Genomic DNA, 535,355 nt, shown 5'->3' on the forward strand with positions numbered 1-535,355 from the left:
AAGGTAGCCCACAGCATGCCAGGCTGTATTAGCAAGAGTGTGGCCAGCAGGCTAAAGCTACCTAACAGAAAAGTGTAGATGAGATGGCACCAGACTCTTAAAGGTGCACAAGCTAAGTGCAAGAGGAAACATGAAAAATTATGATACATGTAAGGAAAAAATTCCTCATGGTGAAACTGATGAACTCTAAAACAGGTTGCTCAGAGAGGTGGTGGACTTTTCATCCTTGGAGATGTTCAAGACTCAGATGGACAAGCCCTGAATAACCTGCTCTAACTGGACCTGCTTTGAGGTCCCCTGGCTGGGCTAGGTAGCTTCCAGAAGTTCCTTGCATTCTCATTCTAAATTTGGCTACGATGAGTACATTCAACTCTATATACTAGATAATAACATAAGATCCATGTTCTTAAAGCAAAATTCTCAACTGAATTAATCTGTGCAAGGTAAACAGCTGTCCATTCAAAATGAGGATGAAACTAGTCATTTTCATTTGACAAAATCCAAGTCTGTTTCCCAAAGTTCTCATTGAAATGAAGCATAATAAGAGTTTCAAGCACTTAAAATGACCTATTGTTTATACTTGTTTGTTAGCAGCCAAATAATGTCATAAAAATACTTTATTATTTTTTAAATGTTTGATAAGTTTGCCATTAGCTTCTGCTACTCAGTATGATGGAAGACTTTGTCCAGTTTTGGACACCCTCCCCACCTGCACTCAGTACAAGATCCTAATAAACTTGAGCAAGTGGGACATCAGGGGGATGGAGCACTTGCTCTGAGGGAATGGGGCTTGTTCAGCCTGGAGAAGAGATTAGTCTGAGAGTCCCAACAGCAGCCTTCCAGCACCTACAAGGAGGCTATCAAAATGACAGAGCCAGGCTCCATCGAAGCACAGCAGAACGACACACAATGGTCATAAATTGCAATAAGGCAGGTTCTAACTGCAAATAAAATGGGGGAAAAAGTATTATAATTAAGCATTATAACAGTTTGAACAGAGAGGTTATGAAATCAGTCTTTGGAAGTTTTCCAGACTAGCTAAAAGGCCTGAGCAACCTGGTCTGAATGCAGAGTTGACTGTGCTTTAAATAGGACACTGCACTAGAGACCTCCCTTGGTCCCTTCCACTTGGATTCTATGGTGCCTTCACCAAACTGGACATCCAGCATAAAAAACTAGTACTTTATTTAGATTAAAAGATGCAGTATTGGTGGGGGAGATGAGATAAAACTTTCAGCTAGCCATCACAGACACTACTACAGTAATCACTGCCAGTCAACAATAAAAAAAACCTCTCACAAAAGGCAGAAAAGATTCAGATATCGCAAAAAAAAAAATCCAAGCTATATCAGACTTGACTATACCACAGAAAGCAGCATCACAGTAGATTTTGCATACCCATAAAAGACACGGTCTCCTCTTCTTCCATAAACATTTTGCTGGAATGCCTTGCCAAGAGCCCCTGTGCACTGCACCTCCTCTTTTTTGTTAACGGCACAATGTTACTAGTGTCATACTCCTCTTTATGGCTCTTTTAGACAATGCAGATTTTGTCACCTTGAATTGCAATGAAACGCAGAGTATTTGCTTCATAAGACTATTTTCACATACGTTGAAATAGTAAGAGGTGCATTCTGTGTATTTAAGAGATTAACAGATTTTATTGTTTTCTAAAATATTTTACAATACAGAGACCCAAACCAGTAATTCCTGACAATTTTAGTAACCATCTTGTGGATGAACAATTACGTTGATAAGTTTTCCTTGACGGACACATACATACATCCACTTTTTAAGCTTGCACATTTTGATTCATTGAAAATCATGACTAAATATATCTATAAGCTCAAAAAGCAAAACGATAAAGTCCAAGACTACCAACAGTGTTTTATAGTTACCTCAAAATAGATTTGTTAGCTTCATTACAGTGTAGCTTCCTAACATAGCATATCTACTTACCTGATACTTAGGGTTTTTTTTTTTTAAACACAAATCTGCTGTAATTTTACAACCCAGTTTTAAATGTCACAAATGCATACTATTTGACACGATTACAGATGACCGAGTTGTAACTGCAAACAAATGTAGATTTTACAGTGTTCTGCTACAATAATCCATGTAAGGACTAAAGCTAGTTTATATTTTGACCCACAAGTTTATCCACAAATACTGATTTTGAGTATGTTAGTGTATTTACTGTACTTCTGAAAATCTAATCACAGAATACTTTGTCTATGGTACAGTGATGAATATGGCAGGAAAGCAGATTTAAATATACCTATAATTTAAACTCTTAAAACAGTCTAAATCTTATTGACATCAAAAGGCTTGATAACTAATAGCCATGCTCTTTATATTTTGGAATATCAAATTATATGTACATATACACAACATAGATAGGCTCTTAATAAAAAGCATTTAGTCTATTTTACAGTCTTCTCTGTTCAAAAAATTAGTCTTCACAGATTTAACATCTCAAATCACCCAAAAATCATTAGCAGTTTAAAGGAGATTTTTTTTTCCCCCTGCAAATGTGTGCTGGAAATAGCTACAACTCTGGGGCTTATGCATAATTAATCTTTCTTTTGAGCGCCATTTAAGATCTAGATGGAAAACTCTTAGTTTAAGTGTCAAACCGTGTAAACAACATTCATAATAGAATCCCAACCCATGACACCTGCAGATATCTCTGCTACAAATAACCTTCTGTAACAGATATTTATTAAATACAGTATTTGTTTTACAACTTCAAGCCATGCTGACAACATAGAAAGATTACTACAACATGGAAAGAGTTTTCATTCAGTCAACTGGTGACTAAATCTGTGTCATAATTTAAGTATTAATTGATAAATCCAAGCATACAAAAAGGTGCTTAACTACATAGCATTTAAATAAAAAAATACTGCATCTTTCAGACATCGCTAAGAACAAATAGAAAATTAACTATAATAATCTTTAAAATTCAAGTTGCAAGTTACTGAAGGTCACTTAAAATAACTGATTAAACAAAAGTGAGCGTAAGCCACATACCTAGGGTAGGATGAGGCACAAGCATAGAAAATGCAAAAATGTTTAGGAGTCACAATAACAGACCGTGTGGGAAGAAAAAGCTTAAAAAGTATTTTTCCTATCATACTATTTTTTCAACCTAACCCCTTTCCTTTGCATTGTGCACAAGTTGTGAAAACAATGTCAAATTATTAGTTCAAACTTTGTCTTTAAATCACCATGATTTCAGTATCAAGCTCTCACCTTTTCATTAAAATATATACACTCTATACATCATTCAGCTTCCTCTCGCTTTAAATATATACTGTACAGGCCTACAGAGCTTTTGTAACACTTCTGTATTAACTTTGTCCTTTGTCACTGGATTGGTTCTACATAGTTTGCTGGGTATAAACCAACTTGTCCATTGTCCAGACGTCCTTTGCACCAACCCTGCTCATCTTCATTCTCCATTTTAGTTAACTCATCCCCTGCAAAAAGGAACATCGTTAACAAGCTATAACCTTTTACGTAACAACAGGAAGATAATATGACAGTTATCTACATGTCCGCTTTTCTTCCCCTGCCCACCCCAGGCCCCAACAGAAAGCCTCCCTTCTTTGGTCTTCATGCTTTTGATACGAAGAATACCACTTAGATTTACATATGGGATGAAAGGCCTCCAATTTCAAGAAAATAGGAAACTAAAACATTACATTGATGGCATTTCAAAAAGGTCATAGCATTTTTTTAAAGCACAACAAAGAGTGCAAACTTTTGAAGTTATATAGAGTGTTATTTCACTATAAGATCAAAGACTCCTTTATATCTAAAGGTTGTGAACAAAGATAGTTGTGGATAGTGCAACTACCTCTAAACAAGCAGAATAATCCTACGTTTTTGGCCCTCAACAAAATGTCAGTACAAGTGAAATAAATGTTTCATTAGGCTCACTGTCAATATATACTCTTCTAAGAGCTTGTGGAACGTAAGGAGGAAAATGCTACAAACATTAAGACGTGGCAGTAAAATTCTCTTGAATTATACTTGCAACTTTTCAGTATACCACTACTAAGTTGTGATGCAGAAAGATTCAAAAGAATCTTATATCTTACACTGTTACACCTCTCTCTCTCTCTCCCCTTTCCTCATTGTTTTAAGAAATATAAGGATTGGGATTTAACTTTCCCTTTTATTGCTCTAGCTTTATACTGCTGGAAGCTGATGTTGTAGCTCCAGAAAAAATAACTAAGAATTTGCTTGCTAACTTACGCAGCAAAAAGCTAACACTGATTATCCATTCAGACATTTATGAACTATAACATAACCTTTACTTATGACCTATAACATAACCTCGTTTTGACTGTCATTCACATCTGATTTTCTACATCCTCAGGAAATATTTCAGCATTAGAGAGTCTGCAGACTCCAAGATGCTGTATATGAGCAAATGAACGTCCACCTCAGCCAGGCAAAAAAGGCCAGACTAAGTAACAATTATCTCCTCGTGTACAACTTCTTTGCGTCAAATTATTTCCCTAGATAAAACTGATTTGTGTTTCATCTTAGCTAGCAATAGGAAATACGTGCTGAAGATATTAACCACTTAATAGAGTCCCAAATGGCTATAAATACACAGTCTTGGTATCATTTAGGAGAACAAAGACTAGTCTAGGGACTATCAATTCTTTGGTAGAAATGGACAAGCTTCATATATCTGGGAAGATTTAACATATCTTCTATAGCTCCTCTGTTAGCTAAAAAAGGTTAAAGCCTCTTCTCCTCTAGTTTGTAAGTTTACCAGATAACTAATAAAAGAACATTATGAACAAATGTTTGGCACTATGGACTATACTTTGCTTATGGAGACATTTTACAATTTTTCCAGCATTTCTAGCACTGCAGAATGAGAGTGTACCATTTCAAGCTTTCCTGCCACTTCTATGAAGTGTATTTTAATAAAGAGTGAAAACAATGACTATCAAAAGCCACACTGCATTAACAGTAAGCCCCAATGCAGTTGCACTTGCATTAACAGCTAGGACTTGGAAACTCAGTGATCTTGGAGGTCTATGAAAATATTACCACTTAAGTGTCATCTGCACAACAGTTACAACAAAAACAGTTTTTAACAACTGTGATAAAGATAGCATATACAATAACACATTTTGACAACATTGCATGGTCTACATTTACTGTAGATACTTATTCTCAGCCATGGCAGAGACACAGTTGGGTGAGCTAGACATATAGCAAATGGTTGTGTCCCATCTTCTTACACAACTATAAAACCTCTCATAAGATATGAATAAACAAAGTTATTTGTCCTCTTTGGAAGCCTCCCACAGTTGTTTGCCAAGAAAAAGAGACAGATGTATAAAGTATTCCACTAATAAAAAGGAGTTTCATGTATTAAAGTACATTTAATGGACCCTATGCAGAGCATATATACTGCAGCATGTACATAAAAGTGATCACAAAAGCTTTATAGGCAAATTCTTTGAATATCCAAGGAAATCCCATCTGAGAATATCCGCATACATTTAAACAGATCCCTAAAATGCACTAATCCTCTGCTGACAGCTGCTTAGGAGTCTAGGCATAGTTTACATAGGAGCACAGGAGCGAGTACATTTTACATTGGCTCCTGCATGACCTGGTGAATTTTTTTGCTTAGTCTTTCGTACGTTCAGTGTAAACCTAAGTCACACCAATACTTCTGCCTAAAACCTAAGTAAGTTTGACTGTAGCCATTCTATAATTCAGCTTCTGTAAGGGGATTCATAGTCTAGCATGTGACCCCCTTTCCTATGATTGATACAATCATATAATTTGGTGTTAAAACGTACTTTAATGCTCTTCCTTCAAAGGTATTAAGCTATTTTTAAGTTAAGCCTACATACATCTCTTACAGTTCATACTTCCTGTACTTTATTTCTACAGACCTCACAGAGAACCACTTGGTTCAAATAGTTTAATGCAAGTCACACAGCTGGTACTAAAGCACAGAATGCCTAACTTTGTATTTAACCATTACATCTGTGTGTATAAACATTGCATAGTTTTGCCACTGAAAGGCTTGTTACTGTAAACTATTGGAATGCCATCCTGTTGCTTGACAGGCACAATACATATATTTCAAGAGGATTAGCACACTTCCATCCCCTGCTGAGAAAAAAGGAGCAGTTAAAGTCTACAGAACGAAGAATAATTTTAGCTGCTGTGCATTCCAGAGAAAGCCCCAGATGTTTTGTTACTACTGTCCTTCTGTCAGGGCACAATTCAGCAAAAGTTAACAGACAAGCTAACCCATTCCTCCTCTCTGGAAGCCTACAATACTTGTCTACAAAGAAGAAGAGTCAGATGTATAGAGTTTCACTACTAAAAAAGGAGGGAGGCAAGTGAAAGGTAGGAGCACCATAACCTGAGTTATGGTGGGTTTTGGTTTAAAAAACAAACTGCATTTAGAATATGACCTGCAAATACACTGTTCTGAGCACCACCTTTCTCCACAAGCAGAATGGAAGTCCAGCGGTTCACTACTTAGCTACATCATTGACTTGTTTACTACATTAACTTTAAGCCATAACATCCATCTAAGACCCACTGTAGATGGTGTAGAAGCAGCATACTTCTTAACGAACCCCAGGTGAAAGGGACGTAGAACACCAAAAGTCTTCTCAAACTTTCTTTCAACACTTGAATCCTGTTTTTCCTCTACAACTAAGTCAGTCATTACAGGAGAAGGGAGTAAATGACAAGCAAATGGGAAAAGAGACAAGATCAATGAGAATGCCTATCTCATTTTCACAAACTGAAGTTCTGTTTGCTTTTGCTAAACTACTCATGCAATCTTGTTCTGGAATTCCTGGTTGGTAAACTTCTCATGTGCAATTCTGGGGAAGACAGTAGAACAATTGGCTGACATTGGAGCTCGAAAGGCATGGACAGCATGTAGATTTCACCTTTCATCACTAGAGGGTGCTGCCTCCGGGCTGGCCAGATTATGAAAAACTTGAAGTCTCCGACTTCGGGGGTTGAGTAAGCTTGCCCAGGCACTCGCACAGCGCACAACGGCTGGTAGAACCAGCCCAGACAAACTGGAGGCAGCAGCATCCATGGCGTGCAGCCATCATACCTTTGTGCCAACTTCATATATGTGTAAACATACTGTGTCACAGGTCTCTCCTGACAGTTGCCTCTATTCTGTTCTCTCAACTTCTATAGCAGTGAGGTAAAAAAGGAACAGGGTTTATGGCTCAAGGGAAATAAAACATCCTGAGAAGGGAGATGTATAGTAAGTGTACCCTAATATAATGCAAGACAAAAACACCCAGGTAAAGACAGTTACTGTGCTTAACATACACTGAAGGGGGATGGAAAGAGAGAAGAAAAAAATTGTCTGTCCATGGCTAAGTTTTCAACCTTAAAAAGTTAGCACTGTAGGAAGTTGGAGGCCAAAAAAGGGATGCTTCCAGTTTGAACAGAAAAAATACCAGTTGATTAGATATTGTTTTAAGATTAGCTGCTGTAGGCTTTTCCTTTAAGAAAACCAACTTTGTAGGGTTGGCATTTCTGGACAGCTAAAAGCAGCAGCTGTTACTGTCACCAACTAAGAAAAGGAGGAGATAGGATTATCAGTTCTGCAGCTTATTTCGTTTAACACGAGATGGTAAGAAAGGAATATCCCCAACAGATGCATCCCAACACATTCCAAACAGATTTAGAAGTCAGTGCTTCCAAACAGGGGATACTAAGAAGCACTATCAGGAGGGGTGAGGGTTAGATAGGATCCTGTAAGTAGAGTTGTATATTCAGAGAAACATGTGACTTCAGAAAATAAAAGCTGAAGAGAAAACCTCCTCCCCCCCTTTCTACTTTTGATAAATATTTTAAGTGAATGCTGTAAACTTACCAGCTTTAAAGCTGAGTTCATCTTGCTCTTGGCCCTCATAGTCATAGAGTGCACGTACTCTCACCTCCATTGCAGGAGAGGTATCTTCATCAAATGGATTGGTGTCTCCATTTGCATCAGTGGAAGAGAAGGGATTGTTGGACTCTTCATCAGACCAATCTGTAGGGTAGCTTTGGTTTTTTTCATAGCTGCTAACACTGAAAACAATTTTGAAATTATTCTTTTCTGCTCTTAAAATAGGAGACTAGAAGTACCACTAAGATATCAGTTCCCCTAATTAAGCTTAAACTCCACTCAAACCCAGTTTTGAAACTTTATTTCTGGTATCTTCTCACCTATCTTTAGCTGACAATGCCTCATTCAAAAAAAAAAGCATTCTTGCATTACATTTACAAAGTTAGAAAAAGGCAAAAGAAAAAAAGATATCAAAGACAACCTCCCCACAAACTCCAAAAACTTCTCTATCAAGAAACCTATATAATCCATGGGATTATTTACTCTAGAAAGGTAAAAGGTATGCAGGTAGTAGATGAGAGGAATTATCTGGTTTAGGATAAGACATTTAAATTGCTTTGCAGAACCTTCCTCCCAAATCTCTATGCACCTCTACAATAGCTTTCAACACTTTTTGTACGTCGCAATCCACCAATAAAGAAACTTCATTATACTGCAACAACTTGATCATTTAAAGAAAAGTTCACTGTTGAGCATGCACATGCCATTTAAGATAGCGGTATGACATTCCTAGTGTGTATACTGAAGTAACAGGCAGCTGTTTGAGAAGGTCCTAAATAAAAAGAAAGCAATCGTAAAAGCAGATTTATTCAGCGAGAACACACAGAGCAGTAAAGCTCCAGAAGCAGTTTCACTAGAAAAACCCGTCAGTTTTAACATTTTATAGGACTGGTAAAGGAAGGAAAAAAGAAACAGCAGTTCTGTTAGCAACTGCCAATAACCCCAGTAGTTTCAAACCAAAGATCAAGGCAACAGATATGGCATCTGTTAGGAAAGACAAGTTAGGTTACAGTGTTGCTTACATAACCGCTTAAAGAGACTTCATGCACTGACCGGCATAGTGTTATAGAAACCAAAAATAGAAAACCCTGGATAGAGAAAGTGCAAGTGTGAAAACAATTAAAAAAAACAACATTTCACCAACTTTTTGATCTTATTGTCCTCCTTTTCACTGACAGTACTCCCAGTATCTTCTTCATCTTCAAAGGGATTGTAACTTGATTGTACTGACTGCACTGTGTTACTCTGGACACTAAGACTGCTAATTTGGAAAAGAAAGAGCATTATGGCGACCCTATCTGTTTAAGAGTAGAACACTGTCACTGGTGTCCCACTAAGCAGTTTCTTAGCAGACCCCTTCTCCAGCCAAAAAAAGCCCAAATAAACAAAAACCCAAACATCTATCAAGTGTAGCATAAGACCCAAAAGATTTCAGAAAGTCTCACATACAATACATTCCTCCAGAACTAGAATATACTTCGTGGACCATAATTTCTTTCTCTTACTGCCTGCAATAAAAGGCAGTGTGATTTTTCTAGCCAGTTTCATTCCTTTCTAAAGTAGCTGATGTTAACAGTTTTGTATTAATCACATCCGGAATTCTGAAGTGAATAAACATTTTGCAAGATAAGATTTCAAAGTATAATTGTCATTTCTAGACATGGGAAGATAGCAACAGACTAACTACCAGATTAGCTCCAGAAAGTTCAGTTTCTCATGAAGTTACATTTCTTTTAATTCTCAATGGAAAGAGAACTGTAAAATGGAGAATAATTCCCAAAATATTTTGTGAGCTGCGGAAACACATCACTAAAAATGCTCACAGATAATTAACATTTGGTTGGACAGTGGCTTTTTGATCCTGTAGAGCTTAGTGTACTTGAAGATAACAGTCCTTTCCAATTAGTTTTTTTAGGCATGAAAAAAAATACCTGCTATGTTTGTTAGGCTGTGAAACTTGATCTCCTGTCTGATTAATACCAGTCAGAGTCACTCCATCAGAAGCCTTCTTCTTTTCTCTTCTACTGAGAGTGCGATTCAGATCTGCAGACCATTCCTATCAATAAATCCAAAATGTGATTAAGAAATTTAATTGAACAAGTAATTATCACATTTAATTTTCAGAGTTATAGAACATACATCTATACATACAACAGTACAAATAATTATTAAAAAGATAAGTTACTCTAAATGTTTGTTATAGTTCTCATCTAGTTCCTACCCTAGCAATGCAAACATATCTGTGCTACTCGCACAATCCCAAGGTTATCTGTACTTCCCTGCTTAGCATTCTGAACACCTTGAAAAGACTTAAAATACCAGACATCTGGCAGACAACTGGAGAAATCAAAGGAGTTGGCCAGTGCAGCTCTTTGAAAGTTGTACTGTGAGGGCTCACTGTTTCAAATAATGCCAAGACATCTGGCTTTAAAAGGTAAACCTTACATTTAATTTAAAAAGGTACTATAATCTAATTTAAGACAGGGCTTACTTCTCAAGAAGTGCTCCGAGAATGACCTACGAAGAAGCTCATTTTTAAACTCATTGTATATCACTTCTCCTGTTCCTAAGATTTGAGCCCTTAAGGTACTTCACTCTAGATTTAGTGAATTTTATTGTCCTTAAAAGCCATCCATAAGAGTTAAGGCTCAAATTAACACAACTGTGGACAAGACTCATGATGCCATTTGTAAAGCATCCCCTCCTTGATGTTTTGAACCATTGAGATGTTTCAGAAGGCAGACAGACAGGCATGGTGAGACCTAAACACAACTTCTACCTATCAAGTCAAACTAAGTCAAACTAAGCTGCATACTGATATAAAGCTGGAACCAACAGAGAACAAACTGGATGCAAGCAAATATCCTATGCTGAGACTTGTTTCATCTCAGAAGCCTTAAAGGTAAAAAAAAGTCAGGAGATAGTTTGCTATACAAAAGATAGCATTTGAGATAAGTATTTTTAACGGGAAATGAAGATTTTGCGAGTTGCTATTACTACTGGTTTACACATGCTGCACAGTCAGTCTTCAGTGATTTCTGGCCAGCTTTTCAGAGGTACCTCATTATTTTAACTTTGTACAAATACATATTGGATTTCTGAGTTACCATAGTTTAAAGACCACTGACCTAAGCATATTTGCAGTTTATAATGCAATTTCATATTCATTTGATCATGACTTTTTTTTTTTTACTTACGTCATCCTTGTAGCATGTAAATGAGAAAAAACTTGATTAGAAAAATAGTAACAACAGTATTTAATCTGTTAATTATAATGCTTATGAAAAAGGATGGTAATTTCCCCACGCAGAAGTAACTGTAGTTCAGTGTTTCAGGCAAAGAAATTCTGCAGTACTATTATGAGTTTGCTTCCTCAAACCTTCTAATCTAAAGTTACTCGGTATCTCAAAAAACAAGTGATATTTTCCATTAGGGTTAATAAGGGAACAGTGAACACTCCAGAGCTGATGGTTCCACTTCATTAATTTAATGCCTAGAAATTATTTCAACCAAACCCATGATTCTGGTCAGACAAACTCATCCCAATTCCAGCTATTTGATACTCTGGTAGTATGATCTGCACCGATACATTTTGGTACTTGTTTCTTGTAGGCTGTGTTAGCAGAGCACTACTTAAAATCCTTAAGTTTAATCCAGTTTAAGGATCCTTAAAATCCTTTTATTGCATTCAGCAATAAAATTACCAACTGGTTAAAGGGGGAATTTTTTTAATATAATAGTATTGAAAAACCTAGTTAAGACTTATAAATACCAATTTTCAGGACTGATTGAAGTATTTAGTTCAAACTTTTTCGAAGTCTTTGCTGTCTACACTATAATTACCTGCTAACAGCAAGGAGATTCAAACTGAAATCTGACACCAAAGGGGAGAAGTAAAACATATAAGATAACATACACAGGTGTCAGAGGTGTATTGACTAAGCCATGGCTTACTAATGACTTCAGTAATGACTTTAGCTTAAAAAAAAAATTATAGTTTTCTGTTTTACCCCTTTTCTCTTTAAATAGGTGCCTGATATAATCATCTCCAAAAGTTGGGGGATAAGAGCCCAATGGAAATCAAGAAAAGAAAACTACTATGACTTGTAAAAACGAAAAAATTCACTGCTGGGAGCCTGAATTTAAGAGTTACACCAGAAAGGAATATGACAAAAAGCAAAGAGAAAAAATAGACAAAACAAGTCTGGGTTTTAAGTACTCTGACCTTACCTCAAACTGAGGCCAATTCATTGACATCCCTGGACCTTGATTAGCTCTAAACCACCGCAAGTCTTCAACAGCATCTGCTGTTTTGATATTCTGTTCCAGTTCACGGTAGATATTTTTGTAACTGCAAAACAAATTTGTCTTCAAATTTAGTATAACATTTAGAAACATGGCAAATCCCCTAGATTTAAAAAAAAAAAAATTTTCAAAGTTCACAATTGTATTGAAAAAGCTTAGAGCAAGACAGACTTTTTAAAACTGACAGACCTATTAACTGCCTGTAAAAAAGGAAGAGTAGTCCAACCAGTAAGCTTGCTGAAAGTTCACAAAAACCATAAAATCCTTATTTGCCAGATTTTAGAATTATGACTCGTGTAAAGCAACTTAATTGGCTGTCATTAAATGTAGGATTTAGATAGGAATGTATTTAAATTACTGAATGCCAATCTTGAAGTTTCTTGAATTTAAAAGCTTGTCTACAAGACAGTAGAAACTGTTTTTCTGGTAAGTCCATAGCATTCTGTGAAAACCCCTTTCTTAATCCAATGAGAATTGTAAGTCATTATAAAAATAAAACCCTCAAACCTGAAGCGGAGTTAAATGGGTTAAACATTTTCCTATGCAGGTATAATATCTGCTAACTGTTTTTATTGCTTTAGGTACTCTCTGATTTTACTAACTAGACTATTTATACAAAGTTTCAAATACTATAAAAAAAGAACCTTACTACTTTTACTTATCTCTTAGTCTATTTGTTTTTCGTTAAAGTTGAGTTCTCATAAGTATAAAGTATTTTACAGAATAGAAGTCACGTTGCAGATACAACTTTGATCCCCTGATCCCAGACCATGCACATGATGTAACTGTATTTGTAGTCACAGTCTGTAAAGCAAATGTTTTATACCAAAAAAAACAATATGGTGCAATATAGAACTCAGAGTATAAAGAGGTCTTAACACAACAGCCACAAGGCTTAAAATAAGAGACAGAGAACTGCTAGTCTGTATTCAAGCTAGAGAGAATTTGGGAAAAATCCTTCCAGACCAAGTCACACAAGACTTAGAATTAGAATTCATTAGTGCTACATTGTCAAGGAGTCAAACTTTCTCAAAATATTTCTTCCAAATTTCTCAGTTTCTATACATTACTTGACTGCTTTAACATGTATGCAGTATGGTTTTTTCCCTACCATCAGTGGTTCTTTGAATGTATTTAAGCAATAGAAAGGCATGTATTTTGAGAAAGGGAATAAATAATTTTGAATGACTCACTAGTCGTCAGTTAAATCCAACAATAAACTGGAGGTCTACATCTGTAGAAAACAGGGCAGGGCCATTTTCTGGACTGTGCTCTTCAGCATTATTAGTCTTAAGAAAGTTAAAAATTAGACTTCCTTTTGGGGGTTTATTCTACACTTTTTATCTTTGTGTATTCAAAGAGGCAGAGATAAGGAAATAGATAAACAGTTACAGTTGCTTTATCCCTAGTTTTATGCTAATAGTTCTTTTCTTTGTTTGCACCTTATTAACATACCGTAAGACACCACTCCCGAACCTCCTAAGTATCTTAAAAGGAAATCGTTGCCTCTCCACTTGGTCATCTTCTACAGTCTTCCCCCAACCTTGCCATTTAAGTCAACTATTTCTCATTTATTTCTGTTCTGTAGTGTCTTTCAACCTGATTAAACTGAATTCAAACGGGCAGCAATCCTAACTATCTATCTACTCTGAGAATAAAAAGAACCTGTCTTCCACAGCAGTTCCATTAGAACTTTGAAGCAACCCAAAACGATAGTGATGCTAAAATAAGTGATCTTGCCCTTACCTATACCTATTGCTTACTCTGTATTTGTTCTTGCCCCTATGTCACACCCTTCACTTACGCCAGCACTAACATTTGTGTGACTGCATAGCAAGTCAATTTGGAACACTGGTCCAGGTTAAAACCAAACTACATTCTTCCTGCCCTAGGTTACCCTTGATCAGCTCCTTAATTCCACTGGTTGGACTACCATAAGAGTTTTGTCACTAGCAGAAGAGGGAACAGAAATGAGCAGCCAGCCAGGAGCACACTTTTCTCCTTTTAATTGAAGTGCCAACCAGAGTGCACATGAAATTCTGCCGTTACAAGTGGGATGTAAAATTCCACTAGTGTTACAGCATTTGCTGCAAGTATTCCAGTGTCTGTCTTCTCAAATGCAAGACAAAACAAAAAATATTATAACCACTGTCTTGCTGACATACCAAAGTAGCTTCATATCAAAATGGCCTGTAGTAGTTGATGACATGCCAGACAGTCTGACAAAATAAGCTGCATGAGCTCTGGTTTGAGTTCCCTAGCAGAAGTTTAGATTTCTTGGAATGTAGTGAGGAGGGTCCAGGCAGAAAGAACAAAGTACGAGACATGCTTTATACATACTACAGTATAAAGAGCAGACTTTAAAATTAAGATGGGCAAGAGTTCAACAACAGTCAAACAATGGATCTTTAACATTCATCCCCTAGTTAAGGTAATTCCTTTTGACTGAGCTCTAATATTTTAACAATAAATGTGTTTACGCTACAAAGTTCATGCTGTCTTACACTAATAATTCTAGTTTGTTCTCCAGTAAACATGCAAGACACATAATACACCAAAACCCTCCTTTCCCAATCTTTGATCCAGCACTTTTTGATTCTAAGCTCTGAATCCTTTCTAATTACAAAAATAAGTTTCTGATTACAAAAATACAACAAGAATGAGGGTTTCTTGGTTCATTTAACACTGCGTTAAATAAAACTAGCAAATGTTAGGGATAGATGCTAATCTAATTTTAGACAAAACAAAAAATTAAGCTCTTTCACTTACACTTCAAACAAATTGAAGCAACACATTAGAAACAAATTAGAGTCCAAACTGACTACTTGAAATATGGATTACTTTTCACTGAAAATATATTAAGCATTAATTTTGAAGTCTTACACAGTTTTACCTTGCAACATTAGACAAGTCAAGGTGTTTTTGAACTTCCAGTAACACTTCTCGAAAGAAACGTAAGCGTTTTTCCTCGAACTGTTGACACTGTTCAAATACCTGCTCCATGTTTTCCATATATTGAGGAGTGGCATTATCTAATTCTTTCAGTGATTTTTCATACTTTTCTTTTGTCTGGGGGTGGAAAAACAAACCATTAGCAATATATTTTATTACTACCCTACATAACAGACTTATCAATGTAGTAATGGCCAAGATTTAGACCAGAAGTTCCCAAACGGCATTCTCTTTTCATGACCGCTGTACCTATGTTAGGTCATGATGAGAGTTATCTAACAAAACTGCAAAACGGTTACAATAAAGCTCTAAGCCTCTTCTCCGGCTTTTTAACAGAAACCATGACAAATGTTAATGTAATACTAAAGATAAAAACCAAAGGAGCCACAGAGTAAATCAGAACAGGCAGTCTTTCAAGTTACAGGTCTCTTACTTAAAGATCTCCAAATAATTTCAAAGTGTTGTCTTTTCTCTGTCAGTTATTTACATAGTCCACTGTGAGTTACGACCGAAAACCCAAACACTGTATACATCCCCAGTTGCACACACTGTGAGCTCAGTTAACAGATAGAACCTCAGACTCTAATTTACAGAAGTAGTCCACAGGCAGGAATTAAAAGATCCCACCAGATGTAACATCCGCCTTCCAGATCACAGAACAGCATTCTCAAGGGGAAAAGATGTCTTTGAAGAAAGTCACACAAGAAAAACCTCTTGGTAGCAGCCCGCTAAAGAGATAAACCAAACTGGGCAATAGAATGGCATTTCCAAAAGTGTATTTACTTTTATTTAAATGGATTGTATCAGATTACTTTCTTTAAAAAAAAAAGCATTCTAAACTTGTAGTCATTCTTGACTGCAGATGTTGTCAAGAAGTTTTAAGTGCCTATCTCACAGCCTCGCACGTGAAATAAGTCAACCCTCACTACTAAATGACTAGAACCCTGTCCTAGAAGTTCACTGCCTGATTCCACTTCGTTCCCTGCTGAAAGTACTTACGTGAAATAGAGGCAATACATTATTCACTCTTCACAGAAGAACTTGGCAATAACACGTGCTTTGGAGAAAACTAAATCTTGGTATAGGACCGTAACTGAAAGTGAGCTGCACTGCAGTCCACGGCACATTCAGGAAGAAAAAAAAACTTAAATATGCACAAGCTATAGGTTAAAAAGACTGCATACGAACAGTATGTTAGCATACAGTATACCTTTAGCACATCTTGTTTGCTTCTCTCCACTTTGTCTTGTAATTTCTTAAGTTGTTCAGGATTTAGTGCTGGATCAGCTTTGCTGTTTGTTTCTCTGGATACAGCCAGTTTCTCCTCTTTGCAGGCCGCATGATATGCTTTCTTTGCAGCTTCCACCTACAAAGTAGATTTGAATATTTGCATCTGGGACAGTTTATGCAACAACCATCAACTGAAGTTTTTAGCCTTATAATCATGTTGCAATGAAGAAAATGTCAGGTTTTGTTTCAGGATTTTTTTTTTTTTTTTTAAGTTTTTTTCATTTAGGCCAGGAATGAACAATACACAAGAATCAGCATAAGGAAATTATTGTAGTACTTATGAACCAGCATTCTCTCACCATACAAGAAATGTCATTCATACAGCTTAGAGAAGTGTGGAACAGACTCAAGAAAAGGTTTACAGAAAGTCCCCAACAGAACATTTTTTCCTTGTGCCCATGTTCTCCTGCTCCCCTTCTTCTACAAACCTGTTTTTTAAGAATAATGTTACATGACAGGGAAAAACCCACAAACACTTTTCCCCTGCTCATTTCTTTGAGCAATTCGTAACTTTCAAATGCATGAAATCAGACACTTAAAATGATAGCTTAAATTCCACCTTTTCCAGATTTTCACTGAAGTCACCAAGATTAGGAGAGACCAAGAGAAAAATACTTATTTTCAGAAGAGGACAGAAAGCAAGAGATCTTTTTGAGAAAGGAGGGTCCAGCAGAGAGAATAGGGAGTTTACTCCCTTATAGAGCTTTGAGACATTAATATATTGTAACACAGGATATCTAATACATAATCTACTGCTGTACCTCTTTCAGCTTTTTTGCCCAGGGTTTCTGAGCTTTCCTAAATCCATCTTCTGCTTCTTTGGTTTCCTTAAATCCTCCCATCATTTGCTTATGAAAGGCTTCCTTCTGCCAGTTCTTGATTTTTTCAAAGTCTTCATTCATCAGTGAACCTTTTACTTCTAGATGTAGTTCACTCACTTTTTCAGCTTCTGACATAAAAGCACACCAAGCCCTTTCTACTGTTCCATACTGTGGGCCTAAACACAACAGAAAGTGTCATTCTCAGTAACCATCACCCACATGGAACTTACATTCCCAAGAAACTACCTGAAGCTACTGACTTATATTCACTTGTAAACAGCAATATTGATGCAAACCTAGAAAAGGGAATGGTTTCTTTTCAGATAAATTTAGACTATGACAAATTTTTACACCAGAAGAAATAATACGCATTTAGTCTGGCCTCCTTCTCCCTGTACCATGATTCTCAGTATTCCATCTATTAGCTCCTCTTTGAACTGCCTTCAATTTCTCAATACACTTTTTGAAGCATGAATAACCAGGAAAGGACACACTATTTCAGAATATATTAAAATGGTATCAGATTAGCCTTCCATTAGAGCAATGCCTAGCTCTTTTATTACTAGTCTTTCCCCCACAGCCACTGCCCCCTTATTATTCAGATATACTTTTCAAACTGTGTTTTATACCATTAGTTACCTAGAAACAGCCAGTTCTCTAGAACTGAATCTGTTTGGATACCTCAACACTGGAGGCAAGATTCATCTGCTTCAGTAAGAAACAAGCAAACTAGCAAAGGAACAGGGCTTTGTTTGTTTCTAATCAAGAAAAGCTTGATCATTTGTTATATTACCAAGCCTTTTGCAAAGACTCCATTATAGGCTAAAAAGTACAAAATTTCTACTTTGTACTTACCAAAACAAAGATACACAGAAACATTTTTTTCCATTTGCGAAAGTTTTCAGAGCTCAAAATCAGAATATTACCTTTTTCCACAAGCTGTTTCCACCTTTTTGCCCATTCTGTAAGCTGCTGAGCATAGACCTTCTCTATTCGTGCCCGCTCATGAATACAATTCATAAGATCATTGCAAAGTCTGTGACCATCATCAATTCGCTTTACTGTCCGCTTGTAATTTCCAACCTATAAAGAGAAAAATACTTAACAATTCCTGCTTGAAAGCTCTGAAAAAAAAGATAAATCTCTAATTAGCACAAATACTGTTACCTAGGAGCAAGATAATCTACTAGCAGGAATTAATCAATTCTAGCATAAAATATTTTTCAATTAATCTTAAAACCTAACTGCAACACCACCACAAAGGCCACAAGTTCTCCTGTAAAAAAGTTATTAATTTTAAAAGCGAAAGCTTTATTACATTTTATTAGTCCTGCAATGTAATTATGGCCAGCCATCACAATTGTTCTGCATTATTACTGCTTGGTAACATTTTAGATAATCAAGATATTTAACACAAATACAGTATTTCCCTCTTCCATGCTTATTAGTAAGTACCTAATGCCTTAATTTTATGCTGTGTTTAATCTTTCAGTATTAATAAAACTGCAAAGACATGCAAAGGAGTATTGCAACATCTCTATCAAGCATAATAATAGGGTTTTTTTTAAGAATGCAGCATGGAAAAAGCACAACCACTACATATACAGCAGAGACTGGATGTGCCACTTGTTACAGCTGTGCTTCACTGCTGACAAACTAGCAACTATTTCAAAAGTATACTGTAGAATTTAATGTGGGAAGATACTGACAGCAGTGACATGGAGTTCCCATACCTAGAATTAACTTGCAAATTCTAAAGAAAAACACATAGTTGCTCAATGTACAAGCTACAAAAGGATAAGGATATGGAGAAAAATATATTTTTTCTATAGATATTCTATTTCTATAAATATTATATCATCACTATATAATGAAAATCCATTATATAATTAACACCCCCCTTTCATTTTTGTGTACACACCAACATGGAATCACCAATCTAGATGACAAAGGAAAAGAAAGCCTGATACTGCTCCCAGAGTAATATTTCCACTGATTTCAAGGTCACTTAGGTTGGCTTTTGTAAACATTAAACAAGACATAAGAACTCGGTTAACAGAATTTGCACAGTCTATTAAATATCACAGTCAGTTTCTTATCTGCCCTAACCACCTGACTGAAAAATAAAGATTAGCGGTAAGGCAGTAGATTAAATATTCAAATACTTAAAGCATATGATTCAAATGTAAAAATTACAAACATTCGATACACATCAAATACAGGAAACCATCCAACTTTTAGGTTCGCATTTATTCAGAATTTTGTCAGCAGATATATCTGCAAGCCCTCTGCTTGAGGAAAAACTCCTCAACATACATAGGGAAATACTCTTAAAAGGGGAAAAAACTGTATTAAGTGCTGGAAAAATAACTGACTATGCTGCTACAGACATATGTTAGGACTCCTCAAAGCTGGGGGAAGAAAAAAAAAAATCAAAACCATCAATGACAGGAAAAAAAACAATTCCTTTAGACAGCGGCCTCAAAGCATTCATTTGGGCGTGTTTTTGGTTTTGGACTAGATCCATTTCAACAGATCAAAGACATTTGGGTAGCATCTAAGAAAAGCATGAGTTAGCAGTCACTGATTTGTCCAAATCATGTAAAAAAAAGTACTCACCCCCCCCACCTTTAAACATAAGTCACAATATAATTGAAGACAAGAAGCTACCAGCACCACGAAGAAGCTGACACCAAAAAAATCAAGATAGTCAATGCATCCATGTGAAAACAGATTTAATCTATTAACAAGAAAGTATGAAAAATAACCTCTCATTTTCAGGAGAAATAGAAATTGAGAAGTAGGCAGTTTCAAACTAACACTGTACATTAACAAATATAATATTTATATATATAAACAAAGCATTACGAAAATTAAGTATCTTAAAGAATACTTTCTAAAGCCTTTGTAATGGAAGGGCAAATCATTCATCTGCTCAAAATTACTCCAGCTGTAGGTTCACAGCCAAGCAAACTTAAAACAGGTTATGCTAGCTTGGCACAACTACTGAAGCCTTATATTAGCATCTCCAGTTATGTGCCCAGGGATTTATGTCTCTAGCACGAATGTTTCCTTTCATAAATTTTCACTGTTAAATTAGCATTTTAAATGCTAATATTGAATGGGAGCTGGCTGCCTCATGGTATTTTTAATGCTTTCATTTTGTGTTGTCTGAGCGAATTCTAACCTCATGGTAATATCTAGCAGTTGCCAAATCTCAGGCAGGTATTCAGAGAACTGAATTTAGCTTACCTATTACTGTCCACTCACTATTATCACATAAGGCCACCTTTAAAGAGCTGCATGCAGACCACAGATAATTCACCCTCACTACATCCTTCTCCACAGGAGGACTGAAGGAACTAGCATCATAGCTTAGAACCAGTATAAAGCAGAGCCAGGCCTACAATGCTAGAAAATAACAACCTTGTATTCCAAAGAAAGCCTTTTATACTAATATTTTCAAGCAAAAAAAAAGTTCACTTGATTTATGAAACAGTAGTTTAAAGTACGTTAGACATCACATTCAAATTTCATGCCCTATGAGGAATGCCAGAATTTTGGAAATACAGCATTTTTCTGTTTCATGACACACAGAACGTAAGTTACATACTTGGCATTTAACATTTTAAAAACCTAGTGCTTTATTAAAAGGATTGCATTTTAAGTTATGGACACTGCAAGGACAATTTTTTTTGAGAAGTGGAATGTGCAGCCTGCCACTGTAGGAGGCAGACTTGGAGGTATGAGAGCACAAGGTATTCGGACCACAGAGCCAAGTAAAGGGAAAAGTCTTTATGCAGCCAAGGAACTACTAGGTTAACTGTAGATAAGTTAAAACAATTAAATTAAAAACCTATAAACACACTAAAAAACACCCTGAATTCTGGAGAAAAACATGACTTAATGCATTGTTTAATTCAAGGCTATTTTCTCCAATTCCTGACATAGACTGCAAACCTTCTGCAAGACTTCCCCCTTCCCCTTCACAAGTATTTGAGCTAAAACAAAAACAACGAATTCCTTTATTTGTAGCAACTGACCAGGAAAAAAAAAAATCCTGTGTTTCTTTGTTTCAGTCAGAGGCACATTTACATAATGCCTTGCCATTTTCAGATTTCTCAATTAGCACTGTTCAGTACATGAACATATTATTTTGCTAGTTAGAATAACTTTCTGATCATTCTGAGCATCGGGCGATTTCCTGTTAGACAGCAGACAACTAAGACATGAAGTTATTAGTTTCCTTGTCCTACAAATGAAACATTTGTTCCAGGAAGGCAAATTGTAAGATTATAAGCTTTCTTACAGTTTCAAGGAGAGAGATATTTTAAAACTATATCCTGCTTTCATTTTAGCATCAACACTACATCCATCTGAAAGAGACATTTTATTACATGATAGCAAATTCAGTTGCTGTTTATACCCTTAGTTGCCAGAAACACTTCAAAAGGAAACAACCCCAAGAGTTTATTTCTTCAAAATACCACTATAATAGTAACTTTCTTGATGCAATCAGTGAATTCAGTGAAAATTGTGATTCACAGTTTTGTGTCACACACACACACCCGCTTTTCTAAATGGACTTAACCACCAGTTTCCCCTTTTCCACTGAAAAAATACTGAGCTTTGCTACTAATAAGCCTCAGTTGATCCTATTTTGCCCCATTTATCTCTTACAGGCATTATGGATGCCTTCAGATCTCCATTTTGCTTAGTCAGGAAAACACTCCTTCTCATTTTGATATTTCCTCTCATGCATGGACACAGCAATGTCACCTCAAATCCTTTGTGAAATCTAAGATTTAGAGAATCTGTAATAACCAGAGAAAAACAACACACAAGCACACTGTGATGAGGCATTTAGCATTGTATAGTTAGCAGTCCAGTCATCTCTCCTTTGTGACCACCAGTGTACTAACGTAGCCAAGCACTGTCACTGATATGATCTTTAATGGGAATATTTAAGAGCTCACAACCTCATTATTTTACAATTTCACAGCACTAAACACAAAAGGAGAGTCTTAAATTATCTAGGCTCCTTTACCTCAACTAATAGACTTTTTTTTTTTTAGCATATTCATAGAGCAGGATAAAAGCCTATAAAGAGTTAAACACACTTAGCAGGTTTTTCTGGTCCACTGAATGAAAAATGAGAGTATTTTAATTTGTTAGCAGCCCAGAAGGTGGCAAATGTTCAGCTATTGCTAAACTCCAGTTAGTTAATTCTAGTATATCATGATAATTGTTATAACCACAAATATTTCAGGAGTTTCAAATGCCTGAAGTAAGATTTGATGTCAACTCTTTTTCCAAACTTGCCTAGCTTATTCATAACTAGTCAGCCTTTATGAACTGGAACCATTTGAAAGAAAGTCAGTCACCATAGCATACAAGAAGTTGGTTTTTTTTAATGGGCAAATATTCATAGGCAGGAAACACAAGAATGAGCTTTGAAGGCTTGTAGTCAAACCCACACATACTGATGGCCAATATGGGGACACACTATTTCCAGCATTCCATTCAACCACGAGTACAATTTCTTTCCAGCTACGTCAAACAGGAAGTTTCCAAACATTTCAACCAGCATTAACATCTATAATACTGTGGGGTTTTTCCAAATAAAAAGAATTATCTTGGTGCGTAATTAGTACATACACAGCCTAAGTACCTATGAGCACTAGCTCTGTGTATTTAAATTTTGTAATTTTACCCATATAAATTCACCACTGGTTGCAAGAAAAATCCTGAGGAAGCTTTTAAACCCACAAAATCTAAAGGCAAACATACCAGTAAGCAAACACCTGGCAATATAAATGGAGAACATTATGTTGCTCAATGTTAGAAGGAGAAAAAAAATGCATATAGGAGATATGACAGGAATCTACTATTGTAGAGTCCAAATATTTTTAAAATGAAAAAGCAAAACAGAACAGTCTGCTTCATCAGCAAAAAGCATTAACTGACAAGTAACTGAAATCCCTCAACATAGGAACACCTTTTTAATATTCAAGAGTAAGTTTTGGGAGCTTCTCCCTCTTAAATTCCCTGCATCCAACACACACTCCCTCAACAGATACTTATGTAGATGTTCGCTGACAGTAGTAGGCACGAAGCACAGGTATCAGGAGTACCAAATGGGCAGGACCAAGACCATCTGAGCAGACAGCTTATAATGCAGTTCGTGGGAGGCATGTCCCAGATCAGCTGCCTCTGCTATCCAGAGTGTCAGGTCTGGAGCTTGTCTTGGGGTTTTTCTGGGAGAATGGGAATGCATATGGTGGCCAAATTTCATCCACCCGTACTACATAGGGGACCAACTTCCTCTTTCTGAATAAGCTGAAAATCTTATCTTGCTAGTGGAGATCTCAACAAATACTTCAGAATGCAATGAAAGCCATGTGCAGAGCACCTCAAAATGCACACCAGGTCCTGTCCTCCAAGGGAATCAGTCACAGGCCTAAGTTCATAGAGCTAATGCCAGTTGCTGGTTTAGCAGCTGTTCAGAATGACTTTTTTTTTTTTTGATAAGTAGGTGTTTTCACAGGGCAGTTAAACACCTTTGCAATAAATGGAGAGGGCTCCATATTGCTGATGCTAGCAGAAAATAAGGGAGAGTAAGGACTCACATCTAGGGTACATGGCACAGCCTGTGAGGGATCCATGGCTCATTAAAAAAAAAGTGCTTCCACAGGCAGGGTAGCTGTTCCTTTTGATGTCTTACCTTGCAAGATATGCATACACTTCTACTTTGATCTCTAGGAACACTTACTCATCACCTTTCTTACCTTCACAGGTATCTAAGTGAACAACAGCATTGGTCTCAGCTTGCTCAAGGCATTTTTCTTTTAATATGACCATAATAATAGTGATTAGCAAGCATAAGGCCGGAGCTTAATTAACAAAACATATCATAAAATTGGCCTTCCATTTATTAATAATATACCAAATTCTTTCATGTGTATTTCAAAACTACTTCAGTAGAACAAGGCCAATAGGGTTGTCCATTTCTTGTGTTTTACTAAAGCAGTGCAATGTTGGAACCAACCCGTTTTGCCACAGTTTATTTTTGGATGCAAGAAAGTGGCATGAATGATTATGACAAACTGAGACATATTTACAGCAGTCATGCAAATGCTGAGAGTCCGTATGACAGATGAGAAAGAAATACAAAGGGTTTCAAATTGCACATCGGGTTCCAAATTTTCCACTTTCCCTTGGAAAAGTTACTGCCATCCTGCTCCAGGCTATCAGCAATAACCTTTGATTACCCAAAGCATGCCACTCTCATCAGCTAAGTAACACAGATGAAGGAATTCCTTCTTGGAGCATATCAACAAGATTCCTCAGTCTTAAAAAATTGCTGCACGCAGAGAGCGCCATGAGCTTAGCCAGGTACACTGAGGCTTGTTAGAAAGGTGAAGAATGAAAAAGAAGCTTCCATTTCTTAAGTAAATTAAGGCATTACTACAACTGAAAGTTTGATTAAATCCTCCACTGTTACTGTGGCAATTATCTTTCAGAATGTCTCTTATTATTGCAATTCCTTGCTCTCTAAGCAAGCTTACATGAAAACATGTATGAAATTCTCTGTCTCCTAAAGTACTTCTATTTGGTAAACACCTGGACAAATTAGAGGAAAATAAAAGATTTGTTCTCCTGAAAAGGATTTATCATCCTGCTAGAAGACAAAAAAACTTTTTGTAGTAGCTTGGGTTAACTAAATACTGAAAAAATTCCTCAGTTTAATTGTGAAAGCTGCTGCTATTTCTATTTCATGCTAAAGAAAGATGTGTATTTCTGAAAGCCTAATTTTTTTCAGTTATATCAGCTGTTCTGATACAAGATACTACCTATGTCTAAGCCTTGTCCTACCCACATTTTTGACTGATATATCTACAGTAGGTCAACACCAAGAACACAAGTCCAAACAGCAACTTCTCCAGTTCCCCTTCAACAAGACAACTATTTCCCAACCTCAAATCTGAACCTGATAACAGTATCTGTGTAGTAATTAAAAATACTAGTCTTTAAAGGAAACAAATTACTATTCGTATTGGATTTCAAGCATTGAGCTTGACTCTCAATGCCAGAACTGGAAGTTTCCATGAACAGTATTGAAATAGCAACCTAATAAAAAAAGCTTCATAGATTAAGTAACTTCCATTGAATTGCACCATGGACAGTCTGAGCATATGCAAACAGACAAGGTTAGAGCAGTAAGTTTAGTACCATGCAACCATACACTATAGATTGACATTTTTAAATGTGATCACATTGCTAGTAATTATCTTTGTAATAAGGAACCCTAGCAAAGGCAGTGACAAGTCCAAAGGAAAGCAAACACTTTTAGAGCAAGAAAACCGATTAAGAACCAAGTGTTCTATTTCCTAAAGACAACATTGTATGAAATTTCTGTCAACAGCAATGGCAAGAACTTTGAAGTTGGTTTATCAACATTTTATTAAGTACAGTTCTTATTATCAGCTCAACAGAACATCAACATTCAAGAAATAAAGTGGTTTAGTTTCAAAGATATGCAGCGAGCAAAAAACAGTTTTCACAGTAAGTTCTTCAGATAGGTCCCACACCCAGCCACCTCACTCTTTCCTAAATGTCTTTCAAGAAAAAGATGGGCTTTGCAGCACACTCCAAAGGTAAACAAACTTGAGCTATTTTGGAGTGTGAGGGAACAAACTCAAAAGCTCACCCTGCCAGGCTGTCTCTTCTGTGCCACAGACAGGTTTAGATACATTCACTGCTTTCAGCTGTGGCAGTAAAACATAGCAAGGTGGCTTTTAACAAACTGCAGGCTGTCTTTAAAAACAAAGAAAAAACCTATCCTGTAAAATATCTTAAAAACCTCTAATGAAAGGGTGCAAATGACAAAATCTGCGGTAACGATACAACTTCCAAATTGATTAAGAGTTCTTTACTTCTTGTTACCTGAGGTATGAAGTACTGAGGCTGGCATTCCCAGAGACACCGCCTCTTTTCTAATCAAGTCAGACAAAACACATTAATCACAGCAGTTTAGTTATCCATTTTGAGAAAGATTAAGACTAGAATTCAAAGTGGCAATCTTCAGAAACAAAATAACCGATTCAGAACATATGGAAAAAGGACAAGTTTTAGACTAAAATTCAGTCAAATTTAGTTTGGAAAGATGGCTCCAAACCAGAAGTACTTAAAGAAGAGTTTGTTCATTAAGTCTGACAGGCTTGCTGTTAGTTTCTGCATGTCACTTAACACTGAAGAGTTAATTCTTAAGTTAAATTTATTAAGACTTGCACAGGACTTCCTTCACTTTAGGTTTGTGTTTTACCAACAGCAGAAGCCTGGTAAACCTCCTCTCGCCTCTTAACTCTTGATCTGAAGGACAATTCCTGTCTTATTGTTTTGTCAGGTTTCTCTGTAGAAAGGCAAGGTTTAAAGTCAAATGGTACATTCTGCCAATGCATTATTTGGCCTAAGCAAACTGCTAGATACCTTAATTATTCCCTCAAACAAATAATCAGAAGTATATACAAACCAAAATACATTCCAGGCTAGCATCAGGCATGCATGTCAAAATGCAGCTACCCTCACAGAAATGCACAGGAGTGCAGAGGTCACAAGAAAACTATTCCTGGACGAAAGCAATCACTCAAAATATCCTATATCAAGGCTATACACTTCAGTGGACAGCACAGCTTTAGGTACTTTACCACTTTCCTTTATGTTGTGCTTTAGTCCAAGCATTTTGTTCAGACTCCACCTTCCCTGCCACAGGATGCTACCTGCAACTATAAAGGCTGTCAACCAAAACACAAGTTCCACATTATTCACATTTCTCACTATAACAGGGTATTGCCAAGACTACTTGTCTTCTGAATACTTTAATACCCAGTAGTAAGGAGTCATCCTATGATAAGTGCAAAGAAACAGCAATTTCTTTGCTTAATATATTCTCAGCTATTTCCATTGAGAGAAAAGTTTATATACGTGTTTTTCTTAAGACAGCTTTGTAAACATGTTTATTCTCTCAGACTACACAACTCTGTAAATTTACCAAGTACAGCATGCATGAAGGTCAAAATTCATTACCATGTCAATCCTTCCTGTTAATAGCTCAGCAATACTATAAAATCATTTATTATTTACATCAGAGTACTCTTTCTCATGTTTAGTTCAAAGTATCTTAGTGTATCCATAAAGTTCCATCTCCGCAGAATGCCAGGGATGTCGTATCACACATTTTTCAACTCTCCAGGCAGTTACATAAACATTTAGGCATACCTACTACAGTCTTTCAGCTATACATACAGCACTTATAACGTGCTATATCTTTTGAACTCTCTAACCTATTCTTTGCTGGTTTTTGCTTTTATTTTTTTAACTACAGCACAAATGTCAGTGGTGCTATTTTAAGTGCAAATCAACTATAAAACTTCTACAGCCTCTCCTGTGTTTCACTCAAATACCACTTAGTTTCAACATATTGAAATTTCAAGCCTTTAGTCACTTTGCTAATAATGACAAAGTCTTTACATCCATACTAAGAACACAACCATCTCTATTAATGTTTTTAAAAGAATCAACATTTGTAACCACAAAACCCCCAAACTCGTCTGTTTGTCCTAAGAATCAAACAGCACAAAGCAGAGGAGCAGCAAAACAAATAGTGCTTCCTACATAATTCAGTACTCAAAACTCAAAAAATTTAGTGAAATATTCCCTTTTATATTGCTAAACCGTCAAAAGCTTAGTACAAGAAAATGCAGGATATTTTCTTTTTTTTTTTAATATGGTCATCAGTTGCATGGAAAGTCCAATTTTGCTTTCAGAAAAACTGTTAGTACTTTGAACATCCTTAAAGTCACTTCAGTAACAAAGCCATTGACTTATCATTGGGATTCATTTTTTACTGCAGCCAAACTTTGTTTCACTTCCTGAAGAGTGAGTGTGAAGATGGCCTCTATAATTTTTAATAAACTGATTATAATAAACTTTTAATAAACTCTTATTCCATGAGAATATAACTGCACCTTCCATTTTGGAGATTACTTTTAACCAATTTTAGCATATTATTAGTTAATATGATCTAAACAATGCTAGTTTTCCCCTTTGAACAACTTGCATACCTGTTCTAGTCAGCATTTTTTCAACTCTCAGAACATATTACTTTTCCAGCCTGATGTACTCAAAGTTTCAGAAAAAAATAAATTAATTATTCAATCTGAAATTTTTCCTCTTGACCATTTTAACATAACAACCGTTGTGGTTATACATCAAAAAAGAGAAAGAGCAGAGAAAAGAATTAATCCTATAAAGAAAGAAACTGATTGCAATACTGAAGTTTAACTTTTTTTTATCTAAGCATAAATAAAGATATACTCATGCATTACACATTAGCCTACTGACATTGCTTATGAAACAGACTGCAGTTCTGACCTTTTGGAAGGAATACATAGAAAAGTCCAAAGGAATGGATTAAGAAGTAGTGTTTACAAAATGATATAAAATAAGTCACCAATAGCACAAACACAAAGAACACCCTTAACCCACCTATAATAAGTGTCAAATACATTTAAGCTATGCTTCATAAAGGTCCTCGCTTAGGCTAATTGCTATTTCTGATCATCTATCATCCTTTAATATTAAATACTTGAGTTCACATTTGTCCAAACAATCATACTAGTTTACAGAGTTCCCATTCTCATTCATTCATCTTTTATGCTTCCAGACACGATTACTTGATAGAAGACAACAGCTTGGTACAGAAGAGCCAGCCAAAAGTCATGTTCTCCTGCCAAGTATAGGATACCCAACACACATCAGAAAATCCCCCCCCCTTTGGTCCAGGATTCTTTTTTCCTCACTGCCTCCTTATTTTATTTTGAAACACTTCTACGAAGGAAGCCTGCTTAGAAAGTTGCCTCAGCACAAAACAAAACCCACAGAATAATTGAGGTTGGAAGGAACCTCTGGAGACCATCTAGTCCAACCCCCTGCTCAAAGCAGGTCTGATAGATCAGGTTGCTCAGGACCACATCCAGTTGAGTCTTAGACACCTCCGAGAGTAGAGGTCCCACATCCTCTCTGCAGTCATACTACAGAGTACCCCTACAACAAAAGGGCTGAAGACTTAGAATCCCGTAATTTTAAAACCACCTTTTTATAAATAGGATAGACATATTTAACATAGTAGTAAATATGTCTCCTCAAAAAACGATAGCTGTCTACTAAACAAGACCCTCACTGGCATTAGGTCTTTTAGATAATGTATCAAAAAATAATGGGAGATCTGCATCAAAATGCAATATGCCCTCATACTGCCACCACCACCAACGCAGGTTAGTGGTCTAGAAAAGCTTTCATTTAAAAGGAAGCACAAGGTTAGATCAACCAAAACCAAGCTGTCTTACACAGTCTCTGGTAACAGAAATATGACATTTTCCCCCTAGCCATTTTAATGTTTGCTATAGTTCAAACTCAAAGAGCTCCTAGTCACATGGTAGAAATTTGCCCCACTGAATACAGATCATCTGGACAGTGTACTTGCCTCCAATTATGTTGGTATTGACACTGTCAAACCTCTCTTTCTTGCAAGAAACTTTTTTTGTAAAATGCTTTCTGCTTTATGAAATTTGCTCTCTTTAAAGCTTAATCAAATTATCATAACATCTGAAAGCCTCCTTCAGATTTGGGCAGCACAAATTACTGATATTACAATGTGCTTTGTATTATCTTTCTGCATGTATGCTCTTACATTGAGATAAGCATAAGATAACTTCTCTCAAAAAAGTTTATACTTATATCTCGACACAAACAGGAGACGTGCAGTACATTCACACACTATCTTACATTTGTAGTTTATGTACACTTACAGTAGCCTTTAACCAGTTACTTTAGATTTAACATTGATCACTCAACCCCCTTGGTAATTTTAAAAAGCTACCCACCCACACTCCTCTTCAGCAATAAAAATTGACAAAGGTTCAATTCTGAATTGCATATCCTACCCAAATGGATGATCCTCAAGTTTGTGCCAGTTAAAAACCCTTGACAGAACTAGGCCAAAATCTAAAACGTCATTTCTACCCTGAAGGCTATTTCTGCAGATCACAACAACCAAAGGCATCTTGTATTGCAGCTCTCTCCACAGTTTACAGTGTACAACAATGAGATTTTCTATAGTAAGAGTAAAAAATAAAGTCAAACTATTGTGATAGAACTTTCAGGTTACCTCCCAGAAGCTATCACTAGAAACTTCTACTCCAACGGAATCATCGTATGAGCCAGACATTTCTATGTATGACGAACTTGTAAGTATTCAGAGCTTAAACACCGTCAGAATCTGTAAAAAGATACAAAAAATTATTTATGAGCATTAGTAATGAAAAACAGTTATCAAAAGAGAAATGAAGTTAAGTAACATCCTTCAATTCTTTGATATCTAGGGAGGCCAAATAAAAACAAGAGGTAACCACACAGGGCATGTAAATAAGTGCGTTTCGCAACAGAACACTATTCTACCACACAAAGTTCTTGGCTCTTATCATGACATTTGCTGTCCAGAAAATGTTCAATCCATCTGCCTATATCAAATTTCACTGAACTCTTGAATTTATTATATCATAAAATTTCCTATTATAACCAAAAGAAAAGATTGAGCAGCGTGATGCTTACTCAGTAAGTATTCCACTTCAAAGCATTCCATAAGAGACAATGAACTGACCTTTGCTACTGATACAATAACCTGCATTGCTTCTTATTGCTTTTTCACTGGAAATCTACATTATATAATGAAACCCACTGGAAATATTTAAGGCCAAACCCACTTGCTGATTTAAAGAAAAATAAATAAGTCTTCTCAGCAGGAAAAAGTTTTATTTCTGTAAGAATTTTAGATTCAAATCATCTACTTAAAAGCTAAAGGCATCCACAAATGCAAAACAGAGCTTCCTCAGCAACAATGTAAAGCAAAAACAACGTGAAGAGCATTGCAGCTACCCAAGTCAAACGCAGGAGACAAGACCAGCCTCCTTCCCGAAAGTCTTAGTACAGTTTATGATATTCAGACAGCCGCAGTTACCTCGCCCAGTCACCTGTGACTAGACCTCTTACTGGGCTAGTAACTACCTGAGCTACTTGTTATTTTCTTGCCACCGCTCTTGTGCATTTTAAACCAGATAATAGATTCTAAATGATGGTATGATGCATGTATCTACTGCTCCACTTGTACCGAGTAAAACGTTATAGACTCCATGACAGGAGGTCTCCTTGAAGCTGACAATTACTTTCCCTAGAAGTTGAAACTCCCACACCTAGTTTTATGGCATTTTATTTGTGACATGTTACCATATGATTTCATTTTCTTCTTTTAGCAAAACAAACAGAAAAAAAAATCAGCTCCAAATTCTGATCTTTATTAGAAGTCATTACTTCAACAATTCAGGCACTCTTTCTTAAACAGACACAACTGCATGGAAGAAAAACATGACCTATCCTCATCGAAGGAGATGACTGTTTATAAAGCACTGTGTATTAAAAAAGTTTAGGGCTACCCTAAGCTAACATTTAAGATAAGTATCAAAAGCAGTACTGAGGCAAAAATTCAGGCACTTACATCCACAAATGCAGTTTGCGGGGTGAAGACCAAGAGGTAGGAGAGGAAGGAAACAGCTCCCTCCCACAACACACACATGCAAATCCCTGCCTAATGTCTACAGATACTTCATCAAGTTCTCCTGTTTAGATTTCTCCTATCAAGTTTGCCTACAACTATTGCCAGGGCTACATATGGGTAAACAGATTTTACCCCCACCTTCTGGGGTGAATACCATTATCAGTAGACTATAAGGTGAAGCTCCCTCTCTCTTTTGCCCTATGAATCTTGCTTCCCTTAATGCAACAGGGCCACTTCAAAAGGAAGAGTAGAAAATGCCTACAAACCTGGCCTACCTCGCAACCTAGTGGTTATGACATGCTGCGGAGAGAAACAGAATTGAAAGTCTCCACGGCCAAGGAGAATTCAACACTAAATTTGCATTTCTTGGATGCTCTGAAAATAACTGTGCCATAAGGGTAGGCATACACCACTTGTTTGTAGCAAAAACTAGCTACTGAAACAAAACAGTTGTTTGGACAGTTACAGCACAAACAGAACAAAGAACTGCTCTGGCTGGGAAGACAAGCTGTCTCTCCTGAACGGGTTTTCATCCAATTCATTTCCATAATCCATTTCACAGAAAGCTTAAATAACCTTAACACTGAATACAGAACTGAAAAGTACAACAGAAACATCAATTGTTATATTTTTATTTTGATGAAGATAGCCAAAATACAGGAAAGGTTCTGCAAAATGGCAACAATTAGAAAGGAAGATATATTGAGACAAAGTATTTTTACATGTTAGTGTAATAATCTTCAACTTGTTATGTTATTAGTAATTACCAAAAAACCTGCTTTTCCACCTGTACTTTTATTGAGCCAAGAGGGAAAAGTGCGTTAAAACACTATTCAATTGTCAGTTTCTTAGCAGCACACCTTTACATGGAATATGTTCTTTCCAGATAAATTTTGGCCCTTGCAATTCTTACAATACATCAAGGTAAGCAAAGATGCCATTTGTAAGCATTTCTGTTTTCTGATAGCCTTTCTTAGATAGCCATAAGCAGCACAAAGAGGGAACAAAAGTGCAATAAACTTGCAACTAGTTGGACAAACTCCAAAGAATAGTTTGACATTAAACAGCTTTTTCTAAGAGTTTGTTTTAAAGTTTTCACAAAAATATACGGTTATGCAGTGGTATCTTTAACCATAATTTCTGGTATTTTTTTATCTGATCAAAGGGAGACCTAGAGTTTAAAGACAACTTGTTAGATCAATAAACATTGCTAGCTAGATTGTGTTAACTGTTTGTGTCCTCTTGCCTTTTTCCCATTAAGGCAGCACTAACACTCACATTACTCTGGAACCAAGTAAGCGATTGAAGCAAGCGTGTGACACAGGCATGCCATGCAGAACAAGGGAAGGAACAAGATTCCAAAGGTTCTCAGGAAGGGTTATAGTTGTTTTTCTATAGTACACCAAGATCTTTCAACCAAAGTGTTTACTGCCATTTGGAAGAGATCAGGCAGACAACTGTAGAGTTCAGCGTCTTGGAAAAGAAACCCTTACACAAAAGTATAAACCTAAAGGGAAGTTTTAACAAGTCACCCATCCCACCCCCCCAAACCGCACAAGAAGTATTGTTTTCCCTTCCAATTACAAAAAGAAAAGACAGTGAAAGTGTTCTGAAGTAATAATACAGCGTCCGCTTACCTTTAACAAAATAGCCTAAACTATACCAGTGCTGGAAATTTAATCTGAAAAGCTACATGGAAAAATTGGAAAAGCTGAAACAGAGGAACATTTTCTTAAATGAGGGAATGGGTTGTGGGGAATTTTTTTTTTTTTTTTAACCTTTATTCCTCCTCAACTAGAACTACATAATACACAGAGCTATCCTTTTTTTCCATAAAAGCATGAAAGTGATCAGCACTCAGGAAATTCTGATGGATTTAAGGTTTTTATATGCCAAATACTATGTTGTGAGAAAGTATGAGCAAGCGTATTTAGGGAAATATTATGAAGTCATAGCAACAACTGGCACAGAAAAACACTATTTGTACAGCACTACTAAAAAATAAACTGAATACTGAGATAGGAACGTTAAGCAGTATGAGTCATGCTACCCTCATGAAATAGAACTATTACAGCAGCCAGTCCTTTAGCACATTTTTTGTTAGGGTTTGGTTCTCCCATCCTTCAAGTGAATTTGCAGAGGTTTCACGATGAAAGTTCATTGCACTTTGATTTGCAGGGTCTTCCATTTCACTACAAAAAGTAAATCTATGAACAACTAAGGCTGTCAGCATAAAGTCTGGGAAATTTAGATCAAGATGACAAAAGAGATGAGTTCTGCACAGATTCTCCACAAATGATCACCTGCATCTCACCAAGTTGGGGGTTCTTTGGTCAGCTAGATTGCAGCAGAACCAATAACTCCATAGGAAAGCACGGTGCACACGCCCAGTTCCTATATTCCCACAACAGTTTGGCTTCATCCACTCTGCCTTTTATCTTCTCATTCCACGACTCCAGGCCCAACTATTTAGGAGTACCTACACTGCCTTTTTCTTTTCCCTCAACTACTTGCTGAGCAAGCAGCAGCACAGTGCTCTAGCAGTTTCCACCCACCTTCACACTGACTGGTAAACCATCTCACCAAACAGGACAGATTATTACCGAGCTCACATTAAGATTTTCCTGAGCAGGTACATCAGTTTAGGTTTCTCCCATCCAGTTGCCAATTTTCACAAAACTGGTAAGAAATGTGTATGTTTATCTCCGCTCCTCTTTAACATTTGTCTGAAACTGACCAATTGATTCAAAAATTATGGGAGCAGGAAGTTAGAGAAGGCAAAGGTGTAAGCCTCATTTTCCTCAGCAGGCAGATTAAAGATCTTCACTGAGTAGAAACCACCTCCGGATCATGCTCTGTGCCTTTTCCTCTGCATGCTTTTGGCCAACACAAATGAAATCTCATAACTTTCGTACTTCTCAGGATATTTTCTTCTTCTGTGTCAAAGAACTTTGGAATTTCCATTAAAACCGAAAATCTCAATATTTTATTAATCATCAAGTCCAAAGGTCTTAAAACAAGTTTTTACCTGTGTCACCACAGGCATGTAAACCACCAAACATGAAGCAGCACAGAGAAAGCCTTACCAGTTCGGAGCCCTTGTTGCCTTTTGTCATAAAAAGTCCCAGCACACATTAGCTAAGAGAACTTATATAGGCTAAAAATAAACCACAAAGCCCAACTGAAAAAAGTAAATATATACTAAATAGTACATACTGTAATAGCTATAGAAATGGTGCAAACAAGCAAGGCTCAAGTTTCTCGACTTAGTGATTTTTAAGCAATTCTTGTAAATTAGGATACACTGATCTTGGACACAAGGAAACCGACCAGTAAGTAAATGAGACTTTTTTTAAAGCTTCCTCTTAGGGAACATTCTAGCAAATGCTATATGCTAAAGACCTTGAATTTCTTCTCTACTGCTAGTGCCCTACAATATGAAAAGAATTGCTATAAATATCCTGAAGGCTTAACACATGAGGATTTTAGAAAATATTAACTAATAATGAGCAAGCAGACCTTCGGATACCACACACAAAAACATCTGAATAGAATACGCTGCCTCTGCTCTCAAGAAGTTGGTTTTGATGCTGTTACCTTGAAAGCAATTTACAAAAATCCTTGCTTCCTTCATGTTGAAATACTAGATACTGTTTTTATTCCCTTTTTATTCATGTGTCAGGTGGTAGAGATTAGCACAACACACAACTTGCAAGAATCTGTGCAACAAATGCAGACTTTTAAGATGCTAAAATAATCCAGTGAATTCCAAAGCTTCTCTTAAGGTGTTTTCCAATAGTAAGAGGGGGAAAAAAGTTTAAAGAAACCCTTCAGTTTATCCCCCCCAGCCACCAATAATGGATTAATTTGTTTGATGAATTCTTACTGTGAAACAGGTAGGGCTGTTTGTTGAAAGGTAAGATTTTAACATTCTGAACCCTCTTGGAAGATGATGTTTATTTTGGTTAGCTACTTCACTATAATTCAAAAAGACAGTATTAAAAGAAAAAAAAAATCTAATTAAGGTCTCAGTGCTGTTTACTGAATCCTACGATGAAAAAGAATAGATTCCAAGTCCGATATTCCAACACAAAGAATGCCTGCAGTCAAAACGCTATTTCAAATACTTGAAACCTGAAGGCAATACCACACAGACTTGTCCTGCAGACCTGATCAACATTTCCCAAAATGTACAATCCAGATGACAAACAGGAAACGTGACTCCTCGTGCCTTACTTCCAGAACTTTACGGTTTCTAGAACAGAAAGAACTGACAGAAGTTCTCAGTGCCAAGCAAGGCAATCGCTAGTACTGTGGCTCTAGGTGACAAACTGGTCCACAACAGAGAAAAATCTCAGAACCATAGAGTGACAGAATCATTCAGCAGGGTCAGCCCAGGTTGCTCAGGGCTTTATACAGGTCAGGTCTTGAAAACCTCCAGGGATGGAGACTGCATAACCTCTCTGTGCAACCTATTTCAGTGTTTAACTGTCTTCAAGATGAGAGACAGAAGAAAATAAATTAATTCATATTTAGAAAACCAAATGGTCTCTTCAGCCATTAATATTATCCTTGTGTTTTCTATAAGGACTCTACAGAAGCAAGCTCAGACGAAGACAGTCTACCAGCCTCTAGAAGAGAAAAGCACCTGGTCACATTTCACATTACCTTTTAAGCTTATTTTTTGAACAACAGGACTTGTCACTACTGACCTGACTCAGCAGGATTCCAAGTTCATGACTAAGGAGTAGAATACTTACGTATAGGGACACCACTCAACTTGGATTAGCTGCTCATAAAAACTTTCAGCTGTAGTATTTTTCCTTATTACTCACTGAAGTTTGACGTTTTGTTCCACACAGAATAGCAAGAAAATAGGACTTCATTGTACAGAAACAAACATGTCCCATGCTTTAAAGTGCAAACCATTGTGGTTTGCTACCAAGTGTAGCTACCATGAATATGCTGTATCTTGTATTCCCTGGTTAAATAAAGCAATTTAGATGTTCCTTCCTTTTTTATTCTGTCCAAAGAACTTGCTCTATAAGAGTTCCCAGTTTCTTGAGGGTTGCAATTTGTTTACATAGAGAGAAAAAAGTGACATAACTACTTTAGCAATACTGCGAAACCATATACCAAAACCTCTTAAGAATCACAGCTATCGACACTGAAAAGTCCATAAATTAATAGTACAAGTAACTATAAGAAAAAAGGTTGCTTTGGTTTACGCATTCAAGTGACACCAAGGAATTCTAGCCCCTGGGTGCAGGGAACAAATGCATCAGGCCACGATTATTCACTACTACTCAGTCCTGTAAACTCTTCTAATTGCAATCAGTAGATATGAGTGCATGTTATTAATAGAAGTCAGGCCTTAGACTTTTGAAGGTAGTCTCAAATCAATTACTTTGGCCTAATTCTTATTCTTCAATCTATAAAATAGGGAGAATAGCACCCTCTTTCACAGAGATTTAAGAAAATCCCTTAGTCTCTGCCAAGAAAACAATTACAGCAACAAATACCAGAGAAAAGTCCGTAAAAGGAAATTGAATCACTGCTTCCTGGGGAATTCAGCCTGTATGTTAACATTAGCAGAGCCACACACCAAATTTTTTTTGTTTTGAAAGAAGTTGGCAGCAACCCATTTGGTGAACCCTATATCCTAAGCACTGAAGGAAGGAATCTAGGAAACGTACGCTGTTACAAACTCTGTAAGCCTATTTCCTATTAGGCACACTCCTCTGAGACTGGGAGCCACATTTATTCTTATATTTTCCAGTTTGAATACCTGAATATTTTGCCACCTAGACATTTTTCAGTTATCAAATAACATAAAATGACATTAAATAGTACAGAAGCTACTAGTTCATACTAGTCATTCACAACCATAAGTAAGAGCAACAAGAGATTCCTTGCACTTCTGTGGCTCGCAGGTGGCGGGAAAAGGAGTGAGAAGCAGTCAGAAGCTCATAGGAACTGGGAGGGAGGGCGAGCCTCCAGGGGAAGAGGGATGGCAGTGGGAGCCAGGGAGAAGAGCTGCCTGGCTTCAGCCCAGCCAGAGGATGGCAGAGCGAAGGGGCTTCCGCAGGTGTGCGATTGCTTCTGGGTCTTCACCCCTCCCCATACTCCAGTCAGCAATCAGAATCACAGAATATCTCAAGTTGGAAGGGACCCATAAAGATCATCAAGTCCAACTCCCTGCTCATCACAGGACTACCTAAAACTAAACCATATGACTAAGAGTATCATCCAGACGCTCCTTGAACTCTGACAAGCTTAGTGCCGTGACCACTTCCCTGAGGAGCCTGTTCCAGGGACCGACCACCCTAACTGTGAAGAACCTTTTCCTAATGGCCAATTCTGAACTTCCCCGACACAGCTTCATTCCATTTCCTCGTGTCCCATCGCTGGTCACCAGAGAGAGGAGATCAGCACACCCCCTCTGCTGCCCACCTTGAGGAAGCTGTAGACTGCAATGAGGTCCCCCGCTCAGCCTTCTCTTCTCCAAGCTGAACAAGCCAAGTGACATCAGTCGCTCCTCGTAACTCTTGCCCTTGAGGCCTTTCACCATCTTGGTCGCCCTCTTCTGGACACACTCTAATAGTTTGATGTCCTTCTTATATTGAGGCGCCCAAAACTGCACACAGTACTCGAGGTGGGGCCGCACCAGGGCAGTGTAGAGTGGGACAATCACCTCTCTCGACGAGCTAGCGATGCTGTGCTTGATGCACCCCAGGACACGGTTGGCCCCTTTGGCTGCCAGGGCACCGTTGACTCCTATTCAACTTGCCATCAACCCAAACCCCCAGATGTCTTTCCACAGGGCTGCTCTCCAGCCTCTCATCCCTCAATTTCTACGTATAACCAGAATTATCCCATTCCAGGTGGAGAATCCTGCACTTGCTCTTGTTAAATTTCATACGGTTGGTGATTGCCCATCTCTCTAGTCTGTCCAGATCTCTCTGTAAGGCCTCTCTACCCTCGAGGGAGTCCACAGCTCCTCTTAATGTAGTATCATCGGCAAACTTAATGTACATTCGACTCCTGCACCCAGATAGTTTATAAAAACATTAAAGAGCACTGGCCCTAAAATTGAGCTCTGGGGAACCCCACTGGTGACTGGCCACCAGCCTGATGTAACCTCATTTACTGTAACACTTTGAGCCCAATCCATCAGCTAATTGCTCACACAACATATTATGGACTTGTCTAGCTGTATGCTGGACATTTTATCCAGAGCAATACTGTGAGAGACAGCCTCAAAAGCTTTGCTAAAATACATGTACTTTGCCTTAGCTGACGAAATAGTATGCCTTAAGACAGCTATGGTGCTATTTCAAGCTTAAACATCTACAGAAAGGTTTGATACTAGTCTCCAGATTTGTACGTATTTCAAAAGACCCTTAAGAATTAAGAAAGAGGAGTCAATACATTCTTATACTGCATGCAATAATACATATCAACCAAGAACAAACTGTCTGATGATTTGTAGAAGAAATTATGGAAATGCCCGAGACATTCTGATAAAACATATATTAGAACTGGTGTTCTGCAGCAGCTGTAGTCAACCAGCTACCTATAAAGCCTTCCTCAGTTTCTACTGGTGCTAAATGCCAATTAAGTAAACCCCCTGAGTCGAGGCTGCTTGGTTCCCAACAACTTCCTCACTACTGGATTATATTCACCCATACTCATGTTTGTTAAATGCATAACGTGCAGAAAAACACCAAAAATAGCATTAATTCACTGCCTAAATATGCAAGCAGTGAACACACATTCAAAGCCATAGTTCTAGCACACATCTGACGATCACTAAAGCAGTTAAAATTTCCTTGATATCTACCACATGTAAAAAGCCCCCACAACTATAGTGAACAGACAGTATCTCAAACTAAACTCTCCAGGCACATCAACACTGTGTGACTGAAATTTTACAATATATAAATTTCACAATGCATAATATAAGGAATAAGAACAGCTATTTTAGTCATTACATTTTATTACGCACGCTTTGAATATTTTATTAAATAAATGAAACTTTAAATTACTGATTAAGCTTGATAATCTTTGAATAACACACAGCACAGAAATGCATCTCTGAAGGGCGAGGCAACAATCCAAACACTGTCAAACAGACTCTTAAGCCTCCGCATTATGTTTCATATATGTACAAGTATTATCTCACTCACACTCTAGAGAAGATAGGCCCAATTATGAGCCACTGTTTCTGTCTGGTTTTATGTTCAGAGCCAATATAACTGAACCCTTCAAGCCTCTTGGGGAATTCTCTCTTGGAAATGCATGCCTTTACTGCAGGCATGAGCAGCAATGGCACAGTGATGTAGTTGTCAGAGAACTAGCTCTCATCTCCTATCCTTCTTCCCCTTAATTTGCTATTAGACATGCTGGTTTTTTGCAGATTCAAGACCCAGTTGTCCTTACAAGCTCCTTCATGCTGCCAGCATAACCTCCCTCTGCATTTTTCCAACTAACCAGGAGATGCCTTAAATAGCAAAATACTGACTTTGGAGAAAAATAATTTTTTATTCTCTGCCTGACAAGCCACTATGTGTAGGTGTATTATTGTAATTGTACATTTTTTTGTTTTAACCAGTGAAGTTGATTAATCACCTTCAGAGGCTTTGCAGAGGTTTCTGATTTTAAGTTAAATGGACACTGACCGCAGGAAGTTATTAACACTGCAAACTACAAGCTTTAAATGGCATAGCTATACCAGCTAAGGAAACAAAGTTGATACACAGCTGTGCAAGCTTTAAAATATTTGGATATACTTAAAACAAACCTTAACATACTCAGATTATACTTTTTGCTTAGCTGGAGATATGAGGGATGATGCAGTAACCAGAATAAACCACGTGAGGAAAAAAAAAAATACCTAGTTCTGCAGATACAAACTGCACCTGCATTTACAACACTCTGCTCAAAGCTGGATAGCATTGTTAAAATGCTCCTGCTGTATGCCAGTCAAATATATGACCTAGGGTATGCCAACACTTAAAGTTTTTACTTTGAACCCCTAGTACCAATCTGCATGGAAATTACCTCATCACTAGGTTTTAGTTTTAAAATATCCAAAGCTCATAAAAGATTTCATTGTTTAACATGCTTCTGTTGTATTTAATCAAGAAAGTTTGATTTTTTTTTTTAAATGACCACCACTACACAACATTAGTGGTTAAATTTGAAGTTGATTCCCATAAAAGTGTTCTGATACAATTTTTTCTGTGCCTTGAAAGTCAAAGGAAAAAAATCAATTACAAAGAAGTTTGAGCAATTATGATTCATACCAAGAAAAATGCAAATGGCTATCTTAATCTTCACAAGTCTGCCTGAATAAAGCTGAAGTTCAGAGATCTTAAAATGATTATTTCAGTGACAAAAGTGTGCACTATTTTCTATTTTTCATTAAAAATGGTTTTCAACTCCAGCAGCCTGCCACTGAGCAAAACCTCCAACTTTGCAAGTTCAGTTCCACAAGTGGCTAGATACTGCAGGAGAGATTTCAAGCTACAGACTCAACAGTATGAGCATTTCATAATAATAAAGACTTAAGTTTCCCTAAGCCAAAATTTTACCATGCCAGAATTTCTGAAGTACTGTTTTGGGGTTTTTTTCCCTGCATCTCCTCTTCTCTGTAACGACCAATAAACTTTAGGTTATGGAGTATTAAGCATCATACAAGTTACAGAAAAATGCCTGTAGAAATTACATGGAGTGCTAAGCAGAGGCAAAGAGTCATCTTTTGCCTTTCCAACCTGGTATTGAAGTCATGCTTGTTGCTAAAGAATAGCTCCATGAATTTAAGTGTCATTAAAAGGAAAGTACGTTACTATTGAAAGTGTCTCAACAAGGACACACTTTCAATGTATTCTTAACTAAAAATTGTGCACTTTCTTTTACTTTTTGGAAGACAGAGCTCTTCATTTCAAATACAAGATACTGTCTGAATGCAAAGTGATACTTACTGTGTCCTTAAGTAGGGAATACATCTCTTAAGTTACTTAATACACTGGAAGGTACTTCCTCCTACATCACTTTGTTAGGCCTATGCTGAAGGCCAAAACAGGGCCTTCAACACAGATGAAGACAGAAAAGAGGTGTATTAAGTGGTTCTCCAACACAGGAACATCGTTAAATTTCATTACAAGTTTTAAATGATGGAAAGGTTAAATGTAAATGAGTTTCATCCATGCTATTTCACACTCCTCAGAAATGGAGCCTGTAACATTTTTGGACACCATCCTGTATTAAGAAAGGAAATGTAAACAAGGAGCTAATCCCTACTACTTCATGAAGAGAAAGGGCATGATATTCTGAGGATTATCACTCAAGGATATTCAATTTCCTCAAATATGCTTCTGAATACAGAGATCTTGAGACTGAGGGCTGTCAGAGCAAGGAATATAATTAGAAGAGAAGTTAGACTGCCTGCAAGATCTGGAAGTCTCTCTCAAACACCTTCTCAGATCATTTCCTGTCCTTCACAATCTACTGTAAAATCTAATTCTCACATTTTTAGAGCTCCTTTAAAACAAGTAGCATCAGAGAGCATTCTAGCTTTTACAAACTTGAAAATCAGTGTAAACTCAAACGTGTACACAGTGTTAGAAAAGTGTGACAAATACAACAAAATAATTATGATTGTGAGCATACAGCTGCCACAAATTCTGGCAAAAGTATGAGAAGAATATGTAATACAAAATGAAGGTTCTGTGAAATGTATCATATTCCCAGTACTTTCAAAAACTTCAGATATTCATTTAAGATAAACTTTGATGATCTTGCCTAATATTTGAATTTTGAAACTAAAATGCTTAAGTGTTTCTTCTGACACAAAGCAACTCCAGTTTCAACAATTGTTTAAAACTCGACAGTATTACTATTTACATCCGGAAAGAGAGACCAAAAAGACCACCATAGTTAAGAATTCAAAAACATGTCTGCTAAAAAGCTATTGAGATAAACCTTTTTAAAAACACACCCTCGAGTTATCAAAGGACAGAGATACCATTTTTAAAGTATTTTTCTGTTGTAGAGGTCAGCTTTAATTTTGTGTTAGAAAAACCAAACACCAATGCCAAGCTATGACATGCATTTAAATTAACCTGCAAGATAGCCATTAGGTGTTCTGAGCAAATTTATCTAGAGCATCTAGCAGCCAAAAAAAGCTTAATTTTCTTCTATAAGTTCCCTTGATAGTGTATGTGATGCATATATGGCATAAAAGGAACTGTGCAGTTAATATGTATTAGACATTATAATTTGTTTGACACAGGACCTGATTTAACCCTTATTTAGCACTTATTTTTTAGGCTAAAGTATTCAACATAGGCTTCTAAACTCTTGCATTACCATTAAAATTTTTTAAAATTCTTAAGATTAGGAGAAATCTGAACTCACTACAGGAATTAGCTGGAGCGAAAGGCTCAGCTATTTAATTTCATCTCAGTGGAGGATAAAAACACCTTATCTGTTTCTACACTATGCTCTAAAAATTTGTATCAAAACTACTCTAAGTTGAAGATACAACTCTTCACAGAGTAGTATCTTGTTTCCTGGATCAACAGCACTTCTTCGCAAATTAATTCTCCCTATTGAATCATTAGCAGCAACATTTCCTTCAGGATTCTTCTGTAGAAGAAAAAAGATTAGTAACACATCTGAAGCTGAAATCAAGGTGACCTTGATACAAGAAAAAAAAATAGTTGCTAAAACACATGAAAAGCCCCAAACCATAAGCATTATGTCTTTACTTCTATAAGTTGTAGAATATGTATCTTATCACAAACTCATTGTATATTAATCAGTAACCGCTGAAGGAGACACCTGTTCCCCACATTCTCTCTCCAAATTTTCAGACTGATTTCTCTATTGACTGTTTTTAAAAATATAAAAGGAGACATTGTAAAATAATGGAATTTTAAATTACTGTAGTTAGGCTAAGAAACAGTTTAAAAAGCATCTCAAGATTGTTTTATAATGAATAAGATGAAGATTTTATTAAATTGTTTTGCAAACTGATCCTGGCTTTAATCAATATTTAATTTTTGAAACAAACTTTGGAGGTGTGCTGTCCTGTTGAGTACTGAGTACTACCTGCAGGTTCTTCAGGTAACAAGGGAAAATACATGAAAGTACACTTGAATAGTATCCTTCACTGACATTAGGTACAGGATCTAACCATAAAACATTAAAACACCCTCCCGTTTCTGTTGAGATGCACAAAAGAGAAGCAACATAAGAGAACAATTTCACAGTAGACATTTTGGTCACAAAACACTTGTGTTTTAGATTTTAAACCCTGCAACACTGTTTTTTATTACAGAAGAAATTTCCCATTCTAAAGACATACTTCTTGAATTTTACATCCAGGAAAAGACTGTAGGGTACCTAGAGCCGTAAGACCTAGGTATTATGCTATCTAGTATAATATTAAGTGGTCATCCTCTAAGTAAAGAATCTTTAAAACTTGTTTCTTTAAGAGCCTCAGGTCTTTCTGATCAAGGAAAAATCCACATTAAGATTTTCTTCACTGCAGAAAAAAAAGCACATCAAAATTGGCTTTGAGTAAATTTTTCCAGAAAACCACCTGAAGAACTCAGGACCATTTGGCAATTAAAATAACTTGAAAGATCAAACAGTATTTTTTTAAATCGGAGGTTTCCATTATTTAGGTTTGAGTGATTAAAATGTTAAAGTGCAGGAAAAACTTCAATTTCATTAGAAGTGTTCACCCTTTTCTAATGCTCACCATTGTAGTTCCTGTGACACCACCCACTAATTCACATGTCCTGTCAGTGTCTCCTAAAATGAAATAAACCTTAATATTTTGCAATCCTCCCCAAATAAATAAAATTGAGATAAACATGCCTTTAGGTTGTTTCAAAGAAGCAAGAAGGGGACACAAGACCACATGCCTTCAACTTGCACTTGGTAAGCATTTAGTCAGCAAGAAATCTTTAAAAGTGCCCAGATACTTAAAAAACCAACCCAAAAAACAAACCCAACCCTTTAGTTAGTGAAATTAGATGGCCAGTTATACATGCTCATAATGAAAACTTATTTTAGCAAATTCTTAAGGGAAATACCTAAAGCATACACACTTAATACTTAGTTTAAGTAGAATTTTACAACAGTACAAAAACAAGGATAGCGCAGAGGAATAGTACTGATGCATTCTCCAGCAGAGAAAACATGAAACAGCATTTACAGCTGCACTGACAAAGTAGCTGCAGAGAAAAGTGACATGTACGCAACTGTTCTAAAATGGTACATAATTAAGAAGCAAAATAGAACATCACAAGAAGCACTGCCTCAGACATCAAAACTTTCTGAAGATAAAAGGTGCCGTGGTACTTATCTGACCACACAAGCACCACAAAACATGAACACTGCTGTACTTGAAAATAGAAAACCCCACAGAAGTACATAAATACAACATAATACAATAACCATTCTAGAAAGAGATGTGTGTTTTAGACAGCAGACTGTTTGAGCCCAGAACCATAATTTCAAACACGATCAAACACACCCTCTTACATTCAAACAAACATTGCAAAATATCATTCACTTGGCCAAAAATACTCATATCAGCTATGACACAGTATAGTAAGTTTTTGGTAGGAAAAAAGCAACTATTAGAGTTGTTTGGCAAGTCATTCGATATACTGTTTGCAAAATAGGTACCCTAAAAGACATGCCTTAATTCACTTCCATTTTTTCCAAATATGGAGTTCAGCAACATAACTGCACGGATAGCTGCAGTACCTGCACAGCTTTGCCTGACCTCCATTTCCACAAACAGAATTCTCTCATCAGAGCGTACTTCATCATTTCCTGTGGGCTAATGAAAACCTTGTAGCTCAAGCTAAGGTCATTTTTTTTCCCCCACATTGCAGCACTCAAACCAACACAGGGTTTTCAGTCACACGCATTTCTAATGGTTCTGTAACAGCCATAAAGTTGAATATTCAAGGTTTACTATAATCTTTAGGAAAGACCACAGGTAGCCCATATTAAAGGAAGGTATTTTTAATCATACAGCTGGCTTCAGTGGAGAACAGTGTTTTTAAATACCTCAGTGAAACATGTAGGCACATTTTGCAGATGTGTCGCTTAGGAAGCAGCTGTGTTGTTTCGGTGTTTCACAGTCAAAAGCTGTATTTTTCCATTTCAGGAAAGACGGGGCTGTAATAGTAATTAATTAAACACTGACGTGCATTGAATAGAAGCATGTCTAAACCCTTAAATTAAGGTGAAACAAGCTAGTCTTCCTGAATCTGAAGGTTACATTAAGGAGCTACTGTTCTTTACTTCAGGAAAGAACCAGTTCAGAGACCTCATTTGAACCAAATCTAGCCCTGAGACTGTCTCTAACAGATATGTGTTTCCAAAGACTAAAGCACTGTTAGAAACTGTAAATATGTACATTAACAACATGTCAGCATACTCTACCTTCTATTATTCTTAGAGAGTTGCAGATGATTATGCTTGGCAGGAACTAGTAAGACTGACTGGGGCAGAGGAAGCTAGTTGCACAGGTGGACCCAAATGAACCTGTGCACTCTTCAAGTATTAGTTAATTCCTCCATCACTTTTTTGACACATAAATAAAAATCAAGAAAAAAGGAAAATGGGAAGTGATGGTTTTCTTACCATGGAGAAAGTAAGAGAAAGCACAAAGATAGGCCTTCCTATATCATGTCTCAGAAGGACGTTACTGAAGGTGATAGAGGAAAAGACTCCAAGACCTAGTAAAATAACTCAGTTTCTCAGACCACAATGCACTCCTATTATACTTAATTTAAAACAGTGCAGAGGCATTACGTTCCACGCAGAACTCCTTAGGGCTGAACGGATTATTCTCTACTAGACAAAACCACCAGCTTTCTAGGATAGCTACTCAACACACGTACAGTAACAGAAATATCCTATAACATCAGAAATGTTTTGCTAGTATGGCTTTTGTTCAAGGCACCAGCGTAAACTAGTACAGAACTGTACCCCAGGACCCTTGCTAAAGCAGAAATGAAATAACCACCCCATAACTGTTGGCTTAGTTCAGAGCTGTGAAACAGCTCTAAACAGTAGTTTCAATTATTACCAATTCTTTCTGCAGCCATTATCCCCTCATTGTCATAGCCCTGCTGACAAAAAGCGGATCAAATCATCATGCCACATTCCTCAATTCTCAAAATACATTCAAGGGTAGTTTAGTATTTGGGGAAAACACTATCAATGTAAAAATTGCTAATGAAGATAGCCTTACAACTTAAAAGCAACATTTTCAGCTGTGATCACCGTCAGATAAACTTTATGCATCACTGCAGCAGTGTCATTTCTGGAACGGATACAGAATTTATCGACCTCTGCAGAATGCAATTCATAAATGTAGAAAGAAAACAGCAACAAGCACACATAGCTTCGACTATCCTTCTTTCCAGTAAATTAAATAGCCAATTATTCTTTTAGGAACAATAAAAGATCTGTTCAAGTGTTTCAAAATCAATGCTATACTGTAACAGTACAAATGAACATGTGACAGTGTTTCATATTTCAGATTAAATAAGATTAATTCAGATTTTAAAGCAAACTGAATCCAGCTTCTAAGTAACAGGAGCATTTAAACTGTTTGCTTGTGTTAAGGTGGGGGAGAAGGTTGCTTAATACTTAGTTTCATTAACATGGCCACTAAAAAAAGAAACTTTTAAATTCTGTTTAAACAGATTTTCAGCCCAATGAATCTGAGGTAAACTTTAGCCAGGACTCTTCCTGTTTCTAGGCAATTTAATTTTCTGGTCCTGAAATGGTAATTACTGCAACAGGGACAGAAGACCTTTACTTGCCACTTAGTAATCTACACAACATGGGCTGCTGACCTAGTAGAATTAAATATCCCCTACAAATACTTTTTTTTTTTTTAATAAATAAAACAAATTGGCTCCTTACCATGTACTAAACTCATTGGTCTAAGCTACCTGGAAGTCTCACTCAAGTATTAAGGTCACAGATCTCATTTTATGGCCTTCCTTGTACACATAATTTGACAAGCTAAACTAGAAGTAAGTTCAGGTTTTTTGTGTGTGGTGGGGTGTTTTTTTGTTTGTTTGTTTTGTTTTTTTTAAATAACATACAGTACACTTAAATCTATTTTAACGGTAAGGCAATTGAAAAATCCAAAGTTTTCAGCATACAGAACAAGGTGCTGCTTTAAAACAGGCATATGAGATCAAGGTTAGGCAAACAAGGTGGTGGAAGTTTTTCTTTGGTTCTCAAGGTTTCACTAATCTTATTAAGGGCTTAGAAAAAGAAAAAACAGAGTAGCCAGTCTTCCTTATGATTTTCAGAGATCTGGATACACGTTGCTTGTTCTTATATAGCTCTCAAACACACAAATCACTCAAATGTAGAATCCCCAAATACAATAATGTGAAATGAATGCTTAATTTGGTCAACTAATCTCAGAAAGACTAGTCTTTTCTAACCTCCCACTTCTCAGGAAAAGGAAAACTTTTTATGCCGTTTTCAATAAATGCTTGACTGAAGTACAAGTAGGTCAGCCATCTACCCTACAATCTAAATTGGACTGAAGTTCAAGGAAACTGGGACAAGGGGCCCCATTAGCTACCAGTTCTTGCACTTGCAATTACCATTGTGTTTTTTCATTTAATAAGGCTGTGCCATCACTGACTATGGAGCATTTAAACAGCAGCCTTTAACCCGCATCTCAGCAACAGTTAAACGACAGAAAGAAGAGAGGTAAATAATACAAAGTTCAATCTAGTGCTCTCTCAAGATTAGTCTGAGAAACCTTAGTGTTGAAAATTCAAGTATGCAAGATTACTTTTAAAATATATATGGTCCGTATCCAAAGCGGATCAAAGCGTTGAAGCAAAGTATTAGTAAAAGCACATAATACACAACTTCCTTTGTTTGTCATGCATGCTGCTGAGTAACTTCAGCATCTTAAATGGTTCCACAATGATTCTCAAAAACAGAATCAATTACTACTAAAGGTAGAATTATACACATTTTTTGCTTTATGAACTAACTTAATCTAAATTCATATGTCAGTAACATCTACACTCACAAACTAGTGGTATGTGCTTTTCTCATAACAGATGAGAAAAAGCAGGCACAAATAGTTTCAATTTATGAAATGTGATCACTTTATTCTATTTGGTCTACTGCAAATCATTCTACACATCGTAATCAAACTGAAAAACTGCATAACATTAGACTCCAGAAAGTCTGGAGTCATTACATTCAAATGCAACATCCTGTTTCAAATTAAAATAGAATTCAATCAGCATTTTTTGCATGATGCATAGTAACATGAAGTAATCAGAATAGAAAAAGGTTAGTAGCATGGAATAAAATCATTCTGGAATTAAAACATCAAACTTGCACACACTCAAAAGGAATGGCTTAAGCCAGATTTTTAAAGTGTACTTTGTGCATAAACCATATCTATATGGCTTATATGCACACACACATATAAAAACAGCCAATCGAAAATAATTCTCCTCAGTACTATGGAGTTTTTGTGCCATTAGCCATTGGGAATTTTCAGCAATCTTATAAAAGGTGCTACCAGGGTCCACTTCCAATTCAAGATTTTACTAACTAGTTAGTGATCTTATGCTTATGAATTCAGCTGGAATGTCTGAACGGATTACACACCGTATTTCCCTGTGAAGTGCTGAATTTGTCCTCCAAGATTTGAATGCACCGTATTCGAGCTGACAGCTAAGATGGTATCACCATGCTTATTTCCAAGCAGGGGGACAGGGCGGGGGGACAATGACATATAGGCAGAACTGCACCATGACACTATAAAGGCAGGGCTCTGTGTCACTGGTCACACAAATATCTCAGCCAATGTTCTAGAATAGTTCATGGTTACTGAAATGAGTCACCTGTCTACATATGACTACAGTTACAAAGCCATATCTCCATATGGCTCATCAGTTAAAAGGTTGAGCAGCAAAGGAATCAAAAAAAGATTAAATAGTTCAACAGCTGAAACAGCAGCAAGTTGAAAGCTTCAATTATGCAGAAATGTCTCAAAGGTGTCACTGAAAACAAGATTTCTATTTGACCAAATATTCCCCAAGAATAAGAAAACCAAGCCATGTGCTTACTCAATTAATAATAAACTTCACATTTAACTATCTTTACCATATGGTAGTAGGAAGAATAAGAGAGGTATATAAGATTTTAAAATACCACAGAAAAAAGCTTAGACAAATAAAGACAACGAAGAAAGTGTGATGAAAATTGATACACAAAATATACTATTTATAATATTTACAAGGAACATACAATGATCTTTTTCATAATCATACTCTTTAATGTCATGGTCAAGTCGAACATTTCCGCTGAGAACACCTGTGAAACTTAAGTACAGACATTTTCCACTTCTGGTTCTAAAGGCTTAAAGCCTTAATGTAATCATCTGATATAAACAGTATTAGAAAAAGTAAGCCTGCATCTAGAAAATCTCCTAAACTCTCTTCATTTCTTGTTTCTGCACAGCATTTTTTTATTTTCATGCCTTCAAAATACAATGGCTTTACTGGAGGGGCAGGCATTCTACCTTTAGTTCCTAGCATAAGTGAGAAGCAAACCGTGATCTGCCCAAATAGCAAAGCATACCGAATCCAGGAAGCTTTAGATCGACAAAAGCCCAACGAAGCCACAAAGCTAACATCAGCTCTAGTAATAAAGAGTACACATGGTAACTCCTCAGTCATTCATTGTAAGCTTTCTTGGGAAAGCCAGAATTTTCTCCAACCCACTAAGAGAATCCCTCCAGTAACTACAGCTATAATCTCTGTAACATTTGTCTGTTTTTAATAGAGGCAGCTCAATAGCTGAAGAGTCATCATCACAAGTAACCTTCACACAATCAAGCTAGGTCTCAGACCTCTGTTGTTTTAAAGAGCGATCAACTGTCCTTACTCCTAAAGCTTAAGGGTACAAAGCACTCAAAAGAACAAAGTAATTTCAAATCTATTTTAAAAATATACGTTGGGGGATGTCGTGGTTTCAGGGGCAGGCAGCTAAACACCCCACAGCCGTTCACTCACTCCCCCGCAGTGGAATGGGGGAGAGAACTGGAAAAAAGGTAGAACTCGTGGACTGAGATAAAGACAATTTAACAGGACAGAAAAGGAAGGGAAAATAATAATATGCTAAAAGAATATACAAAAGAAGTGATGCACAATGCAATTGCTCACCACCTGCTGACTGATGCCCAGCCAGTTCCCGAGCAGCAGCCACGCCCCCCCCGGCCAACTCCCCCCAGTTGTGTGTTCAGCATGACGTCATATGGTATGGAATATGCCTTTGGCCAGTTGGGGTCAGCTGTCCTGGTTGCTACAGTTATCGGACCCCATGAGAAATACTTCAGCTGAGTATTTGTCAATTTTTAATGATCACAATCACAGAACAGCCCAGGTTGGAAGGGACCTCGAAAGATCATCTAGTCCAACATTTCGTGGGAAAGGGAGCCTAGATGAGATTATCTAGCACCCTGTCTAGTCGCATCTTGAAAACCTCCAGTGATGGGGACTCTACAATCAGTATTTATCAATTCACATGACATCTTGTCTTTTGGAAGTTGAATGACTGAAGAACTAGATCACAATCACAAGAGCACCATTCTCACAGCCAGTTGCGTTTCATGTGCTTGTTTACCTCCTGCGCACACACACACAATTGTAGTCCATTTTTCTTTTTTTTGTATGCTAAAGTAGAAGGCTACATAGTTGAATCTTGCAGCCAAGGCCATTAACTAATACTTTAACTGCAAATTCTAATAGCTGAAGAAAAACTTCATGGTTACATAACATTTTTCTGGTACAACACAGAAAATTAAAGCTATACCTAATTCATGTAATGATACAGGTTTTCCATTATAGTCCATTTCGCATAACGTAAATTGCAAATACACAAGTAACTAATAGCTTGAAAGAACACTCATTTGGTACACACATACTCAACAAAAAAGTCTTTGTCCTGGGCTTGTTACGTCCTGGTATAACTATCTGTTTCTTATCACATGAATATACTTTTATTGTAACATCCATTGGCATGAGGTTTGTTCTCTTTATTAAACCCCCCCATATTTGCATTGTTATCTCATATTACCCTCACACAATTATTAAATATTTGATTATCTGATCTTATGCTTAATGCTGCTCTGAGATTATAGGCAATCCAATATTACAATTCTCAACACAAATCGCAAGAATGTGAGGAGAGTCAGTAACGATTAATGCCCAACTACATTCCCCAAAAAAGATAAAGCTCTAAACCCAAAATATATTGCATTTCTACCACTGGCACCTAAAACTCCTTTCAAAAGGTGGCAACTATTCTTTAAGAAATGTTTATGAGTTTATTCTTATTTTTTCCACACAAATGGAAGAATTCTAATGACAGCAAACCAGTCTAAATCTAGCCAACATTTTGTTAGAATATAGTATCCACCTGTAGTTCAGCTTTGAGAGCTTTTTGTAAAAGAAGCTACAGTAGTTGACACACAAATCTTCTGTTGGTCTTCATTCTGAGGCTCCGAATAATGATGCCTGGTACTAACTGAAACAATTTAGAATTGTAACATAAGAAGTGTTATATGATACCAGAAAGGGTCCTAAGGGTTTTTCTAAGTTCCCTCTGATTGCTTGCATGAGAATGTACGAACTATATCCCAGTATTCATCAAATAAAGAAGTTTCTAAAGATAGCCTTTTCAACCTAAAAATAGGGCAGCAAAGGCGGACATTTGAACGGGCTTAGTGCTGACTCACAGCTTTGACCAAGTCCTAGCAAAATTAACATTGCAATTAGTTTTACTAACTCCACATGGTTCCAATTGACAGACATAAATCAAAATGCAACACCACTGTCCATTTTCTAGTGTCTGAGAAAGGTAAAAGTCAGTAGAAGCTAGCACCAAGTAATATAAGTAGGATAGGTAACAAAGGAGGAAAAAAAAGTCATACTAGTATCACTGACACAAAATAGTCAGAATATAATGCTATAGAAAGGGTTCTTTTAGCTACGTGAAAAACTTCTGGCTCAAAGTTCAAGAAATGCAGCACTTCAAATCCAGCACTTTTGCCTATAAGATAAGGGCACCGAAAGCTTATCCAAACTCTGAAAATCTCTAAACTCATCTTTTACAGTCCTCTAGTTAGGGTATTTCAATAGTAATATTCCAAGAATTTGTTCAACAGTTTCAGGATCTGGATGTAAGTTACCGTCTGAATTCATTCACCTTAACACAGATAACCAGTAATTCTATATCAAGTTTTAAATTCTAGGCAAAATCAGAAGAAATCCAATAACAAATTGTTAAGTGGATGTTCAAAGTAGGTAAGTTCTCGCTTGCTTCAATATTTAAGTTTCAGTATGCTACCTTTAGACAAAACTTTAAAGTTGTTCCATTTTCATTATATGAATTTTACATATGTATGGCAAATCCCTACTCGTACTCGTCTTTCACGCGAGACAGAAGAATTTTTTTTTTTTTTCCTTAAAACAGAAACAAACATTCACAAAGGAAGTTAGCTAACAGGGAAGCAAGATTTAAAAATTTCTTTTTAAGCTTATGTAGTTAGATTTCCAGCATCACTTTTAGTATTCATAGCTAGGTAAAGCAGTTCAGCACTTGAAATTGGGCGACACTGAAATACACAGAAGACATGACTTGCATTCCTCCCTCTTTTAGGGCAGATACTATAGCCAGATTGAGATTTTTTCATGGTACTCCAAATTTAAACATGCACGCTGACTCTGATGTAAATGCCTAGGTGCAATATGCTATTCTTTGCACATTCCAATAATTCTCATGGGCCAGCATAGCTGCATAACTAGAGAAAGTAGCTCAAATTTAATTCAAAGATTCATGTGATACATTTTTCCTTGACAAATTCAAAACACATTTTTAGAGAAGCATGTTTATAAAATCTTCAGCTTTAAAGAACCAATTTGTACAACAGCTTTTCATTGTATTTTTTCCTACCTAATAAATCGCATTTCAGTGAGTATTCTAACCAAATTAGATACTTTACACATCCCTAAATATGAATAATCTCATAGAAACTTTATAAACTTAACAGTTGAACTACTAACATTCACAACTCAGACAAATAATCTTGAAAGATATACTAGTACAGCATTATTCATTCAAAAAATTTAGTATTTTATCCGTATGTATGAAATGTGAAATAAATACTGCAAATGCAAAAAATACATAAAACATGCACAATGAAAATACCTTTAGGTGTACTTGAAAACATCAAAACCTGTTCAACTCTTTCTGTATTTCCTTGCTATGCAGTAAGATCTCTTGGAAATGGCACAAAAACTGCTAAAATGGCTGTAAACCTAGTAATTTTGTTCAGCAATAAATTGGTAAGCATTACATGCTAAATTTAGCACAGTTTGTCCTTAATTACACAAAGGAAAGTGTTTCTGTAATACTTAATAACATGTGGAAGCAAAGATGCTTCCTATCTAGCCTGTTTTGCAAGAAAGGGGAGGAAAGCAAAAGGGGCAGAAATATCAAAGATGTCCAACTGCAGTTTCAGTTTCTCTACAAGGCTAGTAAAAAAAACCAGCTAATTGAATCCTTAGAGAAAGTTAGGCTACTTCATATTTTATTAGACTGATCAAAGTCTACAGCAAAGAAGCTATAGGTTGTTTTGCATAACCCTAAAATAAATCCAGAATTAATGTATATTTGTTTTATCTATTTGCATGTATCAATTATTGAACGGCTACTGACTTAATGATTGAAATTGCACAGCACAGATTTTACTCATGATAACCACATTACTCACAGGATTTACATTCTACCAGAAACTATGTAATAGCCTGATCTAAACCAAGTGCTAAAAATACAGTAATTAGATACAGACTAGACCCACATATTGTTCTCTGATACGGGGATACTACAAGCCAAAGCAGAAGCAGCTGCTTATATGCTACTTTGGACAAAGGATTTCTTAGACAAATTCAAACCAATTTTAAGGTTCACCTACAGATCCTTTAAAACTATATGGATTGTCCTTTAATCTCCTCAAATTTGTGTTTAGGAATATAAACAACGGATTTGGTCCTACCTCAATGAACAGACAAGACATTCATGATATCCAGTGAATGAACTTTCACCTTTCCCAGCGCAGTGAACAATTAAACAAAGAAAAGCACAAAGTGTTCTGAGCAGTATTGCAATACTGCTCAGTCTGCTTTCTTGGAAAGATGTTCTCTGCTAGCCAATCTGTGCACCTGCTTCAAAAAAATATCAGGTAGAACAGTGCTTTGCTGAGAATAGCTAAGAAAGCAGACTGGGCAGTATCACAGAAAAAAGTAACAGGAGGATCCAACTAATTCTATTTAATTATCTTTGAGGGAGGAAAAAAAACCCAACCAAACAGCACAGGTTACAATAAGATAGGGAAGCAGTTTTTCCAGTCTAGGAAATAAGAGAGCTGGTATGGTTTTTGTGTATACCTAGATTTTTCCCTGTTAAAAAAAAAAAAAGATACACTAACATTCTAAAAAACCCACTTGATTCCTTCCACAAGATTGACTCAATTTTGGAAATTAAATATTGAGTTGGAATTTAAAGCTAGTTCTTCAAAACCTGGTCTAACAATAAAGTGTTAATTTAAATCTTCTGCTAGGAGTTTCAAAAATTATTTAGCGTTCACTTTTTTATAAATACAGCATTTCATTACATAAGAATATATATCAGCATTACACATTAGAAACATTTAATTTACTTAAAACTGAGTATTTTAGAAGTCAAAAGGCAAAGACTTTTAGCTCCTTTCTACTTAGAACCTGTTCAACTTTGAAAAGTATTTCAGTTCTGTCTTCTAGTCCTTCCACACTAAAATATTTTAAGCAAAGATTCAAGAAAAAAACCCAGCAGGTTTACCTTCAAGTTCATGAATTCAAGATCATTTGAAACTCGTTACCTATTCAGCCATGCATTTAAAATTGGTAAAAATCAAGAAACATAAGTTTAAGTGAATCTTCAATTCCCTTAACTATAAATAGTTTATGGGTACAGTCTCTAGGCAATAAGTGTTAAATCTTACTCAGTTTATTTCAGCAGCTCATGTAGCACAGCTTCAGCTGCTAGGATGAGCAACACTGTTGCATCTATGTATGCTACATTTTTCTTATTTACCATCTTTGGCATACATGCGATTATAAAATCACTTATACAAAAACTTGTTTACATCCAACATTCACTTTACAGCTTAACTTTATAGAAACAATTCACTGTACTGCTCATCTCAATACCTAGCCTGAGCACTTTATTACAGTATAAATTTGTTCCACTAACAAAGATTGATCTGGTCTTCTCCCACGTCCCCAGTCACTCCCCCTGACCCATCCCTATGCCATTGATTCTATTCAGGAAGCCAGGTGCTAAGCTTTATCCAGCTGAAAATTACTCTGCCAAAAATAAAAAGTTTCTTGCTGGACCAGGGAACCAACTCCGGTCACAGCACAGCCACATAAATAGTGCCAACACAGAGCACGCAGCAAGAACAAACAGCTGGGCACCCGGGAAAGAACCCGATTCCCTGTTTTAGTAGCAACACAGACTGCCACTGGTTTTGAAGCTACTTGCCTTATCACTGTGAGTAGAAGTGGCAACAAGCTTCTGAGCTAGTTTAACAAGTTACAAGATGTTATGCTAACAAAAGAAATAAACAAGTACACATTCAACACAAAAGATACTCTTCAGAAAGTCTGAGACCCTGAAAGACAGGCAAAAAGGTATTTTCATTGTTTATGTGTAAGTGGTAGGCACACAAGAGATTAGATTTTTTGCATTTGGGAACATAAATCAAGCCCCTTTAATATCACTGAAATCTCACTGTACAAGCCACATGACTGAACAGTTTGTAAGTGGTTATAATGTAAGTAGAGAGGATTAAGTGGTCAAGAAAGAAGTGGTGACACTTCTGTAATAATATTCATTACTCGTTTGAATTATTAACAACTTTAAAGAACATTAACACTCCACATACGTTCTGGAACGTCTTCCAACAGCTCATGCACCACATAGGCACTAACTGGTATCTACCAGAGACCACTAAAGCACACTAAACACCACAAAGCAGTCAGCTCCTTCTGCAGTGAGCTGCTGTGTGAAGGAGAATGCCCATTACCGTGGGGCCCTTTGGTCACACTGACATATGTTCCATGTTTCACTTCCCCAATTCTAAAATTGGCATGGAATTTAACATACATTACAGGTGACAATGTCCTAACTCAAAGAGTTGAATGCAATGTTGCATTCAACACGAAGGAACTCCGTGTATACCGTACCTTGAAAGAGAATGGATGACAGAACTAAAAGAAGTGACTATGTGCATACCAGTCCTGAGTTGACTCAGACCATTTCCAGCTTCAACTGAGAAGGCTCAGATTTGGCAATCTGATAAAATAATATTACTTTATCATGCAAGAATCACACAAGATTTTTTTAACAGCTGTCCCCAAAGCCACATTAGAAGAAAAAAACACAGTAGCTACAGAAATAGCTATACATGAAGTGGAGAAGAGGGGAAGCTCATGGTAACAAATGTAACAAAAGCTAGGAATGATGAAAGACAGCAGGAAGAACAGAAATAGTTGTAGTGGCAGACCTCAAATATATTTAAAGCTCCTTTATTGTCCTTATTATAACAACCTTAGCAACAATGCTATCGTTCATAAGGTATCAACATTTTAATGTAGTAACAGAGGCAGAAGATCTATGAATGCCGACAAATAATCATCTGAGTGATATGATTATTAGCCCTCAAATTAGAAATCAAAAGGGCTTAGGAGTCCAGACAAGTATGTCCAAATTTGCTTTTGTTCAAGAATTTTAAAACATCATTTGAAAGGCTCTAAGTCATGAACTTGTTAAAAGTTCTGAATAATGGGGAAGTTCCAGAAGTCTAGAGAAAAACTGATGTCACATAAGCATTTTAAAAGGGACATGGTTAGTTTACTAAAGACAAGTCAATTAAAATGGAACAAATAAGATTCCACTTGAGCATAACAAGTTGATAATTATTATTACATAGGTAAAAAGAAAAATCAATACAACAAACTTCTTAACAGCATCCTCTTTTTATGAGGTCACCATCCTGAGTGATAATGACTATACTGAGGAGATAAGTTTCAACACAGCATTCAACTTGCTATCACAAGGTATTCGGATTAAGATACAGAATGATACAAGCTCAGTCTGATATTACATTTATTTTAAGCTCTCAAAATACAGAGTCGAGAAGTATTACAAAGCAGGATGTGTCCACCAAGCTACCGCTAAGCTATTTACTATTATTATCGGTGACGCCAAAGAAAATCAGAAATCAGGACTGATCTACTGCACAGCCGATTTAAGAAAAAGCCTGAGGAAATAGTAAATAACAGAAAATCCAGTGCTGATAAACCTATTTGGATTGTTTGTCAAAATGAGCACAAGCTAAAGAGACTAATTTGGAATTCACATTGGGCTGTACCAAGACAAAGTTTAATTTTCCTATCTCATAAAGAGGGCCTAATATTTTAAGCATCAAGTTTGAAGAATTCTGAAACGGAGAGGAATACTCAGTTGAATGTGCTCAATAAATTGTAGGATATAAACAAAGTGCTGTGAGGTAGGCAGCTAGAAGGATATATTATTATCTGCTATACATCAGAGAGAGTACCTTATTTCAGACAGTAGGACTAATTAGCCAACAGGGTAACTAACAGGGTTGTGGTGGACTCTACATCCATTCTTTCTAAATGGGAAGTTTTCTTTGTGGTTATATCAAATTCCAACAGGGATTCATTCACAGAAGTCCTATGGCTTGTCTTTTTCAGGTAAGACCAGATGATTAGGAATGGTTCCTTCCTGGATTAAAATCTATTAATCATTCTTTTGCATTTGTACTGTGTACTATTAGCAACTGGATAATGAAACTACTTTAACATTTTAAGAGCAGCAGCAATTAAAATATGTTTATACGAAAGATCATTTCTTTAGACATCTACAGAACATCAATGCATGATCCACAGATTAAAAAGTTCCTATTCATTAAAGCCATCTCCAAAACATGCTCCTGAGGTTATATCCAAAATTGCAAGAAAAGAAGATAAGGAACAAACAGAAGAATAGGAAGTTAATTCTAAATTTGCAAATAAGTTTACCTATCCTGCAGACATGAGTGGGGTACATCTCCTTACAACATCTTAAAAAAAAAATCTGCATCAAATCATCGCATGTATTAAACCAAAAGGCACAACTTCTGGTATAATACAACTGCCATCAAATTCATTGTTAGGCCATGTATTGGGCTTGCATGGCAAGGTTTTAGTAGTCAGAGAGGCTACAGGGGTGGCTTCTGTGAGAAGCTGCGAGAAGCTTCGAGAAGCTTCCCCTATGTCCAACAGAGCCAATGCCAGCTGGCTCCAAGATGGACCCGCCGCCGGCCAAGGCCGAGCCAGTCAGCGACGGTGGTAGTGCCCCTGTGATAACATATTTAAGAAGGGGGGGGGGGGGAGGGGGGGGGGAACCTGCACAATTGCAGCCGGAGAGAGGAGTGAGAATATGTGAGAGAAACAACTCTGCAGACACCAAGGTCAGTGAAGGAGGGGGAGGAGGTGCTCAAGCACAGGAGCAGAGATTCCCCTGCAGACCGTCATGAAGACCATGGTGAGGCAGGCTGTCCCCTTGCAGCCCATGGAGGTTAACGGTGGAGCAGGTATCCACGTGCAGCCTATGGGGGACCCCATGCCAGAGCACATGGATGCCCAAAGGAGGCTGTGACCCCATGGGAAGCCCGTGCTGGAGCAGGCTCCTGGCAGGACCTGTGGCCCCATGGAGAGAGGAGCCCACGCTAGAGCAGGTTTGCTGGCAGGACTTGCGACCCCATGGGGGACCCACGCTGGAGCAGTCTGTTCCTGAAGAACTGCAGCCTGTGGAAGGACCCTACGCTGGAACAGGGGAAGGGCATGATGAGTCCTCCCCATGAGGAGGAAGGAGCAGCAGAGACAATGTGTGATAAACTGACCACAACCCCCACTCCCTATCCCCCTGCACCACTGGGGGGGAGGAGGTAGAGAAAAATTGGGAATAAAGCTGAAGTTCTGGGAAGAAGGGAGGGGTTGGGGGAAGGTGTTTTAAGATTTGGTTTTATTTCTCATTACCCTACTCTGACTGGCAATAAATCAAATTAATTGCCCTGAGTCTAGTCTGTTTAGCCCGTGATACTAATTGGTGAGTGATCCCTCCCTGTCCTTATCTTGACCCACAAGTCTTTCGTTATAGTCTCTCCTCTGTCCAGTTGAGGAGGGGAGTGATAGAGCAGCTTGGTGGGCACCTGGCATCCAGCCAAGGTCAACCCACCACAGGCCATCAATGATACCATAACAGTATACAATTTGTTTCACTTATCTTTCCATTTATGACTCTATTCGCTTAAGACAGCATAAAAGTTTGCTTTGGGAAGTGGCACTATGAATCACAGGTTATTGGTTGATCATACTTTATCCATATGTGCTGGTTGCTCCTACTTTCAGTCGAACCAGCTTTCCAAAAAGACAAAAACCTCAACTCAAAGCAAGAATGACTCACAGCCTTAAAAGTTCCCTGAGCCAAAAAATCTGCTAGTAGAAAGCAGAACGGCAGTAAAATACACTAAACTTGGTGTAAACCAATGGAAACACTAGTGGCCTACCATAATAGTGGACCAATACAAATAATCAATGAGATGGCAATACTCCCAGCTGTGGGCATAAGAGTTTCTAAGAAATTTAATTGCCAAAAAGAGCAACAGCTAACCACTCAATTTATTTCTCACTGTATTTGAATGACACAAGACTGACAGCGTTCTTTATATGAAGTTCTCTCCTAACACAGAAAGATTAAAGAAAAGTTGTTTAAAGGAAATGGTTATCCAGTTTCAGTTCTCACACGTAAAACAGAGTGCTCACATTTTGGAATGGAACTATGACCTCAGCCCAGCAAGAACTTGGGAATAATTCTACTCAGTTAAGTTCACCCTAGAGCTTAACCAAGCTGCTCAATGGCTCCTATAAGTTAAGCACAATTGTATGTTGACCAGATATTAGATTACTTAGATTGGTTAGATTATTTCAGGTAAACAACAAAACAAAAAAGTTTTGAAGCTTTTATCTGTAACTATTAAGGGACAGAGAGAACCTGAAGACTTTGGAAAAAAAATGCTTTTAAAAATGTTATTCAAGGACTGTGGAAGCAAGCATGCCTACAAGTTGATGTTGTATACATGTGGTTCCATTAAATACAGAGTTGCTTTAACATACCTAGACCTGTTTGTTAAAGATATGTCACTTCTCCTGACAAGAAAGCAGCATTCAGCAGTGATCCAGATATCTGTCAATTTGCCAAGAAAGCCTCTATTAAGGGAGAGGATCAGAGGCATAAGTCAAACTAAAAAGATTTTGGGAAGAGAGGGGTTTGTCCTACAACTCATGGCAGATCATTTATTGAAATCTATACTTCACATTACCCCTTTTAAGAAGGACACATTAAGCATATTCACCTCGCACCCTTTATTTGACCTATTAAGTCAGAAATAAAAAAAAAAAATCAAACACACACATAAGCTTAAAAGAAGAGTGAAGTATGGCTGTGCATCTGCTATTGAGAACAAATAAAATTCTTATTTCAATATTCACCTACCATTACAATGCTAAGTAAGAAGTTCTGTGCAAGTTGTTTTTGGAACCCAGAACCCTTGGCTATGCTCAGAAAGCAGAGTTTGAGATGCCAGGTATAGAACTCTGCTAGTTCTTTCAGAGCTCAGTCAATACACACCTTTTGTTGTTACAATCACCAGCTGGCAATGCATCAGCCTCATATGTGAGGGAGATTAACTTACTATCCTACATAAAAATCAGATCAGTCCTATTTGTGCTACTCGTGTACAAAGACACAATAAGACAGAAAGAATGTCACACTTCTGAAAAAAAGACACTTCACAATGAAGATTACAGGAACACCATAGTCATCCAGTTTTAATATCAGTAAACAACCCACTACTTTATAATCAAAAGCTAAGAGTTTGCAAGTACATCACGATTCTGTGATACATAAATCACAACGGGCATGAGCAGATATTTAACACACATACTTCTGAACTCCCCTGAGTTCACAGTGTCACTTAAAACCTGCGTGGCACCCATCTACTATGTTGCATCTATAAGTTCATGTCATAAGATTATATAAAACCCAGCCTTTTTGGTTTCAGTAAAACTATTTGAAACAAATATTTAATAATATGATTTGACAGACTGTTCTTATCCTCGCCATTTTTGCTGTTATATTGTAGTCTGGTTTGGTATTCACTGGTCTAGAGTATACGATAAAAGGCAAAGAAGCTTGTTTAAAAATTTTGGTCTGTAGATGCTTTGGAATTAATTCTTAACTTTATGCAGAGTCCTACACAAGCAAAAAGGGTTAATAACATGCATCGGCCCAAAAACAAACACTGCAAGATACAGGTTTCCAACACTGTTAAATTATTTACAACATGTTGTGTAAGCCAGAACAGTTTTTAAATATTTGCATATTCTAAAAAGTTGAACCAAACCACATCACTTAAAGCCTTAGAGACATTTGCTTTTTGCTTCAGAGCTCATTACTGTGTAGCGTTACAATATCCATGCTAGCTCTATCCCTATTTACTAATTAGGGCTGGGTACCTTCTCAAATATTGACACATCCTGTCCACCAAGACTCACAGGACTCTACCAATGCACACCAGTTCACAGTGGCTCAAGCAGAATCACTCGCGCTCCAAGGAGCGCACATCAAGGCAGATTCTAGACCAACACCATTAGAGAAATTTTGACCGTTACCTTCCCCCAAGCAAGGTACCTTGCAGGATAGCACATAAAGGAATGACATTCAAATCTCGTGACAAATTCAACTATGACTGTAGACTGGGCTCACTCAATCCAGTGAGCCAACTAGCCAGTAACATTCGTATTAAGTACACCATTCTATTCAACCACAGACTCAGAATACTTAGCTCGGTTTATCTCAGTACAGTTACATCACTGTTATTTCCTGTTTTCTTCCTTTTCATGTCCTGAGAACAATTCATCATTACATTAAGTCAAGTCAAAAATCAGTAACTAGGTTTAGTTGAAAGGAACACCACCACTTCTTGAAGTTTTATGGATTAAAGATAAGACAGAATTCAAATTAAATCCTATGTTACAAAAGACACTGTTCATCTCACAGACTAGTCTTCAATTCAAGCATTAGAAACTCCATTCCAGGTATCGGGCAACGAGTAAGTCATTAAATCTTAGAATTTCTTTTAAAAAGCAGAGATCCCAAGAACCAACAAAACACTACTCCAATGTATTAGTTTACATGCATATTTAAACAAACCTATTAAAAAAGAAAAATTTCAATCTGCATCTACCGTTCTCCTGGCTTATTGTATGAGAAGACACACCTTTTTCTAGGACCTGCTACTCCGGCACTGAAAAAACCACGCACCATCTCAGAAGCAGAAAGCTACCTTTTAGCTAATTTGTATTACTCCCACAGATTCATACAAGCGCAGGCAATTCCTGACTAGCAGCACTGCTATGCATTTTATCCTTTGCCATTCCTGTGACAAGCACAGAAGTCTCTTGTCCTGCAGTTACAGGCTACCAATTCAAATCACAGTAACCTTTAGGCTCATTTTAACCACAATCAGTGAAGCGCGGAATTGACACAAGGACATCTTTAAGCAAGTAGCTCACTCAGGTCTAGAGAAGGAAAATGTACCCATATGCTGTATAAACAGACCATGAGAACAAAACTTCTCATGCCTGCCACTAAATCATCCAAACATGTCACCTGGTAAAAATAAGAGGTTCACAATACTGATCTTCAGACCAACATTCAAGTGCCCCAATACAACAAAAGAAAGCAGACATCTACCCATTAGAAAAATATATCATCTAGGTATTTTCTGAAAGTATTACTTACAAACATTCATAGATCAAAATGTTGCCCAGAATATCACTGCACAGTCACAAAGCCATGTTACTATAATGGTATTTCAAATACTAAAGGAATGAAAAAGAAAAATTAGAAAAATACAATTAAATATACACTACAAAGTATAACAAAGTTTTTGTTACAGAGATGACTTGCGGAATATAGAAACTCTCTCATAAACCTGTGACAGTTTAAAAAAAAAAGTTAAAGAACACTTAAGACCGTCCACAAAGACGCATACAACTAACATCAAGCCCAGCAATCATAAATGCCATCTAATTTGCCAGCTCGATATTAACTACTAACCACTTGCAGCACACCCTCTTCAAAATGAGAGAAAAAACATCGAGTAAAAAAAAATTCAAAAAATAATTCAAAAAAAAATTCCAAATAATAGCAACTATTTCATTGCTAACTACAATTGTGCTACGTATCTTCCTTTTAACGCTGATATTGTTGCTTGATGTGTGGCATGCAGTTTAACCCCCAGGGCAGTTTTTAATGTTTATTCTAGTATGGCACCGCACAACACACAGACCCCGAGCCAAAGAAACTGACTCCAGAACTGTAAACTATGCACCACGGGGAGTTTGGAGCACTTGAACACTGAACAGCCATGCCAAGGTTAACACTACAGAGGACGAGGTAGCACCTGCACTCCTCTCCTGCTTACCATACCTAAGCTGTGGTATAGTATGACCAGAGATCTCTAAAATGATGCTGCATTGTGCTAATTAGACATGCCCCGTGCGCTAACACTGTTTAAGCTGATTCAGTCATAATTGGCAGAATGTAACTCTACTATCTTTGAAGGCAAATTGCAAGTTTGACAAAATATCATTTCAGGCAGGTACAGGTATGAAACAGCAAGCGCATTAGCCCTTGGTGCTAATAACCTTAATAGTTAAAAACACAATTAAGAAGTTTTGCCCATCTGAAATACAGTCGGCAAACTGTTTCAGTTACCTCTCACCTTTAAGCAGAAACACAAGAAAGCAATGAAGCAATGTTTTTATATTAGTCTCATCACAGACATGAGAATCTTTTTGTTGCACTAAAACCAGAATGAAAACTCAGATCCTTACATAATGCGGTCTTCACTACGACTATTATAATAATGCACTGTTAATGTTTTTACCTTTTCAAAGTAGTGAAAAGGTTCTGTCTTTAGAGAAGGGCTGAACAAACTCTGCAATTAAATCCAAATTAGCAGAAGGGAAAAAATCCCCCCTGTAGCAAGAGAAAACAGTCTTATAGCAACCTTTCAAGCAGTCTGTTGTGAGGTCGTGGAGTGCAACAGAAGAAAACAAAAGCGTCTAGCACATCGTAAGGCTCATTTTTTACCCCAGTCTGGGTCACGTACAAATGATCAAACTTACTGAAACAGGTACAGGAAACGTGAGCAGTGGTGTACTTGTTTTAAATTATCCTAACTAAGCTACAGTTTTAATCAAGAATGGCTACCAAGAAAACTGAACATTTAAAACTGGGAGATTACATTTAGTTTTCAAACATTCGGTTTACGAAGGACAGCACATCTCACTCGCACCTTTCTGGCTTCCCTTACCGCTAGGGCAAAAGGATGAAGCCTCAGAGGACTGAGTCTACCAGCTTCTGAGTCACTCCAACCACAGGCAGCCAAGCAGCTAGGAAAGATGGATACAGCAAGCCAGGGAGACACTGTAGATACCCAGGCTTTCTCTAGCCAGGTAGCCTCGATGCACATAAAGAGACTTCTGTCTCTCACACAGACGTTTCACTTTGGGAGATGAGGAGATTCTTTCCGCACGCCAAAAAAGGGAAAGTCAAGAGAGAAGGCGGCAATGGCAAGACCAGGAAGCCTGACTTAGCTAGGTCATTATCGGTACTCAGGAGGCTGTGAGCCGCTTAAAACCTCACTCTCCCGCGTAGAAACACCTCCTCCCACCAAATCAGCATCGTTACCTGCCGTCATCCAGGACGCCGGGATTTCAAAGCCGGGAGGAAAAACCCAATCCCTCAATTCTAGGTCTCCCTCCTCGCCCTCTTTTCCTCCCCTCCCAAAACCAAAGCCGTCACCACCACCGAGTGGGTCACTAAACTTCCCCGAGCAGCGAGCTCTTCCCTCCTACAGGAACCGAGCCTCCCCGCAGCCAGTGTCGTCATCCCTCGCAAGCCCCAGCCCTGCCCTTCCCCGCCAGGCGCCGTGCAAGGAGAGCTTCACCTTCCCCGCGCCCGCCGGAGAGGAAGCCCCGACACCACCGCGGGGCTCGCGGGCCTGCACCCCCCTCCCCGCCCCCCGGCTCCCTCCCCAAGGCGCGCGCTCCCCGCGCGCCCGCTGCCCCTCCGCGCCGCCGCCGCGCCTCGGCGCTGTCACTCCCGTCCGCTCGCCGCAGGGACGCCGAGCCCCCGCCGGCACCCAAACGGGCCTTCGCGGCACGCCACCCGCCCCGCCCCGCCCCGCGCGGCCCGACCCCGCCACGGGGCACGGGCAGCGCCGCCGCCGCCGCCGGCCCAGCCGCGACGGCTGAACCAACCGCTCTCCCCGCGCTCGCCGGTGGGACCCCGCCGCTCGCCATTCCGCGCCCCCCCGCCCCAAAAAAGGCTCCGACGGGGATCTAAACCCCGGCCTCCGCCTCAAGCCTCTACCTGAGGGTAGGGCCCAAGACGACGGCGCCGCCCTCACCTGAAGTGCCGGGAAGTGCCCGTCTCCTGTGCCCGCCGGCAGCGAAGAAGGAGGGGCTGACGAGACGGCGAGAGAGCGCGGAGGAACGCGACAGAAACCCCAGCGCTCCGCTCCCCGCCGCGCCGCCGCACCGACTGCCGCCCCCCGCGCCCGCCTGCGTCCGCCCGCCTCTCCCATTGGCGGACGCCCAGCCGCCTCCCGACTGGGCGAGGGCGAAGCGCAGGCTCCCGCCCCGCCACCGCCCATTGGCTCTCCGCGACTGCCAGTTAACGCTGCTTCCTAGTCGAGGGCTGGAAGGGGCGGTGGGAGCAAAGGTAGCTGGCGGGCGGCGGGGGTATGTGCGCGCGGCCGGCGCGCGGTGCCCAACGGCTGTCGGAGGCTACCAGCGCCGAGCGCGCCTCGGGGTGGCCCGCGGCCCGCCCCCGCGCCCGTCCTGCGGGCCGAGCCCCCGGCTCGGGGGGCACCTCATGAGGGGGCTCTGGCCGCTGCGGCGCGGCGGGGTACGCGTCTGCGCCCGGCGGTGCCAGCGGCTGCCACCCCGCGCCTGCCGGGCAGCCTGCCCGCCCCGACCGGCTCGCCGAGCGGGCAGCCGCTGTGTACGTACGGATAGGTACATACGTGGTCGGAAACCGCTGACAGTAACGCTGCAGAACGTGGCAGGGCGCGACGCGAATAGAAAAACCGCGCTTATGTCCCGTTTCCGCTGCGGGGGACCTTGAACGAGCAGATTTTGTTTCCCGACGCGGAATTTGAGAGGGACTTTTTAACGCCCGAAAGTGGCGAAGGCTTTAATTCCCCTTCTGATCCCGCGGCAGTCCCTCCGTGTAACGCAGTGCCCTCTAACACCACAATGCGGCAACGATGGTGCTGCATTTGTTACACTTCTCTTCTGGCCCCGTCTGTCAGCTGGAGCCGCGTCTTGCCGGGCGAGACAGCGCAGGACTTCGGGGGCTTGTCTGTCAGCTGCATTTGAGACAGAGGCGGCTCAAGGACAGAGCCACCTTTAAAATAACATCGCAGGTTTTGGTTAAACCTCTGTGCGCGGCGGTACGCGGTACTTGAATAGTATCGCAGGCAGAACTGTTATTCCAGCCCTTGCCTATCTTTCAGACTTATTTGCTTTAGACAGAGGAGTATTTCAAGTTCCAAGCAGCAGCCATCACGGTAACCTTATTCCGTCCCTTCAGCCTTTGCCTTCTCCTCCACCAATTTCAGCATTTCCCTTCCATCTGCCCTTCTCATTGCTGATCTGCCTCCAGCATTCTCCCGGAGGACGGCCTGGTTTGAGGACAGCGAGAGCTCTGGATCATTGGGTAGGGCTGCAAAACAGTCCTAAGAGGACTTTCCTCTTGGCCATGTTTCTTATGCAAGTCTGCGTATAACCAGCATAGATGCCAAGTCTTCCTGTACTCCTTCACTAAGTGCGTGACTCATTAACTTAAGGAGTTTTAAGTTCACTGGGAATTTAGATTAGCTCAGTAGGACTGCGAGACCGTAGCACTGGGGTAAATTTTACCTTCTGAAGAAATGTCCTTAAAAAATTGATTTGAATTAACTGCGGTTAACATTACTGTGAAATTCGGTCAGGTTGGTAAGCTTTCTAAGTTTTAACATTATTTCCCCACTCCCTAATCTCTTTTTCATCTCTCTCCTGTGTTGAAAGTTAAAAGTTCACATTTGAGAGGAGGAATCTTGAAATTTATTGCTGTTTCTTCTCTCACTTCTGATCACGGATGCGCTTTAGTTTTCCACACAGTCTCTCTCATTAAATATGAGATCAAGCTTTGCATAAACCAGCTCTTTTTACAGGAGATTACAAGTGATACATATAATCGTAAATACAGCTCTTTCTGTATGGACACGAATCAAGCTTCCGTTTTGCCTAGAGCGTTGTCAAAGCTGGAAATCCTCCCTGCCAGAACACTTAGACTTTCTTCAACCTCAACATCAAAACAGTCATTCATCTCTTTGTATGATCAAATAATGCTCAAACATGTTCAAAGATTGAAGAAACAGAATAGGAATTCAGTGTAAATCATACTGCTCCCTGGTAGAACTAAGTTCATACCGTGATGAAAGGGTTTCGGCAGAGGACAGAAGTTCAACCTGCAGCCGGTGGTGGACTGACACAAAAAAAACCCCAACTATTCCACACAGAGTTGATTCAATACCACCTTGTGCCCCAAAAATCACTTGACTGTGCAGAAAACCTGTGCAAATCACATATACGCTACCACCTGTGAAAATCAGGGCTCACATATTAGGCACGTATGGGGGCAATGACTGTAAATGGAGCAAGAGATGTATATTCAGGCCCAGAGTCTGGTTGCAAAAACTATCAGACAGTCTTTTAACAACAAAGAAAATAGTGCCTTTTTCTTCAAATCAGCTATTCCCATACATGGACTTTGCTAGGCCTCTGTACTGCTTATACGTTTTATGTATATATTATATATATTACTTATTGTTAGATATGGTACATTATAATGTGTATATATATAGTATATATTTTATTACTATAAAACATATATGTTTATATTACTACATATGTTTACTATATTTACATATATATTTACTATACTACATATTTTTTGAAAAATATATATACACATATAGGCACAGTAAATTTAGGCCTCGTGTCACAGTGCAAAGGCAGTGGTGTTGTTTTGGGAGTCCTCTTCATATGGAACTTGAACCAGTTCTGCCCTCCAAGGGAATGGAGGGTGATCAGAAATGAGTAATTTACACAACATTTTTGTACTGACAACTGGATTCAGATTTTAACACAACTTGAGATATAACAGGTGTGTTTTTCAACTTTCCACTTAAACATCTTTATAAATGTATTAACATCTTTATAAATGCTATGAAATTATAATTTTAAAGATAAAAAGGTAAAGGCAGGACTATTAATTGGAAAAAAGAAAGTTCACCAAAAGACAATTTATATGAACATTTTATTTTAATATTTGGAGGTTTCTCGAGGCACCACTTTAGGGAATAGTATTTTCAAGCTGCTGAATATTTTCTGCTGGTTGCAAGATGTTTCCTATGCTCTTTACATTTAGATGAAAAATGCTTAGATACCTTTGGAAGCCAGTAAGACAATAACAGCAATCAGAATTTTAAAAATACATTTTTAATTGTGAAGTTTTTGCCCCTTTTCCTAGTGTACCATTTGAGACAAGTTGGAAGCAACATTATTAGAGTTGTCTTAGTCTACTTTTTGGATCAACAGTATTGATCTTCCTGTGAATTACCTCTATATGCAAAAGCAGAATTTGTCTGCGTTGGGGTTAATACACATGCTGGTGTAGTAATTTGGCTTCATTACTTATAGTACCACAGTTTAATGTATGTATAAATATATACAGGCTTGAGGCCACATGCACTGAATAAATACATATATACACTTGAAAAAATACTTGGGGAAATATACCTCAGTGGTTAATAAAGTACTACTTTTTTCAATTTATAAAATGTAAATTATCTTCATGCATATTCAGACAATAAGCTTTTCTTGTAGTGAATTAAAAGAGATTAGTGGTCTAATTATATCTATCATCAGTCATGCAACCTCCCAGCATGATGACACTATTATGATGCCATAAATAATTTACTGATATAGTGAATCACACTTTAACATATTAATCATTTTGGTTTTAGTATTTTGATATTTTTTTCCTAAATATTAAAATTCAGTTATTCTCTGAACATTTTCAGTTATATTCAGAATGTGACATCCTGGGAAAGATTATCTCAATCTTTTTTCTTAGAAGAAAGGCTAACAGTCTGTGCAGCCCCGCTGGTAAGCATTTCATTTAGACTGTTAGGAACAGGACAGGAAGTTTCTGAAAAAGAAAGAAAAAAATAATAATTCGTCTCTCATTTTAGATAAGTATCCCACGGTTATTTTTACTTTTAACACAATCTATTTTTAAATATGCTTCTTGTGTCTTCTGTGGTCCTCAGAAATTCCATGTGTCCTTTTAAGCACTAATACTTTCTCTGCAAAGAAATTCTGTCTCTTGGCTTCACTCAGTGCAAATTTTATTGGTGTTTCTTGACTCTTGCAATAACATTTCAGCATTCACTTCAGAACACTTCTCTCTAGCTAAGAAAGCTCAGGTGTTATATATATTTATTTATTTACACTTTAAATCTGAATTTAAATCCCGAACCATATTTTGATTGCAAATATGATGCCATTCATGATTATATATGCCAACCAATGACACAGAATTTCAGAATATTAAATTTAATTCCACTCAATCAGTTCCACTGTTTCACTGCCCAACTTTCACTGGGGAAGAAGTTTTCATGTATAAGACATGTTCTTGTCTGAAATATTCTTTATTAGCTCCTTGTTTTTCACATTACTGTTTTTAATTAGTGTTTCATACTGTCCAAACTTTTCTATTTCACAACAATTGTCTGTGATTATCTAAGATGTGAATGATATGCTTTTAATAGGTACAAAATTTGAGAGTAATTAAGGCATAGAAGACTCTCTGTCAATGGTAAAGATAACATGTTGTATGTTATCACTGTCATAACAATTGGAAAAGTTCTGGCTGTGGACTGCTTTGAGTATGGAGAGTTTCCTTAAGCTTGCCTAAGCTTTGATGGCAACTTAAAAAAAAAGTGGAAAAAGAATACAGTCTAGCACAAACAACTTCCTACTATTCAGTAAAAACAACCAGTTTTTCCAAGATACTAATTTATGTTCCTATTTCCTCTTAATAATCGAATTTTTAACAAAATTGTGGCTAAAGTCAGCTTTTCCCAGCTATACACATTTAATTTATTTTCTGCAGAGAATAAAGTTTTTGTTTGTTAAGAAACCCTACAGGTTAGCATAACTAGCTATGGACACCAGTGTTATGTTTTGGTACCTACGCACCAGTCATTCCCACTGAACTGAAGGCTTGAGCGAGCTGTTTTAATAAAGCAGGCACAAAATGTAAGTTGCTTTCTGTTTTTTCCACCTAAGTAAACTGAACAGTAACTACTTCAGAAACAGCACTAGTTTATAATGACAGAGTAAAGCCCTTCCTTTACTACAGATAAATGAGCTCTGCCTGACATGTTCTGCTGCTGAAATGCAGGACTATATATCTTCTGTGAAATGTCTATTGTTTTGCTAAGTTTATAGCAGGAAGTGAATCAGGAGATGGGGACATTTTAGGCAGAAGTTCTATTGTAAAGCCAACAGCAACAAAGTAGCTTTAGGGATAATACTGTTTCTTTTATTCTAATTAAGTTCCTAAAGCCATATAAAGAAGCTATTCTGTGGGAATCTTATTAATTCCTTCCATGTCAAAGAATTAATAGGGAGAAAGGTTAGTGCCCAGGAAGCAAGCCCCACTATTCAACTCTAGCAATAAGCTCCTTCTACACTGATGTCATTATAACAATTCCCGTAGCTGTTTAGAGCTTGTCTATTTAACTCTTCATACAATACTGTCGTTATGCCAGTGATCACTTGAGCATATGAAGAACGGTATTTTAGGGCTGAGACGCACATTTAATTTAGCTCTGCCTGGCAAGTTATTACACTAGCCGCAGTCAGAACTTCTGAGAATTGTTATTTGTGACTTTTTTTGCTCCACTGAAAGCCGAAACAGTTTCTTCACCCTACAGTTAGATACATTTGGAGGATGATTGGCCTAGGGCCAGGGTTAGTTACTCAGAACTAGAAGCTTGTCTGCTTGCAGTCGCTTAGATTTAAGACCACTTAAGCCCTCTCAGTCAGATGTAAAACAGTCTTTAATCTTTTGGAGAACTAGGCTCCGGCAAAAAGAGCTACCTTGCCTTTGAATGAGAGCATCCACACGAGGTTTAACATTTTTTATTATACGTCAGCATCACACCTTTAGTCAATTCCCCTTGACTCCTACAGTAGACTCATGCCCCAAGTGGCGTACACATCTCTCTAATCACCTCAGTTCCAGCCGATAGCAGAGCATGCCCCGGGCTGTTATCAGTTTGTACACCACTTTGTACCATTAGTTCTGTCCTTCTACAGCCATAGATTTAGTTAAGGATGCAGGACTGAAAAGTTTAAGATTTTATCCCCGAGTAGGCAATTAAAGTTTTCATTTCCAGTTTCTCTTCCTCCTTACCAGATTTTCTCCTTTACCTTTCAAGGCCGTGTACAAACAAGCATCTCACAGGGTGATATCCACATACTACCCTCCTCCTCCTCCCCCAAAATTATTAGCTATGACTGCTTTTGTTCCCTTGTCATCCTCCTGTTTCTGAGTCTGCAGACAAGCTGCTTCATGCACAGGGCAAACTCTCATTCCAGCTAACACAGAACATGACCCTTTCCTTATTCAAATTCCTTCAGAGAACCATTGTATTTTTCAACAGGTATTACGTGGAAAAAATAGACATTACATAGCAATGGAGGTTCCCAATTTTGAGTTTCTCAAGAACATTTCACTTATGTACATGAGGCCTCAAGTTCTTCATAGAAAAGGAAGACTTCCCGCTTGCTTACAGATTTTTTTTGGGGTTTGTTTGTTACTGATAATCAGAAAGCCAATCTTAGTCATCTAGAATTTCATGTTATTTCAGTTTTGTTCCTTAAAACTCCCTTTGCATATGTAGGTTTTTCATGTATTAGAAGTGAAAATATAGTTAGGCCTTCAAACTGCAAAAAGCCTGTTGGAAAAGGAAATGAGGAGAAAGCGGTCTCATGTATCTAATAACTAGTCTATTGTTTTTAAAAAGAAAGTGGAATGAGATCAGGAAGAGAGGGTCACTGTATCTGCAGTCTCTTTGACTTCTTGCTCTTTAAAGAAGAACATTGCATTACTGAATTCATGTTTGGGGCAGCAGGATAAATTACTAGCAATACATTGGTTGGAGATGTAACTGTGTAAAATGCAACATCAACATTTGAAATCTAAATTTGAGTTCTGAGATTAAGTACTATAGTCAAAATTCCTATCAGAGCTTTTTTTTCCTCCCCCCCCCAATTAGTAATACTTTAATGTTTTGATTTTGAGCTAGTAATGATAATTTACTAGATATTTTACAGATATTTTCATCCTCAAGTGTTTGAAATATGCTTTCCCAATACTACAGTGGCCAGAGAGAAGGATTTGCTTGTTCCAAATTGATAGCTCTGCTACAAAAATATTTTCCATATAAAATACTGCTCTGCAGATAGTACATGTGAATGAAATATCTGCTACACACTGGGACAGAAATCCTTATTCTTTGAAAGCAATAGTAAGACTTCCACTGATTTAACATGACAATTTTTCAGAAGTCATATAAGAGTAATAAGAGCGCAAGCTCAAATGAGTTGACCCTTTCCAAGCCATTAGAGAACCCCCAAACAATTAAATAAGAATATTCAATATCAGCAATATTACAGGTAGTGCCATTCCTATTCTGTCTTGTCAATGTCTGTGTTCTGGAGGCCCTGATTCAACTCGCCGCCTAGCTGTAAAGACACCATTGCCAGCACAGAGTACCACCTACAAACAAGTTTGGAAGAACAAGATTATTTAGATGCTACCATCAGTTTTGGTTCATCGTGAAATTACAGTCAAAAAGTATCCCCTGGATTAAGTCTCCAAAGCCTTCTACAGCAATAAATCCTAATAACCCAGACCTGTTTTTGCTTTCACATTAAGCCTTCCCAAAAGGGAGACTGAAAGTCAGTGTAGCTCAGTTAGTATGTTATGACTTCTACATACTCAAAAAGTAACAGTGTGAAGCTGACTTTTTTACCAGAATCTGCATTTCTCAACATACCTCTTCCCTATGAAGTCCCACCAGTGTAGGCTGCACGAACAGGAAAGAAGATAAAGGGATGGAGTAATCATTCTATTGTAGCCATCCTTGCTAGTGCTATTGTTATGCTAGAACAAGACTACAACATCCTTTGTCCAAGCTACTAAAGAAATTAATTACAACCAGTGGAAATGAAAGTGAGAGAAAGCTCCATTTTCCTTTTGTCAGAGTATCCTTGTGTTGCCTGTCTGTAAGAAATATAATCATACTACAAAATACTATTTACTACAGTCTAATAGTTCCTCAGGCTGCCACTACTTCCTACTTTACCCCCAACAGGCAGTAAAAGGGGGTAAAGCCGGAAACATTTGCCCACTAAATATCACATCATTAAAACAACACTTAACATCTGACCACACATCTACTTAAGAGTAGCTTACTTGTCAAGGTTCAAGTATACAAGCAAGACTCACACTTGGGAACTAAAAAACCCCAAACCAAACACAAAACCCCAACCCCCAAAACTATGAGACTTTTTAGATGAGCTTTACTATCTTGCAGTAACCATCTTTGCTTAGCCTTATTTCAAGAGCCAACTTGAATATGCTTTTGTAGAGGCCAGTGAGAAGACTGGGCCCAGAGAGAAGAAGAAGAAGGCCGGGCCCAGAGAGTTGTGGTGAATGGAGTTACATCCAGTTGGCAGCCGGTCACAAGCGGTGTTCCCCAGGGCTCAGTACTGGGGCCGGTCTTGTTTAATATCTTTATCGATGATCTGGATGAGGGGATTGAGTGCACCCTCAGTCAGTTTGCAGACGACACCAAGTTGGGCGGGAGTGTTGATCTGCTCGAGGGTAGGAAGGCTCTGCAGAGGGACCTGGACAGGCTGGATCGATGGGCCAAGGCCAACTGTATGAGGTTCAACAAGGCCAAGTGCCGGGTCCTGCACTTCGGCCACAACAACCCCATGCAGCGGTACAGGCTTGGGGAAGAGTGGCTGGAAAGCTGCCCAGCAGAGAAGGACCTGGGGGTGTTGGTCGACAGCCGGCTGAACATGAGCCAGCAGTGTGCCCAGGCGGCCAAGAAGGCCAATGGCATCCTGGCCTGTATCAGAAATAGTGTGGCCAGCAGGAGTAGGGAAGTGATCGTGTCCCTGTACTCGGCCCTGGTGAGGCCGCACCTCGAATACTGTGTTCAGTTTTGGGCCCCTCACTACAAGAAGGATGTTGAGGTGCTGGAGTGTGTCCAGAGAAGGGCAACGAGGCTGGTGAGGGGTCTGGAGAACAAGTCTTATGAGGAGCGGCTGAGGGAACTGGGACTGTTTAGCCTGGAGAAAAGGAGGCTGAGGGGAGACCTCATCGCTCTCTACAACTCCCTGAAAGGAGGTTGTAGTGAGGTGGGTGTTGGTCTTTTCTCCCAAGTAACAAGCGATAGGACAAGAGGAAATGGCCTCAAGTTGCGGCAGGGGAGGTTTAGATTGGATGTAAGGAAAAATGTCTTTACTGAAAGAGTGGTTAAACATTGGAACAGGCTGCCCAGGGAAGTGGTTGAGTCCCCATCCCTGGAGGTATTTAAAAGACGAGTAGATGAGGCACTTAGGGACATGGTTTAGTGGACATGGTGGTGTTGGGTTGATGGTTGGACTCGATGATCTTAGAGGTCTTTTCCAACCTCAATGATTCTATGATTCTATGACTCAAGTCTGATGACCAGACAATCAGTTGGATTTTGGTCTTTATTTTAATGGAATATACAAGATTAATCAAGATGAGGATTACACTTGGAGTGACTCATTCAGTCTACATATTTCATTCTTTATTGCAAGGATGAATCCCAGATCATGCGTAAGGCTATTGGTCAGCCCAGCCCACATCTGCTCTCCCTCCCCAGCCCAAACTGCTCTTGCCGAGTTGTGTTCAGATTGAGAGTCATCAGCACCAACTGTCCCAAAGACTGTAGTTTGCAAGCAGCTGCCCCCTTCTAGGAGGGCCTTCAAAAGCAGGAAAAGGACTGACATTTTCTGTGGTGCAGGTGGTCTGTTTTATGTGTTCAAGAAACTCAAACCTTTTGGTAGAGGTTAAGTTTACTTTGCGTGCACTTTAGTGCCCTGCCACATAGGAGGGCAAAGCCACGTAGCCTGCTGTGGCAGGCAGATTGGGTATCACTGCACTAGTGGCATCCAGATTAGAGTATATTACGGTTACATGGACATTTGCAACTCCCAGACTCCTTCGTCTTTCTCTCCACAATACTCCACCATCAAAATAAAAAAGGGACGAGGGGGAATGAGAATAAAGACAACCAGAACTGCACATTGACATTTATAAATAACCGCCCAATAGCTGGTGGAAATGCAAGTGGAAGCAACAGCCAATCACAGACCCAACTAGTTTATTTATATGCTATGTTGTTAGAAGACTGAAATACCTATTTTTAACTTTTGCTCTATACATTTTGGTAGCTAATCATCACAGCTTCTGTTATCAGAGTTACCAGAAATAGGTTATAACGTGCAACAATGTTTGTCATAGTGCACATAAAATATACAAAAAAATACATACATTGTACTTATATACATGCATAAATACACAAAGAGATTCTGGTGCAAATAAGGATTTATCATTGGCTTCAAGCAATGAGATTTATTACAGTATGTAGTTGTTCTGTCTGTTTTTCCACAGACATGCATTATCGTGAAATAAAAATTAATGGCTAGTGAAATAATGCATCAATATACCATTTGAAACACTCCCTCAGCCCATGAAACTTTCTACCTTTAAAGAGTTAGCAGCTCAGAACACTTAAAGGAAATAAAAAAACCAAACAACCCAAACAAACCCTCGGCATATAAAGAGCTGCTTTTCAATTTCTTAACACTGGTTATAAATCATTAGCTGCATTAACTGACAATAGTCTCAAGCCTATGTATTGCTATTTTTTCTAGTTGCTCTTCTTTTACTAGCAAGAATCTGAACCATCATTGTGATAATATTAGCACTCACCACTACCACCCTTTTACAGAATCCACACCTCATTTATTACAGGGAGCTAGGGATAGCCTACTATAGGAAATAAATTATATCCAGAACAGCAAGGGGTTTCTTTCAGAATGCATATTTTGAGTTGTCATCTTTATAAAGTTAGTTCTTAATCATTACTGAGAGAATATTAGTTTATACAAAGTATATATATAAAAAATAATTATATATACATACTATATATATATAAAAAATTGTAATAATCATCAAGTCAGTGTATGTCTAGTACAGTTCCTGTTTTTAGAGTGTTTGTTTCACTTCTTTTCAAAGGTTGTACTGTCCTCTTTTAGTATTTCCCACATGCAATGTAGCAAAATAGAGGAATCTGTTCAAAAACTGCATTTTTGTTCATGATGTCTTCCTACCAAGAGTGCAGCTGTTTTTTCTGTTATCACTTCCAGGTGGTTAGTACAGGCTTTCCTGAATCTCTTGCACGATTTCCTTTTACTCCAGTGGATTGCCCAGAACGACTTCGCAAGTCACGATCAGGCCCATCACTTTGTGCCATCTCTTCATCGTATCTGAAAGTAAGATAACCTGTTCAATGCCTTGTCCTGCTATTCACTACACGAACAAGAGTGGGTCCTCTATGTTCTATTTTGCTTAATATCTAGCACTGAAATTTAACGCAAGCTGTTCTACACACAGGTTTACACATGCATAGTTTGATATGCAGCTATTATTCAAGGAAATATACTACCACATGATGTTACAATACAGATCAACTGAAATATCTTCAGCTACTTTTTGAAAGAAACAAATAATCTGGCAGCTTTGGTTAAACTCCTGAGTTTGTGAAACTTTATGCTTGTGAAATTTCCCATGTACTTCTGTATTCCTCCTCACTACATAAGTCTGTGGTTAAGCAGGAACATCAGACTGCTAGCGGTTTAATAAAGACTTAAGCTATTGCTTCAAACAGAGGATTGTTAGCTGCAGTATTAAAAAACTCCACTGTTGCATCAGAGAGCGTGTAGGGAAAGAATGAGGTGAACAAACAACAGCGTGCTTAAATTAAATGCATTTGATGACATGTATTTTGTAACACTTAACCACAGTGACAAGTAGTTCTTTAAATATCTAAGCCCATTATGGCCTCAGATAACCTCAGTATATAGTTACCTCTCAGCTGCTACGCAAATTCCAAACAGAAATTGGCTATAGACGTATAATTATAATTATCAAAAGACAATACTACAATATTTTGTAGAACAGTCACAATAAATACTTAGTTACGCTATTGTATAGGTATTCACAGCTACCATGTATATAACATTTATTAAAACTTAAATCATAATTCAGCCAACACTTATATTTAACTGTCTTTACTAGTGTATAGAAAGAGTATTTAAGATCAGTATGAGGTAGTGGATCAACTACATACATAACCGCATTCCTGACATACTGAACAATTGTACCACTAGCGCTAGAGAACCTATCTGAACATTTTCTCAAAAAAATATTAGAAACTGTATCATCAATATGGTATTTAAATCAGTGTTCCTCTGCATAAGACCAATCAATCCTAGATAAATCCTTCAGACACTCCAATATAAAGATCTCTGTCTCCTTCATTCGTCTCTTTGTAATACAGATTGGGGAATTTAAAAAATATCTGACAACTCATTATTATTACATCCATGAATTACAGGAGTCAAGAGGCATCGTTTCTATGAACTGAGAGAAAATTTGTATCAAATAGCTATTATGTCTATTTAACTACCATCTATATATCACACTCAACACAATTGAAGTTCTACACACGTAGAAGACAACACTCTCTTTGCCTCTATCCCTCAAATCTAGCTGCTGGAAGCTCAGAAGGTGCAGGCAGGGGCTTATCAGACAAGTAACATTCCCTCTGGAGATGAAGCGAGGCAACTCTGCTTTAATGCACTCCCACCTCCAATGTTGTTATTGCAGCTCCAAAAAAATGAACTGGTACTTTGTGCCCATTTTTCACATCAGAATGAAGTTCTGTGGTCTACATTAAAAAAGTGAGGTGACTGAAAAACATTTGCATTTATATAGAACACTGATAAAACTTACAAGACTTCATAATTGCCAAGAACCTCTTTTGGTGGAGATTTATTCCATTTACAGTCTGGAATTTCCCCATTAGGCACAGCAATGTTAAGTGTGTCATTAATAAGATTATACTTCAAGATGCGATCATTAGCAGTACTGGAAGTAAGAGAAGGGGAAGCGTTAACCTACAAAAGAAAAAAAGAAATGTCAGCATCAATTTTTTGAGTGGTATATAGTTCTCCAAACAGCATGTGTGATGACTATACGTACTATTTGGGAAATTAAGACTCAGTGTCTCAAAGCACATCTTTCAGTTCCTCAGACACTGGAAGGAATCCCCCACTGGGTATTTTTCTTTTTACTTAAAAACAAAAGCACCACACCACTAAGTCTGTCTGCTGTGTCAGCCTGAAGATTTTTGTTGAGATTAACCCTAGATTCAGGGTTAATCAGGCAAGACATAGATTTTTATTTAATTTTCTAAGCTTACATGGATACAAAACCCATAAATTTCAGTGCTTACAATTTGCCTGGTTCACTCCAACAGCTGTTATATACAGGAATCTGTGGGTTTCTTCTAGGTAAACAGTTTTCATTTATGTTCTTAATCTGAGTTCTCCCCTGTTAAATTGTGAGCTGGTGAAACACATACGTGCTCTCTATTCAAAGCACTACACTGCATCTTGTTTTCATTAAAACTGGGGTTCACTTAACATATCTCTTGTGTTCCACATTTATTATGGAGAAGTGGTATCAGAACAATAAACAGATTTTTTAAATTTTTTTATAAAGTCCATTTACCTTTGATGTTTCACTTTCAATTAGATTGAGAAGGAAGAGGGCTGGATAAAATTTATGTTGAACATACAGATCCAAAGTTAATACACTAAAGAGAAATTTATGTGGAAAAAAAAAAGCGCCTTCCAAATATCCCAATTATCCTTTGTGTCCCCCTTTTCTTTCCTTTCAACCTGCAACATTAAGGCCATGACAGCATTTAAAACTTAAGTTTGATGTTACGCTCCATCGAGCCAGTGCCAATTTTCCAGCTACTGATACAGTATCTAATAGCACTGCTAACATTCAGACTGCCTCTGAAGTCCAATTGTATGGATGCACTGGATCTAAAAGACAAAACAGAAAGCCACAAACAAATAGAAACACCAAACAAATAGGAAACAAAAGCACATGCTAGCTTGGTCATCACATGGCCTATTTTGCTTTCCAACATTTTTCTTAATCCACTTACCTGAGGAACAAAAGATACTGTTTCAAAGATACATTGAAATCTACTTAGTTTTATTCTGTGAAATGAGAAGGAAGTTTCTTCCGGTATTTTATGTAACTTTACCTCAATCAGCCATGGTTTAAGCTTGTCATCAATGATAATGTCATATCCATAACACTCAAAGCAGTGCTTATCATTATTCATTACAGGCTAAAAAAAAAAAAAAAAGACAACAATATGTATTAAAATCAACAATTCAGTAAATAACCTGATTACACACTTTGTTTGCTAGAATTCACATGTGATTACATCATGAATCTTCTACAACAGTTTTCAGTGTTGTAACTCTAATATAAGCTTGCTAACTAGTAAGTTCAGGATTGCCTCTTTTTTCCAAGCTGTAAGTAAATATTTCAATATTAATGATTGCATTGATGCCAAGTACTAAGTTACATTAATTTTCCATTATGTTTCCAGTGTGAAAACAAAAGTGTTTTCATATTTTGCAGAAGTAATAACAATATTTAAATCCTGCATGCATCAGGAGAAATCAGGAAGTTTTAAAATTTACATAACGCAGCTTCACATAGTCGTGGATTCTTTAAACTTCAGGAAAAAGGAGACTTATTCAAAGACATTTCTTTTATTATGCTGCTGTAACCATGCAGAAATTTGAGGTCAAACAACTACCAGATACATTTTAAAATTATAATTAGCTCAAGTCAACTGTGATCCCGAAAGCCAAGAGAGACCAAGGACCAAGTTGTGCTTAGAAGCACATCCTCTACAGAATCAGTAGTTTTCCAGCATCTGCTAAACATTTGCAGTATGCATGGTAAGACTTTTCTGCTATGCAAATCTCATCAGATCTTTTAAAGAAACCTTTGTAATAGGTTAATGAGATGTTTTCCCCTAGACTAATAATGAAAGCTTTTCAGTTCTTCAGGGAGTGAAAGGGGGAAGGAGGAACAAGCATCTCTCTTTACATCTGCCATTGTCAGAAAGAGAGAGGACCAAAACATGTCATGCTCAGTAATTCTCAACACTTTTTCCTCTTCTCTTTTAAGATTCTGCTAACATTTGGATTAAATCCCTTTTCTTCTCACATCTGGTTTCAAATATGACTGCACAGCAGAGGCTGAGTTGAGCCATGCTTCCCCACCTCCCACTGATCCTAGCTTCACAACCTTGTTCTTCTTTCTCGTGCTGATTCTGGTGTTCATCTGGTCCTTCACTGAGGTGATTCAGCTTATTACACCGGCAGAATACGAACCCATCAATAAAGCAAGATAGTAATTGTCAGTTGGGCAAGTGAGCTGATTCAGCTCACGATGGTGCCAGGACCAACCCAAAAAAGATGACAGGACCATGCACTTGGGAACAGGACAGTCATTGGCACCAGTGAGCTCTTCAGGTACCCCAGCTGACCCACAGAGTGATACCTGCTCTCTAATGTAATCATGGGGTATTACCCAAACGCTAGAAAATCACTCAAGTAGAGGATTGTTTGCTACTTTTCTACTTTTTTTCCTAAATAAGAGTTCATGATAACTATGTGACTCGTGTATAAAAGAGGTGAAAGTAAGTTATGTAACTCTGCTGAACTAATAGCCTTACATTTTCTTTGATAAATTGTCCTCCAGAGCTATTTTTTCTTTGACACCTTTGTTATTGCTGAAATGACGTCACGCGCCTTGGCAGAGCTTAATACTATTCACAAGGGCAGTATCAAGTCATATTAAAAAGTACACAGAGCCCTCAAGGAAAGAGATTCATTCGCTTCTTCAATATGCACGGGCAGCTTACCCACCTAAGATTCAAGTTTACTCAGCTCAGAGAAATCAAGAGATAACAGAATTGCAGAAATCAGCATCAACACCATCACTCAAATAGCAGGAAATAGATTTTAGGGGCTTTGATGGCAAAGTCACTTTCATGGTTATAAGAAGCCTGCAGCCGTAATGCTATCGCTGGCAGCATTCCAGGAACAATACTCACCGCAACAGCCTTCAGTGACTGCACAATTATCCAGTGAATTTCATCAAATAATTTGTTTGTGACTTCCTTTCCACGGGTGCTCTCCAGATACAGGCGTAAGTTACTCACTGTCCACTTGCCTCCATGGATATGATTGTAGTCATCCTGAAGGGTTAAGGAGTTAATTCAGTCTAAGATTTTGAAGTTGTTCAGCAGTTTGGTTTCCTCCACACAAAAAGCCCACTTATACTTACATACAAGTATTGCTCTAAAAACAAACTCAGCAAATTGTTTTTACTCTACTTTATAGCTTTATGAAGACTTCAGCTTTACTTTGAACTGCCCTCTATATAAACAACTGTTTTTATTATAGCTTTATATGTTTATATCACACATTACAAATCACGTAATAAATTTTTCTTAGAAGAAAAAAACAACTGGTACTTTGACAGTTTTATAGTAAAACATAATTTATGATTTGGAAATAAAAGTTTTAAAATGTGAAAGGAAAGAATTGAACTTTTTCCTCCTCTGGGGATAAGGGAGAAATAATTAAGTGAGCAATAGGTAAATTTCACTGAAGTCAGCTGTTTTAAAATGCAGCACTTGAAAGCGCTTGTCTGTGTTTACTCACTTAAAATGCGACTTGTCTGTTTCCCAAAAGGCAAACCCAGTATCTTCTTAATGGTGTTACTGACAACAGTTACACTCAAGAGGACAGTGAAATGACACCTGAATTATTTTAAAAGGTTAATTTTTCAAGTAATTCCGTATTTTGATATAGAAAAAACACTAAGTGCTACTGAAACAGAACAGGGGAAAAAGGGAGGTTACCTTATATTTGTCTTTGCAGAGGCTATCAAGGCTCTGCACTATATTCTCTTTACACAGAAAGACAAGAGCAAACTGAGGGTATTCTTACTGATGAAAGACACACGTTCAGCCCTCAAATAACTCTCAGGACAAATGCTTTGTCTCTTTATAAAGGTTCTCCTCAGAGCATTTCTAAGAATGATTGTATGCCTGCTAAATTATAAAACACAGAATGCGTAGAGCAGAAAAAAGTTCTCAGAGGAACGAAATCTGTTGTCCTCTAAGACAAGGTCAGAGAAGCCTCTATCTATTTTTAGGCTTTTTCTACAGCTCCCCCCTTAGTACATATGGAAAACTGGACTGTACAAATAAAGAACTGAAACATGGTTCTCAGGACTTGCCGCACAGAAAAAATGTCCTGAGACCAGATTCCAGCAAGGGAACAGAGATCAAAGTTTCAACTTTCTTTGCATTTCAGAACAAGTACTCAAATCAAAATAGATTGCAACTGGGTAGAGCTTTACACAATCACAAATATTTAATTAAAAATATTGAAACAAAGTAGAATATTGCAGACTACACAGATCACTAACTGAAAATAATTAAGTAGAAGAATTACTGTTGTTTTGTTTGTATTACACATGCAGTGAATAATGACTTAGAACTGTATTTTCCAGCACAAACATTACGATGGGTATACTGACTTACTCTCCTTCCTTCATTTTACCCTTTCCCCCTCCCCGATATTGAATTGTACACTTTTCAAACTAGGGATGTTTTCCCATGAGCTTGTAGGGTACAAACACACTGGAACTCTATGGTTCATGTAGGGATTAAAGTAGAGATTAACAGCTAGAACTTGAAGAGTTTTTCCAGACCTCCTCATAATTTTGATAAATTACTTGACAGTTCGTATTAGGTTCTTCTTCTAAAACTGTACAGCCTAAGTGCCTCCAAAGTTACAGACACGTTTAAAACAGAAGGACAGATAGGATGGATAGAGTGGCTTTACATTAAACTTTTCTCACTTCTTTCTGCAAAACTCAACAGATGATAGTGGTTCAGAATTTCTAAAAAGTTTTTCAAATGCTCTAGTAATTACTCCATGTTTCTAAGCTGCTACTTCTATACCCATTTCTGTTGCCCTTTCTTCTCTCAAAAGAGACCTCACCGCTACTTTCACTTCTGCTTTTATTTGGGAGAAATCTTGAAGGCCATTCTTTAACTGGTAGAGAAGATGAAAGGGTGCATAATAACGGGACAGGCAACATATCCCATGCCTCACCTCTTCACTGCTACTGGCAACAGCACCATGATTTACGCTCTAAGCTGTATGGGATCTGCTTTCACCACAACTAATTCTCAGTGTGCTCTGTCAAACCATAATGAGTTTGAAGCACTTCACGAATCAGCACCTGAGCAAGAAAATGTTTGTAGTACTGAAAAACGCCATATTTTGACACTTACCCTGGTTTATAACTACCACCATAAGTGACATTTATAATTCACATTGTTGTTACAGGAATATCCAGATAAAAACAGTTCTGCTATGCTGCACGTCTTACAGAACAATAATAGACAAGGCACATTTAGCAAGGTTGCAATTTAAGATACATTATATGTATCTTGTGTGTGAGTATATGTGAATATATGAATATATATGCATGAGTGTATGCGCACATGTATGTACATACACGTTTATTTTCCATACCCTTAAAATAGAACCTATGAAATTAGGAAGTGTGACAATAGAGTTTTAATTACTGTAACAGAGGCATGGTTTATAAGTCACGGACATCCGCTAAAAACGCAAAAGGGACAGTCATCATCATCAAGTAGATTCCCTGAAGAAACAAGGCTTGGGCAGTGGTACTGTATGCCCATCTGTTCACGTCACCCCTGCCCCACTAGCCTTTCCTCCCACTGGTGAATTTCAGCCTGTTTTGACATAGGGAAGTGCTGTCAAGGCTATCAGGTTTCCACAGGTTTTATGAATATCAATGGCAAATTACAGGACAGAACTCTTTTGCAGGCAGAACTCCATCTTTGTCCATTCAAGAGGGAGCCACCAGCTGGCCAGGCAGCAAACGTTTATCTCCAAGCTCGCAACTGCGCATTCCCTTTCTTACCCAGAGAAGGAAGGTGGGGGTGGGATACATAGGAAGAAGCTGGAAAGTACTATGATGAATAAGTGCCGGAAATAGGAAAGCTGAATTAACTGCATGGGAGAGAGAGAGGGAAGGGGAGATCGGGAAGGCAATATTAAAGTGCTATTATAAAATACAAATCCACAGGAACCAGGCTTCATTAATTCCACTGCTCACAGAATCAATTGCTAAGTGAGCATATTAGCATTTAAATGACAGGAGACTTGAAGAAAAAAACCCCGCTTTCAAGTACTGCAAGTCAATACTGAAGATATCACAGTCTATTACAGAGCTGCAACACATTATCTTGCATACTTTTGATCTGCAGTCTTCTGAAATTTATTTATTTGTAAGTTCAAGTTGAAGTATTTTAGTTGCATGATGATGAAGAATATGACAAATAAAACCTTTCTATTCCAAGTTTTTGGGACAATTTAAGAAAATCAGTTTTGCTACAGAAAAACACCTAAGAACTCAGTACACTTACCCCATGTTTCTGAATGGCAACATTTGTAAGATGTACAAACATGTTATCCAGTTCACTTGTACTTGGTGTATATTTTACTGTGCAAAACCGGCAAAATCCAAGTTTATACCTTAAATGCAAAAAGTCATTAAAATGTGTTAAACCCCAATAAGAAATAAGGAAAAGATCATCCTAGGATACCACGTACATGTTAAACTTCTTTGCGCAAGAAGCGCAACATTATTTTGACTACATCAAACATTCTCTCAAAACAAAATACAAATATATACAATCTTACATGTAACATCTCAGTGGACGATAGGTAGATACTAAAACATACAGACGGAGATCAAATTTCTTTCCACCAATTAGTAATGGATTGTTGATATAGAGAGAAATCACATAGGCTTCTTTGGAAGACTGAGATACAAACCTGAAAAACACAAATCATGTTTCAGCATGTGACAACTGCAAAGATATAATCTGATAAACCTTTTTCTTCTTTAGAAGTAGCCTGTAAGTTTTGGATTGACTGAAATCTTGCATCTTTTGCCAAGACAATGTATAAAGTTGTAGTGGCTAATAATACACACTTGGCATCAGGCATTATATACCAAAAAAAGTTAAAAATACTGAACAGATGACCAAGATCAATTAACCATTTAAACCCAGTTTTGAAGTTAACAGGGTAGCTGACTGAGCCATTCAGAATGCAGCTCTACAAGCCAGTCTTTTCCTTGGAGACCACTTAGAGCTTGGCATGGTTCAGACAAGCAAGGAGTATGTATTACATTACCTTCATTAGTCAAGGTCTTATACTCCTAGAATATTTGTATTTATGCTTGGTGTGCAATTGCAAACCACTGCGAAAAGCTAAGATAACTTTCAGATTGTGACATTCTTCAGATTCCAAGTCAAATAGGGGAAAAAAAAAAAAAAGACAAAAAAAAGACTCAAGTGATATTCAGCCAGTCACTTTAAAACAGGAAAAAAAATAACATCAGTTGTGTCATCAAAACTTTTGCTAGTCAGAGAAAAACATAGATTGCTAACCTGTTTCATCCATTTGGAAGTCGATCACCAACATAAGGTGTATTATTTTGTGCTCCAAATGAAAATGTATTTATTTAATATAAATGCATTCTTCCTTTGTAGTAATTTAAGAAGTTAATGAATATATATTAAATAAAATAATTATTGAAATTGCTTAGGGAACGATTTTTCTCTTGCTTCCTGTTATTTAATACTATGAAGCAGAACAATTTATTTTTATGCATTTTTTCCCCAACAACACTGAAAGCATTTTTATAAAGAATAGTTAATTGAACAGTTCTTTGTACCTCCTCATACCAAAACAAATCGTATTAAAACCTTTTTGAAGGAGGAAGTCAGATAATGACTGAGATTAAATGCAAAACTAACTATATAATGACAAAGCAATAATAACGGAATACTTCTCCCATGCATCAGACAATTAGCATGTTGATGTGGTTCACCTGATTACAGAAAGTACAATAAGGGGTTTGGGGTTTAAGAACTTACGAAGATGTTTTGCTATCTCGAGACCATTTTTTAATTTGGGAGAGTTTATTGATTAGAAATATTCCTTTTCCTTGAGCTTTGCCACAAGGTTTCATAATCCAAGTGCTGGAGGGATTTTTTCTGAATTCTTCAACAAAGAGATTATAATCGGCAGGAAGCATAAAAGTAACAGGAACAAAATCTGAGTTAAGGAAGAAAAAAAAAAAAAGGTGCACAATTAAGGACACTATAGCTGATAAGGCTATTGACACATATAGACTAAAAAATATTTCTGTCTTTTCAGTTTTCCAGCCTGGCATGATCCATCTACATTAAGATTCATGTTGCTTTTTATCTCATTTAAATTCTAGTTTGTAGTTTTTCTTAAACAAACAATTGCAAAATATTGCACGCTGCTAACTTCAGATTAATAAATTTTAATTCACATGAATCAATTTTCTTCTGTTTATATGCTGTGAAATTAAAAGTATTATATACCATTCCAGCTTAACTTTATCAAACTTTCTCAATTTCCTATGTCAGCTTTTGCCATTCTGCTAACCACCTTATCATCCTCTGTGCATGTAAAAATGTGAATGTTGATGTTGCTTCCCCTTTGGATGTGGTAATTTTAATTTACGTGCAATTCTCATCAGTCATTCTTATTTGCTCCCACAATCAGTATTACCATGCTTACTGAAATCTAAAGAAAAGCATTTCTTACTTTTTGCTATCAGATTATCTTCACTTCCATCCATACAAAACTGCTTCTTTCTTACACAGATGAACAGTGCTTTCATTTCACTTTCACAAGATGTAAATCAACTCAACATATCCCCATCTCTGTTTCACTCCAATGCTTTCTGACCTCTGAAACAACTTTACTCTCCTCATTCCTGATCTATTGCTGGTTTGGTTTTGGGGTTTTTTTTGTTTTTCTGTGGTTTTTTTAAAATTTTATTTTCTAGCAGTCATTAGTTGTTCTCCAACTTCCCCCAAATTTCTCCTCTGAAGAGTTTGTTCATTCAGTTCTGTCTAGAGCCTTTCTGCAAAAGTTTATTTTATTTTTTGCTCCAATATAAGATTTTCAGACAATGTTTTTTCACTTTTGAATTAAAGAAACTCCAACCCTGTCTCATATGAAGTTCCAGACCCTTTAGTTTCACCACTAATCTTATTGCAAAGTACCTTAATCCCAAAGTAATTTTTAAATAAGTAATTTTTAAAAAACAAAACAAAACAACAAAAAAACCCAATAAAACCCCAACCAACCCACCCCTCCCCTCCCCCAGACTCCCCGCCCCAAACACAAAAAGCCTAGTTACAAATTTATTTCTGTACCCTTACATTTAAAAATAATAATTTCATTATCGCTTCATCCAGTGTTGCTTCAGCTAATGCTACACTGTTAAATTCATTCTTTAAGGACCTTACTACTTACAAAACTAAGTCTAAATACAACTTCCATACATACAAACTGGATTTGTTCTCCTCCTTGAATACTGCTGAATACTAGCAAGTACCCAGTGGAGGAATTGGGCCTTAGTGCTGTGGTAATATGACAGGGAAACAGAAATGTTCAATCTTTTATTCCTGCTTTGTCTCTAATTTCCACAAAGATCCTGAATGAGTGGCATCCCCTCTATTCCTCTCAATTTGTAAAATAGTAGCCATTATCCTTCAAAGCAAGGTTTGTGGAAAGCTTTGAAAATGTAGTATTTCATATGAAGTGTTCACTACTACTGTTTTTATCACTCTCCCAATTCTTGTGTTTCCTTATGCTCTGATGGCAGATTTGAGGGGAGGGAAAAGGAGGAGAAGACAGAGAAAGGCTGTTAGGTTTGCAGAATGCAGAAAACAATTTTAGGACAAGGTACACTTTATTTGATTGACAGGGACAGAGCATTTCAAGACAGTCACTTTAATGTTCTAACACTTCAGAGGTTCAGTGCTTTATGCACAGAAAAGCTAGCTCAATTCCAGGCTATTGACCACAGAGGAAAAAAGATTAATGTTGATAATGAGAACCACATACCCAAATAAATATATTTCCCATTTTCATCCTTTTCGGCAAGGGGACTTCCTTCTTTCTCAAGTTCTTTCCTATATCGCTTGATATTCTTTACCATCAAATCTTTTCTGGTCAGTTCATAATGGTTTGGGAAATGATTGACAATTTGGTCATCAGAGAGGCGGTAACCAGTTTCCACACTGAAAACATTTCTGATTGTTTGCACGCTCATCCTGAAAGCAAAGACAGATACCAAATTATTTCTCCCAAGAAACACAACTCAGGAGGACAAAGTTGAAATTTTTTTGTTTGTTATGTTCACTTCATCTTTGCCCTCTTATTTCTCTTTATAGTATAATATTTTACCGCAGTGACAATCCAACATATCCTGAACCTCTATTAGCAAAACCAATTAAATCCTGCCAGAGGTTTTATTGATCTCTCTACTACTACTGAAATTGGGGCAGACAGCGAGGAAAGGAAGATGACAACTTGGCCCTACTGGACTCTGTTGATAGTCAGGTCAAGCCCCAACAGGGCCTAAAAATGACTGATATGCACCCAAATGCTACGGAAGCATCTTGTTAAATCTATTACTTTGCTCTCTAGAAACTCATCTTTCCTCCTAAAAAAGGCCACAAAACCAAATTCCTACTGACTACCTTGCTATTCAGACTGTAAAGGACTTCAAGCATATCAATTGAAAACAACGATTCAGAGATCTTGCTAAAAACACCTGTAAACACCAGATCAGAGGGCTGCAGTGATAAAGTCATCAAATCAGTTATCTACTTCATTTTTCACAGAAGATAAGAGCAGGGCCATAGATACGAAGAATTTTCTGTATTAAATGTCTCACATTGGAAATTTAAGAATATTTCCTGAATGCCATCAATCTGCTACGTTGTCATTTCAGGAAGAAAAAAACAAACCCAAAAACAAAACAAGCAGTCACACAACAGTTTCCATGAGTGCCCTGTTCCCCCACTCCCCCCAGCCGCATTCCAAAAGCATGAGCAGATTACTAGATTCCTACCCATTTAAATAAGTGGTTCACAAAGGGTACATTTGGCAGCATAAACAGCCATTCTGTCGTGTTTGAAAGGGGCAATATAAATTGTTTGGTTTACTTGAAGAGTATTGTTTCTGCCAATTCACAAATTACTGCATTCTAGAACAGCATTTCACGGTCTTATATTAGACAAATGCCAAATAAGAAGCTAGATAATTTACTCTCGTCCTTTCACCATTACCTTGGTTTAATTTCACATTCACTCTCAGTTTTGAAATGTTGAATAATTAGTCTGCATATAAATCATTATCATGAAGAAGGAAAGTACAGTTCTCAAGGCTTTTATTACAGGAGCCTGCACTCTGGTAACAGGGCAAGCCTCCGTCACATTGATAAAAGAATATTTTATCATATATTGGAGCTGTTACTCTTGGATTATTTTGCTTAGGTTGTGTTGTCAGAAAATTTTTGGAAAAGATACATTCAAAGATTCCCCTCAGGCCACAAATCCCCTCCAACAGTAGAGGAAAAATTCTCCTTACTGCATACAAGAAATTTGAATAAAATCAGGTATCACATTTCAAAACAAAAACCACTGAGCACAGCCTTTTCCCCCGGGGCTTTTTACAATTGGTATTCCCAGAAGTGATCAATATCTTGCTAGGACAGTGACTTTCCACTCCCTGACAAAACCTTTGGCAAACTGCAAAGATACGTAAGATCAGTAGCATGGGAATGGATCCATGCAGATGGGACCTTCTGCCCTGAGGAACACCAATGACTTTAGCAGGCCTGCACAGATACAGGAATCTAACAACACAAATCTGAACAGAAGACCAGCAATGGCATAAGACATTACAGGAGTGATGAAACAACATTATACTCTTGGGAGCACTGCAGTAAATTAGTGCTAATTTCTGCATCTTTTGTTTTTAATATGTGTTTTGTCATACTGCTAATGGTATTAACATAAGATATTAAAATACTTCACAAATTTAGAAATTGGTATTTTTAATGTACTTACCAATAAAAATTCCAGTCTTCATTTTCTGCCACCTGAATCCAGCCTCTTTTTTCGAAGTTGTTTATTAGAACAGATTTTTCTATGTCAGTTACCCACTTTACTTTTCCTGCCATTATCCTAGAGCAGAATCAACCTGTTAGTAATGAAAAGTTTAAAGATGTGAAGTTGAAAACAGGGGGGAATACAAAACAGGAGGGTCAAAGGGGAAGAAAAGTGGCATCCAGAAAGCACTTTAACTTAAGTAAGCTAGAAGTAGTAAATTAATTTAAAAATCAAGGAAAATAACATCTTAGGTTCAGTCTGAAACCCTACATTTGTTAACTGGACAACTACAAACAAGGACACCAGTTACAAGGTCCTTTCAGACTTCCCAGCCAATCCACCTTTTATGAATGGGTGCACAGCTCATGTCTCCTCTTAAATACACTAATGACAGAAATCACTATCGTACACTTACTGGGTAATGTTTACAGAACCAAATGTAGAGCACAGATATTTTATTATTTCTAACCCAGAATATCTTTTTGAAGTCGGAGAGTTCATACGGATCACTTAGTGACTGCAGGCAAAAAGAAAACGATTCCAAGAGAAATCCCTTACATGCCGTATCAAGAATCACGATTTGCTATACTGAAAAGAACCAAAGTAACATTACCAACTTTGTGTTGTCTTCTCTGTATTTCATGCAGCCATGATTTGCCTTCTGCTCTAGCTGGGGGGTGGGATAAACTGATATCATTAAACCCTTGACAGCAGGATTTCCCCAAACCTAAGGCTGTTGAAAGTCCTTATAAACTGCATTTCAATTCATGACACCTAGGTGTCACTTTCTACATTAGATCTCTCACTTGTCCAGATCAGCCTTTTATGTTAGGATCACACAATCATTCCAGTTGGAAGGGACCTCAGGAGGTCTCTTGTCCAGCCTCCTGCTCAATGCAGGATTAGCTGTGAGGTCAGACTAGGTTGCTCAGAGCTTTATCCAGCCACATTTGGAAACCTCCAAAGATGCACAGCTTCTCTGGCCATCCTGTCTCACTGCTTGACTGGTCTCATGAGGAAAAATTGTTGGGTTTCTTTTCATATATTTTTTCCATATATTCTGAACCTCTCATCTTTCAGCTTATGCCTGTTGTCTCTCATCTCCCCTCACTTCACCACACTAAAGAGCCTGGGTCCATCTTCTTGATAACCTCTCGTAGCTACAGGCAGGCTGCTATTAGGTGACCCCAGAGCCACCTCTTCTCCAGGCTGAAGAAACAGTTGCCCCAGCTTCTCCTCACCAGACAAGTGCTTCAGCCTCCTGACCATCTTGGCAACCCTCTGCTCAACTCACTCCAGTTTATTGATGTCTTCCTTGTTCTGGGGGGCTCAAGTTGCTTTTGCCCATCCTCTGATATATTGTGTTACATCCTCGCCCTTTTTGTTTGAGAAAGACAGTCAAGTCTAGCAAGGTGGGAATCCACAACAAATGCACTGAAGAAGGAGTGAGGACAAGCCCAGCACCCACAATTGCTACCTCTCTGAAGGGCAGACTGAAGCTTTCTGACAGCAGCAGGCACTCACCTGCTTGCATTCCCCTTTACAAGGGCTGTTTGGCAAGATCCCCTTCACACGGTGTCTCATATCGTGCATTAATGTAATACCAATGAAGATGGGGGCAAAGAAACATGAGTTGAAGCATGTCATCCTTTGTGCATACGTAGTCTAGAGCCAAAAGCCTACAATCCAGTTGATATGGACAGAACACTATGCAACGAACAACGTACTTTCCCCATCTCTAAGTGGTGAAGCCCAGCCTCCCACGATCTAGGCCTGGTTGATATACAACTATTAGGCAAGCTAACATATATTCATGAGCACATGATAATAACTGATAAAGTCAAGGGTAGGCAGCTCTCATAAGCAGTTTCAGTGTTGCTGTTTAGTCTTTCTGCAGTTCATTCCACAAATCAGTTTTACAATTGCAGCCTAGTGAATTTTCATAGTTATGTTTCACAGAAATCAACTGCAGAGAAGTGCTGATTCAGAAGAAAATCTCTTTGAGCCAAAAGCAGATTCTTTGGCACACGCCTCTCCCAAGAACAAAAACCACCATGCAAGGGAGTGGGAGAGAGCGGAGTTACACACACACGTTACACCATCTACCGCTCCCTCTACATACACTTTTCCATTGAAAAGTCAATTAAAACTTCAAATCACCTTTACTAATGTAGTACTGTAATTAATGCAAGTAAGTAATGAATGTAGTTAATACAATTTCTGCAACTAAGATATTGGACTGGAATTCAAGGGGTCTTCAGTTTCCAGGACTAGATATATGGAGATGTACATCCGCTAGCAAGCTAACACCCCTATGGTTTCTCTCTTCCTGGGAGGCATAGCCCATTATATAGTGCTCCACTTTTTCCTTCTTAGACTATTTAAACTGCCAAACTCCACATGGAAGAAATGTTTACTATTAGACTTCAATTTTAAAGAGCTTTAAACACACTTATTTTTATCCACATCGGTAAAACAAGTTGAAATCAAGCTTAAATAGACAGATAGAAAAGAGTATATGCAGGCTCAGGGTCTTTTTGTGTGTGCTTATACAACACCTAGTTCTACAAGGTCATGATCTTTCTCTAGGCCTTCCAGATACTACCAAAACAAAAATAAATTAAAAAAAGGGATTCATTTATTTGTACTGAAGTATGTGTGATTCACAATCAGTGACTCACTAGTACCACAGACCATCTTGTTGTGGTTTTAAAAGTTCAGGGATTAGTCAGCTTGGAATAGAATTGTCCCTTCAAAAGGAAATGTGTTAAAAGCTACGATAGCATTAACCAAACACAACGCAAAATTTTCACAAGACCTTAAAACGTGTCCTCCACATCTCCAAGCTACCCCGTTAGGTTTACCAACATCCAACGCTATACCTATTTCTCCATCACCTGACTCCCCGATCTTGCTCCCTGCTTCCCAGGTGTGCCTCACTCCAGCATCCTTAGTACATAAGCAGCAACTACCCTCAGGGCTTGTTCTCCAGAAACGCTGCATCAGACAAATGCAGCTGCCTGCGCCTCTGTCTTTACAGAAGCACGTAGCTGCTGCCTGGCAAAGATTAAGAGATCAGGTGCACTGCCACAAGCAGGGCTACCCTGCCAACATTTCTAATGCTGCAACCTCATTTCTACCCTGGGATGCAACAGCTGTCGCAGCATCCTTTCTATAGGATTCTTTATGAAGAGATTTCAACGCATGCTACACATCCTATGGCAAGTAACCCTGGAAGACTGCATGTATTGATCCAGCAAGTGGATTTTGTGGTAACAAGTGGGACTGCTCCATGACTCGTTGTGCTGTCTTACTCCCAGGGATTGCACTGTTTGACTTCAGAAGCCAGAGATAATTCAACAGAAGACTCACCCACAGGAAGGTGAGTTAAAAACTAAACCAAAGCTAAAAATTGAAGATAACTTCTACCACAAATACAAAGAAAAATTACGAGAGTGTAATTCTTTTCCTGTTTTTGGAACTTTATGCCTTTTAGATCCATCCCGCTACAGGAGGATTGAAAGGATAGCAATACAACAGCAGACTGAAAATTAGTCCTTGGTTTATGTGGACAGTTTGATCATCTCAGATGATGTTTAACTGGCCTGTAAATAAAATCTTCTGATTTTGTGTAATTTGATTACTGAAACCCACAAACAAGGAGTCATAAAAAATAATTTATATTAAGTTGTACCAAAAACTTTCTTATTTTCAATACAATATAATTTTCTACAGGAATCCTCTAATCTGCAATTAGGTATTCTAGATAACCTGATGCGATTGCATGAGATAACCACACATTCAAACTTCTGGTCAGCTGAGATCCTTAGCTTCGGTAAACACTGAAGAAGAGCTGTAGCCTGCATATAGTAGGGTAACGGTACAGTAAGTCAAATCCTTCTCAGAGCACCAGACCTCCTGCTCAGGCGACAAGTATATAATACAGGCACAGCAGGCCTGACACTTCCCAAAACACTGCCTTTACTGGTCACAGCAATAGCAAGTAAACGTAAGGAAGCCTGGCAGCAGCCTAATCCAAGGCAAGGGCCTCTTGCCCCGGCACAAATTCACGAGGTGATGGTTTGACCCAAAAGCACCCCGGTCGTCATTCTTCCTGGGATTTACTGCCACTAGGGAAGCTACTCACGCCGATCGCAGGCCATCCTTTCACACTGCAAAATAAGCATAAGCAAGTGGTGCTGGTGTCTGCGGCACCTGATCTAGCAAGCTCTGTTTGCTTCTAACAGTTGAAAACATAATTGTGGTTCATTATTAAGTTTATTACTAGGAAATCCAGGTCGGCCGATGTGGTTGTGCCATCAGAGGAGACCGGGAGGGCTTGCCAGAGCGAGTCCCAACATGTCAGAGATAAAAAGGAGCCGAAGACCGAAACAGCCGCGTTGCTGAGCTGTCGGAAACGACGAGCCCGGGGGAGCAGATCACCGAACGCCCCAGAAGCAGACACGTGCACGACACGCGCTCCCGCAGGGGAGGCAGCCGGGCTCGGGCCTCCGCCAACGCCCCACCCGCGGCGCGATGCGCCATGTCGCGACAGCCGCACGAAGAGGCTGACGCCGACTGAGAGAGTGGGCCCGCAAGGAGAACCTGGGCAAGACGATTACCTCCCCCCCCATCTTCCAGGAAGGGTCGCGATCCCACAGGGATCTTCAGCTGTCGCGATAGTCCCGGGGGGGGAGGGAGGCCGAGCGCCTCCCCCGACGGCGGGCGGTTGCAGCCCGCAGCGTGTGTGAGTGTGGAAGGACACAACCCGCGCTCACCTGCCGGCGGGAGGGGCGGCCGCGGCTCCCCCTCACGCCCCGCCGTCCCCGCCGGCCGCTCCCACCTCCCCCGCCGGCAGCTCCGCTGCACCGCCTCGGCCAGCCCCCTCTCCCCCGCCCCTTCCGGCGCCGCTCCCTAGCAACCGCGACGCGCCGGGGGCGGGACTTCCGGAACGGCGGCGGCGGCGGGGGGGCTCAGTTGCCAGGGAGACGCACAGCGGCCCCGCCCCGCGAAGCCCGGCGCCGCCGGCGGCCATCTTGTCTCCGTACCTAGGGGAGCTTCGGTGTCTCTGCTCAGGACTGACAACCACGTCAGCCCAAACTCTCGGTAGCCGCGCTACGAGGGAGGAGAGGTGCGGAGTGTGCCTGGCGAGGCCGGGGCCCGGCGCAGGCCCTGAAGGGAAGGGGCACGTTCCTTTTGCGGTCTGTACCAGGCCCCGGCCTCGCCTGCCTTTTTCCGTAACCTTCTGAATGCTGCGAGCCTGACAGGAGGGCCCTGAAACCTGCCCAACCCACTCGCCATCATCCACGGTGCCTGGGGCCGTTTTGGTCTTAAGCCGCTGTGGCGTGGGCCTGCCCCATCGTCGGAAAAAAAGTCCCTGACAAACATATGATCATGAGTAAACGGAGGTTTGTGGAAGGTCATAGCACAACAAAACATGCCTAGATGTTCCCAGAATACCTAAAAAACCCAGGTCACTTATGCCAAAGCTCAAGTGCCTGTTTGAGCACATCAGGTGCTAAGAGGTTCATCACCATATGGCTGTAGGAATATCTTTTTTTGTATTGAGACTGTTCTGAGGAAGTGTGAGAATTTTCCCCAAAATGATCAACAACTATAATTCGCAGTGAAAACTGGGTGAGAGAAATAGTACCTAAGAAGTTACGGCATTAGTGCCTGTGTAGAGAAGCCTGATTTACACATACCAAATTCCTTCCAAAATGAGAGGTCATGTTAAGACACCTGACATATATTAAGGTTACTGACATTTTGTGATAGGCTCAATGCAAAACAGTAAGGTATTACATAATGAACTTCAGAGATTTCAAGAGTCTCTGAGGAGAAAATAAAGGTAAAATATTCATTCTGTAAGACAAATTACTTATTAAAAATAGATCCATCAAGACAGTAGCTGAAATAAGCAGTTTGCAGTGTGTTGGTGTACAGCAAATAACTCTGATACAAATCTATATTCCCTAAGAGCCTTAATTCCCCAAATAATCTGAATATAATAAATATGCTCTATGATTTACCATATCATTCTATGGTAACAGGCTCAGTTTCAAGGATGCAACTACAAAGAAACAGTTAAATTTAATAATTAATATAACTGGAGCTATTAAATATTCCCTAATTTAACTATGAAAGCAGCCGCAAAATGCAGTGTATCTTCCTTTGGTCACGTGCAGTGGAAATTTCCTGGCACCACAATACCTCTGGCAGCAGACGAGAGCGTGGAGCAGCCTTCACAGCCTTCTTTCAACCAAGAAGGTACGTCTGCTGTGACAGCTGGCAGCAAGAAAAGTGAACCTGAATCTTCTCCTTGCTATCAATCTTTTTTTTGTCCCTGCATCCATCATACCTCAGGGGAAAGCTGAAAAAGTACCACTTTTTAAATGTATTAAATAATCCATTAAGGGCAGAAACAGTTGTTTGGGTTTTTTTATGTAAGAGTCTTTTAGCTTAATTCAGCAGTCCTTAATCGAAGTTACAGTTCCATGGTATAAAAAGCGCTGTTGTTTTGCTGTCTCTCTGAAAATTGTATCGACAATATTACATCACAGCTAATAATAGATGCTCTGGTTTTTAATATTAATGCATCTCCACTTTGTAACATTGTTGTTCTAACAAGGGAAGTCAGGGAGAATTTGAGAGCTGCTCAATAATGCTTACTATTACTGTATCAGGAAATGCTGTAGCTGCACTGGCGTGCTATCTTTGCGACAGAAATCACTCCTAATGATGACATTTGCATATTTTATTTTAAGCTTAAGTCAACTCACTGAATTCAGCAAGATTACCTGTATGTGCAAAATTAAGCCTGGTTTCGGGAGGGGAACTATTATTGATTTGAAGCAAAGTAAATACGAAAATTGAAATATCAGAGCTGGTAAATAGGACAAAGTCTTGGCAAGAAGTGATACTGCTGAGGTTAATTTCCCTTTTATTATATTGTACTTTCAAGGCAATTTTCATCTAGCGTATTGCATGTGTAAATGTAAACACCATCCTCACAACATGGTCCTTGGCATGAGTTGGAAGATAAGCATTGTCATGTTCATTTTACAGATGAGTAAACCTCACATACGGAGCTTGGAAGAGGAGAGAAAAACATCCATGTTACAAGGAAGATTATTACGCATACCGCAAAAAGAAGTGGTTTGCATAAGTGTATATACACACAGACACACAAGCACTTTTATACATCTAAAAACTTAGCCACGAAAGCCTACGGACATCCCAGCTTCAGGTGGAGTGCTGTATCTATGCCGCTGTTCTGCTTCTCCCGGTGTTTACCCTCACTCACAGAGAGATGAAATCATACTATAAATAGAGGGCAAAGTCCACCCTCAAGCATTACCCGGTGAAGTCTCCTGTTTGACATGACAATAAAGTCTGGAGCAATAGGGGGTTTTGGCTCTTTAAAGCTCTTCTGCAGTAAACTCGGCTCTCTAGTGATGGGTGATACTGACCGAATCAGTCACCGCACTGTTATCAACAGCACAAAAGAAAAACACTGGAAGTCCCATGACCTCACTAAACCTTTTGGGCAAGAGGTCAGTGGGGTTTCAGTAGATGCCTCTCCCTTTAACCCCTCAGTAACTCTGCACTGGCTGTGCTGCCAGGGCTTCTCCTGCTTTCTGCCCCGCACCCTTCTTCCTCAGGTACCCTCGGGACAGTGGGGGATGCAGGCGTATCTCAGCTGCTTCTGCTGAGCTGAACAAACTAAGAGGAAAACCTGCTCCTCCCTGTTCAAAAGCGAACAATGCCACAACGTTTCCAACGTTTTAAAGAATATCTTTAAATTACAAAACACGTATCGAAGCCCAAAGGGATTCTCGAGCGGCACTGATCTCTGCCACCAAAACCAAAACCACGCCGAAGCCCACAGCCAGCGTGGGCTCCAGCACGCTCAGGGTGCTGAAAAAAACACACGGACCCACTTAACAGACAAGCGAAGCCATTTGGAAAAGGGGTCCTTTGGCAAAAGGGGACCGCAGGGCCTGGTTGTGCCATTTGGCATCTCCACCGGTGCGAGCGCATAGCTCATGCCGTGGTGGCCAGAGTCCCGTCCCGTCCCATCACCCTGGTGGGGGCCATCCCATCATGGTGGCTGGTGTCCCACCGTGGGGTCGTCCATCCACGGGGCCATCCCGGCCTCGCCGGCTCCACCTCGGCGCGGACGGCGCCCCCAACCCCGCCGCCGCAGCCGCGCCCGGCGGCGCCAGCCCGGCCCCGGGGGGGCGGCAGGGCCCCGCTCCCCCCGAGGCGCTTCTCCTCCCGCCGGCAGCAGCCGCCCGGGCCACCGAGCCCGACCCAGCGGGGGCGGCGGGTCTCCCCGGCGGGGCGGTGCGGGGCGCGGTGCGGTGCGGGGCGGGGCGGCGGGCGGACAATAGGGGCAGTCTGCGAGTGACGCCGCGGTGAGTGGCCGGCGCGGTGGCGCGGTGGGGCCGGGGCGGGGCGAGGGGCGCGGGGATCCCCCTCTCCTGACGCCTGCCTGTGTGCCCGCAGGGCGGCGGTGGCTTCCAGCGCGGGGCGCCGAGCGGAGCCGAGCCGAGCCGAGGTGAGGTGAGCGGCGGGGTCCCCGCGGGAGAGGGGCGGTGCGGCGGCGCCTTTCCTTGAGGCGGGCGGGGAGGAGCGGGGGGAACCGGCCGGGGTCTCCCGGGCAGAGCCAGACCGCGGCCCCGGGGCGGTGCGGGGGGCCGCGGGAGGCCGGCGGTGCCGGGACCCGCCGCCTCACCTGCGCGCCCGGTCCCGGAGGGGGGCGATATCCCGGCCCCGGGGGGGTTTCCCGGCATGTTTCCACAGGCAGCCCGCCCCCACGCACCTCCGCCGGGTCTGGCGCCGCAGCATCTTTGGTCCCGGGAAGGGGGATCGATGTCGTTTAAAAAACACGCCGGGCGGGGGTGAACACCGGCAGCGGAGCGAGCGGCGGAGCCGCCGGTTACAGGCAGCGCCGTGCCCGCGGGCGGTGGGCACGGCCGGGGCCCGGGGCGGGAGTCGCCGCGGCGCCGAGCCGCGCGTCGGCAAGGAGCGACCTGTCCCGGCTGCTCAGCCTCCGGGAGGGACGTGTGTGCCCTTCCAGATGATGCTGCGGGGAGCCGCGTGCTTTGTGCTCAACTGCTATCTTCTAAGCAAATGAGGAGCGGAGTACGTGTACTTTCACTCTCAGCAAAGCAGGAAATAAGCCCTCAAAATAAGTCTAAGATGTATAGCAAAGTGTGCCACCGATAAACATTTTTAAATGTTCCTGAAAAACTCGTTTTCTGTATCTGTATACGTTTACACCAATGCTACTGATAACAGGAATGATGTGCGACAGCAGAGATGGGTAAAGAAATCCGTACGGCGGTATATACTCAGTAACGTTTAAGTCATTTCACAAGGAGCGATTACAGGAGCGTGGCGAGTTGTGTGATTAAGCAGATTTCTAGGTGTTTAAATTGCAAAGTGAGTATTAGCCCACGTCTGCTCAAGGCTGTAGCAGAAAGACATATGTATAACAAGAAGACAGAATGGTCTCCATTACCATTTTCTCTCACAGGTACATGGACAAAGTTATTTTGAGTTAACGTATTGTGGGTGTGTGATTTTTTTTTCTTTTTTTTTTTTTTCCCATTTAATGCATGTCAGTTGAATGGGAGTTAGAACTGAGTATAATGAGGAGGAAAATCAGTGTTTGTTCAAGGTGTTTGATCTCTTCTGATCTCAAAAAGTCACTGCTGTAGAGACCCTGTCTCTCTGAAAGGAGAAATTTAAGAAAATTGCCTGCTTCACCTGGTCGGCAGGTGTCTGTGGTAGCTCTTTTTAAGGATTTTTGTATCAATAGGCCATTGACCGTAAGACCATTTAGAGAGGACTAAGAAAAATTGAATGCGCTCAGCTCCTGCAGGGTAAGAGCCTGCTAGCCAAAGCAAGAGCTGGTGGGAGTAGGATACTAACTGTGAGCTTGATCCTGCGGTTACCAAAGGGAGTAGTAAACCCCCTCCTAATGCAGTACGGATCTGAAATGAAACTGGAAAGCCAAATACTGAAATCAAAATTTATATGAGTAAGGGCTACAAATCTACAAAAAGAAAGTGAGTGAAGGACACATTGTGTTTGAAGAAATACAGTGCTGTATCGGGGCAAGATGACTCCTGTGCATAAAACCTTCTTCATTTGCTCTTCACAGTTGGTTTTATACATTTGATCTATTTAATAAGACACCCTATTTTTATTGTTAGTTACACTGTCTGCAAGATGTGTGGAATATACCTTACTAATGGTAACTTGGTAAGTTTATTGTGTAAAAATACCGCTAAAATATTGCAGGTGAACTGGGATTTTAAGCCATAGTCATTTTACTGCAGTGTTTGTAACACTCTTACTATCAGCATTTTACCAACACAGGAAGCCTAAGTAAAACGGAGAATAGCGTGGCATTTTAATTCTTTCTACTGACGTGCGGAACAAGAAAGACAGCATAAATAGTGAGTTAAATTTCAGTTCTTAGACTTACAGTTACACTGTACCTGCAAATCAACAGTTTCTCACATCTTCCCAATTTGGCAGCAGTAAGTGGAATCTCAGAGGCACCTGCAGGAGAAGACCGCCAAAGGTCATAGAAGATGCTGCGTTTTCTGACCACAAGTCCAATAAAGTGCCCCTGTTAAACGGGACAGGAGGCAGGTGCGAGGTGGCAATACATGACAGCGCGTGTGCCTGTGCAGGGCTAAGGGGGACTAGGTGAGGGAAAACGGCAGCCCATAGCTATCCCAAATGTGCCAGCTTTTTAAGAATGTGAATGATCATGTTTAAATTAACATTATTTGGTCCGTTGAAGCTAAGCATCTGCCTAAGTATTTTTATAGATTATGACCTTAGTGATCAGCATCCTTTAACCCTGAATTTAATATCAAGGCATGAATTCCGTAATCTGCTTGCTGAGGGTGCCAGCAGGCTCGTTGCAGGTACTCCACCCTTCAAGTGGATGGGATGGTAGAACAAAGTCTCTTAAGTACATCAGATTTTTTTTTTTTTTTTTTTCAATTTGATTGAACAGATGTTAATGGTAGATTGAAGTATTCCAATTTTATTATGTAATTGTATTAATAATTATGAGCATTGTGTGAACTTTTCTGACTACCAATAACAACTGTTCTATCTGCATCACTCATTTCAGGAGCTTTCAAAAGTAAAAGAACTAAGCTACACAATTTTACAATGAATGTGAATAAAGAAATATTTTCCATAGCTTTATGGTTCATTCATGGATTATTGAACTATATACATTGTCATACTTACCTCCTACAACTTGGCCATGCAATTCAAGTAACAATTTTAAATAAATTCTTATTTATTACAAAAGAATCTTGACCTTTTGGTGAGACTGAGAAGTGCAAAGGGCAGAAGATGTTTTGAAAAGGAAATGTAAATGTTAGCGCAGAAGCGTTCTGACTTAATCTAAACCTTAACTCTTTGTGAACAAAGATGACATCCCTGAGATACGTGGCACTGTCACAAACAAAAAATCTGAGTGTGGCAGAAAAAATGTTGAGACTTTTTAAAATAGAAACGGTTAATTTCAGTTTGGTATCAATGTATCTTTCTTTTCAATGTTCTTAGTTCTTCCCATAAAACTTCTTGGGAATTTAATAAAAGCAGAACCCCCTCGTTTCTCCTAGAAGCCGTTGAAATGGGCTTGTGAGCACTGAAGGAATCAGTAGACTCTTCAAGGAAAATGACACTTTGTAGGCTTATCAAATCATGGCTTTTTAATGTGGACATAACTGTACTATCTACTTTTTAACATGGAAACCTCTTGTTCTCTACAGTCATATGTTAAATGTCACAGTAAGGACTGGTGGTCTCTGAGTGCTCTAACAGACAAGATGCAAATGCTGATGATGCATAAAAATCTTGAGACGTTCTCGAAGTCTTGACTCAGAATTTCAATCAGGTCCCCTTAAACATTTTCAGCAGAGACTGAAATAGAAAATAGCTGTGCGAGCTCTTTAGTTCAAAAGGTTTTCTCCATTTAAAGTCTGCTGTATGCATTTCTTTCACTACCGAGGTCACAGGACTTGCTAAAGGAATACATTTTTTATTTTTAAATATAATCAAATGCTTCATTCCTATCCTGTTTTGAGGTAAGAGAGCCTATGTTAAATTCCCAGTGAAGGCATGTTCTAATACTGACTTACTGAGCATAAAAACATAAATGAAATAAAATGTAAGAAGTAGAGCGTGTATTTTTTAGATTTACAGAAGTGTGCCTTTAATAGCTGTTTGAGGCAATATTAAGAAGTGTTTATGTGTAAACAGTCTCCAAGGTCATTGACGTTAAGCTGACTGGGAACACAGTATGAGACAAAGAATTAATCTATCTTTGCTCCTTGACCTGATACTGATTTAAGAGTTAATCCAGCAACCTGGGTTAACTAACCTGCACTATTCAAACACAAACACCGATGACTTATCCTCTCATCTTTTTAAGAGAAACTGAGGTTGCTGATGGCTACCTTGTGATGTTTTGCCACGAGCTGTGGTGGTTCAGGAGGCAAGCCTGTGGAAGCCCAGGTGTCCCTACGAGGGAAGGGGCAGAGATAGCCTGTAGCGGCGGCTGTGGTTCCCACTGCCTGTGTGCTGCTGGTGTCTTAACGGCTTCTGGCTTGCAAAGGAGGAGGGTCAACAGCTGAGGGCAACCACTGCTAATCTGACACGGGTCATAGGAGAGCCTAGGACTTAAAAAAAACCCCCAACAACAAACCCCAAACAAAAAAACTCCCAAAAGTCCACCTCGGGTTTTAAACAGTATATTCTTCCTCGCTACAGCAGGAAGTGTCCTGAGTGTCCAATATCCCTGTTTCTCTGTAACCTTAACTAGCTCTTAATCTCCGGTCATTTTATCAAAGACTTGTCCTTGTAAAATGACATAGAGATTTGTATTTGCAACAGCGAGGATGATGTCATCTTTTGAAAGAGTTGGCTATGGATTGGAGGTATATATGCAAACAACCAAGCCTCTACTTGTTTTTCATTTAAATTTAGTTTGCATGGGCAGCTGGTAGAATCTGAAACAGTTTGAGATATGCTTTGATACCTTAGGCGTAAAGGACAAGGGTCCTATCTGGCAATCCGTATTTATGTAGGTAGGTGCTGGGAATTCTGAGCCCGAACATTGGAATTAGATTATCGGTAGTAGTTTCCTACTTTCATAACCAGCTTTAAAACATACTAAATCGCATGTTGGAATTATTAATAGCTTTACCGTGTCATGTCTGCACAAAATACGTAAGATTGTATGCCTAAGACATGAAGTGCACATAAATTATACTATAGATAAGTCATAAAATACATAAAGATAATGCATAAACTATAATTAATACATTCAGTGCATTTTACTGAAGTATCACCGTGCCTGTCTTCTTAAAAAATATTGCCACAGCAAATCTAATCAAACTGACTACAGGTAAATTTCAGGACCTTTCGTTTTCCCCAACTCACCTGCTGGCATACTTGGTTTAGCAACATGTTCCTTTTTCAAGAAGATTTTCTGTTCCCTTTTGCTAGATAAAAAAAGACACAAACAGAAAAAACTGACGATGCAAAGTAAAGACAGCGTCAACATACTTTTTCTACCGAAGATGCTTCATTATTCAATCATAATTGTGTTCATAAAAAGCCATAATTTCCGTCATATAATTAGGCATTTAGAGGGCTGGTTTTTTAATTTGGATCTAGGCCTCTATTCAGCAAAACATTAAGTACGTATTTAACTTGAAATACATTATTTATTCTGCTGAAGGCATTTCACCATTGAAACGAAGCTTTTAGTTTGCTCGGTCAAAGCCTTACAGAGAAGCATGAGCTTTTTGATCTGGTCGCTAGTTTGGAAGCGATCTCTGTCGCTGGCATGGGATCCTGCTGCCGCTTCCTCAGAGGCGTTGTGAGGACTCGGTTGTGGTCACTGCTCTCTAAATGACAAGCCATTACTCATATGCACACATACGACCTCTTGGTTTCTGTAAACCAAAATCAGTTTGCCTTTGCTTTCTGTAAAAATGAGAGAAGGAAGGAAAGCGTGAGATGGGTGGTAGGAGATTAACACATCCTGCTTTGGAGAACCGGGAGGGCCTGGGGCGTGTGATACACGCTCCTCTTGCCCAGCTCTGTACGGATCCAAACTTGAGGAACGAAACAGGTCCATATTAATGCAGCTTTCACGTGCATGTCTATATGTACCTTGCATAGCTAGATTTAAAAAAAAAAGATGACCAAAATCAGTAAATAGCCTCAATTTGTTCCTTCCTTGCCAAGAAGGCAATTGCTAAGCTTTGCTTTGAAACTAAATTAGATGCATCTTGTACATCTTCAAGACAGTAGCCCTGCCAGACTGGTCTTTGCCTCAACACCGTCCGTCCCGTAAAATACATTATAAATTCCCTCTTTGTTGGATTGCCCTTACTCGAACATTGAGACGAATTGGTGGGCAAAGCCAGCATACCAGGCTGCAGCTGAGTTGTGGAGAGCATGACCCAACAGCTACGGCAGTTTCTTTTTTAGCCTGTGGGAGGAAGGTATTATCATAACAGGTGTGAGGTAGCATATGTTGTGCTTTGGGCTTTTGTCGTGGTATTGTATGGTTTGTTTACATGTCTGAGTTCTGTAGTGCGTTGACTTATTATAGGTCTTTTTCAGAACACAGTTTTCATCTCTCACAGATATAGACATTTCCATTGTGTGGCCCCATGAATACGAAACTAGCATCTAGTCTAGAAATGAAATAAAAAAAAAAAAAGAGAAAAAGACAATACCTTTTTTTAGATTTTTTTTTTTTTTTTCACGATGCACGGTTGTAAAGGCTAAGAATAGTTAGTATACATGTGTAATAGGCAGCTGAGTTTTTATGCTGGGTTTTAATACATTTTATCCACTATAGTACTTGTTTTACTAGAAACCTTTAACGACTTTATAAGCTGTGAAGAAACACGATTAACACATTTCCATTTGTTTGAATCTCGCTGTGGTACCCACAGGCTACAGGAGTACATCACTAGATATCTAGTTGTTTACTTTGTACATGTGAGCATACAGTTGGGTTGTTTAACCTCAAAAAGTCCAACACCGCGTGCTTTGACTGTTTCTCTATGCAGTCCACTGAGACTAACTGCATCCAGAGAACTGACACTTTGGATGTCCAAGTGAGTACTTCGGCATCCCTGGGATCTTCCAAACCTTGCTCAGCCATTCCCAATTTCCCATTCATGGACCTTCAGGACCCCTTGGAGCTCCTACCTGAGCTCTGGTGAAGCTCTCAAACCAGGAGCTGCCCTGGGTCATCCAGCCCATACTGCAATAGCGTATGTGTCGCATCGGACCTTGCACAAAAAATGGACAGGGATGCACTTGTGGGAACGTGATCAGCTGTTGACCACCACGACGCCCAGTAACCCACTGGTCTAGATGTTGCCCTAGGAAATGGAAGAGTCGGTTCAAGTACCTGCTCCAGTGAATATGGATTTACTTAAAGTGGAACAGCTTCACTGTGGGGTACGTATGGAGCCTTGGCACCTGATTCAGAGCTACAGAGTCCTCGGAGTGACTGTGTGTCTGGAAATCAGGTATGGTGCTGGAATACCCAACGTCTCTCTACGGACATTACCCTTTTTTCCCATGATTTGTGTTTGGACTGGGGAGAGAGACATACAGCAACGCATAAAGGAAGCGTTTAAAACAGGACAGGGCATCTCTTGAAGCAAATACAGCACCTACTATCTGTCTCTCTTTTTCAAAAGATGATCTTATTTAATTAAGCTTTTTAACTCACCTGTAAAATATGTTCAGATTCTGTCACTCTTACATACAAATCCATAGGTGCCCCCTTGGAAGAAAGGGCTGTGGTATTTCCCCTCAGGAACAGAGTCGGGTCACAGAACTCGCTCATAGCGGTCGCAATAAAATTCAGAAGGCCTGACCCCAGCTCCTCTTTGTCACTGCTCATCTACACAGCTCTTCAGAAGTCTGGATAGATTTAAAATCCTAGATTATAAACATCTATATGAGTAAAGCAGAAATGGTACAAATAGAAGGAAAAAAACAGAATATTAAACTACAAACTGTATGACACATGATAATATCTACCCGGCAGAAACTAGTCCGTAGCACGCTTTTCCCCAGCCACATTAAACATCGGTAAGAGGAGCCTTCACTTCTGTAGAACCGAGTATATTTTCATTTATTTAGTATCACATTTCTGTGTGTTTGCTTACGCAATAATGTATACACATTAATTATTAATAATTTTGTGTTGTGGAAATTTTGTGGAAAGTTTCATCTAAATATTGAAAGAAGATCAAGGCTCCCTTGGGGCACAAAGGCCCCAACCTCATCCCAAGTGTAAAACTTAAAGAAAAAGAGTTTACAGGACTGCAGAAACGTGGCAAAATAATTCCCCGCCAAGCAGCATTACGACGGATACCTTTTGCTTGGTTTAGCTCCATCTCTGAGAATATTTTACGTGAGCTTTATTCATTTGACCCACAGAGAATGCGCTTAAAAGGAGAAAGGAATCCAGCCGGGGGGAAATCCCCTTCGCTGCTGTCCGAGATCACTCCATCGACAAAGCGGGTCAGTTCTGTAATGATGGAGCTGGGAAGCAAAGAGATCATAAAAGAGCTGGCCAAAACCATGCCGGATAAAAACAGAGCATCTCCAGAAGACTGTCATTAAGTTCATCATCAGGCACCCTCGAGACAAGAAGCAGAGCCTTCTGCCACAGCAAACGTCCAAGGGGCAGAAGGGGTGTTACCTGCCCAAGGGCGTGTGTGTAGTTTGAAATAATCCCCGTCCACAGCTCTGATGTCATTTCTCTTGATAAGCCAAATAAAACAAGCGTAACGACTACAAAAACATCAGCTCCACTCCAAGCTCTGCTGCTGGTAAACTGAACCTCTTTAGTGCTTTCAGGAAAGCGTTATCAGAATACTGGAAATATTAGAGATGCCCCACTTACGCTGAAACCCGTTAAGTTTTCGCTATTTATTTCGCTGAGAAGAGGACCGCCTCCTGTGAGGTGCTTACGTTCTAGAGCCTGGCTACTGGTTGTGAATAACTCCCATTGTATGAGCAGGCGGCTCCATTGATTTTAGCTGTTCCCACTGTCCACTCTTCCATTTGGAAAGCTATTAATCCATTTAAATCTTTGCTATATTCTATTTCTGTGGTGAGCTTCTTGTAATTTCCTTGGTGGCGGCCTCCAGCTGAAGAAGATGCATAAACTCAGACCTAAATTAAAGACCTAAGAAAACCTGTTCAAGTTGTATGTTTTAGGTACTTTGCTGCCTGGGGATCTCCATCAGTTGGTGTGATTTAATGCCAGGCAGGTCATTGCAAACAGCGCAGGAAAACATCTTGTACTAAGTGAAACTACTGAGAAACTATACTTATCTACTCTAGCTATATTTATCTAGATTTTCCAATTTCTAGGCTGTTTTGAGCCAATATGAAGCAGCAGCCATCTAAATGCTGCCTGTTTGAATTGCTGTACATCTGTTGGGTCACTGAAACTTTCCTTTGACTGCTCTCAAAATAGTTATCTTAGCAACGCTCGCGTTCTGACTGGAGAAATAAAAAGGGTAACTTTAAGAGCGCTTTAAAAAATTTCCATCTAAACTGAAAAGACCTTGTGTTACAAGAAGCCATGGGGTTGTCTTTCATGACTCGTTGCAGAATAAGATGTCTCAGACGAGGAGAATCCCCAGGCACTTTGTCCTCTCCAGCTACCCCAATGGAGCACCAGAAGAGGAAACCTACAGTAACTTCCGAACAATCGCAGACACCACAGAGCAAATGGAGTTTAATATCAGGTATCACGCCACATTAATATTCCTTCCGTCCTCTGCATCCTCCCCCCCCAGGACAAACCCCCAGACTTTCCAGAAGACTTTGCTAAGCCAAATAATCATAGTGGATACTATTGAAAATGGAATAGATGCAAGTGTAGATAACCTGTAGTGCTTAAGACTGACCGTGCAAGATTATGCTGCATTAAATGTCTGTAAGTTTTTATCCTGCACAGGGACACAGATGTGGCTCTTCATTAGAAACACACCTGTTATAGCAAGCAGCTGAGGAAGCCATTTTTACATAATTCTCTAGGCGCCTCTCACAATAAACTGATAGTGCTGCTTTGGGTTTTTCTTAATCCCATACATACATTTTTTCCAGTTCAAGAGTCAGGGGCTGCCTTTCCCCTCGTCTGCGAAAATTCCTTTCTGTGTTTTTTTTTTTTTTGTTGTTGTTGGACTGACCAAACCAAGCCCAAGTTTTTTTAAGCAGATCTCTAGAATTAAGCTCTTAAGCCCACTTACTATTCAGCAGATCTCATAAACAGATCTCAGCAGAAATACAAGTTAAAATAAAAATGTATAGTCATATTATTTTTCTACCAAAAAAAAAAAAGAAGGATGAGTGTCTAAGAGAAGCTAAATCTAATTGGAAATTTTCATCAGGAAAGCGTAACCAGTTTTCAGCATCAACATGTGCCACAGACATTGTAGTTTAAGGTTCTGCACGCCCCAGGACCTCCCTAAGAGCCTTTAGGTTTTGGTCAGTTCATACCCTGGCATCACCCACTAGCTAGAGGCCCGCACTGCATTGTGGAAATCATTGGAGTAAACCTGTTGGATGACAAAGACAGCATTTATATAAGATGAAATGTTTTGAAAGGTCCGACGTGAAGGCTGTTTCAATATTTTGACTTTGGGGGGAGGGGGGGAACCAAGCCAGAATTTCATTGCCTTGTATAAAGAAACTAGACACCTAAAAAACCAACATGGTTTTTCAAAAGTGCCAAACATGCAGCTTTTTATGAAAACATCAAAGCACTTCTGTATACGTATAAATACAGGTGTAAGATGCCTAATCAATAAAACCGTAAATAACAGGGGGAAAAAAAAAAAACCCTTAACATTTTGCTTTTACATGCCCAGCTTAGTCCAACTGTTAGGGAAATAACTGCGCCTGACATTTGCAGAGTGCTTTTTAGAGAATTGCTGTTGCAGTATTGTCCTCTAACGTGCACATCCCGAACGCCTTACAGCTCAGCTGCCCAGGTTGGCCATCAGCTGGCCCTGATCGGGGATGAATTTAACAGGATGTACCACAGGAAGTTTGAAGATACGCTGCTTCACCTGGCACGTGGGTAAGTTACCTTACTGGGGCTGTCAGTCTTCAGATCCTTTTAAAAACCACGTTAGGTAGATAAACGGTAATGTTTTGTTAGACAAACAATAACATTTCTGTACACAAAGTAAAAAATTTATTGCTACTACTGCTGCTTCATACAGAACCTAAAAAACCAAAACCGATACTGCAGCTTGTTTTACAAGGATGAGCTTTATAATGGAGATTGTTTCCGCAGACTACAGCCATTTACAGTCAAAAGACTTAAATAGTTTCTTGGTATTTAAAGTTTCACAGTAGCACAGTAGCTTTCTAGGTTGGACAGTGTCTTCAAGCACAAGTGAGCGATGAGAGGTCTGCAGCCTAGTAAGCGTGTGCTTCAGGGATTAACATGTTACTGCATGTCAAATAACCCCCCCATGCACATACAAGAAAACGTGGCTAGACTAGTTTGAATTGCCTTTTATCTGCTGTGAGCTGACAGGGTTGTCATGGATAGTTATTAACTGACATGCAGTAATGTCCTAACCCGAGATACATAATCTGTGTCTGAACACCCAAGTACTCACGTGCGGTTCCACCTCTTCTCTCCCTGCTTCAGGGAGGGGACGGTCACTTATTGCAGACTACAGAGAATGCAATTTTTTCAAAAACAGGAAAGCTGTGTTCCTGGACATGGCATATAGTCATGTAACTTCTGCCTCAGTAAAGCTGGATTCACGCTGCAGAGAGAGACCCTGTGGGATTGCTGTGTCAGTCCTGTGTTGCTGCCCTGAACTCTGATTCATGAGAGATCAACAGCTCTCGTTGGGTTGCGCTGTTCTAAGTTTGAAACAAGAGCAGAGGCACAAGACTGACGTTCAGGAGCTCTGCTGCATGTTTCCTTGTGTGACGTTAGTGATCAATTAATTCTGAAACCAAACTGTCTTTAGCTTTGAAAGCCCTACTAAGTTGCCAGGTCTTCTTCCTAAATATTTAGAGAAATACACATGTACACATAGACTTTCAGGAAGGAACATGCTGGAGTTTTGGGTTTCTTTTCGTAGTTTTCTAAACCTTGGTATTTTATTTGACAATTTTTAGAATAAATTTTCTATCCCCATGCTTTTTTTTGTTTTGTTTGTTTTTGTTTTTGTTTTTTTTTTTGTTTAAATCATCAGGGTTGCTATCAGTGTTTTCCAGACATGGAATATTATTAAAAGTGTTATAAGAAGCTTTGGAAATATTTTGAACAATAACTGGACAAAGAGGATCATTGGTTATGGAAGCTGGGTATGCTCTCTCCCTTTTCTCTCACCTTTTTGTTGACAAGTAGGTAACAGCAGCACCTAACTCCCATGTAAGTGTCAATGAGTGAAGCATATAATGCGGCTCTAGGTTTGGGTTTGTTCCTTAGTTTGTTGGTGTCCCCCCATTGCCCCGTTTTTTCTTTTTAGGCTGAAATTTCTCATTTATAGACAGAGTATGCCAAATGTCTGCAAACAGCTGCCCAAGTCCCACACAACTCATGGGGGCTTCGTGCAGAGGGAAGGTGTCTCCCACTGTAAGAAGCTGTAAGGGTCTCCTCTAGGGGAGGTAAGCGGGACTGCTACTGGCGGTCTTTTACCCTGTGTTTACCCCAGAGAAGAGAGGAGATTGTTTAGAGGCTGGATATGACCCTGCCACTGCAGCAGTCGCAGTAGCCACCAGCAAAACTAGACCCTGACGTGCGTTTCCGCAGAACTGGACTGTATTCTCCATTTCACACTGACCTCGCACGCAGGCATTCCTGTTAGCTTTTCTGCACCGTCTTTTTGCTGCTGGTTATCTAATTACCTTCCCTTTTCTTCCCGCAGATTTGCAGGCTTCCTTTCAGGTGCGTCTGCCAGAAGCTGGTGCCTGCAGCCTTGCTTGTTGCTGCCTTTTGGTGGGCCGTGAATTATGGACTGCAGATTTAACACACGGAATTACAATGGGAGGTCATTGCTGGACTCTGACCAGTATCATTAGCACCCGGGTGGTGGCAGTTGGTTTGTTTTTCAAATTTACACTGATAAAAATCTCTTTTATATTTAAAACCTAGGCTAGTGCTGGGTCACTGCTGTTTCGTACCTTTTTTAAAAAAGAAAAATGTTTAAAATAAGGAGGTTGTTGCTGGATAACTGCCTGACTTGCTAGTTTTGAAATGTGACTCCAGGTGATTAGAAAGTCTGTCTTTTTTGTGTTTGTTTTAATGCAATATAAAGTGTCTATCACATATAAACAAGTTTCTTAAAGAGATTCTGGATGTGGGGAAGACTGAAGGCATGCTGGACATCCTTTAAATTTTAACACTGTAAAAGCAATAGTAAAGATTAAAACCATGATACTTTTCTAAAATTAAACTGTTGCTTCAAATGTTTTGCAGTGTTATCTACTTTATTTTCCAAGATTGTGCTATCACACATTAATAAGAAAATGTACAAGACAAGGTACTGTTATCTAAGACTAGAGGACAGGCTTTATTTGATTTTTATGTAGTAAAATTAGCATATGAAATGATAGTTTGTTGGAGAAAGAGGGGCTAGGATGAGCTAGCAAGCAAGTTGGTTGGGTTGGTACTTGAGAGCCACTCAAGCCAAGCTATTACTTTTCCAGAATTTTTCAGAAATCTACTAATAGATTATATTCCTCTGCCTCTTTTCAAAGTAAAACTTCGAGTTGCCCAGAAAAAAACAAGAATTTGATTGAATTTGGAGAAGGGTTTTTTTGATGACATGTCTTTTTGGAAGGCATGTGCTTAGGGGGAAATAAATGCCTAAGGGAAACTTGAGGACAGCTTACAAGATGGAGATGGTGTCGGTGTCACCCTTGCATACTCCACGGGCAGCTCTTCGGACACAGTTGGGTTTCTTCTCTCTTGACAACATGCCCCAACCGTACCAAGTTATTCTCTGTATCTGGGTGCATCTTCCCTACCCTTTGCTGTTGAAGCTGCTTTTCACTGTATATAGTTACAGACTCTCTCTCAGCGAGAGAAAATGAAAGCGCATCTCTGTGGTTTGGGTATTCCCCTCAGCAGAGGGGATACCTGCTTCCTGCCTAGTCAAGCGACTATGAGGGCTAGCGCACTTTTGAAACAGGAAAATACAATATTTAATGGCCTAGTGGTTTAAGCACTCATCTGAGAGGTTGGAGTTTCAAGTTCAAGTCCCTGCTTTAAATCAGACAAGGAATTTGAACCACTCTTTTCTTCAGTGGAGACAAATGCCAAACCCAGTCAAGTTTAAGCAGGTTGAGGAATGTGTTTCCTCTCTTTCGTGAATGGTGCCCAGATCCCATTACGATCCTAACTGCCCATCTCAAAAAATTCTTCTGGGGGGGAAAAAAAAAAAAAAAGAGAAAGAAATAATTCAACTAGAATTATTTAATTCAAGCATTTGACTTTGACATATCTTTGACTTGAAATGCAGAGCAAGAAGAAGGTACACAAAGAAGGTACCTAGAGGGTGACGGCTCCAGCATACCCTGAAAGTTCAAGCAGCAGCACGTATTCTAGTGTCACCTTTTTTCAAAATGCCCTCGAGCCAATTTGCCCTTCAGCAGCAGGTATGCAAGTTTTTCCCAGAAAAGCACAATTAGCACATCTGGAACCTTAGTCTCACTCAGGCCAGAAGCTGGCCAGCTGAATTGGCCATATAACCGAAAAACAGACCGAAGTTTCATCAGTGAATTGACTGCTCTGTTTAACTCCGTAACAGCAGTGTGATAGAAAATATGTTCAAGTTATTACTTAGTGAAGGGTAAAAATTCCCCTTAAGAGTCTAATAAATAATCTATGCATGCAATGTAACAAAAGTACCAACTGCCAAAAATTTGGCAGAATCACTTTAACACCACAAAATAATTTCAGTTATTTCTAGATAAATAATCTTTATGCACATGGGAGCAACGATAAACGGAGACTGCCGCACTGCCTAGTCCATCTGAGAGCTGCGTGGGATGACTCTGCTTTTTCACGCTCTTGCAATCAATGTCATATTTTGAATCACGAGAGGGGGAAATTCAGCATCCAGCACGTATGGAGCAAAACACAGTCTCAAGGAATATAAAACGCAGTCACACCAACGAAGCAAGTGAAACACAAAACGAACAGCATCTGCAACAAGAATTAGCACAAACTGGAGTACTACAGCGAGCAGTAATTACCAGGTTCCCCTCTCACCTGCAGAGCTGAGCAAAGAGCCTCTTAGTTAAGGCTCTGCACTGTGACTCGGGAGACCCAAATTTAATTATCTTTTTTTTTTTGCTGCACACTTCCTCATGTGACAGAGTTTATGGCACTTGATTTTTTTTTTTTTCCCACATCCTGTTTCTGCTTGTTCCTAGGTGAAGGAACCGTGCCGACTGCATGTCTTAAATGTTCAGTTTCCAGAAGCAGAAGGGATAGATGAGTAAGCGCATAAAAGAAATGTGGATAACAGTGCTAAGTTCCAGGATTCTTAATTATGCCGCATGCCGCTCTCCACCTAGCCACAGACGAGTTTTACAACACGAGACACCCTTCTGCTCACGACAGCCGTACACCAACGTGACATCGTGCTGCCAGGCACTACCCAAAAGCAAGCCCTGGACGCTTTCGGTACAGAGGTATGAAGTCCTCCATCACATTTTTTTAGCTGATACAAACTGCAACATCAACGCAAGAGTACAATACCGCTTGGCTTCTGGTTTTGAAGACACGAGGCTCACTGAGGAGCAGCCTCAGCAGCTCACGGCTTGCTACCTCGGCTTAGGCTCAAACGCTGCACAGAAGAAAAGCAAACACCCACGCAGTGGCTACGGTTCCTTCTTGCCACTAATTAAACAGGGCCCACACGAGCGCGATGCTCTTAGGATACAGACATCCCTTCAGCACTCTGCATCTGATGAAGGTGCAAAGGTTATCTGATATTCGGCATTTGCAGACAGAGATGTTTAGCATGTTTCTCCCAAACAGCTTTTACTCCAGGCAAAGTGTGCAACAAAGTGAAGTGAGGGGGGGGAAAAAAAAAATAATGGTAAGAACAATACAAATAGAAAACAAGTCTCCAAAATTTCCACAAAAAAACTTGAATAATTAAAAAAAGAAGTCCAGAAACTATAAAGCACTATACTAAAACCAAAATTAGTGCCACCAACATGCCATGTTCGGTTCCAACTATCATAAAAGCTGGTTTCAAAGTCACTAACGTTGCGTTTGGTCTTACAAGATGTCAGAAACTTCTAACACAGCACATCATTCTAACCATCTAGTGACGACTTTGGTACACTTTATTGAATAAGTGACACCTTACTTGTAACATAGGAGCCTTCACTGAAATAATTTTCTTTACAGTGATCCCAACCCTTAACTGGCAGCCTCTGATAGTCCAATGATTAAGTTGACAAATTCTTCTGTGTTTTACTAATCGTTAATGTTTACACATGCCAGAAGTGGAATTTGTACTGTAAAGGTAGGCTCAGCTGCCAATTTCAGTTCGCAAAAGAACCGTTTAATGATACGCTCCACTAGGCAATCATAATTGAGGCCAGTATTTTTAATTCACTTTCCCTTTCAGAAATGTGACATTACGAAATGGTTAATACTGTAATTGGAAGTTACTCTGCATTTTATAATACATTATTGAAGATGTGCATGGTCATTTGATTTAAGTAATGTATGCTAAATTTTTCCTATATATCTGTTAAATATACCATTAAAATACCAAAAATAGAAAAGGAAAAAAAGGCAGAGTGCAGTTGAAGCTTCTGGTCACACTATAATATGGGACCACGTAACCTTTCCCCGCTTGTTTGTACATGGTCCCCTAGCGAATGCTGTTCTCTCGTATTTCCTAAAGCTTTCGGTACCCCTTACAGACAAAGAGCACAGCAAGCAAGCATACGTTTTCTGCGCACCCTGCAGGGACCTTGCACAGGCAGCACGATGTTGTAACACGACCGGACCTATTTTAATAAGCCAAAGGTTGGTTACAGAATCCAAAACCATGGATTTGGTGCTAAAGCTGTTCTGAGCGTCACCTCGAGCATTGCAGGCACTGAGGAAGGTGCTGGAGGCAGTGGGTGCTCCCCCGGCAGCCAGCCAGCCCAGGGACCTGCCACCAGCCCTCACCCATCCAACAGTCGGTGCCGACAAAGGAACAGGGAAGCTCTTTCCAGGAGGGCTCGGGGCAACCCGCTCTTCTCCAGCTCATCTCCTGCTGCCAGAAAACGTACAAGCTGGCAAAACACAGTCAAGAATACAGAGAGAACTGAAATACCAGCATTCAAATCCTCCTCCCCGGCACTCTGTAGCCACAGGGTTCACCCTGTCCAAAGGTGCCCCTGAAAAGATCTTTCCGCTAAGTTTCCAGCGCTGCTGCTTTCTGCTCCGTCAAGAAAAGTCATCCAAAGGGCCAATTCAGCCTACGCAGCCTCAGAGGCTCGGTCAGGGACGACAAAAGCCCTGCACCTCTGGGGAGGTGGGGAATTTTGTTAAGCGTTTTCTTTCAGTGAAACATTTCTTGTGTAACTTAGCATGACCAATGCGGCATGGGACAACTGGAGGGAAATTTACTTCCATCCACGTGTGGACTACAGGCCAGTAATGATGCACCCCACAGCATTAAAAATACCAAGAAAAGCTTTATAGTTTATTTATAGTTTAACCTTAAGAAAATCATGTTCCTAATAACATCTTCTGCCTTACCCGGCTGCCACCCAGCAACACGGACACAAAATAAAGGAAGTTTACACAGACGAACATCCCACAACTCAGTTGAGTTAGAGGACAGGAACATGAACGTACCGAAAGCCGTACCAACCGGATGGCTCCTCTAAACGCACCCTCGAGCCCAGCGCAGAGCCCTCCACAACCCAGAGCCAACAGCCCGGTTCTACCCCCGTATCCATGCAGAAGACCTCTGCACCAGACAGGCAGAGCTACCGACTTTAACTTGGATCCACGCCCCCCCCAAAGTTTTAAAAAAGAAAGAAAAAAAAAAAAAAGAGAGGGGAAGTTGCTCGCAGGATTGAGGCCAAACAGAAGGCTATTTGGCGTTTATTGGCAGTTTTGCAGTCCTGACACAGGCAGAAGAGCCAGACTTTGCTCTCCCCTTCCACACCTGAGGCACACGGGGAAGGAAAACGTTCATTGCGATTACGCGCACGGTGCTCTTTTCATCATGAGAAGCCATGAATGTTTAAGACTTCCTCTTTTGGGAGCACAAAGTTATTTTTAAATTAGGCAGAAAAAACAAGTTGCATGGATTTGTCTCAAAAGGCTACTTAGGTGTCTGCTGCTTCCTCATCTTCCAGAGCATCTACATGGTTATATTGTTTCCAGGCCTTTAAATTACATTTTTTGAGAACGGCTCCTAGTTGCTTCCCAGGCCCCACTTCGTACGTGTAAGGAAATTCTGTTCCTTGCTTTCTTTCGTATACAGAATGCATGGTCTGTTCCCACATAACAGGTGAAACCACCTGCTTCACTAACAGCTTCTGAATGTGCTTTGAGTGCATGTACTTTTTGCCATCAACATTGGAATAGACACAGACCAGTGGTTTCTGAATCTCAATCGATTTTAGGACTTCAGCCAGTGGCTCTACTGCTGGTTCCATAAGTCTGGTATGAAAAGCCCCACTGACTGGAAGCATTTTTGTACGTGTAAAATAATATTTTCGGGCATTCTCCTGCAAAAACTCCAAAGCCTATAAAAGAGAGAGAGAAGTGAGAGTCTTGCACGACACAGGTTTACTCAGTCACCCCACAAGAACCACCTCATCGGACTTATCGTGATAAAGGGATTCCTTTCCCTACCCAACTGAGCACACGCTGGGAAAAAACCCCCACAGATCAAATACTTTTGTTTGGACAAACTAAGGCCGTACATAACTTCCGCACAGAAGCGCAAAGTAAAAGTTTTAAAAAAATGAAATGTTAAATTCAGCTAGAGGGATAGTTATTCTGAAGCAATACCTGTAAGTGTCCTGCAATGACTCTGCTGTCTGGAAACAAATAGTTTGAAATTTCACATATGGGGTTTTCTATACCCAGCGATTCACAGTGTTTACGGGCTTCCAAGCAGGCAAATTTGTAATTTGCCTCTCGCCGACCGATAACTGATAACATTCCACTGGGGACAGCTTCCGACGCCTTTTGCATGGCTTCGGCACGCACTTTCACCGCGTACAGCGCTAAGGAGAAAAACAGAGATGCTCGGTAAATATAAGCCCTGAGAAAACACCGCTAAAGGTGCCTTGCATCCGCGCGCAAGAAAGGGTGGCTGTTTACTCTCATGGAACGTCAATGCTTTTAATGCTGTATTACACATATTAAAGTGAACAGTGGAAGTAGAAAGTAAAATTTATCCTCTAATAAAAAAAAGCGGGAGGGAAACAGTGGCAACAGACGATGCTTTGGAAAAAGCATGGGGCTGGGAGATCCTACTAGGGGGTTCAGCACATTTCCCGGGCACCTTCGGCAAAGCCCAGGGCTCCAGCGAAGACCAGCGCCGCGAACTCCCCCACGCTGTACCCCGCCGCCGCCACGCAGCTCTCCACCACCTGCACGGAGAGAGACCCGAGGCCAAACATCAGCCGGCTCCCGCGGCGGACGCCCAACACGCCGCGGGGTCCCGTCCCTCCCCGCGTCCCCCAGGCCCCCGGGGGCCGCCGGGCGCCGAGGCCATGCGGGAGCCGCCTCGCAGCCGCCCGGCGGGGCCGAGGCCCGAGGCGGGGCCCAGCCTCACCCCGAGCGGGCCGCGCCGGCCCGGCCCGGCCTCCCCCCACCCCCGCTCCCCGCCGCGGCGCGTCCCTCACTTCAGGCTGCCGGTGGTTGAGCTTCTCCACGGCGGCCAGGGAGGCGACGAACACGGCGGGCTGGCAGTGCCGGGTGCGGTCCAGCTCGTCCTGCGGCCCCTCCAGGCAGAGGGAGAGCAGGTCGTAGCCCAGCACCTTCTCGGCCAGGCGGTACATGTCCCGCACGCCGGGGTACTGCAGCAGCCCGCGGCCCATCCCCACGAACTGGCTGCCCTGCCCGGGAAAGAGCAGCACCGTGCCCTCCTGGGGGGACCGCCGCTCCCGCCTCGCCGCCGCCGCCGCGCCCGGCTCCTCGGCCCCCACCGAGCTCTGCAGCAGGTCTCTCAGGATCGCCGCCCGGTCCCCACCGCCCGGGCGGGAGCTGCCCCGCCGCTGCGGTGCGCCGCGGAGGCCGCCGCGCCCGCTGCAGCCACCAAGCCGCCATGTCGCCGCGGCCCATCTGCCCATGGCCGCCGCCCGGCCGCCTGCGCCGCCGCCGCGCCCCGCGTTGCCACGGGAACCGGGCGGCCCCCGCCGGCAACCACCCCCCCGCCGGGCGCCGGGAGCGGGGGAAAGAAAGGGAGGGACGTCGGCCGGCCGGCCCCGGCTCTCGCCGCCCTCAGCCGCGCCCGCCGCCCTAGCCCCAGCCCCGGCCCGCGCCGCGCCGCTCCTCCCGCCCGGCGCCGGAGGTCCCTCCCCGGGGCGGGGCGGGCGCGGCCGGCGGGAGGGGCCCGGGCGGCCCTGGGGGCGGGTGCCGCCGCCTCACGGCAGAGGAGGCGCGACGGGCGGCGGCAGCGCAGGAGCGGAGGTAACCCCGGGGCTGCCCTGCGCCCCCCGCGCGGCCCTGCCTGGGGGACGGGACGGGGCGGGAGCGCCCGCGGGGGCGGCGCAGCCCCACGGCGGGGCCCGGCAGAGGTGCCGGAGGGGCCGCTGCGGCCAGGTCCGGGGCCTGCCGGGGCCACCGGTCCCCGCCTCATCCCGGGCAGCCCCTGCGTGGGTCCCGGTGGCTCTCGGAGCGGTGCCGCCGCCGCCGCACCCCCGGGTGGCCCTCGCCTCCCCCAGGACCGGGCGGGCGGAGGAGTTTGAGGAGGGCGCCCTGTGGCGAGCGCGAAGCAGCTGGCGACAGGCCTGCGTGCCCTGGCCAGCAGGTCCCTCACGGGCAGGACGGGAACAGGCCGCGGGCACTGGGTGGAGGCACCGCCCGGGGGGCGGCACTGCCCGGGGGGCATCGGCACCCGCTGCTGCCGTTCGCGTTTCTGCTGGCGGGGCCGGGACGGTACCGCAGCTCACGGGCAGAGAGGATTTAGTCAGGCAAACACCGACTGCTTTTCCATGCCAGCATTTGGCATGGAAAGTGCTTTTTTTTTTTTTTTTTAAAAAAAAAATAGGGACCTAAACAAGGAAGCTTATTATTAATTTTGGTTTTGCATAGGAGTTTTCCAATGGTTCACAGCTGTCCAGCTGTGCAAGCACACGGCTGCGCAGCTCTCAGTGAGGCACGGTGACTGAACAGCAGACAGCACGCTGCTTACCCCTCTGGTCTCACCGGGACCTGCCCTTCTGTCTTCTCACACAATGCACATGCACTCCGCGCGCTCGAGTGAAGATTATTTCAGGCTGATGTTTAAGTAAAGGTGTTCTCTTTCAGCGTCGCTGTAATTTGCTTTTAATCGGACATTTCTTTAAGGGTGAAAGGGCTTGTTTAATGTGTATTAGTAAGTAATGCTTATAAATCAGCACAAAATGCACTTTACTAATTTGAGCATTCAATAGCAGATTAAAAAAGAAAAAGTGAAAGTTGCCATGCCAAAGTTGCCGTTGTGCAACGACTTTGCACGTTATGAAACAGTATCAAGCAGTGAGTCAGACTGCTTCACAGGGCACAGACACAATACAACAGATTGGATTAGTTCAACTCGGCAGAAGGCATACGGATCAGAATAGCAAGAAATTCTGTTGACTCTTTATTCGGGCCGATTCAAAAGGCTCACAGTGGGCAGATTTTGCTCGCTTTTCTAGTCTCTATCCTATGCTGCTCAGTGAGAAGGTTTCCTCCATTTTTGTCAGCCTCCAGGTCCAATACCTGGAAAAGCCAGTGAGCTTCTCAACTTAGCTGAAATATGTGGGCAGCAATACAGGATATATATGACTACATCCCACTCCATGGCTGCCTCTACCTGTAACATAAGCGGCAATACCTCTTGTGCTAAGCTGAGACGCTGGGTGGCAAGTTATCAGCTGGGCCAGCTGAGGTTGTACCTCAGTGAAAACTCCCAGAGTAATGGCTGCTCTCGTTGCGTTTAGCTTGTGCGCCAGAGCTTTTAGGCACCCTTACTACCAGCTGCCCCGCGAGCCCCGGCAGCGAGGGGCGCCCCTCTTGCGTTAGGCCACTGGATTACAGTTCACTCTACTGGACGCCCGTCAAGCCCTGGGAAGATTCACGGTTGTGACCTTCACCTTTGATGCCTTCAGAGGCAAAGCCCAGGGCAGAGTCCAGCTCCTGCAAACCACCACAGCAGCCCAGGTCGTAACGCTGCGGCTGTGAGTGCACCTCAGCCGCGACCGTTTTATCTTTGGTTTGCTGTAAAGGGCGCAGACCATTTGTAAAGCACTTGAGACTTACCAGTGCTGACACCTCACGAACGTCCCACTGCTATTGAAGCACCCCTTGGATGTGGCGCCTGTTATGTTTTACCCTGTTAAAAGAATACCTGGCAAGCTGAAAAGAGTCAGGCCTAGGCAGCACTTAAGCTAGAAATATCCAAGAGAAACTTAACTTTTTTAAGAATAGATGTGGATGACACTTTCCAAGCGGGTGGACAAAGAAGACGACAGACCTACAGCAGGAGGCTGGCTAGCTGTTTGGAAGGAAGGTAGCCAAAGGGATGTTTTGCCTTTAAAGTACACTGCGTGCAGAGGATTTTATACAAACATACATAGGGAAAATTAGAAGAGACTGAGCAGTAAATGGCAAATTATCACCTGGGAGGATGATGCTCTAGTGTACATTTCAGTTCCCGGTATGTAAATCTTCAATAAATCATAGATTTATTTGCACAACTTGTGCTCTGGTATTTTAAAAGAAGTGTAACCCAGGCAGTGAGATTTGTTGTCTCTGAACCTGATGAGTACGCCTTGCATTGTATCCTTAAATAAATACCGTAATTTTTATTTTTAGTTATAAATACCTATCATAAACATATACTATACACTTGTTAGATATTTATATTGTATTTATATAATATATACTGTTTTAAGTTTCTCTTTTACTTGAGATTAGATAACAAAGGTAAGACTGCTTTTTTGTGGTATTCTGTATCACAGACTGTGATATAACTTTGGTTTTAGTGTTGCGGTTTCCCAGGAGGCTTTAAAGCCACAACAGACATAAATAGTTTATCAATATAAGTTAAGTATGCACCCCTTAATTCATCAGACAGCTGTCTCAGGAAGAAGCCTTTTCCCCAGGGAAAATTTGCATGCTGCCCCTCAGAGCCAGGCAGAACCTTATCTGCCCTCAAAAAAATATACTGTAGAGGACGAGAGGGAGAGTATGTATCTTGGGGACCCCCCCTTCAATAGTATGTTCACAGTTTTGTCAGTTTACCTCAAAACAGCGGGGACTAGAAACCCCAGAACCGCGTGGGTGATTTAGCCATGCTGAGAGATTTTCCTTCGTGTTTTTAATGCGAGCGCTGTAATTTAAGCCCCATGTGATTGGGTAGCCAGCACCAAGTTGCACAAGAAAGGGATTAGTCAGGGGTTTATCAGAACAGGGATGTAAGAAAATGCAATGAAAGTAGTCGTCCTTTCCTTCCTTCTCCTTCCCACTGACTGAGCTCTCTCCTTCTCTCTGAGTGCCCAGAGAAGGGGAAGGGATTCACCTGCCTTTCAGAGACCTGCTCAAAGCAAAGGAGCATTTTAGTTCATTTTTCATCAGGCTGAAGCAAGCCAGCTCCTCTAGTCCCCCCCATAGCGCACCCCATCCCTTTTTTTGGGTGCGCACTGTTTTTTTCCAGAAAGAGGAGGACACGGAAAGCTTCTGTTTGATTTTCTGCGTGTTATACCACCACAGAGAAACAACCTGCAAAAAGACAGAAGCCCAGCAGGCAGCAAGTTGCAGTATTGGTCCCCCTCCCCCCTTTATTTCTCCTGTTACTTTATGTAGCTAGAACCATCTTTGGGCAAGTCGGATGTTTTGAATACCTAGAAAAATTATTTTAACATGTTTGTAAAACAAACTGGCCTGCTGCAGCCCTCACTGCACTGCTGAAACTGCCTGAAGTCAGACTAAGGCTAAACAGAAAGTGGGCAGGATGATGAAGAAAATATTGCAGGGCAGAGATAAGAGGTGGAAGCAGAAATAAACAAGTTAAGTGTGTGTGTGGAGAAAAGATCTCCAACTGTGGTGGTTTTAGAGGCAGGTATCTGCTGGGCACGCTGCAGATATCATCCACAGACATCCCGGTTTCTTCAGCATGAAAAATCAGGGTGCAAAAATACTGTGCAACCAGATCTCACCCTGAAGTGGAGCTGGGATATGATTGGGAAAGTAGTAATTATTCCTAGGTTGTGTAATACAGATGCAGCCAGAGGGGCTGTGTTAGCAAGCCTGTGCCGTGTAAGTTATCACCAAGTAATTTCAGGATTATCAGCTATACACTAGAAGGAATTCAGGGCTGATAAGCCTTTACATACTCCGTGATTACATTACTTTCGAAAACTGTACTGGGCATTATATAAACCTTGCACGGATCTCGTGCTGCACAGCTAACCAGACAAACGCTACAGCACTGACCGAACGCACCACCTCCCCAGTGCACCCCCGCCTTCCACTTACTGACTAAAGACCTACAGCAAGTAGCCAGAGGAAGATGGACATGGCTTCTTCCAAAATCAGCTAGTGCTGCTCCTTGAGTTAGCTGCTGCTTTTTATGGGAAATTGATACTAGTATTTCATTTCTTGGGAACTAAAATACAGGAACTCCCACTGCTGATGGACAGCTGTGGTCGACTAGGCCGAGCCTACCAGCATAGTCTGATCTTGCTGCATGGCTTCATTCCTCTTTCTCCTTGGTACTATGCAAGAGACATGCTTGGGAAGTCCCGAGAAATACTATTGGAAAACATAGTATATAATTAGGAGTAATAGCAGTCAAAAGACTGGGACACCAACATTCAATTCAAGCCAGTGTGTTCAATCTCTTCACTTCTATTTCTTCCCCTTTCCTGTTCATACACGGCTTCACTTTCCCTGTTTCTTTGCTTTGTGCCTTCCCCATTTCTGTTTGCCTGCCTGATTTTCTTTCTCTTGTCACTTAAGAATTATTTCAGCGTTCTTCCTCCAACTTGAAGAGGGACAGATGTGTAGCTACATATTCACTACTGACTGCAGCAGAGCAGTATTTTTCCAGTTTGATAGCATTTAGCACTTTCAGCTTGCAGAACACTTTCAGACTTTCTTCCCTGGGGAGAAGCTGACAAAACCCCTGACAAAGTCCAGTTGCTTAATACCTGCAGGAAACCACCCTGATATTGTTACGTCCAAATAAAGCATAAAACCCTCTGGGTCCTTGCTTATCACTTTAAAAAAAAAATTAGCACTTGACAGCCACACTGGAGCTGCACAGATGACCAGCACTTTACAGCATGTGTAGAGAACTAAACCTAGCGTTCTCTCTGTAGGCAAAGCAAGAGCAACGGGTTAAGAATCAGTGAGATCTTAGTAACTTTAAATTTCTAACTTAACCTTTGGGAATTACTTATCTGAAGGCAACCGAAGAGAATCATTGTGCTTGGAGCTCTTGTTCCCAGTACACCTTGTTGCTCCTGCATATCAATTCCTTCACATCCCAGTAAAAGCAGAGCCTTTCATGCTGTCAGTACGGGTGACAAGTAGTGTATACTGCAGCTGACAGCCTGCTCCCTCAGGGAAGTAACAATACCGATCTACGTGTAGGAGAACATATTAACTCCTCTGCTCCATTTAAGACACTCCCTGGTAAACAGCAAGTAGAATCCATTAGGCAGGAAGCATGGCAGCAATGACTACAGCAATGAGCTACGCAGATTTTTTTTCCTCCCTTCCTTGTTGTCCATCCTCCACCCAAGACCTAATTGATACTATTCCAGCAGACTAGCACATCGTTCTCCCACTTCTTCTCCCTAACCTTAGTTCTGAATTCTTCCCTGCCTAGTTTTTCTTTCACTCGTTCATTCTTTTGCTCTTTTTTTGACTTTGACTGTTGTACCGCTTGTCTGCTGCCTTTTTTGTGTGCAATCCTACTCATTGCCCTCCCACGACTCTCCCCTGAGGCATGCCCACAGCCCATCAGCCTACATACCCTTTCTTGTTTACTCCTTACAAACCTTCTAATCCTGCATGCTTTACCAGTCCCTCCACACTCTCTGTTTTTGCCTTCAAAATTCTGCTCTGCTTCTGTCACCAGGATTTTTCTTGATCGCATGCAATCTGGCTTGCGGTCCCAGCCACTGAAATCTCTTCATTAAATCTGCATAACTGTATGGGCAGATCCCTGAGAACAGGGACAAAAACCATAATGCAAGAGAGCTCCCTTGCTGGCCAAGCTTATACCTGCTCTCCAAACAGAAATCCACTGTACCAACAGAACTGCGACAATGCAACGTCATCTGTGTGCCATTTCCTATCAGTTTAAGCACATCTGTTACAAGTGGGATTTCCTCTTCCCCACTCCCTGCCTCCTCATCCCAGCAGTCATAACTATAGCAGTAAAAACTTTTAAACATAGGCCAAGGCAACAGCCAAGTCAATAAGGCACTTTTCTTTGACGAGCCTCTGAAATGCTGGTTGCTTTAAAGCTTTATTCTCTCTCCTGTGGCTTCCACAGTTGCTCTTTCCTCACTGCTGCAATCTCTCTTACGATTCCTTCCTGCTGTCTCCCCCTCCTGCGTAACAGATGAACAGGAATTGGGTGTATTTGCCTACTGTATATTTGAGAAAATAACGCATTTCAGTTCTGCCCTTTTTTATCATACCTCTAATCTGTTTACATTTCAGCAAGCTAAACACAGCTCTTCTGTAGCATTTGGCTTTTGGCCAGAAAATCTGCAATGAAGCTTTTTCCTGCTTACTTTTTTTACTGCTGCCTGTACTCTAACTAAAGCAGTGTGGCCTACCAGAACGAGGCGTTACTCAGTCTTACTTCTGTAGGCAAATTTAATCTGGTACACTTTACGGGCTTGGCAGCTAAGATTGCTGCAAGTGATTGAATGCTTCATGAAGAAGCCACAGGTGTACTCCCCATCTATCCACTGAGATCTCCTTCCTTGTTTAGCAAAACATCATTTAAGTACTTATCTTCTCATTGTCCTCCCGGGTGTTTATTTTCCGAGGCAGCTTCTCAAGTGTCTGCTACTAATTCACACCACTCTTACTAACTATTGAGCATCCTCAGCACCCTTTTGAGGCTAAAAATACAACACAACATATACAATTATTTTGCTTAAGCACAGGAAAGCACACACTCTTTTCACACTCTTGACTACACCATTTCATTGAGTGAATGGGCTTTTTGGTGAATACGGAAATACACACTTCTTAGTACATTCCCCCCCCCTCCCAAGTGCAGTTCATATAATATCAAACTGCTTTATTCCTCTGGCATACTTATGGGTGAGGATATTTATGTAGGTAAAACTCAGTAATCTTAGTGCACAAAGCTGAGAGGGAAGTAAAGGCCTCACTTCCCCCCCCGCCACCCCCCCAGCGTAAATGATAGGTTCCTTTATGGGGGTGAGTATTGTCCAGTGAAGCTGGTACAAGATCCATTCATTCCAGCTGCAGTCCTTCTCAGTGACAAGACTAGGCTGTGGATCAGATCCTACACATGTATATTTTTAAAATATGCTAAAAATGGAAAGTTTTTGTAGTTGCATTTTAAAATTGCTCTGCCAATCAACATGTTTGGGTTTGTTTCAGATTCACTGCCTCAATGGAAGCGGCACCAGCCTGGGCCCCAGCAGTGGGTTTCACACTCCTGCCTCATGCAGGAGGATTTTTAGGAAGCAAGATAACCAAAAAGGAAATCCCAGTGTGGTATGAATCTCTGCAGAAGCCATCCTGGTGTCCACCTAACTGGGTGTTTGCTCCTGTTTGGGGAACTCTCTATACATCTATGGGGTATGTTTTTCACATTGTATTAAAGCACTTATCTCAGAGTCGCTTGTTGTACAATGCTGGACCAGAGCACTATTACTGTATTCCTGTGGCTGTATGTTTGTAAGAAACTGTGTCAAGCTGCCTGTTTAACAGGTAAAAACATGTTTTGGGAGTTGTGTGTGGGTTTGATAGGACATTTTTGTATGCACAAGTATCCACATCAAAAGCAGGAGTTTGAAAAGCTGCCATTAATTTGCTTTCCTCATTCATTCTGAGGGGAAGACCTGCCAAGCTGGCAGCAACGGAGCAAGGCAGTGCTGGGATTTCTTCTATGTATGTCCTTCAGTAGTTTTAGGAAAAATTTTTTAAAAAAAAAAGGGGGGGGGGAGGGTGGAGAATTAGGATAGAACTGTTCTAACAGAGCTCAATTAAAAAAAAACAAAATCAAAACATACATGTCCTTTCAAATAAAACTGCCAGGCTGTTAAACTGTAAATGTTTGAAACCATCTACTGCCTCCTTATTTAACTAGTTTAAAATACTTGACAGCACAGCAAATACTGCCAAATGAACAAGGAATCACAAGGCCAAATACCATTCCCACAGGAACCTCAAAAGTTTAATACTACTGTATTTTGGCAGCTGTTACTTTTAATAAGATGTAGCAAAAACATTTATAGAGGTAGGTTGTCTCAGGAGATTGGGCAGTTTTGATATTCCTCACGGACTGCTCCAGAAGCTGTCCACCCAACATTACGTGCTTTTATGTTAATTCTGGTGAGCTCTGCCACAGAGGAGAGGTAGCACCCTGCTCCTAGAGCCTCAGAGGTCAGTACAGCCCCCAAGCACAAAGTGATGCTTTGTGTCTCTTCCCCACTTGGTCATTAAGAACTAGCTACATACCAAGATTCAGCATGTTTTTTCCTAGTTATCAAAGACACATTGTTGCTAATCCAAAGTAATAGGTTTTAGGCTGCAATATGCCTTTATATGGCTTACCCGGCCCATTTCTTCCACCATGACAGTACGTTTTAAGTGATTTGTAGTTTGTATATAGCACTGGCTTAACTATGTAAAGTTTCAAAGAGACCAAATCTTTTGCAATTTAACATTACATAGCCATCCTGCAGGTTATCTTAAGTACCACACCACCTGTTGCAAAATACAGCAACGATGCAATGTCTGAAACTGTATCTGAATGCTACATTGGCTCTCACATTCCCATTTTGGTTTCATTTTCTTTCCAGAAAAGCTTTGTAATTTTTACAGCCTCATGTACCATCCCTCCTTTCCTGTCAGGATTCTCTTTTCTTTTTCCTTTTACAGAGTGTACTTTTAAAAATTGGTCTCTACTCCTATATATCCCAAGAGTTAGCATTTGAATTGGATCATTACTGTCCTGCGAATAAAAAAATGCCTTCTATCAAAGAGACAAGAGCTGAGTGGCTTTCCCATGAAGAGCTTCCTTCAAGTTGACTGCACAATTTGTAACCCTGTTTCTGGATTCCTCATCATAAACCTGGATATCAAGTTAAATATTTTAAAAATCCAAATTGTGACAGCTTATCACTTACTTTGATGATATCAGAATCAGTATATTCTGAGGTGGATGGTCCCGGTTATGTACTATACGTCTAGCTCAGTGAAAAGATCGTATTTATTACCAGGCCTTTTCTTCTGTAATCCATCATGTGCACACATTCCTTGAATGATCGAGACATCTCACTTCATTAGAATCTCTTGAATATATTCAAAGCAAGAAATAACTAAAAGCAAGATTTAATAAGCTTACATGCCTTTCTTGAGATTTAGCTTCCTAGCAGATTTGTACATCGTGATCTTGGTCTGAAGTCAAAGTTAGATGTACAAAGAACTGTAAGTCCGCACTGTGGCTCTGTAAATCACTTAGGAACAGATTTGGGTCCTGATGCCTTTTATGAAGATAAACTGTTAAGTTTCTAATGCTTACCCTGCCCCCTTTCTTTTTGTTTTTGTTTTTTTTTTTAATACTCTCTGCAATCAAACTGCCAAAATATCAAAGCTGCATTGTTTAGTCCTTATGAAAGTAATGGCCAAGAAGCAAGCTTGGGTCACTAACTGGGTTAAACAAAAAAACCCAAACATCCTTCTCATATGACCTACAAATGAAGACAAACTCCTTGCAATTACTTCTATGGATATTTGTCTGCTCCTAAAAAAAATAATGCTTACAAGTTGGTCTCCATCTTTGCTCCACTGCCAGCAGAAATTTGTATGAGCCCCCTGCTGTCCAGTATAGCGCAGTCCAGTTGACATTCCCACCAGGATGAAATCGGTATTCAGTTACTAATGCTGAAACGAGGGTATAATATCTGGCATTATCCAGGGGATTCTACTGTAGTCACGTGGAATGGCTGTGCAGTCATCTGGATTGAAATCTAGCTAATGTCTAAAGGGAAAGTCAAACGAGCAAAAGAAATAGTCTGAGGTGATGAACGCTCTCTGTTCTAACCAGCCTCCTTCAGTGCAAAAATAAACCTTACATTAGTAAGTCTCCCAAATCCTGAGAATTCCTGTCTTTAGCAGCTTACATTCTGGGATCCCTCCAGTGAACTGTTCTTCTGTGGCATTAAGAAGAGCTGTTCAAAATCTTTAAAATATTTTTGGAAGATGTTTCAGTAGCCAGGATCCTGCAGGCAGGAAGGGTGCTGGATGCTCCTTGTGGTTAATTCCTTCCACAGAACTCCTAAAATCTTTGTTCTCCCCATCTTTGTCCCCTTCCTTCTGAAAAACGACTATAGGGTTCCTTCTGCTCTAACACCATCCATCCCCACATTCACCTGTGCTTTGGGATGCCACTCAATTCCTACTTCTCCTATATTCATTTCATCCACTGAAAAAGTTAGTGGGTTGTGTTTTTTTTTTTTTGTTAATTTATTTTTAAAGCACTGTCTCCCAGTACTAAAATTAACAGTTTCTTCACTATTTAGAGACTTACCTTTTACTCTTGTATCTTAGACTTGCTTCCATTTCAACACGGCTTTCTCTTTTAAGACTGAAATGCAGTAGGTCATCTGCTCCTCTGCACCTAGAAGCAAGAACTCTGGCAGGATAGGGAATTTTTCTCTCCCCATATGGCTATCTGCAGTAGGTGATCAACCCCGTGCAGTCAGTTACTCTGCCAAGTAGTACCTGGATATCTAGTTTTCCAAATAAATTTAGACCCTAGCACTGAAGTAATTTCATTCGATCAAGAACGTGTGGTTGCTTTCTAACCACAGTACTGAATTACACCTTACATTTGCTTTCTCCAGATACGGCTCCTACCTGGTGTGGAAGGAATTGGGGGGCTTCAACGAAAAGTCAGTGGTTCCTCTGGGTCTGTATGCAGGGCAGCTGGCATTAAACTGGGCATGGACTCCAATATTTTTTGGAGCTCACAAAATGGGATGGGTAAGTGGAAAAGTAAATTTCTTAACCATAGGCTTCTGCTGTCATTTGCAAGGTGCTAAGACAAAAGTTTTGTGTCAATCTTTTCTCCCTGAAAATGAGCCTGAGTACAGAATATGGCTTGCAGAAGTTCTCTAGAATTCTCTTTAATGCATCCCAGCAGCCACCTGAGAGAATTTACATATCTACAACATCCTTAAATGTTTAGATTTCAAGAAACTCTTTCTGCCACCCTTTGATAAGAGCTTTGTGTGACTAGAAAATGTAAACATTTATGCCCCACTAAAATTCCTAGGTATCTCTGGCAAACAGCAGCGATAAGAAGCTTATCATAACATTACTCAGGTAATCAGCACCCATTTTTAGACAAGACTAATTTTCTGCAGTCTGAGAAGAAACACCTTGCCTCAAAAATAAAAATCAATAATAAAAATAAAAAATATTTGCCTGGTTCTCTAAATATATATGCAATGCTCTAATAGCGGAAGACTTTGCAATCCATCAGATTCATTCACACTGCATCTCTTCAGGCAGCATCTATGACATGAAAAGACTGGATAAGTTTACTTAGCTAAGTGACTTGCTCAAAGTCACACTGAGTTTGTCGTCAGTGTAGCACTTCCCGCTGCCAAAAAAAGAGAGTATGGGTGAGGGGGATTTTATTCTCCCTCTCCTGCTCCCAGCTGCAATGCCCTTTCCTGTGACTGTTGTATCGTTTTGAGTCAATTCAACTCGTAACTCAGCAGAAATCTATCTTTTTTTGCTGGCTGGTTTTCTGAGAAGGAATTAACTCACAGAGGGATCCAACAAGTGCCAGAGCTAAGTGGAAAGAGCCACACAAAGACTGTCTAGTCAAGAAAAATGCAACAAGTAAAACCAACGCTAACTACCTTCCTGTGTTTCAGGGGTTGGTGACTCTCCTGCTCACGACTGGTACGGCAACAGCTACAACTGCTTCCTGGTATAACATCAAAAAAACAGCAGCTTATTTGATGGTTCCTTATTTAGCTTGGCTAGTCATGGCTTCTGCGCTCAATTACCGTCTCTGGAATGACAATCGCAACAAGAAGCAATCTGAATAAACATTTTTCAGCCAAAAAAAATTTTTTTTCCCCACAAGAATTTTCTAAATAAAGTTATGGCCTTATTTTATTTTTAGCTGAACTACTTATACCATTAGTTTGCTAATTAAAAGTTGACTAAGCAGTACTTGTTTAAAACAAATATGTCTTTACTAGGCAAGTCCAAGGGGTGTACGCCTGACTGAGTTTTATAGCAAACTAAAAGATAGTGCTGATTGAAAAGTACTAGTTTTCTATGTTATAGCATTACATTTTATACGACAACAGCATTTTAACTATTACCAGAAATAAGCATGAACTGCAACTTCATGTTCAGAAGAAGAAATCCAGCCATATATTAACACAGCTTCCAGAAAGCTGCTCCTAACAGTGACAGGCATGATTGTGGCCTGAATCTTTCATGTTTACCACTAGACATGGTGCTTTAGTGCTATGATGTGTCCCAGTACGGCTGCCAGATATTTATCTTCTGGTCATTGTACTCTGTAAATGTTTAAGATGAGATTTTTTTCACAATTTGTGCCTTCCCACTTTGAAGCACTGTGCAATCTAGTGTCAGCTAAATGCATTAAACTACATGTAAATTTACTAACCTTGTTCCTCTGTTTTTTTATTGTTTTTAAATGGTTTTGAGCAGAAAAATACTGAAGGCAACAAGATGCTATAGCCTCAAAGATAGCCCCTTCATCTCTTCTCCTCACCATTGCAATGGGCAAGACAAAACAGGAAATTCAGAGCAGCTGGACAGAAACTGAGAGGACCCAAATATTCAGCAGCCCCCTGCACACACCTCTGAGGCATCACAAGCAGCACTGGCCAAAAAAGCACTAACATACTCCGCCTGGACCCTCAGTGAGATGCCAGTTCACCACTGGACCTTGACAGTGGAGCCGGCAGCCAGGCCATGGGTGGGTCTGCTGCCCAGCAGGGCAGTACAGACAGCATAGCTACTAGTGTCTCCTACTCACACCTTCTCACTTTAGCCACTTAGAAATAGAAACAAGGGTTTCTCCTCTTCAGGGTTATGGTAGCTGACATAGTAAGATCTGGGACGCTTAGTTCAACCAGTTGCTTCCTATAAGATAAAACCATCTCTTTTGCCTAAGAGCACAACAACAGACTATTTTTGCCCACAGCTGGTGGTCCCACTGCACAAATCTTACTACTTTTTTTAAAGTCATTCTTCTGGTTTGCTAAGTGTGACATCACTTTTCCCTTTGTGATGAGGGAAACCTTCCCCTTTGTTCTAGATCCACAGGCACTTTGTTACATGTTTTCAGGTACTTTAAAAGCAGAAAGTGCCTTTTGCTCTCCTACAAGTGACAAATACGTCTGCTGAGCTGCACTGCATGTCCCCTTATGTCCGGCCTCAAGCACCCGTTACTATATTCTCTATCACAGACAAACTTTTTCCCTGCATCGGAAATAGTCACACCATCTATGTTAAGCGCTTCACCATGTTTCTTTAATCACATTTAAGTAAGGAGTCCAAAAAAGTTCTGACTTATGAACAGGAGACTGATATGGCTGTCAGCACCACTTCTGCCTGTGCAATCCAGCTCTCCCCTCTGCCCCACTTGTACAGTGACTGAATTTTCCTAAGACACAGATGGTTTATTTCTCCAGCCTATGTTCCAGTCAGTGGAAAGAAGTAGGTTTCTGCAGACCAGCCTGAAATAGCCTAAAATATCTCTCTCCCTTCCTGATCAGGAGAGATAACATGCTGCATATTTGCAAGGCCTGAAGCAAGGTTTAGAACATTTATGCAATTTTATAACTGTGCTTTGCTCTCAAGCAGCTCCTGATTGCTGCAACTAGCTTAAAAAAAAAAACCAACTACCCACATAATATATACTTCATGATGGACAGCAGAATTTTTGTAACTTGTACATACATACAAAGCAACATAAATACAGCCTAAAAGTGCTAAATTTCAGCCAGCTACCCTGATTTGAGGAGAGAGGAGAGATTAGGAATGATTAATTTCAAACTGACACCCCATTCCCAAATACCTCTACCTTAGGCCCTAAACTTTGAAGTCCAAAGGCTGCTTGGGCTTCTAGCAGAGCTTCCCAGATCCCTTTCATTCCTTCGGGCTTCTTCTGCATTCCTGTGCTGCTCTAGACGTTGCATCCACTGATGCACTGACCACTTCTCACAAATCTAGTTTCTTTAAGGGGCAGGCTAAGGATGACAGCCAGCAGTACAGGGTTCCTAGATGTTGTGGGTTTTGTTTGCTTTTTTAAAATAAGAAAAATGGGAAGAGCCATCAAATCTTTCATCTCACTACCCTAGTAGTTCATTGCACTGAAATACCGTATTATTTTCCCGTCAAAACATTTTACATCTTTCTATAACAGAGGGATAGATAAGAAAGATATACAAACTCCAACATGATTCAGTAAATTATAGTTTTAATGTTGACATGAGGAACTTGTGCAATGTTTCCCAGCAAGCAAGCAATCAGGCTACCTGAGAAACAAGTCAATTGTTTCCAGTTACTGTCCTATTTTGAGGTCTCCCATATTCAATAAATGAGATATTTGGTCAACACAAACCAATGATTTATAGAACTAAGCAAGATAACGAAAATGCAGACAAAATGATTATCAATACAGTATATGGTATACACATATTCTTCTGATATGACTTTTTTTCCAGGGTTACCAGTATAGGAAAATAGTTGCATCAGCAGCTCATAGAACTGAAATATAAATCTTGCTGTCAAGCATATCTGGGAAGGAAATTAATAGAGTCAAGCCTCCTGTGGCTAGACAATGCATGTCACATGGCAGCTGTCTGTTTCATCCAGAAATAGGGTGCTGAAGACATCATTAAAAAAGGTAGGGTGGTATTTGCAGGCTCTATCACAGTCAGGATTAAAGTTCACCTCCAGGATCTGAGGCTGCATAATTCTTTTCCCTGTAAAGGGGAACACAAACATTGCCTCTTACTACAAGCTCTAGAGAGATCCTGAACCACTACCTGTGTTTAAGCCAGAGATTATAGAAAATGACTGGAAAAAGCCATTTTTTATGACACAAGCTGGCAAGCCGGTAAAGTGTTTTTATTTCAGTGGGTTTGGTTTTTTTTGGAGGGATGGAGGTTTGTTCTACCATCATTATCCAGAGGACAATTATCCAACAGATTCTGCAATCACTGTGGTAATCCAATGTCTCATTTAGAATGAGAATTCGCAGCGATTTAATAGGATCTCCCCGATACAGCTGTCTTGCTTGACAGTCTGAAACGTCTTCCAGAAAACTCTGCTTCTCCTTTCACATTTCAGTACAAACCTTCCTTTCTTAAAGCTCTTAGATATCTACCTTTCTAGTTCTAGCAGTCCTGTTCCGTTACACTCCAGCCTCTCCCACCTGCCACTTCATCCCACTCCTAGAAGCAAGTCAGGAAGTTTAATTTTCTCTTAAAACTTCATCAGTATGGTTCAGAGTTCAGAATCAAATGCATTCTGTGCAAAGAGAAACAAAGGATTTTCTTTCCTGTCTGGTGTTGAGATCGTAAGTGAGGGTACAAGCTTCTGATGCATAGGTAAACCATACTGTGCTCTGCACAGAAGCAACTAACCTATTTGTCCATAGGCTGCCTACAGCATCACAGCCATGACTTTGGCACCCATGCCTCCATCTTCAAAAGGCTAGGGACCTACGCAGTTCAGCCAGGGCTATAATGTGAGGTTGGTCCTTTTACTACAATAGTTGTCCTCGAGCTAGTAATAATATTGAGTTGCTTTGCTTCTCCCATTCAAGACAACTCTGGGATAGCTGAAAGAGCATTCAACATGGACGTAGCAGACCCAAATTCAACCCCTTGCTCCACTTGATCTGAGCAGGAAAGGGTCAATTGTACACCTCCTGTTTCTCAATCATCTCACTCCATGAAAGTGATTCAACATTTACAGAATCAGCCACTGCAGGACTGGGCTAGGGGCACCCACCCAACATACATCATCTCATCACTCCTCCAGCAAACCTGGACACAAGTGATGAATTTTTCCTGTGTCCCGGGGACCACATTGTTACAAGAAAAGAGTATGCTCAGTTCTGTTTAATACTCCCCCAGCAGTCCTTTTTGTGTTGGTGCCTCTGCTGCTTTTCTACCTACAAGAGACACATGTCTGGGTTGGGCATGCTTACAGAACAGTTTTGAGCCTTCTGGTGCGATAATAAAGAATTCACCCTGTTTGGCAAATTTTGCTACCAGTCCTCCACAACTGGCTGGAAGAAAGGCTCCAGGTAGTTGGCCATGCTGTGGCACTAACATGAAGCACCTTCACGTACATGTTCTTGCAGAGACGTGGCAACAACTGAGTGACAGTCCTGAGGACATCAATAGCACTGAAATGGTGAATGTGGTCCTTTCCCTGCTTTAATAACTAACTGTGCATTGAAGACACTGGGCCAAGCCTGGAAGCCGCAGATAGTAAGATGTCTCTAAGGTTTTCATAAAGACATGGCTATTTCAGACATTCTCTCACCATAAATGGGAAAGAAAACTTGCTGCTGTCAGAGTGACTAGATTGCTGTACAGTTGGGGTTTTTGTGTGTGTGGTTTTGGTTTTTGTTGTTGGTTTTTTTGCGTGTTTTTTTTTTTTTTTTTTCTCAGAGAATGGCAGTAGCAGGGGCACAAGGGAAGCAAGGACTCAGCCAAGCACAGTTAACAGCTCCCCCATCATCACTGTTAACCAGCATGGTAGATGCTAACCCCACAGATCCGCAGCTCCAGATGTGCTTTGATGTCAGTGGGAGGCACAGAGCATGCAGCTCACACTGCTTGAAAAACAGTAAGAGTTCAGACAGAAGAAATAAATTTCTGAAAAGGTCCGCAAATATAAACAAGTCAACATTCAAAGAAATGAGCTCCTCACCATCTCTGCTGGTGTCCCATTTAAGCATCAAGTCAACGGCGTATATTGCTCTCGATGACGGATAATCACAGATACCAAGAGGCGCAGGTTTAGCTGAAGCAACTTGGAACAATTCAGCAAATGCCTTAAAAATATTTGCCTAATAACAGGAAGAGTTGTCTGAATAAGAAGTGAGGTTCCATAAAAGCAATAAACATGTTTTTAATCACTTCATTCATACAGCTTTTTAAAGAGTTCGTATAAATTACACTAGCCAACAGATGAGAATCTGCACAGTATTAGCTTCAAAATGTGCATTTAGACCTAAATACAACACAGTGAAAGCACCAAGCACCCGGCAATATTCGTGGACTCTTTGGGGAGCAAATCAGTACTACAGAAATCCTGCAAATAGGGCATTTAATATTAGAATTAACCCCCTTCTCAGACATTATGTACAGTATTGCACTTACGTGTAGAGGAGGGGAAAAAGAAAACCCAGGAGAGTTCTGTGAACACCAGCAGTACAACTGTGAAATTCTGACTTTTTCCTGCTTATTAAGTTGTATTCTAGCTTCATTTTGTTTTGTTCTGTAAGGAAAAATCTTCTACCCACTTGCACCCGTCTAAAAAGGGTGGTGGGGACATGGAGATTTTAAGAACATACTACACTGGTATTTTGAGAAACAATCAGATATCCAATGTGAAAGTGAAATAAAACAGAAAGAACATACAGGTGTGAATTTTAGCATTGAGTTTACACTGCAGTGAACCACTCCTTCTGCAAATGAAAAGATGGTGTAATACTTCCTATTCTGCACACAGTACTACTTTGGGTAACCTACAGTATGTATTTTGACATCTCTTTTTACCTCTTGTAGTCTCTTCCAGACTATTTTAAACCTAATGCTGCAAAACCTGTCATACTCTGAGTATCAGTGATTGGATATGAGGTTCTAGTTAAAACGGATGTAAATTAATTTATGGAAACCAACCCACAGTTGGGCAATTTATTCACTTTTGAAAGCATACGCACATATAAATGCTCAGCTACCGTTCATTCTGCATCTTCTAGCTCCTGATAAATATGGAAAAACACAAGAATTCAGTTTTGTGCATGTTTCTGAACCATCTCTTCACATTCAGCTTTTTCTTTCAAGCATGAATTACAGGCAAAAATCAATGAGAAGGCCCTCATCTGCCTTCCTGAATGGCTTATGGAACATTTGGAGCTTCCTCTTCGCAAATAAAAGATGCCCTAGTATTAGGGAACCATCTGTTTTCTTGTGAAAAGTCATTAATGCAATGACCAGGGACAGGGCTCTCGCCAGCTCGCTAACACAGAGAAGCTGAGGCAGCAGCTGGAAGTTCTGCATTGCAGTCTCAAAGGCAAGATTTAGTTTAACAAACAGGGGTTCTAACTTACTACCCTCAGAGATACTACGTTGGTGGAGGAGGGGTCTTAAAGAAAAGAGAGAAGACCAACCTAACTTTTCTTTTAAATGTGCCACAGTATACAAATGTAGCCTCTGCACTATCCAATCTGGCAGTGCAACCCTTCAAGCACAGTACCCCTGGAGCAGGGGCAGTGCTTATTTCTATCAGCCACGTGGGCACAGCTGGGCATATCTTTATTTTGTGAGTGAGCTCCAGTGCGCTGCACAGCAAGCTAACCTGAAAGTGTACAGGAAGATCTTTAGACCGACAGTTCTGCTTAAAATAGATAAATCAAAACCTGTGATGCCATTTCACTGAGATTACTATACACTGTAATTTCCTATTTACTTCAGTCTCCTACCTGTTCTGACAGCTCCTTATCTTGTGAAGCTCTTTGGAACAAAGGAAGCGAGAGCCTGAATACTTCAGTGGTTCAGCTTTTCAGAATCAGAGTTAATATTCTACTGAAGAGTAGTGAAGGCTTTGAAAACAACTTCTCCACAGTCATGTGAGCAACATCTGTAGCGATTAGCACACTATATTCTGGACTTCCCTGCCTTTTTGCATGAAATACTAAGTCTTCACAACCATGGGCTTAGATTATTGGCAACCTTCTGCAAAAAAGATGGAACTTGCAAGAAAAAGAGATCCTGCTCCCAGGATCCTGAGGGTAGTCAGGACTGGCTTTATTACTAAGGCCAATATAAAGAATTCTCATAGTGTAACCATGAAATAAAATTCTCAAATGTTAACAACAAAATGTTTGAGGGGGAATTATGCTAAGTTAAATACTTCTAAAGTAAAGGTTAACATTTGTTGTCCTTTGTGGAACTGATACACATGAAGTGTATCTTATGAATAAAAAAAACCAACACTACTTTTGGAAAAGCTAGTTTGCCGAATAAAAAAAGATCCACAAACATTTACACAAGAAAGTTGAATTGCTGACTTACTTGTACCGTTGTCCAAGGATGTTCAGGATATTGTTTTTCAAACAGAGGAATAAATTCTTCACAGTGTACCTAAAACAGTTTAGCAACATCAAAGACTGTTTTGGTTGGGAATGACTGAGCAATCAGATAAGAGAATGGAATATCAAGTATATTTTTCCATTCGTACAAACCCAGGTAGAGAACTAGGGAATTAGACAGTTCCTGGACACCTTCCTTGTTCCAGTATTTCTTCTTATAAAAGATCACACCGAAGTCTTTGACAATGATTAGCTGCCATTTTAATAATTTTTCTACTGATCTCTATCAATGTGGGTTATATTCAGGATGTAGGTTTGTATTACCTTATATAATCACAGATGATTAGGGGTCCAGAGGGGGAAGAACCTAGGAAAATATTTGCTTAGGGTACTTTCAACACACTGACTGCTTGTTTAAGTGGATGTGAAATAGGTTATTTGGCAACAGTCACAAAGGAGGCACTGGAAGATTTTCTAACAACGGAAAGGCGAGGGAGCGTTTTGGACTGTTTGCTTACCTGTTTTAATGTTACACCGGGAGCATAATTCATGACTGTGAAATGCTTCTCATAGTCATCCAAGTCATCAAGTGAAAATGCCCTAAGGAATAAAACAATTCCTTAGTTTCCAAGGTATCAGTTTTAATTCTAAGCCCCTCCACACTAATAAGGAGTACATAATTACCGATTTGAAAAGCGCAGCCAGAATACATCATAGATATACAGCTTGAGTGGTTTTATGGACCGCAGCAATACAACATAACGGATGTCAAATTTAACCATCCCCACATCTTCTCGGTGAAACAAGACTGGATTCTCAATATATTTGCACACTACCTACAACAAAGCAAAAACACTCACAGTAAATATAATTCAACTGAAATGAAAACAAAGTGTCATTGGATCTCGATGATTTAAGGTATCCTTGTACACATTTCAGTTTTTCTTTAGAAGTGTGCACGAATACACAGTGTTGTTAGTGAACAGGTACCTTTTATCAAACTTTGACATCAGGGTGGGGAAAGTGGGAGGCCAGAATATAATAATTTTAAAAAAAATTACAAAATTAATTTTATTTATAATTTTGGTGACTGTTGTTTTGAACTAGAAATGTGAAGCAATTCTTTGTGCATTTCTGCATTCCAGAAAATACATGCAGTCCACACACCAACAGAAATAAAGCTGAAGTGACACTCTGACGTATGACTGCATATTGCAGACTCCCTATGAAGAGGTCCACGATTCATCTATTGTTGGCAAAGACGGTACTTTGTGCCACTGAGCAGAGCAATAATGATCAACCAGAGGTCAGAAGCAATAACGTTCCAAAATTTATGACCAACGCTAACTATAGCTAATGTGTGTTCATCTGCCAGTCTGAAGATTAGTGTTAAAGCAGCACCACACTGGAGTATTCATTACTGTCAGGGCAAGTTTTATTTTTTAAATAAGAAAACACCAGACTGAGTTCATCACTGCAACAAATGGAGCTGACCAATTTGAACCTGAGTCAGTTCTGAATTGATTGAAACTGTATGCTTATGGCCAGCATATGAATTTTGAAGAAAATAAATTTCCTTCTTTGTATTTTTAGACCTCCTTCTATGAAGCAGTTTTTTCAGCTCTCTCCTTTAAATCACATTTGAAACCATGCTCTCTAACCTTTGGGCTGCTTTCCCTATGCCTGATGATATTGTTCAGGCTGTTGGTGATGTGGGTATCCAGGCTTCTGGCCAAGTTCCACGGTTTGCATATCCAGTGGTTGTCTTCTCCTCTGAGAGAGAGAGAAAGAGAGAGAGAAGCCAACACCTTTAAGTATCCACCTCATTCATCTGTCTGAACATCTACTTGAACTGATCTATGTACTCCCCTGAATAAATACATTATAAAGCTGTGAGCTACAGTGCAAGAACTAAGGACTTTTGACTGACAGCTGGGAGCAGTAAGCCTTAGGCATGAAGGGGAGAAAAGGCAGCGGTAGCTTTCGCTGATCTCTTCAGTTAGGGCCTAGCATGCTCTTACTGTTTATTTCCTCCTTCTGCATCCGACTCCTTCAAAAGGGGCAAACAATCCATCAACTGGGCAGCATCATCATGAACACGCACAGGTCACAGTGTGGAAATCATTCTGCCAGGAGTCTGTGAACATTCTGGCAGTGTATCGTGCAATTTTCTAAGTTGATTCCCTAGTAATACCTCCAAATCACTCACGTTAACTGACACCATAACTTGTCTCTTTGGGAAGAAATCACACAATATCTCAACAGTTCATATTGCAAGAAAATGAAAGCACATCACCATCTTCTCACTTTCTAGTAACTAGTCACCTCAAGGGGCAATATTCTTTGAAATATCTTTGAGGAAAATAGGCAACATGCTGGTCTTTCAATGCATCCTTCTGAGTAAGGGCAGGGTGACACTTGATGTCTTCCTTTCCCCCATCTATTAAAGCATCCTGAGAAACTTCTTGAGCTTCATGATAAACAGTGTAAACTGAGCTGAAGTTAGTGGTGTTAACTTAAGCGGGTCTGTTTTGTTTATTTGAAACTTCCTATCCTCTCCTTCCCATTCCCTACATGCACATTGCATTTATGGTCAATCCTTGGTATTAAAAAGGAATTAAAACACCAAACACTAGGGATACATGGAAGGAGCGCTCTCTCCCGGTCATGCCAGTCAATAACAGACTATGTAGAGCAAAGAACAGCCAAATGAAATGCCTGGCAGGTGGCACCATAAGCAAATGTCACCAGGGAAACAACGTTTCAACCAGAATACTCCACACCAGGCATAAGAGGTTATTTCACTAGCAGTACCTAATGCTCTCTTTCTCTCTTACCAAAAGAAAATTGTAGTTTCCATCCACTCCAAGGCAGCTGCACCAGCAGAAAGAGTGTGGATTTTAAACCCTAAAGCTCCACAACTGCTTTAGGCTAACACTAAACCTCGATTTTACTTTCACAACCTTACAGAACCTAAGTATTTTAACTCTAAACATTTTTCACTCTGGCTTAAGTACAAGAACAACTGCTACTGGTCCCCTGAAAAAAACCCCATTTGTTGCAAACACATTTTGATCCTTTGTATATCTGTTAAACACAAGAGGTAAGATCTTGACTAGACAAAAAGCAACAGCTTCAAATTTGTATTCAAATCATGGCAAAGTTTCTGTGTTTCAAAATGCATTGCTTAACTACTCTTACATTAAAGAAAATATCTAAAGAGCTCACACTTTCCAGGTAAAATTCACTTGAACATAAACACACCAAAAGCAAACTCATGGTGGTGTAACAGCTGCCAATCCCAAAATGCAGGCTACTGGCCTTTGAGGAAAGTGGGATTAAGAAAGCACAAAATGTAAAGAAGCGGAAACATAAGCCACCTTCTGTCGCGTTGCTGAAAGTAGCTGATGAACTGAGGCAATTCTGTTTGGAGGTTAAAAGTACGAGGCAACCATCTTGGCCCGTCTGGTCCTCCAGCTCGCCTAGAGATGGATGCCAGGCAGTCTTTGACAGTCAGGAGGTTCTCACATGGGAACTGATTCAGCATTACCTCAGGCCTTTCCTCACTTAGCTTCCTACAAAACAGAGTAGTTGTTAGGTGAAGGAAGAATGTTGGGGAGGCCTTTGGAAACACAGTTTTTATAGCAACAAAAGAATTTGTATTATCAGGGGAACAATTGCAACCTATAATCTTTGAAGTGTGAGAAGTTGTAGAGGATGTCTGCTTCTCCCTCGTGGTCTGTGAATACAAAACGGGGATGTGTCAGGTTGTTGAGGACTTGCTGAATGTCTGTGAAAACCCTAGAAGAAGAAAAAGGCATATGAAGAAAAATGTGAGAGTTTGGTTTCTGAAACTGGTCAACTCTTGCTTGAACAGAAAAAAAAGTTTTAAGCTTGGCTTCCTACAAGAATTATGCTTTACCAATACACACTATCTGTGACAATCTCTTCTTAACACACAGAAACGTTTTAAATTGAAGTGGGGCAGATTAAAAAAAAAAGTATTTTGAGACAGAAATCTCAAAGATAGTTTAGCTCCTACAACTTTCACAAAAATAGCAATTCAGAAGACAGTGACTAAGTCCCTGACAAAGAAGCACTAACATGAATTCACTATTCTACATGAAAAGTCCTTGAGAGAGACCTCGTAAATGCCTTTGTTGTTGGAAGAGCCCTAAAAAATCAACCTGCTGTCATTCACAAGAAAAATTTGTAGGAAATCTTGTCAGTTTAACTCAGCAGCTTTAGAAGACTATTTTCAGAACTTCACATGAACAGAGACATTTCAAACAATCAAAACATATGAAAGTATGTACATTATGTATGTGCAGGAAGTACACAACTTTGAGGTTTAATACAAACCCCCTTCCAGCTCCATTAAATAAACCACACCAAAACCCAACCCAAACCTGATACACATTACAGAACATAACCAAGAATGAGGCAAGATGTTGCATATCTTAGAAAATTCCCCTCTCAAATAAAACCAGTGACTTGGCTATCTGACATGCTAAAATAAGCAGATAGCAACAGAGGTTATTCTGATGATTTTACAGCTTAAGGTGAGGTCACTTAATTCAGAATTCAGCACGATGACTCAAAAAGCAAGACTGACATAGAAAACAGTCCTCATGATAAGGGAACATTTAAACAGACTATGCAACCACTAATTTTTTCCATGAGAAACCACTATATTCTTCCTCCTCTTCAGACCTATTCTTATCAGTTGTGTAACTTTCCTCTCCTCCTCTGCTACTAACCAACTGAAAGATACATTCCCCTGTGAGAGACTTCTCTGAAATAACAAACTGTAAAAATAGCCCAGTCACAGGGGGAAATACATTATTTAAAAAAAAAAGTATGTAAGATGTTTTGCATAGCTCCATGTGTGACATACTACAATGGTTATACTATTTACACTGGAGCCTAAGACAGCTGACTTCACAGTAGATGAAGACAGTCAGCCTGGCATCCCTGTTGAAAGAAGTCACCAGTCTTTCCTCACTGTTGCAACAGAGCAAAGTTAGTATCTTCATACAGCCCCACTAACATTTCTTTCTGCAATATGTGGCTTGGCTTCTCCTTGTAAGTCTGCACACTAGGGGAAAGTACAATACCAAATTTGATATGGGACCCAGTACAAGTTCCACCAAACCTATTTCGTATACAAGCTATCCAAATATCCACTGGTTTGGAGCAACTTTTAGTCGCTGCTGAAGCAATAGGGAATCAAAGTGGTGACCTGAAGATAAAAGGCCTTACAACGCTGTAACAAAGTCTTGAAGCATCCAACATCCCCCCACAAATATACATGCAAGAACACATGCAACACAAGAAATACTAGAATTTAAGTTGCTCTTACAGTCCCAGATCAGTCCCCTACAAATGCACCCTACAACACAAGTTATCATCCCACAGGCACTAGTCCTGGGTAGCTGGATCCAAACCTAGCTAACAGATCTTAGTAGCAAGAGGATCATCAGATCTACACAATGGACCTATTCTACTTGTTAAATCCACTCAAACAGGAGCAGCAATAGGTTGTTTCCCTGTGCCGCCGCCTTTCCCCTCCCCCTTCATGTGATTAAGCCCCTTTAGTATGGTATGGAAATATTTTGCTAACATATTGCACAATTTTTTCTGGCAGAGTGCTGGAATGCTGGCCTTCAGGATTCCCAGCTTCTGCTCCAGCCTATGCGAGTGGTGTCTGGTTTCCAGCTCAGGAAAAAGGGTAAAAGTAACATACCCAAGGATAGAGTTTGGTACACTCATTCTGAAAAGCAATGTGGTTGGATAAAACTTGTATAATGCAATGTATTTGGAGTACAGCCACGGTTAGAGTTGGGCTAAGGCTGTACAATCATTTGGTTAGTTATCTGCAAAAACAGCCCAGTTACAGTTGCTTTCTCCAGGACAGAAGTGAAACCTCCGTTCAAAATCAGTGTTACGCTGGAGCTATGAAGAGTCACAGATAGGACTCCTTTGCATATGAACTACCAGAGACCTTGAATGCACTTACAGGTAAAGTTCAAAAAAAGGTTTTTACTGAAATTAGTGGAAGTAACTCAGTAGGGGATCTTTGGGAGTCAAGAGTAAGGCTTCCTTCCCCTCCAGTTGCAGCTATGGCAAATACCTTTGAGACCTCTGGTTCATCAACCGATGGTTCTCACAACAATTCTTCCAACTAGGGTAACAATGAGGCTGAACTATAACCTAAGGTGTTAAAACAGATTAATCAGTGCTTAAGGCCAAACAAAAACATAACCCCTGTGGCAAACTCCCTTACTCCAGTCAGAAAGAGGCAATGGTATGAAAAATGCTGCTGTAACAAAGGCCTGAGGCCAAGGCATTTGGCCTTACACAGCATGGAAGGACACCTGGAGAGCCTGCCAGCATCTGATAACTCCAATAAATGTTATTCCACATCATTCCCTAGACATCATTTAATCAGAAGTTCCCTCCCTGCCCCCCCCCCCCCTTAATTCCATGTTTCCCAATACGTCATTTAGTAATAAACTCCCACTGTTGGCTAGACACCAGATACTTTTCTCAGCTGAAGAGCAGGGTGTTCTTTGCACAAATCGGGGATTCAGCTGAGACATGGGTCACCTCCTCTTGCACATCCAAAAATCAATTTCCCCCCGGTGTTAATTCACTTAAACGCTCTACATAAGCTCTACACCACACAGAAATACAAGTAGTGACCTGCATTCAGTCCCTCTGAACAGCAGGCTTAAAGAAAGATTCTGGTACTCTTTTTCCCCTGATTAAGTATTAAAAACAAAGAACCCCCTTCCTAAAAAACTAATACTTCTCTTTCAAAAATTTCCCACTACAACACTGAGCTCCCTTTAGAGATACACAGAAGATAGTGGTATCTTCTATAATATATAGTTATCAAAGACTATTAGAAAGACTTCCCCCCCCCAGTAGCTTACAGCTATACACAAGATTTCACAGAGGTGCTACTCACATTAACAATAAAAAGCCTGCTTTCTTAATCTTGAAGTCTTGCTAGGAAATTCATGTGCCAGAGCACTCTGGATTATGTATCTTAAGACTTACTTATAGAACACAAAAGTGCAGCACAGAAGAAACAGGGGAGCTCAATCTATCTTTGCCAAGTGCAGGAAGACCACTGAAATAAGCTGATGGAGGTTAAGATTAGAGGGGAAAATAAGGCCATTCCACTTGTTCCAAGTTTTTAAGTTACTCCATCCATTCTATACGCAATCCTCTTACCATAAAAGTCTTGGGACAGTCAAAGGCTCTGGAAGGCATATGATTTAGTTCTGAGAAGGAAGATTTCATAGAAACACTATATAAAATTAATGTATTTCACTGCCAACACCTATCACTGAGCTTAGTGGTCAGATTCCCTTAGGTACTTTAGTATATCCAGTATTAATGCATACATTTGGAAAAAAACAGACCTTTGCACTGAAGAACACAGACTATAAGGGCAGGCACCTGACAACTACTGGGCAATTCCTTTGTTGTTATCTAAGGAGCACGTAGGATCTTCTATGGTATTCCCTTGTTTTAAGTTAAGTAAATTGGTACACATTCCAGTGTCTACTCTGATAATACACATCCACATATATACATAAAAATACAGACAGATAAGAAATGCACCAAGTCCCATTCTGGGTTTAATAGATGACAGAACCTCTACACTACAATACTGTGATATTAGCCAACCTATTCTGGACCTTTCATTCCGATATCAATGACACACTGAACTAATGAAGCCAGCTAACCATACTTCCTGAATGATTCCCCCCCCCCTCCTTGTCATACAGAAGTCCTAGTAGGGATGCTATAAATTCTGGGATTAAAGAAGATATTAGCCAGTGGAATTGTGCAAATAATATAAAACATGTTAGATGTTACTTAATTTATTCAAAGCATTTAAAGCTAAGAAGCAGTTATGAGAATCAACTCCCAAAGCACAGAGCTGACAAGACCGATCAAAACAGAGTTGTCTTGTAACAGCTCTTCGGGCATCTTTAAGAAATGACTGAGGTAGCTGAAGAGACACATGAACGAGAAGATCAAGAGAAAAAGAGATGATCAAGCCCAACACAAACTGGAAGGACTTTTCATATTAATTTTGTCCTTGAAACGTTTAGGTCTTTTATCCACCTTTTTTTCAAGCCAGCAATCAACACAGCTGGATAGAACAATCTCCCTAGGGCAGCAGTCACTATTAATGCTACAAGACCTACTTGAACCTATAATTTTGCTATATCAAACTACATGTACTTGCTCCCTCCCCTGCCTTTCAGGATTCAGGTTTAACATTTATTTCATCTTCCCATTCTCTGTCTTAGCTCTACTTGGAAACAAGATGACTAAGAATTTGTCCCAGGTTCTAAACTTTGTAACCTCATGCATTTAATGATGTGTATGTATGCAAAGCATACACATTAACAGGCTACACACATCTACCCAGCTTCACACATTCCCATCTGCCTGTCCATGGTGGCAGCCTTAAAACCTTTAAAGCTTTGAAGGAGGCCAAGAGCACTGGAAGACTGCAGCTCCCACTAGGTCATCTGGACTCTGAGATGCTACCCTGCTCCTGGAGGAACTTTAGTAGATGAAATTCAGAACACAAGAAGGACCTTCTGGCCTCCTGTGGAGGCCAAGCTGCTCTCCTTTCTCCTCTCCAGACAGGAGCTGGACAAAGAAGAAGAGAGGAAAACCCTTAGGAATACATGGACAGGGTGTTGATGACATTCCTTAGAAGCAGAGCAGGAAGGATTTGGCATGTGTTTTCCCCCTCCTTCCCTCTCTGCCTCCCTGATGTGAATGACATTCACCTGAAATATGAGATGCAAAATAAAGAGGTAGTGGTGAAAAATAAGTTAACATTTCCCAACATCCTCACTGTTTCTTTCCATCTCTGTTAGAATGCATCTACCTTTGACTTCCTTATCTGAAATAGAAGCAAGTACACTGCATGAAAAAATAGCTTTTGCTTATCCTCAAAGTCTAGACAAACCAGAGATTTCAACTGCATAATAAAATCTAAACTATCACTGAGCAAGTTAACAAATGCCTCTCAACTCAAAGCGACTTTGATTTTCAGTAGTTCTTCCCAAGTAAAGTTGATCTAATGAATAATAATTCCTCTCAACACAAGAAGCTGGGGTGTGAGTGTACCTAGCAAATACGTTTTAGCCTAACCTCATCCCTTAAGCAAAATGTTGCAAGCAAGAGCTCGGATCCCAGTGTCAGACTACAAACACCCTGGAGTGCAACTCACAGCAATGCTACGTAATAGTACGTTTTTCTGGAATAAAACTAGTAATAAGGCAGTCTAGCCACGCAGTGCCACTGCTTTTGCTCACAGAAATCCCTTATCTTTGCAGTGTTCTTCCAGCTTTCTTCTGAAATAGTTTCACGCCATACACTCCATTTTTGTAGTAAGGCACATATCGAATTTAAAACATCCCAGGTTTTGACAAGATTCCTGCTTGGCAATCTCATCTGAAGAAGGGGAATAGTCTGTAACATTCACACAGCACAGAGAAGCACATATACCCCTATGGATGTACATGCCATAATGCAGAAGAGAAGTCTTTAGTCTTTCTTACACACTTTAGTTATACTCCTTAGTGAAAACAGTTACAACATTGTGCAACTTTTCTTTCACCCAGAAGGTGGCGCTTATTTAAAAAAAATCTTAAAATTTATTTTTAGAAATTCTGTAAGTGACAATCCATTTAGTCTGAAGAATCCAACAAGAACAACTAGTAAGTCAGAATCTTAAGCAAGTGGCTACGTAAAAACACACCTTCAACTCGTCTCTGTTGTTCAAAGCTGGAAAAGACTGTTCAGCCTCAGCACATTGCAATTATTATACTTAATCTTGATAAGAAAGCATTTTGTTTGCAGATACATACTTGAAAACTTTGTCTTTGTCATAAACTGGTGGGTTTATCATTACAGGCAGTTTTTCCTTGTTTTCTGCTAAAATTGCCTAAAAACCAAAAAACCACAAAAAGTTAATATTCAGCAGAATAAATGAGCAGTCTGAGGTCAAACTCCACAATATTCAGTGGATATGAACAGCAGCTTAGACCAAACTGAATTTTAAAGTGTGCATAATCGTGTTTATAAAAGAAGGGATTGAAAAACAACATAATCTTTAAGGAGAAGCTACAGGTAAAATATTCTGTATGACTCAATGTTCATCCAAGTGTTTTATTAGCAACAGTCTGTTGAAGTTTAGCCTGTTGAAATTTTCTCAAATTGTAAACCTTTACAAATCATTTTCTGCAATTCCTTATCTCCATATAAGAATTTAAATACACGTATACAGATGCATTTGTAGTCACAGTAAAAATGACAGTCCATCTGCATGTCTTGTCGGTCCATTGTGTTTGGCGCAAGTGAATTCCACCAAAGCTGCATTTTGAGAAATGTATTATGTTGTATAATATGCTGCTTAGGGGGGAAAAAAAAAAAAATCAGTACAAGAGCAGCGGCAGAAGGGAATCAGAGGTAAGGCTATTAGTAAAAGAGGAACAAGAAATATGGCTTCAAGACCAGGGCTTATCAACACTGTCAAAGCACCCTGAGAAATTCCTGTTTCTCCTAAGCATTAAACAGGATATCAAATCACAGATGATCATATGCAGTAAAAGACAAAGTTACTGTATTTCCAATGAAATGGAAGATTGACCATTTAGCCATGATGTTTTATTACAGATAACTAAAAAAAAAAAAAAAAAGATATAGGAGGCTGGAACCTAATTCTGCTCCTGTGAAAATGAGCAAAAGGCTTTTTGCAGTCTTCAGCAGTAAACACGCTTGAAAAAAAATCTCATTCCATCTTTTACAACACCTCTGACTGGTCAAAGGAAATACACATTTGGATCATTGCTGATACCCTGCCAAAGGAAGTAGCTCACAAAACTCTGGGATGGGAGAAGTGCATCTTGAGAAACCAAAGTAGCTGCTGTTCTGCAACAGCTCCCTGAGTTCCAGCTGCTGCACACTGTCCTCATAAGTTGCAGTGGTGAAGTGTCTGTCCAGCCATAGAAATACCTCTTTAGCTTTAAGGCTGTTATGGGGAATACAATCATACATAACTGGAAAGCATAAACAAAACCACAATTGTAATCTAAGATCTTAGACATCACCTTCTAAAATAAACCGGACAGTACAAATACAAAGTAATTCCTGCAGTCACCTAAGAATAGGAAGGGAGCCTGTACTTTTAAGAGAAGACTACAATTCTCAGAACAGTACTGGAGGATTCATTACTGCCTTTTCTGCAACTCAAACGCAGGGAGCTGCTGCAGAACAGCAACTACTCTAGTCACCCCAAGAAATACGTCTTTCATCCCAGACACTTCATTAGAAGCCGCCTCCCCTGACACTGGTTTCTGCAATCATTGCCCAATCATTACCCATAGTACCATTTAAATTACAGCCTCTGTGATCTGTGTTGGAGACCTGAATTAGGTAACAGAACAAAAATCAGGTAAAAGTTAAGCCACAATGTTGCTGTGACAACTCTGTGATTCTTTTAAATAGAACACTGAAGCCTTCAGGTTTATTTAATGGAAAATTAGAATAAGAAATATAACAACCTTAGCTATAGTAAAAAACAACACAGTCCATTTAACAACAAGTGATTATTTGCACATAGTAGTAAAGCAGTTGCAGAAATTATACAGTGATAGCAGCAAGCGATTTTGAAACCGTATGACTTGCAGAAACGTTTAGAAACATTTTCACACAATTGTATTTCCCTGCAGAACTGCTGGCTCACATATTAGTGCTATAAACTGATCTCTGAAGTTGTCTGTACTTTTTTGCGCATGCAGCTCTGCTTATGTGAAAATAGGGGAATCGGAAGTGTCAGCAACATGGTATCTCTTTCTAGCCACCTCACTTTCGGTGCTTAAGGATGTGCTATGCCCTAAGCTATTCTTCACTGGTCTGTCACCATTTAAGACTTTAATCTACAGCTAAACAATCTAGAGTAAAAGAAAGCTCTGTTGGTTGGTTCTAGCATCAATATTTTGCTGTCATCTCTTCTCAATAGCTGAGTGGCAGAGACACAGTAAAGAAAAAAAGGATGCTTTGAGAAGATGTTTTTCAGGTGGGGTGGTAAAGGAGGATATTGTTTGCCCATTTGCCACACACAGTTCTTTAACTTGACCTATCATCGTAAAACAGAATTAAAACATGTGGAAAAAATTGCCTTATCTGAGATCCAGGCACTTTTGCCAAGAGAACACCTGTAAGACATGAAACTATGGGTGCATTGTTGTTCCTCGTCTGTAAACACAAAGTACATCTACCCCTCTTCCAAAAATGTAAAATCCCAACCAACCAATCTGACTTAGGTTACAAGACAGCCTAATTATTTTGAATGTATATCCTTCTTTGGCAGAAACTTCATTTCTGACTAGATATTGTTAATAACAAGCTGGATCCAGCATTTTCTGCCTATCCTCTATCACAAGAAACATACAGTTGGAGTAGAGTATAGATTAATCTTCAGAAGCTGCACTTTGAACGCCAGTTCGTGGCCAGTACAGTGTCCTCATAGGCATCAGGTTCCTTAATTTTTCTTAAAAAAGAACCTCATGCAGATCTGGTTCATGAAAAGGAGATTCCAAACAACAATAATTTCACATCCTTAAAATATCACAAACATTTAGCAGAAAGGAGAGCACAAAACAAAACAAAACAGTGCCATCAAACTAAAGACATCTCTGCTCCAATATTTAATGGTTCTAAACCACGACATTGAGTGAGTAGCCAGGTTGAAAAATATAACCACTCCTAAAAAACTAAAATAAATCTTTCTGTAATTCAAGACTGACCAAAAGTGCTACAATAATAAATCCAATCGGTAAGCCTATTAGGCAACGTCTCAAATATCTAACTGGAAGGTGGGTACCTTATATGATGTACCTTACAGCATGCTTATAGAGAAAGTTATACAATATTACAGTAACATATTAGAAATAATTTGTGTTGCTTCAGTTTTTAAACAGTTAAATATTATGCATAAGACATTTCTTGTCTCAACATGCTTTCTTTGAAATGATTTGTTTGGGGTTTTTTTTTTAGTTAATAGCTATACTCCGAATTAATCTTTAAGCCTAAAAAGAAGCAAAATCAGAATTTTTGCAATGTTTTTACCCACCACCTCTTCTTAAAAGAGATAAAATATGAGATTTATTAAAGTTATACCTGGTAATGCTCATCTGATGGCTCTGGTGTAAAACAGTTGACATCCAACACTTCATTAGGCACCCACGGTAACAAAACACACTTCCTGATCAAGCGATCCGTTTCCCCGTAAGCATAATCACGAGTCACTTCATCTGCACCAAAACAAGGAGAACCTTCTAGGAACTGCCTTTCATATCTCCACTGAAAGTCTTCCTCATGCCATATCACACCAATGACAGCTGAACAGTTAATAATACCACAACTTCTTTATTTAAATGCAAAGTTAGAGATAATTAAAGAACGACATTAAAAAGGGTATTATTTAGGATGCAAAAATTAGTCCAAAACCATCTGACTTAATGACAGTTTAGTCAGACAGCTGGGCACTTATCTCCTCTACATGATGGGGGCATAAGGTGGCCCCCAACCAAGATTACAGGAGCAAACGGTTGGCCTGGCATTTTCTGACTTCAAGTACTTGACTTTGTGACTCAGAGCTACAAACATAGACTTTTAAGGAATTTTTTTTTAAACTCTCAGATGACTGAATCAGTAGTTTCACTAGGACAGTGTTGCAAGATTGAAGTTCTCTGTCAATAAAACATTAACAACATTTTTTGATGAATGAAGGCCTCTATCTCACATAAATTATGGTGCTGGGAATATCAGGCAGAGAACTTTTAAATTTGATAGCACTGCAAATATGCAGTCATTTTGGTCTTGAAATATTTGCTCTGCTGTGAAGTGCTCAGTGATTTGTAAGAATATGGCACATCTTCTGTTGCGGGCATAAAAAAAACCCCAAACTTTACAGACACACACTTACCACCAGTTTCAAGGTCTCTCAAAGGCCAGAGAACAGTGTAAGCAATTTGTTGAGGCATATAAAACAGAGGTGCTGTTGCAAAGCTAGGCTGATCTGAATGCTGAATGCGTGATCCAAATTCATCCATAATGTACCAGACAGGAACCTTCTCCTCAGCAGTCTGTACGATTAAAGAGAGCGAGACATCCTGCACATATCAATTGCTAGAAAAGCACTGCAAGACAGAAGGCACTGGCAGCACCCCCTACACCATTTCTCTGTTTCCTACTCTAGCCAAGATTGTGAGCAGGTGCGAAGTACAGAGTAACACTCCCATCCCTGCAACTCGGAGGCTAAGCCAGACTAGCATCCAGCCACTGCTGGGAACAGCCTGTTCCCATCTCAAATGCACAGTTCCGTCCTCTTTCTTATGCTAGTGCTGTTGCTTACTAGACCTGTTTCCCCTCTACCAAACTAGCCAGTTCAGGGAGCTAAAGCAGCAGAAGGCTGTTTGGTTTTTTTGGTAGGGTTAGTTTTCCTGCAGTTTCTATCAGAACTAGTTCACTACAAGGACGAGTTGGAAGTTTACAGCTTAAGAGTGAAAGAGAGCAGAACTGCCCCCTGCAACAACAGCTGGCTGTAAGAGTGTTGAGGCTGCAACACTTGTCACGATAAAATCCTGAATGAATGAATAAACTTTAAATTGCTTGGTAGCACTCCTGTCGCCCTTTTACAGATGCGGAAATGGAGGCACAGAGATTAGCCTTAAGATATTCAGGCAGCCTAGTGCCAGAAAGGGGAACAGAAGACAAATGCAGCTACAAGTTGAGTTAATTGTCTTCCAGGAAAGCACTTTTCAAGTGGTAACACAGATAATTCCACCTGATTCACAAGCCACTCATGACAACAAGATGGGCAACAAAGACATAGGGTAGAAAGATTGAGAGATACTGTTCAGATCTCCTTTTTATTTAAACAAAAAAAAAAAACAAGGAAAAAAGAAAGCAGTTACAACTAATCACTTTCTCAGGGATTTTTCAGGCCTGATACTACTGTGAGCTAAGCTGATACCATAATTGAAAAAGGTGTCCACTCCAAGCAACAACCTCAAGCCCCTGAGTTAAGAGGTGCAGGTTAGTCATGCTCACTTGCTCAGGGTTAGCCCTGCCCATTCTGCACAGGGCTTGGCCCGAAGAATTTGCCTTTCTCCTCTTTAATCCAAAATACTCACAATAGCCTAGGAGGTATATTGCAGCCCCTACAAAAGAGTTTTTAACTGAACCCTGAGGGTTGTATTCCCTCAGAAATGGCATGTATGCACTTGAGGGTGTTTGACGGCTCAAGACCTGCTGGTACAGTGCTGAAGGAATATGTAGGGCAGAGGGACCAAACCTGGTGTGGTCTTATCTACACTACCTAAAAGTAGCAGCCCTTAGAGTAAGCTATGCCCAGAGACACTTAGGTTCCATCTTGAAACTAGCTGGTTCTCACCTGAGGGTGAGCTAACATTTACACAGTATAGACAATCAGTTGCCAAATACAAACCAGGAAGTTAAGTTATCTAACAGTGTAGATATATCCCTGGTGCGTAAAGCACTCTATACAGGTGAGGAAAACTGTGAGCATAGCTGAGACACTCACTTTTATGTGAGACAGTTGATTCATGACATTCTTTCCCTCACTATGAGAAAGTTTGAGTAGAAAAAACCCACATAATATACAAGCAGATCTTCCCCTTCTAGCCCACTTCTTTTGTAGCAGACTCTTCCCATCTCTATAAAAACCCCCTCAAAGTTCTCATCAGAAAGCTGATAGCAAGCCACTGTGCATTTTAGCCCTACATGGCATTTGCTCTCCTTCCAAGTAGGAGTTTATTCTGAAATGCCTGTAAACGACCTTTTTTGTATTGAAAATGTATCTTTGTTAATAGCCATGTATTGGAATGTCTTCATTCAGGACTGCTCAGAACTTTTTAGTGTCCTAATTAGGCCTTAGAGACTTACCCCTTGAGAAAGCTGGTAGGTCTGATTGTATTTCCACATTTCCTGCAACACTTGCTCAATACTGCCCTCATCTGGGATCTCTCCGTGAAAGTCGATTCCCATGAGATTTGTCATCCTGTGCAGTAAACCAGGTACGTGAAGCAGCTGCTGGCGGGCATGTTCAACACGGTACGTCCAGGCGTGGTCGATGAGGAAAATGCTTAAAGAGAATTTTGGTAACATTACAACAGTATATTTTCACACATATATTGCCAGATGTTCTGTGAATAAGAGCTACGTTTCCTTGTAGATTGTTTGATAACTAAGTCTTCTCTTACTCCCGAAGTCCCTCCCAGAGTACACATTGTGACATTACAGGTTAGGAACGACTTCCCAGCAGTAACTTACACTCTGTTTTTGTTCTAGAAAGCTTATTGTGCATTAGTTAGTATTTCCATGAAAACGAGGAGCAAACACAGAACAGGGCACTCAGTTTGTAAGCCCAGTTCCCTTTAAAGGCCAGGAACACAAGAGTTTCTTCCCTTTTGATCATTAACTCCACTGTATCAACCAGATATTCTTCCCTGAAGAAGGAAAACAACACATTATTTTGCAAAAGTATTCAAGGATCTTGTTAGCCATGAGCTCTGTGACATCTACCATCATCTGTACAACTCAGTGGAGAGATCTGATCATGAAAAGCCTGTATCTTTTACTATTAAAAAAAAAGGATTAAGTTTTTTTTATTGTTTGTCTTTGGGGTTTTTTTTGAGTGTTTCCCTCTCCCCCCCCGCCCTGGTCTTTTTAGAAAAAAAAGCATTGTTTTAAAGAATTACCAATCTGATCCAAAACAAAATCATACACAACTGGCACAGCTTCCCTTGACAAGTTTAACTCTTGTTTAGGCTGCATGATTTTTAAAAAAACCAGTTATTCAAACAGAAGGGTTCTCCCACATTTTGGTTATATCCTCTTACTGAACCAAGTCAGATAGGAATCTGAATTCTACTTGCTAAAAACCCCCAACAAACCAAACAAACAACAACCCCCTCCAAACAAAACCACCCCACCACCCACATTTCAGAAAGTTAAAAACATGTCCGCTGTCACGTACACCAAGTATCCTTGAACAATTATTGTATCTCAGATTCCACATACAGAAGAAACCTCATTTAATTTTAAAATTAAAGACTCTAGAGAATGCTAAGATCAAGCTCTTTGGAAATCTGTTAGCAAACAGGCGTGCTGGTGTTCTGCTCCTACATTCCCACACATCTGAATGCTGCAAAGAAGCCCAAGATTATCACAAGACCTGTTTTGAACTTTGTAATTTAAGTGTGTTCTCAGATTTAGAAAAGTAATGACTTAGGTTAAAGCAGGCACGTAAAGGCAGATACCTATGCTCTATGTTGTTTTTACTCATCAAGGCTAAATTTAGGTTTTTAGACTTTGTATGTTTGCCTAAGACCTAAAAAGTATGAAAGTTCTGGCAAAAGAAGTTCTATAGAACTGAGCAGAATTGTGTTTAGATCTCCAGCAGAGTTGACTTCATCTCACTGCCATTTATTAATATATGACAAGTAGCCTGTTCTATGTTTGAAATCAGTAAGAACACAAAAAACTGTGTTGTAACATGAAGTTGTTTCTTATGCAACTTTTTTCTAGTTTTATAGCTGTACACTAGTCTCATATTCATGACAAATAAGCTGATTCTGAAGAAAGCCAACAGTAACGTGATGTATTCAACTATATATGCATGCATAGCATGCAATCACACTATCGCACTCTTGAATTATATTTTAGCCAACTGGAGGAAATTTAATAGTCCATGGATCATTACTTTGAAGCTGCTCAATACCTCCTTAGCCTGAGATTTGTGAAGGTCACAATTACTTCTTCAGGTTTTTTTTCCGCAAGGACACACAGTCTTGCAGATACAAAGTTTTTGTTTTCTTTCTGCAGAATTCATTTCAAGGTTGTCTTTTCCCTATTTTCTCCCTCAGTTTACTAAAACCAATTTCTAAGCATCTTCCTGCATGATTTAAAAAAGAACAAGGTTAAGATACTTGCGCTCCTAGTACCCTTTGCAAGATGTGCCTCATAGCATGCACCTTTCCTCAAACAGGCAGCTATGTCTTATAGTAAGAAAAGATTTTTGAATAGGACGAAACAAGTTTTAAAGCAAACTGTCTGTATCATTTTAGGGTTTAAGACTACTCAAAGACTGAACACTAGTTCTGAAATCACTACTCACCTATCGGGATTGGAGGCTTGAAGCCCATTCTCATTTGTTACGATAACTTTGAAACAAGGTTCATTTCCAGGATTTGGTTTCTTTTTTAACTCTTCTTCCATTTCTTCATCACCTTCCTCCTCATCATCCACCTCTTCTACTTGCATTATACCGAAGTAGTCACCAGCATCAAATACCTGAGATTGAAAGTGCACAAAATATCAAGCAGTTGGTTGAGGCAGTACCCCGATATGCATAATGCAACACTGAAAGGCACTTTTAGATAATTTTGGCCTGCAATCTGATAAAAATTGGCATTTTTAACTTAAGAGACAAATGAACAACAGTATTTATTCTTTCACATTTTAATAGAGCTGTTTGGGAAGTTTCTTTAGTTAATATTGGCAGGAAGCTTTGCTGGTTTCTTTGGTACCAGTACGTCTACTGACGATCATCTATTAGTTTAACTTCTCAAAGAATTCCAAAAGCTGAAGACAGAATATCTTTGCTCAACTTTGCTAAAATCAACAATTTAAGACCTACAAAACCAGGTATTACCCAGGCTCCACAACCATACTAAAGTACATTAGGGCCCCTGAAGAAAAAGAGCTTTTACCACTTGTGTTCTGAAACAGTTAAGAAATCTCAGCATGTTTCCCCCGTGCTTCTTTCCCTACACAAGGAACTGCCCATGCTCACTCACCTCCAGATGAGTTGGGAGATTCCTTATACTGCTGCAAGTTAAGGTCTATACACTTACCTCTACTGATGTGCTGAAAGGGATTTGTTTGCATTCTTGCCTACTCCAGATATAACATCTTGATCTAGAACCTACATAAATTCAGTAGGTCAGTACACAAGTTTCCCTTCTGCCAAAATCTTGCGAAATGGTGGGCTTGCATATCTTTTGCAGAACCACAACTCTGCTGACAACTTTCATGATTTCAACGTGAACATGTGCTTTTAAAAAGAAAAGCATGTGTAAAGTCTCAGAAGACTTTTCAAATCCTTTCAGAGGGAGTTATTTTTGTTAAGTCACTCACAATGAACCAGGCAGGAGCAGACAAATCATTTGTCTCAATCTAGCCTCACTAGAAAGTAGCAGGGAGGGAGAAAGACCTAGAAATGTGACCTCTAAAGTTACTGGTTTAACATGTCAAGCCCCAGTATACCTAGCTTCTGACACCACATTATTAGAAGTCATTTCTTCTAGACATTGACAACTTATTAGCTGTAAAATTCCAGAGGCAGTGACAAGCCTTTATTTGTTCAAGTGAGCATTCCTTCAGGATAATTATTTCTGCTAAGCCCCAACAAGGAGGGGAAGAAATCAACTCCACACCTGTAAAGCAAGGCCACCTAGACAAAGCAGATAGCTGCCCAAAGACAGCTAGCAAGGGAGGAAGGCAGTGAAGAAACAACACCTGCTTCAGATCTTAAGCCACAGCATGATATCATTGACCAGATCCAAGTGGAGAAGTACCTGAAATTCTTTTCTGAGGATCAGGGGATGGCATTTTCCTTTGGGCTGGGGGGAAGAAAAAGAAGATGCCAACAATGTGTTGGCTAACTCCACACATACATTTTTCTTAAGGTAAAGAAAATTACTTTCTCAACAGCCTCACCGGAGATTAAAAATACACCTGTGTTTTAAAAAATTAGAAGCTGACTTAGTATCATTTACTTCAGCAGACATCAAAATAGCTAGCAATTCTAATTTATTCCTAGTTTTCCAGTTTTGCTAGAAGAGGACAACATTACTCAATAGTAAGCAATATCATGACCTCTTGCTGTTATAAGAGTAGCCACCAATGTTCCTTTAAGTCTCTGTTCGGTTGCCTGTACAATTTGTAGTCATTCTAAGCTGAGGTAACCACACGCAGGTCCCAGCAAAAGGAAGAGTCCTTCCTTGTGCAGCCGTCAATAGTGCTCACAATTTATTTTCGTCAGGTTAGCTCCCAGCTGGATAAGCTCCCTGATCTGGCTCACCGCACAAGTGCTAATCCTGGCCCACGACAGGCAGCAAAAAAGTACACCAGGGCACACACGTTCCACTCTTCCTTGAAGTGACGCTTTGCTGCTCCTGCTGCTGGATCAAGAACTGTCCTCATCAAGCTAGCAGGAGAAACAGCAGCTAAGTGACTGGCAGTCATTAGAAAATTAAAACCGCAAGTGTGATTCACTGGAGTCCACTTGACACCTGCTACTGTATGGCACTATGTATGCTTTCTACACTTGACAATTTGTCTTAAGGAGTTTGTAAGAGCAGGGATATGAGGTGAGCCAGCTGCTGACTTGGGAGATTAGCCTTCACTCACCACAGGCTCCACCCATTCACCAAAACCCCATGATGAAGTCCTTCTACAACTAAGGGAAGCTGTTGGCTTTACGTTTTATTAAATATAAACTCAAGACTTAAAAATGAAGGGACTCGGAATTCTCTAAGCCAAAGTTTTGACCTCTCCCTCCAACAGAGCATCAGTTGCATGAGATTGTAGCAGTTAGCAAAAACTCTCCACTTTTAATACCTTTCAGCAGAATTATGCTAAAAAAAATTTCTCCTTGAGAATTTAACACCTTGAAAAGTGAATTAGGTATATATATTCCTCACCTGAAGAAATTCACACTTCTTGGAGCAGCAGCTCAAGACCACCTTAATCAGTGGCTTTTTGTGAGGTTTTTGTTGGGTTTTTAAATTCATAATTGATAATGCAAACAGTTCAGTAGTGAACTGACAGGTTTGGCAGAAGTGCCTGGTTGGCAGTGTGGACACACAGCCTGTTAAGTGTGTTGACGACACTGCTGTCCTCCTCTCTTCCTCCCTCCCTTTGAGGGTCTGTCACACTGTGAACATACTAACGCAGCAGTTCCATTAAAGGAATCTTAAGCTACTTAAGCAAAAAACAGCTGGATAAGATCACACAACCAATTTGAAAAGTATAACCTTTCGCTTGAAGCAGAATAGGGAGAACTTGCATGAAGTACTCCGACAGAGTTAGTAATAGTCTCTAGAAGACAGCAAAGGGGTAGCAACACATTTCAGTGGCACAACTATTTGCAAGCAAAACATGCTTGGGCAAAATCACTCTCTCTTCATATTCAGGTGCAGTTCCAACTTAACAAACCTAATGAACCAGAGAAAGCGGTAACAAAGCAGGCGCATGTCATGACAATGACATGCACTGGCATCTTCAGCAAATTCCTTTTAGGGACAATGCAAACTGCTTTGAAGGCCACAGGCAGCCTCTGAACAATAGCCTGCCCTCCCCTGCTCTGGAAAATAAAGTCTAGTAGTATTGATCATGCTGCATTCCTCCTAGTAATTAATTAAAAGCCTCCATTTCTAACTGGGATGAAACTCTAAGCAGTCCTTTGCCAGCGACATCTCAGGGCCACAAAAATCTTACTGTGATACACAGAAGCCCGCCACATAACTTAGTATATGGCTGGAATAGAAAAAAAAAAGGTTATGAATAACATCAGATGCAGGCACTGTATTTCCCAGGCTTGTAACCAGACTATACACGGTTTCTCCAGTAACATAAGAAACAACCACTATATTGGAAATAGAATTTTAGGGTTTATAGCAAATTATTACACATGCATATGTTTTGTTTTTCAAGTTTCTGCCAGAAACATGGAAAGTTTGCTTCCCAACAGACATTGAATGCTAAATGCAAAACAAAAAAACAAAAGCAGGTTTCTTGACCTAGGAGATATACCATGTTTTGAACGAGCAATCCAATTCAGTTCATGGTTACATAATGCTCTCAGAAGGAAACCTGCTCCAGCAGATCTCAAGGTAAATGAAAAAAATAAACAAAGTCCCCTCCACTTCTCTCACAGGCTTTAACATACACAGAGGAGGGAGGGTGCATTCACTCTGTATGTTGAAGCACGCGTGTGTGTTGGAAAACAGCTGCCTGGGCTGGGTTCTAGAGGTATTGATGTAAGAGAGATTTTCATCTGTATTATGGATGCAAATTTTCCAAGTTCAATGCTAGAAAGTTTTAATCTTTGCAACAGGTTAGGACAAATGAAAAATTCCTCCAACCTTCACACATGAAACAAGGAAACTCACCCTATGCTCCATGTTGCACTGATTTCCACCCCACCCCCAGTTACTATTACCTAGACTCCCAAAACATTGTCACCCTTTCCCTTCACCTCCTTTGCTTTCTTTACTGCTGCTCCTCCAGCCACTCCACATGATCCAGTTCTAAGTAAGGTACTGTAGCTCTGTCTCTACCTCCTCAAGAGCTCATCCCAGTCCACGGCTCTCCTCACAGTAATTTTCCCTGGACATCCCAGTCTTCTCCATATCCTTTTGCCCTTCTTCTGGGTAAAACTCAGAAGCTGCAACAGTAAAGACAAGCACCATCAGCAGCCTAATTTATCTTCCTAAGCACACTGAAATCATTAAATCTCTCCTTCCACATGCACTGGAACACTTAGTACAAAAGAACATGCTCAGCCACTACTGCAAGCAAAATGAAACAGAAAGAGCAGCCTGCCACCTTAGAGCATATGCTTTCTTCATCCTGCCTTTCTCCATCCCCGCCTCTGTAAAAGGATCAGGACTATGGATCTCCTCACTCTATTCTCTTACCTTCCAAATTTCACACACACCCCCCAACAAAGTTGGTAACATGCAAGGATTTCAGCCACAGGACACAAATCTTAAGCCTGTGTTATGTCACAGCACAATTCCAAAGTTTGCCAGCTACCTCCAGCTTCATAATACTGGCATATGGCAATATAACAGCTTGCAACTTCAGGTTTCCTTACCAGTTTTATACTGCCTTCTATTTCATCCTGTTCCAGTACATCCCTTCTCATACCTTCCTGTTTAAGAAGAGCAGTAGATATTCCCTGCTCCAAGTCACTTACACGTATGGTTGTCGAGAGAGGTATAATACAACAGGAAGTTTGTGACTGGGCATATGCTTGAGCTAATGTAGATTTATTTTCTCTGTAATACACACATATTCCTGTTATTAGCAGTACCAGACACACAACAATTAGAAAGCAGCAGTAACATATTCAGACCCTTCCTGACTGTATGTGCTATAAACACTCAGATTATATCATGACTTGCTATGTTTCCCTCCTGTCTGAACTTCAATATTGGGATGGGGAAAAGAAGCATTCAAGTAATTAGAAATTAGTTTACTTGTACATGTGTGTTAAAGTACAGTCCCCTTTCCTTCCCCACTGTCCTATACTTCCTGTTCAAACTTCTCATCCCATCCCGCTTTTTTCTCCACTGCTCATCACGCTCAACAGCACCCTACCGCTAGTTCCCTTTTCTCCCCATACCTTGAGGTTCCCATCAGATCTCTTTCTCTCCCCAGGACTGAAAGTTCACCTTATTCTTATTTCCTTCTCCAGGCAGACTCCTCCAGACTCCCTGGAGCGCTCTCAAGTCTCTACACAACTAGTTTTGGGTTGTGTCTCTTTCCTGCCTCAGTTCCTTGTTCCTTTACTACAACAGGAGAACTCAAAAAGGCTCACAAAGGGCAATGTCCCCAAATTTATGTCATTGCATCTATGAGTAGCAATTTTACAAAGGCTTACAACTTGCCCAAAATTTCGCCTGATAAAAAGTCACACAGCACCGCCGCTCTGAGATGCTCTACAAAGCAGTCCTTGCATTGTTATTGTTTTAACCATTGCTGGAACGTTCTTCTACCACCATCCCCATTCTCTGCAAGAGCTGAACGGCTTTTACTCAGATCAGGAATAAATGAACAAACCAACCGGCCAAAACCACCCCTGAGACAGGCAACTCACGCATACACAAGACAAGCTGGCTGAGTTAGCTCTGCACAGTTATAAACGATTAAGGACTGGGTAGACCAGCATGGAAGTGAAGAGAGCCGGGGCAAAAAAAAAGAATCAGCTAAAAGGCAACCCAAACCATAATACATTAACATATGATGACATCCTGGCTTTACTACTACCACTGTTGCTTTTCTAGTTTCCTCTTCGGCAAAAAGGTCCGAAGGCGTTAGGACATACTCATCACCTCTCTCCAACACTGGATCTCCGGTTACCAGGATCCCCAAACGCTTTCAAGCTTTACGCTGACAACAATAAGACGAAATCAGATATGCACAATACACCTAATCTCTTTTACAGTCCCAAGCTGCAGCTTCTAACAACCGGCACGAAGCTTTTCTCAGCCTCCCCTGCAGAGCAACCTCTTGGCTCTCTTCTTCACCCCGCTGGGAAAGCGGGCCCCCCCGGCCCCGCGCGGTGTTTCCCGCCGAAGGAGCTTCCCTCAGCGCCGTTCCCCCCCGGCAACGGTCCGCGGCCACCCACCTCGCCACGCAGCTTGCGGCACAGGCTCTCCCAGTAGCGCGCCGGGACCCTCGACGCGCGGAGCGCGGCCCCGTGCAGGGCCACGAAGGCCGGCAGATCCTCCTCACCGTCTTCCGACATGACCGGGCACCGCCGCTACCCGCTGCCGCTGCCCGCCCCGGCGCAGACCAGAGCATGCCGGGTGGGGGCGGCCCCTGAGAGGGAAGGAGGGAGCTGCGCGCGCGTGGCGGGGCGTTGCCAGGGGCGGGGCTTCGCCGCGCCGAGGGGCGGTTGCGGCCGTTGGGCGGTGGCTTGCTTCAGGAGGGGCACGGCAGGTTTCCAGTTACACCTGAGGAAAAGGGGTCTGAGGGGGCTTTAGTCTGCTGAGGAGGTTCTGCTTGTGCTTTGTTCTTCTCTTGGCCTTAAGCTTTAATAAAACCACAGCGTTCGTGGCGTGGTGCCGGCCACAAGATTTTTGAGTTTCACAGTGTTTCATGATGAAGGGGCTTTTCAGGAAGGCCCCAGCTGTAGCCTCTGAAGTGGGTTACAGGTGGGGTGCGAGGCATGAGAGGGGCTAACTGCCAGTCACAGCCACGGGAGATGCTCTCTTTGAGTCGTGTGCGTAGAGGAAAAACTGGCACCATGTATGGTGCCAAACATTTTTTAAATCAAAACTTTTTTTTTTTTTAAACTGTGACAAGTGAATTTTAACACTAGGCCTCTCTTCAGTATCTGTTAGTGTAAGAGGGAGGTGTGTTCTTTGCAAGTGCCTGTAGGAGGGAGGTGGCTTCCCAATATTTTTCTTGTGCTGTTTAGAAGACGTTTCTAAGAAAATCCATTCCTTCTCAGGTTTTGTAGGGAATAGCCTAAATCAGTTTAAGGTGTGGCTCCCTAAACATTACTGGTAGCTTTGGTCCCAACTCAGGTACGGTTATAAAGCTACACAAGAGCAAAGCAAGGCATCTGACGCTGGTGGCTGCTTGGAGCGCAGGCTGGGGCTTTGCCGTGCCTGCTCTTTTAGCTAGTCAAGAGCTGCTGCTGCTGCTAGGTGCGCCTGCATTGCTCCCTCTATGGATTGTCTGCTCCAGGGACTGTGGAAACTGCTTTTCCTGCCAGCCTATCCTCAAATCAAGCCAGGATCTGACTTCAGCGCTGCTCCTGCTGGCAGCATGGCACCATGCTGGGAGGGGTGTCCTACAGTCCTGGAAATAAAAGGCAGGTTCTAGAAATAGGAATTTAAGGTCAGTAGCTGGTCAAGAAAGCCTCAAATTCACAGAGCACAGTCAGTGGAGAATGTACGTGAATGCCATGTTGAAGAAATACCTCTGCTCAATGCCCTCTCTTGTGTTGCTGGACTGGTGTCCTATATAACTACCCAGAGCAGCAACCCCTCTCTCCACATAAGAGTTAGCAGGTGGAGGGTCTGTAAATTAAAGTGCTGCAATAGCTTGGCCAGGCACGGAGAGAGTAGAAAGAGATTAAAAATGATGCCTACATGCTGTAACTATACATTGCCATTCTGCAGTTGAGGATCTAGCACAATCCTCGGGTTGGATATCTGAATAGTAAATGCAGGCAAATCTTCCTCTTTGCCCGAGACTTTGTCTGCCTCACCACGTGCTGTGTTCCCACAATTCCCCGGCATAAAGGCTTTACTAGGATGTTGCTAAGGAGGCCTACCTGATTAAACAGCAGCAGATCAAAAACTAGTTGTATTTCTGGTGTTCCTTGACTGGGTTCCCGCCATGCTACTCTGAGTTTGAGGATGTTTTTGCTAATATTGTGCTTTGGAAAAAAAGGATGGCTGTGGTGGTGATCTTGCACTAGTATTATAAAATGTGGAGACTAGATCACTTACCAGTCCTCATGGGGGATCCTGCTTACTGAAGAGGATCCCAGTGCCACCCGTCCCTCATTTCTGTCTTTGCCATAGACTTAATACCTGATGGCATATTATATATGCACACAACGTAATACAGTTCTACACAGTCTATGTCAAGTATATCAAATTACACGACTTGGTTTTTTGCACAGATTTTACTCACTACACCAAATGTCTCAAGTTGGGAGTGTTTACTACTGCTAATTTGAACTGGTGGTTCATTTACTTCTTTTCTGCCAGATGACTTTATAAAAATAAGTTCCCAGAAAATATATAATAATTATTTTATAGTTAAGTCAAACTTTTTAATTGCCTAAAAAAAAAAAAAGTCTTTTTTCCCTAGGCAGACCGAGTAAGAAAAGCGGGATGTATTTTCATTCCTTTGTTCAGCAGAGCCACACTGATCATGCCCTGTCCAGAGGCAAGGGGAAGAGTGATCCTGCTCCAACATGAGATTTACATAATTCGTGTTCTCGCCAAGTGCAGGCAGGTGCGTTGTCAGTGCTTATTTACACTTCCACCTCACTTTGGGTAGGAGTTCTGGCTGCTGGCCAGCTGTCTGTGGTTCCAGACTGTTTGGGTGAGTTTGCAGGTCTGGGGGCAGGCTACACTGCTGCTGATAAACTCCGAGTAGTAATAAACACAGTCAGAATCAGTGTGGTTAAGAGTAGATAAGACCCTGAGACACAGAAGCAACTGTAAGCAAGTGGGCTATTCCCTGACTTTGTCCAACAGTTACCTAATGTGGTCTTACTCAACTGCTGTCCTTGGCAGCCTACCCCACTTTTCTGCTGTTTTTCCACAACAGGAGTAATTCCTGGAGCAGGGAGCGGCATCCAGCGCTCACCGCTCTCCCATCACCACTTCAGCCACCAGGCTGCACAGTGAGGCTTTCGGGAGCAGTTGTTCCTACTCTGTGGCATAGATCACCTGCGATGCCAGAGCCGTAGCCCAGAGATACCACTGTCAGCCTCTCATTATGAAAGCAGGTATTTGTGGATAATCTTTGTAAAGAAAAAGTTACCACAGTATATTATTCTGATTGTTTTCTTAGGAAGAGTGACTAATTTACAGTGCCTGAACAATGCAGTCCTCACTCAGGCAAAGCGCTTGTTAAATTTAATGGGTTACTTTACATAGGTATTTGCAGAGAATGCAAAAAATTCTCAGCAAGGCTGAGCTTACAAGCACTGCCCCAGTCTAAAATAAGAGGATTTAGCCTTCTGGCAGTATCTGTAGGGGACCAACCCATGCAGCTGTTGTGCCTCTGTCACAGCAGTCCCGATGACTTATCCACCACTACCTCATTTAGTTCCTGCCCTGTAGCAGGAATTTATCATGAGTTAGCATATGTGAAGCAGCATTTGGCCCCAACAAATACAACTAGAGTTTTACAAAGTTTTGTGAGTCTGGCAGTTTCTGGCTTTATTCCAAATGTTTATGGCTATCTGATCCTGATAGATCTGGGGTGCATTTCCCCACTTCCTGTTGTTTCACGTTAGAACCTTCCTCTTTGGCAGCATGTCATGGAAGCCTTCTCCCGAAGAGAGGTAGGGATGTAAGGGGCAGAAGAGACCCTCAACATAATAATAAAAAGGAGATGAGGGGATGTATTTCTGATGCATTTTACAATAAATGCTGTAATATGTTATCAAAGAAACCATTTGCTTTCAAATAAACAACTTTCCCAACAGTAAAACTAGAACTTCTAAGCATGGAAAGCTGAGATGGGGGCTTAGAAGGGAGGAACATCATTTGCTGTAAATACTTTATCATAGCTGTATCTGTGAGCCTAGAACCTCATAGATGCTGTTACAAGAATGCAAAATGTATTATTCTGCCTTAAAATAGCAGTGATTGTGTGTAGCTTTTGCTTACCTGCTTTTGTGGACAGGTATATTTTTGGGAAGCTATTGCATCCCTCTAACTGCAAGAATCCCCAAAACAGCATTGACTGTGCTTTGCACTCACCTGGCAAGGAACCTGTGCAGAGGCAGTGACAGCAACCAGCTGTGAGGCTGTGAGCACGATTCTGTGATGCGCCACATAAGGCTCAGACAGCCGTGGGGTCATCAATTCAGAGCTTCAGACTGCAGTGATGTCCGGGCATGTGGCTGCAGTAGAAGGAGGAGAGAAAAATAAAGCACCACATTTAGTTAAATTTGCAACACTCACCTGTCAGCTGGTGTCCATCAAGGGCCTTATACGAAGTCTCTTTCCTGTACCCCAACTACTGTGTGACAGCAGGGCTGCACTGTCCTGTTGTGTGGCTGGATGGGCACCTGAGTCAGGAGGGAAACCCATGTTTTGGTCTTGGGGCGGGTGTCCGTGTGAGCGTGGAGTTTGGAAAAAGCCCTGGAGAAAAAGAGCCTTGGACAGCAGCTTGCAGACAGATGAATGATCTTAGCAGGTTGGGCCCAGTCTCTAGCCTAAAGGTCTGACGAGATCAGTGTCTTAAGCATAATAAGCCAAACAAATTGTCTGGTACAAACAATACTCATTGTATCCCCCAGGAAACATATTTACTGCATTTATATTATGCACTGACATAACACACACTGACAAGTGCAGGTGTCTTAATTTCAAAGACGCTTTCACTGCTCAAGCAGTACTGGGCTGGAGGGAGGCTGCCCTTATACCAGGGGTACAAGATGAAAAAGCGGCTTGCCAGGAAGCTTCAAGGATCTTCACCTCGTGTCACATCCATGCAGGCAATCCAACGTGCTGCCCTTAGTCCCAAGGCATCCTGCTGCACCTCCACAGCCAGTGCTGCAGTTTGTCACAAGCTGCTTGGGTGCCTTCAGAAAGGCAGATCCCTGTTCCTCCTTTGCCTGTGTCTTTAGGCATACATACCATGTCGCCTAATATATTACTTTTATAAAAGTTATGACTGTTACTTAGGAGTACTGTTGCACACACAAGTGAGCTGGACATGATGTTATTCTGCATGTTAGGAAGTGCTGTTGGAGTGTAGCACATCTCACACCGTGCATCAGGAGGCACACTGCAGAGGCGACAACTGGTATGTATGTCACCTTCGTGCTGGAATGGCTCAGGATGCTGACGGGCCAGGTACCTGGCATCCATCTCCTTGGGCAGTGATGGGGCTCTCTAGAGCTAGTCAGTGAGGGATCTCCTTAAATGATCATAAAAAAGCCGTGGCTGGTAATAGTGCTGACTCCTAAATAAATACCATATTGGATAAAATGCACAGATGGGCTTATGGTACTTCGCTTGATTTAGGTTTTAAACATAGAAACATTTTGTAGCAAAAATAGTCTGTGGCTACCTAGAGCATGCACATCTATGTTTATGTTGCCTGCCTAGCAACATGATAGGAGGAAATTTGTTGGGGAACAGCAGCAGCAAGATGCGCACAGGGGCAGGAGAAAGCAGACCGCAGCTGTGTTAGCTTCATGTGCTACAGGAGTTCAAGCACAGCTACATAAAACAGAGGGAGAAAGAAAATGCACCCGTGGCAAGGCAATGTCTCCTAAAAATGCTCTGGGAATGAAGACTGGTTTGCAACTTAAAGATTTGGAGGAATGTTGCCAGCAGTTCACAGCTGACTGCCCATTTAGATGTTATTTTTAAGAGGCAAAAATAGCCATTTATTGTGATTGTACAGGACAGACCCTTCTGTGACACCAGGAGTCAGTCAATGTTGATGGCTAAACAAAGGGAAGAGTATGCCCAGTCTGCCTTCACTTACCTGCTGGGTCGCACTGGAGTGCTGTTCATCAGGCCATTATATTTTGTGAGCTTGTTGGGAAGTCATGGAAAGATCTGAAATGAGAATGGACCCCTCTGCGATTCTCACCAGGCAATGCCTATTTCAGTAAACTAGAATCTCATACTCAAACGTGCATCGTCGTGACCGCTGAACTTTCAGCAGCTTTTGCCCTTGTACGCAGATACTACATTACCAGTAATTAATTTGACTTCCAATGACCTTTAGGAACTTTTGAGTTCAGCTTTTCTCTGTCTTTGATAGGAGCTGACTTTTCCTATTACTCCTTTAAACCTCTGAAGCTATAAAGACAGCTGAGCACCATCTTACATGGCACTATTTGTAGTCTGATAAAAGTGATGCTGTATCTTCTTGGAGTGTAATGAGGGTAACTGCCCATATTACCTAAGTGGATTGCTGCTAGCTGAAAAAGGCAGTAATTGATCTTTTGCAGCCAGTCAGAATGTAGCTGTCTCTATGCCTTTCAAACCTGTCAGTGACGCCAATAGTCATCAGTCATACTGATAGTATTTGTATCATTTATAACATACATAAAATCAGTGGAGCATACTGTCATATGATAAATGCTTTCTCTTAACAAGAGAAGCTGCTTCCATGAGTATCAGCAGAATAGCACACACCGTGCTGGTATGTATATGAAGTCTCCTGCCCGTTCTACAGCAGGTGGCTGCTGTAGCGTTAACAATGCTCCGCAGGCTGTGCTCATCTCCTAACAAGCACTGCTGAGTGGCAAACCTGTTACAGGTGTTATCAATTGAATTAATAACATCCGTGCTTTTTGTCTGGTCTAGCGGGCTGCATACCCTTAACGGCAACTTGCACTTCTTCTTAAACTGCAAAATATGATTTAAATCAGATCTAACTGACCTATTTGTGTCACTACACAGTCTATTTCTGTCAGTCTGTCATCATCCATTTTCATCATTACCAGCATCAGGAGTTTCACTTGGGCCACTGATTGTACAAATGCTACTTGCTTTGTAATCTTGGACTGCAAAAGTGTAACTACCATCGTAAAATTCAGCAGCAAGGAGGGCCTGGGCAAACACACTTTTTCCACAGCAGGACGAGAGGAGGAAAGGACACTTTTGACCTCTCTTTAAATCATCGTTTTTGGGTGCAAGCGTAGTTTCCTCTCAACCTAGTCCTCAATGGGACAAGCAGGATGTGAGTTTGGAAGTCACCAGTCTTCTCGGCAGCTTGTGGTGGGAATAGCCCATCAGGCCACCAGTGGAAGAGAGCTTCCTTCCTCTTTCTTTCTTTGAGGCAGGTTCTCAATAGAGGGAAAGGGCACCTGCATGAGATACACATAGTAACGTCAGAGTTATTTTAAGAAATGGTTAAAGGTCCTGGAGGAATGTTGGTGATGTGGTGCTTTGCTGTAGCCAGGATTTCTTCTTGCTCTGAAAAATTCTCCTTGAAGTCTGTTTGGAAGGAACGTAACTCAGTGTCCCAGCACTCACAAACTCCAGTTGTTTGATGAGAAAGGAAAAGCTCTCTGTTGCCTGAAGATGAAAATTAGACCAAAATATGTAAAGGCTATCAAAAAAGTGAAGTTCTCTTCTGATTCCTGTCTACATTACACTGGTGCGTGGAGCCTTCTCCATGTACACAAATAAATGGCAGGCAGGGGTACCCATTCCATTTTACGTTTATTATGAAAGTGATTTTAACAAAAGTTTTATTACATGCTTCATTTTGAGCTTTGACATAGAAATCAAAGCTATTAATATACAGAGGCAAAAGGAAATGTATTTTCTTATAAGGTACATTTACAACAACGTTTTCTACTACAAATCTGACAGTATTGTTAAAATATTGGTAAAGCTTAGACCACTGTATTTTACTTCCTAAGTATCAAATTTTGTACAGTTATTCACTATCTTTGCTCTAAACTATCATGGTACATTTCATATGGAAATACCTGTTTGTACATAATTTACATTGGTAATAAAGCTTAGAAGTCCCAGCAGCATCTACAAGGATTTAGTTCAAAATGTCACTCTTGCCCAGTGATTTACACAGAGCAAATTGGTACAGAAACCAATATTACACTCCAGGTATTTCCCTCCCCCCCCCCCCAATCTAGTCTACCAGAAATTCCTGCTTAACAGATGACGGACATGATCATAGTGAACTTTATGCAGGTGAAACTACCACTGACTTCAGTGGCAGTTTTGCCTAAAAAAGGCTCTATGATCTGATCCAACACGAGGTTTTATCACTTCCACTGCTACCGAGGAGCACAGGGGTACCATACCTTTCCTTGTCTTTATACTATATTTGGGCATAATCTTTTGAATTCCCTTTTATTTCTGAGTTTTGTGTTGTTTCTTATCCTAACAATGGAAGAAGAGCTAGCACTAACTTTAAAATACATATTCTTTATATGTTATGAAAATGGTAAGCACTTCAGAATGACACTTGATAGTCAATTCTACAAAAATTAGCAGGTTCAATTGCCCCAGAAAACTCTTCCGATGATGCCAGTGAGACTGCAGAAATAACAGGAGCAGTCATCTGGAAGGATGAATCCGACTACTGACCACATCCACCCCAGTTTCCTAAAGTACCTTTTTAATCATTGTGTGGAGTTATCTGCTGCTGTCAATGCAAATTAACGGCCTTTCTAAGGTATAAAACATAGAAAACAATATTTACAAAATAATTTTAATTAAAGTAACAAAACCAAACTCTAAAAGATATTTTCACAATCATTAAAATAAAGTTTAATTAAGCAAAGCCACTTCTTTTTCTAGATATTGAGAAATTCAGCTAAAATTGAATTGCAATTGTTTGTGTATCTTTAAACTTGTTATCTCCGCTTTCTGAATACAGATGGTTTAAATTATTACATCTAAAGGTACTTCTGTACATTTTACTCTTGTATATTACATATTAATCTTATAGATTAAAAGCTTAGTGATGAAACAGAATAAATAAATGAAATAACAAACTGGAATTGTATATATTCAGATACTTAGATAACAGTTTTTTGACATTAAGAGTTTATTTCCCAGTCTGTTTCTATTCAGATGAAAAACGTTACGATAAAACATGAGACTTCTCTCTGAATCCAAGTCTCACACTGAGGAATAAGTTCGTATTACCTTACAGAAATTTCCCTTCTTCCATAAATTCTTATGGGAGACAAAAGTCTTTTTTTTTTTCCCCCCAAGTGCTTACAACAGTCTCTCATCCTAGAAAACTATTTCATTAAACTCTCGAAGTACTGAGAGTCTATAGAACTTCTCCAGTTACTACCATTCCTGTCAATCAGTGGTTTTAAACTATGAAAAAAATGCAACTACTTGAACTCATGACACAGGTACAAGTAACTGCGTGTGTTGCTCATTCCCATCATTAGAAAAGGGAAAATCCAGACCCCTGAGGTGGCCGAGAAATTCGCCACTGGATTCAGTTGTTGAAGATTTCACTCCAGCTTCTTTTTTAAGAGCACGCAAAGGTATTTAGAGTCCAGATACGGGAACTGTCACAAAGCAGTTGGGTTGTGCTGGCCAAGACCTGTCAGCAGTTCCTGTATAAGAATCGTACCACTACTTTTGCTCCTGATGTTCGCAACTCAATATCCACAAGATTAAAACTGGGTTGTTTACAGATAAGACTGACCTGAGAAATTTGAATCTGTTGGGCACGCTTACAAAGGGGCATGGGGTGGGGTTTGACTTTCCCCTTTGAATGTTTAATGCATGCAAGCATGTTTCTTGTTCATGTGGCATCATCCTTGCGTTCTGCTTACAGACAGAGGACTACAGGCGAGCTGTGCTCTTTCAAAACCAGCTGACAACTCAGAATGCAGACTCTCTGAAAACTCTGCAACCAAGCCTGTATTTATTTAAGCTAGTCTAAAACAAAACTAAACTTAAACTAAACCTAGCTTACTAGGTAAGCTAGTTTTAAGTAAGCTTACTTACTTTTAAGTAAGCTTACCCTAGTATGAAGCTGATGAGTCTAAATCTTCAGTAGTTATAACACACTGTGATTTAACTTTATTCTACAGGGGAGGCACAATGAGGAAATAAATTTCTTTTGAAAAGTTGGTCTTTAGGTAAAAATCTAATGTATGATGGAGGAAGGAAGGCAGGGCAAGAAAATGGGCTGAAAAAAGACTTCAGCAGCTTTAAATCCAGTTTTGGCGAGCTAAATCTTCAGGCAGAATAAATCTTGCTATTGCAGGCAAGATGCAGGTGGCAATCTGTTGGACACCCAATCCTGATGCTTCCTGTACTCAAATGACACACAGAGGCACCTTGCCCACAGCAATCGCTAACGAGCGCTTTCACGGCACGACTTAGGGCTTGATTAGCAACTTCTGCTTGTTGCAGTCTCCTGGACTGCAGCAGGTATGCAGGTGGTGATTTGGTGGCACACAAGAATGCTTAGGGATGATTCACCACCACCTCACCAAAAATAAGTGCAGTATTTAAAGCAGGAAGAGAGGCTTAGAATGGTAAGTGCTACAGGTGCAGCTTTTAGGCACACAGGCATTTGCAAATTGAAAATAAAAAGCTCGGGTTGTGACGTGGAATTGGGCAATCACAAATGGACACTTCTTCGGCCTTGCTGTAATAACATGTAAACATGTTGTTGCACCTATCCTGCGTACAATGTGTAATTCTGTAAGAACAGATACAGGGCTGTATTTATTGAATATGTTTAAAGGCAATATTTCACGTTTAGGGTAAAAGCCAAAATTTTATATTCTGTGATGTATTGATTCATTTAATGAAGCTGGTTTTCTTAAAGGCGGCCATATTTCTCCTCATATATTTTTTGATTCCCAAATGCGTCTAGGTCTTCTCCATAGAAGACAACATTCCTTGTTGTACTGTTATTGTATAGTAGCAATATGTTCTCTGACTTCTGACGATGAAGACATCCTACACCTACATTAACAAATGAAGAGCTGAGCTCACCTTCTATTTGGTGACCGCCAGTTTCTGTAACTATAAATCCAGCATGAAAGTCAAAGTATTTTTAACTTTTAGAGCTGATGTAAAAATTCTGTGCTGTTATACAAATCAGCTGAAATTGGTTCAGACAGTCCTATATACTTGTCATTACTTATATTTCATTAGAAATTTGCACATCCAAGGGCATTTCTATGCAGAGCTGCAAACATTCAAACCTGACTCATTTTCTAAGTATGTCACATACGAAACCCCTATATATTCAGAAGCATTTCACTGCATACTTTTGAAGGCCAAATTATTCTCTTTCTTTCACTGCTTTCAACAACGCAAAGTCTGCATTTGCTACAGAAGTCCCCGAGCGCCCTGTCCTGACTGTGGAGTCCATGCCCTGACATGGCTCCGGGGAATATGAGCTAACACGCGCTCTCAGGTTGTCTGTCAGGATGAACTAGACAAAACCCTGGTTTTGTCTAATGTGGTTGTAAGTCAGGGCAAGCTGTACCAGCACTAAATGCAGCTAGTTCCTCCTGTATTCACCTTTCACAGCTCTACCAAGGTCCCACTAACAGTGGCCACAACTGGGCCACGTCCCTCTCGTAGTCGCTATCTGGCACTGGATTCCCCATGTAGTTAAGAACCTGGAAAATGTTACGGTGCTGCCAGTGGTTTCTGGACTCGTAAGGCAATTACTTTCAGCCCTGTTCCAGAGAGGAAGTTTGTCCTGCTTGGCACCAGTGTCGTACAGTGGTATCATGTCCAAACGTGTGGGTTGTTAAGCAAAAATTTTAGCAAGGATTTTACTAACCTCACTGCACAGCATCAGGTTCCAAAGTTCGCTTACTGAAGTTTGAAATACTAAAGATCACTGTAAATTGTTCAGCAAATGAGGAAGTTATTTTTCTCCATATCTTTCATATCTTTTCCATCGTATCTGTCAGTAGGATGGCTGCAATCCTGACCCATTTCTAATCATTCTGAATAACCTATCAGACTTTAAAATACTGTTCGGCTGAAGTAGTTTTTTAGCTATACACTTATTGAGTACCTAAAATGATTTTTGCTTTTTTAAGATTTAATTTTTTCCTACAAATAACTCCTGTTAAGGAAAAAGATACACGTAACTTTTTTTTCGTTCCAGGCATGCACTGAATCTAGGACTGATGAGATGTTCTCCTTCAAATATCCACCTTTAGTAACCCATAATGAATATTTAATAAAAGTGGTTTCAACATCCTCACAAAAAGTTAGGTTTAACAGCCTTTAGAAAAGGACTTTTATGGAGATGTTACGTTTTGAAATGAGGGTTAATATATAAATATATATATATGTATATATAAAAAAAAGAGAAAGCTCGTCAAAGACCTAAGATCTGTGAGTTAAAAAACTGAGTCGTTAGACCCTAAGTTAAAACTGTTCAGGCACAGAAAGAAAAAAATTATGCTCTTCAACAGAAAAGGAAAGAAGGCAAGCAAAATTACAACATGGCCAAGTAGAAAAACTCATAAGAATACTTAAGGTGTCTCTTAGAAATGGAGTATTCAACCGCTTGTAGCCAACAGGAAACAACTTTGTAAATTTAAACATTACTTGCTCAAAGACAAAAAAAGTGTAAGAAGTTAACCGTAACCACCCTTAATGTATGTCTTTGAGAGCATCCAAGGGTATGCTAAACTACAGGGTAGATATGCAAAAAAAAATGCAGTGAAACAAAACTGTATGTTCGTCTTTTTCTGAAAGGATGTTGGTGTGGTAGTTGATTTCTCCATGTAATAAACTTGTAGGATCAAAAGGGAAAATGATATACAAGAGGAAGGGACTTAAAAGTAAAGCGGCTGAAATACTAACAAAAATAGCTACTCTCTCATTGAAATGGGCTCCTGTGCCAGGAAACTGCAGGAGACACAGGATTTATCATCATCTTAACCCACCAGTACCTGTCGCTCTGTGAGGAAGGCCTGACCACGAGGCTAATGCTCTCTTGCAGACCGTACAATCCCCATGGTTGATGGGCACTGCGGTTGCAAACTCGCGATAAAAGGGAGCGCCGGGTCCCTGGAGACTGCAGGGCCTGCCCTCCAACTCACCCGCAAAGCTGTGTCCTGTTCACCCCCTCACCCCCCTTAGAGCCTGGGCCTGTGACACAGGTATGTTCCCAGCGTTTTAAAGGTGGCAGATCCAACAAAAATTCCTCCCTAGTGAGCCTCTCTCACGTGTCTCGTCCTCAGGGGTAACTCTGTTGGTCTGCATGTGAGGGGTGCCCAAGGAAGAGGCAATAGCTGACCCTTTACTGGACAGCAGTTGCATCTTAACTGATGTCATTTCTCCTGGAATAATGTATGGTGAAAGAGATTGTCCCAGAGTAAACAATTATCCAATATTATAAAAGTCCAAAAGGCTTCAGTTTGGTGTTAACGGAAGTGACAAGCACTTGGAGAAGTCATTTAATCATCTAAGCAAAGTTACAAATAGATACGAGTAAATAGGGTGTGTGGGAGTAAAGATTTAAGCATGAATAATATTTACAGTAACTAAAGATAACATTACTAATGTACCCACAAATAGAAGTATATATTTATATATTTATATATTGTACTTAATTAGATGCTCTATTAACGGAAAGAAAAACAAGACTACTACTGTTGTTGTTGTTCATTTCTCACCTATCCTATTGTAAATGCCTTCAAAGGGATCAACTGGTGTACGGAAATCCAGAGCGAAATCTGTTTCAATGAAGTAATTGACAGCGGCAAACCTCTGAAGAAGTTTAGGAGACGACAGATAAAAACATTCGGACATTAGGGCATGGGACTCGTTCTTACGTAATTCATAAAATAAGATTACAGGTGTTTGGGTTTTTTTTTCTTTCTTCTTTTTTTCCCTTTTGATTTCTACTTGGACAGAGGTTCCACTAAGCCACAAATGAGAAATAACAAAATTTACATTGTTTTGTTTTCTTCCAAAGATTCAAATATAAACTTCAAGTGCAATTCAAAATCCAAATATTATTTATACTACATACTTCTTTCTACAACAGAACTTATCTGCAGGTAGTTTAATCGGATATGAATAGATTCCTTCTTTGCTTTGACGGAAGTTATTGTTGATGAAAAATAAAAAGCTAGAAAGAATATTTTCTACGTAATGTAATTTCAAAATGGAAAGTGAAAATACACTAGTGCAGACACAAATTTGGATCTTCAACTAGATGCACTCAGGGACGCACAATTTTTTTTGTAGTAAAAATCCCATTCAGAACATTGGCTTTTAACGATTATAAAACATTATAGGTATTCTTCAATATACAATTGAAAACAAAAGACTGCAAAAAAGAGCCTTCAAATTAGCAAATGTTTCTACTATGGAGGAAAGACAATATTTGACAGGAATGCGAAGTAACCAAAAATTGAATACCGCTAGACTATTTGTATGGTCGTAGAAATCTGGAAACTTTTGATCGCAGTAGCTTTATAAATGATCTTGGAAACATCTCTTTTGACTCTTGTGCTGTGTACTTGAAATAGTTTTGTGGGTGTGCCAGTACATCAAAGAGAGCTTTAATCAGTTTCTTGTCCTATGGGAGACAACACATACATTAGAAAAAAATAGCGTTTGAATTTAGTGTCTGCACAGCTTTCAAAATTAACAAACAACAATCAGGGTTTTTTCTGCAAAACTTGATTCTGGGGAAAGCCCAGACATACTGGGCTTACATACAAACTGCTCCGTGTTGCTGTGGAGTTTTAGACTGATGAATCTTTCTACTGTGCCGGACGTTTTGTTGCCATTAGCGTTCCTGGAAGGTCCTGAACTGAGAGGGTAGCAGCTGGGGTAACCACAAACTGGCTGCAGAAGTTAGGCATTAGAATTGCAAACTGCCGCTGACTGCCCTTCCAGCCTGTTTCACGCCGTCATCCAGGGCCTTCCCTCGGTGAACAAGAGAGAAGGCTGTTCCCGCAGTGATGCTGAGCTCTTTAAGGACCTTCTCCTGTACCTTGGTAAAGTCTTGATTCAGAGCCTCAGCTGAGCCTGTGCCTGACTGTATGCAGTGCAGCTGGGACCTGAGCGATCTCGAAGCTCTAGTGAGAGAATACTGGCAGGGCTGGGGCAGGGATGGCCAGGGGAGCTGGCTGTTAATCAGTTCCTGTCCTTCCAAGCTGTACATTTACACGGCTGAATTTTGCCTTCTGAACAGCCTTTTTTCAGTTTTAATTAGTTAGTTGTTATAGGTGGCAGCCCAGCAGCCTTCCTCCACAACTCTCTCCAGTGTGTTGCTTGTGTCTTTGGAAAACCATTTCATGGACAGCTTACAATGCTACATTATGGTTATGTCTTGGTGAGGCAGGACAGTGATTTAGGTAAATACATTTTTTTAATGCACAGGAAATTCTAACTTAATGACTCATTTAAACACATACCAGACTGAGGCTGAAGAAGGCTCTTCAAACAATAGGTTCTTCATTCTTGGTTGACTAATTTTTCTAACATACAATCATGTTAGCATACATTTCATTTAGTTCCTGATTCAGCAAAGGATGTACGCACATGCTCTGCCCAGCTGAGCTACTGATTTTGTGCTGCTCCAAATGCCAGCAACAAACCTCAGAAGACAGAGAATTTAATTTGGGGTCACACTTGAGGTTTAAATATTATGACCCTATCAGGGTAATGAGAACTATCTTGGGAAAATATTTAGTAAAAGGAATTCTTGGTTAGCCTCAGATAAAGCAGAATTTTCTTACCTTTAGGATTTCTTGATGATTTTCTGATGCATATAATCGTCCATCTCGAACAATGTCTTCTATTAGTTGTTGGTAATCCTCTGCAAAGTAAAGATCAGTTGAGTGACTGTTCGTGACGTCCTTTGGGAGGATAATAGCCAGACATTAGCTAGACCTCCTCTTCAGGACAGAGCTGAGAAATTTAATATCCAGTTAATTATTCAGTGTCTCTCAAGCTGCTGTAGTCTAATCTAATCACATTAAAATTCTGTAGTGCTTTAGAACAGTAATTTTGAATTATCCATATAAATAGTAACAGCCCCCGAAAACTACTCCCTCCAGATAATAATGCTTTATTATCTGCATTCTAGAGATGAAGAAACAGGACCAGGGATATGAAATAACTGTCAAAGGTTATACATCAAGTCAGCAGCACAGACAGGAACAGATCCTCGTTTTCTGCCCTGAGAACAGCTCTTTTGATTCCTGAATGACCAGCTTAATACAGATTTTCTCATCATTCGCAAAATTGCACAAAAACAGCTGCCAAAGGTATCACAGAAAAGTCTTTGTTTCCTTACAACAGAAATAATCTCAAAGTCCAAAATATACAGTTCAATGCATAATTTATATCACAAGCCAGACTGTTTTAAAATGTGGATTTATGAAGGTGGTTACTGAAAGGATATTTCTTTTTGCATCATTGTTTTTCTCTGTTGGACTTGTGATTTTATTAATTTATAATTTTCAAAATTGTGTGGGTTACCAGTAGGACTTGATGAAGGGGCTTCCTAAAATGTACAGCAATTAATGGTATTCTCATTATGCATATGATAAATGCCAATTAAAAGGAGTCTTGTTGAATTCAGTGGGATAAGGATTAAGTTTAAAGAATTCTGTGTAACTCGCTGTCCATCCTTAAAGTATTAGAAAAAGTAATAAAAATAAAATTAGGTATTATTTCAAAATCTTTGCAACTGGTTTTAAAGTAATTCACTGGAATAAAAATGAGTTACATCAAGTTTTTCCTCATTCTTCTCTCCCTGTCATCAGCATAAGAGAGATTCTAAAGGACAATTTTCTGTAATTCAGATATAACACAAAGGTGGAAAACAATCCCATTCTCACCGTCGTAAGTTACATAGGGGACCTGAAATCCCTTGCCACTGTTTCCTTCATTTGACTTGAACTGAATCCACAGCTTCCTCGATCTTGAGGTAAATGCAATAGGTCTCTCGTAAGTCTGACATGTTTCATACGTAGTAATTGAAGTAGGAGAAGCTAGAAAGAAGGTTAAATAAAGAAATGTTCTTTATAAAATAACTTTTTGCACCATTCCTCATCTAGAGGTCAGAAATGTCAAATTGCCAAGACACTTCTCAGCTGACGTATTCCTGAGAACGGAAGTTTTTTTGTGATAGAAGGGATGTAGTCTTTATCTGTCTATAAGGAGAAGTAAGTTTTTCCACAAAGGTAATGGGAACCCCTCTGTCCCACAGCAAGAAGCTTAAGTAGACAGTGAGGTGCCAGAGATAATTTTTGACATTTATAACATTACTATCAATATTACTTATTTTGTGTACTGCTCTAGCATTGAATTCCAGGGTTCCCATGTGCTGGGCCCAGATAGGTCAGAACAAGTCAGCTGCACCCCAGGCAGATGTGGTAACCGGCTCCTTACACACCCAGTTTGGGGAGTTCATCTGATAGCAATAAACCACTTATCTGACCAAAAGACCATCGCACACGAGGAGTTAGTGATCCACAGAACAGTTAACCTGGGTATGGCCAGGCCTGTGCTGTGCTGCGCGTCCAGCGTGGCCTTCAGGCCTGTGTTGTGCTGCACAAGTCCCGTGGCTGCAAGATAACCTCGGCCAGCTCGTTGTAACGAGAGGAACTTGCAGGCAACTTCCACTTGGTGCGGCGGTTACGCTACTGTGTGGCCTTGCCTTTATCTAAAAGTGCAGCAAGAAGTGCTCATGAGAACATTGTTTCTGTTTGACAGTAGAAATGATAAATTGAGTTGTTTCCTTGTAAGAAAATCCTGTAATAGCTTGAATGACTGAAAGGGCAAAATCTCTTCTATGGGCAGGGTCTGCCCAGCATGCTGCGCGTGGATCAGAGGCCCATTCGATGCTACGCTGCCTATCGTTCCCACCATCTAAAGGGATGTAAGATTATCTATACTATTCTCTCCTTACAATGATAGCTCTAATAAATAGCATTTTAAATGATACCTTACAGAGCCTCAGTGCCTTTCTTACTGGGATCATAATGGACCAGCACCTCCCAGTGCAAAACACGTGGTTGTAGGTTTGAAAAGAAAATGTCATTTATCTATACTGAAACAAAGCTAATAGCTGGGAACCAGAAAGACCCCCATTTGCCCCTAACATAAGTAACAGATGGAGGGTGCAGGATGTCTTCAAATCATTATGAATGTATCATGAGGCTCCTCTAAGTTGAAACGAATTTCAAACGAAAGGAAAAAATAGCTTCTTACCTAGTTCAAAAACCCCACTCCATAGCCACAGGATAATTAGGGAAAATAACAAGTGTAACCTAAAATCTGAACGTGCTAGGGCTGATTCAACTTTCACCAATGTTAGCAAAAAGAGACCTTTGGAATTGAATGGGATTTGGATTTGAAGTGCAAAAAAGTGGATCTAACTGTAACTCTGGAACTGCCATCAGTTTTTCCACAGTAACGTTAGCAGCTGACCGTACACGAACTATGATAAATATTCATAAGATCTACTCTTACGATGCCAAACATACAGTGATCACAAAGCACGACTCTGAAAAACTGCCCTCATTTTCCAGTGTCATCGTTGTTTTGGTACCTTTATTGGTACTGAAGTGGAAGTCAAACTTTTCCCTGATGTGCCTGGCTTTACTCACTGTTGGAACCACAGTTTGGGATTAGAAGGACAACTGATTTGTTTTGCTACAGTAAGTGCTTTGCTTTTAAAAAACTGATCTGGACAGATATAATTTCCTTCCATCTATAGTGAGCAGGTTTCTTCTTCTGATATATAGAGATGTCAACACAAGCCCTCAAGGATAAAAAGTTGTGAAAATTGTTTCAGCAAATAAAATACACTGTTTTAGCAAGTAAAATACACTGTTTTAAACAAAGCTCCATATAAACAATTGCTTTTCAGGTTTAGTGCTTCTTGGAGATTTAGCAACAGATCACCAGAAGCTGGATGCCTACATAGGACTGAAGGAGGAGTGCATCTCATTAGTGTCTTAACTTCAGAAGTTATTGAATTAACTTCACAATCAAAGACACAACACACCCCCCACTCCACATAAAATCGGGAGAACTTTGGATTTCTTAAGGGTGTCAGGTGTACCAACCTGCATCACTGCACGGATTTAGCAATAACTGCAGCATATATATACTTGCAAAGGACAAGTGAGAGCACAAATTTGTACAGATGACAGGAGATAGCTCTCCCAGTATAACCTAACATAGCTTTGTTGACTTCTAGAGTAGCAGTGATTTATCCCACGTGATAATTGGGCCAGACAGAAGCCCATTAACTGCTTTGTGATTCAGCCAAGACACTTGAATAATTAATATCACTCTGTTGATTGTTATTGGTACAGTGTTCTGTTTTAACTTGCTGTGCCAGTTCATTCAACAATCCTTTTAGAAACACCGGATAGATGAAGACAGTCGTCCCTTCAATACGAACTTTCCACTCAGTCAGTTTGCAATAAATATTTATATAACCCATGTCTGGCAACTTACCACTTTTTCTCATTACTAAAACATCACCGCATTCATCTTCAATTGGGAGAAATATCTCAGGTACTACGATGAGTATTCTCCTCTTTGGGGGTGGATTTATATTCCAAATGCATTCAACATTAGCTGGGTAGTCTCCAGGATAGTTGGGCGATTCAATGTAGCCAGTATAATCCCCAAGTTCTCCTCCACAGTGCTGGTCTGTGGAGAAACATAAATTAGCATTTGTGTTAGCTGATTAGCTAATTTGAGGTGTTCTTCTAGATCTGTCAAGAGCAAGTCTAAACTCCTCCTTGTGGCTTTAGAAATGCATACATTCTCCAGCTGCCTCTTTGTTTAGCATGGAAAGCCTTTAAAGGAATACTTGATCTGCAGGGCTGCTCCAACTGATTTAATCTCCGGTGTATAAACTGATTCAATGCTTCATTCAGGCTGCTTTAACATTTGATTAAGAAACGAACACAGCTAAGTAAATATGACCCCACTGTGGAGGTACTCACACAGCGGTTACCACTGAGACCATGCTGACATGCAGAAGGTATTCTGGTTTAACTTCACTTGTTTTTTAACCTGATTTAGCTGAATGAGTGTGATGATCCTAATAGCCAGCCTTACCTTGATTACAGATCTGCCTTGCTTTATCTTAGATTAAACCAGTTAATAAAGAATCTCCATTGATGGATCAGTTTTACTTTCAGAGTTTTCAAAACTCCTATTGAATTTGCCACGGAAGCCTGATTCAGTAAGTGACTTAAGCTTCATCTCTGCAGGCCTACTCACCCACATAAGACTAGATATATGTCTAAATAGTTTGCTTAATCCGAGCCTCAAAGATTGTGCAAGGTCAGAAACTGGCTTGAAAACGGGGAGTATCTAAGACAGCAAAGTGACAAGGATGGTTTTATTTTATAGGAAAATCATCAAACTTCTTCAAATTCCCTACAAATATCTAATTTACCCAAATTACATTAGAAATGATGAAGGGCTTCAAAGACACATGGCACATAATCAAAATCAAAACTTACGATAGATTTGCACATGAATAGTTAGTTTAGATGACATTACCTAATTATTGTAGAGACGTTCTCTCAAATTAGCATAGTAGAGATGAAAAAAATTGCTTGCCTAAAAGAATCAGTCGTTCACAAAAGATCAAATAAAATTGGACTGGAATCCTTGGGGATATTTAAAATGGTAATTGAAGAAAGGAGGCTGAGTACTGCAAAAAAGCCTATGAGAAGATTTCACTGTCATGAGCGATTACCTGGCAATTGCAGTGTGCATGACCATATCTCCAAGTATTTTATAATTATTATAAAATGGCAGTTTCTCTGATAGAAGATACTGTGCTCTACAGAGACACAGAGGAATATGTGTCACTGAAGGCAACTTGCAGGATCTGGGAAACCAAAAGCTGTGTAGTTTTAACTTGTAGCTGGCACTCTGCCAAATTACATTAAAGCTAAAACCATCATATGCATCAAGTGGTACTTTTCCAGGCTTTTTTCTCGTTGTTTTCCCAATTTTTGCTGTTCCCTCTGGCAGTAGATATATGCTAACTAGGCAATACAGAATTGAATTCCAGCCCGACAGATGGAACCTTCAAGCTGCAGTTCAGAACTGAAGATACGTTTCATCTCACAACTCATATAAATGCAACTTACTTTTGCAGTGCGTAACGTTAGTGGAGCCATCAAAATCTGTACTTGTGTTCCCAGGGCAGGTGATGCAGTAGTTTTGACCAAACTCAGGCTGGTATGTTCCCACAGGGCATCGGATACATCTGTGTGTTGTGGAGTTGTAGTAGTGTCCAGGAGAACAATGAACTGTAAGGTATGAGGTGTATTATTTTCAGAAAGTAGCAATCTTCAGTGCAGAGAGAGCTTTTCTCTACCCTGGACATACCTCACGATCCCCATTCTGCAATATACTTATTAGGCCATAAAAGGCAAAAAAGACATTAGCTCCCTGTATTTCCCGTTACAAAGGACCTTCTAACTAGAATTGTTCTAACGACTAGAGCTAAACCCTTACGAACTAGTAACACGTGCTACATATGCCTCTCACTGTATTTAATACAGTGGTTTCCAATGAGTTTGTAATAAGTGGAAGCTGATATATATCTACCTCAACAATAAAAATGCCTTTCACAATAGCAGGAGAGAGGTTTCCATTAGTGTCTGTTTGCCAGGGCCAGCATGTCATTCCAGCAACTAAACCAAAATGCATTTGGGCAGATTCCTTCTTCAGCATTTGTACTGGAAGTTGATGTTATGGAACACACGTGTTTCACGCTTACAGTTTCTGCCTAGGCCATTAATAATCAATCCTTAACTTCACATAATTTCTGTAGCGTTTAGTTTTTCTAATTTGGTAAATAAAAACATACAGGACATGAAGGCTAAAGCATTGCCTAATGCAAGTTTTTCTTATTTCTTGCCACGCAGTGGGGCTGATTGACTTATCAGTGGCGGCGCTGACTCTGTACCTGCCTGTGGTAAATTCCAAAGAAAACCATAAAGCCTATTCAGTCTCCGCAACCTTGGGACATCGTTCCTAGTTTACAGATTTCCTGACCATTTAATTTAGTGTGTTGTGTAACACACTGTGTTGCCACGTGCAGTGACTATGTTTGTTTTGGAGCCTTTCAAAGCCCCTTGGCATTGAAGATTACAAACAAAAGGGCAAGCAGCAGGAATATGAATCATGGAAAGATTTTAAATTCACCTTTTGTTTCACAGTCTTGAAAGGAAACAGCACCTTCATACTTGGTCACAAGCCCACCGCCACACAGAAAGCAGAGGGTCCTTCCTGGTTCAGGCTGGTATGTACCCAGAGGACAGACTCTACAAGGTTTAAAACCATCTGAAGAATAGTGCCCAGGAGAACACTGCCCTAGAAATTGAAAATGATCTTCTGTATTAGTGAGCCAACTTTTCTGGACAAAGTATAAACCCCACTAGTAGTAAGCAATGCTTCCTTTAACTTAAACATGGGACATCAAGACAGCTGCAGATCAAATTCTAATCTTATCTGCTGATTTTGTATTGTTCCTGTAACTGCTTCCTAAAAACCACATCAGTAAATACAACTAGTTTCTTAATAAGCTCTTTGCTACCTATGTTTCTGTTTGTTGTTTTTCTTTTTTTTAGCAAGGGCTCTATTAAGATGTTGTTTGAGTACTTTGTACTTTCACCAAGTCTTTCATCTGAGAATTTCAAAGCACATTGTAGGAAGAAATGAAACTTTCCACCGTATCTATGAAGCAAGTAATTGTTTTTTTTATATCTCCATTTTCTAGATATGGAAAGAGTCGATCATGGGATTTTCCAGACTGGATGGGACTAGTCCATCACCCTGTCTATGAGAATAGCTGACACCAGCAACTTTCCAGGTAGCTGTGAAAACTAGTGCTTGTCAGAAGCTCTTCTGCCAGAAAATGGTGATTCGTGTAAAGCAAAGCACTTTGTGAATGAGTCTACTGACAGATACAAAGTAGTTTCAAAACTTGCTCTCCAGGCAATTTCTGATAGGCGTTTGTTTGTCTTGGTTCTTGCTAGCTTGAGTACTTTACTCCTTGACAACCTACCTGAGAATCAGGATGTCAAGTTTTTCAAGATTATGGCATTAATACGTATCTTCACACCACCCCAGCCTGGGAGATCAGCGCTTTGAGATGTTAGGTGCTCCCTGAGGCTGCCTAATCCCAATACTTTGTAAGTTAGCTTCCCTGAGAACTGAACAGCAGGCAGAAACAACTGGCTTGAAAACCTGAAAGTTTTGAGGGCTCTAGGTGGGATTGGGGTCTCTTAAGAACCCTGATACTTGCTGGGAAATGTTGGGGGCATCTAGCATTTCGGGTACTTGGCACTTAGGATGAACCAGAGCTCCTGAGCGAAAGCAAAGTTCAAGTTCTGTCCCCACAAAAGTCAAACTCCTATGGACACCTGTGGGACCAGGATCTCCGGGATTTAGTTGTGCTTCCATCCCAGCTGGCTGGAATATGACTGTACAAGCTGGCTGTTGTGACACAAACCTCTGAGAAATATTATGATATTACTAACTTGAAGACAATTCTGCTATTGTTTTTGTAGCAAAACAGATCCATCTGGTCTGGTCCAACTGGTCACGGGACTTTAACGTGAAGGCAGTTAATGAAGAGTGGATTTGGATCTGGATTTTAGTGTGAAAATTAAGTACTTGTGAAGCGTGGCTTACAGACATCCTTTTAAAGACGCGGACAGCTGGGTTTTAATACTGCTAAATACCCGATGCTTTCAGCACTAATATGTCTCAGTCCTTACCTGTATATAAGAATGAGCTAACTTGCTCCCTTCTTCCCTTCTGTATTGAAATTGCCAACAAAATCAATCTGAGGTGATTTCCCTGAGAAATGCCCCAAATGACTAGGTTTCCTAATTGTGTTTGGGCTTTGTACCTACATGGATCACATGTAACTTAAATATCACAGCATCTTATTCACTTGCAGCTACAACATAGAGTTCTACACAATAGGCACTTAAAATCTCTTACATACTCGTTGTATGTGCCTCACCTGCAGGGGGTGAGGATTTCACTCACAGCTTATTTGCTACTACACAGGCATTACTGCTCCAGAAGATATGATGCAAAAATACTGTTGATTACAGGTGGTGAGTACATTTCTAACAAAATCTGTGTTCATCAAAATACACTGTTTCATCACACATGCTGACACATTTTATGGAGACATACTGATTTTGGTAAAATCTTTGACAGGGAGGTTTATGAAGTCCAATGCATATTCTCTCTTGACACTTTCAGAGAAAGAGAAAAGGGGAGAGTTGAGCAGAAAAACAGACTGTTGTGATCTGACAACAAACATTTTGAGACAGATCCACTCTGCAAAAATAATCAGAAGGGTTTCTTTTTGTTGTTGTGCAGACCAATAATTCAGATGCAAGCCTTGAAACATAACAGTCTTTTTCCTCTAGTTGTTGTGCTGCTTTGGCCAGTATACTATATTTAACCTTTATACACTCAGATTTTATTTTGATTATCTATTCTTGTTGGATTTTGGCTAAATGCAAGTCAACATAGCAAAGATGCACAAGCATTTCCAGAATTTTTCTGTGATAGTTCCTTCATAGAGTAAATCAGCAAAATCTACCATATGTTTGGACTGGAGACACTAGTTATTTTTTTTATTCAGTGGATGGGGAAAAAGTGGCAGTTTCTCAAGTGTCATTCATTGTGTGCTCACTCTGGATATCCTTGAAGAAAGCATTAATGTAAATTACATGGATGAGTTTTAAAGTTAGAACTTGTGTAGCAGATAGGACAGATTCCTTTCGAAGTCAAATAATGTATCTGCTATAAACTAGATTTTGCTCATCTGTAATAAAATAAAGAAAATAATTAACAGTTGTCTTAAAACCTTATCTTGATCAAGCTACAGTTGAAGCATTAACAAACTGAACTTCACAGCTCTCTGAAAACCAGGTATTTTCATCATTATCATCTAATTTATATATCATGAAGTTGAGTCAGAGACGCTACATCACTTGCCAAAAGCTACAGTGAATTCAAGCAGTGTTGAAACTTGCAATCATTAGCTCCGAGTCCAGGTTACAGATTACTGCAGCATAACTATCTCAAAATTATGATTGCTGCCGATTAGACCAGGTAAACTGCATCTGATGCAAAACATTAAATCAGCAGGTTCATTAGACTCACCAATACCAGTCCAAAGTAATCCATCCCTTTGGCACACAGTATACCTGACGAGTCCTTGCAAGTCGAGGTATGTCCAGATTCCATACCTGACTTGAAGCAAAGTGCTTTGCTCGGCTTGCTCATTTCCATACCATAACTCACATCATTGCTGCAGCAGGTCCCATCTTCTTGTCAGCAATGTCAGCGGATGGAACAAGCCAAAACATTTTGTGTATTGCTTGTAAGTGCACAGAGATTTCTTCTGTTACCTTTACAAGACAGAAGTGTGGAAGGCTCTCCCCTCTTTTAGCCTCCATGCCTCACAGGCTGTGTGGCAACACCTAATCCTTTTATAAGCAAATTAAACTTGCCTCCACATTCTGACACGTTCCGGGCGCCTGCTACTCCCTGTCCATCATTACTTGGGCAAGGCTCACAGGTAAGTTGACCTTCTGTGTCTTGGTATGTTCCTGGTGAGCAAGGAACGCACTGATTGTGTTCTCCGCTATAAAAGGTGCCCGTGCTGCAGGTAACTGAGAAAAGAAAAGGGGAATCTACATAAGGACTTTCATTTTGATCACATCACTTGCCTTTATATCAAACATTTAGAGAAGATGGATCTCTTTGGCCCCAGTATTATAGTGGCATATGTTTTGCATATGTTAGTCCAGGATCCTCACCTGATGTAAACAGGCCCATCTCCACTGCAGTCTAGGTCAATTTACATCAGGGTGAGGTCCTTCTTCTATTGTTTAAGCCATTAAATGGCGTTGTACTGCACTGAAGCGCTTATCAGACATATGTTGTTAATAAAGCTGATGCAGTCTTAAAACAGTATATTGCAGTTTAATTAAGACAGTGGTGCATAACATATGGGAAGTGATGTGAACTTTTAGTTTACACTAGGTGCATTTATGTGTTGGTTTTATGGAAGACGACTACAAAAAGTCTGTCGCCTGAGATCAGTTCTAGAGATTTCTCTAAGGGCAACATATCCCACATAATATTTTGTCTCGACACTCAAATACCCCAACTGGAAAGTGTTTTAAATACAGATATGAATCCACATGCTTTTCTTGCTGCAACAAAGCACATAACTACATTAAATGTTTTTCTCTGCTGGATATAGGTAGTTAAAATGTATGGGTTTCTAGACGCTAATAGCAAGAGTCTTTCAACACAGTTTCTAAATCACTGTTCCTATATGATGGAAACAGCTTCTGAACCAACTCATTAGAGGCAGCTATCAGATCTGCACTTAACTATTTCTTTTTGCTTGTAAATTACTTGGTGTCTAAAAGAAGCTGGAAAAATAGATATGCTGATTTTGAAAAGATGACTCTAAGTGATTAGGGAGCTTGCAGTGCTGAGAACTGCCATTAATAGGTTTGTGCTAGCACCTTGCCCCCAGTAAAGCATTAGAGCCTGATAACCTCGGAAAAGGCTTAAAGAAATTAGGTATTTTACATAAAGTTAAAATAGATTTCTATAGGGTTTTTTTATTGGACCTCTTGAGTGTTAAATATAAATATATCCATGGGTCATGGATTATTTGGTGGTGAGGAGAGTGAGAGAGGCAATATAAAACTAAATACGCACCATCTAGGTGAACATCATTTTATTGTTTTACAGAATTGTAATTATGTTTTCATAAGATGCTGGGAGCAACTGGGAACTAATTGCCAACATTGCCTCGTGGCAGGCCTTGATACATACCAGCTGACAGCATGGGAATGGATGCATATATACGCTGCTTTTGTTTTCCTGCAATCATTTAACAAACTCCCTTCAAAGTCTTATGAACCGTCAGTGGTCCATGCACATCTGCTGAGTAATATCGATCTAAATCGTCTGTTATCTCATAGATTTCCTGCCTGGCTCACTAGGGACAAGTTAATTTTGGATTGCTTGTTTTGGGGGCTATGGCTGACTAGAGTTGTTGGGACTTACCGCATTTTCCATCCTGCAGCACTTGCCCTGTACTGCAAGCTTCATGCCCTTCAGTAGCTTTAGCTGGCTTCTGAGCCACTTCGTATTCTGTCCCAGAAAACTGAATGTAAAATTGCTGTTTATTAATAGATTTCCTCAATGTTTTGATTGCAGTTTGCAGCTTCTGCTCCATCCTTTTCCGAACACAGTCAATGTTACAGGTGTCTAGATGGGAAATGATAAGAAAACTAGAAGCAATTGAGATTAATGTTTAAAAAGAGGTGCTTAACAAAAAGCTTAGCCTGCATCGCACTATGACACCTCTGTTTGCTTCACTGTCTGTCTTCCCCATATAAATTGTAGAAGCAGCCCACTGTATTCAGAATCAGGCCTTTTAAAGGGAGAAGACAGTACACTGAGGTCCATCAAATTGAGTTTCACAGCCTATAAGCGCACACTGAGTACTGATATGTCTACCATTAAGAAATCTGGTTATACCGAGTGCACAGGGAAAGGGCTGCAGAAAGCATCAACCTAGCCAGCAAAATCAAGTTGGCACTGTGCAGGAATGCTGTACTCTGTTGTACAGAGTAGCAGTGACTGGTGCTTTGTGCACTGCTAGAGGAATGGTGAATTTCCCACTGTGTTGTATTTCCAGATACGTGTTCAGTCTGCCACCACTAATGTTTCTGAATTCTCTCTGCCCCTGCTTTACTCAGTCGATTAGGAATTCTCCTCTCTTTCCTGACCAAAATACGAGTGACACAAAGAAAGGTGCTTTCTGGCACAATTACTGTTTGAATCACTTGGCTAGTGAGGTACCCCTCATAGGTTAAGAAACCTGCCTTTGAGGACTGACATGTTTATAGAATCCAGCCCATGTTTTCTTTGGCTGGATTTTATAGCATAATATTCCATCTCATGAATAACTTGAAGCAATTCTTCTTCTTCCTGAAGTTTGTTATGAAAACATGAATTTACCAAATGTGTGATAAAAATGTTTGATTCTCAGACTGAAGTTTCAGCAACTTACATTTTGGAGGATATTTTTATCGTTGTTGTTGCAGAACTTCTATCTAATCCTTACGTTCTCTGTGCATCAATTAGCACTTCTGCTGTTTAAAGAAATCAGACTAAATTAAAGTACATGACTTAACTTGAGGCTTTGAAGGAATTTTGCTGCAGGTTCAATCTTTGTTCCTTTGGCTTAATTTCATACCTGATTCCTTTCAATTAAAACTCTGAAACTTTGTGTTTGGGAAGGCTGTTGAATGAGGCTTGTGCTAAAAGGTTTGCACGGCAGCTTGATGAAATAGCAAAGAGATTCTAACAACACACCAAGGAACTGAATTCTGATTTCTCTCCGCAGACAGATCTTTCACAAACCTGAGACTTCTTCTGACTTCATCTCCACTTCAAACTCTGTGGTGATATGGGACACTTCTTTTGATGGTGACTTGCGACCTCGGCGTTTTTTCTTGGAGGAATCGCACTTGAGATTCACAAAGGTCACGTGGCAGTTGTCTGTACAAGGGAATTGACCTCCTTTGCGTAAGAGAAGCAACATAGAAAAGAAATCAAGTAGCAAAGTAGCAAGTGACAGGCTGATAAGTGATATCTCAACTGGGTTATCATGAATGCAGTGACAGGCTTCATAACATTTCACATGCGTTGTTAGACACCTCCTTCGCTGTGTGATTTTGGGTTTGCTCATTTTGCTAGTGAACGCAGGAGGCAAAAATATAGTGTGGTGATGCTAAGCTGCACAGTGGTACCTCTAATGCCTATAATTTCCTGCCTCTTTTCTGCATAAGGATTAGAAAGCTCTTTACAGAAATTAGTTAAGATCAGCAATACTATATACAGTCATTTGATGGTTAAACAAAGCAAGAGAGTAAATTTTCATAAATTCATGAGAGCAGCAGGCCTGGGACTAAAGCATAGCAGTATGGGCCTTTAGAAACTACCAGCTGGTATTCCATCTCTTTCAGCAATGACAATCACCAGATATCAAAGGTTTTAAAAGCCTTTGACTGGGAGGTTATGAAAATATATTGGAAGGCTTTATCTGAGGGGAAGTCATAGAATCATTAGGTTGGAAAAGACCCTTAAGATCATCAAGTCCAACCGTTAACCTAGCACTGCCAAGTCCACCACTAAACCATGTCCCTAAGTGCCATGTCTACACGTCTTTTAAATACCTCCAGGGGTGGTGACTCAACCACTTCCCTGGGCAGCCTGTTCCAGTGCTTGACAACCCTTTCGGTGAAGAAATTTTTCCTGATATCCAATTTAAACCCCCCTGGCGCAACTTGAAGCCATTTCCTCTCGTCCTATCACAAGCCAGAGGAACTGAATGCCCTCGTCAATTATGTGTAACCACTGAGGAGAAAAGCCACAACCTGTTGGGACACAATCACATAAGCATCTTCTCCCTATATAGAGAAATTTATGTGAAAAATATCGTTGTTGTGATAGGCGATGGATCTTGCAGGTCAGGGAGAAATTTCAAGCACTCAAACCACCAGAAGAATTTCATTCCAAGTGTGCGGATATAATCTTACTGTTAGACCCAGAAGTTCAGATGACATAACAAACACAAAGCAAAGCAAGCAAAGGACAAGGAAATGCATCCAAGAAATATATTCCCATGGTGATTGTATGGACCAAAACCCCAACTTCTATGAGTTTAAAAATGAGTCTGATAATCACATCTTATTAAAAGAAGACAATACATAAGGATAAGGTAAGCATCTTGACAACTGAGACTTGTTTTAAGCCAATGCTTGGAAAATTAGAGAGATAAATGTCTAGATTGCAGGGTAAAGATAAAATATGAATCCAAGTTTTAAAATAAAATCTTTAAACCATTAGCATTTTTTTAGGATAGCTATTTTTACTCTTTCAGGGCTCCTATATGACTCCTCACTCGTTAGTAAAAGTAGCGGTAAGACAGATTCGCAAAAGAGAATATATCACCAGTAGATGTTTGTTGTAAGCTGCTAAGTTGCTTTAAGCAACAAGATGAACTGTTGCAATTACACCAATACTGTGTATTAAAATCTGGAAAATTTTGAGTTAATGTTAAATTTAAATGAACTCCAAGTATTTAAATACGTATCACTTCTAAAATCTCTTTTTTGTTCAACTTTAAAAGTGATGTTCAAAACTAAGAATAATAAAACCCCATACCTCGTCATACCGAGTTCTAAAAACATTTGATTACTTTGATTCAGCCTGACACAAACTTTTTTTTTCATTTCAGATTTTTGGTAATTATGTCTAAATCTTCTAAGTATTTTTTCTAACATCATAACTGCTCACTCCAACATAAGAAAAGATCTAAGGCTGTGCAACATCAGATTTTGATTATAACTTTCCCGCTTAGGGGTTCTCTTTGCTGCTGCAACGGGATACTAATCCAGCATCCAGCAAATAAATAATAGCTTTTGTTTTCTTTTATAAATCTCATTTGGGAAAACTAAACCAAACCAAACTGACATTGTTTCATGTGACTTTGCATCGGTCATAGCTTTTTGTCTCAGGATATTTCTGCCATTACCAATGCCAGAAAAAGGATCAGCTTAATTTCAAACTCATGTACTTTTGAACAAAGATTTTTCAAAGCAACTGGTGACATTTCAGCACTGTCAGATCCAAACCCAAGGCACTGTTCAGCTAGAGTGTGAACCCTGGCCTGAACTTAAATTCAGATCCAAACATAAAACACATTACTTTTTTTTCCCTCCGCAGTGTGAAAACAAAATATGCAAACAAGCAAGGAAACAAACAAAAAATTAGAATGCTGTTTACATGTTAGAAGAAACCACCTACCTAAAACAGCTTGCTTCCCAGAATCTTTTGTTTTTTCTTTGCTGCGAGGCCGTAAATGGCACTTTGCATCTTTAATTTTAAAACGAGCTTTCTGCTTGATTGGAGGGGCTAATGAATCTGTCGATGTAAAGTAAAAAAGCTATCATTTGGGATGCAGATGAAATGAAGTCTGAAACTTATTCTTAAAAACAGACTCAGAAGTCTTCTTGGGACATAGAAAAGAGACAGCCCAAGAGTTATACACCTTGTACAAGAGGATCTGTTTCCATAAGTTCATTTTTTCACATAAGCACTACTCCGGAGTCCATAAAGATCAATCAATTTGCTAGTATCGCACGTGCTCTGCACGTATGCTTCCCCTCCAGCATGCCTGCACATCTTCGTGGAATTTGCGTGAATTTGTCTCTTACTATGAAAAAGGTTAATTGCTACCTTTTTTTTCTGACTCTCTGTCTGTGATTTCCACATTACTTGGCTGTAGATCTGCTCTTGCTAATGCCAACCAGGAATAAGATTAATTTAGTGGAGCTACGCTGTTGGCAGTTGAAAAGCATCCAAAGGAAACGTCTTTATTTGACTGTGGTCTATGGCTTGCAAGCTCTATTCTTCAGCTTTAAATCCAAGCCAGTTAGGTCTTATGACTTTAAAGGCTGTTATACAGCCATGCACTGCTTAGAAAATGTAGCTGCTGGCTGACTTCCTCACAAAGTCCATGGTGGAAAAGGCTGGGCCTGGGCCGTCACCTGCCAGCCGCTGCGGGCTGCCCACGGGACCTGGAGCAGGTGGAGGATGGTCACAGGTAAATGCCACAACGTGGGTCCCTCTTTCCTTGGGAGGGCCTTGCCGAACCAGGACTATAGAGGTAGCAGCCACATCTGCTGCCATGTTACCTCACTCCACAGCATCGTACCTCCTAACGCATTCCAAATATATAAGAAATACGTGGTTAGAGAACCGGTAACAGCAGGTAATGATATGTGAAGTGGGCTGACACTTCCCACTGCTGGATGCTGTTTCAGCTGCTTCTAATTTTGCCAGACTTCAACCATTTTGAGCTGAACTTTTTTTTATGCTGAGTATCAGCTTTAGGACGCATTTTGAAATGTCTCTGCAAAAATAATCCAGCCATTTCTGAGAACAAGATGAATGAAACACAGTATGTGCTCATAAAAGTCTCATAACCTTTTTATTGTGAACCCCCAATAGGAGGATCTCTGCTCCTAAGGAAGGACTTCGCAGGTGAGGGCTGGGACCCACCGTAGCCTTTGGGTCTTGTGCTACTGATGGGCCCCTCTGGCTCACTTTCATGTCTGGGAAGCAATGCCGTTTTGATATGCTTGCTATTGCCTTGCTGGACTATGAAAAGTAAAGTACTCTAAATATTTGTCCTCACTGAACATATCTCAAACCTCCACCACTCCTCTTCTGACCTACCAACACAATGCCTCACTGAAGGGCAACTAAGCACACTCCAGCCCTCAAGGAAAGGCTGCAGAAAAGTGTGTGCATGATGAAACACAGGCTACTTTAATTCTGTTCTTGTGTAACTTGAGAGCTGTATGTCTTGCAATTCCCAAGTGGTCTGGGGGACCTCATCACCTACCTCCTAGATGCTAAGGCCTGGGTGAACAGGAGAGCACCTACCTGCGCAGCTGGGCAGGGTCGCGTTGCGTTTCTGCTGAGCCTTGCCTTGCTGGACAGGAATACCACAGCTCAGCGTGTAGCTGTTCTCCGAATCTGCGGGGCAGAATGCAGAGTCAGCACATGTGGCAACAGCCTCACAAAGCCTCTGCTCCCCTCATCACCCCCAGCATTAATGTTCGGTGCTTGAACAAACTTATTAATACTGCTAAATAAGGAGACATTTTAAGTGCTGAACGTGGATTTAAACGGCTGAAATAGTTTGCCAAAGGCTACTGCTTCACAGTGTTGACTATAAGTTTTGTTTCTTCCAGCACTGAAATGTTACATTTTATAAACAATTTGGCATGAAGTTAGCTGTAAATAATTCCATGGTGCACAAGTATAAAATATTTTGTGCTTGTCTGCGGCAGAGTCCTTATGCTTTGATCGTCTCTATAATTTAAAAAATAAACCACGTACTTTACTAATAATTTTAGCTTCAGACTCTGGCAGAATTTATTGGCAGAAACAAAAAAACCCCCACATACTTAGAACCATAACAGGGTTTACATACTGCACAGATAAAACTGTGTATTGGTGCATACAAATTAGATAAATGCATGGTTCCAGTAATCTCTGCTAAACTGAAAATAAAGTGTGAACAGCTCGACCGCACATCATGCCAGGACTAACATGAAAAGTAGAAACCCTTGTGGAAAATAATCCTGTGTCAGAACCAGAATGTGTATGAAAAAGTAATAGCAACCCCCTGCCCCACCTGCCCTGCAAAACTGTGTAGATGAAAATTACCTGTAGAAAGTGATTAAAAAAAAGGGGGGGGAGGGGAAGATGAGATGCCTGAGTTTCTGTAAACAACAATGCCTGAGTTTCTATAGATAACAGTCAGCTGAACTATTACCAACAAAATTTATTAAAAACCAGCAACTGCCAGCAACTAATACAGAGAGATGTTTTTTCCATACTGCCTCCTGAGACAGATTTAGTTGTATCCATTTTGTATGAGACAGTAAGACAGGTTTAAAGCTGTTGCTATGTCATCCTTTGCTCCACTGGCTGAGCCGATGGAAGTTTTATGCTACCCTGGCTGGTGTGGGAGCTTGATCATGTGCTGTGGCAGCCGCAGCGTTAAATTGCCCAGCATGTCCCACTCCTCCTCTCCTGCCCCTGCCTCACATCGTGCTCACTAAGCTGAGTTCCTCTCAGGGGAACCCTCCGCTTTGGGAGTCGCTTCTGCTCCTGCTCAATCACACAATTACAGGGTATTTCAGGCCATGACGCAGAGTCCATCATTTTAAGCAGATACCTGGATGGACACAGGGGACTTACTCATATTGAAGAACATGTTACTAAAACTTAGCAGGAATTCACTGAAATCAACTGTTCAGTTTTCCCCCCCCACTTTAGACATAGCAATTTAATATATTAAAATTTTTCTTTTGCACCATCTGGTTAAGGTAGTTGTGTGTCTCAGATTTTTGTTAAATTTTTTTCCGCCAAATGACATCTCAAATTAAAGAACTAAGGGCCAAACCTCTAATGTAACTGACAGTCAGCTCTTCTTGTATTTAATGATGTGCATGTTGCCCCAATTTAATTTATACTGATGTTTTGCTCATTTACAGTTGTCCATAACAAAAACTGAATGCAAGAGTCATGAATACATTAGCAGAGAAGAAATCATCAAGTCACATTCTAGACTTCGGAGGACAAATATTTTGTACAAACCTGGAACAAAAAGAGTATTGGATGGGCACGACAGGAAGCAGCTCTCTATGCCTCCTGTCTTACTACACACTAGCTGAGCCTTGGGAGCTGGTTTGGCATTCGGGAGACATTTCACCATCTCTGAAGAGAAAAGAAAAAAGAAAAATGAAAAAAATCAGGCACTGCCCAACCCAGAACTTTGTGCATCCACTTGCTTACAGCGGTGAGGAAAGGTAGAAGCGGCAGCAAAGCAAAATCACAGGCCCAGGCATTTCTGAAATAAGCACCTAATAGGGAGAGAGTATCTGGATCTTGAGCTTGGAAAGAAAACTCCTTCACATTTTTAGACCTAAACTCTAGATCAGTCTTTCCCCTCCAATCCTCCACTTTGGGACTGTTCAGGTCCAGATCTGCACCCTGAAAGGCAGGTGTCTCTCTAATTATGAGCACAATTCTGTGTACACAACTTGATCACAGAAGCAACAGGAAATACTAATGACCTGAGATGTCCTCTCCCCCCTCTTGGAGGCACAGCTCTCTGGTTTAACAGGCCCAGTACCACACCACGCACAGGAGTCGCCCTCACAAAGATCTGTTTATTTAGATGACCGCTAAAATGGTGTTTTCCACTTCTCACTCCAACTCTCGCAGACTTTTTAATTTCAGCTTCACGCTCAAGCTTCTGGAAGTAGAAAACTTCCCAGCCGGGCGGATGTGAAGCAGGACATGCTGGGATGGAGATGGATAGTCCCACTCGTCCTTTCAGCCACTGCCGAAATGCCCCAAGCAATGCTAGAAGGGACACTGTGACGCACGTAGACATCAGCCATTTCTCATCAGCACCCACGGCACGAGGCACGTTGCAGCTCGTGCAATGGAAATATCCAGCTTCTCCTCTTGGCTTCATGGCAGGATGAAGACAGAGTATCCCGCAGGTCTCACAAGCTGCTCTTCGTATTTGGGTAAGGGATGGTTTGTGCTCAAACTACATAGAGTTGTTACGAATTGTTGGACCAGTCTCTGCTTTACCCTGAGATGATGGTATGCCACTGATAATTATAATCCTGCATTTATTTTAATTGGACATCTTTTGGGACTGAAGTGTTACTTAAGTACATCTTTCTCCACACAAATGACGAGGTTCATTCTCAGCTGCAGCTGGCAGGTGACATCACTACCTGCACTGAGACAGCCTCACTGCCTCCCTCCTTTTCCCCAGAGATTTAACCTCTGCACTGACTGCTGGCCAAGTGCAGCTGGGCACCTCTTCAAGCAGTTATTTCACACTGCATCAGCTGGTTAAATCTCAGCCAGGTGCCTGTAGAGCAGTTCTTGCTTCAGTCCCGTAAAAACACTTGTTCAGGTCCATACGCTTTTTCTCCGACTGTTCCTTGCTCTTTCTTCCAAACATGCTCACCTTACAAGATGGACTTGGCTGACTCTTGTTTTGCTCACGGTTGACTGTGCTACTGCAAATGCCATTTTTCCTACCCCTCTGCTCACCACTGAACCACACCAAGGTAGGGGGGAGATCAGAGCTGCAGCATCCGAGTCCAGTAGGAAGCAACCAGACTGGTTTGGGTCCGCCGGGGTTTGGGAAAAGCCCAGTAAAGCTGGGATGAAACAGACCAATTCAAATGTGGTAGCTGGAATGAGCCTTGCTTGGCTTGGCTTGAGTGCAGAGGAAGGGTGCCAGCAGCTGCCAGCTGGGTTGTATTCCTGGCCTCACTAGTGGTCAAAGATAAAATATCCAAGTCCCTTGAACACGCCTGATGTTTGCATCTCAAGTATGGGAATAATCATCCTCCACTTACCTCCCTCTTAAGGCCTTTTACGTTACTTTGGTGACGCTTAGAAGGAAATTATTTCTTTGGACTGAGGAGACAACACAAGCGCAAAGTGTCATTGCTGAGCAAAAGAGGATTTTGTTGCTGCAAGTGTCTCCAAATCATGTGGCATTCAGGATCATTAGATATCATTCTCCTCCTTTTTATTGTGCTTTTATAACAATGTAGAACACAGTTTCCTCTAAACAATGTTGGTAATAAAGGCAGGCAATCAGCAGGGAGATGACACTCATTTTAAGCCTCATTAAATTGATCAAATAAAACAGTGTATATCAATAGAGAAGGGTGTTCTATTTTCCATCTTCCAACTGAGTATTACAAATAATGAAGAGAAATTTACAACTAGGAAAATATTCTCAATACAGTCTCGTACCATGGGAACAGCATTCTTAGCAGGTTGAGAGGGAATATAACACAAAACTTCTGTAGTCTAACTACATACCAGACCCCCAAAAATTTTAGTCCCCATTGTTAATTTACAAATTCCTTTCCAGAGGACTAACTGGTACATTGCAAGGGAGACCTAGTGGATAACTGAAAAAACAGTGTTAACCATTTCTTACTCCTATAGTACTTGTTCTTTAGATAGCAGTGAAGGTAATTTATGTAAAGCTAAGTGGGAAAAATAAGGTACTTAGTTGTGGTTAAGACGACAGTCAGTGGCAAAGGCTGAAACCCAACTTGACACCCCCCTTTCCCTACTCAACTATAAAGTGCTTTCCATACTGCTGTATCCACGTAAGTGGAAAAATGCCGTAATTGCATGATCATGCCAGAGGCCGGTGCAGTGCTGTCTACCCCAGACTATAGTGCTTTCCCTTAAGTAATGTCCCCCTTTATTGTTCTGTTTTGCTCCCAGTTAGGTATTAGGCATGAGCCCCAAATGTATCTATGAGAATCAAACAAACAAAACCAACCAAACAAAACCCCACAACCTAAATTTGACTATGCAAGACCTAAGGTATGCTATTCCCATTAAAAACCATGACAACAGAATTAAAATATCACAGAAAATACTTTGAATGGCTGTAGCCATGGCCAAGATTTGCTGTGCTTCAAATTAGACCCTAGGGAAAAAAAAAGTCATCTACTTAAAGGATACACAAGAACGATGACTGGAACAGATATTCAGATTTGCCACAAAGTAAGTGGCACTAGCAGCAAGTGCCATCATTGTAGTGGTCTCAGGATTTGTGCTCATTGCAATTAATACTTTTGACACAGCTACTGTCAGTGCTTTATATTAAACAGGATACCTTTGGCGATAACTTGAAAAATTGGGGTATGGTGCTGTGAATGTAGATAATAACCTGAATACCACGTGCTATTTGTAAACAGTTAAATATTTTGAATATTCTAAATGACTCTTAAAGGGAAACAGAGTTATATCTGAGGTCATAGAGATGGATGTCAAAGGACAAAAAAAAGGAGAAAACTATAAAATACATAACATAATAACGTAAGAAGACTTAGATTTGTGTGAACAGACTCATAAAATTAAAAAAAAAGAATTCAACACAAATAAAATCCAACACATTGCCCATTCTCTAATTCACCTGTAGTTATATCCTAGTCCATGGATGACCAGGTATTAAAGGCTAAAATGAATTTGGGGATCTGTATTGTGAAAATGCAGCATCCCTCAGACAAAACCATGGGCTTTTCCATGCTCCCGGAGAACAGGAGCATCACCAGAGTCACCTCTGAGTCAGTCTCCCGTACTTACCAACGCAGTCCTTTTTATTCCAGTGCAGTTTCTTTCCAGGTGGACAGACACACTCATAGCTCCCCATTGTATTAAGACACCCATAGTCACAGCTACCATTGCTGATGCTGCATTCATCAATATCTGAAATGTAATTAAAGTTGAGAAGAGTATTAACCATTTGTGCACGTCTACTGTACATTAAGATATTATGTGCATAAGGATATCTGTTTTCTACTATATCTTTTATATTTCAGTCTATATAAACATGTATAAAAGCAGACAATACTCATGTCAAACAATTTTATGCACATTGAATGTATTTGTCCTTAGACACATACTTAGCTCCCACTCTTGCAGAGATTTATGCATACGATACAATTTACTTGCCAGGACTAGTTACACTGAAATTCTTGGAAGTACTCACATGATACAAAACATGCTCAAAAGTCTCTGCAGCATCTGGACAATAAAGTATATTGCATTATATGAAAAAATGTCAAAGGCATAAACATCTGTGAAAGTCGATCACTTTTGCATAACAGGGAGATAAATTCTCCATAGTGATTCACAGAGTCTGTTATTAGAAATGATTCAGATGGAGGAAACTACATATTTGATAGGAACCTTACAGCTGAAATGTAGTTTATTTAGTCTTCTACTCCTCAAATAAAAATGAAAGGTAAGAGCTTGCAAGAAGGCAAAGCAATTACCAGGTATTTATCAGTGATATTCCACACAAAATATTTCAACTTTAGATACATTGGAAAAGTATTTAGTCAATATGAGGTCTAACCTTTTTAGTCTATGCAATCAGCATTTATATACTTGTGCTGACACGGCTGATCTTTCATCCTCTCTCCTCCCACCACCAGAAAGGATGTTTATCCATCATGCTCAGCAGGAGTTGTGCTGCCATGTACTCACCTCTGGATCACGCTCAGGCACATTTGGGACACTAGATGGCACAGGCCAAAATTTTGATATGGCACCAGTGAACCATCAGTTGTGCGTTGCTGCTCCAGACTCTTTGATTTACTAGTATAGCTGTAACCTAAAAGCCCTTGTTATGGACCACAGCCCCGTTATTTTAGGTACTGCACTAACCTCAACAACAAGTGGTTTCTGCCCTTTGAACGCAGCTACCCATCTGCTTGCTAAAACGGTAGTGTTACTGTAACGTAACATGGCATGTAGGTTGCGCCATTTGACATATGCTCAAATGAGCTAGAATGACACCAAATCAACAGGAGATATACTGAATTGCTAATACTCTGGCTTAATGATAGGCCTCAAAATGTAACTGTAGAAGTAAAATTGTCACTTAATGTGTTTCTAAGGGAGGTCTGTCCGTAAAGGCTCACAGGCTGAGTGTCTAACTGCCTTTCCAAACCACGCCTGAACCCAGGCTTGAACTCCGATTGCCATGTGCTTGGCACTGTGTGAATCCATATGGTTTGCAGGAACACAGTCTGAGTTCAAGCCAGTTCTCCCCAGGCACCAATTTTGGAGCCCAGCGACCCCATCTGAAGCCAGAGGGTGAGGAGGTGGGGCTGATGAAGGGATTGGACTCAAGCACACACTCAGGCCCTGCACTGATTAAGAAATGCAGGCCTATACATATTAGCCAAGTCCTCCTCTGACATCTTGGGGCACTTGATGGGAACATGAGAGTATTTACTGGGGCAGCTGCTGGAATCCAGAAACAGCTTTATTTTTCTGACGCAAATTTGGTTAAGCAAAAATCTAGAAAACATGGAGTACATGCATAAAAGAAACTGAGAAAGACACCCTAATACATCAGGCATGTTTCTAGAAAATGTTACGATTTTTGAGTCAGAGTCAGGACATTTGGAGGTCCTGGGTCAGCAGTTCCAAAAACTGACGAGGGAGATAGTCCCAGAAAAAAAAACTTTTTCTGGGAAATTTTGTACATAGTAGCCAGGCTTCTTCTGAGTGCAACAGGGGGATCTGCTTGCTAACCCATACTTCAAAACACGCATTTAGTCCACAGTGCTCCTGCCACTGAGCTCTGGCCGAACTGTTCAAACATGAGCTCTTGCTGTCAAGTACCTCAGCCCAGAACCAAGCTCCTGGAGAAGCAGCCAAATTCCCAAAGGCGTTGAACAGTCCTGCAGATTCTACTGACTCTCCTAAGGTCACTTAACGAGCCAATACTGCAAGTAGGGCTTTACATAAACAGGTGGCGTAAGCGCTAGCACTGTCCTTGTAGAAGATTCCCTTATGATACATGACTTCTGTTACAAGAGATGTCACGAAAAGGATCCCAGAGAGAGCAACAAGGGTTGCCCCTCAGCATGGAAGGCCCAGAACAAGGACATTGCCACATAGTTTATTAATTACTAGTAGAGGGGAAGCAAGATGGACAGAAAGCTTATTAAGAGGCAAGTTTGCACCAAATATTTTTGCAGGTTCTCATTATTTCTCCCTAGTTTTGACTTCTGCTCAGTGCCACATGGATGGCAGCCAGGGTGAGTTATTTGTTCCACTGTAAACATCACTCTCCAGGGGCTGGCTAAAACTAATGATAGGCCTGAGCGGCAAAGCTCAGGGCCTGGACAAGTCTGGATTCAGAGCTGGGATTTTGGATCTGCCCATTATGAAAAAAAGTAGGAGGTTTGGATCTGGTTATGTTTTTGCCTGAAGTTCAGCACTGAGTATTTCCAGTTAGAGTTTTGGTCCTACTTCAGTCTTATTTAAAAGACTGAAGCTGAACTGAGGCTGAAGATTATTTGAAGACTGAGGCTGAACCCCAAACTTTGAGGCTTTCCCTAAATTAATACATAAATAAAGTCATTAAAGAATTAACAGTGAAACTGAAGATCAGTCTCTCCACACCCCACATAGGTCCCCCAAACTTTCAGACTCTGATTTTGTTTTCAGAACTGCCCTCAAGTGGAGTCGTCTTCCAAACTCTTTCCGTAGATGGACTCCTATTTCTCTTCCTGCCTGCCTCTACTATACAGTGAATTTGTTACTTACCCTGCTCTATGGAAGAGATACTAACACACACCACCTATACCCTTCTCCCAAAAAGAAGCCAGGCAGAGATACCATTAGTAGTGTCTCATGTTATCCCTACAAAATCAGGTGAACTCAGCACTCGGACAAGTGAGGGGCTAGCATCTGTTTCTGCTACATCAGTTTGCGTGGCACAAACCGAATCACATGGGAACGGAAACAACAAGAGCCTTTAACTGTATCTTTTTGACTCAGTCTGTAGCACAATTTACTTAGGAATGCATAGAGAACAAGTCCTGCATATACTATGTACCACAATGCCTGCTCCACAAATTAAGAGCCGTTAGGGCCCAACACTGTTCTCAGCAATTCCTCTAACATGCTTTCCCTGGCCTAAGTCTGACTCAGATCAGAACCTGGCCTGAATACATGGATTTTGTGGGTTTAAAGTCGAGGCTTTGTTTACAGTTCGATGCAAGCTTTACTTAGTTTGTATCTCCAATAAGTTGAATAATTAAATAATTAACTATTAACCGTCTTTTAACTAAACAAAACCATTTAGTTTTACATTTAAAAACAGCACGGAGATTTTCTTTTGTGTCAGTATTTTCTAACAAGTAATTTAGATTCAGGGCTTTCAGGTTTTATTGCAATTTTCTCTTGTTACTTTTGTTTGTGTAATGCTGACCTGACTGGTTAAAACCGTAATTCGGACTTAATACACTTAAGAAATCCCTCAAAAAAATCCCTTTGCTCTCCTTTGACCAGTGTTCTGAACACAGTCAAAACCTACCCCAGTTCTTAAACGTTCAGGCAGGAGGCCACAGCAATACCTGGGGGTGTTAGCCAGGCCGGCGGCAGGCAGTCTCGTACTGTGACACCCCGGCAAACACTGGATTTAATCTGAGTACTCTGAAATTCTGCTGCCTTGATCAAGTAGAAGTTGACCCTCTAATTTGCTCATTGTGGTAATACTGCCCTGTGATGCACTTAAACAATATCCCACTCCTGGATAACCAAACATTACAGCACCAGTTCTTCCCAGTTATGCCAAAAAGGTTGAAGAGCTGAAGTAGCTCCACAGAAGATGGGAACAAGGTACCCCACAGCCTTCCATTATGAGTTTCACAGGCGGTTTATGTCACAGTCTGGGAAGGACAAATACCAACACAGCCAAAATTTGTAAACTTTGTAAAACTGACATCCTTCTCCTATTCTCTTTGTTGCCCATCATTTGAAGCCTTCCTTCTGTAAATACAGTTGCGACTAACCTCACTCCTGTGGAAGTACCAATTGGTACTCCGCACTTGTAAACTCTGTAAGGAAGCTTACCCTGTACAGTGCGATGAACCCCAGCCATGAGGCTGCTTTGCAACGGTTGTGGAAGAACGGCTGCATCCACGCAGTGGTGGATGCAAGTGTCACAGCTGCAGGCTTCCAGTCTATACTGAGGCTGCTCTGTACCACCATCACAAAAATGCGTGGCCATTGTTTTTTATTTATGGTCTTCTCCTGGGAATGCTTCAACAAATTTGAGATGCTGAAATTTTAGTCACACCCAGCTCATGCTATTTTAGCTTTATTTTAACTTTATTGGTTTGTCTTCTTCAGTTCTAAAGTCCTCAGCTAAAAATGTGTGGCTCAGTAAACAGTTCACAAAGCAAACAAGCAAACAGATAAGCAAAACTCAGTTTCCAAACCTCCACAGTGCGTCAGTCCATACAAGGTGTAGCCTTTATGGCAGAGACATTCGAAGCTTCCAGGGTAGTTGATGCAGGTGTGATCACAGGTCCTTTCGAAGGAACATTCATCTATATCTGAATTCACAGAAAAAGCATTAAGAAATTAGAATTCAGTTAAACTGAATGGCTGGAACGTCACATTCAGTTGCAACATCTTGTTACTGATAAACTAGCAGATATCACCCCAGGTAAAATCTGAATAAAACATCAGTCTCATTCCTCTAGTGTCTTATAAAGAAAGGACTTGCAGGTACATGGAGAAAGGTAAGAAAAGATAATTTAAGAAAAAACATGAAGACCGTATTATATATGTTCACCATTAGATGGCAACCTTTAACTTCTGATCATATTTTCCCAGCAGGGCTGTGGGGGTATTAAGGTTTTGGGGGGTTAGTGGCACAATGGAAAAAAGTTTTCTGTTGAATGAAATCATTCCTTCGTTCAGTGACCACTCCCTCTGACATCTTGCCCACCAGGACAGGGAGTCACTCGCAGACTTCTGCTCTGCCTACGCAAGACTGTACAGACAGCTGCACAGGTACGAGGGGCATAAGCAAAACGGTGCCTGAGAATAAGCCAGTGTCAGGAATGGACGGGCTGCACCTAAGACAGGAAATCTTAGTCCAAAGTCCACATTCTACCTAATTCAAGAAAATTTGACCTCTTCCCCTTAAAAAAGTCAGGCATCTCTAATTACCACTGCTCACTAATGTGAAACCCATATTTACCTAGTCTCTTCCACCCAGCAGCCTATGAAGAAAGCAATTAACAGCACATCGCTTCAAAGATAGTACAAAGGTTTTGCTGAGCAGGGTGACGTAAAGGTTTATTTGACAGCAGTCATCACAGAGTGGATGTGCTGAAGACCATTACATTAAAGGTACCTTAAATAGCAAAGTTTGCAAAGTAACAGCACTTTTGAGTGAATTTTATCCTCAGACGATTGGTTTTCCTAGAACACTCTTCAGGGATTATTTTTTTCTGTTAAAAGGTCAGAGAAATTAATATAATGGCATTATTTAAGAGTGGTAATTTCAACAAAAATCTCATTCCTCTAATATTTCTGAGGTATAAATGAATAGAATAGTATTCCTTTAATAGCTTGCACACTTTCTAGAGTTGCTTATTAAGAACATAGCCTGAGCAGCACCATTGCTATATATAACTTGGACTTTCACGTTGTACATGCTTAGAAAGATGTGGGTGCTTGAAAAAATATGGAAATTCACAAATACTTAAGGGTGTGCTACCCAATTCCTATATTCAAGTATTATTTATATAGTTTTGAAGTTTAATGAAACATTCTAGGTCTCATCGTGCTGTCATAAATGCAAATACTTAACTTCAAGAAATGTAAAATTAAGATTCTGTGTATCTGTACGCAAACCCAAAATCTGTGTGAGAGTTTATGCACAAATTTAGAATGTTGTAAACAGCTATATTTTATATGATGTCCAATTTTAAGCGTTTCAAAACATTCACACACAAGAGAATTCACAATGGGGAAAGCAACTGTTCAGGCAAATGTATAACATAAAATGAAATACACATGATGACCAAAAATCTATGCTATCCGGTTTTATGTGTGCATCACAATCACTTGTTATGATCAAGCAGCAAAAAAAGGACAACTGAGATTTTATCTTTTTTTACATCTATTTCATTTTTAATGCATTTTCCTGTGCATTTTAAAGTATCATTATTTGAGTTCTGAAAGTAATTTCTTTTTAAGGTTTCCTTTATAGTCTTGGAAATATGCAGCTTTTGAATACATATAAACCGCAAACTGTTTCAGTTTTCTCTAAATAAATACATAAAGTAAAATCATTTGGGAATGAATGCTGCAGTTATAGTTTTAAAGGATTTTTAATGCATAAGCAGCCAAATCATACATCATGGTTTCATTCCTTGTAACCTTGTTCGCTATATGGTATTGGAGGAAGTTTACAAAAGCAGTTCATTTTCTGGCCTCTGACTTACCTTGGAAGGCTTTTTCAAAAATAATTTCATATTTCTCAATAGTAATCTTATCCTGTACTAGTTTAGTCAATGGGGTTTATGCATTGCTTTCACAGATACCGCTTTGTGGTGTTACATATTACGGCTTAGGCCTTTACAGGTTTTTCTTCGCAGTAAGAAAGATGCATATCCCTCTTTGCCCGTGGAAACAAGTCTGCCTAATAATACGACCAGTCATCTGCTTGCCACGTAACAGGCACTCACAACGGACAAATGCATTTCTATTACACAAAATATCAGCTACTCATAAACTTATATTGCTTACACTGGCTGGCAGAGACGCTGAAACAAACACTTTTATTATAATACAAAGACTGCTATTAAAAGCTTTTTCGCCATTTAAACCCCTCATCCCACCTCCTGCTGCTGTTCTCATAAATTCAACCTCTGCTGAATTCAGCATCTTGCTTTGGCTGATGGAACGCGGAAAGCCTCCGTGCGGATTTTTCCTTGCTTAACACCAAGCGCCTCGGCCCCCCCTCCTCCTTGCCTGTGGAGGGTAGGGTTAGGCACTGCCCGAGGGACCGAGCTTTCCGCAGCGCCCTATCTGCAGAATCACCAGTCCCCTGAGGAATTCAGCACTGGTCATAGAAAAGGGAAAAATATGCACCACATACTCTTCGCTAAAAGAAACCGGTGGTGTGATACAGGATGCTGAAATCCTCTCGTGCCTTTTTTTTTTTTTTAAAACTCTGAAATCTGTGTTCTGGGCGCTGTTATCCCCTGGCTCCCAGCAACTTTGAAGTTGGCCCTCACACCTTTATGGTGCTTCACAATACTTCTCCGTATTTACCCTGAAAGGATATGCTTATTTCCCACCACCCTCATGATACAGCTATATCTCATAAGAGACTGAGAAGCAGGGAGTTACGCCTGGTTTTCACCTTCACAGCCCTAGGTTTCAAATCCTGCTTACCACACAACTGGGAATGAACGTAGGTATCTACATCTTGTCTCCTCTGTACAAATAACACCGCCCAATCTGGTATATTGACTGAAGAGAAGCCCAAAAATACAAAAGCAGAGATGTGGCAGGTTACAGCTAGAGAACTGAAAGCAAATTATTTCTCTTTCAGTTTTGTGGTCAACTCCCCCCCCCCCCCCCCCCCCCCAACACATGTACACACTCAAACACACATATATTTTTGTATTGCATTGCTCTGAATTTCCCCGCTCCCACACACCAAAACAAATACTGAGAAATGAACTTTCTGGGTCTGAGGTGCTCTTAAAACAATTTAAAGTTATTTAAATTAAGTTTTTGAACTGTTTTAACATGAAAAGTCAAAATGTTTTGTTTTTGAGGAACTGCAGTGGAAAACTTCAACTTGAAGTTTCTATTTTATTTTTAGTTGAATTAGGTATGAATTCACAAATAGTCCAAGCTGTCTCAGAACATTTCAGATTTGCTAATGCACTTATTTGACATCAAACACATTCTTTTTACTTTCACTTAGTCAAAAATTCATATCACATTCACCACTGTAATCAGCATATGCGATTGTGTCATTTCGGCATATTAAGAGACATCTTCACAGCCTAACTGTTTGAAGCTTACAGGAACTATGGGGCTAAATTCATCTCTGGTAGTACACGAACAGTTTCCTGCCAGAGGCAGGTTTTTTTAGGATTATTAATGGTAGCATATAAATTCTAAGATGAGGACCTCCCTACTTCAGAGCAGACGAGCCAGTGGAAGTGCCAAGTTCAGAGGTTGGAGCAGATGACCTCCAGAGGTCCCTTCCAACCTCCACCACTGATTCACGTGCACGCTGGCAGTCCCAGCCCTCTCTAAAGGCACTCTCTTTATGGTGTCCTGTGCTACTGAGAGCTCTCCCTCCAGTCGCTGTTTCCATGACATCAAGGCATCATCTCAGGCTGAATAAAGTCCAACATCTCTTCTATCAAGCCACGTTCTCATCTCCAAAGAGAATGTTTGAACAGTGGAAGCACTCCTTTATTTTTGCCTAGAAGGGATTCAACTCGAAGAGATTGTTCAATGGTTTAATGAAAGAGCAGGATTTCCCTGTGTTTTTGAAGGAAGCAATTGTTGCCATCAGTGGTCATGCTTGATAATATTTGTTTGGCTCTGTTCCTATTATTTCAAGTCGGATTTTATTGTTGATTTTTCAATCGTACTTAGGATTTTTTTTTTTAGTTTATACTTTCACATATTAAACGATCCTGTAATGATCTTTTTTTTTCTTGAACATGTTTGTTAGCGGGTGTCAGATCATCAGTACTGGAACAGTAAAGTCTTCCATCTATCTCCAGAAGGGAGCTACCACAGATTGAATTTCTTCTAAGCTTCCTCACACAGATGTGTCTCAAAGGTGACCTGAGGGAGCAGGGAGAAAGCCGCTCATTTTCCATGCTCATTCAAGTCCCTGCCCTTTCCACTGATGCTGCCAGTAGACTCCCAATTACAGTAACACCAATTGTTCTGGCGGTTTGTGTGATGTGGACACTGACTCATTTGTGGACGTAGAGCGCAGGGCACCAAGAAGCCATCACACAGTAATGATTTTTGCTAAGTCTGAAACTGAGCTGGATTCCTACCAGCAGCTCTGAAGTGAAAGGCTCCTTTCTCTACTCTGCTTCCAGTCCTCAAATGCAGTCCCCTGTATTCTTGATTGTCATCGCTTTCTTCTCTAAAATAAATTTCAGGGTCATTAAAAGAAACCAACGATCAGGAAATTAAAGTGTAATGCAGGACATTTCCGAAAAGCATTAGCATTGCAAGAAACCAGCTCAACGCTAAACATATACAGGTGAGGCTGGTAAATAGCACTGGATTTAGAGATGTTTTGAGGACTGCAAACTGATGTAGGAACTGTTATGACTCCCTGACAGAACGTACATGTGCAAAATTCACTTGCACAGAGGTACATGCGTGATTTGGGGGCTGTGGTTATAGAACTGAACAATTCAATGCCCAGTTTGCCCAATCTCACATTAAAAATTTACTGCAAAAATAAGGATTTCTCCCTCTCTTTCTTCCTTAATATCATTTGGTTTGTTAATGTTAATAACAAGTGAAGAAATTGGTCAGAGAAAACTAATGGTCATCACGACAGCTTTTCTCCGAGACATACTTTAAGCAACTAGGTTAATTTATGAAACTGGGAGCCTCCTTCCAAAACACAGGCTACATACGATGCTCAAATAAGAGTTTGGTCTTGCTGCTTGGAGTATTTTTCATGTGGTCTGAAAATAAACATGGCAAGAGGAGATCCCTGTTATTTGAGGGTGCTATTTGTGCTACAGAGAACAAGACAGGAGGGGCTCAAAGACAATCAATAAAAGCTATAACAGGGATTTGGGACAGAGTGCAGACTGTAATGATTCTGGATACTGTAAGCAAAGAACCCATCTTATATTTGATTTGTCTGGGTTCAGCGAGGCAAGACATGAAGTATACACTAGATCACTGCATATATGCAAAATATATACAGTGAATTTAAATATACTATTTCAAATAGAAATAAAATAGAAGAGAAATACTTTTTGCTTAGAAATAGAAAGTAAAATAAAAAGAAAAGGAAACATCCATCATCACTATCAATTCTTCCATCAGTAGAAGCGACTCATGACACCCTGAATGCTGGTAGATCACGTCAGTAAAAAATGGTCACAATATTACAGTAATACTTTGAGGTGCTATCACAGTCATGACTCCGTACACTCCCAATCCTCCCAGTTAGCTTAAGTATACCTTCATTACGGCAGCAAAGACTTATATATATCTCATAACTGCTGCCCAGGATGCTGTGAAGAACATACACAGCCAGGAATCTGCGGTTTTCAGATGCATGCGTTAGTAGTGTTTGACCCCCAGGCTGGAAGCAATGGCCCAGGCGTCCCACCGCGTTGCGCACAGCAAAGCCACTGCTCGGTACAGTGGGGCTATCTCCTGACGTGGCCACATTCTCCTAATGCAAAAGTCTACAATACATAGTTTTATTTTGTCCGTCTCACACACCCTTGGTTTATTTTTAACCCCCAAGCCAAATGTGGACTCAGTGTGGAGTACCCCACTCAACTGATCATGCACACAAGCCAAACTCAAGGTCAGTCAGAATGTTTTGCGTTCGCATTTCTCAGCTTCCAAGTCATCGGCTCCTCTGCGAAACAGAGCCTTTCCTTTTTCTCATTCATTAAGCACACATACATAGAAACTCTAAAGAAGTGTTACATGATGTTTTTAAAATAAACACTAATGCTTTTTTATATGTATTTTGGCTGAAAGTTATTTTCTGTCTTCCCCCCGTCCCCCGTCCCCGATTTCTGCAGGGAACTGATACCACCCATGTAATGTTGTTCACCTTACAGCCTGGCCAGTGTGGTTTCCGACAATATTTGACAGACATTAGGGAAACCACCTATCTTAATTTGAGTGGTTGCTGGAGCATAGGGAGTCATGATTCAAGCTATGTTCTCCAACAAATGCTGGTTTAAATTCAGTATTGGGAAAGGTATTATTTTGCTACAGCAGCCACATGATGGGGTTTCCACCACATCTCACATTTTCTAATCCACAGTGACTTACCCCTGTTCACAGTTGGTAAAAATGCATCCTCCATCTGAGAACGTAACTCTCTAATACACATCCAACACTGACCAGAAGGAATGGCTTATAGCTAACTTCTTATGTTTCAAAGTCTACAATAATAAAACCAATGAAGAGGAAGCACGGAAAGAGGTAGTAATGTACAAACCTTCTACTTCATTACCTTCCCACTGAGTGCTTCTGGAGCAGGCTAACACAAAGGGGGGGAAAAAAAAGAAAAGCCATAACCCCAAACCTTTAAAAGTAATTGAAAAACCACACCCATTTAGACTTCCCACTGCATTACTGACTTGCAATCAAGTCAACTTGTTGCTGAGACTTAATTCTTAATAACATACTAATGACCTGCAGAAAAAACAGATCTGGCATTAATTGCTATACTTTTAATGTGAATGTAAGTGCCTAAGTAGCACAGTCACATCTTGTATTTCAGAAATTCAAGTGGGAAACCGTCCCTTATGACTTGGACCAGAGCATTTATTTATTTAAGAACTTTATTGCTCACAGTTAACTATGTGATTAGTGAAGACCAAATGTAACATGCTAATCAGGGAATGAAAGACTTCTGAAGGAAATTGATTCTGCTCACAAGGAAATGTGCTTTTTATTAGAGATGATTTGTTCTTAGAATGCAAAGTGGTAGTAAAACAAATAAATGTATATAAATTGCAAAAGAGACCTGCAAAATGTACTCAAGACAGAGGCAATAAATAATTAGAAACCTGTGACTTGCTATGTAAGCATCCCACAGAGGAGGTATTTCAAGGATTTAGCAGTACAAAATGAAATGACTGTTACTCAGCTTCAGGGATAGGCACACAGTAGCAGTCAGTGACAAATTCTGCAGAATCTTTGGTTTGTACTCTAATACAGGTAAGACCACGGTTCCATGCATTATTTAAACATGCTGCTACGGTTCAGTTCAGGAACAGAAATTTGCTTGTAGCAAATTAGAGCTAATCTAGTTTCCCCAGACCAAGCAAAGCATTTAATTGTACCCTTGATTCACTCATACCAAACAGTATGTCTCTGATCTCTAGCAACAGATTTAGGCAGTAATGCTACAAGCAGGTCCATGTCTCGGTCCACACGGGAACCATGGAAATCAGTGAGGACCTGCAGTGGCACCAGGGTCACGCAGATGTGCCTCTAGTCACATTCCCACTGGAGGAATTCGGGCTCAATTTTGCTTCTGCTCTGCAACTCACAGAAGGTACTTGCTGCCCCAGAGGGCAACACTTTCTAGCATGGCAGTGGCTTAACACGGACTTCAGTGATCACGACATGTTCCTTCCTCTAGGTTCAACACACTGAAGTGGCTGCTTTCTTGCAAGCCTTTTACCAGCCTGAGCTTCTGCCACAGCGGTAGGGTCTCCACGGACCTTGAGCCTGCCAGCTTTTCTAGGCTGGCTAGGCAAGAAGCGCTCTGCCAAACAGCCAGATGCCCGGAAGATGCAACTAGGCCAGTTTCTACTTGTTTAACCCAGCATGGTATGCAACACCTGGAGTGGGAATTCTATCCCTTCCAATCCATAGCCATTCTGAAGACCACTAGTGTTATCATCTACCTAGTTCTGCCTCACGGCCTCAATATCCTTTTATGTTTGTATGTTTTTATTCAGTATATTGAGATCCTGGAAACAGCTTGTCTTCATCTTCCTCCCAGCCTATCTGTACCCGTAGTAAGTTCAATAACCTGATATCTCTGTTCTTGAGGCTGTCAAACTGCTGATCACTCTTAAGAGAGTCCATGTCCCTGTCTTCATAGAGTACTAAATGCAGTATTAACACTCTATAGCTCTGGTGCAAGTGCAGTTTAGGGAGCCACAGTTGTCTCTGTTGTTTATCATTATGGTCTCATGATTTTAGATACTGTTATTTTGCTCTAAGGAATATCTGGGCATCACTGATTTCTCCTTTCTCTGTGTGTTCTCACACTTCTGCTACATGTCCGAAGTTGAATGATGTCTTCCAAGTCCTAGCAGTGTGGATAGAAACTAGATGTTTATTTTGACAGAATGAGTATATTTAATGCCAGCAAGATGACCATACTCATTTAGTCTGACCTCCTGCACTTAAGCAGCCTCTAGCATTTTGCTTGGTGACCTTCAAAAGCATTTCTGTTCCAGAAAGGATTGTCTAGGTGTTTTCCTGGACTGATCTCTTAGTCTTCTCCATCAGTTTAATTTTTCGAGTTCAAATTGGTGTCATCCTTCTTAATTGCTAAATTTGGTAAAGGGTGAATAATTTATCTTAAAAAAGTGTAATGTATATCCGATCCTTCCAGGAATCAGCAGGTACCTCTTGATATATTTCTCATATTATTTTGTTGGGTCTGAGGTTACACACAAGAAAGCAGGATTCCAACTAAGTAGTTCCCTTGGGCTGGCTGGCTGCCTCTATTAATTCATATCACCGGAGCAGTTCAGTTCAGAAGACAGTAATCTTTCATTGGCCCCTTCAGTGGTTAGAGGAACTGCAGTAGTCAGATCTTCCTTTGATGCTATGCACCAAGGGGACAACTCTTAACCCAGCAAACTCATCATCCTCATTAACATCAGAGCAACTGGTTTCCCACTGTTTACCTAGAAGTTACAGCAAAGGGAACTGCGGTTGGGAAGAACAAGACAGTACATTTGGGAGGGTCTTTAAAGGCAAATGGCAGCTCGTTTTCTTTATCTCTGCTATCAGACCTTATCAAAAGAGACCAGCTGCACTTTCTGGGAACCACTGTGCTATCTCTGGGGTTTGAAAACAGAAGGAAAGCAGGTTAAAAAATGAGACTTGGCAATAAAATTGTAGGCCTAAACTGTTTGCTCCCTCTCCAGAGTAAATACAATCCTTTCTTTAGGAACTCTTCCAAGGGAGTTTTATGTGATCTCACGTACCAACAAATTAACTTTCCCTTCTCTTTTCAGTTTCTTTCAAAAAGTCCCTATTTAATTTTCTTCCACACAGAGTCCACAAGCTCATTCTCTTCCACAAGCTTCCCTCAGGGCTTCCTCAGAGTCTGCAGAAATGGAGCTGCAGAGTGACATCTTAATGCAGTAAATACCTATTCCCTATGTGTTCCCCTTAATGCATGTGCCAAGTCAACTGACCACCATACATTCCTCTTCCTGTCAGCACTGCAGAGCCAATTCTGCTCCCAGTCAGTGAGTACAGTTTTGTTCTGCCTCATTCATCAGCCATGCAACTATTTGCTTGCTTTTGGATCACCAAAAGCTTTGCCTGAGGGGCTGGGAAGATTTATGGTTTTGGATGGAAACTGCAGAATTTGGCAATTTCAGCCAGGCAAAAATTGGCAGCTAACTTTGGGGTCTTTGGGGGTATCTTTGACTATAGTTGGTGGGATTTGGCCCACGGTTTTTTACATTTCTGTAATGAAATACATCATCATCATCATCACCGTTATCATTACATTATTATTTCTCTGCTGTTGGGCAAAGAAAAAGGTTTCCAACTTTTTTCCCTGCAGCATTATGAAGGACCCCACCACCTTCTTTTTTTGTAAGCAGCACCAAACTAAGAAACATAATAATGGTAGAGGATTACCTGATAAATTCCCTTTCTGGCAGATAATAATTTCTTCTAATATTTTAAACATGGTTGTGCAAAACTACTTGCTAAATCTCGGTACTGCAAGGAGAGCTGGAGAACAGCCGTGGCAGCTTTTGCCCATGGGACTGCTGAGGAGGAAAAGGTGCCCAGCCTTGGAAGTGCCAAGTCAAGCTTCTCTCTTCCTCTGTTTCTTCAGCTGAGGCGAACTGCTCAGCAATTCTGAATTTGGTCAGCTGTCCTAGCAGAGAGAGGAATGAGAAAACCTATGCCGGGTCCTGAGGCTTTCGGAGTGGCAGGCAGCAGTACATTTCATATCTACTGAGGTAAGCTGCTTTCTTCTGTGCAGACACTTCACCCTGTCACTCACATCAGGAAACACATCCAGAACTCTCCCTAGCCTAATGCTCCCTGATGCCTCTGACCATATTTCAACCAACCCTGCCATGGCTCCTACCCATTTGTGAAATCACTTTACAGATTGTCCTGGTTTCAGCTGGGATAGAGTTAATTTTCTTCCTAGTAGCTGGTACAGTGCTGTGCTTTGGATTTAGGATGAGAATAATGTTGTTAACACACTGATGCTTTAGTTGTTGCTGAGCAGTGCTTACACTAAGTCAAGGACTTTTCAGCTTCTCATACTGCCCTGCCAGTGAGGATGCTGGAGGTGCACATGAAACTGGGAGGGGGCACAGCCAGGACAGCTGACCCAAACTGGCCAAAGGCATATTCCATACCATATGACGTCATGCTGAACAAAAAACTGGGGGCAGTTGGCCAGGGGGGTGCAGTTGCTGCTCGGGAACTGGCTGGGCATTGGTCAGTGGGTGGTGAGCAATTGCACTGTGCATCACTTCTTTTGTATATTCTTTTATCATATTATTATTTTCCCTTCCTTTTCTGTCCCGTTAAATTGTCTTTATCTCAACCCACGAGTTCTACCTTTTTTCCAATTCTCTCCCCCATCCCACTGCGGCGGAGTGAGCGAACGGCTGTGTGGTGTTTAGCTGCCTGTTGGGTTAAACCACAACACAGATAACCTTAGTCAACGTGGTGTTCAATTTAATGACCAGCTGCACCAGATGTGTGAGCTTCTGGAGGTGAGGAGAGGCCACAGATCTGTGCTGCGGCTGAGGATGGATCACCTCCTGCAAGCCTGCACTCCAAGGTGCCTATACATCTGGCCATTTGGCACCCTCTGTACATCCTCTCTGTACAGACATCCCCTAGACACCCTCAGATTGAGTATTCACGTACTCCAAGAGAAGAAACTTGAGGGATTCACATCTGCCCTCAGATAGGGGAAGGGGGCAGAGAGGGCAGAGCCCTTAGCTAGGGGAATCTCCCCATAGGGTTTGCAGAGAGATGTGCCAATCACCAGAGACAGCTCTGTAGATACTTTCAAATAGAGAAGTTAAAAAAATAAAGGAATTATTTTTGCAGGTGAGAAAGTTTGCTGGGTCTCTTATGGAACTTGAAAAAAACCTACTAATAACTAGACACAATGGTATAAAATTAGTAAGTCCGCCCAAGGTCACAGACGTGAAAGGAGCCAAGGGAGGTGTTCTATAAAGGCATTGGAAAGGAAGATTTCAAATCACTACTGGTTTTTGCTATCAAGCTCGTCACACTTAGCCTCACCATAAGCTCGTGGCAATTGCTCTCATATTACTTTTTCTCCTTACTGTTATCCTTGTGAATAACAATTTTTAAAAGGACTTCTAAAAGATTTTTAGAAGATTTAAAAATGCACCATAGGGATCTGAACCTGAGTAAAGCACCGCTATCTTCTAAACACAACCAAAGCTAATAGTATAAAAAATGCATAAGTGTATTTAACAGTATTGTTCATTTTTAGAACCGATTACTTTTAAAATCAATAGAAAATAAGTTGAGCTAAGCACTTTGTCAGATCACAGTTTTTTCCTAAGAGCTACAAAATCTACCCACTGTTGGATCAGGAAGGGCTGGAACTGCTTAGTGAAAGGCCATGTGCCAAAGAAAGTCTAAGTACATTTGCAACCTTTCAGTGATGGCAAATCAGAGAAAGGTCAACATAGCTGTGATAAATGAGCCTGACTTTAAACTGTACCTCTGAATGCTTAGCCTGCAGAAAGAAAGTGCAACTACGGTTGATGGTATTTGTGGTAAGTCAAATCTGTTATATATGGTAGCACCAACAAAGTTGTAGCACTGTGGGCATCAGGATGTATAGCTCTCCGATGACAGCTCTTCTCAGTGCCCTGTACGAGCACTTCGGTGATCAGTCTGTGCAACCACATCTTCATTGTGACGTGAAAGGAGCATGCATTTGCTAACAAATGCATTGCTCTGCAGATGTGGGGGACCACCATCCCCGACGCATCTCTGACATTCCCACGTTATGTACACATTGTGTTTGACACAAGATTTTAAAACAGAATTATTTATGGTACGAAAATAAAGATCCTCTTGAGCCAACTTGCTTGTGTGGGTATTTCACGTGTGACAATTGGACACAATCACTTAGTGGCAACACAAGAGCCTCCAAGCTTTGATGGCTGAATCTGCTGGGATATGAGGTGAAAGAGAGAGAGATATAGAGACAAAAAAGGCAAAAGGCTAAGTTTCTGTGTGATGAAGATCTTGAAATTGGGGACTGAAGTTGTGTCAATGCTTAGACTGTCTATAGACTTCCCAGACATTACCCTTGCTCTTGGGTCTATGCTTACCTGTCCCAGCTTTCTCACCCCTCCCACCCCTCTCCATTACATGAGGGCTTTGTTGTGCCCAGGCTCCTCTATTAATCTGAGGAACCCAGTAGGAGGCAATTGGCTTTGGCTCCTATTACGTTTATCCTCTTACCATTGTTTTGCTAGGACAATCTAAAACGCAATTAAAGTCAATACTTTCCCAACATTTTTTAAGAAAACAAAGTACTTTCATCAAAACATTGCCAAGATTTTATAAGCAAACATGTATCCTTTTCCAAAATCAATCATTTTCCAAGGCAAAGGCAAGTTGAGTTATCTCCTGCTATTATGGCAATAAACTGTGCTACTACTTCAAGTGCTTGGGGTAGGAGAAGCCATATATCAAGAGTAGAAGTGCATTAAAAGAAACTTCAGGCAGGTTTATTTGTTTCCTACAAACATAAACATGTTTAGTAGTCTGCACTCTGCTCAAGCCGCTATTTACACAGCAACTCTCTAAGAGCAGCTTAACCGCCTGATGAGACAACATAAAAAAGGCTTTACCCTCTCTGTATCAAGCAAGGAATATTCCCTCTATCCTGCAATACATTTGAATTTTAGATGTATTTCTGAAAAGAGGAAACTGTTCTCTTTGCTAAGGGTGTTTGTCTCCATCACCCTTTACTAGGAGCTGCTAGTGACACTTCTTGAAGGAACAAGGGACCAGTCTGGATGAAAATGTGCCTAGTGTTATTTGATGGTGCTGAAAGAGCAAGTACAACAACACAGTTTCAGTTTTCATCTGAAAACTCAAATGCAGCACTTCCCTTCACCTCCCGTGGACCTGACTGTGCATTCCCAGCTTACTTCAAGCTCTTGCTGAAGTCAGTGGCCACTGAATATACACAAGAATTGCTGTTCTCTGGCTCTGCTTCAAAGGCTTGCTTAAAAACTCTGCCCAGAAACTCTCCCTCTGTGGAGCTGAGAAACGGCAGGTATCCCTCCGAAAACACTAACAGAAATGTTTTGCAAATAAATATGCATCAAAAAACCCCAGAAGATACTCCTCCATTCCACTGCCTCTTAATATTTGAACTTAGATTTTTATTTTCATCTCACCTGTCCTAACTAAGGCCTCATCTCCAAGTTATCAAAACAAGTAGTAGCAGTTCATAACATGGCTACTGGAAGAAAATCACACCCCTTTGCTTCAATAGGTTAGGCTTTTATTCTCACTAGAACAAAATAAAGAAAATGGCACTTTTAAAAGGCCCAGAAGGGCAGATGCAAGCACAGGAAAATGAAACTCTTCTGAACAGTTGGGATAGGGTTGTCATTTTATTGCAACTCTGTACAGCACTTAGTGTAAAGGATATCTGACCTTAATCAAGGTGATTAAATGATTGAGCACAGTAATATGGCATTATCTCAATGTGCACCACTGCAATAGTGGAGAGTATATATACTCATAGTCTTTCTCTGGTTCTCTTTAAAAACAATTCCTATTGAATTACAGCTTTCAGCACTATTTATCAACAGATTATTGTTTGTGGGAGAATGCTACCTTCCTGCTCAAACTATTCCAAGGCTGACTCATATCCTGGTAATTCATTAATACATAACATGATTCTAGTCCAGTAAAATCATTTCTGTGCTATACACATCATAAATCCTACAGCATCAACTGAAAAATATATCTCAAATTCTCTTTCTAAACACTAATGGAACGTTTTGCTTGGCTTCCCACACACATCATCAAGGGGAGGGGGCCAGACAGAGCTGTAAAAAGCAATTTGATAGCAGTATACTTTATAGAGTTCAACATAGGAATATAAGAGCTACCATACTGAATGAGACCTGAGGTCAAACTAATCTAGTATCTTACTTCCAACAGTAGCCTGTGTCAGAAGCTTCATGGGAAAATAGAGGTGGAATAATCTGTCCCATCTGCCCTCCCCACATTAGGTCTCATCCCATTAGAAATTGATTTAAAGCTTAGATTGTGAGGTTTAATATTCCTTTCAAGGAGCAGCAACCGAAGAAAATTCGCCTTTAACTTATGATAACACTGTGCTGCAGAGAGGAAAACTGGAGGTGGGGGGGACGTATTTGTTTTCATGTTTCAGCAGACTTAATTGCTACAACCAACATGGGAGATACTATCACTTGGCAAACAAACTTGTACTGGCTAGATCTGTTTTTACTTCATGCCTGGGGCATTTATTGTTTCTGGGTATGATCTTGCAACCCGTTTTTTCTCACAGAGGCAGACTGTACCACTATTCACAGTCTCACTGACACTAAGAGTAAGCACCATGTGTAACAGAAAGGGTTTGAGAAGTATTCCTTTTATTGACAGTGTAACATTTTGCTTCCCAGCGGAGTATTTTTTTAATCTGATGCTAGAAGCAATATGGTGCTTGTCATAAGCAAGATATTTTTGTAAGGCTCAGTGACACAGAATGCCTTAGAGAAAATCTGCATAGGGAATGAACATCAGTCAGTGACAGGGAAATCATCTTGAATTTTCTTTCTGTGAGCTAGTCTGATTTCCACAAGCAGCTCCCAATATCTCCTCCAGTGCACCACCGATTCTAACCGGTTCTTGAGCTACACTGGCAGCTGAACCAGCACTGTTGTTTATATACCAAGTGTCCACACAGTTAAACATACTGGGCCAGACTCAGCTGGACTGGCTGAAAAACAGCCTATACCAAGTCAATGTATTTTATATCTTACAGCACGCCTATCTGATGTGGATGAGTGTCTGAGTGCATCAAGGCGAAATCACTCTCCTTCATGTGTATCACACAAATGAGTTGATAGGGGAATGGCCTGAGTCCCTTCATCCCCCTCTCTCTCATTAATCAGCCCCGCGCTGGCACTGACTCACCCTGTTCAAGTGGTGTAAGATAATAAGGTTCCCTCAGTGTGATAGCACTGTAACTCTGCTGAGTACAGTAGCCTTCTCCCTGATATAAGTGAGAGCAAAATGAAGCCCTGGATATTTTCTCTGACTGCTGAAGACCTCAAACTTACAGCAAATGCACATGCAAACTCAGGCAAAAGTCAGTGAGGGGACTTGTAAAGCCTGCTTGCTCCTCACCCCAGGCAGCAAACACTCTCTGGGATCCCCGCTGCTACCTCCCTCAAGGACACAGGCAGCAGCACCCTCATGGCTTGCTAACGCCCTCCACCCGCTACAGTTCAGTCCTGACCATGAGGGTAACAACCTCAGTGAGAGGTTTATGTGGGTTCAGGTAAAAATTTATTTTAAATATTAAGAAAAAACCCCACACCAAGCAGTAAAATTTCTGCTGGTGTCCTCTTTTATATCGTCTCACCTGGCTGTGAAGCAGTGTGTTATTGCCACTCCAGAAAGAAGGGGAAGGATAAATAATGTTACTTTTACTGAACATTTGCTTCTCTTATTTATTGAATGAGGGAGAAAAGGAAAGAGAGGGGGTGGACCAATAACAAAACTTCCCAATATTTTTCACTGGAAAGTTGGCCAAACGTTGATGCATTAAATCTGAGGGGTCTGGGCCTCGCCCATTGTCTTTTAAACTAACTTACGTGAAACATTAGTTCTATTACTGATATGGATTAGCTGAAGGGTTTAATCGGTCTCTTTACTGCTATATGGTGCAGCTGTACCCATTTAACATTTCTCACAGCTCACTGCCTCTGGGACTGCACTAGGGTATACTCAGCTATAACCCAGAGCAAAAAGAGTTGGGGGAGTAGCAGTAAGGTAAAAAGATAGCTTGGCTTGGCTGGGAGAATCATGACATAAAATCCCCTGTCCTGCTATTCCAAGGAATTTCCTCAGGATTTTAAAACTGGACATAGGACATGGGATTCTCCCTGTCCTCTGTTTTCATGATGCAATGAGAGATAGAGGGACAGATGCTCCAGCACCGACCCCTACCCACGCATTTAGTTAAGTAATCTAAGATGGGTGACTGTGTCCTATATAAATCAATGCAAGGGGTGTATCCTCATCCTGAGACCTTCATCAGGTTACGTGATTGGGACAAGGCCAGTTGCTTTACTGGGTTACACGATCAATGTGGGTGGCAGGTCACTGTAACGTAACCCAAGGGTGCAAACCTCTTTGGCCCCTTTTTTATTTTTTAATTTGGTCACTCTATGTCAAAGATGTCTGGTGATTCAGTGCTGCCTGTGTGGGTGCACTGATTTGTTTGGGATTAAACTGGTCCTGTACAGCCATATTTATCATCAATGGTTCCATACAGAAGAGTATAGTGAGATCTTTGTAGCTAATCTTTGTGGGCTTCTTTAGGCCAAAAATAATTCCCACAAACACTTTCTATTTGTCCTTCCCTGTGTGATTAATCCCTCATTTCATACCCATTTTCAAAATGGTGATACCATGCTGGGAGATTCAAATCTTGCCCTTGGAAGGCTAATAGTGCATATTCTGTACAAATAAGTGAAAAGGTGGATGTTATGAGAGGGGATTACATATCCAGTTAATATGGCAATGTTTCAAGACCAGGCCTGTAGGATCCTTGGATCATAGACAGTTACTGTATTTTTCGAGGTTCTTTCTCTCATTCTGGAATGAAAGAAGGCTTCTCTTGACAATTATGCATTGGGAGCCCTGCGTAAAGCATCCCTCTACCAACAGATCAATCATAGGGTCAGTTAAGTCTAATCACATCAAATTCTCTGGAATGAAGACCTATTTGGCAGTAAAGAAAGGTCAGTCTCTCATTTTAGGATTGCATGGATTTTGTGGTGCAGTGGGTTAACACAGAAGACCTGAGGCTGGGTTCAAATTTTATTTCAGATCATAAGTAAAAACCAGTTGTGGATGACAAGAGTTGGGAGGTATATCCTGTACACATCAGAAAGCTATCACAAAACTTGCTACGTTCATGAAGTCCGCTCAGAGACAACCTGAGAAACAAAAAAACAGAGCTGGACAAGATTTGAGGTGTTTTGCAGGTCAGCATTGCAATATGCTGGCAGAGTTACTACGAAAACTGCCTTGGTATCTGCCCACAGTATCCTTGGCTCTAGCCATTACTTCCAGTTGCTGCACTCCATGAGCATCAAGTTTTTGAGGAACACTTGTCTGGAAGTGAAGCTAAGGAGAGAGGAAGTGGGGATACAGAGGGGCATATAAGAAACACATTTGTTTTAAAAGAGAGAAATAAAAGTCCAAATACACGAATAGGATAGTGGATATGCTTATGCCTTTCTTTTGTAATGAGAGGAAAAAACCACCTCAAATCAGCTGTACTTAGACTTCTATTGGATAGCTTTGTAGTGTTAAAAAACCCCAAACCTCTAGCAAAATGTGCCCCCAGAAAATCACTATAGGGAAAATTCAATATATCATGAAGCTAGGGGAGCAAATTCTGTTTGGGATTTCCTGTTGTATAAACCTGCATCACTGAATTTCCTTTGGACAGACACCAGCACTACCAACAGCAGACCATGAGGCCCTGTATTCCAGTGCCTAGTTACGAAAGTCAGTCGCGTTTGTTTAAAATCTGGTAGGAAGGTAGTAAAGAATAACCAATAGTCAAACAAGCAACACATCAAAGCAAATAAAAAATGCTGTCACCTACTGTGTGTGAACAGGTGGCCTTAAAGAAGCCCTGAAAATGCCAGACGGCCCATACAGGTATTCCACATGCCCCAGAGGTACTTTTGCCTGGTGGACAATCCTCTCCTTTTACAGTGGCTGTATCAATTCAAATGGCTGGTGAAAAGGCTACTTGGGCAGACTTCCTTATGGCTGAACATCACGTCTGTGAGATCCAGCAATCATCAAGCCCCACTTAAGCCCGCTTTGGAGGCTGTAAGTGACTAGAATGATGGAAATGCCTTGAACTGCCCCCTGCAAAAGTTTAAATTCCTCAGCGTAGGAGGATTTGGCTCTATTTTGGACAGAGGTGGAGAGGGGCAGAGGGCGAGAGTGTAGATTTTAGCAAGCTGAAGTATTATATGTCGATCACTGGATGTTTCCACTAAAAGCACTTTTTTTCTGAATGTAACTCATCTTTCCAACTCTACCACTCCCTGGAGAGAGTTACGACAAATGTGTGTGCTGTCTCTCCTTGTCTTGTTTTGCAAAAGGCAATTCCTACAGCAGGAAGAGAAAATTATTTATGATAGAATTTCACACATTTTTCTGGGTGCTTAATGAAGCTTGAACTTGAGTGGAGCAGAGAGAGTGCTTATTGTTGAATTTTTTTCAAGATCACCGCACAACAAACAGAAACTGAATAAGCAATTAAGTTAACTGGCTTTAAAACTCATATTGGCTGAGGATTAAGGTAATTATGTCTGCGCTCACACACATTCATTGCAGCTTTAAACAGTCTTGCTTGCTGTTTTGTTGCTGATGTGGTTCTAAAACTAATCTGAGTTGTTGTCCTGCTGTTAATTACTACGAAGGTTACAAACACAAGCTCTCCTTGCTATAAATATAGCTATGTTATTTGTATTACATGCTCAAAGGAGATGCAGGCCTCTCTTGCTAGGTTTATGCAAACAGATCCAACCGTTTCTTCCTGTAGCAAAGAACTTACAATACCATAGACTTAAGGGATCTGTTAAAATAATACACAATAGATGGGTTTGCTATTGTCATACAGTGATTTCACCGTCAAAGGAGAAAAAAAATATGTTTTTAAGTTTGCGTGAAAAGAGAGACTCTGGGAAAGCAGTATCAGTCTCCACAGTATCCCTGGCAGGGCAATGTGGATTCTTCACCTTCTGGGTTACAAATAAGTTTCCTTCTAAATGGCTGGAATGCAGGGGAGGGGAAAGGAAGGGAACCCCCCACATTCTCCTTGTCTAACAAGGAGCCACAGCGTAAGAGCCACTCCCCAGCAGAAGTAATCTGTGATTGACAATGGTTTTCTTTGCAGCCAGGGCTAAAAATGGTTTAGCTGTAAACAGACAAACGCAGAACATTTTAATGCCCTTTACAAATGCAAGGGCTGCTTACACAAGCACTCTACATGCAGGGTGGCTAGCTAGTGGCACCAAGCGAGCAGCAAGTTTCAGAGTTCCTGAAAACTGATGAGTTTTCATATCAGGGTAGGAGCACAAACACAGGAGAAAAAAAAATTTCTGTAATGGGCAGATTCACAAAAACTGGAGGTTTATTCTCCAGGCTGTCCAGGCATTCATATGTGTGACCTTACGCAAGCTGCTATATTTGGCTTCACCCTTCCTGCCTGAAAAACTGAGAGAAATACTTTCCTCTTCACAGAGAGAATGAATGTGTGTAAGGCACTTGGTACGATGGGGTGAGAGCTCTGCAAACAACCAGAACAAAGTCTGAGACTTTGATACAATTTCCCTGCAATCTTAAAGTCGCCTCTGAGGTCTACAGTGAAAGAATATCAAGGAAATGAGGTGAGGTGGGACAACCTCAGAATTTCACAGGGGCTATGAAGAAACCTTTTTATTGAAATACATAAAATTGCCTTGTGCTGAAGTTAATGATCATACGAAGAAAGTTACGCAGCAACAGCTTACTTGTATTTTTCAACAGTTTGAAAAATGTTGCTAACGTGAACTGTAACTCCGTGGCTTTGTTGTTCTTCACTGATTCTTTCCTGTGAATCAGATACAGTCACAGACTTATCCAGGGATTCTGCAGGTCGTAAAAGGGCAAGCTTACCAGCTGTTTCTGTGGGCATTTTGCCTAAGGTTAGCAGAATCTGTTCCTTGATGTTAGTGATGAACTCACTTGGAGATGAACTTCCTGCACACTAGGGAAGCCACCCGAACTAAATAGGACTCAGCCCCAAACAATGTAGACTTCTAAGGTCCTAAATGAGTATTTGGTAAACACGTTGATTCGTAATTGAAAGAAATCTTTATTTTAAAAATGAAAACCAGAGGAGAAAGGCAATGTTGACAGCAGGATTGTAAGTCATAGAAACTCTATTATGAATCAAAACAACAGATGCAACATGAACAACAGCATCTTTTATAAATACAAACTTGACTTTTCTATTTCACACATTGGAAAGGCTAATATGCCCAAAATGAATTTCCCTGAATCTCTCAGTAATGTTCTATGGTCAGTGTTGACTGGCTGTTACCAAAAAAACCCGTGGATTTATATTCCCGCAGAGTCATCAACCCCAAACCACATTTTTCTGTCAGACCTGACATTAATAACTATAACCACTTCCACTAACTATATTCTCTTTGCAGAGGAAGCAGCAAAGTACAGGCGATTCATACATCAGTGATTTCTTGTTCTATATTCACTTGCCTTCTTTCTTTATTAGCAGGCCTACTGACTGCATGAGTCACCAATTATCACCTTAAGCACCAGACAGGAACTAAATTATCACAGTGCTCCCTCCGCAAAGCAGGCATCATACCATGTTTGCTGTAATCAGTCTCTGAGGCCCAAATACCTCAGACTGCAAACAGGAAATAACTTTGTCCTCCCCATTTCACAGTATGAAGAACCAGTGTTTCTGGGACCAGAGGAACTTCTCCAGCCCAAAAATTCTCTGGGCTTGCCCTTATCTATCTGTTTCAGCAACAGATAAGCTACAGTTGACAAATCAGTCAAAGTACCATGTAGAGGCAGACAGAGTGCCTGCCCTTGCTCGCTGGCAGTGGAAAAAGTAGGACGGCCAGATCATGTTTATATTTCCATGGCCGATCACACAAGGGAGAGGAGAAGATCAGCTACTGCTTCATTCTTTGCATGGTATGTACTGTTACTGGCAACCCACTCATTCGGTAGCCCCGGCACACGAAGCAATCAAAACTCAGCTGAACAACATTTACAAAGCTGTTTCCCATTGTCACGATAGAGATCTGATTATTTATAGGTAGCTTTCAAAGCCTATTACTAAGACTTTGCATAATGAACAAATACATTTTGTACCAGCTCTTGCCTAACAAGAATGCAGGGCTTGACTTTTCTCTCGAGTTTTTCACTGGTGTAATTAACAATGACTTCAGTCATGAAACCTCTGACTGATACCACAGTGAGAGCGTGTCACAACACATGAAATTCATGAACCAGAAAGTATTCCTAACTATCTCTAAATACATCATGAAGGGAATGTTTCTTTTTACCATTTTGTCCCTGTTTTTAGCAGGTACATCAAAACCTGACAACTTACCCGTGCCTGACATGATCCTACACTGTTACGTCTGCCTAGTCATGTGGCACTAACTGTGCCACTCTCACCTCTTCCGATCCTGTTCCAGCTTGAAACCGACCTTGCACTGACTCCTTTGTGTCTAATCACACAGTCAGGGTGGAGCAGACTTCTCAGATGATGGAAGTACCAATGACGTGCAATGGAAAATTTTTTGAATGACATATGTATCTTCAGACCTTGGTTTCTCTTTTGTTGATGAACAAAGAAGCTCTAAAACACTAATGCTGTTTTGGACTTCGTAACTTTTACGTGTTCAAAACCCATGCAAATAATTATGTATTAATAAAACAGCAATTCCTGCACAAAATTTTAATTGAATATATCCTCCTTACCCTTCTCTCTCTACTGATGCATGCTCATCTTTCTAGCCTTTTCTAGGAGGCTTTTAAAGAGTAAAGTTACAGAGCTCAAATGCTTGAAGTGTCATTTCTCCAAAGGTACATGGTTAGTACTTAAGTTGGAAATGGTTATGTGCTTAATTAGTCATAGAATATATAACATCATATGACTTAGATAACAAATCATGCACGCACAGCAAACAATATAAAACATACTTCACTGGAATTCTTACAAAACACCTCCATTATCCCTCCATAAACAGATTCTGTCAGGCAAAGGTGAACTCACAAATTAGACTCTTTTTTCAGTTTAAATGTTGCAAATGCTCTATTCCAATAAGTTACTCTAAATGACTCTGGTGTAAATAAGATAAGCTTCTGCCCCACTAAGATCATAGCAAATTAGAGGATTTGAACATAAGGCTTTTCGCCTGAGCCTATTCCACTACACCATGTGGCTTTTCCCACTTCAGCAGGACACTGGCATTCCTACTACTAGAAACATTGAAACAAGACATTTCTAAAAGTCTTCTAACCCCACTTCAGAAAATGGAAATCTGGTAGGTCTTTTCTAACTTTACTTCCTATGAGAGTACGATTAAAACCTGTAGTACAAATGACTTAATTAAAAAATAAATCCACTGAAAATAACATCCTCATTATACAAAGAGTTAAATAAATGAAGTATTACCTTGGCAGGTCCGTTCATCTGTGAGCAGTTTATAGCCTTTCTGGCAGCTGCACTCAAAGCTGCCAACCGTGTTTCGGCAGAAATGGTCGCAGCCACCATTGTTTACCAAGCACTCATCAATATCTGCAAGGAATGAACGGGCAAAAATTTAGTTCACGACAGCAATTCAGTAGTTCAGGGCAGGAGTATAGGAGTTTACTCAGATCCCCAAGGAGGCTGCTGTCCCTGTTAGGAATCAGGCTGGTCAGATGCATCTCTTCCCAAACCTTTCTCGCAAGGCTTACAAAAGAGCTATGGGCTGAGTTGTTCGGGAGACAGAGGTATTTCTCTCAGAACTGGAACCGCCAGATGACCCAAGCTGAGGCACTTTGATGTTAAAGAACATTCAGGGAAGCTTCTTTGTAGATGTAGTGGTCTGCCTGACAGAAGACTTCAGCCTGCGTAAGACGTGAATCCCTTACCTTACATAGGAACTATCAAAACCCAAGAACACATGAAAAATTAAAATAACAACAAACATGAAGTAAAACATATTTGAATTCTGAAAAAATACTTCCATTATCCCTACATGAACAAATGTAGGGATACATTTGTTCAGAATTAGCATTATATGCTAGTTTGTCCATTATGAACACAGTGTCACTGAATACCCATTTTCATGTGTCTAACCTTTTTGATTTGGTATACTAGAAGAGCAACTGCGAGTGCATGTGAAATGTTGCTTCTTCAGTTGTTCTGAAGGCAGAGCACCTATTGCCTTTATTTGAAAGCCATATATATGTATGAAGGACGGGATCAATGGCTCTTACTTTAAATAACGATTACAAAGTGCATTGATGAACTTGATAAGACCTCTGTTCTGAATTTCAGACTGGTGATTCTACTTTCCTCCACCTTATAACTTCTCCCAAAGGTGTTGAAGAACTGGAATGACCAGTCCCTTTTCCATTCCATAAAAGCTTGTGCATATATAATAGGTCACAGAACCTCATTTGAAATACAGGGCCTCTTTCCATCCTCCCCAACTTATAAAACCATGGATCCACGTTTATTTGAAAAAGAAAAAAAGTACTTTTTTTTTTTCAGAAGAAGAACAGTGCCAAAAAATAGCTCTTTTTAGGGATGTATACAGTGAAGAAGTAATATGTCATAGAGCCTTGGCTGCTCACTTATGGAAGTGAAAACAAGATCTTTCAGAGAAGCGAGTGGAGAGTGATGTTTCCTATTGAAAAGCCTCTTGCCTAACAGCTTTGAAACTTTGAGGTAACAGCTGGCCATTTAAAAAGCAAATCTTGCAAAATGCAAATCTAGGTGCCAAAAGAGCTAATGTGTGGAGATGGAAATTTATCAAAGACAGCATGATGCTGGTGAATGAAGGGCACATTTAAAAATTATTTGAATTTAAGATGACTTTTAGTGGATGTCATTCATTCATTTTTGAAAACATATGATTACCAACGTGGGAGAGTAGTATGGCTCTTACCACATTTCTGCATGTAAAATATAAACAGCAGCAAGAGGAGTGAGGAGGTAAATCTAGAAATTCTAACAGCTGAGAGGCAAATTCAGCCCTCTTTTCTAAATGGCACTTTGCTGCACTGACATTGACAGAAATACGCTCAGGAGGACGTACTACTCAAATAAGCAAGAACAATGTATATTGTTATAAAGGTTTGCTTATGAGTTCCATTTGTGGCAAAGAAAGCAAATTTGCTCTGAGACCCTCTGAACTAATACTACTGCTTATTACTTTTGTGTCTGGTTCTGCAGAGGAGTGGCTTTTGCATTCAGTCCTATTAAAAGCATGAGGGTAAAAAGGTAGGTAGCAGCTGTGGTGGTATTATGCCCCCGAGTCCTTTGCACAAAGCCAGCTCAAATCTTTATGTCTCGGGTAACAAAGCTCTCAAAGTGATCTGAAACCAGCAGTCATGTTTGTTGTCTGTGGTCCTCCAGTTTTGGTGATTAGGCTAGCCAAGAACAGTCAACCTTAGGCTCCCAACCTGATAAATCTGGTAAAGAACATACTGAAGGTTGCTCTACATACTACCATGAGACTGGAGGCAGCAACCCATTTGGTTTCAGCTGTGAGCATCAGCACAGGTCAAGATCAGCTGTGAAATCACAAGATTCGTTGGCCCAATTCCTGCAGGCTGGCATTTCCATTTGTAGAAGTGATTCCTCCCAGCTCCAGTATGTGCAACTGGGACTGCGTTGCAGGTCTTATGATGGATTACCACAGCAGTCCCATCCTTTTGCACAGCACAGGTGTACCTAAGTATAGTTTAGCTTGCCCTGACAAAACTGATGGACAAATGCAATTGTGAATTAAAATTACTAATATATTATGCATCATAAACACACAGAGTAGTCATCCATCATGGAGAAGATCTCTTTTACCCATGATAAGAACAACATGACCTTTGGGCTACTCTGCTGCCTGAGATTGCTTGAAGCAGAAATTACTTGCAGCCTGTCAAACACCATTCTGAAGTAAGGATTGATGTTTTAAACGATGGCCCCTGGATTTCACATGTTAAATTCCAAATTCCAGTCTCACTAACTTTCTTTTCAGGGTCTCTGAAAACCATAAGGGACAAAAATGAAACTCTCCTGGCCTCAGAGGGTAGATTTGAAGCTGTTAATCACTGTAATTCCACTGACAATGCAGCATATCAGTTTTACACCAGCAATTCTTTGGAATAATCCTGAACCAGGACCTGGGTAAAACATGGGAGAGTCCACAGGAAAAGAAAGTATTTATTCATTTCTTCTAGCTGGAAAACATGACGTGGCCTTTTGAAACCAGGACCATCAAAACAGAATAGAGGTCAAAACTGTTAGCTGCAAAAACATTCTAAATAACACAAACAGCGCCAATGTCTCTGCTTTCACTGTATTTCTTTCCACGGCCATAACAAGACTGACAAGGCATGTAAAAATTATTTCACTCTATGGAGAGCAGTGCATTGCTGCATTTCACTTGAAAGAGAGCAGTATCCAACCGTATCATGTCTAACTGGTTCATAGAAATTGCACCAAGTCTATATCCCCACTATTTTTCTTTCCATAGCTATAAATAATTCATGTTATGAGCCATGTGAAAATAAATGATTCCACTGTGTGAGAAGGTGAGGCCCCATCTATCTTTAAACTGACTGGTACCCAACTTTGTCAAGTGCCTATTGTGAACTTCACAGAGTATGCATGGCTGCCTGTCATGTAGGGAAAGAAAACGCAGTGGAAACCCATCATGGTATCTCTACCAGCTTTGAAATTACTTAGTCAAATCTCCCCATACTCTTACTGGGACTGTCTGTAGAGGAGTCATAAACCCGGTGTCTTCAAACATGGTTCTCAAGTGGCTCCTTTTCAACTGATGACGCAGGTTGCAGAAGAATGGCTCAAACTTTCCACAGTGCTCTGCTTCCCTGTATCCCCAGGAATGCAAAACTATATAAAGAACTGTATTTCTCCATGGGGGGTTGTATGTAAAATGCCCTGATGATCAGTGTTCAGACAACGTGCTGGTCATTTCAGACTAGGTGGTCTGATGGGCTTTCAGTGCATTAGCAATGAAATCCCAAAGGATTTCTCTTAATGCAGTAAGTCAATATCGTTAAATGATACCTTGCTCATACAAGCTGCTGATCGGCTACAAATACCAACTGATGTGCCCGGCACAAATGGGCCACATGTAGAAATGGAAAATACAGACCAATGAAAAACCACAAAAGCATTAAAATTTACTACTCAAAAATGTCAGGTGGAGGTATGGCATAACAGGCAACTAAGCACTCAAGCCTCCCATTAGCACTGAGAATGGTTCATTCCCCTCCCCCATGCAATTAAAAACACACAAAAGCAAACATACGATTTGCAGAAAGGTAGCTAAAACCTTCTTTAAAGTTGTAATATTTGGGGAAAAAAGCAGTCGTAAATATTAGCCTGAGGATGGAATTCAGCAGCACCATCACAAAAGCTGTGGGCCTGTCTGAACCCAGAAAGAAACCCTGGGTCACCTTGCTATTCACAAACAGTGGAGAAGTTCCACTCCAGCTTCTGTGACTCGCTGTCATCTCCGTGTGCATTGTTAAATGTAAGTCCAGGCTTGCAGCAAATCCCATAAGCAAAGGCCTGGCATCAAGACAGACACTGTGGTGAAGTCAAGCACGGCTACTCTCTGGACCTGCTTATGTGACCCTAGAGCCTTGCGGCATTTGCTAATAAGTGACAGTCTTGGTACACAGATCCAAGTACTCTTTTAAAATGCCCTTTCTTTGTAGTTATTTTGCAAAGCTCTCCATCTTCTTTTGGACACTTAAAAGCTAATTTCAGAAGAATGGAAGGGGTAATAATTTTAGAAGAATGAGGAAGGAATAAATAAAATAAAATATTTCTGAAATAAGCGATTATCCGAAGTTTTCTCAGGATCTCAAAATATGAGGGAGGCAGTGGAATCAGCTTTAAATAAAACTTTTCAGCTTTAAATAAAGGAACAGAAACTCAGATACTTTGTTATAAGTTGCATAGCCACAATTTGACTAGACGAAAATGCAGTCCGTTATTTTTCTTTTCATGTCCTTATGAAGATTAATGGGAATGACTGCTCCTATTCCACTTGTACCTTTTTAAGCTCTGCTCAGTGTAATTCATATTTGGAAGGACCTGGTTCTGATCAGGGTGCATGTGTGCATGTGTATGCGCATGTGTGCATATAAACTCACAAAGATTTGCCTTCCTGCATACAAGTCAGAGAACAAATTAAAAAGTAGGGATTTTAGGCAACTTAGAATTTAACGTCTCATATAAGCTGCTTAAAGGCAACTGAAAGGGTAATCAACGTGCAATCTTCACTTAGCTGTTGAACAATGATGGATACGGAGATTTCCAAAGCCTCATCACAGGCGGAAGCGAGGCTTCTCCTTTCAATGGCTGGACAAATATTTGAACTGATTGTGTCTGTCTAATCCTTTGCAGTTTTAAAATGCTACCTAGCTCCAGGAAAATAATATACTCCCAGATCAACCTAAAATGATTACGGAAACTTCATACCCTTCTTGTTTTTATTAATGACAGCATGTTAGGATTAATAATGCTATTACCAGCATACAGTGGACATCAATATAGACATATTTTCTGCAAACTGGGCTAGTCTGCTAGTTCTTATTCCCTGCTTTCATAATTTTCCTTTGCTTTTCTTTCCTTCTCTTTTCTCATGCTTCTACAAATCACCACTATCCCCTAAACCTTGTAACTAGCGTTGCCTTGTTGACACAGGTATTAGGTCCCTGATGCAGGCAGACCGCAAGGTACTTTATAAAGCAGCAACAAAACTTTTTAACCCCATGTCAGAGGTGGGGAAATAGAGGCACAGACAAAACAAACACACTCATCCACACTTGAATCCAAGCCCAGTGCACAACCCAACGGACTACCTTGCTTAGACAATGTGTCAATCAGCACAGGCTCGCACAAAACACAAGTTGTTCTATGGCTCTACATTACAAATATTACCAAAGCCACCAATGCTCAGATTGCAATTATTTTAATATTTGTCTGTCACTTTGCAATAAAACTTGAAATATATTGAGTAACTCAGGATTAACATAAGCATAACCTATCAGGCTACACTTGCAATGCTCTAAATAACATTTTCCACAGTGTCTTAAATAATGCATGCCAGGGTTATTTTATTAAGGTATAAAGATAATTTAATATCCTCAGACTCACTGGATTCAGTGCCACTGTGAGAAAATCTAAATCAAAGTAGAACTTAGGTTCTGCTGTTCCCTCCAGAAAACATCGAGCCAGCTGTTGTGGTTTACAGGGAGTTAGAAGTTCTAGTTCCAGTTTTACAATGGGTTTATCTTGCAGTTCGGGCAAGTTTTAACACTCCTCCGCTTTACTTCATCTGTATAATTGCCAATTATACCAATCTGTATTGGTAATTATCACTTGATATTTTCAGGACCAATACTATAAAATGGATTATTATAATTAACAAAGCATTATGAATCAAAGTCATTTACTGTCAAAATTTTTTAGTCAAATTACAGTTGTTTTTAATTTGTGGTCTGGGCTTCTGAATGGTTTGATACAGCAGCATGTTCCATGCTGGTAGTGTTCTGCCGTGCAAGATTTTGTGACTATGTGCTGAACGGTACGGCCGTCTTTACTTTATGAAGTACATGTGCTGTTCCACCACTCTACCCGTGACTGCATAGTTCATTGCCTCTAACATGCTTTGCATGTTTCAGGGAGGAATAATTCTATTTATGCAGTGTCTTCTACTTGAGGATTTCAAAGGCCAACATCTTATCAGCTTCATTACATTAAACCTACACAACACTTCTGCAGGAGAGATAAGTTTAATTAATTCTCCTTTAACAAATGTGAGACTGAGGCAGGTAGGGCAATGTGTGACTTCTCTGCATCAGATAGCTACAAAATGAAATAAGGCATATATTACAGTACCTCTAATTTGAGTTTTGCACTTCAGCGACATCTTCATTTTCCCTCCCACAGTGCTAATTAACTGTAATGTATGATAATCATTACTGAACTGAAGTTCTACTAAGTAGCAAATGAAAGTTCTCTGTTTAATTAGCTTTATGGCTAGGTTGTGGGGCAAGGCATTTTCCTAATTAACAGAATTAAAACTCGACTAGGCAGACAGGAATGAGTATAATTAAAATTTAATCTCCCTCATCCTGAAAACAGGCTGCCCACAAAATAGAGAGCTTTGTGTAAATGCTCTTAGAGCATGGAAAGGTTGAGGCAGGTTTCAACACATTTCTCTCATGTCACTTTCTCCATTTTCACCTGTTATCTTTGCAATTTCACGAAGAAACCTGTCTTCCAACCCAGATGGTAATCTGTCACGTATGGATTTAGGTGTCAGCTATTCTCCTCCAGGACATATCCACTCTGACATTATCCACCAACCAATCAATAAAAGAGTCTGCCAGGCTGCCAAGAGATCAATCACCTTGTAAAACAAACATTATGTCCTATTATTTTCTTATTACAGTTAATTAGATTTATAAAGCACAAAAAGCTTCGAAAGTGAAAAACTTAGAAATGCTGTCAGAATAGTTTAGGCCCTGATTTCTCATATGTGAAAGGGAAGGGATTTACTAAATCTAATGTGAAAAGAAAGGATTTTCATTTAAAATTTTTGCTGAACACTGAATTCTTTTTTAAACTTAAAAACATGTTAGTGCAATGCTAAAAACCCAAACAGTGCAAGCTGTCTTAGGCTGTGACACCAGAATGCGAAGTGGACTGGAGACATAAAGACATAGACTGATAGAGTCTTTTACTGTCTAGGCTGAGCTAAATGCAAAAACTATGCCCCCCCCCCCAAAAAAAAAAAAAGAAAAAAAGAAAGAGACATAAGAATCCCAGAAAATAAAGTTAGTTTTCCTCCTACTGTAACATTTTATCAATCAAAATGCTTCTTATAAAACACTGGAGAGGGAGAAGTAATTGTGCAGTTAAGACTCCCATCTGTATTTGAGGACAACAAATAACATCTCTCTGTTTTACAAACCATGTGGAAAGTACATCAGACTCTGGGAAACTCAGATGGTCACAATGACCGTGTAAGTACACGCAGACCTAGAGGCTGTGGTTAAAATGGTGGTACAGAATTGTGCAAATACATTGGGCTGACTACTTACTTACCTTAATTATTCACACAGCCACTATGACCATAATAACTCTAAGTTTAATGTTTCTGCATTTTATGCAGGAGGAGCTGAGGCAGAAGTTGCTAAAGGTTACACACAATGGCAACAGTAAATGAGTTAGTTCAGTGTCTCTTAAGGTATAAATCAGACAAAACTGGGGAGCTGACATCCCTGGGCACCTTTTCTGTACTAGGTCTCACTAAAAAACAAGGCCTTGCTCTTACAGTATCCAATTTTTCCATGTAATCTCAATGAATAGCACAGGGGCAAGTGAGCAAGCTGTGCACTATTGGACCAAGAAACAAGAATCCCTAGACTTAGCATATTAACTCAATTTACCTTTACTCATTGGTGTTTTCATTTCCCCTCCTTGGAATTGCTATCTGCTCAGGAAAGTTGTGTGCTTATTTCCAAGAATCTCAGTTTGCTTCTAAAAATTGTGTTTGATTTAATGAAATAAAATTTAAAAATAAAACTGGTATTAAGGACAGCTGAAGATACTGATGCTCTCTAAAATCCCATTGAAACTATGCTAGCTTTCCTATGATAAAGCTACTCCTGCTGAAAAGGACAGCTGAATGCAATTAGCCCATGATAATTCAAATGCCTCGTAGCTGATAATGAATCAAAGAAAATTGGCTGGTGACCAAAAATTAACCCTCCAAAACTTTTTGAAGACGTTACTTCAACCAACCAGGGATCAGTTCTGTACCTGGGAAGACAAATACTTCACTGAGAGCAGGATCTAGCCATACAAAAAACAAGCTGTATTTTATGATGAAAAAAGCAATAATAAAAGAATGAAAAAAAATACTGTAAGTTTTGAATGTTAGTAGCTATGATTATGTGAGTAGTCAACCCCCAAATTACAGAAAGCACAGCACACTTTTACATAATAAACTGTGGTTGCTGATCCTCAGGGAGCTTTATATTGCTGAATAAATGCAAGGTCTTTTCAACAACTGAAATGCAAAATATGACCCTCCCAAGCATTAATTTAAAGGATTTGGCATTTTCAAAGGGGAGGTTCACAAAGACAAATAACAACTGCAAGTTTCCAGGGAACAGGGATATTGCCTAGTCATGAAAAAACCCTAACTTAGTACACATGAATTTATTTTGTGGGGATAGATGGAACCCTTGGGAGGGAACAAAACTGAATGAGTTACATGGCAGCTGACCCAAGTCTGCAATTTTTTAATGGAAGATAATCTGTTCTATTATATTTGTCTGTCATGAACAAGTCTACAGCAGACAAATGAATTGTATGTCTTTAACCTAAAAAAAAAAGGTAATCTCCCCCAAAATAGGGAAGGGGCAGTGAAAGTTTCACACACATTCTGGAGTAGATAAATTTGCAGCAACAGTTAGAAGGCAGATATTATCCACAGTTTTATTTCTTGGATTCTGCTCTCCACCCTCTCTTCTTTTTTTTTGTCTTCCATTCCATTTTCTTCTTTCTGACAAATTTCACCTGTGTTAGTATCTAAAATTTGCATTTCTTCTCATTTTTTTAAATCCCATGGGTTTATCATTTCATTTTTCCTCTCTGTGGCCTGGAACTTCAATTCTCTCTTAGAAAGTCTGGATCAAATTATGCCTATATATCTAAAATTCACTGTTCTGATGCCCAGTCTACATACACACCCATCAGTCAGAGTCCAATTGCTCACTTTTCTGATCCCCTCCCTCGGCTTCTGACCACTTGCAGCCACCTACCACCAAGAGTATTCTATCTTTTCCTCCCCCAATCCCACACATTTTCTGCTGGTGACCAGCATCTTTCTGTGTCTGCAACATCTCCTCCACTACCTATGGTTTTACCACCAACCCTCCTGACCCTTCTCCTCTCTCTATGCCTCCCTCTGCCCCTCAGTCAGACGCTCTGCCACCTTATCACGTGCCAGCTTTGCCTCTGCACCGACAACAGTCAGCTCCCTCTTTTCTGTAAAAAAGTGGGGAAAAAAATAGAATCCTAATTCTGAGTCACCTCCCAGTCTTATCAAGCCTTGAAACAGTTGTTTCCAGGGCAGCAGCGCTGGGCCAGATGACTGTGGCCCCCTCACTGGACACGACACAGAGCTTTCTACTGAGCTGCTGCAGCTGCCTGCCAGATGCTGTTACCATTTTCCTCACGCTGGGTTGATCTTATTTGTTCTTTGTCTTGAGACTGGGTAACATCCATGTAATCACATAAAATGACTGTGGCCTCAGCAATAAGGCTGTCATAGACAGGCCTTAATGTTTGCTTCTTTAATCCACATTTAGGTAGCTACATTGAAAATGTTTTTGTAGCTACCTGGGAGCTTGTGCTCTGGTCTGATTTCCTAGTCTTATCCATCTCTTCTAAAACAAGCAGCTCTTTTGATAAACTGAACTTGACCATTGCTCTTCCATCAGTTACTCAGTCTTCCCTCTCTCAGTTGTGATCTTTATGAGGTTTTTTTTTGCACACAGGTGGTCTTGCATCTTGCTCAAGTTCTACCAAAACAAAAATAAACTCAAAACTGCCTCTGTTATTTAATATTCCCTTTTCGCTTTAGTCTTCTATTTGTCACTCCTATCAAATAAATTTAGAAAATTTCATTTGCATCTTCTTCTTTCACCAACTACAAGTCTACCTGTTACCTCTGCAGTGTAGTCCATGCATATGGTTGATTCATACGCCAAAGAATTCCCTGTAGAAGCATTTACCGGGTTGCACTATAACACAATCTTCTCGGTGCTTTCCCAAAAAGGTTACAAAGTGTGTGTTCTCAGAAACTCTTGCCAGTACGCAAGCACTGAACAGGACCACTGTTTTCATGACAAAAGTCCTCATTTTCCTCTCATTTAATGTTGTTTTCGTTATTTTTTTCTTTGGTTAGGCAGCTGCATCTATTGTTCCATAGTCCTAAATCACCCACTGTCTGCCTTTGGTCACCTCTTTCGCACAAATGCCTCTATTTTCTTTATCATACGGGTTTTGTCAGAAGAAAAGGAGTATTGGGAAGGGGCAGAGACAGGGAGATCCTTTGCTGCTGCTGCAACATCTACCCAGAAAATCTGTTGGTTTCCATAAATGACTTGAGCAGTTTGAGATTCACACAAATCTGCCTTTACCAAGAAGCTATCTGCTTGCTTCCTGAAAATGGCATGTGATCTCATGATGCTTTAACTATGCAGAAGCACTAGAAAATGGTCAGAACTTGTTTGTCAGAAGGCATTTTAGAGAAAATTCAGCTATTTTAATTGAACATTTAATTGCACATTTAATCTGTGCATCACTTATATAGAAAATGACTATTTTTGTTCCTCCTAAAAGCACTAGTCTAGTTACTGGAGGACCCACATTTTCATTACCATCATTCTTCACATCAGTCACATGTTCATGAATTTATTTAGGTGCTGACTTCTCATACAAGGTAAAGACGTTCCTCTGTCCATTCTCCATTCTGTGTCATACAATTTATGCATGCAAACATATAAGAGGTTTTTGTATTTAATTTTTTTTCTTGTTTTTAGGATAGCAGACAGACCTCAGCCACAAGACTTGTATTTGCCTTGTGTTCAGCATGGAGAGGGCAAAGGTATTTTTTATTTTGATTCATGGCTGTAGTAGCTTGTGATCATATCTGATCTCTTCTATTTTCTGATAGCTCTTTGCTTACATGTGCAGAGAAGCAAACTCAAATGGTGTTTATATTTGAACATGCACTTATTTCTAGTTACAAACACTGATAAGTTGTTATAGCTTGACTGCAGAGTCATGTAAGGGGTCTGATGGAAGTAGAGCTGCTGGATAATGAATCATGAAAACTAGATCTTGATTTGACTATTGGGAAGTTTACTCTTGGTTTAAGTTGATGAGAAGCAGGGAGAAAGTCATCAGGGAGAAAGAATGGCTCAAAATAAACCACTTCAGTAAACACTTAAGGGTTGTTAAAAGACAACACATACTTTAATAACTAACTTCTAAAATTCTACCCCCGACTCCAGACAGCTTGTGAACTGGCTTTGACAAACAGGCTACTGACTGCTGATGATAAAAATCAAGGAAGTCTGATCCTTCTGGAGTAGGATGTTTTTCTGAGGGAGTGACACAGAAAGTAGAAGGAAACCAGAGAGGCACTGGAATTTTGTGCTGCCTTGACTTTCACATGTGAGTGGAGAACACAGGCCTCTCTGCGCCACTGTATTAACACCCCCTTTTTTCTTGTATTTTGTTTCTATTGTTGAGATCAAGAAGAGTCACTTTATTCCTCACTGGTCAGACTCTGAAGGGAAATGGAATGGGTAACCCAGTCCAGATATATTTTCAAGGCAAGTAAAGTGGATACCCTATAGGCTGGGATTAGACTATTTGCATGTGCTTATGAGCATGTTATTGCGATAGGATATGAGTTCAGAGGGTGCCAGCTGTTCCATGTTATTTCCCAATGCACATACCTTTAAGCTTGTGCAAATAGGAGGTAGCTTAGCCATACGATGTAAAACCTCTAATCCCATCAGGAATTACCAAAGCTGAGGTGCTTATTTTTCCTTGGGGTCACCTATTCTTCTGACCATATTCTAAAAAATGGGACACTGTGGGATTCCTGAGAGAAGTAAAAGGCACAAGGTCCAAAATCAAAGTTGATGACCACTGAGAGCTGATGAATAGAAGAGAGGACAGACATTCTAGTTCGGTATCCATGGCAGGGGCAATATGGGCCTTGGGGATCAAAGGAAGAGTCACAGAAGGTGCAGTCTATACAAAGGCCTGAGGATGATAACCTCTATTTTAAAAATGAAATAGTAGTTTTCAGCGCCTTTTTTTCTGAGGGTCTTGACTTGAAATCCTACAAGGATTCAATTTTCTGAAATGCCTGAGAAATTTACCCCTAAAAAGCCTGAAGTGTATCTGACCGATCACCCAAAAACCTTGTATCACTTGCCACTCCCAGGAATCATGGTTAAAATGTTCTATCTGCTTGGGTCAGCTTTTTCATACAGGGTCTAAGCACTCAGTGTATCTTAATCTGTTTCCATTTGCAAAGTTTTGCATTTTTTTCCAGCGGAGATACCAAAATAGTAAATTAAAGCCTACTGAGAGTAATCCTGTCTTTCCCTTAGTTACTTTTGGTGGACTCTAAGCAACATGCATACTATTGCTCTGGGATATCCCAGAGCAATCCAACCCAGATAGCTTTATTTATGTGCAGCAAGCAAAGAGAAGCTACTTATTAGCTTAAATGAAAAGCTGCTCTCACTAGTCATCACTGTACCTTTGACTGAGAGTAAGGCTAAGGGACCATTTTCCATATGCTACTTTCCAAACCAAACTATGAATATAAGGCACCGTATCAGCAGAATGTCAACAAAATTTAATGCGCTGTACACCAAATTACTCTAGCATCAAGCAGCAACGGTATGAACCAGTATTAAGAGTACAACCACTCTATTAACTACATAAGTTATCTTAAAGATATGCCACAGAAGTAAATGGCCATTTCAGGTGCTGCAGTTATCAAGGGAAATGTAATCAGAAGACAAGGGAATAAGACAAGCAGGTCTCTGCCCTTTCTGCCTCTGCCAGATGTCCTCTTCAAAAAACCCACTGCTGCTTGTAATCTTGTGACTGACATTTATGCTGACATTTGCTGGTACCGCAGTGCTCCGACTGCAGTGGAGGTGATGACTGCCAGCAACTTACTTCATTTGAGTTTATTCTTTCACACCATTTGCATGTATGGTTTTTCCCTTTTTTGAGAGAGCACTGGAAAATGCTAATGGCTCTTTATGGCTAATGGCTCATAAAGCTTATGTTCCTCAAAAACCGTATGTGTCTAATGTGGAGTAAACTGAACTGACCTCTTCATATGTCTTAAAAAAAATCTTCATGTTGCTAGAGAAAGGTTAGCTGGAAAAAGCTCTTTTTGTATGTCCCAGGATCTGCTCTGGGTGCCAATACAATACCTATTGACACTAACGCCATGTAATGTAGAGCAGGCACCAATATTCCTTTCACCGTGTGCAGTATCACAGATATCACACTAAAGGATACTGCTAATGGGAGGTGCACAGAAAGTAGCCTGTGGATCTCAAGTAGGAGTAGTCAGGCAGCTATGAACAGATTTGCCTCTATAAGCAACCTCTAGAAGTTTAAACTCTTGAGGAGAAAATTTAAATTCCTTTTATTTTAAAATACTGATGTATGTGAATGAATTCAACAGGGAACATAATTCCAGCTTTATAGCACAGTATCTTAGTGATTCTAATGCAATACGTTCCTTGAAGTTACGCAGAAGATAAATATCTAAATTCTGTGGCTGTGCACCCTCAAATGGAAGTTACACACTTCAGCAGGGAACTTAGGTTACCTTTCAGCATGCTATTTTAGTGATGTCTTCTCTAATGCTTCTCATGCATTTATGAAAAAGTCATATATACCTTTGGTAAAACGATAGTCTCACCTAAGCAGAAACCTAAGAATTTTCTGTGGCAATCTAACCGAGGAAAACTTTTTGTATTTGGGTGACTACTTTCAAGGAGGTCTCTTTATAGCTAAGGAAGAAAACTAGAACAGTGCCCAAACCAAAAAATAAAAAAAAAGTTCATTCACATGAGTTCATTTGTGCCTGTCTTGCATTTGGCTCTTAGGTGAGACAAATCTCAGTTCAGAAGACCTGCTCCAAACCTATAGACTCGATTCTAAACTCATTGAGACACTTATATGATGTGAAAAGCGTGGTCGTATGTGCCACTTACGTTCTATCTGCCTTGGTGTAAACTTGACTGATACATATATTTTACAGAGGTTATCTTGCACAGGGATATATTTTACTGTTAAACTTTTATTGGCGTGTAAAAAAAAAGTCAAGTTGAGTCAGGGATATTAACAAAACAAAACCTGAGTTCATCATAGGTAATTACTCCTACTGCAAAAACTTCTCCGTTTAGGCAATCAGAGAAAAAAATACACTACTCTCAAACTTATCCAATCAACCACAGTCAAACAAAGGTAGTATCATAGCTCAAGCAAGCTAATAGTTGATGTACCAGATTAACAACTGCATCTTACTAATAATAAACAATAAAAATAACCCGCAACTCCTTCTGGTGTTCCTTTCTAAAAAAAGAGCAAACGTTTTCAGTTTCATGAATTGATCGGGACTGACAAGATGCAATTCTAAAAGCTTTAGTCAATTTAATGCAATTTAGAGAAAAAACCTAAAACAAATTTTAAGTAATTTCGACTAATGGAATGATGGAGGAAATCATAACTGTTCACAGATATTCTGTAGCCAGGAAATGAAGCCAAATTGGCCAGCTAAACTGTTCATTGTGAGCTTTTCACTTAGTGTTAGTGTGTTCTGAATGAAAAGAGAGGAAAGCCTTCAACATCTGAGTCATATTCTCATACCAAACTGATGTCAAGCATTAATTTCAAACATTTAATTTAATGAAACCTTTCAGTTCATATTTAACGAAATACGACATATTTTGCTTCATTGAAACTTGTTCTGTAACAAACTCTTTCCTTACAGAAACAATTCCATTTTTAAAATTTAATTCGCTTTCAGGGTTTCATTTTTTTGTATCCAAAAACAATTTAAAATGCATTTTCCTGCTGTAATAGGCTGCAATTAAGAAAGATAAAAAAGAGCAATTACTATGTCAACCTAATAAAGCCAATGCAAAAATTCCCTTTTATTTCAACAGACTTTGATTCGGTCCTTTGACTGAAATTGTTCATTAGTTTCTATGCTCCTGCTCTTCTTTTCTAGATCGCTTAATGATAAGGAAGGTTACAGAGTTGAGTTAGTGGACAAACCATTCAAGGCTAAGGCATTTCTGATGCTCCCACTGCAGCACAGTCAAGTATTTAAGCATGTAAGTGCCACATTTCTTTGCTGCATCTGAATGCAAAAGGATGGGGGCCTGTTTCAAGGAAGTAGAGAGCACACCACATTGCTGGGTAACCATGACAATGAGACAGCAGGAAGAAGAAATGTTTGCCTAAACAGCATCCAGTCACATAACCCCAGCGTAACACTGCTCTAGTTAAACAATATGCCAGAGGGCTAAGAAGGGCTTACTTAGTGTTGCACAGTAAATAAAATGCCCCATCTCTAGGTGGAGACGTGCAGGGACCTTTCTGTCTCCTAAATACATGTCCATGAGATCACCTGGGCTTGGCAAAGATCTGTTCGTGCACATGAATTAATACTGCTGTATTTAGCTACAGCTGGTGGCAGATTATCAATATAACATCATATTGCTACGAAAACCACTGACATTCTAGCCCAGCTGAGTACCTACCTCCCCAAAATCCCACTGTCAAGCTTACCTGTGAAAATGATGCAAAATACAAAGTTAGCTAAACAAAATTATACACATCTTGCTATTATAAAACATCTATGGGGCATTGCAAAGTTAGGTGGCACTTTATAGATGTTTATGGAAAAGCCATATTTAAGATGTGGCTTTTGGACCATAACCCTTAGAAATCCAGTTATGCTTCTCTTCTCCTGCTTAAAAATTATATTTGCTCTGCCATTTGACTCTAGGAGTTCAGCAACTGCTGCACCCTGCACAGTTCCTCTATGTCTATGTGTACAGTGCTAGGAAGCTGCATTATTCTGGGGCACAAGAGTGCCTCGGGGACACAGTTTCTTTGTTAAATCCCTGAGGCAGAGACGGAGCATATCAGACACACGGTCCTACATTTTACACCATGCCAGAAGCCTGTGGCCCTTCCTCTTGCTCTAATTCACTTCTTAAGGAACCCACAAAGCAAGCCCCCGTCTTTCTCAGATGTCTTTCGCAGTCATTCCCAGTCCTCCTCTACTGTAAGTCCTGGAAGAAGAATGCTCCCTTGCCCAGCTTGTCTCCCATCCTTCTGGAGCTGCGCTCGGGCAGACGAGCCCTTTATTGTTTGATCCAGTTCGGCAGCTGGATTTAAACAATCTTCAGAAATCTGCGCTAAGTCTAATCTAGAATGACTTCACTCCTCTTGAACCTCCCAAGTTTTTTGCAAACGAGTCTCCTGCTTTATCAGCTACATAAGTTGTATTTAATATAATTAAAATGCTAAACTGATGAATCTTCTCACTGAGGGCAGATTACAGATGGATGCATGAAAAGGGTACTCAGCAGGAAGGATGCACAGAAACCAACAAGCAAGGGAGCTAGGGACCACAGAACCCCTGATATGCAGAATATAGGGGATATTAAAAAGTGGGTAGGAGGCAATGAGCAATAAGCATCCTGGGCCACTATGTCTTTTAATCCTCTGGCTCCCTTTCTGTCCGCGTTAGCTGACTTCTGTGGGGTGACTTGGTAGGCATTTAAGGAAATGAACGCCACTGTTTCGTCATGCGTAGCACAATAATCGACAGCAGCAAATGAACTCAGCATCAAGCTGGGATCACCCAGTTACAGTGGTAGGAGAAATTAAATAGCATTAATTAGAGGGAGAATATGGAACTCTTTCTGCCTGGGATGTGTCTCTTCTCTTAGCTGACAAAAGCCTCCATGGTTTGGCTTATTAAGAGCCAAGCTGATAGGAAAGCTGAAGGGAAAAAAGGAACATTCTCCATTGTGTGCCAACCCAGCTGAGGGAAGACTTGAGTTTGAGACTGACTTTTAAAGAACAGCAAAAGGTTAATGAATTTTTATCCCAGCCACCATTAATACACCTAAAGGTCCCTCTAACTAGACCACAGACAGCACTTTCGCTCTTATTTCACTACGAGATCAGGTAAGTAATATATGTAAGGGAGAAAGAATCTGAGACAAAAAAGATTTTTCCAGCTTCCAGAAGCCAAAACAATCTTCTGCTACGGTAGTCTTCCTACGGGCTATGCAGCTACCTGTACATATTCCATGTTAAAACTTTCTCCACAACAATTTTTTTTTCCTATTTTACTGACACTTGATATAAACCAGACTGCACTCTGCATTAACAAAAGGAGCTTGATTCTTTGAGGTACAATGAACTCTCATTTCCCACTGAGCCTATGAAAGAGGTTGACACGCAAAACTGCTGAAGGTAGGTCCCCTGTATTACTTGGAAATTGCTTTCCTGCACCATCCATTCTCTGATACATTGGGAAAGGGCCAGGAGAAATACCAGAGTTTCAGTCCTGACACAGTTCTGTACTCCGTGATTTGAATCCATCCCAGCTTTTATGATAGAACTATAGAATATGAAATATGATATTGCAAACAAAGTCTAGGACAATTAGTTACATTTAATAGGGTTTATTTGCCATCTTTTGGCAAATAAAGCATGTTTGCGTATACTCTTTCTTAAAAAATTGCCTTTCCTTTTGTATGTATACTTGCCTTTTTTCTATGCTAAACAGTTAATGAAATTCCAAACTACTAAACAAAAACCTGTGAACATTTTGGACAATAAACTCTTTTTCCCATTATATGTGCATACAATGCCTAAAACAGACTAGTCCTGATTTTGAACAGAACCATCTGGGAATTGTTGTTATTTAGAAAAATAGTATTTTTATTTATTTCATTAATTTAAAAATAAAAATGTTCTTTAATTTACCTGATTCCCTTGTAAAAAAAAAGGAAGAAAAGTGGCAATAGATTTCCATAAAATACCAGTATGGTAAAAGCGCACTATTGCGGAAATCACCTACAAGTGAGCTAGAATTACAGATTAATAAATTACACAATGTCCATGTCAGAGTACTCTAAAGTTCAGATGTTTCTTTGAGTCTTATTTAAGCCTCTTGAATCTAAGCAACTACATAATTTCAAATAGTAGCTGCACTATGTAAAATGTCTTAGAGAGGAAGATGCCAAAATGGACTGAAAAATCGTAGACTTTCCAATAAAAACATTCTTTTTGGTCAACATTATTTGCTAAATTCAAACTAAACATATTAATCATTTTGCTCAACCCACAACTGCATTTTTCGGTTAGTATATTAATTATCCCTCCAACTTCTCTCAGCTTTTCTTACATGCCCTGTCTCTCTACTTGCCTTTAATAGATAATGACATATCTTTCTCCCATATTTAGAAATATAACCTCTCTTAAAATGGTGCTTCTGTGAAAAACCTCACTTGGATATGCTGTGACATTTGATGGACTTGAAAACTCTGCCCAAGAAAGACAGGATGTGACAGCTGCATGATCCCTGAAGATGCTTTAAAGGGCATCCAATAGATAATCCATTGCTCTTACCACACAGACGTAATGTTACAGCTAGAGGGAACAATGAACTGTATATATGAAAAATTGTGGGCCAGTCAAATCAAGGAGAGTAAAGAGAAAAAAAATCAAAGGCGAAAACTTGAGCTGATCACTCTTTTCTTTTGTTTCCTATAGAACTCGGAGAAAGGAAAATGTGCACACTGAATTTCCCCACCCCAGCCTTTTCTAGGCTTTACCTATAAGCAAGAGGAGCCAGGAAGGCATCAATGTCACTCCACCAAAATGCTCACTTTTGTGCTCAGAAGATGTAAATCTTAGAGAGCAGTCTTGACTAAGGGCTGCCTGCAAAAGCTACGGAAGAAGCTTCACTGTTCAGTTTAAGTGCAGGTTCCTTTGTGCACAGATTTAAATGGGAAGTTACTTTAGCTTCAGGGAAACAGAATCTAGCCCAGAAATCTCACAGTGCAATATATTAGATAAATATTTTTAATTACAGTTAAATTAAATGCAAAACATATATTTTACCATTTTATCATGAAGAGTATTTCCTAAAATGTCAATAAAGGTTAAAAAGAAATGGCCTGGTTGGTTTGTTAAACCATGGGAGTTAATTTCCAGTTGCTGCTTATTTTAAGAAAGAATCTGCAGCATCAAAAAAATACAGATTCTGTTTCTCATATTTTCTTCTCATAAAAAGGGGGAAAAGAAAAAAATGTGAAAGAGCTTAGAGCTAGGGTAATTGGTTTGAGGATCAGTTGAATATTTCATTTTGTCTGTAGCACTAATTATAGACTTGATTATTATAGAAATACTGTTTCATATTAGTTCTATGGCCAAACTCCTAAATTTAGAATTAATCTTTTTTTTCATGATGCAGTTTCAATAATAAACATTATGATCAAGTCTAGGTGTATGTTACAGTATTAAAATGCCTTCTTTTTAAGCACTCGGTGGAATCGCTATTACTGGTCTGCTATGGCTTAGCTAGTCTGCCTGTAAAAATGAAGATTGTTTTTATGTGGCTTGAACTAAAACGACTGATTTTTGATGTGTGCTCACCCTTAACTATTAACATTGTGTGCAATGGCAGCTTAAATGTTTTATTTTCAAATAAACAGGCAAATGGACTGTTATTTCTATAAATACTAACAGGATCATGCCCAAGCACTGGGATTTTTCAGCCTGGAGCAAGAGGAAACCACACATTTTCTGTTTATTTTTGTGGGTTTTACTATTTTAAGTAACATCAAGCCCTGGACTGAAGAAATTCTGACATTTCTGGTTACTTTGAAGGAAAAAAGTCCCGATAGTTTCTTAGCAAGTTAGGTCAACATGCTAAGTCACTGAATGATAAAAAAATATTCTCTGTGACAACAGTATATGCGATGTCCTCCTGGATGTCCATCACCAAGTCTCTTGCAATGGAGCTCAAAAGAAATACATAGGAAGATGGGAAAATGGTTGATGGAGGGCCTGGTCCTACTAACATGTATCTAAATCTACTCAAGTGCATAGTGCCATTAAGTGTGATTCTGCAGGGATATTTGAGAACTGTCCCTGTCTCCTTAACTGAGAACAGATGTTGACAGTGATATCAGATGCTCTTTTCTGTTCTCTCTTCCCCTGACCTCAGTTTTAACACACTCATGAAGGACAAAATGCCAAGGTTCTTGTGCTGCCTTTGGAACAGTAAAATCTGAGCATCAGCTGTACGGTTTAGACCTGTGCACTAGTAAATGCTGTTTTGGTTTTCCTTTGTAGCTGGCTACTTATGTTTTGAAGGGGTAGAAATGGACAATTGTCTGGGTTTTTTCAGCAATACCTCTGCACCTTTTGCTTGTCTTCGCTTAGTAATAACCAGTTGATCATCTGCAGGTAACAAAGTACTGGTTGAGAAGTTTAACTCGCTTTTTGAATAGACCAATTCAGACACCATTAGATGACTGAAGTTTTACAAGGGTATCAGACTATCCTTTGAAACTGAAGGCTTTTTGCAGCCCGGAGTTGTTCCTCTAAATCTCTGGTCAGTTTGAAACAGTTTGACCTCTGTATCTCGTTTCTCTGCAGTAATAAAACCCTTTAATAAATAGAGAGAAAAATGATTGAAATAGGTAAATACAGAAAAATTAGGGAAGGAGAAAGCTAATGAACTCAATTGCAATCACTATGCCAGTATTGCCTTAACTTAAAAGTATTGATTAAATAACTGAATATTTACATCTTGTACTGGAACCGCTGAAGGCAAATGATGCATTGCAAAGCAAACAGAAGCTGACCTTTGCACGTTTTCCCATCAGGCTGCAGGGTAAATCCAACTGGGCAACTGCATCGTACCCCTGTCGCGGTATCCTTGCAAGTCCGATCACAGCCTCCATTATTGACAGCACATGTTTCTGCAGAATGAAAGAAAAAGAGAGAGAGAGAGAGGGAGAAAGGGAGTGTAATGAAATGTTCTGGGGGAGGGGAGAGGCACCGACTCTTTGGGGCAATATTACAACATTATGAAAGCAGTCTAAGTTTAAGCAAGCCAACTGAAGCAAGCTCTCAAGGTCATCAGGGCCCATGTACTGGTTTTGACTAGTAAATCATTTCCACAGTCATGATTTCTTTCTCCCCCCAAACTGGTGTTTTTATTTATTATGTTTAGTTAGTGCTTTTGAACTGTCTTAGACAATAGGATGGGTTATTACACATGAAACAAGTTTAAAAAGAAAAAAAGTGATTGCCTTTAAAAGCAGAACCAAACATTCAGTCTGTTTCGTATCAGTCAATGTCTAGCCGAGGCTTTTTAACGTTCATTTTTTTAAATGATGTTGTAGGCATAATGAACTTTAAAAAGCAGTAGAAAGCAAAGCAGAGTGCTAGACTTGGAACTGAGAATTTAAAATCCTTAGTTAAGAAAGAGTTAATGGAAAATGAACTACATATATCACTTTGACAAGAATCTACATGCCCAATCTGTTCTTACTGAACTACAAGCAAAAGGCATCTGGGTTTTGTCCACTTAAAGCTTTTTGCAAATTGAAAGGAGTTTGGAGTGGGTGGGAGGGCATAATTGAGGTCACTGAACCCATTCCAAGCTGTGTCATTGAAATTTCCCAGTGCTTGTAGTATGTAGAAGGGTGGCTGGGCAAACACAGGCAAGAGAAAGCTGCAATACTTCTGAGCTTTTACAACAGTGGGCAATGACTATTAGGTACCACTACATTAAAAAAAAATCTTCAACTTCATTACAGAAAAAGCAAAAACCCGTCCCTCATTGCCATTATTTTCTGTTACTCGTGTGTGCACATGCGCACACCGTACACATACATATGCACACATACCCACACACACATCCATAAAACAGATAAAAGGCAAGTGAAATGATTAACTTTGCTTTGATCCAGAGAATAGAGTGGATGTAAGGATGCCAATTTAGCATGTCAGTTTGAACTGTGCATTTATCTGAAAAGTATTTACTTCAGAGAGCAAGTCCTTTTAATAGTATCTTTTTCAGTTGCTCTGGCTTTGATTAAATTAAAATACTCCCCTGCCCCCCAAGACTGCCATTATTCTACTCAGCTCACCTCATTCTGGCTTTCCCTAAAGAGGCTTTGTCATTACCTACTCAGATTTACAGACTCCTATTGCTGAATATTCACAGTCTGTGTCACAATTGTACCCTGTGGACAGGGTCTGACAATAAGCTATAGCATATGCTAATCGGGAATTGCCTTAGAAGAGTACATTCCTCAAAAATTATTTACACAGAACAGAAAAGGCTTTATCTTTCAATTGACTAATACTAAAAGATTTTTATTTTAAAGCAGCCTCTGCTAATGCCCTCAAGGTGAACTTAGACTGGCCCTTTGGAGGGACTTCACTGCTTCAAAATAAGAGGAAAAAAGTGTAACTGTTGTTTTTTCTTTTGCACTGGCACAGACCTCTTCATCAGCTGTGGAATAAGCTGCTGGCACTTATGAACAAACGAAAGCAAGGGGTTGGGGCACACATGCATTAACAGCATGGGACAGAACTCTGCCGTCCGTATACATTCACACATGCTCTACTAGATAGATTTTAAATTTTTTATGCCATGTGTGCTATGTAATAACATCATGTAGAAAAAGCAATCAGTATACAAATGGATTTGCATATAACTGCCAGCAAGCACAGCTAACAAATGGATTGACATGTTCTCTGGGACAGCTTTCTGAAAATGGAGCTGAGTCTGCAACTCCTTATTTTCAGGCGGAGTTCTTGCTCACCTTAGCTACGACTTGCAGGACCTGAACCTAACTGTTCAAGTAATATAGTTCTGATTTTCATTTACCTTGCTGGGAAGGACTATTTTATAGGCTTAGAGGCTGACGCTGCTGCTTGAAGAATTCTTCTGTAAATGACAATGCTGGCATTGCCATTTGTATGTGAATGCGTGTGTGTGTCCTCATAGGCCAAGATATCAAACGATTTTACGTTTCAGAGAAGGGAAAAAGTTTCAGGGAATTTAAAACTTTTTTACTTGGGTACAGTTTAATAGTAGGATGATTTGCCAGGAGTAAAGAGTTAAGGTCAAAAAACAGGAAAAAGTGCTGAAGATGTACGTTTGGCATAGCACTGCAAAGAGCAGTAAGTCTTACGTTAGCAGATTAACTTTGGCATATGAAGAGTCCTTTATTGCAGTTCATCAACACGAGAAGAACATAAGCAGTAATATTTCTGCTTTCTGGATGACATCCAGTGAAAATGAATAGACACAACAATTTTTTTTTCCCATGGCATGGATGACTGGATCTATAGGGTAAGGGTCATTCAGTGAACAAGAGTTATTTCTATGTATAGAGGGAATCAAGCCAGCTTTTCTTATTTTCACAAAGATTTAGTAAAACAAACCAAAAAGAATAAATACCCTTCAACTTTGCTGGTGACTCTGACTTTAATACATGACGAACTCTAACAGAATGAAGATCCAAGTGAGCAAGAGGACATCTGACAGTACCTCTAACATTTTGGATAATCAGAGAGATGTATTGATGAAATTCCTTAAACTCAAGGTCGTGAGAAAACATTGGTAAAAGAAAGCAAACGTGAATAGCAGAATGTGGGAAAGAGGTGTTACAAGCTACATCAAATAGAATAGCTGAGGCCTATATACAACATAAACTGAAGCGCGTCACCACCTGTGTTTCTGTTAGAAATGACTTCAACTCATTCTTCACCTCACCACTATCAAACTTTAGTGTATATTTGAAATGCAAATACAAGTTTTAGGTCTCAAATAAAGAGCAAAAGCAAATTACTTATTTCCAAGCTATCACATTGAAGAAGCTATACTTATATAGAAGGGAAAGAATGGATGTTCAAAATTTGGGTCAGATCTTCATGGTGATATTGATCCTACAGACCATTTTTCACTGTTTTTTCCTCTGCGAAAGGCAACCTTAGCATATTTATTACTTTTTTTTTTTTTTCAGATTTTTTGGCACGTTTCTCATGTTTTTTGTTCTGATGAAGGAGCAAAAAAAGAACTGGAAGACACAAATAAAGCACTGTCATGTAACTGACATTTAGATTCCTTATGAATTATGATAAAGCTCATCATTTGAAACTATGAGACTTTACTGTGAATTTAAAGTGATGTTTGCAGCCCCACTTATATCCTTATTGAATTCCCACTAGAAAACTCAGACAGAAACAGGGATCTAAAGAAAAGGACATCTATTTACATAAGGCAGTCTGAGACAGCTTACATTGTGTTTTTCCACTGTAAGCTCCTAATTCTGGAACAATCTCTCATGTATCTGCTCCCTGGATCTATAAAGTAACCAAAATCATTACCAACATGCTATACCTATGGTTTACTCAATTAGGATATTTATTGTTTAACAATAGTCCATTGTACTATGGGATATGCACTGCTTCTGGATATAAAAATATCCTATCAAAAAGCACAAGCTTGAGCTGTTGGTCCTTCAGCACTGGATCAGGAAGTTGACTAAGTTACCAGGTGAAGTTACAGGGGTATTCAGTCCTTTAATATGTCATTTCAGTGTCTGCAAGGGTTTAGCAGTGAAAGATCAGTTCTCCAGGTTCTAGTTCTGAAGTTTTTGAACTAAAGCAGAATCTCTACCAGGTGGCAATAGAACCTGGTCACTTTCTTAAAAAGAAGACTGGCACCAGACAGGATTTATTTGGCTTTGAATACTGTTAAATGCCTGAAACTCTGAACATGTGTCATGGTTTGGGAACATTTCTGGAAGCCTAAATTTCAGCTTATTTTATGAACCAGGTAAACATAACCATTCAAAATGTAAGCTTCTATTCAAATCTGGTAGTGGCCAATTATTTCATAAAGCCATTGAAAAACTGCCTCGAAGACAGGTGTCTCCAAAATCTGCCTCCAATTTTTGTGACTTCATTTTATCTCTATGATCAAAAGAACATGATGTGATTTTAAGGGTATTGCTCAAAATCAGGCAAAACTTGGGATCTTTATTAATCACTTTGGCAGCCTGGGACAATTTGAACTAAGATCCAAAACAATGTTTTAGGAACTGAGATACAGTGCAAAGCAGAACAAACTTATATAGGTCTATGTGACTAGAATGGATACATCTGAAGATCATACAGTGAATGTCTTAGTGAAGTCACCCTATAATCTTTGATAAGTCATGAGGACAGGGTAGAGTTCCTGATGACTGGACAAGGTAAACATCAAGAAAAGCAAGAGGGGGGATCTGGGGAACTACTGGCCAGCCAGCCTCACATCAGACCCCCGTAAGTTTATGGAGCAAATCATCCTGGAAGCCATTTGCAAGTACGTGAAAGACAAGATGACTGGGAATGGCCAGCATCGACTTACTGAGGACAAATCACGCCTGATTAACCTGATTGCCTTCTACAATGACATGACTTACACTGTGGATAAGGGGAGAGCTGTGGATGTTTTTCACCTTAAGTTTAGCATGTGCTTTGACATGGTCTGTATACATAGTATGGCCACCGTGGTGAGAGATAGACTGGATAAGTGGATAATAACAGGGAGTGGAAAATTGGCTGGACACCTGGACTCAAAGGACTGAATCAGCAGTACAAAGTCCAACTGGCAGTCTGTCACTAGTGCTATCCCTCAGCCTCAGCTAGTGATATTAGGGCCAATACTGCCCAATGTCTCTACTAACAACCCAGACATGGGATGGATGGCACTTTCTGCAAATTTGTGGATGATACCAAATTGGGTGAGTGGTCAATACACCGCAGAGCTGGGCTGCTATTCAGAGGGACCTTAACAGATTGGAAAAAATGGCCTGAGGGGAACATTATGAGCTCCAATGAAGGCAAACCCAAGTCCTGCATATGGGATGGAATAATCTCATACAACAGAACAGGCTTAGAATTGACTGGCTAGAAGGCAATTTTGGAGAAAAACCTGGGGTCCCTCATGGACAAGTTGAATGGAAGTCAGCAGTGTTTCCTTAAGGCAAAGAAGGCCAACAACACCCTGGCTTGTATTAGTAAGAGTACAAGCAGAAGATCAAGAGAAGTGACCCTAGCCCTCTATTTGGTGCTTGGAGTAACAACATCTAGAGTGCTGTGTCCAGTTCTGGGCACTCCAGTGCAAGAAAGACATGGACATACTAGAGCAAATTCAGTGGAGGTCTACTAAGATCGTGTTTAGGGGGTTGGAACACATGATGAGGCTGAGAGGCTGAGAGCTGTTCAGCCTTAACAAGAGAATGCTCAGAGGAGATCTTATTTCTGTCTACAGCTAACTAATGGGACAGTATAAAGATGGAACAAGACTTTTCTTGGAGGCGCACAGTGGAAGGACAAGAGGCAACAAACAGAAGTTAGAATATGGGAAATTCCAGCTTGATACAATGTAAAAATTTTTCACCATGAGAGTGGTCAAACACAGGAACAGCTTCCCTAGGAAGCTGTAAAATCTATGTCCTTGGAGATATTCAAAACTCAGCTGGACATGGCCCTGAGCAACCTGGTATAGTTGCCCTTTCTTTGAGCAGGAAGTTGGATTAGATGACCTCCAGAGGCCCCTTCCAACTTACATGAGTCTATGATTCAATGAAACTGATTCACATATCCTACAGAGACTAAAGAATCTGAGTTTCACTTTTACTTTATTTCTGATAAAGAATACTGGAGGAGAAGAGCGAGAAGGGAAGTACCATGAACACAGCAAGCAGCACGTCAAATCTAAGAGCACAGTTCATGTCTACTCAGTGTCCTATTCAAGCTCAAGAGCTCTTTGTAATCTGTTACATTCATATCACTGATACATATCTGATACATCTAGTATCACCAATGATACTAAACTAGGAGGAGCTATGGACTCCCTCGAGGGTAGAGAGGCCTTACAGAGAGATCTGGACAGACTAGAGAGCTGGGCAATCACCAACCGTATGAAATTTAACAAGAGCAAGTGCCAGATTCTGCACCTGGGACGGGGTAATCCTGGTTATACGTACAAACTGGGGGACGAGAGGCTGGAGAGCAGCCCTGTGGAAAGAGATCTGGGGGTTTGGGTTGATGGCAAGTTGAATAGGAGTCAACAGTGTGCCCTGGCAGCCAAAAGGGCCAACCGTGTCCTGGGGTGCATCAAGTACAGCATCGCTAGCTGGTCGAGAGAGGTGATTGTCCCACTCTACACTGCCCTGGTGCGGCCCCACCTCGAGTACTGTGTGCAGTTTTGGGCGCCTCAATATAAGAAGGACATCAAACTATTAGAGTGTGTCCAGAAGAGGGTGATCAAGATGGTGAAAGGCCTCAAGGGCAAGACTTACGAGGAGCGACTGATGTCACTTGGCTTGTTCAGCTTGGAGAAGAGAAGGCTGAGGGGGGACCTCATCGCAGTCTACAGCTTCCTCAAGGTGGGCAGCAGAGGGGGTGTGCTGATCTCCTCTCTCTGGTGACCAGCGATGGGACATGAGGAAATGGAAAGAGCTGCGTCAGGGGAAGTTCAGATTGGACATTAGGAAAAGGTTCTTCATGGAGAGGGTGGTCAGTCACTCAAACAGGTTCCCCAGGGAATTGGTCACAGCACAAAGCCTGTCAGAGTTCAAGGAGCGTCTGGATGATGCTCTTGGTCATATGGTTTAGTTTTAGGTAGTCCTGTGAAGAGCAGGGAGTTGGACTCAATGATCCTTATGGGTCCCTTCGAACTTGAGATATTCTATGATTCTATGATATTTCCAACAGGAAATGTTCATGTTCAGAAAGTTGGAGCATGGAAGTAGAGACCTAAATTTCTTCCCTACCTTCCCATAAGCTGCTATGTCACCCTTGGCAAATTACTTGCACTGGAGCTCACAAGAAATTTTGTGATATACTGGTCTCCTCACGTAAAATAGATGCAGTATTTCCTATACTCATAAGATCTTTTGAAATTCATTAGCACACATGCTCTATAAATATAAAATACCATTGTTTTTATTGCTACCAATAGTACAGAAATTACTGCCAATAGTACCAAAATTAAAAGCAAGACTTGACACTCTCCACTCTTAATTTACTTTTTGCCCTGATAATATTTATTCCTCTGTAAATGTAACTTTTTACAGGGATAAGAGATTTTCATCTTTTCTATCCACTCTTAAATTCCGTTAGATTAGCATAATACACAACAGGATTGATATGAAAAAGCATTATATAACAGAAAGTTTGGTGTCTCTGTTTTGTCTTAACCAAAGTCAGTCATTTTGGATTGGCTCTAATTATGTTCTACTTAAAAAATTAATCCCATAAACTCTGGAATGTGTGCATATACCTGCACCTATATGCAAAACTCTGCTTTCCCAGTCTCAGTCAACTTGCTAAAACATGTCATAACTGCTAAAACAGTGGGATAAAAATTTGCTTAAGATAACATAAATATTCAAATTATTCTCTTAAAAGATAAAAAGATTTTAAAAACCTAAAGATGCTGTACATGGGTACAAGGAATGAAATGGACAAGTAACAAAGTGATCAATCATATTTTTTAAGAAGACCTAAACCAAAATAAGCTTCTTTGGGTGGTAGGCAAGAAGGTAATTTTAGAAAGAGGCAAGCATCCTCTTTGTACTGTAAAGGTGTAATCCTGCCCATCACACAAGAAGGCTGAGCCAGTTGGCAGTGACAAAGAGCCCTCAGGAAAAGATGTTGAATATAACTTGGGCTTGTACTATTACTGTCTAAAAGCACAAATGCCATTTTGCAGTCACTGTGCCATTGTGCAGGCCACTGAGATACCAGTCAACGTAGTGTATTTCTACCGTGTTGACCTGTGCTGCTGTATCCTGAGCAAGATACAAGACAGACGAGTGCTATGTGGATCTCTGCACGAAGGAGGATGATCTTAATTTCATGTTATGCCCAGAATGTATAAAACGCATAGAAATATTGCACTAGTGATCAATGTCACTTCCCTTTGTCTGATCAATATGCAGCTGCATCACAAAAAGCCTTTCAGCCACCAGGCATGAAAGCAAAACCAAGCCATCTAGCATCAAGGTGTTTCCTTTGTGGATATGGAGAAGTGATTCTCTGATCTTTTCTGTTACCCAGCATGGCAGTTTGCAGTCAACAGGATCCAGAAGCCCTATTTGTTTTCCAACTCTTGATCATGATTGGAAAGAGTGGAGAACAACTGTAAATGAAAGAGCTGTTTTCAATAATATGTGTATAAACATGCAAAGAAGCCTTAACAGAAGACCAAAAGTGGCCAGCTGTAGTGAAAACAGAAGAAGTCATATATAGCCTCAAGTGAAAATGGAGAGGGAAGCCACTTAAGTCATCACCTACACTCAAGGAAGTCCTGCAGCAGCTGCTGTCTTGATCATCTATCTCTTAGGAAACGCATGAGAGGGACAGTCAACGGCACCTTCTTCCACAGAAAAAGTTGTTCTTGGAAGAAATGAAATGAAAAAAATTCTGTATAGCTAATGATTGCCATCTCCTCTGAATCAGAGAGGAAGGTTAGACTGACCTCCTGTCTTAAGGCCTTGGGCAGAGGAAAAGGATTTTTTGCAGCAACAGGTAGGCAATAGAAGATTAGGTTTGGTCACGTCTGTAGGTTTATGACATCAAACTCCAAAGACAGTGAAATCCATACACTGCAAAATGTGCAGTGTGTGCCCTCTTTACTCACTAATTAACACAAATTAGTAATTAGTAACTGGTTTGAAGGTAATTGCTCTTGGAAACATGGAGAGGCAGGTTTGCGCTGATTCTCAAATTTAAAAGGCCATTGAGGTGTTTAATGCTGTCCGAAGACACAAATCTGGGCAATGTCTGACTTTAAGACAAAAGGGAAAAGAAGGAATAGCAGTCCCCCAAAACAAAGAATGTTTTCTAAGTTTGCCAAATTTCTGTAAACCATTTAGATCTTACGTGGTAAGAGGTAAGTACAGCTGAAAGGAAGACATGAAAAGGGAAGAATGCTTGTTTTCCCTACCTAGTTCCTATGATTGGCCAGATAATAACACTGACCATAGGGCAAGTTAAAGCAAACTAGCATTTCAACTGGCTTTCATTTGGAATTCATTTGCAGTAACCTAAAGCTCAGTAGGGTCAGCAGAAATAGGGTGGTTGGGCTTTGCTCCCAAAATCTGTACCACATTAGGGAAGCTTATTTTGACCCAACTTTTATGCCAGCCAAAGAGCAATTAATGACAGAGCAGTCTGGAGCTGTGAATTTAGAGTAGCTATCAGGTCCTATCAAGTAGGTCATAGCCAAAGCAAAGTAATGAGTAATAATACTCCAGAGTGTAATCGTATCTACTTCTACACTTGGTCTAAATTTTGCACAAGATCTGAACACGGTATCTTATGCTCAGAATAACTGTCTTAAATTCAGGGCTCAGACACATGAACGAGTCAATCGTGATGTAACTGAAAGCAAAAGGTTGCAAGCAGAATGGCAGCTTTAGAGCACTCGCTGTTTTAGCCAGTGCAACTATGAGGTATACAGATTACCTTAGACCATTTTTTCCTAATGAGGTGCCTGTGAAGTAATATTGGCTGGCAACTGGAGTGGCAAAAAGGGTTAAACTACGAGCAATCTCTGTTCCTCAGCAGATGTGCTGTAACTAAAGCTGTTGTAAACTGCTACTGTGTCTGAACCAAGAGATAACCTGTTTACCTATCCTAAACACATAAAAATGAGTTGATTTGTCTGTATTTAATTCACAGTGAAACACAAACTGACTCTCCAGGCTATGTGTACAAGACAGGAAAACTTATCTATTTGAACAAGTGAGGAAAGCTTAAGGATATCTGTGAAAGAAAGCCAAATATCTGGCAACCTGTAAGTATGAATACTGAAAAGCTGAAAAATGCCCTGTTAATGTTCATCACCTTGATAGCTATCACAAGAGTTGCCATTCTCTTTTGCTTTATGTCCTGCACCGATTCCCGACAGATTTTACAGTACATCTCAGCAGAAATGAAATTGCAGAACCAGTCCTAGATAGTGCACACAGGATATCAGAGAGTCCTATCTTAAATTTAAACTGGATTTATTTTTTTAAGTAAGATTTCAAAGGAAACTGCCAGGAATTGGGTGATTCTTTTAAGAGGGAAAAAAGTACATACTCATGATTGTTTTTATTTTGAGAAGGCCTAATCTTAAACCATTAATTGCCATCATCTGTAATGATTCTTTGCATCACTGTAGCATTTTGGAGCCCTCATAAGGACCAACACCAGGACTCCGTTGTGCCAGCTACTATTAAGTTACAGTTACGAAATGGTGATGATGCTAAGGTATTAGAGCAGTTCTATCTGAGGGCCAGATCCTGCTCAGCTGAGGAAACCTGAGGCTCCCTCACCTTAAAGAACGTTGAACTCATTCAGTTTAATACAAAAGTATCTGGAATCAAATTAGCCCATAATTTGTATCTTATCTCCTCTCACACCCGAAAACACTCTTTTGCTCAGTCTGGCTCAAAGGTAGCCTGTGCTGACATCTCATCTGTTTCCTTCACATTGGTATCATAGCACAATCTCCACCAAACATAGCTCTTTCTGAATTCCAGGTATACTGGGTTTTTGCATAGCACACTCCTCCTCTTAACATTTATGTTATATAGGAGAATCTTACAGAAATAATTTTAACCACTAGTGGCAGCACTGCTGTATGCAGGTGAACTGCATGACCATGCCTAACAACAAAGACTATCTAATTGGATAAAAAACCACTCAAAATCCCACTCAAATTCTGACCAAAAATACACAAATTCTGAAAGCCTGAAACTTGGAAGAGATTAAAACTTAACTCAGGAAAGGCAATTTTTTTTTTAATATTCCGTTGATTATACAGATGAGCTTGCCTTTAAGTAAGAAGGAATATGCAGTATGAGTAAGAAAGCAATGAGACAGAGAACACATGATAAGACTGCTGCTGCCATCCATAAAAAGAATTTTATGGCAAGCAGCAGTACATGCGGTATATGGCATGAGATCAGGGTACAAGGAGGGACAACAAGCACAAGGAGAAACTGAACACACAGCTAAAATATTTGAATTTTCAGTTAAGTGAGAACTATGTTATTCTCATGCAAATTATGCTCTGTGATGCTGAAAGGATAGAGAAAGAGCATTCAGAAGAGTATAATGAAAGAAACAAATAGCTGTGAACAGATGAAGGAGAAACTGAAAGAGCTTCATATTCAGGGAATGAAAAAAGGTGAGACAGAAAGGGTAACTTGCAGTATGTGGAATTCTTCACTCTGTTATGCTTGTCTCCTCACTTCCTTGCAATTTCATGATTGGTAGAATTTTATTTGCATGAAAATAGGATGAGAATTCTGCAGTGCCACATCCGGAATGTGTGAAGAAACGACTAGGTGAATCTTGCACTGAATCATGAATCCCACAGCTCTCATTTCAGAAAAGTTCGATTCTTCTTCAGGGAAAACTACATATTTAGGGAACATCACTTGATAGATTGGATCAGGTATTTTATAAGCACCAGATGAGTCCAGTCTGGTCCCGTAAAAATAGCACTACTAGTTGTGATTGTGGTGCTTTTTCTAAATAGAGAAGCTGCATTTAAGAAAAACTGAAATACTCTGAACGCTGCGAAAAGCATTATCTCCTGACCTTGGACAAATCCTTTCATTTAAAATGGAAAAGCAAAACAATGGAAGGTATTGGTAGGAATTTTGGATAAGGTCAGAGTCTTTATCATCAGCAAAGAAATGAAGAAAAGGGATTTTTACAGGAAATAGCACACCATTCACAAACTCAGTGAATAAAAGTGACGATAACTCAAGATGAAAGGATCTGCCCTTGGGAGAGAAAGAATGCACGAATGACCTCAGGGATTCCTTCCCCCTGTTTTCTATGATTTCATATAGCAAAGTAGAACTGACAGAAAGAGTTAAAGTGAGGTCTTGGTTTCACAGTTAGTAACGGAGTTAGAGATCCTCCTGGCAATATGCCTGATAAAAGTATGTTTTAAATGCTTTATTGATTAAAGCACAAAAAGATTGTGATGCATACAGAGCAGCACACTTGGCTTTCTGAGAGTGAGCATTTCTAAGTCAGATAAAAGCCATTCAGAGAAATAAAGACATATTTTAAGTAATTTGAAAGAGCCCTAGGAGGCAGTACAACAAAGCTAGGAACTGAAGTACATACTGAAAAGGTGCTCTTGGCTTAAAGTGACCCTTGGTAGGCTATAACTACGATAGAAGTTAATTGCTTCGGAAGAACACTTGAAACAAACACTGGCTTGCCCATCTCCCTGCTCTTCAAGACAGAAAACCAGGAGTAGGATCACCTGGAAACTCTCATTCCATTTTGAAAGAGAACCAAAAATGAAGTCTGCAGTATCCATTTTTAATTCACATTGGAATAAAACAACCTAAGACTTTTGGAAATTTTCTAATGGAAAACCAGAGCTCATAACACTCTTTATTCCAATGGCTTGGTAGTTAGGGCATTACATACCATGTTAGAAACCCAGGTCCCATTTTCTATTCTTTCATGTTTATTAGAATTGAAGAATCCCAAGCCCTTATCAGGCTATCGGTTATCAATACTGGCCACAAGGGTAGAGCACCTTCACGAGGCAATAATGAGTTAGTCTGACTTTACAGCCCAACATTTCCCTTGAACATGGGTGGCAAATCACCATGAAAGGGTCTTCAGTATAATTTCCTCACATTTCAAATGAATGTTCTAACCAGATTACTGTGTACATTCTGTCTCCCTATTTCTGAAGATCATTCCAGGCAAAAGCACTGTGAAAACCAGAGTCTTCCCACAAAACTTACTTTCAGAAAAAAAGAAAGGCTTTTGCCAGAGAACTCTCATCAGATTAAAGGATTTTTTAGGTAAAGAATGCATGGCTTCAGTAAGTTCTACAGCTCCTTCCTGAGCTGCAAAGGAGCTAAACATGGCTCGACCACAGAGTCCTGAAATTCAGAAAATGGTGGATTTCCATATGAACTACACAATCATTGTGTGTTTTATACAGTAATTCAAGACAGAGGTTTGACTTTGGAGAAGTCATTCACAGTGAACCACCAGAGGAGAGATCTTTGGATGACTGAAAGAATGGCCGAGGAAGGTTTCCATATTGATATGATGTCATTTTACACATGGCAGGAGAAAATCCCTTTAATTATGACACTCTGGTAATTCTAGTTAACTCTGTGGATTCTATTTTCCTGTAATCAAGAAAAAGCTGTATGTCTCTGTTGAAAAGAAAACAGTGATTCAAAGAGATTAAGTCCTGAAATTCCTAACAAACAAAACACCAGACTGGAGGCAACAGCAACAGCTCGGGTCAGGTAGGCACAATGGACTAGAAAGTCCACAAGAACAGTTACTCTATGATTCAAAAAAACATAAGCCATAACACCCCCTTGCTGTTCTACCAAGCTTATGGTCTTCAGTAGAAAAGACTATAACCCTCAAATTTGCAATGTGTCATAGGGAGAGGCAGAAGTAAAAAGACTGCATACTAGAGAAATTAGAAGTTTTTATCTGTTATTCACATGCATGTTCATACAGGGCATAGGTCCTTGCAAGTTAAGACCTGAGATTTTTTAGCCTTAAGACCACACAGTCCCATACCATCAGTTCTTCTCAGCTATGGAATCCCAAGAATTTCCAGGTGGACTAGGAGAAAGAAGGGGAGAAGGGTGGCTGACCATATGAACATGCATATGGACAATGCATCTCAAGTAAATGATCTTGCTTTCTCTTCCCATGATTATCAATATGAAGTTCACACACTGGGTGTGTGCCCTCTGTAGTCCCTATTTTATGCAAGCTACCTGAAGGAGGAATCTTGATTCATCAGAAACGGGGAATGTAGAAGACTCTTCTGCCAAGAGCTGCATAATTCCCGGAAGCCTCTGTAAGGGGCAACTGCAGAAGCAAGGATGGTGCTTCAGATGACCTTTCTGCCTTGAACTCCTGGGGAGTATGTTCAGATCAAATCTGATGGTTCTACCTCTGCTCATTAATGATCAGGCCTGGCACAATCTGTTACCTGCAGCGATAATCTGGGGTGGAAATAGCTACAACTAAGTACCTTCCTGCCACTGAGGCAATCAGGTGAGGGGTGCTCCTAAAGGATCTGCTCCCAGACAAATAAAAGTCAAAGCATGCTTGATGTCCAGGGTGAATAGGGCAGCCTAATCCTTAGATAATTGTGGTTTAGGAAAAAAATACCATATGGCTGATTATTAAGCTCAGATGACCCAAGATATATAAAGTTGGGTACCACTTTAGGTTAAATGGGTAAACATAATGTAAGAAAGATCAGGTCTAAATTTGTAAATCTCTCTGACTATTTGATGTAACATATGCTAAAATGTTTGCCTTTGCTGGAAATGCAGTAAGTCATGACCATAAGCTCAAATTGTGGTTTTGTTTTAATATGATGTGAGCAGCTCATTAAAATCCATTGTAGGTACTGGGCTAAAAATCTCCTGAAATCAAAACAGCTTTGGCCAGGACAGGTTAAACACAGTTACTTTGGCTGATGTTTCTAGCTACCTTCAGGAGGCACAAGACTGGATGAGAGAGCTGACCAGCACACAGAGAAAGGAGTACTGGCATGTCATGAAAGTGGCCAAAGCAGGACTTGCACTTGTGATCTACTAGTCTGAACTGGCTCTGGCTATCTGCTGCAATGTTTGAGATCCTTGGAGTTGAACTGGTAGTGGAAGTACGCTTTCCAAAGCAAACCCAATGTTAAGGCAAAAAAAGAGATGATTCTGTCCCATAAAACATGCAGTGATGTTCTCTGTCATAAGCTAATCCATGAGAGAAATGCCCAAATTGCAATTTCCACAGCCCACATCTCTAGTGATTGCTGCGGAGAGAAAATGGTCTTAGTGGACTGCACACTCGGCTCTCCAGGCAGGTAGCTGGGTGCTCATTATAAATGGCTGGAAGGCTACTAAAAATGGAAGAGGAGCCATCTGCAGAAGTCAAATGATTCTTGCTACAACAAGGGAAAATACAGAACTAGTGAAAATACTACCTTAATTGCTGGTTATGTGCCACGCATATAGACAGACCAAAGCCCTGCCTGTAAGCCACTCTTAGGAAATCAGGGATGGAATGTAATATAGGTACGCATATAACATATCCCAGCCTGGCAAAGCTGGTGCTTGTTGGTGTGATTTTCCAAATGACTTGAACTGCTTCCTACACTACAGAAACAATCTAGGCAGAGGCAAACTTTAGCAGTAACAAAGTCCAGGACAGTTCTAATGCACTTTACAGTTTATACAAGCACTTCAATTGACAGTAAAATAATTTGTAGGGATCTTGGGAGCCAGCTTCAAGGGAAGGGAAGAGAATTACATTCCTGTATCTGAGGTGGGCTGCAAATAGCCTTATTGATGACCCAAGAAGTCAGTGTCCAATGGCAAAACCTGACACACAATGAGTTGAACATGTCTTGTGAAAGAGTGAATTTCAGTGTAGAGTTTGGGTTTCTGAAGACACTTGTAGCAATGGTATTACTGCCATTTGCACCATTATCCTGGCCTTAAACATGCAAGGGAAATTACTGCGCTTCCTTAACTTCAAGATGGGCTCAATGTCCTGTCGCTCTTTGCTATACTGAAAATAACTTTGTAAAACTCTCTTCTTGAGACAAGAAGGAACAAACATTATATCTTCTAGGGCCAGAGGAAGAACATTTTATTGCCAAAGTGAGTTCTTTGTGAGATCCAGTGATCTCTGGAAAGAATGGAAGAAGTGGATTGAAGGTGAGGGAGAGAAACATAGTCTTTGCAGTTGTTCTGAAGTCACTTGGGTTCAAGCCTGAATGAACCTGATCCATTTGATTACTAAAGAGTACAGGGAGGGAAATGAAACATGGTGAGAAATGGGTCAGACCCACCTCTTCAAAAAGTGCTGATCAGAGGATAAGATCTAAGAAATGCCCTAGAGAGAACATCATGGTTGTGTCGCTAAAGCACCTTGAGGATTCATGCAGTCTAGTAAGGCATGTGATGATGACAATGTAGCAAGTTGACTGCATTTTTAAAGACAATATAAAAAATATATCATAAAATTTCTTGGTTTTAAGAGTTGATGTAAAGAGTAGCCGAAGAGCAAAGCATTACCTTTGATTAGGAGATGAGGACTTCTTGAGTCTTAAGACCAGACAGTTCTGCAGTTCTGGTTCCTCAAAGAGGAAGTTTTCAGCTGCCTGTCACATCTTTGTAAGCAGTTGACTTATTTGTAATGAGGCAGTCCAATGGCATAATTGATGCTATAAAATCTATTTTTGTGTCCACAGTATCAAGTTCTACGTAAAAGAAAGCTTCAGGATGTCAACAGACAATTGCTCTATAAAAACCCTGTAGCCTTTTCAAGCGAGTGCCCAAGAAGAGAGTAATGCCAAGCCAGTGAGACTTGATGATTGACAATATATGTAATGTAATGATATAGCGCTAGACTACTGGATGACTCATCTTTACAGTTGTAGACTGTGGGGCCACTGGACTTATGAATTCTATCCAGGGCTGCAATAGCAAAAAGAGATTTGGAAACTGCATACATGAATAAAAGCAACTTCCATTGCTGAAGATCTGACACTGGACAAAATATTTTGAGGATATGTGTATTAGTAGGCTTGAGTGGAAATATGGTACTTCTAAAGTTGTGTGCCCACACTAGAATGGCTTTCATCCAGGTAGGCAGGGCATGACATGAAACACAGGGCATGTTTTTCAAACTGATGCTGGATTTAGACTGAACAATATGTGAAATACGTTAGCACACTCCTCTAATCAGGTAGGGCAGTCTCATGCTATGATGCTATGACAGGAAAACAGTCCTGGCAAATAGGTTCTTGAGGAAAGAAGGTAAAGGAAAGTGGGGAGGTCTCCGTGACTGCTCCTAAGAAATACACTGAAAATATTTTCAGAAAAAATTGTGTTGTACCATACAAAACAGAGATTTGAACATAATTTTAAGAACTGAAGGCAGTGCTCAACTAACTGCACAATAAACTATACGAGATGTTTAAGACCTGAAGACATTGGTTGTGCCCTACTGATTTATAGTAAGTGCAAGGTGTTCTGCAACAAGGTGGATGTAAACGTACCTTACAGATTATGGTAGGGCGCTGGTTTTAAATGCTTGGATGTGTGCACTTCTGCAGGATGAATGTGTACTTTCCTTCCTAATCTACAGAATGTACATGGCTCAACGTCCAGTTTATAGCACCCACCACAGAACTCTGGCAGATGGCGGAACCTCACCAGAAGCTCACCTGGAGTGCAATTAAGGCTGCACTCCTTTCCACTCTACAATGGCAATGGCCCAGGGGGAAGTGAAGAAAATGTAAATGAGCTGTATGAAGAGCAATATGGTGCAACATTCACTGAACAGGAAAAGTCATTTAATGCCATCTCTTTAATGAGAGTGCTCTTCACGCTGAATCCAAGTGATTTTCTCTGAACAGGGAAGACAAAGGACAGCTGGAAGCCCTCGGGGTCTTTCTGAGCATTATGAAAAAAGTTGGATGAAAATTCCTAGGAATCATTGGATGTCTCTAAAGAAAGGTTTCTTGTAGATCATCAGAGAAGACCAGTTTCTTGTCTGCCCCACAAGATCTAGATAAAAATGCGTTTAACAGGAAGGAAGTAAGTCTATTTATCTACTTTTCTCTATTTAAGATTTAGCCACAAGTCACAGGACCACACCATGACTAGGACACAGGCCCCTGTAAGAGTCAGTCTGAGCTACAGACCTGCTGTAGCAAAATGAGTGGCATAGGCAGTCATGTCTGACAGCAGCCCTGTTCTCCTAAAGTAATCTCATGCAAGCTTATTCTTAGCCTTGGCTGATATTAAGGGTTATAAAGATCATAGTCATTTTAATAGCATGCAGCAAATGACAGGGGACTAGAAATTATCATCTCAGGGATTGCAGTTGAAAGCATCTTTCATCAGACTACTAAAATTACATAAAGTCATCTACTTTTCCTACTCTCCCAAGACTGCCTGCAGGACGGTCAAAAATCACAGTCCATTTACAAAAGCTCGTAACAAAGTTTCCTGAGAAGCCTTCCAGTACTTTCTAAAACAGCTGTTTAGAGAGCATCTGAAGACACATGGAATTCATGGAAATGCCACTACACTTTTGAAATGTAGTAAGACTCCATTAAAAAAATAAATTGTGGATTTTCTGAGCATCCAAAATCAGTAGAAATAAACGAGTAGAAAAGTCCCTAAGTAATAAGCCATCCACTCAGATCTCACTTACTAATTAATTTTTTTTTCAGCTCTAGTTAATGTTTTTCTAAGGAATCAGTTGTTCAAACACAGCATGTCCATAAACCCTCAGCTCTTGGCTGATACCTGCTAATACAGGAGGTACTGAAGAGTTAAACAATGTATTTTGCAAACTGGATTTTTAACTATCTCCCTAAACCTATTTCTAGAGTCTATGTTCAGCTTGAAACTTGCAGACCTGGTGTAACTAAGAAGCTTGTTGCTAATCCTACCTTCTTAATTCTATTTGCCTGGACTCTTATAAGCAGCGTGAGCTTATTTTCAGGTTGGATAATTACTTTTATCAGAGGGTGAGGCAGCAACGCAGTGCACTATGTTGCTCAGTCCCTCTAAACCATATTGTACATACTGTTGGTGGCTGGGCAAACTCACCATTTAGACCTAGAGGATTGGATTTTCCAATGGCCCTTTGCACATTTTTTTTCCTGAATTCCTGTGACACTATGGGTCTTATTGAAATTACAGCCAAAAGTGTTAATAGCACCTTTAGAAAGCAAGATGAGCTGCCTAGCTTTTGTTAGCTTAAATTAATTTAAACAGTGCATCATTAAACAATAAATTGATATGGGTCACTTGCTAGGTCTGCAAACTAATTGCAAATTAACAATCATAGATAACCTAAAAATAAAGGAACATATGCCCAGGTTTTCACACGAGGGAAAATATTTTACCTCAATATTATCATCTAATACCATTTCAGAGTTATAACGCCGTGCCATTTCCTACACAGTGGTTTTATGCTGGGCTACGGTTAAGCGGATGGTTTGTCATGGGCAACGAGATACAAGTGATATGGAAACTTTACAAATATTGTCACCTACTGCAACTATTAGCCCAGCAATCAACTAAATATTCAAAGTGAGGCTTCTGGTCTCCTAGAGTTGGTCCTTCCAGATAGGTGTGGATGCTTACAGCCAGAGCTGAGCTTGCCAAGGGCTAGCAGGACAGAGTTTGCAACAGACTCAATGGTTTTAAGAAATGAAATAGCGACCAGGAGGGAAGAGAGCAGAATCTTGTCCTGCCAGAATCTCTTCTGTGGGTGAAGAATCCCTGTCTTGTAAACGGTTCATTGGGTACATCTCACCAATGCTCACTATGTTTAAAACCTAGTAGAAATAATTATATGTGGTGAGTAGGGCATCAGAAAGGAAAATAGAGAGTAATAAACCACCTGAAAACCTCCAAACCACTGGTATCATTCAGCAGTCTGTGCTACCCTGTGCTCTTTGTCACATGAAAAGAGTGTGGCAGAGGTCCAGCCACTCCACCCTTTCTATTCCCAAAAGGTCATTCTCACTAATGGCCATAAATGTAACATGAAGAATACAAGCACAAGGGTGCGCAATGGGTTAACTGAGAGCAGAAGCTAAAGAATTATCTTCATTGTTCAAGGCACTTCCTCATCCCTTCCACTCCCAGGCTCCAACAACACAGAGAAACAAGCCACGCTTCAGTCTTGAAAGAAGAACGTACGGAAGCTCACTAGTCACTAGGGAAAGATCTTTCAGTGGTTACTAACATAGCTGCACAAAGGAAATAAATGAATTTCCAGTCATAATATTTACATTTTAATCAAAAGCACTGCAAATTTTAAGTACGCAAATACAGTTGTTCATTTAACACCACATATGTAATACAACATTGTTTTATATCATCATCATCATCATCATCCACTTGTAAGTCAATAGGCAGGTCTGCAACATGAGATTTTTCAGGAATCCTACAGCAACACATACACACAAACACACACAAATCACATGTAAGAAGTAGCTTGCATAAGGTAAGTAAGGTTAATGGCAAAAGCTTCTTTCTATGCAGAAGAAATTGAACATTAAAGCTGCAGCATTAGGAAAAAAAGTTTAAAAACAAGAAATGAAGTCGTACAACAGATGAGAACTTAACAAAATTGGTGACCTTACCACACGGATGAAGTCAGGTTAAAAAAACCAAACCAAACCAAAACCAAAGGGACTAAATGAGACCAAAAGAGAACCTCCCCCCCACACACATACAGACAAAAGTGAGAGCACAACAAAGGAAGTGGAAGAAAAGTGTTACCCATAAGTAGCCGCCGTTTCACCCGCTTGTCCACATCAGCTACTGACGTGGCATTGTACTCAGAACTCTCAATTGCAGCCTCATCCTTCTCTAAAACACAAGTAAGGGACAAACATGGAGCAGTTGGTTAATCACAAGCCCAATTTTCCGCTGCCTAAGACAGTTTCTTGGCGTGGCACAGCCAAAGCCAAGAAGCAAGGCATGAAAGCACTAAATCCCCGTTAGAGAGTTAATTCCCTTTGAGACCCCAGGAAAAAATTAAAGGGTGTTTAGGGAAAGGAGGAAGAAAGAGGGGGAGGAGGAAGAATGGTCGACTATGAAGTAATTAACCACATACAGGAAGCTGGATTCCTACTGGAGAACAAGACAGCTAACATGAGTGCCCCAGAGAGGTGTTAATGATGAAAATTAAAATTCAGAGATGCTAGTTAAACAAACTACCAAAGACAAACTGTAAAGTGATTCAGGCTAATGGTGGCACCAGGATCTGAAGGTGGCAGGCAGAAGACCGAGACAGACAGAGAGAGCTAGAAGAGTCCGGTGATGGATGGGCATGGATGCACCATAGTCTCGTACCCATTGACACATCGTGAGGAGAAACCAAACAACAGCATGCAAATTAAACAAAAACAACAACAAAAATATACAAACAACAAACCAAACAAACACAAAAAAAGATCAATTTGGGCAGTGCTGGTTGCCTGCTTGTCTATGAAACACTACTAGCTAAACATTCAATGCTAGGAAAGATGTTGCAAGAACAGGGTTTAGTAATATTATAAGCATGCAGTAAGCAAGATGATGTCAGCAAAGGTCATTTTACAAGGCAGTCTCTGATATCCTACACGTAAGAGTTTCATACAGCATAATGAGGACTGTAGTTTGGTTATGCTTCATTAGAAATACACAGAAACAGTCACAAGTGTGGGAAGAGATGATCAGTAAGTGAAATAAAAATAAAGATTTCTGATACAGAAGAGCAATGGAGAAGCAGCTGGGTAAATAAAATGATTTATACAGCGAGGGAAATGGTTATTAGGAAAACAAAAAACAAAATGCAAGTGGGGACTTTCACATGCAGCAAACATAAAAAAATAAAATAGAAGGATAAGTCAAGCAAACGAAGACAAAATATGTTAGACAAAGGGTCAACAAGTATTTATCTGGCATTGCAGAAGTTTGCATTCTTGCAGTGATGCCTGGAATATATACACCACTGAAGACAGCAAACACTGGAATCACTGAAGTGAGGAGGAGGAGGAGGAGGCTGGCAGGTTTTGTTTGTGGCAACACTACGTGGTTGAGTGGTAACAAGAAGTTGTTTTGTTTTGTTTTTAACAAGTTCTAGATGGGATCAGGCTGCAATAGAGGCTTTTGTTTGAGTTTTTTTTTTATTTTGCTCTGTAAATAATTAATGAACGTCAGTTATCAGACAAGACAGGCAATCAGGAACCATCACCAGAAAGCAGGAATAAAAACGTAAAAAATAAATAAAAAAATTTAAAGGTATTCTAAAAGAAAGGACTACTTAGAGGGAAGAAAATCAGCACAGGCAGTAATATGTGACTTACATCACAAGACCAAGGAATGTAACATGGAGTTGTATGTATTACATTACAAAAATGGAAAAAAAAGTAAAAAACAGGTGCAGTGCATACAGCTTTTAAGATCATTTTTACATGCTGGACAAAATAAAACATCAATCCAAGGATATTAGTGAACGCTAATAAATAGAAGATCAATTATCCATCCAATAAAACCTGCTCTCAAGGCCCTCGCTCTTGCACATTCTCTGCATCTGGAACTGCCAAAGGCTACAGGGAGGGTTATTTAAACAGAGCAACTGTACGACGGAGCCCTCTGTGTTAATCAAAAGTACTAGCTGAGAGATCCCGTGAGCTGAGACATAGCTGGTGTATACAGCGAGGCAGAGTCCAGCGCTGAACCTTGTTCAGCTCTACCTCCGCCAACACAACCCTCACCCTACCACACAATTTGTGCAGTCAGACCCATCAGAAGTGAGTGAGGCTCTGGGCAGCCACTGAGTTTTATGCCATGGATCTGACCAAGGGATCACTAAAGACAACTGACAGATTTCCATGGGTTTCAAGTGCTCTGTCTTGCAGTATTGATAAAGGAGAGAAAAGATGATAAATGTGCGTCCATGCTTTTTTAACCTCAGGAAATTACTAGGAATTTGTAAGAATTTGAAGTTAAACAAACAAAAAAAGTCAACATGACCACAATGCTAATGAAAACCATTATGGATTTTAGGTTCTGATCTGTGAATAAGAATTTCCAAATTTTAACTTGCAGTATGCAAAAATATCTTTTTTATTTTTAAAAAAAGCAGAGTGGAAAGAAATGGTGTTAAGCAAATAATATATTTTATAATCATAAATGTTTGCATAGCATCTCCCAAGACGCTCCATCTCTTGAACGGCTTTTTCCTACTGATAATCTAAGTGAAAGCTTATTCACTACAAGTGCTGTAATTTTTAGAATCATAAAACATACAACAGGGAAGAAAGCACATAATGATGATTAATCTTCCCCGATAAGAGCTTAGAAAAGAGGATCATTTTCCTCATCTTGCTTACACAAGGAAGTCTTGACTCATGAAAGTGAACAGAAGAGCTGAACTTTCATTCATAATTATGAATGTTCTACACCTTTTAACTTCAAAAATTGTTAGAGTTATGAAAAGAAATAAAAGTTACAAAGGAGTAACAAAGGGATACTTCATTAACAAACATTTTGACAAAACACGCACAAATGCTTCTCTCTCTGTATAGTGTGACCTTAGCTACTACGGCCAGGAACTGCTGTTATACACTTCTCTCAGCAATGGTGCTAAACGCCTGTGAGATACAAACACACACGCGCACACGCACACACATACATATGTGCACATATATATTCTACGAGGAATATGAAATAAAATGCGCTGCAGAGAAGTACTTACCAATGCAGGTTCGGCCATCTGAATGTAGGGCATACTTCTGATGACAACCACACACAGGACCAGTATCTGTGTCATCACAGGTGTGTTGGCAGCCTCCATTCCCATAGTTACAGGTTACTAGTTAAGCCCCAAATGAATGTGTATATATGTATATATAAATAAAATGACAATGAAACCAATTAGTCTTGAGGGCCTTTCAGAATACAGAAGAGCAGTAACAAACCAAGACATAAGGCAACATAACATTTGTATTTGCAGTTATTTGCATTTCTTATTCTTTCTGACCCCCCTTAGCCACGCTCCTGTTGCATGTCCTACGCTCAATCCATGCAGTGAAGAAAAAAAGAGAAAGAAAAAAAGAAGCATGTGCTACTTTTCCCCCAGTCTATTTGTATTCATAATTTTAGTATGAGCAGTTAGCCAATCCCATCTCTTCCCAAAAGCTACATGCTTCATGTCCGTGATGTATATGGCATGAAGAAATGAGCAGCCTACTAATGCAGACGTGTATTTTCAAGTCTATAGACAGCATTTGTCTTTTCCTTCCCCTTAACTTTCTAAGTGGAGGAAGCAGAGACCAAACAGCAAGAATAGAACTATATACGTCTTGAAATCTATTATTTCAAGTACTAGTCCTCCTAGAGTAGAAGAATGTTTAAAAATAAAACAGGAAACATGGTTTGTTTGGGGTTTTTTTCTTTTCTTCTCTGAAACAAAAAATACATGGCTGTTATGGCCCTGCAGTGCTCTGGCCTCAGCTAGGAAGGAAACGTCGGAGATGTCACTTTCACTTCCAAGCATACAGTGCAAAGTGGCTTTTAGCAATTAAAATGTCCTCTGGTGAAAAAATACTAAACATACATTAAAGCAAACATTGTTCGTGACAGAGTTTTGAAGTTTACATGAATTAATAGATCAGATTAAATTTCCTTTGTCACATGATGGATTTAATTTCTGACTATTAAGACAAACCAGTTTTTAAACATTAAGCTGGCTAGCACCATTAACAATGCCTCTCATTTGCCCCTGTTCCATTTAATCCTTTGCAGTCGCATAGCTTGATGCTGAATAACACAATTCTGATCTGACTGAATTCAATTTACTGTCTTTATATACAGGTAATTTGGACTAGGTTCTTTATCAGTATATACATACTGGCAGATACAGGGGAAATCCAATATACCATTATTCAGTTATATCATACTCATCATTTCAGAGGACTTAAATGTTTTGAAATGTTACAGTAATTTAAATACTGACTACAGTAATTTAAATACTGACTCCTACTAATCAGAAGGAACTTCCTCACATTGGTCTTAGCAGAATTTTCCTTCTAGATAAGAGAGTTTATTCAAAAGCTTGGGTAGCAAATTGCAATATACAGTAAAACTAAGACAATGGTTAAGGGTATTTTAAAATCACGTATCTAAATCTAAACTGAGGTTCTATCTAATCCAATAGGGCTAAGCTCATATAATTTCCCACTGACCTCAGTGACTCTGCTTTAACGCTAGCTTCTTAAAATGGAGTAGACTGGAATTTTCAGTCACAGTAACTAGAACTGAAATATCCCACCTCTGGTGTGAGCGTCCCAGTGCTGAATAGTTATGCCACTCTCAGTAATCACTTAAGTATTTTGCTTAAAATGGAACAATTCTAAGAAAAGCAACTGAGGGAGACCCACCACAGCATAACCAACACAATTCCCATTAAAACCTCCTACCAGCGTGGGAACCGCAAGTTTACACCCGCGGTTCCTGAAGTCTGGCAAAGACCACAACAGGAATTGTCCATCTCCCAAGTGAGTGCAGACCAGAGGCCACTACAGGTGCAAGCATCCTTGGTCCTTCACATTGTACACTTTGAATAAAATCCTTCTGTTGTTCAGAGATAGAGGGGGAATAGTCTTGTGGCCTAGTGGTAAGAACAATCCCTGAGAAGAGGGCCCGCCTGGATTACCACCTCTCCTCCCAGGAATATCGCTATTCTATCCAATTGGAAAGAATGCCAATGAGAAAGATGGAAAGCAGCCTGATCCACATTCCCATATGGGAGCTTGACAGTTTGGGCACTAGGCTGGAAAATGGGAATTGTGGGTTCAGTCCCACCAGACAGAGGAGGGAATTGAACTCACATACCCCAAGTCATAAGCATCCTAAACTTCCAAGGAATTACATTAAAAAAGCCCCCTAAGCAACAACCACCCTCAGGCATTCTTTCTCCTTCTCCAGTTTTATAACTTAACTATTAATTTCTTTCTGTGAAAAAATACATGAAGCAAACCATTCTGCTTTGCATCAAATGGAAGCAAAATTTTCCTTTCCTTCAGTACACAGTAACATTTTAGCTTTTAGTTTTGATGCAAAACAAACAAATTAAAATTTTACGTCAACTCTCCATTCTTAAGCCTCCCACCTTTTCGATGCAGTCATGCTGAAAAATAATTTCCTTGCTCAACACTATGCCTGTCCTTATTCACCTCTCTTCTTTTTGCCTATTCTTTGATTTGCAGGTTTTTGGGGTTAATCTTTTTCTTGTGGCTCTCTCTCTATGCCACATTATGTGTGCAACACTGACTTCTTGGTTAATCTGGAGGTAAAGAAATACTGGTTTGCAGCTTAGCTGAGAGGCAGAGGAACAGACAGAGGTAGTTTGAATTGTCTGACTGCAGCCTGACAGCAAACATGAGCTCTCTTCTGGCCAGCTGTGTCTGGGATGTGATCAAGCAGGGGCACTAAGTGGTATAGAAGGCAGCTGCCTGCAAGATCCACAGTATTGGGCGCGCACTGGCAGAGCTAATCCAGGATAACGTACTTTCCATCTACCTATCCTCCCCTCCTTCTTGACCCCATATGCCTCTTGGACTACGTGGAAGTTCATTCAATGTTTCTATCCCTGTTGGACTGCTGTGCCACCACAAATTAACTTAAAGGTGTTGTTTATGCCAGATGTTTAAATATATTTTTAGCCAACAGTATTTTTATTGAGGATTTTAAAGTGCAATCGGCAACAAAGTGTATATTTTAAACAACTTGACTGCAGTGGTTATTTTTGGCATTCCTTGCTGAAAGCCTCTGCTGGCAGAGATGAAAATATCTTAACATGGTTTCTCTGATCCACGTAATATGAGGGACTTTTCCTTACTATATTTGTCTATGAAAAATCGCACTAGACTGATGGGTTTTATAGTAAATCCTGCAGAATCACACACTTCTTTTATAGCTTCCGTGCATACTAAAGTTACTGGTTCCTGTTCTACCCAGTCAACGAACACAGATGTAGGTCAGTTCCTTTTCCTGTCTCTTACAAATATTAGTAAATCACGTTTTTGACGGATTTGAATTTCTGTCTAGACTATAATTTATTTATTTATTTATTTATTTATTTAAAGCAACTTGAGACAAAATTCTGGAGCTTGACAGCTCTGCAGGTGAAATTGGTACAAAATCCAGTTGTAAAATATGTCATTTCAATTTCCTTCCAGCCTTAATTCTGTGGCAGTGACACAGTGAGAAGTTTCTCTTGGTTAGAGGAAGAAAACCAAAATTATTTAAAAGCAAAGGGACATCCAGATCTACCCCATTTTTGTCAGAAAGCATTAAAGCAAAATTAATGAGAAATCTCAAAGTGTTCCTTTAAAAATTATTTCTGATAACTTTGGACTCTACAGCTACGCAAGACTGTGTGCTCATTCAGAGTCTATGACATTAAAAAGGCAAACAAAAAGAGGCAATATGGTAACTTCTGATAGACACAGATCACCTTCAAACATTATAAATCATGCTACAATAAAAGGGATGGAAAACAGTAAGTAATTTTTCTTTTTTTTTTTTTTACCAAAGGCGAATACATGTCTGTTAGAACTCAGATATACTTATCTCCACACAGCAGGTTTAAAACCAGAGTAACACCATTGCTTTTTACACTGCTTCAGCATTTGTGTATGTCTTAAGTGCAATCAAAATGCTGGGCTCTTTCCCTTAGTGGGAGAAATACCCTGTACAACAGGCTAAAACCAGCATCTCATAGAGAAGACTTTGCTCGTGTTGGCTACAAAGATAAGTAGAAACAGCACACAAGCCCTACAAAGATGCACACCATCTATGTGAGGTGTCTAATGCTGGTGGCCAAGTTACCAGTCTCTTCTCCCAACATTGTTTCTACTGTGAATGAAGAGCTATCATAGAATCATAGAATCACAGAATGGTTTGGGTTGGAAGGGACCTTAAAAATCATCTAGTTCCAACCCCCATGCCATGGGCAGGGACACCTTCCACTAGACTAGGTTGCTCAAAGCCCCATCCAACCTGGCCTTGAACACTTCCAGGGACAGGGCATCCACAACTTCTCTGGGCAACCTGTTCCAGTGCCTCACCACCCTCGTAGTGAAGAATTTCTTCCTTATATCTCATCTAAACCTACACTCTTTCAGTTTAAAGCCATTACCCCTTGTCCTATCACTACATGCCCTTGTAAAAAGTCCCTCTCCAGCTTTCTTGTAGGCCCCCTTCAGGTACTGGAAGGCTGCTATAAGGTCTCCCTGAAGCCTTCTCTTCTCCAGACTGAACAACCCCAACTCTCTCAGCCTGCCTTCATAGGAGAGGGGCTCCAGCCCTCTGATCATCTTCGAGGCCCTCCTCTGGATTCACTCCAACAGGTCCATGTCCTTCTTGTGTTGGGGGCCCCAGAGCTGAACGCAGTACTCCAGGTGGGGTCTCACCAGAGCGGAGTAGAGGGGCAGAACCACCTCCCTCAACCTGCTGGTCACGCTTCTTTTGATGCAGCCCAGGATATGGTTGGCTTTCTGGGCTGCAAGCCCACATTGCCGGGTCATGTTGAGCTTCTTATCAACCAACACCCCCAAGTCCTTCTCCTCAGGGCTGCTCTCAATCCATTCTCTGGCTGGCCTGTATTTGTGCTTGGGATTGCCGCGACCCATGTGCAGAACCTTGCACTTGACCTTGTTGAACTTCATGAGGATCGCACAGGCCCACCTCTCAAGCCTGTCCAGGTCCCTCTGGATGGCATCCCTTCCCTCCAGCATGTCGACTGCACCACACAGCTTGGTGTCGTCAGCAAACTTGCTGAGGGTGCACTCAATCCCACTGTCCATGTCACTGACAAAGATGTTAAACAGCGCTGGTCCCAATACTGACCTCTGAGGAACGCCACTCATCACTGGTCTCCACTTGGACATTGAGCCATTGACCGCAACTCTTTGAGTGCGACCATCCAGCCAATTCCTTATCCACCAAGTGGTCCATCCGTCAAATCCATGTCTCTCCAATTTAGAGACAAGGATGTCATGTGGGATAGTGTCAAATGCTTTGCACAAGCTATGGGGCATCCTGAGCCGAAGCCCTGACACTGGTGCTTCAAATACCCTTCAAACAAGATTAATTCTTTTCGCTGACTATAATGCTCAGGCTCTTGAACTGGCCAGCCACCTTAAAGGGGCAGCAGGCTGGCAGCATGGCATAATCTCCCTAACTGTCCACCTGCCTATGCTGTAAGCAGCAGCATCTATTCAGTTTGGCTGGGCTGACCTAAGCATTCCTAAGATAGAGCTTTGCATGTGGGCCAGTGCTTACATCCATAGAAATATATGGATTAGTCTTGAAATGATATTTTGATGATGAAAGACAAGAAACAACTGTCTGGAAGAGGAATGACATCTTAAAGAACAAAAGGGATTTTAATGTACTTATTCCACTAAATAATGATATTGATGTTCCATGCTAAAACCCCCAGAAGTTAGAAAATACCAAAATTCAGCCCCACTCTAAAGGCTAAATCCTGCTTTCAGTGCTTCTCTGAACTTCCATATAATCCTTTTTCCGGTATCTTCCATCTGACATGCCCATGAGAAGGAGTATTTGAAAACATATGGCCAAATATTAAATCTAGCATTTAGTACCCACTAGCACAAAAAATCCCCTAAGACAATGATGTCCTAATCTTGTCCACATGTGGACTGAAATATATACTATGGCTCAGATGCCACAGAACTTGCAACAAGCCAGATGTTTTGGTTTTGTAGCATGGCTTTCTGCAACAGTTCAAACCAGCACATTGTAATTCCAGATAAATTAAAAATTGCACTGTTTTTTAACTAAATTGGCCATTAAATATATAATTTATATAAATATATGGGCATCTCTTTCTATGTGATAAAGCTGTGCATGCAACATTGCTTGCATTATTTATTCCAGTATGGCATTACATTTTTAACATTCCGGAGATCTTTGTACTGACAGCAAATAGCTGCATGAGAATATTGTCAGCAGGAGCTGAAAAGCTGCCACGAGGCACAGGTGGGATGGCATTTTATTGTAAACGTACTAGAGAGGATTTTTAGAATTACTTAGCACTAGCCCTCCTGCTTACTTAAATCATTATTATCGGAGGGGGCAGATAGAAATAGCTGTAGTTAAGGTTATCCAGCATTTGTCATTAAAAGAGTCAGCTTTCACTTGTTTATAACTGCCAGAATTATTTCTTTTAGGTTGCAACTTGCAGGTATGTGTATCTGCTTTAGGTTTCCTCTTACTTTTTCAAGTTCCAGCTAAACTGATCCAGCTAATAATGAGATTAACAAAAAATGTCTTGGGTTGTTCATGTTCGGGGAAAAAAATTTTCAGTTTATCAAAAATTTCTAATGCAGTCATGCTCAGGAGCAGGATCTTAAAATCTATCGTGGATACAGATATAGAAAGAGGAGATAATTTCCCTTGTTTTTCCACTGCAATCTGGAACCGAATTCACTATTCCTAAGTGTCCTCTTTCTGCTGCCAGCAAGTATCTATGAAAATCACTGACAAAGCATATTCCTCTTCTAATGGCTTGTGTACACAGAAGATGGTAGTTTAGTGCTGCTTTGGATCTAAAGGATGCAGCTCTTCTGAGGAATTATGTATGGATCTGTATGATTCTGCTTAGTGTATTTCTAGACGACCTCTTGAGGTCCCTTCCAGCCTCAATGCTTCTGTGTTTTCCTAGCATGGTGGGCAAGACTTTTTTTTTTTGTAACTGAGAAATTGCATGTTTAAAATTTACACTAAGAAACCATTAAGGTTGCAATATTAAGCACTAAAAAGCTACAAAATACCAGACTTCTGGTACATAGACTTATCGTATTGTGATAACCATCCTTAATGACAAATGCAGAAAACACTCCTGTCTTATTCAGTGCGCAGTGGAGCTGGGGAAAGTCAGGTCTGTGGAAACAGATGGAGAATCTTGTCCATTTGCTGAAGCATGAGTAGTAAATCAGAAAGGGACTGTCAAGAAAGGATGGTCTTGTTCAGACAGTGAATAGCCATGGAATTCCTACTTAGGGCTTGGCAAGTCACTTGAATCACATCTATTACAGGTTACTAATATTATATTCCTTTCTCCATGGCATTTGCAACTGCAGCTGGAGCCATTGGGAACTTGGCTTTGATCATACTAAAGTGCTATAAATGCTGAGCTGGGTTCTGGGTGTTTCTTGTTAATCACCTATCACTACTAAATGACTTTGACATTAACATCTTTATATTCATTTCCCATTTGTAAGATAGGCAAACCAGTACTTTTTAACTTGACAAGAACATTCTGAAAATACATTACCAATGCCTACAAAGCACTTCGATATTACAGTAGTGAGTATCATGGGAAAATCTATGAGGAAATTAAAAATTTTATGTTCACAATAGGGTTTAAATAGCGTGCAGCAGGCAAGGCATGACACTGAATTATGGAGAGGAAGCTATTGAACAAAAGCCTGCTTAATGAGCACTGACCATCTTGTACACTGAATGAAGCAAGACACCAATAGTGACTGCCTTATTAGCATGCAATGATACAATCAGGTGATATGTAATCATGTAATTAGGATGTAATGACAAATTTGTAATGCATGCATAAAAAGCAGGGAGCCTCCCTCCAATTTTTTATGCTTTCTAACTTATTTTAACATCTTTTTTTCCTTTGAGGAACACATCTCATTACTAGTGGACTTGGGCCAGTACGTCTGAAAACCTCTCCCAGTATTCCGATTCAATGGCAAACTGGCTGATAAAAAATCACCTAGTGAGGTACTGGTTCTCTGCCACCTCTTCACATAAAAAACCAGAGAAGCAAGCTCTGACAAACCCTGAAAGGCACAGTCTCCTGGAGGGACCATGATAAATCAGAATAATTGAGAGGGATATACTAGGGGTGTATCAGACCCTACCAGTCCCTGGTGTACAGGGCTACAGACCCAGTCCAGGCCAACAAGGGGCAAGTGTCTCTTTTGCAGCTCTTCAACATAGCTGTGCTCAGCACTTGCAAAGCTGCAGCTCAAGATTTAAGCCAATTCCACTGAAATGGTTAGCTGTGAAAAAGTTTTTTTAAAAGTCAAGATTTGGTTTCAGAACTAGACCTTTACAAATAGCCTGCTGTAATCTCACAATTTTGTCCCAGGCTATCTGGCTACAGCTTCATACTTCTTTGTGTTTGGAAGGGCTAGAAGTACAGTTATTTTAAATAAGACTCTGGAACATATTTGCAGGATGTGCTGTGGGTTTAGGGGTTGGTGTACTTTGCAGCAAGCTCTGCGGCCTTGAAAAACTCGGCATGCCTACTTAGAGGTCTGTCAGCAAAAGCTCATTATACTTCCAACTACAATTTGAACACCAGAGGGCACAGAATAAATTCAAGTTTTTCACTCTTAAACCTTGAGGCATTTAGAAATATAGTTCTAGAAAAGGCCTTAATTCTCCTGTCGCTACCTCACTATGAAAAAGGATAATGTAATTCCTAAGGAATGTACAAATTTGTGGAAACAAATAATAAACAACATAAATAAACATCCTCTCCCACTTTACAAATGTAGCTGATGTTGCACTGCAATTAACAGCACGCAACGTTCACTTCTAATAAACATTGAGAACGAAAATTACTATAAAGGCAATTTTTCTCTGTGCTTTTGCCTTTGGCTCTGTGTAGCTTCTTAATACTGAGGAACAATCAGGCTGTACAATACCCTGTGGCATTTCCTGATGATATTCAAAGGTGATTCTTTTGACTTTGTACTTGGGAACTAATATCATCTAAGTGTGTCTATACAGTGGACATCTCAGGAAGAAAAAAGCTGAAGTGGAAGAAAGGCTATCACAAAAATACTGGCCCTATGCAAAGCACAAAACATGTTTTATGTCGTTTTATTGCACTTCCTTCTTTTTGCTTCTCACAAAGCTACCAAGTAGGAAAGCAAGCTATTGGAGTCAGATCTAACACTCACTGAAGCCATCAGAAAGACTCCTATGCAATTTGGAAGCTTTCACATGACGATGCTAAATTACAGACGGTCAATTATTTTAACCTATACAGAACAATTTCCAATTTTGTGGGATAATGAATATCTGTATCTTCAGCATCCCAGCTTCGAGAATACATGACTCAGGGTTTTTCTTTGAAGAACAGTATATATATGATACAGTTGTATGTTTTCCAAGTAATAACAAGAAAAGTAGCCTGTGTGCAGCGGAATCGGAACTAGAGCAAACATTTCTATCCTTTAAAAAAGAGGAATTAACACTCTTAATTTGATAGCTCTAGTGGATTTATCATTAAACCCATTAGTAAATTTATCAATGCATCTATCATTGTGGACCTTCAAAATATTGCACACCAGAATCCTCTATGCTTTATTTGTTTTGCTTTACAAGGAAAGCCTGGATTAAACTGATCCCTCACTTTTCTGCATCCATAGGAAGGTAGAAAAGTTAATACCATTTTGCTAACAGGGTCACTGCCAACATTCTGTTATTCAATCCCTCTTATCCATCCCCAAGTACACCTTCTACAGAAAAAAACACATTACTAAAATTACAAATCACCTTTGGCCAAAACAAGGTTGATTTCTTGGCTTCTGGAAAATAACAACAATGCAGAAAATAAGACATTTGGGGGCATTTGAAATTTAATCTTCATCTACCTACATTTGCAGTCCTTCTGGTTTTTGGCAAGTTCAAAGCCAGGCCTACATTCACAGGCAACCCCACCTTTGGGCGTCTCCCGGCAGATGTGTGCACACCCATGATCTTTGTTCATACAGTTCATACCCTCTGTAAAAAAAAGTAAGAAAAATGGAAAATATTAGTACTGAAATAGAATTACAAAATAATTACACACATCCAGTCCTCCAGTAATTTTAGCTGTAATTTTTATTTTGCATCTGGACTGTGTTCCACAAGGCAAAAGAACGCAGTTGAAAAGTGGTATACAATGAACAAAGTGTAATAAAGGACAAACCTCCTCTGGGGCAAATACAACAAGTACTACTGTGGGATACAGGGTGTCCCTGCTGCATGTAGAAACCCAGGACTTGTGATTTCCCTATTCCATATCCATATTCTAATCTTTCATGAAAATATAATGGATTCAAAGGATACTCCAGGAAGCTGTCTGTCCCACAGGCAATTATCAGAGTTGAATAACTGAGCTCACTGTTATTTTTTCCATGTATAAATTTAATGGTTGTTACTGTCTGGTGCATTTTTATTTGCCTGTTAATGTGCTTTATATTCTCGAACACACAAAATATAACAAAGATTATATCTGAGCATTTTTGCTTGGATCTGTTTCTTCGCTGTTTGTTATACATCTCAATTATCTGTGTCATCCACCATAAGCGCAGCCAATCTCCAACAAACCTACTACCACTTTTCTTTTTGACTATTTTAAACAAAACATACCAGCTGTTCAACAAACGTCCAAGTGCCATGGGTGGATTCCTGTTAATGTTTATGCCAAGGAGCAGTATCAACCAGCTTCCTCTTATTCATCATAGGGCCAATTTTAGCTTCCCGAACCACGTAAGTGATTCAGATACTGAATGCGCCTTATGCTCTTAGAGGCCTTCATTACTGAGTTAATTCAAATCCCACATATTGACAGAAATCTTGAACTCAGCCCTTATGGGTCAGCATCTAGCATTCCTTGTGTGAACGAAGGCTAGCTAGATTTGCATTACAAAGCCTTCCCAGACTTCCCCTTGGATATCTGACCTGGAAAGGAGAAACAAATTCTCTCAAAGTACACTGACAGAGAATTCACAGCATAACTCGGCTTACTACTGTGAAAACAGCACGTATTCCCCAAAACGCGGGTGCATGCAACATCAGTGTGGACTCAGCAGCTCATTTGTCACTTTGTAACGCGGCTACTCCTACTTATTCTAGGCTAATTTCTCAAAACAACTCCAGTGTAAAATGTTCAAGTTAAACCTACAGTGACGACGTACTGTAAATAAATGTTTTTTTCAGGGCTGTTGCAAAGTTTTTGCTTCCAAAGGTGAAAACGATCACTGCCCTCCCTTTTTATTCTTACAGAAGCTACATGAACGCACCCGCCACCTCCAGCATCTACACACACCGCCTTTAGGCTCAGGCTGGTCTCACGCTATCAAATACTTGAAACCAAGCGTCAAGGCTTTATGATGAATTTGAGCAAAAGTTTCTCTGCATACAGAATAGTTTTTAATTGAACACAAATAAAAGGATTAGCGTGTAAGACAGCTACTAAGAAACTTTGCGTACAAAATTCTGAGGAGGAAATGCTGCAGGAAGTCAGTCAGAGATTCCCTCAGGTTGGCAGAAACTAACAGCTTCAGGAGTTATTTGCACTGCTCGACTTCACCTCAGAAAGGTTTATATTAGCAGAGCAATGAAAAACACACATCACCAGTCCAAGTGGGTATTTGTGTTCATCTCTCCTACAAAAAAATATCAGGATCTTAAATCTCACTGCCTATGAAAAACAGCATTATAGACAACAGATATATTTTGCTCTTCTAAATTCCCCTCTGTGTTAGCCTTGATGAGTCTAAAAACTTGCCAAAGAACAAAATAAGTTATTCTCTGTCAACTGCAGCCTGGTCAACAGATGCTATTGGAAGATATATAATACATACCATACCATACCATACCATCCTATACATGGAAGTGAGGTATGAATGTTTTGTTTGGGTAAACGGATATAAGAAACCTGGGAACGGCCTTATTGAAGGTTTTGAGGCATTTTATAATCTCTTTCTCTCCACTTCTCCCAACAAAGGATTTCAGACACAATGTGTTTGACAAACTGCATTCCTGCGCACTACGCTATGTTCAGAAAAGGATCTGGGAAAGATAACACATGCCTGATTGAGTCACACTGCTGAGGCAATGAGAAGAGAGGAATTAGACAGATAAAAGAAGATATTTAATGGCTCAGAAGTGTAATGAAGCAAGTGGTTTTCAGTGTTTACTTACAGATACTGAATATCTGCCATTGTTAAAATCACTTGGAAAGACAGAAATTGTGCACTGCTAAAAATATTGGGAGAAATCGAAGATCAGAATTATTACATTCTGAAACAAAAGTGAAAGACAAAGCAGAATTTTATGCTGGTATTTGTGTGTAAGACCACAACATTTCAGTTACTGTATTAATCATTTCAGTTACTGTATCAGGTAGTTGGAGCTGTAGAAAAACTATTTCAGTTCCATGTTTAGCTGGAGAAGAACAACACAGAAATCTCATAAGCCTGAAAACCATTATTTCAGGAAATTTAAGTTTTCCTGGTGAAGTGAAAGATGATCATTTTTCAGTCAAGAGCAGGAACTCATCCACAACGAAACTTCTCATTTATATTTTAGTATTTTTCAAAATCCCTAAGAATTAAATTACAAAAAATTCCTAAACAGAATTCTATTTAGGCCTGAAAAAATTATTTAAATAAAAATGCAGCAAATAAATATTTTGGCTTGTTTAAAAATGTAATCTAAACCAGATTTGTGTTAACTTGCAAATAGTTTTAATTATTCCACATTTTAATTTTTCAGCAAATGCAGTATTTGGCCAGATGTCTTCTGTATCAATCTACATACACAAATGATTTATGAATCATTGTTGATACATAAGATTTACTTTTTTTTGCAAGCTGACTCTTCAGACAATACTGAACCTTTTATGATATAGCATATAAATGACACAAAAAAATACAAAAATATGCTAAATACCTTCCTAATACTAGTTTAGTTGCTATACAAATGCATATAAATGGGAGAGAAAAATACTCCTAAAATGACTCTGTTCAGTATTCTCTTTAGGAGGATGTGGTCCAAACTCTAAAAGAAACTAGAAATACATAAAACACCTCACATATTTCCTATACTGGAACTGGATGGAATGCACTGCCGGTAGTAAAATAACTGCTCTGCTGACTGCACACCACTCTGCTATCAAAGTAGTAGTAAAACATCTTGAGTTATCATCTCCCCTCACCATCACCTCCTGAGAAACAAAGTTTTGCCTTATTTTAGTTAATGTTTAGCAGCCACCTAACGTGCACATGCTTTTTACATAAGGAGCCAAGAGTGTGAGTAACAGCACGGAAAAAATTCCCCTGATGTTAAGGGGGATGTTTCTTAAGCATCTCAGTGCCTGCCTTGGCGTTCAGCCTCCCTCAGCCCCAGGACAAAGACTGACCCAAAGGGGAGGCGGGCAGCGTGCTTCCAGACCCACTGGCACTGCCATGTGCAGGCAGGCAGGAGGCTCCTCTCCCCAGTGATGGGCAGCGCACAGCTCCAGCAAAAACGCTGTGTTCCCTCTGGGGGTGACTAGCACAAGCAAGGCCAAACAGCTCGATTCGTAGAGATGGGTGGAAAACTAGTCATTGAGGTAAAAAACACGATCATGGAAAAACTGGGTGGGATTCTGCTGCTCATTTAAATGTGTTTGAACTTCTTCTCTTAATCACCATAAGCCCCAACTCAGCAGAGGGGCCTCAGCACCAAGTGCCCTGTGCTTCACGTGTTGCTCCTTCCCAGAGCTGACCAATGTAATGCAGAACCAGGGAAGAGAAGGGAAACACCTATGGAATTATTCTAGGCCTTTCCCAAGACAGTACAGAATTATGCCCACAGCAGTTTTACTTCAGTATGTTGCACAGACTGGGCAAAATATCAGGCAATGGATCCTCCACCCGAGCCTTAACCAGAAAGTATTTGCAGAACTACATCTTCTACTACACAGCCTTGTGGCCCCCCTCCCTCCCCTGTTGTGTGGGCAACTGCATCACTCTGGTTTTGAACACAAGGAGTTGTTCTTAGCTGCTTCTCTTGATTTTTGCAGTGATCGGTGTGTGCCAGCTTCTAGAACCGATGGTCGAGTGAAAAACCATAGTTCCCAAATCAAGGGAAAGACTAAATATTGATAAAAGAGAAGTCTCTACACCAAAGAATCCTTACTTTATCGTCATGACACTAAAATGTCCAATGTTGAAAGGTTCTAGGTTTTTCATGTTAACTGTTAATAAAAGCAGTATCTTAATTTAATATGCTGCTACTCAAGGTAGTCTCTAAAGCCTAGCACAAAAATGGATGCATGTTCTCTTTGGCAGTGCTGGCAGACAGTAAAATAAACTTTTCAAACACAGACACATTCTCAGCAAATTCACCTTACAAAAAGACAGCAAAACAGAATCCAATGGAAAATATATTGTAAACAGGAAGAGAAATGCCACTTAAGAAAGGAAAACACTAATCTAATTAAACTAAATCCTCTCTCAGTGTTTTAGATATGACTTGAGAAATTCTCTCCTATTGCATTCCTGGATTTTTTCTGACTTTCAGTTACAAAAGATTGTTCACGGGAGACTGGCAGACATTGTTATATGACCTACAATCCACGTTCATTTTTGTTCCTGGCCTAGGAGAGATTTGGGTGTAAGTCTACTACATTAATCTAGTCTGCCATCTAGTTATCACAAATCCCTTAATAGTGCTGTTCTGCAAAATGTTCAGTCTGATACAATGACCTCTCCATTGTATTATGCTCTAAAAATGTTTTCAGCTCAATGGCTCTGAAAGTGCTTAAATCAGGCTGACTGTGACAACTAATGTACTGATCAGCCTTTATTTTTCATTAACACTGCCTGTTCTCATCTTAATTAAGACTTCTAGCAATTATTTTACTTCGTGGTTCATCATATATGCTTACATGATCCTCTATGTGGTCATAATTTCACTTACTCTGTATTTATATTGCTGCTATTTTTTATAACTTCCAAATAATCATGCAGATTCCAAATACAATCTGAAAAAGACTACTTTAAATTGCACCAAAGATATAATACAGTAGTAACTTTTAGAATATTGTCAGAGTATATGTGGTTGAATGTGGTAAGAAAATACAAGAAATCTTGAACTTAACCCATATATACACACTGACATGCACAGTAGCATGTGCATCACTTATACTCAATCCCCAAAACTACATAATTAGATTCTCTTTTTTGTTAAGTTAATTTTAGCACTAGGTACACAGTGAAATCTCTTATTACAGTTGCACCCTTATTTAACAAAAAAATGAATCTTATAAAAAATCCATTAAAAAAGTTGTAGACATGATTTACGAAATCCACACATCACATAATTTGTATGATTCTGTTCTAGTAACTTCTAAAAGAGTTAAGACATTAAATGTTATATGCAAGTCATTGAATTGCATATAACGGATAAGCCACAGTGTTTAATTATTTATGAACTCTTCTACACACTTTTTATGAACATACCCTGTATGTAAAGTAAAGCATAAATCTTTATAACACAAACAACAAGCAATTGTTGTGGTTAGTTTCTCTCCTTCAATCTTAGTTATAGGGGATAATTACTTCTGCTTACGTAGGGGATCCATGTGGTGTTACGAAACTGTTACCGGTGATATTCAGGACTATCAGGACTTTTCTCTTTTAGAGAACTGCTAATTTAAGGAATGGTAGAGTTCAACTGTATCAGTATGTATTATATATCATAGCAAAATATAATACCAAATATATTGTCATTATAATAACTGTAAAGTAAGAAACAGAATGTAGCATGAAATACAATGTCTTTAGATCACCTGATTGTCACTTACGGTCATTCTCTCAATGCCTGGTGCTAGAAAGAAGGCAACATATCTTCAGCAGCAGAGAGAGGAAAGAATACAAGAGGAAACAAGCATTCTCATTTTAGTTGTTTACTAAACTATTAACATAGTGGGATTTTTTTTTGTTTGTTTTCTTTTTAAAAATTCATGTGAGAAATTACAGCACCACAATAAAACACACTGGTCAATGACCAAGCAATTTAGAAGACTGACAGAGACAACTCCTCTCCCAGAGTTTTTGTTTTACTCTGTTACGAATGGAGGCCAAACAAAACACACTAAGTTTCTGACGGAGACAGGAAAATTACGTTAGTGAAAGTGCAAGATGGCTGCTTCAAGCCAAATGTTACATTATGCATATAAATTTTGATCATACAAATGCAGTTAGATGGTTGGCTATCCAAAGAAAGCATACTGTTAACTTTTCAGCTGGCTTGTGGAAAGCACCTGTGAGCATCCCTGCTTTGGCCTTCTAACTCCAGCATCTTGTGCGCTTCACAAGAGTGATGAAAATCAACATTTGGCTAAAAAACCCAATTATAGTCAACAAATACATATGGTCAGATCTTAGCTCCATTGAAGCCGAAGGATTGTTTTCCAATAGCCTGGATCTGACCTTCATCTTTATGCTGCACGGTTGCATCAGATCCTCTGGACATTTCTGGCTCACTAATAAGGGCCTGATTCTGGGACGTGAAGAATGTCTGGGTGAGCTCGGCTCCCCAGTGAGAGCTTAAGAGGCTCTCATCTCAAAACAGAGTATGTCCTTACATGAGGATTAAAAAAACCCACCAAGATTTGTTCTCCTCAGCAAGAAAATGAAGGATAAAACTAATTGGTTGAGGCAGCTACCCCTCCTCAGCCGATCACAACGTCATAGGTACAAAGCATCCATCTAGGAATAGACCACTAGAGCTAAGTGAGAAACCTCACATTGGGTATGTCGGAAATTTAATAATCTATGTCACGGTCTAATGTTTTTCGTATTCTTAACTGAATGAACACAAGACTTTCTTTCCATCTTCATTCCTGAAATAACTTGCTTGGTTCTGCCTAAAGCTTTAGGAAAATACAGTTGTTTCAGTGACTACACCTCACCCCAAAAGGGAAGGGAAGGGAAGGGAAGGAATAGAGCAGGCAAACTGACCCAAGGAAACAGAATTCTACACTATTGAGTAGGTTGGCTGGAGAAATCCTGGACGTCATACAAAAAACCAGCTGCTGGTATATTACAAAATAAACAAATTCAAGCTTATTTAGCAATTACATGTGTTTTCAGTTTGGATATAAAACATGCTTAGGGACAGCATCTTCAGCAGGCAGGCTTGCAGTCTGATCTCTGTTCCTGCTCTGAGTGGCAGCCAGAAAACCGCATGTGTCATCCAGCCCTGAACAGGGGTTTTGTCTTAAGATTTAGAAATAGGCATGTGTCAGAAATACAACTTCATTCTGTCAGCAATAAAAGCCAAGATTTGCAATTCTGCAAAGGTACTGTAATTTCAGAAAAGAGGATAGAAAGATTAAATGAATGATAGGAGTGAAGGGACCAAGTTTAATTTAGCAGAAAAACTATGCAGGAAGGGAAAGGAAATAGATTCAAAATTTTCCAGTAAATGTCAGCAATTCCTGTGGGACCAAGAACAGAGAATAAGAAAGACTGGATGAAATCCAGCCCAGGATGGTTGTGACCAACTTGTGATTGTGTGATGGCTTTTTGGTGGATCACAGGAAAAGTTTGGCAATCTCAGTCTGTTTCCCACATTGCAGAGCTACCAGTAGAAGCTGGCGCTCACTGAAACCCCTTCCACTCGTCTCCGTTACCTTCTCACACACAGATACAGTTTATCTCAAAGAAAATTCAGCAAGATAGCCCAGGGAATGTGTGTTGCTGCTGGTCTGGCAGAACCAAGGCTGTCAGTCTCTGCCAGTATCTACTTGGCACCTGACATTATCACTGATTTCACACAAAGGGAAATAAATGGCAGGGGAAGAGAAAGATAAGGACAAGAAAGGAAAGCAAAACAAGACACAGTCAACGCTACTACAACCTGCTTTTAATTTTGCTTCATCTTTAAATTGCAGTTCCTTAAACAGGAAAGCAAAGCAAAAGAAAAGGTTGGTTTTCAGGGAGTCACTGCCACACAAAGTCCACCGGCAGACAGAGGTGACCCTGAGGGCAGACAAGGCCATGCAGGAGGCATAGCTGAGAAATGAGCTTTCTCCACTTGAGCCTTTGCCACCGTTGTCCTATTTCTTGGTTCCTTGGTGGGAGCTAATAAACCTTGAGTAGTTCTGATATCCTGGCCCCCAGAGATGTGGTGCTACAGCAGAGTTAGCAAATGGCAACATCATTAAGGCATGCTCAAGTACCCTCAGATGGGTAGGAGTTCAGTAACTACAAAAAAGTCCCGAGTTGTTGCAAAAATGAGAAACTCCCAGGTTATTTTTGAAAATACTAGGCCTTTGGGCCTCATAGCATACTAGAGATATGAAAACCTGTCTCACTCTTTTCTAAAAGATTCTCTCTAGGAATAAAAGGTACCTATTTATAACATGGGAAATTTGTAGAGCATTAGACCAGACAATGGCAAGAAAATGTTTTTTCCCTCCCTGGTCACAGGAAAACTCAGTATTTAAACAAAAATTCTCCACCTCCTACCAAGTGAAACTTCTCAAAAAGATGTTGCAAAGTTTTTAGTCCTCCAATAACAAGACTTAAAATAATCTCAGAAAGAGACACTTTCCACAAATATAAATAAATCATTTAATTGAAAATATGGGTTTTCATTAGTGTTTCATGAGAAGGTTTTGAACCGGGTCTAACCAAAGTTTAAATCATTATAGTATCATTTGTGAAAAGATAAGGCAAGAGATGGGATGATGGGGTTATAAAAAGAATCCTAAAATCTTGTATTTTTTTCCTCCTTCTGAAATCTGCACAGCTGAGACAGCCTTGGTTTCCAGAAAGAAATATTTCTAATGAAATATTTTAAAAATAAGTATTTCCAGGGCACTTTTTCAAACACACAGCATATATTCAAAATAGATAGAATAACAGTAAATATTTCAACAACACTTTGCTTTGCAGGAACTCCTTCACATCCCAAACTCTTCCCAGGAAAATTTCGTAACTTCTTGCAACATCATGTAATTAAGCATAAAATGAACATGTGCTTGATCAGCACCTTTGGATGCAAGAAGAGATATTTAGCAGGTTTACTTTCTGACTGTTATTTAAGAAAGCTGTGTAGTAAATAAACCTTGCAAAGCAACAGGATGAAACAGATTCTTCTTTTGGGTTCTTATTGAGGTTTAACTAAGATGCTTCATTCCCCATGGAACCAACCGGTGATGAAGGGCCCTGGATGTGTGTGAGGGTTTACTTTCAAACTCCAAGTGGAGGAATGACCTCAGCAATGCCTATTCTGCATTGGGAATATTCTCACAACTCTCAGATTCTTTTTCAGGGAAGTAAGAGTCTCCTGTGGCCTTGACTTCTAGGCACTACCTTTCTAAGGCATAATAAACCCCAAATTAGACAACATTGTCTGAAGAAATCTGATACTAATTTTGCTATTTTAGTAAGATTATTTTATTACCATGAACACAACACGTAAAGGCATTTCTAAGTGTTGATGGCTGGAAAAAGTTTCATATATGCACTAGATTTTGTCTTATTTTCTTTTTACATAAACAGAAAATATACTGTAGGACTAATTAGCAAAATGATACATGATATTATATTTAACTATATATATTACAAACTATTATAGAGATGTATCATTATATATGCACTAATTTATATATATAATGAATATTCATAATTATATATAAAGTTATATGTACTAATGCATATATAACCTATTTAAACCCAAAAATATGTTGTGCAATAAATGAAGACTGTCCACTGCTCTACAGCTAAATATGGAGCACAGACAAAATTATTATCTTACATCAGGCCTATCATTTTTGTAGGGCTAATCATGACCAAGAGTCAAAGCTCATTCTGTTATTTTGTTCCCTACAAAATAAAACATTGACCATGATGTTAAGGAATCCATAGACTTGCCCCTGTGCAGAAAGGACCATGTGGCACAAAGGTGGCCATGTCTCTCAAAGATAAGGGATAAAGCAATCGAGTTCTAGCCTCCCGTTCATTTTTTTGGGGGCCGCTTCAGCTCTAGAAAGCTGAATGTGAAGCAGCATCCATATGTAGCTGTGCTATAGTCCCCAGAGCTTCACATTTCCATCAACATTTTGACAGTAGAAAAATCCAATGGTCTAAGTTATTGTCCAACAACCAAACAGCTGATTTCCACCAGCTGTGGCGACTTTCAGAAAAATCATATACAACCTGGAACCAACATTTTAACAGTATTTTTGGAGCCATTGAGTCAACTACAGTTTCTCTCAAAAATGAGATTGTGGGTATACTTAAGTAGTATGTTTGCACACAACACAAGTTCTTCTTAGGTGCAAAGCTTTCTTGTGTTCAAACCTCAAGGTTTGTACAGCCCAATTCCATGCACCACTGGAAGTCAAAATGGAAGGTGTACACTAGGGTGCCAGAAACACACAGAACACCACAGAGTGCAGAACGGATTTCAAACTTGTTCCAAATTTCAATACATTCCCTTCTTTTTTTTATAAAAACACATATATATTTCACTGATGAGTATCAGAGAAATAAAGTAATCCAACTCAGAACTGCAGTGGAGTCAAGAAAGAATAAAATGATACTATGCCTTAGAAAATGCTATCGCTTCTAAAATGTTATTCTAGCAAGACTGTCAATACCTGAGGACAATGGAAGACTGAATATGAAAGGCAAAATATGTGTTTGCAAACTGCCTTGTGAATGGGCTATTTGATTTCCTATCAAAATGTTTTAAGATGTGTGTAGTGGCTGGGGTAAAAGCTAAGTTATCCGGAGTACTGTCATAACTAAATAACTACTTTAATAAGCTCAGAGTGTTTGGCTCCTCCATTCTCCTCTGTCTCTTGATTGATTATTTAGTAGGTCTGGTGCTAGAGCTCATAAATTTCAAAATCTTTCAAGTTTTTTTTGTCTTTCTGATCAAAGAAATGTTTATGTATCCTTCCCATACTGTGTCTCTTTAAACCATTGGCTTTTTCAAAGTGGTTTTTTTTTTTTTTTAACGCCATAATGTGATGTACACAGAGAGGTAAATGATGTCAGAATCCTTTCTGCCCCAAACCAGTCTGTAAATCTTCAGAAAAGCAAAGTTCATGGGTGCATTTAAAAGGGGCACAATCTGTTTGTGCTTAAAAGAAAGTCCCCCTTTTTTTGTGTGTGCAGAATAACAATGCCAGAATGTGTTATTCCAAAGAACTGTTGCCATGGTGATGCCATCAATAACATCATTTTCTGCATCCTTGTCCTTTAAACACATAAGGAACGCAACAAGCATTGGTAAATGTGAAAAAAGAACAATTACCTTTTCTCTCTCAACAGCAGAGGAAGCCTTTTTTTTCACCTCATCAATAGAAAATGATGTAGAAAGGAATAATAAAGACTGTTACAAGAAGCACCAAGAAGCCTATTAGTGACAAAGGTTTTTTTTTTCTCTTTCCATGAATAATTACAGCTCTTCAAGAAGAAATCAGCCCAGCCTAAGGACCCTTTGCAAGCTTTAGATGGTAAAACAAACATTTGACTATACAAGGATTTCCCTTTCATGTACCTTTCCAAGGAAAACCAACTAAAATCCAGAGTGAAATGGGACAGAGAAAACCCAAAGAAACATCTGCTGCAATTAAATTTAAAGAACCCTCCACATTCACCTAAAAGACTCATATCAAAAGCAACTAGATTAGTGACAGAATCAATATAAATTTCAAGCCAGCAGGTTGAAGTTGTCTGTGGTGGGAAAGTTTGGCTTTTTAAGTAGTATAATAACAGGAAGCTATTCTGATTCTGTACGAACAGGGGAAAACAGGATTTCAACACTAGATGTGTTACCAAACAGTTGTAAAACACTCTTAAGTTTAAAACCTCAGAGGCCAAAGCAAAATGGTAGATATATTTACCACACAAAGTCAGTTCATAAATAACGGAACCTTTACCAAAGCAAGATTTGACTGCAGGGACTTTTGAGAGTCACGTAACATATAATTAGGGAGCCCTTCTGAAACATTACACTTTTGTTCTGACTCTGATGGGCGACGTGCAAGTGGGAGCTCTGAATGTGCTGCTTGGTGTTTTCTACACAAAGTGAAGGTCAACGTGTTGTGCAACGGCTTGTTTATATCTTCTAGGCCTTTCCCTACATATCTATACTAAGGTCAGAGGCTGAAGACGATGATGGGAAAATCTCCTGCTTCCTTCTTCTTGTCTCTAGGTAGTAAAAGGAACATAAGTAAGAGAAAAGTGTGGTGGAAAGGAAGAAAGGAGTGACAAATTTTAAAGGTAGTTGGAGCACGTGAATTGGAGATGAGAATAGGAGTTGGTAAGCTCAGACACATATGTCCTACAGAGTTAGACCAAAGGGCTGTTAGGGTTAATGACAGCAGAGATACGTAGCAGAAAACTTTAATCAGGTTTAAAGCAGCAAAATGAATTTATTAAGATGGTGCAATTCCAAACTCTTTAGCTGAATGAGAATGGTCTATGAGTAAAAGATAACAACTTAACCATACGGCCGCATTTACAATGGGAAGTCTCAGCTAGTTAGGAAAGGGAATTCAAGATGTTAGAATTCTTTTCCTGAACACATTATTGTCTTGCGTTGTCCTTTGATTTCTCACTGCTTCTGTCTCTCCACCTCTAAAGTGAGAGAGAACGCTTGCTCATTTTGGATAGCTCCTTCAGCTCTCCACTTGTTACTGTGGAAATCCTAAAGGAATTGTGAGCCAGTAAAGATGAACAACATATGGAGATGATGGGAACCAATTCTATTCCTTTCTGTTTTAGAGCCTCTGCAATGTTTCAAAGTACTCCACTATTCAATTCAGTTTAAATGCTAACACTGACTGGATTCTGTTTCATGGAAAAAAGGCTTCCACATTCTGTCTAGATTTCAACACATTTAAGAATTGTTTAGAAAGCTCTGTTGAAAGGCTTTAATAGGGCAGCTAATGGGCTAACTCAGCTTATCTGAGGGGCTATTCATCAAATTCCCCAGAAAACAAAAATTAGTGAAATCTGTTTCTCAGTATCCAAACATTACCCTTTATCTCTGAAGCCGAAAGAATAAAAGACAAATTCTTGGAAGGAAATGTTCTGATTCCCTTCCCTTCTAGTTTGCCTGAGACTTGGAAATGTCTACTTTTGTAATTTCCTAGCTAGGCTCAAGAGGCTGAAAGCTGAACGGCAATTCCCGGTTTACCGGTCCCTCAGATCAACGCTCCTGCATGGTTGTCAACAAAACAAACCAATGGTTTTGATGAATTGGTGAGAGTCTCTTGAACTCCTCTGAGATACTTTAAAGGCCATTGGAACTTTATATGCTTAATTTATGGAGTAAGTATTAAAAGTGTACATATGTTTTGTTAAGCAACAGTTTCTTAACTCTGTTGGACTCTGTGACTGGAAGGACACTTAGTAATTTTAATTGCTTATAGGTTACCTCAGAATGCATGCAATACATAAGGGTCACTTCAACATGAACACATTCTTGCACACATCTTTAAGAAAATCTTCTTTAATTTTTATTCTGAAGAGAGAAAAAAGCTTCTGAGATGAGACATTTTAAGAAGTTATGCCACTGCTTACAGTATTATTCTCTTTCATCAGTAATTAAAAAAAAATAAATTCCTTACAATAATCAGGCATCAGCTAAATCATTCTCTTTTTCTGTCCCCTGAATCCTCAGATGGAATTTCCTCCACTTGATCATGTAAAATTGTACCATTTTTCAATGGAAAAGCAGAAGGAATGATGTCAAATTTTAAACTCCCCTATGCTAACATATTCTGAATACTAATGGTGCTTCTCAAAAGAGAACCATCTTTCCATTTTAGGGATGCTTGCAGAATGGAAACCTGAAGATGAACCCAGAAGCGTGCCTTTGTGGCTATTTAGAATTAATAAGACTTCCACTGTGGCAAAAGGCAGACTATCACAAAGAAGCAAACTACATCATGCCATATCACAATTACAACTTCAGTTGTTTTCGTGGCCTCTGCAAGAATGCATCCACCTCTACATCACCACCATTTCTACTTGAATGGCTGCATTTCCCCTACACTTAAGTCACAAAAGTATTTTTTAAATGTTCTCAAAGACAGCACTGAAAAGCTTTAGTGACATATTTCTAGCCACAACCTGCACAACAAAAGCTAGCAAGTGCATCTTACAGCTGTGCTTTTATCACCACGTAGGTAACAGAGTAGACTTTTTGTGACACATCTTTGCTAAGGAACTTGCCAGATCCTTGGCTGAGAGAAAAATGAAAGCTGTGAGTGCATGGGCACTGCTCAGATGGAGAAAGCAGATGAGAGATGGGTCCTGGGGAAGAGGCAAAATAAGGAGATGAAGGAGGCTAGACAGGAATGAAGGGTCAGTCAGTCATTGCCACTGAGTCAGAGGATTTGGACAGAGGCCTGTAGAGGACATGAGTAATAATGTTGGCACACAGCATATAAGCAATCAGGAGATAAGGTCTTGGGTCACAGTCCTATGTTGGAGAAGGAAGGGGAAGTCCCATAAAGGGAAGGAAAGCAAAGCTGGTTTTGATGAAGTCCTGGAAGTGGTGTAGTGTGGATATGGAATAGAGAAGGCAGTGTGCTGAATAGACCGGTAGGTTAAATTCCTTGGACCTAGAATAACAGGAAAAAAATAACATGGAAAAAGTGGGATAATGGAGAAAGGAATGGAAAGGATGGCAGACAGAGGGAGTCAATGAATACAGCCTTCAGGCTTACCAGAAAAAGGTGTGCCACTCAGTTTTATTCCATGTTCCTCAATGACATTATATGACAATTGCTTGCATGCCACTGAAGTTCTTGGCTTGAGAATATGTATGTTTTTCAGCATCTCTAATAGAGTTTTGTGGGAAGGTTCGATTTCTTCTACTACAATCTTTCTCACCACAGCTCTGTATAACCAGGCTGCTTGTGGGGTGACATCAGACCAAAGAAACATGAGCATTCCTCTCTGCCATTGGCATAAGGACCATCATTATCAGTATCCAGCAAAGCGTAACAGTGAAAACTCTGTATGTTCAGAAGCAAAGTACTGGGCAAACTCTTAATCTGTGATACAAACAGGAGTTTCAGTCTCCAGGTGCTATACTGGATGAGCTTAGCATTCTTGAGTGCTTATGAAATTAAGTTCTTTGTGTGTTTAACAATACGTTCCTTATTAAAAAAAAAAAAAAAAAGCTATAATTAGCTGGGTTATTACCCTAATTTAGAATAATTTGTGGACCTGGAAAGTTGCTACCGGGTGTGGGTTGTATGCCATTTTAATAGATGCTGTATGTTGTTTTTGGGTATCACTGATGCGCTTTTTTCTACACTCATTGAAACAATAAAGGAGACAAAGAGCATGCACTTAGACCTCACTTCAAATTTAGAAATCTAGTTTGATGGTAATCCACATCCTTAAAAATTACAGGGTACCATAATCTGAATTAAACCCAACACATGCACAACAAACTCCAGCTACCTCACTTGGTCAGCCAAGGAAGAGAGCATGCTACTTTAGGATGTGTGTGTTTACCAGATTGGAAGCGCTACCCTCCCTTTTTGTGTAGAACTTGTTCTGCCAAAAGGAGTGAAGAAGATAGGCCAAGTGCTGGGTGCCAGAAAGCAAAACTGGGACAGCACCCCCTAAACCCCTCAGAGACGCTACAGAAAGACTTTCTTCTTTCCCTATGCCTGCAATTCTTCTGTGAAGCTGCTTTTATGACCTCGTCTTCACAACTCAGACACACAAATTTATAGGTCTGGCACATCTGCTAACTAGGATTTGTACTACCCCAGTCTAACAACAGTGAGCTTCCCAGCACTAGGAAGCCATTCTACATTATTTATAACATTGCTGCTCCACACTGATGCCACTGAGTTTCCACCTTCAACTTCATGGCATGAGGAAAAGGACAGATATTTTCCTTCCATCTACTGTTGTGAAACCCTATTGGCAGCCACTCTGCTTTTTTTCTCCATGATGGCAATTGCGAGATTTCATAAGTATTGAGAGGGTTGCTGTGTTACTTTTGACCCTGACTCTTGTCTTCCAGGTCTTCTCTCTTGCATGCAAGTTTTATTAATGTCAATGGCTTAAGAAATAATAAGGAATTCGACTAATGTTAGGTAAAACAGCATAATCTTATAAATAAATAGTACTTCGTAAGAGGATTTGTACTAATGTGTTTTTCTAAGATGACATTTGCACTTACAGTCCTACAAAATACGTTTTTTTAATGATACATTGAGTAATCAAAGATTGATAATTTAGAAGAGTCATTGCTCTTTACATGGAATTTATGATGTTGCAAGAGCTTTCAGATCCAAAAGCTATAGTACAACGCAATAATCACTGGCAATCTTTTTACTCAGCACAGAACCACCACCTTATTTCCTTATTAAAGGAGTAGCTAGGAAGAGGTATCCATCTGAATGGAAAAGAAAACTGTCATTGAGTTGGCTGCACTAGGGGTCCCAAGCCGCTAATGTCAGAACAAAAACAAAACTGTTTGGAAAATGATTTTGTAGTCATTGATCACAAGCCATCCTAGAAGTCGTCCCTGAGGAAAGTGTATGAAAGGACTTCTAAGTGAAACTGCCTGTTTGGACAGGTTCCTTCTTCTAAGATGATACAAACTAAACATGCTATCTACCTGCTGAATGGTTACTGCAGCTATGGCTTCTACGCAAATGATACAATGGATTAATGTATTGTCACACTGTATAAATTACCATCATTGCTGTCACTGAAAATTATACAACAGGGATTGTGATAACCTGGCATGGCTTATTTAGCACAAACCGGGAAAGCTTGTTTTTTAATGATGACCTCTGCATAGGTACCTTTTTAAGAGAAACAAGATGTGGGCAGATCTGTTATCAAGGAAAGTATTATATTTAGTTTAATATTGACAACTTCTTTGGTTCTATAACAACTTTTCTGAGTTTAAAACTGAAGAAGTTAAGTAATTGCTCACCCTCTCAGACAAGGTCAAAGGCCTCAAGTGCTAAACTTCATCTTCTAGGAGTAAGGATAAATTAACGTGCATTCCTATGCCACGCAGTGACATGCAGAATCAGTGTTATAGGAACAGTGTCAAAGAGAAAACCCAAACTAGGAAACATACCTAATTTAGCCAGAGTTTTCTAGCATTATTGAGATTGCTTCTTGATAATTATGCCTGTTTTCAATATCGTCAAAAGTTTTCCAAAGAGAATAAAGAAGTTTGAAGAAAATTAAATAGCATTGTTCTCATAGAATTGTTCTCATAGTAAGGCCAGTTAAGTCAGCGATTTTAAATGCTACTTCTCACAGCAAAAATACTGCTTCCCAGAAATCTCTAAACCAACTACATCTTACATGAACAAACAGTAAACCCACATTTGAGACTGCTAAGATTACAGTAGTAACTCTGAAGAAACTAAGGGATGTGAAAGTGGGAAGTCTGTATTTTTACAATCCATCACAAATAGTTTCTGTCTAAAGTAGGAATCCAGTCTCTGTATTCTCCCTGTATGGTTAAGGGAGAGAAATAAACTCCCCTAGAAGTCAGAATCTCTCTTGGACCTGTGACATTAAATGCACAGAGACAACGTGACTATCCCTCGATTACCTCAACCTCTTAAAGAGTTTGTTGGTGAACTACAATTTTTCCAACATAACATCAGATTAATGTTTTTTGAAAGATGATTAAATACATTAATTAATACAACTATGCTGGATAACAGCCAGCTATCATGTCAGTTTTATGTCTCACACACAAAAACTGTTTCAGCATCACAGACCTCTTTAGTTATGACTCCACAGACAGATGAGAGACAAAATAGAAGCAGTATAGCCATTTTGGATAAAATAAAGCAAGCCACTTCTATAGGCTGTCATGAGCGAGAAGGAAGGCAGTCTGTCTCCTGGTTAGACTCATAAGGTCTGTGGCAAAAAGAGCAAATGACTTGATCAACTCTTCATAGAATCATAGAATGGTTTGGGTTAGAAGGGACCTTTAAAGGACATCTTCAACGAGATCAGGTTGCTCAGAGCCCCGTCCAACCTGACCTGGAATGTTTCCAGGGATGGGGCATCTACCACCTCTCTGGGCAACCTGTTCCAGTGCTTTACCACCCTCACTGTAAAAAATTTCTTTCTTATATATAGTCTGAATCTACCCTCTTTTAGTTTAAAACCATTACTCCTTGTCCTATCGCTACAGGCCCTACTAAAAAGTCTGTCCCCATCTTCCTTATAAGCCCTCTTGAAGTATTGAAAGGCCGCAACAAGGTCTCCCCAGAGCCTTCTCTTCTCCAGGATGAACAACCCCAACTCTCTCAGCCTGTCTTCACAGGAGAGGTGTTCCATCCCCCTGATCATTTTTGTGGCCCTCCTCTGGACCCGTTCCAACAGGTCCATGTCTTCTAATACTCTTCTAATACTGCAAATAGAAAAAAAGACTTGGACCTTGTGAACAAATTGTGAGGAACTATTACTGAACAGTCATATGACTAAGAGACTAGAAAAAGAGTACATGTGGATCTGTGTGCATGTGTCTGGCTAAGACAACAGTCTAGCACCTGACAACCAAAGAAAACATTATTTGTTTCAAAGGAATATAGTTTTTTTAAAAAATACTGTCCAGCATCTAGATTACTGTTTTCAACTTCAGTTAAACTATGATATTGCTGTCCTGTGCAAAGTATAACACTGACGAAACCTGCTGCTTCTGAGAAGGTCTGAAACGCAGTAAAGGGAACAAAGATGTCAAGACTACTTCTGATGAAAATGAAAAATTTGTTAAGTGTAATATACTGGCACAGTGGAACAAAAAGCAGATTAGCAAAAGACTTAGCACCTAGACCTACAAATTACAAAATACAGCAGAAAAGCTGACAAATCTATTTCACTCAGAAAGTGCAACAACCACATCTAGAGAATCTATCAGTGTTTCCTCCCAAACTTTAAAGTACTTTCATCCTACTATTCTCTGCCTTCCCTGCCACCAGTATCATTGGTGACCATTTACGCCATGGTTGTGCCTCGCCTTTATATGTTTATGTCAGTCTATGCAAGTACCAAGAAATATAGGTATCAATTATGTCTTAAAGTTGTTGCCTTTCGTTTTGGAGGTACATAGAACCTTTCTTCAGCTTTTAGCCGCTGCACTTTATTATAACAAGTAGGCTCTCCTTCTGAGCTGCCATGTGCAAACTTAATAAAATGAAAGCTGAAAGTATAGTACTGAGGGTGTCAGGTTTGCAGGCCCAACTGGCTGTGTTCTCCACGGGGACTGCAGTCCAGAAGCATATGACACTAGAGAAAACAAGGTGATGAAAACTACCTGCATGTTGAAGGAAGTGGAGGACAGGGAAGATGGATGGCATAGAAGGTTTTTGACCCTTCCCTCAGGACCCTCCTGTGTGAGAAGTGGGCTGAGCCCTTCCTTTGGGTGGCTGCAATAAGGATGCAATGGGAAACATGAGCTGAAATCTTAACAAATAGAAGAATTCCGGGAGAAAAACCATGTCAAAAACTAATGGTAATACTTTACACTGAGAGAATGAGTACAGAGTCCTGAAGTATATTTGACTTATGTGGTAACTACACCGGTAAATATCATAGGTAGGGCCTCACAATAATTACATATCCTTGCAGCTCACCTGATAATTACTCTCAATTTGATCTCCGAGTATTTACCATGTATCTGCTCTGTGGTTTAGAAGATGAGATAGTTATATAATTTGATGGTATTTTTCAGGGCTAAACCCTACTAGTACATGGTGCGGTACTTACCATGAATCATCACCATTATGGTCTACACAGCTGTTGCTTCTGAGCAATAAAATTCCATATGATTGGAGACCTAAGTTAGAATGCAACAGATACTTTTTTTTTTTAGTGCCCAATGCACATCTGAATTTTAAAATAAATGCCCATGAATGTTGCGTTCTCTTTTTAGGCATGCTTTCAATGAATTTCACACAGATAATTTGCTGGCAAAAGCATTTGCTGAAACAGCAAATTTTAAGCTGGAATTACACGTTATTTATGAAAAGAAATATTTTGAGTGTATGTGAGTAGGAATTCACACTTAAGCTCTGATTTTCAGAAATGCATTTGCCCACTCATGGGAAAGTTATTTCTTGCATGATCTGTGCTTTTAATCAGAAATCCATTTTAAATATAAAGAAATTGTGAACAGCTGCCAACAAAAAAAGCTGCAGATGAAGATGTGTTCAGATAAAGTTAAGCCCTCAAAGGCTGCTCTACTGGACTGAGTACAGGAATACAACGCAGGAAGCCTGAACTCTTGCAGCCCCTGAAGGAAATTCACTTAAACTCCCATGCCTCTGTTTCCCTCTTCAGTCTCTTCTGCCTATTTAGATGGAAAGATCTTTGCTTCAGATCTGTACTTGCTTACTGCCTGAATGAATGGGCCTAGCAACACAGATCCAGGAACAGACCCACCACTGCTAGTCATCATGGTAATACAAATCATGAAGATGTGCCTTCTAACAGAGCACGTACATGTGGACAGAAAAATTGGATTTAATCAAATAGCCTATTCTTTATGAATGAAGGCTCTGAGCTATAACTACAGGAGCGACTAAGCCTCCTCTTCTGTGCTACTGCAGCACTTGAGGTCCAATAAAGTAATTCTACTAATCATTACTACTACTGGATTACAGCTGGGCCACTGAATGCAACCAAGATCAACTTCCTTTCAGTACCCATCATCTATAAACAGGAAAGAATCCCTGCCAATGAGTTTAGTAGAGATGATCAAAAACATCCGTCTAAAGTTTTTTCAAAGACTAACAGCATATTTTGGTCTAAAAATAATATAAGTTTTTCTTTTAAGCACTTAAAAAGATCTGCCTACCAGAAATGAAAAACAATGGTTTTCAGCAACACAATTAAAGCATAGAGAAAAAAGGCCATGGAAACCGTTCTACTTTGCAGGCTTAACTTGAAATACTGGAATATTACACAGTTGTTCACAAAATGTTAGTAAGCACAAAGCACATTATAATTTTGTAAGCAGCCAGTTCTAGATCTGAAAGTCCAAATGGCTTGTCTGCTAATTATTTGGTACAATTTCTGGGGGTGTGAGACAAGTCCTTCCAAACGCTGGCCCCTCCAAGCCCATATGAATTTGCTTTCAGGACATGGCAGTGATTCTTTTAGCCTGGAGATAGTATTTTGAAGCAAAAACGTTGTAAATTTGAAGCCTATTTTATTCCTTGTTTATGCATCTAGTGCTCAACATGGACATATCAGAGTGAGTTCAGTGAAGAGCTATGAATATGATTAAGGGGTTGGAGCATTTGACATATGAGGAGAAGCTAAGACAGCTGGGATCATTTAGCCTCAAGAACAGAAGGCTCAGGGGGATCTTATCAATGTGTATAAACACCTGATAGGGGCAAGTAAAGAAGATGGAGCCAGACTCTTCTCAGTGGTGCCCAGTGACACAACAAGAGGCAATGAGCACAAACTGAAACCCAGGAAATTCCGCTGAAACATAAGAAATGCCATTTTTACTGTGGGCATGATCAAACACTGGCACAGGTTGCCCAGACAGGATGTGGAATCTTCATCCTTGGAGATACTCAGAACCAGACTGGACACAGCCCTGAACAACCTACTCTAGCTGATCCTGCTTTGAGCAAAGGGGTTGGACTAGATGATCTCCAGAGCTGCCTTCCAATCTCAACTATTCTGTGATTCTGTGACAATTAAGAGATTCTATTGCCATGCGGAGCTCATGGAACTTGTGCTATGCTTTACTGACATGTGCAAGTCTTACTGAAACAGATATTCAAATAATAAAATAAGATGTTTTGATTGCAGATCTTTAAAAAAAAGATTTCTGAAGGTGGACCTGAAATGAACACATTTCACGCAATGTTGATTGAGTGAAAAAAACACTGTGCATAAAGCTGCACTATAGACTGAATATACCTATATATCTCCATGCATTCTTATGTAGGATGTAGAATGTATTTTCTCTTTCTCCTTGTCACAGTATGACATGCTTGTAACATCCCAATCTTTCAGCTAAGACTGGAAAGGCTGGAAAAAGGTTATGGCCGACTCACCGTCTCTGGATTTAAGGGAGATAGGAATGGCTTTCTGGGATGCAGCATCTAAGACACAGGCTGTGCAGTCTTCAAAAAGAACAGCCAAATGTGGAGAGTTTGTATGCTATTTTAGAATTTGCTTTGTAAATAAAATAAAATTATTGAAAGGGAATAGGAAAGAACTTCACATAGTACCCTAGTCTGGGAATGTAAAGAAGGGGAGCGCATACTCAGAAATCTTACCTTCTCTCCTTACATCCCCTCCTGAACTAAGAACTGATCGTTGTATGTGGTGACTCTGCTGTAAGAGTTTGTAAAGAAATTAACCCTAATTCCTGAACAAGAGATTTGAGCTTCAAGGTCATTGGGGAACAGTTTCAGTGTCATGCAGTCAGAGACAATTTTTTTCCATGTCCATTCAGGAGCAATTTTAGAAGCACTTACATAAGCTAGGTGTCTCCAAACAATTCTTAAAAAGTTTTGACATCTTTGTTCTCCCCCCAGCTCAGTGCTGGACTTCTCCAAAAAGAGAGAAATATGAACAGAGAAGCACAGCACATTATTCTGACTTGGTTATATACATTCATTTTGAGGTACTCCTAGGACTACAATTGCAACATAGATCCAGAGAACATTCTTTTAGCTCAACCATTTTACACACCTCCCCACCGACATACTTATCATCATATCATCAGAATTATAGTAAGTCTCGCTGTTGTAAAATTATTGAATAATTTAGCCTTTAAAGATCATTTGCTCAAAGCTTCAAAGTTAGATTGGGTCTGGCATTGTTGGATTTTGCTTTGTTAAAGGTACCTATTTCTCAGCACAGCAATTATGAACCATGTTATGCTTGGTGAAATGGCTTTTTTAAACATTTGAAAATTAATTCTAAGGAATTTATAATAAAATTGTCAGCCATTTGTTATGCAATTACTGCTGAGTTCATGCTGGTGATATTTGTCACTTTTACTTTTGCCACCTTAGCAATGTGCTTTTATAAAAAAAAAATCTACTTAACAAAATAAACCAAGTTATCTGCATGGAGGAGATACTGAAACAGTATCACCTGAAGAACAATGACCAACCTCTCTCTCTCTTTTCTCCCACTGGAGATAACCACCTTATCACCCTTTCTTCCCCTGCTCAATACAGCCAATGTTTCCCTCAGTGCATCTAGTCAAACATGGAACGATTGTGCTCAGTTCATATTTATTTTTGAACATTCTTGTTTCTATTCCAGACCTGAAGATTTTACATGCTCAAAGCTTGCCAGGTTTTCCACATCTATCAAGTAAGTCTGACAAAATACTGTCTCTTCCGAAAATCCCTACCTTTCTTATGCCATTAGATGATCCCAGCTATGACTGCCTTACTGCTCCAACAAGATATCTGCAACACACTGTGAAGTCCTCCACAGTTTGGGTAAATCCTCAGCTTCAAGATAATGTCAAAATTTGTTGAAATTTCGATACAACTAAGTTTTCACTGTTGATGCTATTTTAAATCCTCCCTGTATTTTGCTTAGAAAAAGGACGGAGAGAGTTTCGACATCTGACTCGGGTCAGCTGCCGTTTCTGCGAGCTAGGGCATGGCCCTCAGACACCTGGAAATTTGCCAAAGCAGCTGTCATTGGGGGAGAACAAGTGCCCCTTGCCTATGGTTGAGCTCTGCTTGTAGGGTGATGAAAGTCAGAGTTAGAAGAGATCCCCAGGTGTGAAAAGAAAAGATATTTGCAACTGATCATCCTGACTTAAGTGTTAGAGCCACACTTCCCTACCCCTGCTGCTGCACTGGATTCATGACCAGGAAATACGAAGAGCTATTATCCAAAAATGAAATGCTGTTTTGGGGGAGAGGGGTTCTTTTCTATGTCTTATCTATTTGTGGGATATTCACTTCCAATTTTTTTCTTTAATCTGTTCCAAATACTAGGTCAAATCTATGTGCATCTGATAAGACACTTCCGGCAAGTGAACATACGCTGTGGAAAGCTTTATCCAAAGTCATCTCTATTGTTTATGTGGTGGAAGAATATAAAAAAAAAAGACACTATTTCTCTGTGCATATGTGGCTAGGTATTTAGCCATGTACAGAACTGGCTCACTGCGAAACTTTTCCTTTATGGCCACATAAATCTTTTTCATTAAAATCAGAGTTATTTATGCCTAGGACTACCTGTGCTTGCACCAGACCTGGTGGGCTAGAAGAAAACCCTGCCAAGACCACAGACTAATCCAGCTCTCCAGGGATTCCTAGTTTGCCATAAGGAGTGGCTTAAGAAAGCAGTTTTTTGAAGTCAGGTTATGTCTGTGGAGTCCCTGTGGGCCTCCTGTTTATTTTATAAAGGAAAAATTCATGCTGCCTCTTTACCATATAACCCTACACCCATAGACAAGAGGAAATGCTTTGAGAAATTTACAGAAACTTATCTTTGAAAATTGCAGAATCTTGTACACCTTGCTCATGCTGCTGCATGTCCGTTAAAGAAAGACAACTCCCTAAGATTTTGTCCTGAAGAGTATCATTCTAGGAATGAAATACAACAGTAGACATTGAAATTACAACATTCATAAAATCCTGAGCAAATATTTATGCTAATGAAGGTTAAGGAGTTGTCAGTCCTGAAAACTGTACTCCTCTATTTATCGACAGTCTAATTTCAATGCAGGCAGCTGGAGTGGAAGCTTCCCTACACTGGCCTGCCAATGCTTTCAACCCTGACCTAAAGAGACCCGCTCTAGAAGCAAGAAATAATTCATTCTTTATGCTTGTTTGGCCCTGGATTTATTTCAGGCAAAGGCTGCCAGTTCCACTGAATCTGTACACAGTGTTTTTATAATATGGTCTACTGTCAACTGGGATCTGAACTGAGACCACCTAAGTCATTCCATTAAAACACACTGCAGTAGAAATAGAGTGCCGGGAGCAAAAGGCCAGAGCTGTTACCCACTTCAGCTTATTTTTGTGATTGGAAGGTGGTTACAAAGGAAGGGAAAGCAAGCTGAGTCACACCTAATAGTCTTGAAAATTGCATAACAAAAATTAGGAGGAAAGGTCAGAGAGCACTAGAAAATAGTTTGGACCTTTATATACTTGCATCATCTATTCTTTTAAACACAAATATTCCCTATTCCTTTTATGAAATGAAGCGCATTCTTCTTGATGTCAGAATTCACTTGCTGTAGGCTTGTTAAGTCTGATGCAGCATCCATTAGTAGTAAGTAGAAATATCTCCATTGACTGAGACAGTGACTTATCAGCTCCTTTTTTATTTAGGACAGCTTTCAGAAATGGATGTGTCAGTATTTCAGGATCTAACTTTTGGTTTCTGCTTAAGGAGTATGATTTTCAGAAATTACTAAGCACTCTCCTGAAAATTAGCTCATTTAATGCCAGACTGTAGCCAACCAGACTTACAGGCACACCTGTCACTTCTGAAAAGCAGAAATTCAAATGGCTCCAATCTGAAGCCCCGTCCTGCTTTTTTTGAAGTTATTCAGCAAGAGATTGTGTCAAAAGGCCTGCATTAGACAAAGAGTATTTGTGTCAGTCTCCAATATAGCCTTTAATTTATTCTCCCTTAGGTGTGCACAGAAACAGAAATTTTCCACTGTTCAGAAAGTTGAAGAGTTTACTTGCATTATGCCCATGCCGTCTGCTTTAGGAACACACCTGCTGCTCCAAAATGTCAGCTGAGAACATAGTTCTGTTTTATGAGACTCGTTCCTCCTGTAGTTAGAAGTTAATTTCACTGCTGATATTTGTGAAGCACAGCCTCATTTCATGATATGACTACAAGGGGAAAGAATCAGGCGGTACAAAAAAATGAATTATTTGCAAAAAAATGGTTTATCTATATGATTTGTGACAACATTTATTGCTTTTGGAAGCATGCTCATCGTAACCTATTACACCTAACTAAATCACATGACAGGAATTTGTAAAGCAAGCAAGGTAACAACACCCTCCAGTAGAATAGCACGAACAGAAAAACTCTTGGAAATGAAACAAAAAACTCGGTGGTTATGTGTTTAATCCTACTAAATTCAACATATAGATGCACCAATACCAGTAGTGTTGGATTAATCCCATAATTGTTCTTATTTGCTCAAAAATATACAGTTCAGATGGGATTCTTTGGAAAAAAAAAAAAGAGAGAAGAAAAGGACAAATTTTCTTTTTTTATTTTTCAGATCACTTCTATAGTTCCTTTCTTCAGAACTGATTAGGTGCATCACAGAGGCCTTAATACTATCTAGAACACAGGCTGCTACTACAGTCAGAACATGGCTCCATCCATTTTCCTTTGATTTTATTTCATAGAAAGACAACTGTGCTAACTTTGACCAAAGAATCATATTGATATCACTCTTTATGGAGTAAAACTAAGTATGCTTCTAAAAGTTTGCAAGATTGGACCTAAACCAATGACTTAGTAAAAGGATAACTGAAATTTATTTCTGTAATTCAGACAAAGGAGCGAACAACACCCCAACATGGCAATTTTAACAACATATTTCCATCCCTTTTCCCTGTTGTTCAGACAACCTGACCCAGTTAACAAGTTCTGCTATTTGTATTTTCCACCTCGTATCAGTAGAGAGCTGGAGCTTTGATACTTAGTCTAATTGCTTCCTCTTGCCTCACCCCACACCTGTATCCACTTAATGTCTCAGGAAAGCAACAGAACTATAGAGTACATTGCAGAAAATGGTGTACTTATATTGAAAGTAAGACCATAATATCAGATATGGAATTGTTAGGCAGCATAGTATGAAGCAGTTGGAAGGAAGAATTACCAGCCGCAAAGACAGCAGAAAGGACCAAAGCGAAATGCCTGCCTGGTTAGCCATAATTGGGCAGAAACCATCACTGTATCTTTTAAGAAAGGGAGAAAAAGTGACCTTTTTGTACTACCGAGTGCGACAAAAATAATCCTTCTTAACAGTAAGCCACCCATACAAAACAGAACTTTATGTCAATTAGTCTGTTTGGAGAGAAGGAAACAGAGTCACAGATTTTTTTCAGCTACACTCAATATTTACTTTGAAACATATTCGACGTTTTTGCTAAACAAGTCCTGGCTTTTAATTATTCAGAAATCTCTCTAGTGCTTCATATTTTGTGTGTGTTTCCCTTACTATTTTTTCAAACACAGAATACCATGCAATCTTCAAGCAAGTAAACTCCCACTGTTTTTCATGGCTCTCTGATGGACATCAGCGTGAATCTACATTGTTTTGGATTCACCCCTAAAAAAGGTGGAATCGAAATTAGGAAGAAACATCCACTTTTACTCATTATAATAAATATGGGCTGGCTTATACATGCTGGAAAGTTTAAACCTCCTGAGGAAAAAAATAAATTCAACTACTGAAAGAAAACACCAACCAAAAAAGTACCCAATGGGCCTCACCTTCCCTTACTTATGTGGACCCCCTACTCCAAACCCACAGCTAGTAGCAAAACCTTACCGCATTCTGATAACCAGTAAATCACTGGTTAGATATGGGTGGCAAATGGTGTCACATGCAAGCAAATTAACTGGCTCTATTTCACTGTTGGCTGTATTTCCAGGTTGAGGATTAACTAAGCTGTTGATCAGTTCAGGTCAGACTGGGCTAACTGCAAAATCATGTAGTATTGTATGCTCACAAGGTCGTCTTCCATCAGAAGCAACCTGCCCATTTTTGCATGCTGGGTTGTTAATAAGATTGACTGTACCTGAGCTAACTTCTGCAGAGACACTCACAAGTCTTTGTACTGAACTTGTGATTGCTCTGGAAGGGTTTATGGCCTTGTGCACAACATGGCATGAATGCACAGGGCAGCCCAAGCAGCTCACCTGAGCCTGGAGGACCTGGTGAAGCAACTTCCTCGGCCCCCAGTACAACTGTCGAAGAGGGGGTGCACTTCTGCATGGCTCTGCAGCTGCTGCTGGGCTCCAGGTCGGTTTACCTGTTCCAGCCAAGGGCTGTCCGTGCCAAGGCTGGACCAGATGTATGCAGCGACATTAGAGTGAGGGGGTACAGTACAGGTCTACAATATCATGAATGAACATGCCAGAGTGCATACAAACCAACAGCTCTCTTTCTCTCACACCCTGGGATCAAGAGGCCACCAAATGGAGGGAGCAGGAGCCAGGATGAGACAAACAGGAGGTGGCAGTTCTTCAGACAAGAGGCAGTACGCCTATATGGATTCAAGGGTAGACAAGAAGAGTACGTGTAGGAGAGATCCACTAATGGCTACAAAGCAGACAAACCACACCAGGCTTAGGAAATCCCCCTGAGGTGGAAACAGTGCCAGGAAGCATCACATGCACCTGCCCTGCTTTTTCTCTTCCCTAGATACCTACGGTTATTACTGGAGACAGGATATCAGGCAAAATGGACCTCTACTCTGAACAAGTACCGCTGTTCTTACTATCTTCTAAGAAGAGTCCCTCTAGAATGTTCCCTATGGCCTACGTACTCTGTTTTTTTTCCATTATTAACAGATTATTCCATTCCACACTTTTCCTGGATAACGAAGAAATTATTTTACTCATAAGACAGATGGGACATTTCTTATGCACTCTCCTTTTTAGCCTTTCTGCTCCTAATTCCACAGAAATAAACTGGCAAGCAAGCACCAACTCACACACTTGTGTATTTGACTCCCCTTTACTTTTACCCAACAACTTTCTAACTGAAAACAAGACCACTTTTCTAGATCATTAAGGATGGACTAGACTCATAATACAGAACACAATGTTAGGTATGTATATTGGAAAATACTGGCAAATTTTTTTTTTTTAGAAGGCTAAGTTGCAAGAGTTTTAAATAACTTTAAACAAGTTTTTACCATATAAAATAAAATTTGGGGTGCAATGGAGTTTTATTTCAGAATTTCAAAGGAAAATTTCTTTTCAATTTACTTACTGTGGGTTTAATTGCCGCTGAGACAAATATTACATGCATCCTATACATTTTACACATCTATGCATTCTGCTTATATCCGTAATACTGGTAGAAAAAATCCTGCCCCTTGCTGCATGTAATACCAGTGTTCCTGGTGGCCTTCTCGAGGTGCTTTCTGCTCTCCACAGAGCGCCTGAGCTCCTAAACTCAGGTGCTCTGAATCACTTCTTGGTTAGAGTTCATAGTTGTTCCTATTACTAACTTGAGCCTGAACGCTGAAGCTTTGGAGAACCTCTTTCCCTCATACCCATATGGGGGGTGGCTTTGTGCATCAAGTCTAAAACACTTCTAGTTTTTTGTTTCATTTAGGTTCAGCAGATATTTTTTGCAGTTTTCTTGGCAAAATGAAGCATCAACAGTTTCATTTAAAGACAATACAAATAATTTTTTAATCGGCAACTATTTCAGGTATTTTACCCCTTTTTTCCCTAAAATCTAAATGAAATGTATGTGTATTTAATTTCAAAATATTGTTTCTCTGTCTGAATAAGTTTTCTGATTTCTCTGTGAATTTGCTCATCGTTCTAGATTACATAAACATGATTTTTCAACTAATGAACAGTTTGTCTGTGAAATCTTGCCCAACACCGGTAGTGAAAGCTAGAAATCTAGTGGGCTAGAACTCAGGAGGCAACATTCTCTCCCCAGGGAGGCCAGCTGAGTACCATGCTTCCCTGCCTGTAAAGTAGGGATACACATCTTTTGTCTATCTGAATGGCAAGCGAGAGTCTCAACCTCTCAGCCTCTCTCTCTCTGTACAGAGCGTAGAGCAGTTAACACAACAGACACTGACCTAAAAGCTACTGTAATACAAATTAATACTAGTTTTCCACAAGCACTTCAGTAATGCTGCCTAAATATATTTTTTGGCCACAGTACCGTCCACAAAACAAATGCATCGCATTAGAGTTTTTCACCACTTCTATTGCAATTACCACAGTGAAGTAAGTCTTTTAAGAATCTTAGTGGTATAAAAAGAAAATAGCATCATCTTGTTCAATGCCAGCTCCTCTGCTGAAATATTCATCACCTAAGTGATAGTTACGTGCTTTTTCAAAGTGTAAAATGCACAAGCTTTGCCACTGGCAGACTATGTTCTTACTATGTTTAAACCTGTGTAGAGCAGCCATTACTTATTAAGCGTGGATGGCCAAAAATTACAATAAATTTTACGAGAGTATATATTTTTATTCAAGTTATGTATAGAACTTTTTAAAAAGAAAATTAAGAAAATCTCAGAACAGAAAAATGCAATCCTAGACATCTGAACTTTTCAAGTAGCCATTACTTTAAAATAAAATGCAGCTATAGTTACCAAATAAATGAACTGATATTTATTTTTATTACTTGTAACTATTGGTACAATTTGTTATTATTATTTAATGGCTATTTGTTATTGTTGTTGTTTACATGGAAACAATGCTCGTGCAACTGTGCTGCTGTCTGTCCATCTGTCAGTCCTTCCACTTAGTCACTTTTGAATCCACTGAGCAATCCCAACTCACTTAGCTAGAGGGTAGAGGTATCAAAGATAATTACATTCCTGCAAGCTTTGTGAAAACTGGCAACTAAATAGACAGGAGAGAACCAGACTGGTATTGCCAGCCGGGAAAGGCTGCACCATTAGTGCAAGAGCTACCCGCTTTACCTGGCATACCACCAGCTCAGTCAGCATGTAGGAAAAAAATAGGACTTACTCACAAAAGCACAGCTGAGAACCCACCACAGCATACATGGCTTCTGTCTTCATAGGAGATCGGGGACACAGGAGGGGTATGGTTGGGGTCAAGGCCATAAAGGAGACAGAAGTAGCAGGGGTTATTGTGGTAGCGTATGGACATGGGTAGGGAGAAAGCGTTCCGCTGACCATGAGACAACAGATCCCAAACCACAGTTATAGTTATTTTCTGACTCCTCAATCATTCTTCTTGATAACAGAACCATAATGAAGTTTCTTTGTGGACACAACCTGAGCAGTTCTATATAAGAAATCTGCAGAAATAAAATCAGCAGAGTGCTTCACTAGATAAGCTCCTGGATCAAGTGAAAAGTTAAGGCAACTTCTGAAAAAAAAGGAACTGATGAGCAGAACTTGGGGGTTGTGTGTGGTATTAGATGAAAGGATTAATTTCAAATAAAGCATTCTGATACATCCTCCTTGGTCATTCTGTATCCATAAAGGAGGTAGAATTTATCTTATCGGAATGACCAGTCTTTCGGTATTTGTCCTTCCTGTAAAGCCTGCTAATCGCTCTGCTGCTTCCAATGATGCAGCAGTTAAGGGTTCAAGTGTCATCACAGATGCCCCACACAAACCCAGATAAAGTGAAGAAGATTAAATTCATGAGCAATTTTCCCTTGAAAGGGCACTGACCTAATATGCTGCCATTTGTGCTCCTGCCACGAAATCCTGTTCATTTCAGGCCAATGCTCTAGAGATTCATAGGGTTGAGACCTTGTGGCTTCAAGGTACAGTTTCAAGTGGTGCATGAGATCTAATGAGATCCAAATGACTGCACCTCTCTGCAAAATTGCCTTAGCTCCACTCTGCTCAGGCACTTTGTCCTGAATCCCACTATCTGCACTGACTTGTGGTTCTAGGGATTCTCCAAGGCATGCTATAAAACTCCTGGCTTTGTTTGGATATGTAGGAGTGAGACAGAGCTCATGATTTGGTAAAAGGATGAAGAACAGTGCTCAGGCTGGGTAGGTTTTATTGCTGTTACAATAGCTACTCAAAGCACCAGCCAGCTTTTTTTTATTGGTACACTCTCTTCATATTCTGACCATGAGATTTAGGGACAAGAGGAATTCTTACTGTAGGTCAGTTCAGTAGTGATCATTCTGGATCTGCTGTCTTTTATAACTGGGCACAGAACACTAGAGTTATCTGGGAATTTCATTTAAGTTCCCCATGACTTCAGGGATCTAGGGAACTGGCAATGGCCTGGATTTTTTCTTTTTCTTACTGTGGTAAATTATAGTTGTGGCTTCTGGGGTTCTACTACAAGTTTTGAGTTTGCTTTGCTGACAAGCGTTTTGTGGCTCGTGGTATTTAGTTGCATCTGGAATGGATGTTCTCTGAACCCTTTTGAACTATGTATCTCTTGCAACTGACTTCAGTTGATGGCCCTGGTGGTCTTTTCTAGCCATATATTGCTATATTCCTGTAATTTGTTGACTGAGGTTGCTCAGACAACAATTCAATGATGTGTCATGCTACAGAAGTTCCTGGAATTAAAAAAAACCCCAAACCTAAAACCTTTGTAAGAATAAAAGGATCATTGTGTAAATTAAAAAACTGTAAATGGCAACTACAACTGTAGCTAAACACAAATAACTAAATTAGTTATTAAGCAACTGTATTTCTTTTTGCAAGTATATTTTTCCTTTCAAATTTTCTAATCAGTCAATCAATGTAGAAATTACTTAAGATTGCATTTGTGCTAAAAAAACCCAAACCCAGAGCCTTGATCTGAATAAAATTTCAGGTCTATGGGATTTTTATTTTATTTCAAAATATCTTGCTCTGAGACCTATTAAAACACTCATTGTTTCAAGGCACAATGTTTGATGTTTGTAAAGTGTATTAGACAGATACTTACATGTTTTATATTAAAAAGGCAACGATTGGCTTCACAAAGAACCACACAAATACCTTTTTAATTGAAATCTTTCCACCTCCCCTACTTTCAAGTCCTCAAAGGTACCAAGCTATGAATTTCAATGAGGGCTTTGCAAAACAGTATTTAATTAGTGCTTTTCTGTCAGCCTTTCTCCCATCCCTCACCTAACTATTCTTGTTTCTACAGTGATACGTAACAGCAATTTAATATCATACAAAAGGAGCAACATTCTTTAACAGATAACAAGAGTTCTGAAACATATCAGTTCAACCTAATTTTGGTATGGCTGTTTTCCAAACCCATATGGAATAGTGTCTGTTTTTATTACGGAGGTAGCAGACCTTTATTCATTAAAAAAAAAGAAGTGTCATTCTATACCTGAAAGAACCAAAGGGCTTCAACACAGAGCTACAAAGCATAATCTGAAAATTAATCCCTTATTTTAGAAGTGCATTGCTGAGTAGTTCCTTGTAACGGAAGCAGTCCGTTCTATCACTATTGCATTTCAGCTGTCAATCTAAAAGTATCTTCATGAAAAAGTGTGACTAGAGCTGAACCACAGCAAATGATGCAGTTGGACCCAGGATAGTATTTTGACCAGCTTGCAGACACTCTGCAGTCTCTTTTGATTGAATGTTAATTGGTAAATTCTCTCCCTAGCTGAAGAAGCCTCTTGCATTCCTTGCCAAGTAAACCCTAACGCTGCAAAGTTCACAATTAGCACCTTCTATACCTTCTGGCTAAAAAGGAGACTGGCCACATATCTGGCTTCATTAGTTCATGATGTTATCCTCTTTCAGTGGGACCACAGCAAGGTGATACACTCAGGCTCAAAACCTTTAGTGCTTAGGAAATGTTAGTGCTACACCACAAAAAACTTCAGTGCACTACCTAGATTAGGCACATCAGACATCCCCCCTCCATTTTCTACACTGGCTTGCCACTGAAGTGTCATCAAATTCTTGTTTCTTATCTTAAATGACTTCTACACCAGTTTCTCATCATCTTCAAAGGAATTAAAAAATGCCCCAGCTAAAAACTCACGTCTTTATCAAGCTGTAATTCTCCCTCAGAAAGGTAAAGTTGGTTTATGACAAGAGATGCATTATTCCTGGAGGTGAATGGAAGAAGGGGAAATGAATTATGAGATCTGTACATGCTTCTTGTGGAAAAGATGAGAATACAAACAAGCAATATGCGATAGAAATAACTGCTATTGATGATGCAGATTAATATTGCAGTGGTTTTTATATTAAGATGATTAGGATACAGTAGCATACATGGAATGGAATAGCATCACAGCAGACTAACGCTGCTTGCTCTACACCCTGGAAATGTAAGTTCAACTCTTGAAGTAAACTGTAGAAAGAGATCATTCAGATGAACGTTCTCATACGAAGTCTTTAAACTAATTTCAGCATGACTGACAATTTCTTGCTCAGACAAGGGGTCAGAAATGGAGTAAAAGGGATGCTACCAGCAAATAAGAATGAAGCATTTTGAGAGCTGTGATGAAGAGCACTTATTCATGCTACACCTACCTTTTCATAATACTTCTCCTTCGTTCAAATACCTTCTTAACATTACACTAAATACATTCAGAAACCAGAAGATTAAATCAATAAAATACTTTTCAACATCTGATTGCAGGCAGAATTGGGAAAAGATGCGGTAGTATTCAGAAATAAGGATAAGACCTATGAGGAAAGCTGACAGTATCGTATAAATTGCTCATTACGGTACACCTTTCTGTCCTCAGTCTTGGCTACAACTTGTGAGTCAGTATCAAGACACTAGTTTTGGTAAAGAGGGAGCAGAGAAGAAAATGAAACTAGCAGTAAAAGCCACAAGGCACCACAGGAGGGTGCTACACACAGTCACTGTATTCATATAGCAGGAAGAGTTGAAGGCAGCATGACTTTATGCTTTCCATAGAGTTTGAAAGCAGGAATAAGTCCTTTTCCCTCACAGCACCTCAGAGTGAATCCATTTACTTGTAGTCAGAGACCCAAAACAAAAGGGCAACAGCAGTGTTAGCCTGAGATCTGTGTTGGTCGTAATGATACTGCCAACTGAGGCCCGTTGCTAACATTGTAAGGAGTGAGAATTAGCTTAGCAAATGACTGATCCAATGCAGAGAGTTTAATGATTGTATAAATATTTTATTGTGCTTACACTGTGTTAGAGAATAACTCCTCTCTACCTCAAAACATCAGCACTTATTCTTTACATGCTTAATATCAGTATGTCTTTGGAAGACTCCAGGATTCTTAGAATGAAATTGCTGTGTGAAGGGACATACACTTTTATGAATCAGCATATAACAATACACTGACTGTCTACAAGTACAGATATATTTTACTGTGCCCAGATATGTTTTCTTTCACACTTCCCACTTACTTTTCAGTGGATAAACAAACCCACAGCACTGTACTGATACAATACAACACAGTTACTTTTTACTGAGGCTGTTTACAGCAATTTAAAAGAATAATTTTGAACTACTCATCCCTTTCCCCTCTCAACAAATGAAAGTCAGGTTGTATTGCTATATAGAAGCTGATGAACATAACAGGGGCATAAAGGATCCCAAGAGATTTCTCCTAACTTTTCAGGGTATAAGTAACTCCCTTCTATATACCAGTGAAGGTAAGAGCTCACCACAGTAATCTGATGTATCTTGCAGGTCCCTGGCAATACAAAAACGGCATGTACTTTCTTTAAAGTATCTTCTAGCACAATGGAGGGTCTGTTGGCCAACCGCCCAAAGAAGTATGACATATCCTCCCCAGAACCTGTCTCTTCATTGCCCCATCTCAGTGGGGCTTCTGTTCAGAGTCCCTGGCTATGGAGAAAAGGGTATGCTAACCCACAGAGGTGGCTGAACTACTTGCCTCCTCTTATGTAGAGAAAGGGAAGATAATGCAAAGGAGACTTCCAAGCAAGGATCTGGAATACTTCCTCTTCCTCCCATCCCTTTAATATCACTCATCCTGTTTTCTTCTGTCATTCTCTGACCCCAGTCTAGTTACATCTTTCTGAGGTGTCCTCCCTCTTTGTGTTGGTTTTCTTGCTAACTTCCTTAATCATAGAATATCTCAAGTTGGAAGGGACCCATAAGGATCATCGACTCCAACTCCCAACTTCATGTAATGTTGGCCAACAGCTACTGCATTGCCAGCTTTCTTCTGTCATAATATCCCTTACCACTCCAGTTTTCCTCTCTTTACTTACAGAGTAGCTACCACTTGCAACTTTGCTTTCCCTGTAAACCCCTCTTTCCTTATCTCTATGACAGAGCTTGCACTCTTCAAGGAATGAGTCCATCTGCTGTTCACTCTTTGACTGTGGCTGCTTCTTAGCATATCCACTCTATATAACATCAAGCTTTTGCCTCTACCTGTCTCTATCCTCTCTTACTTGAGGAGTTGCAGTTGTTCTTCAGGGAGATGGTGAAGGGAGAACAATCCCTAGCTCCTCCTTCTGTTCACTTGATTCTAGTGTTCGCCACTACCAGAAGTATTACAGTTTGCTTCCAGTAAAACCCAGAGCAAGGTGTACGTACATCCCATACTGTCCACGTCTTCAAGCACCTCCGTCCAGAGGTAATGGCATTTCCTAGGATCACATCTGTAAAGCACCCTGGGATACTTCAGGATGAAAGGTGCTCTATTAAAAAATAGGTAACTCCCTCAGAAGCAGCACTGTGAGAAAACAATACATACCAGTGCCTTAAAATAACTGCTGGCCTACTAGTCCACACAGGAATTCCAAGTTAATGCAACCAAGCATTGGAGACAGCATCATGAAGCAGGACAGAAAAAGGCCTAGCAGGCCAGGAAATAATGTCAACATGCAAGATAAGATGCAGTCAGCAGCACTGCTTCCTGCAAGGCAGAACTCTGGTGCTATTGGCTCTACTGGGGCATGACCTTGCTTTGAGAAAGCCACCAAATATTAATCAAAAGTGGAAACCAGGACCTGACATAGCTGTGACATGAATGGGCTGGTGACTGACAGCACATGCCACACAAAGCAGTGCCAGTGGAAGAGTGGAGATACTCAGCTCGCCTGGTCAATTTGCTACTAAAGGAGAAGCATCAATATAGAAGATCACAAATAATTTAGCAAAATGAGAACTCATCTGCTGCCTAATAAGTTGTGTACAAACGTGTTTTCCCAATTCAAACGCCACTGTTGAAATTTCATTCCAAAGGAGAAATTTGCCAACTACTCTCCCATACTCCAAGCTGGAAGCACAGAATTAGGCAAATGCTTTCACAGAAGCTTCTGTCAGCCTGCACTGAATACCTGTTGCCACTATCACTCTAATTATTTAGCAGCTAAATTCTGTTTCTAACACTGTCTGGGACATACCATGAGGAAAATACATTCAAACATTGCCACTTTCACAGAAGAGAAGAAAGTATGGCAACAATGGCCACCACATACACTTTTTCTTTAGAGAACGGAGTTTGGATGGGAAGAAAAGGGAAAGATAATTCATCTATCAGAAGGCAATGCGGAAATACTAACTACTGAGAAGACATTTTCACATACAATTTCATAAATTAAGAAAACAGGCTGCTGGTCACCCTATATCCTATACAAATACTGGAAATGCAAACTGTCTGGAAAGAAATAGAATGCTATACCCTGGTATGTGCACTAATTCATTAACTGCTCTGTGGCTCCAATCCAGCAAAACACTTAAGCACATGAATAGTCCCAACAACAAAGGCCTGAAAGCCTGACCATACATTAAAGTAAAATACAATGTAGGCACAAGCCTCTCCCTTGCTTTCAGAAAAACCTACAAAACCCAGAGAACAAAATCAATGCTGCCTCCCTCGGGTATAGCAGGCAAGGAGTAGGGTCACAGCAGCCACATTCAAGGACAGCTTAGGAAAATGTATTTACAAAATGCATATGTATTTGTATATACAAATTTTAAATGCACATACATTGGTGGTATTACATATTGTTTTCTAAGCATTGTAAGGATCCAGCATACCTGCAATACGGAAGGGCCATTTAGCTATGAAAAAACTTCCAAACTTTTTACTGGGTTTGCTTTTATGGGAAGACAGTTTGCTATTCTGTGGAAATGGAATATGTTTGCTCTGTTTTCCCTGAGTTTTCCTCAGAGAAGGAATCTGAATAAAATGTCAGCCTGAGACATGCAGCAATCCTAGCTTACACAAATCAAATGTCAGGGTTCAAGCGAGCGTGATGATAACATTTGGTGGGGGCACGAGGGAGAGAGATGAGTGATTCACAGTCTGGAAGGCGACACTGCAGGGTCTAGGTCAGGGGAAGAGTGAGAGGTGCTGGGGAAAGATGGGTGTGGAATGGAGATGATGAATGTATTGCCATTTGATAAAAGTTACCTGCTATCAAGATTTGCTCAGACAGCGCCATTAAGGCATTCAAAAAACATTTTCCAGTAACCTCAGGCAACAAAATCCTTTATTATCTGAACAAGAATATTGCCAAGAGGACTATTTTAAAGCACAGTTATAATTTCTCCTTTTACTGTCGTTAGTATTTACATTCACCAAAATAATCCTCTTGCTTCTCTATTCAAATGCTACAACCAGCACCAAACACAGACACACAGTGGCCATGTAGGCAACCACATTTTCCACACAGCAGCAAATGTGATCCCATTCCTGTCACAAACGGTTAATTTTTTTCTGGGGCACTCAGCATCAGATTTCATGTGGAGGCACCTGAAACAGCAGTCCTATGTTATTAGCCATTTAAGACCAAATACTATCACCAACACAGTGAGTGGAAGCCTAATCTGCAAGTTGTACTTCAGAAATGAATGAAACGTTTATAGGGCAGTAGTGGTGTGAAAGTGGAAGAACCTGCTTCTCAGAAGTCTATATGCTCTGCTGGCACATTCAGGGTGAGAAACATCCAGTGTGTACACAAACCACTCTGTTGCTCTCCTATCATTTCTCTTTTTCTGTGCATTGAGGCTCATTTGTCATTGCAGAAGAGTTTCTTCATCTTAAAACTAGCAGGCTCTCTTCTGTGCCAAAGTGACTATCTCAGCACATCTTTATTGCTCCACTACAGTGTGTACAGACTTCTTACTACAATAGCAATCATTAGTAGCGTTTGGGATTAGTAGACTATGTAATTGCCCTGCAAGCATATTCTTCAGTACTGAACTGCCTTTAATCTACTTATCACCTATTGGTTTCTTTCTGGCACTTTTTACCCTCTTTCTCAAAGTTCTGCGTAGGTCCTAGAGACACTTCTGTCCTATAGGTTAGTGAAACGGTTTGCTAAGGTCTTCCACAGAAAGTGAAAAGTTTATGATGGTAGTACAGTTACTCACAACTTTCTTTACCTGTGCAATGGTGTAACCCAAAGAAATAATGATAATTTGCATCACCTTCTGATTCAATCTCTGTTGTTGGCAGATGCTCACCGTCTTGTGATGCTGTCTCAAATCCTACTGAAACTGCTGGGAGTTTGTGCACTTCTGAACCAGTTTGATCAGACTGGCATCTCATCTCCACTTCAGAGAGAACACTGCAGCTGTGACTGGAGCAGTCTTTAGCCTCTACAGACTTCATGGTCTAACAAAGCTATATTATTTCATCCTAGTCTCCATGTATATACCTAACTGGTATTCCATTTTTTAAAAAGAGCAAGGAGGTGAGAGGATAGGATGAATGAATATGAAGATACATTGGCAGAGCTGCACATGGAAATAAGCATGACATCCGCTAGCAGCATATCTGGTTTGTAGCCATCCCTGGCTTTAACGATCTAAGAAAAGAAAGGTGAAGAAAATCCTCTGGAAGCTATGAGCTGTTTGCAAGAGGTCAACAAGACTTTGAGGCAGTAAAGAGAGTGCAGTCAATATTGCTGTGCAAGGGTGAACATGGAAAAAGAGAATTCTTCCTGATAAGCAGCTATATTTGATTTCTATACTTTGATGAAAAGCATCAGCGAAACACTGAATATGGATTTTAATTTAGGCAGTATTTGTTGGTGGTCAAGGTAAGCAGAAAAAAATGGCAGTGTTTTTCCTGCTATCAGGTCATACTAGAAAGCAAGGAAATTCTGTTTCTGCCTGTAAATAGACTGTGGAAGTCCAAGGAGAGAATAAATATGGAACAGAAAAAATTGGATGTCGTTCAACACAGCCACACTTCTGACCACAATGTTGCTTTTGAGATAGCTCCACTTAGTATAGCTCAGCACAGAAGTATCACCATGAAGTGAGTCACAATAAACACTAAGAGAAAATGAGGCTTTCACAGGTGTTTTTAGAGGAAACGAAGAAACAAAACAACCCCATGAAATATTTAACCAAATGACACATAAATAAACTTTGAGTGCTTGGAGATAGGTTTACATTCTGGGTTTGGGCACTTGATAGCTAATAGCAAGAAGTTAATTTGATGGACACTCAGAAGTGGCACCATTTACACTAGGTCTAGAAAGCCTCAGAGTGGGGTTAAAAAACATATCCACAGTCTGGACAACAGGAAAATATCTTTAGCCACCTAATGTCCCTCTTGCATGAAACTAATGAGAACAACATAAAAAACACAAAGGGGCTTTCCTGCTCCCACCAAGCTCTACTTTTAAAGGATCTAACTACTGAGAATTACCACCAGCGTTCTTTGATTTTATTGGTTTTGTGGCATTTTACTCTACCATGGGGCTGTTTCATGGAGCATTTCAGTGAGCTCCTGACAGGTAATCCTACAGATTAATTCAGAGTTCATTTGGCCGATAAGTGGTCAGCTTCTCTGAGAGATAGCACAGGAATAACAGCTCACTCTCTCTTTCTGTGAATTCTTGGAAGATTGAACAGCACAAGGTATTTTCAACTAATGCCAGCTGAAGACAAATGGTAACTTAGCCAACTGCTAAAAAGTCATGTTGAGATCTACATAGAAAGCCTTTTCAAAATAAATCTCCAGGTAAACATACTATTCAGGATTCGAGAGAGAGAGACAGATTAGGCTAGGAAAGTATTGCTCACCAAATCCTGGTTTAAAACAGCTTATTACAAGCTTTTTTTTTAATGATATGTTTTTCAGACTCTAATTAGAGCGGAGTAATTAAATGGCCATTAAGGAAGCACTTAGGCCAAATGATAGCTTTTCCTGGGAAGCTTGGAGGGTGTTCTGAAAGCATTTTGTCTGGAGAGGCAAGGAGCAGAAACACAGTACCAGAGAAGAGCATGCAGACATGCAGCTGTCCGTAAGGGCAGGGTAGGCCAGTCTCACCTGAAGCACAGCTTGAGTGCTGCCCTTCAGCAAAGCCGGCAGGACCCTTTTTTTGTTTTGTTTGGCCTTTTCCTGGAAAACTCCCCCAACACTGAAATATTTCACCTGTGAAAGGAAACAGGCGATTCAGAAACGCCACCTGGAATACGCTCCTTGACCTGGCAAATCAGGTTTCATGTTTGAGCTGTCTCGTACTAAAGTGCCCAGTCTCTCCTCTCGTAAGGGGGCTTCATGGGCATTCATGCTACGGTGCAATATAACAGCCGCCTACGGAGGCCGACAAGGCTGCCTAACAACCACTTCCATATAGTGCCAAGGACAGTACCTCCAGGCCTAAATGTCTCAGAGTTCTGATGTTTGTTTTTTTCTATGAATTTTTTTTATATATAATTATTATTATTATTCCAGGAAAAGCAGCTACCAAAATTTGGTTTAGTGGAAAAATACACTTCTTTCAAAAATAATATTGACAACATTTGGTTGACCTGTTCAGGTAGTTGTATTCCGCCTCACTTTTCAGAACCTACACGTTCCCAGTGTCAATTTGGCTGCCTTCCCAGTACAAGGGCACAGTGCAGAGAGTCATCAAGCATCCTGAATTTCAGGAAGAAGTCAAGCTGCCTGGCACGATCAGAAATTGTTCAATTTACAACAGTGAGCCAACAGAGAACAAACAGAACAAAAAGTGTAGGGAGGAAAGGCGGGAGAGGACAGGATTTGCAAAATGCTCTGTTATCCACCCTGCTCCCTGTGCTACACTTTGATCTCTAAACATGTACATGTAATTCATCAATCACTGATGTTAAAGTGCACCAGGGATGAAAGAAGGGAATTAAATAACAGGCCAAAAGAATGGGGCTCAGGGTATCTGCATTCTGTTCCTAGTAGGAGCATACATAAAAACATACTCAGTTTTACAAAACAGATTTGGTGAAATCAACACAGTATCAATTAAACCGCATGCTCTGTCAAATGATTCCTTCACAGCTTTTCTGGAAAGCTCTTGGGATTTCTACAGCCTTCCTGTGTAACTCTAGGCCAATTATTTAACTTTTCTGCCTCCCATATCTATAACTTACAGCACATGGCATAATAGCTCCTATTTCAGAGGGGGTTTAGAGTCCTGAGGTAGTTTTTGTAGACTCCTGCGACATCCTCTAGTGAATTAGTGATTAGAAAAGCAAATAACTACGACTTCACTTCTGAAGCAGGCAGAACGAGAAATGCACAGCATAAGAACAATTCACATCGCTGCTTCCCCATCTTGGCATTTGTAGCATTCCAAACAAATGTCAGTTTAAATAACCAATTCTCATTACACTAAATACTGAAATGCCAACACCGATCATGTGAATTTCTGTCAAAAATTAATGTTTGAATAAGGAGGGTCTTAGTTTTGGCCTGTCTAGTACTTTGCAGTTTGATATGGATTGAAGATAGCAGCTATTATACTATCCTCAGCCCATGTTAACTGTGGGGAGAAAACCTGCCAACTCTGGTAAATCACCGATGTAACACAATGTTTGCAGCACACCATACTGGATACTATTGGCTTACATTGCGTGTGCAGTGATTTAGTCATCTACAAACACAGAGACGAACTTTTAAAGGAGGTGCTCCATAGCAAAGAGGGACAAAAGTGCTGTTGCTTTTACTCAAAGGTGAATGCTTTATGTTGGAACAAGAGAAGAAAGATTATCTGCAGCTTCTCAGCACTGGTATGTCAGGCAGAACCTTTTGAAAGTGCTCAATCATACTATGCATCATGCACAAAAAGCAGGTAAACTGATTCACCGCACAAGCTCAATGCTTTTATCAATGGTGAACATAGTTCAGAGAGTAACTCCAACAGCACATGATGCTCATCTCCCTGTTACACTTAATGCCTCTGTTTCTGCATTTCTTGACTCCTGGGAGAAGCAAAGGAGTCGAACCCTTGCAAGGGTATCATCCTGATCACTTGCACATGATTGCAGGTTGGCTTTGCAACCTCAGCACATGACCCATTCCACTGAGAAAAACATTCGTTTTCAAAGACGTTGCTGCAGATGGACTATACTATGACTGTACTGTGGTTTATACAGGAGAGGAGTTAGTTAGCTAAATGGAAAGAAAACTATGAGGGAGAGGATACTGAAAAGAAATTGCATTAGTGAGCCAGGGAATCAAGGAGACAGAGAAGAAGTATAGGTTTTGCCTTGTGTTAACTGTTTCACACCCTTCTTTTCTTCTTCAATCTATTCTCCTCCACTTCACCTCATTCCCACTTGGCTGTCTGTCTCTCTCCCTCCTTCTCTTACCTTCTGTTTACCTGACATACCCTTGTCTCACTCCCTTCTTCCATTGTGCCCCCTCTTAAAAATATCTCATGGTGCTACTACAATGTTTCTGCCGTGAAAGCATTCACAGTGACTATGTCTTTTGTGCTGTCCTCTGCCCTATGTTTGCCTTGTTTACTTGGGCTGTAAATTTTCCCAGTTTGTACGAGGTCTCGCACAATCTGGCTCCATTCTTGACTGGTGCTCAAGTACAAAATAATCAAAATACCATCAAGAACAGTAACAAAGCCAACAATTTTACGACCCAGATACTTCTAAGATATACAGCTTAACAGAGCATGCAAGTATTCTTAGGCTTGAAAATATTCACAGCTATTAAATACAAGCATCTTTCTTCTGATTTCCATTAACTCCTAAACTATTTCAGAATAGCTCAGAGCAACCTCAAACATAATTACATGGAATTGAATAATTAATAGAAGTCATTAAATGCATAGTATGCATACCATATACAGGAGGGTAACAGTATATATGAACAGGTATTTGGCATTCATATCTTGAATTCCTACTGGTTTATAGCCAAAAACACATTGCGGTATCAGCCTCTAGAGAGTTCCTGTTGGATCGCATCTCTGAGATTTGTCACGAATAACGGAAAAGAGGAACAGTGCCTGCAACACGGTCTGTGGCTGATTTCTCTGCATAGTGAAAAACAGGAGACATACACGGAGAGACCCATAGTGACTACAGTAGGTATGAAAGATGCTGAGCATCTTTATACAGTATTCAGAGCAGGCCCTGAATTCATCATTGTATCCCTGATGGCATGAGAGAGACACATCATGACAAATACAACATATGGTATACTTAAAACAGAGTCCATTTGTTGTGTGCATGTGTGAATGCAAGTTTTTTCCAGTACGCTCTGGCTTAATATTCTTCCCAGATCTTTCTCACCTGATGTTTCAGTCAACTGGATGCTAGAGGCCTTTAAAAAACATGTCAGTTCTTTTATTTAGTATAATCCTGCTATATCCAGAGCAGACAGTATGAACAGAACATTGGTTCGCTTCCAATGCTATTGAATGATTGAGTGTGAAAGCCCCCTTTGCATATTTTCTCTCTTTAATTTTTTTTTTAATGTACTACTTTCCAGTGTGTTTTCCCATTCGTGCGTATAGCTTTCCCATCTTGTCAGCACTGCCAGTCAGTCAGTTGCTGAGCTACAGACTGTTCACTTCACTTTCTGTCACACAGGTGTGGAGAGATTTTTGATCTGACTTACAAATTCCCTGCTCCCCCTGGCAAGCTGGCTTGCTGTCATGCTGCTGCAGGGTGTTTCAAACAGCTGCTCTTTTCAAGACACACTTCTTTGCATCTCCAGTTTGATTATTTCCTACACACTTCTTTTCCCCCTTTAGTTTCATCCTTTCCATACCAAAATGCATTGGCAATGGAGCCATGCAGAAACAACTACTGTACCATTAAACTATTTCAGACTCTGGCTCATTGAGAAATTATCTGCACGTTCTAGTTTATCACTTAGTCAGTCATGTTCAACTGTGCATCTACTTTTACTACTGTTCAAGCACTATATGCAAGTTATAGTTGCACCCTCAGTAAGTTTGCAGACGACACCAAGTTGGGCGGGAGTGTTGATCTGCTTGAGGATAGGAAGGCTCTGCAGAGGGACCTGGACAGGCTGGATCGATGGGCCAAGGCCAACTGTATGAGGTTCAACAAGGCCAAGTGCCGGGTCCTGCACTTCGGCCACAACAACCCCATGCAACACTACAGGCTTGGGGAAGAGTGGCTGGAAAGCTGCCTGTCGGAAAAGGACCTGGGGGTGCTGGTTGACAGCCGGCTGAACATGAGCCGGCAGTGTGCCCAGGCGGCCAAGAAGGCCAATGGCATCCTGGCCTGTATCAGAAATCGTGTGGCCAGCAGGAGTAGGGAAGTGATCGTGCCCCTGTACTCGGCACTGGTGAGGCCGCACCTCGAGTACTGTGTTCAGTTTTGGGCCCCTCACTACAAGAAGGACGTTGAGGTATTAGAGTGTGTCCGGAGAAGGGCAACGAAGCTGGTGAAGGGTCTGGAGAACAAGTCTTATGAGGAGCAGCTGAGGGAACTGGGGTTGTTTAGCCTGGAGAAAAGGAGGCTGAGGGGAGACCTCATCGCTCTCTACAACTACCCGAAAGGAGGTTGTAGCGAGGTGGGTGTCGGTCTCTTCTCCCAAGTAACAAGCGATAGGACGAGAGGAAATGGCCTCAAGTTGCGCCAGGGGAGGTTTAGATTGGACGCGAGGAAAAATTTCTTTACTGAAAGAGTGGTTAAACATTGGAACAGGCTGCCCAGGGAAGTGGTGGAGTCCCCATCCCTGGAGGTATTTAAAAGACGAGTAGATGAGGCACTTAGGGACATGGTTTAGTGGACATGGTGGTGTTGGGTTGACGGTTGGACTCGATGATCTTAGAGGTCTTTTCCAACCTTAATGATTCTATGATTATACATGCAACTTCTAGATTACTTACCAGTTGATGTTTTTCTAGTACATCTAGGCTTTAATTTTTTTAGTATTATTTTCTTTCTTTTTTATTTTTAAAATATTTATGTCTGTTCTGATCAGTACACTTAAATCTGGGACCTGTTACAGGACAGCTTCTGCACAACACTCTTAGAATTCAATCCCAGATTTTGGCAAAATCTGACAATCTGCTATTGTTCCTGAGCATTGGGAGATTTCTCCTTTCAGTTTCAATGAACTCACCACCACTGCATCCTGCTAACTGATTGGTTTACTACTGCATTCAATCTCAGCAGAAACAAAGCAGCAGAGGGTATTGATTACCCCACAAAATTTGGTTTTCTTTCTGAATTAAACCTAATTCAAAGTCCCAGAAAATTTTGAAGCACGGTATTTTTCCTTCGGAAGGCAAGTGAGCTATGAAACTAAGGTAGAATATGTAGAGACTTCATCATATTTTGTTGAGTACAAGTATGATATAGGTCTCAATTGGTCCCTAGGAACTCAATGAGGGCCTGCAACCAACTCTACTTGGCTGTATTTAACTCTGCAACTTGGGATATACCGAAAACTCTATCTTGATTTCATATCCTATGTAATTTCCTCACATCCTGGTTTCTATCTGGACTGCTCTGAGGAACAGGACTGCAGCTGCTCTAAAGGAGTGAATCTATCCTGCAGTTCAGACACAGTCACAAGAGCTTTAGACAATACTGTAATATTTACACCTCAGTTTTCTTACCTATAAAAGGAAGATTGCAGCCTCAGGTTTCAGATGCATTTAAAATTTTTGTAAGCCAAAAGTGACATGCCTTTGCCTCCAATTCTATGACATCCTAAGCAGTCACCATTTAAGCTGACATTTATTGAAGGCCTTAACGTGAAAAGCTGAGGGGAAAAAAAAACCAGCAAAAAACTACTGACAATTTTGATACTTAAACCCCTGCTTTTGCAGTTTTATTTGGATAGACTTAGTTTTATTTGGATAGTACTTAAAGGGCAGCTACAAAGAGGATGGAGTCTCTCTTTTCACAGGGAGCCACATGGAGAAGACAAAGGGCAATGGGTACAAGTTGCACCAGGAGAGGTTTTATCTTGACATAAGAAAGAAATTTTTTACAATGAGAGCAATCATTCACTGGAACAACCTCCACAGGGACATGGTAGAGTCCCTATTACTGGTGGTTTTCAAGATGCGACTAGACAGGGTACTAGATAATCTCATCTAGACTCCCTTTCCCACAAAAGGTTTGACGAGATGATCTGCTGAGGTCCCTTCCAACCTGGGCTGTTCTGTGATTCTATGGGACTACTTACTCTCACATCTAGTCCTAAACTTTCACCTAATATTGTTTTTATGATTATATAATTACTGCTTCCCCTCACAGCTGAACTTAAGTCAGATTTCACTTAAACTAGTTTTACACCAGTGTAACTTTACTAGTCCTAATCATGATAAATCACTGATATATGAGAGGAGGGAGATCAGGCCTAACAGACATTATTTTTTACTTATACCAGGTGTTTTCACCTGTTGCATTTTCCCTCCAGACAAATTACAAACTCCTTCCATTCCAGAGGAATGGAGAAAGCAAATGTGAGGTGCCCTTCACACAGGCTGCTGGAGCAAACAAGAATCCCTGAAACCGAAGTACAGCAATTTTTGTGGGTTATACACAGTTTTAAAAGGTTACACACTTTTAAAAGGTCACAATGAGATTTAAAATGGTTTATTAAGCCTTTTTGCCTGGATACATTCTGTATCCTATAGTCTGTGAAAGATAATCAATTGAACTATTTATTCAAAATGTATCATGGGAATGTATAAACAGACAAGTTTCTATTACACTTAGGTCATACTGCATGCAGTTTTAGGAAAAAGCTTCCAAGATTGCAAGTATGTTTGTCCAGATAAAACTTACGCTGCCTGAAAGGTTTTCTTATTATGTTATCTAAAAGCACATGAATTGATTTCCTTAAAATTTACTTTACATATATTCCTCTACTTTACAATCATATTAGGATTCCAATTTAAAAAGACAAATAGGACTGTTCTGCTCCAGTGAATGGGATGCCTGTACTTGTATATTCAAGTAATGGAGTAGTTTAACTGGCCACATCATCATGAAAGAGCTTTCATAGTTGAGATGAGAGACCTTGTACTTCATAAAGTCTGGAATGGTGCTGGCAACACTTAATTATTTAAAGTCACCCTTCCACATTAATCTAAATATGAATAGATTCTTGTGCTTTCTGTAGAAAAAGCACCTCTGTCCTCTAAAGTGCTTTGCAGAAATTCTGAGTCACAATAACCTTCTTGCCTGGAGTCCCACGAGGCATCAGCACCAGAGATGGGAATAAAGTCCAGAATCCCAACCTGTAACCTTTCCTGCACTGACTGGGGATCATGCTTCCTCCTAGGGAGTCCTAACACATTATTCTACCGCTATAAAATTGCACTGAACTAAGAAAACAGGTAAGGAATAAAAATAAATCATGGAAAGTAGGAATGAAAAAAATTGAACAAAGGTGGTTTTATAATCCTCAGAACAAGAAGAAACTTGCTAGTTTGATGTCAGCTGACCGAAGGACTCCTATGCTAGTACTGCAAAATTAACAAGGGTTTAAACATATAATCAAGTTTAACAAGTTACTATGTATCAGCACAAGCATGGTAAACCATTTCATAAGCCCACTTAGCCCATGACAAATGCAAGACAACTTGGCTTAGCATGTTTCTCTTTCCTCTGGGACTAAACTGTTACACTTTTAGTGCAGAAAGACAAGCTGGTTTTGAGACTCTTTGTAGCACAGTAATTTGCTAAGTTGTGGTGGCTTGACTTTATGTCAAACTCCCTAACTCTGCTAAGAACATAAGGCTAATGGGATAAGGGGAAGTGAAAAAGCATTTCCTTGCCAAATGGTTTTTTAACAGGCTTGAAAATGATGGTGACAACCGTGTAAAAAGCTTTTCTACTGTTTGACCAGACCATCATAATTTCCAGCCTTCTACAGCCTGGTACTCCTCCACCTCTTCTTGTCTCCACATATAGTTACCACTCCTAATTGCACCTGCCTTTTCAGTTTACTTGGCACTAGCTCTATAAAAACATTGGCAGTGAATGATTAGCCATTAGATATAAGACCATTAATATAACTATGCTTTAGGTAGACATTCAGAGGATGGAATCTAAAACGACAGAAGTCCTCCTAGCCACAGAACTCCTGAAGTATCTGCCTTGTAAGCAAACACCCTTTGTGCTTTAGGAGACTTGCCCTCTGCAGGTGGGACAGCAATGGCTTTCTATACTGCTTCAGCTGAGAATTTTAGTTGGCGAGGCAGTTTGTAGCCAGGCCTCCTGACCACAATACCTTTTATAGTTGTAATGCAAATGGGATGTACCGTACTCTTCATTCTGATCATTCTGAACTTCAGCAGAGACACAGGCATATAGCTAAACCCTGTCTATTTTGATGCTTTTAGGGCCCAATTCAGATTTTCAACCAACTTTGGTATCACTAGGACTTTAAGGATGTGCCCAGAGGCTTTGCTGAATTGGGGCTTTTGGCTTATCATCAAATTAAGGGAAAACATGCTGTAACCACTCACCTGTCATAGCTGTAGTGTATGATACTAATCTCCACATTTATTAAACACATGCTCCCTCTGGAGCTGGAGATGATACAGTAACAGCTGTTTTATTCTGGTTTCTTTTTAAGTCATGAGGAAACAAACACAAACGTGTCTCCGGTATAATTCACAGTGTTCACACCTACTGTTGCAATTAAGATGTACTAAGATAAACAACTGTTAAGTTCTCCGTATCTTTTACAATCCATTCTCTCTCCAATTCTCTCTCCCCATTGTTGCCATCATTATTGTGAGTAAACTAGTACTGAAATCTGACTCAGCAAAGGGAAATTAAATTTTATGCAAAAATAAATGAGGTAAGTTGTACTGGGCATAGTATCCTCCCAAAAGATACTGAGACTAAACAGAAGAAATCAGTAGGCCTATAATGAAGACAGTGAAATAAATCAAATACTGGGAAACCAGGGTTTGCCCTGACTTTAATGTCAGCCTGGCCTCCCGTTGGTATAAAATTCATATTTCTCTGTGGATCGTTAATCCTTTTTGTCCACAGGAAATAATAAGAACGCTTCTAGACGGCAAGCAAACATGTCATTTGGGACACAAGGATGACATTAAAAGCCCCTACCATGAACTCCAGTGTGGCTTTTAACCACAGCTTGTGGGTAGGAGCACGGTGGTACAATACACTCCCGAAACACTGGGACAGGCACAGTGCATCTCTGGAAGCTGAGGAAATTCACACAGCAGCCGACAATTTTAAGGAGGGTGCCTCATACCAGAAGACACCTTTCCCTTGGCTGGTTAGTGCAAAAAGGGACATATTCCTTCCTCTGCTCAACCCCCAGGAGACTATTCAATGCCCCTTTTTCAACTCTGAAACTACCACATCACTTGAATGTGCTGATGAGCTCAAAGCATGTGATCAGCACCAGCCTCGCTAATGGCCGAGGCAGGTGAGCTGGGCCTGCAGACAGGGCATTGCTTAGGCTTGACACTGCTCCCTCCATTCTGAACTCATCCCAAGTCCAAGTACGTCCTAAGCACCTTGCAATGCTTCTCCCTTTTTCCCAAGGCATTTGAAAACAGGAGGGAAAAGGTGGTAGCGAACTGCATGAAGAACTTTGTGGTTGATTGTTTTAGACTAGCTGAGTCCTTGAACAGACTTTAGGTAATGTCAAGGACACTGAGATTGTGTGACTGCACATGCATTTTTCAGAGACAGAAAAGTAATCCCACTGCAATTAATGGATCTTATTATGCTCAAAGTCAACAAGCTTGCTAAAGGGCTTTGGCAAGTCAGCGCCTTTGTGTTTGGATTGCAATGCTAGCTGTGTGGTGTGCCTTTGTCCACTTCAGCCTTGTTTACCAACAGAGGTATAGACACAATCTAGCCCTAGGCACAATTCTGGCTAAATATGTTGATGCGTATTTTTGCGTTCCAACAGCTTCTGTAGCGGCGCTTACAAGTGAGACAGATGAAAGTGAGTAAACACAGATATTAAAAAAGCCATGTACTTTCTCACCGTGCATGTTTACTATTTGCAGTTCAGTCACCTCTGACAACTGAAACAGATCATTTCATTTCATTTCCTTTGTCCAGCATACCCACTTGATGTATTTGTGTGGGGGATTATGGCACTACAGTGTAAAGTTTGCTGTTATTGTAAATTGGCACTTTATTTTTGAAAAGCTACAAACCATTGTTCATAAAACACTTTGCAATCACCATCAGTCTATTTGGTGGGTTGCTTGTTTTTTTTCAGATCTAAAATAATTTGAAGATGCTGCTTCAAATTAAATGTCCATGTATTATATTACATTTTCTTGGTAAACAAGTTAACACAAATACATTATTCCCATGCATGTTTATTATGTGCACACAGCAGTCAACCTTCAAGTCCTCTCCCCCAGTCCTTCCAGCAAACTAGGAATCCTCTTTGCCATAAAAACGTACCCTTTTCTCTCAATAAATCTATTCCTTAGAAGGAACCTTTGCCTTGAGAGTCTCATTTTTCATTTATTTCATTAGTTTCCATCTCAGATAACTAAATTCTCTTTTATTACAGCTGGGAATTTTTATAATGTGCAAATTGAAATAATGATTGTATCACAGTACTCTGCAAGTGGTTTTCATTAAGCCTCTAGCTACTATTCCTTGCTCTGTTGGATATCTTTGTGTCAGGGTTACTTTATACCGGACAGAAATTTGAACAATTTATGTTGAAAAGAATGACTAAAAACCTATTAGATAACAACCTTTAAAATGCACTGGTTGATGGAGCTTAATTGCATGTTCTTGTCATAATCAAAATACCTCAATTGCTTAAAACTTAACAATCATGCTAAAAAGTGCACCTGTGAATATATTCTGGAGATTCACATTTCTGAAAATCAAAATTACTACTTGTCTGTACAATTCTATGTAAGCACACACACAGTGCCAGAAATAAATTTACATTTCTGAGACGCTACACTACAACATTTTGCTTTCTTGTCAACAGAGTGACTAAATTCATACTCTATGTTCAAGTAGGATTTTCTGGTTAATTTTAGTGACTTAAAATAGTTCAGAACCATTTGTGTGGCTTGTTGAAATTTACAGCATGCTTACACTGTTGATCACCAGACTCATCTTGCTACTTTGTCATTCTGTATTGCCTATTGGTAAATGAGTTTGCTAGCGTATATTCCCATTGCTGCCAGGGTCACCAGAAGTCTGAATGAACACATAAAGAGTCCACTTAATTGCAAAGATTTATAGCTATACTGTTTTCTTTTCTCCCTTTCCACTCAAACTTGTCTCCCATGTCTGACATGTATAGAAAAGGGAGAGCTGCTTATTCTAGTCAAAATCGGCAGCAGACAAGGATCACAGTTTTGCAGGGATTCCTTATTTCTACTGCTAGTGCATAGGCAACAGAGAAGCAGTTTTCTAATCCACTTTAGACAGGGTACTGAACCAAAGAAAAATGCTATGTCAATATAATATCAGCCATCATCAGTCTGCTATGAAGCAATGAGTTACATGACTGGCGAAAAAGCATAACCTGTGTAACTTCCAGAAGCAACAAGCTGTTCATTTTGATTTAAGATACCACGCTCTCTAAGGTGGAAGACAGGTGAACTATTACACAATAAACAGATGAGAAAATTTTAAGTCTTGGAAACTCAGAAGCAAAAAGTTGCCATTTGAAAATCTGCCTCTGCCTGCCCAAAGAGCCTGCTGTTTGAACCAAGTATAATTTCTATGTCAAACTAAAGCCTTTTCCCCTATCTTATTTATGGCTCTGCTACAAGTTTGGGTAGCAGAGGAATCAATCAATTCCAACCAACCAGTGAGATGACTTTGGGAGCTCTGGGGATAAAAAAAATCCGCCCAAACAGTTTCTGAGTTTCTGATTGAACACAGTTATTCCAAAGAGCACAATTTACACACTGAAAACTTACCAACGGAGCGATGAATGCAGGTATGCTGGTTATCACTCAGAAAAAAGCCCTCTTTGCACTGACATTCATAGCTGCCCATAGTATTTACACAAATCTGCTGGCACCCTCCATTGTTATCCTGACACTCATCAACATCTAGAAGAGAGAAGGAAAAAGAAATGCAAGATAATGTACAGATTCAGAATACACATCTAGAAGAGCAAGGAATCCACGAAAAGGCACACTGTAAATTCAGCTAATGAAAACTACCCGAACCCCATCAGAGTTAATCCAAATTAATCCATCTAATTCTTTTTCCTGCATCCTAGGTTTAAACTTAACATAAAAAAAACAGTGGGGAGGGGAGTCCAGCTAAGTCTCCATGCATTCTGAGCTGCAAATTGATTTCCAATGCACAATGAATGTTAACGTCCTAAAAAGGCTGTGACCCCATCTGCCAAGTGCGGTGTTGCACTCTGTCATTCCCACTCCACTTGGAAAGACATACTTCAGGCCTACAGTAATTTCTAGCAGGGGTAGCAGGCAAACACAAAGGGCATTACTGGGTGAAAAGAGTCTTTATAGAGTTCTGGTCTTGAACAGAACAGCATGTTTCAATTACTGGAGTCATAACCCCCTACTTTGTCAGTTTGTTTAATGTTGTTTAATGAAAAGAAGGCTTCTTAAATCTAAATGTTCCACGTCTGTATTGTCATTTTAATAGGCAAATATATAAAACCACAAAGGCAGCATTAGCTACTGGCTGTTTTGAGGGTCCCTGCCTACCCCCAATCACCTCTCTTTGGCATAAAATTTTTATGCTGTTGTGTTTAACAGAGACATATGTTTCAGCATTGGGAAACTACTGCCGCTAAAAGATATCTGACCCACTTTCAACCTTGCAACTCTCCTGTTTTGTTCATAAAAGGTCTATCATATCCATTTTCTGTTCTTTCTTTGAATAAAAGCCACTTGCCACCTGAAAAATCCATGTTTTCCTTTTTTATGGAGACTCCGCAACCAGTTAGCTATTTCACAGTATGTGACAACATGTCAGCAAATGAGTTGGTGTGTGTTTTGCTTTTGTTTTGTTGTTTTTTTTTTCTGGGGGGGAAACACAACAAAGCTAAATGATCCACAACATTCAAAACCTCAGAAGAGCTGGCACAGCTCCTGCAGAAATTAATTCCTCCAGGACTGGCCACAATACACTAAGGTGAAACCAGGCTGCTTTTGCCAGTACTCTTGCAGGCAAGGCCAGGAAGCTCTGAAATGCTGGAGAAACTCAGCCGGTAACTAATGCAGGAACGCCGGCTAGTTCCAGGAGCTTGCTTGACTAAGCCTGCTATTGCTCTTTGTGCTGGTGTGCTGCCTGCACTTCATGAGACAGAAATTGTAGCTCTTTCTCACAGAGAAAAAAGGCTCTAGGGTAATTACAGCAGTACCCAGGGAAACCAGGCAGTCTCCTCCTGTCTTGAACTACAATGCAAGTGTGTAGACAGTCCTTCTCCTTTTTTTATTTACCAGGAAACGTTAAGCACTATTGCCTCACATTTTCTGCATCAAAATCCTCCCTGCCCTTAGTTCTTACTCTCTTCCAGATTTGAACCTTTTCATAACCCCATCAGAGCAGTTTGGGAGGGCATAGGAAAAGGAGAAGTGAAGACTTTCCTTGCCTACTGTAGTATAAGAAGGAAAGATAAATAAGACTTTGTGAGACCCTTCCTCTGTGAGTCAGCAGGCCTTACTGCCCTATTAGTGCCAACTCAAACTTGTTCTTTCAAAACAGCACACTGGAATCTAGATCCTCCTCTCTGGAAGATTAGTTGAACACTTACTGAAGGAAAAAGTCTCAGTTGGTACATGTACAAACCCCAAAATTTTGCTACAAAGTACGCGGCCTTCCCAGCGTTCTGTTTATACTATCACAAAGCAACTTGAACAATTGCCTTCCAGCTCTGATGAATAATCTGAAACAAATGCAATGATTTATAAACATTTTTTTCTGCTCTTGACAGCAAATGCTGGTGATTTACCACTTCCGTAAAGAGACAGCTCAATTTACCACCAAGCCCCAAATCCATATGCTGGAATAAAAGTTATTACAATTTAAACTCTTTAAAAAGCTTTACTATGAGGAATTTCTTCTAATTGTTTTCAATTACTTGCCTCAAAATTATTTTAATATGTATTTATGAAGAGGAGTTGAAGAAAGGGAGCAGCTGGGATCTAGGACTACTACATCTCTGTCTCCGTACTACATGCCTTCCAATAAATCTTGGCCTGGTGGTACAGGATTAACGATTTCTCTTCTCAGGCCTCAATCCTACTAGGGTCAGGCTTTTTGGAGCACTTTGTATTACTGCAGTCTTAAAAGGCAGTACTGCTTATTATCCACCGTATCAAGCAATCTATTGGACATGGCTGCCTGGAAAATATTTACTGAATTATTTACTTGGCAAACTTTCTTTCCAATAAAGTCACTTTATGATCAGCCTATTACTAACCCAGTTTAGAGAATGGGGTAAAAAAGTCTTCTGAAGTTAGGAGAGAGAACTCCATCGACTCCAATGAGCTCAAGCTTTGGTAGATCAGGCAGAATAATTGCTTCGTGCATCTGAATTTTTTCAAAGCTCACAAATGAAATAGCTGCCAAAGAGGCTTTTTCTTTCTTTCATTGTTTGTGCAACCCTCGTTCAATGCAGCTCAAGTTACCCAGCTGAACGTGTAAACATCAGTAATGCAGCATATGTGAGACTGCATTTTGGACCAGATTTTCTAGAGATTAAGCTCCACACAAACACCAAAATTAGTAGCCAGGTTTTCAATAAAGCTCTTCTGGCTCCAGTTTTGGAGGCTCTACATGTCAAATTGAGCAGCTGACTGTTTTGAAAAACTGAGGGTGGATCCTCAGGAGCTTTAATTGTTGCCACTCTGTGTGACAGTTTACACCTGCTGGAGACCTGCACCCCAGGGCCTAACTCTAGATAGAGGAAAAAAGTCACTTATGATGTAAAATCCCTTCACTCAAACATCTACTCTAAGCCCTGACTAAACCCGTTTTAAAAACTTTTAAACCTATTGAGCACAAATACAAAGCTCACTTTCTTTATTACTCTACTCTTTATAAAAATGAGTATTTTTTTTTTAGAGCAAACAGACATGTCTTCTTTGGCAACCTTTTGCACAAAATCAGCTACCGCTGGTCATCTTTTCCAGGACCAGGGTTGTCTCCCTGAGGACAGCAGCCCCAAGGCAGCAGGTGCAGGTCTCCCTTCCTTTAAACTGGTGTATGGAAACTCAAATCCATTTCCTAGGCTCCTTATCTGGCAACAGTTCTTTCATCCAGCTTGGCCTCACCACCTGACAGTGTGCTGATTCCTAGAGTACATTATCCACTGCTTACAGCAGAGGTGAGACTCAAAATCCTACTGATGATCCCAGGGTGGAAGCTGGAGCAAGGTTTCAGCAAACCTACACAATCCAAACTCACAAAAAGATGTAAAGAGGTTCTCATCTGAGCTGAGCTCAGATGATTATCCCACATGGCTGCTCCAACCCTCATCCTCAAAAAGAGGAGGAAAAACTAGGAGAAAGTGAATATATGTCCTTAAGCCATTCTCTGTAACCCTCATCACAAAGAACTGCCCTGTGATTACATCTACCAAAGACAATCCCTGACAGAAGCATCTAGAAATAACTCAGTTTCCACAGCCCTTAACTACTCCTTACCAGCACAAATAAATAGCTAAGATGACAATCAGCACAAGAGCTAGAATTGCTTATACAGAGTTTAGACCAGAGTGACAAACCTATGTTTCCAGGGAGATGAGGGCCTGGACTTCAAATTGGCCAGTCATCATCAAGGACAACAAGGAACAAGGGAAGAGCCAGCTCAGGGGGAGGCTGGGAAAGGAGAAGTATCTTTCAAAAGAGAAGGAGAGATAATGGATGCATATATACATACATACATATATAGATATATCTATATCTATATATCAGAAGCATTATGAAAATTAATGCATACATGAATTTGCATAAGATCTCTAGCTTTTTAGCCCACCGCCTTCACATAATCAAACTTGTGTTCTGTATCTTGGTAAGATGAGATCCTCTAGAGAGCGGTAGTGTGGAACAGTATCAAAGGGTAGGAAACATTACAGTTGATAAGGATGGATGTTTTATTTATTAAATAAACAAATGCTTTCGGGTTCTCATTTAATTTATCTGATGAACTTTTCAAACTAGCTCCACTGGTATTTCACCCTGATCTGACTCAGAGCTTCCCGCAGTATTTGGCCTAAAGAAGCTATTCTGATCAAGTGTCTTGTTTGGATACCATCGAGGGAGAAAGGTCTGCTAAGGGTACCTGAAACCAAAACCACAAGCAGGAAGATACAAAAGTGGAAACGCTACACAGAGTCAATGTCAAGAACAGTATGCCCACTATCCACTTCCTCCCATGATCTTCTCTTCCTTCCTTCTGACATTTTTCTTTCACGTCAGCATTTTCATAAGCACTTAAGCCCCTCAGAAATTTGAGTCTCATCTTCAAAGTCTCCAAAGCATTTGGGAGCCACAGTACAATTCACTTATTATAGCATTAAGATTCTTTGGAGACTTCTCAAAACAGGACTTTGACTCATGATCCAGGGAGCTGATTCTTCTAGTTTTTCTCTAAGCTACTCTTTCTTTAAAACTTTCGGAAGATTTCTCTAAGATGCCTATTTTACCAGTGCAGAAAGTCGTGATAGAGAGATGAACTACTGATAGCAATACTGCAGACTTTCCTCAAATGTTAGCAAGAAAACACTGCTGAGGATATCTTGTAAGAGAAATGATTAGTTACTGCAAACTCAGAAAATATGAGTGCCTGATTCTGGAATTTTAAAATCATTACATTCTGAATATTTCTAGTCAGAAAGCTGGCTGAAAGTCTCATTAAAAAATCACATTCCTGGATTTACCGTAGTCATAGTTCTATCAAAAGAACATCTAGCCCAGCATCCTCTCTTTGACACTCTTTGATACTCAGGAGAAGACTGTAGAGATGGGACAGAACCATTGCTGGCATGCTCTCCCAGCTTTCAGCAATCGCGTACCTATTAACCTTCCTAAACCACTTGCTAGACCATTGTCACTGCTGGATCTTTCCTGCATGAATTTGTCTAATCTCTTCTGAACCCAACATGATGGGGCAATTACTTCTGCAATTTAATTATGAGTTACATTAAAAAGACATCCTTTTGTTTATTTCAAACATGCTGCTTCATAGTCTGAACGAATGCCCCCTAATCCCATTATTGTGAGAAACAGTAAATATTCATTCCCTACTTGCCTTTTCTGCATCTTTCTTGATCTTACAGATCCCCCTCAGCCTCATACTGTCTACCTCATCTATTTTGAGCCCTGAAGCACAGCAATACACAAATATGAAAATTACAGAGACAATTCGAATGACTTCGGTATATCATGTTTAAAACAAAAAGTGCTCATTTCTAGAAGTTAACCTTAATGACAGCAACATTTGGCACATATTCTTCTTACTTCTCTATTCCATCCCCTCCAAGTACCATGATGCTCTATTGGAGTGGGTGTCTTGGAAGATCTGATTTCAAGATAGCTGTGGAAGCCCAAAGAGTAAATCCGGCAAGTAGGAGTGATGCAAGCGGTACCAGATTAGAGGTTGTAGGCAGGTGTTCCTGCTGGAATGGTCATACAAGTAGCAACATGCTGTCAAGGTAGGGAGGGTGATACATTGCATCAGCTGAGGGGGCCATGGAAACAGGAATCATTGCTAATTGAAATAACTGCTAAACCATCTTTCTTAAACCAACTTTATATGAGCATACAAAGGGAAATACTAGAAGACAGAGACACCACTACCTACATACACAGCATTGATATCTCCAGGAGATCTGAAATCAGACTTCACCAAGAATTTAGAAGCAAGGTCCAAATTTTATACTATTTGCACATAAGGCTAGAATTTTGCTTTTTGTCCCCTTCTTTCAGAAACTGAAAAATGTGGTGAAGAAAAGGAAAAAGAACACCACACCCTTGAATTCAGTACTTCATTCACTACCACAGTTGCAGAAATCTTCACTAGAGCCCTTGCTGAGAAAAGATCCACTTGCAAAAAACCAGAACCTACAGCAGTGAATGTTTACTGCAGTAGACATTAAAAAAACCAAAAAGTGTGAAAAATTACCTTTCCCTGAAAAATAATGCAGATTTTACAGAAAAGAAACATGAAGTACTGATCACAAGGATGCTCTTGGGTGATGAATACTAAAATAATTCTAAAATGATCAATGAATTGATCCGTAGAACCACTCTTTTCTTATGTACAAGGATACAACACCTAAAATGATGCCCATGATCGGTCCCGGAGAATCCCGTCTCTTAATGGGCTACAATCACCTATCACCTCAACACCCACTGACTAGGCTTCTTGTTTGCCTGCACAGTTATAGATTGTGCGCAACTTGAAAAGGAATGCTTAAAATCTTTTTTCTGTAGCTATTTTGTGACACACAGTGGAATTCTTTAAATTTCACACTACACAAACACAGTGTAAATGTGGCTGCAACAGACTTCTTTGCTATGTATAGCATAGGAAATATTCATTCCACGCAAGAGCTTAACCCTGCTGCATGTGATGCCTGCCCATTTGCTGAGCTGAAGTAAACAGCCCCATGGACATTGCGCGAATGTTGCATCAAGGTCAAGTCTCTTAACGTCACTTGTTTATTCCTTTCTTAAACAACTGGGCACCACCGTCAGCCCTTTTAAGACACCAAAACCCTTTTTGCAGCTTTTAGCATTTCCAAAAGAAACATCCAAGCCCCATAATGCGACATCTTAGTTGTAGCTTCTATCCTCTCACTTGGTAATCACGTCTATTTTTCAGACAGACACATACACATGGTGACCTCCTGACAACAGTGCCTAAACACAACAAAGTTCCCAATCAATTTTTTTTTTTTTAATAAGTTAGGCATTCTTCTGATACAGGGCTTTAAAACAATTTTGTATGAATTTGATCCTGGTTCTTTTCATCTACAGTGCCACTGTCCAGGGAACGCCAGCAGCCTCCAGCTTGGCACGAGGCTCGTAAGATGAGGCTCGGACAGCCCCAGCCCCATTAGCAATAAGCTTGCAGTTCCCACTGACGTCTAGCTGCATGTAGGGCACTCCAAGTTGCAATGTTGGATTAACAATCCTCCACAAACTAGAAGGAGGGAAGTTAATTACAGATGCAAACAAGCAACAGTCTTGATCAACTGAAGGAAAAATTTGGAACCAATTGAGTAAATTATCCAGTCTATTATGATAATGTCCCTTACTTTGTCTTACCCCTGGGCTTTCTCTGGAGCATCATTAACTGCTGCAGGCTCAACTGAAGCAGTATTCTATATCCTTCTTCCAAGATAACTACTGCTTATACCTGCTTCCTTTTCCATCTACTTATAGACCCTGCCAGAATCAGAAAAATCTGGTTTGGGTTAATTCAAAACTGCTTTTTTGTTTGTTTGTTTTGATTTTTTTTTTCTTACAGAAATGAAACATATTTTGTTGTGGGTCAAACAAAGCATATAACTTAACATGAAACATGAAACAATATTTTCATTTCAAGTTGGTAACATTTTCCGGGTCTATACAACATGAAGCATTTTGTTCCTGAGCTCTGGTAATAAAAGCCAAGGAAATGGCTAGATTCATGTTTTTCTTTGTTATCTAACAGTAACACAGTAGGGGAATCTCTAGATTCAGATGAGGGATTTTAAACTAAGCACTGCAGCATCCAGTAGGCTATGAAGTCATTCTTACTCTCTGTATCGATAATACTTGAAGTCCATGAAAAGTGGAAGAAATGGGAGAGTCTGAAGCACAACCTTCAACACACTGAAAAGAGAACTGTATCAGGAGTTGAGAAACACTGGCTTACTTAGGTGCATATCTATGCATTAAACTTCTGGGGAACAGGAAAATGCTGAAAATGTTTTGGAAGTGCTGAAATTGCTCCTGTAGGTCATATCAAAACAATCAAATTTTCCTGAAAGTATCTCCATTGGTGAAAAGTGTTTTGTAAATGCAACCTCCGTTTCTGAATAGTTTCAGTAGGTACGTTTTCAGTGAATGAATGCTTCATTTGGCACAAAACGTTTGGGCAAATGGGCATTTATGCCACCGGGGAAACTAGTTCAGCATTTCCACTCTCCTAAACATGAGTAACACAAAAAGCAATATTTAGAACAAATATTTTCTCTGATTTTTCTTGACAGAAATACCTGAAAGATATTCAAGATCTTACAGTAAACATTCATTTCTTTTTTATATGGAATAGCAATACTAGCTTACCACTCAACCTAGTTGTGCTATGTTACACAGTACAAGCTGGATTGGTCGGTTGGTTTGTTTTGACTACCTGGTTTTAAGAAAACAGCCTTAGAAAACAGTTGGACACCTGTGCACCAGGTAAGCAGCAGCCACCCATTAGTACATGTAAGCTGCAGTAAATTGTGTTAGTGCCATGCAACTCAACAGATGAACACCATCAGCCACATGCACCTCTTAGAAAGAGAGATCAGCATTGTCTCGATTGGTAAGAGTGCTGGGAATTATCAATGAAAAGCAACAGAGGTCAAAAAACCTGACTTCAGGAGCATCGTGACTATATAAAGAAGGCATGAATTTAGTAAGTTTGGAGCTGGCGTGGTAGTGTAAAGCCAAGACAAACAAACAAAGAACCCAAAATAAATCAAAACAAACAACCACCTCATCCCCACCTTCCCCATGAAATTCACCAGAGCTGTATATTCTTTTCACCAGCACCTGGGAACACATAAATGCGTTTCTATAACAGCTATACAACAGTGTGCATTTTTTCTTAAATCAAAGCACTTAAGAGTCATGGTCTTCTGTTATCAGTGTCCAATATATGAAGTTAATGCATCTACTCACTTTGCAGTTGCAACAGATAGATTAAATGCATATACAAGAGAGAAAACCTTGTGTTTCATGCACAAGTTAATCTGTAAATGACAGGAATCATGCAGAGCTTTCTATGGGCAACTTATTCCACTAAGAGCCTTCTTACCTTTTACTCTAAGATATCTGATATTGGTTGTACACAATCTTAAGTCAGAGGGAAAAGTATTTATATGTTAAGGCAAATGGACTGAACATCCACTGACAAATTCTGCAACTTGAAGTCCCTCAAGTCCCTCTCAGACATGTAGCCTGTGTGAAATTACAAAGTGGACACTTGTTGGAACCTTTTTATTTGGAGCTCAGTTTCCTGGAGTTCTTCTTTGACTTCTGATTTCAAATTCAAACACTCAAAGCAAAACTCAGTCCATACCCAGGATATTCACGTCATTTCAGAGCACAAGAATAAGTTTTCACATCCTTTCAATGGGAAGTCATTAACAGGCTGAGCCTGTGGTCCCTTCAGAGCCTAATCAATACTGAATTTATGGTCAGGAGGAGTTCTTCCAGTTATTTTTAAAGTGAGTAAAATCAAGTCTCTTAGACTTCCCTAAGATGTTTCAGAGGTTTTTGTAAGTACTGAATAACACTCGGTGGCATATAGACAGTCTCAGGCCTATTAAAGAAAACGCTGCACTTGCACAGGCAGGGGATATCATGACTCTCATCTGGTGCGCACATAAAAGTTTTGATGCACTGGGACCAGAGTGCTTTGCATCTTACACAACCAAGCCCTAAAGGACTCGTAAGTCACACGACAAAAGTCTGGCTCCCTGTCCTGTAAGTGCAGCTCCAAGCCTGACACTATAAATCACTAGTGGGATCCAGAACCCGTTCTTTCCTGACACATTAGTAATTTTTATTGTGTCTCTGACTGATTTCAGAAGCAGTTTCTTACTTATGCCTTCAAAATAAACAACAGAAATAATTAAATAAATGAAGTTTCTCAACGTTTTCAAAGGAAATAATTCAAGCTCCCCAGTTAAGTCTAAATATACCAATGTATATACTCATGATATTGAATTGCAAAAACTATTTTTCAGAAGGTAATACTGAAATATTGCTACTCTTTATTTGTTAATATGTATCTGAAAAATATGACTCTGATAACTTATACTGTTATATTAAAGTATCAGTAGTGGAAAACTTTTCAGCCTATATTGGTCACAACAGAAATACACTAGGAACACTTGCAAAAAATCACTTTAGGGATTTTTTTGTTGATTCAGATACACAAAAATAGATCACCTCACTTTCAAGTTGCTTGTATACTTTTAAACACATTATGTTGGAGAAACTCTGTAGGAGCAAAAAAATCTTGTAGAAAAATGTAGTTCTTTCCCATTCAAGCTTATTTAATAGAAAATAATTATAAAAAATTTCACCTATGAGTTTTCTCTGTTTAGTATGTTGTCTGATAAAATAGTTCATACAAGAAAAAAATTACCACAAAAACTGTACGGTGTACCCTACAATAAAAAACCACCACTTTTTTCCCCATGAAGAACTATATGATTTTATATTCACAATTTTCCAAGTAAAGCCAACTTTCAAGGTCTTGCAACAGAAATCTTGTTCTCTCTGCACAGCTCTTCTTACGAGAGGAATAAACCCCATGAAAGTACGCTTACTAACATATGACCTAGAGTACACAAAGCTAAAGGCCACCAGAACTCTGGATGCCCGACTCTTGTTGAGAAGCGTCTAACACTGCCGTCTAAATAAATTCAGCAAATACATCTCTCCATTCTTTTGAACTCTTCAATTCTACTTCCATTCTGTTTTAACTAAGGTATGACCACTCTGCTGAAGAGGCTGTACTATAGCCTAATACTCATTGCTGTAGCAACTTTCTCTTCGGTTAGAATATTCTTTTGTTAAGATGGAGTGGAAAAGCTTTGCCCTGACTCTCATTTCTGCTCCTGTCCTACAGCACAATACCGTATGTCCACTCTGGTCTTATTTAATTAACAAAGTATATTTCAATTGTTTCCAAACATTTCTTTCCATATCCCATAAGGCCTCTTAATCATAAATTTTGCTTTAATCCTAAATCTTCCACATTCTCTAAACAAGCATTCTAGTAAAGTACGCCCAGTGACTTTTCAATTAATGAGTAATTATTATTATGTAGATGTTAGCTACAGTCATCACAAAGTCATAGTAAAATATGCTACCATCAACTAGTCCATGTTCCTTCCTGCCCCTCTTTTATGCAAAACTACATCTTGTGCTCTGATACAATTCCAGTAAGGAATGTGTACATAGGGAACATTTTGAGATACTTGAGAAGGATCTGGATTGAAGTTTGCAGAAGGCAATGGAAGTAGTAAAAATAATCCTCTACGTTGGTCCTGTAGTCGGATTAAAACTTTTAAGTTTGCACATTGTACACTGAAGTCAAAAGGGTAACGTCAAGATGCATAAATTCATGGAAAGTATTAGACAGCAAAAGCAGGGCACTACAGAAAGCCTGAGACCTTAGAATCTACTTAACAAGGAAATTCACTACCAACCTTTCATCTGGTAATCATCCATACTGGAAAAGAGGTTTTGTTTCATTTTCTAATCTAGTAAGCAATTATGCAGCAGCTATTCTTTTCGATGGCTATTTCTTGACTGTATAAATCATACTGTTTATCATAAATCAACACTGCCAAGAATTGATTGCATTCTAAGCATAGTATAATGACAGTGACTATATTCGAAATCAGAGACCGGATGACTTCACTGCTCTCCACTTTGTCTGATGTCGTTTTGTAATCCATATGAATTCAGTGTTTTAATTGGATCTATGTAATTTTTAGGATTGACAAAGACACCTTTCCATGAGGGAAGGCTTGAATGTCATACACATCTGACTGGTAAACACACACATTCACACATCATAGGCTGAAATCCTGCACCCCCAGGTGAAAACACGTTCTCCCTTGCTTTAAGTAAGAGCTAAACACAATGTGGCTCCCGAAGTTTTAGTTAATTTTAATATATTTTACAGTTTTTCTCTTAAGGTATACATGAATATAGGCCACACTGGCTTAGAAATTTGCTATTATGAGAACGTTAAGATGAAGTAACAAAAGATACAAAATTAATACAAACAAGACAAAGCAGTAAGGATGCAGAATAAATAATGCAGAATAAAACTCTGACTTTGCTGAACTAAGACACAGCCATCTACAGCCATATCAGACCAAATAAGAGCATCCATATGGGATTTAACTGATTTAACTTATACATATTAACTTCACATTCTAAGCTGATTATTCTTTACTTTCCTGAGTGTTCCACGTAGAGAAATCTTTACTGTGATTGATTACCTCCTCCAGGGAGTAAGTATTTAAAAAAAAAAAAAGACTCAGACAACAAGAAGACTTGCAGAAACAAGAGACTGAGATTGATGCTGCTGTCACATAGCTCCCAGTTTCTTAATTTATTATGACAGTCTGAGAATCTAACTTCATAGCTGACAGCGACCAAGATTTATTCCACACTTTTGATTATTTCCCCATACCTAACAAAAAACCTTAGGCCTACGCTGATTTATACTCTCACTCGTTTTGGTACTTCTCAGATCACATTGGCTTAAGAAAGCAAACATATGGCAAATTAACATGTAAAGAAAGTTAGGTCTCATTTGAACTCAAAAGATTCATGTGGGGTGACTAAACATTAGAGTACTTCTGAAGGGGAAAACTTTCAGATACAGAAATAGAAAAAGCAGGATAAGAAAAGCAGTGTGTTCAGCTCCTAGCTTCAGAGAGCGCTGGATATCAGAGGCCTTTCCATCAATCACAATGAGAATTCCATCTTTTTATTGGATTTCCAGAGTGAAAAGGGATGTATCTTCAAAATTAGTCTCCAATTTTGGGCCCTAAACTTCTGAGAGGAACAATCCTATTTTCAAAGACGTTGATTAACTGAAGTCCATGGGACTGCACCCGTGAAAAAACAGGGAGCAGTTTGTCTCAGCTACAGTAAATATATACTTTAGGATGAGGACAGTCACGCACACACAATTTCTCTCTAGTGACTCCAAGGTGAGTACAGATAGATGGCTTGTATGCAGACATTTACACTCCATCAGATGAAGCACAGCCTAGGACATTTAAAGTAAGTGATTCTTAATTTGAGGGCTTCATATGCTTTATAGAAATGTAGGCCTTGACTTCTTGGTTGTTAAATGTTTTTCAAATTTGTATGTGAACACTATGATAACGATTCTCATCCGTCCATCATGGAACCTGCCATCAAGAGAGGAGGCTGCAATGGCTCTGGAAATTTCTACAGTTACCAGGTGCCATAAAACTAAATCTGAGGTTTAGAAGAGGAAGATCATCAGAACTAACATATTACAAACCCATCTCGAGAGAGAGATTTAACTTATTTCTATGATTGTCTGCTACCACTTGCACCATGAAGACTCTCACAAGATGCGGGCAACCAAGTAACAAAAGTAAACACATATATACAGAAGTTGTATGTAAACATCTAATACAGAATTGTCTATAGAACATTTACTTATCATCCTAGCTATTCATATTTGCTCAGCACCTAGTCATCAGTTAGCGGAAGGCATTGTGGAATAGTAGTACATGTTACAAAATCTGATGCATGCCACTGTACCACAAAGACTGGATACTTTAAATTGCTGTGATGAATCCCAGCTGTTATCATTCATCTAATGTATAGACCAAGCAAGGCTGATAAAAGATCTGAAAACAGTAATACAGTAAAAATTAGTTCACTGAAGAAACATATCAGAAAGTAACTTTGTCATTTAGCTTGCATCTGAAAAACAAAGAACTTCAAAAAATACACCCAAGTTTTTCATCCTGAAAGAATGCATTCATCACTAAAATTCAGTTAGTTGTGCAATTTGCAGCGTGGATTTTTGTGTATGCACCCACTGCAGCTTGTCTGGGGGAGGTTCAGTAGCTTAATACCTCTGGGTCCCCATTTGCAGGGGTCCTCCAATCCCAAGGTTCTTACTATGCTCCAAGGACCCAATCACTGCCAGTCATCATTTGCAGAAATACAGAATACATAAAGGTTTAAAACATACAGATACATCTATTGTTAAAACTTGCATTTCAACACTTTTCATCCTGTCTGTATATATATATTATATAGGGCCCCATTCCCATCTTGTGCCTGGGTCCCTCACATTTAGAACAGATCCCCGCTACTCAACCACTGAGCCCTGATTTGGGAGTCTGCCCTCCTTCTCTTAAGACATGAAACAACTGCCAAATCCTGAAGTTCTGCTCAAGCAAAACTCTCACTGGAATCACTGGAAATGAGTAAGAACTTCAAGATTTAGATTAATAACTTCTCTACAAAAATACCATAATTTTGCATGTGTTTTAATAAAAATGAAGAGCTATGAAAAGAAGGCTATTGGGTTTATTCAACCCTCTTCCTGCCAAGTCTGCCAAGGAGCTTAAGATTAGCAACCATGAAAATCTGGAAGAGAGTTTATGACTGATAATATTATTAGAGGCCCGGCTGATGTGCTAGAGGAGGACAATACTTAACTGTCGGCTCACCTAATAGTCTCCTGGAATTAGGAAAGAAAGGCAAGGAAAACTGGAAGACAGCCAAGAAAATGGACCATTTTTCAGCTTCTCTTTAAAATATCTGTTTTTATGAAACTAAAAACAACTTTCCAAAAGCTGTTTAGTTTTATATTAAAAATGTTCACGTTAAAAAAAAAAAATCTATTTGAACTGTTGGGAAACATAAAGAAAAATAAACATCAGTAATAGAAGCATTCATTTGGAGTTCAAGCAAGCAACACATTGTGCACAGCTGCCTGGAGAAGAAGAAAAATAAAGCTAAATTAAAAGGAAGACATTGGTCTCTTTAATCATACCAGTGATTATGCAATCCTAAATGAGTTATGTACCACTTCTTGACATTTTACATCTGGGAGCTTTAGAAATGATTTCTCATACACTTGCAACTCTCCTCCCCCTTCATGTTGATAGGCAGATTAGGCCATAATCTCCGGTCCCAGTGTATACATTCAGACAAACAGAAGGGTAGGAATAGGTAGATTTTGGGTTCTGTTTTGGGTTTGTTTTGAAAGAAAAACATAGAGCACTGGAACATTCACTGAAAGAGGATGAACGATACGATGTGATATACACACATGTGCGTACATACTAATGTTCTTTTTGTCATCTGAGTCAGATTGTAGATTACTACTACCCAGTCAGGAATTAGGCCTATACGCCAGGGTTGAAACCTCTCCTCTCTCAAAATAAGCCAACAGATTTTAAAGTAGCACTGCAAGACAGGAACTTGGGTTTAGATCCTAACCTCAGACCTTAGAAGAAAAGAAATTGTGTGATTTCAAACACAAACCTAATTTATATACTGATTTGCGATCCCAAGGCCCATTTTATAACAGGCAGATGTTACTCTGAGGCCTGTGACCACCTGCTCCTGGTTCGCCTCAGAAGTTTCTCCTTTAGCTGCAGGCTCCCAAATGCCTTGCTGCAATTGTTGCTCTGCTCCACCTAGCAGAGCTGGCAGACCAGTATCACTCCTGGAGCAGCTTCAGTTGCTCCGGGGAAAGTGCCACCTCTCCTTTCCCACAGGGGCTTCCATGTGATTTAGTCACTTTGTCAAGAAATGCAAAACAGGATCTGGGAACAGACAAATAAAACAGTAGTGTCCATTTTTCAGGCTGGAAAATCAGGCCTTCTGCCCAAAGCACACCTTCAAGATTGTGGACATAACCAGGACTTTGCTATTCAGTTCTTTGCTACTGAATTCACAGTTGACACTGTGCTTGTGTTTTTGTCTACTGTACTGAACGTTCAGCTCTTGCAGAGAGCTCCATGGAATCTATAATGCATATTAGTAAGTGCATTTCTGGCTTGATTTATAATCAGAAGTTCACTCTGTTTCCCAGGACTCTTCTCAATCAGGCACAGGATTAACTGCTGAAGAACCATAAACTATACTGGATCATCAAAACCTACTTCTGTATTTATTTTCAGGAGGTCTGACATACAAGAGAATTGAGATATCATATTATAGATGTCCAAATTTAGTAATTGTTATTTTTCTGTAAGAGAAATGAAAGTTACACAGAATATTCAAAATAAGAGCGTGTAAGCAGGGATTGAGAAGGGTAAGGATTCTATTCTTGGCTATGTTGTAGACATCCAGACATCCTGTGTGAAGACTGAGAAGTAACTTAATCTGTTTGCCCCAGTTCCTCATCTGTAAAACAATGAAAATTATACTTCTTTTCCTTACAGGATTTTCTGAAGACAAATTATTAGAATTTACAAGGTGTTCACATATGTTCCTATATCGCAGCAATTAATACCACAGAAAAACCTATAAATAAAATAAATACGTCTCTGAATACATTGATAAATTTTTTGTCCATGCTCCTTTGTATCTTTTTTGGTGGTTTCTAAGAAGAGTTTACAACCTTCTTGAGCACAGTTACTAATTACAGAAATTATAAAGAGCAGAGGACTTCATGAAACCTATGCTAATCTTTAGAAGAAGGAAGAGTTAAGATGAGTGCAACCTTGAAGCAAGAAGTGTTTTTGTAAAAAAGCAACGCTTATGCCTTATTAAAAAGGGACTGTCACAAATCACAGCTAAGGAGAAAATAAAAAAACCCAACACATAAAACAGAGAGAGATGAGTAGCACTTCATAGCGATTCATATTTATATCTGAATAGATAAGCAAAAGAAAATCATCACTCCATGCAATTCCATTCTTTAACCTGAAATATTTTTCACACCCAGATTTGGTCTGATGAACAGAAAACAATGAGTTGTGTCGATTTTTTAGGAAGAATTCCCTAACTATATGTACACAAATCTCTGCCTCCAGGAAAAAAAGATAGAAGAGCAGAATGTGGAGGAGGTATTACATGGTTTTCTCAAGTAAGAACCAATGACAGTCAGCTTTTGTTGCTACATATTTTTCTTGCATGCTCTTCTTTCCCCGTTTTCTCATGTTCTGATCAGAGATAGGTGAATTCCAGAAGGCTTGGAACAGCTGTGGTATCAGCTGATGTGTGAGCCCTTTGGCAAGGAAATTTTGCAAAGCAAGGCTCTCCACTTTCTGATCCAAATAGTTATGGCACGCTCTTCCACTTTCTATTTTCAGATGCTGAATAAATTTGTAAGACTTAGTCAGGAATACCAGCAAGAACTGCTTTCAGCAAGGTTTCTAGCAAGCTTTTCCTGGATAAATCCCAAGGTTTAGTAATCCATGATAAGCTTCAGAACTCTCTTCTTTGGTGATGCTTCAGACCAATACAGCACATAATACTCTCCCAGGAGCTTACATTTTTATACAGTAGGAGAGAGATTAATGTAAGATAATGGTACTCCATGTGAGAGTCCTTCAGGAGAAAGGAAAAATAATTCAATGCTCTTTCTGAATTTCCCAAGTGGAGTAACCAAACACTATTGCACTACCTCATTCACTTCAGCAGGGATACAAAAACAAAACAGTAAAAATCTTATTCTTCACAGCAGCCTTTTTTGGATTTGATGACTATCGCGTCTTCTTTTTCATCTTCTCTTCCCTAGAAGAATACTATACCATTTCTTTCATTCTTCTGGCATTAGCCATGTTAGACTTCATGATCCTTATGGGTCCCTTCCAACTCGAGATGTTCTATGATTCTATGTTTTCTAGATCACTCAATATTCTCACTGCTCTCTTTTGGCTTCACCCAAGTGCAATGCCCTAAACTGAACAGTCCTCCACCAGCTGAAGCCTTACCACTGCTGAAGGAGCAGAGGGTTTCTTTCAATATGACAATTTCTATCCCAATAGCTTGAAAGTAAACTAAAAAACCCAGGAAATTCTCTTTTACCCTCCTGGGTACATTCTGGAGTCACCATACTGGCAGCTATGCCAAGCTCCCCTGAAATTCTCACTGAAAAGGAAGACAAATGCTCAAGCCTTCTCTATGGCATCCCCATCCATTGTGTATCTCACTTTGTACAACACCCAGGCTTACAACAACCAGGCTCAATCTACCTCCTCTGCTATCTGCTATCTGTCTTACTGAAAGCCTCCAAGAGGACTCAAAGACAGAGTACAAGTATGCTCAACTGCCAAAGAGGCCTCCAATCAATAATGCACTTACACGTATGCAAAAGTCCAGTCTTCTTACTTAATATTAAACCAAGAATGTAAAAAAAAACCTAGGAAAATTAGGAACACCTTTAAGTGTCATACTGAATCAGAGCAGGGAGTATATTTTATATAACCAGTTTTAAAGGCTTAAGTCTTATCCATTGATACTCTGTAGTAAAGATTCACAGATTTTACCAGGTATCTGAGAACAGACTCTGATTTACTACAAATGAGATGGGTAAAGTGTTTGGCACTAATAGGAGGGATGATCAGTTATGCCATAATCTCTCCTAAAGGCAAGAGAGAACAAAAATTGATAGCATGCCTCAACATGTGAAAGACACAAAGAAGCAAAAATCAATTTATCAGTAAGACCATGGAGAAAAAATGATCAAACAGGAAAAACATCTGGACCAGTGAGCTAATTGCTTATAAAAAAAACCCCAGACTGCTATTTCATATATGAGAGGGGAAAACATATTTCACGACTGGTTTCAAATGAAGGATAAAGAAAACCTAATGCATGAGACCAAATATTAGTCTTGCATCCACTGAGCAGAATTTAGAGCAATTTTGAAAAAGAACTACTGCTATTTCAAGTGATTACAGTGCTAAAATAAATTATTTTTAGCCAGACAAGGATCTCATCATAGTTTGAATTCCCTGTGGTGTCATTTCATGTTATATTTGAGAAATTCCTCAATAAAAATGTCAAATAGAAAGCCAGTCGAGCTCCCCTGAGGACAGTTTTGGACCTTTTCCAGTACAAATTTTAGCCATGAATTCTTAACAAAACACCTCCTCCCAACAAATAAATAAATAAGAAATTGCACTTGATTAGAAAGAGAGAAATGTTGAAACAAGAACTCGGGGAAAAAACACTTAAACTGTCAACCGCATCTGGTCTAATTAGTTGTGAATACTCCAAGTTTGTTATTTATAAAGAAGATTGTAGTCATCTTGCTATACTGACGTTACTAGAATGACATCCAGTGAAGGTTTAAAAGGGAATGTAAACCCTGTCAAGAAGAGATGTCTTAAGATTTTGCATAGACTTCAGTCAAGCAAGAGACGCAGAAATCCTGATATAACGGTCCTGTCCATTACAACCTGTCTCCTAGAGGTTCACTAGATGACCTACAGGACTATCAGTGAACTATCATGGGGTTCCATCCCTAGGCCTTCTATCTAAAATCACTAGACAAAGATTTCTGGTGATGTGTGCATGAGAAAATGCAGCCCAAGTCACTGAGAGAGCAATTCAGCTGTCTAACCATCGGAGTCAGATGCCATTTTAGATTCCTTATATTCCTTATGTTATCTCATCTAATAGCCTCCATCTCACACTCCAGATCTACTCCTGTAGATCTCACATCACATCTGCCAGCTCCAGGGTGTCCTCACTGGCATGAGACTCCTATGTTTAGGCAGTCAAATTGCCCCCTAAGAGTTCTTGCTGCCTGGCTCCCCACGTGCTGACAAAATGGACCCCAACAGTAATGCCTGGAAGGCCAAAGGATGGGGGAGAAGTAGGAATAGTGTAGTCTAACGTTGGGTCACTCCTAGCCAATCTTCTATCCAAGCACATACACATCCATGCTGCTGTATGAGAAGACGGTTCAGGCAGGGTTTTCAAAATCAACCTACCACAAGTTTTATAGGCTCATCTACAAATTCTATGGAAATGACAGAATTCTATACAAGATCCACTACAGCCCTACTTAATGTGTATACAGATTTAATTTCAGCATGCTGATCAAACATTACATGCCTTTTCTAAGAGGAACATAAACTTGATATATAGATACAGTACCTAACTAGCAATCTTCATTTTGACAGTTCTGTAAAGTCCTATAGAGGAAGGGGGGGTGGGGGGAGGAATCAGTAAAAGAATGCATTGAAAAGTGAAAAACATTGTCACTAATCTTATGAAGAGTTCTTTGTCTCCTTATAATCCATGAAAAATAAGTGGTTTCTCAAAAAGCGAGAACAGGTGGAAACCAGTGGACTCATCAAAACTTTAATTCTTTTCAATACCTAATTTCCTCATGGGGAAAAAAAAATATATCTTTGGAATAAATTAACCAAGTTTTACATGCTGGGAAAATATTCCAAAAGGTTACAGAAATACTAATTTAATCATGTGCAAATACAAGGTTTGTTTTTGATTTGAGACCTCACTGCATCCTCTTAAAAACAGCCAACTGCATTTACACATTTCTGGTAGCATAAGTGAAGGGAAATACCACTAGTCCAGAAGGGAAAAGCTTAGAACGTCCCACTTTTCAAAACTGATGCTGTGCTAATGGGCACAAACAGGCTATCCCAGCAGTCAGTATGACCGGTAACGGCAGCAGCCAGCTAGAGACCAAATGATGACAGAAAAATGAAGTTCTCTCTTTTCTAGCAATGGTGTCCCAAACCTGAGTTATCACGCAACAGGCAGCCATAGCAAGTTTTGCATGGCCACTGTCAGGATTAAAAACTTCAGTCTGAGACCTTACAACCAGACACTTTCGTCCTCAGCAAACTCACTGAAATTTTAAAGGCAGAAAGAGGAATGTGCCTTGATTCCCTTTTCAGTGCCTCTAAATAAAAGCAGTTATTTTACTGAGACATATCAAAGACCATTCATTAGTTGCAAATATTCAATCTGCATTTGTGGAATAGAAACTTCCCCAGTCCATGTTCTCAAAATTAGAAAAGCAATTGTGACCTCTTTTAGTGTCCTAAAGTTGCACACTGGGAGAAAGGGAGCCCTTTGTTATTATTCCCACTCATCTGTTCACTGAACCTCTTCTAGAAGCAACATGGTTCCAAACATTTTTGGGGTAACACAAAAAGTCAGCTCAGAGTAGACCATGGGTATGGGCAGACACCAATTCTAAAAAACCGGAAAGATCTCTTGGCAAGCTTTGGATCAATACTTTCAACCGTAGCCACTTGTTAAGCACAATGGTTTATATTATCGTAGGCCTTTTTTTTTCCCCAAAAAACCAAGTGGCCAAAATTAATGAAAAGAAAATTAGAAATTTGGCTATCTCTGTAGATCCAGCCTGTATGTTTCATGACCAGAGAGCAACAACACAGACAGCAGGGGTCCAAAAAAGTCCCACAGATCTCCTGAAGGGTTCATCCTTTATCAGGTCACTCCTTTTGCTGTTCGTACTTGCAAACCTACTTTTCCCTACTACTATGGGAATCATTTGGAAACAAAGTTGAAAATAGCAAGCTGTTTGAAACAACGCACATGCACAGTTATTTGAATTCCAAATAGTTGAACTATTTGATTATGTTTGTGTCCTGTTTCATTAAGAGATATTTATGCACATTAGTATAAATAGAGTTTTTCTTTCTTTTTTAAATGCATGTCTGGCTGCTCTTTGTATAAGAAATACCTCTTGCACAATTAATCATTTGACCACCTCAGGCTGAGGCGAATAAATCTATTTAGTCTGTTCTATAACAAATAAAATTTGGAAGTTGGAGTCAAAAGCCTGTCAATGGTCAGGATATATAATCCATCTGAACAAATATTACTCAGTTTGAAAATGAACCCAGTAGGAAATACATCTACTGAAAGGCTAACCAAATCCTTGCTCAGAAATTCTAGTTGTTCCATAGCTTCAGTGAGTGCAGACTGGTGTTACTGGACTATATTATTTCTGGTTCATTACCTGATTTCTTGACTTTTATTGCAAAGAATCTCAGTTTTTACCAAAGTAAAGGTGCTGCATGACACAGAAAAAATAACCCTTTTCTGCATTGTTTTATAAACAAAGCTTTGAAATGAATTTGGGACTGTACCAAACACTGGTCATTGCATTTATATTGGGAATATTAGGAAAGATAGTCCCTAGGCACTAGGATTTAGCTAAAATGACTACCAAGTAAGCAGGTATGGGAAACTGGATATAGCAGTCAAAGTTCATTTCCAGGTAATTGGTGTGAAGAAATTTCAAAACAAAACATATGTTTTTTAGCTTATAGGATAAACCCAACCTATTTAAACCAGAGCAATGGACATGAATCAAAAAACAGATCCCAAAATCCTCAGACTGCTGAAGCAATTAAGATCCTGCTCTGTACATGGCTGTGTCCCTCCCCTTTGTAAACAGCTATTACTGATAACTGTTTCTTTGCCCTGTTTTATTGTCCAAGTATTCCTTCATCGCACTTGCACTTTTGACATTCTGTAATTTCTGTTCATACAGCATATCCTAGAACTATGTTACCCTAAAAGGGAAAAAAGGGGAGGGGGAGCTTTAAAGATATGACTGGAATTACAAAAGTTGGAAGAAACAGACAAAATATATTTAAGTAGATGGGACAGATTACTTTTCTTAAAAAAGAAGCCCAAACATCCGGCACAGGCTTTGGAGGTCAGGGGGAGGGGTTAGCAATGTTAAAGATGGACAAACTGATTTGAGTATGTTACGATTCAGAGTACCAACTTTAAGGGTCTGGTCTAAACCACACTGGAGTCAATGGACAGGTTCGAACTTACTCAGTGTGATCTGGATCAAGTCTTTACTGAAAACATACCAGATGACAAAATGCAGCAAGCAGATCAGGCCTTCTTACCACAGCCATGAAACAAAACTTTCTTGCCAGCATTCACTACTTACCAAGACAGTTGTGGCCATCATGGGCTAACATGAACCCATCATAGCATGTACACCTGTAGTTGCCTGGAATGTTGATACACTCGTGGACACAACCCCCATTGTAGAAGTCATTCTCACACTCGTCAATATCTAAAACACAAGAGAAGGAAAAAGAAGCTTTTGTAAAAAGAGAGTACTAAGAATACCAAAAAATTTCTCCAACCAAGCATGATCTTTGAATATATGCATGTTCCTAATCTTTCTATATACTCATACTGCATATTTCATCCAACGGATGGCTCAGGGAATTACTGATTGAATATATCAGGGTCATATATGACTGAAAAACAGCAAGCCAATGTATAGAACACTCCTTCCCAAAAGAATTGTAGTATCATCACAGTAAACAATGATATGTTGTCAAAAATTAAAAAGAAACACCTGATTTCAGTACATTTTTTAGACTTAAATTGTAGGTTTTGGGTTTTGTCTTTAAAATAATCAAGCAGACAATGAGTTAAACCTTTGTAGTAACAAACAACTCTCTGAAACATGCTATTACTATAGCATGAGAAAAGTATGCCTTGTTTAACAAAAAATTGTCTTCTCAGAACAAGGAAGATCTGGTATATTCCTGATAATACATAAGGCTGTAGTTCTGTACAATAAACCTTGAAAAACACCATTTCTGAAATAGCTGTCACAGTCCACCGAGCTCTATGAAGTTACTATTGATAACTTGGTACAGTTCTGTCTCTTCCCCTTCCCCCACAAAATAAGCCCTATTATCATTTTCTGTATTAATTCACGTATGGCAACAAGTCGTCCAACGTTTTATTCTTAGAAGGTATGCTAGAATTGTTTTTAGTTACGTTTTGTACACTGGCCGGTATCTGAAAGAGTACCATGAATGAGAAGAGAGATGCATTCTGCTTCAACTACAAACAATCCTGTTATGATCTTCCCTCCCTCATATAAAAATAACTTCTTCACTCATTCCAGAAAGTGCAAACTTTCTTCTTTTTACAGATTGTACCTTAGCTCATATGTGGAACGTCAGCATCACAGTCACTGCTGTGAATCATTCAGTGGTGCACACTAACCAACTAAAAATACACGAATAATCATAGACAGCCTCATAGCTTGATAACTATCAGCTCTAAATCTGTGGTGCGCTAGACCAAAAACCCCAGCTACTGCCCCTAAGTTAGACAGTGCATGATAAACGGATAAAGTCATCTTTTTAGAAAATCACCTGGTAGTACACCAGAACTATCCTGGCTGTATATTTCAAATGTGCCTTCCATTGCAGAGGTGGTTGAAATATTTCTGTATTAGGTTCATGTGCACAATTTTTTTTTTTTTTTGTTTAACTTTTAAAAGTACTCCAGGGAAAGCTTTGCTACCTGGTATCATACCCAGCTGCAATCCCAAAACAGCAAGGTAGTTTGGTAAAAACAGATTCTTCTGAAAAGCCAGCTCAGACTCAGTCACTCAATGCTTTCAGCATTTCTGGCTCTTGGATTGAGTTTGGCTAGCTTTGTCCCTCCTTGCACAATCCTCTGAGAAGTTTGATCTGTCAGAGCGGGGACAGGATCCCCCCAAGTTTTTTTGCAAGCTTTCCCCCTCAGGTCTGCCCCTCCCAGAAACCTATCTTAAACTCAGAATAGCCCAGGTTTCCATCCACTTCCCTCCAATAGCTCTGAAGCCCTCCTTCTACAATCTCCTCAGCAGGTTGAAATGGGAATTACAAATTTGACTTTATCTGCAAAACCAGTTAGCTTTTTTGTAACTCAGCATTCAGCACCACAAAAATGCAGGAAATAAGAAGCTGGAGAAAGGATCTTCCTAACAAAAATACGACCTGCTGCTTAAAGGTAAACTTCCTAGTCTTTCAACCACCGCTCTGTTTCAGAGAGTTCCCATCCTTTACTAATAATTTCCATCCATTAGTTGTACCAAGTGTCGAGTCAGCACAGCCTGTGGATGTGCTCTACCTTCTGGAGTCCAGTATGACAACAGAAAGATACATCTGTGATTTTTCCTGAAAACAATAACCAGCAAGTCAATTACTGCATATTGGGCTCATTCCGAACACACCTGCAGCATGGTGGTGCAAAGTCCCTGAGAAGCCACTCTCCTTTATTTACAGCCCAGTGTGCCTGGGTGCATATTGCCAAAGCGTTCCAGTGAGGTTTCCACTTAGCAGGTATTTGCAGCTTCCACAACCATTCATGAATATTACATAGAATCGTAGAATAGTTTGGGTTGGAAGGGACCTCTAAAGGTCATCTAGTCCAACCCCCCTGCAATGAGCAGGGACATCTTCAGCTAGACCAGGCTGCTCAGAGCCCCGTCCAACCTGACCTTGAATGTTTCCAGGGATGGGGCATCCACCACCTCTCGGGGCAACCTGCTCCAGTGTTTCACCACCCTCAGCACAAAAAATTTCTTCCTTATAGCTAGTCTAAATCTACCCCCCTTTAGTTTAAAGCCATTCCCCCTTGTCCTGTCGCAACAGGCCCTGCTAAAAAGTTTGCTGCCATCTTTTTTATAAGCCCCCTTTAAGTACTGATAGGCTGAAATAAGGTCTCCCCGAAGCCTTCTCTTCTCCAGGCTGAACAACCCCAACTCTCTCAGCCTTTCTTCACAGGAGAGGTGTTCCGTCCCCCTGATCATTTTCGTGGCCCTCTTCTGGACCCACTCCAATAGGTCCGTGTCTTTTCTGTGCTGAGGACTCCAGAGCTGGACGCAGTACTCCAGCTGGGGTCTCACCAGAGCAGAGTAGAGGGGCAGAATCGCCTCCCTCGACCGGCTGGCCACGCTGCTTTTGATGCAGCCCAGGATACGGTTGGCCTTCTGGGCTGCGAGCGCACATTGCTGGCTCATGTCCAGCTTTTCATCCACCAGTACCCCCAAGTCCTTCTCGGCAGGGCTGCTCTCAATCCCTTCATCCCCCGGCCTGTATTGATACCAGGGGTTGCCCTGACCCAGGTGCAGGACCTTGCACTTGGCCTTGTTGAACCTCATGAGGTTCACACAGGCCCACCTCTCAAGCCTGTCCAGGTCCCTCTGGATGGCATCTCATCCCTCAGGCATATCAGCCGCACCACTCAGCTTGGTGTCATCTGCAAACTTGCTGAGGGTGCACTCGATCCCACTGTCTAGGTCATTGATGAAGATATTCAACAGTACCGGTCCCAATATGGACCCCTGCGGGACGCCAGTCATCACCAGTCTCCATCTGGACATTGAGCTGTTGACCACTACCTTCTGGATGCGACCATCCAACCAATTCTTCACCCACCAGACAGTCCACCCATCAAATCCATACCTCTCCAGTTTAGAGAGAAGGATGTTGTGGGGGACCGTGTCAAAGGCCTTACAGAGGTCCAGAGAGATGACACCTGTAGCCCTTCCCATGTCCACTGATGTAGTCACTCCATCACAGAAGGCCACTAGGTTAGTCAGGCAGGACTTGCCCTTGGTGAAGCCATGCTGGCTGTCTCAAATGACCTCCCTGTCCTCCATGGGCCTTAGCATAGCTTCCAGGAGGATCTGTTCCATGATCTTCCCAGGCACAGACATGAGACTGACTGGCCTGTAGTTCCCTGGGTCTTCCTTATTTCCCTTTTTAAAAATGGGAGTTATGTTGCCCCTTTTCCAGTCAGTGGGAACTTCACCAGACTGCCACGACTTCTCAGATACAATGGATAGTGGCTTAGCAACTTCATCCGCCAGTTCCTTCAGGACCCGCGGATGGATCTCATCAGGTCCCATGGACTTGTGCACCTTCAAGTTCCTTAGATCAGGTCTCGAACCTGATCTTCTCCTACAGTGGGCAGCTCTTCATTCTCCCAGTCCCTGCCTTTGCTTTCTGCCACTTGGGTGGTGTGGCTTGAGCACTTGCCAGTGAAGATCGAGGCAAAAAAGTCATTGAGTACCTCCGCCTTCTCCATATCCTGGGTAACCAGGTCTCCCATTTCGTTCCAGAGAGGGCCCACATTTTCCCTTGTCTTCCTTTTATCCCCGACGTACCTATAGAAGCTTTTCTTCTTGCCCTTGATGTCCCTGGCCAGATTTAATTCTATCAGGGCTTTAGCTTTCCTAACCTGATCCCTGCCTGCTCGGACAATTTCTCTGTATTCCTCCCAGGCTACCTGTCCTTGCTTCCACCCTCTGTAGGCGTCCTTTTTGTGTTTGAGTTTGTCCAGGAGCTCCTTGTTCATCCATGCAGGCCTCCTGGCGTTTTTGCCTGACTTCCTCTTTGTTGGGATGCATCGCTCCTGAGCTTGGAGGAGGTGATCCTTGACTATTACCCAGCTTTCTTGGGCCCCTCTTCCCTCCAGGGCTTCGTCCCACGGCACTCCGCCAGGCAGATCTCTGAAGAGGCCAAAGTCTGCTCTCCTGAAGCCCAGGGTAGTGAGCTTGCTGTGCACCCTCCTCAGTGCCCTAAGGATCTTGAACTCCACCATTTCATGGTCACTGCTGCCAAGGCTGCCCTTGAGCTTCACATTCCCCACCAGCCCCTCCTTGTTGGTGAGAACAAGGTCCAGCGTAGCACCTCTCCTCGTTGGCTCCTCTATCACTTGCAGAAGGAAACTTTCTATCATTCTCAGGCTACAGGGGCAAACATAGAGCTCTACAGTAATGCCATGTTTTAACAGGCCAAGTCAATAATCAAAAAGCACGTAACATGATTTTGATGTCAGGCATGTTGGGCGTTCCTTCAGGACACTCAGGAAAAATGGTAACTTCATTTTTAAGATTTGTTCTTAACTATTATCCAGCATGGAGTTTCTTCAGAAGAGGGAATTCAGAAGAAAGTGTTATCAGTTGTTATGTTACTCAGCATCAGACTGCCAAGGGCTGATTAATTCATTCCCTTTTTTCAAACAATGAATCAAATAGGACTATTTGTTTAAATAAGCGATAAGCTTAAATAAGCCTTCAAAAGGGACAGAAATCAAAGAAATGTGAAGCTTTTTGAATGCCTACCCTTTATATAATACTTATTTCTAAAAAACTGTACTGCGATTAGCAGCACAAGGTGCTGATGTAATACAAATACTTAAGTTCCAGAAAGGGTAATCTAACAGATACATAAACCAGAAAAAATAACAAAAGGAACAGATTCTTTTCATATCTCTCTCTCAAGGAGTTCCAGTTATGTTAAATTTTGCAAAAGGATTAGAAGATTACTTCTCCCTTTTGTACCCCAAGAGCTGTACGAAACTAGGAGTGGAGCCAAACATTCTACCTACTTTTAAGAGCCATGTTGTGGTTTTTTTGGTGTTTCTTTCCCCCCCAAAACCACATTGCTATTTCAGAGACTTCACCTGGCAGGCTGACTGGAATTTCTATCTCCAGTATTGGTAGTAAAACACCAAGGGGATAAGACTGGTGAATTTAACACTTTATTTTTAAAAACAAAAACAAAAAAACAAACAACCCCCCACCAAAGGCATGCACAAAGCCTGCAAAGTCCAAATGTTGATCTTTTTTCAAGCTCCAGCTGCATCAAGAGAAAAGCAGACAACATGCCTGCAAACAATGTGAACACCACCCCATCTTCTCTTCTCATATACCTGGAGGAGGACATTCTTTAAAGAATGCCTCAGTGAAAGTGCTGAACAACTATAATTTACGGGCACAATATTACATCTGACATGGCAGGATATGGCTTCCTTAGTAAGCTTAATATAGCGATAAAAGCAATAAGAGTACATTCAAACACATAAAACCTGCAGGCTTGCTCTTAATTTTATCTGTTGTAAAACTCAAAATTTGCAGGGGCCAGCTATGTTAATTTCCTTTTGGTTAGGTCATATCCTATTATTCTTTTTTTCCTGTAATTGATAGAATTGGGTGTTAATCAAACTCTTGGCTCCAAACACCTCTAACTCAGGAAGTTAACTCTTTCCACTAATTTTGTAGCTTCAACTATCCTTAATGTTTTTAGTGTTTGATCACTTAATATTGTCTTTCACCATGAAGGAATTACCATAACACAAGAATGAAACAAGAGAAACAGAGAAATGTTGCCATCTGACCATGAAATTGCTGTGCTGGATGCAGGTGCATATACTGTTGAATTAGCAAGGTTTACTGCAATCTAGCTCTCCATGGGAAGCCTAAAGTTTTATCTATGCTGGCAAAATATTTACAAAGTTTTCACTCCAGTAAATCCTGCCTGTGCAGACAGGCAACTCTTGGGGTGCCTAGTGAAGAAAACACCTTAGAAAAGTATTGCAATTTCCTCTCTAAGAGGAATTTATTTCATATGGTATTACAATGGCAGCAATTACAGGAACCCTGGAAAAAAACTAAATGCACCAAAATGATTAAGAAGGCGTAGGGCCATTTATAATAATGACATAGTCTGCCAAGAACCTATTTGGGCTTACTGTGTTCAAATGAGACAGCAACTCCTAATGCCAGAGCTGGATGTATACAACCACGTCCTCAGCTGTTGGTGATCTAGTTTTGACCGTCTCTTTCTGGAATGGGTTTGGGAAATCTCCAAAATCCACTGCTTGTTTCAAAAGTTTTAAAGGACAAAATCACCAGGAAAAAAGAGGTAAGAAGAAGCTTGCTTACTTGGGTGTACTAGTAACTCTACTGGTTCAGTCATTTGCCAAGGTGAAAGAAGCTTGGAAACTACATCGTAATTCCTCCTGGAAAGCAGAGGTGAATCTTTTTGTTACAGCCTGGAAATAACTTTCTTTCAGCAACCCTAGGGAACACAGCACTGCCATGCTCTGCTGTTGTCCTCTTCAATGAGCAGTGGTGTTATTTACAGAGTACGTACTGTAGGAGACTGCAATTATTATATAAGCATCCAAGAACTTTTTAAAAAAACCTGGACAAGTATCTGAGAAAATCCGAGCATTTGTTACCATCAGGAGTGCTGTAATTTACAATCACTGTATTTCAGTTACAGGAAAGGAATTTGAAGTTGCCTTCTTTAAGTGACCTAATTCTTTTTAGTCTGAGGGGACCTGTATCTACCTTATACAGATTGGGGTTGATTCTTCTTTCATTATTACAGATGAAACTGACACTATCCCAGATATTTGTTTCATTTGTGTATTCTGCTACAAAGGGATGGCACTCTCAGAAGTCTCACAAGGCCACCCTGCAGAGAAGCAGCTCTTCCAGGAGCACCTACAACTTGACTAGGAAATGTTCAAAATAAAACAAGAATCGATCTCTTCTGGTTCCGGTATCACAGTATTTCAGCTTTCTGTTTCAGCAGAAAATAGTAGACACATCAGCATGCAATAACTGATGTCCAAAAGACAAACCAAACTGTAAAACAGAGTGAGGAAAATGCTAGTTCCCATTTTATCTAAATATTTTCAGCAGTGTCATGAAATTTGCTGCATGCTAACCATCTTTTCCAAGCACTAACAATCTTTGCTAGAAGGTGGCATAGACTTTATGCCAGGAAAGTACAAAATCTACCTCCAGCAAAATCCATTCCCACTTTTCATTATACCAGTTGCCATTCATTAAGTTCCTGAATGGCCAAAAATCATTACAACACATATAACAAAATTTATTTGTCAGCACAGCTACAGATCATTATGGGCAAAGCTACTGAAATCAAAGCAAATGTCTGCATGGAGTTGACGAATTTGGGATCAGTGTCACAGCTAAACTGTCACAGAAGCTTTATGCCTATTAACATGCAAAAAGAAGAACGGCTGAGGCCTGAAAGTCAATGAGCCAAATTCATCTTTTAGTGTTGAATTCCACAGATTTCTATAGAGAATGGGAAAGTGTGCATTGGCACGGCCTTTATCTTGGCATCCGTCAAGGCCACAGATCCCAACACTCACAATGCAACAGAAGATGTTCAAAATAGAAGTAGGACTGTGTTCATTTTAAAGTATTTCTTGACTACTAATGTAAGGGAAAGATCTGAAGTTAATTTAGTAAATACAAATTTCAATTGACTTTGAAAGGAATAATTTATGTGTTTGGACATTTTAAAATAAATAGCCAAAGGAAGCTGTCTGTCCACATCAATTTCTTCTAATTTAAAGAACTACAAACAAAACTTAGCACACAGGTACATTATGCAGATGTGGAATATTTCCTAAAGGAGCTGGATCCATAAAATAGCTAGAAAAATAAATATTAAATTTTTTGTAAGTGTATCTTGATGGATAAATCTACATATTTATTCAGTATCTGAAGAGAAAAATATTTTGATGTTCATCTTTATCTATTTCTTTTATCTATTTATCTGCTTTAAACAAAATACCGCCAAAGAGGCATTATGGAGACAGTAAATAACATCGTCCTTACAAACTTGCCAGCAAAGAAGCTGTAATTTTATCTTCCTGCTCCATGAGAAGTTGCTGCTAGCCCCCTACAGAGGACAAAGCATACCACTTGCAGAATTCTCTATTATCAGTTGTCTTCTGCTAAAAAAAGTCATACTACAGTTCTGCAATTGCAGCATGTTGCCTGCTTATCCAGAACTGGTATGCAGCAAAAGACATTGCAGAATGCTGGAACACATATTTCCATGTGGTAATATATTGCACTTTTATGGCTTCTCTCTTAAAAGCTTTCAAAAATTTTTACTGATTCTTTACTGAGTTTTGGTCACTGTTCCTCCTAGGACTAATGCACTATCCTCATTTCCACAGAAAAATAGAGAAAAGCCCCACCCTAGGTTCCAAATCCTTCACAGTTAATAATAGAGCTACAGTACAAACAGAGCTGTCTTCATCACTGCATCGTTTTAGGCAACCTTGATCTCGGATGCTTGGGAAAGAAGTGACCTTGCAATATCCAAAAGTGAAATGCCCTGAGGTGAAATCCCAATCCTAAAAAAGTCAAGAGGCATTTTTGCCACTGGCTTCATGGAGCCAGGAAGACATGTTTCCTGGGACTCACAGGAAAGAGATATACGAGATGGGATCAGCACTTAAATTTCTTGTTCCCACTTCCAATTCAGAACAAGCAGCAGTGTAGCATCAACACTGTTTCTTTACTTTTAAGGAAAGAGGCAGAAATGAAGTAACATGCACGCTGACAAGAATACAAACAAGATCAAGTCCTGGATCATAATCAAATCGGCATCTTATTCTTTTTAATGACTGGATTTGGGGACTGTAAAAGCCATTAAAATAAATAAAACCAGCATGGGAATATTTATATATACTCTGTTTCTTTGGCAAATTCTACATGTAATATACTTTCAGCAGTTATACACACATACTGGATAACCTGAACTTAAGGTATTTGTATTTCTCATATCAAGTTGCACTTTCCTTAAGAAGGGAACCAGCTCCAGATCTAAAGGCCAGAAAAAAAGCTCACACGTAGGTTAAAGACCATTTATGGTTAAGTGCAGGCCAAATTTGCCAGAAGTTCAGCTCTCTGGAAAGCATTCAACCCGAGCAAGAATACTAAAATGATTAGATTCTCAAGAGGAGTTTAGCATCAGCACATTTCCACATGTTCAAAATTATTTGAAGTCTGCTCAGCTCTGCTCTTAAAATTTGCAAGAGTTGACCCAGCTAGATGTATGAAGAATCAGCTGGGAAAATGTTATCAACTGCACTCAACCTGACCTGCTGAAATACCACTTCCCTCTGTGAGTTTTGTGATAGCAGAATTGGGCATCTACTCCAAGTCCAAATTTGATGAAGAAAATATTGACATATCAAGATTTATTCAATTTTTTTCTACCCCAAATAAAACCTTGACCTTCATCTCAGAGTGAAGCCCATTTCTAAAAATCCCTTCCCATGAAAAGGTTCGTAAGTCACTCTTTCTGTAAGAGAAAACAAATTAAAATCTATCATTTGTTACATCTGGTTCTTCCTGAGACACTTTATTTTTTGACTCATAAATGTTAACATCTTTATTCTTTAGACGCTGTGACCTTGGAAATGTTACGATCTAATGAATCAAAGAGGAACACACAGTGCGGTTTTTACGGCTTTCAAGTTGCCATGATGTTTTCAAGACGCTTGTGCCCAAGAAAACTGTAAAATTTGATAGCCATTAGGACTACTCTGAGAGCCAAGGTCAAGGGTGAGCAGGCTGGGAATAGGCTAAAATCAGAAAAAGTAGCCTGATGTTTCTCAGTGGAGAAAGGAAAAAGAACAGGTACAATAGGTTGTTTAGCATGAGGGTTTTTTCAGTGTAAATCCCTCAAAAGCTTTTCCACTACGGGTACTGCCCCTCCAATGTTTTTCCCATTAGTGCATCCACAGAGAAAAAAAAAATAAATTCAATTTTACAACTTCCTTCAAAAATTTCACAAACCCCTATTTTCCAGTATAAAAACAGCAATGAAATGAAAATGCCATGCCAACTTAGTGGAGATGATTTGGATGCAAACTGTGGTATTGTTGGGGTGTTTTTCTAGAAGCCAGTTCATACAGTTTCCAGAAAACATTGAGTACTCTGTAGCAGTTTTATGTTTCCTTTTCTTCTGTGATGGCTGAGCACAAAGTTCATCATACTTTATATCTTGCTAAAGTACTTGTCTGAAAAAAGGGGGAGGAAAAATGGAATACAAACCAAACTATGTAGAGGTATGTCCAGCTGGTTAAACAGCACATATATTTTTAAAGTGTGAACAGCTTCATATTTAGAACTATCTTGTCTAAAAACATTTAGGATGCATTTGGAAGGCAGATGAGACATTGTCCCATTTATCACTGGCTGTAGGATGGAACTTTTTAACTTTTTATTTGTTTAATATTTTTTTCTTTGACCGCAATTATTATCTCCTAATTTTAGAGAAAGCACAGAGATCCTTATTTTGTCCTATGTCTGAATCTGTTTCCTATTATTACACTGATCACAGCAGGCATGAATCAAATTGTCAAGTCACACAGAGTAAGGATGGCCTTATGAGTCATCTTCACTGCTTGGGGAAAAAACAGACAAGCTTTCAGACACACAAGTCCTTCTCTAAGGAGGCAATGGAGTACATGAACTTCTGAGTTTATCAGCTGTAAAAAAAGCAGGTGTGTTTAGCATTTGTTATTTTTCAAGTTTTAGTTAATGATCTTCAAACATGGTTTATCATACAAAGGGAGAATTAAAGAGTCACATTTAAAGACACTAGTGGCTAGACAGTGTCAAGCATCCAATGCTGTCAGCAGAATTCAGCTGACCCAGCTCACATATTGTTAAATGAAACAGGGCAATAGACTGTGAAAATCCAAACTTCTGCAGTAGCTGAATGATTATATTTTACATTTTTGGTGAATGACCATCACATTCTTCATTCATTGATAAGAAATATGGTCTCTGGAGACTCCCTTCCTTATATTTTTCTTAAATTCACCTTCTCCTCCTTAGTTTCCTGTCTCTGTGCTCTTTCCTGTACACTTCCCTCCTTGCTTAAACTCCTAGTTCAAAGAGTTAGAAGAACATTTTTAATGGCCGGATATTGATATGCCAATCAAACTGACAACAGACAAATAAATCTACCCCTTTGATTCATTCTTTCAGGATGCCTGCAGTTTGAGGCAGGTATTACTGCTTCAGTGTACATGTGCTTTGCCAACGGAAAGTTATCACTGAAGTACAGTAGAATAAAAATTACTTAAAAAAATAAAGAAAGAACACAGAAACTGAAAGCTGAGATTCTGCATGCACTTGGTGCAATTTGCCAGCCACCTAAATACTCTTTACGGTGGCATATGTAACACCCCAGGAGCAGGAATGGAGAGGAGATCAAATAAATGACATGGAACACTTCATTTAGGGCCTTACAGAGTTTTTGACTGCTTAATTGACAAGTCTTCCTACTGCATTAACATTAGGTTTATATAGTGTTTTTTACCTAGATCACCTTTTGGGGGCCTAAAACCTTTGGACAGCTACACTCATTTATGGAAAAAAATAATTAAGCAGAGTTCTTTCCCTGGGGAAAAAACAGGTTTTCTATTCATATACCTGAGTATTATCCCTATGTGACATTTGCCATCTCAACCAGCACAATGGAGACTTATCTGGGACCATACCAGCTCCATTCATGGTTAATACAGCATTTTTCTAGATAAAACAAAAATTATTGTTATCCTGCATTACGCATCTTGAACCCTTGATTAGAGTTTGTTGTGGTTTGACATTTTTCTTAATTGATATTTAAACAGAATGGCTACAAGTTCTTTGAACTGCAAGTGAGATACCCAAATAAAGATGGATACCTGCAGAGCAAATAACAGTTTTAGAGTCTGTCTTTCTTTAGTAGCTGCCATGCCCGACAAGCTCAAGCAGAGAGATTTCCTGTTCACAAGCTGTTATGAATGTGAAACATGACATTTGACAGCATTTTTCCCACCAGTTCTAAATCACAGCCATTTCCACCACAATTCCCTCTTTTAATATAATGGGAAATGTTTGATTCCACATCTAATCTTGCAAGTTCTTGGAGATCTAATGGGAGAAAAATTTTGTGTGCCTTACTGCCGCAACTGGTGTGCATGCATCCTAATGATTGTCGTTTCAGTAAGTCACGGCAGGAGGCTATTCCTAGATCTTTAAATTGAAATACGCATCTAAAAACTTTGAGGGAGAGGTTTAAAACATCGAAACTAGCCGATTAATACAGACATCATTCACCTACTTTTTTTCCAACCCCCATAGGCATCTCCCTCATTCTCACATTGCGTACCTCCAGCATTCCTTTGCATTTCATTTTTAAATTTCTGTCCATTGACAAAAGGAAACAATCCCAAGCTTCAATTCTGAAATAGATTTCCTTATTACCTGTCAGTGGATGAACATTAACTTATTTTCTGTGTCCCTTCACGTGGGAGAACAGAAGGTGGCTATTCCTTATTGCTCATTTCAGAATGAGTCAGTGGCAGATCACGTACTGTAAAAAGGAAGATTTCTTGATACCATATAGCACATGCTTCATTAGTCCCTGGCAGATTAACACTACTTTGGTTTCAGGCTGAACAGCTAAGGCCACAAGCAGTATGAGAGGCTATATAGCAGTGGTTTTCAACCTTCTTGGATATGAGGAACTGTTACGTTTTCCAGCAGAGGTGCAAATCCTTGTATAGCAAATTTATGTCTTCTGACAGCAGACTTAACCTCTTCAAACTAGTTTTTCCACATGTGCTTTAACAGTAGTCCTTGGGCTACTGCAGACTCCTAGCTGAGAACTGTTCTGCTGTGCTGGTTAACCACTTGGGAAATATTATGTAATTTACGTCATGTAGGACTTGTAAAATGTAGGGCTTCCTGTCATCCTGTGTTACTTGGTCAAACTCCCTACTTTGTATGGGACACATATCAGACATGAATTTTACCAGCCTACAAAAACTCCCATGAGAGTACCATACAACTAATCTATCTATGAGCAGAGCAACTCTGCATTACATACTCTGTTGTGCACTGCCACAAGAGAATCATTGCACGTACTGAAATACCCTGTTCAGGGCTGCCTTTCATTTCAACATGTACTAAAATCATGTGGCTACTTCTAAACATGATACATAGGGGATCCATGGATTTGTGTCCACTGACAATGCTGGACCTAATGGTTATGAAGCCCAAGAAACCAGCTCTGCCTATTATTTTGTCACCTGTTCCCCAAATGCAGACAAATTCAAACAGTTCCCCAACAGCATCCTTTATGAAGTGAAGGCCTCCCAGCATTTTGCTTTGCAGAGAACAGCAAAGAGCAGCCTGTAAGGACTGCCGCTTTAAGTCCTTCACAAGTATGAAGACTCTTAACTCCTTACCTATTAAACAGCTGCTGACTGGAGGATAACTTGGATGATCAAAGCACAGATCCTTCTTTGTTTCAGAATCATTATGTTTATTTTTGCCGTAAGTAGTTTTTCCAACTACAGAAGTGTTTTTATAGGAAGGTCCACATGATAGTAAAACAGCTAACAGACACATAGAACGTACTGAAAAATGAGAGTATGGGTCATTCATTACCACTCAATGAAATAAAAGTCCCTCGCACCTCATGGTAATTAAGACTCCAGAGTAACTTTGGCAAGAGTAATATATTAATACCAGCATGTTGCCTAACTTCCAATATCAATCATTTTACATTTCACTTTTCTTATCCAGGAGATAGTACTGGGGATTTCATATTTTCCTTCTCTTTTCTATGGTGTTGTGCACTGATAGTAAGTCTGCTTAAAAATTATTTCAGTGCTCCAGCCTAGATACAGCTACATTATCTGTATATAATTTATGTTTTCAGGAGAGTGGTAAGTATTCATTTTTCTTATGAGTCCCTTGCAGGGCTGTGGGTACTCAGCATCTTTAGGAAACAAACTGAGTAAAATTAGTTGAGACGACCCTACATTTAAGAGAAATGTCTCCTTTATGAGCTTGATAAATTTGCTTCAAAAAGATCTGAGAAGACTAAAGTGAATAGAAATTAGATCAAAGATTTACAATTTTTTTAAAAATCTGAGATAGGCTTACAAAATGCTCAAACTCATTTTTGTCCATCACCCTTCAGCTTTGTGTACCGTATAGAAGGTAAAAAAGTTACTAGGCTACAGATTTTGTTATTATGCGAGAGTTGAAGATGATCAAGTCACATTTTGTTTCTGTAATGACATTCAACTTGTCACAGAATTGTGTTTCAGAATCTCAACTTTCAGTAACTTAAAATCTTATTAAACCTGTGACAATAAAGATAATACCCTAAATGTGAGTGCACACAAAGCACTGTCTGAAACAGTTCGCAGCTCTAAGAGCTGTCTCAATCAGAAGTCATGGATTTGGAAGCTGTACAATCATGAAAAGTGGAATTATTTTCAAGATGCCAAAACATTTGGCAATTTGGCTGCACAACTCAGAATTCTGGCACAGCCTCTCAGCTTCTTAACAACAATTCTATCTCCACAATGTATAAAGTACCTGCCATGTAATTTTGTTTGGGTGTATAGACCAAACATTTTCCATTTTTTGAAAGCATGGCCCTGGCCAGTATCAACAAGAAGCTCTAGATGCTGTTGTAGTAGATCAATGCAAAAGGGTTTTATTTTCAAACAAATATTACAATAATGTAATTTCTGGATTCAAGCTTTTTATTCCTGAAACAGAGAACCCTGTCCTACTGATACATGCTAACAATTCTATAACTTTATTTACAATCAGAGTTCATCAGTTATGATGTAGGGTCCCCTTAGTCTTCCAAAAAGCCACGCAGAAATTGGTCTTGTGAGCCAGAGCTCTATTTATCACCAGAGACAAATAATAATAGAGAAAATCTGAAAACCAGTGGTAAGCAGCCTTTGGTTTTTGACCTGTGGATGTGTAACAGTTGTCCAGCAGAGACACAGATCTACAGATAGTGAACATCCAGCTTTTCCATCATTACCCTTTACAGACTCTTCAAAACATTGTCTGGACTCTTTGGCCAGTACAGAAGTAAGCAAGAGCATGGGCTCTCTGAACAGGAACTAATGAAGTTACACACTCTCCTTTGCCTGGCATGCAGGGGTGAGGGTTAGATGAGGGGGCAGGCTGTACAAACACCTATTTCATAGTGAGGAAAATCCAGGAAAAGCGGTAAGGATGAAATTTAAAATTCAAACGTGAAAAACACCATTGCTGACCTGGGAATCATCAAATATTGTCAATTATAAGCTGTGCTCACATCTGATGTTTGGACAAGAAAGAAAGATAGAGCAAACAGATGCAATCAACTAGCTTTGCCAAGAAATCAGACATTTCTGCTCCAGCGTTCAAATATCCTGTACTAGAAAGCATACACAGCTTCCAGCACTGTTAATGCTATTCAGTGAAAAAAGAATGAAACTGCAGATACGGAAATAGTAACATGGGCATTTGCTGAAAATTGAAGAGAGCTCATATTCATAGCCTGGAAATTTTCCTTTTGTAATTTTATGTAATTATATTTGTTTGTTACATTGGGGAGGATGTTAGGTAGAAAGAACCAAAGAAGGCCTACAACTTCTGTGCAGTATTCAAATAATAATATGCATTTGACAGAATGCACCATAGAAAGCCAGGCAGTCTAATTGTACTGCCCTCCTCCCCAACAGCAGAGGGATAAAAGTGGATAAGTTTATATAAATATTCTTTTAGTCCTGTAGAGTTATTCCCAATACTCTCATTTAGATGATTTATCATGAGATGCCTTTTACAGCAATGCTATTCTATTATGCACAGATAAGTAAAATGCAGCAATCTCTTGACTAAAGACTTGATTAACAACCCAATAAAGTTTGGTTTTTTTTTTTAAATTGGACAGTACATCCAATATAAAACTAGAGATTAGAGAAGTCACTTTTTGAAATGTTCTTGATGACTTCCCCATGCTTCTCCTTCCCATCTTCTACACAATCCCTCTTTTAAGGCTATATCTGGTGTATATTCATAGTATTTTTAAGATATATAAACAGAAGTCCAGGAGAGAACACATTACAACATCCGTGGTTATCCATTGAAAACGGGGCACCAAGGCCTGACTCACCCATGATTAACACAGGACTTCACCCGCAGTAAAAGGCTCAAAATGAAATAAATAGGGTTATGGGTGTTTATCCATGGCACCTAGTTTAACAATGTAACCATCTCAAGTTAGGTTAAACATCCAGATCAAGCTTTTCAAAGTACCCATTCATTTTTCACAACTGACTTGAGACTCTCCTTAACGAAATCTCTTTTTCAGAAAAGTGGGAAGGCCAGTCATTCTGAAGATATTGTTAGCTGCCAAGCCAAAAATTAATATCTGGTTCTGTAGGGTTTGGCCATGTAGAGAAACATGATGTGACACTCATGGTAAACAATAGTAGATGGGAGGCTGAAAAGAGACAGGTGTATATGAGTACCTGTTCTATATAGTTCTTTTCCAGTATACTGAGCATGACTAATCACCTATCTATCAGCTGTGAGTTTTGCAGAGCACCTGTAGAAGCAAACATACTCATTTTCCATTTCTATTCCGAAGATGCCATTAAACACAGTGATTTGAATGAAACTTCTGGCTCGAGAAGTCTCTAAATCTCTAGCTGCATTCTTCCATGTCCCGTTTTTTATAATCTACCCTAAACATCCACTATTGGCCACTGTCAGAGACTGCACATCAAGCTAGACACATCTTTGGTCAAACTCGGTCTGGCCAGCTTACGCACTTTCGATATTAAAAGATAAATACACATAGGTATGCGGCATGGGTAGGGACCAGAGTTCTTTGAACCCACTGTAAAGAGCTCTGATTTTACCTTCCTGTAATGGGTATAACTCAACAATCTTTGTACACTCCAGCAGCACAGAACATACAAGAAAGGAGAATAATACAATAAGGAGAAATTCTAAAAAATGCTTAAGGGGTATTCCAAAGATCTGATAACTAAGCAAACGAGACTGACATTCAGGAAGGTCTGTCCATCTCCATAACTGGCACAAGTGACTTTTCTTAGAAGTTACTTCTAAGTGAACATAAAGGTCTAGCAGGCTTAGTGTAGAGGACTCTTAATTTGCACTTAGCTTATGCAAGCAGACAACTCAGCTACTGGAATTAAAAGCAATGCAACTTAAACAAAGGTACAATCACATGGTCTAGCAGTGCTTCCTGAGTAGGACGCACCAAGAAAAATCTTAAGGCTTTAATTGTATTTAAATACAATTTAAAAAATCAGCTTTTTCCTAAAATAAAGTTGTGGGGGATTTGTTTTGTTTTGTTTTGTTTTAAACTATATGCCTGTGCTGGAGAGGTGAGGGCCTCTTAAATTAAAGAATTAAAAAAAAAATGTAAAGCTGAGACCGGGAGGATGAATTTCATAATGATCAAATGATAATACTGCATCTTAAAAATCCCGTGTCCTGGTTAAGTTCAAAGCACAATTAAATACAGAATATTTTCCCTTAATTTCAATGTACTTTGAATCTCACAGCTGTAGGCTCTTTGGCCCAGATACACCTCATCCAACTTTACACGCCTGCACTGCCCACATCTGCGTTAGAAAGAGACTTATTTTCAGGACGTGATTTATCTGACCTATTTTTGTCTCCATTAATACAAGGCGGACTGCATTAAGGAAATTCCTATTTCTCTCCATCAACTACAAAGGGAAAGCAAGGCGAACTGCTTAAGTGTACTGATCTCGGTAGTACACTACCGAGATCCGTATTTGGCCAGATGAAATCCACCCTTTGTACTCTTCAGATACCCCTGAAATCAACAGAAACTCTACCAGTATACCAAATGCTCAATAGACAGAGCCAGGGCCTCCCTCCCAATATAACAGACTTTATTTTTACTGGAAGTTAGGTCTCAGGAAGGAGTGCAACGTGAAGCCCATAATCAACTGTCTGAGAACAATTTAAATATTAAACTAAATGAATTATAGGATGTATTATTAACGGTTGTAATTATATGCCTAGTACACCAATTAATTGAAGCGACTGACAAGCGTTCACTTGAGGATAGAGAAATGCAGGAAGCTAATATTTGTATTAATTCACGTTAATTTTGTAACTCATGACCCCAGAAAACTTTTAAAATAAAGGGCAGCAACATGTTTTCAAATTACCACAGGAAAAGTAAAGTAATCCCACCAACATGTTTTCAAATTACCACAGGAAAAGTAAAGTAATCCCACCCCCCACCAGTCAAACAATTTTACAGCCAGCAGAAGGCACAAAACCACATGGAGGACATATTTTTAATTAAGTGCAATATAAGGAGAATAATGGTTACCTGTATTCAGTCTAAACAATTATTATCAAAAGGGCCTTAGCATTTTAAAATAAGCCATTTAAGAAAGGCTTACTGTTTTAAACATAGGCTGTTTCCGATTATAAAGTAGAGCTTTTAATTAAGATTAGTAAGGCCTAATTCAAGCTATAATTTGGTTCCTTTAGTTAGCAAATATCTATTAAAACTGAGCAATTAAGGTTAAATGGGTTAAAGCATTTAAAGCACTCCCCCCTGCTTCAAATACTATAATAGAAAAGACCATGTCAGGGACTAATTCAGACCAGAAGACACGTATTTCCCTTAAGTTTTATACTTCCTTGTTGATCATAAAGTTTACTAAAGAAGAATCCATTGGTTAACTAGATTTTCAATGGAACATAACATTGTTATGTTTGTATGTTACAGCTTACCATGCATAATTTAAAAAACAAAATATAAAATATGAATTCTGTAATTTTATAAATATAAAGTTTGCTGCTATTATGGCTTTTCTCCCTTAATTTTATATTCATATTTTATATTTACATATAATTTTATATAGTTCAGTAATAAAAATATATAGTAAACTTCCCAGTAGCATATTTCACCCTTTTGATAGTTGTGTTCATACCTGGCATAACGGTCTTAAGTGCCTACGTTGCGTGTGTACTTCTGACAGGTAAAGGTAGAAGTATACTATGATTTGTATTACTTAACATAAACCTCCTTTCAGAGCATTCCCACCTCACCTTCCACTTCCCATTTTTCACAGCTTCTTCAAAGACTGAAATTCTTCATGCTTGGTCTCATCTTTGAGATCAAGTTATTTTAGCAAGTTCAAGCAAAGTCAGCTGAGCAAGCTTGAGACCTGTATTTCTGAGGGCATGACACACACCCACACATACCCCTGCCCAGCTGTGGCAGAGCCCTCACCCAGCAGGACCCTCTGTAACACTCACACCCACACAGCAAACCTCTCAAACGTTTTCTGGACTCTTCAGGACTCCCCACGAGCACACAAATCTTGCCTATATAAATCAGATAATGTGATCAAGAAACCAGGCTGTCCTTTTCATTAAACACGAGACCTACAGAATATGCTGTGTGCAAACAGGATCGTTCAGGTGGCTTCACAATTACAAACACGGGGACTTTCCTCAATGAATGGCAACATTAACAGAAACATGCCAGCCCTTCCTGAGGATACTTAAATATATTATAATGATATACTAAAATAAAGGTTTTCTGAAGGAATGTGGGCACACACAGGTATTCATATATGCATATGCACTCAGTTTGTGCAACAAAGTCCAGTGAAAGCACTCAGAAATGTGCATTGGAAACTTTTGTATTAACTCGAAGTAAATTATGTCAATAAGCTGTTCTAGAAAATGGATGCAATTGCTGCTGCTATCCTGAATAGATTTGTGTGAATTCCCTATTCAGAATAATCGCTAAAGCTTTTGGGTTTAGCTTCATAAGACCACATGTGGTGCAGTCAACCAATTTTTTTTTTCTTTATATATAATGCAGTTCTCACACTTCCCTCAAGAAAAAGAATTTTTAAAAGATTTCAAAACAGAAACAGTGAAAGGATATAAAGTGTCAGAAGCATAAAGGAGAGAAATCATTTTTATATAGGTTTAGAAGTGACTGTTAACATAAAACTTAAGTGGTAACACCTTGGATTTTATCTATATCACAAAAAAAGTTGTTTCCTAGTAAACTGGAATGGTTAATCATACTATAAACAACAATTTGAGGGTGTTTTCTTCATTGTTAAAGCTTTTGAGAGAACTGTAATAGAAAAGTTCTTCCATTCTGAAGCCATAATCTCCTTAGATGTAAAACGGCTTGTATACAGAATAAACCGCTTCCATTTTCATATAATGAAACAGTCTATACCTAATGAAACAACTTATTCCCAACCAAACCATTTTAGTCTTCAGGTTTTTATTTCAGGAAAACAGGCTGAGGTTGTCTATTCCTGCCTTATGCTCATTCCCTGGCTCACTCTTACAAGTCAAAACAGGCACAGGTCAGAGTAATTCTGGCAGCCCTCCTTCCCTCATTTATTCCTTGCACTCTGAATACGTCTACACGCTCCAGTCTGAACAGAGGTAAATTCGCTTTCCTAGGAATTCAAGCCAAGCAAAAGCCACAGGGCTCCACTTGTGTCTGCCCTCTAGTAGCCAGATAGTTCACAGTTAGCCTCCCTGGTGAAGCAGTCTCACGGCTTTGGCTCAGTCTGCAACACAGGCCAAGCGAGACTGCCTTTCCCCAGTGTGCCCATGCAGACAAAGCCACTATGGGAGCCCTTGGGAAAATCCTGTAGCAGTCAGAAGCAGGAGCAAGCAGTTCGGAGCACCTGCCTTTCCGGTGTGTGGTATACTGAGACCAGTATTAAGGATCAGATGAACTGTACCATTGCACAAACAGTAATTGGGCTGGTTTCAGAGAAAAGTGACATGTGGGGAGAAGGATGTAGAAAGAGGAACTTTGATCATACTCATCTTTAGACAGGTTGGAATGCATCAGAAAAATGGAAATTTCTAAATAAAGTCAGACTTTGGTGCTCTGTAGTTAGATAAAAATATAGGCATGTCTCGAAATCACAGTTTTTATGGCATTCTTTTCAAGAGAGTTTAGCAAACAGAAAAGTGCAAAAAGAATAAAGGCACAGCTCTGCTCAGTAAAGACACTACCATCTCTAGAGGTATGAAGTCAGATATCAAATTCCTCCTACATATGTGCTGCCAAAAAATTAAGATATGCATTACCTGTGCTCCCCATTCAGCAAAATAGATACCCACTTATTTCAAGCACTTTTTCACTGTAACAGGGAGACAACTTGCCTGAGAGTTTTGAACGTAGCCTCCGCTTCCAGATAATGAAATCAGAACAAAGGCACTTCAGTGCAATTTCCGTCTGACAATAGCAAGAACTAGGATGCACAGAAGTTACGTCCTATAGTATTTTCCGCAATGGTATGTCCAACAAATACCTACTCCTGCAGAGGCTCCCATTCTCTGGTCTCTGAAGCACATTCTGCAGCAACACTGCCCACCCCAAACATTAATAATCACCAAATCAGTATTATGCATAATTTTTTGTTTTTCCCCCAGTTAAATTTTTGGTGTTCTGAGAGCACAATGACTTGTTAAACATAAGGACTGACAGTGGTTCATGCAGACTAAGGCATGGGAACAATGGTATGCAGTTTAGCAATCTCAAGCTGAGAGAGTAAATGAAAATTGGCTTTTATCTTCTCTGAGATAACAGCTTATCTGCTTAACAAATTGATTACAGGAACCAGAATGATCTGAAGGTCATTTAATCTATTTAATATTCCTGATTCTGCCTTTGGTGGCTGTACTGTAAAACATCATCAGTAGTTGTGAAAGCATGGTCTTGAATTTGAGATGTTATCTATGGGGTCTACAGCACCAAACAAACAGCTCACGTGTTAAGCACTAAGTTCAGGTCTAAAGCACCTGCAAGATGAAGGTCTTACATCAGCTTATTAAATGATCCAGATCTTTTTTTTCTATTCCTTGGTCACTGAAGGAAAAACTGTGATCTTCTACAACTCCAGAGAAGGAGCGCTGTGAAGTAAAATAAGACAGTATCTTCAATTTAATAAAGCACTTAAACAGAATTACTTTAAAGGGTAACAGCTTCTTAAGATTAAGCACATGCTCAAGTACTCTGATGAATCAAGGCATTTGAACAAAACGACTCTTCAAACTGTACAGTAAGTGTATTCCTTTTGCTGAGCATCTTAAATGTGTAGAAAAGTCTTGAAGTTTCAAGAAACTACCTTCAGCTTCTTATAGCTCTGCCAAACATTTATGTATGGGCTAGAATTTTTCATGCAAGGTATCTGCTTTAAAAGCAGGTCTTTTTTTTCAGCTGAAATGTAAAACAAATATAATACATACTAAAACAAAGAAAAAAACCCAGAAACTTGGTTTTTTTCTAAAGTGATTATATGGAAAATTCACTGCTTTACTATGTTTAAAAAAATCTCCCCCAATTACTTGAACAGATTTAATGCTCTCAGATTTTGTTTCCTGTAAGGAGGCAGGGAGTTACTTTTCAGCAGATTTCTTGGGACGGAAAAAGCTGGCCAAATTACAGCTGACAATTCACCAAACAAAAAATAGCCATTTAAAAAATCATTAAAAAAAAAAAATCAGTCAAATAAATTCACAAGTTCAGCAGGCATCTGCTGAAATTTAGATAGCTAAAGTTTCTAAAATGTCCTTCTTGGTTGGTGTTTTTTCAGCCTTAGGCTGTAGTTTCACAACACAATGGCTCCAGAAACTAAGCCAGATGAGGAAGTCTATTCAACTTGTCCACCACCACCTTCTCCCTGCCATTTGTTTCAGCCTCTATACCCCAGTTCATTGTCTTTTCAGTGTAGAACAGCTTACAGAGCCATGCTGCAATACTTTCTTTTTTCTTCCACTTTTTGGGGGATTATTTCTGTGATATTCTTCACAGTATAGCCCCACATCAATTGCCCCTGTGCAAAAAAAAAAAAAAAAAAAAAAAAAAAAAAAAGCATGATCAAGCAAACAGGAACTCCCTAAATCAGTGCACTGAGGAAGTAGAGTGTTACTCCTTTTTCCAACCAGACTGTACACACGTTTTTCCTACAACTTCCTGCCATACATCTTCCATCTCAGGGCTACCTGAGGCTTGGTCAAACTTGCCCTGTAGTTAAGGCTCCCAGTTATCCTGGTCTAGAATGGGACTAGTCTAGGTTGGACTAGTACCACGGGTACAGAGACTGTATCTATCGTCCTCTTCCACGAGTACAAAGACTGTATCCACCATCCATGATTCCCATTACCTCCACAGTGTCCTAACCGCGTCAGAGTGGATGCTACCCGGCTCAAATGCAGAGGAGACAAAAGCCACATTAGTGGAGTTTATCTGGGCAAGGTTTAGGGAAGTAGCAGAAGGTCACATTCCCCAACTCCTCTGCCATCATCCAGCCAGAGGCTCCCTGACCACATCATGCATCAGCTTACGTTCAGCGTCAGAACAAAGAACATGTATTTTTGTAGTGCGATGGACACACATGAAGACAGTCCCCATAATCAAATGGGAGCTGACAAATGATGGCAAACAGCTATGCGAACATGTCTTTCCAGCCAGCCACCTGAGAAAAGAGCCATGGGTCTGCAGGGGTGGGAACAGCAGGGCATGCACTGAGGGACAGGTAAACTCTGAGCTGGTGGTGGGGGCCAGGAAAGAGGTGGAGAAAAAGGAAGAAAAAGGGAAAACTCTGAGAGCTGTCGGGAGCCGTTTTGACTTGAAGACAGAACTCAAGGGAAAGGACCGGTAAGGGGTCCTCAGAGCTTGCAGCTACCCGCTCTCCAGTCCCAGAGGTCTTGCTGTGGGACACTGGCTCTCAGAATAATACCGCTGTAACTGCAATACGCCACTGAGAGAGAGAACAAGGGAAGGAAAACTGAATAAAATAAAAAAGATGCAGGTGAACATACATTAGGAGAGGACAAAAGAAAGAGAAGAAGGATTTGCAGTAGGGAAATGACAAGGTTAAGAGACAGCTGAGTAACAGAATATACAAGACAACATAACGAAGACTGCAAGGAAGGGGGACTGCACCAGAAGTAAAGGTGACAGGTGGGAAAACAAGGAAAACTGGGCAGTGTCTGGCAGATGTATAAAGAATGAAGAAAAAAGGACAGACTCTTACATATTGAGCTTAGTATGCTCCTTCATCTTATTATAATTTTCCTGGCAGACAATTTACACTGTATATTTGGGGGAAAGGAGACGTTCCTTCTAAATACCAAGTTTACATCACCACAGGGGGCCACCCTGGGTTCTGCAGCCTAACAACTGTTGAGACTGATGAAATTTTATATATATTTATAAGTTCCCAGAGTACCCATAGACCATCCAGCAGACAAGGAGCTTATCAACTATTTAGAGAAGTGTCCTTGGAAAAAAACATATTTTTTCCAAATTGATTGTTACATGTAATGTTGCTGAAGAATGAGGCCATATTTCTAGCGGTATGGTATTTGTTTATGCAAACTATAGTGATATTTGTACCCAAGAAGCATTTCGGGGCGGGGGGGAGTTGGAGCAAATGTTCTTTTTCTAAGTAAAAATGGAAGATTTCCAAACTGGACCACCGGGGGAGCTGTTCACTGAAGCAGCATTATGGGCTGCCAGAAAGTAGGTCTGAGAGGTAGGACAGGGTAGGGAGGAAAAGGGAGAGGAGAAAACAATAGGGTGTGTGACACATGAGGACTGACGGTACTGTGAGCAGTTAAACAGGTCATGTCATCCCAACTAAGGGATATTCTGGTTTTATTAGATAAACTGCTGAACAAAGTCAGAAAAATAAAGCAATCTGAAATAAATAAATACACTAAAAAAAAAAAAAATCAAGGCTTGACCCTGGCCAAAACAAAAGCCCTATTCAAGGAACAGAAGAAGCACGAAGGAGAAAAGAAAAAGTTATCGTAAGCTGTTAATTCACTTAGGCTGTAATAAAACTCTGTCTTATTACAGAATGTTCTCAGGAGTATTTTCTTGCTTGCTACTTCTTCTCCATCCCCTAAGAAACTCCATTCCCTGAAGTAATTCAGAAAACTGGCAAGCTGAGAATCAAGTATTAAATAGTACCAGACAATTAAAAAAAAAAAAAAAAAAAAGGGACAGATATAGAAGACCTCAGAATTGGATTCTGGGAAACACTTATCAGCCTAAACCAAAAAAGATGCATCAAGTTACCAAATCAAATCAGTAGGATTTACAGACAGGCGGAGAAGAAAAAAAAAAAAAAAAAATGTAGTTACTAGCTCAAATCAAAGAAGCTAGTTTATATTCTCCCTCCCCCATTTTTTGACAACATGTACTGCTTCATTCTGGAAGCTGCTTTCAGTGAAATCAGCACAATGGCTCACCCAGAGAAAAGCTATAATCCATGTGAATAAAACCGGGAAGGAAGATTTGACCCTGAAATAAAAATCACCACAAAGCTGGGAGGTGGCAGCGTATCTCTTCCTCTGTGCTCAGATGGGCTGCTGCAAGCCAACAGGACAAAACCAGCATCACAGATTTGTAGCAACAGATCTCATCTAGAACACAGCCATTATGGGAGGGTGACATGAAGTTCAACACATGACATTAATGTCATCTGTTAAGGTATTGTAACTGTAAAACTAGAAAGCACAGCACAGTTCCTAACATTCACTGCAGACCTCAAGATTACTGGACAACCAATTCCGAAGTAATTCGATCAGTGTCAAAGCCTCAAGCACTAAACTGAGATGAAGTCACGAAATGGTTATACAGAAAATAACAAAATTAGAATAAGGATATGAACAAAGAATGAAACAATATTTAGGAAAAATTTTCACATTCCATCTTCCTGCAGCTTTTCAGAACAGGCAGACAAAGGGTGTAGATATCTGTGGTGTTTTCAGGGGAAAAAAACCTCAACACACCAACACAGAGCTATTCAGAAACTCTTTTGTTCCCCTGACAGATATGTAGTGGGATATTATTAGTAGATGTTATTAGTGGATTTGACCAAACCAACTTCCCAGAGCACCTCCTTGCAAGCAGTAACAGCAAGACTATGGATGTAGTGATAATATTCAGCCTGAAATGAGTCAATATTTGCAAGATCCCAGAGGATGACCCTTCCTTGAGAGAATGAATTCACCTTCTATTGCAATTAGAAGAATCATCAGTCAGGAAGAAGTCACTTAAGCTGCCTTGTTCAGTGGCATCCTGTTATTCAGCAGTGAGACAGACAGACAGCACCAGCCTGAGCCCACTAGAGTTGTGCAAGCATCAAGATGCCCAAGTTTCAGAAACCAGAGGACATCCAACAGTGTTCATTTACTCTCACACGACATCATTGATAAAGATGGTCCACTTAAGAAAGAATTGCTGAGAGTGGATTGACGGGAAGCCATAGAGCTCTTAAAAGAAATGGGATCATTGTACCATTTAAAAGACATCCAGAAGCCCGGTACTTACTTATCCCTGCAGACAAGAGGAGGCTTCAGTGCGAGATACTGGACCAGGAGCTGGGAAGTGAGAACTCTGAAATGTCCTGTTTCCAGGTTGATTGATTCAGAGCAGCCCTGTCACAATATTTGGATTAATTTTTGAAGAGCATGAGAAGAACACAGCAGATATTTGAAAGACTACAGTAAAATTAAAATCCAATGAGTGAGACCAGCTTCTTAAGAAAAAGAAAGATAAAACGGGTGAACAAGATTAAAATTGTAAGAAGAATATTAAGTCAAGCCTAGAGAAACAATCATTATTATTAAAATGGAATTGATGAGTAGATAAATTTTCTATATGTTTTTCCAGTTGTTAAGATTTGGTTTAAATCCTTTAAAAACAGATCTAACAAACAGGTATAAGAAGAAACTTGGCCTCACACCCACAAAATTACTGAAGATTATAATGAGTGGTTTATCTACACCATTTCTGATTCATTGTAAATGCAATGAGCTATCATTTTATACTTCCGTGTATTGCTGCAAACACCGTGAGTAGTTTAAATTTTGGCTTAGGATATTATTGTACCTGCAGCATGAAGACAGAATTGCACGTGCTATCACAAGAGTCTCAAACATTTGCCAAAGTAAGAAATTCACTATCCTGTTGTTTCCACAAAATTAGAATTCCTAGTTCAGAAAAGGGCTTTTAGTTAACAGTTTAGAGATGATCTGTACGATACTTTGCTTTTCTGTCTGCAGCAACAGATCATGTCAGAAACAAAGCCAAACGTCTCAGAACATCAATGGAAATAACAAAATCTAGGTATATCAATGCAAGTATTTTTCCAGATACCATATTGAGTATCTCCATCCACTGTACACAGACAAATGTTAGGAACTATGGCAGAAGTTGCGATAAGCAGCATATCAGCCCCAGATTAGGAGATGCCTTGCTAGATTGTTTGGCTGTACGTTTTCCAGAAGCTTCCTTCAGCTAAGCAGCCCTTAGATAAGCACCGGGCTTCAGAAAGGACAATTAGTCTGTGTTTCCGAACGGACATATGCAGAATATAACCTGCTGTGGGGCTGAATATGCCTGTGATTGAGGCAGGAATGGTTTATCTTATTTTGAGATTGTATCATGCTTAAACCCAGTGAGGTGCTATCACTGGGGTAATCAAGAATAACAGCCCCCTTTGCAGATTACTATGACCACCTGCCTGTTTATCTGGAATGATTACTTACATTAGGAAAAGGACTGCAAGTACATCGACATATGACAAACTTACATCACTAGAACTCCACAGGCCTACTCAGCTAGCAGTCAAGCAGAACTTCTGCTGATACAGCACAAATTTCCAACACGAGCAGAAACCTGAAAATCACCCTCTCAAGGCAGACTCTGCCGAGATACTTTGCCATGGTACATGTATGTTGCCCTCAGCGAGAAGTCCATCAACAATGTTATTAAGCTTCACAGCAGGAATAAAAATAAAAAAAAAAAGTACAGCTGAAAGTTGTGAACATTTCTCTTCTGTACATAGAGTTCAAGAAACATGACAATAACTGAATGAGACCAATTATTAAAAGAACTGAAGAATAGTTATGCAAATACTATGAAAGACAGTAGAAGAAAGGCACCAAGAAGGAAATCTTATTCAATATGGGAAAGCTCAGAGCAGAGCTTTGCAACCCAGCAGCAACAGGTCTCAGTGAACATGTCTTAAGGAAAAAAATCACATCCACCCAATCAAATCCTCTACATACTGAAGAGAAAGAGTGCTACACGTAAGGTATCATCCAAAAAGAAAAAAGAAGCTACAGCTAGAGCAACTCACCGAAATCACAGTCACACTGGGGATAAACAGTAGGCCGAGGGAAAAAAAAAGTTTTAAAACAGAGAATAAAGTTAACACACTAGCTGGATATAAAATGGGCACAGATAAACATCAACCAAAAATTATACAGACTATTTTAACCATTAATGGTGTGAGGGTTTGGAATAGCCTGAGAAGTAGCATGGGCAAAAAAAATTAACTAGGTTTGAGAGCTAAACCCCTTCATAAACTGTTCAATGACAGAGTACCCTACAACAGCAAACACACAACATTGGCATCGGGGACAAAGGAGGCCCTGTCAAGGCCTAGGGAACCTCAGGACTTGGAATCCTTTTGAATACTCTGGAATTTCCATTGTTTTGACACAATTTTCCAGGTAACAATTTTATTGAGATACCAACCTGTGGGGAGACCAAAAGTCAATGTAGAGAAGGTAAGGAGGAAGACCTAGGGAACATGAAAGAGCATGCTTGCAGCTGAATGCAGACCACTGCATTTCAGGTATTGACTAAAATCACAACAGGGAAGATTTCCTAGGTACCAGCAGGTCCGCCAGGGCAACTGAATCCGTTATCAATGAATAGATTTTGTATATTGAATAGAAATGGACAATTGAAAGCAAATATTTTTTTAAAGATTACCTGGGTTGGACATATTATTCTGTCCTATGAAAACACCAGCTAGAGAATTTGTGGTCAAAGGATATTGACATATTATGTGATATGGGGAAATATCATCATGGCAATGCTGACCATATGGCTTGACAAAGCATAGCAGATAGCTGGTTGGGGGAAAAAAAAAAAAAAAGGTAAACTGAAATCTACAGAGGGAAGCAGGAGACAGGACACAGGAAGAACAAGCAACTCTTCTGTCTGGAGAAACAACTGTGCTCCGTGGAAAGAAATAGGTCAGCTGGTTCAGGCAAGAAGGCTACACACAAAAAAAAGAAAGAAAAAAGGTAGGGTAGATCTGCAAACTGAGAAGTCATCTCAAATCCTCAGAAACTCTGGAGAAACCCAGTCCAAAAGACATTTTGGCAGAAAAGCAAAGTTCAGGAACAAATTCCCTGCTAAAGGAATTTAACAGACTGTCAAGAAAATGTTTCATTTCAGTATAATTGCTGCTAGAGCTCTCCACATGTCCTTAAAGGAATGTTTCTGTCTTACGTATTTCTCCCCACCCTTTAGGTCAGAGCAACAAAATATGCACAAAATCCTGCACAAGTGGCTGGGCTCCACATTTACTGCATTAGCCTAAAGATCCCATTTTTTAAAACTATTCATTTTCTTTGAACAAAAACCTATAAATAAATACACAAGAGTACACAAATACATATTCACATACTGGACATATTTGTACAAATATGTGCTCCGTTGCTTTTATAAAACTTAAGAATCATCCAAATCATGTTAGTTCCCATACTCTATCCCTTTCTCTAAAAATGGATTTTAAGTGAATGAAAGCAATATTTAAGACTGATGTTTAAAGTAAATTAACATGCACACCTTTCTAAATTAATTGTAATGCCTCAGTATAACCTAAACTGGCAGCTCACTAAAATTTATTAGAATAAATTTGATCATATAGTATCATTCTCTAAGCTCACTGCACTATATAAATTGCAATTCTGCTTGTTTAGTAAAATCTGGCTGTGTATGAGAGCCTGCACTATAAGGGAGTTAGTTATACCATAATGAATGTTCTTTAGACATGAAGCAATACAGGTAGATTGCTACAAACTTAGTTAAAGAGGCACATTATCTGTACAAAAGACATCCTTTTCTCATAGGTAACTAGTTTCAGTGATCAAAAGCTTATTTAGAAAAGCTCAGTTATAAAGACCCAGAATCGTTTAATGACCCAGCTTTGGGTTTGGCACACCAAAAACCATTCGGTGTATTTCATCTTTGTTATTACAAGCACAGTCACTGTTATCTTAAAAGATAATTTTTAATGGCTGATTACTGGTGTTGTCTTGTGACATAATATTAAATACCAATCAATACTGCTAGTCTGTTTATTTCTGTAGGTTTTGAATACTTGACCTCAAGATGCAAAATAAACCCACTCTATGTGAACAGCAGACCTGAAGCAGATCTTAGGTCTGCCACTGACTTGTGTGACCCTTCCTTCACCTCTATGGTTTCGAGTTTACTCACTTATAAAAAGGACATAATGATACCTGCCTGCACTGAAGGTACATAACTTCAGTAACAAAGTTTCAAAGTACTTTGGGATCAAATTAGGAGGTACTACATAAGTAATCTAAAATAAGCTCCAGAAAGGAAGCATCCAAAAATGTTTCAAGCTTTCTGCTTATGTTTGATATTAATTACAAGCTTAAGATATAGAGCTGATGCAAAATCTTTAGAACTGTTACTGTAACATTGTAAAAAAAGTTACATATCACACATAGTAACACCTGGTTTAGACACCTTCCATTCAATTACCTAACGTCTGAACAATTAACAGCCATGCAGAATGTGTTGCAGTCTGCCCCAGCTTACTTTACTTACCAAGCTTGTCAGACACTAAATTCCATTAGATACGAGTTTGACATCAGCCACAGAAACTCCATGATTCTGTACATCATTCCACAGAGAAATCCGATTTTTTACTACTTACTGAGCTCTCTTTTTTACTGAGCCAAGGTAAGTCAGGCAAAGAGAAATACATGTATTAAACAAGCATGAGTATCAGCCAGGTCTACCATTAAACAGAGCTCAACAGCTAAAATATAAGTAGTTAAAGCTTAACGAAACTTTTGATGTGGAAAACAAATACAACAAGAAGGACCAATTCTGTGAATGCTGTAACCTCCACAGCTGTGGCCTTGAGTACATTTTCTCTGCACAGAGCTCTCCCTGGAAGGGATGAATAGAGGAAGAAGTGGTGCTGAATGATTATTCCGTTTGCAAGAAAGAAAATCTGGCTTCCAAATGAACAGCAGCTCAGAGACGCTAGAGCACCAAGAGGTGGACAGTAGGAATTTGCCTCCATCGATTTAAGCCCAAGACAGAAAAATATGACAACCACAAAAATGCTTTATGAGGGCACTTGAACAAACACTTTGGAAGTCCATGGAGAATAATATGCGGTTTCAAATTTTTGTAGACTTCAGCAAAGTCATTTCTAGGTCTTTAATCTTTTTAATGGACTGGCCATATACATTTTGAAAAAGTTTCAGTCTGCCATAGAAAGAGAGACTTGGAAGGAGAATTTTTATAGCTGCTAAGCATCTACAAGTACAAAAAAACCCCAAATGACTTGCCTCTTTTATTTGTAAGGCATTCTGCTGTGATTACAATATTCGTTCTTTTCACCAGAGAACAACCTCTCTGCTGAGGTTCAATAGACAAGATGGAGTTCATAAAATCTGAAATATGAGTGTACACGGTGCCTAATAAAACATGCTAGGTCTTTTTCAACTGCAAGGATTGGTGTAAGGACACAGAGAAGTGAAACAACTTTTTTAAGCCTGTGTAAGTACAATAATCTGAAATAGTTCCTTTTAAAATAGTGTTCCACAGACCAAAGATAGGTGACCATGACGCACGCATAGTGTCAAAGAGAAGCAAGCTCCAGTGCCCTGTTGGAGTTGATACAGAAAAACACCTACTGTAACTGGCCCGGGGGGAACGAGGCTCTCGCTGGGCGAGAAGAGTGGCGGTAAATCACACGTTAGCCAGGCGGAAGGTGCAAGCTACCCCGTGCCTCAGAGGGACCCGAAGAGAGCGACCGGGACAGCCCGCAACACCGCGCCGGGCCAGGCTGGGGAGGCCGCAGGTCGGGCGGGGGCGGGCGCGGCCCCGCGGCTGCGGCGGAGGGAGGCGGCCCCGGCTCCCCGCAGCCCCGCTGGCCGGCCCGGCGGCGGGAGAAGGCACGAGGCCTCCCCGGACGCCTGCAGCCGGGAGGGACGGCCACCCGCAGGCACGGCGGCCGGCCCTCCCCGCCCGCTCTCCGCCGGGGAGCGAGCCAGGGGCCCCGGCCCGGCCCGGCGGCCGCGCCCCGGCGGGGCGGGCCCACGTGCTCGGCGCGGCGCTTCGAGCCCCCGGCGGCAGCGGGCCCAGCGCTGCCCGGGACAAGCTGGTGCTAACCCGGGAGTCGCCTCGGCGGGGAACGTCCCTCCCCCCCCCCCCCCCATTTTTTTTTTATTATTTTATTTTATTTTTAAAAGTAGGCTGGCGGACACGATGTTTGTGATGCCGGACAATTAGCAAAAGCAGCAGGGGGATGCTTGCCAATAAACACCGAGATTTGAGGTTAAGCAGCTGTAAATCTGCATTAATCGTTTCAGGAATTCAGCTATTTACAAAAGCTTTTAAAGAGCAAACAAATAAGAGACGGGAGGGGAGGAGAGATAGGAGAGGAGCCGAGCTGTCCTTACCTTCACATTGTTTCCCTTCGCCTTTATAGCCCGGCTTGCAGATGCATTTGTAGGATTTTGGTGTGTTTTGGCAAATTGCATCGATGTGACAGTCATCCGTAGCGTCTGCGCACTCGTCAACATCTGGAAGCACAGAACGAACCCGAAGAGCACAGATAAGAAGGGAGACCCGAGACACAGAAAACCGTCAAGGATAGATACTCCCCTTGAAGAAGCTGTTTGCTGGCCTTGCCTTCCGAGTGTCATCCTGGAAATGGGAACGCCTAAGGTCAAATAACTGAACAAACCAACGTGTTATTCTCCTTAAGTCATTTATAAGCGCTGCTCCACCGAGCTAGAGGGACTCGGTCCTACGTTTCTGCATTAGGAAATCATTAGACATACTAGAAATTAGCATCTGCTGTATAGGTCTGGTACTGGAGACCCACACCTTGGTAAAACAAGAGAGCTTTTAAACGACCTATAGGAGGAGGAAAAAAGCCCATTTGCATGTTCTAGCAAAGAGATCTTCTTCATTTAGAAAGATAAACCCTAGTTTAAATAAACTATGCTGGCGGGGGAATCAGAAAAAGAAATATTTGAATAGCAAAACCACATTAATCCTTTTTATTAAGAGGCAAAAAAATAAATAAATGGAAGACCATATGAAACTCGGTAAGTTAGCGTGGAGAAAAGCAACCTGCAATAACATCATCTACACGGACTAAAAGTCATTTAGAAGGAAGAGGTCCCAGCAGTCTTCCCGGCCCCTGCTCGGGCGGGTGCCTTACGGGTGAGCCGGACTCTGAAAGGGGGGACCCAGACCGCTTTTCTTGTTTGTAGAGGCTTCCTACCCTGAAAACATTTGAGCGACGGGCGTTCGTTTTCTCCCCCGGATTTAAAGAGGATGGGGGAGGGAGGAGGATGAGAGAGAGTCGAGATTTGGTAGTCGTGGGAATGTTAATGAAGTGAACATAGAAGGGGGGGGGGGAGCTCCGACCTATTCAGGGATGGGGTGTGCTGTTAACACGGGAACATTTAGAGCCCTGCCTAACCTGCCCTGCCCCCCCGCGCTCCCCACAGAGGGTCCCCGGCCACCCTGTCACCCGCAGCGCCCCACGCGAGGGGCTGCGGCGGGGGGCCGGGGCGGCGGGGCCGCCGCGGGGGAGGCGATGCCGCCGCCGTCGGAGACCGGCGCTGCCTCGGGGAGACCGGCCGGGCCGGGCCGGGCCGGGCCGCCCGCCGCCGACAGCCGTGGCCGCCGTGTCAATGACGCGCCTCGCACGGATTTCCTCACCATTTCAGGGGAGAGCCACATCTGGGGCTCCCGGGAGGAGAAAGGCGGGCAGGCAGGGTAGCGCTCTGCCCAGGAGGGGCGGGCTAGCAGCCGGGTAACGACTAGCAGGGCTGCACAGAGCACAGCCTCCCCTTCATTTTTAGGGGGTATCGAGGAGAGAGGGGTGCTGCGGAGGGACGGAGGGAGGGGGGCATCCAGCGAGAGACATGTGCAGCCGGTTTCATGCCAATTGGATTAACAGATCCTCAAAAAAGGTGCACTAAAGTGAGAACAGTTTCATTGTTAGCTTGAAATCCTAACGCGAATCGTTTCAGAAGTGCTCACTCGGCCATCCCCAGTGATAAAACACGGATCCTTCAAAGTCACCGGGGGCAGGAGGGGGCTATTTAGAGAGGGGAGAATAATCAGATATTGTGGCATGGCACACAGCGGAGAACTTCTCCGAGAGGTGCAGACCAGGACGGCCCCGCGGGGCACCTCAGGGCTCCGAGCAAGAGAATTGTCTGCACTCGGTATTGTTGTTATTTTTTTTTAAAGAAAGAGGGAAACAGTCTCCCCTTCCCAAACGCAGAGCGTTGTATTTTCTGGAAAAATGCAGGACTGCTGTAATCTGTTTCCTTCTTTCTTGCCCATTCGTTTATTTTAACCGCTGAGCCGGTTCAGATCTAGCTATGATTTACATGAATTAGCTTAGGGGGTCCGAGGGTGTTGCCCAGATCAGACACAGATCCAGTCAGTCAAGCACAAAAAGCAAAGAAGAAGGTTGGGTTTGTTGTTTTTTTTTTTTTGTTTTTTTTTTTTAAATGCTTTGGTTCATACTTTTGACTCATTAAACCGGCACCCATCTCCCATCAAGATCAGCAAAACTGACAGCTGGACTCTTTATAATGCCGTCAAAAATTCAAACTGCATTGAGCCAAGGGGGACATTTCACAGCAACCAGAGGATGCCTGGGAGTCAGGCGTGAATGCCAATGAGTCAAAAGAAAGGGCAAAACCAAATATGAGCCCCTGCTCTGCTCCGCACCTCACACTGCATTGCTTGGACTTCAAGAACTTCTACTCTGACTTCGTTCATTTTGTTGCATTTAAACTCTTGTATCTGAGGAAAAGGGATTCCCCCCCACTTCACCTTAAAGCACAATTTCAGAGACCGCATACACATCTTTAAGAAATCACTTTGGGCTTACAACATTCCTAGGCAGATGGGGGTTTTGGTTTGGTGGTTTTTTGGGTTTTTTCTTTTTTTTTTTTTTAAACACCGGAGCAAAGACTGAATGCCATTACTGCTACTAAACAGATACGAGCGCGGCTGTTAAGAAACAGCAGGTTTTTGGGTTAATGCGCAGACAGGGGAAACCTGTTAAGATACAACAGCCAACGCTTCCCCTGCGGAGTCTCTAAGGTTCAGCACAGATTTATCTCGTAGGCACTTAAGGAAAGTAACTTTTTCTTCCCAGTCTCTCCCTCCAGACGTCCCTTGGCTCCGGCAGTGTCACACACGCGAGAAAACGCCTCCCCACCGCAACTTCCAACACCCCCGGCACTGCTAGCAGCAAGAAGTGACCTCCCCCTCAACACCTTACGCCAGGGAGAGGAGAGCGGACAAACACGGTCCCCCCGGGGCCACGGCTCCGCGCCGCCCCAGCCTGGGGAAGGCGGCACGGCGGCGGAGCCCCCTCTTACCTGCGCCCCCGCTGCCTCCCGCCAACCTGCCGGCCCAGGCGAGAGCGAAAAGCAAACACCAGCGCCGCGAAAAGCAAACAGTGCCCATGATAATGATGCGATCCCCGGTGCCTGTCTGCGATAAGGGACGCGCTCGGGGCCGGCCGCGCGGAGCCGCCGGCGCTGACGCCCTGACAGCGCCCCGCTGATTCGCCGGGGCTCCCGCGGCGGGGGCGGTGCCGGCCGCCGGGGCGGGGCGGGGCGGGCCGGGGCGGGCCGGGCCGCCCCCGCCGCCTCGCCGCCCCCGGGACTGCCCCTGAGCCCCGCCGCCGCGGGTAGGGGGGTGGCCGGCGAGGCGGTTGAACTCTTCCCCGCCCCGAGAGGTGTCTGTTAGTCAGGCGCGCGGTGCTTATCGGCGTGATGCCCGCGCCCGTGCTAGCCACCGCTCGCGTCTCCCAACAGGTAGGAAGTCCCCAGCGAGCCGTTACCGGGCTTCGTCCTCGGGCGTCCCCAGCTGCGCGACCCCTGAGCTTTGTTCCCTTCAGGGGCCCGGGCGCGCGGGCGGAGCGTTAGCGCCCCCCCCCCCCCCGGAGGGCGCCCCCCCGCGGCTGGGGGCGGCACTGGGGGGCGCAGCCCCCTGCCCCTCGCAGGGAGCCGCCGGGAAACGGCTCCCCCCGAGCTGCGGGCTTTGAAGGCAGACAGTCCGGCGAACCCGGCCGCCCATCTCCTTGACAACCGCTGAGAGGGATTTTCCCCCTTCCTGGGATCAGACTAAAAGAAAACTTTTTTTTTGCCCCCCCCCCCCCCCCCCGCCTTCCTCTTAGCCTCGCCTAACTCCTAGCGCTGCCTTTCCCACTTCCCTCGGGTCATTACCAGCCGCTGGCTTTCTCCAGCGTTTTGAGGGCTTTGCTGCAGAGGCGCTCGCCCCCCTCCAGCCGACCACCCCGGCCAGCCTTCCCCTAGTCCTGCTCCTCCAAGCCCCGCTGCACTCGAGACAACCGCGGCTCTGCAGGTGATCCCTGCAGCCCCGGACCGGCCCGGGTCAGGCGCTCTCCCCAAAATCATCAGGGAAGCTGTAACTTCCCCTGCTGCAGACATGTGTTTACGAGTGTCATTGTCACCACCACCCCGAAGGAGAAAATCCTTCCGTTTTAAACCCAAACATGAGAAATTTGCCCCCTCAGAGGCAAGTTTCGCGACCCTGAAGTCTTCCAGACGGATTGTTTTTAAAGGACCAAAATAGCTTGCAGACATCCCTTGTTATGACTTTGCACCCCTATTCGCTTTACACCTTGTTTCTTTCATAGACCCCCCCCTACTGAAATGCTTTGCTGCTTTAGGTTCCAAGTCCTCCTAATTCCCCAGCGAGGCTGTCCGTTGTGTGCAACATCCCCTTGTCATCCAGATAATAAATACACACAGCCGTAGCCTTAGATGCCTCTTTTTGTCAAGTTCCTCCCAAATGTATGCATGTTTCAGTACAATACGCTTACCCAGAGAGCAGCACTATTAAATGTCTTTAAGCCTGAAGAGATGGGAAGGAAACGTAAGAAAAGTTGCTCAGCCCAGCTGCTTGGTTAGTAAAAGTACACGCCACTATCTTTTTCCTTCATAAAACTAAATAACTAGTGCACGGCGCAAAAGCTGTTTGCTTTCTGAATGTTTACACCTCTGCTTTGGGCATTCCCGTCCTTAATCCTTTAGGGGTGGGGCAGGGGTATTATTATTTTAATTCCAGTCCCTTATTTTTGTGTGAACACGCTGAGGTGCAGTTGTGAATTCCATGCTCGAGTCTTCCCATGGATACACCGAGCGTTTCTTCCATGTAGGTCCCCAGAGGGATTACCTGGTACCTTAGAGCTCCACCTAGTGAGTTTTATGGCGTGCCGTAGCACAGCGACGATCATCCCAATAATTGTATCTGCTGGTAGCATGATCTTTACCTTGTTAACACCACACGTCGATCTTTCTGGAAAGGCTCTTATTTTCAAAGACTTTGTAAGCATGAGTTTTGTCCTAGGTGGAAAATAAGGCTAAGCCTTCTTACTAATTTTTTAAAAAATACTTCGCAACTGGCCTTGACATTCCATTTAATGAAAGCATGCTACAATTTATCATGGGATAAATTGTCCAAAAAGTTTATTTTCCATGAAGGAATTAACTAGAAATGCCTAAAAATGAACCACCTCAACTTTTTAAAAGTCACAGTGTAATAAAAAGGTTTGCTAAAGCAACAAAATACTCCAACTGCCTTGGTGATTTGCTCTCTAGCAAGTATTTTAAGTGTCACGTTAACTGCATCTGTTAAGTTACTCTTACAGAAATCACCACACTTGTGCCTTTTATCTTCACCAATTCTATGCATTTATAATCTGTACAGTACTAACACTACCTGTATGGCACTCGGGAAAGGCAGTCACCTTGATCCAAATACCACACTATCTATATATGTCCCTGTATACTCCAAAGGTGGCATGCAATTGAAAGCTAAAGATCCTTCCTATCAGGTGTCCATCTTCTAGCAAGCTTGCCTTTTTTTTTTTTTTTTTACCCCAAGATCCTGACTGACTGAACGTATGAGAAAATACAATGGTACAGTGTTTATCAAAAGAGGGCCTGAACCTTAAGTCAGGATCATCCCATACAATAAGGAACATGATCTACAGTGCCAGGCTGAGTATTTCCAGAAGGGTCTTTTCAGCAGTTTTCTTTGCTAAGGGCAACATCTTAGAAAAGGGATCCTTGTGGACTTTCACCTTTTCCACTTGGATTATGCTTCTGTGCTTGTTTATCATCATCTAACATCATCCCTATGTCAATTGCACAGATGCTTCCATGAAAAATTTAGTATTAGAAGTAATGACCAAGGAGCTTCTTCCACATGGAAACTAAGAGCCAGACTCATGACCATAAATCTGCTCCATATAACCGGGGTAAGCAAGAACTACCTGAGTTGAAGGTGGAGGGGGCCTAGCCTGGGAACCACCACCACTGTTTAAGCTCTCTACCAATGTACTTGAGCTCTGCCTGAAAACCTTTGGGCATCCAGCAGCAACAGCTTGCATGTTAATGGATTGCAGGGGCTTCTAATGTTCTTCCATACTTAGGTCTTTAACACTTTTGGGGAATATTCCAATAAAATAATAATAAGAGAGATATGTTTTATTAGGACCCATCTCCTTACAGAGTAGAAGGTCCGTGAGCACCCGTATATCGGGAAGGCCAAGGGCATAAATAGAAGCATGGCTGCAGAACGGTAGCCTCGCCTTCAGAACACCTTCTCCCACAGGCACACACCATTCCAAAAAATACTTTGAGAAGACAGCACAGCATCTGCAGAATTGTTTCGTTTCCCGGTTTGCTATTTATGAACACCTGTATATTGGGGCCAACGCTGCCTCAGGAGGCAACGCAGGCTACAGACAGGACTAGGAGTCACAGCAGTCACTGGACAGGCTGTGCAAACTTGAGTAAATTGCTGTACCTCTGTGTTTCTGTTTCTCTTTCTTCCTTCTGTCCATCTTGCCCATTTACAGGGCAAGCCCACTGTAGCAGGGCCTGTCTATCACTGTATTAATACAGCACCTTACAAAATAACATACTAAACTTATTTTGTCTGTCTCCCTGCTGAGGGCTTTCATGAGGCCAGTGAGACATATAAACCCTGATAGGAGAATCCTTTTATTTAAGTTCTTCACTTTCCCTAAAGTGTAGTTTGAAGGACTGAGTGAAACCTGGCTCCCTCGGATACGGGACAAAGAGGCCATGTGCCAGAATTTGTGTAGGGAGCATATATACTTTGAACCCTGGATCGTGTTATCTCCAAACTTTATTTAAATCTTTTCTATTAGGATGAAAGGAACAATGTAAAACCAGCTCTTCAAAGCAGTATAGACTGTTTTGCATTTCTACACATACTTAGGGGAAGCTTTTGAAACTAGAGGCAATGGATGTGCATAGCACCACATGCTCAATGCTATGTTACTTCTTTCCAGGAAAATACAGCATCTAAGTTTCCCAGAAGTTCAGTAGCAGCATGCAGATGAAGTATTTCAATGATTTGGCCTTGTACTTGGGAGAAAAGAAAAAAAAAAAGTCCACCACAATCTATAAAGTTTTGTGCAAGAAAATTTGGTGTCTGAGAGTAGGAGGGTATTTTTTCCTTTTTTCTTGGAGGGGATGGGGAATTACATAGCAGCTGCTGTAACAGTTAAAAGGGGATATTTATTCCATAGCTTTGGTGAGATTACAATCAATTTTATCTCACTCTCTCATCAGTGGGACAATGGTTGAAACCTTGTGGAAGTAGTGGTAAATTTGGATATTCTGGCCAAAAAAAATGTGTAAGTCAGTGCCAAACTTTGAAGAGATACATCAATGCATGCTTGAGGACAGCTACTCTCCTATTTCTACTGTGATGTTACCTTCCTCTAAAACATGTCACCTGCTTCATCCAACTGACCCTCCCCTTTCATTGCCAGGGTACCAAAAGAGATTAAAACTCATACAAAAGCATTTCCTTAAACCTGTAACTATTTTAACACGGTGGATCATGATACACCTTACTGAGCATTGCATATATACAAATTCATAAGCTGCTTTCCCCTTAACTGTCTTATGAACAGTTTTCCATTCAGAAAAATGCTTTAGCAGCTAGAGAGAGGGGGGGAAAAGTTACTAGAAAGAGCAATGGAGATTTTTTTTTTTTTTTCCTTCCTGCTTGGATTGTAACCACTGAGAGGAAAAGATGATAATATTAATGAAGAGCTGGAACATACCACCATCACCACAAAGGGTAAAGCAGAGTAGATCCTCCATTACTGGTACTCACTCCATCCTGGTAAAAGGCATGTTTTGCCAAGATGAAGGTTACATCTCAAACAGGTGAATGAGGATTTGATGCATAAAGAGCTGGGTAAAACTTCATGACCTGCATTATGCAGGAGACTGGTTACAGCAGTCTCCCTTAAAATGAATAAGGGTCACCTATGAAAGCTGCAAGAGAAATTGCACAGAACAAGGTTGTATGTACTACCTGTTATGAGATTACACCACAGCAGGTGGAAGAAGAGGACAAGGACCTGTGGAAACATGCAGCTGAAAAGGATACCTTTCTTTAAGTCCTGTTTGTTAACTCTGTTGCCAAAATACTTTTTACAGGTGGTGATGTGTCATTTGTTCACAAGGAGATGGGAAGCAGCATTCTGAAATGGTTTGGATTTAGGAAGTGATGGCATAAGGGAGCCAGAAGGGAAATATCAAGGCAAAAAAAAAAACCAAACCAAAAAAGGAAGACTAGGGAAATAGTAGCTGAGTGTTCAGATTTCTGTGCCAGTAGATGTTATAGAAAAAGAGAATGGATGGTGAGAACACCCTCCCATTTAAACAAAAAACATACCAGCTGACGGAAGCTAAGCCACAGCGCATTTACGTGGACTTCATAGAAAGATGTAGGAGGTGCTAACATGCCAGCATCGAGTCCTATCCTGACTACAAAGGGGATGAAGTGAGCAGGATCCCATTACTCTTTGTCCATCCACTAACTTTAGACCAGAGTAGTATCGGAATTTTAACTCAGTGACTCCTCCACAGAAGCCTTCAAAACAGTGACTTTATGCTAGTACAAGTTCTGGCCCTTGATCTGGTACAGATTACTTGCCATTGTATTCTTGTCATTGGCAGCTCAGTTACTCTCAAAATGAATTTCACTGATTATTGTGATCGCAAAGAAATGTGTTGTATTGCTGCTGTTTTAACATGCTATCCTCTTGAACACCCAGGTTTGCACAGTCTAAAAAGGTCAAGCAACTCAGAGGAAAGTACTGTCTTGGGTATTTCAAGCCTATGCCAGTCATTTTGAATCTTAAATCCTGCATAGTTGTTAACTGCTCTGACTGTACAGGACAGCAACAAGAATTCTAGTAACCCAACAGATGAGAAAGCTTTTGGGTTGTTTTAGGACATATTTTATAATCAGTCTTTTTACAGTGAATTTGTCCTTCAAAGATGGCTACAGCTGGCTCTGATTTCTTCTTCAAAGCCCTCATTAGGGCACTCAAGCAGAGGTACTTTCCATTGTTCCCTTTCTTACTGTAATCCAAGGTCTGCAGTCAGTTATCTGTGTGCTTTCCCGGCCTAATCAAGGCCCTGAACGTGTAAGGAACACTGAAGCATGTACATATTCATCAGCAGGACTACTCTTGCATATGGACTTCTGCAAAGACTGTCTCAGCAGGCTCAGAATCGTATATTGCAAGATAAAGAGAAGGGGCCATGGCCTCTACTCACAGTCCCTTTATCCTTCAGCTTAGCTCAAAACCAGATGTGAGGAGTAACATGGCTCTAATCCACACGGGCAGTCCTCTCTGCTCTGTAGAACATACCACGACAGCAGTTCAGAGGAAAAAGCTGATTCCACTTCACAGAGGACTTAACATTGTGAAATTTTATTTTGTTCCGATTCGGAGCCTTGCCTACCCCCAAAAAATAACACTCCCAGAAGCCCCAAGACTTCCAGAGGCAGCAAATTTCAACTGCAGCCTGACAGAGCAGCTGCAGAGGTGGGTGAATTGGCAGGACATCTTGCCAAGTCATGGTAGGATCCTGTAAGACCCCTGCATCAGTTCTTTTGGACCTTTCCGGAACCAAAAATGTTTCAGTTCAAACATTAACAGCAGCAACAAGACTCTAGCAAAATTCCAACAGAAGTTATTTAATCAAAATTTTTCCTGACTCCATGATTCCACAAACAATTTAAAGTTGTTTCTCAGGACACCTTCACAGGAAAGAAAAATATCTGTAATGTAGCCTGCTCCTGCAGTTTTCCTTCTTCCCCTCCCACCCATCCTGCCACTGAGGGCTAGAGTGAGATTTGTGTACCGATTCAAAATTCTGCATTCTTCAGGGAGGCCCGCAGTACCAAAGCTACTCTCAAGACTTTCCCCCTATATGCCATAATGTGAAAAGGGTCTAATGCTGTTGAAAAATCAGATAATTTTGCATACCAGCATCTATTCAATTTACTGCAGGGAGAAAACCTCTTCCATCAAAAACATCTGGAGGACCAAGAACCGGGTCAGAGCATCAATCCCTTTACCAACCCAAGTCCTAGCTAGCTATGTAGTGGGGAGCTACGTAGTGGTGGAGCTTTGCATACAGATCTCCTAAAACCAATATGCTTATTTTAGTGCAAGTGTATATATGTACTTAGCACCTTGTTTAGCTGCAATCTTTACTGCACATGATCTACAGTGTAAGAGCCCATTGCCATATGAACTTAAACTTAAGCAAGTACATTGCTAAAGAGGTGCTTTAGATCAAGCCCTGACTTTATCCAGTAAGTCTCATCTATTCCAAATAATAACTTTTATCCTAGACAAAACCCGTGTTGACCAAGGGGAGTTTTATTCCAATGTAGGTGCCTATACTGAAATATAAACACATGTACTTCTTTGTACTGTAGTGAAATAAATTTTAATTCAGTTACTCTGTTCATCCAACACAGCTGAACTGAGATCGGCTTTGATCAGGGAGCCTGCATCTCCCCTGCTTTGACTGTAGCCTAGGCCTCTTCAGCTGTGACAGATGACTATAAAATACTCCAGCTGTCACCTGGAAAGACAAGTGATTATCAGGTAGATGGCAGCAGAAAGTTAGGCCTATAGTCTCGTAGCATGAGGACTGTGGTGTTCACCTGATGAGAAATGACTAGCAGAGCAGCACCACAAGACAGTCAAAGGTTCAAAATGAGTACAAGCAAGGTCCTGTCTCCTATAGTCCTGTAGTAAGCAACTCTGTTGCCATCTCTAGCTGTGCTCAGATTAGCTAAGGATTGTGACAGATAGGAAGTTTCAACCACTTCCTAGTAAACAGAATAGCGCTTCTGAACAGACAAGTGTTCAAAGCAGGGAGAAGATGATTTTCCTCAGTGTCTTTTAAGCAAGAAGGAAAAAGGAGTCTGTCTTATCTCACAATAGGATCTTTAAAATACTTGGATGAAGCTTCTTTCTTTAACTACCAAAATATTGTTTAACTTTTAAGAAGACTGAGCAGATTCTTTTATGGAAGGAAAAGCTGTGTTCCTCACATTTTTAGATATTCAAACACTTAAAACACTGATGCTGAGCACTGTTGTGAGCATTACCCAGGGAAGATGAGCATGTTTTAGTCCAAAAGACTAGCCAAAGTAAATGAAAAATAAAAGTTAGACCTAAGAACGCAGTTGTGTGCTTAGGGTTTTAATGGGCACAATACAAGTAAAATTCAGTTCCCATAGAACTATGCAGCAACAGGCAAAGAGCGTGTTTTGAGTAGAATCATGCTGCACTTCTCAACACACCAGACAAATCTGATGGAATGAAACTAGCATGATCATTGCGGTTTAAGAGAAACTTCCAACAGAGAAGACGTGGCAGAAAATACCCTAGCTCAAATCTTTGCCTCAGATTTTTCTACAACATCAACCAATGCCTCCCCCTTCTTAAAAAATAAGTCTATATACCCATGGGTGTTGGTATTTGCAGTTCTAACCTGAGTTTGCAGAGAGTTTATCAAAACAAAAGGTCAGCAAATCTTTATTCCTTCTACCACGTTTTCCCCAAGTCCCAGGATTATATTTCAGAGTCCTATTCTGACTGCAGGTGGAATTCCAGTTGCTGTCAGGGAGCCCATGGCTCATGGGCCATGCTCATACAGACGCCAGCCCCTTTTCCCAATACTGCTGTGAAGGACTCAGCAGTGATCCCTCTCCAGCATAGAAAGTAAACATCCCTCCCCAAACCCCTCATACTGAAAGCTTGCTGCTTCTCTATGGCAGAATGCTTATCTCACACTCACATGTTTTCCCAGTAATCACCTTTAAAGGAACCAGGAATCAGGATAGCCTACTTCATCGTCAAAAGCACAGCCTGCTCGGTTACACACTTGCAGAGGCTTTTAAAATACATCACCCTATCAAAATATACAGCAACAACTCCAGAACCATTTGGAAAACCCAATTATCATTTTCTGCTAAATGAGTTCTTCTCCCTAAGGGCTCTCTGGAGGAGCCAATGCTTTAGTGTGCTAAGCTACCTATGAGATAGCTGAAGCTCAGACCAACTCAATTCCTGACAGGCAGCTGCAGTTTCAGGTGGTATGAAATGGAAAATAAAAGAAGATTATCAAACAGAATTAAATGCAGCATCCTCAGGAGGCCTCGATATAGAAAGGGTAAAATTCCACTCACCTTAATCCTGCATATTATCCTGTTCAACTGAATGGACATAGCTGCATGACTAAAGATAGCAGGATTTGGTCTCATGTGCTTACTGCTTCTCTTTTCAAATTATATGAAATGCACAGTGTACACGTATTAATAATGTTGCAGTTTGTTAGTGTTATTATGTCATTAGAGATGGATTGGATTAACACAGGTACTCAATTAAAGTGAAAGTAGCTTACAGAAGAGAACAGGATGATAAGACTAGTTCACAAAGGTGCTCAGAAAGCTCATGAAATCAGGAAAAATGCTTACTATCACTAAGGGAAAATACAGGAAGCAGAAGCTACTGACTGCTTGAGAGCTCCCAGATAAATTCTCATCGTACTTCAACTGATCATGCTTTAATTACACATCTAAAATAGTTTTGAATTAATTTCAATCAAATACCTACAGTGGAATTATAGAAAAACAAAATCAACACTTGTCCCACCAATTTCCAAGTGAATGTAAAGAATCCTTGGACATCAAAAAGGCCAAATTAGGTGTACATAGATATCTACATGGGTCAAGACCAAGACTGCAAATAGCACATGTAAGATCTTGGTGTTCAGAACCTGCTTTAAACACAGCATCTCAGGTTTCTCTCTTTATACCTAGAAACAGACAACTTAATCTACATGTAAATGTTTATTGAACTGATACTGAACATGGTGATATCTGCCTTCTACAGCTTTCCCTGTAGGTTTTGTCTTCAGCTAGCACGTGATTAAATGTTCAAACAGGGTCTCAATTCTCATCTACTTTCTACCTCTGCACGTCCAACCTAACAACTCAGAATAATGTAAAGTTTTCTACTAGCTTTATTCAGCCTTCAGTTATGCATTCAAGTTTGCACCAAGGGTGTGCAAACCCTGCCAGATCTAAACAGCAAGACAAACAACTCTGCAGAGTGCAAACCAGTAGTGTCAGCCCTGTGGGAAGCCTGCACTGCATGTCCTAGTTCAAACTGAACGCAAGGGAAGTGTAGTAGAGCCCACCACTGCATCTGTAGTGGAAGGATATCACGAGTGGCTGGGCAACAACTGCAAGCACTGCCAGCTGTGCCAGCCAGAGTCATCTCTCCATCACTTTGTGCTCCCATTGCTTGCCAGCCACGGCTTGTCAGCCTGGGACTGCATACACTGTTTTGGGAAGAAAGCACAACAGGAACTTTCTAGGTACCAAAGTTAATAAACATCACTCCACACAAGGAACTGACAGGATACAGCTCAAGAATGACTCCTATACCAAGCTATAGAAACTCCAGCAGGTTTCCAATTTGCAATTTCAAAAATTATTTATGAGGCCGGTATTGTACAACTCTCTTCTGCACAAAGACATTGATAAATATTCATGAATTAGGTCTCATAACATAGAAAAGGGGAGTAGTATTCTCCCCTAGTAAAGATAAGGGGAAGAACATACAGAGAGGTTAAATGACTTTCTCAGGTTCACATGGGAAGTTTGGAAACCCAGAAATAGTCAGAGTCGAGACTTTCGAGGAGATTTCAGGTGTCTCCATTATACAACTCTGAGGGGCTTAATGCAGTGACTGCGAGCTCCCTGCATGTTTGAAATCAGGCCACTCGAGAGCATCCACAATTAGGCGACCATTGCTTCTAATGACCTTGGCAAAACTTAGTCCATGTTCTTGACTCCTGCTCCACAGTTTTTGGTACTGCAAAGCACAGTGTGCTGTCCTACCAAGATACAGTGGGAGCTAATTAAAGACTGTAACTTATTCTTAGCCACCCAAATACTAAAGCTCCATGTTCATTAAGCACTGTTTTGTTTTCTAATCTGTTCAACGGAGCTTAAATATGTTATTTTTAGACTAGAAATTTGGGATAAGTCCTGGGTTTTGTAGAATAGTTATGCTCCCTTGAAATCCTTTCACTCAAAAATAGATGATTACAACAGTTTCTATAAATATAAATTGTTTTACAAAGACAGACATTACAGTTTGTTCTAGTTTTCACTGAAATTAAGCCAGCAAATCTCTCATGCCAGTACTATAACAATAATCATGCTGATAGTGTTATTTCAGTTTACCAAAGCCAAAATCCAATATGCTACAAATTAGATCAAGCACCAAATAAAATTAAGCAAAAGATAAGCAATGCTAAAGGAAATGAATACTAATAAAAAATGAAATGTTTACAGTTCTTTCCTGGGTTGAGATACAAGCTCAACATATACAAGCAATCTTATGTTGAACTATAGCTTTATTTCCCCCTGTTGTCTGGCCCCCCCCCCCCTTTTTTTTTTTTTAATTTGAAAGCTGATTTTGCAGACAAAGATATTATGAGAGAGCACATTTCGGTTGTAAAGATGCTGGTTTTAGGACAGGGGAAGGAAAACAGGGCTCAGACCAATTAAAAGCTTTAAAGAAGAAAGGCAAATCAATTAAAAATGCCAGAGGGCAGACACTGCTTAGAAAGAGAAGAGACTTTGACAAATTTGAAATAGCTGTGTTCTACAAGGTCCATAATGGCAAATGAAAATAAGTTGCATTCATACTCGCAAATATTCATGGGACAATAAGGCATCTGATACTTCATGGATAATATAGATCTATGCTTTCGCAGGCTGAATAAACAAGCCACATGACTGAGTTAGTGTCTGGCGAGTACTTTGAAGATGAAAAGCAACGTATAAAATGTGAGGTGTTATTCTTAAGACACCCAAGGCAGCCAGCCTTCAAACTCAGCTGCTGAATTATTAGTCTTATTGATCTGGCATTGCATGATTTTTTACATCACAAAACCCGGTAGTTACTCAATAGAACACAGGCACTGAAAAGACAATAGTCATAAAAAGATTTGTAATTTGGGACTTCAAAAAATTATATTCCAATTTTGGCAGCTTACTAGGAATAAGAACCAAAACTGCCATTGCTGAATGTATCCTTTGACTGTAACTATAATTCAAAAGCATTGTCCGATGTAATTTCTTCTTTTTTTCACACAGTGATTCCAGGCCAATTATTTATCCCCCCTCCCTCCCCCCCATAAGAATAGTGTTTTGAAGTCAGCCAATGAAACATGTTTTATTTAAGGACTATATTCCTAGAGCAATGGATTCTTTGGAGACCTAAAGGTTGCAGAGCACTTCATTAGTTCCACATAATGAAAGAATGGTGCAATTGAAGGAGGTCTCTAAGGGAGAATGGTGTGAAAATTAGAGACCCGTCTGCTCACTTGCAAAAAAAAAAAAAAAAAAAGGAAAAAAAGAAAAAAAGGAAAGAAAAAAAATTGAGAAAAGGAAAAAAGGAAAAAGGAGGGGAAAAAAGGAAAAAAGGAGAAAAATAAGAAAAGGAAAAAAAATTGTGGATTTTCTAAATAAAGCACACCGTCTCCATTCAGCCCACGGAGAAAGGGTGCCTACTCAATCCTCTTACCGTTGACAATATAATAAAACCAGAGGAACTTTTTTGAAGTAGATCTGCACATTCCACATTTGGATTGAGGGGCAATGGACTGTTTAAATTGCTATTTACATTTCCAGCTGTTTTACCAGTGATTTGCCCAACTTAATAGCTCTTTAAGCTTTTAAACAAGAAAATAGCTATTCTCACGATTCAAAGAAGAAACCATGGTTATTTCAGACTGCCTCTATTGTAAAAGGCTTAGAGCCCTCTGTCTTTATAGATGCCCTTCCCTTTATAGTACTTCCCTTTTCCATCTCCTCCTACTTTCTAAATGTTCTTCCATTTTTTAGTTCACTTTATACATTATATACTTTTAGCAACATACTGCATCTTTGCTGATACTGGTGATTCAAGGAAAATGTTTGCAGGCAGACACCAAGGTTCCCAAGAGAGACTTAAGTTAGCAAGAAAATTAGATTTGCATGTATAATCTGCTAGTTATTGGGGAGTTAGCCAACGTTAAACAAATGCTGTGCAACTATTGAAAAATGTATATTTATTTATCCACTTTCCTCTGGGGATGTATTAAAAAAAAATAGAAGTGTGTACAGGCATAATGTAAACTGTATTTTCTGCTTATTTTTCAGGCGAAGTGGAAGAGGAGGGCAAAGGGGCAGTCCACAGATAAGAACAAGACTAAGATGAAAGGTTAGAAAGGGGAGGGGGGGTTATTTCATAGTGGCTCTATAAACCACTGCAATTATTTTGTTATAATTTGAACCCATTAGCTTGTTTAACCTGGTGCTAATAAACTGTAAAATCATGAAGAAGAAATTCAAAAACAAAACCTACCCCCTCCTGCTTTTCCCCTGATCAAAGCTTCAACGTTTTCCTTTTATTAACTCTAAATGTCCCTTGTGTTTACAGATGATTGCAACACTAGTCAGATAGCGGGGCAAACAATCACATCCAAACCTCGCAGAAAATGGTAGCAGCAACTCTGATTAAAATTTTTGAAATTAATACATTTCACTAAAGAAAATTATAGTAATGCTTGGAAAAATGTAAATTTTCTTTTTAGACTGCACCCTAACTTAAATATTTTGAGAGAAAGGAATTGCAGCTAGTATAACACTAAACATCTGTGATTTTGTTTTAAAGGTAACACTTCATATTTAATAGTCAATATATGCTAAACTAAAAATCCCATTTTTCGTAAGGCTTGTAAAAGGTAGTTTATGATCCCCAAACTGGCATATTGGCTGCTGATGAACAAATGTTTGTCCTGGTGTCATGCACTGGCACGTCACTGACAATGTGACAGTTTCACTAGGCAAGACAGGACCAAGAATCAACGTGTATGTGAATTACTGTAGTTACAAGAAAATGGGCTTGTAACTGGAATATCTGTTCCCTTCAAAAAGGAAGGAAAAAAGATCTGCACACCTGAGTCACTGAAAGGTGACAAAGTTCTAGAGAACGCAGGTTTAAGGGTAAATCAGCTGCTATCTTTCCCTGCAAAGAAAAAAAAGATTATCAAACAGCACAAAAATCAAGGTCCAGTAGGGGCTAGAAAAAGCTGGAAAACATCCAAAAATTCTAAGAACAATTAGACTTTATGAACTTTGTTAGTGAAAAGAAACTCCATTGACTTGTAGTACTCTGCAGGAGGGTTGCAAACAAGCAGTTATTTGGCAGAATTTTTTCTGAAGAACTGTTTACTTAGATTTTGAAAATTCTGTGGCAGCTCTGCTATTAATGCAAAAAAGAAAACAAATATACACAGGGTGGGGTGGGGGAGATTTTGTAAACATCTAATGTTACAAATCCAGCCCTGCTTAGAAGTACTGGTGAAAAATCAGCACTCTGACTAAATATATAGCATAAGAACACATGAAAATACTGAAAGAATGGCTTGAAAGGAAGTTCCTTAGCGCAGGCATTCATCTCGTGGCACTCAGTTCTAAGAAACTTGATGCTTTCCCACCCTACACAAGACAGATTTTTGGTTATACATAAAATAACTCCTGTTTCTACCATGTTTCTGTTACCATTGTGCAGCAGTAAGAAAGGGAGACTGCAAATCAGATCATCTTCTGTGCCAAGGAGTTGCTCTATGAATTCAGGTACACTAGGTATATTCCCCTAGCCTTGGTTTCAACAACTAAAAATAGCATTAATATCCATCTTCGTGGAAGTTCCTAACAAAACAAGAGGAGAAAAAACTACTGTGTACCAAGTGAAAAGAATTAGCTTATGGTCCAAAGTCTACTAATAGCCAACAAACCTGTGCAGTAGAGTAGCCACAGGAAGTCACGCTTTGAGTAAAAAAAAGTTTGAAAGTAAAACTTTCCATCACCGGGCAAGATTAACAGCAGATGCACTCCTGTGAGCAGCTCCACTAAAAACATTTGTTTACAATTATGAAAATGTGTACAATCACAGCTGCAGGATCAGGACCCACTCCTGAGCTGCAGAAGCCCTGTATTAGAAAATGCATTTCTATTAAATCACTGTGACTACTTTGTCACAAAGATGGAAGTTTTACTGCCAAAGGAACCATAGTAAAAGGCCAATGACTCAACCCAAGTGCTCTGCAGCATATGACCAGTTGCACATTTTATGCAGCATTCAGCTGCCACAGCCACCAGATCTCAGTAATGCCTCCTGGCAAATCTCATTAGACTTCTTCCTACTCCATTAAAATCACTGGAGGTTAGGAAAGAAGGATCAAATCTATTTTGTGTTGCCTGAGGATCTGTTGCTGCAGATCCTCAGGTATAGGTCTTTATACTTACCTCTTTACTCACACAGGTAAGATTCAGCCCAGAGATTATTATTTCTCTAAGAATCTGCATAATACAGATAGTTCTTAGTGCCCACAAGGTAGGAATTAATCTTACACAAGCATGTTGTAAATGTGGATTAACACACAGCTTAGGTGCCTGAAAGGCACAGCAACTCTGAAAGCAAGCACAAGACTGGCAGGTTACCTTCACCTCTGCTCTCCTCTTCCAATTTTACAGTCTGCCTTCACCACTCCAAAAAAAAAAAATCAACCAACCATGCTCCAAAGGACAACCAGGGCACAGTAGGCTCTACATCCTTCTCCCAGCAAGGCTGCTTCACGACCTCTTGCAGACAGCCTGACTAAGCATTTCCAGCTGGGTGTTAATACACAGGGTGTGGCTGGAGCCACTTGCCTCCCCGGGTCCTGCAGACTCTCCCTGGTGTGCCTGGGCTTACATACCTGCAGCCCCTCTATCAGAGGGCCTGAAGGTGGCTGCCGTGGGGGAGTGGAGGCAGCTACGCCTACACAGGCTATACAAATGCAGCAGCAGAGGTGAAGGCTATAAGAAACTACTGGTTATTTAACGTAGATACTCCCATCTTGGAACTTCTTGGTATTGTCTTCCCCAAATGACGTTGTGAGCACAGAAAGGGATTTACAACTCCAGAAATGGTGTTGCAAGCAGAAAAGTTTAGAAACAAAGGAGTTACTCTAATCTTTATTGCAGGTTGTTACATTTCCAAAGCCTCTCAGGTACTGGGAGATTGTCTGGAGGTGAGGGATTGTTTGGTGAGATACACCCAGCTAGCCGTGCTCTCATGCCGCAGGAGATGCTCTGAGCAAATGAGCAAACCACTTCCCCTGGGTACTGGAGAGAGAAGTCTCAGTATAACCCTGGGCCACTGCAAGGTTCACCAGGGAGGAGTCAGTCTCTAGGCATGGCCAATTTCCAGTGCTTCAGAGGAACTTAAGCAAACACTAACCCAGAGTACATCTGGCTAATTGTATAGTGGGAGAAAAAAAGTCTTTCTTGACCCCAGTGGTTACCCAGCTAAACCCCTGAAGCATAGGCTTTTATTACAACCATTATCTTTATGCAAATGATGATCATGCTGAGGACTTATTCTGCCTGTTACATATGAAGGAAAGAGCTGAATGAATGATACATTCTGGACAGATTCCTTGGCCAGAAGGCACCATTCATGCCAAAGCCAGTTTGAAAGAATATCTTTTAGAAAGATATCCAAACTGCCTCTTAAAGACTCCAAGTGATGTCAATCATGCTGCCCCCTTCATCTATTGTTGTAATGTTCAGTTACCCTCACTGCTAGGACACTATCTGAAATCAATGTAAAAATTATCTAGCACGAGCTCTTCCCCGTCAAACCAGTTTCTGCAAGCCTGAAAAGCAGTGATAAACTGCTTGGTTGCATTACTCTGTTAATGTGCCTACTGATGGCAGTTTTATAAAGAGCTCTGCTAGCCCTGAACTGCTCTATTTCAGGCTTCGGTGGGATTCATAAGGTGTCAGAGAAATTCTCCCTCAGATGTCAAAAGTTCTGCAAGGGAACTAGGCAAAAACATGGGTTTTTTTCCCCTTGAATGGAAAAAACAGACAGACATACCAGAAGCAGAGAAGCAAAATGAAAATTACTCCAGTTTAAAAGCTATGGCACAGAGCGTGGCTGCAAGGCAAACTCTTTTATCCTTACTTATGCCTCTGTCCATTCCAGTAATATATACTGGCCACACACAAAAAGGCCGCTCGATCTCAACCTACCAAAATGGACTCTAGGAGAAAGCACAAGCAGGGAAAGAAAAAACAATTAGTGCAACAGTAAGTGGGATCTGAGACAGCAGGATGTTTCATGCAGTGATTGCCACAAACTCAGTGTGATGGCTCACGGCTCTGAGCGCTAGAAAGGCACAAACCATTAATCTAATTGTAATGGATAAAAAGTGGGTTCTTGCCAGCTGGATATATTGCAACCAAGCATAGCAGAGGCCATCTTAGTCTATGTCTTCTTGTTCCAGAAATGTCCAAGACAACAGAGAAGAGCAGCCACACACATCATCTGGCATTATGGAAAAACAGCTCCTCAGCAGCTCGGGGATGTGCTCGATCGATAGTTGGAAAATACTATTTCGTTGAACATTGAGTAGTAGCAGGTGCACCTACTATGCAGCTATTAAAATGCCTGCTCCCCCAATCGATTCCTTACACCGATACTCCTCGGCCTACAGACATACCAGTTTTCAAAAGCCCTGTCACTTAAGGCTTCGCTTGTCTGGCTCTGTTGCCACCACCACAGCAGTCACATGAGCACACGGGTACCTGTATTAGGTTAATCACTGTGCTTCCTGCAGAACACGCTTCATTTTAGCTGGGTGACAGATGCATGAATACAGCTTCCTGGCTGTGCCTGGTGCCCTTCTGCACTCATTTGCCTCTGTCCTTTACTTGCTTCAGATCAAACAGGTATAATTTTTGCTGTTCGCACAGTGCTGTTCACACCTGCTGCCCTGCTAGGTGCACTTCCTTTCAACTGTAAATAACAGCCCCGTAGCTAACAGAGAATTGACTGAAAACTGTTTCTATGCCTGTTCCCTTGCTGGTGTCTGACTCGCGTTGAAGTCAGCCTAAGTACAGTACACATAAGCTGAAAAATCTTTTAGTCCCTAAGGTCAGAAGTGGAGCAAAATTTATTTGTGTTCCTTGACATTAGCCCACCCAACATTACTGCTGAAAGACCTATGCTGAGAGTCCAAAATACGAGCATACGTAGAAATTGCCTCCCCTAATTCTTTTTACACGGCTCAGAGATAGGAAGCATTAGCTGAATAAAGATGCCAGGCAAAGCGAAGACTTCAGAGTCTTACTGTGGATCACACCGAATAGTATAATTCTGTGTGGTTTTGCCGAGTTTCTTTTTTAGTGCATGAACTTCAGTCACTGAAGATACACAGTGTGTGTCTGCATAAACAGCCTAACTTGCCTTCAAATGCTCTATGCCTTAATATGCCTCGTGCCGGCATGTGAAAGTCTTTCACAATTTGATTCCCAGACTGTAAGTTCTGACCATTTGTAAATAAGTAAAAATTCTCAAAAAATATGTAAACATGTAAAAATGCTCAAGATTAGATCCCTGGCACGCTGTGTTATGTGAATACAAACATAGCCAGGACTCTAGTCCTCTGCAGGGACAAATCCTACATTTGCTGCATTCAAAGAACCTCAGCCTCAGAAGCCAAATTTACATAAACAAACTATTCCACTAGCTGTGCAGCAGGAAGCAGCACAAAAGCTGTGAGGTGTAGGTGCAGCCCGTTGAGGCTGAGAACCAGAAGGGACGTCAGAGCTTGCACAGCACATCTGCGTAGATGTTGCCTGCATCCTGATACACGTGTGCTGCGGTTCTTCAGAGCAATTGGCAGGAAAGTTTGCTCTTTGCCAGCATCTCTCTTAGCAGAGTCACTACAGCACATTTCCAAGGCAGAACAGCTTCTCTGGGGCCTGGTATTCGCGTTTTGGCAGACAGTCCTTTATGCTGTTTGTGAGCACTTCTGTTCTGAGGCTGGTATATGTATGTGGTATATATGGCACCAAGACTAAATTTCTCATCACTACTTTGCCTTCTGGTGGGAAGTTAACATATGCTATTGCTCAGCAAAGGACAACATTACATTGTAGTTCCCTTATTTAAAACAATAACAACCGTCTCCTGCATAGAAAACTAATAGGCCCTGTCCCCAGATGGTGTAAATTAGCATGGCACCACTAACGTCTGATTTATAACAACTGAAGATCCAGCCTTCCCAATATACCACATGATTAAGCATGCACTTTACTAGCCTGGAAATGTCTTGAGGGCCATGTAATTGTGTGGTAATGAACTAAACTTTTAATTAAGTTCTCATTTTGAATTAGAATCAATAAGTCAATAAATAGCCTTCACTTGATTCAGATGATAAATATGCACAGCTGAGGCTGCACTCTATGTCCTCCCTAGTTTTTAGGCTCTCCTTTCTCCTCCATATGTCAGAATCTAATGAAGGAGCTCTGAAGTATGGTCCTAATATATTATTGTCGCACATGGTGATAATACTGGTAGAGTTAGGAGACTGCCAGGTTTCTATTATAAATCCTGTTCCCAAGGTTTTATAGCATGTGTGTTTCAAACTGCAGTCAGCAAAGTTGTTTTTACAAGGAGCTGTCAGCCCCAGTGTGAATTTTTGTCAAAATAAAATTAAAAATGGATTTGATTGATTCAACCTGTCAATTTTTCAGGATTTCTGAAGCTATTTTTGCTAACCTCTGGCATAACATGCCTTAGATTTGAAAAATGCAGTTTCATAGCAAGCTTTTAAACAAGACTAATTGCTGATTTTTCTTGGAAGGAGAAAAAGGGCAAATAGGTTTGTATGGTGGTAACGACTCTTATATTTTAAGGCTAGACAAGGCCTTTCTGACCATCTAGTCTGACCCTTTGAATAGCTAGGTCACAGAATTTCACCCAGTAATTAACACATCCGTCCCAGTAACTTCCAGGTTGAATTATAGCAGATCTTTAGAAAGCTATTACCTCTCACTGGAGGGAATGTCACAGACAAACTATATAATCCAGTACTTGGAATGGCAGAGCAGAAGTTATCACTTCAGACTTCTACTCTTCACTCTGATTCTGACTCACTGTGTGGTCTTAGGAAAGTAACTTAATTTTTCTGATTTCTCCATCTTCTGCAATGAGGAAAAAAATATTTAAGAGCCTCAGAGAGGAGGTGGTGAGATGTAATAAATTATTTGAGGAATGCTTTGAACTATTCAGTTAAAAGATGCTATTCTGTAAAAGTAAAGAAAGCCACTACCATGTATTCAAATTTGAAAACTGATTACTTTTCAGAATGTGTTCTTTCTCTGCATTTGTGTCATGTTAACAGCTACTGCGGAACAAATCTGGCTAGGTGAAGAACTGAATCTCACAGTCCATTGTTTTGAATATTTTAGAAAGAAATAGTGTAAAAGTTGGTTTGGATATTTTCACTCAACTTGTAATATTTTTCTCTAATAGAAAGGGTGGTTTTCATTACGACCAGATTTTGTCTTAGTTTCCACTGGATAAAGCACCTTTCAGTGGAACTCTCTCAGGGTCACAAAAACTGTCCCTTTCTTGGCTGTCCAAGTATCTGGTAGAAAATTGGGTTCTGGAGAGCTACCTCTCTGAAATTAACAGAGCAGTTTGCACTCTGGACTCTCACTGTGGCTGGACACTCAAAAAATACAGGGTTTCATCTTCAAGACCACGATAATAATGCTTGGCACTGGCATGAAGAATAATTCAGACCATTATGTCTTAAAAAATATCCAGCATCATTCAACTGGAATATCCAGGACCTTTTTCAGAGTGACTTTTACAATTAAGTTCCAATAATAATCCTTATCATTTAGTGGCTATATCTACCCTGCTAAACACATCTACTTCAAAAAGTGATCCTTGGCAGTTAGGCTAGTGACACAGAGTGACCTGAACACACACTGGGTATCCTACTGGTCCAAACTGGCATCTCTGTGTCCCTAAGAGATTATTATTATTTTACTGCAGCTTTCTAATTCAAAGTGTCCAAAAAGCAAGGAAGAAGTAGGACAGTGAGGAGGATAAGGTCCACAGTCTCTGGTTCTGCAAGTTCAGGGAGGTGCTCAGCCGAGTGAAATTAGTTGGCCGACCAAAGGACCATCACAATAAAAACTTCAGAGATATGCACTGGGGACATCAGCTCTGCACATCTCAGCTTCTGGCCCTTCACTATTCACCAGGACATTTTCTGTGCAAGAGACCACAGCTGGGGCATAACGACTGCAGGAGCAGTAACTCAGTGGAGAACATGGAGGAGAGATGAAGAATACACCGAAGCAATCATTGCTGCAGTGTGGTCAACCACTGCTATATAGTGATTTTCTTGCAAGACAGAAAGTGTAGGGGGAACTCTTCCAAAATAACGACAAAACTTTCGACTTACAGAAGTGGTAAGTTTGGATCAATGGAGCCAAGTAGCTGATCTTAACTTGTTTTCCAAGGTCTGTACAGTGCTTTAGAAATAAAAAGCCAAGTGCTTTAGAAATAAAATTTCTATGGTAAGAACCTGTGTTCTTTGCCACTGTGTTTTTCCAGCCCAGTTGAATTAGAAGTTCAACACCAGTTTAGAGTTCTCAAAGCCTTTGTAAAACTCAAGACAAATTTATGTGATGGTTTGGGGCTCAGCCTGAGGTCTCAAGCTCTGAATCCTGGTCAGGGAGAAGAACGCTAGACTGAAATCTAGGTCTAGGAACACGCCCTAAGTTTCCAAAGTCAAAAGTAGTGACCAGTCTCTGCCCTGTCTGGGTGGGCTGAGCTAACACTACGGAGAAATAGCGGACCAGACTGCAGAAGTAGTACTGATACAGCTCTACTGAAGTCAGCCTTCATCAGCAGAAACTCTGATCCTTTGTCTACAAACAACAGAAGAGAAAGAAAAGCTGTTTATATCTTTACGTCAGCTGGAAATTCTTTAGCAAGCACAAGAAACAGTTAACTTTCTAAATTGCATTCACTAGTGCTTCAACACTGTGCTGGTTTTGGCTGGGGTAGAGTTAATTTTCTTCCTAGTAGCTAGTATGGGGCTATGTTTTGGATTTGTGCTGGGACCAGTGTTGATAACACCGGGATGTTTTCATTACTGCTGAGCAGTGCTGACACAGAGTCAAGGCCTTTTCTGCTTCTCACCCCACTCCACCAGTGAGCAGGCTGGGGGTGCACAAGAAGTTGGGAGGGGACACAGCCGGGACAGCTGACCCCAACTGACCAAAGGCATATTCCACACCATATGACGTCATGCTCAGCATATAAAGCTGGAGGAAGAAGAAGGAAGGGGGGGACGTTCGGAGTGATGGCGTTTGTCTTCCCAAGTAACCGTTATGCGTGATGGAGCCCTGCTTTCCTGAGGATGGCTGCACACCTGCCTGCCGATGGGAAGCAGTGAATGAATTCCTTGTTTTGCTTTGCTTGTGCACGCGGCTTTTGCTTTACCTATTAAACTTCCATTATCTCAACCCACGTGTTTTCTTACTTTTACTCTTCCGATTCTCTCCCCCATCCCACCAGAGGGGAGTGAGTGAACGGCTGTGGGGTGCTTAGTTGCCGGCTGGGGTTAAACCATGACAAACACCTACAGCAGTTCTGCCCGACTCCATACAACAGCTTTAGGGGGGTGGAGGGGCAGGGTCAAAGCCAATTAGCAACAATTCTGATAATTTAAATAAGCACAAGTAGCATTAAAGGGCTACTGTGATCATATTCAAAGAATGTCTCCATGAAGGAGATATTGATGCATCCTGGTTCTGTCTGGAACGTGCTACAGAAAACTTCTGGGCAGCAGGAGCTGGATGAAAAAGTGTAGTTTTCCATACAATTGAAGGTCAGGTTTTCAGCGAAATGAAAATTCTTGTGGGAATGATCTGTTTGCTGTGATTATTTCCTATTTTTAACTGAAAAACCCAAACCTGAAATCTTTTAAGACAATGCCTAAGAAAAGTGGGGTTTCAATGGTATTCAGTCATTTGCTAGGAACTGACATTCTCCATAGAAGAAAAAAAAAATCAGAAAAAACATTAGACACTCAACATCCAGGCTGACTGCATGTTTGCTTTCCCCCCCCATCTCTCTTACTCGATGCCCAGCTGCTGTCAAGGGCAGAGTCACAACTTCAGCCATAGTTTATAAGATGCTTTTTGTAAAATCCTTTGTCTGGAGGATATCTGGATATCTGGAGGACAATAGATTATTTTCTTATTAGGAAAGAGAAAAGATCTGCCATCAAGTTTTTCTGCCACACAGAAAACTGAATAATCAAATACAATGGAATCAAACATCAGGGGTAGCATGAGACCTGCTATGTAGGCATTTTCCATAAACCCCCTGATATTCTGTACTTTGTCACAGCACTTGCATATTGCATAATCTTTACTTCACTGTAATGCTTGCTTTGCGTATTGAAGTTATATCTGCCTGGTGAGAGTAAACAGATGCAAGCTTCTCTGCGCAGGTTCCAACCTGGCTGGAGAGGAGCATCCCTGGTTTAGAAGCTGGGTTGGCACAGTTTTGCATTCTGAGAAGTTTACACTGCCTCATGGCAAAATCTTCAGGGTGCTGATTATTTCACACGTTTGTATGAAACTCAGCAGGACTGGTTTTGGTTGGCCTTGCTAACTTCCACTACACAAAAATAACAGATAATATGTTTTTGGTCACACACAGTTTCAATGTCTTTTAGCAGTTTAAATGTGGTTGTTATTAGCAGGGACCAAAAAAAAGAGTCAAGAAAGGGCTTCTAAGGAGTGTGCATTAGCAATTAAAACTTCTTGAGCTGGGGAAAGTTTAGATTCAGGACAATGTTAAACACAGGATTAAACACCCTACATACCACGATTTCAGCAACCACTTAGATACATATACCAAATTCATTCCTGATTTATAGTATTGCAGTGGGGTTGTACCAAGAGGTGAATTTAATGTGCTGACACTGTTCAGTGAGAAATGCATAGATGTACAAGTAAGCATCATGAAAGCACTTAGAATTTAATTTCTCAGAATGTTTTCCTGTCCCTTTGGGCATCAATGGTGACCAGAAGTACATTGGAACAGAGCTGGTCAGCAAAGGCTACAAGTATAAAAATACAGAGGAAGAACCACCAAAAGCCATTCCTTTAAGTGAACAACACTGTTTTGTCATGACTACGTTTGAATATCTACAGTCCAGATTACTTCTGAGTCTAAAAAACTACCAGAATCACCTTTCTCTGTGAGGTGAAGCCCACCTTTGTCACAGATAGTTTAAGCATATAAATTGCCACATAATACTTATTCATTGCCGGCTCACTATTGAGCCAACATCATTTCCCCTTAATCTCTAGAGTTGAACAGTTTGTGAACAGGGTGATACAGACTGTGGTCTTGGGACAGGACACTGAATAAAATGAATGAGAACAGTATTATACGGAAGGGTTGGACAGTTTTCCTGATCTACCTCCTGACTCCACAGCTGCAGCTGCCAGATGTATGCCTCATACTTCAGCATATGCCAAGAACAAGACCTTATAGAAGTTCTGATACTGAGGATGACAGTGGCTTTCCTGGAGCCCCCTCTTTCACTGTATGGTAGACAGAGGGTTCCTGTAAACACCAGCACAAGGAGCTTTTGCTCCCACTGTCAGGAACTGAAGTTAGAGTCAATAGCTCCTGTACAGGCAGAACCACGCTATTAAATCACATGACATTTGCCTAGGCAGGGAACCACACTACTTAGAGGTCACAGCTTGGCCAGCACTGATGCAGAACGAAAAACTGAATTTTACTCTCTTCTGGGTTACAAATATGGAGTTTATTGCTATCCTCATTCCACCAGCCTTTGTACTGAAACTAGTGTGAAAAAAGACGATCACTCCAGGTATTACACGCAAATGTGAATGCTACTGTTCAAGGAAATTCACATCACAGTAAGATTCTTTGCTGTAATGTGTCACATTAACCAACACGCAGAAACCATATCCAAACAAACTGCTGGCTACCAGCTATTACTGATGGAATTTTTTTTTTATTTATGTATTCAGGCTCGTGGGTAGGTGTCCCACACACCTTTGCACTAATGCTAGTTACCTTACAATGTGGAATAGCTCCTTTTTCTCATTTACCAATATGCAGCGGCAGATGGCCAGAAGAGGGAATCTTCAGGGCAGCCATATGGGACTAGGTACAAAGAAACATAGGAAGGTAGCTGGACAGCTAACAAAACATGGTAGCACAGATGAAATTAACTTGATACTCAACACTATTTATTCCACTGTGACAGTGCTACCAATCTCAACAGAATTAAAAGCTCCAGAGCATTTTGTCAATGATGTATGGCACAGATCTCTTTATACTGATACAGTCAGCTTTCCACCAGCGTAAACCACCCATGTAGACAAGCCCACCATGAACACGTAGGGTGTTTCCAGCAGTTGGCCTGTCATGCAGATTAAGTCTGAGCTGGGGCAGCCAATCGTTTTGATCTCCTGGCAGCATGCAGGGCAGATGGAATATTAATCTTCTGAAATATCACACCATGCAATTTATAATAATCAGGGCACTGATGAGAAAAATCCAGACTGATATTATGGAAAATGGGCCATTTAATAATCTGGTTTCGGCAGACTTAGAGAAACGGGTAAGAGATTCCAGACATATTTGAAGACTTCCAAGGCACCAAGGAAATAATACATTTAATTCAATAAAAGTCCAGTCTGGAATTGCCTCGTTTGCAGCTTGCTTGACATTTGCTGAAATTTTTGGTGCCACTACAATAAAGTTGCTCTCTCAGTATAATTAAAGCACTCAGTAACATATTATTGAATGAGACATTCAGTGTCTGACTAAACTTTTTGTCTCAAAACCACAGACATAAAACACTAACATAAATGGGACATGAGAATTGAGTAGTGACATTTGACTAGTCAGGACTCCTCTACCTCTTAAGAGGCTCTACCATTCCAGGCTGGATTCTCCTTGCATTGTAGGATGTGACTCCTGCTGTGCTCTGCACTATTTCAAAATCACACTTTAAAAACTTCAGTTCACAGTGTTTGTTTTTTTTTTTTTTCAGATGGACCACTATTGACACACTGTGACACCTCTGTCCAGAATGGAAGCTTGTTAGCTACATTATAAATCACATCACCACAGAAGCAGATGGCCTGTGGGTGCATGTCACTCTGCACATGCTGCAGCTCCCTATGCAGTGGCTGGCTGCAGGGCTGAACCATAACACAATACTAAGCCGTCAAACTAATATTTATGACCTTATTTGTCTTTCTAGACCAATGGGCATAACCTAACCTCAAGTTTCCACTGATGGAATGCATCCTCTGACTGGACATCAAAAGACAATGACACAGGCCTTATTCAACAGCCAACCTCAAGTTTCCACTGATGGAATGCATCCTCTGACTGGACATCGAAAGGCAATGACACAGGCCTTATTCAACAGCCACTGCCTGTAAAAATCTCACTAACAGCAAGAAAGGAGTCACGGTCCACAGCCAGTAAAGGTCAAGAGCTTAGCATCTAACACAAGCACAAAGACAAATGGGATACTCCTCTCTCACCTGTTCAAGGCAATGGAGAAAAATACCTTGTCAACACAGGCTGTCAGTGCACTGCAGCTTGCCCATGAACTGACATCCTAATACAAGTAGCTGGTATTGTACAAAACAGTGACTGCACAGAGTCATTTGCCTGTTTTTGTGTAATGCAGTGCTTTCACATTTGTTTCCCAGGCCATTTGTTTGCAGATTGGCCTCTTCTTTCACCAGTGAAATTGGAAGACAAATCAATATTAGTAAAGAAAGTACAGAACCCACAAAATGTAACATCAGGGCTATTTGGCATTTCAGGTAAAAGGAATACATTGAATAAAGATTAAAGAATAATTGATTGAAGAACAAAGATGACAAGGAACGATACAGACCATTTTATTTGTCCAAAAGTGAAGTGCTCCTCACAGAGGATGGATGGATGGATGGATGGATTTGCTTTTACTTAGAAACACCATCCAATTCTTGAAATGCCAACAGAAAAAAAAAAAATCAGGAAGTAGAAATGTGGTCTAATGTCAAACAAAAGATGTAATTTCAAGTCATGAAACAACAGATTTCAGTGGAATGGCACATCCTTCATTTGGTCTGCAGATTGCGCCACACAGCTACAAACAAAGCAGTCCCTAAAACTTTGTGGGTGGCAACACAAAGGAGGCATAGAGACCCTCTGGATATATTACAACATTCTGGTACAACTCTGTTTATTAAGTCAATCTTTCATTCTTTGCTTTAAAATGTCTACAGTTATTTTCCCTCTTCCATTCTCCTCCACTTCAGTTGTACAAATGGATTATTTGAACAAGTCTAACGCAGGCCACCATGGCAGCACTGAAGCTGAACCTCAGCTCTTTCCTGTGGAGGTGAAGCAGGACACTGCACGGCTGCAGCACTCATCCCCTCCCTACCAAGGGGCTGCAGGGCTCCTGGGAAGCACCTTCAACAGATGAGGGCTACCCACCAGTATATTCCACTCCCACTGGCTTCTAGCTGCTTCCATGCAAAGAAAATAGAGGGTTTACCGGGTGCCTTACCGAGGTCTCATGGTTTCTGTCCCTGAGATTGCTTCTGTCAATGGAAGGAGGCTGGCAAAGAGCTCCAACACTACTGCCTTGTTAACAGGAAGCCACCTGAGCAAAAGGCCACCCTACAGGAGCAATTGCCCCCCACTATAGGGGTGACAGCGACGAGAGGGGCTGAGCAACTGTACAGAGTGATTCAAACTGTTTGCCCTACAGGAATTTCAGCCCCTTAGACATACTCTTCCATATACAAGAGCAGTGACACTTTTCTCTGTTTGTCCTGCCTTTTTCCTTCTTGCATACTCCCAGGTACTATTTCTGATTTCAATTCATGTCCTAAAGCATTCCACAGAGGCATCATTCACTACCTTTCAGGATACAGTGATTAAGTCACCAACAATGAGATTTTTCTCTCTTGGAATGTTTTTGCTGTCACACATAGCTCACATAAGGTTTGTGCAGAATTTTTTGCCGTAATTCTCACAGGAAAATGAAACAATTTAAAAGCAGAATAATAGAATGATGGTGATTGCAGTTTGTTGCTGACCTGCTGTAGGGTGAGTTATTGCTCAGTAATTAGAGCTCCAAAGACCATTCTATACTTTTCAGTGCTTCACTAGCACTGGTAGCATTGCTTCCTGCTCCAACACTGATGCAGAGGTGATAACTATATTTGCAAGACTGCTTTCTAGCTATCCAGACAAGATATGCTGGCTACAAAAGTACATCTCAAACATCATCCTTGTCTTAGAAAGTGACTAAAGGAATAATCAAAATGCATATCACCATCTGGATTGAGTCAGGATTATTTTTAGTTTGTATAACTTGCCAGAGAGTTGCTGGGTTATAAACACAATTGAATATAAATTTGCTATTACAAGTAAAGACAAGGAAAAAAGCAAACGCATCAGACAGATGTGCTCCTATAGTCCTGATCTTTATGCTGCCAATACAAACAAAAATGATTAAAACAGAGATGGCTGTAATTGGCAGTCCCAGGTATTTGAGATCAATAGAGCAATAAAGAATGTATAATGCAACTTTGGGTTAATTGCTGTACTTGGTGTGGCCAGAACTCACATCCTTTTGTAACTACAATAATTCTCTTGGTAGTTGCATAGGCCCAGGATACCCTGGCTTGATCCGTATGTAATATTGATATATCTGACAGAATTACAGAATAATACTCAAAATCCTACCTGGCGGTTTCTCATTCTGCCAACATTTGACAGCCCTGTGTCAGCCTCAGGAGACAGCTGAGTCCATTCAGGGTAAGGCACGGTACCCTGCAGTGGATTATTTGGGTCTCAGCTGCAGAGCTGTGGTATCTTCCTGGTTTCAGAAAGAATATGATAGCTCCATGTGAGTTGGGGATGCGACACTTTCAGGATGACCAAGGCAATCGCATTTTGTATCTGTCTCTTTTTAGTTTTTAAACCAACAATAGGAAAAAGTCTTTTGATGTTGTTTTTGGAACAAGTGAACAATAGTAAATGATGTGGAACACTCCAAAAGGCAAAGGCCAAAATTAATAAGTACTTGACCAGGCTGCAGATTTTTGCTGCTGAACTCAAGGCCATGCATTCACTGCCATCTCTTTCCCTTCCACCCACCCGAAAAGGGATGTTGTTATACCAAATTAGCAGGAGAGACATTAACAGAGTGGAACAGAGGGTAGGGAGTTAAAAAAAAAAGTCCTTTGTACGCCAGTAAGAAAGTCTCATCATGATCTTTAATTAGAACTGGTGATCTCATTGAAACACTCTGGGCAGTCTTAAGGCAGTCTCAAGGGGGTAACATACAAAACCACATTCAGCTAACCATAGAAATGGAGAAAGAGCCTTCAGATAAGAACTGCACAAATATTTTGAATTGTCACTTCAGCCAGCTTCTTCTTACGACTATTTGTAGAGGTGCCACTGCATGCAACCTTGGTCCTGCAGCCAGAATCTGGTTTACTGTCCTAGTGATGCTGCAGTCAAAAAGGATTTCACTTCTTCACTGTGTTGTCTCACTGAGGCTGCATGGAGTTAAGATGATATTTTTTCCACAGCTACTTGAAAACCACCATTCTCGTGAATAATGTAGTACACTTTGTATTAATTTGGCACAGTTTAAGTTACAGGTATTAAAATGCAAGGAAATTGCCTTGAACAGTTAATTCAGAAGTGTCTTTTGGCTGAATACAAATTTAAGATTGGTCTTAATCTCTGAAAGTTACCACCAGTATCAAACTTACAAAAAATGCAGGCTAGCAGAAAGCAGCAGAGCACAGCAGTAAATCTGTGAAGCTATTAGTCTTCTAGACAGCTGTTACAAATACAGCAGAAGCTGATGGATCTACATAATCTCAAATGTAAAAAGTCATACCTTTCATTCAGAGGAGTGCTTTACAACCGTTAATTAAGCCTCATGACACTGTAGGGAGTTAGTAAAATGCTAATGCCAGTTTTGCAGATGTGTAAATTAGCCCATTTATCACTTGATATTTGAATGTACTTGATCACATCCAGGGGAAACTGAACTGGAACCTTTGTATCTATTGATTTTCCTATGCTAGAAGATATGATATCTCCAGAGACTTAGAGAAGGAATGTTCCATTTAAAAAATGAAATTACTTGGAATAGTAAAGACTGTTTAATGTTTTACCTTTTCCCAACAAAATTTAAAATAAATATTCTCCCTCTACGGTGCCTAACACTTCAGAAAAAAGATATACAAGTTTAGGAAGGTATGAAATAAGTTACTGTTTCTCTATTTTATTTGCCTACTAAACATTTTCAAGAGTCCTTTTCCTGTAGAGATAATTAGAGATCAGTGTGGTTAAATTACCAACCTACTTTCAAGTCAACCCATTCCTAGAAGTAAGGAAGTAACACTAGTGCACAACAACATATGACTATGATTTCCAAGGAGGAGGGAAAGGCAGATGAGAAGTAAGTGAATTCTTGATTTTCAGAGAATTTAGAAAACCTCAAGTCTATTTGCTCTGGATGACAAATTTAGTTAACACTGGAAGCCTTCAAAAGATGAGACACATTGAAAGAATAGATGGAATAAAATATTTGGTGTTGTGCAGCCTCAGTGCCACAATCGGTAAAGGGTAATATAAGACGTCTGGTCTCTGAAGTCAATAGACACTCGAATGAATGGCGAAAGGACTGGCGATATCCCTAGCATACGGCACTTTTCAGAAGTGTTAAGGAAGACCTGATCTTGTAATTTAGGGGGCAGGAAAGCAGCTGAAAGCCTTAAGGCCACTCAGCTTCAGCTCCCTGCCCACTTCCCACCTGTTCCAAAATCAGGACCCAGCAGAGAATACATTGCAGAATAATCACATAACTGATCACACAAAATTACATGGTGCCTCCCCACTGAGCTGTATCCTACTTTGGTTGCAAAACCTTTGGAAAAACATAGCAGATGCTGAACAGGTAACTGAAAGGGACAACGAAAAGAGCTGGCAAAGCTGTAGAAGCCTGAATATGATTGCTACTAAGATTACAGCTGTACAACTTACTAAACCAGGGGTAATCAGATCTCATGTTCCGGGCAGAAAGCTGAGTCCTGCACCACCTAAAGTGATGCTTACCTCAGTTCTCTTCAGCCTTAGTTAGTCATGCTTTGGCTAGGTAAACTTATCCAACTTCCTTTGAAGCATCATGTCCTGACAGCTGCTAGGAACAGGATATCTGACCCGATAGGTATAGCAAATCTTAAATTCCTGGAAAGGCCTCCTTTGAGCCTACTCTTTGGTATTTCCTTTCCTAGGGAAATGGGCAGAACTGTCAGCCTCCTTGGAAACTGCAATTAATCCAGGGTGAGCAGCTCATTGCCATAACAAAGATGCAGGCAAAATTGTTTTTTCTTCTCAGCACGTCTACTACTCAAACATTCTGGTCAAGCCACACACAGTAGGTTCAGCTTTGAGCTTGAAGCCAGAAAATGCTCCAAGGCTGTGCTCTTGACTGTGATGCCTACTATAAAGTGCTGCACTAAGTAAATATCTGACATGAATCTGGGACTTATTCACTGGAAGGATCCCAAAGTGTTTTGCATGCTATATATAGGAATCACTTCATCTGCCACCAAAATGTGCTTACATCTGAAGTGAAAGGGAGGGCAGCGAACAGAAACACTGCAGCAATGATGTGAAAAATAGATCAGCTAATTTTAAAGGCAGATGAATTGTCATTTCTTGAGCCCGAATCAGAGCCTTTGAATCCTACTTATTTAACAGATGTCATCACAAAAATCTTCAGTGATGCCCTATTGTCAGGTTCTTAGCTCCCCATTACTGCTGAAACACAGTGGTCCTGCGCAGCAGCTCCGATGTGCATTTGTCCTTTAATCATAATACTACTATTTTAAATATAATTGGGAACACCAGAAGGACTTGGCATGATGACACGAACTCCAAACACAGGAGATAAGGCAGCACAGAAGGAAAGACTGATAATAAATTACCTGACAACAGACATCCCTGTAGTTCCAGTGCTTCAGTCACTAATGCATTCATCCTCACAGCAACCCTGTAAAGTAATCAGTTACACAGAGGAGGAACCGAAGGCTCAGGAAGACTCACATCCTCCATACCCAGCAGCTGTTCTTCAGGTTAGACCACAGTGTCATAGCCTCATCAAAGCCTCTAGGCAGAGGCTGAGGATTGGCCACTCTCTCCTTGGGGACTGCACAAGCCCCACCACCAGGGTTTGGAGCCTCAATTGCTCAGGCCTAAAGCACTCTTCACGGTCACAGAATAGGACTGACAAGGTGCAGTTTAGTGGCTTTGCTTCCGGCTGTTGCTACAGGAATGAAGTGTGTTCTACGACATCTTCCTAACTGCTGCTAGGCTGTACCCAATCTTTAACCCCTCCCTTCAGCTCAGCATAACAGCTAGCATTGGGAATGAAGCATCTCCAAAGCAGCAAGAACAATGCTAGTACTGGAGAAGGAAGCCAGTGTCTCACCAGAGCTTTACACGATCAATGGCTTCAGATTGCTGTCATTCATCTTCTACCTATAATCATGTTTCAAAGGGACTACACAGCTCACAACTCTGGTAATCAGTTCTAGAGCTTTTCACCCTGAGGTTACAAGTTCACTGTCTCCCTCAGTTAAGACTGAGGGCCACCCTTTGGTGCTTTCACTGACTTATGTCTGTTGGTTGCAGGACAGTGCTCTCTATCTGTTTCACCAGAAAAAGTTTTTTTTAATAGAAGAGCATTGTTCGGGTGCAGCATGAGTGGGGCTACTACCCAGGGGAAGACCAGGAGACAACACAAGGTGGGCAGTGAACTCACCAACCAGACACAGTCCCCCAGCACCAGACACAAACGAGCAGAGCAGGACGGTGACAGCAACAGGTCCTCCCCAGCAAGCATCAAGCAAGGTAACAGGGCAGGTCCAAGGTCAAGCTAGGAAATCCAAATACCACAGGAACAGCACTGCAAACAGGCAACCCAGCAGCACAGCTCAGGCTAGGACCCAAGGCCCAGCCTAAATGGGCAGAGGGTGTGGTGGGGGCTCCAGGTGAGGCCAGTCAGGGCCATTAAAGCCCACAGTGTTACCCTGAGGTGACCAGGCCTATTGGTGTTTTCAGGGCCCTGGCAAGCATTTTGGTTGAATGCTTCCCAAAGAAGTGTGTTTTTATTAAAAAAATCTGAAAGCTTTTCACACAGCTCAATTTTGGAATTGTAGTGTTGAAAAGCATATAAAGAAAATCTCTGCATGTGATAAAAATGCACTATAATTTTTAAGGTTTTTACTTTCAACAGAATTTTATGAGGGACGGAAAAATATAAAATATTCCTCCTTGTCTTTCCCAAGTAGATGGGAGTTGCACAAAGCAAATCTAGCAGTGTTGGATAGAAATGACCATGAAGAGAGCAAGATCTTTCTTTCCTATCTCCAGAAGACTCGATGTTAAGTCAGTGAACCTGTAGGAATAGTCTAAAACCCCAAGTCTTACCAGGAATGTAGGATTTGCCATACTGGATCAATTAATTGACTCCTCAAGTAAGAGGAGTATTTTTGCAAATACACAGTGCTGCAAAGGAGCTGAGAAAGCTTACTTGGAATGTCTCCTGTGAAGTGAACTTCAGAGGCAGACTGATACCTATTTCAGAACGGTATGAAAGAAATATATGGTGCTCCTAGCAAAGAGATACCTCTTCTGTAGATAAAGCTAACAGTTATAAATGATGAATTCGCTGGCATTTAAAAAAAACAATGAAAGTGAAAATCTGTCTTTTCTCTGAAGGATACATTTAAATTCAACCGCTTCTGACTGAAGCAAACACATAGTTTAAATCTTCCTGGCTTGTCCATTCTGCTTTATTTAAAGCATTTCTGACTCTGTTTCCTAGCAAGCTACAAGGTGGGTGTCTGCTCCATGATATTTGAATGCCTGGTTTGGAAATGCTGGACTTTACAGTATTATTATTTCCTACCTATTTTATATTTATAGTATTGAGGCCTAAAATTCCAAGTTTCAGCAGAGTAGAATGCTTTCTTTTCCTGAGGTGATAAATCCCTGAAAACAATGGAAATACTGACAGCAAGAATATAGGCAGTGCAGAAGAGTTACATGTAGTTGAATTTAGTGAAGATGTGGGTTTTCACATGTCCTTCAATATTTGCAATTTTTTTTTGAAGACTCAGCTTTCAGGGTCATGTGAGCATGCGAAAAATCTCAACTTCCATTTAGAAAAAGGGAAAAAGCAAAAAGAAGTAAGTTTTTAGCCCCTGTGGTTACAGAGAAACATTTTGAAAATATGGATTGTAAATTCTCACAAGTCAGAAGACAAACAAAAAGAACCTTATGTTTATTATTTTAAAAATTTCATTATTTTTAAGGCAATCACATAATTTGGGGTGTGGGGTGGGTGTCTGCTCCATGGTATTTGAATGCCTGGTTTGGAAATGCTGGACTTTACAGTATTATTATTTCCTACCTATTTTATATTTATAGTATTGAAGCCTAAAATTCCAAGTTTCAGCAGAGTAGAATGCTTTCTTCTCCTGAGGTGATAAATCCCTGAAAATAATGGAAATACTGACAGAACTTTAACTATACTGTCTCAAATGAGACACTGTGATTTTTAGTTTCTAATTAAATACATATTTCTTTCAAAATCGGCTCTTATATAACTTGTAAATCATTTCGGTGGCAGCTCAGAGGGAAATAAGGGGAATGTTGATCTTGGCAAGCTTTACCTTGGCAAGAAAAAAAGAATTTTCATCTGAACTTAAAATTCTTAAAACCTCTTATCCAAACAATATATATACTGGGTAAAAGAGTTCTTTAAAAGGGGGGGGGGGGAAAGCATCAGCCAGGTTAAGCTTGCAAACAAATTGACAGGTATTCTGCTGCCTCCCTGTGGAGACTGGGATGCCTTCATCTAGAATTTCTTTTGAAACCAGAATCAAGTGCAAGAGCATTTTCAGTTCAAGCCAATTTGCAAGAGTATTTCTAATTACCTGTCTGGTTAATAAGTACAAACAATGCACTGGAGCAATACAGATGAATGCTGAAGATGTCAAAGTAGTCACTGGTCAGCCCACAGGAAGAAATGCCATTAAGGTACACTTTGGTGTGGGTGGCTGCACAGACCCCAAGCTCTGTATCTGTTGGTGGACTAGGGGCTAGGGCTGCGCTTTGAGTGACCAAGAAACTGCTATGGCATCCCGCTACACATTCCCACTACCCCTAAACTAAGCTTAAGAAGAAAAAAATAAAATAGTTTTCTACTGGTTTAGCCCTAACCTGCTCTCTAGAGAGTTAGTGCAGGTAGGGAAGCGGTAAGCTGGCAGCAGTGCTGAGTTAGATGGGCTCAAGCGCTACGAAAACATAACGTCCACTTTGGGTCTCCCTCATCCCTGTGGGGCACAGCAACATGTGTTTCTATTCTGTGCCACTCCTGAGGAAAAACTATGGAGACAAGTAACTCTGACCCTTCATTAAAGGAGGAAGACAACACTCATTTTACAGAAGACAATAGCACAGCCAAGAGGTTCTGGAGAAGCCTATTGTAGGGAGAGAAGCATGGTCTTGCCCTGGAGTGACCAGGTGCAGAGCATCTGCAGAAGGGGAAGATGGGGTACCAGCTGCACTTCTTGGCTAGCGCTAGAGGAGATATGAGCCGCTGTTGACTCAGCAAGCACTGCCTGCCAGAATAAGGTCATGTCAGCAGGTCAGCATTGCCCTGCCTGCCCTTCTTTAGCACTGGAAGGACTGATCAGATCTTTGTTGTTCCTCGTCTCGTATTTCTACTTCCCAAATTTCTTCAGCAACTGGCACTCTCACTGCCGTGTGACCCAGACGCAATGGAGCCTTCACTGGCATTTCGGCTGGGGAAGGAAGAAGAGATGGCGATCGGATTCCACCTCATCTGAGCCACCTGAGTGAGCCAAACTATCCTCTGGAGATGCACTGCTCCTTACTTAAGAATTGAATTACCATCAGGAGGGATCTTCCTCTACTGATGATTATAAAGGAAGCTCAGGGGAGCTTCTTGATTTATGTGCCTGGAATTATAGGGGATTAATAACAACTGGATAAGCAAGGACCAGGGGGACAGCCTACCAACTCACTAAACATACCCAGGACAACATACCACTGAGTATATTAGCTTCTCTATGGCGTTTTCCCAGGAATCATGATAAGGTGAGTCCACAGGAGTACAAGTCCAATGGGGAGTTATGCCATTTGCCCTCTGCAAAGTGGACAGTCTGCTGTCCAGGCCCAGGCCAGCACAGACTATGAGATGATGCCTCACACTCAAGTCTTCCAACAGATCTTGATGAAGCCACCAAAACTGCAGAAGGCCATAATGCATGTTCTGCCAACAGTTAATGAAATATCATTAAGAATAGGTATCCCAGCAACAATTTCCCATAGAAATTTTCTGTCACATCTTCCTCATATGGCTTTAAACATAGAAGGGCATGCCTAGTCCACAGGGTAATAATGCAGAGCAGGACATCACCCAGCTTGGAAACTGCTCAAGGAGATATCACAGCAATCCACCTGCAGAAGTAGCTTAATCTTCAAATATTCACAATCTGTTGTTTTATTAGCATTAAATGTTGCAGCAGGCTGAAAAATTATCAACTCCTAAAAATGGAAGATTGCCTTTTTGGCACAAAGAGCCTTAATCTGTACTTAACTCTTTGTCATATCTCTGCACATTAATCTTTGCACACTGATGTGCAAACATTAATTCCTGTTTTGCTTCTCCTTTTCCCTGATCTTTTTTTATTCCTGTGAAGGTGGCACATTCTCACAGGGAGCTACCTGTTCTGTCTAGGATGGCCACATGTCCAGGGCTGACCTGGACAGTCCTGGAACAGAGGCTTTACCTAGTGACCATGGCCCTGTTGAGTTCCTAATTACAGAAAGAGCAAGAAGGACATGGGATCTCACCTGATTTACACCCTACGTGCTGAATTATGTGAATTTACTCATCCAGACCAGATGTTAGTTGAGCAAGAGACAGCAGCACCAGCAATGGCTCCATTTTCCACTTCATGTAAATGTGGAAGCCAGTTGGCAGGATTTTTTTTCCCTGCCAAATTTCTCACTTTTTTTTTTTTTTTGTGTTGAAATCCTAAAAGAAAATTTAAGTTTGCAGATTTTGACTAAAAAAGTGAAACAACTTCCACAAAACAGCAGACACTTCAGGGAAGGGGAAAGTTATTTGAAAACCTAAGAAAAACATTACTATAATTCCTAGTACCACTTTTAAAAGCAAACACTTTTAATGTTATTTGCTATCTTACATCTGTCTTTCTCACAGGAAGAAATATTTTGGGAAAAAAAAAAAAGGATTTTTGGAGGGGATTTATTCCAGTTCTGTGCTCTCTAAACCCCTTCTTCTCAAAGAAAAGGGCATAGAACTCGAAATAGAGTGTGTGGGAAGAAATGTTCTGTCACCATTTTTCTTCTTCCATGGAATAAAAAGGAAAACGTAACAAAAAGCCCTCTCATTTACTTTCTTCTCACCCATTCTCCATCAAAAAAAATTTGGAACATAAGCCTTCTCTCACATTTCAAGTAAAACAAGGAAGGCAAATCCCTCTTCCAAGGGAAAAGATAAATTATGAAGAAAATGGGTTTTGGTGCTTTCTGTTGTTTATGCACTTTTTCACCTGTGGGTAAGGAAAAAGAATGGGAAAGTTTTAAAAAGCAGGAATTCTGCCCCCTTTGCCAAGTAAAAGAATATGACTGATTTTAAGGAGTCAATTGTTCCTGTTTTTTTCAAAAGCCTCAAACACTGTCTCAAGAGCTTAAAAAAAATTTCATAAAATATTTACTTTTTAATACATCACTTCTGAGGCTGCGTTAGTGATTAATGAATGACCTAGAAGAAGATGCCATCTAATGATTGATCTATAGATTGAGTGAGCAATCTATCTATGTTTTTATCTGTCTACCTACCTACTTATCACATATCTGAGTATTGCCTGGATACAGATGATTCTTCAGCCTGTGGCTGTCAGCTCAGACTCTGTGCTTAGCATTTTCACCCAAATATTAAAAAATAATGGGCATAAGGATTGAGAGCTTGGTAGAGTGGTAGAGATGAACTACTATGACTGTGTGTGGTGTGGTCTTTAGCAGAAATACTTGAGTACATGTTTAAGGCTTCCAGGACTGAGGATCTGAGCAGTTCCCCTCCACTCTCCCGAGTACGATATACAGCTACCTGAAGAGTGCAAACAGGCAGAGGATGCATGTATTTCCTCTCTTTGGAAGGAGGGCATTAAACTGTGGGGCTTCTTTTCACAAGGCCCCATTCCCACATAGGACAATTTGTTGGATCCCAGTTCTAACAGCTGAGCACAGGGCCCACAGTTTAGGCAAACGACTGGCCACACATCAATGGAAAACCGTCTGAGGCAGGCAGTTTTTCCAGTCAGCCTGAAAGGAAAAGGAAGAAACACGTTTGGGCTGCAGCCTGTGTGTAGTACAGTTCATTTATCCCCTTTCCTGCCTCTTGGGAGGGGAAGAAAACGGCTCAGTTTCTTTCTTCACCTACACGTATGATCTACCTGGGGAACTTCTCGGCCCCACCAGATTTTGGCTAACTGGCGCCCAGGCAATCAGGTGCTTTGGAGCAGGTTACCATGAGCAGAGGATGAGAACAACTGCCCCGCGGAGAAAATTTCCAAGAAAGCACCTCGCAGGGGACACTCACCCCGCGGTGGCTCAGCAACGCTCCTCCCTTGCAGGGCTGTGAACCTCTCAAGCGAAGCCGGGAGATTTGCAGCAGAGCTGTGAGAAACGCGGCACTTGTGGCCGCCGGTCGGGGGTCGCCGACACGGCGCGGCCGCCGCTGCCGCAGGGCTCACCCTTCCTGTTCGTGTTGGTTGCAACGAGCCAGGAGGCGCCTGCCTGGCCGACCTCCCTCGCTGCCGCTGACAAAACACGCGAAAGCGCCTTCGTGGGAAGCGCGGGGGCCGCCTCCGTCGCGGGCGGGCTCGGGCGGCCTCGCGGGCCCGGCGCCTCACGGCCTCGGCCGCTGCCCGCCCGTCCACCGCGAGGCCGGGGCCGCTCCCGCCGCCGGGCCGAGGGCGGCACGGCGGCTCCCGCAGTGGGCCACGAGGGGGCGCCGCCGCCCGCCGCTCGCCTCAGCCCCGCGGCGAGGCCGGGCCGGGGAGGCCGCGGGGCTGCGGCCGCGGTGTAAAAACCTGCCGCGTTATCTCGGGTTTTGGGGTGAGGTTGTGGTTTTTCGTTTTTTTTTTCCCCTACGTAAATCCTTGCTGCGAGGCGGGGGCGGACGGGAGGGGGCCTCTCCCGCCCCGGAGCTCCTCCCGCCTCCGCCGGGCGGGCAGTAGGTGAGGAAGCAGCTGCCCGTTGAGGTCTCCCCGTCAGGAAGAGTGAGCCGAATGTCTCCGTAGAGCACCGTTATCTGTCACAAGAGATGGGAGTTTGTATTTGACAGACTTTTTGACACTTTTTGCCCCCTGTTATGGGTCAGAGTAAAACCAAATATTTTCAGGACCTCCCAGGAAATGCCTTCCAATGCCCCTCTCCCGACTAAGTATCTTGAAGAGCCTATTTAAAAAAAAACCAAACAACAGTTTGGAGGGGAAATGTCTTAATTAAGCACACTTTATTTACATATTTTTCTTATTTTTCCCTTGGTCCCAGGTATTAGGAAGAATGCATGATGCGAACACCTACTGAGTCGTCACCGTGATACAGGAGACGAACTTCTCTTTTACTTCAAAAATAATTAAGAGTAGCTATTTCTGAATTCTGATTGAAACAGCTTTTTGTTTATATTTTAATGAAAAAACCCTGACATTTTGACACTTTGGTCTAAAAAAAGAGGATTTCTATGAGTACTACTAGCTTGTTTTGAAATAATAAAAGAATAATACATAGAAAAATGGAAAGGCTGATAAACGAAGCCTATGAAGCAGATCCTTGATTTTTTTCCCAAAGTGAAAAAGATAATTTCACTCATTAAGTATTGATTTAAATGAAATTGATTTGAATTTAATGAATAAAACTAGATTTTTTGAAGTTGTTCTTAAATGGCAAATTTCTGGCCAGTTCTGTCAGTTTTGCTATATCTGTGATAGTCTGCAAATTTCTCAGTTCCAGGGAATGTTCCTTTGTTTAAGACTTTTGAAAGTCTGTTTCTATCTACCTAAATAAGAATGCGTTAATTATGGTTATGCTGAAGAGAGTGGTGGAATACGGGCTTCCATGCTTTCTCTGTTTTAGCTCTATACGTTTCCATCCATAGGTTTACACATCTACATGTATAGATGTGTTTGAAGCAGTTTAGACTACATGGAGTTTTGTTGAGATGGGCGGATTAGAAAGTCAGGGCTCCCACTTCACCTCTTTGCCGGAATAAGTCTATGCTTCCATCTCTGTGTAGCGAAGCATGCCTGTACCCACGCTTGCTCTCAGCAACGCTACTTTTAATGACCTCAAGCCACTCTACAGAGAGCAATCACTAAATTTTACATAAAACTGTTTAGAACTTTTGTTCCAAACCTTTCCTGAAATAAAAAATGATGTTTCAGAGAGAAAAACATTGCCAGAAAAATCATTCAACACACTGATTTTTCAGCACAATCCTAAAGAATTCTCCAAGAGGTTAAAACCACTGAGTTGAATGAGTTTCTTATCTTCCCTTATTCCTTTTAAATAAACACATACCTAAAACAAGAGAGTATCTGCCTAAAGGAAGATATTAAAGAAAAAAGCCTGTTTTTTAACTTGCCTTTGATTTTCAAACCTTTAGAATTTCTGTATTCAAACTATTCTCTGCAATCACAAAAGCTGAAACCCAGCCATTTTTGAGGGGGGTATAATCATGATTCCAGCAACTGAGGCGCCAAGGAAAATGCTACATGTTGTGATGAATTGCAAGAGATAGCAGCCCTTGTGAAGAGATGCTCAGATGGTGGGGAATGGCAGCAAAAGCTGTGGCAGTAATGTGCTTCACTGCCAGTAGCTGAAGAGGCAAAAAATCAAGGAAGAGATGATGGACACAGTCTGGTGTCCACAGAGCGAGTCCCCACACAGGGTGTCCTGAGCCGGCAGCGGGACAAAGCCCACGCAGGGGTACGATGGGCAACTTTGTTCATCGCCTGCTATTTCGCACAGAGCACTATACTGAAGGAGGTGGCCCTAATGCCTTTTGCTTCTTGGCTACTGTTTGCTAAACTGCCCTCAAGCTTTGCAGGTATTTATAAGCACCATTGTTTTCAACTGGGGCTGGGGACCTCTGTTCGGAAGAAATTAATACATTATTTAATTTGGAAAGCTTACTAAATTCCTTTTTTAGTTCATTACACTTCACTCCCCAGTGAAAGCAGCTCTGTCATTACAAGTAAAACTGCTTTGATATTTACCTGAGCTCAAAGAATGCCATTTCTCAATCTTACTAAAGACGACAAGTAATAATTAGGAGGGGGAACACTGTCTGAGGAATAAAGGATAATAACAAAGGCAGCATTGCATCTGTTGTTAAAATACTGAAATAAAATAAGACTAGGCTTGTACCATCCCATTTTCTTTTACAAACGGTATGGATTTAAGGCTGATTAATCTCTTGCATGGCTTTATCACCAGCTTCTTTAAATGAATGTTCTTGCCAGGTCAGGTTTGCGAGATGAAAGGAATATGTTTATTTTTGTCACAACAAAGTTAAAATAACACGGATACATTCTACTGAATCATGTATCACACTCATCCACTGCCTCTGCTGAAATCTGTGGACAGAAAAGATGATACTTTTACTGGGATCATGGGTTGTTGGGAGAGTAATTCCAGAGGAAGGCAACACGTTTCAAGAGAATAAGGAACAGGGGAGGCAGCAGACCAGAACCCAAGCACTGGCTTTGTTCTGTTCCAGGTAAGAAGTAACACAGAGGTACTCCTCTGTGACTCTGTTCACTCCTCATCACTTGCCGTAACTATTTTATCAAACTCTTTGGATCCAGAGACTGTTCCTCCCCATGAGTACACAGAGTGCCTAGGATGGCAGAGTTTTAATATCAGCCTAGGCTTCTATGCTCTACTCTAATGCAAATAATAAATGAAAGGCTTATTGTGCCTTCACACTGAAGACAGTGCCTCAAACACAATCATGATAAATGCAAAAAAATCTTTCTCATTTTATCCAGGTCTCTCTTTGTTCTGCCAAAACCACAAACAAAGCAGGAAAGAAAAAGAAGGTAAAAATAGCACATTTAGTCTTGCATTCCTGGTAGGGCTTTGATGACAACCACACACAGTGGATTATATATACTTCACTTTCCAGCTAATCACACAAACCATTCATTCCTTTCCAACAGACTATACATTCCAAAAATATTTCATGTATGTTTAATATACTGATTATTTCCTCCATCATGTTACTAAAGGCAAATTAAATATACCTAATAGTCTCTTCCAATTCTATAGTCCCTTTCATCCAAAGGTCCCAAAACATTCTACAGTTGTTAATTTGCCATGAAAAACACCCTGCCATGAAGCTGTGTGAATAAATGATTTTGGTAGCTGAATCTAATAGACTTTTTGGTTTCAGTATGACCCACGGTAACACTTTTGGCTTTAGGGAAAGGGAAAACATTCCTTTTCAAGTGAAAGGAAATGTTCTGTTTGACCTGAAGCGTTTGATTTCTGAGCATTTCTGAAAAATGAAAGTTTGGAAAGAAGTGGCCAGATTCATAAAAAAAGTTGTTCAAATAAAATGGAGGTTATTATTTGCCTTTGTGTAGTTTAGCGGCTAGGACAATTCTGGAGAAAAGGAAAAATAAGACCCATCTTCAAATCCCCTTTCTATTTCAGAAAATTATCTTTTCTTTAGTTAGAGCTTTTCCAGGAAAGCAGAGAATCCATTAACTTCCCAAGAGCCAGGCATCAGAGGTATGAACTCAGGTTTGCCCCACAAGTACTTTAGGTACAAGATAGAAAGTTTAAGGGCGCATCTGAACATTGCTTAGAAGTCCTTTGTGTTGCAACCCAAATCACTCAATTTCTCTCCTATTTAGATATATATTTTGCCTGTTCCAGTAGTTTGTTTACTCCCTTTTTTCCTCCTCCCCCTAGAAAATGTTTTTGCAGGGGAAAAAACGTTCACTGTTTTATTCTTCATTCAGTTCCTTTTTGGTCAAAGTAAATCAAGGCATAGAAAGATTGTGTGACTTGAAACAGGTTACTAAACTCAGTGCAAGTTTTAACATTAACATCAGTGAAAGTTGGACGGCATCCAGAATCACTTACTGGCAGACCGGAGACCAGACCTGGGAGTCCTCCCTTGCGGCCTTCTACTGTGACCTTGCTACAGCGCAGATGCCTCAGCACAGTTGCAGAATTAACAGGTTTACGTTTTGTTATGCTTTCGTTTGGATAGTGATAAGTACTATTCACTTTGTAGATATTTTTATGTGGTTTTACACTGTGGGAAGTAATGAAACAAAATTAAGGATAGTAATTAGGGAAAATGTAAACAAATAACAAATTAAGGAAGCTGGACATTATTGCCTAATATACATGCAGAATGTAATATGAATTTTGTATACAAAGCCCCCAACTTTGTAAAATCTTCTGACTAAGCATCCCTTTAGTGGATTTAATTTTAGTATGTTGTATGTATGCAGCACGTTTAATGACATTTTCTCTCAGATGCTATTGCTTTGTGATTTGGGTGTCTTGAAGATTCATTTATCTTCTAATTCTAGTTGCTCCAGATCCATAATCAGGGTCCTTCTATTAATCTGGGCATGGTGCAAATGCTGAGAAAGAATCAGACCCTGCCCCATGGAGCTTACACGGACACTGTAACTCCATCTTCTTGTTTTCTTCTTTAACCCTGAATTTTAAATACTTCTCTCATTATTGTCCATATTTAGACAAAGCTAGTTCTGTAATTCTTTACATTCACAGTAAAATCCAAACAAACGAAGGTTACAACGTGTGCACAGACCTCTTATATTTTACAGGGTCCCATTACGAGTCATGCTTTCTTAGTGTAATTACACTTTAGCTAAAGCCCTAACACAATCAGATATTGGAAAGATGTTTTTATGCTGTTGTCATTTCATCCACTTTAGAGAAATCACACAAATCTTTTTACCTGCTACAGCTTTGGAAAGTTGCAGTGCACTGAGTTCTTGCCTTTGAAAGGATTTGCATAAGTGAAACTAAGTGGAGATTCTTCCAACTTCCAGATCTATTTCAACAGTTGTACTGCCCTCCACCCATTTTGCTTTGTGGTTTGAATAATGTCCAAATTTCCATGTCTCAAGTGAGTCTTTTTTTCAAAAAAATTTTCTTTTTGTTTAGTTTTGCTTTTATAAAGTGTCCAACATTATTGCCAAATTGGTTCAAACTGTGAGAGCCCTGGAGGACCTTAATAGAGTGCTCAAGTTCTGTGTTTAGACATGTTATTAAAGCACTCCGATTTGCAAATTGGCCTGTCCGTGTATCAATGACTATGTGTTGAGTGCTTGCCACTGTACAAAATGCAGACACAGATGTGACCTCTGCCACCAGAGCTCTTTGTTCTTTCAACAAAACCAATAAAACTGAGAAAAGAAGTATCCAACTTCCCCCTCTATACACACTGGTACAGAACTATTTTTTCAATTGCCTCGTGCTAAGTTACAAAATCCTCAAATCTACAAACTAGTAGAACTTCTTGAAAGCAGTCTACATACATAATTTTATACATTTAAAGGATACCTACACTAGTTTCTTTGCAGACCTATTTTGGCAGGTGATGGTCTGAACAACAACAGAAAAGAGAGGGAAACGCCTGATGCCACCTATAGTCTTATACCCATGTAAACTTAATCAAGAGAGTGCTTATATAAGAATGTGTTACACCTAATAAAAGGTGTAGTAGGTGAGACAACATTACCAAGAATGACAGTGTAAGACGTTGAGGGAAGATAAACAAGAAGGTCTGCAACAATAAAACAGCTTGAGATTAATACCGTGCCTACAAACATTAGAAGCTTCTTTCTAGGCTTTTTACTTGTGCCATCATGTTCTTGGTGTGCACATGCACATCTGTCCCTCCCAGAGTACCTCTACAAGTCATTAACAACTTTTAACCAAATTTGTCAGACAGCAAGGGTTCCAAACTGAGTAACTGAATTCTTACATTAGTGAATTCAAGTGACCAGAAACCCTACAATTGCCTCTGCTGAGAAGAGTGTCATTTAGGTTACGGTGTTTCCCATTATGTGTGGGAGAGTGACCATACAAACATCTCAACCACAAAAAAAGTTTCAGTCAGAGATTGCTCTTCCTTAGACACCACAGTCAGTGAATGATGAAACGTACATCTCCATAAAGCACCAGAGTAGTTCTGATATTTAAGGAATGGATTGTTTCTTCTGGACATTTAATATCATTAATGGCAAAGTTCAGAAGAATGGAGAGGTTACTGCAGTGCAACTGAGGATAAGTGAGGTTGCAACATCCAGCACAATGTTCGAGGCACATGGGTTTGGTTAAAGGAAAGATAGCAGGGAAGGAAGATGGTCCATACCAGTTTGTAAAAGTAGGGTGTTTGCTGGGTTCAAGCTGATGTGTATGTCAGCAGAGAGGTACTGAGTGCTGAAAAGTAACAGTAGGGAGTTTCTGCTTGGTGTGAAAAGCCAATGCACTGATGTAAAGTGGGGATGGAAAAAGAGACTGGAGTATGAGACTAGCATGCAAGGACTGTGGCTTCTAATGGCTTAGCTTGGATAAGTGAGGTTACTGTTATAAAGCCAAAGGAGAGCAGACTGTAGTATCTATGACAAGATACAGCATGGCAGGGACCACTATTTTAGCAAGAGAAGAAACCAATGTCATGTTTTGAAGAAATATTTGGCAGAGTGGGGAGGAGAAGGAATGAGGCGTCAGACCGTGCTTCTCAAGTTGTGAACCCCTTGGACTAGTTTGCTTCCAGTTTGCTTGTTATCCTATCTCCGCATATATCGCCTTTCACATGATTAGCAAAAGCAGCTACATCACCTCTGCTTGAAGGGGAGAAGTCAAGCATATGTCACCCCTCTCAGAAACAGGAAGGCACTTAAAGATTCATTAATCATCTAGAAATACTACCAAGCCTACCTTTGCTGGGGGGGAAAGGGCTGTTACAAGATTTTAGTTGCATGGAATGACTACTTTGCTGAAATGTATGTATTGGGTTTTGACCAACAGCCATTTAAAGAGTAGAAAAGAGAAAGCTACTTAAAAAGCATATAAAAAGTAAGCGAGTGAAAAAGACGAGACTGAAGGAATTATCTACTTTAAGAAAGGGAAATTTGTGTGGAGAAAAGTGAAAGGGCAAAAGTTAAAAAAGGTAAAGAGCATATATTAAAATTAGATATTCAGGGTGAGATTTCAAATAAACAACTGTGATCTCAGACAGATTGCAGGAAAATGTCAGGGAACATAGGTACAGGAATACACACAGTCACAATCTCAGTTGTAGGTATGTGCAGGGAATGGGTATATAGGAAAAGTAACAGGGAAAACACCAAACATGGCACATAGCCACCAAGTGGAGAAGATAACATGAAAAGAACAGCCACAACTTCAGTAGTATGAAGACCACCTCGGTCAGAAGCAGCCCTCAGAGAGCTGGAGTCTCAGAGATTGCAATAAGATAAGCAATTAAGACAAAGCAGCCCAACTTCCACTTGCACTTGAGTGTGTGCAGTGGTGGAGAGGGATGTCATATTGCACAGGTTATACCAGACAGTGACAAAAAAAAAAGCAACCCAGTCAGAAGGAACAGGCTGGAGAACTGAGACCCTTGGGAGCACAGAGGAGATTTAAAGTGGCCAGGGTTAAGGATAAGGAAAATGCAAAGGGTTAAATATTCATTTGTTCTATCAATACCTGGGGGGGATGGAGGGGAGGACAAAAATAAATTAACATAAAGGCAGAGAAAGACAAGAAATTGTCCCTGTAAATCAAGAAAAGTGACAGAAAGTAAAAAGGTGGAGCTGACGATTAAAGTAATGCATAAAGCAGAAAGGGGACAGATATTTCAGGGTCAGCAAGGAAAGATATCTTGGGGCCTCATTCTGAGAGGTAATTTTTGTAGGAAAGATGGACCAACATCTGGTGTGAGAGCAGTTTAAGCAAACTAATAAAAGTCAAACTTTTCAGTGTAACTTCAACACCACAGGTAGGATTACTCCCCATCTCTTCTTTGTTGAAGCCATTCTTTTAAGAAACAGTATTCTCACACCTGCCTGAGTATTGTAACTCTGAAAAATGGATGTGTGGTATTTTCTGTTAGAAGAAATGCAGTTTTCAAGAGTGGAAAAGTGAGTGTAGCTAGCATTCTCCCTTGTAATACTATATAAATAAGGTTAGCTTACCCACCTACACATAGTACATTTAACACGTTGAAGACAAATTGACTCAATAAATTCTTGTCATAGAAAATAGTGAGAACAACATGTTGATGACATTGAAGCAGTAAAAGATTGTATTCTAAATGTTCCAACATCTTTGACACATTATTTCTGAGGTTCTAACATCACTGGCACGAGATTCCTATTTTCCAAGCTTAACAGTATCATCTTTCATCCTTTTTCTTGGCACCGTGAACAAAAATGCTCCTACTGTGGACTTTCCTCTGTGCTTGTCCCAATTCCTTAACTTTAGTGTGCAGGATCCACTTCTCTCTGTGCCAGTACTTTTTTTTCTCCCCTACTGTCCATTTGCAAACAATGAGATGACAGACTGGATCCATACACTGAATAGAGGAGAGAAACTATTTTCTAAACCATCATAACCATTCTAGCAAGTAACGCATATGTGTTTTAACCCCTCTAGCCTGCTGAGTCATAACTTTGGGCATTGCAGGTTCTTCCAGTTAGGAGGAAAAACTGGCTGGTGAAGGAGTCAGCTATTTCTCCAATGCCATCTGTTTGCCTGAACAGAAGAGGACTCAAATAGCAGGAGACTGTCTCTGCTCACGCCAGTCATCTGACACAGTTCAGCCCCAAAAACCTCTCCTTTGGCTTTTTGTTAGGATCGTACTCCCAATACTTGTTCATTTTGCGTACTTAGCTTTCTCATCTATATTTTTCATACATACATACTGCATTCCCTTCAAAGGGATTCCCACTGAAGACTCTGGCCACATACTGTAAATTCCTGAACAGCTTTTTGTATCTTTGGTTCTGGACAATGAGCTTTGGATTGAAATCTCCATCACTTCTGCTGCACAGTTTCATGAGGGAGCTTTACAGCTTCTAATCACTTACTAGAAGTATGAGGCAGCAATTAGGATCAGATTCAAGGCAGTTCATAGCCACATCTCAGTTAACCTCACTTACTCACCGCTGCAGCTCAGGACAGAAGGTTGACACTTGTAAGTCACTTCCAAAAGGAAATAAAAATAAAAGAGTCTTTCTAGAAGATTCATTACAAATTATATAATTTTAAGCAGCTGTATCCTATCTTTCTATTAGGATGTTTTCATGTGCTACTCCAAACCAACTGTATCTCGTTGTATCTGTCTGGAATTTTCCATTCCCCACCCAGATTTCTTTCAGGCTACTTGGAGGGCCACCTTACAACAGGCTCCCAAACAGCGTCTGTTGTATGAGCAGAAATTGCTGGCTGAAGCACCTCACCCATTGTCCTAATAGAGAGGGCTTGTTACTGAAACAGCTTTTGCAATTTCAAGGTTGACAGGTATTCTCTCCATTTTTAGTATGAGAGAGGGCGAATAATAATCTTAATCCTGGAAATGCTCTCAGTTGGACATGACGGTTTATTTCCATGACTGAACCCCAAATTATCTTCAGTGACACCGCTTATATTCACATCACTTCTATGTAGGGTCCTATCCAAGGTTTATCCAGTTTAAGGTTTCCAATCAGATCTGGCTCAAAAGCAAAATTTGTGGTTCAATGGAAATTTGAGGGGGCTTTTCAGATTTGATTTCAGTCCAAATCAAATCTAAGTGAGATATTTTCAGGAATTCTTCTGAACTGGAAGTTCCCCAAACCATTCAGCTGCTCAGTGATTATCACAGCTAAAATGAGCATTGACTTCACAAAGCAGTGATAGGGACTCAAACTCCCAGTTCCAAGTAGTTCCATCTGTGATTTGCTCTGTGGGGAGGACATGATAGTCTCCAAAGTTTGCCAGAAACTCAGGAACTGTCTTAGATCCAGTGAAACTGAACAGGGCTCGAGATGTTTCTAACAAATCACCTCTGTTTCAGGAATGGCACTGTTGCTACTGAAAAAGTGTAATCTGCGGCACACCCTGCAGTCCTGATCTCTCCAGTTGAGAAACTCCAAGCTTCCTTTGAATCTCTCAATAAAAATGTGTATGTGAAGTGCTGGTGTACTCTGGGTCTTGCCCCAGCACAGCACCCACACGCAAGAGCAGGGAAGCACTCCTGGCTCACACACTAGAAGCATCAGTACTAGATAATCCCATTTATCTGAGGTTGTCTTTAAATAGCAAGCATAGGACACTTCAGTTTCTCCTTTTGAAATTAAAAACTTCTGAATCACCTAAATATTTGTTACTCTACAGGAACTCCAGGTAGAAGATTTGGAGAAGTCTCCAGCCCCCAACCAAGACTGAGGAGCACTAGCCTGCACTCCTACAAGTTTAAAAGGAATATGAAATGCTAATTCCTGCCTCTTGTTGATAAGAAAGCCAGCTGAACTGCCAGCATCTACTCTGAATTCCTCTACTATCTCGAGGTTGGTGCACTGAGATGGTAGTTATTTAATAGATTTCCTATAGTCTCATAAATCTACAGAAACACTTTTGATTCAGAATTTCTTCCCTGACCTGCGTATGACCCACCCCAAAAATTCCAAATCTAATTCATCCTCTCTGCTATAGCCTGCTCTACTTCATGTCTGTAAGGGAGCAGGCAGGGCAGGGCTGCTCCCTAAAGGAAGGGGAGCCAAGGGGAATGCTGGGGCCACAAGGGCAGGTGCCTCACTAGCCAGGGCCCATCCCACAGAACTCAAGGGATGTAGTAGGACAAACCCAGAGACCATGGCCAGGTCCAACCAAGATACTAGATCTTAAGGCAATACCGTGGTGATGAGGCAGGTCTCAGGTCAAGCTAGAAAGTCAGTCCGTAGGTCAGGGTTAAGATCAGGTCCAGTGATCACCAGCCAGGACCACAGCAACAAGGCAGGTCCCAGGTCAAGCCAGGAAGTCAGTCAGCCCATGGGCTGAGATCCAGATCAAGACACTGCACAGCATGGCTGTGACCCATCACTTCTCCAGCACAGCTTAGGGAGAGGCTGAAGGGCCACGGCTGAGCTTAAATAGAGCTCCTGGGCCCATGAGTGTGGGAGGAAGCCTCAGGTGAGGCAGGTCAGGGTCGTTAAGAATTATTAGTGCACTCAGGGCCCTGACAATGCCTTCCCACGTAATCTTTATGCCATTTTGTAAACTAGTTCAAAAACCCCATGCAAATAATAATTACTAGTCCTTATTCAAGAATATTAGTAAGAACTGCTTAGCAAAATACTGCCTCACAGAGGTTTTCCCTGTCTCTCAACATTTCCTGGCCACTTTTTCTACATCTATTTTGTACCTCATGCAAAAGAAATCATACCACTTTGCAATCCCTCAAATATCCAGCAGTTTTTAAATGATATTACACTACAGCCTTCTTTTTTCAATGGATCTAGAGCCAGCTAATAAAGCTTATAATCTACTGCTTTCTTCCCATCTTTTATACAGAACTTGATCGTAAACCCTGAGGCCATTCCACTGTGAACACAGAGTTTTCACTGAGGTATGCTAAGGGAGAGACTATATTCCAGGATAGCTGTTGCCAACAGCACAGTACTTTGGCATCAGGTTCTCTCTGTGGGAATCACTTGGTTTCTTGGGAATCCCTGTAGCCACTGTTCCACTGGATTTCCACTTCTGCAAGATACAGGAAGGGAGGGAACAATCGCCTCTTCCCTAACATGCTCATTCCCCTGAACAATCAATTCTTTGCTCCTTGCTTGTTTAGACTGGCATTTGCAATCAATCCCACAATGAAGCTATCTGGACAAAACATCAATAGCAGTCAATGTTAAGCCTGAACCCATGCTTTTGGGTTACTACAAAACCATAGCACCACAGTTATTCCAGCCCTCTGCTGGTCCGTTCCCATTACAAGCTTCTTTCCATACAAGTAGTTGTGAACATGTTCTTTAGTTTTAATCACTGGCAGAGCATACGATAATTTTTCCCAGGAGAGTTTAGCCATTGACTTTTAATAAACTGTCATCCTCTCAAGTCATTTACATTCCTGTATCAATACGCAGTCCATAAACACTAGCATCTGTGTCTAATTGAAAATGAGGTTTAAAGCCCTGGTCAGTTAACAGAGAAAAAGTCAGAAGAACCTTTTCATCTCTGAATACTAAATCACACACTGACCGCTGAAATAACATTCTTTTCCTACCCCTTTTATGCAAATGTTATGTAATATTGTGAAACACAGAAATAAACCTCCTCCGGTAGGATTAAAGTCCCAGAAAACTGCACATCTGGGAGTCTCTGGGGAGCTGGCTGGTATTCAAAGATCTTAAGAGTAGAATTTCCCTCCTCTGTGTGCCAGACCTAAATACATTCCTTTTAACACAATTCCTATTGCTTTGGGTACAGTTTCAGACCAGCAGCCTTGAGCTGATCCCAGCCTATTTGTAAATATATCTAATTTTGTTCAAAGATACTATCATGTACCCAGGGTACTATCTAGATGTAGTGAACCAGCCAGGAGTAGTTCTGGACCAAAGACTCCTCTGGTGGTCCCTCAAATGTAGCTGCCCACTATGAAAATCAAAGGCCATCACGTTGAAATGCTGCAAACCTTGCTTGCAATAAAAGCATTTTTTCTCATTTTTAGGGCCAATTTCTATTGCCAATCTTCGCTTAATATTCAGTCTGAAAAATCAGCTTAAATTTTTACAGGGTCTGGGGAATCATCTATTCGTGGTCACTCAGAGAAAGCCTTTTAAAGTGTTCAAGGTAGTTTCTACACAGGAACCAAATCTGCCATCATTTTTTTTTCTAACAAGAATTATGGTTGACACACAAGAAGAGCTGAAGGCTCACTTATGCTCTTCTGATACGTTTTTTCCATGTCCTTTGTGGCCTCTTCTTTCTTTGCTTGATGGCGAAAACAGATGAGGTGGGTGTTTGATGTGCTGTTTCTCCTTCTGATGGCCTGGAGCTGGCTTGGAACACGGCAGCCTCGATCTTTGCTGAATCAAGGACAAAATCATGACACTTAACCAAAAGGTCTTTTGGGCCATTTTGCAACTGCCAGTTTAAAGCAACAGTACTATACCAGAACAAATCTAACTGAAACCTTCAATTCCATCTCTTTAGTGTTCCTCCTATACACTATTTGTTTACTCCAGTGGGTTTACATTTTTACGTTTTACATGCATCCCTTCTTTCCTTTTTGCTGTTCACTACGCGTTAGCCACATTATCAAACATACAAAAATTCACCCCTGCTCCAGATCTACTAAAAATGTAACACATAAGATCCTGCTGTAAACTTTGTCTAAAAGACGGTTTCAGCCAAAGGTTTCTTCCTCTGGAAGACTATCATCATACTGAGCTGCATTTAGTGTTGCAGGAGTTTGTTCACAGTGGTAGATTACTTACTCCACACTAACAGATCTTCAGAGAATTTAGCACAGGCTGGATTTATAAGGTACCACCTGTCAGCTAACAGTCACTATTAGTCACCAAAATTGCACAAGCAGACAGACTCGTTCAGAGTCTGTTTAGCCAGGCTGGCCTAATAATTGCCATGTTTGAAGCTGTGTCTACTTTGGTCAGTAACCAAGCTCCCTTTCTTGTTGCTCAAGCACACGCCGGGGAGGGTCCTGGCTCTTCCATGCTTTCCCTATTCAGTATGGTGCCCCATGTTTCCAGCTAGCTGTGTAATAGTCTTTATTTTCTTCTGTTTGCATTTAGTCAAACTATTTGTTTGCATTACTGTAAATTTACTTTGTCTTATAAGCCAACTGTATTATTTTTATTGATAGCTTGAAAAATGAGGCAGGCTATCATGCCAGCATGTACGCTAGCCTCAGAGCTGTGCTTACAGAGCTCATGGCAGGCAGTTCTCAGCCTCCTTCTGAGTGCTTGCTTCCCGTCCTAGAGCACTGCTGCAAGGAATGACAAGTTTATGGGTAAATTCCATTGCCTTTCTGAGGACCAGCAGCTTCTTCACTTGCCTTGGTCCAGAGAAACATATATAAATTCATCTACTGACAATTTATCTACCTCAGAAATGTTCAGTGGTATCTGTGCATTCTACAAACCTCCATAGTCCTCTGCAAGTGAGGACTGCAGATTCTCCCTCTTCCCGACTCTTGACTATCCTCTAACCCCTACAGACTTTAAACCAAAGGCCCAGAACGTCCTCAAAGATCAGGATAATGCCATCTCTTTCTGGTGGGTAAGGTGTGCAGTGCTGTTTGAACTGTATGGTATGACCCACATCCTTTCCGTTCCTTATCCAGCTGTCCCCCACCAGGGAGATAACATCATTTGAAGGAAAAGCTAATTATTCCCTTTATGCTTAAACCAAAGGTGCCACAGAAGAGGAAACACTTGAGGCCTTTCACCAGGCTGCAACAGAGTGGTTACTCAGATGTTGGCCATATCATCTTGCTGAAGGTCAAACAGTGCAGTCGCTGTAGTGCTAGGAAAGGAAAGGAAGACTCTTTACTCACGTTTTTCTCTAAATGGTAGATACACACTTCCCTCACCTCTGAATTTCCTTGTCATGATGGGTTTATTTGACGGTACTGTGTGCTTCTGTGATTTAATTGTTATGTTATTAGGGCGAGTAAAATAAAGCTGCAGCTTTTCTTTTGCTGTATTAGTGCAGTTTAATTACATTTGGGAAAGGCGAAAAGGAGAGTGGGAGCTTGCCAACATTAATGCTGTCTGTCATTCACAGCCCATTGATGACAAGGAGTTGAAAGCTTGGCAGTTACTCTGGTAATCAGCAACCTGGCTGATGACGAATGGAAAAGATTATGTGAAATTTCCTGAAAGGGGGAAAAAAAGAGTTCTCCAAAGAAATAAAATACAAAACAAGAACAAAGGGCAAAAAAACCCAAACCCCAACTTCTAAATCCAACGCTAAATCCTTTTTATAATGTTTACATGAAAGATACTACATGAAGCAGTTACAATAAATGAAAATTTTCCACTAGAAAACTGTGTTTGATGTCTATAAAAGGGATCTGTGTTCCTAAAATAGGAGCACAAATATGTCCACTTGATTGTTGAAATGGACTGTTTCCCCTGAGCTGAAGGATACATATCACTGGTAAAAAAAAATAACACCTTTCATCGCTATAGATGGCATCTCAGTTATAGTTTTAAATTTACAGCACTGAAAAGCTCATCTTTAGAGCTGTTCCAAATGTGTAACTCCAGATCTTTCAAAATACAAATACTTTGTTTTCTTTTTTATTCTCTTTTTAATACAGGAAAATGCAGACATTTCGTCTTACTACTAGTAACATAAGCAACTGCTGTTCAGGCTTTAGAGTTATTTGTAGTACTCCAGCCTCTGACACAGTAGTAAACTTTAAGAAAAACTCCAGTTAAATGAAACTGGGAACTACATCAGTGTTTAAGAAGGAGAAATTCTACAGTAGTTACGTGGTTTTGCTGTGACCTGTAGAATGGATGATTTGTGACATTCCTCATTTGTCTTAATTAAAAGCTGAATATAATTCCAAAGCCATTTTTGGCATCTTTGGGATGAAACAATGCTGGCTTGTCTGAGGTTTTGTCCTGTCATTTTTCTGTAGCTGCTGGATATACCTACTCAGTTTCACAATTCACATAATTGGGCTTTGGGATTCCAGACTTCGGCTTTTCATTTTGCTCGTGATGGGAAAATTAAAAGGCCTTATGGTATCTATAGTATTACTAGACCATAGTTTTAAGAATAAGAAAAACCTGTACAATTCGACAATGTACAATTGTTTGCTCGGTATGCAAGCAATTGAGACTTTTGTCTCTTCTATTTTGTCAAACACAATATAATACAAGAAAGAAACGAACGGCTTTTAATCATGATGTTAAGCAACTCAGGCAATTTAAAGTTTACCAGCAGGTAATATTGACTGTGCAGGACTGTGAATACGGAATTTCTCTTTCACACTGTTGAACAGATACATCACTATGTGGCTTCAGTCTTTTTCCCCACAGGCAGAATACCGCAGTTCCGTATTTTATGAGGAATTGGAGGGAACACCTCACCACAGCTGAAACAAGATCACTGAGGTTTACTGGAAAACTACATGAGACTGATTTGATTGATATGTTTAGTGTTAAGAACTGGCTATGTATTTATTAGATTAAAAATATAATGCTTGTTAGAGACCTCCTCCCCACTAAAGAAATTAGAACGGGATATTAGTCATGTATCAGACCCAGTTTTAAATTTCTGTGGAAAAGACGTAAAATTTAGGGTGAAAACCCTGTAACGCGTTTTTTGTGTTAGCAGTGAAGTTCCACTGCCCGAGCAACAGGTCTCTCCATTCTGGACAATGAAGAAGTAAGGCTACTTTATAGACAAGGCTTCCTACATACATCATTCTCTCCATGTAGTAATTATGCCCAGGCACAACCTGATGTTTTTCTGTATTTGTCCAGGTTTTATGGACATACAGCAATGCATCAGAGCTCGCGTACGCTAACTCTGACTTGCATGCTATATATTCAGGTGTCCTGGCTAAGACCACACTGAATGTATAGATCAGCTGTTACTTGCACACGTGCATTAAATCTGATCCTTCAGGAAAGCATCACAGGAGCATAAGTCAGACAAGTTTAAGAAGTATTGACTTTAGTGCATACGCATAGACTAGCTCTGCAGTGCATGTGCAGGAAGTCTGGCCTGTCAAAGAAGCACAGAGGATGGGAAATGGATAACGTAAGAGAGGATGGATTGCAGATTTCAGAGGTATAGGCTGTCACTCAACAGTGGTCTACTGTTCCTCTTCTGCAGTGACACTGTGCTGACAGAAGTCTGCACGAACCCTTATCTGTAAAAATCAAACTGCTCGAGAATCATAAAAAATCCTAAAGTAGACTAGATCTGTTCACTTAATGGGTGGTTTTGAAGTACGGGTTTAAATTAAACTACACATAAATAGTTGTCAACCACCAAAAAGCCAAACTAAGTACAAAAACTCAGCGGAAATAAAGTGGTGCACTGTTATACAGGATTATATTTATTATCCATTTCTGCCTTCCCCAGCGATCTCTGGAACTTCGTTTGCCCAACTACCTTTCGCTTTAGATAAGGGGATCATTTCCTCCCCTATCACTTGAAATTAATTTTTGTCTGTTGCTACGTAAGTGAAGGTTCACATAGAGCACTTTCTGTCATCAAAACTAATCATTCAAAAAATAAGATATATAAGCTCTTCCACCTTAAAGTAACAATCTATTTGTACAACCAAGCGTAACTATTTAGGGGTTCCTTCCTTCATTATCCCATGAATTTGATCAAAATCCCATTACAAGTACTGTCTTAACCGGACAACATTATTCCATAATATTTTCCTCCAAAATTCATTATTTAAAAAAAATCAAATGACATTTTGTTGATATTTTATCTGCATCTCTTCAATTTATACTTGGTATTGCAGCTAACTTAGGTTTTATACTCGCTGTCGTGTAGTGATGTGAGTTAAGATAGTCAATCAAAAACGATGTTTGCTGCTGAAGTTTTGAAGGTGATGCCACTGAACTGGCTGAAGTCACTGCCTAAGCAGATGGAACAGGATGTAACTGATGCAGGAAAGCGATGTTTGAGAGCTGCAGTTTCTCCTGCAGGCAGGGTGAGTATCGTCTTTGTTTCAATCCATTCAAGTAGTTCAGTTAAGAACTATTTAACTCAAAGCTGAAAAATCAACGTAAGAGTAGAAAAAGTAAGATTGCCTATTTTCCTCTGTCAGTCTACAGCTAAACCGAAGTATGAGAGGATAAGATCTACTTTCTCTAAGATTGTGAAGGACATGGCTACTAGAAGCTTCCAATTTAATTCCCATTCTACAGGTCATTATTTCAGTTGTTTCATAAAATATTTTAAAATGCAAACATGCTTTTGAAATGCATCAAGCATACTGAAGGTAGTCTTAATGAACAATTTAAAATGACCTCATGTAAATTTTAATTGAATGTCAGTTTTCATACAAACAGAACTTGAGGCAAATCATAAATAACTAAAAATGTAAAGTACCATTCACTATTTTGTAACAATAAAGGATGAGAAATTAATGCTCTGAATAAAAGATTTTAAAGCTAAAATAGATTAATTCAATGTGTATAGATACAATGTTATCTCTTAGCTGAAGAATCAAAATAGCCAGATTTGGTAGTAGTGATCAGTTGCAAATTCATGTTTACATGTTCACCAAAAAAGGAAAATCAATTTATCTTAAGAAAGACAACTAAAATTTAAAAAGTAAAAAGAAGATCTAAATTACCAAGATCAAATTTTTCTGCTTGTTCTTTTAAACAATAGTTAAAATGAGGGATTTACATCCAACCACCCTTACCCTACCTGGAACATTTAATCAACAATTTTGAATATTAAAGACAAAAATAAATAAGAACAATGCTTAGCACATTTGCTTCTTTATTTTTGGTAGGAATTTATTACTCATATTTCCCATGGGGAAACTACACAGCCTCAAGATTTCCAAAAAAAGGTGCCTGTAATTACTTTTCTAAGCTTGTATTCACGCATCTGAATACGTGAATTGATTGTGAATATGTTCTGCAGCTTCTAATAGGTCCTAACCATTAGGCTGATCAAAAATTTTTCAAGCACATTTATATTGTTGTAAAAACGCTGACAGGTCAAAATGCAAACTTTCAAGATAAATACATGTTTTGCCAGTAACAGAAACTGTGCGGGAGGGTTCTCAGGTCCAATTTTCGGTTTCTGATACACAGCCCAGCCTCATCTCCATCTGCACACAGAACGGATAATAGCTCAGTGGGTAGCTGAGGTATTCCCCCCCCTGTGCGGAGGCTTGTGTTCAAGTTTGGCCTCTGCTTCGGTAATATGCTGACTATGGGGCTAGGCTGAGATGCATTCCTTTATTTCCTCCAGAAAATTTCTTAACACCATCTATTTCATTCTGACATAGAACACATGTCCAAATCGCAATTTTCTTTTATAGAATGGGTATTTTCCAGCTCAGGATTTTTAAAAACACTGTTTGATCACTGATAAAGTCACCATGTGCACTAAAAGCGGATGTAACTCCACTAATTGTTGCTAGATATCCAGCATGCTTCCTTGCCTAGGAGGCGATACGGGAACAAGTGTGCAGGAATTAAATTTATTCTTGGAAGGATTTTAAAATATTTCATTTTAGAATCGCTCGACAATTGTGCAGTAAAGCCCTTCGTATGTAATTTGCCTCTCCTCGATGTATGCATTTAACTCTCCTGCTCTCTACTCATATCATAGGAGTGTAATATTACATATTTATGATTCTACCATGGCCTGATTTTGAAGCGAAGGGAGGCTGTGCATGCTCAGTGCCTCTGAGAAATACACCAGGCGCTGGCAGGGAAGGGGCCTTCCCTCATGACACCCCGAAGTTCCCCGCTGCCGTACCACTACCTCACATTGGACCGGACCTCCGCAGCCCCCCCCGGAGCCCCCGAGTCCTTCTCCCCCGCCACCACCACCACCTGCACTGCTGAAGCGACGGCCAGCGGCTCCCCTGGCCCCAAGGCGCTGGCCGGAGAGGAACATTTCGGCCGCGGCGCGGACGCGGGCTCCGGGCGTGGGGACAGCTGGCCCTGACCCCAACGGGCGGGTCGCCCGCCCACCTAACGGTCGCCAACCCGCCGGCGCGGCGCGGCCTGGCTGCAGGCAGGCACCCCCGGGAACCCCGCAGCCAAACTTCCCCCGATCTCTGAGGGGAGAAGGGGGGCGACCGGGCACGGGAGGCCGGGACCCCCTCTCCGCCCCACGACAAGCCCCCCCGAAAGGCCGGCGCGGAGTTCCTGCCTCCCCCCACTACACACACACGCTCCCCAGGGTGCTGCCTCAACTCTGCCCCGGGGCGGGCAGCCCCACCGGCGGGCTCCGGCGGGCCCCTCGGGCGGAGGGCCGAGGGGTGCAGCCTCCCCCTCCCGCCGGAGGCGGCCCCGCGCCGCCCCCCGCTGACCTCCACCCGAGGCGGGAGGGCGCCAACCCGCGCCTCCGCCGCAGCGCGGGCCGGCAGCGCGTCCCGGCCCCAGCCGGGGGCCATGGAGCACCGCGGGCCCCGTACCCGGCCGGGCCGCCCCGGCCGCGGCCCGGCCGCAGCCACGGTAGCTCACGGCTCCGGCGGCACGGGGCACGGCCGGCCGGCGGGTCTCCCCGGCCGGGCGGGGAGGAGAGGAGGGCCGGCAGTGGGGGATTCCTGGCCCCCCAAAGGAGGTGGGGGAGGCGGGGGAGGGGAGGCGGGGGGGAGGGGAGGCTGGGCTCCCGGAGAAGGAGACGATCGCTCGCACAAAATCCTGCGTCTTCAAAGCAGCCCCGGCGGGCAGGGTAAGTATTTTGGGGGAGCCCCCTCCCCGACCTCCCCCCTGCCCCTGCAGGGGTGGGGAGCGGGGGAGGGATGCGTGCAGCCGCCCCGGGCGGGGTCTCCCCGCCGGCTCGGGGCGGGGGGATTGTGCGCAGGGCCCGTTCCCTGGTGCGCGATCGGTTCAAGGCAGCGAGGTTCAAGCCTCAGCGCTGCTTTCACCGGCTGGGGACTGAGGAGATGGGGGGGGATGGGTCTGCTTGTGTTGCCGTGCGAGGATCTGAAACCCCCCCCAGCCGCCCCCCCCCGCCTACCCACCCCCAGCGCGTCAGGGCTTTGCTTCTCCCAACCAAGCTTCCCCGTGGCTTCTCTTTGCTCCTTAAAAAAAATATATATGCCCCAAAGCTAGAGAGAGTGAGGCGGTCGGAGGGGGGTGGGGGGGGGAAGGGCTTCTCTGAGGAGCGGGAGAGAGGCGGAGGGAGAGCCGCCGAGAGCCTGGCAGCTCCCCTTGCTCTGCCTCAGTGCTGCTCTGCCGGCGCTTGCCTGCCGCCGGGCGTGAGGAAGGGGGTGTGTGAAGGTAAGGGCTGTCACCGTGCTCTCGGGGAAGGGCTGCCGCTGCCCTGCCCGCGCCTGCCTCTCCGGCCGTGCGAGTGCGCGCTCGCGAAGGGGGCGAGCAGCCCCCTGCCCCACGCGTGTCCAGCCGCCTCCCGCGAGCCAGCCGGCAAGTTACTTTGTTCGCAGAGTTCCCGCGGAGGCTGGGCTGCCGCGGGCGGGCGGCGGCGGCGGCGACCCCCGGGCGCCCGGCACCTCCGCCAGCCCGCTCGCTCGCGGGGCGCCCCGGCGTGCCGCTCTCACCCCCCCCTCTGCAGGTGTCACCAGCCGGCACCGGAGACCTCCCGGGAGGGAAGCCCCCGGGGAGAATCCGCGTGCGCCTTCCCCGATAGCTTCCCCTCGCGTAGCCGGGGAAAGGGGTGATGGAAGTGGAAGAACTTTCCTTTGTCGTAGGAGAGGATTTAGTGACCTCCAAAGTTTTGTTCCGGGAGGAAACCGTTCCATAAGTTTTTCAGGATTCGTGCTAATTTTCGTGTAATTTGTTGCTCTGTTACTTGGTATCCAGCACGCTCAAAGCCGTGGAGCGGAAAAAGAGATTAGGGACGTTTAGGAAGGGATTTCATTGCTTTTAATACGTTGCTTTTTTTAATAGCTGCATTTTGTATTTTGCACTTTCAGATGGGTAGTGTGGAATACATTTATAAATGCATATACTTGCCTGTGGGTAACACGGAGGATAAAGATGGGAAACGTGCACAAACTTGACAGATTTTAAACATTCCGTTCTCTTTGGCAGAAGATCAATAGTTGAAGATTTCTGCTTACACAATCTATACCTTGACAATATCATAATTAAGAGATCTGCTGATAATGTACGGTATTGATAGCCACTTCAACTTCAGTTAAGGCTTAATAAATTTAGTAGGTAATTTACACTAATATAAAGGAGCTTTGGATATTCTGGATAAACTGATAACTAGGCAAGATGATTAAACTTTGTGATTGGCTCCTGGTGAAGTGAAGTCTCAGTTTTTCACAATAGTATCAGTAGATATTTAAAATACAAGACTACATTTTAAATGTGCATGTCTGAAATTTGACTACCAAAAAAGAGTGTATCTTTTGAGAAGACCAATTAAGGAGTCATTATATGATGGTAATCTGTGTTGCACCCATTCGTAATAAACAGTTTCATGATGTCAGGCACTGTAAATTTTCTGGTTGTGTACTACACCAATAGGGGGGGTTAATTTCTATTTTACATACGGATTCTTTTGAAATTATTAAATGTAATGGCTATCCCATGTATGATACGTACATGAATTGATTGATATTAATTATTACCCAAGACATTTTAATGGTATGTTTAAACAGTTTTAGCTTGGTTCTTCTGGTTTATTTCATTGTCTCAAGCTGTCTGAGACAGAAGAATCTTAAAATTTCGTGCTTGTACATTATTCCTTCTACCTCTTCTCTCCCTGCTCTCCTTCGGTCTAATTTAAAGCAGAGTAACCACTGAGAATACCTGTACATGTTCATGTGAAGAAAAACGCCCATTTTAAAGGTACACAAATCTTGGTAGATAAAAGCAAACCCCTCATGCCCTGTATGAAAACATATTGAGCTGGTATTAATAAGATACTTGTTTTGGTATTAGTTTGTGATGCCAAACAACAAACATGAGAGAATGCAAAGATAAAGCTGTCACTCTGATCTTTGTTTAAACAGGTCATGGTTTTTATTTAATGCTGTGTGCTCATTACAGGAACTGTCAGCAGGAATGTAAAGCGGACTGGAGTTCTGGTTTGGCATACATAGCCAATTCTGACATTGATGTTTCTGCTTCTTGAGTTAATGGTTCATAGAATATAGTGGTGTTTGTGATCGTATTTATTTAATTGAATTTATTATAAGGAATTAGAAAAAAATGTCCGGCTTGTGTCCTTTTAGGAACCAAATATGATCATATCTGCTGCCTCAGGTGCAGTCCTCCTCACCTGAAGAGTTACACAGGAGTGGGCTCTTCTATATAGTAGAACATGTAGAGGCGTCTAAAAAGGTTACTGTTTTTTAAGTCAGCTAGAGCTCTGCCACTGAATTATGAGGAAGGAGACTCAGATCCCCTGAAACCAGGTAACTGCTTAGTTGATTATCCAGGCAGTTTCTTTTTTCAGACATATGGAAACAAAGCAAATAGTAAATAAAAAAATGCATTTATAATTGAGAATTTTAATATTTTTGTTCATGAAAACAGTTTTAATCTCAAATGATTAATAAACACAGTAAAAATAAATCAATCCAGTCCATTTGATTCTTGCTGAACCTTGTTTTGAAGGATTTAGAGAGGATGTGTAAGGTAATCTGAGGGAAGACCCTTTTCACATGTTCCTGTTACATTAAGATACATTAGAATATTGCAATGTATAGTTTGAGCTCTCAGAATAAGACTAAGTGTAGTGCTGGAAACTTTGGATGTTCTGGATCGTACACCAGTTTGGATTCTGTGATCATTGTCCATAGGTAAATTGGGTCTGTGTGAGAGTATCTGAGAGCAAGGTGGTCTCCAATTGTTATTTCTAACGTAAATACATGCTTCTGTTTCAATTCTGAATATTCTAGATTATGTTTCAAAATATAAGCAAGGTTAGTAATTTAAGAGGGTCCCTTAAGGTCACTGGACTGTTATCCTTTGACTTCCTAGTAGAAAGTCATCTTTTCAGGATGATGTTACTACAAATAAAATGGCATGTGAATGTAATGCTTGGGCAAGGTTGCAGAATGACAGTCCAGTATAAGATCTGTTGCAAAAAGGAGCAGAGCTGTTATGGTCATGGCTATTCACCTGCTTCTGCAGTGGCCACCTCTGGAGGGTAAAGCGGTTCATTCTTTGTGACTGCTCACTGCTTGACCTCATTGTTGAAACTGTCAACAAGTGTGACAGTTTTGCTGCGATTTGATATGACAGTGGAAATTGTATTAGAATTAACAAATAGCCATCATGGCATATATGTAGTAACTTGCAGTCATAACTGATTTGGGATTCATTACACTAACCTAAATACAAAATGCTTAGCGTTTTCCATTCAGTCACTATTTAAAATGCCATTATTTACCATGGGAGTAAGATTGGGTTCATAATGTCACTTAAATATGCTGTATTGTGTATGACTATGGAGAGCCATACTAATATTAGCGTAATAAGGACTTGTCTTCTTTTTTACACAGATTCAGAGGTGTAATACATATGTATAATACATTTCAATTGCAAGTATTTGCCCTTACTTGTTACATATTTTCAATTTATACATTTCTGCTAAAACCAAGATTACTATATTTAGCATATATCACTTTTTTGAAAGCTGTTTTTTATGTGGCATGCCTTCTCGACAATTAAATTAATTTCCTCTGCCATATAGCCAGTCCAGCTTCCCTTATGGCAGGTGAGGGTCTTGCCATTCAACCAAAGACTGAAGCCAGCAGAGCAGCTGTAGAAGCAGCATACGAAGGAGACCGATGGTTACTGATATTTTTGACTGTTTTTTCTCTGCCTTTTCCTAATTGGCTGTTTTGCTCAAGCTCCCTCTTTGCCAGCTCTCGCAGTTGCATCACTTAGCTTAATGTGCTGTATAGCTCAAACATCCTGCATGACACTTTATTTCTTACCACCTTTTTCCTCCTCTCACCGACTCTATCATATCCTATCTTCTCTCTGCTTTTGTCTTTTGTGACGCTAATCTCACTTATTTTTTCCTTCTCCATAAAAGAAAATGGAAGGAACATAGTGCTCTGCCATTGCACTGATCATTTCTCTGCGTTGCTGTATTATTTTTCTCCCATATGCTTTGTTGAGCTTCTGGAGACTGTAAGCTGTTTGGGGCAGAGACTCTCTGTTCCTGCATGGTTGTACAGTGCCTAGCATAGTTTGCTGTTGGATTTCACTTGGTCTGTGGATACTCATATAATAATAAATGGTAATACTAGGATTATTTCAACTTTGTGGGACAGCCTTTCTTCTGGTTCTTTGGCAGTAAACAAAAAAAATTCTTACTCAGAGCTTATCTTCACTGTATTGCTGTTCTGAGGTATATCTCAACACTTTGTCCCTAGTGTGAGTAGTTTTTGGTAAAGTTCAAGATACCTTGCCTATTGCAGTGGGGGTGGGATGGATTAAAACTCAGCTGCGGCCAGTAGTTAACAATCTAGTACCTTGAACAAGAACCAAAACAAAAAAGAATGTCAGCTTCAACACGTTTCAGTGGAAACTTCAGATTTGGCAACACCAAAAAAATGTTCTGGTTTCACCAGGTTGATTAAGTAAGACAGAAGGGAAAAGAAAACCCAAAAATGTATAGTGGGTTCATTTCACTACTTTGATACTTTCCTCCTAAGTATTTTTAAATTTTGATTTCTCTTTACTTTTCACCCCTGAACTGTTTGGCTTTGTTTTAGCATCTTTTGCGTCACATGAAAATTTGTAGTCCAAATAAAATTTTCAAAAGAGTTTTTCAAGCAGCCAGCAAATCAGCTGATGTACAGTGCATACAGCTTGGAGTCACAGTTCGGAGGCAGCTAGCCCTGTCACCGACCAACTATTCCTGTCACTTGGCACAGCCTGCACCGTGTTTTGCAGCGTGATAGCTTACACCTGAGCTAGCCTAGCTGCCATGGAGTACCGTGAGTGCACTCTCAGTGTAGCTCTTCTCCTGAGTCTTGCTTCTTTTATGAGTAGCCTCTTCAGCTTCAGGGAGAGCAATGATTTGAAGCATTCCTGTGTGAGAAAGGCACTAGGACTGGATGCTTTACTAATCAGTAGGATCCATTTTAGGTCTGAAGAATATCCAGAGGTGTTTGAGCTGAAACGCTCCCCCTCAGGACTGTGTGTCTGGGACTTCCCCCATACTATCTTTCCTCTCTCTTTTTCTTTGAAGGAAAGGGTTTAGTTGCCTTTGTCTCCCATTTCCTGTGGACCGTGTAGGGGGGCTGTTTGTGAACATGACTTTATGGGTAGGAGGAGTGAGTGGCCCAAACAACTACTGCGTTATTTTTTCCTTGTATCAGTCTGGAAAATAAACGGAACAAACCCAGTGACTCCCTCCCTGAACATTAATCAGATGATATGAAGGATTTCAATGGGTGCAGCTAAATGAGTGAAAAGTGGAAACAACAAAATTAATAGGACAGTATACTTCATTTTCAAAGTTCTGTGTCTAAGAGAAAAAAACGTAGCTGTTAAGGATTTGCTTGACTAATTTTGTAATTTAACTCCAGGTCTTAATAGAAAAAGATATACTGATCTCAGAAGTAGTATCACTATAAATATTTACGTAAGCTGTGTTCTACATTCCACTTTATATATATTTGTGTGCTGGTACTTTGGCATTTCATTCACACTGAACTACAGGAATAGATTGGCCACTTTTATTTTCCTCTCTTGTGTATTGACATAGAGATCAGCAACCTTTCAACAGTTGTTAGTGTTAGATTTCTTTCTGAAATCAGACGAGAATATTGGCAACAGCAATTAATCTGCAGCTGAGAGGTGCTGCTGCACAAAAAGGGAAGACCCTGTGAACTGTCTTACAGTATTAACTTGCCTGTGTATGAAGCAGCAGCTCCCGGCTCCTGCTAAACTCAAGAGCAGGGGAGTTGCTGCCTCTGCTGCTGGCTGTTCCAGGGGTGCTGTGTGCCATTCACCTCCACCCTGAGCCGCTCTGGCATCTCTGCTGGACTTTGCCGACCCACAGACTAACACTGCTGGTGACCAACACTGATTTTGAATGCTTACATGAAAACTACTTGAACTGTCTACTGAAATAGTCCTCTGCTTAGTATTAGGCTTTGACATATTCTGATGTAATTTTGGTATTGGAGTGAACACGCGAAACCAGATGGGATGTATTCTTCCCTCAGATATGCATGAACGATCAAATCGGTCAAATTCTGTGCATTTATACACAATTTCCATTGAAATCGGTTTGAGTAAAGTATGTGTCGCAGGCAAGTGAGGCTTGACCCAGCGGGGCTTGTGCAGATGAAGGCTAGGAAATGAGTGTGAGGCCACTTGTCACAAAAGGGTGAAGAAAGAGGACATTCTTCAGTTAAAAATTAAACCAAACTGTTTCTTAAATACATAATGTTTCAGTACTTACATAGTCGTCTTCTCAGTAAATAATACTTTAAGAGATGCAAGAGCTTAATCAGATGACATGCCCAAATTGCAGACTGAAATGTAGAATCAAATCCCCGCAACCCTAATTTACTCCTGTTGGAATGTCCATTTTTGATCATTTTCCTACATAACCTGTATTTTTAGCTATTTTCCCTTAGAATGAGTATTACCATTTTGGGACTTGTAATTTGTCTTTTATGAATGTATACTCATGATTTTCAGTAATGTAGATTTTGAAACACTGCCAGAGATGAAGGCATATTTTTTAGAATGAGGAATCAGTTTTGTGGCTTTTAGATATTTATTTAAAGTTTCCTTCCCTAGAGGTAATTACTTAAATAGATTAGCTACCTCTGCAGGTATTTTGGGATAAATACAGGTAATATTGAGCCAAAACAGTATATTTTTCAGGGAAAAGATTTGGTTTTACTTAAGAAAAATGTATCCATTTAAATATTTTATCCAATATGATAATGTTCTACACATTCAGACAAGATCGTATGTAGGATTACAATAATGCATTTAGCCTTGACAAGTGTTCAGTCTATTTGTAAATCTTAGAGTGTTGCAGTGTTTAAATCTAAAATGTAATGGATATATTGTAAAGTGAAAGTTTAAGGTGAAAAGAAAGCAATATTACTAGGTTGTGTTTATTTTTTAAATTGAATAAATGAACAGCTATTTGTATGGATGAGAATTTGATTCAGAAAATGATACCGCTCATGAGCCAAAATAAAATTACATATTCATAAATACAATATTCAGTTACTGTAGTTTTGGGAACCTAGGTAGGGAAATGAGAAAAAGTAAATGAAAATCATACAATCATCATTCAGAATAAGACTAGCTAAGAAGGTTCCTGAGTGGTAACTGCTTTAAATAAATACAGAATTAGATTTCATAGGCAAATGTGCAATTTTTGTGTTTTCTGAACTCATTCATCTATCTTTTTCTGGATGTCAGGTCAGAACTTTGGCATATAGTAGGTACAGTATATTTTTGGAGGGAACGCCACAGAAGTGGATGTTAGGGCATAGTTCCAAAAGACAAATAATTTATCTCATTTCCTTCTTGCTGTGTCTATATAATCTTCTTATGACAGTTAAAGCTAACAAGTACGTTAGTGTTCTTTATAAATAAAGTAATGAGAAAAACATGTATAATATTTGTGTTTGAGAGCAATGGAAGAAAGCTAGTTTGAAGAAAAAAATTAATTTCAGTGAAGAATTTTGTCATACCATATTTGACAGGTCATTATAATCAGCAAAGGAGAACAATGATGTGTGTTTTAGCATGGTGAGAAATATCTTGGGGGATTTTGTTGTTTTTTTTCTAATGCAGGTTAAGGTAATTGTAATTACAGAGAAATAAGAGGTCTTATTTAAGTCACTGAATTTTTTTCACATTACAAAACAGATTGCTCAGTGCCCTGTAGATCTGCAGTTAACAAATACGTGATATATATGATGAGGCACTGAAGTATTAATTGATAGATGAGATAGGAGATTCTAAACAGAACAGGATAGATCTTGCATTTCTTCTCATTAAAGTCAGTAGGATTTTGAGGCATACAAGTAACTCAGAATTATGCCCCCTGGTTTTGGTTATGCGGGTGGGAATAACTCTGACTTCCAGGGAAAAGATATGGTCACAGAACTGAGTATTATTTGACTGATAACGGTTAGCAAATTTAGATTCTCTGGCACAGAAAACCATCTCAGTCGTGTTTTAAAAAGACCGCTCAAAGAGCCCCCTTAATAAATCATGGGGATGGTATAACTTCTTTCAGCAGAAGCCACTGAAGAGAGCAGACTGAAAAATGGGATGCTTAAGATCTCTTTCAATTAAAGATACACCACAGGCAAAGGTTTTTCAAAATACCATAGCGGAGCATATGTGCTCTAGTTACCAGGTGAGGATTGTGAAATCCATGGTAAGAGCCATGGTAAGGAGGCGTTTGTGAAGGTTTTATTCCAATTTTTGACCTTAAGACAGCTTTACAAACTTGCACAGCAAGGTACCTACATGTTACGCCCCGAGGAGCAGATGGAGCAGTATATGTTGCCATATCATGGTACCCACAGAATGGATCGGTGAGTGCGTTCCATTTTTTTTGCGGAGATAAATCTACGTTACAAAACTCACCCTCATTTGTGCATTTATTTGCTGCTTAAAACTGGAGATTCCTTAGCCTGTGTGGATATGAAGTTAGAGCTGCCCTTCAGTGGTGGTCTCTGCAGCGGAGGCCCGAGGCACACAGGCGGGCCAGGGAAGCGCGCCAGGCCTGGCGCGGGTGCCAGCCCCTCTGCGCGCGCTCTGTCTGTGCTGGGGATGGAGGGCTGCAGGCTTGAAGGCTGTCACCCTGGCACGTTTCACCACCGCTAAACTGGCATTTGGAAAAGCTAATGCTCTCAAATGCCGTACTGCTGCTGTAGCTGAAGTAGGGTTAGGTTTCCCGGCAGGATTTCTAGGTCACTACGTTCATCATGAAGAACTCTGGGAAGTTTGTAAGGGTGGTAAACACCTTAAATAGCACCGCAGGCTATGAGATTGTAATTCAGTTATCCTTGAGGAGTCTGTTGGTTTTTTAATGCTGTTTAGTTCTCATTGACACAAATTGCAGGTACATAAAGCGTTTGCTTTGGGAAAAGGGGGCTTATAAGTGCATATTTCATTTCAATACATTGTGGTTTTATTTGTTTATTTTTTAAATGCAATGGTAAATGTTTCTGTCTACAACAAATCGTATTCATTTAGAAATCCTAATGATTCCATCAGTAGAAATGTGCATGATCGACCTTAAAATCTACAAGTGTCTCGATGACATTTGATTATGCTGCCTTCGCTTTAAAGTCCTCATTTGTCAAGTGAGTCCAAACCAGTCTGCTAAGGGTAGACTCGGTGGTTTTGGTTTGCCAGGACTTGCATTCTGTTTCAGAAAATGAAGAGGAGGAAGAGGAGAGTGTATCCCTTTGGAAAAGCTTCCATCTGCAGAGTGATTTGCCTGGCTCATGCTTTCCCACAGAATAATGCCTTTTTAGGATTATTTCAGTATTCATTTCCCAATGGCAGAACTGAAGATAGCAGACTAATTCCATTGATTGGCTTCTATCTGGAGTATCTGAAATGGGTATTTTAGACAGCAAAAAACCTTTAGCATTTTCAGCCTATTTCTCATAGTAAGTGATTGCTTTACTGATTCCAGTATGTTTGCTTATTGCTGGTCAGTCTATAACAAGCTTTTTGGGCGGGGGGGTAAAAGAAAAATAGTAATTTGTGATAATGAAGCCAGTGACTAGTGGTTATAGGAATGTTACTATGACCATTGGGACCACTGCTGCAGAATATTCTGTAGCGCTTTTTTTGGGTTTAAATAAAGGGTCTACTTCCTTGTGTAAAGGATGACCTGACAGTTAAGAAGAGCACTGTAGTGCAGTATAGGGGAAGACCTGAACCCTTGATGAAGCTCTTGGAAGGGTTTCTGGTTAACAGCATCCAAGATTTGCACAAGAAGCAAGCGTGTCACTATGTGGTCTATCACAAACTCTCACACGCTTCTTTAAGGTATTTTACTGCTGTTGTCTTATTGGCTTTCTCTGAAAAAATACGGCTTTGATGTTTTATAGCTGCATGAAAATGCTTTTTTTTTTGTGATACTACATTTTGTTTCTTCATTGCCTCCCCAAATCCCAGCTTGTCAGACTCTCTGAACAAAACTAACATGTTTTCTGTAGCTACCTCTTTGTCACTGATCTTGGTACTGCTGAGAGTCCCAGCATCCTCTTCTTTCTTTATGTTATCTCACTGTTATTAGTGCAAAATCTGGCAACTGCCTCTCTTCAACTCTTGCTGGGGTATGCTGTAGCCATGTTGTGCTTCTTGACCTCCAGATTTTTTGTAACTTAGCAAAGTTCATTGCTCAACAGATAACTCCTTCACAGTTTTCTCTCTTAATTTGTAACTAACTTCTTTTTTATTATCATAATCATCATCAGTATTTTATCTTGGTTTCTAATTCTTATTTCAGTGGCATCTGCTTGAGCCATGTTGTTTTCAGGTCTAGATTCTTATTTTGTGTTGCCGAAATAATTTTCAAGAAGTCTCAGTGTTATTTTTAGACTTGAGACAAAGGGTAGATGATGGAGGCAACAGTGGGGATGATGGAATGAGATACGGCGAGAGACAGTGGACATGAGAGTGAACTGAAGGATGAACATAGAATAAAGCAGAATCTGTGAGCGAAGAAGTGGGATTAAAATAAAATGTTGGCTTGAAATGGAAAAAAAGAGAAATGGGATGCATAAATAGGCTGGAAAATTCATGTAAAAGAGGGAAATAATTATGCCAGCTAAACAAGAAGGCTCTGAGATGAAAATACCAGAAATTTCAGGCTGAAAAAGTAAAAAAATCCTAATACAAAGATTTATTTGAGGACCTCATCAAAGGACTTAAATACACGTCTGGGTTCAAGCTCCTGCCTAGTCCAGTATTTCCTCAGGAGAGATGTTGCAGTCCACATAGTTTATAGCCTGATGCAAAGCCTTCTGAAGATGGTGGAGCAGTGTCCATTGTACGCAGTGGGCTTTGGGTCAGAGCTCTGTGAACATTTGAACACATGCTGTACAAAGCAGCAGAAAAATAATGTATGGAGAACATTCCTGCCATCAGTAAGAAGATGGCTTAGCTGATTTAATAGCTTTTTCTCAGTCTGTGATTCTAACAGCCAGGTTTGTGATATTTATTTTAGTATTCATGTTCTTGCAGTCCTTTTTACATTTCTCTGTTTTTCCCTGGCAGACATCCCGCAGCTCCATAAGTCTGGGGGAAGAGGATGGTTAGCATGTTGTTGCTGTGGGGATCTGAGTCTTAATGCTCTGTGTTGGTAATGCTGGGCATATAATTTTAAAACTTGCATGCTATAGAAGCAGATAATTATTTCCCTGCTGCATTTTATACTCTGGTTTGGGAAAGGAAGAAATTTCAGAATATTAAAAGAAAGAAAAAGTTACGATTTGGGGGACGATTGGAAATGGAAGCAGAAAGAGGGGAGTAATGGGTGTCAGTCTGGTTATCAGTCAAGCTGGAAAGAGACAGCTTGTTCTGTCGAACACCAAGAATGTTAGTAGTCAGCCAACCACTTATGCAGGAAGAAAACCCTAGACTGAAAGGTAAGGTTCAAAGACATCTGTGTATGTTTCTGAAATGAGCTTGAATTAAGCTTGCTATTGAATTATGCCTACTGATTATGTGTGTTACATATCTGATTTTTGTTTAGCACAGGCTATTCATATGATTGCTAGTTATTTTATTTTCATTGCAGGATCTGGCTCTTTCTTTTTTTTCTCCAGTCTTGGATGCTTTTTATGTGTCCAGGGTTGATGTTGGGTGACTGTCATTTGGCAGAAGGCTTAGCAGTGCTGTGGCATATCTTTTTTTTTCCTTTTTTTTTTCTTACCTCAAGTGAAATATGTTGTCTTCCCATTTTCTACGTGTTTAGATGGTGAACTTCTTGCTGAATGTCTGTGGCTAGCATCCTCTCGAGCTAGCCTAATGGTGTGATTCATACACTCTCCCATGTGCAAGGATTGATTCCCTGCTTAAAAGAACTCTTCAGCACTAAAGGGTGTATCAGCGGTGTGCTGGCTGTGATTTGTTTCTGTTTGCAAATAAATTTTTTCTTTTGAATTAGTTTGTGTTGGTAAGTGCTATTTTCCACTTACCCAGAAAGGGGAAGCAGAGCTTAAGAGTGGATATTGGGGTACCTGCATACATCTGCTGTTTCTGCAGCAGATTTGATGTATAACTTGAGAGAAGTCATAAAAGACAGGACCCAAAGAGGAGACTGACAGAAGGCATTTTATCAGCTGCTGTGAGCTCCTGAGAACTTACTAAGGCCAAAGGGAGATTCTAGGTCCCTAAGGCAGTGCCTTAACTCCTTTGTAACTGCAGTTCAGTTGTGTGTAAAGTGGGCGTAACCCCTGAATTATAAAACAAAAGCTGTGTTTTTCAGGTAGTTTGAAATCCTTATGTAGAGCTGTGGAATCATAAATTATTAATCTTACTGGAGAATATTTGTAGAGGTCACCAGTTCTAATAGTTTCTTTCAAACAGAAGTAGGTTCACTTAGAACAGTTTGCCCCCTATAAAATCTCTGACCTTGCCTATTCAAACTTCTTTACAAATGCATCATTTAATACAGGAAGCTCCTCAGGGAGGGTTCTTCACATCTGCCATCATAATTTCTTACTTCCTAAATGCAGCAATTTGTACTTGATTATTCTTACAAGGATCGTACCTCCCTTCCCTCCCCCTGCTCTGGCACATTCCTTTGTGCCGCTGCTTGTTCCGTAGCCTGAACGCGGCATCTGAGAGTGTTTTAAATCCAAAATTTTCTTTGTTGTTATTCTACCATTTCCTTACCATTCAATTCTAGGGGAGGGCGTGAAGGAATCTGCTCTTTTATTCTCAGACTGTTTTCCTGCGGGTTGTTAGTGACAGCAAGTTGTCATCATTTTACAGCCATTCAGCAAGTAACAAAACTGAGCTGAATCTCTCATTCCAGTTTCCTAAGGACAAAATTTCCCAAAATAAAAATACACCGCAGCTTCTTGGAGCACTTAACATCTGTAGTAGTTAAGCAAAGGACTGAAGCCCAGATTTTTAAAGATGCTTAGGTGTTTGACTGCCACTAGAACTGAATTGGACCGAAGTACCTGTAAATAGCTTTAAAAATTTGAGTGACTATGAAGACCTCCTTCATCCATCACTCTTGGCAGTGGTCCCTTCAGAATGGAAGTAAGGCACATCAGCAAGGTCACATAAAATACTTCTAGTCCTGCTTTCCAGAAACTGCACGTATGAAGTGAATTGCTGCATTCTGGCATGGCTTTTCATGAAATACATCTTCTGAAGCAGATTACTTATATTCCCTAGAAGAAAAGAGCCCTCGCTTGCATGAAAGTAAATATTTAAGACAGACAACTTTTAAAAAGGATGCAGAATTATACTGTAAAAATACCCACCTTTATAGCTTATAATCCATTTTTTATTAAAACTGGGAAATAAAAGTAAAATTCACATTTAAATTACTTTCTGCTGTTTCTAGGGGATACTCTTTGCATTCCAGTTGGTTTCACTTTGCTGTTCTTCTACCCATTTTCAGTGCTGCTGTTCTAGACTTGCATAACCTTCAGGGAAAAATTTATTTCCAAACATAAAACCTGTATGGATTTTACTTTTTTAATATTTAATAACATTTAACTGTGTGTTAGCCTTTCAATCACTTTCTTTTCCAGTGAATCCAGAACGTTGGGCTAGTGCTGACTGAGAAGAGAATGTGTTTGAAGGGGGGAGCCCTTCATATCTGTGTCAGGAGTTCCTTCAGTGATACTATAAAACCAGGAGCAAGTGCACAGAAGGCCGTTTGCTCTTTTCCTTGGGATGTAAAGAACAACCACTTGCAATGCTTCCCTGTAATAAATGGCACAGACTTTCTGAAGAATTGGTTAAACTGATTCTTGTTTAATTAACCCACATTTTGGTTGTGCCCAACCGTTTATTCAATTTCAGGTTTGGTGGGGTTTTTTTGAAGGAGGATGGGGAATAAACATTCAGCAATGCAATAAAAAAAGAGGGGAAAGTAAATGATTATGTTGAAGAAACACTATTATGTGACACGCCATTCTGAAGAATAACTGCCTTGTCTTTTAGATTTGTATTAAATGTCTGAAATACTTGAGCAAGTTGCCCCTGTGTTCTTTAGCAAGTTTACTTCCACTCCCTGCTTTCCACCCCCAACTAAAGTACGTTCATCAAATTGCTGAGTTGGAAAGGTTTGTGATGAGTTTTTTGAGCTGTGTGTCTTTGTCCCTCCATATCCCCCCTTCATCTTCATCTCATATTAAATAAAGCAAATTCCAAACAGATTAACTGTCAAACAGTTATGCTCCATCTCTTCAATCTGCTTTTAGGTTTTTCAAAGGGGAATGTGCTGATTAGTTAAGGAGATGTCATGGTCTTCTTCCATCGATGTAGGAAGATAGCAGATATGATCGCCTGAAAAAGCCGAACTACATAGTGCAAGCATGGCTTTCGCCCAGTCGCACATTATGGCAGCTAGAAGGCATCAGCACAGTAGACTCATAATTGAAGTGGATGAATACAGCTCCAACCCCACACAGGCTTTCACGTTCTACAACATTAACCAGGGACGTTTTCAGCCCCCACATGTGCAAATGTAAGTATTATAGTTTTGTTATTGCTCTAGCACAGCCTTCTGAATTGTTATTGCCTTGTCGATGTGGTATTTGATGGACCAGTCAAAAAGAATTCAAAGAACACTGTTTTGCTACCTTTCTAATAATAATTACTGTAGTGACACAAAATCAGTCCATTTGGAAGGTATAAGTACTTTGTTAAAGGATGGGAGAAAGATCACTCCACTAGCATAGCTTTAATACATAGTACTTAGGTATTAAAAAGAGAAATCAACAACAAGCAGTGGTAATAAAATAAGAGATGCTACAAGGATGATACTATCTGCAATCTTAATGTTTGTTTGCATTGTGCACTTGCGTATTGATGTAAATAGCTGTTGAAAATACCAAGCCTGTATCTGTACAACACATACTGTTTGGTTAGTTATACTACAGCTACATACAAGCGAAAAATCACATCAATAAATAAAATAGTGTGGGCACCCATCCGACAACTTACTTTCATACCGATGTGCTGAAGATGCCAAGTGCTTAAAGAGTAATTAAAATAATGTGTTTGTTTCTGACTTCTTGTATAATGAAAACATCAGTAAAATTAACTGCTCTAAATGATTTACTTGCAGTGTAAAGTGGAGAATTATAATTACAAAATGAAACCTGCCATAAAGTTTAGAGCCAGAAGGAAGAGCAAAACAGTAAAGCTATTACAAATAAATTAAGTATAAAATTCTACTGTAAAGTATTTTTATAGGGAATAAAAATGTCTGCACCATTTTATTGTGTTTATTAAAGAGAGAAGCAGCCTTATCTTCAGATCAGAAGGCTGGTTTTCATTTTTTTAAAGGAAACTTTTTTCCCTTTAGGAAGACTGAATAAATAATCACCTCATTCACATTTTTGGTATTTAATATGATTTGGTAATTTACAAACATAGGCCACGATTTCTGCAGTTAAAAACCCCAGTAATTATGACTGATTGAATGCTATATGTTTATTTAGTGAATGCTTATGTACATTCTTTTGCATAAATTAGATATTATATTAAAAAAATCTGAAGACTAACAAATCTACCAGGGTGGTGAGTGAACACTCAGTTTTTGGGGGCAGTGTATTAGCTTATGGTCTGTGTTGGGGGTTTTTAGGTGCTATTGAAATGCAAACAGTAAAATGAGTTGAGTGTAGCACTGGGAAACATCTTTTGTTTATAGAGCTGGCAAATGGTAGCAAAAGTACAAACAAACAAATGTGGGTTCAGAAATACTTTTACAAATGAAAATGCCAAATGTAGGTTGCTTTATTTGTTGAGGCTTAGCCATTCTTTGTGAATATTCAGACAGTTCCTGGGCACTCATGAATTTGTTCACTGATCTTAAAAGCTGAATGTTTTTTAGTGGGCTGAAAATAAGTTATTTATTAGTAGCCACTTGGTACTCAACAATATGCTGTTTAAACTTCTAACCAGTAACAAATCATATTACTGGAGGGCTTAGACAATCAGCTGCATGATAGAAGTTCAGCACCTAAGCAGGTAGTTGAAAATAAGCTATCCTTAGAAAACAGTTCCTCAGAAGAGTTTAGCAATCTCTCATGAATGATTAATACTATTGAAGAAGCTTGTGCAAATAGAAAAACAGGCTAAATCAATTGAAACATTTACCACAATCTGACCTACTCTTTCTCTTGGTACAGAAATTGCAAATAATGTTTCTGAATACCAGCAGGATTGCTTTTGCCTCCTACCAATGAATAGAATAATAACAAAGAAGGGAAAAGTAGACGTAAAAAGTGTAACAAAAGCTCCTTTTATTCATATGATTGTTATGGGTGAAATCTTAGCCCTGCTTTAGTCCATGCAAGTTTTGTCATTAACTTCAGGGAGGTGAGGGCTTTGCCTTGTCTTTGTGTATAGTTCAAAATACCTAGATTAGTGATGTTGCAGACAATCATAGATTTCACATAGACCTGTTAACATCTGAACTCGCAGTAAACTACTTAAACAACAGGGGTTTTTTTGTGCTCCTTCTCTTCTGAATTCAGTCTTTGAGCTCTTTCTTGGTCCTCTGTGCAGTTTTATATTTCTTGTTTCACTTTTTAGCACCCATAACATGCTGACAGCCCTTCCTAGCCCCATCTTAGTCTGGCATTCCTGTGCTTGTGAGATGGCTGGGTTGCCACTGACAAGAAGGGTGGTAAATTCTGATAGTGTTTTCAAGTCCATCAGTCGTTTCTGGGAAGTTCCTGTCTTGATACTTTGTGAAACCACTGAAATCTAGTGTATAAACGAACCTCTGGCAGCGTTTTTGCTCTGAGATTTTTTAACTTTGCTTTTCAATTTCCCTGCAAGTTTTCATACTGCTTTAAAGAAAAACAAAAGCATTTGCACAAAAATAATCAGCAGATCTTTATTCCTCTGCTTACGCTGCAAGCAGTGCATTGGGTGTTGGTGTGACAGCTGCTGTGGGAATGCGTTATACAAGAACATGGGGATCGAGCCTTCAGAAATTATTTCCAGTAGTACAACTTAGATGCGTTTGTGAAACTTGACATATGTTTTTACCTATATCCGGCCTCAGTGTGTGCATATCACTTCAATGTGAAAATCTGCATCTCATTTATTTATTTTTTTGTTTTGATGCCTTTTTCCCATGAAAATTCTCTGGCCCATTGCACAGGATTTAAGTTATACATACCTCAGCAACCAGGAGAATGCTGTCCACATCTTCCCCGTCCCTATCCAAACTATAAGAAAAAGCATGTGTATTATGTGCTGCATGGGTTGCCATGGTAAGTCTGTTGTTTTTTCCATTCAGCTTCAGAGGAGCAACATGTGAAATGCATGCTACTCCCCAACACCCAACTTACTGCTGCGCTGAGCTTTAAAAGATTTCTGAAGGAGAAGCAGCACCTGCTTTAAAGGCTAGCCTACCATGAAAAGTCAAAAAGTGGTATTTTAGACCAGTCCATATCTTTATGTTGTGCCAGGGTAGTATGCATAATTTAAAGGTGGCTTACTAATACGACCTGTGACTCACTTTGGGAAGTGCTGGGCAGGGAGAGCAATAATCAGAAACTTGTTTACTGAACTGGTGTTTAATCTTTTTAGCTTGAACGGCTGCAACAATAGCCAGGGTCAGCTCCCTCTCATTTTTATCCAGTCATCCCAGTTCATTTTGAGGAAGAACTCCATGAACTGAATGCATTACCCTTCACACAGCTTGCACCTTATGAAGAGCCTCACTCACTAGTCTAGAACCCACCATCCACCATCCATATTCCTTTGCACCCCTGCTACCTCCACTCACCACCCATGGAGCTCGCTCTATGGCAGCTCTTTCCCTCCCAAAACAGAGGCATTTTTAACATGCGATGGCAGTCATGCAGCTGCACTGTTTGAGGTTGAGACCTCCTATGCCTAACTCCCCGTGCATCTAACTCTTTTTTTCATCTGCCCTTCTACATGTGCCTGTGGTCCTCCCACAACATACACACTCCCTCAGCCCTACGCGCAGTGTTTGCAGCTGCTCTCTCTCAGGGTCCAAACATTCCACCCTTTGTCAGCCAAGTTTTACAGTTTCCAGTATGTGCTTGCTTACATATCCCACTAGCATGTACATACTGCTGGGTCACAGCTGATTTTACTTCTTACCTCATGTTTGGTTACTTTCTGCTCAAAGTCTGGAACTTTGTCCACAAGGTACTTGTACTAAAAGGCTGTTTCTCCAGTACTGCTGTAAAAAATCCAACATTTCTTCTTCCTAAAAAGGTATAGGAAAGATGGGTACAAAATAATTTGTTTATACTCTAGTTTTGTAGTTATATTGTAGAAAATGCTAAGAACTTTTTCTGTATTTAACAAGATTTGAATGTTTTAGATTTATTCCTCACACTCTCACTAATCTTGTGAAGTTGTCAAAAACACCTCAGTTTACCCGCCTATAAATTTCCTAGAATTCTTTGACTTAGAGAAAAGAGTGCGTGATCAAAGATTATTATTGTATATCTTGCAAGCAATAAAATGCCTTCTGAAAATGTACCCACTAAACAGAGGTAGTATTATTAATAGCAAAGATCTCTAACTTTTTTCCTGAGTTTATTTATATAAAAGTAAGCTCCTGAACTGAAGCACAACCAGCAAGGGTTAGGAATATGTATTACATACTGCAACGGTGAACAAAACTAATTTTATTTTTTCTTTCAAGATAAATGTTGTAAAAGTAAAATAATTTGTAACAATTCTGTATATCTCCCTGGTTTCTTGTGACATAAATATAACTCTTGCATCTCTGGCTTTTTGATTTTATTCCACCAGAATTCCCTAACTGGAATAGCAGATATGGTATAGCTGCATATAGATACATTTGCTTCTATATATTCTAACAAAATATGGATTGAGGATAAAAAGATTGAGTTGAAAATAAGTATTCCTCATATAGCAGAGAGGTGTTCTCTGCATTCCTCTTCTAAATCATAAGTAAGTCTTGTCAAACTGGGTCAGATCTTTCCGTTTCCTTAGTTTTGAATATCGAGATTGGGCTCTGAACAATGCAGCCCCACCCCTCACAGCATCTGATTTCATTTAGTATAATTAAGCCCAGAAAGTTGCCACATTTGTCCTGACAATAGTCAGGCTTGAACATACATTTACAGCTGTTGTCAGGAGAGTTCTTATCTTGCTTCGCATTAACACACTGAAACCTATCTCCAAAATGTGTTAATTAAATTTGCTGGAATTATATAACTTGCAGAAAAAAGTTATAATTAGAAAAAATGCATTTAAAAGTATTTATGCATCTAAAAATAAATCTTTTCCCTGTGTACCATGTAATCATATTTAAACAATGAAACGGCATAGTGCTGTTCCTTTGAAACTGGCAATGCCTTTGATTTATTTGTAAGTATTTGTTTCAGAGTTACTGCCATAGTTCAGTCTCTTTTCCTTAATCTCTTTAAATTAATCCATCTACCCAACAAATACTGAAAATGTTGTGATGTGAACATCAAGAATTTTTACACCTCCCATTAGTGTTAGTTTTGTTTTAATAAATCCCTTCCATCAGACAGATCTAGAAGTCTGTAATCTTTTGTAAAGGTAAAAAACAGTATTAGAATTGCAAAGTAGACACTAAAAAGTACAGAAGTACTTTATAACCTTGTTATGATCCATTTCCTGCAGGGTTGATCCGGTGCCCCATGATGCTCCCAAACCTCCAGGATATACACGATTTGTCTGTATTTCTGATACTCACTCAAGAACTGATCCCATCCAAATGCCATATGGAGATGTGTTAATACATGCTGGTGATTTTACTGAGCTGGGACTTCCTAGTGAAGTAAAAAAATTCAACGAGTGGCTAGGTAGGTATTGAATTCTGTGTGGATTTGAAAGTAAATTTGTTTCCTGATTGTATCTGCCCCTTCTGCCTCCCAGTAAAAACCATCATGCACTCAGAAATGATGAATATTAACTTGACTTTTAAGTTTGAATGGCAATGAGCAGGAATCAGATTTTTTTCTTTTTTTTTTTTTTAACAAATATTTTTGCATTTTTCCAACTGAGCAAATAAGATTTGTGAGACTATTCATCTGTTCTGCCTTCACACTCTCAAGTGTACATTAAGCAACTTCTTGGTGTTAGCAACAATTTAAGTCAGTAGGCCGTTAATGATTTACATAAAACCTCTTACATACATTGTTATGGCTTTGCTTCCCTGCAAAAAAAGTTGTTGTGACTGAAAACATTTGTCTGTTTAACCCCGGAGGCTCATAGTTTTTTTATCTGAGGCTCAGCTGCACCACAGTGATGAATTCCAAACAAAGCAAAACGTGTGCCTGTGGTTGCTGTCTTGGATGTAGCAGACCAGATGTAGATGCCTTCTGTAGGCAACTGTTGGCATTGGTAACCGAAATTCTGTTCCACTGGGCAAGAGAGCGGTGATTTACGTGTGCTTCTGCAATGTTTTGTAGATGCTAAAAAAAATGACAGTGAAAATTGGAAAGCATACACTGTCTCCAGACAAAAACCCTGATCGGTATTGTTCCTGCAGCAGTGTGGATACCTTAATTTAGAATAAAAATGGATTCTGGATTCTGATACTTCATTGTCAAAAAAAGGGTGAGAGGAAGTAAAGGAGTTGGAGGGAGAAAGGACACAGTTTAAGGGTAATGGATTTCAGTTTTTAGGTTGCTTTTCTTTCCTATAGTTGATATTTTTTGCATTTTTCCTGTCTTTTTTGCTACATATTACAGCATTCCACACTGGGAAGGCACAAAGCAGACAGATGCATGTAGGCTGAAATGGAATATAAAAAAAAGTCAGGACTTCACAATTTAAACAAATATTTACTAGCAAATAATTATCAGCAAGGCTGATAAATATTTATTTGAGCTTGGGAACTCAATAATATGTCCCACATGGAACAGTTGCATTTTTCTATGAGTATTAAGGTAGGGACAGCACGTGGAAGTAACATACTTTGTTATAGTGCCCTCACCTCTGTCTCTGTACCTAAATGGAACAGGTTGGTTGTAAAACAGAAAGCAAATTTTAATCCTATTTTGTAGGTCTCTACCACGTATTATAATAATGTACTGAAAGTAGCATATAAAGATTATACAAACCATATGGTTATCCCTTCTAAATAATACCCATTTTATTTCTCTGCTAGTGTGGGAAGAAAAGTGCTTTGGGATATTGCTAGCGAGCAAGGATGGGGGCTACACGCATTACTTGCTGCACAGTTTTTGTCTCCCTAGTTCTCCATCTGCCTCCCTGCTGGTCACAGCTTTACAGTGTTCTGAAGAAGTCCTTAAGCTGAAATCCTCTCAGTATGGTAGGGAGATTTCCCAAGGCACTTCTGTGATGGTCTTTTCATCATTTTTATTCCAAAAGAAGGCTTAATTTTCTGACTTTTTAGGCATGCTTCCAATTTCATGGTAGTGTGCGGTTTGGGGAAAGGTGATCTTTGTGGTTTGCAAGAGCAAAAAAAAAAATCTTTGAGAAGAAGAAATTTCAGAAGTTTTTGCTGGTTGTCCATTTTGTTGTGAAAGGCACTAGTCTCCAACAGTTTTGATTTTTCTAGATAGCTGCTTCCAGTACCTGCCATGATTTTGCAACTCCCATAGCCTACCCAAACTTCTTCTTCCTTAACATTTTACTAGTTTCTTGAGAAAGTAATTGACAGACTCTGGCATGGACTTTTACCTGCACTGTCGTTCTTACCTGCTGCCACCAAATTTCCCTGCCTGTTCCTTCATCCCATAGCACAGGGCTCACCTTCCCACTTAGTTGTTTTGTTCTGTGTCAAATCTGTCTTCTGCCATTACTAGACTATAACTTTGTTCATGCCTTGGAATAAACACTAGCATATTTGTTTGTTACACCTTCCCTTGATCTCAGTTTCCTCTTAGGCACTAGATACATATCCTGCTCCGGCTTTTGCACCGTATCTTTATGTGTAGCATTGATTCCTACCTTTTAGCTTTCTGTTCCGTCATACCCTCTTGGGTCTGTGCCACTCTGGTCTATTGGCCTATTTCATCTTTTCAAGAAGCCCTTCAGCAAGTTCAGATTTTATCTTTCTGTTCTACATAAAATTTCTGTGCCTGTCTGATGCAAAGTATATTCTACATTAACATCATTAACTTCCATAGACCTTATGGTTATATTGAGCACATGCTCAAGTGTTGTGCTAATAGAGGCACGTTGGCTTGCTGAGTCATACCCTAAAATATGTTCTCTCTTTTTTAGGCTAACTGTATGTGGGTACACAGGAAGGCCTGTACCAGCTCAGATAATATGTCTCTCTAGCCCAGTATTGTCTTTGACTGTGGCTAGCAGCCAAGGTGCTCTGCTTTGTCTGCCCCTTAGTCACCTAGTTTTATACTTTTTATCCTCTGACCCCTAAAGCCCTCCACTTCATTTCATTTCACTTTGTTCTTTTTGGTAATTAGTTGTTTTCTTTCACTTTTCTTTTTCTCAAAGCCCCCTCCCCCCTTCCCAGGGAGGGATTTGAGGCTTTACTAGGGCTAGGTTGATGCCTAACTCTCTGGAGGAGATTAAATGCTGGTGATAACTGGATGTGCATATTTTCTCAGCTTTCTCTGGTAGGCAGTCCAAGGACTTCTTGAGCCACAGCATTTCTTTGTATTTAATATATAGATTTTTCTTCTCTGAGTTTTTTAATTGCCTTTTGGAGCTATGCAAATTTTGAGTGCCGACACAATCTTGCATCAGAGTTCCACAATGTGATATGGATGGTGTAAGAACTTTGATTATTTTGAACCTGTCACCTACTAGTTTCATTTGGTACTTCCTAATACTGGAAGAGGCAAGTGAACAATTTCATTCTTCATTCTGCTTAAGAATGTATAGGCTCTTCCCATATCTGCCCTTGAGATATTTTTCAAGCTGAAGACTGTTTAGAAGTCCTTAAATGCCTTTGATCATCTGTGTCGCTCTTTGTACCTCTTTTTGCTCTATATCCTTTTAAAAATGGTGAGACCAGAACTGCACATGATCTGAGAACACCACAGATTTATCCCCTGGCATAATGAAATTTCATGGTTTGTTCTCTTTTCCTTTCTAGTGTTGTGGATTATTCTGTTTTTATTTTTGACTCTGACTGAACAATGAGATGGCATTTTCATAAAATTGGCCATTATAACTCTATGAACTCTTTCCTGAATGGTAATACCTAGTTCAGAACCCATCAGTGTGTATCTGTAGTTGGTATATTTTTTCCAGCACTTGAATTATTCTGCATAAATTTATATTCAGTTTCATCTGTCCTCTTATTGCCCAGTCATGCAGTATCATGATGTACTTTTGCAAGTCAGATTTCTATTTTGCTACCCTTATTCAGGGTAGCTTAGAAAAAGAAGGGAAAAAGGGATGAATAGTCAGTTTACAAAGCTTGCCAATAGTGCCAACCTGGTCATTTCCCTCCCTTCTCTTCGCGAATTGACTTTTCTCCTGTTTTTATATTTAATCTTTTCCTTTTTCTACCTAGTTTCTTCTCTGACTGGGTTTTTCTTCCAAAATCAAAAATCCAATTTTGGAGAATCAGAAAAAATGAAGTACAAAGTATGTATTATGGTAGGGCCAAACAGAAGGCCGTGAGGCCAGTGAAACTTTCTAATGACATTATAAGGATGCATGGTATGACAGCTTTGAACATATGCTAATTTTCCAGTATGTCCAAGAGGTTTTAATGACATCACTTTAAACAGCCGAAAATAATTTGGGGGAATTGTTTCTAAATACATAACCTGTTAGAGCAGGTCCAGAGGAGGGCCATGAAAACAATCAGAGGGATGTAACACCTCTCTCTGTGAAGAAAGGCTGAGAGAGTTGGGGTTGTTCAGCCTGGAGAAGAGAAGGCTCCGGAGAGACCTTATTGCAGCCTTTCAATACTTAAAGGGGGCTTGCAAGAAAGATGGAGACAGACTTTTTACCAGGGCCTGTAGTGACAGGACAAGGGGCAGCGGTTTTAAACTGAAAGAGGGTAGATTTAGACTGGATATAAGGAAATAATTTTTTACAATGGGGGTGGTGAGACACGGAACAGGTTTCCCAGAGAGGTTGTGGATGTCCCATCATTGAAAACATTAAAAGTCAGGTTGGATGGGGCATTGAGCAACCTGATCTAGTGAAAAATGTCCCTGCCCGTGGCAGGGGGGTCGGACTAGATGATCTTTAAAGGTCCCTTCCAACTCAAACCATTCTCTGATTATGTGTAATCAAGGCTACATAAAATAGGTTATATCATAAGAAATATCAAGCTCACTATGCACTGTAGCTATCCTTGTCCTCAGCTTTTTCATTATTTTTTGTTTTTGTTATTTATTCCCTACCTGCATATAAATCAAATGTGTTGTAGGACAAATACAAAGACATGTCCTGCTTTAGCGCACTCATCAAATAATGACTCCAAAACCATCTCTATTTTTTATCTCTCATATTGTTGGCACTGGAAATTGCCTGCTTGGCTCAGTTGCTCTTGTAATTCCCCTTGCTCAAGTCTGTAATATCATTTCCAAATTGTGTATGCTCCAGGACTCACTGTCACTTTGAGCTTGTGGGTTACTTTCCTGGAAATTTAACAAAATAGCTGATCTGTGATATAAGCTGCGCCACATACTTCCATATTCTCTCTGAGAATTCTCTTCTGTGCATGGATTGGAAAGATTACTTAAACTAACACATTTTATAGTATCCATTGTTCCAGTGTGTTTGCTTGAGATTTTCCAATGTCAAAGACAGTCTTCCTATTTGAAATTCAAGTTCAAGCTAAATTTGAAATAAAAAAATAGAAGGTGGCTGTGCATTATAGTGGAAAACAATAATTAGCTCTTCAGAGTATTTTCCTGAAAATGTTAATCTTGCTTGCGTGTTGTACACACACACAAAAAATGGATTAAATTATTTGACATGCACTTCAGGAATTGACCTGGGCAGATTCAGCTCAAAGGATAATATTTTTATTTCAGACTAAAAAGTATTTTAGAGTGAAGATGCCTTCCCAGCTATAGTAACTAGCACGACTAGAATTACCTGTTTCTAGTATTAGATTGTAGAACAAAATCAGCTAATTTTGTTCAATAAACATCATCCCTACTTTTAAGCTCTTGATAAAAAATAAAAGATCTTCAGAAAAGCCTGAAACACTAGGCTTAGCTTTGCTTTTGCTTTACTGTTCAATCTTGCAAAATGATGGTAGTTATTTTTCTTCCTCTCCTAACAGGTATTTTATGTTCAATAATACTCACATTTAAAACAGATTAAAATTGTGTTGAAGAAGAAAGAAAATCAGCTCCAGAGCAGCAAAAGAAATTAGAATTTATAAATTGTAGTCATGCCATTTTGACCATCAGTAATTACACTATTTTTATGTTAATGTAGAAACCCCTTGAAAGAAGTATTTAAGCACTAATTATCTATTTACAAAAGAATGGCTTTGGAAATGCACTGAAAAACATTGAGCTGTGTAGGGATTTAGAACAGATGTCATTTTTAAAAGACTGGGCATACTAAAAAAAATGTTGGTTTTATTGCATTTCTTAAATGTGTGATGGCTCAGATCCGTTTGTACATCTAATGCTCAGACAGTACAGCACAGAAAAGTGCACTGCAACACACACTTCCAGTATTTCTCCAGTTCTGGAGAGTTAGTATGTCCTGAAGACTTCTGAATGTTAAACTGGCTGCCGTGAGCCTCAGGGAATATTTAGGCTACATCCCTGTATTGGGAAGATGACCAGAATGTTTTCCAGGTATTCCTCCCATGCTAGCGGTGAGAAGCTGTAGAAGCTATAGGAGCGGTAGCTGCTAAAGGATTCTTCCTTCATTCCCTCCTTCCAAACACATGTATGCTTTTGGGGGATTTCTTGCGCTTTGTATTAATACTGAGGTTGCTTCTTGCCACTGATGGAGTGGAAAGTAGCCAAACTTCAAGATTCTGAGTCTCTGGGATGACTCACCTAAAAATGTCCTGTGATTCTCATAAATATTGAGATCCTTGATCCCCAAAATAAGCAAGTGAGTAAAAATACCCAGTCTTACTCCAGACTAGCAGACAAGTGTAGCTTTAGGAAGGCAGTGAGGCCCAGAAGTGCAGAGAGCAACCAGGGAACTGAAAGATCTGGAATATGATTCTGTGAACTGTCATTGCCTCTGGCGGAGATATTTGAAAGAGCCTAAGGAAGACAGGCAACCAGATTCTAGTTAGTCCTCTTCAGATTTGACAGCCTCTTTATTGTTCCCCCTTGTAAAATTGTGGAAATGATGCTTGATCCACCTACCACATGAATGTGTTGGAGGATTAATTATTCTCAGTACAGCACTTTGAACACCTATTGCAAAGCACTATACACAAACATTAAACATTGTTATTAGTGCTGTGTACCTCGTACGGTGACATGACACACAGCTCTTTGTAGTCCTCCCTTCCAGAAGGTGACAACTGGGAGATACTGAAAGCACCTTTGTGGGATCTGAAGATCTGAGTAGGAATCTGTATCAGTGTGCAGAGAGATCCATGTAGGAAGTCTAAAGTATTTTTTAATTGTTACTTTTTAACACAGTTCTCTATCTCCTTTGCTTTCATTGTCCCCAGATACATGTTGTAAACCAAAACTAGAATATTCTAAAGGGCAGAAAAGCTGTTGTACAAATTTATCTCCTCAGAAAGGTATATTATTTAAGACTGTAACTATTCCAGGAAGTAAAAAAGAAAAAACATTTATGAAAATGGACCCTGTGGCTTATGTAGTTGGGGTTTCTCAAACCATCAATTGCCATAATCTAAGGGGATATACCAAAGGAAGGTTCAATCTAGGCAAACCTTGCAGTCGTACGATTTTCTAGGCGTCTGTTACTGACCACTAGTGGACAGAAGGTACAGAGCTACATAATCTTGGCTTGACTCACTACAGCTACTCTAATGGCCTAGTTTGCAGCATGCATTGGGTTGGTTCTGCATAATTGCAGGGTAATTAAATAAACCAGGGTAAAAGGAAGCCACTTTTCCTTTAGAAGTAATTTTGGCCAATTATTATACATGTGTGTGGGTGCGTATAAAACACAGTATATCAAAGAGCCTAAGTTGGACTATTATCAGATATTTTTTAGTTTGATTTGCCTTTATCTATTTAAGAAATCCTGTTTTGCAAACGTGAGCAGTATTGTATGTGTTTGCTGGTTTAGTGTTTGATATAATTACTGGCTTGTACAATGCAAGAATATCTAGAGCTAGCAGGTTACAGATGACTTAGGAGGGAGTGTTCATTTACAATGTTATTCCAGATTACACACCATACAGAAAGTATGTTAATATGAATTTCCCAGACATCAGCCCCAGTGTTTAAACACAGAACTGTCAAAGAGATGCTAAAAAGCAATGAGACAGTTATGCAGTCTTTTTACTATATCACTCACTGCTGTATTCTAAAAGGTTGAAATGAGAGGGGAAAAGCTTTAAGTGGGCACTTACATGATTGCCACTGCTTTTAATGAATACTAAAAATTCTGCTCAGTACAATACCAGGAGAGAAGCAAAGCACATCTGCTTGTACAAGTTTGCATTTATCTGGGTGAAGTTGCAAGTTGGTAACAATTGTAAGCTACAAAGGAGGTCACTGGTTGATAAAGATGCCTAACTTATTAGTACAAGAGCCTGGAGTATAAACATCATGCATTTGCTTTTGAATTATTTGCAGTGTTGATCTAATTTACAGAGAAGACGACTTGCTGATAGAATGGGATGAACCTTTAAGCACACAGAATTCTACTTTGAACAAACTCAGATGCGGAGAAATAGCAAACAAAGGCACATTGTTCAGTGCTTTGCATTATGCAGTTTGTAGTTCAAGTAATGGTTCCCTAGCATTTCAAGTTATTTTGTGAAAATTATGTTGACCATAAAAACAACCTACTGTAGTTTAGAAGTTAAGAATTGCTGTAATAATTTTGTAATTGGTGCGTAAACATGCAAAAAATTAGATGTTCAGTTGATTTTCTTAATTAGTAATCTACAGTAATGAAAGGAATAAACAAAGATGTTACTAGCTAAACAACATATATATTCTTATACATGTTATATTACCAGAACTACTATCAGATTCTTATACTAAGCAAACAAAGGCTAAGAAATTTTCTGAGGAGAGCTTGCCATAACTGACAAAAACTCCACGTATGTAGTTAAGAAGTTAGTAAGATGATAATACCATCTGGCTATATATAAGCTAAATATGATATCCCAGGCTTTTTGATAGTAAAATAATCTCAAAGAATAATAAATTACATTGAATTAGGAGATTTAGGACAGACTTTTTTGTGTGATGAGTTGTTCTGGGAGCAGAACCACTGCTGCCTGGATTTTGTCTCATAGACCTTCTGTGGGTTCTTAGGTGTCTCATAAGAGACACCTAAGGTGTCTCATTCCTTTGAAGCCTCTCCTTCAGACTGGGCATTAGTCTTCTTAGACACTTACTTTCAGGAAACTCAAGGGAACATAACTATCTTTGAGGCCTTTACTCCTCTGCTGAATATAGTAAATGACTTTTGAATCTGTTGGGCATTTTCAGAGTGATATTGAGAGACAAGCATACAGAAGTCTAAAGCATCATATTTCTACAAGTTTTGTTTCTGTGAGAAAAAGATACCCTTTGCTAAAACTGCTAAATTAAGTGCAAGATAATGTGTCTCCAGCATTTTTCTGCATACAGGGGGAGATTACAAAAAGGAAAGGAGAGGGAAAAATGAGGCAGGAAAGATGAAGAACCATGTAGCAGCGAAGAAGGAAAAGGAAGGGAAAAATCTCTCATCCCATGTTAAGACAGCAGCTGAAGGAGTGGATGGTGGCTTGGAGGCCCATTGCAAATTGGCAGAAGGCAAAAGTTGGATGTGGCCTGAAAGAGAAAGCCCTGAAGCCCAGGACTGAATTGGAGCCAGTGTGTTTCTGACAGAATTTTGATGTGTAAACATTTCTGTTGATTCCAAATCCAAATAGGATGAAGTGGCTAGAGGTTGATTATGGAGGAAAATAATCTTAATTTCTTGCAAGTTAGACATTATGGGAGGGAAAAAAACCCTTATTTTAGAAAAAAATGTGAAATTTTGCTGAGAAATGAAATTTTTATTCACCCCAAAATATTTTAAACTGACATTTTGCTTCATTTTGTTTCCTTAGTAATGTCAGAATCACAACATGAATTTCCAAATATATCCCATTCCATCCAAGTGGTATTTTAATAATTTTAATACAGAAAACTGTTTAGGTAAAATTTTTCCAATCAATTCTAGTTGTAGTTTGTCTCCAGGTTATAGGGATATTCTAGCAGAAGCTTCTTAGGTGCCAAGAACAGGTCTGGTCTTTGGGCAAAAACACTTGTCTTGTTTTGGCTAGTCAAAATAAGAGATCAGAAAAAAAATGTAGCTTCCCCCAAAATTTGTAACTTGTCCTTTTTTTTGGTTTGAAAATACATCTTTGACTCCGATAGCATATGTTCTTGCATGTGTTTCTTGGCACTCCTGAAGGGCAGATCTATTTCTTACGTGCTTGCTGCCTTAATTTTACTGGGGAATGAATTTTGTCCTGGGTATGTGTGTAGAATTCCTGTGACAGCCATGAATTTTCTTTAATATCTTTGTATACATAGAGCTTCTGTATTAATACCAAGTTTGCTACCTGCCCACCAGCAAAGCCATATGGTAGCATCAAATGTTAATTGGTTATCAGTTGGGTATTTAGTCCTACTCATCCGCTAAATGGATAGTATGAGAAACTTATACCAAAGTTAATGGAACATACTCTCTAGTCCTGTTAAATAGCTTGTCTACCACAGATTTGTTCCATTAGAATCACAACACGAAATGAGTTTTTAATTTCTTTCAGCATTGCAGGCTCTTCAAAATTCTTGTTTGTTTTCCAGTGTAGACTTACAGAAACCTAGAATCACACAGGATGGAGGGGACCTCTGGAGGTCATTGAGTCCAACCTCCTGTTCAAAGCAGGCCTAGTTAGGGCAGGCTGCTCAGAAACTTGTCCAGTTGAATTTTTAATATCTCCAAGGGTGGAGATTTCACAGCTGCTTTGGGCACCTATTCCACTTTTGACCATCCTCATGGTAAAATTCTTTCCTTATACCACGTTCCCACATGTGTCTGTTGCCTCTTGTTGTATCTGTGTGCACCTCTGAGAAGAATCTAGTTCTGCCTTCTCTTTATCCTGAGATCAGGTAGTTACAGACAGCAGTAAGGTCTTCCCTTCATCTTCTCTAGGCTGAACAGACTCAGATCTCAGCCTCTCCCCGTATGCCACATTCCCCAACCGTGTTGGCGGCCCTCTGCTGGACTTGCTTCAGTTTGTCAGTAGTTTTTCTTTTATTGAGGAACCCAGAACTGGACACCACACTCCCGCTGTGGTCTCACAAGTGCTAGATAGAGGAGAAAGATCACTCCCTTTGTTCAGCTGGTTTCACTGTTACTAATACAAGCCAGGATGTGGTTGGCTGTCTTTGCCACAAAGACACACTGCTGAGTCTTGTTGAGTGAAGTTACTCCATCCTAGGTGCAGGACATTGCATTTGCTTTTGATGAAGTTTATGAGGTTCCTGTCAGCCCATTTTTCCAGCCTTTGGAGGTTCCTCCGAATAGCAGACATGCCCTCCTGAGTGGGTGGGCAGATCCCCACCCCTAATTTGGTGTTGTCTGCAAACTTGCTGAAAGTGCACTCCATCAGATCATCCAGGCTGTTAGTAAAGAAGGGAAGCAGTATTGGCCCCAACATCACTAGCTGAGGGATACCTCTAGTGACTGACTGCCAGGTGGACGTTGTACCACTGTTTCTAGCCCTTTGAGCCCAGTATTCTGCACGATACTTGACCCACCTTACCATCCATCCTTGTCTCACCAATTTGGCTATAAGGATGCTATGGGAGATTGTCAAAGGCTAAAATCAAGGCGAACAACATCCAGTGCTCTCTCTTATCCACAGAGCCAGTCATCTCCTCATAGAAGCCAATTGCGTTAGTTAGGTATGATTTACACATGTTAAATCAATGATGGCTGTTCCCAATCACTTTCCTGACCGTCGTGTGCTTGGAAAATTACTTTGTGGGAGATTTGTTCCATAATTTTCCCAGGCCTGATGTGAGGCTTGATGGCCTGTAGTTCCCCAGATTCCCCTTCTTGCCTTTCTTGAGGATGGGTGGGACGTTTGCCTTTTTCCAGCCACTGGGAACTTCTGCAATCCCCCTGACTTTTCAAAGGTGATAGACCTGTAATAGACAGGTGATAGGCCTGTGTCCATCCATTGCAGCACTCCAGTCAGGTAAGCTATCCCACCATGTCTCCATAATCTTAGAGATGTCACAGCTCTCCACTGTGCATGGACTTCTTCCTCCTGGTTGTACCCCACGCTGTGTATGTGTGCATACTGGTGCCTGAGAGGAGGCCCAGTGAGGTTGCTTTTACAAGGGTAATGCAAGAGCCTTCGCCATCCTCTTGTCCCCCAGCTGCTTCCTCACTGCCTCCATGTCTTCACTTCCCTTCACAGCATGACAACCCTTCCCCAACACACCTAATTTAAAACTCTTCCCACTGTATTAGTGAACCTGTTGGCAAAGATGCTCTTGCCCCAGTTTGCCAGGGGAATGCCATCCCTGCGCAGCAGTCCGTGTTCTTCAAAAAGGGTCCTGTGGTCATAGAAGCTGGAGCCCTGCTTGCAGCACCAGCCGTGCAGCGTCATGTTGACTGTGGGATGCATCCGCTCCCACCTGAGCAGTGAGCCCCCTTACTGGGAGGATTGAGGAGGTACCACCAAGGCCGCATCCCCCTCACTGTTATCTCAGGGCTGTCAGTCACCCTTGATATGATCAAGGTCCCTCTAGTAGTACCATTGGTGCCCACACGGATGAGCAGTCAGGGAACCTAATGTTTAGCATATGACTATTCTGGAAAAGAAGAAGAAGGAAAAAAAAAAAGGGAAGACAGCTTAGCAAATGAAAATGTTAGCCAGTGCCTTTACTAAGGCTTGTTTTCATGGAGTTTGTAAATGGAAGACAAAAGGAACCCACTGCAATGGGTACGTTGTAGCCACTGCTGTCTTTGGTAGGAATCTTTCTTAGAAAATGCAGTTGTTATAAGAAGCCATGAAAACCTGCGTGAGTGGGAATTCAACATTCTCAGCTCATTTTGTTTAACAAGGGACAGGAAATGTGCCTGATGCCTTTCCTACCTAGCTTGTCATTAGGACGCACTAGCAGGTGTGGGAATAAACTGGTCAACCTGGCAGTGGTTGAATTATCTCTGATCAAGAGCTGGTGGCACAAAAAATAATAGATGGAAAAGTGGTTGTTCTAAAGCTATTGACACATGTAGAAACACAGCCATACAACAGCTATTAGGCTATGTGCTCTTGGGGAGGTCTTGGTCCTAGCCAAGGACCGAGCCAAGGCTACAAACTGTGCAGTAGTCTGTGCCTAGGGATGGAAAACCATGTATTTGTGTTGGAAGGACACAATGGAACAAGAAAATACAGACTAATTCAAATAATAACATATAAAAAGGAAAAGTAAGAAGTTGTAGGTCAGAAGTAGGAAAGAGTTGCTGCTTTAAGGTAGTTTTTGGGTAAATATTGATCAGATATTGTTGATGATTGGTGGATCTTAATGCTATAAAAGGCACCTGAAATATTCAACATTTCTCAGGATTGTGCTGACACACCATGTTGCGCTGTGGTCCTGCTGCAGTAAGGTGGTGTTGGTCCCTCTGAGGTCAGTGGTAGGAGGACCATGCCTTTAGTGCAAAGAGATGTTTAGCATTCAGTGTTGACTTCTGCATGTGGCCTGGAGTGAGCATTGGTAAAAATGGATCACAGTGGAAGCAGGGAAGACGGGAAATGTGTAGTTGGTATTGTGGTCTGATAGCTGAGGGTCTTCATCTGCAGCCGCTCAACTGGCATCTTATACATACAGTTCATGACAGCAGTGCCCAGCCAAGAACAGGGTTTCAAAGATTTATACCTAAGGTTGACTTCGCACTTTGAGAGGACTTGGAGTAAAAAGTGAAGCATGTTCATAAGTCTTCTAAGGAACAAAGTTTAAACAAAATATTGTTAAATTTATGTGCAAGCAGCAAAAAAATACCCATGTTAGACAAAAAATTAAGATTTAAAGGTAGAAAAAACCCTAAGTTTTAAAGGATAAAGAGGGCTTGTGGAGACAAAGAGAGGGAAATAGGTTTAGCAAGTTGCCGCCTGGTATGGAATGAAAGGAAAAAAAACTGAGCTGCAAACTCATCAAAAACACAGTTGTTAATTGAAAAGCTGACAGACCTGTAACTACAGCAGCGCTTCTGGCCGCCACTATAATAAATGTAACTGTACATTTAGAGTAATTTGCTAATTTGCCTAAGTAACACCCACAGACAGCAACATGACATAAATACATTAGTGGAAGCAACAACTATAACCAGCTCGTACAGGTTCTTGGCTGCTAGATGGATGGATCAGATGAGCTGGAAAAGATTTACAAAACAGAATAGAAATGGAATTGTTAACAATATTGCGGCATACAAGATTTCTTTATTTTCCTATTTCCCAAGAATGCTTTAAGGCCTGTAGATGCCTATACATATTGTAGCATGTAAGTAACATTTTTACCTCCTGTGTGTATGTGTGCACACACCTGAAAAACTTGTAGAGATGGAGTACACATCTGCAAAATGCTAAGCATTTCAGAAGCAAAAATGACAAAATTTACATCTCAAGTAGTCTTTCAGGTAAATAATTGAATCTGCAACATTCAACATGTAATTATAAATATCTGAAAAGTGTTTCTGTTAATAAATATTCTAAAGGCACATGTGTATTGGGTCCACGGGAAAGACTGGAACCTGTACGATCAATTTTCCTAATACAGGTGTTACAAGTGTCTGAAACTTCTACTTTGGAGTTGCCCAGATGTTTTCATTTGGCAAATAATGAGTTCAGCCATGTGGCATCTCCTCTGGGCTAGCACTGTTCTCCATCTTCTGTTTCCGTAACTCTGAATCACGCTATTACATTTTATTCTTAAGTCCTACTCATGCCAACTTCTGCCACTGCATATTGACTGGTGTTTTACATTCTCTAAATATCCTACCTCTAGGTTAGGCTTGGGGTCATCACTAAAGGTTTCTATGTTACCAACAATACATTTTTAAAATAAAAAATGACAAGATTGCTGCTATGCAAGGTGGGTCTCATTTTCAAGAAAATATTTCTTTCTGCTCCCAATCTCCTGTCTGACTGTCTTCATCCTGATGCAAATTAATAGTGCAGAAGCAAAGCTAATGAATGCAGCTTTACACAGTTTCTGTCTTTGCTTCCTCTCAGATATACTTAGAAGGTTTCTGTTGAGCTTTTTGAGACAGGTGATGCCTGCTCTCAAGGGCAGAATCCAGTTGATAATCAAATGTGGAGTCAGGTGGAAAGTTTCTGTTGCAGTGCTGCTCTCAGGAAGAACCCACGTATGTGGGCATATATATTCTTGCCTTCAGCAGGAGGTTGTTCTAAGGTTTTTCACTAAATACGGGTTGTAAAATATTCTTGAACATGAGTCACTTTAAATTATAGTTCATGGATCTAAGGAAGTCACTGAGAAAATGGAGCAGGAAAAAACATGGGATAGAGGCAAACTGCGAGACTTCTCTGTGGGATGTGGAGTTCTGACAGCTAAACCCAATCCCTGTCTTGCTTGAAGGCTCGATCTTAATGTCAGGGCAAAGGGAGCAGCAGACCCCTCTGGCTGACCCAAGTTTTGACTCTGTGAGACCTCCTCAGTACAAGCTGATAAAGACCACAGCTCTGGGAGAAGAGAGCTGACATTATTTTATGAAGCATTACGGCTGATCTTTCTTGAACCCTAATTTCTGTCAAAGAGTTATCATCACTGTCACAGTAAGTGATACTTGCAGCACAAATGGCAATTAACTAGAAGTAAATAGTAGAGCAGAAGTCTGCAGACTGTTTTTTAAGGTTGATGAGTTGAAAGTAGTTTCAACACATTAATGCTAAGCATGCTAAATCACAGTGTGCCCTGAAAAAGACAGTAATGTAATTTGCCCGAAATCACCAGGAATTACACTAACACATAGTAGGGATATGCTCGATTGTTTCAAATATGTGAGCATATTATAGGAATCAATAATAGTTTGTGAGTCTGTCTGTTTTCTTTTATCAGATTTTCTATAAAACAAGTAATTTGTTTGTTTTTCACTGTTTTAGGTAGCCTGCCCTATGAATACAAGATTGTGATAGCAGGAAATCATGAATTGACCTTTGACCAGGAATTCATGGCTGACTTAATCAAGCAGGACTTTTACTATTTCCCCTCTGTTTCTAAGCTGAAGCCAGAGAGCTATGAAAATGTACAGTCTCTTCTAACAAACTGCATCTATCTTCAAGACTCTGAAGTGACGGTGAGGGGATTCAGAATATATGGCTCCCCTTGGTAAGCAGGTTTTTAAGCATACATAAAAAAAATATTGTCGATTGCTATCACATGAGCCATTTCGTATGCATCAGTTATATTTGGATTGCTGCGTTAGGAAGAAAAGTAATACTCAGTTTGATAAAGTTTTTATATTTTCTGGTAATGAATCATTACTGTGACAAAATAATGGACTATAGGTATTGTTAACCAAATAATGATGGGAAAAAGATAGTATGCTCTTTAAATCCTCAGCCAGGAACAGTTCTCTAACATAGTCCATGTAGGGGGGTTTTGTGGCATGAAATATGTTTTCTATACTTAGTGAGTTTATATAATTACAGGTTAATTTTATTGCAAGGGTACATTCTTTTGACAATTTCCATCCTACAGGTAGTATTTAAGGTTCATTAGTGTATACAGTAGTCATTTAACACAGCAAGCTTGTTTCAGTATTTGTTTAGGCTTTTTTTTTTTTAATATCCCTCAGAATCTTACTTTCTTTTATACAGTAATAGCTTTCCTCAAGGTATAGTTGAGCTTCTAAACTAAAGTCAACAAATCAGCGGCAACCTAGTATTTCATGGATTTTGCTCTACTGCATAGAGTCAACACTTACAACTCCTTGACAGTATTGGAGACAGATGGGCTTTGGCTTCCTGACCTCCACCTTGGACCTCTTCTGTGCTGCTTCTGTGTCTCTTACTTATGTTACATTACTACTATGTTATTTCTGCTAACAGGACTGTAAATTGGGTCTTTCATGAGCATTCGGTATACATTTAAAATAAGTAAGAATTTATTTTAAAAGGCAGGTTTTTAAGGGATTCTGTTATTCTTCCTTTTAAAATCACATCAGGCTGGAATGTAGCAAACAAGTTGTCAAACCTGATGCATATACCCCAATGTGAATTTTCAGTGTGAATAAACTGTGAAATCTCTTGGATTTTTTTTTAAATGAAAATTGGCATTTTCCCATTTGGTTACTTGAGATGGGTGTTAATTTTCTCTGAGCTTATTATTCTACATTTGTCTACATTAAATAGCTTCCCTCTTAAATGCACCCTTCTCTCTCTCCCTCTTAGATCTCCAGATCTTTCTGGGTTTTTTTCAACCTACCCACCTGCTGTGTTGTAGTTCATCTTCCTTTTGTGTCTACTCTGTATTCAATCAATGTACAATTTACTTCATTTTCCAAATTATTAGGGAAGATATTAGATGGTATCAGTCCCAATATTAACTTCTGAGAAATGCCACTTGGCATCTCTTCCCATTTTGATGTTCAACTGTAAATACTGTAATTATGCTCTGTTTACAATATGTCTGGCAACTTCATATCTTCATTGCAATATTCGTAACCAGGCACCATATTTCCAGTGTCAGTAATAATTTTCCAGGCAGTAAAGTACCAAAAGTCTCATTAAAGTCTAGATAAATTAAATTAAAGCAAAACACTATCTATAAAGTAGCACTAAGTAGAGGCTAAAGGAAACCATTTGAACTGTGTATGATTAGATCTGTAAAAATCTGTTGAGAAAACTTTTGTCTACCCACTAACCCATAAATAATGTTTCTGTAAAATCAGATCTGCCGCATTCCCTTTGTGTACTCATCCTGTCATTTTGCACAAGTTGTCTAAGCTATCTGGCATGACCTATTCTTCGTGAAAAAAGATTGCTTTCCATCTTGTATGCATCTTCAGGTTATATCTAAACTTCCACACTACATGTTTCACAGTGTTGCTAACTCATCTCCCACCCCCTTATGGTCCTGGAAGATGAGTGTTGTAAGGTCCTTTGAAGATCTTCGCTTACTCCATATGGGAGAAAGTCTTGATGAAAGTCTTCCAGCCAAACTGGTTTTTTTTGCTTATTATGCAATGCTGAATGAAGTTTCCATGCTAATTGATGTCATGTCCAGTGGAAACAGCAACAACAATAGTAGCAAATAATAAGTCGCTCTTCATTAGTCTATCAGAACAGCAGATGCAGAAATAACAGTCACATCAGCCAGCCCACCAGTCAGAAAACTTAGGAAGAGAAGCAGCTATTTTGTGTGGGTTAAACTAGCTGCCTGCTAGATTGAAGGCTGTAGTACAAGTCTGTGCCTACTGATCACTACTGTTCTTTAGCATTTCTTTTGTTTCTATACTTCATTCACCCTGAAAAGAGAGGTTTGTCATAGCCTTTCTGGGAAATCAGTCTCGGTTTCTTTCTACGTCATAGTAATCTCTAAAAAACTACAGAACTTTGGTCAACTTTGCATGGTGAATCTTTTTTTGCCCTTGCATCATGAAGCCAGTCCTTTAGAAAATGCTTATGAACCTAGTCAAGACTTCAAAATTTAGAATTCTTTAAGATCTCAGAACTCAATAAGAAAGCTAAATTTCATGCAGTTGCTTGTTTAGTATCCTAAAATAATTTTCTTTTCCAGCCTTGAAAATACGCATCTAGCTTTTTCGATGGATGTTTAATTGGAGAACTCCCAATTACAGTTTATGTTTGTTGTCCATACATGACTAATGAGAAGGTGAGCTATCTAGAAATTGAAAGACTGGGGCCTCAGATCCTGCCTTTCCATTTCTGGTTATAGCCCTGACCTTCTGTCTTGCTTCACCCTTTGTAAAAATAAGTACAAGCTAGAGATATCCCTCCTTTATAAAACAGGTTAATCAATAGTTGCAAAGTACTTTGAGAACGCTGGAGTAAGGTCTGAGTGAATGCCAACCAGCATTAACTTGGTGTGTTTACCTGTAGCCATCTGCGTTTTTATGAGACCTGTACACAATTAGATTGTACTTCTGCTTAAGATATTTTAGTTGCAAAGTAAACCATGAGAGCTTGGGTGGTTTACATAACATGCCAGTCTCTAAGGCCTTTTAAATACATACCATTTGTGTGTGGTTAAATATTTGCAATAGCACTTGGGTATTTTGACCTCTATTATTATCTAAAACTCAGTGGTTATTTTTAATTGCATAGAAGAAATGGGACACTGCTCTGTCTCAGAAACCAATGCTCTAACTCTCCTGGGTTCCAAGGGCAAGATTTCAAGTGCCAGATTGAGCTTCTACTCACTAACGAAAATTTAACTGCCTTAAACGTTAATTATGCTAGTATTATCATCAAGCAGGGAGCAGCCATTTTGAAATGCAAGCTGCAAAGCACAAAAGCAGCTGCTATTTAGGAATTAGTATTTGCAACACCGGTATCTCGGACCACGGATTATCAGTATAGATGATGAGGGAGAGGAGTATAAAAATGTTAGATGCTTCATGAGAAACTTGGGAATACCATGATGTTAAATGTGTCCAGAGCAATCTTGAATTTTAAGGGTGGCTATGTTTGGCCTAGGGGGCTAGTGCTTTTCACAGTGCACCATACAGTGTTGGTTGCCAGACCTGGATGAGCAGGGCATCAGTAAGAATGCAACATGCTTCCTTCTAGTGTGGCCCAGACACTGGGAAGCGTTGGGTTTTTTTCCCATGTAAAGCCTGGACACCATGATTTTTTTCATAAAAAGCTAGGCACAGGAAGATGCATTCTGGTTTCATACCAGCAAAACCCAGGACATGGCCAGAACATATTCACAGACCTGGATGCAATCTTATGTGGAGAATAGCCATAGTTGCTATGATGTAAAGCAAAGACTGGTTCCTCAATAGCATTTATTGTAAATTGGAAAGCTTCTGGTTGGAAAGTACTTTTAAATACCCTAATTTATTCTGGACTACTATGAGAAAAGTCAAACTGGCAGATAGAATAACCCAAATAATTCTGTATAATAATTCTATATAATGTACTTTTGACTGCTAAGCCTTCCCAAAGATGAAGCCATTTTCCAGAGGGGTTTAATCTGTTTTTCAGTAACATACAAAATCATAACATAGAAGTAAAAATACAGCAAGCCGGAACACCAGAGTGGTGGGAGAGAATCAATCCTTAGGTGTTTTCAAGACTGGGCTAGACAGTCGTGGCTGATGAGATCTAGTGGTGGTGACTGGTAGGGAGTGGTAGGTTGGACTAAAGATCTCCAAAGGTCCCTTTTGAGCAATGTTTCTGTGATTCTGTCAGTCCCACTATGGAGCTAGAGCTAGGTGTCAGTGTTGATACCTGAAATGAACAGGTATCAGCAAAGTCCTTACAACAGGGAGCTTTGCCGTTGATATCAAACTCTCTACAAGCAGTAGATGGTCCCAACAGGTGGTTTGGAAGTCAGGAAGCTGAGATAACAGTAGAAATTTGAATTTGGGTTTGAAGCAGGTCTTTTCTGTGTCATCAGACTGGGTATTATCTCTATGACGACGTCATTCATGGAACCATATTAATAAATGATCAGTGAGTATTTCAGTTATAGATGTTCAGCCTTCTATTATAGTTCATTACCCCCACAATGTGTTATTATTTTGCAGGTAAGAGTTTTAGTGTTAGCTACAGCTGGAATGAAGATAGGCTATACAATCCACTTGTGCCTCTGCGCTGCTAAAGATTTTAATTGCACAATTACACCCTGCGTTTGCACAAAAAACCCTGATGCATTCGGTGCACAAGATCTGCTATGCTTGCTGAATGAGTCAACTATATTTATTCCTTTTGTAGTCATTATTCAGAATTGCCATGTAAAAATAAATGCCTATAAAAGTGCACATACATTTTTGTATCAACGTGCGAACACCTCTCTGAGGTTCATACTTTCATGTGTGATCCTGAGTGTTGCTACATCTGCTTCTCAGCTGCACAAGGTTCCAGTAATGGACTCTGCCCTACTACGTGTTTTTTCCATTGAGTTTTTTACAACTCAGTGAGTAAGTAACTTGGTTCTTTGTTGTCCTGTTGCATGCAATAACTAATGATAAGACCTGAAGACTAATGAATTGACCCCTGATCAACAATCAGAAGCTGTTTGTGTCTGGCAAAGGTTATACTGGCTGTTCCCCCAATGTCTAGTATTGCACCCCTGCCTCAAATTTATAGAAAAGATGTGCATCTGCTGAAGAACAGGTATTCTGTGTGTATGCTCTGATCTTGTGGAAAATGGCAGGAATTCCAGTGACTTTTTCTATTAAAAGGTGGATTATTGTGCATTAATGGCAGGGTAAGAGTACACATTTTACTTGACATAGCAATAGAAATGCAAGTGGCAGAAGGAAAACATCTTTTTCCTAGCCATTGAATTTCCATAATGCTTCTAAGCAGCTGTACACAACTGCAGGAGAAACTTTGGTCTTCCTGCTTTCAAACAGGCATACAAGGTGGCAGGAGAGCATTTTATCTCTTTCAGCGCTTTTTTTCATTTTCCACAATGTGGGAGAGGAAGGAATCAAAGCCCTCTTGCCAAACATATGACAATTTCATTACTCTAAATGACATATTGGCCTGGATAGCTTAAAGAAGCCCTTTAGGATGAGATTGCCTCCAGACTCATTATCCAGAGAGTGGATTTTTGCTTGGCTTTGATTATCTGGAGGGATCTATTCCTGTGAAACAGAACCTCATTTTTCTTTTTGCAGAATTACAGTTTTTTCTAGTGTCTATGTATTCTCATTTCCTCCTTCATTCTTTTGTTATAGGCCATCTGGAATTTCAGAAACTTTCATTTCCCAGTCAGGGAAAATGGGAGAGCAAAGATTAATATCAGCATAGAAAGACATTTATGACCATTTGTCCTGAAGTGACAGATGCCTGGGCTGGACTCCTGGGTTTTTGTAGCTTCTCTCCAATGGAACGTTGATTAGTTGTGGCCCCCGCATGTTTACACACAGGCCAACAGCTCTCATACAACATTGTTGTTCCGATAATGGGAACTGAGTGAAGAAAGTTAGGGGTGTGTATGTGTATGTGTATGTTTTTTTTCTGTTCCAGGTATTGGTTTTACTGAGCTTAGCAATCTGGGTCAGGGCCATTCAGTGAGCTCTGTCTATGTCAGAGAAGATGGCTGAATTCCTTCCAGTGTAAAAGATGTCAACCTGTAGGTTGCATTAGTGAGTATCAGCCACCAGCTCAGCCCAAAGCAACCTTGACAGGGGGCTTATTCTCCAAATGATCATCCTACTTTGGTATGAGGGTTGGAAATTTGTTCCAACCTGTTGGCCCTTTTCTTGGTGCACTGCAGCTATCTGTACTATTCTAGTACATAGCCGAGTGTCTTTACTCAAGCTGTATAGTCCAGTGTGATCAGTAGTGCTTAGCTATAGGTGTGTAACTCTCGTTTGATTTGTTATTTTCTTGTCTGATTTGTTTTTTCATCACAAAGTAGGTTACTTTTTTCTCAAATGTTCTCTCTCTTCTTTGTGTGTGTGTACATGCGCACGCACGCGTGCACATAGAATCATAGAATCATAGAAACGTGCACTTTGGATAGAAAGACTGGTAACTTCCATGTGTAGTTGGGGTAGTTTCAAAGAGCATGCAAAGGGCAAAATGAGGCAGACTTATTTTTGTTCCACACAGACTCCAGGCCACCCATACCCTAGGTCTCTGTTTCAGTGCCTTCCTCCTCCATCTTTTCAAGAACAGCTATAATAGTCTCTTTCATTCCTCACTGAACTCAGTTTCCATCAGTAAAATAATGTAGCAAAGATTTATAGATTCATTTCATGAGAGGGACACACTTTCATTTTGCCAGCGATGAATCATCTAATGTTTACTTTCCCAGACCTTGTACAAATCTTTACAGTCATTGAGGTGAACATCAATTAAAATGAAACTGTATTAAAATAAAATACTGACTTCATTTAACATAATATACCTCCCAAGCTGGGAGTGTGGCTTCCAGATAGAGCAGCAGCAGCAGTGCAAGATGTTATATTGCAGGTTTCATTCCCTATAAAATTCACAGAAAATAGTAACTTCTGCCTCAGAGCGGCCACTCTGATTCTTAGTTCTTATGCCCCATTTCAAATCTGCAAAAAAACTATTCAGTACCGTGCAGATGACTAAAATATATAGGGACTCAAAAATTTGTGTTATTGGACAAAACCATACTAGAAGTAAAATAGCTGATCCTCCTATGTTCTCTTCTTTCTGCACCCTCACTTGGTCAAAACATAAACATAGAAATAATGAAAGTGCGCTTGCTTCTGTACTGTTTTCTAAAGCAATAAAATACCACTCTAAAATTCTTGCAGACCTCAGATTAAGTAGATTTTTAAGCAGGTGGCTTGTTTTCATGTCTAGCTCTGTCAGTGCTACAGTTTTGGATGGATGGATGTGGAAATGCTGGATGTGGACATACTACAGAGTGCTGGGTTTTGGTTGCTCAGAAAATTGTTTTAAAAATGGTAGATGTTCCCTGATTTTTAAAGTTGGGGACTATTTGGAGCTTTTTTAATTAGTGACTTCGAGGCAGGCAATGTAAGTGAGTAATTTAGGTAGACTGACTCCACTCATTATTTAGAATTGAGGCATCTCAAGTTTCAGAAATTTTGGGGAGAAGGTTGGCATCTAAGCCTACCTGATGTGGCTGCATTAGTATGGTTAGAATGCTGAAGATGTTTTATTTCAGGTATGTAGGTAAGATGTGACAGATGTGTAAGAAGTAGCAACGTGTTCAGAAGAGAGAAAGCAAAATTCATCATCCTGTTAAAATTTATTAATTAACAGTCTGAGGCACATAGATAAAGGTTTAATTGTATTTTAATAGAATGCTGGAGTGATATTTTTATTTCTTCTTCCATACTTAACAGAAACCATTTTCCATTTTGGAAAGTGCTGCTTCTAAAAACACTTAAAACCACAATACACTGTAGTTTAGTTTGCAGCATATGGAAGATCGTAAGAATGGCTTTTCCTGCAAAATTATTTTGATCTATTAAATTCAGCTGTTCAGGGAAGAGGGTGGGGAGAAATGTAAGATACTGAACTCCTGAAGTGTGAAAGGTTTTCCAGTGGCAGAAAGTGAGACTTAAGAGTGCATTCTGGCTGTTTTAACATCAGAAACAGATCACTGGATCGTTTTTCTCCTCATTTTTTCTTTTTTTTTTTTTTTTTAACTAATGGCACTTTGCTAAAATTGGTGCATTTCATGTGATAAACACGTCCTGGAAAGCGTTTTTTTTACATGACTTGGAAATACAGGAAATGTGAGTCTCATTCAGTAGATACTAGGCATACAGGTGCTATGGCTCATATGAGCAATCATACTGAATTCAGGAGAGGTCTTTTTAATGAACACTGCAGTACAAATTAAGTAACTGAAATGAATTAGCAAGAATCATTAACATTGCTGAAAAAAAAGCGTATGGAGCAAAAGAAAAATTTCTCAGACTCCAAGTGAATTTTCTGTAGCATGTTAAAGGAACATAGTTGTTATTAACTAATCAAACTCTGCAATAGGTATGTGGGCGAATGAAAATGTAAACTGAACTATACACCTATTGTAGCCCATAAATATCATCAAAGTCAGACCAATGTGGAAAATTCTAGTTATTATGTGCTCCTGAGAAATTTGATTTTTCCATTTCCCACAAGATTTTTTTAAAGTCACAGCAGTTCAGAATATCCCTTTTTTCTTTTCTTGTAACGAACGTTCCAGAAAATGTTTTCTCTCAGATAAAATTTCTTCCCAACATTGCCCAGGGCTGGGGAGTCTGGAACAGTTCAATCCTAGAATAGTCACGGTAGAGGAAAACCAGTAAGTCAAACACCTTTGCGTGCTGCTTACTTGTACGCGTTTGCGTATTAGGGATATGGATCAATTCTCTAACACATTTCACAGTGACCTCTTGCAGAGTGAGCTTAGTCAGTTACTGAAGCCAAAGCTGCTTTGCATCCACTTTGCAGTTGTGTTCCTCCACTGTGTCTGTACAAGTGTGCAGGACGTTGCACTGCCTATGGGTGCATGTATGCCGAATATAGACCAGAAGTTATGTTGGTTTCACATAATATTTTTTGGCAAGTCCTGTTTCTTGTAACGTCTGAACACATTGTGCGGCTCTATATTTCTGTATGTGAGTGGGGATTTGCATTTGCTTGTTTTGTTGCAAATGTTTCTAGCTTTAGTTAAATTTGAGAGCAGTCAAAAAATACATTGCTTTAGTTTAATTAGCTTGGTAGAAAAAAGTCCTTTCTTGGGCAGTAATTGTTAGTTGTATATTATTAAAAGGAAGCAGTTCACATTCAGTTACTTAGCAGAAATAATTGAATCTTCTGATCCAGTAAACTAGCTCACTTTGGATTCAGCTGGTTTTTAATTTAAGACCTATAGAAGAGGAGACCTGTAATTTCACTACAGGGAATTGGCTTCACTTTCCTGCAGTTCATAAACCACAAGAGTGAAATTACAATCCCCCACAGCAGTTTTCTCTTTATTTTTCACATTTGCTTGAAAGTTTAATTTTATGAGACAGAGCTGATTTTAAAGTTTAAAGTGCCTTTTTTTGTTGTTTTGCTGCTTTTTTCCCCATTTTTTCTTGAACAAAAGGACTACCAGCTCTATCTGTAGTCTGGGCTGTAGTCTCAGACAGCAGCAATTTCAGGATGTTTCAAAGATGTAAACACAGTTGGGTACTGCGATGAGCCCTTTGGCAGTATGCCAAGAGAAACACAAATAGCTAACTAGTTTGGAGCGGATCTACATGGAGCCGATTCTCGGCTGGAGTAAATTGGCAGAGCTCCACTGGCTTTTGAGCCGTTTACACCTGGTGAGAATCAGCCTCCCTACTTTACGGTAGCTTGTATGTGTGCATTTTCCCTAGGTTTTTACACGGTAGATGTGTTACTACATCAAGAAGTAGATGGTGACTTTACATTGTGCTCTATGTGAAGAACTGTAAATAGAGCCACCATCACAGGAACTAATGGTAACACAGCTATCTGAGTTCTCTCTCTTTTCCCTCTCCAGCTTTTAAGGGGAAGAGTAATTTACCACTTGTTGTGAAGCTGTTTAACATCAGAACATTTCCTTTGGATTTGTTGTTCGTAAATTAATTTTATTTAATAAATTAGGGTTGTTTAATATGAATTAATACGAGGATTTTCTTCCCCAGTAAGAAATTAGAATAAATTGGAACCAGTATTAAAACAGAGGGCTGCACCTGTGTGCGTCAAATATTTCTAATTACATAATTTACATCAGGTAAGTATATGATTTTTTTAAGGCTACCTCAGAATTCCTAGCTAGCTGAATGAGCATCCAGGTGTTAAAGCTGTACCTTTTTGGTATAGAAAGTTATACTGCAGCAGTTGGTTTCCACCACTGTACTGTGGGGTGAATTTAGGACTGCAGGAAACCATGAATTTGGAATTTAGGATTGCTTGGATGTTGTTCACTTCAGGTAGAAACATGGCATGTGAAGTATCAGTATCTGCTTTTTTAAACAAGTAAGTTCATCTGTTGCTAAATTGAAAATGTTAAAAATAATACACTTTATGCATATATGCACACGTGCTGTATTAATTTATTAGTTTTGGAAGCATTTTCATGCTTGTTTAACTCAAAATGGCTTTGAATTTTCTAAGGAAAAGAAGGTAAAAAAACAAAAAGGAAGGAAAAAAAGAAAAGAACTGGCAGACAGTTAGCCCATATGGCCTAATTACTCCTGGTATTTTGAGAAAAGAATGTAAACCTGGTGAGTTACTAAACTGAGAAGTGGCTACGGTGAGGGCCTTTTTTATCGATTCTCAGTGCAGCTATTACACATCCTACGTATTTTAGTCATGTTTCATCTAGGAGAGTCCCTCCAGGAGCTGCACTGTAAAAAAACCCACAAGTATAGCGTCTCCAATTGAAGGGATATTCCAACTCCTCAGTCAGCAAACTTCTGCAAAGTCTTAGAGGACTACAGTAAACACTAACTAGCTGGATGTGTGGAAGAACATTATTTTTCTTTAGCTGTCTGGTCACTTGGTAGTGAAAAACTGTAAAGATGCCATGCATAGATGGGCCTCAAATTATTTTTCCTTACTGATTGGCCCATTCATGGCAAATTTTACATTTAAAATGAGATGGTGACTGTACTGTGAACAGAGGGACTGTTAACTCCTCCTCTCTCTTAACCCTTTGTCTCTCTGTGACTATCAGCTATCAGTATCTGAAGTATAACTGCATAACCTGGCTGTACCTGTGTTTTTACATATTGAGAATCAGTGAGACTGAGGGAACAGACTCTGAGACGTCGGGAGCTTGACACCCTAGCCCTGCATTAAACCCATAAGACCGTACTGAAAGTCTGTACAGTTCTACATCTGTACCCTCAGCGCTGAATCTCTTGGCTAATTATTCCAAATTAGCTTTTAAGTTTGTTTGTTGGGTTTATTTTATTATTTTTAAAATATATCAGATGGGATATTATCATTTGGCTCCCAGCAGAATGAAATAAACTATTTGCATTTGGTGTTGGCATGTTTTAAATTCAGTCGTTCATTAATTTTTCTCCTTACCTGTTATCTTCTGTTTTCTTATTATGAAGATAAAGTAGATTTCATTTTATTTTTCATTGTTTTATAACAGATTAATGTTTAGAAATGATCAGTTCCTATTAGTCGCAGCTCATTCTTTCTTCTTTCCAGTCAGAGATGTATGAAATCCTTTCCTAAACAAAAGATGAATGATTTCATGTGTAACTCAAATTGCAAAAGAAATTATTACTGACAAAGGGCCGTATTCTGATTTTTACCCTACTTTCCTTTTGTGAAGACCATAATTTAATTTGATTCAGAGTTTCACGAATGACAACCTTGAATGCAAAGCAAGTAAGGCAGAAAAACAAGAGTACAGAAAACTTCCCCATGGAAAACATGTTGTCTGTTGTGGCCAGCAGACTGATAGAGGATCTGAGTTCAATTTGCTGCTTACTACAGCCTCCCAAAGTAATGCTGTGCAAGCCATCTAGTGTCTTAGCACCTACATTCCCCTTCCTTCTGCTTTCTCCTTTCCACCTGCTGAGCTGTACTTCGTGGCCATGTGTTCCAGGGGATAATCTTATATGAGATTAACCATCATTTGCATTTATTAGTTTTAAGTATAACACCTTAGCTTTCATTAAAAAAGCCCTGGTTCCAATATTATGAATGAGTCAATCTAAGTTTCTTTCTTGTGTAATTTAATTCTTTTTGTACACTGCTTTTGTACCTCTACAAAATCCTACAACCCTTGTCTCTCTCACATGGAAGTTAGTCATAATATGTCTCCTCATACTCCTCAAAACTTCTGAAACCTGTTTTTCTTTAATTCTCAGTTACGCTGTTAAAATGCTCAGATGCCAAGATGTTGAATGGTATTTCAAAGCCTATAAACAAACAATGCCCTGCCAGTCCTTCTTGGCACTAATGGCCTAATAGCTAGTTTCTTGCCTGCTTTGGATGGTCCTCTTGAATGAGAGGAAGAAAAGACAGAAAGATGGGTGTTATTTCACAACTACTTTAGACGTAGAAACAGCCAATACCCCACAAAATAAAAAGGTGAACTTTTATGAATCCTTACTTGGAGAGAAAAATTGAGTAAGAAGCAGTAGAAATACTCAGTGAACTGGGTGGTTACTTACTGAGGAAAGGCTAAAAAGGCAATTACAGAGATTGGGTAAATTCAACTAACGCAGTGATGGGGAACGTAAAAATATGAACACCTGAAGGATGCGAACACCAGGCAGACAAGGAAGGTACACAGTGTACATAGTACTATATACCCATGTTCACGGGTCTGTAGCTAGTTGTAATAGTAAGATTAAATCAAAACCAGGAAAAACTAGCCTTAAATGTCCAACAGTGAGATTTCTTGGGCTGGGAATCAGGATGTGTTGGAGTTTTGCCTGTGATTGCCACTGCTGAATCTAACTGCTTTTTGGTGCTCCGTGGCCCTTGACCAGTCACTTTTACCAGTATGACTTTCAGCATTCATAGTCCAATCTTCTAAATATTGAATATGTGCAGCTCTGCAATTGTCAGGAGGGGGAGCAGGAATGAGAAGACTGATTTGGTACATTCTTTTCCCACTGAGCTTCTTTACAGTCACGGGCCAGTATCTGTTCATTTCCCGATAGGAGAAAAGTGACAACTGTTGTGGAGGAAAGACTGGAGCAAGTTACATGTGTTTGTGAACCTTTGAGATTTATTTTGTAAGCAAAGGAGTTCTAGTGAGAGAACTTGCCTTTCAGCTGCAAAAAAGATTTCTGTAGGAAACTTTATAGAAATGAGGAGGTGCAATGATCTGCGCATTGTGTTTTAGTTCTGTATTTTTTGCTACTAAGGTGTTTGCAAGATGCTGCCCACCAATCCCTTTGATACGCTAATGGCTATTCAGTCAGTTACCACCCATAGCTCTCTGCGGGTAGTGGACCATGCAAGGGAGTTTTCCCTTGAAGTCAAAGAGAGTAATTGCGTGCCTGCTGGTGGCAGGATTTGTCTTATTCAGCTGGACAACCTAGATTCATCTGATGCAGTAAATCTTGCAGTCCTGAAGTTCTTGTGGTGGCTGACACCCGACAAGCACTACGGGCGGTGCTGTGGTGGGAATATTTCTTTGCCTGCCTGCTGGCTGCCTGCCATGTTCATCTGTAGCCGATCACCAAGTACTGTGGAGGGTCCCCTTGAGCTAGTAAGTGTACAGAGAGGAAGGAATCCGTTCTTTAAGTTAAAATGTTTAAATTGAATCAAGGTGATAGAGAATCAGATTTCACTCTCTCATTGCTTGTAATAGAAAAATCCATGCACGTTGATAATCAGTTTTCCCCAGTTAAGTATCCTTTTTTGTGTCCCCTTTTGGTACGTCTGCTGAACAGATTGAAATGGGTACCAGTGGTTTGAAAATTGAAAACTTTCAATTTTCACGTAAATTACAGGTCGAAGCTGTGTAGTGCATCACCACCCTTTACAGTAAATCACATGTAAAACTAAGTTTATGTCCCATTTAAATGACAAAAGAATTCTTGGTCTACATGGTAGCTCTTTCCAGTAGTAGCTGAATAAAACAAGAAAAACTACTAAATAATTAAGGCGGTAATATGTTTGACCACTTTTTTTTTAGTATGACTTTTTTCTGTTATTATTGTAGCAGAAATGCTCCTTTCAAAGACAACTAAAGCGCTAATGATAGCTAAGAAGGTCATTCCTAGGAGGTTAAACTGTTTTAATTAGAATTTATGAGAAGGTTACTGTAAGAGTGCAGAAAGATGTTAAGGGGTTAACCTATAAGAGATTACATTGTAGTCAGTGTTCTGTTAAAGTTTGAATTAATTTTTCCCATGGGTTTTTCACATTCTAATTTTCAACTAAATGAGACATCTGTTTCAGAAAAGGAAAATTTGCTATGGTTGTCATAGCAACTATCATTCTGTAAGAAAATTATTCCAATGGTTACTTTAGAACAGAAAGATAGAAATTCAGTACATAAAGCAACATCCGATTGCTAGCACAAATTCTGATAATTCAGCCCTTTTTGTATGGTAGATTATTGACCTGCAAAACTTGCTCATACGTTTTTAACGTAAGGTTAATTGTGCTGTAAACAAATTCACTTCCAATATATTTTCCTCCCAGAGTCTTACATGTAGACAATCATTATTCTTATCGTAATAATAATACCATTGAATTTCAGTAGTATGTGGAGAGACTCAAACTGTTCGCTTTAAGAAGATAAGACTTAAATCAAAGTGCATTTCTACACATCAGCACTTCACTTCAGAGGTAGAATGCATTCATGATGTATGTCTTTAATTGCCAAATACATTCTTCTTGGGGTCTTTTTGAGAACAGATTTTTCTTTTATAGAACATACATGACAGTATTTTCTTTGTAAAATGTAAAATATTATTGAAAAGTAATTTATAAAAAAAATCACGCTTTTCCTGAGCAAGCAGTAACTGGGGATCCAGAAATTTGGTGCTTGATACGAAGACTTTAACTTTGCTTTCAGGTTCCATCGTAAATGGAAATTGTGGACAAAGTTGTCTTTGCATGATATCCAGGTCACAGACTTGTTAGTGGGTATTAGAGAAGATTTTTTTCCCTACTCAGAAACTTTGATGGCTGTTTTGCAATAAATTTTCAGAAGAAAGGACTTGGGGATTTATAAAATCCCTGTGTGCGTATAAAGATGGTTTTGCTTTGGGGGTGGGGGCACTGCGTGTATGATTTGTCTTTCTTCTCTCAAATGTAAAGCACACCAACATCCTCCGCTGAATCCTTTCTTGGACTTGAGATTTTTTTTGCCAGAAATATTCCAGACATTTCTTTCGATCTTGGGATTGTCACAAAAGACAGCATGATGGCAAATCACACAAGTTGTAACATCTCCCCTTCACAAAAGAATAGCTCCAGCATGCATAACTTACCAGCCCTGCGCTCAGGCGGCTACACGCTGCAGTCACCACAAAGAGAGGGAGGGACGGAGGAAAGTGCTTCTTGTCTTAATAAGCAGATCATGCCTATTCATAAGGGGAAACGGGCTTTTTAAGAAGTGGCCATGTACAGGCTAGCCCTGGTAGAGGCAGGCAGAGGCTCTCACAGCTGCCTATGCCATTCGTGGTTGTTCGGATTTCAGCAGGATTAAGCTGACTTCTGGCAAGACCTGTGACAGTCGTGATTATTTCTCTTTATAAATGCTTCATTGTATCCTTAAAATAATTATTCCATAGGTTTTTGACCTTTTCTTCTTGGGCAAATATTGATCTTTCCCCTCGGTTTCTTTCTCGGGGTGTGGAGTGGCCATGGCCCATTCTGCTGTGTCTGGCACACCTGCGGGGTGCAGGATGGTGCCTCGCCTCGCTTCCCACCAGGGACATGGGGATGGTCCTGTCCATGCCCAGCAGCACCGGGGCGAGCGACGGGTGGCAGCAGGGGCCTGTATTCATTGAATCTGTGAGTGGCTTTAAAAGCATGTTTTACTATGCCTACACTTTGTTTGCCGCCTGTTTGCCCTTGCAAATACTTTCTGTCGGTGAGATTTTGCTCCTGGAAAACTTGCTCTGGGCCTAGAGACAATTTGCCAAACAGTTGAATATTTTCATCTTGGTGAAGAAAGATACTTGGCATGTAAGGTGTGGAACGCAATCCCAAGGCAGGGACGGATGGAGAGTTTAGAAAAAGCCTAACCTCTGTATATTTTTACAAAGCCTCCCACTTCTGTAATATCTGAGCACCTTGCAGACTTCAGTTTATTTATTTTCAGGGCATTCCTGCGAGATAAAAATACTCCCGTTCTGTCGATGGTGAGCTGAACATAAAGACAGGCTGATCAAACTCCACAGGCTGTGGTTTGGTTCTACGTGACAGTGTTATACAGGAACATCGCTGGTAGCTTACCGCAAAATAAGCCAGTAACTAGACTGTGAGTTACCACCCCAGCAGTAGGAGGGTGAGAAGTCATGTACCTGTGAGCCAGGTGCTGTTCTTCCTATGAGGAAAGGCTGCTAGGAGATGAACAGGTAACCAGAAAAGTGTGATTTCCTATCCCTCGTATAGGGATATGTCTTTTTCTCAGCCAGCCGCCCTGGTCTGAGCAACCTGACTCAGAACAAGGTTTCCGCTTCATTGCTACTGCTATTAGCAGCTCTTCTTCACGCACCTTCTTCACCTCCCTCATCATAGCTTCTGGAGGGTGGGATGTATTTCTGGCCCCAGTGGCAGATGTACAAAGTTTCACCTTTTTTTTTTTTTTTTTTTCCTTTTTCTTTTTTTCCCCCGGGACACCTGTTTATCCAGACCCTGGTTATCCAGGGCACTGTATGATGAAGAGCTAGGAGATGAGCTCTTAGCAGTGGACACAGAAAGCCCTTCAGTCATCTGTCTAGAAAAGTTGAGGCTTTTTTTATCTGTGGAAGAAAGGCAGGAAACATTCTGCAAAGCCCCCTTCTTCCTTTCCTTGTAGCAGAATTTTCTTTTCTTCCCTCGGGTAAGCCACATCCCTTTATATTTTAGCAAGCTCTATTTTTTAAGCTGTTTTCAATAGACAAGTGCTTTACAGCATTCCGAAAGGAAAAGTGGGAAATACATCATCATGAATATTGCAGACGTGCTAATATTTGAAATGTTAGTCAAGCATCAGCAATGGAAGAGGATGAAGAATAGCTTTATGGGCATTTTCTTTTGTCTTTGCCATACATGATGTAAAGTGGGGTTCAGAGAATTTGTTTGAAAGAACTCTTTCTGTCCTTTGATGCGGTGAGGGAGTGTAAAGCTTTCCTCAACAAAGTAACATCTCAAAGGGAACTCTGGTTGATGTGTATGTATTTATAAAAACTAAGGCTGCAATTATCATAAACCTTACTAAATTACAGCAGCCTATTTGTTGTTCTCCAAATACAGATATGGCCAGAACATGTCAGTCAAAAAATGATAAAAAATTTCCAACCTAAAACCCCTCAATTTTATGACCTAGAATTAGAGCATAGTCAGCAAGACATAATTTACCACTGTGATATAATTGCTTTGAAATATAGTCTTTTAATCAATGGGATAGCAAGATATGGATAAATTGTGTTCTGACTGGCAGTGTTACAGTCCCACTGCTCCATGATGAGCTGCTCCATAAATATGTTTTATAAAATGTAAATGCCCATCTGATAAGAAATCCTGAATATGGAAAGTCTTACTTTAAAAGCAAGTCAGCACACCAGAGGACAGAAGAAAATTATATGTAAGAAAAGAAGCAGTATTCTTGTTCTGATGGGATGCTTCCAATTAGGGAAACAAAACAGCGTAGATGATGTCTCCAACTTTGGAGTGGGACCTGTCATTGTGCCAGGGTCTCTCCTTGCCCAGCTGATCATAGGCTAAGGGCCAAACGTGACGGGAGCCAATGTGAAACATATATCCACACCTAGGTATCCGAGACACGTGTTCTTCTAGAAGTTGTGAGAGTCCAGCATGCTAATCCACACATGGAGATCTTGGTATCCAGGTCTTGTAAGAGTTACTTTTACCTAGTTAGAGGAATACTGTGAATATTTTACTGTATGGTGCCTACTGAAAGTGGTAAGGACTGCACTGATTTGCCACACAAGTTAAATAATACTGGTTGTATGGAAAGAGGGTTTTACTGTGCACACAAAGAAGAAAATGAATGCTATTTGTGTCTCCAAATTCCATGCTAGCAGAGAGTCAATCTCCGTATTTTAATTAGATAACCAGTACATGGAAGTAGCACTGAAGACATTCTCCTCCTCTCTTGGCAGGCAACCTTGGTTTTATGGCTGGGGCTTTAATCTTCCACGAGGCCAAGCACTATTAGAGAAATGGAACCTTATTCCAGATGGAATAGATATTCTTATAACACATGGACCACCTCTCGGTAAGAAAATACTAGTGCTCTTAGCTGTGTATTTCAGATGATTATACAGTAACTGATGGCTCTCCTTAGACAAATAGTGCAATCCTGACTTACAGAAGTCAAAAGTAACATCCGTACTGATTGCAGCAGCACCAGGACTTCAGCTCAGGTTTATGTTTCATGATTGCCTATGCTCAATGGTAGGGAATTAAATAATGGCTTAAAAAACAAAGCCTTAACACATAAAGCCTTAATGAGCTTTATAAATAAGCAAGGTCTAGTTTTCCTATGCATCTGTCCGCTCTGCCACTGGTGAAATTAGTAGATTTAAAGTATGGAGCCTGCTTGAAGAGAAATGCAGGACTGGGATTTCACTGTCTTTCCCCCTCACTTGCAGTAGCATTCCCCCCCCAACAAGTACCCAGAGTCTGTATTTTTCCTCATCATGCTGACTTGGTGCATATTCTGCCTCACAAACCCAAATGCTGCCATTTGCCTGTTCTTTGGACAGCGTGGGTGAATTGCCTATCTTTAATACAATCTGGCAACACTGACAGACCAACAAGAAATAGTTTTGCATTTGTGTTTTACAAATATTAATATAGGTGATAGAAAATCCAGGAGAGATTTCTTGTATTCCTAGATAGTAGTGAAATTATCTGTGTTACAGAAGTACTATAATCACAGAAGCTTGTCCAGATTCAGTAAAGGCTTAAGGCTTTTAAGATGATTTTCGATGTATTTAACATATAGGAGGCTATATTTAATGCAACTATGTGTTTAACTCTCACTAATTTAATAAATGGACACGAAAATGAAGCATGTACTTAAGTGGTCTGCTGAGTCTTACTGCAGAGGAGTGCTTTGTGTGAAATGAAGGCAGTTGGTTTCTTTAAACCTTTAGATTCCCCAATTTCCTGAAGCTAAAACCCTCTTGTCTTCCACCCTTTCTTCTCCTCTTTCAGAGCTTGGAGGAGAAAGTATCTAAAGGGTTTGTGTTTTGTTGTTTTCTTTAGAAAGACATGTTTGCATTCCACTGCTCACTAATCCTGGGGGAAAGGGCTTCTTTGTGAGCATGGTTTCTCACAGTAAGGGCGTGTGTTCTGATACTTCACCTAAGTGGAGTCTCATGCCATGCCATAGACTGATTTTAATATGGACCTGTATCATAAAAGTGAATGGCAGAAATTAATTGTTTAGACCTTGAGATATCAGCTCCAAATGGTTAGTACTGGGGATAATCGCTGTTAGGATCCAAGGCATGATGCTGGGTCTTTGATACGGTTTTATTTATAAGTCATATTTAAAACTTTTTCAGAAGCTTTTTCAGCACTTTTAAAGCCATTTTTAAAACCAGGTGATCAGCTGTAAAGAAATCCAACCTTCAGCTGATCCAGAGAATATTTCTGTATCTAGCACTTGAAATCCAGTGTTGGAAGATGGAGAGAGGGGTTTGCACCACCCAGCTTCAGCCACCTTGCTAATTTAGCCACCAGGCCTCTCCTGGCAGCCTCTGGGATCAGCAGAGGGAGGAGAACCTCTAGAGAGCACTGCAGAGCTGGCACTCAACAGATATGCTTTAGTAATAAATTTAATAGTAAATTTAATAATTGAAAAGTAATTTAATAATTGTAGTAATTCTGAGGAAGAGCTGCCCATCTCCACTGACTGTAATGGGGTAACATGAATTCCCCCCATCTCCACGTCTCAGCATTCGTTCTCTTTTTTTTGAATTCTTAAGCTTCTACCGTCCTCCAAGGATTTTCTTTTTTAAAAGTTCCCATTTCTTTGTCTTTTCTTATTGATGCATTAATAGATGTCTCAGGCATAGAACCCTCTGCCTGAGGGCATCAGCTGTTGGTTTTCCTGACACCCATGGCAACAAATATATGACACTTCAAAAGAAATGAGCACTCTGCCTAACTTACCGAACCTCCTTATTGTGTAGCTCTGTCCACACACATTTTGGGAGACAGGATCATCCTTGACCCTCCCAGGCAATTATTTTAACCAGAAAGCTGATTACTGTTATTCTGATCTTGGACAGCATCACTAGAGCTGTTCCTAATGATCATAAATAGCAATCAGTGCTCTTGCAAATTCCTCTTTTTTCTCCAGCATGGCTTCCTAAATTCTGTCCATCATCCACTTTCTGTGCTGCTTTCTCATTCCCTCACTTCAAAAGAGCGTGCATCCTCCTTAATTAATTAATACTACATTATTAGATAGATTTAAAATTGCCTGCATGATTTAGATGCAGAAGCACCATTAAGAGTTAATGGACTTTGTGTTTCTAAGTCAATGAGGCACGTAACAAAAATCTGAGTAATTTTTTTTGTTTTGTTTTAGCATAGTGCTTTGGGATTAAACCAGGATGAGAAAACAAAGGTTAAAACAGCTATTATTGACCATTTTCTTAGTAACCCGTTTATTGTTGATAAAGATATGCCATACATTTCATAGCTTATGAAATATAGTATTCATGATTATGGGATCGATGCTAATGCTCATTTCTATATCAGCATATTTTTGTTACTTTTATGTACAGTATAACTTTTTAAGTCTTTTCCCTGATTCCTGAAGATCTGTATTTGTGATTCTTTTATTTCTCTTGAAAAAGGTCACTGTTCTTTTCTTTAATTGTTTTTAATTTAATTTCACCTTTAAGTCTTCATTTGTAGCTGTCTGCTTGATTGTCTATGACAAAGATTTATACTTTCCTGACAGCTGCAGAAGCCTGTTTCAAGTAACCAAACATTAAAAACCCCCTAAGATGAACTCTAATTGTTAGCTAGGTGTAATCAATTATTCTTAGTTTGTGTAGTCAGGTGTACATAATAAGCTGCAAACATATGGGAAAGCTTCAGAAGGGTGATAATGCATGTAAACAAAAACATGTTCAACATAAATAATGCTTAATTTAATGGAGAAGTTAATTTTATGGATTTTTGTTTGTGAAGTTTTTGGAGTGGAAATACTTTTGGCTTTATGTTCACCACAGACATTTTGACAATTAACTGTTTCAAATCATTGAAGTAGCAAAACCTATGGTTATAACACGTTTGCTCTGAAAAAAGCATGACTGGATTCCAGAGGAGTGGCTGGCTGCACTTTGACATCTTAAATACCTGTTATTTCCTACAGTGAATTTTGACCTGTGTTGGAATCCAAGAGTGACCGGTAAAATCAGTTACCAGAACTGAGCATTGCTCTACCCTGTCTGTAATTCAGCGGGGCTTTCTCTTTGTACATCCCTCTGACAGGAGCCAAGCAGCGTCTTCAGAGGCATCTGAATGAATTAGGAGTCTGTGGCCATTATCAGAACTTCCTCTTTTTGACACTTAGGATGCCACATTCCCAACTCATTTCTGAACATTGGACTTAGCTCTCTGACTAACCGTGATACAAGGGCAAATTCTTACCGTTTTCATAAACCCCCACAGTATACTGAGCCCAGTTTTCAAGCACTGGCATCTAAAGAGGTATTTCTCAATGTGTGAACCTACCCTGAAGCTCTAGCAAATCTGAGAGCTTTTCCAAGAGCTTGAATACCACAGTTCTGGTCTTTTAAGCCAGTTGGTTAGCTGCTATTTAGCCATGCTTGAGCGGACCTCAAAAGTAAACGTATGAAAACTAGGTCCAGACTCTATACCTCTCTGGCTGACTACTGTTTTCTCAAAGGCACAATATATTCACACTATTGCAGCAATCTATGTCAGAGGTACAAAGCTATGACAGGCACACAGGGAAGGTACCAGAACTACTAAAGAAAACCAGAATGATTGTATCTTTTAGGTTTCCAAATTTGAGCCTGATGAAAATGGCAGAACAATAGAAGGAAAACAAGATTGGTTATTGCACACCCTCTAATACAACAACATCCTTCTTACACTCCTACTTTGAAGGAAACATGAGACTTCAGTTGGCAGTAAGCATCCCCCTGCAGTATGTTTTTAGACATACAAGCAAGTTGGTGTACATTTTTGTCTGTATTCATAAAAAATGCATTTTTATACAAACTTCGTGCAAGTAAATGTAGCGCTTAAAAACATCTACTGCAGAAGGGCTGAGTTTCTCTTCCTATCTGAGGTCCATAGATTTAGGCTACTGGGGCTTGCTGTGTTATGAAGCGCTTAAACCAGTTTTACTTGAGGATGTTGTTTTTAGGCATGCTGTGGGTTCCTCACCTGAGTTCCACTACTGTAAGATTAAATGTGATAACAATATAGTTTTATTATTAGGAACACAGATTCCATTATATCAGTTAAAGTGTTCAATTTTAAAACCTAGATCCCAGGACTAGATTTAAACAGCTAAATACTGGTTTAGATTCTTTAGAGACTCACTTTGGACATACTGCTCTTTACACCTCACTCTCTTAAAGGAAGAAGAATGGATAAAGCATTGAGTTTTCCCATTAACAGCAGTGCAAAAATGCTTTAATTGCAGTGATTTTTTTTGCTTGAAAAACAACTGGCAAGAGTTATCATAGTCCTTTCTCTTTGGGTGAGCTTTTACGGTTTTCCTCAAGTATTTTTCCTTCCTTCCTCTTCTACTTATCAAGGCAAACACTTTTTTCCATGTCAGTTCTTCTACGGCTGCTTATGAAAAGCCACGAGACATGGAATCTCAGAAATACGGTGTAGCAGTACAGCTTTGCAGATAACCTGTCTTCTTTTAAAGCTTTCCTTTCTTTTCCAAAGGTTTTCTAGACTGGGTTCCTAAGAAAATGCAACGAGTAGGATGTGTTGAGCTGCTGAACACAGTCCAGAGACGAATACAGCCAAGGCTTCATGTTTTTGGACATATCCATGAAGGTCAGAACACATTTCTTTCTATGTTTATTTAAAAACCACAAACACAGAAGTTGTCTGGTTTAACTAGCATTTTCAAACTTGAATGTCTGAACTGAAGCTCTTCTGGAATTCAGATACTTACTTAGCTGCATAGATAGAGATGAAATTGGCTGATACCCACATTTCAATATTTGTACTTCAGCTTCTCTTTCAGTTTCTACATCTATAAAACAGGATGATGCCTCCTTCACAGGATTACTGTGAATTTTAAAATAAGAACACGAGTCCAGTAGTTACAGAAAGTGACTAAATATTAGGATTGATGGATTGTGTTTTCCTCTGCTGAATCTCTGTGACTTAAGATAATTCATGTAAGCTCTCTGTGTCTCAGTTTCTGTGTTTGTAAAATGGGTAAGAATGCTTTGGGGGTTGCTTCTAAGGCTTAATCCTCAAGATTGTACAATAAAGGTTGTCTCTCCCCATCAGTGCGTATATGAAGTTAAAATCAAGAGGGATGTCACCACTGACTTGTGTTGAAGTTCAAGATATTTATTCACGTATTTATTTGCTTTGGCAGGGGAAACATTTTGTACCCAGGCAAAACGAAGCGGTTCTCTTGACAATTTGATTTTTAACTGGAAAAAAATTAGTTCCCTTCACGTAAGTCAGTAAATGGTGACAAATATGCTGCACTGAAGTCAGCGACAGTAGGAGTTCATCTTCAGGCAAAGGGAAAGGTGGATGCTGTCTGCTATAGAGAAGTCTGTCCTGCTCACATATCACGGCAGCAAGACTTCAGGCAGTGCCCCTACCAAAAGAAACCACTCGGCTGTGCAGAAGTGTACCATTGGCATGTAAGCATGTATTATCAGCTGCTTAGTTCTTGGCAATGTTAACTTACTGGCAGGAAAAGGTGCTCTACAACTGCCAGTTTTCTGCTTCTGGGACTGCTCGAGCCTTTGAAGGATACCTGTGGGTCTCACCAGTGTAGAAATGAACAAACGGAAAAACTGGAGTAGCTGGCACTCTGATACTTCTGTTTTTGTGAAGAACTATTACCCTTCCCAAGAAATCCCACTCTGACTTGCTGCTGGGCGCTTTCACCATGCTAGGTTAGGAGTGACATTGGTGAGAGGTGTGCTGGTGTAAAATTGATGGAGGAGACATTCAGATTGTTATTTTACAGCTCGGGGATTAAGTCCACTCTCCTCATGTGTTGCATCTGCATTGACCTGTTAATGCCTAGTTAATGTCCAAGGTGCTGTTACATCACAGAGTAAACAAGCAATGCATAGGCAGTATTTTTTCCTAACCCTTTGCTATTATAGCAGTCTTCGAGATTCAGTACAAGAGAGCTGGTGAATACAGCTCAAACTCATTGTCTTTTCAGAAATCGTAAGCCAAGTGGGTTGCAGGGGATATAAGCAAACACTTAGCAAGCCATGAAGCTTCAGGCAGGTAAACAAAATCACATCTGCTAAGACCAAGCCCAACTTTGGCTCCCAAGGGAAAAGAAAGGCACCTCCACAGAATGGTAAATCTTGTGAATTAATACAGTTGGCACAGGAGGTATCAGAACACAGAAACAAGGTACTCTTCTTGTTAACTATCATAATTTAGAGAAAACGAATGGGGAACTGCATAGCCTGTTTTGCAGTGGGATGCTAAATCTCTGCAGAGGAGAATTCCCATTGCAGACAGCCTGTGCAAATGAAGCTGCTCTTTGTAGAGAGAATGGATGATTTGAACAGATGAGTTCCTCCCCTCGCTGAGCATAGCTACATCTGCAGCAGTCATTTACTGAACATCCGGGAGGAAGAGATGCTTAGAAGAGATGTTTCCCCCTCTGCACTGCTGTCTCTGCCAAAAAATACCTCTATGCATGGGCTTGGTGCTGGTCGATGCATGGAAGTGACAAGAAGCATGGCAGGGACTCCGGCTAAAATCCTGGTTTGCCCGTTACAGCCGGTACTTGGCTGAGGTCGTGGCTGAGGAAACTCTGCTGGCAGTAGGGTAGGAGTGAAAACTGTAGCATTAGGAATCTTCCAGCAAAAGGAACGTATTAGCAAGCTGATTCTGTTCTCTCCAAACATGTAGCCGAGGAGACAGAAAGTCCCAGCAGCAATGCTGACTGTCCTCCGTGCAGTTTGTGTTTTACACAGAACAATTGTTCTGTGGCAAACAGCAAATGATTTAAAGAAATGTCTGTGACAGGAACCTGACAGAGTTTTCTTCCCTCCCTAGTCCCTAATTACAGTCTGGTTTTTCCATGGGGAGTCCAGGAGGCCCTGCATTATTCAGGGTATTCTAAGGAACAAAAAAGAAAGGAATTTGGCTACTGTTTCTTTGTTTGTAAATTCTGCAACTAACAATGCTTCTATAAGACATGAAATTGCACTCAGAAGAACTGTAGGATTGTAGGTACCTAGGGTTTGAATATCCGGAACTCGGTGTATGTAGCAATGAATACATTTCACTATTAACGTCATTAATGGCGAGATTCAATCTTAGCACAAATGCTTTCTATCAGTTGATTTCCCCAAAATCATATATTTCTGATTGTGATGCATTTCTTCATATTGATCTTAATATTTCAATCCAAGTTACCACCATCAAGCTTTTCGTTTCAGTGTAATCAAGCTTATATTTTTTCCTAGATATTCATGAAAAGATTTTTGACATTGGAGAGTGTGTCTACTTTTCCTAACACCAGGGCAGTTAAAGGGCTGCTTCTTAACTTTCTGAAACAGCATTTCGCTGTATTTCTACAGGCATTAGAGCTGGAAGTTTGATTTTCTGCAGATTTAGCTCTGGAATTGTTTGGCTTGGGTGTCTAGTCAGACATGAGATGTAGTTAAAGGTTTTTCGCCACTGGTGAGACATATAGAAGGGTGTTTTCTCCCATGGAAATGTTACAGTGTTTTAGGGTGTGAATTCACCTTGTCTGTCAGAGAACGCATTAATAAAGCCATTTTTTTCTCTGCCTGGGCAGGCATTTTAGTGTCTTTCCATCAAATTTGGTTGAAATTGGTCAACAAGTTCAAACACACGGGAAGAAGAGGTTCCTGCTCGACACATCCCACCCAGGTGCACATGCACACATACTCCCCTTAGTCAGGCAATGATTTTTCTTCATTGGTTGCTTAAAAGACGTACAACACAGGACAGAAAAAAAGGTGGAAAGATGAAAATTGTCCAAAGTTTGCTGCACTGATGACTGCAAACCTAAATGAGCAGAAGTATGGTTTTTTCAATGCTGTAATTGCCTAAGCTCTATCTTCTCATCCTTTTCAAAACTGAGAAGGTTTTAAGGAAAAAGCTTTGCAGCGAAAAGTATTTGTTTGTCTAAGGAGGATTGGCTAGCTGGCTGCCAGAGATCATAGCCACTAGCTAGTGAGGGTCCATTTTACTTCTCTTACACAATTTAGAAGACGGCAAAAAGTTCTGCTGTAGGACGAAGATGGTATTAATTCAGGAGATCTTTATGTTTTGCTTTGAACTCCTTCTGAGTAATAAATGTGGCACTTAACCGTTGTGTGATAAAGGTGAATAATTAAAAAAAGATTATAATGAATAATGAGAGTAACCAGAGTTTTTCTTTCTTTGTAGGTTATGGTGTCATGGCTGATGGAACTACTACCTATGTGAATGCATCTGTGTGCACTGTGAATTACCAGCCACTTAATCCACCTATAGTTATTGACTTACCTACTCCAAGGAACACATGATTATAATGAGGATTTAAAGTTGTGCCCAACACATTAGCAACTTTATATTGCTGGCTGAGAATCCCAATAGGGAACCATTCAACAAAAAAGCAAAAACCTTCTTCTTTTTTCCCTGCTAGCTCTTCACAGATAAGTTTTGAGTGACAAAAGTGGATGAGGAACAAAGACATTTTGGTGCCAGAAACAGATTAAAGACTTTAACATTTCACCATTAAAATATTTGTGAACACAGAAAAGTGAATGCATTCCACATATATATATACACATATACATATATCTCTCTCTCAAGTAGGGACTTTTGTATATACCGTACATTATATTGGACTTATTAAAAGAACAATGTCTTTCAAAGGAGTGTTTCTTTAAGAAAGTTTGCAGTTTAAACTTAAGTGTTTAGACTAGGATTTCCTCATTTCAGATGTTTCCCAGTGAGCTCTTGGTAAAAGAAAAATGATGGTAAAGATGTTTTCCCTTAATTAACATGGCAAATATAAAAGGGATGGTGCACGAGTGACCAGTCACAGGAGGAAAGCTATTACTTCAAGTCCTCCAGGTCTAAGTCTTTGCATCTATTCAAAACCAATGCAATAGAGGCCCTAATTCACTGTACTGAAATGAAGTTTTACTACATCTGGCATTACAGATGGTAAGGGAAATGGTCCATATTGCCAGCATGCTGTAAACAGCTCAACATTCAAGAAGGGAGACTTTGTTAAGTGCAGTATAAACTCAGGAATTTGTAACCTGGACTCGCCTGCGAAAAAAAGGATGACCTTTCCCTTAAAAAAAAAAAAAGAAGAAAAAAAAAATAACTGTGTTTTCACATGGTAAGGCGATACGTGATTGTATGTAAAAAGCAAAAAAAAAAAACCCACAGAAAACCCACCCAACGTTCAGTAGTGGTATTTTAAATAAAACCCACTGGGACTATTTGTTTAAAACCTGTTAATGGGACATGCAGCCAATGATGAGAATCCTGGTTTGAATTTGGCCCCAGTCAGAAGTGATTAAATGTCATTGTGATCCTTTCGTCCTTGGGGAACACTATGGATGTCAAGGGGAAGGGGTGACCTCAAGGTAGAGTTTGGGCATTCACTTTTGGGTAGCTATGTAGTAGTGTTAAGTGCGATGAGTGACGAGCACACGCCAATGGGCACAGAGCAGGGTCGCCTCACAAAACCTGTCATTGCTGTTTGCCCGCTCATGGACACTGCTGAGAGAGGCCCAAGACAAAAATCATCAACTGAGTTGTAATCCATCCGTCATGCTGCGTGTGACGCCAGGCAAAGCAGGGGACGTGTCAGGAGCTGGTTGGGATGGCCAGCGCTAGTACTGCCCATGCAGCTGTCCTGCAGGTTAACAGAGGTGTTGAAGCTGCTGGGATTTCTGTCCCATCCTAGGCGGAAGCTTGAGAACTGATTACAAACCCACAAAAAAAAAAAAAAAAAAGTACTTCAAACGTGCCCTACAAGAAATGGGTTTCTGCCTTGAACTAACAAACTCCTCCGTGCTCAAAGAGGATCCTTTTTGCCTTGATGGAGATAATTTAACTGCAGTATTCTGAACGTGGACATCCTGAATTTGGGGCCAACGGCATCTAGCCGTTAATCTCGTTCCCACGCATTGGGCAGATCCTCGCACTACCAATACAGGGTTGTTTGCAGGTCTGCGCATAGCCCGCTTCTGCACACACACATTGGTTAATTGTGTATGTTACTTTTTGCCTGATACATGGATGTAAATGTGAGCTTCACGTAGCAGCTGCACGTACGTTATATGCATACACAATTTAAAATACCTGTGTTGCAAAACCAGGCTATGTCAGCCTCAAGTCTAAGCGAGGTAGGCAGAAACGTTGCATTTCGCTGGCTTCCCACGGGCAGCGGCTCTTCCAACTGCTGCTCAGAGCAGTGACATTCGAGTCCAGTAACTAACGCGCTGTGGACCCACCAGAAACCACCAGACTACCAGAAAACATGACAAGTCACGGGTCTGTTACTTCTTGTAAGCTGTTGGGTGACTTGGGGTCTGAACTAATTTGCTGCTTTTTCCTGAAACGAAACCCAAAACGATCGGTGGCGCCTGCAACTGGTTTTTGGGTGAACAGCCCACAAGCGCATGAGCAGTCTGCCGTGAATTCAGATGGGGCCACTTTTGTCAAAACTATGGGTGTAGAAATGGCAGGATCAGCTCCTAAATCAGCAAGGACTGAAATTCACAGTTGAATATGAACTCCCACCATCATTGGGAAGATGAGCAATAGCATGTAGTTAGAATAAAAGCGTCTTAGCTAGTCACAAATCAAGCGGTTTGAAACAAACGTGGCAGGAAATTGGCTGTATGTTAAAGAAGTCTGAAATGTTTACATTCGCTCACGGCACTTAAGAGACTAAAATGTTAAAGTGGGGGGAAGAGATCCTTTTATTAGCCTCGACAAAATTTCTATGATGTCGACCATAAACTATTCTCTTAAAAATAATTTTTCCTAAGGTATCTTCAAAATACTGTGTATTTTTATGTGGAAAGGATACAAAAGCAGCTGTTACTTCAAAATATCATTTAAAGTACTTGAGGTATGAAAGCTTAAAGGTTATTTAATCATTTTGGCATAACTTGATTGTTGTTGTAATTTTTGGTCAAGCATGTTAGACAAATAAAGTCTTAAAAAAAAAAAAACAAAAAAAAATAAGGCCTCTTTATATCCACCTCATGCATTCAGCTCCATGTGGGAAAGGCTGCCTATCTTCTCCAGGTGTAGGAGCCAGCCTGTGGGACATTAAAGTTGTCACCACAACGGGCTGCGGATCAGCTGCGGGGGCAGCTGGCGGAGGGGCTGGGGGCGATGGGCAGAAGGTGCCCTGCTCCGTCTGCCAGCTTCAGGCCGCCACATCTCCTGCAGAAGGTAGCAAGTTGGAAGTTGGGGTTGCAGAGAGAGGGGAAAACGGCACCCGCTACCTCTAACTGATGTGTTTTGGTGGGGGGAATGTGCCAGATGTGCCTGTGACGCCGGGAAAAGCTAAGGTGAGGGAGTGCTGCAACGGAGCTGTGAAGCAGTTGGGAATCGGGATGCCGTCCTTTGGGAACAGGCGGCAGTCGGGGGAAGAATGATTCGTGCTCTGGGTTGAGTGTAAGGACGCAACCTCACAGAGGGGGAGATTAAGGCGAGGTGGCTCTTATTTTTATTTAAACTTTGTGGGCACAGTCAAGGCCTGGGCTTCTTGCCTCAAATCTGATCTACCTCAGATTGGCAAGGCCATGAAAAGGAAGGTTTCCACAAACGCAGTTTTGCAATTGTCGGTTCTATTTAAATTCAGGGATGCTCACTCAAGTCATTTCCCGCCCCACCTCCCCACTGCTGGCCTTCACTGATACCTATCTAGGTACCATCACTCCCGAAGGTGTGCTGATGTGTATCACTAATACGTGCAGTCCCATCACCAGGCAGAATTGTTATCGAGATTAATTTCAGTTCATTTCGATGACGAATAGGGGAGTTATCACTGCATGTCAATGAAAAAAAAGACAAGATTATTTTTACCTCTCTCAGTCACATATGGCTGAGGATGTGAAATGTTCCTTGGCTAAAAGGAACGAGCAAGCTGGGACTCGGCACCCGCCTGAGCAGCTGCCTTTTCCCAGGCAGCCCCCACCCACCGCAGCTGCACCCCAGCCTGGGGAACTGGGTTTAGGCTTTCAGATGATGCTATTTGGTAGCCCCTGAAAGCCAGGGACCCCAAAACTACAACGGTCTTCAAGGAAGTCGCTGCATGGAGCGAGGCTGGTGGCAGCAGCACGCCAGGCTGGCCCTGCCGGCTGCTCCACCGGCGAGGTGGCTGCGAGGGAGGGAAGGTGAAAGTCCCCGTCTCTGGGCGATGCATGGGGACAGAGCGGATGGGAAGGTGCTCTGGCCTTGCTGCAAGAGGGAGCCAGCAGGCATCAGGAGAAGTAGTTCGTCTTCTCCAGTCGCTGATTGCTGCCAATAGCCAATAAATGCTTCAGAGGAAGGAGGAACAAGACATTCCTTAGAAGGCAATTTTTGGACTAATCTGCCTATGGGGATCTTTGCCCCCTCTCATTTATTCTTATTTGTATGAGAATTTCTCTCTTAAAACCCCATATTATTGCTCACTGCTAATGTAACTCACATATAGCAAATATAACTGCAAATGTTCTTTTCTTTCAGGTACATTCCTGTCCCTTTCTTGAAAGTCTCTCTGCATCTGCAATTTTAGCAATATTTTGGAACAGTGAGCTCCCCTGGTGATTGTGCACAGTGCATTAGAACAACAGTATTTCACTTATCCTTGTACATGTGCTGTCGTTCGGATTTGTTGACTGTCCCTTTGTTCTCTTTTTCTGTAAAAAGTGTAAATAGGAGTACTTATATGTACCTTCTTTGTGCCATTCATTATTTTGTATACTGCCATTATGTTGCTTTTTACTCACTTCATCTAGAAATTAAAATAATTTCAATTCTAGCTAGACTCTATTTCTAACCCTCTTACTTTCCCATCTCAGAAATGCTCCCCTCCTCTCTTTTTGATGTGTCCTTTGGGAGTTGGTGAGAGGCAGCAAAGAGGACCTCCTCTCCCTTCCTATCCAAGCATTTGGACGCAGTTCCCGACTTTCCTGATCCTTATCCAATTCTGTTCTTCGTTTGTTTAGGATTTTGGGGGTAATAATATGTATTTCCAACACCCAGTGGAGGACTGTGCTGAGCTGCCCATGGCTCTAGCTGGGTTTTCTTTTCGAGAGGTGACAGCTGATCTGGACTTCCCTGGTTGTCACAAGCATCATCCCCTTCCTCCCAGGGAGCCCGGCCCAGGCTGTGTCCATGGGGGGATCCTTTTCCCCCGCTCTGGCCTGTTCCCCTGGCTTTGGTGGTGCCCTTGGCAATCCTCGTCACCCCCAGTGGCGCTTTGCTGTCGCGGGCACCTCGTCTGCTGTGTGTGGTGAGCAGCCCCGGGGCTGGGGGTGCTGCTGGGTGGGGTACGGAGCCGTGTGACGTTTGCCCAATCCTCATCCTGCTTTTGGGGTTTTTGTTTCTTGGCTAGTGCCTAACCCCTGACCCTTCTTTGCCTCTCCAGAATAGCTCTTTCACAAAGGTCTTTATCAAAACCTTTGCAAGTGTCCACACCAATTATATCAGAGATATCTCTTCTTGCCAGGACTTTGATGTACCAAAAGCTTTCAAATAGATTAAAGGAACAGGCTTTTCTCTTCCACAAACTGGTCGGCTTTGTTTTCCCCCCTGCCCAGTGAAGTGTATTCCCCCTCTAGAGCATGATGAGCTAAAACCGAGCCGAGTAATTGACCTCGCTATCTGCCACTGGGCCAGTGCACAGCATGCCCTCGCACTTGTGCTGTTTGCTCCAATTCAGTGCAATCTGGGCCCGGTTAGTGGACAGATCGCTTCCCACCACTGGTGAAGATGCTATTCACTCGCTCAGAGTGAACCCAGTAGCGTGGCTGTTTCTTCCCTCTGGTTTTGCTCGGGGAGCACCACTGCATGGTGAGGTTGTGCTGCCGGCTCACAGCGAGCCTCAGGGGAGGGGGGACAGCCATAGGAAACAACCACCCAGACAGGTTTGCCATTTTGTTTACTCTCATTACATTTTTCTTTTAATGCTTTCTGCTTTCTGGATGGGATGAGCAGCTTGGGGAGGGCCAGATGGGAAAATGCTGGATACTATAAACATGCTGCAATGGGTTATGGTAGCTTTAAACTGCAGAATCAGGGTAACGAAAATGCTCTGCCCCACTAGCTGAGCTACCCAATACCCAGGAAAGGCGGGGGAGAGTCGAAGGTGACATTGAAGATTGAAGCATCCTCCCACCAGCCCAGCCCCAACTACCCCTTCCACACTGCAATTTGAGCCAGGCTGCGGTCCGGGCTGGATGCTGGGGCTGGCCCCGCTCCCTGACGAGTGCAAATCAGGATTATTAGAAGCTGTTGAGGTTGGTGGTACAAACTGTTTCACAGAGGCCACGGGAGCGGTGGGAAGGGGTCACAGAAGGTCCTGGGGTGCCCTCCCCCAACAAGTGCCCCCTTGTTTGTGGGGGAACGGCTGGGGATGCCGCAGCGTGCATCCCGGTGGGGACCCTGCCTGTGGGTGCATGGGGCTGAAGCCGATGGCGTGGGGTAGGTGACTCCGTCCACACCTCTGCATGGTGCAGAGCCAGGCGGCCCTGGTGTCATGTGCTGTGGATTTTGGAGAGAGGCTTGCCCCTGTCATTTTGGATTTCCTTTTCGGACTGGTGGTGCTGCCCCTCCACCGAGACACAAGGGACGCGAAGAAGCAATGGTCGGGTTCCCAGCTGCATGGCGCTACGCCTTGCCTCCAACGTGCTGACGGAGGGCTTTGTGCAGACAGAAATACTCTGATCTGCATGGTATAATAACCTGCCTTGGCAGGCTGCTGCTGCTGCAGTGGGACATTTCATAGCCTCCTGCAAAGTTTACCTCCCGCCATAATGGCCCGGGCCAAATTTTCTAGAAATATTGAAGTTATGCAGGATAAAGTGATTTAAGTGGAGTGGGCAATTAAACCCATATTTATATTTCTTCTACTGTTTTATAAGGCTGTTGCACGGCACAGCCATTCTGATTGCATCTGTTACCTCATATTTTAAAATGAACAGAGAGCTGCTTCACATGGATGCGTGTTGGCTGACAATTATCTTTCTTTTGTCACTGACTCCTCTGCTTCCCATGGTTGGTCCTGTTGGTCCCTGCCACTTCATGCCACTCATAGTGGGGCTTCCTGAGCAGCTTCTTGCCATTGCACCCCCACGCTGGATACCTCTATGGTCTCCCCAGGGATGATGTGCGAGCCTTAACCCATCCTGGTCTTGCTTTTGAGCCCACAGACAAACCCCACCGCCTTCCCCAGCAGCACCAGCTCCAAAGACCTGCAACAAGCTGAGAGTGGTGTAGGACAAGGGGGTAGGTCCTTCTGCTTGGGGTGAGCCTGGGGACATCTCCCAGCATCACCCCGAGCCTCTCTGGGTGAGCGGGTACCTGCACATGGGGGAGGGTCCCTCTGCGGGGAGGGAAGAGCCCTGCTCCGGAGGGAACAATGCCAACACCAGCCAGAGCAAAGGCAGCTCATCGCCAGGGCGGCCAAGGCGAAGCACGGCAGAACAGGGCAAGCCCCCAGAGACAAGTGCCCAGCAGGGTCCCCCAGCCTCCCAGCATCGGAGTTTGTCCCATCTGTTTGTGAAACGGTGCAAACGTTTGGCACCGCGATAACCTTGTGGCATGCCCGCGGTGCTCTGACTGGGATTTCCACTCCTCGTTCATGCGCCAGGTGATGCAGCATCTCTGCCCTCGTTTGCAGTCCTCTGTAGCCAGGTACACAGGAAAGGAAAAGCCGCTGGGAAGCCACCAAGGAGTCAAGAGAAGTAACTGCTTCAAACCTGCCGCCCCATCGTTTCAGCTGGTGCCCTCTGGGTACACATTGCTGGGGAGCGATGGTTTACCCACACACCTTCAAAAACACCTTCTTTCCCCACCTGTTATGCTTGTAACACAGTGTGTTCATAATTATGTTTATTGCTTGTTCAGAAAGAAGTAATAGCTCTGAAGTGTTACCTATCATCGGGTTCGTTTCTGCGGATGCCCATAACAATAATTAATCATACGTATTAACATGTGGTCAAGAGACTTGTCAAAACTGGAGCTCTTGAGCGGTAAACAGAGCTCATGCAATTAGCAGTCCCTGCTCTGAAAATGCTTGGATTGATTCGTTGTTCCTCCCAACACCTAAGAAAGTCAGGGAAGTAATAAATCATGAAAATATAGACAAGGCACTCAACAAACTATGATGAAGACACTTCATCAATTGCCTTTAGCTCTGTGTCAGTGTGTTGCACTAGAGTCGACGCTGGCTGAGCTGGTTGCATGACAGCTGTAACCAGTGAGCACTCACTAACGCTATGGTAAACTTGGAAATACAGTGCTCTCTTCTAAGTTAAAAGTAGAGGATTTCCTAATTGCTTTTAATTCACCTGCTACCGAGCACATTTCGTCCCTTAAAATAAAGGAACATTTTGTGCACAGATTTTAAGCTAAAGTGTAGGACCTTCTCTGCCGAGCCTCCCAGGTTGGGTAGACCAGAGGGGCAAAGGGTGCAGCTGACTTTGCTGGTCAGGAAAGGGTCCTTCCACCCCTCCGCAAGCTCAGGACGCCGCAGTGTGAGATGCCTGGCTCTCCTGGGTCCTGGGCATGCTTTGTTAAAGCAGTTCCTTTTAACTTGGGGGGGGGGAGGGGGGGAAATCAACATTTGCTAAAGGAATAAAAGAAAAAAGGACAACAGTGGCAGAAGAGGAATGGTTCCTCCAAACTTTAAAGCTGGTATTATCTGTTAGAAACAACAAAAGGAACTCAAAGCCAGGAGATGGAAAGCAACAAAATGAATGAAAGCAAATTACTTGAATGGGGCTCTCAGAAGTGACAGTGACGTTTCATGCTCCCTTTTGGCTTCATTTCTGTTTCTGAGAGAAAAAGGAGAATGTCCTTTAAAGAAAAGTGTTGTCTCGGTAGTCTCTGCACTGGCGTTATTAACAGTGGTTGTGTCTGGCAATTGTGGTGTTGGTCTAAAAATCATCAGGAAATCACAGCCCACATGTAGAGTTGAAATAGGAAGGTGGTATATGGGGGTTTTATTTTTTAATTAAAAAAAGACTGGTTTTATTCTTTAAAAGTTCCTCATAGATGTAAAAGGCAGTTACTTCTCTTGTCTCCTCGGTGGCTTCACAGCGACTTTTCCTTTCCTGTGCACATGGCTAGAGGACTGCAAAGCTGTTCCCATAAGAAGAGGGTGTTGATACCAGTGGGAGTGCAAAGCTGAGCTGAATCTGTGCAAGACGCTGTCAGAAGCCCAAGGTCCATTGAATCTGGAAACCAGCTTACTCTGTGAGGAGCAAAATGACCCACGTCTGGTTTCCAAGTCTCTCAGGTTGGAGCACCTCTGGTGGTACCCGGCCCAACCTCCTGCTCGAAGCCTGTCCAGCTGGGCAGGCTGCTGAGGGCTCCTCTGGCTGAGTTTTGAGTATCTCCAAAGACAGAGAGCTCATCACCCTCCAGGCATCTGCGCCGGTGTTTGATCACGCTCATGGCGAAAAACGCTCCTCCCTGTAGAAGGGAAAGTTTGTGTCCTGCGCTCCCAAGGGAAGCCACCTGCACTGCTCCCTGTCCCCAGTGCCCCCCAGCCTGCGTGGCTATGCAGCGACGTCCTGTGTGGTGACATCCTGCGCGGTGGCTGGCTCAGAGCTGGCACCTGGCCTCCAGGCAGCCGGCACGTCCATCTGGCTGCCCCAGCCGCTGCAAAACTTAATGTAGGTGGGGAGCCACAGCAAACCCCTCGAGCCTGCTGGTTTTCTTTCTTCTGCTCTGATGTCTTCAGTGCAACCACTTGGTTTGCTTCGGTTGTTTTGGGAGAGCAGAAAGAAAACGTACTCTGAAGAAATGTGTGCTGGAAAATGTCTTGGTCCTATTGAAGTCAGCAGAAGTATGAGCACTGATCTCAGCAAGATGAGCATCTAAATAAGTTTGAGCCAAGAGCATCTTAATATGACCGCACCCTAAGGCTTATGCAATTTTTCGGGGTGTTTTCAAGAGTAGCCACGTTTATCTCTGCACTGTGCCCTTTTCTAGCTGAGCTGGAGTAGTCGAGAGAGACACCCGCTGTGCTGCACCTTCACTTCACCTGGCCACATGAGAGCAGCCTCCTTTCCAGAGGAAATACTCTGATCATGTTTTAATGAAAGACTGTGCTCATTATGGCTGAATTTACAACCCACTTGCACTTTATTTTTGTGACTGTTTTCCAAGGGACATTTCAGCTTTTCAAGGGAATACATCTTCAAAGCAGAACAACTCCTCAGCGGGGCACAGGTAAGTGCCCTTACCCTAACTCCTGTGCCACCACAGTTTTATCCCTGTAGGAGAGTCAGGCACTCGGTGTGCTGGACTATGTAGTTATTTGCAAACCGTGGCAGTTTGGTTCAGGTTTTGTCTCTCATATGAGATATCAAATGCAGGAACTTGAGCTATAGCAAGCAAAAAGTTCTTTGGGGAAGGATTTTACGTGAGAAGTTGTTCAATTGATGATTGCCTTTGATAAGTAAATACAGTGCACAGCCTCTGCTATTTCCATGAGACAAGACTAAGAAATTTTGTGTACTGGGGCAATGAAATGCAGAGAGCATCCCCTCACTGAATACCAGAAAGAAGCAGAAAAAGACAAAATCAGGGAGGCAGACCGATTCCCATTGCACGGAGAAGAGGAGGAACAAATATTCTCCGAGGGACAGGCTGGCAACAGAGTGATGAACTGGCACAAAGAGTCACAGCACAAAGGATGACACTTCATGAAATCAGAAGACACCACTGCACAGATTCATGATCCAGCCTAGTAAAAATTACACTCCAAAAGGAGCTGAGGGAGAAGGATGTCCGAGGTATCCTCTTGGAGGAAAATGAAGGAAATCAGAAGATTCAAGGACCTGTCAGTGAAAATGCTGCTTAACTAGGAGGTATAAGTTAAGGGATTTGGGCTTTTAGGACACCGAAAAAACTGCACAGCTTGGAAGAGCTCCTCTTCTGCAGAACACCAGGCTGGCTGAAGCTGCAAGAAGGGGTTTCAATTAACAGAAGTGTGTGAAAAGAAGGGACCACCAAATCCTCGGATTGTACAAAATCTTTGTGTTGGCAACGTATAACAGAGACAAAGACTATGCTGGGCAGAAATTCATAAATTGATTATGTATCAAGGTTAGAAGCCCAGGTCAAAAATGCAAAGAACAGAAATTGCTTGTTTAGAAACATGCGTTTTTACTAGGTGATATTAATGAAACCTAATAGGATGACACATGACAGGAATGTTAAGTTGTTTATAATCTCTTTAGAAAAGATCAACTCAGCAAAAAGGAAATACAACTGGCTCGCAGTATAAAATGGTGATGCTGGCAACTATGAACTCAGTCAACTGGAATATTCATTCATCCGCTGGGCCTAAGTAGTAAAGCTTCTGGTGTCCCTCCAGGTGATAATCACTTGACACCATTAAATTCAGTTGAGCTTTATGAGTCATCCCTATAGAGGATGCCTACTACTTAAACACCTATCAATAATGTTTGCAACATATCCCACACTCGTTGTCACGAGGCAGCTCGTTCTGAATGGTATAAAGTGGAGATTTCAGTCTGCCAAAATTTCTAAAATCCCCAGATGAAAATTTTCTGACAAAAAGGCTACTTACAGCAGGAACAACATCTGCATCACGTCTCGTCTTGAAGGACGAGGAGAACTGGTTCACAGAACGAGAACACTTGAGGTATCAGCAGCCATGACTTTGATCACATCCACTGTGTGAACGTAAAATAAGGAGGTAGAACAAGACAGATAAACTCTTTGTCTTTCAAAAGCGTAATTGCACAAAGCCTAAACCTAACACATCAGTTGGGAGAAAAAACATTTAAGCAGGAAAACATAGATGGTATTTGCAAACTGTTTAATAAAGTTTGCCAAAGAACAGTCCCAGAATCCAGAAAGACCCAAACTAGTTTCAAAAAAAACCATCCTGTTTTTGAGGGTAAATAAAAGCAGACTGGACAAAAAAAAAAAAAAAAGATGTATACCAAACTGATGAAGGAAGAAATTTGTGTTAAAAAATGACAAGGAAAGCAAACATGCACAGGGAGTATGAAACAGTAATGATAAGAATACGAAAGCAAATGGGAATGGGAGATTCATCAACGGTATTATTAAAAAGGTGGAATTTTTAAATAACTATCTTTGCTGCGTGCAGGCAAACAGGCCAGGTGGTAGCGGGACATTACACAGTGCTGGTGACCAAATACTTTTTGGCCCAGCAGTCCTTAAACAGCATGTTAAACAGCAATTACCAAATTTTTTGAATCGGGAACTTTGTATCTGAGAAGTCAGCTGAGGAGCTTTTTAAACCGCTAATAATGAATTTTCAGACATGTTAGGACATGAGAGAAGTCTCAGCAGTCCAGAGAAAGCTGAAATTGTGCCAATATTTTAAAAAGAGAAAGAGGATGGCCAAAGTGAGAGAGCGTTAGCCTGACTTTGATCCCCGTAAAAAAGCGGTGACGGGATTGATTGTGCAAGGCTTGAGTAATAAAGAATTAGAAGGGGCTAATGAAATTAAATGCTAATTAAGGTGGGTTTAAGTAAAATGGATCTTCTCAAACTAATTTGATATCTTTTTATGAGATTACAAGTTTGGATGACAAATGAAATAGTGTTAAGGTAATAGACTTCTGTAAGGCACATGACTTGGCACCATTGCCTAGTATTTTGAGGAGGAAACGGGAATGATATAATTTCGACATGGCACACGCTAAATGAATCAAAAACCACCTAACTGATGTAATTAAATGAGGAATCATCTTTAAGAGGCTATATGTTTTGTAGAGTCCTCCAGGTAGTGGTTCCTGTCCCGACATGATTTAACTGCTAGGTCTTGACCAGGAAACCTGCCTCCCCCCCCCTGAAAAAGGCGTTACTGAAACTTTTTATAGATGAACCAAGTGTTGGACTGCAAGAAATACTGAATAGGACGGCTCACAGGTACACTCTCATCTAGATTTTTTTTTAGAAAACATGCTACAGCAAATTGGTCTACATTTCAGTATGGCCGCATATGAAGTCGTATCCCTGAACAAAAGGACATGGGCCAGAGAGACTTTGCCTCAGGGAGAAGAGCTCTGAAAAACAGGACTTGGATACGGGTCTGGCTGGCAGAAAGTGCCTGGTGTGTCCAGCCGGTGCCGCGGCCAGAAGAGCCAACGCAGCAGTTGAGTGGGCAAAGCTGGCAGAAGGAGGTTACACGTCCTCTGCATTTGGCAACCCCACAGCTGAGATTTGAAAATGTCCCAGTTTGGACATCTTCGACTCTAGCATGATTTTGAGAAGTTGGAATCAACACAAGAAGGACCCGTGGGAATGGGAAAAGGACTGGAAAATTTGCCCTAAGAGCAAAATCTGGGGAACTCACTCTGTCTTGCTGAAAAAAGAAGAGGTTCAGGATGATTTCACTGTGACTGCAGGGCACACAAGCTGGAAGCTGCACAGAGGCAAATTCATAGCTGAAATAACATCATCTTAAAAATACATATAGATTTATTCATATGTATGTATATGGTGTTTTCTTTACAAAGACAGTAATTAGCCACTAAAACAACCTTCGAATGGTTGTGCTGATTCTTTGCAACTGGCAATTTTAAAATCAAGATCTGATGTGTATCTACAGACAAAAATTAGTTATGGGAGTTCCATTCATTAAAAACAAACAAACAAACACCTATGTGAACCCTTTCAGCTTAACTTATTGGGCTCTGGATCAGGCCCTGCCTTAATTATGGGGAACGCTGCAAAGTGACCGGTGGCCAGGGTGCTTCTGCCCCCTTGCCTCGCTCGGACTGTGCAAACCACTGGAACTAAGAAAAACGCTCCTTTACCCAGACATGTCATTTCACACCCTGGCAGGCAATTAAAATGCAAATTAAAAATGTTAATTAGAACTGTTTCAACATCTATTCTAATGCACAAGATGGGAATTCTGTACAGTGTACAGAGAAGGATGCATTGTTCCTCGGGCAAAACCCTCCCGCCACTCTTGCTACTTTTTGAAAACCTGATTGCAGTAAAAAAAAAGAAAAAAGAAAATAAAGTGCCGAGGTCTGATCCGGTCTCAAACGTTGGGATAAATCCACCGAAGCCAGGGGAGTCACGGTACGTTGTGGATTTAACGAGATCAGAACGAAGCCCTGTAAAAATACTTACACTGAAAGAAGGTGCGAAAGGGTATCCACCCCACAGTGAAACATCTGTGTTACACTATTTTTATTATTCCCCCCCTTATTTTTTTAAAAATCTCAGCCAATTTACGTGTAGCGATAAAGACAGACACTAGCTAACCTAAGACTCAAACGCACTGGACGGCAGCCTGGGGATAACGTTGTTCCAACAGGGATTCGGGAGGGAAGGAGGAGGCTGTGCCGTGGCGCTCAGCCCCCATGGCTCTGCCCGCACAGTACCAGAACGGGGTTTTTATAACAACAGCTCTGTAAATGCATGCCGGCAGGTCTCCTTTCCACATTAAATATGCAGTCACTCCACTAAGGCTCATCCCAATACACCCTGATGTTTAAGACAACTTTCTTCCCTTTCCTACTTAAAATCTACCTACATCAAAGATGAAATCTGGATGCTCCCAGAGCTGTGATGAGGTTGTTTTTACAGCTATTTGAGCAGCGTGTTATACCTGCTTATTTGAAGATGATGATATTTGTATTGTTGCTAAGAATTCATGCCAAGCATAATTTTGGGGCGTTGTGAAGATATCATATTTGCATATTTTAAGTATTGATATAATACAAAATTCTTTTGATGACTCTTTTCACAGCATAATAATGCTCTTTCCATTGCATGACAGCCTTTAGCATAGAAAAATTCAAAAACAGAAGAAAATTATTTTTTAGAAAATGGATTTTTTTTTTAATCTGATTTTCATTTTCCCATGTTGGGAGCATCCCTTACTGCTCATGACCTGCTGCATATCATCCAGATAAAAACAGTAATTGCACAGAGATGTAGGCACTTCACATAGTAATGCCTTAATCAAACAAATGACTGCATTCTGAAGAAGTTTGGTTTTTTTTCCTGAAGCACACCCTATTTCTAGCCTTGGAGGCTTTATGCCAGTTGCCGATGAAGAAGATGGCCCGTATGAATCTCTTCCTTCTTTCCTTTCTCTTCTGTCCCTTTGCCTAGCCTCAGACCTCCCTCTGCCCTTCCCTACTTCATCCTTTGAGCACAGAGAGGCGCTCTCTGTGTCTCCCAGGCTCCGCACCAAGCCCTAGGGTAGAAATAGCCGGTACAGAGTCTACAAACCTCTTCTTCCTTCCCTCCTCTGAATGATTCCCATCTTTTATTTCCCTTGTCCTGCTTCCTCATGCTTCTAGCAAACAGCTTTTGTGCCTTAGCCTTTCTGCCCTGCTCCAAAAGGGCTCTCCCGGAGCTGCCCCCTCCCCCAAACCAACCCCTGCTTCTTGGCAATGGCAGCAAGCTGGCCTCAGGGCAGGGGATTTGGAGAGGCCAAGTAGCTCAGGTGGGCTTGAGGATGTGCTAATGAGCAGCACATGTTACTGGTGAGCGTCCACATTTACAGGGGCTCTGGCGTGAGAAAAACCTGAGAGGAAAGATGGGGGAGGAAGAAAATCCAGTGAAAGACACCATCTCCTCTTCTATAGTCTGCTTATACATGAAATTCACTTTCTGTGTGGTGAGGGATAATTATATTGTATTTTAACTGCCTGGAAGCCCTGTGGTACTTGGCTGGTGTGAGCTTTCTTGCTGTGCAGGCTTGTGCTGGTGTTGACCTGATCCCTCTGGGCAGGCTGCTGCTCTGGGGGGCTTCTCCCCATGCTGGTGACCAGTATTTCTTTGTGGTGTTTTCTTTCTGTAAATGGCTTTCTGAACTATCAATGTATATAATTTGGCAGTGGTGAGCTGGAGGTGCCCACTCACCAGCCCCCCGTTAGAGGTGCCATGCATGAGCAGCTGTTTTGCTGAGGGACGTAGCAATGAGAGAAACTTGGACGCGCAGGTGGGGAAACAAGAGGGGTCAGGTGGGTGGGTGACCTGGCAGTGATGTGAGGCTCCTGTGCAGCAGCAGATTTGTTAGTGACTTCAGTCTCTCCTTCAATTAGCTTATTCCACTCTGGAGTGAAGGAAATAAAACTTGTAACAATGTTAAAACGCTGCTGAAGGACCCATTTTCCTTTAGCCTTAGCAAACCTTTTGTCTCCAGCTCAGAAGAGGCACATAAGCAGTCACAGGGACTGCTGGTTTTGGGGACAGAGCAGCAGGGAAATGCTGAGGGCGGGTGGAGGGTCCTGGTGCTGCTCTTGAAGGGAGCAGGTTGTTGTCTACAGCTGAGTTAACCCCTGGGGATCCTTGTCTGCTGTTCTCCAGGCTTTGCTGGAGAGGCTGCTGAAAGGTGGACGTCTCCTCTGATTACAGGCTGTGCTTGGCCTCCCTTCACACCCCGTGGGATGTCTGCCAGCATTAAGCTTGATTAGCCCAGTCAGATGCTTGATGGCAGCCCACTGCAAAGCCAAGTGCAAGGGCTGGGCTGCAGCCAGGAGGCCGTGCCCCAGCTCCTGTGCATGAGAGCCAACGCCTCCCTTCCCAATGCCCACGGTAGGACCCTCAGGGAGGGAGGTGAGAGACCGTGCTTAAGGGCTTTTCTCTACTGAGCCCAGAAGAGGCACGTCTGGAGGGAACAGCCAGTGATGGCTCCCTGTGGCTTGATGGCCAGTGAGGGGCAGGGAGGAGGCCATCACCGGCTGCTGCTGCGTTTCGGTGGCAGCAGATGCTGCCTCGCATGGAGCGCTGGCAGGGTCCCATGCTGCTAAAATCCCTCCGAGGCGTTGCACTCCTCGCCTCCTGCCCAAAGCGGCGGCCCAGTGGGTCGAGGGCAGCACAGCGACAGCTGGGCCGGTGTCCCCGTGCCCACGCTGCTGCTCCAGGGACAACAGAGAAAATGGCGGTCCTGAGCAGGCATGGGATCAATGTCCTCTGCTTGGAAATGAAATTTCTTGGCTTTGCGCTGATGTTTTTATTTTCACAACGGCCTCAGCTTTACCGCAGCATTTACATACAGCACCGGGAGACCAATACCCTGGGATAATGCTCAATCCCACTGACATTACCTGCCTCGCAGTGGAAACACGGGGGATCTCATCCAGCCCCTCCTGGCTGGGTGGCTGACCCTTGGTTAGGGGGAATGGTTGCAAAAAAATAAAGCCCTCTTCTATTACAAAGTTTATCTATCCAGCAGTTTGTGACTTTTAATATGAAAAATTACCTCGGTTATTTCAAAACGCTGGCAGTTGAAATTCAGTGGGTTTTTGTTTGGTTTTTTTTTTGAGGTTGGATAAACAGTTGGTAAGTGCCATCCCTGCCTTTAAGAACTCACTAAAAAACCCAGCATGATTTGATTTGTTTGTACAGCAAAAAGATTGTTCTTTAATCCCTTCGGAGTTGTCAGATTTGATACTCCTGCCGGTCGAACTAATGAAAAATCCTCTGGCAGGATGTGTCAGGAAACCTGGAGATGCCCCCTCGCCTCTCCTGAAGGCAGCAGGTGTCTTGAGGATGGTGGAGCAAGGGACACAACTCCTGCATCCCTTTGTGAAACACGGTAGCCACGCTCCATGCCAGAAAGCAGCGCGGGGATTGAAGTCTCATAGTATTTGATATAAAATTAGACCCAATTATCAAACAGAAAGTATAGAAGATTTTGAAAAGAAAAAACAAAAAAACCCAAACAACGTTACGCAATAATAACTTAAGTGGTTTATTTTTCTTCTCCTCGGTTAGATCAGGACAGTGAAATCCACTATTTTAAAAATAATTAATGTAATATTTGTGTTATAATCTTAGGTATTCCAAATAGCAATTAATTCTTTAATGAATATGAATGATTAATTCAGTACATAAACTGTATGAAATAATAACAGAAATTAAATCAGGCATGTTGCATCTGACTGGGGAGGAGGAAAGAAGTTGCCGTTAAGGAAGAGAGCGGTTTGAGGCTTCACACCACTTACAAGGATAAAATTAAACAAAAATAGGCTAATTGGATCTTAAGTGGGGCTAAACTGAACCCCT

The 535,355-nt window shown here is 40.4% G+C and overlaps 8 protein-coding genes across 20 annotated transcripts; 3 read left to right on the forward strand and 5 right to left on the reverse strand.

Annotated features, from left to right (window-relative positions):
• Positions 1-1,641: 1,641 nt before the first annotated feature.
• On the reverse strand, positions 1,642-66,840 carry PACSIN2 (protein kinase C and casein kinase substrate in neurons 2). 3 transcript variants are annotated; one of them, XM_076343738.1, is made up of 11 exons: positions 66,708-66,840; positions 30,518-30,628; positions 18,216-18,372; positions 17,230-17,465; positions 16,389-16,544; positions 15,120-15,295; positions 12,152-12,272; positions 9,853-9,977; positions 9,066-9,179; positions 7,907-8,103; positions 1,642-3,482 (listed from the first exon to the last, which is right to left on the reverse strand). In XM_076343738.1, exons 2-11 carry the CDS (start codon positions 30,575-30,577, stop codon positions 3,370-3,372), a joined length of 1,455 nt encoding a protein of 484 aa, XP_076199853.1. In that variant the 5' UTR covers positions 30,578-30,628; positions 66,708-66,840; the 3' UTR covers positions 1,642-3,369. The 3 variants fall into 3 exon arrangements, with proteins under 3 accessions (XP_076199853.1, XP_076199843.1, XP_076199859.1); XM_076343728.1 differs by having other exon boundaries at positions 9,066-9,182; XM_076343744.1 differs by lacking the exon at positions 9,066-9,179.
• A 9,990-nt stretch (positions 66,841-76,830) lies between these two features.
• Positions 76,831-96,614, reverse strand: TTLL1 (TTL family tubulin polyglutamylase complex subunit L1). Of its 3 annotated transcripts, XM_076343778.1 has the most exons (10): positions 96,542-96,614; positions 91,722-91,854; positions 89,710-89,918; positions 87,696-87,876; positions 86,452-86,586; positions 86,175-86,283; positions 82,749-82,892; positions 80,874-80,960; positions 79,544-79,707; positions 76,831-78,015 (listed from the first exon to the last, which is right to left on the reverse strand). In XM_076343778.1, exons 2-10 carry the CDS (start codon positions 91,832-91,834, stop codon positions 77,886-77,888), a joined length of 1,272 nt encoding a protein of 423 aa, XP_076199893.1. In that variant the 5' UTR covers positions 91,835-91,854; positions 96,542-96,614; the 3' UTR covers positions 76,831-77,885. The 3 variants fall into 3 exon arrangements, with proteins under 3 accessions (XP_076199893.1, XP_076199883.1, XP_076199873.1); XM_076343768.1 differs by lacking the exon at positions 76,831-78,015 and having other exon boundaries at positions 79,637-80,960; positions 91,722-91,838; XM_076343758.1 differs by lacking the exon at positions 76,831-78,015 and having other exon boundaries at positions 79,637-80,960.
• Positions 96,615-100,275: 3,661 nt separating this feature from the next.
• LOC143155796 (uncharacterized) lies at positions 100,276-113,308 on the forward strand. Its single transcript, XM_076328773.1, has 5 exons — positions 100,276-100,326; positions 109,476-109,612; positions 110,848-110,949; positions 112,091-112,202; positions 112,766-113,308. The coding sequence occupies exons 2-5, from the start codon at positions 109,482-109,484 to the stop codon at positions 112,865-112,867; spliced, it is 447 nt and encodes a 148-aa protein (XP_076184888.1). The 5' UTR covers positions 100,276-100,326; positions 109,476-109,481; the 3' UTR covers positions 112,868-113,308.
• Positions 113,309-117,935: 4,627 nt separating this feature from the next.
• On the reverse strand, positions 117,936-120,176 carry MCAT (malonyl-CoA-acyl carrier protein transacylase). Its single transcript, XM_076343792.1, has 4 exons — positions 119,730-120,176; positions 119,387-119,474; positions 118,888-119,105; positions 117,936-118,619 (listed from the first exon to the last, which is right to left on the reverse strand). Exons 1-4 carry the CDS (start codon positions 120,174-120,176, stop codon positions 118,197-118,199), a joined length of 1,176 nt encoding a protein of 391 aa, XP_076199907.1. The 3' UTR covers positions 117,936-118,196.
• Positions 120,177-120,454: 278 nt separating this feature from the next.
• On the forward strand, positions 120,455-132,947 carry TSPO (translocator protein). The gene is made up of 4 exons (XM_076343806.1): positions 120,455-120,516; positions 127,669-127,869; positions 131,142-131,280; positions 132,183-132,947. Exons 2-4 carry the CDS (start codon positions 127,682-127,684, stop codon positions 132,357-132,359), a joined length of 504 nt encoding a protein of 167 aa, XP_076199921.1. The 5' UTR covers positions 120,455-120,516; positions 127,669-127,681; the 3' UTR covers positions 132,360-132,947.
• A 1,809-nt stretch (positions 132,948-134,756) lies between these two features.
• TTLL12 (tubulin tyrosine ligase like 12) lies at positions 134,757-164,331 on the reverse strand. 2 transcript variants are annotated; one of them, XM_076343820.1, is made up of 14 exons: positions 164,181-164,331; positions 157,878-158,053; positions 155,645-155,843; positions 153,663-153,822; positions 152,855-152,988; positions 149,542-149,618; positions 143,315-143,431; positions 143,011-143,205; positions 141,292-141,403; positions 140,315-140,466; positions 140,149-140,230; positions 139,614-139,682; positions 137,245-137,383; positions 134,757-135,281 (listed from the first exon to the last, which is right to left on the reverse strand). In XM_076343820.1, exons 1-14 carry the CDS (start codon positions 164,298-164,300, stop codon positions 135,130-135,132), a joined length of 1,884 nt encoding a protein of 627 aa, XP_076199935.1. In that variant the 5' UTR covers positions 164,301-164,331; the 3' UTR covers positions 134,757-135,129. The 2 variants fall into 2 exon arrangements, with proteins under 2 accessions (XP_076199935.1, XP_076199945.1); XM_076343830.1 differs by lacking the exon at positions 143,315-143,431.
• A 7,840-nt stretch (positions 164,332-172,171) lies between these two features.
• Positions 172,172-395,503, reverse strand: SCUBE1 (signal peptide, CUB domain and EGF like domain containing 1). Of its 5 annotated transcripts, XM_076343853.1 has the most exons (24): positions 395,389-395,503; positions 392,428-392,550; positions 359,536-359,664; positions 336,804-336,938; positions 283,906-284,031; positions 273,938-274,054; positions 270,973-271,062; positions 250,432-250,548; positions 229,319-229,441; positions 206,241-206,357; positions 201,580-201,702; positions 198,028-198,147; positions 196,303-196,395; positions 194,659-194,775; positions 192,211-192,369; positions 190,846-191,049; positions 189,267-189,428; positions 185,929-186,096; positions 184,866-185,027; positions 183,205-183,402; positions 180,573-180,725; positions 179,466-179,545; positions 178,138-178,297; positions 172,172-177,480 (listed from the first exon to the last, which is right to left on the reverse strand). In XM_076343853.1, exons 1-23 carry the CDS (start codon positions 395,474-395,476, stop codon positions 178,145-178,147), a joined length of 3,057 nt encoding a protein of 1,018 aa, XP_076199968.1. In that variant the 5' UTR covers positions 395,477-395,503; the 3' UTR covers positions 172,172-177,480; positions 178,138-178,144. The 5 variants fall into 5 exon arrangements, with proteins under 5 accessions (XP_076199968.1, XP_076199977.1, XP_076199959.1 ...); XM_076343862.1 differs by having other exon boundaries at positions 172,172-178,297; positions 192,211-192,348; XM_076343844.1 differs by having other exon boundaries at positions 172,172-178,297.
• Positions 395,504-454,992: 59,489 nt separating this feature from the next.
• Positions 454,993-519,097, forward strand: MPPED1 (metallophosphoesterase domain containing 1). 4 transcript variants are annotated; one of them, XM_076343903.1, is made up of 7 exons: positions 454,993-455,039; positions 469,705-469,970; positions 475,124-475,305; positions 490,716-490,941; positions 509,027-509,142; positions 513,825-513,938; positions 517,527-519,097. In XM_076343903.1, exons 2-7 carry the CDS (start codon positions 469,819-469,821, stop codon positions 517,643-517,645), a joined length of 909 nt encoding a protein of 302 aa, XP_076200018.1. In that variant the 5' UTR covers positions 454,993-455,039; positions 469,705-469,818; the 3' UTR covers positions 517,646-519,097. The 4 variants fall into 4 exon arrangements, with proteins under 4 accessions (XP_076200018.1, XP_076200009.1, XP_076200037.1 ...); XM_076343894.1 differs by lacking the exon at positions 454,993-455,039 and adding an exon at positions 455,499-455,590; XM_076343911.1 differs by lacking the exon at positions 454,993-455,039 and adding an exon at positions 466,486-466,902.
• Positions 519,098-535,355: the final 16,258 nt, after the last annotated feature.

The sequence above is a fragment of the Aptenodytes patagonicus genome, chromosome 1 (assembly GCF_965638725.1).
Source record: "Aptenodytes patagonicus chromosome 1, bAptPat1.pri.cur, whole genome shotgun sequence".
Classification (NCBI taxonomy): domain Eukaryota; kingdom Metazoa; phylum Chordata; class Aves; order Sphenisciformes; family Spheniscidae; genus Aptenodytes; species Aptenodytes patagonicus.

Bases quoted from the DNA above. Each gene is read 5' to 3' on its own strand.
- PACSIN2 (XM_076343728.1), bottom strand. From the start codon at position 30,577: ATGTCTGGCTCATACGATGATTCCGTTGGAGTAGAAGTTTCTAGTGAT. The intron at 17,466-18,215 runs GTAATATTCTGA...TGTTGTGTTTAG, and splicing joins GAAACAGCTTGTGGAAAAAG to GCCCACAGTATGGAACAGTA. The intron at 9,978-12,151 runs GTAAGGTCAGAG...ATTTATTGATAG, and splicing joins TGAATTGGCCTCAGTTTGAG to GAATGGTCTGCAGATCTGAA.
- TTLL1 (XM_076343768.1), bottom strand. From the start codon at position 91,834: ATGGCAGGAAAAGTAAAGTGGGTAACTGACATAGAAAAATCTGTTCTA. The intron at 89,919-91,721 runs GTAAGTACATTA...CTTTGCTTTCAG, and splicing joins GAAGACTGGAATTTTTATTG to GATGAGCGTGCAAACAATCA. The intron at 86,587-87,695 runs GTAAGTTCTTAA...TGTGTTTTTCAG, and splicing joins CGAGATAGCAAAACATCTTC to GTTTGTATCTCAGTCTTCCA.
- LOC143155796 (XM_076328773.1), top strand. From the start codon at position 109,482: ATGTCTCAGACGAGGAGAATCCCCAGGCACTTTGTCCTCTCCAGCTAC. The intron at 109,613-110,847 runs GTATCACGCCAC...AACGCCTTACAG, and splicing joins CAAATGGAGTTTAATATCAG to CTCAGCTGCCCAGGTTGGCC. The intron at 112,203-112,765 runs GTATGCTCTCTC...TTCTTCCCGCAG, and splicing joins TCATTGGTTATGGAAGCTGG to ATTTGCAGGCTTCCTTTCAG.
- MCAT (XM_076343792.1), bottom strand. From the start codon at position 120,176: ATGGGCAGATGGGCCGCGGCGACATGGCGGCTTGGTGGCTGCAGCGGG. The intron at 119,475-119,729 runs GTGAGGGACGCG...CTCTCCGTGCAG, and splicing joins TCAACCACCGGCAGCCTGAA to GTGGTGGAGAGCTGCGTGGC. The intron at 119,106-119,386 runs GTGCCCGGGAAA...TTTTCTCCTTAG, and splicing joins AGCCCTGGGCTTTGCCGAAG to CGCTGTACGCGGTGAAAGTG.
- TSPO (XM_076343806.1), top strand. From the start codon at position 127,682: ATGGAAGCGGCACCAGCCTGGGCCCCAGCAGTGGGTTTCACACTCCTG. The intron at 127,870-131,141 runs GTATGTTTTTCA...TGCTTTCTCCAG, and splicing joins ACTCTCTATACATCTATGGG to ATACGGCTCCTACCTGGTGT. The intron at 131,281-132,182 runs GTAAGTGGAAAA...CCTGTGTTTCAG, and splicing joins GAGCTCACAAAATGGGATGG to GGGTTGGTGACTCTCCTGCT.
- TTLL12 (XM_076343820.1), bottom strand. From the start codon at position 164,300: ATGTCGGAAGACGGTGAGGAGGATCTGCCGGCCTTCGTGGCCCTGCAC. The intron at 140,467-141,291 runs GTTAGAGAGCAT...GCTTTGTTGTAG, and splicing joins ATAGGGAAAGCAGCCCAAAG to GTAGTGTGCAAATATATTGA. The intron at 137,384-139,613 runs GTAAGTCAGCAA...TCCTGTTATTAG, and splicing joins ATCCTTGGACAACGGTACAA to GCAAATATTTTTAAGGCATT.
- SCUBE1 (XM_076343853.1), bottom strand. From the start codon at position 395,476: ATGGGCACTGTTTGCTTTTCGCGGCGCTGGTGTTTGCTTTTCGCTCTC. The intron at 336,939-359,535 runs GTAAGTAGTGAA...TCTCTCTTCTAG, and splicing joins TGATGGCCACAACTGTCTTG to ATGTTGATGAGTGTCAGGAT. The intron at 229,442-250,431 runs GTCAGCTTCTGT...CATTCCTTGCAG, and splicing joins TGATGGGAAAACGTGCAAAG to ATATTGATGAGTGCTTGGTA.
- MPPED1 (XM_076343903.1), top strand. From the start codon at position 469,819: ATGGCTTTCGCCCAGTCGCACATTATGGCAGCTAGAAGGCATCAGCAC. The intron at 469,971-475,123 runs GTAAGTATTATA...CATTTCCTGCAG, and splicing joins CAGCCCCCACATGTGCAAAT to GGTTGATCCGGTGCCCCATG. The intron at 513,939-517,526 runs GTCAGAACACAT...CTTTCTTTGTAG, and splicing joins TTTTGGACATATCCATGAAG to GTTATGGTGTCATGGCTGAT.